Source organism: Pseudorasbora parva, chromosome 3 (genome assembly GCF_024679245.1).
Source record: "Pseudorasbora parva isolate DD20220531a chromosome 3, ASM2467924v1, whole genome shotgun sequence".
In the NCBI taxonomy this organism is placed as follows: domain Eukaryota; kingdom Metazoa; phylum Chordata; class Actinopteri; order Cypriniformes; family Gobionidae; genus Pseudorasbora; species Pseudorasbora parva.
This window is the reverse complement of record NC_090174.1, coordinates 29922605-30499320: the sequence shown is the minus strand read 5'-3', so window position 1 is coordinate 30499320 and position 576716 is coordinate 29922605. Positions and strand designations below refer to the sequence as shown.

The following is a 576716-nucleotide window of genomic DNA, read 5'->3' as shown; positions in this document are numbered from 1 at the left end:
GTTGTAATATCTAAACATGTAACATTTGAGAACTTTGAAAGCAGCTCAAACTTGGTAGAAGGTTAGAGAAAAAGCAGAAGAGGATTTTCCACCATGAGCTCAACTAGGGCTGATCTAAATCTCACACAAAGGCTAGTGTCAATCGTATATCCTGTGAAAGCTACTATTCAAAATCTGAAAGAAAAGGCCTGTTCACGCTAAGAACGATAAATATAAAAATAACTATAATGATATTTATTAGTGACCACACCAGCGGGCGATAATGTTTAGTTTATTCTAGGCACGGGTCTGGCGCTTTAAATGCCCGAGATCTTTAGGCCCGTTCACACCAAAGACAGCAACAATAACGATAACAGCACAGAGAAATTCTATTTTTTGGATTCACTTTCAGAACAATTGACAGCCAAAGCCACCGATGACAAAATTCACTGCATGCTTAGATGAAAGTTATTTTCCACTGGTCTGGATGCTAATAACGTTATAGTTATGTTATAGTTATCATTCTTAGTGCAAACAGACATTTGTGTGGTGGATTCTGGTAGAAAGGCTTTCATAGTTTTTATCGTTCAACAGCTGAAGAAAAAAAAACTTTCTAAAAGTGATTGCAACATCAATGTTTCCCTATGCCGTTAACATTATTGTGGTGAGGGAACTCTGCTATTTCTTACTAAATTGTTTTAATTTAATAAGAAAACAAGAGAAAAGTGTGCATGCATGTGTCTGTTGTTTCGCCTCATATACAGACTGGTTAATTCTGCATCTACAAACATCAACTTGTCTGTTGGGTTTTGTTGGATCAGTGTGTTATTAGCATTTATTACACGGCGCTGCGAAATACTTGATTCTGATTGGTCAATCACGCTCAATTCCAGCGGTATGTTATTTCCAGATAACAACCACTCATCCGGGTAATGCAAGTTATCTTGACCGGTACTACTACTTCTATGCTTAATGCTGGCGCCATCTTGTGGCTGTTAAATACTTAAACAGCCATGGCTACAATGGAAGACTTCAAGGCGGGGTTTCCTTTATAAAGTTTTAAATATAGATCTTTTTCTTACACAAATGCATCGATTCGAATCAGAAGGCTCTATTAACCCATCGGAGCCGTGTGGAGCACATTATTTTGGCGGACAGTGGCATTTGTTTATGGACTTCAAACACAGCTAACGTTACAACTACTGCTTGGATTAACGTTAGTCTGGACTTTTTAAATATAACTCCGATTGTATTTGTCTGAAAGAAGAATGTCATATACACCTATAATAAATGAGCTTCGTGTCGGGGTCCTGATCACTCCGTCTGGGTTTATTCTGGGATAACAACCGGCTGGGTGTACATTATCCCTTACTTAGTGTTGGTTGTTGGATTTCAGTAACTGTCATTTTCACACGGCCTCAATAAACACCAACAAGGTTATTCTTACTCCGATTTAACACAACCTAACAATTGGTTTGAGTCGGTGTTTGTTGGGGCAGTTTAAACTAGCCTTGCAACATACAACACATGCATAAACAACAATAATAAATCTCTCATCATCCCTTGTATTCCTTTTGCATTCCATTCTCATTCAATACTACTAGTAGTCCTTTGTGTTTCTCTGTCATGTAAAGACAGTTTAGTGTTTGCTTTTATGAGGTACACATGGCAAAGTGCATGCAAACAGAAGAGTGTAATATGGTAATCAAATTAGCACAACACATCAAAGGTCCTGGCTTTTTACAGCGCCATTTTCAGATCACAATTCACAACGGCAAGAGCCAATACAATAAAGGGCTTGGCAGCGCAAGCGATGATCCTGGCAGAGGACTTTAGAGTGGAGCAGTGTTCAGTGAAAAACATCATATCACTCTAAATCCACTTTCACATTAAGAACATCTTCTATGAATATTTATTTGGGAATACTGATGAGATGTCAAAAGCAACCGTAACACCTTTGGTGATGATGTGGATTTTTTTATTAAGATGCAATTCTCTTTACAAATTAAACTTGATCATACGGCAGTGACATCCATAAAGGTTCAAAGGTTTAGAAAAATAATTTGAGTGCACAATGAGATGATTTAAAACTGGCTACAGTTGTCCATAATATTTTATCAATATCACTTAATAATAAATTATACATTTAAAAGGTAGCAAATACACATTCAAATAGTTTTATATTTCATAAATATTCATGTTTGTATATATATATATATATATATATATATATATATATATATATATATATATACTGAGCATTTAAAGAGCTTTCTAACTTATATATCTTATCTCAGTTGTTTAACTTATCTAAGTTATCTGTTATTTGATTTAAAAAAAAATATAATAGTGTTTAACAGCTCAGTATAGTGCACATCCAAATGGTTTGATTCCACAGAAATGCATTAAATTGATCAAAAGTGACAGTAAAGACATTTCTATTTCAAATAAATACTGTTCTTCTGAACTTTCTATTTATCAAAGAATCCTGGAAAAAATATTTCCACAAGAATATTGAGCAGCAACTTTTTTCAACAAAATAATAAGAAATGCTTTTTGAGCATTCAATCAACATATTAAAATGATTTCCGAAGGATCATGTGACAATGAAAACTGGAGTAATGATGCTGCAAATACAGCTTTACCGTCAAAGGAATAACATCAACGGTTACTCAAAGTAAATAGAATGAGAGCGAGAGATACGTTTTATGTATATTTGACCTATACAAACTAATAAATAAATACTTAAATGTGTACTATATATCCTCAGAACTGACCATTTCATAGATCACATTAAAAAAATGTTAAACTTGGTTGGTGAAGTCCAGTATGTTCCTTATTGCGCTTGTGTTTTGACATCATATCTTTGGGCCACTAATCTAACAGTGATAAGCATCCTTTAAAGTTCTGTCGAGCAGTTCCTGGCTGTATCTCGGTGAATTGACATGGAAGCATGGATGTGGATCTGACAGCGGCCCTACCGTACTAAATAATTGAGTGGGCACTCAGCTGGCTGGGAAAACTTATTAACAGGGGAAAGGAAGCAGATGGTATGAAACTTGTCATTTGGCAAAACAATAGAAAAAAAAAAGTAAGAGAAATTAACTCCAGCAGTCATCGCTCCCTATGTCCTGCTAACGCATGCACACATACTGGAACGCTCTTGAGTGTTTCGTACAACACTCACAGGAGGTGGGATTACTGTCCGTATCACTGAGGTATTCCCTGTTCACATCTGGACAACTCGTTTCTCGTGTCACCATTAAAGTTTCAGGCGGCGCGTGGCTGAAGATTCTGAGGTGGTTGTTCCAGCCCCTGTTCTACATGCTCGGATCCCTGAAGATGCACTGCTGGAAGGCAGCCATGGGCAACAGCGTGTCACAAACGGAGTCTCCAGGTGCTGCCCTGGAACAGACTCGTGTTCAGTTAGCACCTTAAGGGACTCAGAGCATGTTCGCTTTCTTCCTGCATGAAACAAATTGATTGTGTTACAAGAAGATTTGTGTGTCTGTGAAGCACTTCTAATGGTCGAGGCATAATGATATTCTATTACATTTTACGCATAGTAGAACAACAGTTGCATGGCTAATGTGCCAACAGAAGAACTACAACACTGATTTAAAGCCTTCCTTTTAAATGCAATTCAGATCATGGCAACAGTTCATCTAAAGTGCTGGTCTGAAAAGAAAGCCAGCCATGATGCTGACCCCCTGTGCTACACCTAACCTTCACAGCAATTGCGCCGCACTCACTCAAGCACAGTTTGGTTTACACCCATCCACAATGGTGCTTATTGAAATATCTCAATGTGTGGCACACATAATATCTCTTAATTAAAGAATAATTTCAAATGTCCACAACGCTGCTTTTCATGCAGACATGAAATGGCTCTTCTTGTCCCGAGAGACTTGAAGTGGTGTTTTTATCTGACTCTGGCAAAAGTGAGCGTGTGTTTTCATTATGTAGTGGGCCACAAGGTTGCTAATGGATTTAGAATTTTTGATTGTCATGACTGTTTTTCGCATGTAAACAGTTTTAGTTTGAGTTGCTTTGAAAGCATGATGTTATTTGCCTACTTTACCTTACTGTTAATTACGAATTCAAATATTATACATTTAAAACCATGATCTTTTAGGAGGTTATTCAGTTATACAGTGCATCCGGAAAGTATTCACAGTGCTTCATTTTGCCACATTTTGTTATATTACAGCCTTTTCCCAAAATGGTTTAATTTAATTTCCCCCAAAATTCTACAAACAATACCCCAAAATGGCAACGTGAAAGAAGTTAAAATATTTGCTTATTAAAATTAAAGTACCTACCTAGGTATTAACAGCCTTTGCTCAATATTTTGCTGAAGCACCTTTGGCACCAAGTACAGGCTCTTTTTGAATATGATGCTACAAGCTTGGCACACCTATTCTGAGGGTGGTTTTTCCCATTCCATCAGATTTGAAGGGGACTGTCAGTGCACAGACATTTTCGATCTCTCCAGAGATGTTCAATCAGGTTCAAGTCTGGGCTCTGGCTGGGCCACTCAAGGACATTTACAGAGTTGTCCCGTAGCCACTCCTTTGTTATCTTGGCTGTGTGCTTAGGGTTGTTGTCCTGTTGGAAAATAAACATTCGCCCCAGTCTGAGGTCCAGAACACTCTGGAGCAGGTTTTCATCAAGGATGTCTCTGTACATTGCTGCATTCATCTTTCCCTCGATCCTGACTAGTCTCTTAGTTCCTGCCGCTGAAAAAAATCCCTACAGCATGATGCTGCCACCACCTTCACTGTCAGGATGGTATTGGCCAGGTGAGGAGCAGTGCCTGGTTTTCTCTAGACATGACGTTTGCCATTCAGGTCAAAGAGTTCCATCTTTGTTTCATCAGACCTGATAATTTTGTTTCTCATGGTTTTTCAGGTGCCTTTTGGCAAACTCCAGATGGGCTGTCATGTGCCTTTTACTGACGAGTAGCTTCCATATGGCCACTCTACCATACAGGCCTGATTGGTGGAGTGCTGCAGAGATGGTTGTTCTTCCGGAAGGTTCTCCTCTCTCTACAGAGAAATGCTGGAGCTCTGTCAGAGTGACCATCAGGTTCTTGGTCACCTCTCTGACTAAGGCCCTTCTCCCTCAGTCCCTCAGTTTGGACAGACGGCCAGCCCTAGGAAGACTCCTGGTGATTTCAAATTTCTTCTATTTACAGATGATTGAGGCCACTGTGTCCATTGGGACCTTCAATACTCAGATACTTTTCTGTGCCCTTCCCTAGATCTGTGCCTCGATACAATCCTGTCTCGGAGGTCTACAGACAATTCCTTGGACTTCATGACTGTTAACTGGTGTGCCTTATATAGACAGGTGTGTGCCTTTCATGTTCAATCAACTGAATTTACCACAGGTGGATTCCAGTCAAGTTGTAGAAACATCTTAAGTATGATCAGTGGAAACAGTGTTCCTGAGCTCAGTTTTGAGTGTCATAGCAAAGGCTGTGAATACTTATGTACGTGTAATTTATATGACAATCAAAAACTTCTTTCACATTGTCATTATAGGGTATTGTTTGTAGAATCTGGCAGTTTTTCCTAAAACAGCGACTGTTATAGAGGTTTCATAAGATTGATTTACAAACACTAATACGACCTCATCAGTTCACATCCTCCTGGAAATAACAGAAACAGAAACTTGAAATCACTGTAACATTTATAGGTATGCATGGAGCTGTATGAGTGGTCAGAATCAGGGACTTGTTAGTCAGCGTCTCTGAGTTGTGCTGATGAGACCTGACAAACAAATGAGGGTTTCTGCATGGCAGGAAGCCACTTATGAAAAAAACAACAGCATCAGCTGTAGCAACTCTTCGACTGCACTTCTTAAAACATATTCTTTTTGACAGGACGAAGATTTTTTGTTTTTTGTCAAGGTCACGCATGCATTTGTCCCATATTATGTTAATACCAGCCATTGTTAGAAAGTATTTATTTTACATACATACAGTCGCTCTGATTAAATGTCTCTTGCATCATAGGCAGAAGACAATCCTCTTGCAGGAATAAAAGACTATAAACTACATGTGGAAGGAATCATATACATTTGTTTGTTGGTTTTCTTTCTACAATATTTCTACTAACAGTTTGTCATTTGTAATTATTCAGAATCAAACAACAGGATATATTAAGAACAAGAATATGATGGTAGAGAAACAAAATGTGTTTTGGGTGGTCGGGTATAACTACTGATCTAATATTGTTTAGTCTTTTAAGGTCACCCCAAAAGAAGAAGAAGAAAAAAAAACATAAAAAGCTGTCACTATCCACAGTTCTGTAAATGCATGTTGCTCTCTAGGCAGTCAAAGTCTTAAACACTGGCATCCTACATGTTCTCATGAGCCATTTTATAAACTACTGCCGAGAGAATGTCAAGTTTCCCAAGACGAGACTTCCTGTGCAGGTTGTCATGAATTTTATCCACTTTAAAAGCAGAAAGAGAGGAAGAGGCCCCAGTAATCTTTCAGTCTTTTCAGGTGTTTAATTTGTGAAAGTTACTATGGAGACTATCTGTAGTCTTACGGATGTAGCCTTTACTTAAAAGCTGTCATCAGGGGAATGTCCATTTATAAATTTGTCTCCAGCATACTCAGGACATGCACAGCTCCCCTTACAGACTGCCTTAACTATTAGTCTAAACATAACATTTGTCAGCATGTCATTTCAGCACCTTAAAGCAATTGCTTTAAGTTTTTCTAACATGGCATTAGAAGCCAAGGGTGAGGAGCGAGTCCTTTTTTCCCAACAGGAGGATGTCTGTTCTTTATCAGGCTCTGCACAGATAAAAAATAAAAATAAAATAAAAACTTTACTAGGAACCAAGTTACTGCATAGATAAAAGTTTAAGTCATCCCTAAGGATTGTATTCATTTTTATCTCTTTAAAAATATATATAAATACCCTACAAATAATCGGGGTAAATTATGCTTTATCAAGTTTTTTTTTTTTTTTTTTTTTTTTTTTTTGACTGTTTCTCACACAAAGCTATCATGTGGCTTCAGAAGATGTGGAATATAGAAACACATGGATCATTTTTAAGTTTTTGTTGTGTGTGTGTGTGTGTGTGTGTGTGTGTGTGTGTGTGTGTGTGTGTGTGTGTGTGTGTGTGTGTGTGTGTGTGTGTGTGTGTGTGTGCTCTAAAAGACAGTTGGAAGTCAGAAAATGTATGGTGCCATTACCAAGCAATGTAATTCCATTACATTCCAATATATTGCACTGGAAAACAAATGCTGTAAAATGTATTTAAAAAGTAAATATTTCTAAATCAAGAAGGATGTCCAGAGGTAGACCACCTCTAAACCCTCACAAACCATAAGAGAGGATCAAGACAATGTTCATTCCCACCCCTCCTCTGATAGCCAGTTGTTATGTCTCACATCCAGCTGTTGCCTTCATCTGCTCGTTGACATGGCTTTGAAACTAGACAGCAACATACATGCCTGATTCGATGTATAGTCATCCATTAGTCTAATATAACCTTAATACTGTTATTTGTTATAGATATCCAAGACATATAAAGCATACATATGTTTAGCAAATAGATTTCTGTAATGCAGTCCACTCAAACAAACATTTGTCTCCATTTCTAAAAGAGCAATGTGTAATGAGAAAGCATTCAATTATAAATACAATGGTTAAAATGTCATTAATATAATATAATTAATATGTCTATAAAATAATATAATATATTATAAATACAATTACTTAATATAATAAAAAAAATAAATGATCTTGAGAAACACAGCGATTTAATTCACTATGGTCTTTTATTGATGCGATGATATACATATAAAAGACAACGGAGGGTAGAAGTGTAAGATATTAAGAACATATCAATAAAAGCCCAGCACTATCATCCAGTTTTCCATTTGACATTTCAGATTCACCACTTCTGTGCACATATACATAATTACCCCAGCAGTAATAGCGGTTCTGCATGAACCAAACACCATTTCCAACTGCATGAGCCATTTTCACTTTAAATTTTCTCTGATGATTTTCTACTGATGGGCTTATTTCGAAACAAATGAGAGAAACACTCTCGACAAATGCAAATGCACATAAGATTACCGCACCGTACACCCGAGGACTATAACCTTTTAGTGTTATAAAAGTCTCATGTTTCGAGTTTGGAATGAATTAACAAAATTTAAAAGAAAATTCACAAGTTCATTTTGATTGAATGCAAGTGCAGATTTGTTCTGTAAATGTATGTTAATACATACTGTATACATTGCCTGTTGCATAATCAGAGAGCCGTAATGATTGTCTAATTATGTTGTAAGTAACACTTTCATAAAAAGTATAAACATTCTGACCCTGACCATAAGTCAACTAAACAATCAATTGTAAAGTCTATTGTTATTTATTAATCAGCTTCAAATGCAATCAGATCATCTGCATGAATAAGAATTAAGTCAATTAATTATCCAGAGGAAAAGGATAAGCCTTTTTTCTGATGAAGTCTGCATAATCAATATCCTAAACTTCCTTAGATGAAATGGCTACTGGTCATCAAGCAATGTTTATCTTTTAATTTACTGAGGTAGAAAAACAGGTTTGGTTTTCAAAAGCACTAAATTTGTACATATCCTCCATATTGCAATGTCTCTTTTTGTTTCCTTTTATGTAAGGAATGTATTTTGGGTAAAGATGTGACATCATTCAGTGCTGACCTCACTGGCATTCATACTTTGTTAAAGCCCATTGTGTGAGGCGTTTTGATGGCTCTAGGTGGAAGCTAGAAAATCGCATGCAAGTTCCTCTGAAGACCCAGTGTTCGCTGGAGGTGACATCATGCAAAACAGTCTCACAGGTCACTCCCAGGTGATTCACATTGGAAACAACTGCCTCCGTTCTCTCTCTCTTCCAGGCACATGCATCTTCTATCATATCAGCTTTAAGGAACTGTCACTATTTGCATTGTAATTTGACACATAAAAGAGGGGGTGGAAATGTATGATTCTTATACAAGGTGTTTCAAGTATGGAAATCATGGAAATCTTCCGTATTTCATCTTTGGGGATCAAATTATATAGACTCGAAGATAGAGAGATAGCAATGCTAAGCCTGACAGTCACATTACAGGTTGACAGTGAAAATGGTTCCTTCGTGGTATGTCTCCTGTCATATAACAATGTTTCAGACCATTTCCAACGTAACAATCATGTAGATGAATTTGCCTAAACTCGAGGCTACTTCTCTTAGATTTAATAGGCTTTAGATCTCCTTTAGTTTACTAAAGTATCCGGCTCAGTTTAATATATGGGATTCAGATGATCCTTAGATGTTTGCCTCATACATTAAGCAGCTCTTAAAGCGCACAAGATTCTGTGTCCTCATCGGCTTAAATATGGATGGCATAATCTATAAATTCCTCACCGCTTTGATCTGAATCTAAACGTGGAGCATTTGGACAAACAGTACTGTAACAACTGTAATGCAAATTAATGAGTTCTTTATACAAATATATGCAAAGTCAATATTATTGTCTCAAGATTTTTTTATATATTTCAGTCATCACAAGTTAGACTAAAGCATGAAGCTAGCGTGCTTTAAAAACTATTTTATTTAAGTTAAAGAATGAAGTTTGTGATAATTAATAAAATGGTCAAATGATGCACAATAATAAACCAGTCATGCTAAATAAGTCCTAGCTAATAGCATTGTCCAAAACATGACAATTAATGTATTATTTGGTCAGCGTAGGAGTAACAATAGCATCTTTGATAACAGAGCATGTTTATGGGGCGTATTTGGCTGACTTCAGAAGGAAAACCCAAAACACATAAATATGTATAATTATCTAAATTATTCTCATGGACCTCTTTTTCATATAAAGGGTTTTTTTTTTTTGGGGGGGGGGGGGGGGGGGGTAGCAAGGCAAAACAACAACATAATTAAGCCTCCCTATACACCCCCACCCCACACCACCCAACCCAACCGCATCCCATCACCCCGCTCTGCCCCTGTCATATTTAGATCAGATTAGCTGTCCCTCTTTGCTGTCTGTTGTCTATCCTGCTTATAGTGTCCATTGTCTGACACCAATATTTAGCCTGGTGTGAGGGCAATATGGCATCAGGTCATCATGTACTTTGCAGAAAAATATATTTTTATACATTGTGCAAAAATAAAAACTAATTTCTGACAGCAAATGTAGTTTCTGTGTTTTTAATATTAATAAATGTTGAAGGCAATAACAAATAGCCTAGATCAAAACCTCAAACTTACAATTTTAACATTTGACTATGCATGCATGGAAAGTAGCCTACCTTACATTTATTTTGTCCATAACATGGTTTAGATGTAGCCTAGCTATAGTAGATAGACGACGGTCTACCATTCCGTGATAACATTTAGGCTGGGCTGGTCGTGAATATCACACAGAAGGGCATCTTGATCTGTGCCCCTTTTGTCATGCATTGGGGCGGCCTGGAAGCTTTCAAGCAGCCGAGTTTTCATGATCAGATTATGAATTGTACTTAATCCTCCCCGATCTGCCGACGTCTTTCTTGGTTCAATATTACTAATGTACATTCTATTGGCTGCTTTTGACAGATGTCTAGATCTCCCTCAATCCGATTCCACATAATACTTTCACTGCCATTAAATCCACACTGGTGGCCTCTTTGGGATCCGTGCTATCTGAGGACTGGCAGTGATACTTGTTCTGTCGGGCTTGGTGTGCTTGGACTGGGGCAGTGCTTGATATTTTCCGCTGTGATGCATGCGTTTGCTTCCTGCTTTTAGCAACGCTGTGATTTCTAGCATTTTGCGCAAATCGATATGAGAGACACATAAATCTGCCAGCGTGTCAAGACGAATGTAAATAATGGTTCAAATGGTACAGAACATGTTCCTTTTCTTATGCGAATATATCTCTTCCGTAGGCTATATCTTAAGAACCTGCTAGAGACGTAAATTATAGGCTAATAATTCTTAATGAGTAGCCTAGACTAATCTATTTGTATTTACGAGTAAATAAACGAGTGTATTTTTTAATATAATTTAAATAATACAAACGGTAGCAGCACGTATTCAAGATTAAAACTCAAGCCCTGGCTATTTAGATTTTATTTGATATTAATTTCAATAGCTATTAGGCTACTTTAATAATATCAACTTTAGTATTATGAATCATTTAACTCTTAACACTTGTAAATATAGAAGTATATACTATTATATACAAAATATATACTATTTATCCCTATATATATATATATATATATATATATATATATATATATATATATATATATATATATATATATATATATATATATATATATATATATATATATATATATATTATTTAGCATAACACATAAAAATATTATGCGCGCTCAATAAAGCCGTGCCTCCAGGCAATTGTATTTAGCCTACTTTGATATGTTGAAAGTAAATATATAATATATGTAAAAATATTTTTCTGGATATTTTAATCAATTTGGAATAAGAGGGAAAAGAAAGAATAATAATAATAAAAAAATATTATTAAAAACGGACATAGTCTGTTTATATAATGAGAATCGTTCCCTGTCAAAATATGCTAGCCTTATTACTGTCCAGTGTGCGGGGGGAAATAATTAAGCAACTTTCCCCCCCACAGAATATATATTGAAACATAATAATAATGATAATAATAATAATAATAATAATAATAATAATAATAGGCTAATAATAATAATAATAATAATAATAGGCTAATAATAATAATATCTAAATAAATCAGGTCGCAAAGTTAAAGTTGAATTAGCCTATTACAAAATATTAAGTAGCCTATGATTTAAACACTCTCGTGCTGAATCATGAAAAACGGGGGGTAAAAATGACTAAAAACGCTTTTTAAATAAAACATAGAAAAATGATAGGCTACGCGAACAAATAAGTCTCGAAGATTAATGCAAGATGAAGAGATGAATAGCCTATTTGTCCCCCAAATCTCTACTTTCTCTAGAGGCAGGCATACATACTGTGATGAACGGGAACCCCGTTTGGCTGCTGTCCTCCTGTTTTCACAAATGTCCCAAACAGTCGTTGACAAGTCGTCTTGTGCGGACACATAATTTGTGTCATGTGCAGGTGGCCGATTGTGTGATATCCGACAGGAGCATCTCAATGGTGAAGCCTCACTCCAATTAGGGTCCCCTTTAAGAATTTCATGTTAGCCAGACGTGCAATGCCACCAACCGCCTACATAAAAACAAAAACATGTAGGCTAGCGCTTAGAAATATAGCCTGTATATTGTCCTCCCATTTACAGTCTTAAGTTTAATGTAAATGAACTCAAAAGATAAGAGGACAGTGCAGAAGAAATGTGGGTTTTGGGTGACTGTTGACTGCGTGTGAGGAGCCTGTGTCATGTAGTAGCTAAGTGCTATATTTCCCCCTAGTCAGAAAAGCAAAACATTAAGAGAAGGTGTTGTAACAATCGATTTTGGAATGAATTTGCTTGATGCGTGTTGTCGAAATGAAAGTCTAACTGCAACCTTTTTAGTAAAAAGCAGATTGGGTGTTATTGGTTTGTCACGAGCACGAGCTCTTCTGCCATCTAGCGATCAAGCAAACAGAGGATGCTTTGTTTGTGAATTCATTTTAAATTACTCTACTGCCATCTAGTGTGCTTTTGTAGACATCGTCTGAAAGTACATCTAGTCTACTATTGTGATCTTCACAAGTCTATTCTCTGTCTGGAGTCTGGTTGGTATCATCTAGCCCGCGACAAAATGTGAAACATTTCAGCTGATTTGAAGAAAAAAAAGAAAAAAAAAAACGACCTTAAACCTCATGAATTGTAAACTGGAGTTTATCGCATCGCAACATTAGCCTACAATGTAGGCTACACATGAGAGGAGATAATTTGGAAGCTTGTAATTGTATTGTATTCTGAATTTTAGTCTTTATATCCACTTAAAATGACTGGTTATTGAGGCAGCCAGCAGCAGTCATAGGTGGTGTTAAGGGGTGGCAGGTGTCTCCATTGATGCTGGTGGGCCTCTCTGATGATGTTGAGCTGGAAACAGGGGTCTCTAATGATAGCTTGGAGGGGGGAGCTAGGGTTTTTGACAGTGTTGGCTTCTGCTGCATGTGTGGCGGTTGAGAATGTGAAAAAAGGTTTAGAATGTTCTTTTTCCAATATTATCAGTAGCCTACATCTCCCAGTGTTTCTACAATACCAATGAGTATTTGTCCGTGGATATAGAGTGAAGTACACTTTTTGAGCTGGTTTGCTCAACCTGAAGGGACAGAATGTCAGCGGGTGCGTGATGCATCTGCATGCGCAGCAAGGCAAAGACTTTTGGACCACGGTCTAGGGCAGCAAAGAAGAAACTTTTCTCTAGAATCAAGGACAGACTGAAATTCTGCAGGAAGTATAAGGATAGGACAGTATGCAGAAGACTGGTGAAAAGTTATTTTCTCTGGTGAAGCCTCTTCTGACATCTGGAAAATTGATTGTCCAGAGAAAAAAAGAAGAAGGTGAAAGCCATTGCTACCATGAGTCCTGTGTCGTGCCAACAGTGAAACCTCCTGAGACCAGCCATGTGTGGAGTTGCTTTTAACCCAGGGGAGTGGGCTCCCTCAAAACTGCCCAAAAACACTGCCACGAAGCAATAAAGAATGGTATAAAAACATCCTGCAAAAGCAACTTTTCCCAATGACCCAATTGCAATTGTGGATTTTCCAGCATGATGGAGCACCTTCACAAGGCAAAATTTTAGAACCATGACCAGGCCACTCCATGAATCTTAATTCCACTGAGAACCTGTGATCCATCTCCAAAGCCCAGTGGATAAGCATAAATCCACAATTTGTGATCAACTCTGAGCACTAATAAGACAAGAATGGATCACTATTTGTTAGAATTTTGGCCCAGAAGCCAATATCCAGCAGCAAACTGCAGAGATTGTAAAAATAGGGTCAACACAAATATCAACTCTTGCATACATTTCTGCCAATAAAGCCATTCAAATTTATGAAATGTTTACCACTGTTTTCCAGTATACCATAAAGTGAAAAATAACATTTTTTGTTTGGCATTGTTGCTGCTTCAGTATTTGAAGGCTGTACATTTAATACAATTGTGAGTGATGCATAACATGCACTCAATCTTGTCTTTTTTTGTTTTGTTTTGTTCTGTCCAGTTTTCTCTATTTATTTTTAAATTTAAACCCTTTAAATGAAATGTAGATGGGCGATGACTTGGGATGGGCATGACAACGATCTAAAATAACAATTTTGAGATAAAATTCCATCCATCCTCCGAATAGTTACAGCCTATCCCAGCATCTCAGGTCACAGATGTTGAACACCCTGGACAGATGGCCAGTCCATCACAGGTGAGCTAAATTATTCTCAGGTCAGCATATGGTAATCTCTATGGTCAGATAATGAAAAAAAAAAAAAAAAAACAACAATCTTATTTGGGCAAAACGGAGTCTAGGGAAAGATGTCTGGGAAGGAGAGTAAAATAATATCGAATTGGAGGTCTGTTGTAACTTAATGCACCTCTACCTCCCTCTAGTGGTGTACATTTTTTCACTTTATAATTAGTGAGTATCAACAGAATGAGGAACCCATTTTCACTGTAACTGGTTGCAGGTTACTGGTTGGGCTTTATGATTTCTAAATAACTAATTTGCTCAGTAGCCTGCAGATTACAGCATATTCAAGAAAAAAATATATATATATTTTTTCCATTTGTTAAAATTATCGCATAATGGCATGCAATATGTAGGCCTACTGCAATAACAATGAATTCTGAATTATAAATAGTATAACTATTGTGTGATTTTGATTCTAGAATCAAAATTACACTAGCCATATACTATTTATTTATTTATTTATTAACATAGCCTATATATGAAATATATTTATGTCAATTGATGATACTTTCAAGGCCATCGCCGCCAACCAATACCTAGCATACTGATCTTTTATATTATTTGAATGAATAAAATAGGTTATTATAACCACTTAACATTATAGATTTGAAAGTCATGTCTTTTTAAACATTAAATAGGTCTTATTATTTTTTGTTTACACCGAAGAATTGTGCAAGCTATAGCTTCTCACTGGGGCAGTAGCCCCAAACCATGGTTTCCCACACAATTGGGTCTTTTGAAAATGCAGTCTCATGTTGCAGATTTTGGGCTAATTTTATAATGTACAGAGGTCACTTAAAATCTTCTGTAGAGAAATTAAAATTAAAATAGATAATTTTACTAATGTGTATCGATCCTTGGAATGAATTCCTGGCAACCGCTGTAGGAATTAAGGGAGGTTAACAGAGTTTGGCTTTGTTGAAAAATTGCACATTGAATCTTGTCTGCAGACAAAAAAAAGAGTGAATGCGAAGAGAAGAAGAGTGAATGAAGAGAAAAGTGAAGACTGACTATTAATGAGGCTCTTGGTTGAGATCAGTTTTTCATGTATGGATCTCAAGATGTGTATATACTAACTACAATGCGTTTGAAAAATTTGGGAAAGTGAAAGGATGATACAATGTTGGTAAAAACTATAGCGTGCAGACAGAAGGCCTGTAGTGTTTTATGGATGGCTATATGTTATCATGTTTAGGCCTGCTACAGACCTTAGTCAGAATAGCATGGTATTTAATTGTTGACACTAATGAAAACGAGGCTGTGATATAATTACAGTGTCCAATTGATTGCATTGTTGTTTCACAACATCTTTCAGAAAAAAAAACAAAAAGACACGCAAGCCTACAGTTGACAAACACACAAAATAAGCTGTGAAAATTATGATCTAGGGCCCTTATACAGTGTGTGCCATTCTAAAAGACTAAAGTATATCCCTCACACCGTTGTTTTCACCCACCTGTCTGAATTTGAGAACCCCTGAATTAGGCCTAGTTGATTGTATGTCGGATATTGTTCTGGGACCTGGCAACCCTGAGCACGCTATTAATGCGCATGAGTTCCTGCTTCTAAACTGAAACTAGAACGCAGTCGATACGTGCAAAATGATAACATTGTTCGAACACAGTGAGTGACACTGTGATACTGGACACTAAAGAAACACACTTTATATGTATATATTTTTTTCTTTTTCTTTTATTTTTTACTGGAACACGTTCCTAGACGGTTACAACGAAGAAGATCGTTTTATGTAACACACTGGATATTGTGTTGATTTCCCTGACAACTGAAAGACGCCATCGGCAAAGATAAGAGATGGCGAGCCCGCCAAAGGTACGTTTGTTTACAGCCATAACCCTTAACTGTATTTTTAAAAATAATTTATGGACTTAAGTTTCGGGGAGAGAGAGCGAGAGAGAGGGAGAAAGTTAGTTTACGTTGACATCTGACTATGCGCATATGATGTTTTTGAATCCTGTTTAATCTAGTCTTAACCAGCGTCTGTTTGCTCAAATTTAATGTGCTTAAAAGTCTTATATTTGGTTTAAAACATCTGCAGATAGCCTATCCTGTTACTAAATCAGCTTCAAATTCATTGCAGATATTTACTGGAGTGATACTTCAGATTGATCCAGACACCTCAGTTGCCACCAGGTCATTCCAAGAGAGTTTAGATGCTTATAGAAAAGGTATAGTTATGCGATTGGCAAATGATGGAAGTCCTGATCTAAGACGAGAGGAGATGTGTCTGAAGGACCAAGCTGCTGCAGGCCTGGGACAAGCTCAAAGTGACTCTTTAGTAGTTCAAACCGTTAAGGTTGATGATATTGTTATTAAATACATCCATGAAAAGAAATTGAAGGACCTTCACACGATCGAAAATAGGAATGCAGTTTCCATAAAGCTGTACAAAAGTCATGTGACTTTTAGGTCCAATAGTGGTAGAAACATTCAAGCTCAATTTGCTCGAGAACAGTTTATAAAGTTATATCAAAAGATTTCAACAGGGCTGCAAACTAGGACATTCGTTTACAATCCCAAAATAATTGCATTTTGCACTGCAGACTTTCCAGAAATCTTAATCAAAACAGACCAAAAGCAAATGAAACTGACTGGCAGCTTCATTTGCCTTGAAAGATTAGAAACATTTTTGAATGGGAGTGCACAGCACAGCATGGGAAGGTATCCACAGCACCAAGCCCCAAGAAAAACAAAAGATGATGACACACCTTACAAGCAGCCTGTGAAACCAGAGACATTAACAGACCAACCCAAAAATGAGACCTGTCCAATTTGTTTGGATTTAATCAAGCCAAATGATTGCAGTGTCTTAACTAAATGCAAGCACAAATTTTGCAAAGACTGTTTGGCTAGAGCTTTCCAGCTGAAACCAGCCTGTCCGATATGTGGTGAGATATACGGAAATCTTACAGGGACGCAACCAAAAGGAGGAACCATGACCGTCTCAAGGGACAGCTCTTCTTTACCTGGATACGAAAAATATGGAACGATCGTAATTAGCTACTACATACCAAGTGGACGTCAGGGGGTGAGTTAATGAATGCAATGAATGTAATGCATTCTTCAGCTTTGAGCAGTTCAATATGGTAACAATGTTACACCTCAGAGTCATTTGATTACCTCATACTCTGCAGGATGAACACCCAAACCCAGGCATGGCGTACCAGGGTGCGTCCCGCATAGCTTACCTTCCTGACTCAACAGAAGGGCACAACGTACTGAAGCTTCTGCAGAGGGCGTTTAACCAGCGACTAACTTTCACCATTGGATATTCATCTACCACTGGAAAGAACAATGTGGTGACCTGGAATGACATTCACCATAAGACGTCTCGTGATGGAGGGCCAACGCAGTAAGTCGACAATTTGGGTGTTGTCAACATTTTCTGGTGGTTACCTTGTCTAAGACAAACCTTTTATTTTCAGCACTGGTTAAATCTAAAATTGTTGTAACAATGCTTTTTTCTTTTGTAGTTACGGTTACCCAGATCCAGACTACCTGAAACGAGTACAAGATGAACTGAAAGCAAAAGGAATTTACTGATTTCATGAACTCCGTAATGAATACAAACACTATATGACTATAACCGGAAGCCATATTAAAAATTACAGTACTTTTTTTTTAACTAGTCTCTTTAACAGTTAAGATGTAGCCAACTGTATTAATTGCCATGTTTTAGTTTTGTAACATTCTAATCTCATAAAGCAGCATAAGAGAAGCACAATCACATTCTGTTTTTAACTGTAAACCTTAGTAGTAAAGGCATAGTATGTAATTTTTGCTGCGATAGGTCGCTTATTCAAAACTATAACAAAGCTGTAGACTGATGATGCTGTGATCGAGCATGGAATCGTGGGAGTTGTAGTCTTTTCCTCCACAGCAGATGGAAAGCAATCCAATGGACTCGGGCAGAAATCATGTTCATGCTGGTTCCTGCCTCATTCTTCCCTAAATATTGAACTTTTTTACAGTTAAGTTTGCTCACTTAAAAAGCACATTATTTTATTTATTTCTAATGAAATAGCTGCAAGTGCTGAATTTCTACTCGTACAGGTCACTTTATTTGATCAATTAAAACAGTTTTACTTGGTCTAAACAATCCTACTAAAATACATTTGAGTGTGTTGAAAATGATTTTATTATTCTACTAGTGTGTGTATATATTTTTATATATATATATATATATATATATATATATATATATATATATATATATATATATATATATATATATATATAACATTTAAAACCAGCACTACAAAGTCATTTCAAGCCTATAACAATGATTCATTTTGTCAATAAAGGTATTCAAACAGGTACTAACCTGTCTAATAAAACGCATATTAGAGCGTCTTTGGTGTTTCCATGGTTTCTACAGAGATAGAGCAACAGAAAAGGCTAAAGCGAATATGATGTAATTAACAGGCGATGCAAAGACACAGGCTGTTACGGTTAAAATTGCGGATTTCACTTTATTCTACCAACCCTACACCTACTCCTAACACTCTACTAATGCGCAACTACTCTAATGAGAGTTGGTCAACATGTAGGTGCAATGCTATTTATAGTCTACAGAATGTCTAAGGGGACAGTCAAAATAAAATCTAAAAGACTTACCTGTGCCAAATGTCCTAGCTTTCGGGCAGCTTGAGTCAATGATTGACCTGTCCTAACACTGATTTGCAGATATATGGCTAAATTAGTAACATATAATATTTTGTGCAAAAAAGAAAAATGGAGTGTTGTGTGTGCTTCAGAGGAAAGACACTTTATATAAACTATTGTCATGCAAGGCTTCTTTCAGGCATTTTATGATCTTTTCCAAATGCAATGCAAATGTTTAACTAACTGTGGGTCAAAGCTGAGTGAGGCTGCACACTTCTGGGTATGATCTGGTATTCTGCAGTACTTAGTAAACATCTGATTTCAATTAGAAGGGAAAAAAAGACAAAATTGTGTAAAGTATAGGCAAATTTGAATTTAATGAACATAAACAGATACATAAGCTACTATTTCCATAACTTGTAAAAAGCCAAAAAGCTCGATCTGTTCGCAAAATAAGGAAAAAGTAAAAACGTACTACAGAAAATATTTGGCCTCCGTGTTGCTGTGGCATTATTTACAATATATACAGTATTTTCACATATGACAGTATTGTCAAATTTGCCATTAAACCCTTATCTATAAGGCACCAAATGCTAATAGCATGATCTCTTTTTTTTTTACCAATTTGTGCGGAAAATGTACAAAACCATACAAACAGAACTATGACATGAACAGTCCATCACAATTAATGTAAAGTAATGAAATGAAATAATATTTGAAACAATTGTGGTATACAGTTATGTGTACATGCATCTAAGAACTAACCCCCATTTTAATCCTTTAAAGAGACATTTTTATTAACTGATCAGATTGTGGATTTTAGGAATACTCATTGTAATAAATCTGATTTACATCCCTTTTTTTAGTAATGACAAACTTGACAATGCATATTGATTATGTAAACTTTCACTTTAGATTAAATGTAATATTAAGCTGTTGCCATTCGATCAATTAAATCTACAATGGAATAAAAAGGAATATATTGCAAGTGAATATCATGTGGATTTACCAGTATTTCAGAGTCCCATGGAAAAATACAAAATACTTTTCTGCACACAAAATGATCAATACTACATATTTTAATGTGCCCTTTTTTTCTTTTTTCTTTTTTTTAATAAAACCCATAATTCTGCCCATAAGTGAGAAAAGTGTTGTGGTGCTACATCTCGACTTTATGTAAAAGTTGCATTTCCTCAAATAATATTAATTATTTAACGTGAACAATTTAATACATTTTAACCAAATGTGTTGCCTTTATGCACATATTCCTAATATCTATATTGGGTGATTATTCTCAAAAAAGATTGTGATTTTAACGACAGAAAGTAATGAAAACAACCACACAGGTGTCTAAATATCGCTATAAAGAATTGCAAAAAAGTTAACAGAACACTCACACATTTGAACCTTCTGTTAATACATTACAATGTAAAAACAACAAGCAGCAAACACTTATTCTGCCTTAAAACCACCTTACAAAAAAGATTTATATTGAAAAGACAATTTACAATTGGGTGCCGATTTTGTCCTTTTATCAAAAAATTCCGTAACCATACCAAGGAAAACAAGTGATTTGAAAATTTAAGGAAAGCAGCATGCATCTTATGTTTAGTGGTTGCTGCCGAATATATAAAGGTTTTACTTTAGCTTTTTTTAAAGTTTTTTTTACGTTGTAATCTTTTTTTTATATAGTTGGTATAGTCACTCATCAATGAAAATGTTACAGCAAAGCTGTATATTTAAAAAGATGAAAGTTAATGAAGTGGCAGGTTCGGTAATTCTGGGCAAATTCTAAACTGAGGCCTTTAGAAATTGTAAACTGACAGCTACTTTTAAGTAGCATGACATACAGGGATTTTGTCAAAGCTCTCCATCAGCTGTTAATGCAGTCAACATCAGGAGTCGCTCGCTTGTGTTCAGCACTGTCAAACAATAAATACGTCTGTCTTTGAAAGGCATTTAAGATTATATGGAAGTTTGAAACTATCATACATTAAGAAAAATAAAGTGCATATACAGTAGACACCTTTTGTATACACAAATTAATGTACTTTAACAAGTACAACTCTTAGTAAACAAGGTTAGATGGAGCATATCCACACAGGAATATTGTATTTTCTCCAGGAAAGTCTTAAAATACTGTACTACTTCAAAGTGTTTTCATTTTTTGTATCTTTACAAAAAATAAGTAGTCCATCAGTTGAACTGAGAGACATACCATGCTCTTTGAAAATGTACCTTGTATTTATAAACTTAGCAAAATGGTAATAGTTTGAATAGCCGTTGTAAATATGCATGTATCCCAGGGGAACAGTATAAATAGTGTATTTTGAAGGTTGTGAATATCCTTTTTGTTGTTGTGTGTGTGTGTGTTCGGTGGTTACCAAAAAATACATGGTATTGGCTTCCTACGCTCAAATGTCCAGCTTTGGGAAAGAGGTCAAGGCAGCGGTATTGTGTTCAAACTCTTTCATCCAGTAGCCGTTTGATTGCCGATGACTCGCAGGATCTCCCTATGAATACCAGGGTCCTGTGTGTTTATACTCGTGTCACCTACCTGTCCGTCCTCATAACTAGTTGACAAGAGGTTTTAAAAACAAAAACAAAAATAAACAGAGAAAAGGGAGAGTTTCGGTTCAATTTCAGTTCAGTTCTTTGCCAATAACAAACTCATCAGATGTGCTGCTTTTTATTTTTTATGTAAAGGGATAGTTCACCCAAAAATTACCCTATGATTCACTCACCCTCAAGCCATCCTAGGAGTATATGACATTCTTCTTTCAGACAAATACATTCTGAGTTATATTAAAAATGTCCTGGATAATCCAAGCTTTATAATGGCAGAAGCCCAAAAAAGTGTATCCAACAATTATAACGGTACTCCACACGGGTTAAACTTACGGAAAAAGCATAACTGCCGCAACAAATACGTCGGCAAGCATATTGAACCGCAAGAGGCACTACACTTTTTGAAAGCTAGATATATACACTTTATAAAGTATTTTTTGGTGAACGATCCCTTTAATGCATTCTGTTTGGGGCATTTTTACAGATAAACATTTAGCAAAACAGTTATTTTATATTATATATATATATATATATATATATATATATATATATATATATATATATATATATATATATGCTGAGATGGATTTAAATGTACTTACACAAAGAAAAACCGTGTGCAGACATGATCTGTATTTGGAACTACCCAGATGTCACCATGCTTGTGCAGGTCTGGAGATGTAATAGCTGTTATATAAAAGAAAGATTATTACAAACTTGTTTTAATGGTTACAGATAATGATGTAAATCTGTGTAGAGGCAGTAAGTTCAAACATGAACCTTCACATAAGGCTATGCATTTCAGGTTGCGGCTCTGCAGAAACTGTGGGTTCTGGCCTTTCTTCTGTGACTGAAAGCAACAAAAAAATGAGGACCAACTGGTTTCAGATACTAAGTATCATTTATAAAGCCTTTAAGTAAGTCGTTTAAGTTATGACTTTTTTCTTTTTTTTAGTACCGGACCAAAAAATGTCATTGAATACCATTGAATACCTGCAAATGAATATTGGACTTGTTGGCAGCAGTTTCGTCTTTTGAAGCAATTTTCTGCTGTTTTTTATTCATCCCTATGAGGAAAAAAAACACAGTATGTCAAGCAATTACACTTGTAACAAGTTTTTAATTATATTTAGTTTTTTTTTATTGTGCATTTATGCATGTGGAAAGTACAGGAAACATCAGTATCAAACATCCTGGAAGAAGTTAGCTCATAAAAGTTTCAAGACCTGAGTAGCCAAAGGATATGCTTGATAATGGACTGAGATAGATTCCACTCCCATAGATAGCGCCATGGAGCTGCAAAAAACCAAAATGATTTAGAATTCAAACCATGTTTTACTTACTCTCAAAAGGTGAAGTGTGTCTGCTGAACTACCCAGAAACTTCATATGGTTTCCATACACCAGTGTTTTTCAATCCTGGTCCTGGGGACCCACCACTCTGAATATTTTGTATTTCTTTTTTATCTGACATTCAGCTCCCTAGCTTCCAAGGTTGTGAACCAGTATATCGTGCACAAGAATTCAGGCACTGGTAAGGACAGCAATAACCCTTGCTCACTTGACTCTACTTCTGGGGCAAACCTGCGTGCAAAGTTTTGCTAAGGTTTCCGAGTTGAACGTCATGTTTCCTAAAAACGGTGTGCAACAGGGTTTAAGATGCGTTCTCTTATTTGGTGGGTGTATCAAAAATGCCCAATTAGAAGCAACATGTATATAAACCGAACGGTATTAAAAAGACAGTTTACGCAATGGCTCCAATTAAAGTCTTTACAAATGTGTCCGCTGGAGCTCGGTATATGGAACAATTTTAAATATTAGAAGAAATGTTTGTCTTTTCATCCTAAAATGCGAGGCAAATGCTGGATCACAATAATAGGAAACCACAGTTTCCACGAATCCCTTCACTCTTTTATTCTGGATGGCAAGGGAAATGACTGTAACATTGAGCGTGTATTAAATTTGTTTATAATGATTTCATCAAACTCTGAAAATTATTCAAAAAGAACACAAAGACTGGCCTCCTCAACTGCAACTCCTGCATCATGAGAACAGGGTGTTCAACGCACCACCATTTCAGTTAAAAATAAACATTTTGTTGGGGCTGAACACAGCCCTGGTGACATGAAAACGTCTTCATTGTACAACATCAATACTAATATTCATGAACAACAGCAGAACTGATATCTTTCTGATATATTTAAATGTTATTTAAAGCTTGTTACAAATGAATTATGTTCATTGACTAAAACATCCATCTCATTTTATGTTTGTTGGCTCGCGTGATTTATATTGTGCTTTATAACTTCTGTTTAGGGAACAAGGTGAGCATCAATTCTCCCTGGTTTTCACAATGCATTGTGGGATTTTTTAGGACTTTCAGTGCAACGGAAGGATTTTGTGATTGATCAGGGAGTTGGTCATTTTAAGGGCTGTCTCAGTGCCCTGACTGCTGAAGACGCACCCCTAGTTCAGTTCATGGAGCGCTCTCCTAATGAGCTTATGATCTGAATCAGGCATGTTAAATAATGCAGCGTCCATACTGCATGATTTTCAAAGTCATCAGATCAGTACGTTTCACACTGCATGACTATCTGGGGTACCAAACACACACGAGAAGTGATTGGGAAATAATGCAAGATTATTTGGAATTATAAAAAAATGACAATCCAAATTGTCTGTGCACTGAAAAGGAGAAACGAAAAAATAGATTATGGAGGAGGAAATGATTGGGGAGACACAAGGGAGCAAGGTTTGTGTGTTCTGTAAAGAAATTTGGAGGTAAATAAATGAATTTGCAATGTGCTGATGTTGCGGCTTTATATAATTTTATCATATTTGTGCTTTGTTTCTGTTTGATATAATTATAAATAAATACATTGATATATATATACACACATACATATACACACATACCATATTTTTATATATATATATATATATATATATATATATATACACACACACATACATACACACATATACATATATATATATATATATATATATACACATACACACATACATACATATATATATATATATATATATATATATATATATATATATATATATATACATACACACATACATACATATATATATATATATTACACACACACACACACACAGGTCTAGAACTCCTCCCTGAACCACCCGCTGCCCTGTATCTTGCCCTCTCATTGGCTGTAGGTCTTCGCCAACGTAATGTTGAGCCAGAACACATTTTCACACAGCAAGATCCAGATATTTAAGACCCATTGGTGATTCTCTTTCATATTTCTCTAAGATAATTCACACTGTGTGTGTCACGCACATGAACAAGCAACGATTTTGCCCACGATTTCGGGTCATTTGTCGGCAATTTAGTAAAACATGTTAGCGAGTGAAAAATCATGCCTTGAATCGTGTATTGTAAACTCTGCTTAAGTGAGACATACAAAATGTGCAGAGCAGTGGCTCTCCAGGACCAGGATTGAAAAACACTGCTTTGCGCAACTGACATTGCACATCTTTTCCTAATAAATAAACCTCTTACAGAGTGTTTAGAAATGTCACTCTTAAATGATTAAACTGCTAAAATTTAACAAACTATTAAGTTCCTCCTTGCATATTATACATTAAGGTGTGTAGTGGGGGAAAAAGTCAGTGTGCGTTTGCGCGGATTTTTAAAGTTCACCCAAAAATTCATAATTTCCTCAACCTTGTGTTGTCCAAACTTCCGTTCATCTTGGGAACACAAATCTAGATCTTTTTAAAATCTGAGACAGTTCTTTACTCTCCACTGACAGCAACTTAACTACCAATTTGACACTTCAAAAAGTTCATAAAGAGATCTTAAAATGAATCTATGAATTGAGTATTTTAGTCAACATTCTCTAAAAAGACACAATTGCTTTATATTATAATATTGAATATAAATATTATGTTAAATTGAGTTTTTTTATTCACATATAAACATTAATCTGCACATATACAGAAGCTCAGCCGAACTGGTTCTTGTGGAAACTCAAATGTGCTGCATAACTAAGAATGAACCTCACTGGTTCTTGTATGCAAACATGCTTGTGCTTCCATTTACCACAACTGATCTGTGAGTCAATTAATGTTTATATCTGAATAAAAGCCTAAATTCAATACGTTCATCATATCACTCACTTCACTCAAAGCATATGGATTAGTTTAGTTTAGATTAGATAAGTGGTATTTGTGTAGGCTGTCAATGGAGGGACAGAAAGCTCTCAGATTTCATTAAAAAGTTCATCATTTGTGTTCCGAAAATGAATGAAAGTCTTACGGGTTTAGGATGGCATTAGGGTAATTATTTGAATGTTTGAGTGAACAGTCCCTTTAAAATGTTTACATAATGCAGTATGCATAAATATACTATTACATCATATATTTCTTCTATAAAACCACTGGCTTCATCCAAACCTTATCCCAGTTTAATTACATAAAAAACATAGCAGTTTAATCATCATTCCTCTTTAAAATAAACAGGGTCATTTACTGAATCGGCATCAAAATGAATAGTGAGTACCTGAAGTCTTGTGTTTGATGCCACGACCAAACCATTCCTCAAAATGGAGTGCCAGTTTTCTATGTGTGATCCACTGAATGCGATAGAAAGAGAGATAGTGCCAGTCAGTTTGTCTTTTTAAAAGAATGGAAAATCAACAACCACTGTTCTCAAGTTGGCAAAAAAAAACGTCACACCTGTACAGTTATGGTTTTAATCAGATTTGTGGGGGGAAAAAACTGATTTGAAACCTATTCTATGACTCAAAAAATCTACAGGGCTGTTAAATACTCGAATCTGATAGGATGGACTGTTCTAAGGTGTGCAATTATTTTGAGATTGAGATTGAGATTGAGAAACGCACGGCTAAAGTATTCAAATGAATCATGTCCATATCACTTTGCCGAATGATTTCAGTTATTTCAAAATGTCCTTACAGCCTACAACAGCAAAAGAACCAAAACCCAATAAATATAATAAAAAAGTATTTTAATGGTTTTTGCCACACAAGTAGGTTTTATTATGTACAGAAAGCAAATACTATTTCCCACTAAAAAACATGCACACACTCGTCTCATACAGAAATGTCGGCACTGATCTGACTTTGATCATTAAAATAGTTTAGCTAGTAAGAAATGTCATGCAGCTTTTAAGTTGCTAAGTATAAACGGCACTGTTCTTGAAGCAGATAAATGCACAGTTTCGCTATTATTAGAGGCGCTGCCGCCGAACACTGTCGAGAGACGTACAGATTCAGGTAATTCACACGCTTAATCTCCCTCTCTCCCTCCCTCTCAAATAACTGCATTAATAACCTCATTAGGCTGCTAACAATTGCTGAAGCCTCTGTTACAAGCTCTAAAATTATGTTTTGAAATTATCAACGGAGGCATAGGATGATACACACAAGAGCGTTTTAAAAGTACACATAATTTTTCCGAGGTTTATAAGACCTTACATAATTAACCGTTATGTTTCCACTTCCATTCACCACGGGTCCCCTTACAGCAAAGTCACCATTTTGAGCTGCCATGTTTCTACAGTAGCCCTAAATACAGTAGATTGTAGTTCTACAGTAGATTGTTCTACAGAACGCTAGCTACTCCCTACGGTCTCAGACGACAACATCTTTGTCCTGTGCCGTTCACCGTAGCTTCTCTATGTGCTTCAAAAGGAAGGGGCGAGCGGTGGGTGGTTGCAATTCGCAACAGCACTGATAGATGCCGCTAAAATGTACACAATGCACCTTTAAGGACAAAAACGTGACATGTCTTGAAACACATCAGAACAATGTATTGAAACCATAGTACAAGGAGAATAATTGACTACACTCCGTGAAATTATTAGAAAATATATTTTTTAATTTTTAATAAGTGAATGGCCTGTCATCAATTATTCCTTACATATAGTTTGCCGCAGCAACTAAACTAGTTACATCAGCTGGAACTGATTTCCTCTTATTGGGCCAGTGAACTGCACTTCCAAATTTAGCTTATTTAATATTAGTGGACAATCAAAAAGCCATGAAGCATTTAAAGTGAGAAATGGTGTCTTTTCTGATACACTAGGTCTTAGTGCGCAAATCTGGCTTGTGGCTACAACATTTGTTCAGCACACCCACAGACTGCCTGATTCACATTGCACACAAAACTACCAAGAGCTTGCCAAGAATGGCAAGCTCCAGGAAGACTGACATTGTAATATACTTTGGGACCAGATAAAACACATTTCCTTAAGCCCTGTTGTGCCCTAATCATGAATTAATGAATGTGTAATGCTATCGAAAAAAATGAATATAGTTTCTTAGATGTTTAAAATGGAACTTACTGAAAAGCAAAGGTACTCCCAAAGAGGACTTTGGCAGCTCTAAAGTTGGATTCTTTGGCTGGCGGACTGCTGAGCAGGAGGAACTGATGGGGTGTGTGCATGAACTTCAGTTGCTGTTGTGATAGAAACAAGATATAAGAGCATATACTTGAGACGTTAAGACTTAATCATCTTCTCTGCTTAAAACTGGGAAAAGTTTCACAGTGCCTATGAATTTAAAACTCTCTTCAAAAATACAGAAGATGGTTTCTAAAAGAATCATGGTTCTCCCTTTTAGGGATGTAATCCCAGTAAGTCTATGAAAGATTAATCATTATGCGTCTAGCCTAGATCATCTTTATCTAGACCAGAGAAATTTTCACATTCTTGTGGCAGAAATATTTAAAGAAATCATAACAAATGCTTAAGATAGATACAAGACTTACTCTAGTAACAGGAAGCTTCACTATGTGTGATCTGTTACTGGATATCACCCTGTAAAAAAATTGATTTATTAACCATATACCCCATTAGGTGTCCACTTCAGGACAGTAAAGGACATTTAAATACTGTATATGAGTGACTGTATGCCACACGATCATACTGACTGTCCAAGGTACTACAAAGATGGATGCACACACTCTCCATGACTGTGTAATTAGAGCTGTTATGAGAGCTGACTGTCACATTTAAACATCATTAAAATGCAGAAGTGGAGTAGATAATGATTAGTGTCATTTAGTCATACCACTGCAGTAGTGGGTGAGCCAAAGGATCGTGCTTGTCCATTTGTCTCTTTATCTCTAGATATGGAGCCTGGGCAGAAGAAACGGCAACAGTTAAAATTTTAAAATGCTCCTCCATTAGGAATTAAAGCACTGGTTGATTTCTTAGAAGACTAATGCAATGGTGGATACAGGGATTGTGATTTAAATGGTTAAATAAAATATTATGCAGAACACTTGTTTTTAGACTTTCTGTAAAAGTATATAAATATCTTTTATATATGGCATACATTTATAAAATATTATATTTTAACGTATTAAATTGTAAAATAAATAAGTAGCTACACTTTATTTTTTAAAGTTTAGTTTTATATACATTTAAGTACTGAGTAATATTAATTAACTACTAAATATTAGTAACCCTGTTACTTCAGGGTTAGGGTTTGGTTTAGGGTAAGTTGAATGTACTAAATCATGCATCATTTATATTTTTTACTGTAGCAGTTACATGTCACGTGTAGCAAGGACACAGTAAAACAAAGTGGTAACAAATTAGTATATTAAATTGTTATAAACATATTTAAAATGAAAATCTATCAATTATAATTGATTGACAGACTAAACAATTTAACAACCTTAGAACAAACAAGCTCTTGTAGATTTCTAGTTGATACCTGGGTCATTTCTCTGATCGATGTGATACTGTCGAGTGCTCTCATCACTCGGTCATAGTCCTTTTTCTGAAGAAAAACCCAAACACTCAATGTAATATTCCTTTATGAGAAGCAGCATTATACAAAAGAGATGGGTTAAGCTAAAGCTAAATGCGCTTAGCGTTTTAAGTACCCTGGGGTTGAAGGCAAGTGCTTGTGAGTCATTGGGATCCACTACAGAGGGATATGGCTCAAAAATGACAACTTTCCTCGGCGACTCCAGTGCAGATCGGCACATGGAGACCAGTAGGTCTACAACCTGTTATCACAAACAGAGATTATAAAGGCATATGATTAGAAGTATGTTTTATTCTGTACTGTATTAATTTTTCGTTTGTTTTTGTACCTGAGCACCAGTGGCAATCTCATCAGCAGCCTCATTCATGACCCCTAGAGTTTGGAAGGCGAATACACATAACTCTCTCTCACACACTGTGGGCTGCAGGACACATATAAACAAGATCATTAGAACAGAAAATTATATTATTAATCCTGGATTAATATAAATCACATGTAAATAAATAAATTGGCTAACTTTACTTCAACAACTATTATCCACAAAATAATACAGCACCAAATATATGCGGGGGAAAAAAAAAACGTATTTGTGACACGAAAGCATAATATGCTATGAGGATAATTTCTAGATATTTTCAAGTTAAATGATCTTCATCAATTTTAAACATTAACAGAGGCTGTCTAATATGACATTTTTTTTATGAAATAACTTGAGCCTTGGTGAGCATACAGTAAGACACGTCAGAAAATATTACAAAATCTTGCCAATATCAAATTTAGAACATTAGTGTATACTTTAAACATACAGGTGCCTTAAATGATTCGGTCACACCATTAACAGGTTAGTTCACCTAAAAAGGAAAATTCTCACCCTCTTGTCGTTCCAAACCCAAATGACCAGTGTTCATCTTCGGAACACAAACTAAGATATTTTTAATGAAATCCGAGAGCTTTCCCACCTCACATAGACTGCAACATTATTACCACTTTCAAGGCCCAGAAAGGTAGTCAAGACATCATTAAAATAGTCCACGTGACTATGGGGGTTCAAACTTAATGTTATGAAGCGGCGAGAATCCTTTTTGTCGCAAAAACAAACAAACAAACAAACAATTATTCTACAATTTCTTCTCTTCTGTGTCAGTCTCCTACGCTGTTCACATTGTAAACACAGTGCAGCACTTCCGGGTTCTACGTCAGAATGCCAGCTTCGATGTAAATGTCGGATTTGAGGGTGAGTAATTAATTAAATACTCACATGAGGGTGAGTAATTAATTACAGAATTTTCATTTTTGGGTGAACTAATTCTTTAACCAATACAAGATTGCTAGTAGAGCAAACAGACTCACTCTGAGCATTGGTCCATTTTGGAACACGTGAGGTTCATCGCAGACCACACAGAATTCATTCAGTACAGGGATACGCTGTTCTGCATACTCCATAGTCTGCAATTATAAGTCAAGTCAACATATATAGCAACCATTCATTACAACAGCCTTAGCGGCTACCACAAGACAAATATTTTCATCATGTTTGAAAGATTTGGAATGACTTGACAGTGAGTAAACAATGTTTGTTGCACATTCAATTTTGTTCATAAGAATACTAATGACTAGAAAATGTCAACTACTGCAATGCCCTCAAGCTCAGGTTGCTTTGGAAAAAAAGATTTTGCATATATTTGCAAGTAAAAGACTGTTAGACTGTAAAATACTGTTTTGATTAATGAAATAAGGCAAAGTAAGAAGTGAATATATATATATATATATAAATTTTGTACCTGAACAAGGAAGCCTCTGTCTCTGACTGGAATGGATTTAGCTCCGATGTTTGGCTACTCGGAAAAAAACACAGGGAAAAAAATGGTTTTGAACCATCTAAATGTTGTTAGCTAAATACACAAAGTTGTTTTCACTGCTTCAGGCCAAACATTAATTTCTGGGACAAAATGTCAACTATTTAATTTATCTTTCTGCATCTATTTTTTTAATAGATCTCACTCTACTTGACCTGTTAAATTCACTTATCTCTGGTAAGTCAGAGCAATTCACTGTGAATCTATGTTTATGTATATAAATTCTGTTAAACAATTATTTCATATCCAAAACACTCAATCAGCTATCTCTGACCAAAGCCAAACCAAACCGTAAAACCATAACTTATTGTGTAACCTAAAGAAAGTACGTTCCTTAAAGGGTTAGTTCACCCAAAAATGAAAATGCTGTCATTAATGACTCTCCCTCATGTCATCCGACACCCGTAAAACCTCCGTTCATCTTCGGAACACAAATTAAGATATTTGTGTTGAAATCTGATAGCTCAGAGAGCCCTTCATTGACACCAATGTCATTTCCTCTCTCAAGACCCATAAAAGGCACTAAAGACGTCGTTACAACGGCCATGCCACTACAGTGATTCTACAATCATTTTAGGAAGCGGTGAGAATAGTTTTTTTGCACAAAAAACCCCCTAAATAACGACTTCTATGGTGATGGGCCGATTTCAAAGCAATGTTTCTAACGGTTATAAATCATCGTATCGATTCATGATTCTTATTGCGTGTCAAGCCGTCAAACTGTTGAGTTTGTAACAACATCTTTAGTGCCTTTTATGGGTCTTGAGAGAAGAAATGACATTGGTGTCAATGGAGGACTCTCTGAGCCATAAGATTTCACCAAAAATTTCTTCATTTGTGTTCTAAAGATGAACGGAGGTCTTACGGGTGTCAAACTTACGGGGTAAGTAATTAATGACAGAATTTTCATTTTTGGGTGAACTAACCCTTTAAGATGCAATCCCAAACATCATTACCTGAGGTGTGGAAGATAGTGATGGGGCCAGGATGCCGATTAGCCCTGAGGTAAGGGAGAGGCGTCTGCTCTCGGTAACAGGCTCTTTAAAGATGTCACTTTTCTTGTCACCCATTTTGGTGCTGCTGGAGTAGGACCTGCTGAGCAGACGGTGGTGGTGCTTCAAGCCGTCCAGCTCTTCAGTCCGCACACTGCTCGAGCAGGAGCGGCCCAGGAGCCGGTGAGGCTTTAAAGCACCGCCATCGCTACTGCCAGCAGCATGTTCACAGCGAGGCTCTGCCGCACTCGACCGCGGCGACAGTTTATGAGGCCGCAGTGGCGGGCAGTCCTCTGGTTTCACAGCGGTCGAGCAGGGCCTCGGCAGCAGCCGGTGGGGCTGCTTGAGGGTCTGATGTTGCTCCATCCGCGGATCACTGGAAAGGGAGTGACCCAAAAGCTTGTGTGACTTGCCGACACAGCCGTCCATTTCTGGCTTCACTGTGCTGGAGCACGTTCGCCGTAACAGACGGTGGGATTTTGACACGCCATCCTGCTCGGGTTTGAGCTTCTTTTTGCTCTTCACACAGCCAGGAGGAGGGTAGCTGGGGGATCTGAGTTTGCACAAGCAAAGCACATTAATCACACTACGAGAATTAAGGAACACAAAAAGATGTGCAATTACCCTTGTGCAAATCCTGCACATTTCAGAATGCTTTATAGGCTGATTCACACTCATTTTATTTTTCATGTTGAGGTCTGCATAGCTCGCAGTGGGAATGCGCATTTCTTGTGCTAATGAACAACAGTAGGTCATGCCTGAGTTAATGAGATACAAAGAATTAAGCAATGCTGACAAATTGCTTTACAGTTTTTCTGCATCATCGGTTTTAAATTAAAATTGTTTCATTGTATTATTTATTATAATAAATAAAAAAACACAGGTAAGGTATTCAGGCAAGATATCCTCTTTATGACTCAAAAGGTAAACTGCTGAACCCACTGCCATATTCTTAAAATCAATTTCCTAAACATTATAGTCCAGTTCAAAACTGCTTGCCACCTTGGAGTCTTTCCAATTCAATGAAACATCAAACTGTAGAAATAGATCACATAAATCTGATAACCATTTATTAGCCGCTTTTCCAATGTCGGGCTAGTGCGATCCAGGGCTAACAACAGGGCCCTGAGGCACTGTTTCCACTGTTGGTCCAGAAGCCCCTTAGCACAAGCCTCCATAGATCAATATCACACAACAAAATTAGCTAAATCGCAAAATGAAATGAGAGAAGTGAATGTTTGGACTTTACTTTTCTAACTGATACAGTGACAGTAATTTATTAATTTGTGTCAGGAGTGAATGCACATCAATCATGCTGAATCAAACTGGTTTACCATTTCACATAAAAAGAGAACACATACCTATTTGCTTGTACCTGCTTCCATTTATTTGCGATCATAGGAATGCAAAAAACGACTCCATTAAAGGGTTACTTCAGCGATTAGCATATGGCTTTGTATCAGTAGAAACCCTGGAGAATATTCAAATTATTGTGCTTTCCCCCCTCATATCTCCCTGAGACAAGAGATTTATGCATTTTATTTCTGGAAAAATTCCTCCTATGATGCAAAATGACGATTTTTGCATCATAGGAGGAATGTTTGCCCAGAGGCTAAAGACTACAGCCAGCAGAGGGAGCTATTTCCGCATGTTTTGAATCTGCGCATGGGGGATGGGAGATTACACTCAGCTGGCAGGGAGAGCTCAGCTTGCAGACAGGATCATTTAAACGGAGCTATGGTGAGCAATGTAAGTCTTTTAACTTCTCAAATTCATTTCTATGAAAGTTAAGCTTGCAAAGGCATGAACTGAAACGCGTGCCAGACTGAACTCGCGTTGTGAATGTATGCCGCGAATGTAGTCGCGATTACCTCAGCTCTCATCACTCGTGCAGTTATTGCTCAGTGCTGTGATACTCGGTGACTCACTCATTATATTGAACAGACACGTTCAGTTTTTAATTGTAGTGTCTTCTCTAACTCAGTCACAGTAATGAAGTTGGTGGCGTTGGGAATGGCACAGGGCAGCGAAGCATTCTGGGCATTGTAGTCTTTCATCCCCATGGGACAAAAATACATTTTCTGTCTTTTCTCAGTCTAGAAGACACCAAATTCAAAAATAATTTCACATTTCTACTGCATTGATGACCCAGTTTAAATACAGATTCATATTCCCAGCGCTGAAGTACCCCTTTAAGGCTTTTATGTCAAATTTCTTTAAAAATAGTGATAATTTCTAATAATTTTCTACAAAAATGATGTGACCTGAGGAGGTTTGAGCAATCTCTTCAGTCTCATTATTCTGTTATCTGTCCTTTAAGCAAGAGCAACAGAGGAAGCTCACAAAAAGAAGAAAACAGGAGTTATACGAGTTTACTAGAGTGCATGTTTTTTTTACTATGAAATATGCGGATTCATTAGTCCGGCAAAAAAGGCACAAGGAAAAAAACATAAAACATGAAACCAAATAAATATTTGACTATAATCATATATTATTTTTCTACATTCTTTAAGCAGTCTCTGGTATTTTCCATAAACATACGTGTATTTATGTACACTCACTGGTGTCTGAAAGTGAGTTTTGATTCTGAAAATTGTGTTGAGGTAAGCTGGTAGCCTGATATAGTTACATTGGAAATGAGCAGCGGTGTCCTGACTCTTTAAAAAACGCCTTTGTTTATGACCACTCCTCAAGCCTAGTTTGACCCCTTTGGACCAATGTATTCGGCGGGACAAAAAACCCTGCCAAATGCCCCCAGGGGAAGCCCGACAAGGCTCAATCAAGCCCCGGAAGTGGCAGTGGAAACATGATTGGTCCAGGCACTCAAGCAAGCTTGCTTTTGTTCCGACAGTGGAAACCTCTGCCTATTCACACCAAATGTGAAACGCATGGATAAATGATCACCAAATTCAAGTGAGGTTCTGATCAGCAGACAGATTTTCTCCAGCATAAAAGACGGCAAAAAACATTCAAAAGAAGCTCTGTATTCACAGAATAACAATTACTATTTTGTGTGACCTTTTTTCTAATATTCCATTACAGTAATAGCACAATCAAACAGAACAGCCCGAAAACAAGTTAAGGTCAAGGCTGTCTAATGTTAGCAATAAAAACAAAAACATGAGACTCAATATTTCAAAACTGTTCTCCAATGGCAAAATAAAGGCATGTACAAAGCAATAACATCAACATAAGAAAATAAAATTTCTAGGGTGTTTTTCATTCATCAGAACCAACCAGATTTCTTAGTGAACAGCCCTTTAGTCTTGGGTTTAAAAGGACTTCAAAAAGAATACTAAACTCAGGATGGTCCAGTATTGGTGTAGCTCAGTGATTTTCTTCTTACCTGCGTAGCGTTGAAAAAATGTGCAGGGGAGACTTCACCTTCTTCTCGTTTTGCTTTTTGCTGTGTGGGCTGATGAGTTTATCTTTGCTCTGATACTTCCACTGCTGTGTGACAAAGGTTTGCATTATCCTGCCAAGAGACAGCGCACTCAAAGTTCAACGGACCTAGAAAACCCCGATATTACACTAGAAAAGAAAATCGAGAAGTTTCTTACTTTTTCAACTGATGTCCAAGTCCAAATCTGTCTTTTGTAGACACTTGAAACACATCAACAGTGGGAACTGAAAAACAGGACATGAAATTCTCCATGAGAAAAATAGAACAGAATCACAAAACAAAGCACCACACAATGTAACCGTTACAGACATTTGATTTAGCCATCAAAGCGTTTCAGAGGTTTTTAAAAACATTGGAACAGAAGGTCACTCTGAAATGAGCCACTTATGATGAGTAATATCTTGGCAGGGGAACAAGAGCAGGAATTTTAGCCATGTCCAAGTAACTTCTCTCTCTATCACTTGCAATTTGAACTGAAGTAGCCATGTTCTTGAGGCAAGCAATTTTGAACAAATCTACAATCAACAAGGACAGCTCAGTTGTAAGGAAAATCACACTCTCACTTACAAGAACAATTTACATTGTATTTATGCAAAAAAACCAACAGAAACCCCATCTAACAATGTAAGTGTGCCAAACTAGTCTAATGTTGTTAACAGCACAATGATTTGGATAATCTTCTTAACTGCATGTACGGTTAGAGTAATTCAAGCAGTGTTTCTCAACATTTTGTTACCATTGTAGCCCCATCTGTAAGGCTTAAGTACTGCTTTATTTTCCTAATATTGTATTGCATATGATTTAGCATCATTACAAATGTCCAGCTTTTCATTCAATGCTGTGGGTGAATATTAGATCATATAATTTGAAACGCTTAGATAGGATGCAAATAGAAAAGTCTCTGTCCGTCTCTGTCTGTGTGTCTGTCCATCCATCTCTGTCTGTCCATCTATGTCTGTGTTTCTGTCCGTCTCTGTCTGTCAGTCCTTGTGTCTGTCCGTCTCTGTCTGAATATCTGTCAGTCTCTGTCTGTATGTCTGTGTCTGTCCATCCGTGTCTGTCCGTCCGTCCGAGTGTCTGTCTGTCCGTCCGTGTGTCTGTCTGTCCGTCCGTCCGTCTGTCCGTCCGTCCGAGTGTCTGTCTGTCCGTCCGTGTCTGTCCGTCTGTCTGTCCGTGTCTGTCTGTCCGTGTCTGTCTGTCCGTGTCTGTCTGTCCGTGTCTGTCTGTCCGTGTCTGTTTGTCCGTCCGTCCGTCCGTGTCTGTTTGTCCGTCCGTCCATCCGTGTCTGTTTGTCCGTCCGTCCGTCTGTGTCTGTCTGTCCGTCCGTGTCTGTCCATCCGTCCGTGTGTCTGTCTGTGTCCATCTGTCCGTCCGTGTGTCTGTTCGTCCGTGTCTTTTTACCTGGTCCATTCAGATATTGTGTGAGAGAGCAGTGAAGCCGCACAATAACAGGTTCACTCCGGATCACATCCCAGGCAAGTGCAATCTCCTCCTAAGAACAAATTTTGCATTTCAGTTTCACATAGTATATAACAGAAAAACTAAGAACTAAAATATATAAATAAAAACTCAATGGTCATCGTCATTCATCTTTAATAAACCCTGAACAATAATAACACTTACATCGAGGAAAGTGACATCAATGTGTAGGTCGATGTCCACATCATCAATTGCACCATATTCCCTATATTTTAAAGGAAATAAAAAATCTTAGACAAAATCAATTCTGCCAGTGTGATTAATCTTTGTTTACAGCAGCTTTTATAGTACATATTTATTAAGACTTAAAAATTACAACAATATATTATTCAGCGGAATATGTTGTTGACAGTCAAGCACACAGCTTTTAGTGATTTGAAGGGAATTCAAAACAAATTTAGACATAATGAAGCAGTTCCCCTTGTTTATACAGACAGCTTACTAAACATTTCTCAAAAATTGATGCAAACTATCATTTGCACATGATTTTAAATCGGTTGGGTGTTGAGACAAAGAAAGCAAAATAAGACATGACTGTCTTTTTATCCACCAGAAACTGCAAATTTTAGACATAATTTTTAAGCAATTTGGCTATTAGTTACCATACAATAGCCTGTGTGGCCTATGTGATGCAATTCGAATAAAGAAAGTCATCTCAGATGAAGAGCAAGTAATTACAATAAATGAAAAATAACTTTTCTTTATAATATAGCTGTTAAAATATAAAACCAGATTCATGTATTTCTTAAATGAGTACGCAGGTACACTTAAGGTTGAAGGGGTGCAGTTTGATGCTCCATCTCTGCTGCTGTGTCTCACTCAAAGCATTTATTTCTCATAAAACCACTGTGATGAGTTTGTTGCGTTGCTCTGGGCTAACTGTTACCATAGTTACACCTCACTCCCAAATGCAGCCGCTGTGTCTCAAAAGCAGGAGGTTTGAGAAAATAATAATCCCCTTTGATCTGTCAAGGGGAAACAGCTTACATACAGCCTATAAACACACACTCATGTTAAGACACACATAAGCACACAAAATTACACATTTTCTAAGGTAAAAGAAATTCTGAGCAACTTTAAGGAATCATTTAAGAAGAATTATACCGTTCAACAAACACATTGTACAGGTCCTTCTCAAAAAATTAGCATATTGTGATAAAGTTCATTATTTTCCATAATGTAATGATAAAAATTAAACTTTCATATATTTTAGATTCATTGCACACCAACTGAAAATATTTCAGGTCTTTTATTGTTTTAATACTGATGATTTTGGCATACAGCTCATGAAAACCCAAAATTCTCAAAAGATTTGCATATTTCATCTGACCAATAAAAGAAAAGTGTTTTTAATACAAAAAAGTCAACCTTCAAATAATTATGTTCCGTTATGCACTCAATACTTGGTGGGGAATCCTTTTGCAGAAATGACTGCTTCAATGCGGCGTGGCATGGAGGCGATCAGCCTGTGGCACTGCTGAGGTGTTATGGAGGCCGAGGATGCTTCGATAGCGGCCTTAAGCTCATCCAGAGTGTTGGGTCTTGCGTCTCTTAACTTTCTCTTCACAATATCCCACAGATTCTCTATGGGGTTCAGGTCAGGAGAGTTGGCAGGCCAATTGAGCACAGTAATACCATGGTCAGTAAACCATTTACCAGTGGTTTTGGCACTGTGAGCAGGTGCCAGGTCGTGCTGAAAAACTAAATCTTCATCTCCATGAAGCTTTTCAGCAGATGGAAGCATGAAGTGCTCCAAAATCTCCTGATAGCTAGCTGCATTGACCCTGCCCTTGATAAAACACAGTGGACCAACACCAGCAGCTGACATGGCACCCCAGACCATCACTGACTGTGGGTACTTGACACTGAACTTCAGGCATTTTGGCATTTCCTTCTCCCCGGTCTTCCTCCAGACTCTGGCACCTTGATTTCCAAATGACATGCAACATTTGCTTTCATCCGAAAAAAGTACTTTGGACCACTGAGCAACAGTCCAGTGCTGCTTCTCTGTAGCCCAAAAGTATCTTGACCTGAGAAATGCGGCCCCTGTAGCCCATTTCCTGCACACGCCTGTGCACGGTGGCTCTGGATGTTTCTACTCCAGACTCAGTCCACTGCTTCCGCAGGTCCCCCAAGGTCTGGAATAGGTCTTTCTCCACAATCTTCCTCAGGGTCCGGTCACCTCTTCTCGTTGTGCAGCGTTTTTTGCCACACTTTTTCCTTCTCACAGACTTCCCACTGAGGTGCCTTGATACAGCACTCTGGGAACAGCCTATTCGTTCAGAAATTTCTTTCTGTGTCTTACCCTCTCTCTTGAGGGTGTCAATGATGGCCTTCTAGACAGCAGTCAGGTCAGCAGTCTTACCCATGATTGCGGTTTTGAGTAATGAACCAGGCTGGGAGTTTTTAAAAGCCTCAGGAATCTTTTGCGAGTTAAGATCTTTTAGAGTTAATTAGTAGATTCAGATGATTGGGCTAATAGCTTGTTTAGAGAACCTTTTCATGATATGCTAATTTTTTTTAGATTTTTGGGTTTTCATCAGATGTATGCCAAAATAGACCTGAAATATTTCAGTTGGAGTGCAATGAATCTAAAATATATGAAAGTTGAATTTTTATCATTACATTAAAGAAAATAATGAACTTTATCACAATATGCTAATGTTTTGAGAAGGACCTGTAATTAATTATTCTTTGAATAGGCAAAATCCAGCAAGCCAGGCATTTAGTGGGGTGTGTCCTGGAATTATTAAAAAGAATAATTGCAGATAAAAATTAAATTAAAAATTAATATATAACTTTGTATGAAAATACCATATGAAAAGTTGCAGGATTTAAAATGTTTTAGAAAGACATAAGGGAACAAATTGATGTTTCGTTAACTTTTTTAACATCGCGATTTATTACTAAAGAGAGATGTTTGCCAGGCTGCCAGGATACGTGTTGGACGTTGGACACAAAGGACTTGAAAAGGCTAACATTATTATACGCCTAGATAGTCCTAGATGGCCCTGGTGTCGCCAACTCAAAATCTGATTGGCTGATTAAATTTGATGCATTATTTGATTGGTTAAAGCACAAAGTTTCATTGCGATTTATTTTAAGCTAGAGGCACCCGCGCTATTGATTCTGAAGGCCTCAAGGCAGATTTTTTTGAGCCTGGCAACACATGATGGTTGAAATATAAAATAATAATAATTTGTTCGATTTATATAGCGCTTTTCAAGGCACTCAAAGCGCTTTACATAGAAGGGGGGAATCTCCTCAACCACCACCAATGTGCAGCACCCACCTGGATGATGCGACGGCAGCCATATTGCGCCAGAACCACTCACCAGCCGATTGGTGGAGAGGAGACCGAGTGATGAAGCCAATCAGGATATGGGGATGATTAGGAGGCCATGATGGACAGGGGCCAATGGGCAAATTTGGCCAGGATGCCGGGGTTACACCCCTACTCTTTTTCCGAATGACATCCTGGGATTTTTAATGACTGTATAAAAATATGATTGTATAAAAGCTCTTACATAAACAAACACTACTAGAAGCACTGTAAATATATTCAAATTCACGTCAGTGATTCTGATAGTATTTAGGTCAACAGAGAAGGCCTTGCTGGCCCTGGCGGCCCATAAGCTAACAATGTTCTCTCACAGAGACACGTACCTTGCCCTGTTCTCCACTGGTTCTCCTCACACAACAACTCAATTTGTCTCCTTTTTTGGCTTAATTGTATGGCTGTGGTCCATGATACGAGTATGAATAAATATTTACTATTTCCATAGCATCCGAACTGTCATTGCGACCCATTGTTTTCCTATAGACCCTTTTCACAGACCGTGATGTAGCGGTTTAACCGTCATCAATATTGTAAATAATTTTTTTGAAATGTTTTTAGTTCATTTATATCGCTAATAGGCCTACTCTGTATTATATTACTTTTACATCACATTGCAAAAAACAAGTTACCGCTGCTGTGAGGGGGTTTCTAATATATCTTATGGGAGTGATGGTAAAATTAACATCTTCCTCCGTTTTCACTGCCATTTTTCATTTGCTATTTGAGCAAATGGGGACACAATTTTTTTTAAAATTATGTTTCCTCTCATTTACCGCTATATAAGGTAACCTAAATATGAGAGACTTCCGCTCTGAGAAACCCAGAAATGTGAAAAGGGTCTATTATTGAAATTGACCACGCTCCCTTCCCTTCAGGGACTTCTGTTTTTGGCTCTTTTTTTTAATGCCGAAGTAAAATTCTCTCACAAACATGACTCCAGAAGCCTTAGTAGCATATTTAGTAGTATATTTGAAAGAAAATCTAGTTCCTAAATAATTTTTCTACACATTGACTCACTGGGGGCTCTAACCTGCAACATGCCCTTTAAAGGGGGCCAAACTGAACCCCCTCAGAGACTGCGGTAAAACCGGCCTAGGTCATTTTTTCAAGCAGAACACACTGAATAAATTCTCAAAATGGTTTTCCGTCCATGACTGAGGGTAAATGCATCACAAAGATCACTCACTAGACAGAATATAAACCACACACTTCAGCTCCTATGAATAGAGTCTTTTATGCTGTTCTTTCATTTGACGGTCTGCTGTTATCAAAAGCAGCTTGACAAGATAAACTTTCAAGGACGAAGCTTTTAATAGCTGTCGCCGCATGAAACACCATTCAGATTGGCAGACATTGTGGGGTGAATCACGTTCTTGTTGACAATCTGTCACAAGTTCTTTTTTCACAAAAACGAGCATGTACATGTTTTGCTGTTGTCCACAGCATTCTTAAAAGTACCAGTTTCAAATCGGTTATATCTTACTATAAATTTGCTGATTGCAGAGCAGATTAGGTAAAAGAAAGCCTTAATCATTACACAAATACAGCCCTGTAACCAAACAGAATCCGCTCAGACTCTCCTTCAGTTGACCACAGAGCATTTCCCCAAATGACAGATTGGAGAAATGGCCACCTGAGGGTTATGGGACCTGGCTCAGGCAGAGGACATCCTTGAGTGGGTTAACTGTGCCAGAATACTAAAGAACGATTGCTCAAGGTGTCGTTTCCCATAAAACATTTCTGAGTTCAGGAAGGAATTCACCATGTCAATATTTTTTTTCTGAGCTTATTAAACGTTTGCACTTTCACTGACATAACGCTACTTTATACTGTGTTTTTTTTCTTCCAAGTTTAATTTGCAAAAGTTTCAAGTTCTCACATCAACATCAAGAAAAATGAATGGTCAGTTACCTGAGAGATACTGCATGATGGCCATATAAGTCCCTCACGGCTGCCAAATCAGCCTCCAGCTGGGGGTGTTTGTGGAGCTCTCCATCATAATTTACCTGTCCACAATAACTCACAGGTCAAACCGTTGATACACAGAGCCCAGGGTTACAGACAGGAGCATCAGAGTATTTATTCAAAAATTAAGAAACAGCACTTCTCCGCTCATGATCCTTTCTACCTTGAGGCTTCCGAGGTGCATTTCTATTGGTTAAGCAGTGGGTTTTTAATCAGTATAAGATCCTGAACATTTCAAACAAGCTTCTAGACATCAATCACTGTTGATGACTGTGGCTCTGCACTCTCTTAACAATCAATACACGTGATACACTTTAGATTACTCTATTATAAGATCAGTCTCTATAGACAGTGGCCAAAATCAACTGTCTGGCTTTCTTGTGAAAGATAATTTTCCATATCAGCGTCTTTAGACTACATGTTTTTTTTTTTTTTAAATCTCTGATTGGTTTTATTTTCCTTGGTTTTTTACTTTTTTCTAATGCATCAAAGAACTGATTAAAAGGACCCCATTTCTCAAGAGATCCAAGGATAATCATAATATTTTTTCATGCAGTTGGTGGATATGCAAAAAGAAGATTAATAGGAATGGTGATACTGAAAAGGCAATATATGAAAAACAGGTTTAGATTAGCTGAACTAGTGAGGATCTTTAAATTGGAGTATTGTTTTATTTGAATATCTAATAAGTATTTTTCTTTCTTCTTTTCTAGTTTATTATACGAAGATAACTCATTTGTAGGTTGATTTCCAATAAAAGTGTAAACACTGTGGCACTTTCAAAGTATTGATCAGTTTGTTTGAGCATCAACTTGCCTATCAAAGCAACACTGGCTCAACCTATTGTATGAGATTGGGGGTGGGACTATCTCTTTGTCCAACCAATGCTATTCTGTAGGCAAACCTGCCATTATTAAACATTGCATTGGAAACGGCATTGGTGGATAATTGTTTCTTTATTTGCAAGAAACCTATGACCTATTATGTACATTGACCATGCTTTAGTTTGGTGGATATAAATGATTAATTAAGTTCAGTCTTTTTAGATATTCTGTACCAAAGAGATCAAGAAAATTCTCCAGCTGTTCTGAAGTTCAGAGAGAATCTGCCAGCATGTGGCATGGAAGAATCTCCCGAAGGCTTCGAGATCATCAGAACAGCAAAGGATTGCAAAATTGCCACTTTACAGTGAGCAAGAGCTAGCAAGCATTCACGGGCATTAGTGCATGAATCTTCATCACCTCCGGACTGGTCCGCACAGGGCACAAAGCTCACTCACTGACCAGCTTTATGGGTTTGCTCCAGTGGATGGTCACATGATTAATTTAAGCACAAGCCATGTGTGCAAACATTCATTCTCATGATGAAACCTTCTCAGAAAAGTGAGGCACTGATCATTAAAAGTTAAAGAGAGTTATAAAGTTTTTTTATATATGAGCTGCAAAGTACTTTAGGTAAATTTACCATGAAATGAAAAGCATCAAGCCCCAGGTGCTGCAGGTTTGAAGGTGGTTTTATAGATGTAAAACCTTAGGAAGTTTAGTTGCAGTGACCCCGTGAAGTTGAGGTTCACATGGTGAAAATTTCATCATTACCTTTTTAACACCTTCTACCTAAAGGTCAGATTTTCACATGCTTTTAAAGGTGCTCTAGAAAGGAAGGCTGTATTTATCTTGGCATAGTTGAATAATAAGAGTTCTGTACATGGAACTAACATATCATGAGCTTCAAACGCTATTATTTCCTCCTTCAAATGTAAATCTTGTGCTTGAAAAAAAAAACACTGAAATGCGGGCGAATCCCAACATAAGGCAGATTGTGATGCAACAGTCGGGATCATTTAATATTTTGGGGGAAATTAATTGCGAATCAGCTGAACTTACCTGTCCAACATAGTAGAACTCCTCAGAATCATTGTCACCCTCTGAATCCTCCTCTATAGGATAATGGCACTGGAGAGGTTTCAAAAGCATGAAAGGGCATTAGTCACAATACAAACAATTCATTGTTGTTCCAGATCATATGATGTTGTTCCTGACATATGAAATTAATCCAAGTAAAAAAAACAGTCTTACCGAGTTTTTGTCGGTTTGAAGTTTTGATTTAATAGACAGACAGCTGGTGGCATCATTGTTTATGCGTATTTCTAAAGACAGATTGATTGCACAGATGTGTGAGTTTGACATGATATTGTGAAATATCAGATGGAAAAGAAAGCCATCTTCAGTTTTTATTTCTGTGACAGGCTTGATCATGCCCTGAATATGCAACCTTCATCACATTTAAATTTCTAACCATTGTTTTGTAAGATTGTATGATGTCCATGTTGACATCAAAACAATCGTTTCAATTAAATCACTGTAGATCTCACTACAAGGCTAACTATTATTGTTAATTCCACTACAATTCTCTCTGTTCAGAATTACAAATCTGTAAAATCTGGTATAAAGAGAACCGTGAAGTCTTGACCACTGTAGTGGTGCCTGCATTTTTTACGCATCTGAGTAAAATTGATTCTTTATGCAGAGGTCTGAGTCAGAAAACATTTTAAAACTGACAATGTGCGCAGAGATCAGCAGAATGTACAGGCTCATTAGTTCTAATGTACGGTGTCTGAAGACGTCAAGACTTAAATGTGTGGACTGGGAAAATATTAGGTGTGCATAAGCTTCTATTAAGCATCTAACTAAGTTCTGGAGGAAATCAGTGAAGATCACTGCTGTTTTGCCAATTTGTTTTGGCACATATGTCTTGGTTGGTCCTAAAAATAGGAGCAGAAAACATGCAGTACAATTCCAGGAGCATTTATTTCCAGGATTACTGCCAGTGTAATCAAAGAGCTCAAAAAAGAGAGACTTGCTAACACTATGCAAATACTGCAATGATGGGATCTTTAGATGATTATCCTAAACGAAATGTTTGTTTGTTTTTTGCAACATATTCAACTGTTCAACAGTTTGGGGTCAAGAAGATTTTAGTTTTTTATTTAAAAAAAATTAAATAATGCTTCCTTGTGGAACAAATTAGTTAAATTATCAACAAAAAAAGGGAGATTAAAAACTGTTATGTTACAATTGTAATATATTTCACAATATTTCTGTTTTTACTATATTTTTATCAAATAAATGCAGTCTGGGTGAGCTTAAAGGACAACTCCGGTGAGAAATGACCCTAGGGGTAATTAACAGATGGTTACCGAGTAGATCGTTCTCTGGGATGCGTTTTCATGAAAATCAAATGTAAAGAGTTTTATCTCTAAAAACATATTAGCTTATAACACTAGTCTATGGGGCACAGGGTAGTGAAATTAAATCGCTAGTTAATACCACTAACAAGGCTCAAAATAGCCTCACACTATGTAGGGACCCTCATTATGCTGCCGTGTTAGTGTGAGGCTATTTTTAGCCTTATTAGTGGTATTAACTAGCGATTTAATTTCACTACCCTGTGCCCCATAGACAAGCGCTATAAGCTAATCTGTTTTTAAAGATAAAACTCTTTACATTCGATTTTCATGAAAACGCATCCCAGAGAACGATCTACTTGGTAACCATCTGTTAATTCCCCTAGGGTCATTTCTCACCGGAGTTGTCTTTTAAGAAACTTCTTTGAAAAACATAAAATTATACAGTCCCTACACTTTTGAACAGTAGTCCTAGTGTATACCATAACTATAAGGTGGCTTTGAGTCCATAATGCCATATGGTTGTCATTCAATACCATGTTACATATCAAAGTATCATGGCGTTACCATCTGACCCCATCACTGTACTATGCTACTGCCACAGTCATTTTTTTTGTAATGATCGGTCTACAGAGCATCATTATTGGCATACATGAAGGATCAAACTCTGAGCTAACTCAAGTAGGAGTAGTCGAGTAGGAGGTGGAATCATGGGTGCTAGTTCAGGGTTGGCGCAAAAATATTCCGCCAACAGGGCCTTGACCAAAGTTTAAAACCACTGAAATATTCTTGTGAAGTACACTCTGAATCTGGAAGGCTGCTGGTTTCCTTTCCCCTTCAGTGTGACTTTAAAATGTCTGTTCGTTCAACTTTTTCATTGGTTTTCTTTAGCTGCAGCTCTTTTTATGATCCACTATTAGATGATAATGTCTCTTACCTGTTGCAATTCTATGGAAAATCACTGGTATTGGATCCCTGGTGACTAACACTTCATCTTCATTTTCAGAGTTAGACACATACGTGTTATCTGAAATGACAAAGACAAGCATGTGTTATTGAAACACCAAAAAAGAAAGAAGACCTAAAGAACAACTAACAATGTATTTAACCCACCAGTGAGTGTTAACAAAAACCAATCCAGCTTATACATAATTAATAGAAACACTCCAAATGAGAGTGAACTGAGATGTATGCTAATTCTACAGTTTCTGGACAATCCACTATTTTCGGGTTAACACATCCCATGGCATTCTTTGGCAATGTGTCCTAAATCTGTGCCAAGCAAATTCCTTATCCTAATGCAAAGCTTGCCGTCTGCCACTAGGCTGTGATTTAGGCTAGAAAAAGGCCTTCAAAAACTGAGATTTAAAAAACTGAGAACTTAGATTTAGGGGACAACTCTTGCGTGTTTTATCAAAACATCAAAGGTCAAGCTTAGACTTCGAGTAATGCCACAGGCTTCATAACAATTTGTGTTTAGGGGTGACTTCTGTTAAAAAATTGAAAGTAACTGAAATTGAAAGTGCACTGGGCAACTGCTCAAAACCAGCAAACTAAAAGTAAAAATCCAGTCTAATCACTATACCCATAAAACCCACTGAGCTTTAACATTGTGTTGTGTCATTATGGGCAAGAAGAGAATGAAAACACTGCTGCTCACTTAAATGTATTGTGCCATTATAATTGGAAGAGAGACAATGGGAAAAGACTTAGGAGTAAAAAGCAGCTGCAAAAGAGTTGCGGAAAATGATGCAGTTCAGCTGTATTCCTACTGGTATATTTTTTATCAGTGATATCAGTCACTTTACAGAGGACACCCAGAGTCATATTTCCTATCAGGTCATTTGAGTAAATTACATTTTAAACTATTTGAACAAGAAAAATACTGTTGTGTTGTTGGTGCTTGGCAGGGTTCTGTTATGTAGTTAGTTGTTTGTGTTCAGAATATTCCACACCCTCTTTGTGGCCCAGTTTATACCTGGTAGATGCATTTTGGGCGATCAGATAACAAGTGGATGATGCTAAGTCTTTCGACCACTTCTAGAGGTAGTTGAAAAAGCATTCGACTCAATTGCTTTTGTAGTGTAGTAGATACGCTCGAACAGCCACAAAAGACAGCCTACAATTTTAAAAAGCCTTCTGTCCTATAAATGTGTAAATATTATTGGAAGCGCACTAGCAAAATCATGGGATATAAACTTTGTTGGATAAAAAAAAAAACTTCAAAGTTTGGTTTGAAGATGAAAAACGTACAAAGTAAATCACAACATTTCTGATTTCTAACAGTGCATTCGTTGTGGTCTTTGTGGCTATTAGAGCAGAGAGCTGCTGCTCTCTGTATGTTTTTCAGTCATTTCCGGTCGCATTCATTTGTAAATTGTGTGAACTTATTTTGTCTATTAAATTGAAAGATCAGATGAAGCCCATACATTTACCCCCCATAGACCCTCGCCTCAAAGAGCTTCTACATTAGGACAGAAGTGGTCGAAAGTGGACAAAAGAGACTAGTAGGTCTCCAGCTCAGTTTGGAAACCTGTACATACTTTTCTTCTGCCTCTGTTACACATTTGCAGGAACCAAACACAGACTGGCTTACTGGCAGACGGGCAGTAATTTACTGGCAAGTGGGCAATAATTTTTTAAAAATCCTGTTTTCGCTTTAATGACAGCAGCAGTCAAGCTGCATGAACTCCGCAAGCTTTAAAATTGTACAAAATTCGGATCTACATTAGGATTTTGAGAGGTCTCCGATGTTGTTCATCGCTCACAGAAACTTAAGTCTAATACACCCTCCCCCCATAAAAAAGGCTAACAAAGAGCAGAGAGCTGCTGCTCTCTGTATGTTTTTCAGTCGTTTACGGTCGCATTCATTTGTAAATTATGTGAACTTATTTTGTCGATTCGATTGGAAGATCAGATGAAGCCCATACATTTACCCGCCTATAGACCCTCGCCTCAAAGAGCTTCTACATTAGGACAGAAGTGATTGAAAGTGGACAAAAGAGACTAGTATGTCTCACTCGTCTACCTCTGATCCAATCGAACAGTTTGCATCTTAATACCAGGTGTAAACAGGGCCTATGAGATTCTGCTCCCTAGATTTATCTTATGTCTATCCTTCATTGAAAGTCTTTGAATTTCTTGCAACAATCTGTCCAATTTGAAGAATTATTAATCTAAAAGCACAGATGCTCCAGCATGAGTTACAAGGCAAGTTTGCATATCCCTAGGGAAAGTATGACAGAAATAAATCCCTAATATATCCCCAAGAAAGCACTGGTAATAGTGTTTATTATTGTGTTATGATTATGGTCCTTACTGTAACTATAAAGTCATTCTCTCAATGCTACGGGATGACACGTGAGAGTTTGGGGGTGTAATTTATGCATTTATCAAATAATCCATTACTTTGTTTGTGCAATACCTGGATAATCATCAGAGACATGAACAGAGTAGGTCACCCTGCAAAAAAACAAAAATAATAACATTAGACAGGATATATGTAACACTACATTATACTGGTTCTCAGACACATACATACTGTATGTTAGCTTACATCATGATCACATCAACGAATAACGTGTCGACGTGATCGATTACCCACTGTTTATAATCCCATTTTAGGGCTTTGTTCAATTTCATACAGTCCTTTTTCACACAAAGCAAAAGAAAACTTTAGAGAGGCTAATGGAAGAGGCTAATGGCTATTATGAGCTTGTACTTTTTCAGGACTCACAACTGCATTTAGTGACAGCATCAAAAATTGACAGTGTATTAATAAAGTCAAGTCAAACGAGCATTCATCCATCAGATATTGTAAACAACCAACAAGAGCCAGAGCGGTTCCGTTCATTCCACACAGGTTTGTCGAGAAAGTGGTTGTGACTCCTGAAAATGTGCAGGCAGGTGTCAGCTCCATTATAAAATGGGGTCGTCACGCTTGTAAAAAAAAACTGTATGAACGCAACCGTATATTAATGTGGCGCTGGCACACTAGTCATTAGCATTGCAAGACTAGCAGTACTAAAGCTTTGAAATGTGACAGGGCATTAGGGATGAACATAAACAGCGCGTAATCAACATAATCAATTATGTTGTCGTTGACGTGTCGTTCCAGCCCTAGCTCACATAATGTGACAGACACCTAATGGACCAACACTTAAGACCCAGTAAAGTCCAGATGTTTTTATTTCTTCTTTTTTTTTATGCACCAGTTTGAATCTCAGTGTAATAGTCACCATTTCATTTATTGTACCTGACTCAGCAACACTGCCACAACAGACTCTGCAAATAACTGAAAACGACCAAGTCTGACCAAACACTTTTCATTTAAAAAAAAAATTAATAAAAAAATAATTGAAGACCACCAACAAAAATGCAAATTTTTGAAACTTTCTGTTTTAAGATTTATTTAAAACATTATATATATTTTTATAAAACCAGTGTATTATTAGCAATAAATACATTGAAACTTTGTCTTAAGATGTGATTATTGGTTAGACTGGGTAAACCCAGCCTGATTTGCTGGTGATTTGATTTCGCCCTGCAGCTCAGTCTGGAAACCTGTACATACTTTTCTCCTGCTTCTGTTACACATTTGCAGGAACCAATCATAGACTGGCTTACTGGCAGATGGGCAGTAATTTACTAGCAAGTGGGCAATAATTTAAAAAAATCCTGTTTTCGCTTTAATGACAGCAGCAGTCAAGCTGCATGAACTCCGCAAGCTTTAAAATTGTACAAAATTCGGATCTACATTAGGACTTTGAGAGGTCTCTGATGTTGTTCATCGCTCACAGAAACTTACGTCTAATACACCCTCCCCCCATAAAAAAGGCTAAAAAAAGCTAAAGAAAATCTGTGTTAGACAAAGTTACCTAGCAGATAGAATATATAAAATCCAAGTGACAAAAGGGATTTTGCAAACACTTTACAGCAGAGACTATCAGGTCCTAGAAGGGTGCTGCCCATATGTCCTGAATACAGCTAAAGCTAAACACTAAAGTAAGAGGTAATTAAGGAAAGTCTGGTCTCCATTTCATGCAATCCAAGTAAATAAGGTTGCAATGAACAGTGTTGACAACAGGACGCCATCTCGTGTGGAGTATCTTAAATTAATGTGGAGATTAAGTGGCTTGCTAAAAAGGCTTATAGTAATCAGCCTGAAACTACCAAAATCATATTAATTACCTTGATATAGTCTGGTCTAGCAACAGTGAAAATATAATAATCATACGCAGGTGACCTTTATATGCTTGTTTTTTCGTGCCATTGCACAATGTGAGAAAATATATTAAGGAATTAATGGAGTCAATGACCTTATACACACCATTAAAAATCATGGTAAATAACTTCATGGAAAAATAAACCCCCACAACAATACTGCATGTAAACTCTGACTACTACTGGCATAAAAAGCGGTTCTAGCCAATAAGTAATTATGTGATGACAAACACAGAAGAGAGATTGATTCAGTGGAAGTGAAACCCCTCCTGGGGTCTCACACAGGATGGTGCCACTCACAGAACTCATTATTTACAACGACACCTGGTATTGTTTAAAAATAACTTTGCTTGTGTTATGCACGATGCACTTTTTTTCCCTTTGGTCACATGAACACATATTTCTCAAGCACACTAAACATCTGCAAAATGCCAATGACTATGCAAAAATGCATTAGCTCAGACATCTTTCTACAATAGAACTTCTGCAATAAAAAAAAAAAAAAAGTTTTGTCAAGTAACCAAACAAATGTGGTAAAATCGAAATATTTACTCAAGAAAAAATAAAATAAAAAGAAATCGTTATTTACAAATAAAACAACCAACCAAGGCTTATTGGAAAAAATATTACATTTTCAGTCATGGCTAAAATTATTGGCACCCCTGGTAAATATAATCAAAGATAGCTGTAAAAATAAATCTGCATTGTTTATCCTTTTGATCTATCATTCAAAAATTGCACAATAACCTAACCTTTTATTGAAGTAAAAAAAAAAAAAAAAGAAGCACATTGGCCATAATAACCTGCATCCCTAGAATATTTTATGCGTAAAATGTCTCTGAAGTAGATTTGTTTAGCACACCAGGGTGATTAGGAACATTAAATTGTCCAGCTATGATGTCTTGTTGCACAGGAGTATAAGTATGAGGAATCACAAAGGCCAATTCCCATCATTGTGAGTAAAGCCAAAGAATATAGTTCAGATGTGCAGCAAAAGATTGTTGAGCTTCACAAAGTAGAAAGTGGCTGTAGGAAAATAGCTGAAGCATTGAACATTTCCATTTCCACCATCAGGGGAATTAAGGAGTTCCAATCAACTAAAGTTGTTACGAATCTGCCTGAAAAAGGATGCGTGTCTATATTGTCTTAATGTCTTAATAGTCTCTCCAAGGATCACAGATGGAGAATAGCAGAGATTAGTCGACTCTTAGGCTAAGAAAGCCTTTAATAAAAATCTAACAACCCCTATAATCACCACATGTTGTTTGGGAGGGTTTCAAGAAAAATCTTCCTTACTCATCCAGAAACAAACTCCAGCATAGTCAGTTGTCAGACACGACTGGAACTTCAAAAGGGACCTGGTTCTGTGGTCAGATTAAAAAGTTAAAAATACCACTGGATCTTTATTGTTGTGGGCCTATTTTTGGCTGGAGGTTCTAGACATCTTGTTCAGATACATGGATTCGCAAAAAGTATTCAATAAAAGGGTGCCAATAAATATGGCTAACGTGTTTTAAAGAAAAACATTTATTTCATGAAGTGATTTACCCTCCACTTTTAATTATTTTACATCAATGAAGGTTTAGATTTTTGCAATTAAAAAGATTTTTTTAATTGACAGATCAAAAGATCAAAAACCATCTTTGATAATATTTTTTCCAAGGGTGTTAATAATTTTGGCCATGACTGTATTTCACAGACATACGTACAGCAAATTGCTTTAAAAGTGTTCAGTTTTTTTCCAAAACAGAAAAACATGAATCTGGTAATTTCTTATGTTCATTGTTGTATGCATTGCAGCAGATCAGAAAAGAAATACATGTGGACCAAACATCAAAATGATGAGGCCATTACAGTATTGTGCAAGTAAGTGTGCAAAAATAAGTAAAAAATATTATTTTCTTGAAAAGTGATAAAAGTTGTTTTAGTGCCACTGGTGTTTAACCTGGCAAAAAAACAGCAATGAACAGTAATTTTGGACTGTAGGACTGTAGGAAGAGGACAGTTTTTCCAGTTTGGATACTTTGGGTAACACCAATGAAAGTAAAATGTAAAGGTCTGTTACTGGGTGGGGGTGGGGGGGGGGGGTAAAGCAAAGTATGCAGCAAGGGAACAGGTACGGATATGAGCAGCATTAAAGAAGTTAAGTGCATGATGAAAGACTTTACACATTTGGACTGTGATTTTGAGTTTGTGGTTTAATTTGCAAGCCTGAGCGCCCAAATTATTTCTGTTATTTTTGGAAACTCGGACTGTCATTTTTATTTTTTACCGTTTACAGTGTTTAAATAGCGCTTTAAGGTAATAAGTGTCTATTTCTAATGTCAAATGTACAGATTTTCAGAGAACAGACCACCCTTTATCTAAATCCAAAACGACAAGGTAATTACAGCTAGCATCTGGTTTCTTCTACCCTGGTTGGCTTGATTCTGGGGTCTATCATAGATTTTTCACCATGATTTACAGAAGACAGCGAAATGTCATTTAGTGCAATTATTTATGTATCAGAAAATCATATTAGGCATATTTAAAGGGGGGTGAAATGCTGTTTCATGCATACTGAGCTTTTTACACTGTTAAAGACTTGGATTCCCATCCTAAACATAGACAAAGTTTCAAAAACTAATGTTGGACGTTTGATGGAGTATTTCTGTGTCAAAAATACTCCTTACCTACTCTGATTATGACCACATGACTTTCTCCCATGACTGCTCTGGATTATCCAAATGGTCATTGGCAAACTTAAGACAGGCCTGGACATGTGCCGGTTTAAGCAGGGGAACCTTCCGTGCCGTGCATGATTTCAAACCATGACGTCTTAGTGTATTACCAACAGTAATCTTGGAAACAGTGGTCCCAGCTCTGTTCAGGTCATTGACCAGCTCCTCCTGTGTAGTTCTGGGCTGATTTCTCACCTTTCTTAGGACCATTAAGATCTTGCATAGAGCCCCAGTCCAAGGCAGATTGACAGTCATGTTTACTGCCATTTTCTAATGATCGCTCCAACAGTGGACCTTTTTTTACCAAGCTGCTTGGCAATTTCCCTGTAGCCCTTTACAGCCTTGTGGATGTGTACAATTTTGTCTCTAGTGTCTTTGGACAGCTCTTTAGTCTTGGCCATGTTATTAGCATGTTTTTTTTTTAGATTATGTCTCTTACAGCGGACATGCACCTACATTGACAATTTCAGACCCCTCCATGATTTCCAAGTGGGAGAACTGGCAAAATAGCAGGGTGTTCAAATACTTATTTTCCTTCCTTACTCTGAATGACATTTTGCTATAGGGTGGAGGTGGACAGTAACTAAGTACATTTACTTGAGTACTGTACTTAAGTACACTTTTGGAGTATCTGTACTTTACTGGAGTATTATTTTTTCTGGAAACTTATGACTTTTACTTTACTACATTTGAAAGACAAATACCGTACTTTTTACTCCACTACATTTCTATCTAGATTGAAAGTCGTTTCTGTAGCAGCTCTGAAAGTCGGTGGATAATTTTTTCTTTCTTTAAAAGTTTGTTGTTGTTGTAGACAACAATCAGAAATCACTCTTATAGGGTCATATACATTTTCCCAACTTTTTTTGGAACACTGATCAGTTCATAGCAAAATGGAAGAAGACGGTTCTTAGGCACAGTGTGTGCACCCATAGCCATACTTTGAAGGTATGTTTCAGTTTTAAAAAAAAATCAAGATTAGTTTAGTTGGCATACACTTGGTGCATGTCTTATAAAATATTAAAAATATAAACGTCTGGGAGAAAGAGAAGAGTAAAGTTGGGAGAATATCAGATGTGTATCAGTGTATTGGATCCGTGCATTCAGCCTTAAAGTGACAGCAGCTGGGTAAAGAGCTTTGTAACTTTTATACAAGTATATAAATTAGTTTAATTTAGTCGTATGCTAGTATGTCAGATGGAGCATCACTGAATGGCTTAAACCATGATGACAGTGTGCATTTATACAACAATACTAAAATAATGCATTGGCATAAAAAAGGAAATTTACTTTTGATACTTAAGTACTTTTAAAAACAAATACGTCTTTTACTTAAGTAAAAATCTGTTTTTAGAACTTTCACTTAGAAACTAATATTTGACCAGTAGTACTTTTACTCAAGAAATAGAGTTGTGTACTTTGTCCACCTAGGGAGATAATATTGCCATGTTTTTAGTATTAGTACGCATCATTAAATTAGTTAATAATATTAATATATTATTAATAATAAAATATTAATGATATTTAATAATAGTAAAATGACGGAAGAAACAGATGTTGAAAAATAATAAGCATTTTATTGTACTGTTCTGATGCTCTCTGCCATGCTTCCTTATAGCTTGTCGCTTTGTTTCAGACTTGCTTAGCCCCCTTTCAGCTATATTTATTAATAATTTTTGTTTGCCAACATAAATTACGTTTTTGGATGGAGAATCCCCTCAATGGTCTTTTTTAAACTTGTTAAATACTGTAGTGAGGAGCAACTCTCTGTTCAGAAATATTGGCAAGCTATTATTCTGACAATCCTGAATACCTTTCTCTTTTCCTTGCTAAAGGCCCGTTCACACCAAGTAAGATAACGATAATGATAAAGTTATAGTTTAAAAAAATATTCCAAGATATATGTAAACAAATCATTATAAATAGAAAATAACAAGAGTCCACACCACAACAGCACAGAGAAACGATATCGTAGAATCACTTTTTTTCCCAGCTTATGAACCAATTATTGACAACATAATGAACCAATTGACAACAAATCGGAATCTATTCTGATTTGAAAAGCTCCAGCATTTAAGCATCATATGACAAAACTACAGTACATGCCTAAAATGCGTTATTGTGTGGACACTGATATAGTAACCATTATAATTATCATAATAATTATTGTTCTTGGTGTGTTTTAAGAGTGCTGCCCAAGTTACTGGGTCTGCATTTTTTAGCATTGTATAGTGCCTTTCAATTCTCTCTTTTCATAGGCATCTAAAGTGATATGTTGACCGCATATGTTGATATTTTATTTTGACAAAAGTTATTTGAAATATTAAAGTAGACACTTAACTTGCATTTTACATGTTTTGTATGTACATACAATGATTTTTGTCAGTTTAATTTGATGGGGACACCAAAATTTTTATGTCTCATCTTTGATCCAGAGCAGCTTTGTCATCATTAGTAAATGCTGCTCCATTTCTGAAAGCACTGCAAGTTTTTTATGACATGCATTTTAAAAAGCATCAAACATCTTCCCAAATTGCAATGTAAGGGTTTATAAATCTGTTGTCCAATAAGAGACAACATTTAATTTTTTTCTCTCTCTAAATCTCTTCATAACGTCAGTCCAGTGTTTGAAATAACTTCCTTTTGTGAGTTAATGTAGCTTCGTATCATTAGCTATTTTCCATCCACCTATACTTTATAAAATGTATGCACTCATTTTAGTCAGATAAATGTTCTATCTGATACGAAAACATACATATGGAAATGGAAATGCATTTACTGAATAAATTTCTCGATATGCATTAAAAAAAGAACTTGTTTGCAAAGCATCTGAAATGCTTTTGGTCATTCAGAAGTCTGTGGTCAAAGATGCACTGCTCAGTAGGCTATATTTCCCTCCTAGAACTGTTTTACATGCGTTCCCAAAGCAGCATCTGCCTCTGAAAGCAAGACAATGCACAAAGTTTGAGACGCACAAGTTTCTGTGAGACAGAAATAATTTATTATATAAAAAAATGATTATATATGGTTACTTCTATGATTATTTTTTTTTTTTTTGGTAGTTTATCAGGAAAGTGATGATTTTGTTCTCTTCAACTCACTGGATGGAAATGATGCTTTATTTGCAAATGTTGTATGCGATATTGCAATTTTGCACATAAGTTACATTCACAACTTACGTTTATTGAATAAATCACATTAACAACAAACAAAAAGTATATTATTTTTAGTATTCAATGATAATGATTAAGGCCATGTCGATTAGCATTGCAATAAAAATATACTTTAATATTATGAAAATCCAAGATGGCTTGAAGAACTCAAATACACCATTGTGGCAGTCGTGTGTTTATTATCTTCATGTTTAATTAGTCAATTGTTTATATCTTCTTTATATTTTGCTACAGTAATAGCTGGATGGCTCTGTCCACATTAGGAATTTCCTGAAAGTCATAAGTTATATTACTTCTACCCTCCTGTATCCAGTATGAATGAAACAGACGTGTTAAGCGCTCACTGCTCACTCCATCCTATATTGGGTATTAAAAAAAATGGAAATATAAATACTTCTCTCTAAAGAAATGTATATGATAATCCATATGTTTGTAAAGAAGTGTACAGGAGTTTTGTTTTTCACAGTGGATGCATAATAGGCTCATATTTCATATTAAAGACATGGACTTTTTTATTTTGCATATCTCCTTAAAAAAATTGTCACAGATTTCTATTATAATAATTAATGTATAAAAAATTCTAAACAGTTAACACAACAGTTTTTTGTAAAATAAGTTCTGTAAAATATTATAATTATATTGTTACAGTAATTTCTAAAGAGGTGATGAATTGAGGAATCAACTTTCCCTTGAGCTTTTGATATATAAAAGGTCATGGTAATATAAGAATATCCTCTAAGTTTCAGAGCTGAAAACTTCCTTGTTATAAATTAAAAAAAAAAAAAAAAAAAATCTTTTATAGACACCAGGCCCAGAAAAACGGTCCTGTGCTTTATGGAAGCGGAGGGAGATTAAGATATTGCGCTATTCCTGGTTGTGGCAGAACAGTCGCTGCATAAGCTTCCTTCTGATCCAAATATTAGGAATGTGTGGTTCCAGCTCACGTTGGGAAGACATTCACTTCAGTTCACTGTGGAATCGTTTGTAAACAAATCTCTGGTCGATGCTGGATTTGGATCCGACAGGAATGGTGCAACACACTTATGTGAGTAATACGTGTTTTTATATGTAATAGTATTGCATTGTTATAGATCGTTTTGCTTATGTGTACGTGTCTAACAGAACATATCTTTAGTACGCTGGACTCGACACGTATGGGCCAGGGCTCGGCAGGCCGATGAATCTCAAAGTATTTCCGTTCTTGTTCTGCTATTCTCTCTCTCGAGTTGACATCTGAAGGGCGGCACGCGCCGAACATGTATGTGTGCGGGCGGTTCGTGCTTATATCGTCTGATCGTGCGGGCTGTGTGTAATATAAAAAAATAATAGTCCAACCAATCACAGGTCGATGAGAAATAAAACATTATGTTTGTTTGATAAAGACGTTTACGAAGCCCTGTGATCGAGAGAATCATTCTGGTTGCCACTTCTCCCTCAATCTCTCCTCTCTCATGTCACTGAACTGACAGGGAGCTTAAGCTCATTTTATATGCAAATCTTCTCCCATCCTAGCTGTGGACGTTTACTTCCAAGTCTCCAGTGCAGCACGCCCATCAAAACCCAGCGTTTGGAGAGAGCCTCAAAACCAGAGTAGAAAATAGCCTATTACTACTTATTAGTTATGATGTTTTTGAATTTTAAAAAAAACACAAGAACATCATTAGTTGACCTCAGACAACAGCATACATTTAAAAAAAAAAAAGCCAGTTCATGACACCTTTAAATACTTTATTTAGCAATAATAATAACCGTATCGGTCCTACTGTGTTTTTTCTACTTTACAGCACTAAAGATCATGAATATAATAGGCCAAATTAAAATTCCATGATTCAAAATTCCATGTCCAATGGAATAACGTATGGAATAACGTTAAATTTCCTGATAATCTGGTGATTAAATCTCAAAACAGAATGTAACAAAGCTTGCATTTGTGGGCTCACGTACCGCTCTCAATTTGCACGAATGCAAATGTTTCCATGGCTGTGATTTAACACACATGCTAACATATTTATTTTATAAACAAAGCTTTGTGCTTCCATCATGTCATAATATTCATGTAAAACAGCATACATATACATTTTTTTTATTTGGCCTATCACTGCCAGTGCTTAAAAACCGTTACAAAACAGCGTGCGCATGGCAAACTACTTCTGCTTTTGATGCAACATATAACATTTACCATGCTTGCCAGATCTCTCCTCGTCTACTCCCTGAATTAATAGTTTACATCTTTTTGATGTAGTATACCAAATGACCCAAAGTTTATTTTCAGTGGTCGGCCAGATCTAATGCAACAACATTTGTTTGAATTAGAGCTTGTCACAATTTAGCACTCATCGTAATTATGCAAATTCAGTTATACCAAGATGATGAAATTCAAACATAATTTGTGTTGATCTCAGCCATGATGGATTATTCATGAGAAACTACTGCATCTCTGGGATTATGTGCTTTTCTGTTCTTTTCACTGCATGAAATATCTTATACCTACTTAGTCAAACAAAAGTGATCTCCGTGCAAATATCCATCTTTGAATAGTTTGTTGTATCAAATATTGGGGTTATCTGGCATATCAGATTTAACAGCTACCTTGTTTTCTGTGAAGAAAATACAAATAGGTGCAAAAAATGAGTCCGTCTACATTACAAGGAAGCACGGCTCCATCAGTGAAAGATGTTGAGTGCATGTTGCAGCTCTGCAAACAGGAAATGTGCTACTTCCTTTATAAGGCAAGGTGCAATTATTTTTCATAGAGAGCCTGTCGGCTCATTTCCTGCTTGTAATGCAAGGCACCTCCTCTAAGAATAAGAGTGACATTTGCAAACCAGTTCAAATATATATAAAAAAAATGATACCTTTTTTAATTCAGGACACATAAACGGATTATAATTTTCCCGAGACAACCGAAATGACCATTGTTACTTTTTTATTGCATGTGCATAAATAAATAAAGGTGTACCTATGCAATAAAAGTTGTACAAATAAATCATTTTTAAAGCTGCGGTCCATAACTTTTTTTTTGGTTTTTAAGATTTACAAAATTTATACAAGGAGAATGTACAACATGAATCCATTTTCCAAACCGTGTTTTTGTCTTACTCTGAATCATTATGGTACACTTATAATAAGTGTTTATATTGGGACTATTTCAGAGTGGTCTGGTAGGAACCGCGGAGGAGGAGTACAGAGAGAAGTCGCTCCCACTTTAAATGTTCTTCCACAAGGCGTATACATTTCTTTTGATCACTAGAACGTAAAAAGTTAAAATGCAGCTTTAAGAATTGCCAAATACATGAACATGCATTAAGAATGTTGTAAAACATGAAAGAAACAAAACTATAATACAACTTACCACTTTTAACCAACAGTAATTGAAACTTGAAGACCTTTTTAAAGCCAACTGTATTGAGAAGATGTGATCCAACACTTGGCTTTCATAAATCTTTCGAGGACCTTCTTATCAGTACTGGTAATGCTTCAGTGAGCCAAAAGTGCTTTCCTGGACAACTCATTTTTTTAATTAGCATATTTATCATCACATTTGCATGAATATGGCGAGGGAATCACTATACCTGTGCTTGTTTCTAAGGTCTGGTAGCTTTGGAGGTATTACTGACATAATGGCCTCAAGCTAAAATTTCAGTTTGGTATCTCATCTGACTTCATTTTTAAATAAGACTGCAAGCCTCTCTTGGCCAAAGAAAAACTGCTGTCCATCTCATTTCAATCTGTAGAAAAGTCTAAATAATATGTTGGTGTAGCTGAGGGTTTGTAGTAAGCAGGTCAACAGATTGGAAATACTGCCCTTTTAAGAATTAGAGCAATGGTGTTCATCTCATGCTTGTGCATTGTGCATTAGACACTAGAGTGGGTAAGATGAGACGTGCCCACTTGACGTCAAGCTTTCACAGACTAACCCACAACCACCCCTAACCGAAACTATCATGAACTTCCACAAACAGATTAGTTAAGAGATAAACTTTTGCTCATAATAATTAAACGTTTTCAAAAACATATAATGAATTCTATATAGTTGTCCAAACAAGACAGCAAGCAGCATATCAAATATCTCCATATTTAAACAGGACATCAAAAGACCACTTATCAAATCTTCACAGCTAAATTATTACACAAAAAGCCCTGGAGAATGACATGTAAATAAACCAACCACACTTGAACACACTGGCATTCATGAGCAATGGAGCGATAAGTATATGGTGCATTCAGATTGGCACTGTGAATGAGAAATATCATATCCAAAAGACAGTGCTGCAGGTTGTTTTCTAGCATATAATTATGAATTTATTCTTTTTATTTGAGGAATAGCAGCTAAAAATAGCTGCCTATTCATCACTGTGAAAGTGATTTGTCAATGTCTAATATGTCAATGACAGAGTACAGGTAATTAATTATATGTAAATACAATCTATTGTTAATCACAGTGCAGCCTGCATGCTTTCTAAAGGTGGTACATATTTATCACTGCACAGGATTTCACAAGCACTGCTGACCGCTATAAAATTGAGCAGAGATGACGGAAAAGGTTATTGTCCTTATTGATGGGGTATAGAGGGGAAAAGAGAATGTGCATGAAACAACTGAACTGACTACAACATGCTCAGACTGATTTAGGCCTTGCTCATCAGGACTGAGATACCTATTCAGTGCTTAGTTCAGGTTGTCATTGTTTGCTCACCCTCATGTAAACCTGTATAACTTTCTTCAGTATAGCACAAATGAGATGTTAAACAGGATGACATCTTCACTCTCCTTTCACTTTCATAGCATATGTTTTTATAAAAAACAAAAGTGAATGGAAAGTTATTACACCGAACAGCTCCTTTTTTCTTCTTCACAGAAAGAAGAAAGTTAGGACCTGAACAACATAAGAGTGATACAACAAAGACAGGATGTACAATTTTGTAAACAGAGTAGCTACTGTAAAATATACTTATTATAAACAACTCAAAATATAAACCCAGCAGGCGAGTGAGTGTACAGCAGCTGTTTACATTGATAGCACTGTTATATTTACCTTTTAGGTCCTTTTGAGTAGGTGAACGTGAAGGTGGAGTCGGAGAATCTAAAGTCTGAAACAAACAGACAATCAAGATGACACAAACTTGTGCTGTGTGAACACTAAAACACATTGGAACACAAAAAAGTCCCTTTCAACAAGTGTAGTCTCCATAGCAACATCAACGGGGAATGTCCACCGACAATGAATTTACGAGAAATAAATTGATAGCTAATACATGTGTGATGGGCAACAATAGTAGGCTATCGTGTGGCGTGGGCTGGTTGGAAAATCATTCACATCACGAAGCATCACCTGAGAGCCATGTTAATGCTTTTTTTTAATGATGTGATAAAAGCAGAATATGTGGTAATAATGGCAGCTCACGTTCTGCTAGGCCCTCGGTTGCAGTTGATTATTGCATAATTTATAATGTCCAGGAAAGATTAAATTGCGGACGCTGGAGCACGTTAGCCACATACATGTTTTTGAACATATCTGGCTTTTGTGTGAAGGAGGAAATAAAGCCATCAGCGGTGAGACTGACAGCCTGTCAATTGTGTTGAGTAAATCTATAGCAATTGTTAAAGGAAGACACTAACGTTACTCTTAATAAAAGACAATGGAAACTCACCAGAAAACAGGCAGTCTTTCTCTGCCTTACACCTTTGAATTACGATGTCGACGTCTTTTTGAATCCTCTCTTGCCTTGAACACATCCCCATGAAATAACATACACTAGAATGGCTTCTCTAACTAATATTCGGCGAAACCAACGAATCCTTTCCGCTCGCAGGCACGGTGGACGTGGGGAACAGTAGAAATACGTGCTTGGAGGTCTGCTGTAACAATCCCAGGTGTGTCACGCCAACCGACACCGTTTCATCTCGTCTAACAATAGCCTCGATCGCATGAGCACAGCGGACAGCTCTTCCTCGCGACAGCTTTCATAAAGATATCACTTTTACACCGGAAGCATCTCTCAGTCGTCCTCCTCATAACTCTGCTTAACCCAACAATGGCGAAATCGAAAGCCAAACCGAGGAGCGCAAAAAGATATCGCAAGTCTTAAAGTAAAACCAAGGCGGGCGTGAGCTTCAGACCGTTACTGAAGAGCTGAAGTTATGCACACGGGGGTAATCAGTGTGGGAATCCGGTGATTGCATCCACGAGATGAACCTGGTGGGATCGGGAATCACAACAAGGCGGATGATGTCATGGACGTGTTTTTCTCCCCACGCGCACACTGCTACTGTCCAGCACTCTGGGTCTGCACAGCATTAAAGGCTTAAGAGCGAGAAGAAACATTGTATTTGGCCATGGAATAAAAAGTCGTTATATTCAGGCTACTAAAAAACAATGAATCGGGATACTTTCTAATTGTAGCAACATTTCGACGTGATTCAGAAGAACAACAACAGTGCACGTTTGGTGTTTCTTTTATAGTCTACAACAGTTCAATAGGCCTAAACCTACTAAAATCAAGCAACTTATACATTAGTGTGTCACCCCAGCCAGGTGTCACGTATCAACCAACAGACTAAAAGCCGGACTTGATTATGGAATGGTATAAATGAGTGGACTGGAGCGACGATACTGTATTTCTGCCTCTTTGTAATCAATCGGCTGAAGCTCCACTCCGGGTTTTACATATTACATCTAGTGGGGCGATGAGAGAAACCCTGCTCAGAGCAATTTGTCCTGGCTACAGCCAGTAGTGCGATGACGCACTAAATCCAGTAGCCTACGTAGTGGACGTGTTTTTTGTTTTGTTTTGTTTTGTTTTTTACCAGATACAAGGTAGAATATAGGTAATTCATACTCTCATAAGCCAGCTGACAAGACCACTCTCTTTAAAAGATGATTCACATATCCCTGTTGCTATTTAATCATATTAAATGTGTCACAAACTGGCTTTTTTATTTTTATGTTGTTTGAGGTCAACTAATGATGTTTGTGTGTTTTTTACATTCAAAAACATCCTAACCAATAAGTTGGCCTAATAGACTATTTTCTATGTTTTGAGGCTCTCTCCAAAACGCTGGTGCTGCGTCCCTATTTGCCTACTTTTACTACGTCCTAAAAGTATGTAGGCCTACTCTTTTTGTGAAGAAAAAGTACATACTTTTGAGTGTGTAGCAGAAAAGTATGCAAGCTTTGGGACATACTGCGTCATCATCTTTAACGGATTCTGTCGCTAGTTACGTGAATCTCACAGTTTAAACTGGCGTCAATCATTGTCACAATTCAAATCCTCCACATTCAGTTTAATTTCCTACCGTATGGGAGAGAAATGTAGTAGCATGTTGATCTGCCATTCATGGGTCTTTAATGCAGAAACTCGCCTCGTGTTTGCAGTTTAAATGTAATGATGAATTTAAAAGTTAATGTCTCGTGTCATTATAAAAGCTCACAATGCTAGGCTACTGCAGGTGAAATATAATGTGGACAACACCAAATAAATATCTTTTTGTCAGGTTAAATACTGATAGTTGGTCACTCAAACCCCTTTATCTAAACCCCTCTACTTAACCATCGAACTCGCACATCCGTCATGTTTGTCGTTTTTTAATGCTTTTTATCTGCGTTTGTACACTGCATGAAAAGTGGGATTTTCGTCAGTAAGCGGCACTGTAGATTGTCGTGGAAGATCAGGTTTACGACTGTACACGGCAGTTTGCAGGCGACACCGAAAACTGCCGTGAATTGTCAGAAATTGACGTGGGCCTTGCTTGGCAGTTGTCCCCCCCAAGACCCCCCTTCCCTTAACTCCAGGGGAGGCTTTAACATGTAAATGAACATGCTGTGAGCTATACAAATGCAAATCAGGGTAGCAGGAGTTTTAACCCATGTGACATTTTTCTAAAAGGTATTAACTTCCTTCTAAAAAAATCTCTTAGATAGATCAGGCTCAGTATAGCCTAATTGTAAAATCTTAAACTTAAGCTTGAATTTATATATTTGATGAAAGTATTCTAGATTATTTATTGTGTGTCATTTGCAATCAGTCCCCGTGAATTCAGTGCGACTCGCAATTTTGACCAATCACCGCAACTTTTACCAATCATTGCGGTCTCCTGCTAATAAGCGGCGTCATACATCAGCAAACTTTATATATCATATATCATTGCCTGTCAAAATTAACGTGTTAACGCAAATTAATTTTAACGGCACTATATATATATATATATACATATATATATACATATATACATATACATATATATACATATATACATATACATATATATATATATATATATATATATATATATATATATATATATATATATATATATATATATATATATATATATATATATATATATACAGGGGTTGACATTAACTTTTTTGCTCACCGGCCACTGTGGCTAGTGGTTTTCCAAAGTTACTAGCCACTCAGCATTTTCACTGGCCACAATTTTGCTGTTTGGAAATTACATTGTATATGTTTAAAGTTGACTTTGGCATATATAAATTACTTGATTTTGAACCATTTTACTTTATTTAGAAGATTTAAAACCCTTTCAAACTTTCAAATGCAGAATGTCCCCCCAAATCTTGTATATCAGCTGGGATGTGCAGGTGGGCAAGGGGTGGGCAATATAATAGGCTAATATGAGAAAGGTAATATGACAGGCTATGAGTTATTTTAGTTAGGATATATATATATATATATATAATTTAAAAAATACCCTAAGCAAATTACAAAAACAATAGTTATTAAAAATAAAATAAAAATTCCGATACTAATACGGCACAATGTAATTTATTGAATGTAATTGTCATTGGATACGACTTTCATTGAAACGAATGTAACAAAATGTGGGCGTGGTCTGTGTTGTGAAATGAAACCACATTAAAAATTCCCTTAAACTGCGTTTGAAACATACAGCAAAGCAGCGACAGAGGAAAACACAGAGCCTGATATTATGCAAACATTTACCAATAATGTGGAAAGCGTTTTAAATCTGTTCAGTGGAAAATCCGCTGTGACGAATCTGTCCTCGTCTAACATCTGCTGTAAATCCAGGTAAAACTAGCTACGTGCACGCGCCCGTCCCCAGATAACATGATCCCCAGTTGATCCGTAACACCGGCGGGAAGACACAGCTGAATGCAATCATTGGGCTATCTCGTCAGCTTGCTCAGTTTGCTGCCGATTTTAACGAGCAGTTCACTTTAGTAATCTCCAGGTTGCTGTCCATAGATGATAGGTTGCTTGCTTTGGAGTCGAAAAACTGTGTGGAAGATACTAACTTTAAGAAGAGAAGACGAGTGCCTAAGAGAAGACCAGTCCTAAGATTGCGGTAAGACTGTTATCTAAGCTAAAGTAACCTAAAGCAAAGCTTTTTAAGTAGCACAAGCTCAAATTAGCCTTGTAAAAGAACAAATGTAAGTTGCTTTATAAAAGTGTTTTCTTTTTCTGGTCATTTTACAGGAAGCAGTACGCCGTCTTCACAACTTCGTCATAACACTCATTTAATTGTTTTCCAGCTGCATGTAAGACAAAGAGACATTACGCAGGACGTACAAACATCCAGTTCTTGCATCGCACGCAGAAGCTGTGAAGAGTTCAGCGCGGAGTCGATTGAGAAGAGGGTAAGATTTATTAGATTAGATCCGTTTTTGGTCAGTGTGACTATTTTTCAGGTGCATTTTACGCAGTACATCGCGCAATACTGATTGTCTTTATTGTTTGTTTTTACAGCTGCTACAAGCAAGAAAGAGTGTGTTAGCTGAGGATGAGGTGGGCCTTTGGAAGTGCGCTACCATAGACCTGATGTCTGATGAGGAAGACGGCATCGTTCGCGCGGTGTTTGGATGGACTGTTTGACCAGCCAGGAGCTCGCCGAGCTCTGTGCCACGCTGCAGTCGAGATTAGAGGCGATTCCAAAGTACAGGGCAACGCACGACAGACGTCTGAAAAATGGACTTAAAACAGACAGAATGGCGCTAGTCACCTACAGCTCTGAAGCGGAAAACAGAGACTTCATGGTGCTGTAGGATTTTGGGCTTCTCGTGAGCTTCCTATTGTTGTGTGGGCAGATCTCAAACGTTTTGCATTTGGTTGTGTGTTTGTGTTTGTTCTAATAAAGCTCTTTCTTTGAATAAACTGCACGTCCCTGGCATATTTTCCTTTCCTCAATAAATGAATGTCCTTGATGGTTATAATAGCGTAATCCATAGGATAACAATGACATGAATATAAAACATAATAGCATATCACATGAATATGAATATATACAATTAAAAAATAATATGCAAATCATAATTTTATATGTGTAAAATTATTATAATTTGGGGGTTTAAATTTATTAATTTATTACCCAGGTTGACCAATAGTAACAGATCTGCCAACCAATCACGAGTGATATTTCTTGTTTCAATGTAGTAGTTTCAACCAATACTGAGTGAGGAAATTCAAGCAAGGCGCCGCCCAGAGCTGCTATTCATATGCTAATTAGAGCCATTAGCGCCGGCGCCAGCATGCCTCCGCAAGCTCCACATACGTCATGGTTCGTTTCCGTCAATATGTGGCACAGACGAACGCGACGTGCACAGGCTGTAAACTGACGTTAATTGTCGAAAATCAGGGAGATTTCCGGCCGTTTACGGGGACGAAAATCCCACTTTTCATGCAGTGTAGTTCTAAACGAATCCTTGTCCAACTAGCAATAGGTTGTGGGCAATATCAGCCGTTAAGAGTATGCGTCAAACTCAGTAGCGTACCGTGGGGTTTCAGTCAGGGCCTTCACTAACGATCAACACGCCCCACGCCATAACAACACACACACACACACACACACACACACACACGTTTGTTTTTGTGACATATGGGGACATTCCATAGGCGCAATGGTTTTTATACCGTACAAACCGTATTTTCTATCCCCCTACACTGCCACTGCCCCTAAACCTACCCATCACATGAAACATTCTGCATTTTTACTTTCTAAAAAAAACCTCATCCTGTATGATTTATAAGCATTTTGAAAAGTGACATGGCCAATGTCCTCATATTTCACCCTCTCCTGTGTGTCATAATACACACACACACACAAAATACAATAATGCACTGTACGCAATACTACTACGAACTTTGCTTTCATAGTGTACACGCGAGACAAAAAGGCAATTTGACTATTTATTGATGATACTGCACTCACGTGTCACCGTTTATTAGGCAAATGGTGAAAAGAATCAAAATCAGCTGGCACAAATACTCTTAAACAAACAAAAATACGGACCAACAGAACATCCAAAGAAACAGAAAAAACACTGCTTGTTAGCTAACATTACCGGCTTGACATCAGGATCGATCATTCCCACGCAGCCTGTCATCCGCGGCGGCCATTGTTTATTTCACACAGAATTCTCACAACCCGCGAAAAGTTCAGACGGCTGATGACATCAGCAGGGGGTAGCACACCGACACATCGCTGGGCCTCTGGGCCGTTCTATCACTACACATCAAATTTTGATTGGCTAATGACCCACGTCAGTCAAAGCTATGGTCCAATGGAAAATAGCAGCTTCAATGGAAGGCAAGCTATTCTACTAGTGCTGGTCCTCGGGGCTGTGATGCGTTTAGATGATGACATATGGAAAATACACCAAAAATAAATACATTCTTTCTGGAAATATAATCGTAACTATATATATATATATATATATATATATATATATATATATATATATATATATATATATATATATATATATATATATATATATATATATATATATATATATATATATATATATATATATATATATATATATAACTATATATATATATATATATATATATATATATATATATATATATATATATATATATATATATATATAATGATTTTGACAGGGCCAGCAGAGAAGGCCCTGCTGGCCCTGACGGCCCACCACTGGTCAAACTGTACTTCCAATTCTGACTGGAAATAGTAAACCATCCATATCTTTGGAATACTCTTTTCAACATACTACGATTTGGGACATACTAATTCTATTTTCGAGTAGGCTACTATTTAGTATGGATAGTTTGCGAATTGGGACGCAGGGTGGGTTTTGATGGGCGTGACGCATTCGAGACTTGGAAGTAAACGGCCACGGCTAGGATTTGCATATTAAATGACCTTCAGCTCCGCTGTCAGTTCACATGAGAGAGGAGGGATTGAGGGAGAAGCGGCAACAGGAATGATTTTCTTGGATCACAGGGCTTGGAAACGTCTTTATCAAACAAACACGATTTACTTATCCACCCGCGGACACACACACGTGCGCACGCCTCCCTTCAAATGTCAAGTTCGAGAGAAAGACAACAGAACAGATCAAGAACGAAATAATATGAGATTCATCGGCCTGCGGACGGGCTTTGCGAGGCCCATATGTGTCCAGCGTGCTAAAGGTATGTTTCTGTTAGACACGTACACATAAGCAAAGTGATCTATAACAATGCAGTACTATTACATATAAAAAGTGTGTTGCACCATTCCTGTGGGATCCAAATCCAGCATCAACCTGAGATTTGCAGTGAACTGAAGTGAACATGTCTTCCCCACGGGAGCTGGAACTTCATTAAAAATAAAGTTCAACCACACATTTCTAATATTAGGATCTGAAGGAAGCTTATGCAGTGACTGTGTTCTTCCACAACAGGGACTAGCGTAATATCTTGCTATCTTCCTCGGGATGTTTATTGTTAATCAGCGCGAGCCGATCACCTCCATGAGTTGGTGGGCGGGGCTACTTGATTAGACGTGCTGTAGAGGTGTGTGTTTCGTAGCGCTATGAGGTAAGAATGAAGCACAAGATCGTTTTCTGGGCCTGGTGTCTATAAAAGCTTTTCTTTGACTAACAAGGATGTTTTCAGCTCTAAAACTTAGCGGATATTCTTATATTACCATGACCTTTATATATCAAAAGCTCAAGAGAAAGTTGATTCCTCAATTCATCACCCCTTTAAAGTTCTCTAAAGAGTCAGAATATACATCTGAACTGCTTGCATAAAGTCTTGTTCTGTCTCTTCCCTTTATAATATCCCTGTTAAATCTCATGTAGGCCTGGGAATAACTATTCACAAAAATGACAATGTTAGGTAGGTTAATCTTTGATGTTGCTAAAGCTAATATATATATGTATTATTCCTGCATGGCTCCAAAGGGATTGGTTCAAGAGGAAGGAACTCCTTGCCAAAGCTGAGGGTTACTAACCTACTCTGCTCTCTTCTTGTATGTGGATACATAAGTACTGTACGTGTATGTAAGTCTATCTATGTTCGGGTCAAAAGACTTTGACTTCCTTTGGAAACAAAGGAGACACTATATCAAACAAATCTGTCCTTGCAGCTATGATCATGGGGGTCTACATTTTCTTGACTTCTCTTCCTCAACATTTCAGATTGGTTGAGACAATTTGTGAATGGTCCCGCTTCCTTATGCAATGCTATTTCCAATTATATAGGGAATAGTCAGTGGTTTCTTATTTTTGTTGGTAGGCCTATGTAATTATAATATCTCTAAACTTCCTATTAAATGATCAAACTTCGACAAACAAGTACTGTTGGCCTGGCACATAAACTCTAAACAATATTTCCACTGTTATTTTACTGTTATAGAAATCCCACTGTTATTTTATCTGGTATAACCATAATATCTATTTTAAAAATGAATTTATAATTTCTTTTTGATTGATTTAAAAAATAATATTATTTTGAATATTCTTTCTTAGCGTCTACTTTCTTATTCAGCGTTAACAAAATATTGTATTCCTGCATCCCACATGACTTTGCCATATGGATGCTATTCCATGGAGTTATTACACTTTTTGAAAAAACTTCATCCTAGGATTCTTCACCCTCTTTTATTTCCAGAGATTGTTAAAGGAAATGACAACCTTGGCATTTTAGAAAGCCAACTTGTCAACTTGAATCACATGTGCTTCGTAAAACATTCATATAATGACCTTATTGAACACTTTCAAGCATTTAACAGTCTCGTTTGCAGATTCTAGAAAATTGAATGTGCCGTTACATAAATAAATCCTACCTATCACAAAAGTGTCTGCGTGACCTGTCATATAAAACAACTTTATTTGATAGCAGATCACATTTTTGCGGGGAGACCCACGTCATTTGAGTTGACTAAACATCTTTATTTGATAACTGATAACTACAAAATAAAAGTCATGTTGTATATTAGTAATCAAGCCGTCAATTTATTAAGTGAAGAGCAGTTTCCACATTGTCCACAATGAAATTGGCATGCACCATCACCTCAGACACATTGTTTAAACATTGCATTTTTCTATAGAACAACAAAGCTCTTACCCATTATGTGGAATGAGTCATGCAATCAATATGAACAAATCACAACACACTTCATCACCCTTCACTCGCTGTGCTTACACCCATCGTTCTTCTCACACTGGCATAATGAATGCTGAACAGTTTCATTCCAGGATTTATATACAATTTCTACTTCTTTCATGCAGAAAAAAAATGTGTCACTCTAACAAAATGTTTGAACATGTATTATTTATAATACATGTATTATTTAGTAGTAATAACATGCTACTGTGATAATATGGTTATAATCTGACACCATTATTGCATCATGGTAGTGTCACAGTAATTTTTTGTGAGGGGGATTTACTTTGATTTACATTATTGTTTTAAAAATAATAAGAGACAACCATCTTCAATAATGAATAATAATACATTTTTCTTCTTCTTCTTCTTTTAAATTAGCATCAAACATTTGCATTCATGAAACTTTCTGTTCACACCAGAGAGGAAAGGCTGTATAGGGGCACGGTTTAGGCCACAGTAGCTGGTCCAGCCTGAAGATGGATGGCTGTGTTAGTGGCACTTTGATTAACAGCTCCATCCGGACTTTGGCTGGTGGCTCACCAGTCTGGAGCTGCTCCAAGGAGACCCCACTAGCCCAGCTGTGCTGAAGCAGGCAAGGCCTCGGCTGATGACTGCAGTGGCAGGAAAATCCATCTTCCTGCATTGAGCCTCAGACGTATTTCCCCCTTCTGCATACACTGTGTGATTGAGGATTTAGTGCATGTTCTGATGAATACAAACACAAACACTCATCATTTTCTCTTTCACCTAAATGGCAGCTCATCTCAATGCTGTGTTGATGGAATCAGTGCTGCTGGTGTGCAGTGCAGAACTTTGCTAATGATTCTTCTCTGCGCCGCCATCAACACACCATTCAGTGCTCCTTTCGATGATTTCACCATTATGAGTATGATAAAGGAGCCCTGGTGAATTTCAATGCATCGTATTTTTGCAGGGGAATTCTACTGATAGAGCCCTCCAGGAAGCACTGTGTTAAAGTAAACACATACACAAGATAAGTGTGTGTGTGTTTACTGCCAGCTGACTGATAAGAGGAAAACTTGAAAAAAGAGAGAAAAGGGCGAATAAAGCAAGTGGATAGAGACGAGAGCAGTATTTGAGTTGACTCCTTGCCGAACTCATGTTCAGTTCATTAATCCTAATTTCACAGTGAGTCAAACAGTTGATGACTGTGAGAGTACATGTGCACTCTGATGCTCTTTATTATCAGGTCTGCATGCTAGATAAAGTGTGTTTAAGAGGCTGGATGGCATCCAATCGACCAATAGTCATCTTTCTTCAATCTTTCTTCACCACCATCAAAAGTTTTGGGATGGATACGTTGAGACTCAAGTTCATTCAGCAGAATATTTTCATTTTTGGAAGTCACTCCTGCTTTAAAAGACTTGACTAATAAATTTATATTTGACACATATTTAATGTATTTGCCCTTATCAACAGCGCCCAGGAAATTGGCTTTTTATATGAAATACAATCTTTTCATTTAATAACCTTTTTGTTTTTTTCCCAGGAAACTTTATTACCCTGGTATGTAATGGGAATTATGATCAGTAATGAGTATCCATTTTCTAAGGTGTGTGTGTATGTGGTAATCCCTACATTATGGGGACAAAATGTCCCCACAAAGATGGCAATACCTGAAATCCTTGTCCTTGTGGGGACATTTTTTGGTCAAACATCTTATAAATCATACAGGATGAGTTTTTTTTTGAGGACGTAAAAATGCAGAATGTTTCCTGTGATGGGTTTAGGGCAACCCGATCACACATAAATGGGTATAAATAGTACCAATGTGGAATGTCATGGAATGTATACGCCAAAACTCATTTTGGCGTGCATATGATACGCTGTTTTTCGCGTGCATATGATACGCACTTTATTGTGTATATATGACACGCTCTTGGGTAGGTTTAGGGTGGTGGGGCGTATATATGACACGCTCTTGGGTAGGTTTAGGGTGGTGGGGCGTATATATGACACGCTCTTGGGTAGGTTTAGGGTGGTGGGGTGGGGGGTTCGTATGTATAATACGCCATAAAATGCGTATCATATGTACGCGAAAAACAGCGTGCCATAGACACGCCAAAATGAGTTTTGGCGTATACATTCCACAACATTGCACACTCGTACTATTTATATGCATTTTTGTGAGAATACCCTGGTTTAGGGGCAGGGGCAGTGTGTGTGTGTGTGTGCGTGTGTGTGTGTGTGTGTGTGTGTGTGTGTGTGTGTGTGTGTGTGTGTGTGTGTGTGTGTGTGTGTGTGTGTGTGTGTGTGTGTGTGTGTGTGTGTGTGTGAGAGTGTGTGAGACCTGGTAATCCCTACGTTATGGGGACAAAATGTCCCCACAAAGATGGCAATATCCGAAATCCTTGTCCTTGTGGGGACATTTTTAGGTCCCCATGAGGAAAACATCTCACAAATCACACAGAAGGAGTTTTTTTTTTTTTTTGAGAAAGTAAAAATGCAGAATGTTTCCTGTGATGGGTAGGTTTAGGGGCAGGGGCAGTGTAAGAGGATAGGATGTACAGTTTGTACAGTATGAAATCCATTATGCCTATGGAAAGTCCCCATAAAACATGGGAACACGACGTGTGTGTTTGTGTGTGTGTGTGTGTGTGTGTGTCCGTAAAAATGTTTTCTATGTTTTCTATGAGATTTATTTTGGAGTAGGGTTAGAGGATTTAGAGGGTACAGTTTGTACAGTATAAAAATCAATATTTCCATGCATATAAAACATGGAAACCCAATGTATGTGTGAGCTTGCATATATGGTTTATGAGGACACGTATGTGTGTAATGACATGGGCAATATATCCTAAACATGGTAGGTCACAGATGGTGGCTTAAAAAAACGTGGCTTAAAGTGGCATTTCTCAAGTCCAAGTGGCTTAAAAAACATAAATTTTTAATTTAAAAACAACATTAGCAATCTGGGACTTGAAGAATAAAAATCTAAGGATGAAGGGGTTGGTGTTGCCACCCTTTATCCAAAACCAATTTGTTGAATGAGTGTTTAGGTCCCAGATGTGCAATGATATCACGGTTAGGTGGCCAAAGAGCCACTCTTCACCCAGGGATACATTTATTTACTTGAGATGGTCTCATTTCCCTCCCCTCCTTCCCTGCAGACTGACTCTGGATTGAAACCAGCATTCCAAATATCTATGACTGCAAGTGATGTAATCCATTAGCTTAGCTTGCAGGAAGCCAATCTATGACACACAGTGAGGAGATAGAGATGTTGATCATCTAGACCATTCCTAATGGAGCTTGTGATACTGTAAGCCTAAACTGTAAATGAGTCCTAAATGACTCATCACATTCTTTTGATTTAAGACTTTTTTCTACCTCAAAGGTCTTGATTCACGTTTAAAGTTCATGATCATCTATAAATCAGCTTGACCTTTTAGATGGAGCCTTTATTGTTTTGTTTTAGTGAAAGGTATATTGATGTGTCTGTTCATTTCCAAGTTCAAAAAACAACAATTTAGACAGCTTTGGAAAGTCCATGCTTTTTTTTTTGGCAAATGCATCTATCTCTTGGCAATATGGCAAATAATATTGGTCCATTGTCTGTTTTAGGCAAGTAAATCACTCTTTGGGGCTTTAAATGGTCCATTTTCCTATTTAAACTATGTTATGTTAATAACTTTGCGCATTGTTGGGCCTATGCATTTCAAGGTAATAGTTAAATTCCAATGATTGCTTTTTTGTTCATATGCTAAATAATTTAACTAATACTATTTTAGGTCACCACAATTGGTTGTGAAGCAAAAGTTGTAAAACCACTGCCCTAGAAACCGTCTTTTAGTAGTGGCATGGCCTACATACAGTCCCTGACAAAAGTCTTGTCGCTTGTGTACAAATTGACCTAAAGTGCCGCTGAAATATATTTCTAATCAAGATTTTTTTTTACAAGAAATGGCTCATTTTAATCCCACCAGCTTTTGTGATAATGTTTCAGTAAAAAAATAAACTTTCAAAAAGTATTCTAATATTCACAGCTTGGTAAAGCCCATTGAGTCAATTTTTGCAAAGACATAAGTGTTGTCGCCTTGTCATATGAGCTTCACCTGTGACTAATAATGGATCAATTAGGTCTCAAGTGTGTATAAAAAGAACCCCAGTACGCTAGACCTTCACATCAACTGCAACTAGACCTCTGCAAACATGCCTAAGATTCACCCTGAGACTAAAGTTTTGATTTATCAAGAGGCTGAAGACCAGATCCACTGCTGAGGTGGCAGACACCTTCAATGTGTCTCAGCGTCAAGTACAGAGGATAAAAAAAGATTTGAAGAGACTGGAGACGTTTTTGACAAGCCCAGGTCAGGCAGACCCCACAAGACAACTGCTCGAGAGGACCGTTTGTTGGCTTGAAAATCCAAGGCCAGCCTATTTTCCACTGCAGCAGAGCTCCACGAGACCTGGTCACCTGAAGTCCCTGTGTCCTCCAGAACAGTTTGTCGGATTCTGTCTCAAAATGGCCTCCATGGCCAAATCAGTGCCCAGAAGCCAGCACTAAACAAAAGACAATTGAAAAACCGTGTGGAATTTGCCAAGGCCCACAGCCGGCTAAAAGGATGGACGCTGGAAAAGTGGCAGAAGGTGGATTTTTCAGATGATTCTTCTGTTGAATTACACCACAGTCGCCGCAAATATTGCAGGAGACCTACTGGAGCCAGAATGGATCCGAGATTCACCCAGAAAACAGTGAAGTTTGGTGGCGGAAAAATCATGGTCTGGGGTTACATCCAGTATGGGGGTGTGCGAGATCTGCAGGATGGAAGGCAACATCAATAGTCTAAAATACCAAGAAATCTTAGCTACCTCTTATTCCCAACCATAAAAGAGGCCAAATTCTGCAGCAGGACGGTGCTCCATCGCATACTTCCATCTCCACATCAAAGTTCCTTAAGGCGAAGAAGATCAAGATGCTCCAGGATTGGCCAGCCCAGTCACCAGACATGAACATCATTGATTATATGTGGGGTAGGATGAAAGAGGACGCATGGAAGACGAAACCAAAGAATATTGATGAACTCTGGGAGGCATGCAAGACTGCTTTCTTAGCTATTCTTGATGACTTCATCAATAAATTGTATGAATCCTTGCCAAACCGCATGGATGCAGTCCTTCAAGCTCATGGAAGTCATACAAGATATTAAATTTGGATCTCACAGCACCACAACTTAATTTGCTGACATATTTTTGTATTTGCAGTAAATTTGTTCAATTTCTGTATAGGCGACAAAACTTTTGTCTTGCCAAAATTTGACCTTTCTGTCTTGATTAAATGATAAATATTTTTTCTGTGAAAATTATTTATTTCAGTGCATTGAACATCATTTGGGAGGGTTTTAGCTTTTCATATGAGCTATTTCTAACACCAATTAATTAATTAAAAGTCAAGTTAATATCAGGTATTTCTAGAAAGTAGATAAGCAACAAGACTTTTGTCAGGGACTGTACTAATGAATACACCTTAAAAGTCCACAAAATTCAGTTTTGCTGCACCAAATGTCTTTAAGTGGATGAATTGCAGAAATGTAATTAAAATTACACTAATAAACATTAGATGTCAGCAGCACTGTAGTTTGTCTAACAACTTTCTTGACTTGCTTCTGAATATAAAAAAACGTCTCTATTTGAGGTTCTGAGGACCAAAGAGGGCACACATCAAGAAAGAGCAAGAGATTTTAGGGAAAGTTAATTTGCTGAATGACAGAAAAGTCTTTCTTTGAAAAAGGAACAAAGGAGATTGAGTAGGGGCACAGGACTCCCAAGGGGGAGGCATGAAGTCAACTTCAAAATGTTAGATTACTTTAAAGGGTGAGACAGTGAGATGGAAAATTTCAAAGGCTGTTTCCCTCTGGATTATTTCGTGCTTAGGAGTGGGGAAAATGTTAGTTTTAGAAGTTTGTTTAAATCTGCATTATTAATCCTTTTGATCTTTCATTTAAAAAAAAAAATCACAAAGTCACAAACTTTCAATGAAATTAAACTATTTAAAATGGGGGAAAAATTGTATTAAGAAATACATTAAAAAAATCTAGTTCACAATGGCCACAGTTATTAGCACTTTTTAGAAATTTTTGCGAGCCCCTTTTTCCAAGATAACAGCTGTGAGTCTTCTTCTATAATGCCTGATGAGTTTGGAGAACACATGATATTCCTCTATACAGAATCTCTCCAGCTTCACGTTGGTGCTTCTTCTCTTTAGTTCACCCCACTCATTTTCTATTGGCTTCAGGTCAAGGAACTGGGATGGTCAGAAGTCTCACTTTAATTACTTTTTAAGTATAGCCTACATCTCAATCAAAATATTGAGTACAATAGGCAAAATATATTTTGTTCTTTTGTAAATATACAAATATACAAAGTCAAGTAAGTTTAATTTTAAGTATATTTCTGAGAAGTCAGCCATAAAAACGTAGAAAAAGTATACTTCCTTATTTTTATAGTTTAAAAGAAGTATACTGATGACACACTTGAAACACTTCTTTTTTTGTAAGGCATGCTAAGTCAACCTAACCTTTCTTTCTTTCTTTCTTATGTGGCACTTGTATATGTGGAACAATGTTTGTACATTAAGGTTAACATTTAGATTACAACATTTAGATTACAACATTTAGATAACATTTACATTTAGCCACTATATAAACAAAAGAGTAAGAATTGAAAATCTGAGATTTAAAATCTAATTCAGATTTAGAAATAAACAGAAAGTTTAAATATTTAAGGATTGGCCCACCATCCTCATAAACACATTTGTGACATAACCATTCTACAATGAAAGATTGTATTAACAATTGCATTTTGTCTGGTGGTGTTTTGGACCCCACTCAATGTTTATAAGCCTACTCACTTTTTCCATTCTAGGGGTCGTGTCAAAGAGCTCGCCCACACAGCCGCCATTTCATCTCTTTGTCTGATGCATGTAAACACCACATTTAATGCATAATGCATATATTTTAAGTCATGCACAAAAAATAGTGTATATATATATTTTTTAGAGTTTTCAGCTTAGGTGATATGTCATCCTTTCTTCTGCTGACTGGCAATTCTCACTGGTTTTGTGGCTTTTGATCACATGACTGTTAAACGGAGAACAGGAAATAGGAGAGAACTGAAACTTGTGACATTTTAGCAAGTTGTAATAACATTTGTAAATTGTAAATTCATATAGCCTTAGGCTATGCAAATCTGCAATAGTTTTTCCATTGTACACTGTTAAATGACAAAAGTGGCATCAATACCATTGATTCAATGTTTCAAACTGAACATATTGGCTATATTGCTTCTCTCAGAGGACTGTATGGTGCCTTTGACAAAATTTGAAGAAAATGTAACCACTATAAGCTAACAATGTTAGCTAGGTAACAAGCTAACATTACTTCTTTGTCAAAAGTTACATCAACCTGTGTATGGTAGTGCTACCTACTCGGTCTGTTGGCAAACCGGCTACAACTCAAGACAGTTGCAGCTGCAGTTTCAATGTTTAGATCATTTGGTAATAGTGGAATCATAGAAATACATTTAACAGAGAACAGAGGTGTGTGTCTTTCAGGCACATTCCACAACTAGCCATTATCTGGGCTTGGTTACAATAAAAGCTGTTTTTAGACTAACAAAGTTTTTTTTTTTTTTTTTAACTGTTGTGAAACTTACAGGATAATATTACTATAGTACTAGAATGTTATAACTCTTATATGTCAAAAACTCAAGGGAAATTGTATTTCTCAGTTCATCACCCCTTCTGTCTGTCTGTCTGTCTTTGTCATTACTGGAGTAATGCTAAAAATGTAGCTTTTCCATAACAGGAGTAAATCACACTTTAAAGTATATTAAAATAAAAAAAATGGTTGCTTTAAAGGGGTTAGTCCGTATATTATACAACAGTTATAACAGGACATTTGACTGCTTTAGGTTATGATAATGTTATGTAAATGAAAGTGTGTTTAGCATCAAACACCACTTCAGTCTGTTGTGCCTCTCATTAAGATGCAGTTTTCATTAATATTGAAATAAAAGAGCTTTACAACAAACAATAACAACAGTTTTCAAAGTATCTGCATAGAACAAATAGAAACAAACAAATATTATGAAACCACTAGTTCACCCCAAATAGGTTGATTAATATAAAATAAGATTAGCAGCCTTGACAGGCAATATTGGTGCATGATTCAAATGGATATCACATTTACAAAAAATCGGATGTCTTTATTCACAAGGGAAGAAAATCTGACAAGAGTGGAAAAAAAACATTTTTTTCATATACACTTTAGTTACTACACGTGTACTTAATACTTAAGTGAAATTAAATTACAATAATATCAGTGGGAACCTCAATATTTACAAAGTCATTTCAAGTAAAATGTAACAACAGCTCAAATGAATGTTATCAAGGAGACAACATTTTTGAAAGTCTCAGATGTGACTAAACATGAAAATATTCACAGCTGAAAGAATATGATGAAACATAACCCAAAGACCTGAAATTTCATGATTTTAAAAATCAATAATTCAGTCATTAAAGTGTGCTAAGGTGAGTTTTTTTTGTATGAACAGATATGTGAATTAGTTGGGAAAAAAACAACAATATTGAATTCAAGTATTTAAGGTGAAGTGAGTGTAAACACTGAGGCTCTGTCAAAATAACTTGTGCTTCAACCAATGGTATGAGTTTTTTTTTTTTTTTTCCTGTACAATGACAGATGGGAGTGATAAGGAATCAATTGGAATTTTTGCAATTCTATTTCCTAGTACCGCTGAAATTACACCCTTCACCTTTAAGATAACTTAATGAATCAGTAATAACCCCTCCTTAACAGGAACAATAAAAAACTTGTAAATTACTATGATAACAGAGGAAAAAAATCAATTCCACAAATCCATTATAAGTCATAAACCAGTTCAAATAAAAGCTTGATATAAAAGTTGACTTAATCATTCAGATTAGGCAGAGTGAACAAACTCTTTAGTGGTTTGCATTATCACCATATAATCATAGCTGTACGTAAAAAACTATTTTCGCAATATTGGAATCAAAATATATTATACAAGAGATGCAGTTATTAACATAATTCATTCAATTAGGCTTTAAATGTCTTAAAAAGTCATAAAGCACAAAGACTGTGAGTAAAAAGTTCAAAGTCATACTAAAATATCTCAAGCCCGCATAAATCCACCGCAAATCTGCAGAAGCCTTGGTTTATATAAAAATCAATGTGCAACAAATTCTTCATCATAGAGATCCTGTAACAAACACATATAAAAGCAATGCAAAGTCTATGTACAATTAGAGTCCACCACAGTTTGGCATCTCACAAACGTGCAACACGTGCAGATAGATCAGACGTCATACTGAAGTCCTGGGTTTTCTGATCACTAACTGAACAGGACCCTCAGACACCGTTTTAATGATATTCCAGGCATCATAGTGCATAAGGCCTTGCAAAGACCTGCCGTTGATGGCTAGAAGCTCATCTCCGACATCAATGGCCCGGGACTGCTCAGCAGCTCCTCCTGAGTGGTGACAGAGAGAACACTGAATTAACGACTTTTCCCTTTTCTTTTATTGTGCTCAGGGATGGGCTAACATTTCTCTTGATGCACAGATTACACCTTCTGTCTCCCCCTAGTGGACGTCTTTAAATATTTGTGTGTTTTAGCCAATAGTAACCAGCTGCAGCCCCCCTGCACACCAGTTTCAGAACCCCATCCACAGAACCGGAGGTGAGGGGCGGGGCTTAAAGAGTCATAGTTGCTTTCCATATATGTAATTTTCTTTTGTCAAATATAAGCTGTTTTCACATTGATTTTGATCGGATCGATGTCTACAATATTTAACAAAAATATTGTTTTTAAATAAAGTCACTTTTCTGTTCATATAATAACACAAAAACGTGTGACTCTTAAGCCCATATCATGGCATTTCGTGCAGAAATACTTGAAAAGATTAAAGTGTTTCCATCCCTGAAAACGAAATGAATATGTTTTTATTAATGAATAATTATTTAATATCAAGACAAATAATATATTTTGACAAATGCAATAAAAGTTTTAATGATAAAACGTGAAATACTTGAAAAGATTAACCTGTTTTCATCCCTGAAAACAACATTTATGTTTTATAAATTAATAATTATTTAATATTAAGAAAAAAAATATTTTTTGACAAATGCAAAAAATGCTTTAATGATAAAATGTGAAAGATGTAAACGGATTCAATATTCGTTCACCACCGCATGTAGCCTATCATGACAGAAATATCACACACAACTCAACATATTCTCCTTCATGCTTCTGTTCACATCTTAAATGCATGTTTCTCTTGTTCAATGATATGAATTGAAAGGTAACTTTATTTAAAAGTATTGTTGTCAAATATTGTAGACATCGATCCGATTAAAATACATATAAAAACAACGTGTACGGTTAGCGCCGCTCACTTCCGGTTCTGTGGATGGCAGAGGTGGGAGTAAGTCACACATGTGCAAGTCACCAGCAAGTCTTAAGTCTTAACCTTCAAGTCACAAGCAAGTCTTAAGTCTTAACCTTCAAGTCACAAGCAAGTCTTAAGTCTTAACCTTCAAGTCACAAGCAAGTCTTAAGTCTTAACCTTCAAGTCACCAGCAAGTCTTAAGTCTTAACCTTCAAGTCACAAGCAAGTCTTAAGTCTTAACCTTCAAGTCACAAGCAAGTCTTAAGTCTTAACCTTCAAGTCACAAGCAAGTCTTAAGTCTTAACCTTCAAGTCACAAGCAAGTCCAAGTCATATGTTGTGACAGTCAAGTCAAGTCAAGTCAAGTCATAGCTTGGGTCAAGCAAGTCACTGGCAAGTCATACAAATGTTCGATGATTTAACTGAATTTATATATTAAAATTAGCTACAACTACAGTAATTATTGACTTTGGAAGTTTTATTTGCAACAAAAAATGCAATATGCATTTCTATCCAAAAAAGGTGTCTGTCCACATACAGCTGAGTTTTTAATACAAAACAAATCTAAAAATTAAAAATTAAATTAATTAAAACTACATCACCTAAAATGGAAATGTAACCAAAATTAGGCCAATATATTGTGATCAATATATGGTGAGATAAATTCTCTTTGTATTATTTGAATGTTCTCTCTCCTCTTAGTCCTGTACAGCATGACCAGGTGATGATTAATATTATAATTAATAAACTTAATGATCTCAGATTGTGTTTAGGGCTCACACCCCGACAAAGGCTCATTAGCAACAACACGTATAGGTGTCCATTACTCGTCACCTGTTTTTAAAATATTAAAGCTATGTTAAAATAAAGGCTTTTTACATTTCTTCAATAATATTTGAGTGCTTGGGATTATTGATTTTTATCAACCACTAACATGTCCAGACAGGGGTGAAACCATCATTTCAAAAGTGAGGCGGACAGAATGTCAACAGTTAGGCCTATACCAGTTTTTGACCTGTGTCTAACTGATGGTTTTATTTTCAATTTAATTTATATTTTTGCCTAATTGGCTTAAAATGTTGTTTATGTAAGCTATCTGGATATTTTCGTCCCCAAATGAAGTTTGCTGGAAAAATAAAATTTAGGCCAACAGACAAAATGTAGCTAATATTTCTCCCTTAAATCATGTTTTACTAAAACGTTTTACATGTGTGCAATGTTGGCTGGATTTCAGCATTTGTATTTATATAATTGAAATCAATGGGAGAGTATAAAAATTACTTTTTGTTACATAATTTGTCAAAAATCAGCTCCAATGCAGAACACAGAAATGGTGGAGTGACTTTAACCCAGCCGTCTAATCACAAACACAACACTGACCAACCGTCACATTATGCTTGTACAATGTCAACAGTTTACAACAAGCAGCATAAAAAGAGCCAGAGCAAATACTTTACATTGTGTTGACAATTTTATATAGACACAATATAGAAACAAACAATCTGAGATTCTAACGAACTGAGATACTAGTAACACTTCTGTGGATATTTATTTAACACGCACACGCGCACACACACAAGTAACTGATTACCATGGAAACTTTGCGTAAGCAGTGCCCTCCGTGTTCATTCACGACTGTCTCCATTAGCGCTCTCTGCTTGCCTGCTGGTCAGGTGGTTAGGTTTCGGTGCGTTCAAAAAACAATATTTATTTACAAAAACATTAAGAGTCATTTAACTTTAGTCCGAGTCAAGTCTCAAGTCATGAAAATAAAGTCAAAGTCAAGTAGAGTCTTTTATTAATAATTGTCTAGCAAGTCTTTAGTCCTAAAATGTGACTCGAGTCCCTCACCTCTGGTGGATGGGGTTCTGAAACTGGTGTGCTGTGGGGCTGCAGCTGGATATATCTCATTTGAGCACTCACCACGGAAAATGCGTTTTATGTAGAGAGGTCGATCTCCATGGGCAGATGCTTTGCCTCCATCTAGACTGAACCCTAGACCAGCTGTAGTCTTCTGTAACTCCACACTCAAAGCCCCGTCTGGCCCCACTTCCACACCTACAACACACCAAGCAGCCAATTAGGAACATAAATAGTTATTTTTCTTGGGATTATTATTATGAAATTTACAAAACTACAGACACTCACTTGTTTTATATTCCCTGATGCTGACTCTGTGGCCAGGAGAAGAGCAGACTACAGTCTGAAGAGGAAATTCTTGTCTAGTTGATGTTGGATCAGTGTTCTTGCCTTTCTGGATAATCACTAATGCTTGTTTCGGCAATCTGGTCTGATGAAGGCAGGACAGCGCCTCTCCGTGTGTGATTCCACTCAAGCTGGTCCCATTTATTGACAAAACTCTATCTCCTCTGTGAATGGTACCTTCCACTCCTGCCACACCTCGTGTGAAAACCCGATGGACCTGTGGAAAAAAAGTAGTAGTTATATTATAGTCCAAGTTAATAACTTTAATAATCTTAGCTGAATCTATATAATACTTCTGGTTCATTTAGATATTACAAGGGGGTGACAATATATTAGGGCTGTCCTCGACTAAGGATTTAGACAATCGAATCAGAATTGTCGAATCTCTCTATGGTCGGCTGATAGTCGAATCATCTGTGTGTGTGAATGGGTTGGGAGGGGCACGACACTGTCAGCAGAAGGGTAAAACTATTTTTATTTTCCTCTACACACTGCACACAGCAACAACTTTTAATAAAGCGAAAAAAACTGCCTGCCAACTGACAGACGAACGGACAATGGCTTTCTTATTTAGGTTTAAATAGCCTAAAAGGTAATGTGGTGGATAAACATTAATAAACCGTTTTCTCATAACATGTTAAAGCCGCGATCGAAATACAGAACATCATACAAATATATAAAAGAACATTTTGATAAATAAACCTAAAAAAATACCTGCCTAGAGAGGAAAAGAACACTCGTTTACAAGACGTACGCGAAGCTCAGCCCCGCGCGCCTCAGGATCTCACTCACACCGACACCTAACGCACACATTATATACACACGAGCTCAATTTTGAATTGACTGACAGATGAGCTGCACGAAAGCGCTCTGTCGTGCAGCAGGATTTTAAACAACTTCCCGAGTGGCCGCGGACAGGCGCTGAATGTGTGTACACTTATTGAACGTGTTCTAATTTTAAAGGCGCGGTGCGAAGCTAAGCGCCCTTAAAGGGGTCGCACACTGATGCTCAGCTCAGCTCAGCGCCGCGACACGTCTTTAAAATATTGAGCACCCCCATATTGCCAAAATGGTATGATCCTCGTTTCATAACACCCGCGAAGATTCGACCGTGAGATCGGTGGTCGAATCAGGCTCTGCATATCGATGCATCGAATCTTCGACTATTCGGGGTCACCCCTACAATGTATAATTAAAAAATGCTACAGAATTTTCCTTTTAAAAAAAACAAAAAAAAACAACATTTTGCTTTGAGAAAAAGAGCTTACAGTAATAGATTTCTGCTCAAGATCTACTCCTCCAGCGATGCTGAAACCCAGTCCAGATCCTTGCTCTTTGGTTAAGATCACAAAGTAAATGTCATCTTTAACCTAGATAAAAACATTGATGAAAGACTGGTTAACCTTTTTGAAATTAAAAGAAATATGTGAAGCTATGAATAGGGCCCATAAAAACAATGACTAAACTGACAAAATAAAGTAAAATAAGTGTCAAAAAGTGACAGTTAGGTAACAATTGTGTGCTTTATAAATGTTAGTAAGCCAAAACAAAAGCAATTCTGTAAATATCTGAAAGCAATATCATTCTTATCCCTTAAAAAGAAAAATATTAGCTTTTTAAATTGAAATGAAGCCTGAAGACCTGATAAATTACCTCTGAAAGAGTGTTTGTTTCTTGTATGAGACTTGTCACATCCACTTTGGTTGTGAGGGAACACAGAAGATCTTGCACTTTATTTTGGTCCAAAGGAGAAGATTCAAGGTCTTTCAAACTGTCACCGGAGACAAAACAATATAATCTTCAAATGTTTGTCTTAGCCAGGAATGTGTTAAAATGTTATCAACTAATGGTTGTTAAAAATATTGATTGTGGTTTTCATGAGGAACATTTATGCAGAAATCAATTACAGTGTCATACAACACAACACTGAAATTATTATTATATGTGGTGAAATACACAACCCTGTCACAAAAAATAAGAACAAATAAATCCACTAGATAACATCTAGTTGTTTGTTGAGGACTAGTAAACCCTTGTAATCCATCTCCTATCAACTTTACACACATTCATAACATTATAACCAGGTCTTCACTCACCTTATAGACCAACATGAGAGCCCTGAGACCTGGCTTTCATGTTGCTCCCCATTACTGGTTGAACCAAGAGCCCCAGTGTCAACACTGCTCACCCTGGTCATCATAGTGCACTGCAGGATTTGTGATGCTGTGTCTATGGATCTGCGAGGGTGGATTTCCAGCTCCGTCTTAAAGATCACATTTCCAGGGTCACTGGTAAAGTCCTCAGTACACAGCTTGTCCAATTCAGGCATGCTCAGAGCTCTAATCTCTCTCAACTTGGAGCGTGACAGGCCTCCATGGGCACGGGCATTGCGGGAACGTAGCACTGGTGGCATGTTCTGGTTCTGAGAGGCTTTATTTCTTACCTTCTCCTTCATAACAGATTCTGGTGTTTGGTTCGAAGGAGTTGATTCAGAGTTGGTGGAACTGGAAGACAAATTCTGTGGATATACTGGAGATGGAGTTGAGATTAAATTGTCTACACACGAGCTGAAACTCCTCCTTAAAGACCGACTGTCACTGGACTGACTGCCAGCAGATCCAGCATACCCAGACAACCTCCGGGTTAGAGGTGGCTTGGAGTTAATAGCATAAAACGGAATGTCTATACACTTTACAACAGAGTGTTCAAAGCTGGCCAGATTCTCAAAGGACTGGATTCTTTGTCGCACAGAGAAGGGGTTTGGGTCAAGAGACCCACTGGTGTCTGTAGAGCAGCTCCTGCGTTCTAGTCCTCTTAGGTACAGTTTGGATCTGCTTGCCTTGAGACTAGAGGCAGCATCTTTATTATTTGAGTTCCTAAGGAGACTTTCTTCCTGGCCATTGCAATACACTTCCTCAGCAGTTTCTTTTTCCTTATTACCACCACTATGCTGCGAAAAACTAGAAGAAGAATTGGTTGATTCTAATGGGACTGTGTGCCTTTCAAGAGAGGGGTCAGAATTTGATTCCTCATGGTCAACTTGATCAACCGGTACTGAGGCCAAGCTTAAATGACTTGCATTCATGACTTCCTTGCGTGGGAGCACAGGTGTAGACGTTGAAGAGGATGAAAGTCGTACCTCAATAAAAGTTCTTTGAGTGCTGACAACAGTGACCTCGGATTTTGAGACTTGCTCCTTTAGATCAAAGACTTGCTCCTTCTTGGAAGGCTTAAGTTCTTCTTTGGTTGTGTTGGTGGGATTTGCCTTCACAGTTTGCTGACTTTCAACAGTTTTACAAGAAGAAACCCTAATCTTCTCAGAAGGTCTGGTGGATTTAGGGCTACCAACTGGTGTGGTTCTTTTAGAGTGGAGTTTAGGAGACTGATTTGGGGAGCTGAGAACTTTTTTCTGCACAGGACTTTCTGCCCTGGGCGATCTAGGGACAGACTGCTCTTGGTCTTTGGATTTACCTTTAATACTTAGACCTTTGAGTTTAGAAGAAGTGTTTGACTTTTTATCATCAACTTTGAGTCTACTTTTTAGCACGGGTGAAACAGGGGTGTCATTAGGCGTTTTAGTTCCCAAAGATCTGGCACAATAAGTGGTGGGTTTACTCTGGTTCTGGGAGAGGGATGATTTCAAGTCTTGTATGGGATGAACTGTCTCTTTCTCCTTGACTTTTGGAGCAAGCATAGAGGAGACTTGCTCACTAGTTTTGCCACTGGTATAATTTGATGCCTTGGGCTCTGACAAGGTCGAGATCAGTGGCACTTTTCCAGTGTTAAGTTTCTCTGACAAACTAGATGCATCTGAAAGCAACTTAGCAGTTCTCTCTTGACTTCTCAGGGTAACATGGTTGCTTTGAGTAACAGGGGAAGTAACACCTGTTGGTGTCTGGCAAATTTCAACAGGCTTTGAAATGGTTTCACATTTTTCATCAGTGTTGCAGTTTTTTAGTATTCTCTGAGATGCACACACTGCCTCTTGTTGTATGGGAGTGTGTCCACTATCCCCATTTAAATGAACATCATCTAAAACTTGAGGGAAAAGCATGTCCGGTAACTTATGGAGTGAATGACTGTTCTCTTGTGAATCCTTGTCTTGCGCTGAGAGAGATAGAGGATTGTGGCGTTCCATACTAGCAATTGTCTTTTCAACAGTCTGGCTACTATCAATGCTATTTCTTTCTTGCAGAGCGCTGCCCTCTGATTGGCTGAATGCGGGCTGACTGACAGAGTTGAAACAGAGCTCAACCTCCTCTTCATCTGAGTCAGTTTCCTGAGGACCCTCACAGTGGCTTTGAGGCATTACTATTTTGACAGCACTGTCTGCAGAATCGCTCTCAGAGTCACTATCCTCCACCAGACTGTACATACCAGGGTTCTCTACATGTCCTTTCTCTAGAGGGACAACATCCTCTCCCAGATTACTAAAGTTTCTTGAGTAACTATTTAAAAATGTCTTTCCTACAGGCAAATGGCAAGCATTGTTCCCCACAACTAGTGCAGAGGAATCCAGGTTTGGTTGTGATGGCGCTGCAGTCTCTCTGTCGTCTACTTTACTGGACTCTTCTGTTGCAATTGTGTCTGTGAAACCCAAGACATTTTGATCTTTTTCTGTGCTTTCTGATGAGTTGAGTTCAGCTATTACATCATCAATATGAGTGACAGGCATGCTGTTGTTGTGGATTGCTAATGCTTGCTTTGCATTTGTTTCTGATGGAGGACTTTCTTGAGCCACAGCTGAAGTTTTATCCATATGACTCCTTTCCTTTGGAGGTCTAGGTTCCTCCAATTTAGATGAGCCCTCGCAGCCAGTGGACATAATCAAGCTAGAAAGTCGATCTACAGCTGCAAGTGTGGACAAAAATGTGTTTAGAGATTACAAAAATATTATTTTCAACACAGGTCATCACATATGACAATTCCAACTTTCAAATAATGGGACAATTCCAAATTCCAACCAATCAATAATAGGCAGTTAAAAACCTTGGCAGAACAGTCAAAGAGAATCACTGGATATGAATTTACATCAAGATAAGTCCTACCATATAACTGCACCACTGAGGTCAGCAAGACAAGCTACAAATTGCCTGTTTTATAAATCAACATTCCACTGGAAAAATATTCTGACTAACCCTTTTCCTGTCTCCTTCAAATATGTGTATAGAATTACATTAAAAGAAACCCATAGCAATACCCTTGCAATTCATTCCATAGTCTGGTATTTCACTGATTTAAAACTTATTCTGATTCCAATGTTCATTACTTCTGTTCAAAGCCAGCAAAACAGAACCAAACCCTGTGGGAAACTTTGGACTACTGTGAAAAAATATCTTTGAGAGAAATAGGTGAGTCTCACTCATACCCAGGGATTGGAGGGATACAAAGAAAAAGACAATGTGCAGAGATATTTCTATTGTTTCCAATGATGTAAAACTGGCATCCTGGAGGCATATTTTCACAGATTTTATTCAGTTTTACCTGAAGCACACAACTTTAAATTAAAAAGACAAATGTAAAATATGCAACATCCTGAAATATTTAATGCACTCGAAAGATATTTCACTGGACATAACTTAAAAACATAGACTTTATGGTGCTCAAAACATGTGCATGTTTTTCTAAATATCACACACAGCTGATAAATGCTCATGTTTACATAAATGTATATGAGCATATGCTGTATATGATGAATATACAGATCATATACACATAAGATGACGGCAGGTATAGACAGACAATGACAGACACATGACGTTAATACACTGACTATATTTAACTTGTTCCTTGAGGCTATTGCTCTGCATGATGATATTCAAAAGAAGTAAGAGAAGGGAATGTTTTGACCAAAATGTAATTTTATGAATGTGTTAATTCTTTAATTTTAAATTTTAATGTGGTAGTCAGAGCAATAACACCAAATCTAGATACTAATTGACTAACAGCCTATAGGAAGCATTAGCGCTGTGACTCTACACATCTACAGTGGCTACGGTAGTAAAGTAATCAATAGTCACCATTGACAAATAGCCAGCAGTCTGCAGTTCCCTTTGAGTTGGTGAAGGGTACTGCCAGAAAGGGGAGGCCTGTAGTACTCCTATCGCTTTAAAGCAGCATGGGAAAAGACAGACTGATCTCTTTATTGCAGTGGCAAATCTACCTGCCCTGATGGTCTCTTGTAAAGGATATAGAAGATATCCTGTTTATCCTGCTAAATTGTTATATATTATTTATATAATTGGGAATCAGCTTTGATTCTGCTATAGCACCACAGCAGCAAGGGAGGAGGGGATATGGACAATACTTTAACTAGCCATCTAGAGCATTATGACACTATACATAACACAGAACTGACTACTATTCTTGATGACAGCAAATTAATTTGTTGATTTTTATTGGTTATGCAAATTGGGATCTGTGTGAGTACAGCTTGCCAGAGTAGTGTACAGAAGACGTTTGAGATTTAGGGAAATAGCTTGTGAGGTTATGAAGTTTTAAGGAGCTGTTTATTCAAAAATGAAATCCCTCGTGAAGTTTCAAACCCATTATGGCTTTCTTTTTTCAACAGAACAAAATCAGAAGAATTTATGAAGAGTAATTTATATTCAACTACAATGAACAGAGACAACAAGGATGTAAATGCACCATAAAAGCGATCTATAAGTCCTGTGAACTATTAGAAGTTATTTATTTATATGAGAAATCATATTGGACCAGTTTTTTTTTTGGTGCTGTCATTGTTAAGTTGTTAAACATCAGTCGCCATTCAATGTAATTGCATGGAAAAAATAGTGTTCCACTAAAAAAGAAAATCATGTGGGTTTGGGACAACTTATGGGAGAGTTCATTTTGGGGTAAACTATCCCTTTAAAGGGATCATTTTTCATTTGGAACATTTAAATGAGCAAACATACATTGGAAAAATCCATCACCAAAGCTATAATCGACTTGTCATCAGTTAACTCCAGGAAGAGATAGATATGCTGGCAACTCACCTGAGACTGGCTTCTTAATCTCTAAATTCAATGTGATTGGCAGGTTGTGCATAAGGTCACAGATCTCCTGATAGGTGGATGTACACACAGGGGTATCACCAATTGTTACAATCTCATCACCAACGCTCATTTTCCCTGAGGCTTCCTGAAGAAATAGATAGGAAAGAAATGGGTGAAATAGGTTCCTCAGATTTATTCTAGAGATATTTCATCTAAGCCTCCAAGCACAAACGGATGTGTGTATCTGGACGCCTGCCAGACACCAAGTATTATCTCAACAGTAGGTATGGGAATTATAAAGAATTGAATGGTTATATTAAAAATAAATAAATAAATAAATAAAAACTCATGCATGCCATTTACTTTCCAAATGATAAGATCATTTCAATAGTAAATTGTCATTTTTCTTTTAAAAAGTCTTCAGTCTTTCTTAGCATCCGTTATATTTAAAAAAAACATCACAATTTCCAACCAACCCTTTCTGCAACACCTCCTGGTCTCAGCCCTGTGATCAGCACCTTGAGTGGAGCGGATTTAATCTCCAGATCCAGACCAAAAGACTCGGTCTCACTACGCTGGAGCACTATTGTCTCAATTGTGCAGACCCCTGCTAGCTCACTGGATTCCCCCTTCTTGCAGTGCAGCATCCTGCAGGGCGGCCGTGTGCTATTGTGTGTAACCTGGACAGGGGTTGCTGGGAGTAAAGGTGGTTCTTCACCCTTGGCCTTTTGTGGAGGGCTGGGGCACTCAATGCTCATCATGCTCTTGACACGAGTCACGGCTTTGTGCTCCAGCTTGGGTGAGCGTTTAACCTCCTGCCCTTCACGAAGGGGCTCTTTTTTTATGCCTAGGTTTGTTCCTCCGGCTGCCTCCATACAGCGAATGGGCATGAAGGGAGATTCGGCACCGGGCGGGCCGCTAGCTCCTTCCTCAGATTCAAGCGAGCTGCCGTAGATCGGAGTGGCTGGCTCGCTGCCGATCTGTCTGTGGCTCTCGCTGCTATCCTGGCTTTCATCATCGACTTCAAGAGATGATGTGGCTATTACAATGCCAGAGTCTTCCTCTTGGTGGTGATGGCGGCCGCCCTCTGAGACCCCACGGAGGCGGCGGCGGAAGGGGCCGCTGTCTTCTTCAAGACCGGTCTCGTCGTCACTGGGCTCATCCTCATAGCAGATGACCCGGCGCTGACGGAGAAGTGGGCTACGAACAGAACTCGGGCTGCTTCCCACGCTGGCCTGTTGGGCCGTGTCTACGATGTGACCAGCCCCACCAGAAGCTTTACAAAATTCTGGGGTAGTGGGACTACAATCTGAACCTCTACAGGAACCATTCCGAAAGACTGTTATGACAGGGAAAAAAAAGTTTGTTTTAGTGACAAACTGTTACTGATCTTTTTATCAGCATGACACTTTAGATTCAGTGGTGTTACCATGCGACTGAGCTGCTGCCGTTTCCTCCATGGATGTATTACAGCTCCTGCTACAGTGTAGCATGTCATCATCACTGGATCCCATCGCCATGGTCTCAGAGAGGGAAGATTGGCTAGGTACATCGTGAACTGTGAAATACTGAGAGAGCTCTGCCTCTGAACTCAATGAGCCTTGCTGCCGGGGTCAGATGAAAACACAAAATCAAATCTTTCTGAAGACAACATTCAGTATTGTTCAACCAATGGCCCCAAAAAGTATTTGGATGGTTAAATCAAACTTAAAAATGTATGAATGTCACTGCCTTAGATACAAAATGCTTTTCTCAGAAGCAACTTCACTTTTCTGAGCCATTTTTAAATTGCAAACACAATTCTACACAAGGTGATTTTTAGGTGGATGTAAATTTTGCGTGGTCTTAATTTTAATACAATAAACGATACATATTGTTTTATCATCTATAAAATCATCTAGCAAGAAATGTGATTTTGTGGAATGTTTCGCTTGAAAGGGTTTTGTATTTTATTATATAACGCAAAGATATTTCCATCACATTTTCAGGTAAACAAAGAAAAGTTTTATGGATTTGATAAACTCAAGTCTATTATCTCTGACAAGTTGAGTCCTCTGTAGACTAAAGCTTCTAGTTTACCCTGCTGGCTGGCTCTAGGAATCTCTTCATGGTCCAGCTGAGAGCAGGATTACCCTCACCCTGCTTGACTTTAACAGTGGGAGATGGACTCTTGGATGGCAGACCTGCGAACGAGAGCACAAAGGAAAATGAGTCGTATTTCCGTGTATCAAAAAAATCAATTTTTTTCCAGTTACTAATCAGAGACTATACCTGAATCAGAAATATAAACAAACATTTAGACCTTAAAGGGTTAGTTCACCCAAAAATTAAAATTCTGTCATTACTTACTTACTCTCATGTCGTTCCACACCCATAAGACCTCCGTTCATCTTCGGAACACAAATTAAGATATTTTTTTTTTAATCTGATGGCTCAGAAAGGCCTACATTGACACCAATGTCATTTCCCCTCTCAAGACCCATAAAAGGCACTAAAGACGCATATCGATTAATGATTCGGATCGTATGTCAAACTGCCAAACTGCTTAAATCACATGACTTTGGCGATCCGAATCATGAATCGATACGCTGATTCATAACGGTTTGAAACATTGTTCTGAAATCGGCCCATCACTTTATAAGTCTTTATTAAGATTTTCGTCGCTTCATAAAAAGATTGTAGAGCCACTGTAGTGAGATGGGCTTTGTAACGACGTCTTAGTGCCTTTTATGGTTCTTGAGAGAGGAAATGACATTGGTGTAAATAAAGGCCTTTCTGAGCCATTAGATTTCAACACAAATATCTTAATTTCGTACAGGTGTCCAATGACATAAGGGTAAGTAATTAATGACAGAATTTTCATTTTTTTGGTGAACTAAACCCTTTAATATGGAGTACAAATGAAAGCCAAAGCTGAGCTTTTCAGAATATGACTAGTACATTTTTTAAACTAAAAGCTATAAACTAAACCATGTTGGTTTTAAATCCCAGAGAAAAACCATCAAAAGTGGCTGCAGTCAGACCCAGACAAAGGCACTTTACCAAGTGTGTGGGAAGAATGACTATCTCTGTGCGTGGAGCGAGTGATCACTTCATCCATCTCCTGTTCAGACACCTAAGGGGGAGAGACGATAATATAAAATACTCAGTCAATGAATCTTATGGATCATGCAAAATCTGCCATATCCTGAGTTTAAGCCTTGATTAAATACCAAGTATAATATCTTAATATGATGTTTCCCTTAACATAAGACAAATTAAAAAATAACCTTTCTGACCACCAGGTGGCACTGTGATTTAAGCAAAATAAACTGCCTAAAAGCTGCTTCATAATTCTGCTTTATTAAAATAAATGTACTAATTGTAACCTCATGTAACCATACTTAGTTGTGTCCATGAAAACATTGCCTTACAATCAATGTAGACTCTTAAATAATAATAAAAATACAATGATTATAAAATAAATTATTATGAATTCTGACATCCAAACAACAACAACAACATTGAGACATGTATGATACCATTTCTGGGATGTCACATTAAAGAATATGGATTACAATTAAATAATGAAAACCATTTAGCCCAGATGTTTTGCTACTACACTCTGCTTAAGGCAGATCCATATTTGCCTTTATCTGCTAGAAAAGACATGCCTGACTCGAGATGAGATCAGGTTTTGCCAGATATATTTCAGTTGAATTTTATTGTTGACTTTCATAAGTCTTTCTCAATTCTACAAAACTAATAAAATGTAACATAATAAAAGAAACATACATCTTGAGTGTAAAAAAAGAGTATGGCAAAAACAGGCTTTAAAACCTGGTAGCCTTTAAAGGGATCCCCTGGTGTTGAGACTTGTATGGCTTAATATAACATAAATGATGTCTCTTACTGAATTATGTGGTAGAAAACCCATGAAAGATCTACGTTATTTAAAAAATCGATTTTATATTTGGACCATGGGCGGCGCCATTTTGTTTGCGTTCTAGGTTGATGACGTATAATGGTTGAACTCCTCAATCAGCTGGCGTTACCCGTAGCTATTTTGACCACAACGCAACTCGAAAATTGTTTCAGAGTTAAACAAAACCAATGAATTGCTTTGTAATTGTACTTAAAACACACTCAAACATACATGTGCACACAAACTCACCTACACAAGTCACAAACAGCTGTGTGTAAATCGGCTGTACACTCGTTATTGCGGTGAACGTGAGACTGAATGACTGCACTCGAACATGTCCACTATGGTGTCGGACAACACTACAAATGGCCGTCCCTTCAAATAATGCCCTATTTAAGGGTATAGGGGGTCGATTTCAGATTCAGCCCCTGTCGTGGAGACTGAGCAGCCCAACATCTCGATTGAGACAGAGCAGTCTGTCGTGAGCGCGCCCGCCGATCGGTTTGTGACTTGTGTAGGTGAGTTTGTGTGCACATGTATGTTTGAGTGTGTTTTAAGTACAATTACAAAGCAATTCATTGGTTTTGTTTAACTCTGAAACAATTTTCGAGTTGCGTTGTGGTAAAAATAGCTACGGGTAACGCCAGCTGATTGAGGAGTTCAACCATTCTACGTCATCAACCTAGAACGCAAACAAAATGGCGCCGCACATGGTCCAAATATAAAATCGATTTTTAAAATAACGTAGATCTTTAATGGGTTTTCTACTACATAATTCAGTAAGAGACATCATTTATGTTATATTAAGCCATACAAGTCTCAACACCAGGGGATCCCTTTAACAACAAATCCACCTAAGGAGCACTTTTACAGCTCATCTGAATCTGAGTCATGAGCCTTTACAGTCAACAGGAAGATATATTTTAAAAAAAAGACACACATAAAATGTGTATAAAATATGTCAGAATATGTTAAGTAATTAATGACAGTTGTGAGAAAGGCTTCTGACCTTGTGCCACACACAATAAGCGTTAAGCTAGTCCTAACACTGCTCCGCTCGGGCTGGCTCTCATTTATCAGGTTGAGCGAACAGTCAGCATATTCTAACCACCAAAACCTCCCGCTGCACCCCACCCCGGCGCACATTTCTCAACATCTTGATCCATTAGGTGGATGAACACCAAGTCGCGCGAGCAGAGGTGGGAGAGGAATGTTGTTTACTTTTCGTCGGGCTTCAATGATTCATACTAGGAGCGAATTACAGCTTAACAGGTGTATGGTGCTTTTGATTTCCACTTGCATCAGTCTGGCAGAGGAAGAAGCCCTTGTGACTGAAGGAGTGTGACCACATCACCAAACTGACGTATGAGGTGTATTTATTAATACATTAAACCAGGTTCTAAAAAACAGGGTCTTTTTGTTATTAATATTTCTATTGACATAAAATTATTTACAGATTGTTTTTAATTGAGTATTTATCCTAAAGAATTTGCACCCTCTGAACTAAACTATTAACTACATGGTTTTGCAAACTCAGTTGAGATAATGGTTTGTATATACAGTCATTTCTATTTTGAGGCTAAATAAGATATCATCCCACCATGGTATCCACATCTGTCTGTGTTTGACTCTTACTTTAGGGTTTGGATGTCGGCTGATGATGAGGCTGACTGGGCCGGGTCCACATTCACTCAGGATAGCATACGCTTCACTCAACGCAGCATGTCTCAGGCTCACAGAATCCACCTCCAGAAGCTGGTCTCCTCGACTGATACATAAACACACACAATAGCCACCATTATAATTGATTGGATAAGGAAAGTGGTTTCCACCAAAAAATTAAGCAGCACAACTTTTTCAACATTGATAATAATAATAAATGTTTCTTAAGCATCAAATCAGAATAATTTGACACTGAAGACATGATATTAAAAATTCAGCTTTACCCTCACATGAATAAATTATATTAAAATAGAAAACAGTTCTTTTAAATAACTCACACTACAACTCACACAATATTTCACACTAAAGGTTTTACTGTATTTTTGGATCAAATAGATCATCAAATATACTTTTTTCAAAAACAAAATAAGTCATACCTAAATTGGCAAATGAAACATATATGCATTCAGTCTGGACTTGAATGAACCGCAGGGGATCTGATCATTTCTGGAAGCTGGTTCCAGTTGTGGATGGGATAATAACTTAACGCAGTCTCACTATGTTTGGAGTAAACCCTAGGTATTTTAAGCCGATTCAAACCTAATGATTTAAGAGACTTATTAGGTTTATATTCAATAAGCACATTCGAAATATATTAAGGTCCAAGACCATTGAGCAAGAGTATAATATAAACCGTATGATAACGCAAATTACCATTGATGTATGCGGTCCAAAGGTATTTTAAGTGTCAACTGTCAACCCAATTGCAATTGTTGTAAAAATAGACATGTCTGAAAGTGTACTTCAGCCTTATCTTTCCCTTCAGGCAGCTGCAACCACTTTCACAACTAGATCCAACATTCAGGACCACAATCTCCTGCCATAAAGACCCCCATTCATGGGTTCCTGGCTCTTATTGCACATTCTTTTTCAGTCTGTGAGGTGTTTCATCTAAACAGGAATACACGCACACACACAAACTATAAGCACGCAGACAGCAAAGCCCAAATGAGACTTATTGGATGTTTTACACATTAGAAAAAAGAATATGCTGCTGCACACGTGTACAGACACATCGTGGGCTCTGTAGGGAAAATGAAGATCTATGTGATTGTTTTCCCTAGTGGGGTCTCATTCCTGCCGCTCCCTTCCTTAATTAACTGTAAGCAAAGAATTTAAGATGATTGCTCAAACGGGTCCAGTGTCTGCTAACTCAGACAAACCAACACCATTCACTCTTAAATACAAGAAACATTTAGGACATTTCACTGCATTAGCCAAGGAGTCAATTTATTATTTTTTCTCAGAAATGTAATTAGCATTTTGACGTTTCTTAGAAATGTACCTGAACTAAAAAGGCACATTTGCTTTGAGTCAATTTTTCCACTGATTAACCGGTGTTAAACATTGACAAGCAGACTTGAAAAAGAAATAATGAATTTTAATTTACCATTGAGCTACCGTACATGAGACTTGGATTTGGGTGCGAACTGAACACTATATAACCAAAAGACTACCTGAGTCTGCCATCCATTTTGGCAACAGAACCTGGCGCCAAGCTGTGAATGTAGATCCCAGGAGCACTGTTTTCCAGTGTTAGACAGCAGGCACCGATACCCAGCCCCACACCTGGCTCTAAAACAAAAACAACACAAAACAACATTTCCAAATACTTTATTTCACTTCATGCAGGAATTTTTCAGACTTATTTCTAGTGTTTATAAGATATTCTGACATAACAGGTGGGAACGTTTTACGGGTTCCTCAGATGCAAAAACTGAGCTGAGGTAAAATTATCCACTGAACCTTAAGAAAATCAAGCCTGGTCTCTTTCATTTAAAATATTTATATTTTCCTACGCACTGCAATAAAATAATTCATGTCAGCGAAATATGTGGTGTCCCTGAAATGAATAAGATAACTTAAGTAATGAGAAATCCACTTGGAGGGTCTATTTATTAGAATGATGATCCAAGAATAAGAGTTTTCCTTTTTGCAGGATTGTTTATTTGGACACATTATGAGTCCATTACATTAATCCTGATGCACAGGTGCATGTCTATGCGAATAAAAATTATGTTAAAATAACATTTTCTTGGAATAAAAAAACATTTCTCAATTACAAATGGCAAGTCTTGCATTCATTTCAAAGCTGATTATTTATGATTACAAAGCTGAACATTAATATGGACCTAAAGTTTTCTTCTCAAGACTAGCACGGAAAGAAAAATAAAACGTAAAAATACAAAATTAGCACACACACAAAATATATACACTACTGTTCAAAAGTCTGGGGTCAGTTTCTGTTTTTGTAAAAAAAATAAAAAATATGTTTTATATTAACCAAGGCTGTTATCTATTTTCATATATTTTAAAATGGCAAAGCTGAATTTTCAGCATCATTACTCCACTCTTGTGTCACATGATCCTTCAGAAATCAATCTGATATGATGATGTGCTGCTCAAGAAACATTTTTTTAGTATTATCAGAGTTGAAAACTATTGTGCTGCTTAATATTTCTGTGGAACTGTGCTTTTTTTTCAGGATTGTTTTAATGCGTATAAAGTTCAAAAGAACTGAATTTATTCGAAATAGATATAAATATCTTTACTGTCAATTTGATAAATTTAATGCTTTTTGTGAAGAAACCCCCCCCCCCCCCCCCTACTGACCTCAAACTTTTAGAACTTTTGAAAGATCTGCAACTCGCAGCATTTGTTTTCATCAAAAATATATGATTGTACCTTTGTTTAATGTAACTTCCATAATAATGCGATCTTTGGGACCAGGACCCCTGCGAGAGTCCCCTTCTTCAAAGCTAGTAGGGACCGGAGTCCCTCCACTGGCATTTGAGTTTGGAGAGCTGGATCTGCTGAGCAGTGTTGGTGTGGGACAGGGTGTAAGACTGGGGCTTCTCAGACGGGTCCTCACTGTTAGGGTTACTACCCCCTTCTTCAGTTGCTGAAAAAGAGGAAAACGCCATCCATTAATGCTGGATGAGATTAACACCTTAACACCTAGGAATTTCCCTTTTCCAATGACGATAAAAATAGTTCAAAGAAATGGGCTTGAGATTAACTGTCTGTAGCTAATTCTTCTCTAGGGATTCATTCACTGCTGCAGGTGTTTCTGAGCGTGACTGAGCAGTTTACCTTGAAGGTCTGAATGGCCTGCTGGTGTGTAAGGCCTTGGAGAGACTCTCCATTTACCTCCAATATTTCATCACCTAAAAGGTGGAGAAAGAAAAGTTCACCAGCGAAAAACCTCACGATAAAAGCCAAAGGCAAAGAAAATCCTCATGCCATGTGGTTGAGTTCCAACTGCTTTGATGACAATTGTTACAAATCCATTAGAGCTATTGTTTCATGATCAGGGGTGTCCGTCTACCTTCTTTCAGCCTCCCGTCTGCTGCAGCTGCTCCATTTGAGAAAATGGTCTTGACGAATATACCCATCCTCCCCCGGGCTGAATCCTGTCCGCCGACAATACTGAAGCCGAGACCCTAGACACATTCACAGACACATCTCTATGAGCCTGAATTTACAATACTACAGGTGGTGATCTAGTATTTGGTATATGAAATGGTCCTTGCACAGAGGTTTCATTGTCCACCTCAATATCCCGTTCATTACAATTCAAATCAGAGTGAATCACCCCTAAATAAATAAAGACCAACAAGATCAAAGCAGTTTATATGTAAAATGGTATATATGTGAACGCTCAGGGTGACAGCATGTATTGTCCTGGGTGCAGGGCCTGCCTCACCTTGCCCTGTCCTTTCATCAGGACAATGTTGGAGATTATGGATGGCTGTGCCAGTCGCCATGGAGATTCCACTTGAACAGTGCTCAGGGAACGAGCTGATTTCTTCACGATTTGATATTCCTAAAGAGGATGATAAAAGAGGTTATGAATAAACAATGAGATGATAGAATAAGCTTTAGTTTTATTGTGTTAAACTGTGAGAAAATAAGCAGCTATTGTCAGTCATTCTCATGAAATGCTTTGTAAAGCTTTTTTTCTCACTTGTAAGTCACTTTGGATAAAAGCAACCGCAGCTAAGAGAAAATAAATGTAAATGATATTGCGATGCTGTTTTTGTAAAGAAAAACAAACAAATAAACAGGCTATGGTTAAATATACTATCCACCTTATTGCTGACGAGCCTACTGCGTTTTGAATTATGGATAGCATTGCCAGTTTGGGGAACATCCATTCAAAAAGACAGACACGAATAATTTCACATCATAAGGTTGCCCTACAAATAAAGCTTACCCATCAGTTTGACTGAACGAGCTGTCAATTGTCCTTGATGTCATGAGAATAACGTAACGCTTGGTATTTTAACGTGTTATAACATGTTATAACAAGAAAATCTATGGCTAGAGCTCTTTTCAGTTGCTGCATTCTTTTCCTCATGATTATTTCATTTTTTTTCCATTTGCATTCCGCTGTAACAGTATGAAAAAGGATAACATATACTGCACATTTGTGGTCTGCTCTCCAGATTTAATTTATGATATAACCCATTAATAATACAATGGAATCCACAAAGAATCAAAGAATCTCAAATTCAAATTCAAACTGACAGAAATCACTTAGAAACAGTATCACGCAATGCTAAAGTTAACATTTTTAATTAAGGCAACTTATGTTACATAATACAGATATATATTACTACAGTGATATTTAACTCGTTCATTATTGCTGTGGAAAGAATTGTGCTTTTGGGTTTATTCATGGTCTTTTGTAAGTACCTTATTGATACTTTTACACTTTTAAATGTCCTTATAATGTTGGATGGTTGAAGGGTGAGAAGAATAATGTCATCTCATTGTGCCCTGTTAAAAAAATGCACTGTTTACAGCTTAACATAAGTTACTCACATGTAATTCGCAAAAAGCGTCATAAGGAATAAGGTGGATACTATATTTAGGATCTCTGGAATAATTTATTCTGATTGGTCAAAAGAGGAATTCTGTGAATATTATACTTTTTAATAACCACACTAAATTGTTTTTTTCCCTTCACATTGAGGATATATATAAATATATATTTATATTTATTTATATATTTATTTATATTTTACAATATAATGATGATATATCTGATCATCCTATTAGGGCTTATTTTGCAAAAATTTATGAAAAATAAAAATGTACATCATCCCTTACTTGTGCAAAAGCAAAGACTGCCAAGTACTAAGTTAACAAAAAAATTAAGCTCTGAGGTAAGGTTTAAAGTACCGTATTATTCACACATCTTTCATATTATTTTTCACATGCATTGTAATTAGCACCGCTAAGGGAAACCTTCCACCCACATGTAAAGACTAGGTGAGCTGTAATTGAAGTGGATGTGCCACATCATACTTTTTGTTTTGGGCCATCATAGAGCATGGAACTGGAACTATGTACCAAAGACTGTAAGGCATACCAGGATTCCAAGAACAACAGATTGATTAAGGCAGTAAATCAAAATGAATGAGCTGAATGCTGCAACAACCTGTCGGATTCCAACTGTATCCAGCTGCTGTGGGAGGGAATGTTTACGTCCTCCTCGCGCCGGCTTTTCTGCCACGTCACTTCCTGTATCACCGTTTTCCACGATAAGCTCATCATCTTCGCCCACAGACTCCAGACGGCTCCCTCCACCTGATCATAACGACATCATGATATTAACTTGAAATACCACACACTTCATTCAGTCATTTTCCTTTATAGAGGGAGAGACCATGACGTGATCTCCATGACTGAATGTCTCTGCTGATAAACATAATTCAAATCTAAGTGAACACTTTCAGTACACTCTGATCTGGTACTCAGAATCGATCATAAAGAAATTAGAATTGGTGGATCCACCCTTGGCCATAATCCAATACAGTTAAATCTCATTACAATTTTTCATGCTCAGCAGTGTTGAGACTTGAAACAACCGGACATGTTTGACCTTGGGATCTGCTACGGAACTTCATCGGTGTGGGGCTTCGGCAACATCCCTTGGGACTCTCAATCCTGCCACGTTCCTCCAGTCTGTCAAGATCTGTAAACTGAAAGAAAGGAGGCAGAAGGAATTAGGGAACATGCCTTGAACAGAGACAGACACAGAAGTCATCAGAATGGCTCTGAATGAGAAACATTGGAGAAAGCAAATGGAGTGAACATTCCTCAGTTTCCTGTGACATATCCTCAAAAAAATTAACGTTTGAATGTCCATCCCTATGCAGGACTGCAGGGAATGTTGCACACTCATGCTGGTGAATGCTTTCTTATTTTCACAGAGAGAGATCAAATCTCATGTGTACATGGAAGCCAATGTATTCAGGGAGACTTCCACATGCTTTCTCAAATGATACAGGATGAATAAATAGATGTCTAAACGAAACAGTACAACTTTGCAAAAACTAATTTCAAAACATATTAAATTATATTAATTTACCACACACTGTTTTGGATTTCTGCTTGTAGTTTCTGCAAAGTTTAATTTAAACAAACAAACAAGCTTCCTACACCATTAAACTTTCTATTCAATGGATCCTAATTTTAAAAAATGCAACACGGTTTCCACAAAAACACTACGTAGCAAGTAGTAACATCAACATTGATAATAAAAATAAATCTTCTTGAGCATCCACTCAGCATATCAGAATGATTTCTGAAGGATCATGTGACTGAAGACAGAAGTAATGACGGTGTAAATTCAGTTTTGTTATCACAGGAATACATTACATTTTAAAATGTATGAAAATAGAAAATTGTAATACCATTTTAAAATATTACTGTTTTTAGCCTTAATGAGTATAAGAGACTATTTTCTAAAGATCTAAAGATTTTACAAACCCCCAACTTTTGAATGGTAGTGCACATTGATGTTTTGGCAGCCCAACATGTGCAAACCTAATAATAATTCATGTGTTTTTTTAATTAGCATGAGACAATTTTCTTTCTCAATAAGGTGTTAACTTGACTAGTCAAAGCACTTTGCAGTAGAAAATTCTGGGTTTAAATTCAAAAGGAATGCTTAAATGATCATTAATAACTATAAACATAAAATGCAATTAAGTCATTATGTTAATTAACTCCAATTATATAGTCAACTTTGTTATTATACGGTGCTCCAATTATACAGTGCAGAAATCTTTGTTAGCTACGGCTGCAGATATTTGGCCCAGGAACAAAAACCTGCATAACACTGATACAAGGTTAAATATTTTTAGTGCATTTATTTTTTTTGCAATATATGTCAATGGCCTCTTGTGGAAACCTCTTGTGTTATTGCACCACTTTAATACTGCACCTCCTTGCATCTCTATCTATCTATCTATCTATCTATCTATCTATCTATCTATCTATCTATCTATCTATCTATCTATCTATCTATCTATCTATCTATCTATCTATCTATCTATCTATCTATCTATCTATCTATCTATCTATCTATCTATATATATATATATATATATATATATATATATATATATTTATTTGACACACAGCTTCCATGTCCTGAAACAAGTTTAAACAGCAACATGTAGGGTAAGATCCACTGCTCTCTTTTCAGGTATGCAGACAGGAAGCCCTTCCCTCCGTTGTCAGAAATGAGATCTGTCTCCTGCATGAACGAGCTAGGCTACACTGTTGCAGGTGAGCCCGTGGGCTTCCTCAAACCCCACACCTCTGTGCCTCACAGGACTCGGCGTGACAGTCACAGCTGCGTTCTTTTTCCAGATCTTTCCCTTGCCTATTTTGTTGAAAATGTATTTCCCTTTCCCTTTGTCTCATCAAAACCACTGAGCCTGACACTTCAGAACAGATCTGAAGACACACCCAACACTGTCAGCACTGGACACTACTGGTTAACAGAAAACACTCATCACACCCTTCTGCTATGGCAGGGTGCTGAAAGGGAGTGTGAGAACAGTTTGGACAGGTGTTTGGATTTGGAAAGGAAGACTGAAAGGGGAAAGCAAACATATGGCAAACTGAAAAATTAATTGGCCTAATTACACCCCCATTTTATTTTCTACTTAATAACTTAACGATAGGGGACTCACACTTTTAGACCAATGAAATAAGGATTTTTATCAAGATTACATTCACAAAAAGCCATTTGTAGCTGGTGAAATACTTTAAAAGCAGTCCATACTGAGGGGGAAATAATCTGCTGATCACTGATGCATCATTGTTCTGCAACCAACATCTATGAGTAAAAGCCATACATGTGTGAATGCTGCTGAGCTCTAACACAATCCTGCAAAAGATGAAAGGAGTATTCCATTTATGCATATTCTACTCGATCAGTCAGCATGTTACTGAACATAAATGAGGCACATTGTTATTTAAAAAAAATGAAAAAAAAAAAGTTTAAATTTGTCATTTACTTCCCCAAAAAAAGTGTCTTTTTTGTAGTCACACCGTGACAAAACAGTACTTTGTTTTAGTGCAGATGTTGTAGTTTCTGTAATTTTCACAATCAGAATTTCCTATGGCTTTTCCAGGTCTGGAAATTTTCTTCTACATTTTCCAATGTGATTCCTGTAATAAACAAACTAAGTAGAAACTATAAAAAATAACATCTGCAAAGAAAGTTATAATAAAAACAAACACAGCACATGACAGCAAGTCCTTCTGATAAGTACCAGGTCAATAAATCATGGGAAATGAAAACGAGCAAACAACCAAACTGTTTATTCCTCCTTCAGTCCCCATCACTCTCTAAGAGCTCCCACTCTGTCATTCATTAGAGAATAAAGCCTGGAGGGAAAGAACAGCTCACTAGAGACTAGAGAACACAGGATGAGGAGGAGAGGAAGCTACGGGCTCCTTAAAGCTCATCATGTCCCATAAGCCTTTATTTACAAGTGTTCATCTTTGCAATGGTGAAGCGAATCCTATTGATGTTTAACTAGGCTAAGATGGTCTTTGTCTAGCGACACAAAGATTCTCAGTAGGGCTGGGCAATATGGACAAAAAATCCCAAAAATACACAGATATGATTTTTTTCATTTTTAGATAAAAATATTTCATATCCTTTCCAATGTTGTCAACAAACAAGGTTCAAATTAAATGCAATGAAAGCAAAAACAACTATTTTTTAAAGCAGAAGTTAAAATTAATAAACTAAAAATGAAATGTAAAAAAAAAAAAATGTTACAGACTAAATGTTAACTGGTAAGAGGAACAAATATCTAGCCTAGTAATTATATTAGCCTACATATGATTATCCCATATGAGTCGCTTTAATAAGTAATTTGTTACATTTATATAGCACTTTTCTGGGTACTCAAAGAGCTTTACATATGGAAGGAGGAATCTGCATCACCAATGTGCAGAATCCACTTGGATGATGCAACGGCAGCCATATTGTGTCAGAACGCCCACCGCACACCAGCTTTTGGTGGAGAGGAGACTGAGTGAAGAAGATATATATATCCCCATAAGCTGGGGTGTGGTGGGCGTATATATATATATATATATATATATATAGGGATGATTAGGAGGCCATGCTGTACGTTACAGTTACTGCTATCATAAAAATACACATTGAATTGAATTGAATTGGAATTGAACAAATAATTTAGCAAAATGTATGTTTTAGTCAGAACTATTTCACCCCTTCTGTTTGGCACAAGTGCACTGTGGTGGTGCTTGAAAAACTGAGTTTGTGAAGTTAAGTGGAGTCTTAAGTTAAGGCTCATCTACTCCTGACAGCAAAATGGTAATATTTGCATGACTTTCATTTACATAGATTATACCTGTGAAATGTAAGTTATGCACTGAGGAAAGCACCACCTCTCAAACGTATTAAACAGTAAAAGTATCTGGCAGAGGATCTAGCAGGCCAAGCCGTTTTAAATCTATACACATTAATTATATCTATCTATCTCCCCATCTATACATGTCCATCCATCCATCCATCCATCCATCCATCCATCCATCCATCCATCCATCCATCCATACATCCATCCATCCATCCATACATCCATCCATACATCCATGCATCAAACCACGTACATTTAGTGCTATGAATGGAACTATATACAGTATGTTACTGTGTTGTTTTTAAACCTATACATTGTTATGCGAGTAAATTATTGATAGGCACTAAAAGATCACAAAATAACATCTGCCAAAAGTTCTCTCTTCTACAGTAAAACATATCCCAGCTTTCCTGCCCCAGATTCGTGGCTATCTTCAGCAGGAGCCGTGGAATGCTAATGTAATTAGACAGCAGGCGGGACAGTTGCTCTTTTTAATTTTTTTTATCCCGAAAGCAAGAACGTGTATGCAGTATAGAAGCAGTGGGGGGCGGTGGTGGATGACCCACTTTACTCTGCACCGCAGAACATCTCAACCAGAGCATCATGAGCGCTGCTCTCCAAAACAGCCGCACAAGAGTTTAATCCTAACACATTGAGTTGTGTGGTCCTGTCAGTGTTTCATTGAAATGGTTAATGGCCGGCATTAGCTGTGTTGTCATCACTAATCAAAAAAACATTGCAATGTCTCATTTTGTATGATTAAACATTAACGCTGTGTGGCATTAGTGATTTGACGCATGCCTGCTTGCGCAGAACAAATGAATAATTTGTTATCTGTGATGAAACAAACAAATGGCTGCTTGGTAAGCAGTGGCACTAATATTTTTCTGGCAAAACAACAGATAAACCCTTTAGGAACATAAATGGGGCCCTGGCACACTGATAAAAGAAGCAAACAGATAAAGCAACTGTGCTGTCCTTAAAAGGAAAAGCTGTATTTTAATCACCAACATGCTGTGTGTATTTCAATTTTCCTGAAAAATATTCTTATCGGACAACTCGTGGAAGTGCGTTTCACATTTTATCAAAGACATCAAGAAGGCAGCAGTGAAAGTTTAGTGGAGAACAACTACACAAACTCACACTAACAAACAGATTTACATTTATCCACAAAGCAAACTTAATCATAAACACTCGCTTCTACCAAAAACAGAAAACAGTCTGTTCTAGGGGCAGCTGAGGCAGCACCAGATGAAAGTGGCAGATAATCAGGCTGATAGGCAGCAAGCGTACGTACCAAGTCCTGGGTGGGCAGTGAGAGGCTGCTGGCCCTCACGTCCTCCATGTCCGGCTCCATGTTCTCCTTCTCCTCTCCAGGGGAGGGAGAGGCGTCCGGACCAGAGCACGTGCTCACTAGGTCGGGCAAGCTGGTGGACGGGTACTTGTGGAAGTCCACTTCGGATTCATCCTGGGAAAGAAAGGAAGAGCAGCTGGAGAGAGCATGTTGTGTGTCGTTGAGCTTCCTGCGAGTATTTTTAACTTTATCTCAGAAAGCCGAGCCCATCAGTGCTTCACTCTTCAATTTTTTAGCTGCTACAAGCATCTGCCAGTGACATCTTTATGTGCTTGAATGGCTGACACAGTTTATATGAACACCACGTCAAAAACAGCTTATGGTTTTTGTGTGAAGACACTTCCCTGTACAGTGACACACACTTGATATACAGTAGTATACATACATTAATATGCAAATAGTATGAGGCAGATTTGTTTGCAAACTCAAACTCACCCTGCTGGCCACCACCAGCTGCACGAGTCCAGCAGTGGAGCGTAGGATGGCTACAGCCTCCTGGTGTGAGAGTCCAACAAGGGAGTGACCGTTTATCATAAGTAACTCATCACCTGCCTTCAGACGCCCATCTCTGAAATATAAAAAGCTGGATCAGGACATCCCCTTATATATAAAAAAACAAGCAGCATGCATTCCTGATGTCATGTTGCAGCTATTAAAGTGAAAGGTTGATTGGATGTTAATCAAAGTTAATCCGGCATTGATTGGATCACTATAAGTGGTTTCTATATGACAGTAGCTTGCAAACAGTGTCAAGCAGAGATCATGACAACCTGTGAGGATTCCTTATGAAAGGGCAGGGGTTTTCAAACTGAGGTCTGTTGTTATTGTTGACTAAAAAATGTTTAAAAAAATTACTGAAATAAAGCTTAAAAATATATAAATATTAAATGAAAATTAAATAACTATTAACTGAACCACTAAAATTACTAAAACTGAAGTAAAAATAAATTACAGCTATATATATATATATATATATATATATATATATATATATATATATATATATATATATATATATATATATATATATATATATATGCACATAATAAATTGCAAAAATATACAAACTATTCAAACTAGATATTGTAGGTAAAATGTTTGAGGGGAAACACTGCTCTAATGAATCTGCTCTAGAATGAGTTGAAACAATATGTTAAACTGTTCTCTGATATCTACAGAGGGTATGTGACTTATTTAAGGGCAAAGATTGTCCAGATATGGTTTTACAGGTCCATTTACAACTCAAGAAATTGTCCCTAGAATGAAATGGTCTGTTTTTGCCTTATTTGGAAGGGTCATGAATAATAATGTTGAGCTCTGCTCTGATTGGCTCATTTCAGTAGCTCACACAAGTGCAGTTATTCAGCAAACACAATAGCAAACAGCACAAGCAGCTTGTGAGTTGTGACTAAACACAGAACGACTGAAAGACACTACATCTCAAATGGAGATTGCTGAAATGCAGCTTACTTTTTTAATAGTGGTTATCAGGTCATCCACACGCATGAGAGAGAGCTTGTATATTTAGATAATTTTCTACCTCTAATGCACCACCATGTCCAATAGCCTACAGCACGTGAGCACTTCAGGTAAGTTAGTTCAATGGACAAAATCTGAGGAATGAGCGAGAGATCACTTTTGTCGCTTGCGTAAATTACACATGGTAAAAAATTATTCAAAAAATAATAAGTTACCTGTATTTTGTTAATACAATGAAAATTTTTGAGAACTGACAACCTTTCTTCAAATATTAAAAGATTGAGTAAGCATATTGGGCAATTGTGTGTTTTATTTGTGATGACAGCCAAATAGTGCTATTTTTATGATTTATCCCATTTTTTATGTGGTTCAGATTCAATAATATTTTGAGTTTCTATTTATTAAACCAATTTCCATCATTCTATCAACTCAAATTTTTATTTCAATAACTCAAAATTAAGGCAACCAGGTTACTTACTTTAAGTTAAACCAACAATATATATATATATATATATATATTTTTTACAGTGCACCAGATCGTGTACACTGTACATTGACCTCACTTACCAGAAGGCTGTTAGAAATAGTGCTGTATTAGAAGTAAAAAATTATATAAATACTGTTCGGTTTCTTGCACAAACCGATCGTTACGGGTCTTAAGACATCAATGTGTCGTCACAAGCCGCAGGGTTTAATTTAAATTTGTCTGTGCATGTTTTTGCAACTCTGATTTTGCTACCATTTACGTGCATTATTCGACTGACAGACTGCAACGGTTGGAGTTAAAAATCTTCTACTAAAGAAACAACTCTATACTGGATGCCCTGGGGGTAAGCAGATAAACATAACGTTTTTATTTTTTAGTGACATATCCCTTTAACTGGTTATTTATATGCAGTGGTGCTATTTAGCACCTTAACCACCCCCAAGAACTGCTGAAGAACCATACTGGCTTAACAGGTTCTTTATACAGTAGCAGTACTATTAGCACCTCAACCACTTCAAATACCCCCTTTCCACCAGTTTGCAGTAATTTCTATACACAGTGATTACAAATGAGCAGCAGCTTTTAGCTCCATTAGTTGCTATTTAAAAAATTGTGGATCTCAAGTTTGTGTTCATCTTGCTGACCCAGCCCTCAGCGCCTGACGTAATCGGTTCTTACTTCTAACCCAGCAACGTTTTGATGCTACTTAAGAACCACTTTTCCTGGCTCGGAGCTGGTGCTTTGATTGTGGAAACACAAAGAACCGATTTGAAACTGTCGTTTTTTTTTGGTGGGAAAGGGGTTAAAGAGCCACCGGAGCACTTTTTTTTCTGTGTGTTGACTGAACAACTTTAGTAGCTTTAATAGGGATTTATACAAGTAAGAATATGCATATAAATATTTTATACTTGACTTAATTTAATTTAGACCTACCTGACTTAAATAACTTTTACTTAATTTTTTTCTTTGTTCTAATGTATTTATTTGTTCTTATTATATTGTTCTTATGTAGATTTAGTCGACTAAGGCCCTGTCCACATGAACACGGGTATTTTCAAAAAAATCGTCATTGAAAAATTCATTGAAAATCGTCCACACACAAACGCAGTATCCGGTTACTGAAACCAGCTTTGAATTACTTTTTTGAAAAACTCTGGCCAAGGGGAAGATTTTTAGAATGATGATGAAACCGGAGATCTCAGCTTGTGACGAAGTGTGCACCGTTCTCCCATATGTTTGACGTCAGATTGAGCGGCGTTATCTTTTTCTTTATTTTTTTACATGAGTCGAGTCTATGCAATGGCAGACGTAGACAAAATATTGCTTTTAATAACTCTGCTAACAGCGCTTATCACATGTATACAGATACACGCGCAGTTATCTCATTGTATTGCAGAACAGAGGCGCCAGAATGCAATAATACAAAATAGTAAGGCAAGTGTGTGAAGCTATTACAGTCCACTTAGGCCCTGCCCCTGTGTTAATTCAGCTACCTGTCTCTGAGTCCAAAGTAAAGGAACTTGTAGAAGGGTTTCACCAAGCCAATGGTACTCTCAGTGCATTGGTTTGTCTGTCGTGGATGGACCCATGTAGAAATCAGGCAGCCAATCATAGCATTTTTTTGCATTTTCATGTGGACAGAGATTTTTTTTCCACGTGCTTGTTGTGGCAATTGTTTTTTAAAACAGAGAAGGAAAAACTACCTGTGTATGTGTGGGCTAGGCCTAAAATCTAATCTAAAAATCACAGACAAGGTTTAAGCTTAGTCCCAGACTAAAATGGATATTTGAGCTGCTTTAAGGCATATATAAAAACTATAAATCCTAATTGAACTAAGGCCTAATCATGGTTTAATCACAGACGGGCAGACAGGCACTCACCGTCCGTGCCTTAGTTGACTAAAACTAAACTAAAACTATTTAGATTACTAAAATATGACTAAAACTAAATGGCATTTTAGTTGAAAGACTATGGGTAAAATGTTGCTGTAAAAATTAACAGTGCCACAAAGACATCTCTGTCTCTGCTACGTTCCTCCATTTCCAAATGTCCTCAGACAAGTTTGGATCCTTCAAGCCTGACCACTCAACTGAGGCTTCATTCCAATGAACAGTGTGCATTGAAGAGAAAAAGATTCAAAATCTGAAAGCCTCTCACTGGTCAAAATCCTCAGGGCTTCAGTCACAGATGAAGGAATATGAGGTTATCTCAGTGTTAGCCATTATATAAGAGCAGGAAACTTCATAACTACCCATATCATTCTATACTGATAGTCCTGAATCTGACCACCTCTTCTGCCACACTAAAAAGAAAAACTTGGGAGAGCAGCCAGTTTGACCAGTATGCATGATTCACGTCTAAGGGTTTGTCAGAAATGGCCCTCATTAAAACCGTGTGGGAGCATGGAAGAGAATTGTAGATCTGTTAAATTATGACAATAAACCCTAGTGCTGGTCATACCAAAAATAGCCCGCTCTGACTGTAGGCGCTGTGGGGGAGCTGTGTATGTTTGTTCCAACAAATCTGCAAAAACTCATGAATTTATATATCCATAATCAATTCATTTTTCAGCTCCCAAAGCAAAGACACAAGGATTCATTTTCCCTGAACACGTCTATTTATCTATCTAAGTTAGCACATCACCTAGGGGGAGTAATTCAAAACATTTTGAGGCAGAAAGGGTTAATTTCAGTTTTTGGCTCATTACCATCAGTTTGTTGTGCTTCCTTTAAACTTTGCCAAAGTGTGCATTAATGAATCACAAAGGGAAGCAAGTCAGCGAATTCTCCAATGTGTTACAGCTTAAAACACACAGTTTAAAGCCCAATTCACATGTAGACTGAGAGGGAAAGATTTCTGCAGTATTAAAAAAGTGTTTGTATAAAGTCAAGGGATATATCATGTTAGATTCCTATGCTGGCTCTGTCTAGCTTTGCAAAATGACAGCTGTTTGTTTACATTGCCCAGGATACCGCAAATCGCTAGAGGTGGAAATCACCAGGGAGACAGTGATATGGTATTTCACAGATATGATAATATTTGGGGGGGGGGGGGGTTTAATTGAACAATATGTTCAATTAAAAAAAAGTTATCATTATTACTGATATGATACCAATATTTATTTTTAATTTAACAGTGTCTGTAAATATTGAATATGCTATTGTGCATGCTAATCACAAGCATGTTTATCAAGTTTTTAGATTTAGATTAACTATTTAATAATCTAACGCTTGTAGCATTAGATTATTAAATTATTATAACACCATTAATAAATAATATCTGCAAATTATATGTTATTAAATAATCAGCTTATTGTATTGGCCAGAATTGTAATATTGGTACATCCCTAATTATATTACATTATATTTTCAGTTATTCTGTATTATAGATTAGAGTTAGTTGGGGCTCTGCTTTAGTAAAATAATCAAGTGTACACCGACTTAAATATATTGTACATTGTACATTGTACAAAACGAAAATACAATTAATATTTCCATCCAAAATTGCATAAATAAACATTTGTGAATAAAGTCGAAGAGAGTCGAAGAGAACAGTCCCGAATAGTCCCATCCAGGGGTGTGTTTCCAAAAACCATGGTTGCTAACTAAGTCAGTAACTTTGTTGGTTGCAATGCAATTTCCCATTGCCAACCAAACTAATTTGCTAACAGGTTAGCAGCTATGGTTTTGGGAACACACCCCTGATAAACTGACGCTAAATATTACTAAGAACAATGGAAGTTGTTGCATAATTTCATATATAATAAATTATTTGCATTTCAGAGCGTGCAGATGAAACACATCTATCTTGCTTTCGGTGGAAAATGCTGGGAGGAAATTATACCAAACCACTTTGACGACAGACTTTGCTCCGACATTTCACAAAAACCAAAACAGCATTTTAGATGCTGTGCAACAAGACCAGTTCACTGGTTAGTCCAGTTATGCCGTTTTGCAGTATATGCAAATTTTTAGAATCTATGCACATTTTGGCTTTTTTATGCAATTTAAAAATAGGTGGATGGAAACATAGCTATTGACCCTTTTTTCGGTAAATAATATAACTAAAAGTGACTAACTATTCTTAGGCTGGTGAATATCACAATATCATGATGTAAGATGCAAATTCTCAAGAAAAAAATAAATAATTCTCTACCCCTACACATTGTTAAATTAGTCAGTAGGCATGTCCTACGCATGTTCCTCCTCAACAGGAGAGCAAAACTGAGCAAACAAATGCAAGCAAAACAGAACACTACGACTACAACTACTGAAGCTGATACTTTGTGAACATGGTCATTATCGCGCATATGGCAGCGTGACTAGATATTTTCTGTGCATCCATATAAAGGTGTCACAATGGCTTTGAAGATAAATGAGTATCGCAGAGGGCACTCAAGACTCTCTGACGCTTGCATATGTATGAGATGTTGATTGAGCAGTATCACCACAGCACCTTCTGTTGCCAAGGCAGCAACTAAAAACCTTTGCTAATGAAAGCCGTTTACCTCTGCGTAGCTCCTCCCTCCTCCACGTGGGCCACGATGATTCCGTGAGGAGAGCGTTTGGACCCTCGCCCGCCCGTGATCTGGATACCCAGTCCGTCTTGACCCTTCACCATGTGCATCTTCCAGATTCGGCTGCCCTCACAGGGCTGTAGATGAGAAGAGGGAGATATTTATCCATATAATGGAACAATGAGGAGGTGTGCTTTATTATTACATTTCTCAAAGTGTTTCCCATTTTATGTTGCGTTTCATGCAGCAACAAAAACTACAAATAATAACAAACTGTTATTATATTATGCTGTAACAAACGCAAATTAAGAAAGATTATGATTTATATCCCTCAAATATTAAAAAAGATTATGATTTATATCCCTTTAATATACGTTTTTTTTTTTTTTTTTTTTGGTAAGTGAAAGAATTCAAGCATTTTCCAGTTTTGTTATTTTTTATCCAGACTTATTTCCTCCTTTGGAAAGGCCATAAATCAGAAGAATGGAAACTTCAAGAGCACCTGTTTCTGACAGTTTCAAGAGACACTTCTCTCACTGTCTGAGCTGCACTTCATCAATCACTTATATATTACTGTTTATTAATGACAAATTCAAATATGAATTCAGGTTCATCAAATAACAAAACACAATTTTAAGTGACAATATTTTGGATTTGATGCGTTAGAGCTAATCTATATTTATAATAGACTATTCACTTTGTTCTCACATCCTGTCTGTTCTTGCATTCACTTTTTGTGAGTTTTGTCTATTATCTGTCTATTAACAACTAAAAAAACAAGTTATTATTCTCTCCTTTGAATGAAATAGCTATGGGGTTAAATAGACCTGATCCTGTTTCTCAACTCCAGTGGTAGGAAAAACAGACTTCCTAACTGTACTTCATAAGTACAATACGGTTTAAAAGTCCATTACATATAATGATGTAATGACATTCAGAGTGTTTTTTTCTTTTCTTTTTTCAGTTAGCCTTCAAATGCATTAATTCATTTCAGACACCGCGCCATTTATAGCTATTGTGCCTGACACAAAGCTTTTCTAACAGTAACACTAACACAAAAGGCCATGAATTTTCAAACACAATTTTAATAGTTAGGAAATCCGCCTATATATATACACCATACTAATACTGTGTTTGACCCCCTTTCGCCTTCAGAACTGCCTTAAATCTATGTGGCATTGATTCAACAAGGTGCTGAAAGCATTCTTCAGAAATGTTGGCCCAGCCATTCTTCTTAAATGGAAACATGTCACCCTTCCATCGCATGACAGGTGGATTCAAGAAATCTTTAGCTGTATAAAGCTTAAGAAGCTAAGATTTTTGCTTTCTCAAAACTTTTCATTAGACTTGGGAACCTGTATTAGACCAGATAAAAGCATTACTCGGTTCTCCGGATACTAGCGCTAATAAACAATAACTGACTTTTATTGGAAAGAGGAAAGACACATACTAGAGAGAGGAATGTATATTTTCATATAGTTATTTATGTCTAGCTATTTGTTTATTATTATTATTATTATAATTATGATTTATTTATTATTTATTTATTTTGTTGTTGTTGCTTTCATATTGCATGTATAATTCGGGGTGGGAGGCAGGGGCGTGGGACTGGGGGGATAAAGGGTACTGAGTAACCAGGGCCCAAGGCAGGGAAGTCCATTTTCTATACATACACATACATGGTACGGGGGCCCAGCAAGATGGTTTGTACCCAGGGCCCAAAATTTGGTGCTACGCCCCTGGTGGGAGGGTTCTAAAAGAGGTTTATAATGAGACAATTTGTCTTATTTTTCAAATCTCTTATTTTTCATTGAATGTATAACTATGTACGGTCTTGTTAAATACCAATAAAAACATTTAAATAGAAATGTTGGCCCATATTGATAGGACAGCATCTTCCAGTACATGGAGATTTGTGGGATGCACATCCAGGGCACGAAGCTCCCGTTCCACCACATCCCAAAGATGCTCTATTGGGTTGAGCTCTTGTGACTGTGGGGGCCATTTTAGTACAGTAAACTCATTGTCATGTTTAAGAAACCAATTTGAAATGATTTGAGCTTTTCACCAAATGGATAAATGTAAATATCTTTGTGACATGGTGCATTATCCTGCTGGAAGTAGCCATCAGAGGATGGGTACATGGTGGTCATAAAGGGATGGACATGGTCAGAAACAATGCTCAGGTAGGCCATGGCATTGCCCAATTGGCACTGAGTGATACCCGGTGGGGTCTTACCCGGTGGGTCTGCCAATCCGCCTCAAGGTTGTGTATGTTGTGGCTTCACAAATGCTTTGCTGCATACCTCGGTTGTAACGAGTGGTTATTTCACTCATAAGTTGCTCTTCTATCAGCTTGAATCGCTCGGCCCATTCTCCTCTGACCTCTAGCATCAACAAGGCATTTTCTCCCACAGGACTGCCGCATACTGGGTGTTTTTCCCTTTTCACACCATTCTTTCCAAATCCTAGAAATGGTTGTGCGTGAAAATCCCAGTAACTGAGCAGATTGTGAAATACTCAGACCGGCCCGTGTGGCACCAACAACCGTGCCACGCTCAAAATTGCTTAAATCACCTTTCTTTCCCATTCTGACATTCAGTTTAGAGTTCAGGAGATTGTCTTGACCAGGTCCACACCCCTAAATGCATTGAAGCAACTGCCATGTGATTGGTTGATTAGATAATTGCATTAATGAGAAATTGAACAGGTTTTCCTAATAATCCTTTAGGTGAGTGTGTGTGTGTGTGTGTGTGTGTGTGTGTGTGTGTGTGTGTGTGTGTGTGTGTGTGTGTGTGTGTGTGTGTGTGTGTGTGTGTGTGTGTGTGTGTGTGTGTGTGTGTGTGTATATATATATATACATATACATATACATATACATATACATATATATATATACATATACATATATATATATATAGTAAAGACTTTTACATTGTTGCAAAATATTTCCATTTTAAATAAATGATGTTTATTTGTGCTTGCTATTCATCAAAGAATCCTGAAAAAAATGCCATTGTCATTGACTGTTTTCAACATTGATAATAATAATAATAATAATAAGAAGAAGAAGAAGAAGAAGAAGAAGAAGAAGAAGAAGAAGAAGAAGAAGAAGAAGAAGAAGAAGAAGAAGAAGAAGAAGAAGAAGAAGAAGAAGAAGAAGAAGAAGAAGAAGAAGAAGAAGAAATATTTCTTGAGCACCAAATCAGATCATATTAGAATGATTTCTGAAGGATCATGTGACACTGATGACTGGAGTAATGATGCTGAAAATTCAGCTTTGCCATCACAGGAATAAATTACTATATATATAGAATATATAAAATAGAAAATATTTTATATAGAAAATATAAAAATAGAAAACAGTTATTTGAGATTGTAATAATATTTTTACAATATTACTGTTTTGCTGTATTTTTGATCAAATAAATACAATATTGCTGAGCACTTCCTTTAAAGTCCCCCGGTAGTCAATCATTTTATCCTTTAAAACTCATCGTTGAGCAGCAAAATTTCACATTTAAAAATGTTTTCCTGTGAAAAAAAAAATCTTCATGCCTTTAAATAGCTTGAATGTAACTACACCCTTGCTTCATTTAGTAGATACGATACCGTGAATATGCAAATTAACTGGAGCCATTGACTTCCATAGTAGAAAAAAAATACTATGGAAGTCAATGGCTCCAGTTAACTGTTTGGTTACTGACATTCTTCAAAATATCTTCCCTTGTGTTCAGCTGAAGAAAGAAATGTTTGTAACCAAGCATATCTCAGCAGCCATTGACTACCATATTTGTTTCCCCCACTATGGTAGTCAATGGCTGCCGAAATAAATTAATACAGGTTTGAAACGACTTGAGCGTGACTAAATGATGACAGAATTGTTAGGTAAATAAACTATCCCCTTAATGATATGCTAAAGCCTGCACGCACATTGACATGATTGGATAAAAGTAGTTTTTATCCAAAAAGTAGTTTGTGATTTAAGAAACACCAGCGATTTCAAAACGTGTTTTTGAGACTGTCTTTGCTAGTCTTTTAAGGAGAAAATACTTAGCAATGGTGTTGTTGACTTGTCTAGACATGAATTAAAAACTTCATTTTCACCACAGGGGGACTTTAAAAGCATAAAAACAATCCTACTGACCCAAACTTTGAACAGTATGTCGCAATAAAGCCTAGATCAGTGTTTCTCAACCGGGGTGCCGTCTGACGTGAGCAGGGGTGCCGTGTAAAATGTGCCGGCACGCACTTGCACACCGATTTCATCTCACATCTGATGATGCATCTTTAATATGGGTTGTAACTTGAAAATATGTTTGAATACGTCATTTTCTCCATCATCACCCGCGTGTAAAGCCAGAAGACGAGAATGAGAAGTCGCGCGCTGTAAGACGATTCATCTCTGTGCCCTCATCCGAGAGCGTGCACACGCAAATATTGAGTCCTCTTTCAAGTCTTGCGCTTGAACGGATAAACTCACACAAAAAGTATGTCAACATGTCCATCTTGAAGAGTTTTCAAGCAGACATAGTCTTTATATGCATTAACTGAACTTTATACAGTCGAGAAAGATGACGCATACGTGTATTAGGTCTTAAAGGGGCAGTAGCCTTTACTGCTGTCTGCTTAATGTCAAACAAAAGATAAATACATCACTCACTGCTCTTGATTGAATAGCTTTTGTACATTTAATAAGGATTCATTTTTAATTTAAACAGTTAAATATGCAGTTATTTTACATTTGATTACTTTATTCAATTTCTCTACCTAAAAACTAATGTTAGGCCTACCTGAAAAACCTGAAAATCATTGTTTATTTTATTAGTATCTTTGCTTAATAGTATTTATGTGTGCTGCTGCATGTATTTAAGTTATTTGTTCTTATTTTCTTTATTTTTATTTGTACAGTTACACCCCTAGCATAACGTGTGCGAGGGGTGCCACAAAATTTAGAAAATTTTCAAAGGGTGCCATGACTGAAAAAAGGTTGGGAAACACTGGCCTAGATAGATGGTGCTAGAGGTAGATTAACCTTCTTGGAAGAGCTCATTATTTTTGCAATTCTGCTCGGTGCCTCTTGTGGTGCAGATACATTCTTCACCTTTAACACTCCTTCCCAACATGACAGTTGGGTTAGCACAAACCTCTGAAATACAAACATGCTGCCACTTGTTCACATTTCCTTTGAAACCTGTCTAGAAGAGGGGCATGTTTTCAAGGAAAGCCTGTTGGCGGGGTGAATCACCGACACGAGATATCTCACTGAGATGGTCTGCTGCCTCGCTTCTCACGTTCTCACGCTTTTCCTTCTCACTGTCAAAATGAGCTTGCACATCCTCCCTCTGACATGTTCCTACGCAACACGCTTGCAGACACATTAATGCTACTAATTACTCGCATGGTAACCTCACTTCATGTATAGGACATTTATTTTATTTTTATTTATATTTGGGAAAAGTGTATGTGAGAAGGAACATGTCCATTAAATGTAATTTATGTTACACATAGATTATGATTCCTGTCAACTGGGTTGTGAAGTCAGTCATAACTGATTAGTCATCAGTGTGTATACAACTACAAAGATTCTTCCGATAAAACACTAAGACTAATTCTTTGATATTGTGGTTGGTGAGAAGCAACATAATGGTGTCATACACATTCTGGTTAAGATATTACATTGCTCCAAGATAAGCTGACTAATTTCAGTGGCTCAATGAGTTATTGTCAACTTTAAAATGAATTTTCATTCGCTTGTAAAACTGTTATTAAATAACACAATTCTAACGATTTAAATAATACACTGAAAATAGTGAAAATGTGCAGATTTTCTCTCAAAATGCTAGTTCTACCTAAATTCAACTTAAAAAAATATCAACTTTAAATTATGTAACCTAATGTAGTCTGGTTGATTTAGTCATATTAAATAATATTTTACTTTAATAATAAGGATGCACCTTATTATTAAATTCTGGCAAATACCAAAAATGTTAATATAGTTCTTGATTCATTTTGTCAAAATAAAAACATCTAAATTTATGGAAAATCAATTACCATTAATTTAGTCATTATAACATAATAAAGTATGAAAATAGTTATTCATTTTGAGATTTACTAAAAGCTTCATTTGTTTCATTCTAAATTTAAAAATAGCAGAAATGATTATGCACAGTTAAATATCCAATAACAACAGTACCAATGTTTTTAAATAAACTATAATATTCTGCCAAAAACCAACATGGTACCAATATATTGAACATGGTACCAATATATTAATATTATATATTAAAATATATAACCCACCTCAATCCCTTCAAAGAGCATTTATTTGCTAAATCTGCATTTTTTTAAATATAATTTTAAATCTACGTTAAGGACAGTTATACAATTAAGCATATTGATTCAGTCTGTTGCCTTTCATGTGGCTTTCCGAAAATGGCTTGTTGTAGAATCTCATGGAAATCCTGTGTGATTGTTCAAAATCAGACACACACAGCTTTTTGGGATGATCCCTCCAAGCAGTTCTTCTAACCACGGGCACATGGTTACATCTAGAGGAACCCTTATGGTTATTTTGAGGGAGCCACTCAGTTTAAGGTCACAAGACATACAGTAAATGCTCCAAAGAACACTAGCAGTCCCAATGGAGAATCAAATCAGAAACATATGCAGTTAGCCGCACTGTGGGGTCCAAACTTCTAATTACATGATGAGCATCAACCAACTCGTCATTCATCCTCAAAGCAAAGTCACTGGCAAATGGTTGAATTTGCGCACTTAAAGGGCGTTTCCGAAAATTTAAAGTGCCCTCTTTTCTGTTTGTTTGCTTGTTATTTTAGCACATTTTTAGGCTGATAGTTTATGGCCATAATCTGTGTAACTTTTCTTCAGGCACAACAGACTTCAGACAGCCTGGCTTTATAATAGAGAATGTATTATAATATGGACCATTTTATAAGAGACTATTTTATAATATATACAATGGTTTTATAATAAAGAATATTTATGTATATATTTTATAATTGTATAACATTTAATATTTCTATAATATTTTTTCTAAGCCCTAGTGGATTCATGCATTCATTCAATTCAGGACTTATATTAAAACAACAGTTTTATTTTCTTACCTGACAGGAAGGTTCACTGCTTATTGACTCCGTTTTGTAGCTTTCAGACAGGCGTGAGTGGAATCGGCTGGGTAGGGTGGCCGTGCTCCCCACCTTCAAGTGACTGAATATCACCTCTGAGGAGCCAATGACCGGACTATCATCGGTCGGTGTGTCCTGAGGGGTGCTGCTCTCCGGGGACGTGACCTCTGCCTCCATGGAGCTATAGCCATTCTCATGCTCAAAGTCCCGGCTGTCTTTACTGTCTTTGCTGTCCCGAGTGAACGAGGAGCGGGAAATGACGCCAAATTTGCGGGTTCGTTTTCCGTTCTGCCCATTTTGTGTGGGGCTGCCTACAGGCTCGTCGGAGGCATTGCGCCGGGGCTCTTTAGAGGCGTCCACGCAGTTGCCCCCACTGCTGCCATTGCATGGAGGGAGAGGAGCTTTGCGTTTGATTCTTCGCAACATGATCAGGTAGATGGAGCCTCCATTCCAGCACTGGTCCGCCAAGTAACTGTGGAGGAATAAGAGAAAATAAATGAACAAACTGCTAAAACACATGTTGATCACAATGTAAATAAACCCGTTTGGTAACAAAATAAACACATTTTCTCACACCATTACTAGGGATTACAGAGCTATCCATCAAATCAAAAATGTACAAATCGCATTAAATACACATGTCAAATACAGATCACACCCAAATGACCCATTTTCTTTTGTAGAACACCAAAAGTGATTTAAAAAAAAATATTTTTTATAACTTGTTCAGTCTTTTACATGTAATGAAAGCAAATGAAAACTGGGGCTGCAAATAAAAATAATAATAATAATAATTAAAAAGTTGTCAAAACAACTTTGCACTTTATTCCAAATCTTCAGAAGCCTTAATTGTTGACATTCACTGTAGCTCTTCTCGGTGCAAAGTAATGGCTGCTGAATATTTAGTTTTTACATTTTCAAATATATTCAGATAGAAAAGAGTTATTTTAAACTGTAATAATATTTCACAACATTACTGTTTTTACTTATTTTTTTTAACTTAGAAATCTAGCAACTCTCCGTTGGCTTGCAAGCTGGAAAAACCCAACTCTGGTCAGGCCAATCACATCATGTTTAGAGTCGGTGGGGCAGGCTTAACATAATGACGGCAGAGTTGTGACAGATCCGCTTGCTACTTGAAAACAAAGAGCCAGGAGAACAGCTGTCTTTCGAAACGCCTTTGGCTGCAACTCTGGAAGACATGGAGTTAAGCTTTTGTATGAGAAAAGAACGAAAGAACAGCACCAAAGTCATTCTTAAAAAAGGAAGATGTGTATCCGACCGGATACGGCAAAAGTTTAATCTGTCAACTAGCTTCACCATCTTCGTTGCTCTGGTTGATTGTAGCGCTATCCTATTGCGTGCAGAGGGACTCTGACAGACAACCATTCATCCCGCGCCGCGGATTAAGCCCTTCCAACGGTGTTCCCAGACCCAACTTCATCTTGATGTGGGTCTGGCTTGTCAGGCTAGTTTTTACTGTATTTTTGATATCATAAATAGGGTCATATAATAAAATCATGCAAGTTTAGAATAACATGAGGAAGAGAAAAAGAAAGAAGGGAAGGTTTAGGGGCAGGGGCAGTGTAGGGGGATAGAAAATACCGTTTGTATGGTATAAAATACATTACGCCTATGGAATGTCCCCATAAAACATGGAAACACTACGTGTGTGTGTGTGTCTGTGTGTGTGTGTGTGTGTGTGTGTGTGTGTGTGTGTGTGTGTGTGTGTGTGTGTGTGTGTGTGTGTGTGTGTGTGTGTGTGTGTGTGTGTGTACTATGCCTTCAAAATGTGTAATTCAGAGAGCAAACAAAGGAGCTTCTAAATATGTCATAATTAATGGTTATGGGATTATCTGGAGTTTTTGAAATAAGGAAGGGCACTGATATAAATAAAAAGCACAGAGCATGTTTTACGCCATGTCTAGACAAGTCCAAAGACAGATATATGACAGACGAAACTGATATTCAGCACCTCAGGGACATGTCCTAGGACACTCCGTGTTATCTGATGCAAACTAGAAGTTTAACTGCTAGCTGTAGAAAACACTTTAACAAACACTTTTTATCATATATGACCTCCATTTTAGCTCTTCTCTCACATGATTCTCATAAAGAGTGCTTAGATTGACATATTTAGCTGTAACATTTTTGACAATCTCAGCTGGTTGAGACTTGAAACGTCATTATACATTAACAAGTTAAAATTATCATAGGTAATCATTTGTGCTTCTTGTTTTGCAAAGTTTGGTTTTAATGATGTAATTTAAAAGGTGACCTCAAAGCATGAAGTATTTGAATATCTTGAATAATGCTTTTAAACGCTTCTCTTATTCTAATATCCTTAAAGTATAGTTTGCCCAATAATAAAGATTCTGTCATCATTTGCTCACCTCTCATGTTTTTCCTCAATACTTTCTATCTTCTGTGGAGCACAAAAGAAGACATTTAAGGAAATGTCCATAAAAAGGAAATCATCTTTTTATGTTCCACAGAAGAAAGGCATACAGATTTGGAACAACTCGGCAGTAAATAAATGATGACAGAATTTAATTTGCGGGTGAACTATCCTATTAATGTATTAAAACAGGCCAAATAAAGATGTAGACAAACTTCAGAACAACCATCTACTCTCAAGAAATATAATAGGTCAAAAGAGCACACAAACCTTGAGTTTAACTGATGTTAGAGTCCTAAGGTCAAATGAATGAGCAGTGTCCTTCAATAATATGGTACCACTACATACACGTGTGGCGCACACACAGGTCTTATTAACTGTGGCTGAGTGATATGTTTCCCCAGTTTTCCTAGCTTCCAGCTGTACAAAGGCATGGCGGGGTGGACTTTCTATGACAATGTGCCCCTGACTAGCCATACTGACATTGCTGATGTAACACACCAACAAAGCATTTGCTTACATCCCCTAAACGGCAAGCCAGACAATAGAAGGGATACGAATGAAAAGAACCGAAAGAGAGAGGTGTTCTAGAGAAAAGAGACCATGAATGTAATACCAATAAAAATCTGATTTCAATTTGACCAATTGCATCAACAGCAGTAGGCCTATATTCAGGCTCAACACCCATATATGTATGCCATGTTCACACTGAACTGCATCCTCAGATATCAGCTCTTTTCACACTGCATGACTATCTGGGATAGCATTCGGTCGCTGCTGTGTTCACACTGCATTGGATTGGTGACGGGGTTTCACAGCGCATGACTTTACAATAGGACAAATTGCCGACAACTCTGCCTGGTCTCCTTCACAACCAAACACACGCGAGAAGTGATAAGGAACGTCTCACGCGTACGCGAGACTGGAATTGTTTTCAAAAACGATAGCCCGCAAGAAGCTTGCGATCCAAAATGTCCGTGCGCTGATTTGCAGCAAAAAGGAGAAAAGGAAAAACAGATTATGGAGGAGGAAATGATTGGGGAGACGTGGGGAGCAAGGATTGTTCTGCAAAGAGAGTTGGGTGTAAATAACAATTTTGCAGTGTTGCTGTTGCGGCTGGTCAAGCAAATATGTGTGCTTTGTTTCTGTTTGATATAATTGTAAATACATCTATTCAAATAATGATATTCTGGTCTATAACTCCTCTCCAAACTTCCCGCTGCTCTGTATCTTGCTCTCTCATTGGCTGTATGTCATCAACAAACACATTTCACACAGCAGAATTTTTAATCCAGATATTTATCATGCCAAAAATCTCACAGGCACCGGCGACTCGTCTGCAGTTCTCTCATATCGCGTCTTTGAAAATTCACACTGCATGATTGTCTCTCGCGTGAACGAGCACCGTTTTGCCAATGATTTCGACTTTTGTCTGTGAGTGAAGATCGGGTCTAAAATCTTACAGTGTGTACTAGGCTTTAAACATAAAGGAATAGTAAAAATGATTCTAATGACAGTCTTTAATCATGTTTGATTGTTTGCATTATTATCCAGGCCCGTGTCATCAGTAAAATAACATGCTACAGTATATGCTACAGTCATTCACCCCTTTGAAGAATGTATGTTTCATGACATACCTCACTTAAAGTGGTAGTTATGTATAGTTTCAGCTCAAATCATCGGTCAAAATGATGCGTTCTTCACTCTGGCCAGCTGTTAATGACAGAGCGAGGTCAACAGAGTCTGTTGTTTAGATGATTACAGAGCCTGGACGTGCAAACATACCAAATGAATTTATCATCAAGATAAGCAAGAGCCGTTTTCAAATAAACAACATGCATGATAGCTTCAGGTCTGATCCTCTCTGGAGATCAGGATCAATGAGGTATGCAAATTCACTCACATCAGATCTCCTGGAACTAAAACCTGCTGAAAGAACTGAAAGGACTGAAAGTACTGCAAGTTAGAAATACAACAAAGTGAGGAATTTTCAGGAAATGACAAGTCGGTGAAGATTGAGGCAGAGTATTTACGCAGTATTTGACAGCGTGCTTGCTTGTAAGGTTCAGACGTTTTAAGGTAAGAAAGCACATCTGTGGAATTTGTTGGTTTGACAGCAGCTGTGGTCTCGTATTTTTTTTGTTCAGTGGGAGAGAACGGACTTTTCTTTCTTTTTAGTATTCCTTTTTTGTAGCGTCTCTTTCCCTCAGTCATCTTGCTGATAATGAAAAGTGTCTGACCTATTTCTGTCATGATCTGTTTTCCTTTTCGATAAGAACAAAGTTTGTAATATCGTGGGACTTGAGACAAAAATCAACCCACATGAAATTCAACGGAAAAAGGAGAGAATATCTCGACATAACTCTGGATCTATCTTGGCACAAATCTGTCACATGTAAAATACAAATCTGCTTTCCTAGATTTTAGTGATGCTCCCAATCCTAATGGCAGACTGGAAAAGTTACACTGCACTCCAAATTATGCAGATAGATGACACATCGTCTGGATGGGCTGTGTAAAAAACACATTGTGTGCTAAAACGCCATTATCTTAGCCCATAAACCCTGAAAAACGACAGATTTCCAGATAACCTTTGGACAACTGGCATGTATGTCCCAACACCTAACTGTACATTTTGCCAATAGAGAAGAAAAATATGTTTGTTGTCTTTAATATTTTAAGTCTAAAGATGGAAGTGGTGTATAAAATGGAAGTAGTGACTAATGGTTAACAAATCTTAACAATGAGACCAATAGCATGCATTTAGAAAATAGATAGGGTGAATTCAATTAATGCAGACTTACAGTTCAACTAAAAATTGAAAATCCCATCATCCTCTATTCATCATCATGTCATTCCAAAGGACCAAACTGAATAATAGGTGTGAAGAAACAAACTAAAATATAACCTGACATGCCATATAGGATTTGTGAGCTAAAGCAAAGAACTTCCTTAGTAAATAATCTAAATTTTGGCTATATTGTATGGCTTCAGAAGATTTATGAGCAGACTTGACTTTCAATAGATAGCAGAAAGAAAAAAAAACAGTCAAGATATTCTTCACTTCAAAATGTCACACTTGGTGTGTCACAGAAAAATGTCAAGGGAGTTTGGACCAACATACAGGTAAATCATTTTCATTTTTGTGTGAACTTTCCCTTTAATGAAAGGGAAAACGTTTCTTAAAGGATTAGTTCATTTCAAATAGTTAAACTAATTCATAATTAGTTAATCTTCTGATATTTTACTCACAACTGCTGGAAGGTCCAGATCAATGCAGTTTTAAAGCACTTTGAAGGGCTTCAGAGGCTCTGAGTGATCCCAGATGAGGAATAGTAGCAAAAACTAGCAAAACCATCTGTCATTTTCAACAACAAAAAAAGAATATAGTTCTTAACCTAAATTGCTCATCTTGCACTGTTAGTGATTAGTGATTGCGCAATCACGTCAAAAACTCCACGCTAGGCGTAAACAGAAGTACCACCCCAAGCGAATGTGCGAAGACAAATACAAACGGCCTTTACCAAAAAAAACTCCTTCTTCAACTTCAAAATCGTCCAACATTGTTTTACCTTTACCTTTTTCTTTTTTTTAGTCTCACTAAAGGGCTTTTGTATTAGTCTTCGCATGTGCACTTTATAAGCACTGGGGCGGTACTTCTGCCTACGTCTAGTGTGACATTTTCGATGTGATTGTGCAATCATTAGCACGTCGCAGAGCAGCGCAAGATGCAATTTAGGTTAAAAGGTATATTCATTTTAACAATTTTTTTCTGGTATCTTGCAGATTCTCTGAAATTCTTTGAATCGCTTTGAAACTGCATTGATTTGGACCTTCAACCAGTTGGTTACAATTGAAAACCATTATGTGAAAAAAAATCCAATAATGTTTTCCTAAAAAAACTTAATTTCTTTTCGACCGAAGAAAGACATGAACATCTTGGGTGAGATGGGGGTGAGTAAAATATCAGGAAATTTTCCTTTTGAAATGAACTAATCCTTTAAGTCTGCAGAGCGAGTCTGTGGTTCTAAATGTGATTCATGAATGTGATGTCATGATGTAGGTTCAGTCCATGTCATTACTTAATCTTGACTGTTCAACTCATGCTTTGCCAACCCACACATGCGGGATCATGAGTAAAGGGCAACGTAAACATTACATTACCACACAATAAAGTGATATAACAAGACCCTGTAATTGCACTCAGCAGCCTCATATCAATCAAAAGCCATAAACTCCTTTCATTCAGGCCACTGATCAAACATTAAGCCAACTACCATCTGAATCTCTGAGCCACTGTGTGATGGATGTCAACCACAGAGCAAAATGCAGGAAACTAAAAAGTTATCAGGGGAGGTAACGAAGGGAAAAAGGAACATGGATGCACATTTTCGTTCAGCCTTGTACCCATGCTTTGCTATCTCAGCAGGTGTGTGCCATGCACTAATGGAGCGCTGTCATGCGATCGGCCACATCAGCGTCCCACCGAAGCAAAGCATTCCTTATTACACCTGAGAGAAACGACTTTGAAATATTAGATAAAAACCTGCCATTCTAAAGACCCGTCATGCAAATCAGCATCTGATAAAGACCAAATAAGAAGAAAAACAAGCTATGATCTCAGCTCTGGCACAAAGACAAGGAATTTAAGCTGCTGTAAAAGCTAATGGGTCTCAGAAAAACCCAGCAACAGGCCTGCATTGCCTCTTTCAGTCTAAACCACAGCTGCAGTAGGGAAATCCATCTATTTCAGCCAAACACAATTTAAGCAGAACGGTGACCAACACGGATTGGCTGAAATGGTCTTGAAGCCTGCATTTCTCTGAGCAATGTGAAATGATTTGTTATCGTTGAGTGGGGGACGCCCAAGACCTTTCCCATGCAGAATTGGCTAAATAATTCTGAAAAATGTCTCCTTCCAAAGCACTACGTTTTGCTTTTCTAAAATTTTGGATTCATCACACTCCTCAAAGTGGCGCCTATGCGTGGATTATTGCATCGTAAATGCAGATGTCAGGTTGAGTAGACGCTCATTTATATCCACAGCTAAAACCTCCTGGAAAGTCTTTTCCCATGGCTTTGAGCCAAGAGACTACATATGTGCATAAAAGTTTGCACATGGATATCATATGTTGCAACAGATCCTGCATACTCACAAGAATAAACTGATACTGTGACAGGGCAAGTAAGGAAATTCCATTTCTTGAGTTTGATTAAGATATAGTTTTCCACCCTATTTGTCATAACCATAACGACTTGCACAGAAATACCACTGAGGGTTAGGTGTAAGATATTTGTCACATTATGACATTGGATTAACAGGGGTACAAGAGGAATGCTGAGAACCCTGATCAGAATCAGAATTACAAAGAGCTTTATCGCCATTTGTGCTGTTTTTAGTTTGTTTAGTTTTTTTTTTGGTAATGAAGCTTTCAGTGAACACAAATAAATAAATAAATAAATAAACAAGACACATGGTAATAAAAATAGGATTGTAGCTGCAAGCAGTGATGATGGGCACAACCCCCAGTGCCACAATGACCCCAGTGTTTTTTATGGCAACTGTATTTGGCAGGCAATGTGCATTTAAGCGTAAATGTAAGAACTATGTCAAATTAATTTCAATATGCCACATTTACTGCAGGCATCTGGTGCCACTATGACTGTGAACCCAGCAGCCACATTCGTGAGATCATTAAAAATTTTGATGAATTTCATGTCACATGGTAAATCACTTTCAAATCAGTTATCATTTTCAGTTAAAAAGTATTTTTCTTAAGGTATTTTTATATTTTAAGGGGAGACACTACAGGTGAATAGGGAATTTTTTTTAAATTACAAGATATCAATATGAAACGTTTTTGAGTTTATTACTGGCATAAACATACAGGAAAAAAATGTATCACAAGTTTTGTATAAAATAATGTTTTAAAATGCAAATGAGGCCTTTCATAACTTAAATATATCCTCATTTGCATATATTTCCAAAAACAAAATATGGAAATTGGAAAATACCAGGCTCAAAATTATTGATTCTATTTGTTGACATATTAGATGAGAGGGCTTTTACAGAGGGGATTCTGGATATCTTATTTTGTGCTTTAGTAACTTATAGAATACTGACAATAGCCTTGCCTGAAAATCAATTTTCGCCATATTTTTGGAGTAAAAAGTCCTATAACTCAAGATAGGAATTATATATCAACAAATCCCTCTGTAAAAGCCTTCACAGTGCTTGTAGATGCTACTGAAGTGGAAATATCTAACTCTGAGTGTGAGGAAAAAACTCATTTTGAGAAAATGGCCTTTAAAGTTTTGTATTGTATCATTGCATAAATTTCCCCCAACCTAAAAACAAAATATATATTCACTTAATTTACATCATTTAAGTGTATAACATTTAAAACACATGTAAATTAATAAATTAATAAATGATTAATTGCAAAAGCCTTATGCGGAAGAGAACTACCTTAACAAACCTCATATTCACAAAAACAGCACAAAAAAACTGTCCCTGTTTGCTGCATGTCCATATATAACTATTTGAATCTAATTCTGACAGGGTTTCGTCATCCAATCTATTGTTGTTTACTTTCTTTTTATCATCTCTTGCTACTTTGTCCTTTCCTTTCTGAGCTTATTTCTGTGTTGTCTGCATTTTCTCTCAGGCAGAGAATACACAAGGAAGTGGCGACGTATGACGTAGTGTGAAATTCACATTGGCCAATCAGATGTGATTTTCGTTAGAATAACTTTTGATGATTTCGGGTAGAACTCTAAATGCACAAGTTGACAAAATATAGTGAATAAACCACATTAATGTACAATTTCAACAAATATTTTTTTATTTTGACATGAAAGCTTACATGTTAAGGGAGCAAACAGGCCCAAAATCTCAAAATTGACCGCTGCATGAAAAAACGATGTTTTCACCTGCCATGTTTTGCCTTAATTAACCCAATTATTAAACAAGTGTCATTTCATCAAAATCAGTCAATTTATGCAGACCTTTTAACACACTTCCTGTTTCTCTTTTATCTCTATAAATTTGGCCATAAATTATCCAAAGGCCATGGCCAAACCATTCGAGATATCTGCTCGCAATTTCCCCAAAGTCTTGACTTTATACTGACCGAGTTTAGTGGCGATCGGATGAATCTCCTAGGAGGAGTAAATAAAATTCTAGAGCATGCATTTTTCAAACAACCCACAATAGCATACTTTCTGTTGGGTTAATGTATGACTATGAGCATGAAAGTTATTAGTCCACATTAAGTTTGGTTACTGTAAGTGAAAAGGGGTGTGCTACAGAGCCCCTCGAATACAATAATTTAAAACGGTGCTCCACGGAGCCCAGCCCCTTATGTCAACTTGTGCAAAGTTTCAAGAGTTTTTGAGTGTATCAAGGGCCCAATAAATCAACAACAAAAAAATCTTACCTTAGGAAAACAATAAGGCCCTACGCCCCTTAAGGCTTGGGCCCTAAAATGAAAAAGTATAATGAGAAGTCAGAATAGACCATTGACAGCATCAGGACAGCACAGAGTAGAAGCACTATGGCTCCATGACAGGGTGATGTTTTTGGTCTTAAAGCAGATGCACTTAGAGTTCCTGCCAAGTGGAATGAATTCCATCAGTCTGCTGGAGAGAAGGGAGAAAATCCACTTCTACCACTCACACCCACAGTTTTGTGTTTGTCATAATATGTGTAATGAAAAGAAAATCATATGTAATACAAAAAAAAAAATACACACACACACACGCACATATAAAATATATATATATACAAAAACACACACATAGATATATACAGTGAGGAAAATAAGTATTTGAACACCCTGCTATTTTGCAAATTCTCCCACTTGGAAATCATGGAGGGGTTTGAAATTGTCATCGTAGGTGCATGTCCACTGTAAGAGACATCATCTAAAAAAAAATCCAGAAATCACAATATATGCTTTTTTTAACTATTTATTTGTATGATGCAGCTGCAAATAAGTATTTGAACACCTGTCTATCAGCTAGAATTCTGACCCTCAAAGACCTGTTAGTCTGCTTTTAAAATGTCCACCTCCATTCCATTTATTATCCTAAATTAGATGCACCTGTTTGAGGTCATTAGCTGCATAAAGGCACCTGTCCACCCCTTACAATCAATAAGAATCCAACTACTAATACGGCCAAGACCAAAGAGCTGTCTAAAGACACTACAGACAAAATTGTACACCTGCACAAGACTGGAAAGTGCTATGAGGAAATTGCCAAGCGGCTTGGTGAAAAAAGGTCCACTGTTGGAGCAATCATTAGAAAATGGAAGAAGCTAAACATGACTGTCAATCTCCCTCGGACTGGGGCTCCATGCAAGATCTCACCTATTGGGGTCTCAATGAACTACAGGTCCAGAACTACACAAGAGGAGCTGGTCAATGACCTGAAAAGAGCTGGGACGTCTGTTTCTAAATGTCTTTTGTTCTGTATGTAAGGGAGTGAAACTGCCAAAATTACAGTGTTTAAAAAGCTCTGTTCAGTGCTGTTGCTGTAATTGTAAAAAAACAGAAATAACAAAATAAGTAAACATTGGTTCTATATATCGGTTATCGATTATATAAACATGCAACTAATCGGTATCGGTTATAAAAAAAATCAATATCGGTCAATCTCTCTCTTTCTCTCTCTCTCTCTCTCTCTCTCTCTCTCTCTCTCTCTCTATATATATATATATATATATATATATATATATATATATATATACTATAATGTATAGTAGGCTATATATTTATGAACTGATACTGATCGAAATCAATAAATTTAACAAAGTTACATTTTGCATTCAACAAAAATCATTCATCAAGTGTATTTTGTCTGATAATTATTACATTTAACCAATATTTGAGATGTGTGAATCACTATTTGACTGAAATGGTATTAGAAATAATCTCATAAATAATTTAGGTAAAAAAAGACTAAAATGTTTTAACTAAAACTTGACTAAGATACCTTGAGTTTTCTTTTGACTAAAACTAGACAAAATGAAAAGACATTTAGTCGACTAAAACTTGACTAACTAAATAAGATATGTGAATGACTAAATATGACTAAAGCTAACAAGGATATTTAGCTCAAGACTAAACTTTAATTTAGTCTAATTTAAGACTAAATTAAAAATAGGTGACAAAATTAACACTGATACTGTTAATCGGTTCAAATTCTTACTATCAGTTAAACGGTCAATATGAGCATCCCTTAAAGAAACACAGTGATTTATTTCTTATCCAACCCCGATTGATTGGACTTTTATTTTTGTATTACATGGCCTGCCCGATCGGTCGATATAAGCGCGAAATACACACACACACACACACACACACACACACACACACACACACACACACACACACACACACACACACACACACACACACACACACACACACACACGCCCTTCAAATGTCAAGTCAAGAGAGAGTGAACAGTAGCCTAGAAATCTAGACGCACCCTAGCGGCAGCAAATTTAATTTGCCCGCAAGTGTGGTCTAGCAACTCTCAATTCCTATCTGAGCTGTATTCCTCAGAATCTGGACGGCCCAATCACATCGTGTAGGTAGGCTATAGAGTCGGCGGGCGGGGCCATAATGACGACGGCCAAGTTGCGTTTGCGTGCAACACAGTAACACAGTCTTCTAGTAAACACAGAAACTGGCGAACTGCGGCGGTCTTTCGAATCAGCTCTGCCCGCGCCTCCAGAAGACTTGGAGTTAAGCTTTCCTCTGAGAAAAGAACAAAGAGCGGCACTGAAGTCATTATTAAAAAGGGAAGATGTGTTCGGAGTTTAGCCGACCGGATACGGCGAATGTTTAATCAGTCAGCGAGCTCCCCTTCACCGTCGTTGCTCCGGTTGGTGTACCGCTATCCTATCGCGTGCAGAGGGAGTTTGAAAGACAACCGTTTATCCTGCCCCTCGGATTGAGCCCTGTCTATGGTGAGTTTCCAGACCAAACATCTTGATGTGGGTCTGGCTTGTCAGGCTAAGTGAACAGTGCAGATCAAGAAAGAAATATTATTTCACTATTTGAGATTATTCGGCCTGCTGGCTGGATTATGTTTTGGTACCCCATCTGCAAAACCCATAGCCCCGGGATGTTGGGCTTTGTAAGGCCTGGCCTATGAGTCCAGCATGCTAAATGTATGTTCTGTTAGACACACACACATAATCAAAACAATCTATAACAATGCAATACTATCACATAAAAAAAAAAAAAACGTTTTACTCACAAAAGTGTGTTGCATCATTCCTGTCGTATCCGAGAAACAGCATTGTGGTTTAATCTCAAATGTCTAAAAATCCATCATCGACCTGAGATTTGTTTACAAACGATCCCGCAGTGAAATGAAGTGAACATGTCTTCCCCATGTGAGCTGGAATGTCATTAAAAATAAAGTTCAAACACACATTCCTAATATTAGGATCCAAAGGAAGCTTATGCAGTGACTGTGTTCTTCCACAACCAGGAATAGCGCAATATCTTGCTATATTCTTTGACATGTTTATTGTTGTTGGCTATAGTGCGAACCGATCACCTCCATGAGTCGGTGGGCAGGGCTACTGAATTAGACGTGCTGTAGAGGTGCGTTTCATTGCGCAATGACTTACAGATTTTTCTTTGACTAACAAGGACGTTTTCAGCTCTGAAACTTACAGGATATTCTTATATTACCATGACCTTTTATATATCAAAAGCTCAAGGGAAAGTTGATTTCTCAATTCATCACCCCTTTAAAAATATGTATGATTAACAAACAACAAATCTTATTCTACAAGCTTAGATGTGTGTGAAGAAAGACACCAGGAAGACATTCATGCAGTATCATTTGATTCATGTAATAAATCACATTAAGTCATATAGTGGCCCGAAAATTATTTGGACTCTCAAATCAGTCATAAAAATGTCTGAATGCATTATATAAAAAAAACTTCACAGGTCTCCTAAATACATAGTTTTAAATCGAAAACCTGCACAGAAAGGTGGTTTAAGTGTCCAAATACTTAATGGTTATTGTGAAAAAGTAAAAAAAAAAGCCTAAATGCAACTTTAAATTATTTGCTTGAAGGACCACAGTAAAGCATGATTTCAAGTTCTAGTCTGTATAATCTGAATTTCGCTATAGAAAACTGTAGTCATAAAATATGCCGCAAATAATAAACTTTTATTCATGTCATTCATGAACATTGTAAACTTCTCTCATTAAGCATGACCCAGAAGTTTGCTGCATTCACAATAATCTTTTAAATACTTTGTGAAATTTCTTACCTCTTGCCTCATTCATGTTACAGAAAAAAAGATCTTTACTAAGAATCCAAAAGCCAATGCTGGCCAGAAAAACGAAGAAACCCATGCTCTCGCTGGACTAATTAACTAATGATTTGGATTACAAAAAGAGCTCAAAATTAATCCAACTTTAATCCAAAAAAATTAATCCAACAGGAAAAACCAAGGAAACCAAAACATTTCGGAAACTTTTAGAAACAATCCTGATTTGAGCATACACCTGTTGATGTCATATTTCATGTTTCCTGATTTAAAAGAAATACAATTCCTAATTCAATTTAAACAAGGGTACTAACTCACTTCCCAGGTTACAACTGGAGGCAATACGGCAGCTATTCGCAGATACTGTAGTAAAGACATTCCACAATGTGGTCGAAAGCTGAAGTAATAACCTCAGTCAGCAATCTCCACATGAACAAGCCTACAGAGGGGAAATAGAGCCCACCACAAGCGGCTCTGCATTTGAACACTCTCAGATGGAGAGACAGATGTCAGGACAACACAGAGCTTCTCATTTCTTCTGTGTGCAGTGTTGTATTTTTGTGAGTGTGTGTTTTAGTTTGTGGGTAGAATGGTTTACAAAATGTTGGTAGCTCTGAAATATACAGTTTCTGTTACCTTGATTTAAATTAAACTCAACATTTCAATCCGTTATAGATAACTCTCAATCTACAATTATAAAGGCTCAGTCTTTTGTCTGCAAAAGCCCAGAAATGTACACACTCATTGAAGCTTTAAAATTGTTTAAATACGTTATGCTCACCAAAGCTTCATTTATTTAATTTAAAATACTGTAAAAACAATAAAATTGTAAAATATAATTACAGTCATACTCCAATCCTAAGTGTCCCATGATTTTTCATGAAAAACATTTATTATTATTATCATGGAAGCGTTTCTTTTGGGGAAGCACCAAAATTTTGGGCCGCAACAGCTATTTTTGGGCCAAAATGGTTTTGGAGGGCTATTATATATCAGCATCTATTTCACACACACATTGTGGATAACCTAAAAGATATTGCGTGAACAAAACTTGACTTAAAGGGTTACTTCAGCGATTAGCATATATGGCTTTCTATCAGTAGAAACCCTGGAGTATATTCGAATGATTGTGCCCCCCCGCCAGACTGAATGATCCCCCCCCCCCCCCCCCGCCAGACTGAACATGCACTGTGAATGTATGCCGCGAGCGTGGACGCGTTTACCTCAGTTCTCATCACGAGAGCTCATTCAGCTCATTCGTCACGATAAATGTAATCTGACTCCTGCAGCGTTTGTGCTCTGATACTCCCTCAGCGGCTAAATCGCATTATATTGAACAGACACGTTCAGTTTTTAATTGTAGTGTCTGTTCTCTAACTGAACTGACTTTGTGAAAAAGAACACGGTGGGAAAGTGATCCAGTCCCAGTAAACCAATAGCGGAGGCTTTGGGAGTGGCCTCATAGGGCAGCGGAGCATTCTGGGAATTGTCGCATTTCATCCCCATGATACAAAAATACATTTTCAGTACTTATCTCAGTCTAGAAAACAACATAGTGCTGAAGTACCCCTTTAACATTTGTAGGAGGTTTGCCATCGAATAGTCGATCCCGTTTACACAAGTACACAAAATACGAGTGTGCAATGTTATGGAATGTATAAAATTAGTTTTTCGTGTGCATATGACATGTACCTTATGGCATATTCTATCCCCCTACACCCATTCTCCCCAAAAGCGTGTCATTTAAACACCATTAAGTGCGTACCATATGCACGCGAAAAACTGCGTAGCATACACACGCCAAAATGAGTTTTCATGATACTGAACACTTGTACTAATGATATGCATTCTCATGTGATCGATCGTGTTGAATAGTCATAAAAAAAGCTTTGTACTTCCTTACTTTTAATATGAAGCAAGGACTGAACTTTCAAATTCTGATGATTTTTTTACAAAAATACAAACAAACTATAAATGTAGTTTTGGTACTCTTTAATACAGCATAACCGTAATTAGTGTTGTCAAAAGTACCGACCGCGTTACCAAATCGGTACTGAAATTTTAAAAATGTGACGCTTTGAGTGCTGTTGAGCGGAATCGTAAACACCTCTGACTGACCATTGTGCTCACGTGCTCATCAAATATGTCTGTGATTGGCTACTACGATCAGCGCTTCACAACCATGTTGTAAAAATACATCAATGACACTTTTCACAGAGCGCATGCACAGATACAAACAAGAGCGTTTGAATGCAGGTGTCTATCAACCTACCGAACCGCTGGTTGACACCTGCTTGTGCTTTCAAAACACTTTCAAATACTTCCGCTGACGTGTGTTGATCATTGTAGCCAATTACAGGCACATCCATTGAGCACGTGAGCACAACGGCCAGTCAAAGGTGTTTACGATTAAAGCTCAACAGCGCTCGCTCGAAGCGTCACATTTTTAACATTTCAGTAAAGATTTGGTATCGCGGTTGGTACTTTTGACAACACTAATCGTAATAATGGCATCACTTTAATAACGGCATTACTGTACCCGCCTCAGTTCAAGCTGCAGCACGGATCATGAGCACGTTAACTGATCACCTCTCTTTACTAGTTATAGCATGAAATAAAAATGGGTGAACATCAGAAGGTATGCTGAAATATATATTACAACTTAGCAAAATGAATCATCTAATTGTGAAAGGCTTCAATGAAACAGCTTGTAGTCTATAAAATGTCACTTAACGTTATATTTTATTAAACTTATATATGCAGTTACATTTTTGTATAACTATTGTACTACTTAAGTGTTGATTATGTTTGATTAATTAATTGATTATTAATCTATTATCGATTTTTAGCCAAGTGCATCCTAAATTTTTGGTTTCGGTCCAGAATTTTAATTTTGGTACATCCCTAATTTTGTTCAGTAATTTTAAATGAATAGAAAGTTAAACCATTTATATTATAATTTTTTTTTTAACATTTTAAATATATTTAATGTCACTTTTGATTGACTATTTAATGCATCAATGGTGTATTCATTTCTTCTTTTATAAATTGTATTGACCCCAAACTTTTGAACGGTAGTTTTAAAAATACAGAAACAGGGAAAAATATCCCCTCACTAACATTATCACAGAAACAGATGGTCGTCCACTTATAAACCAGTTAGCATTACGGAAGCCACAGCAAAATTGTTTGTTTGGGACAGAGACAGCAGTCAAACAACCCAAACATGACCCATTGCTTTAAATAGAGCTTAGTTACCACAAAACCTTTTCCAATTGGCTGCTCAAATCTGTTACTCCCTTTGGGGGCTTAAAGGAATTTGGGGATACACTCATCTCCAAATCCTGACAGTGTTCTCTGAAAGCATTGGGATTCTGCCTTTCAATGCAGTGAAAACATAATTCATAATGAATGTCAAAAGAGCATTATATTTCAAAGAATATGGCATTTACATCGTCTCCATTCCATTCTGTAAATACCACTGAAGTCTCAGAATGCAGAATTGCAGTAACACGTTCTATAGAGGGAATATTCAGTGAAAAAAAGTTGACCAAAGCGCTTTTTGTTCATTCATAAATTCGAGCTTGTGTCAAGCCAGTTTCAGAAAGCAATTTAAGACATGTGAGGACATACAGTAGAGTATCCCTCTTTATGCAGTGCTGCAGGGAAGCTTATGTGACTCAGAGATAAGTAGATTTATAGTCTCTATTTACTCAGCGCTTCCTCAGAAATAGAACTCTTCCATTCAAAGAGCAGTTTCATCCACTACGAGTTCAGATAGACCAACAGGCTACATGAAGATAATAACAGTAAAACAAATATAACTGAACAAATAACAAATGGGATTAGGAAACATAAACAGCTCATTTTAATTACTTCCTGCTATAGCCTAACTGTATAGGATCTGAAAGAATGCTTAAGCTACTGGCTGAGATTAAACCAGATATAATGGGTAAAGGTATGCTATACCTAGGTTATATTTAACCTGCATTTTTTCCAACAATATAAAAGCATGAACAGCTACTGAATGTTGTTGAAAACTGATTTTCACCACTTAAAAATCATTAAATATAACCTAATATGATATCTAGCTGTCAGCCTATGCAACAAGACGTTACCGAAACTTGCTATAGCAAGATCATCTGTAAGATTTACAAGCACACAGCCATATGCCTATGATAATGCGCAGCTCATTCTGTAGCCTACCTGAAACGTTCACTTCTACCCCTTCATCATCATTCTCACGGTGAGGTCAGTTCCCGACAGCTGGCACGCGCTGTTTGGGCTCCTGTGAGTTCAATAATCATAGCAATCATCCGTATAAAATCCCTGAGCGACTTCGCTGTATGTTCATGAAAATGTTTCTAACAGCTCCAGCGACTCGCCCCTTTCATGTGATCTACTCAGAGCTTGATTAAAGTCCATGACTGCTTTTTCCCCACAGGACAGCCTGTCGATACGGACAGTGTCCGTGCCTCTGAGAGTGTCAAATGAAAATACAGCTCGGTTCGGCGCTCGCAAACTTTGCATGCGCGTCTGGGATCCATTATCCAACGCGTCGCATCTCAGCGGTTGTGAGACCTTGTTTTGGATCGTCCCGCCCCTTCTTCAAACTCCCATCAGAAGACGCTCAACGGGGAACCTCAGATACTGACACATGAAGGAATACTACACTCCTAGTCAACTCCCTACTTAAACATCATTTGGATGAACCCATAGTTCCGCTTAATTATTCCGATTCCATTCCAAAAAAAAAAAAAACTATTATTTGAATAATCATTTCGCTAGGCTAATTTAGTCTATGAATTTATTAGGCTACTCATTCATTCATTTATATAAATGATCACTGACTAAAACAAAGCTCAATTATGTGTAACCATAATTGCGTTATACAAACGTAGGTAAGATTTAAAGCCGATTGTGTTTTTTTTTACGAGCATAAAGTTCAACATAACACGGATATATCTATATACAGGGACGTGCACAGGATTTTTGAGGGGCAGTTGCTCTGACCTAAAAAAGGGAACACCCCTCCCCACCCCCACCCCCAACCGAAACCACCCCCCATGATCTGTCCAATTACATATTATTGTTATTGCCATTATCATTATTATTTCAATGCCCCCTAGTGGTATTTATGTTCTGGTCAGGAAAAATATTATAGGTGGGGCTATTTTTTTGCAGGGGGGTCTGGGGGTTTCTCCCCCAAGAATTTTTTTTATTTCGTAGATGTGATTTCCTGCATTTTGGTGCGTTTGAGGCCATTTCCCTTGCCTATACCAATAAAGAACTCAAACCAGTCAATATCAATAGTCTAATAAAAAAAGACAATATTAATTTAACTGCCATCAACAGTTTATGATCGTCCGTTTGTTATACCTTTCCGACAACTTTAAGTCTCACCCGACAACCGCGACAATCTCCTTCTAGTGCCGCTCATGCAGGCTCAGCCAGGGCGGTTAGAAGGAATTTGGGGGTCCCAAGCAAAATGGACATGGCTAACTTTCTACAGATAAACGGGTAATGATTAAAAAATGTTTGTAAAACTTTAAGAAACCATTTTTTAAACATCTATAAACATTGCATAGATAGACAGACCAAATATTCCTAACACTTTGTTAAGGGTTACTAGTTGGTTTGTAAACTGTCTATAAACATCATCTGTATGGTTATTATGAAGTTGCAACAGATGACTATAATACCTGTTAAATAGTTAATAAACAGTAACAGTAAAACATGTGGGTTGTCCTGATACTGTACTTCAAAATGCAACAGTGTAAAAATTGCCACACCGAATAAAGTAACTGTTCAAGATCCATTGGTAACTTATAAAAATAATATCATATTTGCATAAACTGTTACTACCATATATCCCGACTCTAGCACATTAAGATAAGCTATGAAAAAAATCATGTTCCTCTGCCTCTTTCTGGTTAAATAATGTTTATAATAATAGTTAATGCTATATTAACTATTCCAGGTTATTTATGCATAGCATAAAAATAGTTAGTATAGCATGCTATGCCACTTTCATCAAAACCTATTACAAAGCTATAGCAATTTTATGTCATTAAATACGATAAACAGTTATTCTAGAACAGATGTGCGTCTTCTTTATCCATCCGTATTCCATCCGTTCGAAAACAAAGTTGCACTAACTGTTCGTTACAAGCAGCATTTGCCGTCAGTCAGGTAACGTTAGCTAATATAAACATATTTTTGCTAGCCTACCTGCTGCAAAATTACACAATTTTTGTACAAATAAAGCTATTTTATACAGTGTAATTTATCACTTACCACTATCTTGTTTTTTCTCTTTTTTCTTTTCTGGCTTCCTAAAGCATAATTCCGCTTCATGATCGCCGAGGAGGTTTTGTATTTTGCCGGCAGAGATTGCGTGGTTGGGTGGCTGTTGTCAGCGACGACTGAGAGGGCCCCCTTGAGGGGGATTCCGATAACAGTGTCATTGCACTTTACTGCATTGACTATCAAAGGGGCGCTCAAGCAGTTTGTCGTTGCATTTTATTCTTAACCTGTCGCTGTCTTGAGGCCCCAGGCCAGCTCGGTGCCCCAAGCAATTGCTTTACTTTCACTTTCGGACGGGTACCCGAATATGGAAGTGAACGAGGCTTTGCGATTTTTTTTTTTTGTATCTTGGCCTACGTGAAATTCTGCATCCATTGTACGATTTTTTTTATTTATTTTTTTCCACCTCGGAAGGGCAACGTGAGTCGAGAAGGGCATATGGGCAGTTGCCCGGGCAACCTGAGCAACCCCCCTGTGCACGTCCCTGTCTATATAGGCCTAATAGTAAATATTAACCTTCAGTTCAGTGGTTCGTATACGCTTCGAATGATTCATAAAGTGTTATTCACAAAACGAACAGGTTTATTAGACCTAATAGGCCTATATCCTATCAATATGGGCTAACATTTCTAAAGAATGCTTTCAGCACCTTGTTGAATCAATGCCATGTAGAATTAAGGCAGTTCTGAAGGAGAAAGGGGGTCAAACACAGTATTAGTATGGTGTTCCTAATAATCCTTTAGTGAGTGTATGCAAGAACCAGTAAAGTCAGCATGGAATCAAAAGTGACCACTTGTTTTGTGGGATATTGCAGTAACTATTTATTCTACATGATTTATCCATGCACACTATTATGTTTTTGAAAATGAATATTCCCTCTTAGGGCAGCCCTCCCTCTTGCAACAGCATTTCTTCGATTCTTATTGACATTTGACCTCCTCACGGACCTGCCGCACACACATAATAAAACTCTCTCGTCCTTCACTGTCGTCGCTCCTCCTTTTATGCGTCCGAGCTCCTCCGTGAGACATGAGACCCGTGCGGTGCACAGCTGGCGCGCATTATCATCATGCTATCAGCCGGCCCCTCTGACTCACTGCTTGCCACAACATTATATTATGCCCCGATTGCCAACAAAACACAGACATTTGATGCAATTTCACTCACTGTATAGAGTTTCGACTCATGACTGACCAGGAACAAACAAACACACTTGCAGAACTTTGTTGCTGCTTTCGAAAAACAAACTGCATCCACGGTTCCCTTGACCCTTGGTTATTTGTGAAGCTAAACAATGTTATCTTGCTCTCACAACCAAAAACACATTTATTTAGTGACATTGTTGATTTTGTGGTCTAAAAACAAAATGACAGCACTGTCAACGGCTTCTGTAACCTGAATGGGCTCTTGCTCTCGGCTTTGGTTGATGTGGGCACACGCTTATCCGGGAGAAGTCCCCATACAAACAATCCCGCCCTTTATGATGTCATACAGAGTCATACTCGAAAAAAACTGTCTGAAACCTATTTGAATCCTGAAGGAGTGTAGGCATGGCACAGAAATACTCTCAGAAATATAACCCAAGTGTAAATCTATAAGTGTAAATAAGTCAGAATGCATGAAATAGCCCCCCTTTAAAAGAAAACTAATATAGTAAAAATAATGTGGGTCTGAAAAAAATATCTAAATGAGAACTTTATGCTTCTTAAATAATTACCCAAAATGCTTCACACGATTATGATTTTATATATATATATATATATATATATATATATATATATATATATATATATATATATATATATATATATATATATATATACAAATAGAAAAAAAACACCAGCAAATTAAGAAAACGTCTTCATCAGTTTGACAGCACATGTGGCAAATACCAGGGGCATAGCTAGCAATTTTGGGCCCTATGAAAGAATATGAGCTTGGGTCCCCTATCGTACCAAACATACAGGCCAACCTATAGCGATATCTTTGTCAGCCATTTAATTACACTACTCAAACAAAAGTTTGAGAATGGCATGATATTTAAAAATGTTTTTAAATAAGTATCTTCTGCTCACTCATTAAAATACAAACAAAACTGTAATACTGTGAAATATTTTTCAAATATAAAATAACTTCTCTATGTGAATATAATCGAAGCTGAATTTATCATCATTACTCCAGTTTTCAGTGTCACATGCTCCTTCACTCTCATATGAGGATTCACTGCTCAAGAAGTATTTATGATTTTTTTAGGATTATTTGATAAATAGAACGGGTTTTTTTATAAATATGAGAAAGAACTTAAAGTAATACATCATTTATTCAGCAAGGATGCATTCAATTGTTCAAGTGACAGTATAGACATTTATAATGTTGCAAAAGCTTTATATTTCAGATATATGCTGTTCTTTTGAACTTTCTATTCATTACATTATCCTGATTTCCTGTTTTCAACACTGATAATAATCATAAATGTTTGTTGATCATCAAATCCTCATATGAGAATGATTTCTGAAGGATTATGCGACTTGAGACGGGAGCAATGAGGAACTAAAATATATTTTTAAATGTATTCAAATAGGGGGGGGAAATTACATTGTAAAAATATCACACAGTAATACTGTTTTTGCTGTATTTGGGATCAAATAAATGTAGCCTTGGTGAGCAGAAGTTACTTCTTACAAAAACATTTAAAAAATCTTACCGTTCTCAAACTTTTGACCGGTAGTGTAGGCCTATATCTCCTGCTTATTCCCCTTCTCAAAAGCTTTTTCTCTGAGCTTTTACAGCATGTGTTGTCAAAGTGAGGATGTTTTCTTTATTTGCTGGTCACTGGTGTATATTGTAAATGTTAAATAAATCTTTTTAAGATTTACAGTTGCCTTTTATTTTACTTTTATTTTGAAGTGTTGTTTGGAAATATTGTATTGCAGTAGACAGTTCATTTCTCTTGGCCTGTGCAATGCTGCATACTTTACTGATGCGGAAAGTAGGCTGTTAAACAAAAAGGATTTGAGTCTTGTGCAGTGTCATCTCATAGCTCATAAGGAAAAAACCTTTTCTTGGTGACTGATGCGACCTTGAGCAGTGTCAGTCATTCTGAAGGAGGTGAGCATTTAGTTTGAAAGTATTTAATGTTTAAGTCACTAGTAGTATGTTTTAATCCTCCATTCAGACAGATTTCATACAGAAAAGCAGCCTCATTGTGCTGTCCTCCCTCCTGGCAGGATCATAATATTCCAACAAAACAGATGGAAAATACGCTTAATCACTGCATCATTTACTGCTGAAGGGAAAGTGTGTCTTAGATAGGTTATTAACAAATAAAACATACAAATAAATAAATTTAAAACTCGTAACAGACTGCACCTGAGTCTGCACTGGCTTCTAAAGCCTGTTTTCATTATGAAAGACATCCGGCGACGGGCAGCTGTCTGGCACACATTCTTTACATAACTCAGGGGTTTGTGGGGAAATGTCCCAAAGACAGTAGCATCATTCACAGCACCCTAGCCTTCACAATATTCACAGACTTGAAATGGACACGTCATATCTTCTTCTATTCTTACCAAGATACACTGATACACAAAATAAAAGTGACCATCTCTCAAATTGCCAACAGATCAGGCTTGGTTTACCCAGTCTAAATCATATTCATACAAATGTCAAATATCTGGTTGCTGCCTAGTGCTCAATTTATTTTATGAAATTTAACAATGATCACATTTTATGTGTATTTCAATAATGCAAGTAAAAAGATTTTGTGTATGGAATAACTAGAAAGTTTTGTACTACTGCCCTCTAGTGGACAAAGCCACAGCTCAGCCTTTATTTTCACCGCACACTGCATGCATCCTGATAAATCATACCTAGACTCAGCAAACAGCAATAAAAGAGTCATTGGAGAAGTCTATCCTAATAAGCCAATACATTTTTTTTTAAACGCTCCAAAAAGGGTTTCATATCAAATTTCTAAAAATGAAAGAGTTTGAAGAACAGAAACCCTGTGTTTTACCTTAAATTGGACATGTGTGACTTTCTAATATATTCACTTACTTACAATTCAATTTTGTAATTCCACAGAATGAGCTTGGATCTTAAAATTGTAAATAGGCAGTCATGTGCATGCACATGGCCTTGTATGTTCGCAGATCAACCTTACTCAAGAAACCACCACTTTCCACAAAATAGCCACAATGTGCATGGTTGAACATTACAGAGCCAGACATGGTGGAATGTAATTTGTGGGGCTTCAAAATGGTTAGCCCCACAAACCAGACGGTATTACCTGAATATCCGGATTGAACAGAGCTAATCCTCAATCCCATCTGTGACCAGAGAAATCTGGGGGTTTCGCGAGGGTCTGTGTTATTCTCATGGCAGGGTTTATGCACACAGTACATGAATGATTTTATTTTGAACATTAAAACATTTTTCCAATGAAGCAACTGTAATTGGGAATTTGAGACTGATACCATAATAGTCATGATGACTATATTCTGTCCATACCATTAGGATGACTTTGCTGAAAAATGATTTCTGAGCAATATCTTTCAATATCTCAAGACTAACAATTCCACACTGTAAAAAGACAACAGTTAAAACCTGATAACTGGTAGGTTACCTTACAATATACAGAGGGAATTGTAAATGGATTAACGTCACATTATGTGGTATTTTTAGGTTATGGTTATCATATATGTATGGTTTTTGGAAGTAAAACTATGAATTACCATGTACATTACAGGGTGAAAGCTACATTTCCAGAAACCTTGCATGATACATTCTTCTTATTTTTGTTATCAGTGGTTATTGTGTTATAATGTATATGTATTTGATGTTTACTGCATTTTTTTTAGCAGTGTATGTTACTCTGATGGTGTTTTGTCTTCGTATGACCCTGTTTAAGTTAATATACAACTATTGGACATTTTTGGCAACCGGCCACAGTATTAATATGGTGGTTATTAACATTATATAATAAGTAAATATACAGTTGAGGGATTCTGTAATACATCAAATATTGTTACAGATTTTTTTGTTCGGCAACCAAAGCTGTGTAAATTTGACTGGATATTATTTACAGTGTAATTAAAAAAAAAAAATTATATTGTACATTTTAAAATAAGAAATGGGCATTTAATTTTTTCAAATGCCTGACTAAATTCTTGTCCTTGCCATTTTTCAATGCATATTACATTCACACCCTCCTCCAGTTATAATTAAGGGAATGAATGAGAACAAAACATTTGATCTGATGATTACAAGCTATTTTCAATCAAGGAACATTCTTGTATTGTTTTAACTAGGTCGCAGTGCCTGATTTGAGGTTCTCATATCCATTACTGTGGGAAAATGGCACCAATCTCTTCACAAAAGATGAAAAAGCCAAAGCTTTCTTTTGCTTAAGAGAAAAGTGCAAACTCAGACATAGTTAATGCCAGGGAAAGATGGCAGTCTTTCTCTCATTCATCCAAGCGGCAAGTTAACAACCACAAAGAGCTGCCTAGCCAATTCAGGACTCTGAGAATCAATTCAAAGCAAACAGACTAAAATGCTTTGATCTTTATACTGACAGGAACTAGGCAGTCTACAAGCTAAAATGTGTAGTTTCATCGTGGTTTTGATAGGACAGATGGAGAGTCTAATACAGTTAATCACTTTGACACAGTATATGTCTGTAAAAACAGTTGTGCAGGGAAAACGTATGGTTCATAATTCACTCTGTGCGGTCCTTTATTTCTTCACACCCCTGTTCAAGACTTCCAAATACTTGTGGATCTTATATTCCTTTATATTAATTTAAGTATAAAATGGAAGGGCCAATCAGCTGATTCTAACTTTCAAGGTAAACAGCGATTTTCCTTGTCACCATAATCTAAGTAAAGTGTATTATTCTTAACCTTGTTTCTCCAATATTCTCCCATTGAGCATGTGGAGAACACTTTGCATGGGCCGGTTGGATCAGCGCCACTGATCTATTTTCCATGCTCCCCACAGACAGATGCTGGTCCAGGCTGTTTGGGGGGCGGGGTGGGTTTGGGGGGGTACAGCGGGACAGAATACAGCGGGACCAAAATTACAAGAAGACACATTAAACCGACAAGGCTTTTTGTGGTGAGCTACATTCGTGCCCAGAAATTTTGCATTGAAATCATTAACATGAAAAGCACTTGATGAAAAGTAAAGTTTCCATCATGTGTCTCTTTTTTTGTGTTTGAAAGCTTTGGTCCATTGCTTTTTGAACCGTGTCCAACCCTCATCTCTCAACTCACACTAGACCTTCTATGGCAACAGTTCTCAGTGTTTGAATCCTTACAGAGTCAGGCCTTACCTGAGAGAGGAAATAACAGTAATGCAGTAATGAGCGAACATAACCCTGAGGCAGACTCATAAAACTCGCTTAAACTCAAATTTAACCAAAGGTTTGTGTGAGTAAAGGAAGGAAACAGCTAATGGACGGCTAGACCTCTAGAAGATTAGTCTGCGGTGTCTTCAGTGGCAGTCTGAGGAAGATTTGACTAGCATGAATGTCGAAATTGGTTGATGCAAGTTTGTGCTGGTCAAGTTAGTTTAGAAGCCTATAGTAGGCACACCAGCCAATGAAAACAACAATCACCAGCTGTTTAAAAGTCAACACTTAATTATTATTATTATTATTATTTAGCAAGGATGTATTAAATTGATTAAAAGAGACAAATACATTTATAATGTGACAAAAGATTTATATTCAAAGTATCACAGAATCCCCACACCCAAAAAAAATTATTACGGTATGTGTATTAGTGCGGGGCTGAGAGCCGCGGGAACAGAACGAGGCCAGTAGCGCGAGTGCTAATGAGGGTCACCTGCTTGCCGCACTGGTCTCGAGTCCCATGGCAAAGCTCCAAAAGGATAAAATGAGGAGTGACAACTAGTGAAGCTAGTGAAGGACGAGAGAGAACCAGACCTGGGGTCTCATTTATAAAGCGTGCACAAAACAGGGCTGGAAGCGTACGTACGCCAGTTCCCACGCAAAGGTTGTGATCTATAAAAAAAAACTTGACGGGAGAATGTGCGCACCTTTAAGCAAACTTCGAGCTGTACGTACGCACATTCTGGAGACAAAGGGAATTGGCGACACAGATGGTGAGGTCGTGAACTGAAGTTAGATCATGAACTGAAGTTCGATTGTAGACAATAAATGTGAGAAGAACGATTATAAGAATTAATTAATGACATTTAATTTTCACTCCATTTCATACGTTATATCCACATTGTCATGAAGATTAAATCCAACAGTGTTATTTGTGCTGATTGTTTTAGGTTATATGCATCTATTAAAATCCAAACGTAATTAAAAATGTACTAAAGGTTCCGTTCTTCGCGATTCCATCTTTCAAACTTTAGTTAGTGTGAAATGTTGCTGTTAGAGCATAAATAATACCTGTAAAATTATAAAGCTCAAAGTTCAATGCCAAGCGAGATATTTTATTTAACAGAAGTACCCTTTCAAAGCCTACAGCGAACGGCCGGTTTGGACTACAGCAGGAAGTGCAGGGATGTAATGACGTCACTAGAACCGTTTGTTGACTAACCCTCCGCCCACAAGAACACGCAAAAAAGGGGGCGTGGTCTTGTTGCTCTCCCACGTGGAGCGCGCATTCAGCAACAAGCGCGCATTCAGCGCTTGCATCTCACCGTTATGGTAAGAGCCGGGACCTTTCCGCGCAAAGTGCGCTAAGCTGCTGTCCAATCACAACACGGGAAGCGCTGGCCCAATCAGAACTCGTTACGTATTTCTGAAGGAGGGACTTCATAGAACAAGGAAATCATCCGGCCGTTTTTAGGACAGAGGAAACAGCGCTGTACAGATAAGACAATTGTGTGAAAAATACTGTTTTTTTACACGCGAAACATGAACTCATGTTATATTGCACACTGTAAACATAATCAAAGCTTCGAAAACATGCGAAGAATGGGACCTTTAAAATAATATATCGCTGCCTTACAGTCACATCGTCTACAACGGGAGCGCAGGAGGAGATGGCTCGACTACATGTGATACAGAATAGCATGAAATACCCTTTTATTAGAGAACTGCACAACACAGTGTAAAAATGATATATTTCCCTTAATGTAGGCTACATATATCATAAAATGGCAAAGTCTGCAAATACAATCATGAAGCACAATTGCTACTCATCATCAGTTCATTACAAAACCGTCGTGCAGAAGCATGTGTTTCACTATAACATTTTCGTCTTCAATTTCCCCCCACAAATTAATTCTTTGATTTTGTCGAGGTGTTAACGATCAGTCTATTTGTTAAAAACATAAATCCTCCGGTGACCCGGGTATGTAATGTTTTATGATGGCACTGCTGGCACTGTTGGAGGATTACGCCAATGGCAGAATAAGGAGAGAACGAGTATCAGCAAAACTGCATACATTTTATTTGATTTGAAGTGTTTAAAATGAACGAAAATAACAAAATATTTTTAATTAGCCTAAAATAACATTTATTTATGTTTTTATGGATATTTTAATATATTTATTCTTAAAAATAAAAAGGATATTGAATGATATTCAGCAATGTAATGTGCAAGGCACAAATGGCCTTTATAGTCCGTATCTAATATTTTTCAATGTCTTTTACCTTTGACAGTGTTAAACATGGTGTCACGTGGATGGGAATATGCATGCAAATGATATGCAGATGAGGTCATGCATAGTAAAACTAGGCGTTGTAAGCTCCATATATGGTGATTTCGGGGAAGAGACAGGGTGGAGATGCACATACGCACAATCTGCTGCTGCTCTGATTTATAAAGGGGTTTTTGCACAGCTTCTGGCGTACCCATGGTTAAATCTGAATTTTTTTGTGCGTACGCAAAATCTAGCTTTTGTACATACGTACACTTTTAGGATGAAATCCACGCAAAGTTTTATAAATGAGACCCCTGGACTTTATGCGTGTTTTATTACGTTTATGTGGGGCAGTCATCTGTAAAGGTTTAAAGTTTAAAAAATTACATTTTCAAAATATATTAAAATAGAAATCCTATTTAAATTGTAATAACATTTAACAATATTACTTTTTTACTGTATTTTTGATCAAATATTTGAAAAATGTAATCTGAGCAACTATCACCATAGATGACAAACATGCAAGAACTAAAGTGTCTTAAATCTGTAATTTCCTGCCGAATCCACTTCCGTACAAATCCTTATTCTAAATAAAGTACATCTGTAAATTTCATTCATTTGAGGAAGTCACCTTACCATCCAATATTGTCACAAATCTCATATACCTGTTTTTATAACAGTAATCTCCGAGACAGACTTGCGCTCTAATTTGAATTTCAAATTTAAAGCCCCTGTCTGCAAGAACAGTTTTTTTAAGCAAATTTTTTTAAGCAAAAAGGAATTAAGCAAAAGGTAAGACATTTCAAATCTCTCTAGATAGATATATTAGCATGACAAAAATCTAAAAAATAAAGAACCACAGAAGCATTATGTTTTGCAGGTCTTACAGAGAGTAAGAAGCTTATACCAACAGGAAACAGACTGATCTCGCATATCAGAATAACAAGAAGAAATACAGACGTTGTTTCTCTTCCAGAGATGTCTTGACATCAACAGCATTTCTTTAGCTTGAGAAAATAATACGTCTGTTCTTGGTCAAAACCACGTGCCACTCCCAGGAACCTCCTCCCTTTCTGTATCCAGCTGTCCATCCGTACAGGAATCAGTTATCCCACACCAGATTCTGTGTGAACGCTGCAAAACTTCCTATCATTTATCAGACACACAATACATCTAATTATAGAGCTTAAGTTACAGGGATGAAGTAAACTCTGACAGACCACAACATTCACAGGACATTCAAAGGAAGTAGTCTTCAACGTTGGTATATTTAGGACTGTGTAGGATATGAGACAGTGACATAAACACTCTAGAAATATGAAGATTATGCTAATGGCCCTGGATATTTATTTTTTTGGACATGTAGCCAACTGGGCAAATTTGTGCACTATTTTAGTTTCCAGTTAAACCAGTTAAAATCTTTATCCCAGTTCTTTTGGTCTATTTTTTTCAAATCCTTAAGATGTGGTCACAGTGCTTTAAGCTTTAAAGGGATAGTTCAAGCAAAAATTTTGTCATATTAAAAAGCCTTAATGACTTTCTTACTTTTGTGAAGAAAAAAAGATGAAAACTGATTTGTACCCAAAGACTCGAGAGATAAACAAATCTTTTCTGTTTCTGCATTAAGCCTATGGGGACTGACCAAACAACTCGAACCCGAAGCCTCGAGAGATGAACTATTATTTTCTGTTTCCGGTGACTGCATAGCCTTGCCTATATTTTGGGCTTGGACTTGATGAACAAATGAATCAAACCTGAAAACTCGAAAGTAGGGATGTCACATTGGTACTTCGGTACCAAGTCGGTACTGAAATTTAAAAAATGTGACGATACCAGCATTTCTGTAGTACCGTACCGACTCCCGAGTATATCTGGTACCTGCAGCTGCGTTCATTCGCTTCCATGTTAATCTAAGCGCAGGGAATCGTATATAGTTTATAGTAATCGTATATAGCCGATTATATGTTCTGTGTAAATGACGGGCACCAATGCGTGGCTGCATAGTATTATATTATTTTTTGCATTTTAAAATCCACTCGCTGTCTTTGTAGTCTCTGCCAACTGCCGTGTGTCACTATATGAGGACACGAATGCATGAACCATCACTTCATGAAAATGTACAGTTTCATTTGAGAAAACAGTCCTATCATGAACACAGATACTCAAAGGTCTTCACGGCAACCCGTCAAAATAAAAGTTCGAAGTAACGTGAAAAAATTGACAGAATATATTAGGCTACTGTCTAACAGTAGATTTAGCTACGTTTCTATGTAATAATAATAATAATACGCCTCTACTACTACTACTAATAATGCCTAGATGGTTGCTTATTTTTTCACTTGATCTTTAAACAATGTTTAATTTTAAACAGCAGCCTTTAAATGTTTATTTATTATTTACTTTAATGATTTTCATCATAAATAATAAACTAAAACTATAAATTAATACATTTAATAATATTTTTGAGAAATAATTAAATAAACATTTTGCTGTGGTACCGAAATTGGTACTGAGTACTGTCCAATTTTTATGGTATTGGTACCGGAATTTTGGTACCTTGACATCCCTACTCGAGAGGTGAACTAATCAATTCTGTTTCCTGTACAGAACATAATACATATGGGATGTTGCGAATATGCGGTCAACACAAAATTAATGAATCGCTCTCTGAGACAACTCATTGTTCTTGAGTCATATTAAAGATTTGTTCGAAATGAACAAATCATTCATGAACGCACTAGTGACTGTGGTCTTTATCGTCCTTGTTAGAGTTTGGTTTAAAACTCGCACAGAGCAGGGCGAGTTCTACCAGACAATTGTAACAGGTGGCTGTTTGTATAAATCACGATAACAGATTACCACAGAATGCTTTTTTATTTAAATTAAACTATGAAAACACTGGAGATTGCAAGGAAACAAAACAGAATATCAAAATATGAGTCCATTATGACAATTATATTCTCATTCTGAACAAATAACAACATTAGCAGCTAACATTGCTCTTTTTAGAGGACCACAGTGCTTTTGAAAATGAAGAAAAATGGTGCAAAACTTTCCAGCGTGTTTTTTAAAGTCATTGGTGCTGTGGGGCACAAAAGTACTGGTAATGTGCACGTTTTCCAAGGTTTGCCAAGAAAGGAAAATGCGAAAAAAGCATGGTACAGTAACATGGTGAACTTCACAGTGCATGTCCATCCTTTGTTTTGGTTAGACACAGACATTTGGCGGTCTAAGTGAAAGCTGAACATGTCAGCTGGTCCAGATGGAGGCCAAACACGGACAGACACGAGACTGTCCACACAACGGACACATGCAGCCGTCTGTCAGAGCTGTCAACATGAGGAAACAAACAAGGAAAAGACCCACTGGCCCTGATCCAAATACCATGCTCTGGGGCAAAGCTAGTCAATCCCGGGACACATGCTGACACGCTGTATATAGACACAGGAACTAACACACAGGAGACCCTGTTCTCTCTGACCAGCTGTGAATCACTCTGACACCTAAATAAGAAGCTGCCACCTACTCAGATGAGTAGCTATTCAGAAAATGGTGTGATATACTATACAGTCATTATCGTGAAATCACACTGACTATACTTGTAGAATGTAGATACGAATTATACTAATTTCACTCACTGTGACCGTTCTTGGCTTTTTACTTTTTTCGAAGAAAAAAAAATGTACAGCTGACATGTCTTGTCTTTCTCTTTTTGCAGACCAGTTTTTTTAATGGCTTAAACCAGGGATTCCCAAACTTTTTTTGTCAGCAGAACCCTTCCGACCTAAAATAATTTTCTATTTGTTTTTTGTTGTTGTTGTTGTTGTTGTTTTTCCAATTTATCAACATTTTCATGTACTCAGTTCTCTGATGTTGGTCAATGGTCACATTACATGCAGTTAAACAAAAAAAAAAGTTGTATTGTCTTTTTTTTTAAGTGTTTCTTTTAATTTTATTTTTTAATTATCCCTGTATTTTAATCAAAAACTGTAGAATGGGAAACTTTTTTAACAACTTGATGTCAACTCTTCAGCATAAACTTTCATGACATTCGCCACAGATTTACAATAAGTATGGCATACATTGTTGTCACTGTCTTTAACACAAGTTCAGTCCCAAACAGGCAATGTCATCTTTGGTTCATTTAATTTTTGACATGATTACAATGGAAGCCTAGCAGGCCCATTTCCCATTGGCTTTTACAGATTACAGAGGGGAAATCTTAAATTATGAGGGTACGCCACATATATTGTCAATGGATGTTGTAAATAACCTGGAGTGCTCATTAAAAATGTCCAAGCACACTCAAATTACTTTACATGATGACAAGACGAAAGTCAATGCTTTAAGTGCAAACTTTTCACAATTAATGAAATACAGAGAGATTCAAAGCTAAGGCAAATTCATTGAATCTACAGCATGGGATTGAATATCTGAGAAATTAAGCTCTATGCTTACTTATTTTGTTAACCAAACAAACTTTTTAAGACTGACATGTAATGCAAGCTATTATCTGCTGATTGTAAACAGATTCAGGCATCTTACCTGGCTCCAGTGACGTCGACCCCAACCATCAGCTGTCCGTTTAGTGATAGCAGCTCATCTCGCAGCTTAATATCTCCACAACGGGCTGCTGGACTGTTCTTTTTTACTTCTGTCACCCAAATACACCCGACATCCAACACAGGGCCTTTATCGCTCTTCCTGCGCCTCCTCCTGACCCCTTTCTTTTTCCCCTCGGGGTCTCCAAAAATCGGAATGTTTCCAAAACTGAGCCCGAACTCCGGCCCATCTTCCTGAGACTTGTTCAGGTAGACCGCCCTCACTTCAGCATCAATTTCCTCTCTAAGTGGGCCACTACTATATGAAGGACTCTCAACTTCAGCAAAGTTTAGCTGGATGTATTCCACAATTTTGCAGATGGCAGCCTGGCAAACACCGCCTGCGCTCATTCGAGGCTCGTTGCCCTCGTCTTGGTCTTTTTCTCGAGCCCTGAGCCAATTCTCCAGCAGGGGGAGATGGCTCAGGGCATTTTCTTGGGTGATAGGCATCCTAGCTGCAGCTGGTGGGCCTGCCTGGGCCACCCCTGCATGTTGAGTCAAGGTGCTCCAGTGTTGGCTGTAATCAGACACATCAAAATGTCTTCACATTCCTCTCAAAATGACACAGTAACCTCACAGACTTCAGATCCAGAACGCTGGCATCCACTCTTAGACCACCGGGGTCCATGATGTCATCCGCAGAAACAAAAGGAAAGCACAGAGATTGAGGAAGAAGGGCACGTTTATGTTTTGAGGGGTAACAAGAGAAAGTGTGCCATTAGCTGGTCGTCTTGGTGCGTGCCAAATCTGATTTCCAATACCATTAAAGTGGAAAATAGCAGATCGTTGGGAGTCGAGATCTGTCCTGACTCACAGGCGCCACAGACGTCCACCTAATCAGAAAGAAAATAAATAGAATTGCCATTACAAAGAAAGTCAGCAGGCATGAACTCATGTTAAAGCGCTGCAGTCATGGCTCATTTGCTGCTCAACCTCAGTACGCACAAGTACAGAAATTGGCGTAAGTATGACAACAAAGAAAGCTTCCTATATACCAGCCGTTTCATTTGACTGACAGAATTCATGAACTGGAAAAGGTTCCAATAATAGTCTTATGAGCTTTTTATACATGTGTCATTTGGCTGTTTGTACAGACATTCAGTTGGGGTACAAACAATGCGGTTGACATTATTCAATGCACAGTGAGCAAACAGAAAGGAAAAGAAAACTTCCTTTCAGTTCTTATTCACCTTGACCTCATGGAATGTAACCTGACAATAAATGCTGAAACTGCCAGCCAGATGTTGTGATGGTGTATAGCTCGAACTCTTGGATTTACAGACCACATTTCTGGCATATTTAAATATATGCTGTAGACAAAGACCACAATCAAATTGCTACTCTGGGGTTTTGCTCAAAATAACACGAATTTGGCCTCTGTGAGCATCACACAAACTACTAGGGCTCCCATATGAGATCAAAATCCTTCTGTGATTTAAGATAATGGAGTTATGTGTAACAATATATCAACTTTGCATTAATGTCCATTACTAGGGGGAAAAAAATGTATAAAACAGTGAGAATATTACTTAGCGCAACTATATAAACTAGAAGGGGGATGTATAACTAACTGTCAGCTAAAGTCATATCAGACCAGAAAAGTAAAGTGACAGCTCATACCAGAGGATAGAACCCCTTTCAAGAGTTTAACCTCAATAAGTCATGTGCAATTTATAAATGGCAACTAAAACATTTCTATCAACAGCTAGGCATGCCATTTGGAATCATGTCATTGATAATATTAGTAATGAAAGAAAAATTACCATATTGCATATAAAAACATGCTTACAGTGAAGCTTTGTCTTTCCACAAGAATGTGACACACTTATTTGTCTGTTAAGAGATTATTATACACACTACAACAGTACCCCACAATTTCCAACAATACAATAAAACGAAACCCAAAAAGTTATTGCCTCTTAAGACACATTTATCACCATCTTCCTCCTACCTTTTTACATTGTTGAGATTTTCTTCCTTACTCCAATTTAAGCATAGATGCTATGCCTCTTGCCGCGGTGAGCTGTCACAGTGACACAGAAGGTCTGCACACCCCAGACTCACCCTCCGAAAGACCCACATGTAATAGGATTAGTCTCACCCCTCCCCTGTTCCACTTAAACAGACAATGACCTCCCATTTTCTCTTTGGTTGAGTCGCTGAATGGCCAGTTCAAGTGTTTATATTTCTGCCATCATGTCATTCATGATTATTGATGTTTTTGCTCCTCACATAAGAACGAATCATTTAACAAAGCAAATGCAGATATATAAAACCATTTTCAATTCCATTTTAGCAGGAAAAAATTTAAGGATTAAAGTTTACTCTTTCTTCTACTCAGCATATACTCTTTCATTACCCAAAAGGATAATTCTATAATATTCTTTAAAAGCAATTTATTTATTTTATATTTATTTTTATAACTATTTTTTTTATTTTAATGTAATTTAAAATATCATTTATTCCAGTGATGGTAAAGCTTAATTTTCAGCAGCCATTAGTTTGGTGCTCAAGAAACATTTCTTCTTCTTGCTTCTTCTTATTATTATTATTATGAATGCTGCTGAAAACACTTGTGTTGCATTTTTTTTTTTTTTGGAAACTTTTTTCAGGATTCTTTGATGGAGAGAAAGTTCAAAAGAACTAAAGTTATTTGAAATTGAGTTCCTCTAGTCCGGCGACAGTAAAGTGTCTGTAAACATTTTTAAACCATGCAGTGTCACTGAAAAGAGCTTCTGCCAACAACAACATCCCCATGAACACCCTCATGATAAACAAAGCTGTTGTTTCCTATTGAATTAATCCATGTTTAAAACCCAAGAAAGAGATTAAAACTAATAAGGACCCTTTTTTAATATTCATTACATGGGAATTGTGTAGTCTGCTTTATCCACAGCAGAAACACAATAGCAAATGTACTGCATTTGATAGTGTGACGAGGAAACCATGTGTCACTAGTAAAAACCAAGAAAAAAGCGCAACTCCGCATGTTCGGAATAAAGAAGCCTTTCATATTAAATCAAACAAGACTTAGTATCATGAAAATCTGTCAAGCACTGCTTTTAAAAAGAACAATGAAACAAATATTAATGTAATTATTAGCCATATAAGACATATTTAATGTTTGTGCTTGGGTCTTTCAAATGAATAAAAAGTTACTTTTTTTGTTTCAATTATACTAGAACAATACACTTCTCCAGCTTAGCCAAACAATGACATAATGGAAGCTGAACCGCCTGGGCTCAGAGCTCTGTAAATACATTCAAAATAAAAAGAAAGAAATGAGAGAATATTTCAAAGAGAAACACCAATCCAGCATCGAACTCCAGAGTCCAACAGCATTTGTCACCCTGTTAGGGTGGTCTTTCAACTCCTCTTTGTTTTATCCATTAGGATCACATTACAGAGCTTTCTCGTCATTAAATAGAACCGTTTATCATGGACGTGAACGTTTTCATCCTGAAACTTTCCTTCACTTCGCATACACACACTTGACATTAAAATCAAGCAAGCTCACGCTGTGAAGTGATTCCTGAAAAAGAGGAATATTTCGAAAAATGAACGCTGTGGTCGAAGAACACTGACTGACAAATAATAAAGTTGGATGCCAACTGTGGAAACATGAATTAAGTTGAGTTTTCTAAAGAAGGGACTGCCACTGCCACTAATCACAGAGGTCTTGCTGAGAGCAGCCGTAAACGGGTTCTGCCCTCAGGCCCACTTCAGTGCTTTATAATCTACAGCCATCGATTATGGGGTGGACTTCATCTCTTCTTTGATCTTGCAAATGTGATTCTTTACGACTTAAGTAATGGGTATCATTATTGACAAATATTTGAGATGATTGGTTTATATAAATATAATACATAGATTTTGCTCAATAACATGACTCTAGAGCTATTTGTAATGCTAAACAGTGTATTTTGTTAGTTGATGAGGCACTAGAAGTACAGGATACAGTGTAGTTTTGTGATTGTACCCTAGTTCACACACGCCAGTGACGCCACTGTCAGATCGCCAACAAAGACTGGTTAATAGAGCAACAAATCTCAGCTTCAAAGTGGCTACAAGAAACTGGGTCAACAACCAGCGGCATCAGACCACATTTAAACCACTCGTTTTAATAGTCCTTATTTGAGAAGACATAGCACACTGACTGTGAAGCATGTCGAGTCCAGAGGAAATCCCCCCCACCCCCAATGCTGTTTGTTCTTAATATGAATGCAGATGGACAACACTGTGGGAAATCTGCTCAGGGTATGGAGCTCTAATCCTGGACAGTAGGTGGAAGGGTTACCCCAGGACAGACCAAAATGTAGGGGGCGGGCTGCAGGTGGAAAGGAGGCAGAAATGACTTGATCTTAAGCTGTATCCACTGACAAAAAACTGATGTAGGATTTGTAGGTCTGTGGTCCAAGTCTTTAAAACAAATTTCCCTCAGCAGAAATTCCCAGTAAGTCTCACAAACAACTGCAAAGAAGTGGCAAGTAATACATTGAACTAAACGTGAAATTGTGATGTAGGAAGACTGAAATATTATCTTCTTGTAAAACATACTCCAATATAGGGCTGGACGATATGACCTAAAAAAAATCCCTGATTTTTTCACAAAAAAATCTGATTTACAATTTAAATCCATTTGCCACAAAATGGTCTACACATTAAAATTACAACATTAAACTATTTCTTCCACAATACCCCTTTAAATTTTTAGTTTTACAAATCATCACATTAGAAATAACATTAAAATTGGATATTTAAAGCTTTGAAGTGCTGGAAATAAGTGTGAAGCTCTTGAAAATCCTTGGAAAGTGCTTGAATTTCAATCTCAAATGGTTTTACAAAACCTGAGGTAAATAATGACAGCAACAACATGAAATCCATGTGTTGCTACTAAAGAAAATCATGGTGAATGTTGGTGATTTGTGACTGAAACCCCTGACCTTCGCTCATGTTGTCTCAATGTTTTCTCCTGGTCTCCAAGTCAGCTCCGTTTGATCTGATATATGTGGTTTATAACAGAGAATTCCACACCAAACGCTTCCACTAGATCTCGCAGTAGCGATGTTATTTTCTGTGGTGAATTTAAACGCTTTCTCGTTGGCTTTCCAGCGCTGTGTTGTGTATCGTGTCTGTCACGAGATCGGCCTGTTTGAGCTTGCGCTGCTTTCGTTGTCCGTGCAGCTCAAATGTGTAACCGGGTAGCAGGTTTTCGTTCAGACTTCAAACACACTTTGGAGCGGGGTATTGTTAATTGTTCTATAAAAAACCGAACCAATTACGAATGACACTATGTTGTAAGACATTGTCCTGGTTGTTTGTGTATCTCTATGGCAAACACGCGTGGGGAGGGCTGAGCCATTAAGGGAGCCCAGAGGGGAGCATTGGCGGATTTCATTCACACAAATCAATGTACACACTTGAGAAAATCAATAAGATCTATTTATCGCCCAGCCCTACTCCAATAATCTGTCTTTGCCTGCCATTGTCAATTACACTCAATCTTGCGTGTCCTCAACCGTCCGCAACCGTCTGAGGAGGGGGGTGGGGTGAAAGAAACAACCCTCTGCAATATTTTGAATTTGGACTGCAGTACCCATTTCAACCACTAGCTGTCATTATTACATACTGCACCTTTAATGCTCTGCCATGACATGACGCTTAAAGCATGCATGTTGACTAGTCTCCCATAGACAGACCTTCAGACTGATAGCAGAAGGTCTGCGCTGCGCTGTGTTCACTCTATACGCCTCATTCACATTACTCTCTCACTAATGCATTCATATCTTTACTGTACTACATTCTGTATCTGTATAGAATGAGCAGCAATAGCCTTGTGGACAACGCCATGTCATATGCCATAACTGTGCACAAGGCAACCCGTTTTCGAGTCTCAGCTCGAGGTTCAGGCTTATTTTTTCATTAAAAGGGTACTTCAGCGCTGGGAAGATGAATCTGTATATAAACTGGGTCATCAATGTAGTAGAAATGTGAAATTATTATTGAATTTGGTGCCTTCTAGACTGAGAAAAGACAGAAAATGTATTTTTGTCTCATGGGGATGAAAGACTACAATTCCCAGAATGCTTCGCTGCCCTGTGAGGCCATTCCCAAAGCTACCTACTGGATTACTGTGTCTGAGTTGGAGAAGACACTACAATTAAAAACTGAATGTGTCTGTTCAATATAATGAGTGAGTCACCGCGCGAGTATCACAGCACTGAGCACTAACTGCAGGAGTGAGATAAATGAGCTGAATGAGCTCTCATGATGAGAGCTGAGGTAATCGCGACTACACTCGCGGCATACATTCACAACGCGAGTTCAGTCTGGCATGTTTCAGTTTATGCCTTTGCAAGCTTAACTTTCATAGAAATTCATTTGAGAAGTTAAAAGACTTACATTGCTCACCATCGCTCCGTTTAAATGAGTGCCTGCAGCTGCGAGCTGAGCTCTGAGTGTGATCTCCATCCCCCATGCGCGGGTTCAAAACATGCGGAAATGGCTCCCTCTGCTGGCTGTAGTCTTTAGCCTTTGGCCAAACATTACTCCTATGATGCAAATATCGTCAATTTGCGTCATCGGAGGAATTTTTCCAGAAATAAAATGCATAAATCTCTTGTCTCAGGGGATATGAGGGGGGAAAGCACAATCATTTGAATATACTCCCGGGTTTCTACTAATACAAAGCCATATGCTAATCGCTGAAGTAACCCTTTAAGGGCGTCATCGGTGATGTCAACTCGTCTTTCATCACATAAATGTTGACTTCAACAAATCTGAAATTTTTCCTACTGCTCACTGTTCCACGTTCTTACAGAGACTTTTGACTTTATAGAATATCTAAGCTAATGCAGCTTTAATTGCTTCAACTCTGTCACAATTAAGTGAACATTTCATTATTTTCTTCAGTAGCCAACTGCTTCACAACAGCTTTTCTCTGTGAGCTTTCAATTCCAGCATGTAAAGTCATGGTTTGAATAGTGGTCTACGATGTAAAGTGTGAAGGAGACAAAAGAGAGAACCAGAACAGAAGCCAGAAGTTACAGACAAAGAGAAACAGCAGTCTAGTAGACAGATACACTTTTAGTCTGTTCTATTGCATTTTTCCCCCTAAATTAAATTTGGTAGTTGCAGTAAATATCATCTTATTTATTTATTCTCATTGAATCAGTAATGGAAAGCATTTGCGGTGCTCCATACAGATTATTGCCCACATTCTGACCAGAATACAAAACACAACTGTATTATGATTATAGACCATTTAATAAACAACATAGCCCAAAATAATAGGGATGAAGCCCCAAAATTGTAAGAATGGACACAAAAAACCCACAGGAGTTATTCAGATGAGGATGATTTAACCAAGCTGAAAACAGATGAAAGAACAAATGTCATTGTCTGATGAGAGTTGGTATATGTGTTTATCAACCTTTGTTTCCCTTTCTCTATCAGTCAACACATCCATCTGTCCTCCTAGAGGTCAGTTAAGATATTTTTAAAATGTTATGAAAGATCTCTATTTCATATAAATGCTGTTCTTTTGAACTCTCTGTTCATCAAAGAATTCTGAAAAAAAGCATCCAAGTTTACACAAAAATCTTAAGCAGCACAACTGTTTTAACATTGATAATAATAATAAATGTTTCTTGAGCATTAAATCAGCATATTAGAATGATTTCTGGAGGATCATGTTATTACAGGAATAAATGACATTTTAAAATTAGGGCTGTCAAAATTAACACGTTAATAACGCGTTAACACAAATTCATTTTAACAGCACTAATTTTATTAATGTGCGATTAACCCAGTGCACATTTTCTGTTTGAGCCATGGCCTGTAGTTGGAGAAATTGAGCTCAGACATAGACGTAAAGGATGCAGCAGCAAACATTAATAGGGAATGAAAATGGTTAACAATAACATTACTCTGAAACAAGTGCAGTTACTGGTACTGGTGCGCTCCCAGGTCTGCATGACAGCTTTCACATTTTTCTTTACACCAATTTTTCATACGAACTGTGCCCCTGTTCTGTATTAAGCTTAGGCTTAGGAGACATGAACTAGCTCTTTGTAAAACATCTGTGACCTTTGATACATTTATGCTCGGAGTATGGTTTCACTAATAATAAACATACATTTGCATAAAGCATGCATATTTGTCCATACCCATGTTGATTAGAGTATTAAAAACGTAAAAACATTAATTTAAGGTACATTTAGAACTGTGAAAAATGTGCGATTAATCGCGATTTAACATTTTAATTGATTGACAGCCCTATTTAAAACAAATTCCAATGTGTAAATTGTACTGCAGTTTTAATCAATTAAATTCATCCTTTATCAGCATCAAAATTACAAAAATAAGAAAATGTGTAAATTTATTCAAAATAAAACTTTTTTCTTTTTTTTAAATTTGATCAATATAGTGTATGTAATCCAATTTTATAGAATACACTTGTTTCTCAATGTACAATGAACTTTTAGATAAAAGTTAGTGAAAAGTGTAACATTTTAATATCAAGAAGGGGGGAAAAGTTTTCCTTAATGAAACTAAATGAGCCTCTCTATCAACTAAAACAATCCTCACAGTTGTACTTATAGTTGTAAATATTAACTAGTTATGGTTATAGAACTTACTTATAGTTGTAAGTATTAACTGTTTAAAAAAAACAAATACTGTTAAAAAACAAAAAACAAATACTGCTGCACCTGCCTACAGTTACACATGAGGAATGTCAGAGATTATGCACTGGTAATGTCTATGTCCATTGGTTATACTCATGCTTTAACATGAGGCAGCAGCCTCTGGAGCCGTGCAGTCTGGAACCTTCCACACACCTGCCAGCTCATTCAGTCCTGTCAGCGGACACATGGAGAAAGCCTGCTACAAAACAAGGCATGTTCTTCACATCTCACAAGTCAATAAGCACTTTGTGGTTTACATCCCAAAATAGCCCTTCAACCTCTCTAACACAAACATCTTTGGATTTTTCCAGAAAGACTTGACAGGTGTTTTTAAAACATGTATTTGGCAGTCGTTTATAAGGGTATGGTTACAGCAACCTGCAGAAAGAGTTTGACTTCGAGAAGATCATAATATCCTACTGAAATGCTTCAGTAACTGCTTTTTTATGCAAACATACAGGAATGTTTTATATGCGTGCCAAAATAGTATTTTTAGTTTTTCAAGTGAAAGTGGTAAAAATAGTTTTTACTTAAAGGGTTACTTCAGCGATTAGCATATGGCTTTGTATCAGTAGAAACCCTGGAGTATATTCAAATGATTGTGCTTTCCCCCCTCATATCCCCTGAGACAAGAGATTTATGCATTTTTATTTCTGGAAAAATTCCTCATATGACGCAAATTAACGATATTTGCATCATTGGAGGAATGTTTGGCCAAAGGCTAAAGACTACAGCCAGCAGAGGGAGCCATTTCCGCATGTTTTGAACCCACGCATGGGGGATGGAGATCACACTCTGAGCTCAGCTCGCAGCTGCAGGCACTCATTTAAACGGAGCTATGGTGAGCAATGTAAGTCTTTTAACTTCTCAAATTAATTTCTATGAAAGTTAAGCTTGCAAAGGCATAAACTGAAACATGCCAGACTGAACTCGCGTTGTGAATGTATGCCGCGAGTGTAGTCGCGATTACCTCAGCTCTCATCATGAGAGCTCATTCAGCTCATTTATCTGACTCCTGCAGTTAGTGCTCAGTGCTGTGATACTCGCGCGGTGACTCACTCATTATATTGAACAGACACGTTCAGTTTTTAATTGTAGTGTCTTCTCCAACTCAGTCACAGTAATCCAGTAGGTGGCTTTGGGAATGGCCTCACAGGGCAGCGAAGCATTCTGGGAATTGTAGTTTTTCATCCCCATGAGACAAAAATAAGTCTAGAAGCCACAAAAATCAAAAAATAATTTCACATTTCTACTACATTGATGACCCAGTTTAAATACAGATTCATCTTTCCAGCCCTGAAGTAGCCCTTTAAAGGTGCAGTGTGTATATTTATGAGGATACATGCAGGAAGTGTATGCCAACTTATGTCCCAACAGGTAGATCAGCATGTTACAATTCAAATGTGCACATCTACCACGCAGGACACCATTTTGGGGGGTGTTACCCATACAACATCGACAACATCAACAACAACTCACTTCTGAACTACCATAGTACGATACATAGTTGAAGAAATCAACTAGCTAGTCACGACTGTTCCCCGAAACCGCATTGTCACAAATCTGTCGTTCAACCAAGTTGGTTAATGATGTCTCGCAGGTGGTGGAGTAATAACTGCTTTCAATTAATTAGTTTGAGATTATTAAAATTCATGCTAGATGTTTTTGCTCTAAATTATGGACATCATATCAGGAGTAATTCTCATTTTTCTCAGTTATTTTACTTTATTTACAGATTCAATCATAGGCTAAATCTCTTGACGAGTTTATACATAAATTACATTTGTAAGTATTTAAAATAAAAGATACAATCGTACTGAATGTCAGCTTGCTTGTTTTGCTCAAGATAAGGATTTATTAAGTCCACGTCATACAAACAAGAAATTGATTCTAACCACAGGTCGAGAGCAGTAGTTCCAACCACATAAGTTTGCGATGCTATTTGCGAATGTTCATCGGAACGATGGTTTTCAGGAAACACTGACTCGTAGAACTATGTTGATAACTTGCGACCATAGTTGGCAAACGATGTGTTTGGGAAACACACCCCTGACTCGATCATCCCTCCCTAACATTTTCATTTTTATTTGTTGACATATTTAAATAGAAATTTAAATAGTATTTGTCATTCAAAACTGGGTTTATTTAGTTGTCATCTCGTTCATCAACAAAATGAACACTGCTTGATACTTAAACTTTAGGTCTAAAAGCACAGACAATTTCCATTTTAAGCTTTCGACAGAAATGACATACCTCAATTTGCTTCCACAGGTTGGACAAAGAGTTTTTAATGGCTGTGATATGGTTCGTTTCAGGCAAATAAAACTAATCTTTAATCTCTTCAGAAAACTGAAACATACTTTCTAAATGGGTGTGCAGACTGTGCCAAGGAACCGCCTTCTATTTTGCCATCAACTGATCAGTGTTCAAAAAAATCATTGAACTTCATGACACGTGACCCTACTAAAGTGATTACTGAGACCGTCTCTAAAAAAAGCCGAACACATTTTACATTTTTTTAAGCTTTAAAAAACTAAGACTTTTAAAGCTGCTACACAGAAACGACTTTCGACTTCAAACACCATGATAGAAATGTATTGGAGTGAAAAGTAAAATATTTCCCTTTCAAATGTAGTGAAGTTAAAGTCAAACATGTCCATAAAAAAATAATACTCAAGTAAAGTACAGATATTAAAAAAGTGTACTTAAATACAGTACTCAGGCTCTCCAGCACTTTACAGGCTTTACTTTCATTTTGTTTTTTGCTTATTTGGTGATTAAAGTTATGTTTAACATTCACTGATTCCCCCCTCCTTCTTCCTTTATCAACAAACCTTTGTTACAGTGGAACCAAAACTGGAGGAATGCGCTGTCAATTGGTTTGGAAAGGGGCTGAATATTTCTGGTAAATTTATAGAAACTTCCCAAAAGTTTCCAAAAAAAAACCTAAAAAAGTTTCCAAAAACCCAGAAACGTTTTTTGAAAACTTTGCATTTCTAGCAGTCAAAGTGCACTCGCCGCTGTGGGAAATCCACAGTGCCATAAAGCACCCACACTGTAAAAAATTTGTGGTGTTTTTTGTTGGTTTAACTTAAAAAAGTAAGTAACCTGGTTGCCTTAAAATTTTGAGTTCATTGAAATAAAAAATTTGAGTTGATACAATGAAGGAAATTAGTTTAATAAATAGAAACTCAAAATATTTTTGTATCTGAACCACATAAAAAATTTGATAAATCATGAAAAAGCACAATTTGGCATGTTTCACTGCGTCATCAGAAATAACACACACATAATTTCCCAATATGCTTACAAAATCTTTTAATAATCTTTTAATAAAGGCTGTCGAATCTCAAAAAATGTTCATTGTATTAACTCAAAATTTTAATTTCAGTGAACTCAAAATTTTAAGGCAACCAGGTAACTTTTTTTCTAAATAATTTTTTACAGTGCAGACTCTTGCTAACCACCGCCCTGCTTGCTACAGTTGTCAAGGTGTAGTAAGGTCACCTCAGGGGAATGATTCTCTAAGCAAAATTCAAACAAAGTTAAACAGTTTTTGGCATTCTAAGACGTAACTTAAAGCAATAGCACAAACAAACCTGTCAATTAATGTATTAAAATGTTGTTTAACACTTACAGGGCAAAAGAAGTGAACTAAGACCAAAAGGGGGCATTTTCCAGCCGAATGTGTGAGAAGGCTGTGGGGGCTGGGTAGAGTGTCATGTCAGAGGTGAGACACTGTAGGAGTGAGACCCCCTCATTCAGATTCATTCATGCACTCTCCGTTCTCATTGAGGACAATGAATTGCACTTACAGGGGGCTCTCATATGTAAATGAAACCCTACACAGGGTACAATTCATCAAGTACCCATACTTGCTATAAAGACCAATATAGTGATGGCCATCCACAAATGAATGGTTGTTTTCAACACGATTTACAATTATGCCAATACGGACTGAAATAGGGCAGTAATGAATGGAAGGGTTTTCAATAGAAGCTTTAAATCTGATTATTTTGGGGCTTCATTGTTAATACATCTGGTTTTAAGATTTTTTTCATTTAGTTAAAAAATCTTAGTCTTCCATCAGTTTTAATTTTCAAATATTTATAAAAAATTGGAAATTGGTAGTGTTTTGGGGATTCTTGCACTTAAACATCAAACATATTTAAAAAGGAAAAGACAATTTGTTCACTTGCTGGTTCAAGAAAAGGTAACATTGGAAAATAGTTTTAATCAGTAATTGGCACAAGCCCTCTATGTGTCGCCATATTTCAGGTCTATAATAAGTAAATATCATTGTCAGAGTCAGAATAAATTATTAGGCAGTCATTGCTAAATCTTCTCAAGGCATTCTCAGGGCAAATGAGTTAACCACTGCATAAGAACATTTGAAAGCTATCTATTTAAGCTGGGTTACTCCCAAATGAGCTCTGTTGTAAATGTCTTTTCACAAGTCAAGAGCTGAATGGAGTCTAGACAAGACAAAGTAAGGGTCATCACCATGCTGTCCTGAGAAATCTTGGAAAAGTATTAGTGGGTGCACTTACAAAATGTGACATAATAATAATGCAAAACCCTTCTAATGTCAGTAGAAGTAACAGGATAAACCCTTCAGACCTGGCCAAATGGGGGATTTTTTTTAAAGTTATAAACAAAACAAGATTATTGAATATTATTGGACAAGATTATATGTTTTACAATAAAAAACAATTTCATTTTGTCTGCTTTGATATTATTGACTGCAGGGGGACTTTAACAGAACATTCGAAATTTATTAACAGCCATGTTTACATAAAAGTTGTACAACACAATAATTAAATTCCTTTTATCATTATAATTTCAGATATCTAAAATGGCTTTCTTACTAGTAATAATCACATTGTCACTATTTAATTGTTGATACCAAGAATTCAATTGCTGCTATCAACCATAGAATTTGGCAGCCTATGGTGACATTTCACTCTTGAAAATACAGTTGCGGATATCAAGAATTAGCATTTTAGGTACTTAGTCAACTTTACTGCAGTAAATCCTACACGATGGCAAATGGGAATATGATTCAGAAGAGGAAAAGAAAATTATAAATTTCAGACACATAGATGGCAACGATCTGATTAGCCTTTAGCTCGGCTACGTTATCAAACAGCTAATAATGTATTGATAATGTTACACAAACCATGTTCCCGTTGGGCATCTCAGACAAATAGCCGCCTTCTGAAAATCAGTATCCGTCGCTGTGAACAACATAGAAAGTCAGTGGAGAAAAGCCCTACCCAGCACGGTGACGGGATTGGTTACATGTTTGTAACAGAATGAAGCGAGCGATTTCAATCCTTTTTGATACTGTCTTTGGTACACTGCAGTTTTAAGGAGAAAATATTCAGCAATAGTGTTGAGACTGTTGACTGATAAATTAATCATTAAGAACACCACAAAGACATATAAACAACATTAAAAACATTAAAATATATTCTGATTAATACATGCAGTTTAATTTATATGTTTTCATGACACTAATATAAATGCCCAATAATAACAGAATGTTACTTTGCTGTGCTTGAAATGATCTCAAATTGGGAATAGGCTAATTCTGTTTACCAAATGCAAGGAAAAACTTTGCCACTTTTAAGGGTCAAAGTTTAGCAGAAAAGAAAAAATGACTTTAGCAATGCAAGTACTGCTGTAAGTGTTCAATCTTTGTGCAAAACACATCCCTGGTAATGTTAATGGTCCACTGTATTGTCATACATCTGACATCTTCAGAATGTATTGCACCCAGACACAGAAAGATAAATATTTAAATTTCATACCAGCAAGGTTCTATTCAAATGTCTCCATTCATCTCTGAACTTTGCCCACCCTTAACAAATTGTCAGCTTCATTAAACAGATAACAGCACTAACAAAATATACAGTATGTAAAGCAATCAACCATACTAAAACAAAAGGTCTGTATGTTGTACTACATCATATCCAGAAGCTGCAATATTTATTCTACAAAACTGGCCATCCTTCCTTACTCTTCGCCTAACGGTGCAGCATGAGATGTAGAGATGTAATCCCCCAGATGAGAATTTGATCTAGAGGGGGCGGGTTGGTTCAGTCCTGTGGTCTCCCCTCTGGATGAGCCATGCATTGCTGTCGGGCGGGGTGCCAGATGCTGTCCAGCTTAACCCAAAAACAACAACTGTACCACAACCCACTGACACTCCCCTGCTCTAAGTCTCACCATTCTCTCTAGATGGACCATTACGGTCTCTTATTTTAGACTACACACTGCTGTTCATTTTTTCCAGGACACACTCTCCACTTCAATGCTGCAACACTAAAGGTTTTTGCTGGCGAGTTAGAGAAGCATTAGGAAGAAAAAGACGCCATTAAAACTTGGTCTTTTCATGATCTGAATAGCTACCATGAAGTGATCAAATGGAGAAACCAAGCGGATGTGCGTTTCATAAAAGCATTGTTAGCCAATTATGGTCACAAATTCTGTTGAATTTCGTTGGTCACAATGGAACTTGTGACCATAGTTGGCTTTGGGAAACGCACCCCAGGTCAGCAGAATTTTGAGGCAGTGTGGACAACTACAGTGTGTACAAAATGATTACTGTTATATAAATGTAAAACTATACAAATAAAAAAGGATCATATGTCAGTTCGTTTTTAGCCAATAACCTTTAAGATGGATGATGAATAAATGGCTTCAAATTTACCGTATCATATTGCAGGTGGTACAAATAGTTTTTCCGCTTTTCATATGACTCGTACAATGGATAAGTACTTGACTGGGAACTTGGGAATATGACATGAAAATATGAATATGTGTTAGCTAACAAGTCATTCCAAAGAAATTAATCTGGCCAGTGAGTGGAATAACTCAAACTGGTTCAAATGTTTCAGCTAACTTCTTGTTTCTTACCTTATATGGTAATTCTAAAAGTGCATATTGCATCTAATATATACACAATGAGAGACAGGTCATTGTGTGTACATTAGATCATTGGATATTTATTATTTTCGGGATAGGAACAATGGTACAATGGTAATGGGAGGTCTAAATGCTGAATGCCATTACTGACAACAGTGTATAATTCTGCCACCTCAGCAGAAACAGATACAAACAAAGGAGGAGACTAAAGGCTCCTTTACACCAAAAACGATAACTATAGTAGCTTCCACTCCAACACACAATATTATTCTGTGTATTATAAACACACGCTGCAGTTATGTCGTCTGCCACTTTAAATCCTCAAGCCCCCTTAAACAGCACAGAATCTGAAACGCCCACCAAATGTGGGTGGATTTCAGCAGTGGCATCCCTTATGAAACAAAAATATATTGGAATATCATGTAATACATTAGCCAATATATTCACATATATGGGATTTTATATTTATAATTTTATATTTTCCAATAATATTGAAAGTGACAATCATTTGTATATTTTGCAATATATTACATGAATATATAATATACTGTATAATAACATCAATTTATTGTTCCATGTTTTACAATATATTATAATATATTTCAAATAATATATTGGTAAATATATTTTTCTTTTTGTAAGGGATGTAAAACGGTTGTTCCCACTAGCTACTTTAGTGGGTTGAATTTTTTATATACAGTTAAATTAATGCACAGCAGGTTTCAGAGTGAAGCAATATGCTTTAATTATTTACACAAGTGCAGGTTACATGTTTCTTCCAGCGTCTCAGAGCAGCTTTGTTCACAGTAAACGCGGCTCCACACAAACTCAGTTTCAATAATGGGCATTTGGGAATGAATATAAAGTCTGACACACTTTGTGTTTCATGTTGCACTGTTTAATTTACATAATTAACATGAGTGGCTCAAACTCTTTTTCTCCATATGCTGTGATTTGGGTTGCTTATAGGCTAATATTCGTCTAGCTAATAATATTCATTTTGGAATGCAACATTCTGCATTTTACCAGATTTGTAATGTAAATGATATATAAACTTAAGCCAACACATGAGAATTCAGTTCCTATGTGAGTTGTTGATCATCGCGATAATTTCCCAACAACAATATTGTGACCAGTAAGAATGCTGAGTGTAACTAAGTACTTTTGAAATGGCCAGTTGCTGATGAGAGAAAATAAACATAAATAAATTAATTAATAAATTAATAATAATTTCATGCACTGGCTGCTTTTATCATTCACCAGCTGAAAATAGTTGTGAAAGTGACTTCATTCCAGTAATATTGTTTCTCTGTGTCATCATCATTAGTTGTCGTGTGGACTCAGCAAAACTTTTTTTTAATCATAGAGTTATAAAACAATTAATATTAGCCTACTAAGTTCAACAGCGTGATATAAATGGTCATGTGATGTCAACATGGTGGCACACATGGGGGCGACCCACTCCATGCAGAATACAATTTTTTTTCTAGAAGATATGACCAGCATGTAAATGTAGGCTACATAATTTTAACATTACTTTTCAAGTGCAATTTTTTTTAATTAGCTAAAATAAATGAATAAATATTGTGTGCTCAGATAATTCTTTTATCTGGGTGGGCAGGATTCTTTTATCATAGTAATAGATACAGTAAAATGATCTTCTTTGGTAGTAATAACCCACTGTGAATAAACCAGGCTAGATATCTGTTAGTCAATATTTTTCTCCATTGATGTCTTGGCACAACCAGCCACAGGGCAAAAATGCGACAAAGTTCAGTGAAGGGAGACTCAATGAGTTCAGAGAAGCATATAAACTATATGAACTAAAACTTACCATCCGTGCAACTGCATTCAAATGTGTAAGCAGACTGTATTTCCACGATCAGAGGAAATGTTAATCCAAATCAATGAAATCCGCTGCGATTCACAAGTCGAGTCCTCCTGAAACGCCTGTAGTGTTTGAGAAAAGTACCGCATGCACATTTAACAGCTGAGCAGTTTTATTCGTCTGTGTTATTGTGAAAAAAAAATCTCCTCCCTTTTGGTCAACTTTGACAACTCTTTCACAAAGGATGTAGCAGTAACAGTAGGGGCTCAGTTTTAACACATGCACGCGATTCGCCGTGAGGAGTGACGCAGAGGGGGCGGAGCAACATCGCTGCTGCTGTTTAATTAGCTGTGGCTGGAATGGTTCTGTCTATAAACAGAGCAGTTGTTAAATGTCTTGTCGTAGATTAATCTTTTTAGATCAGTTTTAAGCATTAAAAGATTGCAAGTGGAATTATATCTCACTGATTCTATTCAAGTAAAAGACTATAGTCTAATTAGCCTACATTTTTGATGCTATTCTATACAGGTTAAAGTATGAATCATAACCTCTGGAAAATCCCCAGATGAGTTTTGTCTGGGCATGGCAAATCAAATCATAAAAGTCTTTTTTCAAAGGCTTAAGACTCTTAACTCCTTCTCGGACCAGACTTGTCCTGCCTTCAACCATCTCATTCAGTCGCCTATCACATGCCTATAGAAACTTAATACACAAAATACTTTGTTAAAAGCAGCATCACTTTTGTGAGGAACTCACTGCTGAATGTATCAAGTGATTTATTTTTCGATGCTTAAAGGAATTTCACTGTTCCAAACAGGAACAAGACAACAATGTCTCAGAACATTCTGGGACAATATTTTCGTTTGCTCTCAAACACAATTGCATGTTTGAAATTGCATAAACATTTTATGTTTATGATTCCAATGGTGATTAGAAATGTCATGATTAACACAAGGCTGGTGATTTGTTAGCTTTAATTCTGCTTGATTACAATAGTTCCTTATCACCCTAAAATGAACATGTCTATTTAATCAGGTTTTGTGTTTTTTTGTGTTTTTTTTTTGTTTGTTTTTTTTTGCACCTGCAAGACAATAAATCATATATTTTGAACAACATGCGGGTGAGCAAATGGTGACAGAAGTTTAAGTTTTAGCTGAACTGATTTTGAGTCCCTTCTAATGTAATATGGCACTTAATACAACTGATGGAGATGGATAATCAAACCATAAAAACAGTTGTGCTCAAACATTGGCTTTTTCTACAGAACTTCTATTCAGAATGCTGCAGAAACTGCACTCTAACTGCAGAAGTCCATATAGAAACAATGGACTCACAGGCATTCTTGGGCCCAGGTGGTTTTGATTTGGGAGGCGCTTATATGTGCCTTTAGGTCATTTATTATTTCAAGGGAAGTGAAATTAACTATGAAGACAATGTTGCACTTTCAGACTGCTGGACACACACGGATTGACCACTGGTCCTGCCAAGTAAGAGAGAGACATTTTGGCATGTGAAGGATGAATTTCATCATAAAGGAAAATTATTGAAATGGAATAGACATTTAAGAAATCAGACCTGAACAGGCATACACTGTATTTACAGAGTACCCATGATTTTACTTCTGCATTTTGTCATACCTCCAAAATTTTAGCATGTTGAATAAACAATTATTTCAACACAAAGCAATCCATGCTGTGTATAGTTGCAACTAGTCCTCTGATTTATGTCTGAATGATCTTTCCACATTTCAATTCTTCAACACAAATTCCCTCCACCGCTGCCAAATTGGAAAGTGGCTTGCAGCAATATTCAGGTCTTACCTAAAAATATTCAATTGGATTAATGCCTCAGCTCAGTCGGAACCATTCCAGAATTATAAGTGTATTTAAAGCATTCCATCATACTTTTTTTCTGAGTTCTTTTAGTTATCATCCGGCTGGAATATGAATCTTCAATCAAATCCAGAATATGTTGCTGCCACCATAAAGTCTTATGGTAAAGATGTTTGGTTTTACCAGGATGTTTGTGTCTTTGGTTGGAGGTAAACATGGTGCTTTGCTCAGACTCCCATTTGGTCTACTGATTAGACCGCAGTGTTCTTCCCAACATTATTGGGATTTTGTTGCATGCTTTCTAGTAAACTCTTCCTGCGGTTGAAAGTTTGCCCTAATACACATTTTAAAGGGTTAGTTCACACAAAAATGAAAATTCTGTCATTAATTACTCACCCCCATGTCGCTCCAAACCCGTAAGATATTTCTGATGAAATCCGAGAGTTCTCTGACCACTGTAGTCACATGGACTATTTTAACAATGTCTGGGCCTTCAATTAAAATGAATTAAATGGGTTACACTTTATTTTAAAGGGTTAGTTTACACAAAAATGAAATTTATGTTATTAATGACCCCAATGTCGTTCCACACCCGTAAGACCTCCATTTATCTTCGGAACACAGTTTAAGGTATTTTATATTTAGTCCGAGAGCGTATCTAAATGTATGCACACTACACTGTCCATGTCCAGAAAGGGAATAAAAACATCAAAGTAGTCAATATGTGCCATCAGTTGGTTAATTAGAATCTCTTGAAGCATCGAAAATACATTTTGGTCCAAAAATAGCAAAAACTACAACTTTATTCAGCACTGTCTTCTCTTCCGCATTTGTTTTCAAACCTCAAATAAAGATTCAAACGGTCATGAATCAGCGTATTGATTCATGATTTGGAAAGCCAATGTCACATGATTTCAGCAGTTTGGCAGTTTGACACGCGATCCAAATCATGAATCAATCTGCGGATTCATGACACTTTGAATCTTTATTTGAGGTTTGAAAAAAAATGTGGAAGAGAAGACAATGTGGGAAATTAAGGTGTCATTGTTTCAGTGTAATTATATATTCAATAACTGATTAATAATAATTAACAACATGTACTTAGGGTTTGGTTGATGGTTAGTTGCATGTAATTATCCATCATTTACTGTTATTTTATTACTATGATAAGTACATGTAAGATTTGTAACAATAAACTTTGGAGTCTATGGAGGGGTCAGAGAGGTCTCAGATTTTATCAAAAATATCTTAATTTGTGTTCTGAAGATGGACAAAAGTCTTACAGGTTTGGAATGACATGAGGGTAAGTAATTCATGACAGAATTTTCATTTTTGGGGGAACTAACCCTATTAACTATTAAGACACCTATACTTTGAAGTATTAAAAAGGTTTTTTTTTTGTTTTTTTTTACAATGCATGTTCCCCAGGTATGTTTGTTTATTCATTGCCTTTATGATTGCAAATAATGTTTGGTGTCTTTGTAACAGCAGACCTTTGTTGTTTCTTTTATTTTGTACTAAATATCATCACTAACATAGTTTGGTAGTTTTAATATTTACAGTGTATTTATTCATTTATAAATAGATACATATTTATTGTAAATAGATTAAATAAATTAGCATTCAGTGTCTTGGTAGCAACATGCAGTTTTAAAATCCATTTCTAGGCGACATTTCTAGTACATTCTGATCTGTTAGTTATGAAACTAACAGTGAATAGTTAGTGAGATTAATTGTGCGGTTGAACACACAGGTTTTAGGTCTTCATAAGAGCTCTGCCAAAAAGAGATGATTTATTAATATTTATTGTGTTGGTAGGTTGCAGCCGATAAGAGATTACCATGTATCTAATCCTCACAACACATATTTATTTCACAACATTCTAGATTCCTAGATTCCTTTCTCATGCAAACAGGAGCCAGTATCACATTTGCGGCTGACTTAATTCAGCATTGGTTTAGCAATTCTTGCAAGTCTATAAATCAGATTGACCAATTTTTAAAGAAGTTATGAATCAATTTTCATGGAAATTTACCAAGCATAGCGAAATCACATCATCTAACAGGGTGAACTTTTAAATCAGAAGAGGCAGATTTTTATTCACTGGAAGTCAACATAATTTCACACTTCCAAGTCTCAACATTTCCAAGTGAGTTTATGCATGTCAAACGCTTTCCCTTTAAGGAAAAGACAGAATTTTTATGTAACTATGAGTCATAATTTACAATGCCAGAGAAACATGTTTCAACCATATTGAAGGATGAAGGTGTTATGCTCGCTTCTGACCCTTTGGCTGAGCAGTTTTCTGTCAGCGTTAAGAAATGAGCTCAGCTGGAATGTTGAGCAGCAGGCAGACGGCACAACCTTCCACCACAGCTGGCCAGATGGCCAAACCAGACCAGACAGGCACAAGATTAGACCAGACTCAATGTTATATCTTGTTTGTAAACAAACATCAACTGCTATGGGAAAATTACCACTCAGAGACATACTGACCAGATGACAAATGTTTTTAAATGCAAGAACCCTGACATAAGAGAAACCTTGCTCACAAAATAACGTGGACTAAATCTGTTTACTCTGAACAGGATAAACACAAACTCATTTTCAATAAGCTTTTCGGCTTTGGGTTTTTATTTTTATAGTATTATAGAATTATTGTATTATATAATTCATGCAAATCGATGTGCTGTGGAATAAAATAAGAAAAGAAAAAAAACTGTCAGCAAGCCAATACCACAACTTAAATAGCTGAAATGCTCATTAACGGTTGTATAAAGTGGTTATATAAAGACTTACTCAGCGGTGTAACTGACAAGTTTCAAATGCTTGACTTTAAGAGTAGATATCTGTCTTTCAGAGAATATGCACAGGCCAACTTTAGTCTGACATGCTGGATGAAGCATCTACAGTTGAAAACAGTTCAAAAATCTTAGGTCAGTTTTTAAAGAAATTAATAATTTTATTTAGGAAGGGTGCAATAACTTACTATACGTCAAAGAATACTGAAATAAATGGTTTTAACACTTTAGTGTCCAATTCTCACTATTAGCTAGTTGCATATTAGCATGTAGGAGATTAGCTCTTTATAAGTACTTATAAAGCACATATTAATGCCTTATTCTGCATGGCAATATTCTATGACCCTTTAGCCTACCCAACAATACCCAAACTTAACAACTATCCTACTAATAATAAGCAATGATTAGGAGCTTATTGCGGCTTAATTAAAGTGTGACCAAAATATGTATCATGGTTTGATAAGCAATGATTTTGAGCAGCAAATCAGCATATTAGATATGATTTCGGATCATATGACATTTAAGACTGGAGTAATGATGCTGAAGCTTTGCCATTACAGGAATACATTTCATTTAAAAATATATTAACTTAGAAAAGAGATATTATAAATTATAATAATATTTCACAATATTAGTGTTTTACTGTATTCTTGATCAAATAAATCGTAAGAAAAAAGCGTAAGAATATGCAACTTTGTAAAAAACATTAAAAAAATATATATGCACTCCTGAACAAAATCTTAAGACCAGGGGATTCATTGCAAGTTTTACACATTTCGCACTTGTGGATCATAACCGGGTTGTAAGTGCTAAAATGCCAAAAGAAGAAACAGGAGCAAGAGACAAAAATAGAGAGTAGGCAATTTATTGAAAACTGCATTTAAACTGAAACAGGCCGTTCATCAGCTGATCAAAAGTTTAAGACCATAGCCAACAGGCTTTCATGGCATTGTCCTTCAAGCAGTCATACTGTCAAGATCTCCTGATGGTAAAGGCAAAAAGGCTTTCTTTGAACGTGGCAGGATTGTTGAGCTTCACAAGCAAGGCCTTTCGCAACGCACCATCACTGCTGGGGTTCGACGCAGTAAGACAGTCATTTTACATTTCTTAAAAAATCCTGAGAGTTATGGGACAAAAAAGTTAAGTGGTAGACCCAAAAAGATTTCACCAGCCGCAGGATCCGACGGGTTGTCCATGAAGACACAGGTCAATCCTCAACCCAAATTAAGGCCCTTACTGATGCTGACTGCAGCCCAATAACCATAAGACGTCATCTGCTAGAGAAGGGCTTCAAGAACAAAAAACATCTTAAAAAGCCAAAAAGGTTAAAAAAAGTTAAAAAGTCTCCTCCCACGACACAAACTTGCCCATTTAGAATTTGCAAGGGAGCACCAAACATGGGACATAGAAAAGTGGAAGAAAGTTTTATTCTCTGACGAGAAAAAATTTAACCTGGACGGTCCTGATGGCTTCCAACGTTACTGGCATGACAAGAAGATCCCACCTGAGATGTTTTCTACGCGGCACAGTGGAGGAGGCTCCATCATGATCTGGGGTGCTTTTTCCTTCAATGGGAAAATGGAGCTTCAGGTTGTGCAGGGGCGTCAAACGGCGACTGGCTATGTGGATCTGTTGCAGTGGGCATCCCTCTTGACCGAGGGCCCCGTCTGTGCGGTAATGACTGGGTCTTTCAACAGGACAACGCTGCAATTCACAAAGCCCGTCTGACGAAGGACTTCTTCCAGGAGAATAACGTTGCTCTTTTGGACCATCCTGCGTGTTCCCCTGATCTAAATCCCATTGACAACATTTGGGGATGGATGGCAAGGGAAGTTTACAGAAATGGACGTCAATTCCAGACCGTGGATGCCCTTCATGAAGCCATTTTCACCACATGGAGCAACGTTCACACCAGACTCCTGGAAACAGTCGCATCAAGCATGCCAAAACAAGTTTTTGAAGTGATCAACAAGAACGGTGGGGCTACTCACTACTGAGTCCTTTTTTGACACTTTTAGTACTGTTGTGCATTTATTTTTGGGCTATGGTCTTAAACTTTTGATCAGCTGATGAACGGCCTGTTTCAGTTTAAATGCAGTTTTCAATAAATTGCCTACTCTCTATTTTTTGTCTCTTGCTCCTGTTTCTTCTTTTGGCATTTTGAAGCAGCACTTACAACCCGGTTATGATCCACTAGTGCGAAATGTGTAAAACTTGCAATAAATCCCTGGTTTTAAGATTTTGTTCAGGAGTGTATATTGTATTGACCCCAAACTTTTGAATGGTAGTTCATGTTAGTCAGAATACACAGAAGAAAACTTAATATTAATTAAAAAAAAATAATAATAATAAAAAAAATGTCATTTTAAAATGCATGCAAATGTATTTATGTGAAAGACGTACAAATTTTACATTTCTGAACTGGCCTTCTATGTGAGAAAAACCAAAAAGTCAGGCAACTAATCGGACGCATCAAAAGCAGCACTTTCTTCATCACAAAATAAATAACAGATGATGTTTGAGGCACTTTCAAGACCATAGTTTATTTCATTGTAATAAGAAAGTATATACATTGGGGTCCCTTTATAGTGAGTCCTAAAGCTAAACACATGATCTTCATTTTCTTCCACTCTGAGATACTTTTCAGACACTTGATTATCCCATAGGCTGATTCTTCCAAACAAACGGTGGATTTCCCAGACCATTGCTACATACAATTAACTATAGTGAAGCAAGCATTTAGCGTCATTGTATAAAAAAACAAAAACATGTTGATTTAAATTATTGCTATAAAACTGAATAAAAACCAGCATAAAATGTCAAACATTAGAATATGGTGTTTGAATGAAGGCTCTCAACAGATTTCCATATTGTAAAAACAAAATTAAGACATGCTTGTGCTAGCGGTTACATGCCAGGCAAAATGAACAGGTTTGATACAGAATTTGCTCATGTGGTAAGCAGCATGATTACATAAGAAACTATATATAGATAAAACTAGATTGTGACAGAATGCAATGTCAATCAGCTAAGGATAATAAAATACTATCAAAAATATAATAACTCGAGAAAATGAAGGAATCTGCTCATAAGTCACATTTTAAAGTCTCTCTCTCTCTCTCTCTCTCTCTCTCTCTATATATATATATATATATATATATATATATATATACTTATTTATTTTTAATCTTGAAGAAGTATGACTACATGAAGTGAAAATATTTGACATTCAAAACCGTTTCCAAAAAACATCTCTTAAAACCTTGAGGACTTGCGCTAACCCCTACATAAATCAATGGAAAAATATCTAAAGAAAATGAAGCTGTATGCGTTTATTTTCTGGGAGGACACAGATTCCTTAAATAAACTCTTGTGGATCACAAATTAATTTCTGGTATAGGCAAAGGGTATAAAAACTGCTGAGAAACTAAGTAACAAATGCTTTCTGAATCAAGCTCCATTAATGCCACGTCACAAAGAGCTCCAGTACATCCTGCACCTTGAGAGCTATGCATCCGGTAACCAATCTCAGGCACATAAAAGTACATTTGAAAGTAACGCAAGAGAAAGCTAATGAGAAATCACAACAATAAATGTGTGAGGAGGTAGAGTTTGAAGCATTCGTGGGTTGTTTATGGACCAAATGGAAGGAATCGCAATGGTACAGCGGTCACAAATTGCTGATTATCCACCCAGTAAAAACTAGAAAGGTTCTCTAACAGCCTGAACTTAGTTTCTCCTCTCTAAATTTGTATTTACTAGTCATTAAAACACTGCTTTTTTTGTTTCAGTAGAGTTAGCATGAAGTTGCTAGTGCTAGAACACTTGCCACAAACCGATAATCTGTTATCACAACAGGATTTAACCCGTGATAACCTTTTTGGTTTCTTTTTAGGCCCCATTATTAGAATTAAAACAAATTGACAACAAATTTAATTAAAAAATATGATACACTGCAGTGTACTTTATTTTCTTGAGCATCTGTTATGTCATACCGTACGCAGATACTGCTTTGGCGTACATGGCTTGACACAATGAATCATTTCCAATTAAATGTACGAAACTAAAGAAAAAACATTGTAAAATCTGTTAGGTACTGTTAGGCTGTTTTGTGCAGCAATGCAAAATGTAAATGTCCCAACAGTCAACGGTGAGAAAGTACCCAATTGCATTCAAATAAACAAACGATTAAAGGAGGACAAAGTTCCCTTTTCAAACCAAAGAGAGAAACCCAATGATAGATCTTGCAGAGAGTAGGGAGGAAGGGATATATCTACAGGGAAAGAAAACAAAGACTCCATTTTCATACACCAGGTCAACCACTTCTCAAACCTGATTTAACCAGTCCAACCGTTTTATTTTCCATCGCACGTTCATCAGAACTGAACCTGCTTCATTTGGTGAAGGCGGCCACCACAGCCCACAGCAGCTCATTGGTGTTGGTCTTCATGCTCTCGCCCTCCGGCTCCAGGTCGAGCAGCTGCCGTACTCTCTTCATGGCCAGATCGTACTGGTCATCCAGAAGCGGGGCAAACGCGTTCTCCAGAACATCAGAGGAATGGGCGAGGAATATAAGGGCCAGAATGCGCTTGTCCATTCGGTGAGGGTCGTTCACCCACTTGTCCAGAACGGCCTCCTGCACCTTCTTAATAAGGCGCTGCTTAATATTATTATTGGTAAGGGGGTGCGTAGTCATGTCGAACAAAAGAAAGTTTTGTTTCTCCGTGGTTAGGACACCCTTCTCTACGAGGTTCTTGGCCAGGCGCTCTCGGACGTTACGCAGCTGATAGTGAAGCTTCAGCGGGTTCCATGTCTCACCTGCAAAAGACAAGCACCTTCAGCATCAACTAACATTCACATTATTCGACAAGGACAGAGATTAAACTAATCTATTGGATTCAATAAGACTACTGAAATACTTACGATTTGTGAACTTAGTATTATAGTATAGTATTTTATTTCCCAAATATGTGATATATGCTGATCTCTTTTCTTTTTAAAAAAAAAATGCAATGGCTATAACTTAAAAAGACCAAAAAGCATCAAGAAAATAATAAAAACTGACAGAAAAATTACAGTGGCAGCCGTTAAAAAGTCTGCCGCAAGAGGTACAGCTCCCATAAGGGCTGTATATTCGTGACATTTCACTGTAAAGGTCTGAGATGGAACAAATCAGGCCTGTTTGCACCTTGTGCAGTTTATTGCCAAAATGTATTACATTTATTTTAGGAATTAGGCATTTTTTAGGAATGTATTAAACCAGAAAAATAAATAAAGAAGATTTCATCACTACTTAGACAACAGTAGCATTAGGTGAGGTCAGAAGAACGATATAAGTGTGTTACTTGATTGGACCTCTCAACTTTTTAATGGCACAGTATACATAACTTATAACTATTATAATGATAAATTAAGGATGGCAACATAACTTTATATATATAAATAACAAAATTAGAATTATTTCACCATGGCCAGTAACCGATAAACAGTTAATTTAACAGTTCTACATTATTATGCGCAATTAAATAAAATAAAAAAATAAACATTAAGAATTTTTTTTTATGTAAGTGCACACGTATTTAGGCATAACATTAAATGTACAGTATGAAAAAGGGATATTTTTGTTGAGATTGATTACATTGAACAGAGTCATTCAATTTATTAATGCTTTTAATGATTAACTTGACTTTAATTGAGCAATAATTTTAATTGAGCATTAATTTGCCGCCACGTTTCCACCGCAGGAACTAGGGACTTTGGGGTGGTACTCTGCGGGTTTTGACGGTTCGACCGCAGGAACCGGGCTCTAAATGAAGTTCTGGGTAAAAATGTCCCCTTCAAAACATCCCTTGCTTGCGAGGTAGTACTTTTTCAAAGTTCAGGAACTTTCGGGGGTGAGACTTGGGTGCTGAACATGCTGATTGGTCGAGTTCACTCAGCATTTTATTTCAACTTAAAAGTCTGTTGCGTTGAGTTGTTTGCTATGCAACTCAAAAATGGAGTTTAAAAAACAACAACAGATGGACTGTCGACGAGGTTCAGGCTTTATTAAACTTATATGCGGAGGATTCCGGTCCTACGTCGCCGGAAATCTTCATGGTACTTTAGGCCGCGATGGAAATGCAGACAGCAACAGGTCTGGGGGGAAAAATTCTCCTGCGACAAATTGTTCTTGGAAATTTCGGTGGAAACGGGGCTATAGATGTAAATCTAAATGTAAAAACAGGGATACACACACAATTATTCAATATCAACTAATGCATCCTAAGCTAGTTTTAAGAGTATAGTCCCATTTATTGATAGATGCTCCAACAGGCCCATTAGTTTTAATATACAGCTAGATTTCAGCAGTTGAGTCTTTAACAAGTTGCTGACAGGAATTTTGAATGCAGAAGTCATGCTACAATCCCTTGAGCGAGTACCACCAGCTCAGTAGGCCAGCTCCTGTGCTGAAGCAGAGAAGCACAGACATCACAGGATCAAAGCATGCTGTGCTGAAGTATTTGCTAGTCATCAGCCTGCAGTAATTTATGGCTCTGATCTAATTCTGTGCACATTTTTATACACTCTCGATTCTAAATGAGACGATTCTAAATGAGCTCATAGCCACAGTAGGTACCAGAAATCCCTCTCGATCTTTGGACCAAAGCAAGCCTGGATCCAGATGTTTTATGCACACCAGGCACAGTATATTAAGCAGTTAGCAATGGTTAAAATGGTTCAGTTTAAAACATTTTCATGCAATCTGATTATACTATTGTTCAAAAGTTTGGGGTCAGTAAGATTTTTTGTACTGTTATTCAGAAAGGACACATGAAATTGATCAAAGGTGACAGTGGGGACTTTTCTATTTTAAACAAATACTGTTCTTTCAAACTTTCTATCCTTTAACATTTATATTACATGTGAGACTGCATACTAATAATGGCAGCTGAAAATGTAGCTTCACATCACAGGAATAAAATGCATTTTTAAAATACAAAACATTACAATAGAAAATTGTTATTTTAAATTGTTTACAATATTAGCATTTTTACTGTGTTTTTGATTAAATAAATGCAGCCTTAGTGAGCCTAAGATACATTTTAAAAATCGTACCGACCCCAAATATTTGAACTGCAGTGTATAATAACATCAGCAAATATTGGCGGTCTGTGGCCTGTTGCACAAAGCTGGTTTCAGTTGCTACCCAGTTAAGTTTGAGCAAACTCTGTTTTTTCGGGCTCAAGAAGGTGGATTGGTTTTTAATCAATCAGTGTCCATCACCATGGTAACTTACACTACACTGCTAACCTGCTCTGGAGCAGGTTTTATCATGGGTTTGAGATCGAAAACCCAAACTGGACCAATCAGCTGCAAGCAAAGACGTACTAAAGCCACAACCCCTGTAACTCTCGTTCCAAATTTGCAGTTTATAGTGAAAAAAACGTTTGCTCATCAAAATTGCACATCCTTTGGCCCTAATTATTTATTATATTTTTATTATACAAATTACTTTTAATTAATTTGAATGTATTCATTTGAGCTCTTTGTAAACCTACAATTATTAGACATATTCTTTGATTCACATCATATATTGATATAGTCAGATATTCTTTAATCTGCCTTCTCATCTTTCATTTATTACTACTTTGTAAACGCATTTAATTTCATTAAAATTTTCAAAACGATCTCTCAATCTTCAGAAGAGAAGTGAATCAAACGGACGCTGTGATTGGCTGTTTGCAGCACCTGTCACACTTTCAGGTGCACGCGCTTCAGAGTTAATTGCTAACTCTGGATTAAACCTGAGTTGACAGAGAAAGTTTATACCAAGCTTTGAGAAACGGTTGCACTTGATCTAAACCAGGCTGGATTTATCTGGATTTGTCAACTCTAAACCTACTCTGAAACTCAGAGTTTGTTCAGCTAGATTCATGCAACAGGCCTCTGGTTAATAACCACTATAAACAATCATAATAAATTAAATATTAAAACCTAATATATATATATATAAACATAAAACTAATATTTATGCTGGTCTCTAAAGCCAAGGTATGGTAATCCTGCGGTAAGTAGAAAAAAAAAAATCAAGATTCAGGATCACAAATGATCTGTGGCTACTCACCACTGAGCAACTCTATCCAGCTCTGCACTGTTTCGGGGGGTTGAGTGTCTTTTATGTGTTTAAGAGCCTCGTCCAACAGCACGTCCCCCGTTGGAGCATCAGACTTGCATATAACCTAAGAAAAAAAGGAGAAGACAAACGTCACGGAACACATTAAAACATTATACTGCACAAAAGCACCACTGACATCAAGGCAGAGAACTCATGAGGGCAAAATCATGTGAAGGAGATGAACTTTTTAAACTGAAGACCAAAGACTTTTACTTCATATATTAAATCTAATGCATTTTCCAGGGATACATCTAAGCCCGGTTTAATGATAAAAGTTCTCACTTCCAACAGCCAGCACCAACCACAAAAAGAGGCCTCCTGACATACAATTAATATCAAAGAGCTCCCTCTTGTGGCAGAAAGTGCCCCATACAACAGTGCATGAACTGACACGAGAGTGCTGAATTCTACAAGGACAAAAAGAAGATACCGTCTAAACGTGTCCAGTCCAGCTGTGTTTGTAGAAACCTGTACAACTGACCCTGTACTATCAGTATAGCCTAATAGATCTGAAATGTTTACATGGTGTTCAGGGAAGCTATTTAAAAAAAAAAAAAAAAAACATGGCTCTGCATTTTCTTTTCAGTCCATACAATTAAAGTCAATGGGATCCAATATTATCTGACATTCTTCAAAATACCTTCCTGCAAAAAGAACAACATGAGGGTGAGTAAATGATGACAGATGTTTAATTTTTGGGTGAACTATCCCTTTAAATGCGTGTAGAACATGAACACAGCTGACGGAGGCATCCAAAACAGGAAGCCTCTCCCTGTCGTATGATCATTTCAAGAGTTCTGAATAGTTTGTCGTACCTTCCGGGTAAGCAGGCTTTTCCTCCTCATGCCACAGGCCTCCAGCTGCAGTCTCCCTCGTAAGGCCAGCTCAATGAGCATGCAGCCCCTCAGGCCTGATGAAATGCAGTCATTCCAGAAGGAGGTGTAGCCCTTGCACACACACAAACAAAACAAAGAAAGTCAGTACACATGCCCCGTGGAGGTTCACAGCTTTAATGCAGCTACACAACTTCCATCAATTTGGTTTGTGAACAAACAAAATAAACAAAAAACAATAACAAATGGTTTTCAAAAGTTTGCAGTTTCAGGCCCCCAAAACAAAAACAGTAAAAGGCTAAACATAAAAAGTTTTCCATTTTTAGTTGAAAACAATATTGTGTGTGCGTTATCTTGGTATGTATTACACAGTGGAGATTTTGTGGTGCTGTATGGTAAAAAATGAAGAGGTAAAATCGATGGTTGTTAATTGTTTTGACAGTACTGAACTTCGTTTTGTTTAATTAGTTGAAATGAAAATATATACTACATAGTACATACCAGAAAAACAAAAGTCAAAATAGTAATAATAATAACATTTGATCACACAACTGTGAGTAATACATTTGTGTCACTATTGCATCTCTTTGAATTGCTGTCATGCCAGTTCAACTTCAAATTCCAATGCCTTAAGTGGATTTATTCAATAAAATGGGGAATTTTATTTAGTTATGACTTTAGCTTTTAGTTTTTTTTTAGACTTTTGTCATTTTAGAAGTGAAATGAAGTGAGTGATGGATCAATCCAGCACTAACAAGGCCTGCTTTGTGAGGGTCCAGCCTCCCTGTCCCAGAGGCCACTACTGGGAAACAACGGGCCTCTTTTAAGGTACTGGCAACACAGGCAACGCGCTGCACGTGAAGTGGAGCACATGAAAAAACCCTAGTGTGATGTACAAGGACTGAATAATCAAGTCAATAATTTTGAATACACCAACATATGTTGTAGATTTAAAAAACAAAACACATCTAACTTTTGTGGAAATTGTCAATTTCCACAGATCATTTGCTTTAAACTGGAAATGATGTCATCACTGCACACTCACATAGCTTGAATTTCATATCTTTTTTCTAGTGGAACTTTAAAAGGAATCATCAAATGTCAAAGCTGCTTTTTCATACAACAAAAATGCATGAGGATCAAGTGCAGCAGCAGTTATGCTTGGTTTAGTGAAAAATAACTTGTATTAAGAAATACTTTATATTTTAAAGATATATTGTATCGTTCAAAAGTTTGGGGTCAGAACTTTTTTTAATCTAAAAGAAAGGAATCCTTTTATTCAGCAAGGATACATTTAATAAATTACTATAGTAAACAAGTAATGCATAAAAAGGACACATTAAACAAATACAAAAATAAAACCATTTAAACTATTAAAGGTAGGGTAGGCAATTAGAGAGGCTAGCTATTAGGGTGTTTTTACACGTGGCCCTTTTCAGGGGTTTAAGCGCGGCTTTTATTTTATTTTATTTTATTGTATACAATCATTCTATTGTATTACACGGCTGCACGCTTTGCCAGTTTAAAACGGTGTTACGAGGGCACACCTGAAGTTCACGCACAGACGTGTATTAAACGGACTCTTTAGCGTCTTATTGCATTTATTTTAAAGTGTCAAAAGCACACAAGTTTCACATAAACAGGTGGTTTTGTCTTAAGTGAATGTAAACATCTGCACTACTAGCCTGATATAAGAATCAGTGGAGTCATACAGTGAAGAATATGCAGTTTTATTTTTTCATGTGATTATTCCATTTCTTACTTGAAATCTGCTTTTAGGCATACTTTACCTGGACATTTTTAAGCAGTTTATTTAATTTGCATCTCTCTTTTATTATTTTATTGCATTGTTTATTTTTTGTATGCTGATGTGTGATGTTATCATTGCCTTCTGCAATAAAGTAAACATGAATCAAGGAAAACGTTTCAAAATAAATGTTAGTTACAGGATGTGTGATATAGCTAGTGCAAGAATATGTAGTATTGCAAAAAATAATTATATTTTTCTGTAAAAAGATAAACTACTTAATTCAACAACATTTGTAGCAATGTCACAAAAAATAATAATAATCTTTACAAACAAATATCTTGGTTACTAAGGAACAAAAAATGTAAGTGAATGGGATCAAATGTTGAAGGCCATAAGGTCAGCCAAAAAACCCAGTTCTCTTTACGTTCACACTGTCCCCGAACCTGAAAGAGGACTCAGATCCTTTTTGGTCCACTTTAGTAAGAATGTGGTCTCAGAACCCTTTGAGTTCAGACTGTTGCTTTTTTGGATCTAGTCCAGTTCAGTGTTTGATGGATAACCCTATGACCTTCAACATTTGATCCCATTCTCTTTGTTTCTCAGTAACCATGATATTTGTTTGTAAAGATTATTAATACTTTATGACATTGCTACAAATGCTATTGAATTAAGTAATTAAGTAGTTTATCTTTTTACAAAAAACTGAACAGTTTTCGCCTTCAGAACTGCCTTAATTCTACGTGGCATTGATTCAACAAGGTGCTGAAAGCATTCTTTAGAAATGTTGGCCCATATTGATAGGACAGCATCTTGCAGTGGATGGAGATTTGTGGGATGCACATCCAGGGCACGAAACTCCCGTTCCACCACATCCTAAAGATGCTCTAGTGGATTGAGATCTGGTGACTGTGGGGGCCATTTTAGTACAGTGAACTCATTGTCATGTTCAAGAAACCAGTTTGAAATGATTCAAGCTTTGTGACATGGTGCATTATCCTGCTGGAAGTAGCCATCATAGGATGGGTACATGGTGGTCATAAAGGGATGGACATGGTCAGAAACAATGCTCAGGTAGGCCATGGCATTTAAACGATGCCCAATTGGCACTAAGGGGCCTAAAGCGTGGGCCCCTTAGTGCCAATGGGAAAGTGACAGAATGGGAAATGTCTTTCCCATTCTGACATTCCGTTTGGAGTTCAGGAGATTGTTTTGACCAGAACCACATCCCTAAATGCATTGAAGCAACTGCCATGTGATTGGTTGATTAGATAATTGCATTAATGAGAAATTGAACAGGAGTTCCTAATAATCCTTTAGGTGAGCGTAGTTACATTGTGAACTAAGACTGACGGAAAATAAAAAGTTGCAATTTTCCTAGACCGATATGTCTAGGAACTATTCTCTCATTCCTGCGTAATAATCAGGGAACTTTGCTGCCGTACCATGAATGCCATTTCTTAATTAGTGATGCAGCGATCATGATTTGTCATGGCAGATTCAGATTGGGATTTTTTCACAAGCAAATTGGCTAATTTTGATACAGGTTAAACAAATTATATTTGTTTATTTGCTCTATAGCAGGCAACTATAGTCTCAAACAAAAAATATCTGTAACCATTGAGTGAGGCAACCACTGAATTGAAATATGATCCAAACAAATACACTACAAACATGAAGCACGAGCATTTGTTTTTGATTTAAATTAGATTGTATAATTTCAAAATTTCAAGCAAATTTTAAATGTTTTAAAGATGAAACTGCACAAAAAAAGTTATTGGGTCTAATTCCCTAATAATTGCATGGATTCTTTTATATTTGTGTACACAGGAGAAACTACAACTAAAATACGTACGCACATGAATTTGTTCTTAGCGTCATTCTGATGTTAGTGAATGTGGAGTATAAAAAATGTGTGGCTCCATGCACGAGGTTAGTCATGTGCATAAAACACACCCAAACCATATGGGCTTTCCGCATATGCTCCCTTTACAGCCTTTCGTCACTCATCAAACTGGCCTTTTATACAGACCCAGATTACAGACTCTCATTAGCAGCTGTACATAAGCTTACATTTGCGTTATTCAGAGAAACCTCGCAGCTGAAGCTATAACGCAGCTTTTCTTTTTCAACGGTATATGATCGAATGTATTTAAGGCTAAATTAAATTGCATCATTTAATAATTTTACTTAATAATTTTATGTATGGATTATATAAAACAATCTATTCAATATACTTCAATGTAATTATAGTCATGTTAGGATGAAATATAGCTTAACTTCTTAACGATCATAAAGCGATACAAAGTAAGTACTTTTTGTGTACATGTGGTTTCAGTTGTTCCTATATTTTTTCTTAAATTAAAAAAATAATAATTACGAAACTTTGGTGAATTGTGATTTGTAATCGTACAAATGTGCACGTACACATGCTTAGTGAATGAGACCCATTGCCTCCCAAGAAAAAAAACACTCTGAACGAGTCGTTTGTATTTGGAAACTTGCCGAGTAATGGTTCTACGTGACTAGAAAAGACGTTTGCGTAATCCCACACTGTTGTCTCGGAGTTCAAAACGGATTCGCAAAGATGGGTCAGTACCCGGTTTATTTGGACTGGCTTGCTCCTCAGAATCACTGAATCACATTAATGAGCAACGTCCTGCTCAAGTCATCCTTGTGATGGAGATTCAAGTTGAATAACTAGTTCTTCCAACGCTTTATGATCGGACTCACGCTCGGATTGATATGGTAAAATCAACGTCATCGTTACTGTCTTTACAGTGTGTACTAGGGCTGCACGATTAATCGAAATCGAACCGCAATCGCGATTTGGCTTGTGTGCGATTATGAAAGCTCAAAGGCTGCGATTTTAATTAAATAAATAAATGCCCAGTGTTAGCGAAGAGCGGTTCTGTAATACACGCTGCTCCGTCTGAAAGTTGCTTATAACGTGCGTTTGAAAAAGCAACACGAGTCAAACATCTTCACAAACTAGTGAAGCGTTCATAAACCTGTTCAACAAAAGACGTTTAATAACATGTTTTACCTCAGTTCATATCGTCAGTCGAGTGTGTGTGAGCTGATGTGGCTTCTCATCAGAGTGAGGCAGACGATGCGTTCTTTTATAGTATTCTATCTCAATCAGCACTGCATTATAATACACTTTATTACTATGAAAATACCCTTGACGGCTTGAAGAACTCAAATACTCCATATTTTGCTGCAGTCGTGTTTATTGTCGTCATGTTTAATCAAAGCATCTCTATCTTCTGTTTACACAGCGTTAGCTTCCCATCGTGGATTTCCTGAAAACTAACGTCAATTACTTCTCTGACGCAAATGTGGCGTTTTCCGCTCGAGGGCGCCCTCTGGCTTTCAGTATGAATGAAAAACGTTTGGCTAATCAATAATAAAAAAAAAAATAAAAAAAAAAAAAAATAAAAATAAAATAAAAAAAATATATATATATATTATATATATATATATATATATATATATATATATATATATATATATATATATATATATATATATATATATATATATATAATTACAAAAACTCCTTAGGCTTAGACCTTTCTAATGTTTTTTAGTCATAGGCTGTCTGCATATTAATATGCAGACCCAGCAGGTTTTTTTTTTTTTTTGTAAAATAAGTTCTTTAAAATATTACAAAATAATAATAATAATTAGTATTATATTGTTATATTTATTCTGACATACTCTTTTTTATTTGTAATTATGAAAATGTTATTGTAATGGTAATATTTCTTATTTTTACAAATATTTTTAGCAGTAATAATAATCATAATAATTATTATTAGTCACATTAATATAAAAACATAAAATGTTATAAACACACGCTTTTCATTTGTAAAAAATAATAATAACAATAATCGCATTTTAAATCGCAATCGCAATTTTACCCAGAATAATCGCAATTATATATTTTCCCCAAATCGTGCAGCCCTAGTGTGTACAATAGCTGAGTTTTAGGAAGCTTCCAGACAGAGCTGGAGTTCAGATATGGTAATGGTCGTTTAGCTTCCGAAACATGGGCTATACACAGTAGACCAATCACAGCATACTGGGCCATCTGGCCAATCAGAGACGAGTAAGCTCGTGCAAAGGTGGAATTTAGAGAGACTGATTCATCCATCGAGTCGTTTGAAAATCACTGAAAAATGTGGTGATGTGCAATGTATTTGAGAAAATTAAATGATGCATGTAAACATGTTGTAGGTGACCTCCAAAACAAAATCAGGAGCCTTTAAAATAGAATAATTGGGGCACTTTAATTACCTGGCGGCACAACCAGGTGACTGGAAGCTGCTGGCAGAATTGAAAAAATAAACTCTCTTTCCCAGTTACCAACCAGTTGTTTTGTGGTCAGCCTCACTCAAGCTTGTTTACATCATTGAGCTCACTGTGCCCTGGGAGGGTGCAATGGAGGAGGCTTACGAACGGAAAAGGCTGAACTTGCAGTCGATGTGCAACAACAAGGCTGAAAAGCGAATGTGTGCCCAGTGGAAGTAGGCTGCAGAGGGTAGCCACCTTAACATCCATACTACTCAAGGAGATGTGAGTGTGAGAGAAGGCCCATCGGCAGGCAGTCAAAGACCTCTCCATGGCAGCTAAAAAAGGGGAGCCAGTGGCTTGGAAGAAAAGAAAGGATTCCATCTGCGCCTTCAAGTGAGTTGATGGCACCTCAGTCGGGAGTGAACCTGGGACTATGGGATTCACTGCTGAACTTTCTGGAGGTGTCGTGGGTCCATGAGCGAAACACAGAAGAAAAACGGCGCCCACTTGATAACCCGAAGGTTACAATTACTTGTTTGACCATCCCACTGAATCTTTGCCTCAAATACGCATTTATTAAGGGATATCAACATCTAGTCCTATGCAACAGGGTAAGACAAGTTCTGAATTCACCATAAGCTTCTTGTTCAGTCAGCCTGTTCAGTTTGAATCAGAATAACAAAAAGGGTTTAAGAAAAACTTTGCCTACTTTAAGGTTTTCTTCATTGTGATATTTTTTAAGTCAAACTGATGCATTAGAAACGTAACATTCCTTTCACGGCGTATTTTGTTTATTTTCCTTCTTTTGATTTTGGGGTGAAATAGGACCCAAACATGTTTCTGACAGATTCTCCCAAAATCAAGCAACCAATAGCAAGAATATATGAAACTTAACTTATACATTTTGGTGCCAACCATAAGCATACGCATGAACAAACTGTGGACCTGGAATATGTAATGTTAATCCATTTTGTCCTTTCTGCTACTTTCCATATAGATAAGCAAATCTTAGTGAGGCGGCTGAGGCCTCAACATGATATTCAATGACAAAAAAATGGCAGTAATGTAAAACAACAAAGGAAAGCTTTGTGAACAAGCAACAAGAATGCTCACTTCAGATTATAATCACTCCAGACCTTCTGTATTGTTCTGTATTGCACTGCTGTTAAAAATACAAGGAAGACTTTTGCTAAACTAATAGAAGCAGGGGCAATAGCGTCTCTTGAAACCTGCCATGCAAGTAATTGTTGATCAACTAAACCGTTAAACTCCAAAACCTAAATATTTGACATGTAAAACAAACAGAAACCCGCTCTTTGTGGAAAAAAGAGGGTCCAAGACATTGCCTGAGTAAAACACAGGCCATTTTTCTATAAGCTACAATTCTTTTTGAATTACCAAAAGCCAAGGTTGAGAGCATAAATTAGAGTAGAAAGTAATTCAACATGAATGAGCTGTAAAGAGGAGCGTCTTCAGTAACACTGCCCTGTCAAATGCCTGCTCAACCAAAATAGAACTACAAAGGCCAGACAACGAGGTAGGTATGGGGCTGGGTGGTATCAAGTTTGTACAATATATTGATATATTTTTTTAGAAACAATACAGGAATGATGCTATACCGTGTATTGATATACAGTAGATCATTATAGGACATCACTGGGCAGGATGTAATATATATTTTTATCCAAATAGAAAAACGTAGAAAATACCAGGATATATACTGCGCATCGCCATTTAACCAAAAAATACCAAGATATGATTTTTCGCATATCACCCAACCATAGAGGTAGGTACAATTCACTACCTACCATAAACCTTAATTAACGGTCGATTATTACACTAAAACGGATCACTTTAAGTGCTTTGCCTCTTTCCCTTGATTAAGGACAGTCATATTAGTTAATAACCAAAGTTTTACACACAAAATATTACTTATGAACTTTGACCATTGACCTTTGACTATCTAGGAGCGTAACAACCAATAAACCCACAGTTCTACATAGTTTGGGGAGATAATGATCAGTGACCTACTGGTGTGTGTTTCATTTGTTAGATCCTCCATGTTGGTGACCTCCCTCCCAACGAATGGTTATGATCAATGTTAGCTTACAACTTACCAAATACAGAACAGTACAGACTGTATCATTTTCTCAGCCACTAATAGCAAGTAAAACAGAAGGCATTGGATGTTTAACTCTGTGAGTTATGTCAAGTTATTACTTTAAAATAACTTTTCAAAGTCTGAGTAAAATTAACATTTGGCAGTCCAAACTAATTATTTGATGGAGCTTAAAACAATGGTTATAAACCTGGTTATTAAACCATTTAGGATGTTTTCCTTATTGAACTAAAATGATTTATGTCAACTCATTAGAAGAGGGTTCAAGATGTTTCGATCAGCATCAAAATGGAAACTATATAAAAAACTAAACAAACAAAAAACCTTGGATTTGTCCAAAACAAATTGGATCTACTTGCTTGCTTTGTAGGAATGTGTAGTGATGACAATAAAGAGCTCAGTGGGCAAAGACATTTTAACTCTATTCATTCATCTTGCAACAACAGATCCTAATAATAAACAAATGCTTTCAATTTTAGCTTCTTAAAGCAGCACTGTATCTGAAACGATCATATTGAGCTTCATGTGGAAATGACATGTCATACCCTCTTAATATTACAATATGCTGTAGCCTAGTAGGAAACGGAGTATTATAGTATAATTAAATTGTTAAGGACATAACGTTACTCGATTTTTAAACAGTTTTTTTACGCAATGTTGATTTGTTTCGGCAGTCTGATGGGTCAGAGAGATAACTTGTAACTGCAGTGCAAGGCAAGCTAAAGCTACATTGCATCACAGTAATAATGTCGTTTGCTTTTGACTCAAATGCCATAAATATAAATAAAAGGGGGTTTATAAAAACAGATTCTTTCCAGCTGCATCTTTCTTTTATGAGCTCAAATATTAAGCACGCGATGGTGGTGAGTGATAATGAGAGATACAACTACTAAAGAATAAAGCAATACAACAACAACCTCGCGGTCTTTCAATCCTAGAAGCAGTACTTCCTCCATCAGGGTCAGTCTGGTTTCCTTGGCATCGCCGCTGTCGTCGTCGTCCTGCTCGTCTCCACGGCGGGGCTCGTAGTCCTCGTCGCCGGATCCGCGGTCTCTGTCCGCGGCTGCAGCGCTGCGCGAAGCCTCGGTGCGCCTTTGCACCAGGCCGGAGCTCCGCTGGGTCAAAGTACTCATCTCTCAAACACACTAAAACAAAACCTCCTTCCCAGACTCTTGTCTGAGAACAGACTGGATTATTCAGTCCGATTCATAAATGATTCCCGTGGTGAATAAGGGGAATAAAGGTGTGATTCGGGATTTGTTTTGGAGAGGGGCCCCTCGCGATCCCAACCGCGGAGCGTCGCTGATTCCGTCAGTTTTAATATGGCGACCAGCCGTGACGAGTACAGCACAGTGGATGTGGCATCTCAACACTGAGGTTGTGTCTGAGGTGCATACCGAGAAAGCATTTTCGGTTAGAGAGCACTACCAGAGGTTAACTTATTGAAGTTAAATAAAACCATAACAAATATTTTCGTTACGTAACCCTCTGGGACATCATCGTGTATAAATGAAATTTGCTTTTAAAATACAATAATAATGTTAAAAAAAATAAAAAACTTTGTGCTTGACATTGTTTTTCTGGCAAAAAAGGAAGTGAAGGAGACGTTGAATCACATGCTGCCAAGGGACCATGAGTTAATTTTAGACTAAAAAGTGCGTAAATTAAATTTAAAACAACAACAACAAACAAACAAAACATTTAAAAGGCCAATTAAAGGCCTTTTAGGCCAAGGGGATACATTTCTGTGTAGGCTCAGTTGTGTATACCTTTTGTTCAGTACTGGCAAACAGTACAATAACCTTTTCCTGGGTTTTGGGATGATATTAGTAAGTTTTATAGAAGACAGCGAGGAAAAGCGGTACCTTTTTCAGAAAGTAGCCCTACTGATGATAGTGGCGACATTGTATCAGAAATTGAGGTCATAAATGTTGAGGTTCAAGGACATCGAGATGTGTGTGGAAAGTGTGGGCTACACCGAAAAAGAAGATTCTTGTTGGTTTTCACTTGTGCTGTTGATATGAAATCCCAGAAATAATTTGTAAATGCTTTTTGAAACACTAAGACATGGTTTCACTAGTGATGTTGCAACTGAATTTGTGTCTCATTTTTTATTAATTTTTTAATAAAACATGTTTACATGTGTACATGTTACATGTTTTACATGTTTTTACAAGTTTCAAATAAAATAATAAAGCTGCAAGCAGCCATTATCGGGGCCAAGCGCAAAGAAGAAGACAAGACATGCCAGGATGGCTGTAAGTGTCAAACCAACTGCAACAATGAGCCATTAAAGACCTATTAAGTTGATTTTAGGCAAAAGTAGTACAATTTTAAATACAGTCAATAATAATGATTTAATGGCTTATCACTTTCGACCAATAGGTGGCACTGTTACGTAACTGATGTAGTGTAGTCAGATTGACATGACAATGACATGCAAAGTTTGGTGTCAATATGTCAAAGCTTTTTGACTTTTTGAGTAACTTCAGGGCATGGAGCGGGAGACACATACTGATTTTTTTAACCATAAGCTAATGCATTGGTAAATTTTAGCATTAGCATTTTAAACCATAATACTGCATTGAAGTCAATGGGAATTTAATGTTTTGTTTTATTATAGCGCCACCAAGAGGCACAATCCCACCAATTTTTTATGTGTCCTCATAGTGAGCCCATACTTATGTGTGTCAAGTTTGGTGAAAAAATCTCATTTTGTTTTGGAGTTATAGACATTTATATGAAAAAACACCTGACTTTGATTGGATTTTACTACCCCTTACTATCAATATTTTGAGATTTGGGCATTAGCATATAGCTATCGACCTATGTTTTCGATCTTATGAGGCTGGTTTAGTCTCGATTGGACTAGCGGTTTCGAAGATATCAGCAAATGTTTTTTAAGGGCTAAATTACAATGCTGCGCAAACCATATGCCGAAACCTGGCAAGTGTTGTATCGTTGGACTCGGCAAGGATTCAGGAGACCAAAAAAGTTACTCCCATCAAAAATTTCAACCACACCCAAAGTTATAATCGTTTGGGAAAAAAATGTATCCACTAGTTGGCGCTGTTTCGAAACTTCTCAGGCTACTTCAGGGCATCGTGGTGATGACCCATACCAAGTTTCGTAACAATCCGTTCATGCGTTGATAAAATACAGCATTTTAGCACATAATTCAAAATTTCCGACAGCCAAAATGGCCGACATGGTAAAATTTGATATAATTCGACTTGGCATGATGCCCCGAATCTAACAAGATTTGATTTTAAAACAAATGGTTCAGAAGTTATAAGCAAAAATAAGCATTTTTTCGTATCTCCAGACCAGTTGGTGGCGCTCCGCCGAAACACTGCATGTTGCTTCAAGTCATGCTTGTGATGACATGTACCAAGTTTGGCTTGAATACAATAAAGCGTTGCAGAAGATATAGCCTTTAGTGTGTTTTTGCAACTGCTACAAAAAATTTGTTTGCACGTTTTTCGAAAACGATTTGACGAATCAACATGATTTGCAAGAATTATTGTCGCCATGGTCTGAAGATGATCTGTTTCAATTTTGGTGAAAATCGGAGCAATGGCCTAGGAGGAGTTTGAAAAAGTAGTTTTTTCAGAAAATTCAAAATGGCGGGAAAATTTGCATACCGGAAATTACATCACAGGGTGCTATAGAATCGGCTTGAGCCAAGGAATCAGAGGAAAAAAGAATTTTGTTTCTAGCTATTAGGGTTGAAAAGTTATTAGCATAAATATGAGTGGAATTTTGGACAGGTGGTGGTGCTAGAGAGAATGAGTTAGAAACTCCAAATTTGGTGTGATTACTAATGGGACTATCCTCTATCTGTGTGCCAAATTTCATAACTTTCATGCAAGCAGTTCTATGAGCTGCCAAGAAGAAGAAGAAAAAGAAGAGGAAGAAGAACACTAACGGTTTCAATAGGTGCCTTCGCACCTTCGGTGCTTAGCCCCTAATAATAGTGCAATGTAAAATGGAATGTTAAAAACAAGCTTTTAATGTTTTCTGAAACACTAAAGCCCTATTCGGACTGGATTAGTTTAACATGGGGACGTGGGGGTAAAGTAATTATTACCAGAGGTTCTCGGTGATTTTAGTCCCGTCCGAATGTGCCATCTCGGTAATCATTACGGACAATGTCAAGATTACTGAGACTTTTACCTTCTGTAAAAAGGTCCGGAAAAATTACCTCAGGTAATACTAATCCCGTTCGAATAGACCTGCTGTAAAAATGTATGGTAAAATCCCGTCATTGCCTGTTTAAAAGTTAAAAAAGAGCACATTTTGCGACCTTGGAGGCGCTTGAAGCATTCGGTTGGTTGTAGGTGGTGGGACAAATCTGTGGAAAATGTCCAGTATTTTCCGCATATCATTTAAAGCAAAAAGAAGATCAAAAGCACTTATTAGAGGCACAACACATTTTAGCTCTAGGAAAGTGTCTATTACCAACATAATCCAATCAGAATCGTTAGACTGGACCTAACTGTTTATTAAAACACATATATATTGGAGACGGAGTTCAGACTGGCGCTCAGGTTATGTGTTTGCTCACGTTATAACAGTAACGTCATACGCACATGACGTCAAGGAGGTGCGTAAAGCGAGTTACTCCTCCCACTTCTGCTAGTTTTACTGAGATGTCTTATCCCGTGCGAATTGGCCATTAATATTACAGACGTCCTGAGGTAAAATGACTTTACCCCCATGTCCCCATGTAAAAACTAATCCAGTCCGAATAGGGCTTAAGACAGTTTCACTACTTTTCAGATAGCAAATATGCATGTGAATATGTGTGAAGTTTCAGATAATTTGCTGGCATCCTAAAAAAAGGTAAAAGGCCAGATGTAGAAAACAAATTTTGGAAAATGATTTTAATCTTTAAAGGCGCCCCTAGAATGAAAAAATTGAATTAACCTTGCCATGGTGAAATAATAAGAGTTCAGTACATGGACATCACATTCTGTGTGTCTCAAACATCATGGCCTCCTACTTCTTATGTAAATCTCGTGAATCCAAAACTCCACTGAAAAAAGTGCTTCTCAACATAACGCCAACCGTGATGCAAGCATTGGGGATCATTTATATGCACGCCCCCAACATTTGCATATGTTCATTGTCAGGCGGAAATGGAACGAATCATCAGGTATAAGTTGCTCGCATGGACACACTTCATGTTCCAGGCTGTTCAGGAGACCTGAGGACTTTACATCCTTAACACAGATAAAAAATGCCAACAGTCATGGTTGATGTTTATAGATCCGATACCACAACAATTTAATTCAAGATTGTTCGTTCGTTCGGCCAATTTCAAGCAAGCTTCGCTCAGCGTCTTAAACTGTAGAAAGTGGCAACTATATTCCTGCAAGCAGTAAGTAGTGATTTTATCCACTTATTGACTGTTTAAACAATTTCTGATTAAATTGAAAGTTTCTTAGAGAGTCAGCATTGTCTAGATAATGCAAGATGCTAGTACAGTAACAATAGGATACTCCAAGTACCATACCAAACTAAATAGTGTGTCTAATGACAAAGGGTAATATTATTTTGTACATAATATACAAAATACAACCATAGATACTTTGCTTCTAGTAAACATGACCTTTTCCACCATATAAGTTAAAACGATAGTCATTTGACAAGGCTATTCATTTTGTAAAAATATAAGTTATATATTTATATTTTTGAGAACTGAAGTATGGTGTTTCCTATGATGTTTTAGCCTATTTGTATTTTAGGCGGCCGCATATATGGAAAAAAAAAACACCTAACCCCAAAAAAATTCTAACAAAAGGTTTTTCAGCTGTTTTTTGTAGTATTAGGTGTCCTTAATAACATTATAAAAGTTTACCAAAGGTTGACCACTAGAAAGGTGTAATTTTCAAGATGGCGTCCAAGATGGGCAGGAAGGCCTTAAAATAGCCTAACTCCTTCATTATTTGACCTAGCCAAGTAATCTTGATGTCTAACCCCATGTTTTCTGGGTCTATGAATCCACTGAAGGGGAAGGCCTTCATAACAGTGACAATGAGAGAGTAGACATCACAAATTATACAATCTTATTTCAGAGAACAAGAAAAGGATGAGGAATCCCAGAAACAAGCAATCATTCAAATAGCTGCGCGATTGATCAAAAGTAATATCAAGTCCAATGTCCCATCCGTTATGGATCAGTATCTGAGCACAAAGTCCCTTGAGCTTGACTCTGCTCTTTTGTTTGTTTCTGAGACTCTCTGTACACTTTTGAATGGTCTTTTTGTTGGTAAGGAGACAAGCTGAAAGGTTGCAGGAATTGGACAGGCAATTGTCCAGGCAATTGTCCAGGCAGCACGACCATGTGCTGTTGTAGCTCCATAACAACTTAGCCTTGCAGTGCAGGCACGTCATATGGATCGGTCACAATTCTTGGCGGATACCCTTCATGGAATGAGATTTGCCTCAACAGGAAATTTTGTGTTTTGAATGTAGCAGATTCAGTTGCTCCAGATATGTTAGCGGATGGCATAAATGTGCTGGACATGGCACTTCTTTTTGCTGGGGAAAATGTTGGACAATGTTGACCTCAGCATCCCTACTATTGATCAGAGGTCTTCAACCCTGCTCCTGGGGACCCAATGTCCTGCAAAGTTTATTTCCAACCTGCTTCAACACACCTGCCTGTGTATTTTCAACCATAGATATCCATAATAAAGGCTAGATGTCTTACGGCGGAGTCACCGTCGTCATCACCGGCGGCGATCTCTTCACAGGCAAGCTTTCTGTCGGGCTCTGTGGAACCTGATGTTAGATGAGTGATCTGTACGAACATAAATACTCTTATCTCGCTGAAATCCATGTGCAGAAATTTGAATAGAAAAACAAGCCACAGGAATATCCAAAAGGCAGTAGTCGAGAGGCAGACAGAATGGTCAAACACAATAAACAATCTAAACAGGCAAACAAGTCCAAAGGGTAGTCCAGAAACAGTGATCAAGATAAACAGGCAATTGGTCAAACGCAAGACAAACAGACAATGGATAAATGCTCAGTAAGGCAGTAAGACTGGCAATACTTTGCAAGGTCCCTTTGGCCATGCTACGCTTAAAATAGCTGCCAAACAGGAAGTGACTGTAGAGTGAGCAGAGACAGTGGCACACAGTCAGAATTCAGGTGAGGGCTCCCTCTGCTGGCGTGGCATTATATATATATATATATATATATATATATATATATATATATATATATATATATATATATATATATATATATATATATATATATATATATATATATATATTATATATATATATTAGCTAAAGCTAGCTCTGGGGAAAAAAATTCTGAGCTATATATTATATATGTGTGTGTGTATGTGTGTGTGTGTGTGTGTGTGTGTGTGTGTGTGTGTGTGTGTGTGTGTGTGTGTGTGTGTGTGTGTGTGTGTGTGTGTGTGTGTGATATATAATTAATACATTTCTCATGTTGCCATTCGGTACACAGTTTTAGTAGCCTATATATTGATTTAACATAAATACCTTTTTTATTGCACCTATCTGTTCTGTTCAATGTTACTTTCATATTGAAGTCCATGGTTATAATTATTCCATACTAAAAGTATTTCATACTACATCTCTGACATTTATAACAAACGAAACAGTTTGAAAATCGGTTGAAAATTGAGCAAGTTATGGCTATTTAAATGTACATGCACCATTAAAACACACTGTTACGAGTGAGCGAGCTGCCTGTGACAAGATGGCCGCAAGTTGCGGACGGCGACCTCCATTGGCCAACAGCGCGCACGAGACATCTAGCCTTTATTATGGATATCTATAGCTGTGTCTCATTTCAGAAGGCTGTGTCCTCCGGAGGTCGCATTCGAAGGGTGCATACGTCATAAGGCCGTCTCATTTTAAAAAAGTGAGTAGGACACTCCAAATGCAACCTTCGAATGCGCCCTTCTTTCACAGGAATTTGGAGTGTACATGAGGTGTAGCCTTCACGGCTGGAGATAACCCGCACCACCGCCAGATATGCATGCGAGCATAGGTGTGGTGTTTAAAATAAGTAGTTCAAGCTTTTTTTTTGTTTTTTTTTAAGCTCTATTACCTCAAACAGATAGTTTTGGTAAACAAGATTACAACTGTTTAGTGCATTTTAAACGTTTAGAACAGTAGCCTACATTGCTGTCAAGACAAGAAACATTGCATAGTCATTTTCAAGTTATAAATAATTTTCATTCATATAACTGCCGTGAGAGCGCAACGAGGCTGAACTTGTTGGCATAGCAACGTGATACTTCCTGCCTGTGTGTCCTACGAAGGACGTCTCGTCTAGGACACTCCGTATACTGCATCCTACACAGGACGTGTCCTCCGGAGGACGCAGCCTTCGAAATTTAACGAAATGAGACACAGCTTATGTTTTCAACAAGTGATCCTGAAGAGCTAGATTAGCTTCACCTGTCTTTGATTAGGTTTGGAGCTAAACTCTGCAGGACAGTGGTCCCCAGGAGCAGGGTTGAAGACCTCTGCTATTTATGGTAAGGGGACCTTCCACTGAATGGGAATCATAGTAGCAATCACTCCAGGGTAAAAAGGACCTTGACAAACAGGTTTCTGCTCCCACATCAAGCAAAGAATGTCATAGAGGACCATGGGAACCAAGGAAATGGCAGTGTTGTTTGGCAAAAGAAGTATCAATTAACTTGCCTCTTTGCGCAACAACCTTTCAAGCAATAAAATAGTTACCACTAAATAATTTGTTACCCCAGAATGTCTGCCTCCAATTGAGTCATAAACCAATTACCACTGCCAAAGAGTTTACTTCAAGATCATGGTGTGGATTGGAAAGGAAGGTGACATGAACACAGTGGATTGGGGATGGAAACTGGTGGACAAACGGTTCCTGCCAGTTATGACCAGTAAGGCTGCTGCCCCAGAAAGCCTCCTACAGATAAATTAATGAGGCATTTATGTAGCGTTTTCATATTAATTACTGCACATCCAAAGCACTTTACACAGGGGTCTCTCCTTAACCACCACCTGTAGGAAGGTCCACTTAGATGATATGAAGGCAGTCACAGTACAACGGCACCAGTGCACTCAACACATACCAGTAATATGTGGAGAGGAGAGAGTGTGATAGAGCCAATTCAGTGGATGGGTTTTTTAGGAGTCCATGATTGGTAAGGGCCAATGGAGGAAATTTGGCCAGGCACCAGGGCTACTTCTCTTTACGAGAAGTGCCATGGAAGATTTAATGACCACAGAGAGTCAGGACCTCAGTTTAACGTCTCATCTGAAGGACGATGCTAGTTACAGTACAGTGTCCCCATCCCTATACTGGGGTGTTAGGACCCACACAGACCACAGGGTAAGCGCCCCCTGCTGGCCTCACTAACACCTCCACCAGCAGCTACCTAGTTTTTCCCTGTTGGTCTCCCATCCAGACTCAACCCTGCTTAGCTTCAGTGGGAAACCAGTCTTGGGCTACAGTGTGATATGGCTGCTGGCAAATGATCCACTGTAATTGCACAACTGTGATAAACACCTGCTGTTAACAAGCAGAATAACTGAAGGGAAGTCACCTTTATAGGTCACCATTATGGTGTTCAGTGTTTGCTTTAGTTTTAGTTTTTTTATTATATAAGATTTTGTCTGTGACAGACCAAGAGAAAATCCAAACCAGGTGTTTTTGGTTATGTTGTGACATAAATATAATCAAAGATTGGGCTAAGAATAGTCCCAGTTAACTACATGATGATTATGCCACTATCAAAATATAATGACGCCTGAATAATTTTTCTCTGTGCTTGCTTTGTCACAACAAGTTTGTTTTTCTAAACACAGTTGAAGCATTCAGGGAAAAAAAACGTTTTGAAAGTAAAAGTCAAAAGCTCAACTACAGCAAACACTAATTACAATACGCGAATATACTTGTTAACAGCAGGTGTTCATCACTAATTGTCAATCACCACTCAATCATTTAATTATCTCATTTACTTTAACACTGTTTCAAAGTTATTTTAACACACTTGAGTGTGGAGTTTGCTGTGTAGGCAAAATTATATAAGAAAGGAAAAAATATGCAATAACTTAATGGGAATTGTACTTAATTTTTGCTTAAATTTGCTTGTAACCAATTGCCTTAATATATAATTGTACTTGTAATCACTTATCTATCATGCAGATATGCTAATTAGAATATTACATGGCCAAAACATGTATCATTCACCAGTATTCCTGGTCAAGGAGGAATACAAATGATTAATGGTAATTTTAAGGACCTGACGGCTGCCATTTTGAAAATGGGGACTTTCTTGGAGTCAAACTTTGGTAAACTTTTAGTATGTTTTTAAGTTCATCTGATAGTACTGTAAACCCTTGAGAAACCTTTTGTTAGAATTTTTTTGGGGTCAAACCATATTTGCAGATGACTATTTCAGATTAGGCTACATCACAGTCACTGCTTAACCTTAGCCTACATTGTGACTAACGTTATATAAACATGCATTATCGTTGACGAAAAAAGACAAGTCTAAAATGTAGGCTGAATGACACACTTTAAGCAGAACATCTCAAATGGAGATTAATAAAATGCAGCTTACTTGTTTATTGGTGTTTTCAGAGTGTTCGTGCATATGGTTGCCAGATTGGACATGTTTAGGTAAAAACCGGAGTGTATCCGGGTTTCTTTTCACAGAAAAGCTCTGTTTGGGGGATTTAATTTCTGAATTCTGGCAACCACACAAGCTCTTTCTCGCATGCGGATGATCTGAAAACACCAAATAAACAAGTAAGCTGCATTTTATCAATCTCCATTTGAGATGTTTTGCTTAAAGTTTCATTTAGTCGGTCTGTGTTGTGTCAGGACGATCAGGACTCATGAGCGGCTTCACTGAACTGTTGAAATAAGCCAATCAGTGCAGAGCTCAACATTAATATTCATGACTCTTCCAAATAAGGCAAAAACAGAGCATTACATCCTAGGGACAATTTATAGGGTTGTAAATGGACCTGTAAAACTGTATCTGGACATTTTTTCCCCTTAAATAAGCCACATACCACATCAGAGAATAATTTAACATATTGTTTCAAATCATTCTAGCGCACCTTTAAATATGTAAAGTATAAAGTTATAATTTTTTTTCTAGTTGTGATTTCAGAATTAGTCCCATAGAGGGTTAAAAAAAAATAGACATTAATTGAAATAAAAAATGAGAAATTAGGCAACATTTCTAATTTTCATTAATTTGAACTTAAAATAGCTAAAATAAAATAAAAAATAATAAAAAAAACTATAGAGATATTTTAATCATTTTAAAAATGACATAAACAACAATTTTTTTACAATGAAGCAAAAATGGAAAATATAAAAAATATGACTTAAGTATTAAATAAAAGCTATAATAATATCTGAATAAAACTAGCATAACACTGCGTAGCGCACGTTGAAACAGATGACCATTATAATATATTTAAATATTTTGTATTTACTTATATAAAATATTTTAAGGTGACCTTAAGTTGTAGTGTACATTTCTTTTCAAACTATTTTGTTTTTCTATATTTATAAATAATATAAAAGTTACTTTTTACAAGAACCAATCATGATCACAAAGCATTGATCTAGTATTTTATTTCAATCATATTTTGTGGACAAAAAGAACATATGTGCATATATAAAAGTACTGAATGCTACTTTTACATGAAAATTAGAATTTTGTAAATTAAGTAAATAGTCCTAAATAAAGCAATCTGACATATTTCATATACTCCACAGCCAAACTCTGATAATGTGAACTCTTAAGTTGGTTACAGAAAAATACAAAACAATTATACAGTAATATGTTTCTTATCCAGCTCGCCTTCGCTTGCCATACACAAGCAGTGCCGAACTGAAGAGAACAGAATCAGACTGACAGCTGACTGACTGTTCAAGTAACAGTGAATGACTGGTAAGGGACAGCAGTGCAAAACAAGGGTGAAAGGGCCATAAAAAAAAACAAAATGGTCAGGAAGCTGCTTTCTCCACATCTTTGCTAACAAAACGCAGTGCAATGTATTACATTACAATTATTATGGGGTGGAGGGGAAGGGCAACATACAATGAACAACACAATTTTTGACTGAAGTGCCTGTTGAATTGTGGCAGTAGTTCTGCAGGCACCAGCGAAAAGAAAATAAGAAGAATGTGCACAAATGCATATACAGTATGAAATTAGCTTATGCCTTAATATTTACATTTGGAAAAAGGCTTACAGTCTTCTATGAGGATTTACAGTTGAATCTTGCTGTGAAAGTGCTGATTAAAACTTTCACATCCTGTGGTGATGTCTATGTGTGATTGAAGCATTTGTCATCATAAATAAAATAAAAAATATTCTGTCCTTAGAGTTTCAGATTAATTGTGATGATATTAATCTTCATCTTTGTGTCCTTTAATGTGCTACTAATTACAGCATCTAAGGTTCAATAAAATGACAGTCAGCCGGTCATCGGACGGATATGAGTCACACAGTGTACGTCATACAGTAAAGCGCCAAAACGCTGAGACAGCTGATCTCATGTACTGTTCACTACTTCCTGTTTTCTAACATTTTCTCAGAAAAAAAACCCTATTTACACATTTAACATTTAGATATTCCTAAGATTGACATGGTCTTTGAAAGAAAATAAAAATAAATCCCATTGGACCATAATAAGCAGTCTAATCTTCAATATATTTTGAATGTAACAGTAACAATAATATACATGTAGACGGCTCCACACAATTTTCATTGCCTAACCTTTTTTAGATGCATCTAGATGCTGAAGTGCACATATGCATCAGAAGTTATAATATGTCAAATGTATTTATAACTCTTATAACTGCTATTACTCACTTATCCATAAATCATTGGAATGGAATACTGTATAAAATGTTCCTTATTAAAGATTTTATGTAGCACTGCGCACTAAAAAGGCTGGAAGTCCAGGGCTATATCCTGCAGTTTTGTGATGAGCAAGAGGAAAATGCAAGGCATTGTTTCATAAGGAACATCAAAAACAACAACAACAACTAAAAAACACACACACAAAAAGAGCTTACATACTGTTTGAAGGCTCATATTATGCATTCAATATAATAGGGCACATGTGGTGTGACAAAAGCCTATTTTCCTTTTCAAAAGGACCCGCTTTAGCGCCAGAGGCACTTTAAGCACCATCATCAGGATTTTAATCTGGATCTGATGAGGCCAATATAATCCTGATTTATATTATAATTAAAATGTAATAATATATGGACAACTATTTAGCATATGGATGAAAACTGATTTCCTGTTAAATCAAAATCACAACCTAACTGGCCTCATCCTCCTGACTAGACAGGTTGTCAGTTACCATAAGACTTTGCATTAGACCTGAAGGAATGTAGGGCTTGAAAGATCGGTTGCGGCTGAAAGCGAAGGGGAAGGAAGATGACAATCGTCCTGAGGAGCCAAACGAGAGCAGCCGGTGCTGCAGGTGTGGACAGTGATCAAATTTAGCAGCTTGCGACGCGTCTCTCTGCTCCAGCGCACGCTTCAGATCCTGCACCTGACTTAGAAGTTCTATCAGCTTGGTCATGACAGCATTGGAGCCCCCGCCCAGGATGTGCACCTCAGGTATCCAGCGCAGGTAGCGCTGCATCCAGACGCGGATAGCCGGTCCATCCAGACAGGGGAGCAGGAGGCCGTGATAGTCCAGAGGACGCTGTTGCCAGGACTCATAGAACTCACGGGTGGCGGCCATGGGGGAGTCAGGAGAGCCCATCCAGCGACTGATACGCTTCACTCGTAGCATCTTTTTAAGGCTGTCGGTCTCCTCCTTAAAGAAACCTTTCTTGGGTGGGGTTTTGAAGGCTGCGCTGGGTAAGGATAATTGTCTTTGGTGCTATACATTTAAAAAAAAAAAAAAATGAAATATTAGTCTGCAAGCAATTTATGCAGAGAATGAACTCAACTTAGATGTTATTAAATATGAACAGCAAATTCAGAAAAACAAAATAAGCAAAAGAGACTAAATTAAGGCAAAATTGGGTAAGAGGCCGCCCTCACCTTCCATTTCCCTCTTGATTATACACTGCAAAAAATCCAACTTAGGTTTTGTATGACATATTATTAGCTTTTAAAGTTTATTCAACTATTTAACATGAAAAAGGTCGAGATAACTACATAAACAAAGTTTGTACAACTACTGACCCTAAGTTGAGAAAACTTAAACTTTTACATTTTCTCAACTTTTTTTTTTACAGTGTAGATGTCACCAAAACACATTTGCTGAATAGCTCTTGAACTTTTATCTGAACATTAGCATTTGTGAGATTTGTTTCCATCTCAATAGTAATTTGTAGATTTGTATGGTAACGAATAGTTTTTTATTTTGAAGCAAAGGGTATAAAAGTGAAGATGTTGGTGATTGTTAAGCACAAAATAAAAAATTGCGACCAACTTTTCTTTCCCATTGAAGTATTTCTGAGTAAAATTGGCTTATCAAATAATAATAATAATAATTTAAAATAATAATAATAACAACAACAACAACAACTAGGGTGGGACTAAATCATCGTTTAGTGCGTTCACATGCTTATTTGGTTTTTAAATAAAAATATTAATTTAATGGATAAATAATTTATAATAAACACAGCAACAATCCATAAACAATAAGAACTGTCCATTTTGATTTCATGGTGACTTTAATAATTATCCTAATTCATAGATAATGAATAATTCTGTGACTTAGATGTACATTTCAGACATCTTTATTATTCATCATAAAGTGTAGGCTAATTCAGAGGCACCATTTGATCTAAAGTCATAGTTATCGATCACTTTTTAAGAATTAAAAATATAATATTTAAACATTTTTTGTATTTAAATATAGATTTTTAATTTTTTAAGTATTTTACATTGTCAGTACATAATTCAGATTATACAGTGTAATTCAGATGCATCACTAAATGAGATTCTGTAATTTGATGGATCTATCATGATGCAATAATTCAAGTAATTGTAAAAATGTATTAACAAATAGAATATTCCAATTAAAAGTAATTTCAAAACATCAATCATTATATTTCAGATGATATCAGATGTATGCTTTTAGTGCAACTGTTTCCATTTATTTCTCTTAATAATATATATTGGATGATGCATCATCACATTGTAACATGTTGAACTTATTTCTAAATGTTACAATTTAGATTAATACTGTAAATGAACACTGTTCTTAATGAGGGGGTGCATCTTTCCCTACATTATTAAATTATTAGAGCGCGTTATAGGCTATATTAAATGTTATAGCCGATACGACAGCGCTACTGCAACAAATTGCCACAGGTGAGCAGCGGAGTACCTCGAGCCGACGTGCAAACTGCAGCAAATGACGCCAAAAGTAAGGTGTAGAAGCTAAACACACAATCATCTTCATCAAAAGCATTAAAGCACTAAATTATCTTACCAATCCTGATGGTGCTCTTTCTCCTATTGTGGTCTTTGATCTTGAAATTAGCTGATGATAAATAAAATGCAGCTCATGTCTGTTACATTTCTATGACGTTAACTCCGGTAAACTTGCATTAGCGCGGGAATAGAAGATCGGATTTGTAATCGTTTGGCAGAGACCCATTTATGTGACCAAGTATAATCAGATTTCAATCAGTAAAAACACAAAGTGACCAGTTGTAAACAGGCCCTAAAATGGGTAAGACATATTATAGCATTTCATCCTCTCACCTTGGGCTTGTGAAGTTTGCGTACAGTCTTCTCATGTTTCACTTTCTCTGAATACAGTGGGTTAAAGAAGAAATTCTGGGCCTTGCTGTCAAACTGCACAGACCAGTCCCACACTGTAGGGCAGCTCAATGGGCCACTTTGTGCAAGTGGTGACTCGGCCTGCCAAGAAAATCAAGCACAGCCAGTCAGCAGGAGGCGTGCCGACTGCATCAGGGAGGCAACGGCCACTAACTTCTGAGTACATGTAGACTAATGACTGCATTACAGAGGGTTGACTGTTTTCTTTTTAGGCACTGTGCTTCTATAGAGGCCTCTTATACTGTTCATCTGGCAGAATGGTGAATGCAGTACTCAAAATGTAAAATGGTGCAGCAAACTGACTCTAAGATGCAATCACAACATCAAAGTAACATTAATCTCAACAAAATAGTTTTAAAAAAACATAAAATACACAAGTTCTACCTTCATAGCACTTTCTCTCTGATGGGCAGAGTTGAACAGAAAGGTGCTGAAGACTGGCACGTGAACACTGTCAGACAGCACTGTCAGGTAAGTCTCGGAGAACTGGAAGGCCAGGCTGTGCTGCTGAACAAGCTGCCACACGCACTCCAGGAACAGGAGGAAGACTGGAGAATGACACTGCGCATTGAGAAACAAGAATCTAATTAAAAGACAATGGGGATGAGAACAGATCATCAATAATTCATTAAACAAACGGTTAATGGTCCCTAAATAAATCCTATTAGGGAGATCAAGATGGTCTCATTCTGAAGGGATTAAATTCGCAATTCATATTTTTCATGCAACGTCACATTCACCTTATTTTGCAATGAAGAACTTTTTTTCTTTTTTTTAAATGTGCAAGACTTCCATTAGTGACCATAGGGAAATAACTGCAATAATAACAACCACTGTAAAACTATATGTTTATGAATATGATAATGAAAATACAATAATATGATAATAATGAAAGGTTTGTGATATAAAGCTATATAATGGACTGTTTTTATAGGTAAAATAACTGAAAGTGAATGACACCAGAAGCTAAACAATCAAATTACAAATGCCTGTACCCAGAGAGTAAACGCCCACCTGGAGGGCAAAACAGGGCTCTCCTACATTGCCCACCAGCTATTTTTTACCAGGTTTGTAATTGTACTAAGTTTTAAATAGTAAGTATTATGGTGCATACTATGTACATTCACGCAGGTCAACCCAAAAAATAAACGCAATGCACAGTTTTCATTAAGTGTTTTTGCATAGAAAACCATTATAAAGAAAATGCTTCACCATTTAGCGTTGCGTTCATATTGTGAGCTCATATGCTCATCGGTATATAGTATGCACCATCAATAAGGTACATACCAAATTTGAGCTTTTAATATCACTGTTAGTGCATTAAGGCACTTCAAGTGTTTTCATGTTAAGCTCTTAGAATGTCGGGCAATTTTTAGTTATTGAAATACTGTGGCATGTGCTTTATATGGATTGCAAAACTTGCATTTTGTTCATATATCTTGTTTTTCTTCTTTTGATAGGTGACCTTAATATTTATAGCTTAAAACAATTCACAGCCCTGTGGTGCAGTTGTGTATTTGTTTTGCTCTCCAGCTCTCCGGTAAAACTATTAATAGTGACCGCAGCTGACTGTATATTATCCTATTTATTGCATGGCTACTTAGCAAAACTGCTACGTTTTTACTGAGCTGAGAGAGACTGCTCTCATCAAAGTTACAAATGATTTACTCTTATCATCTGATCGTGGTTGTATCTCACTATTAGTGTTACTCGATCTTAGAACTGCATTCGATACTATCGACCACAACATTCTTTTGAATAGACTTAGAAAATTATGTTGGCATTAGTGGAATTGCATCGGCATGGTTTAAAATCATATTTATCTGACCATTATCAGTTTGTAGCAGTAAATGAAGAGATTTCACACCGATCACAAGTTCAGTGCTAGGACCGTTGCTTTTCACCCTGTACATGCTACCACTGGGACTGGGAGATATCATTAGGAAGCATGGCATTAGTTTGTTATAGCTGATGATTCTCAGCTCTATATTTCTTTACACCCTAAAGGAACTTACCAATTCACAAGATTAAGGGAATGCATAGCTAATATAAAAAAATTGGATGACCAGTAATTTCCTGCAAATTAATTCAGAATTGTTTTTGTTTTTAATTATTGGACAAAAAAACTCCACAAGTAGTAACCTAAAATACTAATACTCGATGGCAGTTCTGTCAAGCCCTCGTCGTCAGTGAGAAATCTGAGTGTGCTCTTTGATAGCAATCTTTAATTTGAAAGCCACATTTCTAGCATCTTTAAAACTGCATTCTACCATCTTAAAAATATATCTAAATTACGGCACATGCTTTCAATGCAAAATGCTGAACAGTAAGTTCATGCGTTCATGACTCGAAGGCTAGATTATTGTAATGCTCTACTGGGTGGTTAACCAGCTCTCTTAATTTAAAAAAATTCAGCTGATCCAAAACGCATTAGCCCAGTTCTGTCAACACTGCACTGGCTCCCTATTAAACAATTGCATACATTTTAAAATCTTGCTTATTACTTACAAAGCACTAAATGGCTTAGCTCCACAGTACTTGAGTGAGCTCTTAAAGCATTATACTCCATCCTGTCTATTGCGGTCTCAAAATTCTGGCCAGTTGATAATACCTAGAATATCAAAATCAACTGCAGGCAGTCAATCCTTTTCCTATTTAGCCCCTAAACTATGGAATCTTCCTAGCATTGTTCAGGAAGCATCAAACTAAATCTAGACCAAAAGATCTCTCTACTGTGGCATACTCATAAAACAAATTTATATAATTCAGATCAATTAAATTATTGTTAGGCTGCATTAACTAGGTTAGCTGGAACTAGGAACACTTCCCATAACACCTGATGTACTCGTTACACCATAAAAAGTGTGGCATATACGCAAATGTTAGTCTCTCTGTTTATCCCGAGGTGTACTGCAGTCAGCTAGATCCGTGCCGTATCCAGATCAGATGGTGAACCTGCACCTAGACATGACCAGCGCATCCCTGAAGTGTCTGCAGAGACCGTGTCAGTTAGTTGCTCTGTCTCAATCAGCTCCCTAGTTCAGTAGTAAGGGCACTGATCAGGACGCAAGTCAATGGGCTGACTCCCTGATCAGACTACTGAACTAGGGAGCTGATTGGGACGCACCAAGTGTCTCCTCTGAATTTGACTCATCGACACGTCATCCTAAATAAAACCGTTTCCAGTGCAATGACTGAATCTTTTGGATATTCAGTTCTAATATGACTTCTGACATGTAAGGCTGCCAGAATAATAATCATACTTATTTTGTTTGTTAATTTGCCAAAGAGAGCTGGCAACCCCCTGATGGAGTTTTGGTTCCTTGCCACTGTCACCTTTGGCTTGGCTTGCTCAGTTGGGGACACAAAAAAAATGTCAAACTAAATATCCAAATAAAATTAATGACTAAATTAACTATATCAACTTTTTTGATTTTTTAAAAAAAATACTGATCTTCCCACATTGTCTCTATATGATAAATTGAAATGAGCTAGATGACGTCACTATTTTCTCCGGAGCGACTGTACAGCCGAATCAAATTTTGTTGCAATATTTTCCTGTTTAACACTGTGAAGCTGCTTTGAAACAATCGTCATTGTAAAAGCGCTATATAAATAAAGTTGACTTGACAAAACCAGAAAATAAATAGGCATTCATTTTAGGCGAAGAAGAAAAAATATGATACTAGTGCTGGTGATTGGTTGAACTGTCAAATGTATAGTTTAGCAGTCTTTATGTGTTACTACACATTACATGATTTTACAACCTCAGAAAAAGACAGATTTGCAGTAAAAAGGCCTTTAATTCTCAGATGTTATGAATGATGGAAATGCACTGCTCAAAAAATTAAAGGAACACTTTTTAATCAGAGAATAGAATCAGTTAAACTCCCAGGATATTGATCTGGTCAGTTCAGTAGCAGAGGGGGTTGTTAATCAGTTTCAGCTGCTTTGGTGTTAATGAAATTATCAACAGGTTCACTAGAGGGGCAACAATGGGACAACCCCCAAAACAGGAATGGTTTTACAGGTGGAGGCCACTGACATTTATTTCCCAACTCATCTTTTCTGATTGTTTTTCATTTGGCTAGGGTCAGTGTCACTACTTATAGCATGAGGCGATACCAGGACCCCACAGAGGTTGCACAGGCAGTCCAATTCCTCCAGGATGGAAAATCAATATGTGCCATTGTTAGAAGGTTTGCTGCGTCTCCCAGCACAGTCTCAAGAGCATGGAGGAGATTCCAGGAGACAGACAGTTAGTCTAGGAGAGCTGGACAGGGCCGTAGAAGGTCCTTAGCCCATCAGCAGGACCGGTATCTGCTCCTTTGTGCGAGGAGGAACATGATGAGCACTGCCAGAGCCCTACAAAATGACTGCCAGCAGGCCACTGGTGTGACTGTCTCTGACCAAACAATCAGAAACAGACTTCATGAGGGTGGCCTGAGGGCCCAACGTCCTCTAGTGGGCCCTGTGCTCACTGCCCGGCACCGTAGACCTTGACTGGCATTTGCCATTAAACACCAGAATTGACAGGTCCACCACTGGTGCCCTGTGCTTTTCACAGTTGAGAGTAGGTTCACCCTGAGCACACTTTACAGTCGAGAAAGGGTCTGGAAAAGCAGTGGAGTTATGCTGCCTGTAACATTGTTCAACATGACTGCTTTGGTGGTGGGTCAGTGATGGTCTGGGGAGGCATATCCATGGAGGGACGCACAAATCTCTCCAGGCTAGACAATGGCACCCTGACAGTCATTAGGTAACGGGATGAAATCCTTGGATCCATTGTCAGACCCTATGCTGGTGCAGTGGGTCCTGGGTTCCTCCTGGTGCACAACAATGCTCATGTGGCAAGAGTATGCAGGCAGTTCCTGGAGGATGAAGGAATTGATAACATTGAATGGCCACCATGCTCACCTGACCTAAATCCAAAAAGAACACCTCTGGGACATTGTGTTCCTGTCCATCTGACGGCGCTAGGTTGCACCTCAGACTGTCCAGGAGCTCAGTGATGCCCTGGTCCAGATCTGGGAGGAAATACCCCAGGACACCATCCATTGTCTCATTAGGAGCATGCCCTCACGTTGTCAGGCATGCATACAAGCATGTGGGGGGCCATACATACTACTGAGTACTATTTTGATTTGTTGCAATGACATTTCAACGAAATAGACTAGCATATTATATATTTTTTTCCCTTTGATTTTCAGGGTGTCTTTAAATTCAATCCTCTGTAGGTTGATAATTTTCATTTCCATCAAACAATGTGGCATCCTTTCGTTCATAACACATTACCTAGTCCATATTAGTATAGATATCCAGCATGATATTTTTCCTCATTGAGATCTGATGTGTTTTCAAAGTGTTCCTTTAATTTTTTTGAGCAGTGTATAAGGAAAGGAAAATATAAACCAGCAACACTTCCACTAAGCCTCTGAAGAAACAACAGGCAAGAACAAGCATGCAATAATTACCTCCTTGTCTTTCTGATGGAGGTGATTACATCGATCTAGGAAGGCATGGCAACCAGCCACCCACTCCTTCTGCACCAGGCTCTGGAAACCCATCAGTGTTCTGTAATAAGGGTCCAACATTATCTGAGCCAGACTCGAGATCACACAGCACAGATCTGTCCCATCTTCTTCTGCAATCAATCAATAACAACATACAACATCAGGGGATACTTTCTCCGAGTCACAAAGACAGATCCATCGAGTTTCAAAAGCACTTTAGCTCTCTCAGACACTTCAACCACCTCTGAACAAACAGGTGGCCCCATCACAAACTCACACTTTAGGTTTACATGTCAAATTGCACAAACTAACAATGTTAATTAAAGTCAATATATTTAAAACACACTTGACTTACCTGTTACAAGGACATTTGTGTTGTCTTTATCAATACATTCAACCACCTCTACTGCTTTCTGGAGGCATTGTCTGTTGAGGTTACAGTTTGCATACAGTTCATGTTAAATGTTTCACGATCTAATACTAGTAAATCACACAATCTAGGATTGTGTTAATGTAAGCTTACCTAATAATGTCTAGCCATCCTGAGCTTTCAATGGAAGAGAACCATTTCACATCTGATAACCAAAAATCGGTTGAATTATCTAAGAGAAATAATAAAAAGGCAAGTCATTACTAAGTGGCTTCAAGCAAAATACACATCCTTTCAGTTAATATTTGAGGATTTGTTCACTTTTTTGTGAAAGAGACTTTAGTATCCTTTGTAGCATACCGATAAGAAAGAATTGTTTGAACTTGTTATACGACTGCTGGATGTCTAGGATTGTAGGAAGAGATTCTGAGAGGTCCTCTGTTTTTACGGAGTAAAAGTAATTATGTGCGACTGAATTTATCATTCTGCAACAGAAGAAAAAAAACTGAATTTGTCAAAGTGAAGGTACCATTGACATTCAAATTAAGACAATACTTGATTTTTTTTATTTGCTGTGGAAACCATGTTACATGACTAAAACACAAAAAAGGTTATATTGGTTCATGCTGGCAGTGTCTATAGCAGTACTAGATAACATACTGGGGCATGCTGTTCTTTGATAAAGAACAGTGCCCTTGAGTTTTAGCACCTAAACACACAGAAACTCAATGCACAAATAACCATGAGGATATCACTGCAGTTTGGCTGATTTCAGAGGATAAATAGGAGTCAAAAACTGTAATCCATTACGTGTCCAAGTGCTTTTGGAAATCCCCGTCTTCTTGTGTCATAGGTGGGAAAGACGCTTTGAAGAGAGCACAACCACTGTGATGAGACCAACACCAGATCTAAAGAGAAAAATAATAGGCATCCGACTTTAGTTACATTCAACTACACAAATGACAAGACAACATTACAATAACAGACATTATAATAACATTTCTAAAATTATTTAAATGCTTATATCCTGTTAAACTAAAATCCTTAACTTACTGGCAATCCCTTCCCTTGATAGCTGAATAAATCCTCTAGTGCTGATGGGATGACAAAGTACTTTGGTAACCTGAAGACAACGTCAGAGCAGTGCTTTTGTTGGATACATATATTTCAACATGTAACAAGCTACAAATCACTGAAAACTATTTTGCTAATTCATTTATAATTATTATAGATGCATGCATTTTTTACCCTATATTAGTTGAGAGTATACATTTAAAATGCACATATATTTACTGCAGGATTGGTCTGAAAATCTAGGTCAGTAGCACATAAAGACTATAATAGATTAGTGATTATCTCGTTACGGAAAACATACCTTGTAATAAAAACAGTAGTAACACTTAGTCAGATGCTTTACAGCCAACAACAACAGCATGAAGTACCTTTGAGAGAGTTCAAAGTTCTCATTTTCTGTCACTAATTTACATTTCGCTTTGGTCCTATTCATTTCCTGTGCCCAGTCCTCTGGTGAGTCAAACATAATGGTCTCCTGTTTTCTCTGCATTTCTGCAAATACAAATAGCATCTTGTGTTGTTCCAAAGTTGACTATTGAGAGCTTAAGCTATTTCAAGAATCAAAACTATATAAAATGATGCTTCATTCTAAACCAGTGCTCAACAATAAGACTGTCTGATAGTCTAGGCCTAGGGGAAGTGTGAGAGAGTTTCGGACCAGTTGTTGGACCTCTCTCCCTACTGGATTGTTAGTGTTCTCACCAAATCTTACGACTGACAAAAGAGTGGAGATGAAGACTGGGGATATTCTAAGAAGCATCGGTTATAAATGAATAATGCCCATCATATGCCATCATTTTCTGTAATAGTGCAAATTAAATACCAGGTCATTTTTGCAATTTAATGAAAAATATATACAGGCCCTTCTCAAAATGTTTTGCATATTGTGATAAAGTTCATTATTTTCCATAATGTAATGATAAAAATTAAACTTTCATATATTTTAGATTCATTGCACACCAACTGAAATATTTCAGCTCTTTTATTGTTTTAATACTGATGATTTTGGCATACAGCTCATGAAAACCCAAAATTAGAAAAAATTAGCATATTTCATCCGACCAATAAAAGATAAGTTTTTAATACAAAAAAAGTCAACCTTCAAATAATTATGTTCAGTTCTGCACTCACTACTTGGTCGGGAATCCTCAATGCGGCGTGGCATGGAGGCAATCAGCCTGTGGCACTGCTGAGGTGTTATGGAGGCCCAGGATGCTTCGATAGCGGCCTTAAACTCATCCAGAGTGTTGGGTCTTGCGTATCTCAACTTTCTCTTCACAATATCCCACAGATTCTCTATGGGCTTCAGGTCAGGAGAGTTGGCAGGCCAATTGAGCACAGTAATACCATGGTCAGTAAACCATTTACCAGTGGTTTTGGCACTGTGAGCAGGTGCCAGGTCGTGCTGAAAAACCAAATCTTCATCTCCATAAAGCTTTTCAGCAGATGGAAGCATGAAGTGCTCCAAAATCTCCTGATAGCTAGCTGCATTGACCCTGCCCTTGATAAAACACAGTGGACCAACACCAGCAGCTGACATGGCGCCCCAGACCATCACTGACTGTGGGTACTTGACACTGGACTTCAGGCATTTTGGCATTTCCTTCTCCCCGGTCTTCCTCCAGACTCTGGCACCTTGATTTCCGAATGACATGCAACATTTGCTTTCATCCGAAAAAAGTGTCAACGATGGCCTTCTGGACAGCAGTCAGGTCAGCAGTCTTACCCATGATTGCGGTTTTGAATAATGAACCAGGCTGGGAGTTTTTAAAAGCCTCAGGAATCTTTTGCAGGTGTTTAGAGTTAATTAGTTGATTCAGATGATTAGGTTAATAGCTCGTTTAGAGAACCTTTTCATGATATGCTAATTTTTTGAGATAGGAATTTTGGGTTTTCATGAGCTGTATGCCCAAATCATCAACAATAAAAGACCTGAAATATTTCAGTTGGAGTGCAATGAATCCAGAATATATGAAAGTTTAATTTTTATCATTACATTATGGAAAATAATGAACTTTATCACAATATGCAAATTTTTTGAGAAGGACCTGGTACATATAAATCCTTGTTGAGTGATATAAGTAAGATTTAAGTGATATAACAGCTAATTTTAAACATATTTATAAAATAGAATCCAGAAAGATGATCTAGAATATATAATGTCTATAAAGAGAGACTGACTGTTGTTCTTGCAACCATCTGTTGAATTCCAGTTGCACAGACTATGATCAGAATTTAACAGATGGTACCAGAAGTCAAGTGCTGCATGTACGTCTGCATTTCAGACTTGTGCAAATTTCATGCTCTGCATACGTGTGACTTCATGAACTTCTTGTGATGTTTTCCCTCATGTTGCATTAGTGGTTACATGTGTTTAGTGGATTATCAAATTACTGATACTCAGACAACAGCTGTTTTTAACCAACAAGTGAAACGACAAAAGTAACACAACGAAAGACTCTAACACAAGCTAAAATCTGTACCTGGGCTCGGTGTCCCTGCATAGGAAAAAGCAAAAACGCACTTTAGAGATTTCTCCTCCAAACAATGGTGAGCAATACCCTGAAAGATCTGACAAAACAAACAAACAAATGCACATGGAGATGTGTAACTCTTTTCAAAATGTACATACATTTCAATCATCGTGTTAAACAAATTACCCTTTTGGTATCTTCCTCCTTGGTGAATGTTAGACAGAACTGAAAGACGCGTAGATCTTTACAATGAATGATTATCTTGGATGGGTATTTGTTCTTCACAAGGCTTCCTGTAATCAGTTTCCTTTTTTCATCATAAACTTTAAAAGAAATGAAAAGTATTTCAGAACTCAAACAATCAAACCAAAAAAAACTATGTAAACAGATTATTAAGTAAAAGTGATTATTACCACCATAGATGTGATCCACGCACATTAATGGAATGTCATTTTCTCCATAGAGTTTGTTCTTAAAGGTCTTGGACTAGAATGAAGGTGAGTGACATAACAGCCTCTTATTGTACTTTCACAATGCAAACAAAAGTAAGTAATTCTTACGAAAGACAGAGATTAACAAATGTTCAGTTAGCTGTGAAAGGTGTATTTTTATACAGTAACTAACAGGAAAGGCAGACACTGCTACCGCTGTTCAGTGTGCTGTATCAACTTTCACACCAAATTTGTAAAACAAATGAGTAAAACACACTTTACTTCACAAGTCTAAAAAGTAGTAGATGAAACCTCTTGACACCAACCAACACTAACATTTTGACCAATAGCTAACAGCAGCATTGTTTTCAGCATTTTAAGATTACTGATTAACTTAGTTACATCTTCATATACCGATCTTAGTCAACCGGCAAAAAAAGAAGCAAAAACTGATCCGAAACCAAAAATACCTAGCATTTCATAAAAACTTGACCATTTGAGCCTACTGTAAGTCACTAGTTTCCCACCAGATTTTCACTACCAGTGAGTCAGACACTCAAGTTCCTGAAATGGCAGCTAAAGTGAGAGCACTCACAGCACAGTTCCTCATGCAAGGTCAATGAGCATGCTCTTAAGACACCCAATGTTTCAACAGTTTGATTAAATTCAAACGCTTGCTGTTCACTCATTAAGCAGGCACTTTTATCCAAACCTGACTTACAAAGGAGCCAACAATATTAGCAGATCTGCCGTTCTTCATTTAGTTTGGCTTTAAAGCTTTTGAAGCAACAAAATCTTCATATACACATTTATATCTCTATATAATCTACCATTTAGGTCCAATCTTTTGTATGTACATGACTTTGTTTAGGAATAGTAGCATTGCTGTCATTTCAATGCATTCATTTAGCACAATTATAAATACATAACATACATACATGCCTTCTGACTTGTCTGCTAGTACAGGCAATGCACCTCGCCAAACTGCACTTGTGTATATTTTTTTAATAAAATGTTAAGCTGATAAACAGCTCTAATAAATAATATCATTATCATTAAAGGGTTAGTTCACCCAAAAATTAATTACTCTTATTTAATATTTAATATTCTCGACAATTAATTGGAGGACAAAGTTGTTATTTTGATTTTTGTGCACACAATAACTATTTTCGTCGCATTGTAAAATTATTGTACAGCCACTGTAGTGAGATGGACTCTATATCAATGTTTTTAGTGCCTCTATGGGTCTTGTGAGTGGGAATATACTGAATGCCAATGGAGGCCTATCTGAAGCCTTTCTCAGCCATCAGCTTTCAACAAAAATATCTTCATTTGTGTTCCGAAGATGAACGAAGGTCTTACGGGTGTCCAACGACATTAGGGTGAGTAATTAATGAAATCATTTTCATTTTTGGGTGAACTAACCCTTTAAGATTGCCATTATATAAAACTCCTGATCACATTATCTTCTCTTCAAACCACACTATGTACAAGAATGCTGCACTCTACATACAGGAAGTATATGACATTTAAAAAAGAACACTGTGGTTGTTTGTTTGATGAGCCTGAATTAGAAATGATACATTGTTCCTTATGTGATAGCATTCTGCTTTTCACTCAGCAGATGTGAATTAGCACTACTATGTGTTCTTAATACAGTGTTAATATGTTGATTTGTTTATTTTAGTATGCTCACGGCAGCGCATTACTATTTTACATTGTGGTACTTTTTTAATGATTTATTTAGACCCCGCTGAGGGATAGATTTAGGGGCCTTCATACTTTTTCGTACAAACCAAATTGTATATGAAATAGGCATTTGCAAACATGTCCTTACCGTCTCTTCCTGTATCAACTCATCACTAATGAACGTAACACGGAAATTGGTGCAGAACAACGTGCCAAAGACACCACGCTGGGAGAGGTCATCTTGAGTGTATTTGAGAATGGGGTTGGCGCTACAGAACACCACTTCACCTAGGAAGCAACAGATCAGCAAAGTAATGTGAGATAAGCTTTGTTCAGACCGTCAGTCCAAATCTGATTTTTGTGCATCTCCAACAATGACGTGTCTTCACTTCTTTCACTGTGCTGCAGAAACGGCAGCACGGAGTAAATTTGGACAGGCAACAAGTGTGAACAAACAAGGCTTTATACAACAACACAATGTCAGGCATAAACACAATGCCAATAACAGTTTGTTTTGTGGTGAGCAGAGCTGTGAAGAAATGCTATCAGTATTGAAGTATATCACCCACTTTTCTACATCTGCAAAGCTTACACTAAATGAGATCTCTGAGTTACAGTCTGGGTTAAAGAGCAATTTTAAGTCTGAATTGAAAATTACATCCTGTGTTTCACTAACACAAAAAGTACTTTAGATTGACAACAATCCAAAGAAAATCCTGAGCGAGCAGAACATTGTGTGAGCGATTTAATATTTACCTGGTAGCAAATCAGGATGCTTCTCTTTCTTTGGCAGATCTTTCTCTAATTTTATTTCCTAGAAAAGACAGAAGCAATACAATTATAATGTTAACTGTTAACTTGATTATCTAAGAAAATATCTTACAACATGCCAGATGCTAAGTAAGTGAAAATTTGAAATCTAGATGACTCCACATACTCTCTGTAACGAAAACTAAACTGGTATAAAAATATATAGATAAGGGAAACCAACACTGTCATATATTACATTAAAATTATAGTTTACCAAAAAATGAACACTCTGTCATTATTTACTCACCCTCATGTTGTTTCAAACCTGTAGGGCCTGTATTATATTTATAACACAAAAGAAGATATTTTGAAGATTGTTGGTAACCAAACAGTTTTGGTATATCCACAGTATGGACAAAACATACATCTCAAAATATCTTCCTTTTTACTCCACAAAAGAAAAATATCATACAGGTTTGGAATGACATTAGCCAGGCTAGAATGACATGAGGGTGAGTACATTTTTCCCTTTAATGATATGACTTTAATTTAATATATAAGTCATATAACATAATGAGCACCAAGTCAAAATTTAACAACATCAGTACACTAAAACCCAGCCCTGGGAATTCTGCATGAAAAACAAAGCATGCTTTTAAAGGGGTGGTAAAAAACTATTTCACTTTTCAAACTTTAGCTAGTGTATAATGTTGCTGTTTGAGCCTAAACAACATCTGCACAGTTACAACGCTCAAAGTTTAAAGCAAAAGGAGATATCAATTTCTAAGGACTACAGCAAACGGCCGGTAGGGAACTACAGCCTTTTCCTCCAGACTAGCTGACATCAGCGGGTTCAATATTTACATAAACCCCTCCTTCGAGAATATTACATAAGGGGGGTATGGCCATTTTTTATTGTTGTGGAGAAGAGTAGGCTGAAGTGCGCAGGGCGGTTAGCCAATCACAACACAGCTAGGCCATTGTGTATGTTTGCCTAAATCTAAGCCCATTGCGTATTTTTGAGGGACTGGCTTTAACCAGAACCAGGAAACTATCAAACCGTTTTTACAAGGAGAGACAGAGCAGTGTACAATAAAGGTAAAATGTATGAAAAATAATGCTTGTTTTTAATAATTTTTTAAAAACAGAGCATGAACACGTTACAGTGCACCCTGCAAACACAATCAAGCCTTCAAAAGAATGTGTTTTACCAACCCCATAACATTTAAATGAGGCAAATTGACATATTATTGGATAGAACAAATAAAAGCGGCTGCAGAAAACTGCAAAATCATTCAACTAATGCCAGTGTTTTCAGTTCAGTCGAAACAAACAGGATAAATAAAAGAAAGGAAGCCATCGAACATCCTGGCTACCATGAGGCCAGCAGAAAAAAGTCAATGGTTAAACCTTCACAAACAGCCCCAAGCATCTGGGACACTCCTTTCCCTTATGACTTCCTCAGGATGAAAACATTCTCTAGAAAATTGTTTTTTAGAACCCGAGATTGAGATTGTAAAACACATGCTCTTGCCATTTATGTAAATGTTGCAATACAAAAAATGGATCAGAGTAGGTTTTCATTCATATCCAGCCATCAAAAATGGGGAGAACGGTGTGAGATCTGACCGAGCCCTAAATTCCGATCTTCAGAAAGAGAAATAGTTGAACTCTTTCCATATGACCAGGGGCCATACATATATAAATCTGCTCAGAGCAAAAAGTTAAGCGTGTCAAACTTCTAAGAATGATGTAGCAATAGTCTTATTCCAAGACTTAAGATTTATAAAGGTTCTTATGTGTTACGACTAGGTCTCAGCTCCTAAATTATTTAAGAGTGGAGGAGAGGTATCCTAACGTAGGAGGAGTAACAAGATGACAGCAGAGAGGAGGAGACCCCACACTTTCCAAAAAAGATTTAAATATAAAAGTTATATGTTAACTTGTGCTTGATCATCAAGGTATTCTTTTTGTAATTGACCTGTAATAACTTTTCCCACTCTACAAATCAATGCTCTAACCGACTGATGACTGGGGCTTACCAGTCTACCGGATCTTAAATCGCACAATTTGGCACTAACCAAACCAAACATACAGTAGTGGACAAAAGCGATGTCCGGAGGGGATATTTGTTTTTATTTTTTATTTTTTGTTTGATTAAACCATCCAAATATTAGGAAAATGTTTAATATTTCTATACATATTTTGGTATCACTTTTTACAATAAGGTTTAATTTGTTAATACTATTTAACTACATTAGTTAACATGAAGTAATAATGAACAATACTTCTGCAGTGTTTATAAATCTTTGTTATTTTCAACATTTACTAATAAATTATTAAAATCAAAAGTTGTATTTGTTAACGGCTGTAGTTTTATTAACTAACATTAACAAAAATACAGTAGCAAATGTTAATACATAAACAGTTAAAACATACTAATGTTAATCATGAGACTTTATTGAAGTAATATTTTAAATATTAGGGAATAATAAAACACTAAATGTAGTTAAGGTATTTATCTGAAAAAAAAATTGGGCAAAAAAGGCAAACTTAAGGTAGTTTTTATTTTACTACATGCAAAAAATAAAATACAAAATAAAAGTAAATCAAATTTACCAGTGGCTGAAACTGTCCTTCTGCCTAAAGCAATAATGTCCTTGTCCATGTTTTTTTTTTTTTTTTTTTACTTTAATTCTGAATTATTTTCTTGTACTCTTTTCATCATTTACTAATCTCTCTAATAAAAATGATTAAAACATTAATAAAATAGGGAGTTCACATTTTTATTGTTTCTATATTGAGTACAATTCTTACCATCGTGCTTTCATTAATGGACAACAAGAACTGTATTGTGCGTCAAGACACAACCCATGACATCTATTCTAAAAGGACGTCCTGGTCCTTCTCGCTCTCTCATCAACATACTGCAACTGTCTGAAGATAACCAACGGACTTCAAACACATCACATGTCAAGGGCAAGAAGACACTTGTGACTTGAGACAGTAAACATAAAATCATTCAATAACATTGATAACAACCTCTAAAATACTGTACTGTATTTTTGGGAACTTTTTTTTTTTTTTTGAAAGTCCATAGATCTGAATCTTAGCCGTCAGGGCGAAGGCAGTCATCTTGGAGATGTAACGTTAACTGCATTAGCATTTTCCCATGTGAACGAAACGCACACACAACTGTGATTTCTCTGAAATACTAGAACAAGTAAACATTGTCAACTTCAGCATGACACATAACCCCGCCCAGTCCACGAATGTCCGCTGTTTAAACTCGTTTTAGTCAAAAACCAGTCTGAGATGATTTGAATACTCCGTAAGTGTAACACTGCTTAAAAGTCTTTGCTTACCTCGGGTGTAACATAAGACACAAATGACGGTTTAGAAGACTTCGCTCCTCCGCTCCCTAAACTCAACATTTTGCCAGTCCCAGTATGCCGCTTCCCGAGCAGTCAGGTGGAAATCCGGGAGAGTGCGAACACAACTTTCCTCTCTCTCCACCTCCTTTCACAAGCGCGGATTTCCTTTGGTTGGAAGACAACCCTGCTCTGACAGCAAACCTCGCCCATTCGACGTCATTGGTTCTTTATGGACAAACTGTCCTTTTTCCACTCCGGGCAAGAACAAGCCGCGTATCGCTCATTGGACGAAGAGGCGGTCAATCATATGCGCTTCCTCGTTGCTTAACTAATAAACAGTCGTATTCAAAATAGCCTAAGCCCCGAGCGAATAGAAGCTTGTGTTTATATTACATCTTTCATAAGTTTTTTTTTTTTGCGTCATGTTTGCGCTCAATTTCTCAGTGCACGCTAAATTAGCTCCTTGTTAACATAATGAACAAGAAAATCGAGCACCTATGACAATTATCTAGAGTTGAATTATTTTATTTGCCTTGCAAACACTGAATAGTAGCCAAGTAAAACTGGTTAAAAATGAGTGATGTATTTCGGTTATATTTAATAGAAAGTAGAATCATCATTTTGGAAATGTCTTTATTATAGGCATTGTAATGCAGTAGTACCTTGACAGTGAATGACAAGCATCAAAGGGTAAGTCTACATCAATCTGCAGTTACAACACGGATATTTCTTTTGTTACTCCCATCATCTTCAATAGATATTCAACAAACTCAAACCAGAAACCAAATTTAAAGGGCAAGCAACTACACAGCTATAAACCAGTAAAACAAATCCATAAAAACAAAGAACATAAACAACATTCCTGTGCTTTAAAACCATACAGGCATTTGTTTTGAAGATCTATTGCAAGATTAGATACAGGCTTATTAAATGATCATATATTAGAGATCATACAGTTATATGATCACATTTACAGATACATTTAGGGTTTACAATATTATGAACACAAAACACAGGCAGACCTGGGTCAATTACAATGTCTATGTTATAAAAGAAGGGGGAAAAAAATGCCTTTGACCTCAAAATACTCCAAATGATAAGCATTTGAATACTTCCTCGTGTGAATAACTAATCTGAAATGGGAATCTCAAGATTCCTTAAACTGGCAAAGACAATTGGTAGATACTTCTGGTATTTGGCCCAGGTCTGATTTTAATGGTTGGTGTCTTAAGAAATGTGATAGAGCTACACCAGAGGCACCGCTATCAGCACATTTACAGCCTAGCTTTGGGGACAAGTGCAGCTTTACATCACTTGCAAGCATACGGAACGAATGAGGTCCTAGAGAGGTTTCAAGGATGTTAGTTAGCCAATGACATTAATTTACAAATGGTTAAAAGCCAACCCAGCCTTCAGAATGCACTAGCAAATGGAAAATACATGCTTGTATTAATCCACGTCCAGTCAGTGTCTTCACATTCATCACAACAGGACTAACCCATTGCATAAATCAATCATCTTATCTTTGAGCTTGCGTTTTTAAGAGGAATGTCTCTAAACAAAATAAATTACGAAAACACCCAAACAAATTATTGCAAAGCCAAGGAAGCCATTGTCAAAGTTACTTTATATATATGTGTAACTGGAAGGATAAGATGGACTTTAAGATGGAATCTGTTCCACACTGACACAAGTACACAGCTCAGACTTCTAGAACTGCCTAGCCTGAAACTCGTGAGAGATTTGAAAATGGTGAAAGATTACATGAACTGGAGCATGATTTAGGCTTAACTTCTCTAGATTGTGCGCATCTCAAATCTTTAAGCCAAGACTCCAGACTAAACAACTGAGACAGTCTATGTGTCAAGGAAATAAAGCCTGGCATTTCCCCCAAGTGGCCATTATTAGGTCTTTACCAGTTCTTAAAAATATTTCTAACGAGTAGTAATCAGCATGCACGGAGATCAACAGAAATAACATTTTGTATACCAGGAATGAACAGAATTTGAAACGGGTGCAGGGAGAGCGGGGCTAGTTGTACAGTAGCACACTTCAGAACCCCTCGTAGTCCTTCTTGTCCTTCTTCCCTTCTGCTTCAAATCCATCAGTGCCATCACTGTTATCGCGACGCCTCTTGCGGTTATTTCGTACGTTGAAACGCGAGTTCATCTGGGGCAGGGGATCCATACCCAGAACTTTGTGAATTTGACGGAACGCCAACAGCCTCAAAGCAAACTGTGGAGAAAGCAGCTGGTCAATGCACAACCTGAAACTATTCAAATGTACATTTACCTCTCAATTAATACAAGACCATAAAAACTGCATCCATATTTATTCAATAATTATCAAAACACATTTTTAAACTGGGGACACAGACAAATATTTGCATCATACCCGACATGTTATGCAAAACAGTCACTGTGTGCTTTACCTGAGCGCTTGATGTTATGTCCTCTCTCTGCTGCTCTTCCATGCTAGCCAGTGTATCTGTTGGATTCTTCTCACAGGGGTCTATCAATCCTGGAGCGCCTGAATTACCAGGAAAAACCAGAACCAAAGAGCATGTTAAACCAAACACCTATATTCTCAAGTTAAATTATGCAACAACATGATCGAGTCGTCAGAAAGTTAAACTAACTTAGTAATCCATTTCATTAAGGGGGCTTTCACACTGGGCACATTTTCTGCGATCCGAATCAATGCGCCCCTCTGCTAGCCTGACAATCCAGACCCACATCAAGATGTTTGGTCTGGAAACTTACAATACACAGGGCTCAATCCGAGGGGCGTGATAAACGGTTGTGTTTTAAACTCCCTCTGCACGGCGTGCACGCAATTGGATATCGCTACAACCAACCAGAGCAACGAAGGTGAAGCAGAGCTAGTTGAAAGATTAAACTGTCGCCGTATCCGGTCGGCAAAACTCAGAACACATCTTCCTTTCTTAAGAATGACTTCAGTGCCGTTCTTTTCTCAGAAAAAAGATTAACTCCAAGACCGCCCTTCGGCAGTTTCTGTGTTTATTAGAAGCACGCAAGCGCAACTCGGCCGTCATTATGTTATGCCCGCCCACCGACTCCATACACTATGTGATTGGCCCAACCAGTGTTTGGCGATTACAGCTCAGAACTGTATTGAGAGTTGCTAGACGACACTCGCGGCAGATTAGATTGGCTGCCGCTAGAGTGCGTCTAGATTTCTAGGCTACCCCTCTGCGGCATTGGTTTGGTTTCACACTCAACTGGATTCTATTGAACCCTGGTGCATTTGTGTTTGTCTTACATTATAGAAAACGCATGGCTCATGATAGAAACCAGATTGTAGAAATATATTGTTCTAATCAACTTGGTGCTATGCACAGCTGAATCAACACAGGTTTACCGTATGTGCATAGCATGAAGGCAGCTTTTTTCTGCTTACAAAAGGAAACTTTTGAGGAGACCTGCACTCACCATGCACAAATATACATACACAAGGTAAATCAACACTATCATCCATTACATGCTAGAGATCTAATTCACTCGGAGCCAGTCGAAGAAAAAACAAACAAAAAATATACAAATGTGATTCAAGTCGGTTGAGGTGTTCAACAAATCGCGATAAACGTTTTAAACAGCAGGGACTCTGAAACCAAATACTGTGACCTCTCTTTACAGGCACGATAGCAACAAGTAAGTTGTATCTCGTGTTACAGATGCACATTGCACATTGGCACAAGAGTGTAATCAGTAAATCCTTTTTTAATTCACTCATATGGAAGTTGATCTCAAGTGCACCTGTGTGCGTCAAACAGAAACAGTTTACGTTGACTCATTCAAATCTGAGGTCAGTCACTTTGACTTTCCGACGACTTTTAAAGACAAATGTGAGAGGCTGCAGTCTCCTCCATCGGCATGCAAAAAGATAATAGCCCAAACCAGACATCTCGGCTCACGAACGGTCCGAGCCGTGTGGAAAACGCATGCATGCTTGTTCAAATAGAAGAGACGCCTATTTTTCACACGCGTGTTGAAAGCGTTTCCAGGCAAAATAGAATAGGAAAAGATGTTTATATGCCATTTGACACAAATACATATTAATAAGTGACAATTTCAAAGTCTGAAGGTTAACATAAATGCAGATATAGGCCTAATTGTAATAATATAAAACAACATAATTATCAATTTTGAAATATAAAACCTGTTAATACAGAAAAAAATATTCTGTAGCCCATTTTGCCATCAATACCATATATTTAAGCTATGGTCAATAGGGTATGGCCGACATTATCTTTGCTGTATCAATAGGCAATATATTTAGATTTAACATGGAGTATAGGGCTTCCCTGTACATTAATAGCAGCAGCATCGCCGCATCAGACACGCTTCTCGTGTGCAAAGACAGAAAACACCAGGCAGACGCCCCGCGGATGACATGCAACTGATTGAACTTATTTAAGTTTCAATGTTAGTTTTAACATGAGTCTCACCAGTCTGCTTCGCTGCGCTTTGCTCATTACAGGCTTCTTCTCGTCAGAACGCCCACGTATTAAAAAAATGGTCGGTTTAATTCGGGCTCGGGCTCATAATTACAGTTAATGTGTTGGGCCGGGCTCGGACGCAATGTGCACGGGCTCGGGTAGGGTCGGGCTTGATTATTTGAGCCCGATCTAACCTATGCACTGAGGTGCCTTGATACAGCACTCTAGGAACAGCCTATTCGTTTAGAAATGTCTTTCTGTGTCTTACCCTCTCGCTTGAGGGTGTCCATGATGGCCTTCTGGACAGGGCTGGGTCGGCAGTCTTACCCATGAATGCGGTTTTGAGTAATGAACCAGGCTGGGAGTTTTTAAAAGCCTCAGGAATCTTTTGCAGGTGTTTAGAGTTAATTAGTTGATTCAGATTAATAGGTTAATAGTTTATTTAGAGAACCTTTTCATGATATGCTAATTTTTTGAGATTTGGAATTTGGGGTTTTTATGAGCTGCATGCCAAAATCATCAGTATTAAAACAATAAAAGACCTGAAATATTTCAGTTGGTGTGTAATAAATTAAACTTTCATATATTTTAGATTCTTCTCATTACATTATGGAAAATAATGAACTTTATCAGAATATGCTAATTTTTTGAGAAGGACCTGTATGATGATTGTCAGAAAAGTACAGATATTATCAGAGCGCCCTCTTACCAGACAGCAGAATGCCTGAGGAAATACATTCAAAGACTCGTCGCAGAGCATCTCCAGGGCTCATTGGTCCAGAGGCACTGCTGATGGCCTTCTCCACCAGCAACTCCATAGCCTTGGAAAAGTAAACATTAAATTAAAAGAATCTACAATATAAAACCCTTGCTCTTAAAATGGCATTTTATGGAACAGTTACTCACAAGATGAAGAGTGAGTGGATGATAAAATTATGTATGACTGAAAAGCAGCATTGTGCTTTTAAAATCTCTATAGCAACAGATATGATATGCTTGTCACTATAAAAACTGCACCATTTTAAAAACAGCTACTGTCATGTTAAAGTGTGGTCATATTTATTGTTTGGTGAATTTTTGCATGAGGATAAAAGATCATCCTCTGGAGATTTCATAAGATCAAGTTGGTCAAATGTGACCACACTATCAAGCATCTACTCCCCAACACTGTCAATGTGCAAATGGACAGGCATTTCTGTATTTACTCACCCAGCTAGGAAAGGCAGACCAGGTGGGTACTCGCTGACACAGGTCACGCAGTATTCGAATGACAATCACACATGACTGGAGTCCATTAGCCCTAGCCTTCAGTGCAGTGGAGTCAAGATTAGTTAATGCACAAGAGCAAAAGTCATACATGGCAGAGTTCAGAGAGAGGTGCAACACTACTGTTCACAATGGAAGCTTTGAAGTGGTTTAAAAACAGCGAGACCAATTGACTTTTTCAAATTAAGCTGCCATTTCCAGCAGTATTTTACCTCACTATTAGTACAAGAGTTCAAAGTTTGCAAGATTCACTTGGAATGACTCCCTGGTAATCTTGTAAACCTTGACCTCAATTGTCAAATACTTCACAAACATATACTTTCATATTACAAAAGATCAGTTTGCAAGAAAAGTTGCATAGGAACTGAAGCAGTCAAGGAAATCTGCTTTAGTTTACTGTGTTGTTGCCATTTCCGCAAATACACAGGCAAAGTAATCAGATATTCCTTTCCTCTCAATCCCTATTCCCAAGGGGAAAAAGAAAAAAATCATTAACAAAAATAAAGAAAAAAAATCACAAAAAAACAAAACAAAAACCGCTCAACATGAAAGCTCTTATCGATGATACTTTATGCAAAAGTATTCTGCAGCCTTATGGAATAATTTTTACATGCTAATTTAATATAAGACTTGTAAATAATTAACATGTATGCAAGGATGCTTATTTTTAGGATCAAATCAGCTCATATACACAAAAAAAGAATGGAAAAGATAGTACCATAAATCACCAAATTTGATACTGCATCCTTGTATCACTTTTTCTTCCCAAAAATCAACTTTGAGGTTTAAAATTTCAAAAACAAAAGACTAAGCAACTTAAATGAACAAATAAAAAGGAATACATCTCATAAGGCTACAAGAAGAAAGTAAAATGATGTTCCGAACCTGGAACCACTTAGCGTGGCGTAGGGCAGCCAGAGCGTCAAGGCATTTTTGCCTGTCCAAGACGTCCGCTGGGTCTTTCACCATACTCGAGGTTACATCTAAAAATGGATCGAATTGTCAAATGGTGGTGAGGAATGGGTGTTTGACCAGGTCAGAGAGACTGCCAAGAACACATTGCCACACATACCAGTCTGTTCCTGATCACAGATCTCTTTCAAAATGTAAAAACCTGTATATGCATTTCACCCCATATGCAGAATCTTTCAGATCTTTTCAATAACATTATGGATCAGCTACACTTGGCATTGGGTGCACTTCTCTTTTGTCTGTGATGTGGTGCTGAAGGAAACAGGATAGGGACGGATGAGTCCTGAATTAAAGGCCTTCGTCAGGGATTCAAGAGAAAATAAAAACACTAGAGAATGTGGCATATTTGAGTAGGATTTCATAATTAGAGTTGGAAATGCACACATGATTTTTCTTTTGATACTCTGCATATAGTGAGCATGACACTTATAATTACTAGCTGTATAATTCTCTTGATAAAGACCATTTGAGTTACCACTTGTCACAATGCTCTGCAATCCACCATTTGAAATTGCTGGGAATGACAATGCCTGATTTTCAAAAGCTAAAATATAGTAAACCAGTCTAGCAGAAGTCATGGTCTCAATCAGTAATTGCTACTATTTGCAGATTCACATCCAGAAACAGCCATCTTTTGTAATTTTACATCATATCACATTTTGAAACACTTCAAATTGTGCCATTTTTCCAAATACATATCTTGTTAATTCCTAGTAGAAAAAAAACCTTTGATACATTCATCCTTTGCATTTTATTAATTGTAATAAACAAAAATTGGTTGCTCTAGTTTTTTTTCTAGTATCAGATGCGTTGCACATGTGAATTTTAGAACAAGTCTAATTTGAATGTATTCAGGAAGTGTACGATTACTGCATCTCTTCCCATCTTAAAGCAGCTGACTTAACAGGAAGTTATTTTCATTTGCTATGGGCAAAACCAAATTGTGGATTCCAGTGTCTACATAAGTAAAGTTTGAGGTATTAAAATGTCATGAAAAATACTAGGATTCACTGTACTGATCCAGAAACATTGGAAAGATAAATGGGCTGCAAATCATGATGAAAAACAGGGGTACCAAGGGAAATATGTAACGTTAACAGCTGATGTGTATTTGTAGTGACTCACTACAGTAACATGGCAATGGTAGGTGTGGCAAAGTGTTTGAAGGTATTCAGGAGGGGGACCTTGGTCAAAAATCCTTCCGGAGCTGGTAGACGTAGCCTCAGATGGGAGACAATTTGCTGAAAATGCAAGGAGGCTTTGGGCTGGACTTGAAAAGCTTTGTATACATGAAGGCAGCATTGCGTGCTGGCAAGAAAATATGAAGCTCCCAGCAAGAGGATTAGGACATCACTGCATGCATACCTGTCATAATTGGGTTTGGAGAACCCCCATATCTCTATTTATACCGAAGGCTGTAAAACCCCAGGTCCAACCAAAGATTCCTCTATCAAAGCCTTCTTCCCAAAAGCTGACTGATACTCCCCTAAGGAGCAAAACATTTAATTGTGGCAAGGGCGCAAAGCCTGCATTTAAGACTTTACCAACTAATGCTCTACATTGTAAAGATATAAAAAGACAACTGGTTACTCTAATACTTGGGGAAATGTGGCATTTTGTGGTTTTTAAATGCATTTTTTTTCCTTCTGAAGGAGGAATTAAAGGAACACCTGTTTGAATGCCAAATTTTGCCATTTATCAAGCTTTATATTTGATTGCTTCTCTCAGGGGAGCACTTTCATTTTGGAACAGGGGACCTTAGAATGGTGAAGAATTTCACCACTAGACAAAAATAAGATTTGTTTCCTGTGGGGACATGGTAGGCATTCCAACTACTGCTAAGGTCAAAGTCCCATCTCAACCATTTCTCTTCAGGAACTAAATCAGGAATTAAGTTGTTTGCACAGAATACCCCTGAGCAAACTATGACCCCTGGGAAAGAAAATGTTTTTGCATAGGACACAATCCCCTCGAACACAGGAAACAAAAATGAATCTTACCCGGGACTAACTAGACTTACACAATGCAAACACTTATCATGCTTGTTTTGGGGAGAGCTTCAAGAGCACTGGAAAAGTGTTACAAAGAGAGGACCCTGAGCACCACTGCCGGCATCGGAGATGGTTGGATAAAACCTGGCAGTGTTGAACTCGGCTCTAAAGCAACTTGAAGCCACTTGAACTGGCTTCAATCCTGTTATAGTATGAACCCATTACAGACTTCAAACGAAAAAGTATAAATAAAGAGTGAAAGAGGCACTTAACCTCCACTTGCTTAACTTTCAAAGAAAAACTGTAGGTCATTTCTTCTGTACAGCCAAGCTCAAGCACATACCAGGTTTAATATTTACTTTCAATTCTATTTTTTTTTTCAAATTAAATGCTATCAAGTCCAAAAGGTGCAAACATAATTATGCCAGTATTAACATCTAGTTCCATCTCCACAGTGCCAACAGATAGGCTCTTTAGGTTGTCAAAAATCAGCATAAAAATATTAATCTGATAGGTAGTCGGTTAATGTGAGCAACGTCTTTTCCAACCTCCATCCCGGGTGTTCTCCTCTCGGATGACGGGCGAGGTAAGGGTGATGGTCACCTGCATCTTGGGCTCAGTGCAGGAAGTAAGGATAATGGCAGCCTCTTGAATGGAGCCTTTTACCTCATATTTCTCTGGCGTTACCATCTGACAAACACATGGGTTAGCAGAAAAGGTCATAACCATCTATTTGAGATCGGGCAAAACTTGGCCCACAGTAACGGATGGTAAAGTTACTCAACAAAATTTAAGCATTTGAAATAAATATTGCACTGCATTGAGTTAGTACCGTGAGCTGTTTGGGGAGATGTTCCACAATGCGTGTGAGCAGATTCTTGGTTGGCTTCTCAGAACAAAGGAGAACCAGGTTAACGTGTGTGTCACCTCGCAGAAGCAGCCCCTTGGCGAGAACGCCTACTCGCATCACTCCTTTCAGCAACCTGCAATGCCCAAGAGGTCATAAATAGCTTTAATGTTTTTTTAAAGCAGAGTAAAAAAGAAAAGAGGCCAGAGCACGGTTTCCTATAGCTCAAACAGTAGAGCATGGCGCTAGCAATGCCAAGGTCATGGGTTCAATTCCCAGGGAAAGCAAAAATTGACAAAATGTAAAATGTGTACCTTGAATGCAATGCAAGTCGCTTTGGATAAAAGCGTCTGCCAAATGCATAAAGGTAAATGTAAATGTTCTCCAACCTGTCTTTTGGAGGCTCTTTCTTTTCTTTGTCCTCTTCTTTGCCCTTTGCAGTTGTATCTTGGTCAGTAATGATGTCAGAGACAAGCTTAAGTGCTCGCTCAGTGATTGATACGATCTTCTGGATGGCCTGGAGCTCATCCTCAGAGGGGTAAATAGCTGCATGTTTGGTCATCACATAACGATCATCCGAGGAATCAGGGCGACGTGGAGGCTGCAGCAAAAACAAGATGTTATAAACAGTTGCAATGACATTTCAATAAGTAATATGCTTTCAAAAACTGATGATTCTCATTCTCAAAAGAATGATGGTATGCGACGTGATCGGATCGCATCAAACTGCTGAAATCACGTGACATTGTCAACCCGAACCATTGATCAATTCACTGATTCATGAGCTGTTTGAATCTTTATTGGAGGAACACGGAAGAGAAGACAATGCTGAATAAAGTCATAGTTTTTGATATTTTGGACCAAAATGTATTTGATGCTTCAAGAGATTATTATCAACCGACTGATGTCACATATGGACTAGTTTGATGATGTTTTTATTAGTTTTCTGGACATGGACAGTAAAGTGGGCATTGACTGCTTATGCTCTGGGACTAAAATATAAAATATCTTAAACTGTGTTCCGATGATGAACGGAGGTCTTACGGGTAAGGAGCGATATTCGGGTGAGTCATTAATGACAAATTAAATTTTTGGGTGAACTAACCCTTTAATAATAATAATAAATCTATATATCACTTTTCTGGGTACTCAAAGCACTGTACATATGGAAGGGGATTCTCCACCACCAATGTGCAGTATCCAGCTGGATGATGCGCCAGAATGCCCACCACACACCAGATGATTGGTGGAGGGGAGGCCAAGTGAAGAAGCCAATCAGTATGATCAAAATGACGAAAAATATAAGGAAAAACAAAATCCTCTGTTGTTTGCAGAAGCATTTTGCGTTAAGAGTAATCGATTCTTATCAGTTTTTGGTGATATACCCTGCAAGAATAGCCTCTTCTGTGTAATATAAACCCTCCCAGGTCTCTCTCCTTCAATAACAGCCTTTCTGAGAAGTTGTCATAGACAGCAAGCAATTTACACACTGCGAAAGCTGTCAATCGAGCGCCTATGTTTTTGTTGAATAAAGCCAGTCAATGCCTAGCCAGCATCGTTTTGATGGACATAGTAGTTTCTGTTTACAAAAAAAATTGTGCAAGATGATGCCTTTTGATTTGTTACTATTTGTTATGTCCCTGTGAGGCAACTCCCAAAGCCACCGCTACTGAAACACTGATCACTTTCCCACCACCGCATTCATCTTCATAAAATCAGTTCAGTTAGAGAACAGACACTACAATTAAAAACTGAAAGCGTTTGTTCAATATAATGTGATTTAGCCACTGAGTAAGGGTCACAAAATCAGACGGAGTAAGATTACATTCATCTTGATGAATGAGCTGAGGTAAGAGCTCATGATGAGAGCTGTGGTAAATGCGCCCGCGACAGTCGTTCTCAGCGTGTGTTTAGTTTTTAGTTCGTGCCTTTTAAAGCTCAACTTTTAATAGAATGTATTTGATTTTTTTTTTTTTTTTTTTTTTTTTTTAAATCACACACACTCTTAGTAGTAGTTCAGGACTTACCACTGGTCCTTGTGGTTGAGGAATGGGCATCCCAGGCCTCACTCCAAGAAGACCAGGAGGTCCAGGTGGACCCTGTGGGTAACCTCCATCAGGCATTCTGCGCCTATCATCCCAGTGGTGCTCTTCCTCCATACGCCGCCAATACATGTCTTCTTCATAGCGCCTGAGAGCAATCACTATGTTTAGGATCTCTTACTCAAAATGCTCAAATGTAGATACTGAAATACTGCAGGAGGGGGAAGGAAAAAAAAAGAAAAGTGTCACACCTCATCTCCATCCTCCAGCGCTCCTCTTCTTCACGTCTTCTCCAATACTCTTCTTTTTGCATCTGCTTCCTCATCTTTTCCTCTTGGATCTTCCTGGCTCGGATGCTAGGTTTCACTTCCACCTGAAGATCTGGGTTAACCTTTTTCTACAATGGTGAAATATACAATTATAGCTACATTGACATATCACAACCATTTTGATTTTTCTGCATTAATCATGGGAGAGAAATAAATATAACCTGCAAACTAAACCCACTGATCACCCACTAACCTTATACTGCAGTCGATGTCTCCTTCCTTTCAAATGCATTTCCTTGGCATTTGGGTCATTAAAACTGCATTCACACAGTTTGCAGTGGAACCGGATAACCTTTCCTTCATCATTCCTTACCTTAAAAAAAACAACAACAAAAAAACAAAGGTGAACACCGTTATATCCACTTGGACTCATAACTTAATTTTATAATAAGAATGATTTCCTTCTATATGAAAATTAAAGCAATTTAAAGAAAGGTTCCTGATACCTCTTCTACATAGTCATGTCCAACAGGCTGAACATCACTCTGCAGGGCTGCAAGTGCTGACTGAGGTGACAGAGGGTCAGTGATTTCATTCTTTCCATCCGGTGGTGGTGCAGACACAGCAGACTGTGACGTTTTAGCTGCCTCAACCTTGGATTCATCATTTTTAACAGCAGTGGTCTGTAATTTGTTTCCACCTGTTTTGGTCAAGCAAAGCAAATATAATATATGATTTTCCCTCCAAAGGATTGGTCAAAGAACAAATAACATTAGGTTCAAGACATACCAACAAAGTTGATCTTGGGTGTGTTAACCTTCTTGACAGAGGAGCTGTTGACCGAGACACTGTTGGGCACTGGACTCTTGCCCTGTGAACCTGAAGCCATATTGTTGATGCCAGATTTTAAGTAAGAAACAGAGGATGCTGAGAGGTTGGATGATGTATTTGTGGAGCTGTTGACGTTGGAGCTGGCAGTCTTATTAGGAGCTGCTGTACTGGAGGTGGAGGACTGGGAAACAACACTGGGCTCAGTGGATGGTATTGGCTTCCCTAGTTTGGTATGCAATTTCACAACCTATAGGAACAGAATACAATTAGATATGAGGCAGATTTAAGTACGCTTGTACCAATGCACCATTATTCCCCTTTAAAAAAAAAAAAAAATTGCATTGCAAATTGTAAATGATAGACTCCCTAAAAAGGTCCTCTCTTCAACAGAAAGCCCGAATCATATGAATTCAAAAACTGTTCCGCTTAAAAAAAAAAAAAAAAAAAAAAAAAAAAAAACAGATGAGAAAGCGAGTCATGTACCTTCTGGTGTTTGGCTCCTCTGATGTGTGCAGCGTAGGCATCTGCCCCAGTACAGGAGACATCACAGAGCTCACAGCGTAGCTGATTCTGTGTGCCGCGGGCAGAACTCCCACCTCCACAGCTGCTACTGCTGCTCTGTGATACTTTCAGTGCAGCTTCTTTCTTTTTATGTTTCTGACCCTCCAGATGCTCCTTATAGGTCTGAAAAGTAGGCGATAAGACACAAGTGCCACAATTCATGCATCGGACCAATTGTTATGATTATCAGGAAAAAAGTATTTGTATAATGTATGGGCAACCAGTAGGGCTATACATCTTCCACAATGCAGAAAATGGTCAAAATTGCAGAAACTAGTCTGAAAAACGGAAGTTACAGTTCATCCATGCAAATAAACATATATTGTAATTTTTGGAAGAATAAATCAAAAGAAGGGCTGAATACTTAAACTGCCATAGTGGACTACTAGGGTTTGAAATATTAAAGCGCAAAAAACAAAAAAAAAAGACTGTGAATGTACATACAGTACATGCTAAACAGTTATGGCTTTCTCAGTGTCTGCCACCTGACTACATGACATGAACTTCACCTCCAGAGTTCATTTCACTGCACCCTTTCATTTGATCCTCATATATACACAATCAGATAAAGAAAGGCTCTTGAGAAAGGCTTTCATGGGAAGCCATCAAAATAAAAGTTCAGTTTAACTTGAAAATGACAAAAATATGAAGTGTAGTTCTCTTTTCTTTTTTTCAGCATTTACACGATACACAAGCAGCAAAAAATTAGTTAATTAACTATAATAAAATACCTGTGGTCCAGCACAACTGATCTTGCATACGTCACAATAGTGTATCTGTGGTGGTTTAGGGGGCTGTTTTGGCTTGAGTGTTTTGTTCTGGAAGGGAGCTTTCTTTGTAAAAGTGCTGCCGGTCCATGCGGCAGTGGCTGCTGCAGCGACAGCTGCCTGTTTCTGCTGCTGTTGCTGCTGTTGATAGTAGGAGGAGGCAGCCGAATACACAGCAGCTTCATAGCCAGAATATGATGTTCCTGAATATACAAAGAGGAGCAATTATTGGCCACAGCACAAGTGGAGACTGACAGAATTGCAATGTAATTTTGAACTATAAACCCAAAGCCAATGGCTCAACTGGTAATGCATGACAATACCAATACCAAGTTCATGGGTTTGGGGTTTTGATACAGTATTAAAACATGTGGATGGTTTAAGGTGGGGAAGCCTACTAAAAAATTAAGCTAGATTTAAAGCTAAAATTATATAACTGGAGAGCAAGTTTCATGAAAAATAATTCTGCTCTTAAAGTTTAGAGCATTAAGCAATCATGCATTGGGCTAAACTCAAACTTTAAATAAAAGTTTAGTGCCTCCAGGTCTCAGTGTACATTTCACAATACAAGATCAAAAATGTTGACCGCTTCTTGAAATTCAACTAAGGAAATCCTCAGGTTTTGGAAATAGAAGCAAACTTACCAGAGTATGTGACTGCATTGGTGCTGTAGGTCGGACTCTGAGAATACGATGGGACAACAGAGGCAGCCGCAGCTGCGACCGGCTGTACAGCAGAGGACACTGGGTAAATTGAGAAGGTTGAGGTGGCAGGGCTGGGGGTGGCTGGCTTTATGGTTGTAACCTGACGCGTTTGCTGGGTCTGGGTGTATGGAGTGGCGCCTTGGCTGTATCCAGTTTTAGGTGCTACAGGGAGTAAAACAAAGTTGTACAGGATATTTTACAACATAGACAACGAAGAAGACTATTGATTTCATTCTGTGCCCTCAGATAGCACAGGTAACTTTTTTATTTAATTAAATAACATTTAATAAAATAAAATGCTAAAGCTTTTATGGCACACTTATTTATGGTTAACACTATATCAGTAGCAATGGCTATATTCATGGCAGTCAACAGCTTTTTTGTTTGTTCAAAAAATCATTATAATTTAAATACAATAATTTATACATTTGGAAATAAACTGATACTAGATCATTTTACAGTGTACAAAAGTTGTAAAAAACAGAACTATGAAAGGAAAAAAAACTGAACAATTACTACATACTTTTTCTATTAAAATGCAACGGTGTGTCCAGCATACCTGTCTGATAGTAGGATTCGGCAACAGTCTGTTGTGGCTGGGCTGCTGCAGCGGCCACTGCTGGTGTAGCCACAGGTTGCTGGTAGTATTGTTTACTGTCATATGCTAGAGCCGGAGCCGTGGACCGCACATATGAATAGGAGTCCTGCAACAGTAAAGGGAAGTGGATGCATTTTTAAAAGTCATGATCATTAAGGCTGTATTTATGCATTTGATCATAAATAAACAAACATACTTATACGTACAACAATACAAACATATACTAATACATGCAAAAACACACAGACGGATAAATATTAGCATAGTATATTAATATAGAAGTAGAACACTGGCACTATGTCATATTCTCGCACATGCATCTTGGTGCTTCGTGAGTTCATGCCCAGACAGAAGACAAGAATTTGTTGAATAAAGTAGTTATTTTGATTTTTTTTGTGTGTGCAAAAAACTAATTCTCGTCGCTTCATAAAATTATTGTGGAACCACTGTAGGGAGATGGACTTTAACAACGTCTTTAAAGCCTTTTATGGGTCATGAAGGATAAAATGTCATTGCTGCCAATGGAGGCCTTTCTGAGCCACCGGATTTCAACAAAAATCATCTTCATTTGTGTTCAGAAGATTAACAAAGGTCTTACAGGTGTCAAACAACATGAGGGTAAGTAATGACAATTTTCATTTTGGGTGAACCAACCCTTTAAAATAGCCGTCTTCCGTTTTAATATATTTTAAAACATTTTATTCCAGTGACGAAAAATCTGAATTTTTAGCAACCATTACTCAAGTTTTCAGTATCAACAGTTGTGCTGCTCAATATTGTGAAAATGAAACGTTTTTAGGATTCTTTGGTGAATGGGATGTTCATAGGAGAGCAATTTTTCAAAAAGTCTTAAGTCAATTTAATGCAGCTTTTCCAAATAAAACTCTCTCTATTAGATTTATAGGGTACTAGAATTAAAAGTAAAAAGCAAGTTTGCTCCTTTCTCTTACCTGATAGTTTTGCGAAGTGACAGGAGGTGGTGGTGGGGGTACCTCCTGCTGTCTCTGTGCATACCCGTAATCCGTGGCAGCATGGGCTGGCTGGTATCCTGCGTAAGCAGCAGCAGTAGCTGCAGCAGCTACAGCGACTGGTGCAGGCCTAGCAACAGCAACTGTGGCGGCTGTAGGGGCATATGCTGCCGCCACAGTGTGCGCCGCCACCGGTGCTTGATGCACAGTATAGCTGGCCACTGTAGTGGGGTGGGTGTATGCTACCCCAGCGGCCGGCTGCTGACTGCAGAGAAGAGGACCAGAATGATAAACACTGACAGCTTACCCTTGCTTATAGTCTGTCAACCTGCCAATAATGTCTGTGCTGAACTGAAGCAGTTTCAATTACTTAACATAAAATTAATAATATTATTAATTGGCATTTTTCAATTAACATCTAGAAGATATAGGGGTAGCTGACAAAATACTTCTGAAGTTCAAGAGATCTAAAATGCACTTCAAAATCATGCAAACACTACAAAAACAATATTGCTAAGTTTTATATGCAGAAAAAAAAACTATGGAGTAATTTAACTAAACTTAAATAATTTGATAGATGAGGAGATTAAATGTGAAAAGGCAAGATCAGTCTGCCTTTACAACCTTATTGTGATCATAACTGTGCGTTCATAAACTAGAAAGCACGTAAAAACAGTTGTCAAAATCTTAGTGGTGATGTTTTAGTCTAGCCACCGTGTAGTCCATTTCCAGCCCACCTTTAGCCTTTTACTTCCAGTAACTGTATTTAGGCTTTAAAATTCATAAAAGTTGTGTTCATCTGTAAAAATTATCTTAAGGGACAAAACATAAATATTATAAACTTTTGTTTATCACAGAGCTTGTTTTTTGCAATAATACAAAAGCCTATTGGTTTTTAATTAAGGGTAAACAGAGTGATGCCAAATGCCGATCGGCCTACAAAGTGACGTCATTTCTGCACCACTATTATCCTGGAGATAAATTCATAATAGCCTTTTCTGATTGATGGGATTTTTAATGCACCAAAACACATTGTCTTTACAGAGAAGATTTGTAGAAAATCAAATCAGAGATGGCTTATATTTAGTGCAGCATTTTCTTGATAAAAATGCAAAGATGATGTCAGAATCTGAATACAAATTCTCTTATTCTAATAGTCAATTGGTCTTAAAAAAATCTAGACCTTAAAGACACTATACAGCAAAGGTATCAAATCTATTTAAAAAAAGATGCACTTTTAGCAACTGGGCCAACATATAGAGGAGCTGAATTAATTAATCTCAAGTCCAGCCACTATCCATCCATGTAGAAACTGTAAACATTTCCAAAATGTCATGCCAAACTCAATGTAATAGCAAAGACCAAGGCCTTGGAAAACTGGTTTAGAAATAAAATCCAGCTTGTTAGAAATAAATCACTGCTATTTGTACGAATTGGAGGCACGTTATTTCAAAACATGGCACGAAGACAAAACAATTAAATAGGAATAGTAGCATTATTTCAAAAACAATTAACAAAAAAAAACCGTCAAGTTGTCTAGGCCAAACAAACCCATTAAAAAGTGGATCAGGAGTGACATTCAAGGAGTCCTTGAGGAGCAAGACATCGCCCTTCGAAAAGCTCACACACAACACGTGTCAATTATTCGTCTAGATTTAGCGTTTAGTTATTTTACAACGACGACCAATTGTCAGGACAGTTTTTAACTCCTTGTTGCGCTAATATAAAGCCGGTTTTTGAGCTTTCTTGAAAGCGTTACCCAACACTTGTGTAAAGAGGCTCGTTGAGCTAGACGGACATGCGCAGAGCGGCTCTAGTGCAGAGCTGGAGGAGAGATGACAGCTGCAGTTTGCAGCTCGCGCTCGCACTTGGTTCACTTTACTTTGGCTGCTCGGACTAATTTCTCAGTTTATCCAAACAGGCGTATGCCAGAATGTCTTAACAACAGTGTTAATATCCAAACAAAACACGAAAACTTCGCGTTTTGCGGATAAAAACAGTTATACTTGCAGAGATGGGATAGGAGTTGTGTCTGTTCATGGGGCAAACGGGTCTAAGTTTACGTAAACAAGCATTTTTTTAAACCTTGGTCATTCGTTTCAAACCAAAATGTTACATTTATAACAAATGTAGAGTTATCAAAACACACCGCTTTACATTTTGAAACAGATGTTTATATAAAAAATAAATATACTTAAAATTATATAACGGCATAACCTCTTATTTGTAGTTTATCCAATAATTACATTTTCCATATTGTTGCCCGCCTCGGCAGAATAATACATTGAAATACCGCTCCCTATATATATAAAAAAATAAAATAAAAATTACTATATTTAAACGTATGTATATAAAATGTTAGTGATAATGCATACATTTCTCTCCAGTCGTTTATTTTGAGGCATTAAGCACAGCCAATCGGCTCCCTCCTCTACCCCCACCCAAACCCAGCAACAAAGGCCAAATCCCACCATTACTGTACCACCATCATCAGCGCAATCCCCATTAAACATCGTGGCCCTTACCTGTACTGGGCCGCAGCACCATGGGTAAATCCAAAGTAGTTGCCGGTGGCCATTTTGGCATCTTCACCAAGCCGGCTGGGCACTGAAAAAAAAGACAGATTCGTGGAGGGTAAACGATTGTGTGAAATGGCAACCATGATGAAGAGCCGTATCATGCGGAGGAAGAAGCACGTAGGAAACTACGACGACATAAAGCCGACGATCCCCGCATAACCTTAACAGAATCCCAAACACATCGTCTCTCCGTTTGAAACGCACACTGATATCTCAGTGTGCTTTTAAAACCCCAATTTTACTCACCATAGGTGAAGGAGACTACTGGACATATGGGAATCATTGGTTTCCTATTCTCTAACGAACTCTGACTCGTAACCCTGCCTTTTTATATGAGAAGGTCGTACCAGGATATAGTGCTTACCGCTCATGCGCGTTGGGCGTTGCGAGAGATGGGAAGTGTAGTTTTTCTCAAATCCAATTTCAAGGTCGTTACTCGTTAACCAAAACATCTATTTTGATTCGGAAGTGGCAGGAAGCAAACGAAAATAAATATAAGAAACAAACTGAAATACTTAATAAGCTGAGTAAAATTCTAAATAATTTGCTGTAGGCCTATTAATTGGATAAATTATTTTATTTTTTTAATGCACCAAATAGCCTATTAACTGCTATTTTGATGTTATTTTGATGAATCTTAATGACTCGATTCTTTTGAATCTGTAAACCTGCAGAAATAAATAAGTGAACAAGTTTTTTAACATGTATTTGTTTCTACAGGTTACATTCCTATTTTGTCTTATTGTTATGAGTGAGTGTGAATTGTTTCATTCACTCAACCAGTTGTTTTGGTTGAGTTAATGAGTTGAGTCAAGAATTAATAAGTTGATAAAATGTCTATGTACAAAAATTGAAAATTGCACTGCATACATGATACGAAGGTATAGCCGGCAAAAAAGGCAATATTTGAAAATAAACAAAGACCGGTAGGCCAAGATAGACATTGAGGGTCTAGGAATTGTCACACCTTTAGTACAGTGGGGGAAGTTGTCAACTTCTGATTGGTCAGTTTGAATGTCCCATTTTGGGTCTCAGTGTGGTCAAGTTAAGGATAAAAGAAGATTGAACTGCTACTCTTGTCGTGGCAAATTCTAAGTTCTTGATTGTCTCCGGTGCTTTAAAGAAAATCTCTCAGAGTCGAAGTTCCAGGTCTCAGAAGAAATTAACTTTATTGTATGAACAACAAAGTGAGATGCCAGCTGAACATCTGACCATCTCTTCCTCAGTTCACACTTTTATACAGTTCTAGCTCAAGGTTTCATGGGAGGTGCATTACTCCCCATACTTTTTGCAACAGTTGCTCTATTCATAAACTTATCTAGTCTTCTTTGTAATGGTGGCCGACTGCCAAGTTTCTCTTTCTCATCCATTAGGCACCATTCTTTTTACAGTCACCTCCTGGTTTTTTTCCACAATTATATATAAACAATTTATCATATTTGTCTGTGGGCCTTCCCCGCCTTCCCAGTACATGACAGTTTCCCAGCGCTTCTCACCCATTTTCCCTTACAACTAATGTAACATCTCCTGTTTCTCACGCTTGGATGTTTTTTACAAGCGGCAGACCATGGTTTCTTGGTGCCCAGCTAAGGCCAGCTTATACTGCAGCTAAGGCCTAATGAAAATGAATTTCTTCTACACTCTCAGCTCTTCTTTTCCTCACACTTCTTTTTTTCTCTGTTCTTTCATGGCATTTTCTCTCTTCTCTTTTCTAAAGCCCCTCCCTCTCTCTCTCTCTCTCTCTCTCTCTCTCTCTCTCTCTCTCTCTCTCTCTCTCTCTCTCTCTCTCTCTCTCTCTCTCTCTCTCTCAGGTAACATTCTACTATGCTTGGTACAAATAACGGTATAAGTTTGTTTCTTCTCATATATCTATCTATTTGGTAATTATTTTAAGTGTATATTATTTAACCCAATATTATTTCAATTACAAATTGATTTGTCACACTATTAATGCTCTCCTATTTGCTAATAACTTATTAACACTTTCGTTGGTATAAGTAGGCTACCAGTGGGTGGTTATAGACAAGAAATGCAATTCAACCATCTTACTGATAACTTTAAAAAAATAATTTGGCAACCCTGTAGCCTGAACCTTACATCTGTAATCTCATGAGCGACAGAGTCTCCCACCCTAACACGCCAGAGAAGAGATGCTGTATGTGTTCAGGAAAAGTCTCTTTAAAGCAAGTAATTTCACTTGAAATCACCAATGAAATCACCAATAAAATCTGACAACAACTGTATCATAAATCTGGTTTCTTATACTCAAATAGTTAAAAAGCTATGCGCCCTTGATGCGCACTTCAGCTGAACCTGCAAGTTTGCGAGCTACGCAAAAGACCTCTACCCAGCAGTCAAAACGGCATTACATTGGGAAAGTATGGACTCAGAGGAAGACCGTGTGGGTTTAGGGTGTCATTTGGGACAGGGCCACAGTCAGGTGGCATCAGCACTAGGCTTGTTCGAGATCCATTGACGCTGCGCAGAATGTTGCATGACATAAAATCACAGCAAGAACAATTGCAGAGCAAACTACTCCTTTGCTTTTGAATCTCTTTCGCTGTACTTTGATGTCATACACCGATTGGTCTGTGCAGCGCCGATGGATCTCGAACAAGCCTACTGTCTCAAGTCTGACAAAATTTCTAACCAGCATGCACTGCTACAAGTCAGCCGCCGATCGGTCTGTGCAGCGCTGCATGATGTTGAACAAGCCTCTATTTTTTTATTTATTAATCTAAATTAATGTTAATTTTTAATTAGCCTACTAGCTAGTACATTATTAAAATCAAAAGTTGTATTTTTCAACATTAATTAATGGACTGTGAATCAATAAATGAGTTTTTTTTAAACTAACATTAACAAAGATTAGCCTAATAAATACAACAACAAAAAACAAATATGTGCTTGATCGTTATAGTTCATTAGTTAATATAGGCTAGCTACCTTAACTAATGCTAACCTAACTAATGAAACCTTGTGGAGTAGGCTACACCTAAAAAATACACTGCACAGATTAATAATTTATAATACATACTGCAATCCATAAAAAAATATATTTTAGTGTGACTTTAAGCAACAAATGCTAGATGCTATACAAACGGACGCAGTGCCGTCATTAAAAAATAAATAAATAAAAAACTACATTTCCCACAATGTCCTCCGAGACGTTATTAGCCATTTGGTTGGTTCTCGATTCCTCGACTTCCCGCCGCTAAGCGTGACTGACTGTTATAACCCACTGCACAACGTAAACGTAAGTCCTATTCAATTCATATAAACGCGAATGGTAAACCGTCAATTTTAGACATGCGCTAGGTAAATGAGCGCACAAACACGAAGGTCCATATAAAAACCTGTCATACAAAAACGCTTATAATAGACATGTGTCATTCAGGCCTATCTTTCCACCTTAGATTTGGGATGCAGAGGCCCTTGATCAGCCCCGCTATATTCGCCAGTGTTGTACTACATCACTTTTACTTGGTTGACAAACCAATAAAGCAGACAGTTTAATGTTGTCCGTTCCCCGCATTTGAAGGAAAATAATATATGACGCGAAGTCATTGATTGGGGACGCTTCAACTCAGGGTTTATTTTGCAATCTTTTCGACCAACATGTCGGGGATGCGCAGCTGGTGCTGGCAGCTTTTAAAAATCAATGCAAAAATTCAAGTAGGCTAGATTTTGAAAAAAGAAAAAAAAAAGACCGTGAAACCCGTGTCTGTATGGAGAGCATGTAAGAGCTAGGATATAGGCCTGTGTTGTATGTCGTATTTAGAATGTTTAATTTAGTACTTTTTGTGAACCAGTTAGTCATTAAAACAATAAACCCCGTATTCCTACAGTAATGGTGGAATCCCTGGGAATATCGGGGAATCTTATAATTGAATTCGAGGCCAGAGAAAGTTTTGAAATGCATTCAAAATCTTTAAAACTCGCATGCAACTGTTTATATTGTCTGCCCTCAGATTTGTTTTTGTTTTTTACCCATTACAATATGGTTATTAATTTTTAGTAAGTAGACTATTACCAAATAATAATAAAAAAAATATTTAATTTTTATTATTTTGTTCTGAGTAATGCCTTAAATGTCTTTAGAAAAGCAACATTGTGACACTTGTGCAATGATTACATGTATGCCCGTTTTTCTCATTAAAGAACCTATTCTTAGCATTTGTTTGCTTAATTTTAATTAAAGTAGAAAGATTATTTGAAGGTAGTAGTAGTAAATCACGTTTTTACAACAAAGGACCCCTTTGGTGAATAGAGTTTTTATATATATATGATTTCTCACACCTTTTCACTAATAAAATTCCATATATTCTTCAGATTTTTGTGACAGCTGGATACAAATAATTGTTTTGTTGAGAATGCTTTTCATTAGTGCTGGTTATGCCTAAGAACATAATAATACTGTAAATTCACAACAGAAATGTCCATGGTTTATATTGTTTAGGTTCTGTAAATGGCCATATGGGGGCAGTGTTGAATAATAGAAAATAATTCCTGTTTGTGTTCAGCAGCATGCCTAAGACTAAAGAAGTGCTCTCTTCCTCTTCTGGCAGTGAATCTGACAGTGATACAGAAACAAAGGTATGAACACAGATTTACACGAATGCAGTTCAATTAATAACGCCTTTGCAGTTGAAAATTCTATTTAGTCATTTCTAGTTCTCATTTAGTCCATGTGTGTCCCTCTTTCACCAAAGGCCAAAAGAAAGAAGGCAAGTGCTCCTGAGAAGCCTGCAAAAAAACAGAAAAGCGGAGAGACCTCCAAACCAAGCGGTTCTGCTAAGAGTGACAAAAACAGTGATGATAACATGTTTCAGGTTGAGGTCTTTTTTTTTAACATTATGAATTTGCCCTATGAGGGTTTATTTTGAAATTGTTACCAGCTCACTGTAGTTTATACCACTTATATGTAATATAGTTTTACAAAACATGTAAATAAATACATGTAATATTGATTTGACATGAATTATCTTACTTTCTGTACAAAATCTGAGCATCCGAATCTATTTTTTCTAGCAGATTTACTTTTTCTATGGACTAGTTAGCTAATATACATATCTCTAGCTGTAGCATATAATCTATTTCAAGTTTCTTTGTGTCACTTCTCAATTCTGTGTTCTGGTTTATAAAGATAAATCTTCTACAGAACACACATAATGGTTGCATACAGATTGTGTAAAGGTTCTATGGTAATTTTGCATTGGAACCAGCATTTTTTACTTGGTTTTGGTGTATAATTGTTTAGTGTTTGACTGTAAGCAAAAAAAAAGCCTGATATTTACTGCTCTTCAAATGAATTGTCATTGTTTGCTCATTCATGTTCTGATGTGTGACAGATTGGTAAGCTGAGATATGTCAGCGTCAGGGATTTCAAAGGCAAGGTTTTGATTGACATTCGAGAATACTGGATGGACCAAGCTGGTGAGATGAAGCCTGGAAAAAAAGGTAATATTGCCATTTATTTTTCTTGAATATATTTTATCTATTTGTCATTCTATACTTTCACCTCTTAGTCAAACGTCTTTAAGTGCAGTTAAACTATTTCATTTAAACTATTTCTTCCAATTGATTATTGTCCCATGGTTGTTTTTGTTCCATCAATTGCATTGAATTACCCTCAGGCATCTCATTGAATCCTGAACAGTGGAGTCAGCTGAAGGAACAAATGTCGGACATCGATGATGCAGTTAAAAGACTGTAAGATCACTTTGTGCAGTGAATGGTTGGCTGGTTCTTTTCAGAGTTCCATACTTTGGTACACGGGGACTTTAACAAAATGTTTCCTGTTTCAACTTGTACTATATGTATGCTGTTCAATTTGAAGTGACTTCTTTTGTTATTTTGTTGTTCATTTCCAACTGTCTGCTGTTACATTTTGATGTGTGTGCATAAGTCTTGACTCGGTGATTGTTATTTTAATAGTCTAATAGTTGCATTCCTCTCGTACTCTGCCTATACAATAAAGGATTTTTTGGTTTGGAGTCTTCAGTGTGTCATTTTGATTATGAGTTAAATACAGTGTACTTAGCCTACTAGCTATAACAATTGAACCCATGATATGATGTTTTGTTCCTAATACCATGTTAAAATGCTGATTTTTAAACTTAAATATGTTGCAATCCTGACAATAAACAGAGCAGTAATGGATAATCTAAAATGAAGGCGTTTGGCACTTTATGATGCTTGTTGTGTCCAGTTCAGAGTGCTTGTGTGTAATTTGCTCGCCTTCGCGTGGGAGCAGGAATTATAATGGTTCGTACACCCACTCAAACATAGACCAGACTCCAGAATAAAAACAGCCCTTTCACTTGACTGTCCAGAAGAGCCATCTTGCATCAATTGCATTTGCTGTCTAAATTAAATCAATCTTAAATCATGGTAGCCACTGTATTGCCAGCATGTATTTGAGACAATATGGTTTATGGTGTTGCGTGCAAAGCAAGCATTATTTGGATGGTTTCTGTAAGAGGTAACCACAGTTTGAGCACATTATTTTTTAAGATGCAGAGGTCCAATGTAAATTAATGGTCATAAAAGTAGTTTTTTATATCTTAAATAATTATATGTATAATATATTTTAAAAATCCTATTTCAGACAAAAATGTTTTTTAAATCCTGTCACTGCTTCATAAATATCAAATGAATCTTGGGGTTTGAAAATCAAGCTGTGCCTTATAAAAGAATATTTCTTTTTCTGTGTCGCTGGTTGCACTTCAGGTGGTGGTTACTATGGAGATCTTTTGCAACCATGGAGTTTCATTTTAGTTCCTGAGAGGTAATTTCATGTTTTGATTCAAATTGAACCAGCATTTGACTTTTTTACCTTTCAATTATTGAAAAAATGCTGGCACAATGCTAAACTATGAAATATAAAGCTAAAACCATCTTTGAGCATGCTTTGTGCACGCACAATAATGAGTGTTAAAGTTAATGTTATTGTGCAAAAGATAAACTTGATAAAAGGAAATTGAAACATTGGATTGGTGGACAATATACGTCTCGAGTTTGGCGTAGTGTTCAAGATTTAATAAATCAAACTTCGGTTAACTGCCATCTCATTAAGTCAAGTTTAATACAGTAAGTGCCTTAGATTAAAATGGACCAAGTATATTTACATATGTCAATTTGAAAACTAAAAAGTGTCTGTCATTCAAAATAAAAACATCACTAGGTGGCACCAATGCTCTATAGAAATGAAAACTTGTCCTGTTAGTTTTTAGACGGTAAACCCATACTCAACCTGTCAACATTTTGAACAATTCAGCAAAGGCTTCTTTAAAATGAATGACCATTGTAGAGTAATGATTTCCATTTTATAAACTAAAGGGCTTTAGTTCTACCCTAGCCTTACTATCAATATGAAAATTCTGATAACAGTCAATCAGTGAGTTTGTGACTTACTGATTCCATCACATGTTTGTTATTGATAGGACAGGAATTTGTTTCACTCTTGCCAGTGCATCAAATAATATTAATGTTTGATAATTTCCTTTTTCGATCAGTTTGTTATATATATATATATATTTCATATGAAAACATTAAACTGAGTAATGTGGATGTCACAAGGAGTCACATTCAGTTGTTCAATTAGGAACGTGCTACAAGTAGTGCTTTGGTCTGCAATCATTTGAATGGAAACACGCCGCAAGATCTCTACCATCTGTCCACTAAACAGGAATCAGTGGAATGTCCCCGATAGCTGGAAGCGGTTTTGATCTCCCATGCAACCTGAATCTTCATTGATTTATTTCGAATCACTTTGATGGTTTTATGGTAGATGGAGGAATATGAAGCACATCCTGCAAAAGAGAAGCCAAGCGGGTGTGTTGCACTAGATTACCAGTGGAGCACTTTAGGTCACTGATGCCTAAAAGTCCAACATCTGCTTCCATTTGAAGGGTCTGCTGTGAGCCTGCCGATTGAACATCGGTGTCTGTGGTTCTTGGACTGGTTCTTGTGTCATTGAGTATTGCGTTGCATATTTCAGGGCTTGAGTTTCAGGTTATGTTTACATCTGGACATGGAAATATGCCGGGGTGTGTAGCTCATCTTTGGGCTAATATCAAACCGGCGTTACAGAAGAGAATAACGCATGAGGAAACCTTTTCAGCCCAGTTTTGATGGATGTCTCTGCCTCTGTTGTTTTACTCCATGGTGGCTAATATAACGGATACTGTTTCATGGAAGGAATTTGTTCTTCCATTGAGATGTGAAATGCATATTGATTACAGGGCGCCTTGAGTTTCCTGTCCGTGACAGGGATGGTATTGGCTGGAACCCGTTCTGGCTGTGAACTATAGTCAGTTCTTGCCAATTTGTCTACAGTTGAATTATCTTTACAATGGACAAATTATATTAAGAAGTTTATAGGCCAGAATCCCTCCTCTTGACCCACTGACAAGGATAAAATCATTCATCACGAACACGTCCAGTGAAAAACAAGTCCACTTAGACTTCACCCTGGCTGAAGTGTTCTTGCTCTGATGCATTTCAGCGAACTGTAGCCTACTGTCATGTATAGTGCTAAGCATATAATTAAAAAGCAGAGAGTGTTGGTATCCTGTCTGGATTCATGGAATGTCCAGAGAGTGTCAGTTTAATAATGGTTGCAGTTGTCTTTGGAAACGCTGCTTACATGTGAGGTCAGTTTTGGTGAAGCTGCTGCTACAGAAGTGAAGATTGATCAAAACAGGCTTTTTTCATGATTAATGAGTATAACCCCAAAGGTGGTCAAGGAATTAACCATGAGGATAAGATGAAATACCGCTTTGCTGACTGTAAGGATAAAACAGACATCCAGACGTTCCATCTTATGAAAGATTTCGTTTGATCACGCTTTCCTCTCTGGCTTTATGGATTCAAATCAAAGAAAAATTATTAGTTGGAGCAAAAAATACTCATAGAACTCTTCTTGTAAATGCTATCGTAGTTCATTAAATGAATATCTGACTTATGGGACACCAAACTCTCATCTCTTACTAAATATTTTGTAGATTATTCATCTGAAAATACTTAAAGTTACTACTCAGAGTTTTGAATGGCAAATCCAACAGAGAAATATAAAACAGTTATACAATAGAAAAATAAGCTTTTATAAAGTTAACTATAAGATCAAAAAAACTGACTCCAGTGTCTTTTATTGTGCCCTGATCAAAGTTCTCTTGGCAGAATTTTGCTCAGGCTCTGACTGAAGTCTATTTCATATTTAATATTGGGTGTTTCGTTGTTAGCACAGAGCTTAGATGCAGACATGGCTGCTCATGTTGGCTGGAGAACAGTGAGGAATGTATAATGGGCTGGTTGATAACTTCTCTCCTCTCAGCTGGTGCTTAAACAGCCCCTTGTGCTGGTTGCGGGACACAACTGAGCAGAATGTCCATGAGGTTAGCTGGAGGTGCCCTCGATCTGACTGTCCACGCCACCTCGTAAATCTGCCTGTCCTGGACCAACACTTATTGTTCAGAAGGAGAGATGTTTGCCAGGATTAAGTTTCACCCTTAGACAAGTTGTTTGGGTAGTCAGTAGTGTTTAAATGTGCCTAAGGGTATTGGAATGTGTCAGCCATTATTACACAGCTCTCTGGAATACTTGATTCTGATTGGTCCATCCATGGCAACACCGCGGTGCATGTCCACAGCAGTGAAAGAACTCCACTTAGTGTCGAGAACTCCAAACACTAGAACGCCTTTGCTTTATTATGTGTCTGTAGCGAGTCTGTAATCTATCATTGTTATATGATTATTATGGAGTCCATTATATGACATGCAAGAAAAAAAATTAAATTGTCCGCATTATTTAAAAATCGTGGGAACAAATTGGTAAACGTGCATACGATTTAGCCTAGTATTTATAATATTATTATACTTTTTCTGCATTTCTGCGGGTCTCCTAGATTAGTCGGCATGGTGCACACTTTATTATCATATGACTAAAATACACATTTTATACAGTTTTGTTTTACTCAGCCAGTATGACATCACTTTGTAGGCCAAAATGCAGAAACAAGTTAGCATTTTAGCACGTCCGATTCAATCCATCAATTGTTTTTTTAATGGGGTTTTGGTTAAATAGCTGAAATAATGTCTGTATTGAACACAAGCTCAAGACACTTTTAGGGTTTATTCTGCCACATAAAATAGATCAGTATTACCCAAAGATTTTTTTGAAGATGTCTTGAAAAAGGCGGTTGCTAACAAGTGGCTAAATGGGACTACAAAGGCTTTCAAGGAGATTAAACGTCATCAAGATGAACTGGTAATCTCAGTCCGTTTTTACAGCCTCATTATGCTCATTATTTGTGTTCTTATAAACTATTCTAACTCAAACTTTTTGGACCATGGTGTAGTTTGTTTATAGTCTAACTTTAGCTTTTTACTTCATGGCAGCTGCATTAAGGCTTTAAAATTCATAAAAGTTTTTGAAAATTATCTTGATGGACAAAATTTTTGTTGATCACAAAGCTTGTTTTTAGCAATAATACAATATATGGGAAGTCCTATTGGTTTTTTGTTGAAGGAACCATGTTTTATGCCAACTGTCGTTTGGCCTACAAATTGACGTCATACCTACACCACTCTATTCAACAGAAACTCTTATCACATTGGGCAGATTTTTAAACGCCAATGATGTCACTGGCTGCATTTCATAGCGATTGGCTGCCGCCTAGTATTCTTGGCCAGATATTGGCAAACTGTAAAGTCACCATGAAATCAAAATGGTCAAATCTTGCGGTATTATAATTAATGATTTATCTGGCAACATTTCTATTCATGTGCCCACTTAATCTTTAATTAAAGTAGCTATCCCTCCTTCTTGAAACAAAATTTCTTCTCTTCTCTAATCATGTGTTTGCTGGCATGAGGGGAGAACAACCTGTCACTCACATGAGATCACATTTGCAGTAGCAAATGACAAGATCCAACCATCCAATCAATTCCCGATGGACAAAATCAAGTCTACTTTTTGTTTCTTGTCCAAGAAGCTGTTTCACTCACATATACATCTCAATAGGGACTTTCTCAATAAGAAAAGACTAGCGCAACTCAGTTTCATGCCAACTTTAATGGTGCACTCATACTGAAATGGAGCGGACATTTTTAATTAATTTCTGTGGGAGCCAAAAAACATGTTTGTGCGGTGGCTTGTGGAAGTGGAGACAGCATTGAGAGCACCCTATGCGTCCAAAAGTGTATGCAAACAAGGAGATATTTGCAGTTGTTATATATATTATATATGTACACTCACCTAAAGGATTATTAGGAACACCTGTTCAATTTCTCATTAAGGCAATTATCTAATCAACTAATCACATGGCAGTTGCTTCAATGCATTTAGGGATGTGGACCTGGTCAAGACAATCTCCTGAACTCCAAACGGAATGTCAGAATTGGAAAGAAAGGTGATTTAAGCAATTTTGAGCACGATCTGCTCAGTTACTGGGATTTTCACGCACAACCATTTCTAGGGTTTGCAAAGAATGGTGTGAAAAGGGATAAACATCCAGTATGCAGCAGTCCTGTGGCCTAAAATGCCTTGTTGATTCTAGAGGTCAGATGAGAATGGGCCGCCTGATTCAAGCTGATAGAAGAGCAACTTTGACTGAAATAACCACTCCTTACAACTGAGGTATGCAGCAAACATGCACAACCTTGAGGCGGATGGGCTACAACAGCAGAAGACCCCACTGGGTACCACTCATCTCCACTACAAATAGAAAAAAGAGGCTACAATTTGCACGCACTCACCAAAATTGGACAGTTGAAGACTGGAAAAATGTTGCCTGGTCTGATGAGTCTCAGTTTCTGTTGAGACATTCAGATGTAGAGTCAGAATTCTCATTCGGTGTAAACCGAATGAGAACATGGATCCATTGTTTCCACTGTGCAGGCTGGTGGTGGGGGTGTAATGGTGTGGGGGATGTTTTGTTTCCCTGGCAAACTTTAGGCCCCTTAGTGCCAATTGGGCATCATTTAAATGTCATGGCCTACCTGAGCATTGTTTCTGACCATGTCCATCCCTTTATGACCACCATGTACCCATCCTCTGATGTCAGTATAATGCACCATGTCGCAAAGCTCGAATCATTTCAAATTGGTTTCTTGAACATGACAATGAGTTTACTGTACTGAAATGGCCCCCACAGTCACCAGATCTCAATCCACTAGAGCATCTTTAGGATGTGGTGGAACGGAAGCTTTGTGTCCTGGATGTGCATCCCACAAATCTCCATCAACTGCAAGATACTATCCTATCAATATGGGCCAACATTTATAAAGAATGCTTTCAGCACCTTGTTGAATCAATGCCATGTAGAATTAAGGCAGTTCTGAAGGCGAAAGGGTCAAAACATATATACATATATATATATATATATATATATATATATATATATATATATATATATATATATATATATATATATATATATATATATATATATATAATTTGTGTGTTTTCATATTATGTTTGTTGATATTATTGTTATGAAGGAGCACATTATACTTCTTATTATTTTTTTCATTATTTTTTTTGTAATTCTGTTATGTGTAATGGATAAACATCTAAGTAATAAAGTCAATTTGTGTAAAGATTTAAATGTTCTTTATATTTTTTTTATTGAATTAACATGACAGAATGCTTCATAACTTTAAGAGTACCACAATGAGTACTGGATTATAAATTATTATTATGTATATGCAGTACAGTAATTAACTGAAACCACTGCTGCCAGTTATCAACTGTAATGCTTGATTTACGGTATAAAACTGGTAACACTGTTGCCAGTTAGTCACTGTATTGGTATAGACACAGTATTATACTGGCAACACTGTTGCCAGTTAGTCACTGTATTGGTATAGACACAGTATTATACTGGCAACACTGTTGCCAGTTAGTCACTGTAACAGATTCTTTACAGTAACTGGCCAGTATTTTACTTATAAAAAACCTGGTAAGGTTTAACAGTGCAGGGCACCATCCGTTGTCTCATTAGGAGCATGCCCCCACATTGTCAGGCATGCATAGAAGCATGTGAGGGGCCATACAAACTACTGAGTACCGTTTTGAATTGCTGCAATGACATTTTTGTACATTGGACAAGCCAAAACACAAGTACAAAAAATTTGTAAATTTTTTTTTTCACTTTGATTTTCAGGGTTTCTTTGAATTCAGTCATCTGTAAGGTTGATAATTTTCATTTCCATCAAACGATGTGGCATCCTTTTGTTCATAAAAAAATTCCCAGTCCATATTAGAAAAGATATTCAGCATGACATTTTCCCCCATTGAGATTTGATGTCTTTATATATATATATATATATATATATATATATATATATATATATATATATATATATATATATATATATATATATTTATATATATATATATATATATAGAGAGAGAGAGAGAGAGAGAGAGAGAGAGAGAGAGAGAGAGAGAGAGAGAGAGAGAGAGAGAGAGAGAGAGCAACACACATTATGGCGGAATAAGTCCAACCATCTAAATAAATAGGCAACTGCCAATTGGTAAAGTCATCACATCACTCCAGCTAGAAACAGTCAGTGTTCTGAGACGCACAGACAGCAAATTCACACCGCACTGACAGACGCTAATAGATAGCAACAGACACTTTGTCGTGTTTTGTGTTTTGTCTGATCAGTGTGTTACCCCTATCTGTTGCCATGTGTTGGAGCTTGTTTTCGCCGATTGAACATGCTGAATCGGAATTTGAATGTCTGTGCTGTGGCGTGTTGTAATCTAGTGACTCTCTACGTTATGCTGTGTTCCAGAAGAGGCTGGATGTGGAAATGTCCCAAATGAATTTCAAATGTCCCACTTCAGACCTCAGTGAGTTCCAGCCAACCAAAGGTCATGTTCACATTGATCACATGATGTTGCCACCACACAACGAGAGCATGTCATGTTTTTGTGTTAATATGGCAAAAAACAACAACCATAAATTAACTTTGAAAACAGATGAAAAACAAAAACAAATTCATATTACATAAGCTTAATGTCTAATGTTAAAGTGTTTTGTACGTTTATGCTCATTAGAAGCAGGACCTGCCGACATCTTAAAAGTGATGCCAAATGATGAGTCTTGCTAAAGGTCGGGGTTGATTGAAGGACCCCGAGTTCACATGCCGAATATTCAACTTTAAGTGGCGTTCCAGATGTTATTTACCAGAAAGAGGTGGGGAAAATCCAAATTCCTATCTGTCTGGAATGCAGCATGTGTCTGTCAGTGCAGTGTTAATTGACCTTAGGAATATAAAAAAAAATACCGTAAAAATAATACAATCAGTATACAGGTTTTTGTTATGATTTTAGAAATAACTTTTTTGAGAGTTGTTGTTATATTTCATTGGTGATTTATTGACGATTTGATAATTCTCCTTTCAAAGAGATGGGAGCTGCACTTGCATGACTGAAATTACTTGCCTTTAAGGGACTTTGAGTCATACAAACGCAACCGACACTATCTTGTGTCACGATTGTGGTGAAAATTAGCTTAGAGGACTTTTTTTTTTTTTAAATCTCTGTAATTTTGTCAATGTTTGGCTTGTTAACTGATTGTTATTGTAATTGGCGATTGTTTTCTTTTAGATAAAATGCATGTAAAATTAAAAAGTAATTTCAACTAATTTAAGTATTTCATGCCCACATATTTAGTCTTTGTTTTTGTTAAATAAACAGTACATTATGCCTTATATAAGACAGATTTCCCTCACCTGCATGCTACGTAGCAGGACAAAAAGTTGCATCCCAGGGAGGACTGATTTCGCCTGGGCGCCAATATGCTCCCTCGGTGTGTTGCAGCAAATGGCTGTGGTGAAGCATTATGCAATGCCATAACTTGAGCCATACTTTAATTCCTTTGATTCCCCACGGATGCAATTAAGATAGTCATGGTTGTACTTTTGACGCAAAGGTCCAAATGTGCTCACAGGCAGAGAAATGTCTTGCCAAAGGGGGGAAATATAAGGAGTCATGTCTCATTTATCTAGTGTACACAACATGGTCTTTGTACCAAATCATCTTGTTATTTGCCTGGGTGTATCCACAGTGGAATTCCTTATCGAGCGTCAATCCAGATTGTATTATTAATAAACAAACTGTGCAGACTTCAGATAATGATATCACATCTCTCACTTAGTTTGCATTAACAGTGGAAAATACAAATCAACTGAAAGACTCCAGGTAGCACTGGAGAAAAATTCACTGTGATTAATGAGGGAAAAAAGTTTTTGGAATAGTACAGTCATTAAATATTCATGGTCGTGCCTCCCATGTTTGTGCTGGGTCATGTTAAATCACTTCTGGATGAGGGTTTTCCACTTGACCTGTTCATATCCTGTTTTTCCCCCTTTTCCAGCTTAAAGACTCGAAGGACACTAAAAATTCATTACATTAGGTGCCCCCAGCTGTATTGTTTCATTATGTAGCAGACTATGTGAAAAAAAAAATAGATATCTATGCCATGAATAGCAATATCACACAAACAATCATGCTGTGGTATTGAATCAGAACAGCTGTGATTCGACTCTAGGCCTGAGGCCGAGACCAGCACTATTGCAAGTGTGGTATTGCTTTTATACAAGGTTAATATTGAGCCACACAAAATTTGACTTATTCGTTTTTCATAACATAAATGGTTCCATAGTATTTTCCATAAAGTCCAATTCCCTGCTTATTGATGAGAAACCCGATTTTGAGTGCGGTTGAATGCAACCTAAATAAAATGTTCTGCTCAAATCCATTTTTTGGAGAGGCTGTTCATGATATTTTAAAGGGGACCAATAATACCCCATTTTACAAGATATAATAATAGTCTCATGTGTCCTCAGAAAGTGTCTATGACGTTTCAGTTCAAAATACTGCACAGATCATTTGTTATACCATGTTGTTGAATGGTAAGACAAATATGCTGCTTTCGCGCATATATTTTAAAATACAAATTAGCTGTTGTTCCCTCACCCCAATCTGTAAACGACTTGTTCTAAAACACTTCATATGCTTTACGGAGATTAAAATAAGAGGAGTGGGTGGATTTTTTAAAATTCTATCGGTGTTTTTGTACTCACACTGCCAACACACATTTATGTTCAAACACAATGTAAACGTGAATTTTGCACAATAGCACCCTTTCAAATGTGGCCCATATAAGACACTTGCAACAGTCAAATGACTTTATAAGGCTATTCATACAGAAGCTACTTTAGAAAAAAAATCTGTTGAGTATCAGATTTAATTCCATATATGAAAGTGGCGAAGATAAATTTAAAAAATGAAATTAAATGTGTTTACGTGGCATTTACACTGTGATCCGATGATTAGATCTAAAACTTTTTACAGAGAGAAAAAAATTGATAAAACTTGATTACTTAGACCATGAGAGAAACGTATTGATCATGTAAATACTACAATCGAGTAACTTACATTAGATTGTGTGCTCAGTAAGAACTTTTTTTTTTTCCAGTTTGTTTTTTTCAGACCTCACACCAATTCGTCTGCCCACTGTCTCTCTTCTAGCATGGACAGAATGTAGACAGGACCAGACAATGGGAAGCAGTAATACACCATTCAAATAAACAAAGACTTGCAGAAGAGGCAAAAAGAGAACTAGAGAATCTTTTGACGTAAAAGCATCTACCGCACACGCAGTGTCAACATAGTGTTTCTCTTCGACTGTGGGACATCAGAGCATACCATTTGAAGGATGTTTAAACAGAGATCTGCTCGTCTCTTTACTCAAGCCTATCTGCCGCTCAGACCACAGAAATTCCAGGACATGCCCTGCTTGGACCGATCTCCTCATTACTGGAGAATAGTACCTCTGAATCCTTTCTTTTGGATGGCTTTATTCTCTAAAGTATCATAAGAACCATGGAATAAGGCTAATACATATATGTATCATTGCATTACTGCTCCACAGTATAGTTGTACAATGAACTCAATGAAATGAAGCAGCAGTTTGCATCGAAAGTGAGAAAAACAAGCAAAACAATACCCCAACTAACAGTTTTATGTTCTAAGAAGGTTCCACTATTAACTAGTAGCTTATAGCATGCACATTGTTCACAGAAAATTTCCTGATATTTTACTCACCCCCATCTCATCCAAGATGTTCATGTCTTTCTTTTTTCATCGAAAAGTAATTAAGTTTTTTTGAAGAAGACATTGCAGGAGTTTTCTTCACATAATGGTTTTCAATTGCAACCAACTGGTTGAAGGTCAAAGCGATTCGAAGGGCTTCAGAGGCTCTGCACGATCCCAGGCGAGGAATAGGGTCTTATCTAGCGAAACCATTGGTCATTTAATTTTTTTTAAAAATAAAAACGAATGCACTTTTTAACCTAAATTGCTCATCTTACGCTGCTCTGCGAGGTGTTGGGGATTGCGCAATCACATCGAAAATGTCACGCAGTCCCAACCCCGTGTTTATAAAGCGCACATGCTAAGACTAATAGAAACGCCCTTAGCAAAAAAAATACATCTTCAACTTCAAAATCTTCTGAGATTTTGACACCTTTTTTTTTTGCTAAAGGTTGTTTGTATTAGTCTTCGCATGTGCACTTTATAAGCACTGGGTCGGGACTTCTGCCTTTAGGTTAAAAAGTATATACATTTACAAATACATTTTTGGAAAATGACAGATGGTTTCGCTATATAATACTCTATTCCTCGTCTGGGAATGCGCAGAGCCTCTGAAGCTCTTCAATGCACTTTGAAACTTGATTGATTTGGACCTTCCACATTTTGGTTGCAATTGAAAACCGTTACGTGAAGAAAAAACCTGGAATGTTTTCCTCAAAATTTTTAGTTTCGACCAAAGAAAGAAAGACATGAACATCTTGGATGAGATGGGGGTGAGTAAAATATCAGAAGATTTTAATTTTGAAGTGAACTAATCCTTCACTGTCAGAAAAAAAGATACATTGCTGTCACTGGGGCAGTACCCTAAGGTACAAAACCGACATGTACATTTAAGGTACTACTATGTACCTTTAAGGTACTAATTTACACTCTTAACGTACTGATATGTACCTTTTAAGGTTCTCATATGTACCATTTAGGAGTGATAATGTACAAAGATGTACCTTTTCCCTTTTGTACCTTAGGGTACCGCCCCAGTGACAGCACTGTACCTTTTTTCTGAGAGTGTTTAAAGTTTATTTTTTCTTCTGCATGATCATAATTTACATCCCTTAATACCCAATGCCTACATTTAACAACTACCTTAAATTAACTATTAATAACCATTTGGAGTTTATTGAGGCAAAAGCCACAGTTTAGTTAGATAATAGTTAGCTAATAGTGAGAATTGGACCCTAATCTAAAATGTGACCATAATCTATATAGAGCATAACTTTGAAAGAACGTTCTGGGAATGTTCCTTGTTTTCTTGGACCGTTTCAATGTGAGATTGCCTAATCCACTATTACTAATTGCTGACTAATTCAGTTAGCAGGGAGAAATGTAGGCAGTCACATCCTCATGCCGGCCATTAAGTCATTCACTGCCCAGAGGCAAGCCTCACTACACTTAATTAAGTCACAAGCCCCATTTATAACATTATTCTACACTTCACATTTCCATCTCTTATAAAAGCTTTAATAAATGGAATTTTTTGGATTTCAACAAAACCCTAACGACTTGGAGGGATTTTTATGTGTCCTCCAGGGGAAAGGAGGCTGTGTCTGCTCTTCGGAGGTGAAAGGAAGTTTAGTGGAATGTCTGCAGCACAATTTGAAGTAATGGACTTGGGTTGTGTTATTATTTTGTTCCGAAAATCATTACTTTTACGATGTCACATTCTTCATTTTATTTGGACTCAAGTGGACTCATATTTCTCTTTACTCCTGGTTGGGACCTATTCGGTTACTGATTTGCACATAGGTGACAGATACAAATGCTGAAGGGAAACAATTTTGTTTGCTTTGTGTAAAAATCACCATGGGTTTTACACGTCTATTATGATTGAATTTTATAGAGTCTCATTCAGTTGCTTTAAAAACATTTCTTACACTTCCTATGTGTCCACATCTTGGGTTTACTTAAATCAAATGCCTGCTCGTATGAGCCATTATTGAAATTTGGACTGTGGACTACTTGACTTCCAGACTTGAGGGCACAGTGCCTCTTCTAATCCCTATGAGGACTGTGGGTCCTATTAACCTGTCCCTGAGAGTTTGTTTTTACATGCATATGTGTTCGCTGCCATGGCCTCTTTTAAAAGGAAACAGGAATGTTGCCAAAAGTGTTACCCCATACTGTAGATTGCTCTGAGAGGAAGAGGAACGAAACAACAGGGGGTGTCTGCTGTACAACAAGGCCAAATATCCAGCGCTGTCAGGGGCCAGATTGAAGAATGCACTCTGTATGCGTTAAATATTTTCAAAACATGAAACTCAACTCTTTAAAACATAGCTCACGCCGTCTCCCCGGTACCTGTCTTTGGATATTTGCATTCCAGGCACATCAGGGAAAGAGTGTGAAAGAGAAATGTTGTGATGTATGTGTTCACATATTTTGATGACACTTGCCCCTCTGGTGTGCTGTATACCCATTTACATGGCTCATTATTCTAAGGACCTTAATTCAAAGGGGTGATGAATTGAGGAATCAACTTTCCCTTGAGCTTTTGATATATAAAGGTCATGGCAATATAAGAATATCCTCTAAGTTTCAGAGCTGAAAACTTCCTTGTTAGTCAAAGAAAAACGTTTATAGACACCAGGCTCAGCAAACGGTCCTGTGCTTCATACTTACGTCATTGCGCGACAAAACACACACCACAGCACGTCTAATCTAGTAGCCTCACCCACCAACTCATGGAGATGATCGGCTCACACTGGCCAACAAAAATAAAAATGCAGAGGAAGATTAAGATATTGCGCTATTCCTGGTTGTGGAAGAACACAGTCACTGCATAAGCTTCCTTCAAAACCTAATATTAGGAATGAGTGGTTGAATTTTTTTTAGTGAAGTTCCAGCTCCCGTGGGGAAGACATGTTCACTTCAGTTCACTGCGGGGTCGTTTGTAAACAAATCTCGGGTCGATGCGGGTTGGATCTGACAGGAATGGTGCAACACATGTATGTGAGTAAAACGTATTTTTTCCGGTTCGCGCTTATATTGTCCGATCTTGCGGGTGTAATATAAATATAATAGTCCAATCAATCGCGGGTGGAGGAGAAATACATAAATCATTGTGTTTGTTTGATAAAGACATTTATGAGCTCCATGATCGAGAAAATCATTCAGGTTGCCGCTTCTCCCTCAATCTCTCCCTGAACTGACAGGGAGCTTAAGCTCATTAAATATGCAAATCTTCTCCAATCCTAGCTGTGGGCATTTACTTCCAAGTCTCCATTGCAGTGCACCCATCAAAACCCAGCATTTTGGAGAGAGCCTCAAAACCAGTGTAGAAAATAGCCTATTACTTATTAGTTATTTATTATTTTTTAATGTAAAAACCACACGAACATCCTTAGTTGACCTCAGACAACAGTATTAAAAAAAAGCCAGTTCATGGCACCTTTAACATGTCACTATGCTGAAGTAATTTTAGAATGTTTACAAATAGACTGTCTGTCCATCCATTAAAGTCTTTATAAAATAGTTTTAGTTATAATCTGCTATTTTTTGAACAAAAACACCTGACATAGCCTATCACATTTGTTCATTTGTTCATTTTGCTGTATCTATCTCAGACATCATATATAGTATTATATGCTTTAAGGCTAAGTCATAAATAATAAAGTGGACCTAAATACTTTTATACATTTTCTGACAAAATGTGTGAGAATCAGAATCATTCACAGCACAACATCATATTTAAAGTGCATAGTCTATTCAGCTCCTGTTACAGTGGATCTTTATCTGTGTTGGTTGCGTGATAAAGGGATGAATTTCCCACCTAATGTGGCAAGACATTTGGTTGAACTCAGATAACACAAGCTAAAAAGAGCAGCGGATCCAATCAGAACAGGTGCTTCTCCCTTTCTTCATCGGTCACGCTGAGTTAAAACTGCTAAGAGATTCTGTCACATTTGTTTTTCTCTACAGAATCAGGGTACATTGATGAGCACCTGGATAAGCGTTGTTTGTAACTTTAACACAAAGTCAGATTTAAAATGTCCTACAGCATGATACAGATCATACAGTAACATTGAGGAGGACATTTCTGTTTGGATGTGTTTGCTGTTGTCTAAAGCAGTCTCTTATGTACTTTGAATTATTCAAGCTATTCAATGTGCGTCCATGACATCTGAATTAGTTATGCTGAAGCTCATTTTGTAACTCATCTAATTTGCAACTTAAATTCAGTTACATAAAGTTTTTGTTATCTGTGAAGTACAACCCCAAATACACGTTGGGATATTTTGTAAAATGCAAAAATGCATGTGTGAAAAAAAACATTGACATGGACCAATATACAGATACGATCAGGCATAATTTTATAATAATGGTGTTGGTCCCCCTTATGCTGCCAAAATATTCCTGACCCATGGAGGCATGGGGTCCAATGATGGCACCAATATGTTAGTAGCATATCCTTTAAGTCCTGTAAGTTGCGAGGTGGGGCCTCCATGAAATAGACATGTTTGTTCAGCACATCCCACAGATGCTCGATTAAAATGAGATCTGGGGAATTTGGAGGCCAAGTCAATCTCAAACTCTTTTTTTGTGCTCCTCAAACTATTCCTGAACCTTTTTTGCTTTGTGGCAGGGCACGTTATCCTGCTGAAAGAGGCCACAGCCACCAGGGAATACCTTTCCATGAAAGGGTGTACATGGTCTGCAACCATGCTTATGTGGTATGTGTCAAAGTAACATCCACATGGGTGGCAGGTTTCCCAACAGAACATTGTCCAAAGCATCATACTGCATCTGCTGGCTTGTCTTCTTCCCATAGTTCATCCCGGTGCCATGTTCCCCAGGTAATAGACACACACGCACTTGGCCATTCACATGATGTAAAAGAAAACGTGATTCATCAGATCAGGCCAACTTCTCCCATTGCTCCTGGTCCAGTTCTGATACAGACCAGTCAGGGTGCCCATGCTGTCCCCTGTCCACAGCCAAAAGTGCCAACAGTTGGCACTTAACTGTTGGCACTTTTGACTGAGGACAGGAGACAGCATGGGCACCCTGACTGGTCTGTGTCTATACAGCCCCATACGCAACAATGTGTTTTCTGACACCTTTCTATCAGACCCAGCATTAACTTCTTGAGCAATTTGAGCTACTTGTTTGTTTGATCAGACTACATGGGCCAGCCTTTGCTCCCCACATGCATCAATGAGCCTTGGCCGCCCATGACCCTGTCACCGGTTTTCCACTGTTCCTTCCTTGGACGACTATTGACAGATGCTGACCACTGCAGACCGGAAACACCCCAAATAAGATGCAGTTTTGATGATCTGAACCAGTCATCTAGCCATCACAATTTTGGCCCTTGTCAAACTTTCTCAAATCCAATTTTTCCAGCTTCTAACACATCAAATTTGAGGACAAAATGTTAACTTGCTGCCTAATATATCCTACCCATTAACAGGTCCCATGATGAAGAGACAATTAGTGTTATTTACTTCACCTTTCAGTGGTCATAATGTTATGCCTTATCAGTGTATACTGCAATCAAGATTACATCTTTCCTGGGAAGCAAGACATTGCCATCATTCTGCACAGCCTCATTCAGCACTTGTTACAACAGAGTGGGTTTGTAGACACTCTACACTGTAGAGAGAATGTGCATGACCTTTTGGCAGTCCAGATCTGTTTCTTATTGAAAATGTATGGCACATCATGAAAAAGAGATATTTTTTTTCTGTAGCGATGAAAACGTTATCAAAATGATTCCCGTTCACACGGATCCACAGAAACGACTAAAAAAGCTGTATGCATGTCAGACACGTAATCGGCAATGTCACAGAAAGACCACGTGCCCACGCACATACACAGTCAAACCAAGCCGCAACTTCCCACGGTCTCTCTTGAAGCCAACATGGAAGTGACTTAAACTAAAATTCTCAGAATTGCCGCTAGAGACTGGCTCCAAAAGGGAGTCAAATCTGTATCTCCCCTTAAGTTAAAATGCTAAACTTTAGAGCAGAAAAAAAATATTTCAGCCTAGTACAAAAAAGTGGTTTTGGTCTATGCAGTAAATCCCCTGCAGTAAAACTGCATATATATATAACTCATCTGTTTAAATTATATTAAAGGGGTACTTCAGCGCTGGGAAGATGAATCTGTATATAAACTGGGTCATCAATGTAGTAGAAATGTGAAATTATTTTTGAATTTGGTGACTTCTAGACTGAGAAAAGACAGAAAATCTATTTTTGTCCCATGGGGACAAACAGTTGAAAGACTACAGTTCCCAGAATGCTTCGCTGCCCTCTGAGGCCATTCCCAAAGCCACCTACTGGATTACTGTGACTGAGTTGGAGAAGACTACAATTAAAAACTGAACGTGTCTGTTCAATATAATGAGTGAGTCACCGCGCGAGTATCACAGCACTGAGCACTAACTGCAGGAGTGAGATAAATGAGCTGAATGAGCTCTCTTGATGAGAGCTGAGGTAATCGCGACTACACTCGCGGCATACATTCACAACGCAAGTTCAGTGTGGCGCGTTTCAGTTCATGCCTTTGCAAGCTTAACTTTCATAGAAATTCATTTGAGAAGTTAAAAGACTTACATTGCTCACGATAGCTCTGTTTAAATGAGTGCCTGTAGCTGCAAGCTGAGCTCTGAGTGTGATCTCCATCCCCCATGCGCGGGTTCAAAACATGCGGAGTCAAAACATATACTTCAGGGTTTCTACTGATACAAGGCCATATGCTAATCACTGAAGTAACCCTTTAAGCCTTAAATTCTGCAGAATTAAGGGCGTGGCCACTTGAGTGACAGGTGGATCGCCACTATGATTGAGCTAGCCAGGTAGGGTTTCAGCAAACAGGCACCTCAGCTCCACCTACATCCTGCCTCTTTGCCCATTTTCAGTGACATGCTGCCAAGATGGCAACGGCTGGCTCCGTCCACTTTAGGCTTCAAAAATGCTCTTCAGAAACCTACGGGTGACATCACGAACACTACATCCTTATTTTCTACAGTCTGTGATTCAAACATGCATGCCAGACTAAACACGCACGTCATTACTGTTTTCACAGAATCGCATTTTTGAAGTTTACTCGTGTAAATGAACGACCAGAATGCATTAAAGGTTTTCTGTTTTCAATTTGAAAATGATGCCATGAAAGCGTCCCCTAAGTTAATAATTGAAGCTGTCAGCTGTCTTGTAAAGTTACAAAAATTTCACTTGAAGAAATATATATCCTCAATTCCTAAAAGTGTAATTAAAAGAAAAAGTAATGTGACAGTAAACATGTCTCTCTTCCCACTTTTTTGGAGTGTGTTCAAAAAAATCAAAGCCATCAAAATCAGCCATCAAAATCAGCCATCAAAATCAGAATTTTGTTTATAAAAAAATACAGTTGGTCAGTGAAAATGCTGGAAATCTTTTCTTTGTACTTCTGTCACTTAAATAAAGGTTAAAGAGAAAAGAAAATCACAGATTTTATATTTGATTGCAATTTACAAAATGTCCAAACTTTTCTGGAAATGGGGTTGTACATTATATGGAATAATGTGCTACGAGTGAATTTAGGCATGATAAGATTATAGAATCCAGTATAAAATATAAATTCTAAGATTTGCTGAAGAAGATTGCATTTCTTTAATAGTTGTATTAAATAATTAAGGATCTAGATAACCCGAAGGTAAGCTAAATAAAAACAAGGGGAAATGTGCAAGAACAATATCGGCCAAAATGGATAAATAATTATAAATAAATAAAAACTCTAATATTGGCTGACAATTCATATTGCGCAACACTAATAGTAAATTTAATAGCATACAAAAGTAGAAAAATACTTTAATATTTGTATATATTTGTCAGGCGGTAGAACAAAAGCAGCGGCACATGTGTCTTCTCTTGATTTGTGATGCTTCATGAGGAGTGTAAATGAACCAGAGAAAGCTGCTCAGCTCAGCACAGTCCAGCTCAAATAAAGTCTAATGATGAGGGTAGTCTGGCTGTGTGGAGAGGGGCTTGTCCAGACACATAAAACACATGTATTAAGATATTTTACAGGGACACTGACACATATTATGACCAAGATAACAATCACTTTTACTTTCTGTCCTAAACAGCAAAGTAAAGGTTCACTTTAGTAAAGCACAAATAGATTAGTAAGAGAAAACATAAGCATCCATTTCCATGGTGTTTTAAGTTAATTTAGGTTAAAAATTAAAAATTAAAGTTAAAAATGATATTAAAAATCTTTAAATTATGTGAAAATGGTGTTCGAAATGAATGATTTGATGCATATTATTGACCTTTTTTGTTTTCCAGTTTCCTCAGCAAATGATTCATTTTTCTCATTCGTGACACAATGACTGGGTGTGAAAATGGATGATGAAGCCAAATGATGTTAAATGTCATCATGAGCACTTGGCTTCAAGCAAAGATGTCAAAATATCACGGCAACCCATTGTTTGTTTGACCCACATGTGAAACTGATCCTACCAGCTTTGGCTGAAACATTTTCAAGTTGATCCTCATTGCAGTTAACCAAGCAAACACAAATCAAATTCTTGTTTCACATGCAATGTCATTTGATCTAATGTTGCCAAAGTTTTCAAGCTATTAAATGTGAGAGAGCGATGCTGTTTGCTGTCATGACCTCCTGATTTCCCATAGTTCTGTTGAAACACACATCTGCACATTCACATCTCCATTATTTCATCTTATAACACTCTTTAGTATGAACAAAATAAATTGTAATCTGCAACGAATTCTCACAACAGGCTTTTGCCAGGTCAGGACTTCAACCAGAACAGCATTTGTATGGAATTTATGTCTTTCAGAAAAGTGTGTTTCTCTTGTCGTGCAAAGGTCCTGTATTTCAAATGAAAGGCACTGAAAGTGTGACACTGGCGCCTTCAGTTAAAATGCTTGGAAACATCGCTGTAGTGGTGGCCTTTCCAGTAACTATTGAGAAGTCTAGCGTTTGTTGACATTTCCCAGACTTTCGCTTTGTGGTGAATGTCTGTATACAGTATGTGCTCACCAATGTGTGTCCAACAAAGTTCCTGAAAACAAGATGAAACACTTAACCTTCACTACATCTCATCTCAACCCTTGTTACAGGGTTACATGTCTTGATTGGTTTACTCTTAAATGGTAGAAATACAAAGGTGTTTTTAATGTTAAACTTCAATTCCGATGGGAAATACATGAAAATGTATTTTAAATAAAATACAAAATACTTCAGTTGAAATTGATCAAAACAAAATACCAAAACTGCATGACAAAATGCATATAAATAGCCTGCAAATAGAATATTGTGTATTTTGAAAATACAAAATACATTGATACATACAAATTGGACATTCAGAAACACCATTAGGCTGAAATTTATATAGATCTATTATGAATGCAAAGAAATATGTTGGATGCTTAAATTTTAGTTTTAATCTCTGTCACCAACTTTTCAAAAAGACTGGGTTTAAGGTGTTATCTGTGCATATGTATACAATTATTTCTGGGCAGGTTATACTGCAGCCTTTTCCTTGTGGTGAACAAAAAAAAATATGTGCAAAACTGTGGGAACTTTTCCTGCTAGCAAGTAGGCATGAGTGATATGACTAAAATCTCATCACAATAACAATATATCATGATATAGTTCAAGGTTCTTCTACCAGGGGTCTGCAGATGTACTGCAGGGGGTCCACAAATTAGTGTTTTATCACAAAGAATTTTGGTTAAAACATCACAGAGTCAAATTTATAAGCACCCTGAAATGAAATCAAGACCACCCTCAGTTACTGTATATAATATTATTGACTTGGTAAACACTTCATTGCATTTTTGAGTTTGTGCTCTGGAGAAGTAGTGATTGGTAGTGTACTTTGAGATTCTTTGGAATGAAAAGTGCATTATAAATAAAATGTATTATTATTATTATTTAAAACTTTATAAACTAAAATATCTAGCTTCCAGTGGACTGCTTTACGTATTCAACTTACGAAGAAAGTGTAACGCCTCTCACAGTTCAAAACGCTAATGCTACGTCCGACATCTTTTCCTTCATGTTAACTAAAGAAAAATCTGAATGACATTCAATTTTAAACTTAATCAACAAGTGGAATGACATACATTATCTTATTCCTTATTAATGCAGGTAATTCAGTCACCAAATGCTAGAAGGAGTTATACAGCTATAGCTCATGTGCGTAAAAGTTGGGTAGTTGATATAGGATATCAGCAGCCTAATGAAGAGTAGCTGACTGGCACAAAGTATTTAATGTATTTTGAAAATGCAAAAATATATAGCCTATACTAAAGTTAAATGTATTTAAATACAATTTTTATTTTTATTTTTTAGTACATTTCAAATACATATTTTAAATATATTTATCTAAAATACTGCTAATCTATGCTTGCATCTAAAGAATATAAGGGAAACTTATTTGAGAGCAACACAGCTGAACATCATATTCCCAGAGGTGTCACTTTGCTTGTTATCAACATGACTGTGCCTCGAAATTTAACAACAAGGGCCTCAAACTAATGATGAACTGCAGGACTTTGGTCAAGTAAATCGGTAATTCACTTGTCCAAGTAAATAACAAGTGTGTGTGTTGTAAATATAATTTATACTGAAGCATATTCTCCCCAGTGTTCAGTCAGCTTTGACATATTTAAATCTGCATATATATGTGATATTTTTACCTTTTATAAAGGGCATTTTCCCCCCAATCTTATTAAATATAGGTTATGCTTCAGGTTTCATATTATATTCTTAAATTTGATCAAGATCTATACATTAAATTAAAATACCGTAAGACACTACATGGCTGTCACCAATCAAATTAAATAATTTAAACTGAAAAATTACAACTGCATTGAATAATGTTATGAGATTTTTGAATAAACAAATGAGAAATGTTGAAAAGAATGTTTAAACATGAAAATAAACCACCAGTAGGTGGCAGCAGGTGAGTCTTAATGAGTGAGTCATTGAGTCAATTCATTCAAATGGCTGATTCATTGAAGAATGAGGCAGTTCCTTATTCATATCTATGGTTTAAACCGCTCTGTCAATAATCACACAGTTCAAATCCTCCACATACAGTTTAATTTCCTACCATATTGGAGAGAAATGTAGACGCACGTTGATCTGCCATTGTGGGTCTTTAATGCAGACTCTCCTCGTGTCTTTGCAGTTTAAATATAATGATGCATTTAAAACTTAATGGCCAAACGTGCCATTACAAAAGTTAACAATGCTGCTGCAGGGAAAATATAATGTGGACAACAGTGAATAAATATATTTTTGTCAGGTTACCAAAAGATATTTTCAAATAACAGTAATAACCTATAAAAACACTAACAACAAAACAAATAGGCTACCAATAATAATAATGAACAAGTATCAGAAAGTTAGTTTTTTAAATAAAAGACATAATTTATAGAAATAAATATTTATGAATAGATATGTAGAAGTTCAAATGTTCTGTGGCCTACATTGAACGTTAATATGCCTACTCACTGCCTAAAAGTAGCCAAAATAGTTGTTATATTTTATATAATTTTTTTAATACAAAAGATCCACATCCACCGATAAGAGTATAGAAAAAGTCTTGTCTTTAAATTTGTCATTCACAGGATTTGCCTGCACTTTGATTGATCTGAACAATCACAATCTGCAGAATCCGACATTTTTGTCCGACAAAGCAGTCAAGATAGTTCGTAGAGTAACGTCAGTGGACTTGAACTTGAAAAACAGTGACGTCTATAATATATACCCATTTTCTTCAGCCGTAAATGATGGAAACTAGGAACTACAGTTGTTACAATGCCATTGGCTTAGTGTGTGAATTTAATGAGTGCAATAACAGCAAATCAAAATCATCTGTTATATAACAGCAGTAGGGCCTAATGTGTGTTGTCATTGACAAATCAATAAAAACACAGTTTATATTTGTTTTTTGTTTTTTATTATACATGCATTTATATAAGGCATGTACTTGAAATGACACAAAATGTTGTGAATATCTTACATAAATAATCTATTTGGTCTGTGCTGCTTGGATTCGACTGCTTGTCCTTTACTTCAGTTGCCATGCGCTGCTTTTTTGGGGGGGTTGACTGGTCCACACCTGCATTGTCCTGTTGAAGGAACAGACATAATCCAGATTTAATGAGTGATTCTTATTTTAAGGACCACTTGCTTCTATCATTTCAATATGAGGGGTCTGTTTTTTTAATTGTTTTATTATGCGATTAAAGTGTTTAATTTCTAAATAAAACTGAGAGATATGAGAGTCTAACCAATGCTCTTTTCAGGGTCAGCTGGGTCCTAGGTTGAATGCTGCTCAGAGTCCTCTTTTTCAGAGTCCTCTTTTTCTTCATCTGTGGAACTTGATAGTCGTGAAATTCCACACATAATGTTTGTTGAGTTGCCTGTTGAGGGAGCAGATGCATGTATAATCGTCCGATACTGGACAGGTTTGTTCTTTTAAATCTAAAGCTGTATCTTCTTGAAAAATTAAAGGATTTTAAATAGAGGACCTAGTAAACACAATAGCATAGTTTAAGTTACTTTTTTAAATAAATCTTAAAATAAGTAAATACAAGAGACAGAATGAACCTACAGGAGCTCCTGTGTTCCAAATGGGCACTCCCTGGAGAGACCTAGGTGGTTGCTGAGGAGAACACAGTGAAACAAGTGTTCTCTGTGGGGTCTTGGCAGGAACAGACACTTCATTTTGGATATTCTCTTGCTTTTGATCCTGCTCCAACATTACCCTCCACTTCTCCCTCAGCTGCCTAGGGATTCTGAGGCTTGAGGCAGGCACAAGTACTGGGGCATTTTGTAACCGCTGCCTTAGCAGCTCTTTGCTCCGCAGCTCCGGGTTTGTGACATGTATCCACCTGGAGCTTGTGTTAATAACTGATGTGCAACAGACAGAGTCTAACTTCAGGGAAGGGGCTAGAGGCTTCTGTTGCAGCAGCTCCTGTTTAGGTCTGTCTAAAAACTTGCCTGGCATGGGAGCCAAAGGTGCCCTTAGAGGCTTGTTGGGCATAGGCTTTTTAAAAGAGGTCTTTTTTAGATCCTCAGTTATATGCTCAGAGATCCTGAGTTGTCCACTTTGCTGGGACCCAATGGGAACAGGTGTTCCCTGTGGCTTTGGTTTTGACTTTCTCTGCTGCTCTGTGGTCTTTAGTGTGTCATCTGAGAAGCCTGAGTTCGGGACCTTCTCAGATGCATCACCCAGGGATGAGGTGAGGACCGCCTGTTTGGATCTGGCTGGGACAGGTGCTTCCTGTGTAGATCTGGCTGGCACAGGTGCTCCCTGGTTGGACCTGGTGGGCACGGGTGCTTCCTTCAGCTCAGACCTTAATGCTTCAGGGATCTTTGGTTTTGGCCTGCACTCTACAATCTGTTCGGGAATGGGTGCTCTAAGTGGGGAGCATGCAAGCACCTTTGAGACAGGTGCCCTCTGCAGAGACTTGGCAGGCTTGGCAGTTTCTAAAGAGGCCTCTTTCAAATGCTTAATTAGGGACACAGGGATCCTGAGTTTCCCTCTTTGTTGGGACATCATGGGGACTTGTGGTTCCTGGCGGGACCGAGCAGGCACAGGTGCTCCCTGTGGCTTTTTGGAAGTCCACTTTCTCCTCTGATCTGCGGTACTGAAACCTGAGTACTGGACTTTCTCAGATGCACCAGTGAAGGCCGGGGATGCGGTAAGGCCCTCCTTCTCAGAACTGGCTGGTGCAGATGCTCCCTGTGTGGACCTGGTAGCCACAGATGCTCCCTGTGTGGACCTGGTAGCCACAGATGCTCCCTGTGTGGACCTGGTAGCCACAGATGCTCCCTGTGTGGACCTGGCGGGCATAGATCCTCTCTGTGTGGCCCTGGCGGGCACAGGTGCTCCCTGTGTTCCCCAACACTTGCCTGAAATTAAGTCCCTATTCTCCTCAGGATACTCAGGGATGGGATCTGAAATCTCCATAATTGCCCACCAACGCCCTGCAGCAAGGGCCGCTGTGAGCTCATCTGAGTATTCAGATGTCTGCTCTGTCTCAAAAATTGTGGGCATAGTTGACATGTTTATGACGTTGGAGAAAAATGATCTAGACATGAAAAATACTTTCTATAACTGTGAAAAACTATGGAAGAAAGAGAAAAGGAAGCGATGAGTTGAGTAAACATACAGTATACATACATCTGATATCAGTTGGTCAATGAAATATAAATTATCAACATTTACAGAAAACTGGTTTAATCATTATTGGTTTGCATATCAGCCTCCAGTTTTCACACAAGCCACCACTGTGTAGCATTTATTTATCTAAATATGCAGTAAATCAAGACAATAACATCCAAGTTTAAGCAGATTGTTCTCTGAGGTAAATTAAAACCAGTTAAAAAAGCATAGCATACTCACACACTCGCCGACTCGCTACAAAAAGCATAAGCCGTTGCACTCAACATTATACTCACCGAACGTTCTAAGGACTGATGCAGCGATCTGTGACGTTACAGTCGAACTCGATAGTTTATCAGTGAGGCCGGTTATTTAGATTTAAACTGAACATGCAATACAAATACAAAGATTTTTTTTAAATTCATGATTATCCATACAAATACTTGTGCTGTTTATTATTATGTTTAGCACAAACGGGAGAACTGCAGGTGCGCATACGTTTATTATTAAGCAGACCACTCAACAAGTAAACAAATATTATAATAAAAGCACATTTCTGAAACAATATAATTCTCAAAAATATATATTTTCTATTTATCTATAACAATATTAGCAACATATCAGACGAGGGACGTGCTTTCCCAAACATCACGATTGCTTTTATAGTCTAAAAGAAGAAGTTATTATTAGGCTAAAATTCTACTTTTTTGACATTCTGCCATTTTGCTCTGTATCGCCAACAATTAGTTCCCAAATAAGTATATTTAAGAACAGAAGCACAGACTGTCACGTGTGTGTGTTTGTGTGTGTGCCTGCGCGCGAGCGCGTGTGTGTGGCTACCCGTTACAGACGCAACAACATAAAAATAAATGTTTATTGACAATTTACACTTAACTGTTGAATTAATGTTAACTTAAATGATGCACACAATAAAAAGTAAAATAAAAAAGTGCTAGTCTAATCGTATTAATAATAGGCTATTATGCTAAATTAACTGCTAAAGTGTTTTAAGATAACATTTATACAAAACACTAAAGTGTTGTATGCCTATTTATAAAATAAAAAATTAATAACTGATTTTGATGGTGGGGTTGGCTATAGGCCAACTTTTAAATTGTTTATATTTATATGCATTTGATCGATTCTTTATTTACATGCATGGTTGCTTGACATGATTTCGTTTTCTCAACTCTCTTTTTTCGTGCAGACCGGTGGCGTAGGTAGAATTTTAATTCTGGTCGGGCCTGGGCAAAAGTGAGCGGGCACTTTCACGCGTGCGTGCGTGTGGGGGGTGGGCGTACAAATATAAACCGCAGCTCAAATCGCGTAAAAACTTGGTGCAATGCACCTTACCCCTATACTATAATGATTGACACAATCAAATTGTGTGTTCCCAGTCTTACAGAATGAACCCGCGTTTGCAATTGAAAAGTCTTAACATTACTTGCTGATGAATGGATGGATGGGTTCCCTCCCGCGTCAACGCGATTTTTTTAAAAGTCCTTTTTATAGAATTTTGCATCGCTGCTGTTTCTCTGTCTATCACACAACTGCATAGGTAAACACACATCATGAAGTCACAGGCGCGAACCGCGTAACATAGGCTACATGAGACAGCCTATTGCCTAACACAGCTGTCAATCAAACATCATGAAAAAAAAAAGAAAAAAAAAAGACTGTAACAAACTAATTTTATTTATTCCAGTATTTGAGATGTTATAATAATTTTGTAATTTTGTTAAAATATTTTAATCATCTGTTATTTAACAAATATTATTATATTTGTATAATAAACGGGGCCTGTCATCATAAGTGGGCGGGCCTGTGCCCGTCAGGCCCGTCCGCTGGCTTCGCCCCTGGGTTAAATACTGATATTGTGCTGCGTTCCAGTTCGTTTTTATCATGCCCTTCACTCGCAAACTTTTTTTTCTTTTTTCTTTCTTTCTTCTTCTTCACTCGCAAACTTTTTTTCTTCTTTTTTTTTTCACTCGCAAACTTCCCTCCGTCTCGTTCACTCGGATGTGCGTCATTGCCTACGTTGCATGAGTGCCCACTACTGGCGGAAACTTTGCAATGAACTGAACTGGAACGCCCTAAGCCCTTGATCACTTGGAATCCACTATGGAGTTGATTTATTATTATTTTTTTTCCTTTACGAAATTGTTTAATGCAGCATTCTATATGTATATGGGTGCGTTTGGGTTGTTTTAAATGTTTTTAAAAATATCATAGAGTTTTTTGTGGTGGGGTAAATTAAACGCGATATGTGGTGACAATCGCGTTGCATTGTGGTATATGAAGCTGCCTGAAGTGTACATATGAAGTAGACTCGCTCACTCGGTCAAAATCGAGGGAGCAAGGGTCTGTCCCATAGACTTGTCTGTCCATACAAACTTCCCTTGTCCACTTCACAAAGTGGAACGCACTTCAAAATGGCGGCGGGGAATTTCCAATGGGATTCCCCCAAGGGGAAGTGCTTAGGGAAGTTTGCAAGTGCGTGTCTTAAAGTGGAGTGGAACGCAGCACCTGTCACTCAAAATATTTTTTTACAGTCTATGCTCAAACCCCTTAACCGTCGTACTCGCACATCCGCCATGTTTGTAGTTTTTTAACGCTTTTAATCCGCGTTTGTAGTTCTAATCGAATCCTCGGCCAACTCACAATTATGGGTTGTGGGCAATATCAGCCGTTAGAGCATCGATCTGCACTTCGAATTCTGACCGGAAATAGTAGACCTACTCTTTTTTTTTTTTTAGACCTACTCTTTTGAACAAAATACTTTGGGACATACTAATTCTATTTTCGAATACTATTTAGTATGGATAGTATGCGAATAGGGACGCAGGGAGTCGTTTACGAATAGGTCATTGAATCTTTGATTCAACCGATTCATTCCAACGCCGCCAAATCATTCAGTAACGCACTGTTGCTGTGAGATGCCTTATGGTTCTGCTGTTTGGAATCTTTGTTTGGAACTATTTTCGTTGCTGAAATAGAACAGAAATTCAATGTTGCATCTAAAAAGTAAGTGACTAAATGTTAATTAATTCTTTATGGAATATGGAAGTCATATAAAATCTTTTATTTTCAGTCGTGATGGTAGGCCTATTCAGGATAACACACACCCACACTTGGTTGTGTGATGTTGTTTAACTGTATATCATGTTATAAATATAAAAGCGTAACATTTTGAATGTTTACCGCAGTTTCTTTAGATTTCTCCTCGAGGCTGCACAAGCGTCAACAGCGCGAATTTGTTACCTTCATTTAACGTTAACTTAGTTAACTGACGTTAGATCGCCACTTAGACTAAATTAATGCAGAATCATTGCATTTTGGTCATTTTCTTGTTATTTTTAATGTCGAGCCCTGAACTGGAAGATGGGATGTCATTTTCAGGTACGTTAACGGCAACCTGAGTTAGTCCAGGGGTTTTCAAACTTTATGATGTCAGGGACCCCCAAATATGCTGAACCTTTTATGAGGGACCCCATTCCTAAAACCCATCTACAGTATATATTTTTATGTGTGAAAAACATTTAAACTGTTAGATAAATAGTAAATATACATTATAAATACAACATATTGTTTCCAAACTTAAATCTAGATCTTAATCTTAAATCTTTAATCTTAAGTCTACATGTAATGTTGGATATAAAACCTGAAGTAGAACAATTTTCAATAAAAAATTATTTAAGCGACTTTCACAATAAATGTATGTAAGCAGCTTACTTTATACTACAGCATTAAGAGTACTGCCTTACAACCCCAGTGAGTGAGCAAAATAAAGGGGACTATAGTGAGAGAAACTAACTAGAAAGAAACAAAGTAAACATACATATACAATTCTGTAAAGTATGTATACACCAAGAAAGAAGAGAAACATTTAGAACCGAAACAAAACAAAACAGAAACTTATTTTCTCTGATATTTTCGGGACCCTTAGAACCTTCTGGAGGACCCCTAGGGTCCTCAGACCCCAGTTTGAAAATCCCTGAGTTAGTCATAATCGTGAACACTGAATGAGGCCTGAATGATTTTCTAAAGTGGTGTCCCTGCTGGCAAAATGAGCTTTCAATAAAACTGCCTATATAGTAGAAAGGAAATAAATAAATGTGCAATCAGTGCAACCTAGAGAAAAAAATAAATATCTTCCTTTTTGCCAAATAGGTAAGAAAATTCAACACCCATGATGCACTGCATGTTGCCGTCCAAGGCCACTCCCACCAGTCTGCGATGTATTATTGACCAGTCTGTTGTCCTGCTTTAGAAGGAAAAGATTCTCAGCAAACTTTCAGTTGTAATGGTGTCGCCTTGTATTGTTCCTAGGTGCAAGAATTCAAAAAGTAAACTTTAGTGGGAGTCATTTATTTTCTTTTTCTACTTAATAGTATCCAATGCGTTGAAGGCAGTGGCTAAAGGCGGCAAAGAACGAAATACGGAGAGAACACCCCGATGGAAACCAGAGGGGAAAAACTGAAAGAAACTGCCATTCTGTCAGGTAAAAGAAAGCTGTTGCCAAAGTGTTCTGTTTTACCACAATGCTGTTTAAAGAGTAACGTTAGACAAAGTATTATACATTTTTCAGTGATAAACCTAACATTACCCTTATAACTGTTCTGTTTCTCGTACTATTGAAATGTCTTACTTTTCACTTCTGAAGTGATTACGCGTCACATTCAAGTGCTTTGTTGTTAAAAATCAATAATAATAGAAAATCAAATTATTGAGGACCAGGTTTATTCTTGCTCATATAATAGGAAAATATTAAAACCAAAATTATATAGCATCCCATTAATTGACAGTCATTATTAGCTATTTTCGCTGTGTAAAAAATGCACAATTCGCTTCAAAATGATTACAAAAAGGCGATGTAGCTGTTGTGAAAAAAACCTAAAGAGTACCTGTCACAGCAACAATTGTGTAAACGTCTGTTTTCTCCATATTAGGTTTTTACGCCTAAACACTTTGAGCCTGGTGATTGGTGGTCCAGCTGTAAAATTACAGAGGGCTGAGCCATAGCCAGGCTTGTTCGAGATTAACTACACTAGCCTGCCTCAGGCTGGCGAGATCTGCCTATTGCAGGCGCAGTCACCGTTGTCATCACCGGCGGCCATCTTATCACAGGCAAGCTTTCTGTCGGGCTCTGTGGAACCTGACGTAAGATGAGTGATCTGTACGAACATAAATACTCTTATCTCGCTGAAATCTTGACGGATTTACAAATGGTTTGGTTTCTTACAAACGTTTTTAACATGGCTACAAATCTGGGTGTTTCAACACGTTGAAATTGCAGCTTTTAGTTTCAATAAACGACTTAATAGCTTATATATATAATACAACTGCGAAAGTTTTGATCATGCTTTGATTTGTCTGACTCTGCAGTGAGGTGTTGCATGTGTGTTAGTTGATGCATGATTCGCAGTTATATCCACCGATCAGGGCGGGGCAAGTAATAAAAAAATAATATTCCAATCAATTGCGGGTAGATGAGAGATAAATCATCGTATTTGTTTGATAAAGACGTTTTGCGAGCTAGGTGAATCATTCCGGTTGCTGTTTCCCCACACGCTTTCAAAAGAATCCCTCCTGTGTACTCAGGGGAGATGAAGCTCATTAAATATACAAATCTTATCCAATCATAGCCGTGGGCATTAACTTCCAACTTCCAACTTTTATACTGGCTGCCACTGCCACTGTTATATTAGGCTTTAGTAGAGAAAACAATTATTTTGCGGAATTACTGGTCAATCTGTAAATTTACTAATTTAGTGACCATGCAAATTTGATGTAAATCTGCATTATACATTGTACAGCTGTTGCTGTGCAAGTCTTATGATATGATTTATCAACATGTGGAAGTGTCTGTCGCTAATGTGCTTTGGTCTGATCGCTGTCATGATGGATCTGCTTACATTACATTTGTTGGTTTTGCAGCTATAGTTGTCACCACATTCCGCTGAAATTACATTCTACCGATTGTGTGATAATCCAATTCTTTCTATTGATGAAATGCCTTTTGGTGATAGCTCTTGTGCTCACTTGTGCTTTTGGCATTTCTCATCAAAGGTAACATGCAGTATTATAGAAGAGGATACAGTAAGCTAGGCTGATTTTAGGCTGAGTTTACTTTTTCCCGACGAGGGAAGGGAGCAGGGATGGAAATTAACTTTTTTGTCCACCGGCCACAGTGGCTGGTGGATTTCAAAATCTACCAGCCACTCAATGTTTAACCAGCCACTTTCTTGTTTATAACCGACAATGTGTAACTGCACGTGAAAATTAATACTACAAGCTCTACACTACTTAAGCTGTTTATTTAATCTCAAATCTCAATGAAATACTGATTTTTTTTTCTTTCACTCTAATACACACACAAACCATGAACTGATATACATTTCATTAAATGAGTAGGGCTCTGTGTGCTCTTTTTTTTTTTTTTTTTTACCTGGATGTGGCATTTGGATGATTTGTGGTCTTTTATGGCTTCCAGTTTTAGGTTTTTAGTACCAACAATGAAACTACTAGTTTTGGCATCTCCTGAAGCGTGTTGACGACATAGATAGCAGAACATTGTCAGTAGGGATGCACCAAAATAAAAATTATTGGCTGAAACCGAAGCACTAAAAGAAATTTAGCCAATTATCCATTGCATTTATGGCTAATGCTATGACTGTGATTTATTATTTGAAACTTTAATATTAATTAATGCAATTGCAATGCCTTGATTTTTAGTAAAGTTACAATTACAAATTATGCAAATATATATTTAGCACATTGCAACAACCCACAGTATAAAATAAAATTCAAAGTAAAATGTTTAACTCGACCTCACTCATGTGTGTATTAAATAATAATGTACAGGTCTACTGGCCTGCAGAAAGGTACAGAAATTGAAGAAAGTAATCAAATGTAAAATAACTGCATATTTAACTGTTTAAATGAAAGATTAATCCTTAATAAACTTACAAAAGCTATTCAATCAAGAGCAGTGAGTGATGTCCTTTTGTTTGACATTAAACAGAGTAAAGGCGACTTCCCCTTTAAGACCTAATAGAGGGATATGCGTCATCTTTCACGACTGTATAAAGTTCACTTAAGGCATATTCAGACTATGTCTGCTTGAATACTCATCAAGATGAACATGTTGGCAAACTTTTTGTGTGAGTTTGTCTGTTTAAGCACAAGACTCGAAAGATAACTCAATATTTGCGCGCTGTGAGACGGGTGCGCGCTTCCGGATGACAGTGACGGACCTTCTCTCAGCGCGAGCGCGAGTTGTTATTCGCGTCTTCTGGCACTACATCCGAGTAATGACGGCGAAAACGACTGGTCATATTCAGACATACGGCCGCACTCGCATGCACTGAACACAGTTTATAAAGAGGGGAAACAGTATGCTATTTTTATTTACCCGCCACGGTGGCCGGTAGGTGAAGCGAGTTTACCCGCCACAACTCAAAATCACCCGCATTTGGCTGGTGGCGGGTGCTAATTTCCATCCCTGGAAGGGAGTGAGAGGGCCATGGGTCAATATTCACAGTTCGCCACTGATCTGTACACACACACACAAAAAAACCTGGGCTATATATGGTGATGTACAGTATTTGCCACATACATATTATTTTACCCTCTCAATTATGTCGTAATAACGAGATGTTATGTAGTGAAAACTACATATTTTCTCCTAATATAGTGATGTGTACAAAATATGCCTTTATCCACATTAGATTACATACATACAAAGTAGTGGCATTCCTGAATGAATCAATGTTTATAAACAAATTGTTTGAGTGAGGGATTCAGATACTTAATTCTTGAACGAATCAGTAGTTTTGAACAAATCTGTTGAATCATTGACTCAATTATAATCACTTTTTGGCATATTGATGTAACCTGAAGAAAGCATGCGTGAAAAACCCAAAACACAGACAAGCAGTGATCCAAACAGTGCCAGTGCTGTTGAACTGTTATGAACACTGCTGGAACACTGCTGGACCAAGGACTAACAGCTATATAATACACAATTTCTTCTATATTCACTTCAGAAAACACAATATACTGCAGTTATGGTGAATACTCTTCATTCTTCTTCTTCTTCTTCTTCTTCTTCTTCTTCTTCTTCTTCTTCTTCTTCTTCTTCTTCTTCTTCTTCTTCTTCTTCTTCTTCTTCTTCTTCTTATTATTATTATTATTATTATTATTATTATTATTTGCAGGCCCTTCTAATGACATTCTTGCCAAAGACAACTCTATCAACTCATCTAAGATGATTCTGTTCTGTAGAGTTCAGATTTCAAACAAATCTGACAAACAAACAGAAACTGCTATTATAGGCTTCCGTGATTTACTATATTCCCAAACTTTCTCAAGGAAAACAAACATGCTGAACTCATGGACAGTGTCTGCTGCAGTGTGACGCTGGGAATGTGTCTGATAAGCGTTCTCTCTCTCTTTCACCGACAAACTCAAGGCCCTCAGCCCCTGTGGAGTACCAGCATCCCCCACGCAGAAGAGCCTGAACATGTCGAGTGATTGAAAGCATGTACCTTTATTTAAACAGGCCAGAGAGCAGAGGGGATTTCGTTTTTAACCCTCAATATCAGCGTGAGTCAGAGACAAATCATTTTTTATTATATTTTATATTAATTATATACGTACAATAATAATCACATACACATCTGCCTCAAACTTACACAGCCTGCATATTCATTTCCAGTAGATTGGAAAAATCAAGCCAAACCAAATCAATATTAATGTGCTTTTAGTCCTAGTAGTAGTATTTCAATTTAATAGAGCTTTTTCTGAAAAGGATGTTGCATCTAATAATGCTTCCCTTGTGATCATTTATGCATAGTAGCTCATGCCAAGACTTAGAAACTACCACTTACTTGCCTGTATAGTTCCTTGTTAGCAAAGCCACAGAACAATGTTGATGAGGACCCTTAACATTTAAAACATTTGGAATAAAAAAAATTAAAGAAAAAAAAAAAAACAGGAAGAAACAAGTCTTTAAAAGAGACTGTTGTAAAGACTTCTGGGAAAAGTGTTGTTATCAAAGTGCTTGATGTAGACTTACACAGCACATATCAGTGTATTAGAGATATTCACATTTTTAACGTATCTCTGTGACAGTGTTGAGTATTTATTTGATTGCAAAGCAGTGCTGCGAATAGCCTCAGTCTCAAGAGTTTTGCACAGAGCAGATTGTCTCACTTAGCTTTTAGTGTGAGTGACGCAACATAGGGCAGCAAACATCTTGCCCTGATTATGATTATTGTTATTATTTCCTCTCAAAGTGCTTTTAATAAAAGTCAGATGTGGTCCTCAAAACAGGTACTGCCATCATTTAGGCCTTTTCATTGTATTTGCTTTATTTCCACTGATGATCTCACAAACCGCTGGCACTCGATAGATGAGCTCAGACCGGCCAAACCGTTCAGCACCTGTATTGTTACTTGTTCTCATTCGAATGCCATGCAGTGCCAAATGATTATGGGGTGTAACTGACTACTCAGCCCTTTACATGTTGTTCAATACATTGAGTGCCTTATACAGTACAGCTGTTTTAAGAAAAGACACAGTTTGATTATGGTAACTGCTTCTGTATACTTGGGTGACCGCCCTGCTTTGAATTCAGGTATTTAATATTAACTGGGGTCAAATGTAATTTAGACACTTCATTTTAAATGTAAAGAAATTATAAATGTAATGTCACTGCATTTAGCCAACTGGCCAGTTGATTTAATCAATGTATGAATTCTAAGGCCCCGTCCACACGAAGCCAGAGCTTTCCCAATCCAATCTTTTTTTTCCCCTCGTTTCAAGAAATATCTGCGTCCACACAAGATCACCAAACCGACTCAAAATGATGTAGTATGTATGCCAGGTCAGTATGTGGACCTGTAATTCTGCCACAGAAATACACTAAAAACGGAGACGAAGAGTTATAGCTAGAAGGGGTATAGCAGTGGTAGGAGGTGAGGCAAAATCTCACGATAAAATAACTTTAAATAGATTTGCTACTTAACAGATGTGTTTTTATTAAAGGGTTAGTTCACGTAGTTGCGTATGGAAGTGAATGCACACTATACTGTCCATGTCCACAAAGGGAATAAAAACATCATCAAAGTAGTCCATATGTGACATCAGTTGGTTAATTAGAATCTCTTGAAGCATTAAAAATACATTTTGGTCCAAAAATATGAAAAACTATGACTTTATTCAGCACTGTCTTCTCTTCCGCGTTTATTTTCAAACCTCAAATAAAGATTCAAAGTATCATGAATCCCCAAATTGATTCATGATTTGGATCGCGTGTCAAACTGCCAAACTGTTGAAATCACGTGACATTGGCGTTCCGAATCATTGAATCAATATGCTGATTCATGACCGTTTGAATCTTTATTTGAGGTATGAAAACAAACGCGGAAGAGAAGACAGTGCTGAATAAAGTCGTAGTTTTTGTTACCAACCAAAATATATTTTCGATGCTACAAGAGATTCTAATTAACTAACTGATGCCACATATTGACTACTCTGATGATGTTTTTATTCCCTTTCTGGACATGGACAGTATAGTGTGCATTCACTTCCATACGCTCTCGGGCTAAATATATAATATCTTAAACTGTGTTCCGAAGATGAACAGAGGTCTTACGGGTGTAAACCTACCCTTACAATAATGCAAATACGGTAATTAAATGACAAGATATTGATGTGTGCATGCCCAGTGCCTGTAGTTGTATCCCTTTAGTCTTTTACCATGCTGGACGTAGTGTGACTACATCACCGTTTCAGAAAATATACGGATTTGCTGTACATACGAAAAGGCAAAAAAGGGCCAAAAGTTTCCTTCTTTCCACTTCAGAAGTTGTAATTACGAATTTGTTGTGTTCAGGTGCTTTGTTGTCGGAAAGAATGGAGGATGCCAGGTTCATACTTTTGTGCGTCTTGGGAAAATGTTATTTTAACACTATAACCATTTCATTCATTTCCCGGTCCCAGAAAATCATAGAATCACTGGCAAACACTATAGCAGCACAACTGGAAAGCATATTGTTTATAATTACATTCATAATAAAGGCATAATGAAGACAAGGTACGGCTGATAAAGACTAAAATGTTATTACCTATTGTACAGCTACTTTTACCACTTTTATCTACTTTTATCTGGATAGTTAGCTTGCTCACTATTCTGGAATGATAGTCAACTAAATGTGATTTTCGATGTGTTTAAAGTACACAATATGCTTCAAATTATTATTAATTTATGTAAATATGTACTACTTTAATGACAAGACAAGACAATGAAACCGTTGCGGAAAACTAATAAAACACCTGCCACAGCAGAAATTCGTCTTCCATCCGCCGTTTTTATCGGGTATGCCACGCTCATCTCGGGAACTTGGGTATCAAAATTATTTCCAATCAGAAGGCGTTCATTTGCGGTATACGATATTATCACTATATTGAAATTGAAATTGAAAAAGTTGCAAAAAAAGTGTTGTCATAGCATAACAGCTTTAAGAACAATTTTTGTAAGAACAAAAACAACTGAATGTTTAAATACAATAATACAATACACCAAAAAATATATACAGCTCTGGAAAAAATTAAGAGAAATCAATGTTAAGTGGTCTCTTAATTTTTTCCAGAGCTGTAAAAGTAAAAATTTCAAACAGATTAAGGTGCAAAAGAATTAGGCTATAAAGAACAACAGGTAACAAATTACAATAAGGTCTCATTATAATGCAATAACTAAGATTGAGCAATAGCTACATTTGTTACAGAAAGTATAATGTTTTTGGTAATATTAGTTAAGAAATACTGATCATTGTTAGTTTTATCTTAGGTCCATTAAAAAGTTATTTTGTTATGAAACAGTAACTAAGAAATTAACATTATTTAGAATAATAAATTCTTTATAAGTATTTTTCATTGTCAGTTTGGTAATAATGAATTAACATGTTAACTAATGAAGTCGTATGTCTCAAAGTTTTAATGAACAATAACAAATAATAAAATAAAATAAAATCATCATTAGGGTATGTTGTAGTCCAGATTAAAACATAAAAATGTTTAAGTTTGAAAATAAATAGCCTATTAATTCTAAGTATTAAGTATTTGGTGCTGTGATGAACAACATTGAGATTACAAAAAAAAAACCGAATGGCTGTTTTAAAAACTTAACCAGCACGGTTGCTTTTGTTTGCGGGGTTTCCGGGGTAATCGCTGCATTCTGCAGTTCATCAATGCCCTCTGCTGTCACTGAGCGGGACTTCATTCAGCGCGTCTCCTTCACTCGTTCATGTGCTTCTCATTTACATCTGAGCGCGTGTCCCTTTGTCTCAGAATACAGCGGTGTTGAACAATTTTACGGTTGATGGGCAAAGTATTCTTGAGTGCATTATCAAAAAATTTATAATTATTAATACATTGTTATTTACGATATTTTAAAGTGCCCATGATAACAATATTGTGCATATTCATTATCGTGATATATCGAATTACTGAAAATCGGCACATGTCTAACATGAAGGAGGCATAATGCTGCATTCATGCACTCGGAATTATCGTAAATACGAGTTTCCTAGGTAAAATTTGCACATGAATGCCCTCCCATTTCAAATTTTGAATGGCATGAGCTTGTAATCGCGACTACAGAAATGGGAATTATCAACTTTCCGATAGCACGTGAAGGCGGCATAAGTTACCACAAGTGTCCTAGCAGAGTAACCACAGGTGTATGTCATTATGTTAATCAGGAAAATGTTCAACAATTTTTAACAACCATGTGCCAAAGCTTTTTGTGACGCCTGTTTGAGTCTCTGAACTAAATGCACTTCATTAATATATACAGTATTTATTTTACATGTTCCAATCTTTAAATTTCTGTAAAAACTTACATAAAACACACACAGAAAAAAACAAACCCTGAACCTAAGTAAACCAACAACTATTTGTAATATGCTAATATATATATATATATATATATATATATATATATATATATATATATATATATATATATATATATATATATATATATATATATATATATATATATAAAAAATGCTAATATGTAGGTAATGACTCCCCTGGGCAGAGCCAACAAAAGATAAATGGATCTTTGTTGTCTGCCAATGTCAAACAAGGGCAATATGACATCACTTTGAGAAATAGATATAGCCTAGATAGCCTGTTATATAGAAAACTTACATCTTTCAGCAGACACCTTTTTATATGTTACTTTGTTTTTTTTCCGACACCGAAAAAAATATATCCAAATGAAGCCTCAGCAGAATTAGGGTGTGTTGTAAATGAAACGGTTGAATGAGCGAGTCAATCATAAACACAGGACGGTTTTCGATTTACGCCCTGTGTGCTTGTTCTACGTCATCATCAAGCACAATTCCAATACTCAAGAGTGCAAGCCTGGATGCATGAAGTCATCCAGATGTTGTGTTCTTGATATTGAGGATGCCTCAGATGTAGACTGAAACAAATGGAACCAAAGCCTATGTTATCTTCTCGTTTTCAGAAAGAAAATGTTGAAGAAATTCCCATGCAAGCTTGAAAATGTGTGTTGCTGTGAAAGGAAACATTTTGTAGTTTTGTTTTTTTGGCACAGTGATAAACACGTAGAAAGAGCCTATAGTACTTTTTCAAGGATGAAAAAGTAGTAATTTTTCTTGGCACATTTAAAAAAATATATTAATATACACACATACAGTAATATCAAAATGTATTGAATAATGCAAAATATAATATAAGTAAATCTTTTAATACTTACATATATCCTGCAAGCGTGCATTCTGTGTCTCCTGTCCTTCTGGGCTGCAACCGAAATTGCATGCTCGCTTGAGTAGGGTATTCTGAATAATTGAGTAATTCAGTGGTCCCCAGTTATATGACACGCCAGTTATATGAATGAAAATTATTTATAACTTGAAAATGACTATGAAATGTTTCTTGTCTTGACAGCAATGTACTGTTCTAAATGTTTAAAATGCACTAAACAGTTGTAAGGCTGCATACGTCATAAGGCCATCTCGTTTAAAAAAAGTGAGTAGGACACCCAAATGCGACCTTCGAATGCGTCCTTCTAAACAGTTGACCACAGTTGACAGTTGTTAACCACAACTATCTGTTTGAGGTAATAGAGCTTAAAAAACAAAAACAAGCTTGAACTTACATTTTAAACACCACACCAAAGCTCGCATGTATATCTGGCAGTGGTGCCATTTTTTCCATATATAATAAAAATATATATATTACAGTTGTTAACGGCGACGCAAAGAATTGTGGGTTATCTCCAGCCGCGAAGGCTACACCTCATGCACACTCCGAAATCATGTGAAAGAAGGACGCATTCGAAGGTCGCATTTGGGTGTCCTACTCACTTTTTTGAAATGAGACGGCCTTATGACGTATGCAGCCTTCAAATGCGACCTCCGGAGGACGCAGCCTTCCGAAATGAGACACAGCTACTGTCATGCAGAGTTTAGCTCCAACCGTAATCAAACACACCTGAAACAGCTAATCAAGGTCTTAGGCTACGTCTACACTAATCCGGATAAATTTAAAAAGGAGTTTTCGTCTAAAAACGCTCCGCATCCACACTATCATTTTCAATCGTTTTCCAAAAAATTTTCATCTGCACTGAAACGTCTGAAAATGCTTACATCCCCATACTGCGCATGAGCAAATCCAAGACGCTTCGACTTGCGTCATTACCGCTACTCGTTTATTTACTCTTTGAAATTTTGCGGCAATGTCGAGAAAAGGCAGAGTTTTTTAAATGGGTCGACAGTGAGGTGGAGTTGTTGCTGCGAGTAACACATGAATATAAAGTGCTAAAAGCAAGTGAAAATGTAGACTGGGAGACGTGCCAAAATAAATACGGCGTGAATTGGTCATATGACTGCATCACATGGCTAAAAATGTGTCATCGTATTAAAAAGCCTCCGTTTTCACAGTCCACACTACGACGCGACGACGGCGTTCCCTATCTCGAGGGAACTCGAGCTGCGTCGAAACGCTAGGGGAACGCCTCTGTGTGACGTGTCATGAAGCACTCGTGAAATCAGTCCAATAGCGGGGAGATAGGCGTCATAGGCGGGTGACGTCATCGACCAGGAAGCTATAAAGCACACCCGGACCAAACAGTCATTAGCTTCTGTGCCTTCACAAAGCGCTCTGTGTGAATATTGTATGTCCATTTATTGTGTGTGTGTTGAGAGAAAAGAAAAGAAATATGGCAAGCAGTCAGTTTAGGCGTTGTGTTACTCCCTGCCCACGTTACATCACGGGTGGGGATACACACGACCTATGTGTGATGTGTTTGGGGCTCGAGCAAGCCCAGTCAGCTCTCGAGGGGGTTGGCTGTGACCATTGCGAGAGACTCCCAATGCGCACATTAAGATCATGCCGGGCACTCTTCGAGGAGAGTGCTTTGGCTCGCGGTCCTCAGGGCTTGGGTCCCGCTGTTGCCGAGGCGCAGCGAAGGCTCGCGTCCTGGGGATCGCAGATGGATCTAGTGGCAGGGTTAGAGATGGGTGATCCCCTATCTCTGCCCTTACCCGCTGGATCTCAAGCCTCAGCTCGTGAGTTGGAAGCACGCTCTGCGGTTTCTTCCGCTCGCGCCGAGGCACATGATCAGCAGCAGCACTCCAGTTCCGAGGAACTGGATGTTGTTAGTGTCGATGAGACTGATGATTTGTTGCCACCCATGCACACACACGCTCAGGAGGAGCTAATGGAGGTTGTCACTCGTGCCGTAGCCAGATCGAGCTTAGACTGGCCGGCCGAGCAGCATGATATTCAGCAAAGACAGAGTAGGCTGGACGAGTGATTTTTGCCGTCATATGCACAACCTCCAAGGCGGGGCTTGCCGTTCTTCCCGGACCTCCACACCGAGGTGTCGAGGTCCTGGTCGAAACCAGCTTCAGCCAGGGTCTTCAACCCCGCAACATCTGAGTATTCAAATATATTTTGATTGAAGGCTCACGGCTATGCGGCGATGCCTCGGGTGGAAGAGACGCTTGCGAGCTATCTCTCCCCCGAGTCAGCATCGTCGCTGCGAGCCCCGCAGCTGCCCACCAAGCCGGTTAGAACAACGTCCGCTTTGGTGGGCAGGGCGTATTCGGCAGCAGGGCAGGCGGCCGCCTGCTTACATACAGTGGCTGTCCTGCAGGCATATCAGGCCGACCTGCTGGGGGACATAAATGAGGAAACTGAGGAAGTGGGGAGAGAAACGATCGCGGATATCAGGCGAGATTTGTCTCTTCGGGTGGCCACGGAGAGACATCTGTGGCTTAATCTGTCAGATATTAGAGAGCGGGACAAGAAATGTTTAATGGATGCTCCCGTCTCTCCTGCCGGCCTCTTCGGCGACGCAGTTAGTACGGTGGTCAATCGTTATCAAGAGGCCAGAAAACAGGCAGCAGCATTTCAGAGGTTTCTCCCCAGAAAAAGATATCCCCCTGGGGCTGCCGGGCGCAGGCAGCCCCAGCCGAGTACGTCCTCCTCCAGGCATCGAGCGCAGCAGAAAGAGAGCGTGACCGCTCGGGCCCCCCTGCAGAGAGATCGGGGGTCCAGGCGACACGCTCAGCCAAGACCTTCCCGTGGTAGGACAGACCTGAGGGCTGTCATTATCGCCAGGAAGGCCTCGGCTAAGAAGTCCTGACGCCAGAAGCGCAGGATTTCCGATGGCAGTCCCCTCCGGGAAAGTGCGGCTCGCCGAGGCGCCCGTTCTTTCCCGGTGCCATCGGGGGGCCAGTCTGCCAACCCTGCCACCACTGGTGCTTCAGGGCGTGGCGGTCCCCGGCGAACACATATCTCCATGTCCGCCCGGAAGCTTAGCGGCGTGGGGATGTTTGCGCCCTCTCGGGAGGGCCCTTGGGCGGTCAGTTCGGGTTGCTCCCTGCCGGTCATCCGTTACAGGACACCGGGCTGACCACCCAGGAGAATCCAGAGGCCAGCCTCGAGAGGCTGGTTCCCTTAGTAGATTTTTGGGCAGCGTGGAAACTTCTGCCGAATATCTTAGAATAGGTCCTGCTCACAGTAGAAAAAGGGTACAGAATTCAATTCGGGTTACACCTGCCTGTGTTCAACGGGGTTACTACTACGGTAGTAAGCCCCGAGCAGGCTCTGGTCATGGAACGAGAGGTACAGACTCTCCTGCGAAAAGAGGCTATAGAACGGGTCCCTTCCCTCTGCAGAGAGTTGGGGTTTTATAGCCGGTACTTCATAGTTCCAAAGAAGGATGGGGGGGTTAAGGCCTATTTTAGATCTGCGTCATCTAAACAGAGCAGTAAAGAAATTAAAATTCAAAACGCTCACAATAAAACAGATCGTGTGTCACATCAGGTCCGAGGACTGGGGTGTTACAATAGACCTAAAAGATGCGTACTTCCACATCTCCATCCTTCCGCAGCACAGACAGTTCATCAGGTTCGCTTTCGGGGGAGAAGCTTACCAATATTGAGTGCTGCCATTCGGCCTAGCTTTATCGCCCCGCACTTTCACGAAGTGCGTGAATGCGGCTCTGGCTCTGTTGCAACTCCAGGGCATCCGCGTGCTCAATTACATCAACGATTGGCTAGTATTAGCGCAGTCGAAACAGTTGGCGGTTCAGCATCGAGATGCTGTTCTTGCCCACATGAGAGTGCTAGGGCTAAGGTTGAACAAAAAGAAAAGTGTGTTGGCACCTCAGCAGAGCATTACTTTTCTAGGGGTAGTATGGGAAACGAGAACAATGTCGGCTCGGCTATCTCCGCCCAGGATAAAAATGATCCTGAATACCGTCAACCAGATAAAGCTAGGTCAGTAACTCACTGTGAAACACTTTCAGAGAGTGTTGGGGCTGATGGCAGCAGCATCCAACGTGATACCTTTTGGCCTGCTGTACATGAGACCCTTACAGTGGTGGCTCAGGACCAAGGGGTTCTCCCCGAGGGGAAACCCCTTTCGCTTGATCAAGGTCACGCGGCGCTGCCTACGTGCCTTGGTGAAGTGGAAGGATCCTTGGTTCCTGTCCCAAGGTCCAGTTCTGGGGGCTCCTTGTCGTCGCGTAACGCTAACAACGGATGCCTCCCTAACTGGCTGGGGGGCGGTCATGAGTGGCCACTCGGCCCAGGGTCTGTGGAGCGGCCGTCAGCTCTCCTGGCACATAAACCAGTTGGAGCTGATGGCCGTGTTCCTGTCCCTCAAACACTTTCTCCCAGACCTGTGGGGCCGCCATGTGCTAGTTCTGTCGGACAACACATCGGTGGTCTCGTACATAAATTGCCAGGGGGGGCTAAGATCGCACCGGTTATGGAATCTGGCTCATCGAGTGTTAACATGGGCCCAGGGCAAGATGCTGTCGCTCAGAGCGATTTACCTCCCGGGGGTTCTGAATGTAGTGGCAGACTCCCTGTCGAGGCAGGGAGTGGTGCCGGGGGAATGGAGACTCCACCCCGAGGTGGTGGAGGAGCTATGGATTCGCTTCGGGCGAGCTCAGTTGGATCTGTTTGCGTCTCGAGAGACAACGCACTGTTCGTTATTCTTCTCCCTCACACATCCAGCCCCACTGGGGCTGGACGCAATGGTACAGACGTGGCCGAGGCTGCGTCTGTACGCCTTTCCCCCTCTGGCGTTGCTCCCAAGAGTGTTGGAGAGAGTCCGCAGGGACGGGGCCCAGCTCTTATTGATAGCCCCGTTCTGGCCGGGCCGAGTATGGCTGTCCGATATTATATCTCTCCTCGAGGGTCCTCCCTGGGAAATTCCCGTCAGAAGGGACCTTCTCTCGCAGGCCGGGGGGTCAGTACTGCACCCCGGTCCGGAGCTGTGGAAACTGTGGGCTTGGCCTCTGAGGGGGCCCAGCTCATAGACACGGGTCTATCTACTGAGGTGATAGAGACCATGTTGCACTCCAGAGCACCATCCACAAGGAGACTTTACGCGCTCAAATTGAGAGTTTTCGTCGCCTGGTGTACAGGCCAGGCTTTGGACCCTGTTAACTGCCTGGTCGGTTCAGTACTTGAGTTCCTACAAGAAAAATTCTCTGCAGGGTTATCCCCTTCGACGCTGAAGGTGTATGTGTCGGCTATATCGGCCTATCACACTCCACTAGACAATGCATCGTTATGGAAACACCTGTGGGTCACGTGTTTCCTTCGTGGTACCTTGAGGCTCAGACCTGCGGCACGCTCGAGGGTGCCTACTTGGGACCTGGCCATAGTTTTGGAAGGCCTTATGTTGGCCCCGTTCGAGCCATTAGAGGAAGTGTCAGAAAAGTTCCTCACAATAAAAACGGTATTCCTTCTGGCTATTTCATCCTTGAAGAGAGTAGGAGACCTACAGGCTTTATTAGTAGCACCCTCTTGCCTCGAGTTTGCACCAGGAATGGTGAAAGTATTTTTCTTCCCGAGGGAAGGATATGTGCCTAAGGTCCTGACTAATGTGCTCGGACCAGCAATGCTGCAGGCTTTCTGTCCTCCTCCTTTCACTAATCAAGACCAAGAGAAGCTGAATCTGCTGTGTCCGGTCAGGGCCCTAGACGCATATGTCCACAGAGCTGCCCTGTGGCGAAAATCAGAACAGTTGTTTGTGTGTTTTGGGTCCCCGAGTGAGGGAAAACCGGCTTCAAAGCAGACGCTTAGCAAGTGGATAGTCGAGGCTATTTCACTCGCTTATGAGTCGGCTGGACAGCCTTCACCAATGAGGGTCCGTGCTCACTCCACCAGGAGTATGGCTGCCTCTATGGCTCTCATTTCGGGAGTTTCACTTTCAGAGGTGTGTGATGCGGCAGGGTGATCCTCTCCGCATACATTCGTGAGGTTCTATAATCTAGATGTGGCCTCTACCCCGGGGTCCCGGGTGTTTCTGGATTGAGAGAAATTCACACATACAGACATTTGGGACTCTGGCGACGTTTCGAGCGTTTCGACGCAGCTCGAGTTCCCTCGACATAGGGAACATCTCAGGTTACGTATGTAACCATGGTTCCCTGAGAGGGAACGAGACGCTGCGTCGCTTTGCCATACTCCCGGCATGCCTGTGATCGATTTGTTCGGCTTTTTCAGAAGCTAATGACTGTTTGGTCTGGGTGTGCTTTATAGCTTCCTGGTCGATGACGTCACCCGCCTCTGACGTATCTCCCCGCTATTAGACTAATTTCACGAGTGCTTCATGACGTGTCACGCAGAGGCGTTCCCCTAGCCTTTCGACGCAGCGTCTCGTTCCCTCTCAGGGAACCATGGTTACATACGTTAAAAAACATAAAAAAAAAACGTTGCTAGAGGACGCTGGCATTGTCTGTTCGCCGCTTCTCCACCCTCAAATCATGTTAATGTACTATTAGATTTAGATTTTATTTTATTTCCTTATGTTTGTGACTAGTCTAACAGTCAGAGCTACAATTGGGACTGTTGCTGATTGCTGGCAGCCACTGAGAGGACGTTGTTTCGCCGTTTTCCACCGCTTCTCTAATGTTTATGTTTGAATTGCTGCGGTTGGTTCTGGTTTGGAGGACATTTGATGTTTCTCGCCGCGGCTGCTCACTGGTGGTCTCCCTTGGGCTTAAGCTGCATGGTGGCTGAAGTTTGCACCGGGCTAGCGTCATCCGGGCCATCGTCATCGGCGTCCGGCATGATGTTGGGATGTTCCGCTTCTCGGCTGCGCCGCTGTTCCGTCCTGCATTGCGGCCGTGGAGCCGTGGAGCGGCTTGGACTTCTGCGCCGACCCCGGTGTGTCCACAAAAATGCCCAGAAAAATGTTCTGCCTCCTGCATGGTGCTGCGGCGATCCCCATCGTTTGAATCGTCATGAAGACCCATCATCTGGTCTTCAGCTGTTATGCCTCGACGATGTCATCAGGACACTGCCGCTGGGAGAAATTTAAAACATGGAGTGGACCACAGTGGCAGGGCCGGCTCTAGCTCTTTGGTTGCCCTAGGCGAGATGGAGTTTTGCGCCCCCCACCCCTCCCCACTCACCTTTATCGTCTCTAATTCAGCACATGTCTGTTTTCCTAGGCCTACCCCTAACCGAAAAGCACTTATTATCAAACACGTTCGACGCTTTATTTCCACTTTTCAAACATTTTCTCACTTTTTATTAAAAATATATGCCTTTCCAATTTGATATGTGATGGGAAAAGGGAATAGAGCGAGTGTGGCAAAAGGCAGTTTCGAACCACTGATCGATCTGCATCAAATCTTGATGCCGTGCGTCTTACCACTACACTACAGCCACTGTAAAGAATTAGGTGAACACAGCATATTTGTGTTTAATGTAAATAATATGGCATCTTTCATTAGGCTGCTCCAGTAAAAAAAAAAAAAAAAAAAAAAAAATACGAGAGGCCGTATTTTTTTCCTTCCGACGCCCACGTAGAGAGCGTTTGTACTTTTCATAAATAACATGCATACGTTATCCATATTCATAACGAACTGGACTTTTGATATTTAAATGACCATGTAGGTTATTGTAGATTATTGTCAGTGAAGTTATGTTTGCAATACATATAGTAATTATCATAGCAAGTGATAGCTTAGTGACAATATTAATAATATTTATAAAATAAATATTAGTTGATAAGATTGATACTAAGTAATTTTATTTTGTTTGACAACTTATTGGCTGAGATAAGAAGACTAACCTCTATACTGGGCTTTCTTTCAATTTTCTTCCTTTCTCTTTTTCTCTTTTTCCGTCCCTGTGCACCCGCGGGTTAAGGCGCCTCATTTTTGATGAACGCGCAAGATGAGCACTTGCCTGACCTAACGCCTGAACTAATAATCAATAATCACCATCAATTCAATCTAATAATCAGGTTGATAAGAAATAAAACGTGTGGCTGAGGGGGCGCCCTATGATGATCATGTTTAATGAACATTATGTTGTATTTCGCTTGTTTCGATTCTATGCTTAATGGGTAGTAATGGGCGGCACTAGAGCGCGCTCGCGCCCCTAACACAATTGTCGCCCTAGGCAACCGCCTAGCTCGCCTATAGCAAACGCCGGCCCTGCACAGTGTGCTGCGGAGCTAACAGAGACTTCCACCATCAGCTGTTTTCTGTTCACCATCAGCTCTGTTTCTGTTCACCATCAGCTCTGTTTCTGTTCACCATCAGCTCTGTTTCTGTTCTGTTTTCTGCATTGGTTGATTGTTTGTAGTATTCTATTTTACTTGTTATTCATTTTTTTTGTTATTCCCCCCCCCCCCCCTTGTTGCACTTTGAGATTCTTCGGAATGAAAAGTGCATTATAAATAAAATCTTTTATTATTATTATTATTATTATTATTATTATTATACGTTACCTGAGACGAATTTATCCGCTTTGGAGAGCGTTTTCAAAACGATACGTTTTCATTGACTTAAAACGCTGTCTCAGAGTGGACGGAAGGCCAAAACGGAGAGAAAAATATAGGTTTTCAAATGAAAACGTATTAGTGTGGACTAGGCATGTGCCGATATCAATTTTTCATGCTGCGATTAATTGATGAAGTTTTATCACGATATACGATATTATCACGATATTTAAATAAGTTGCAAAAAAAAAGTGTCGCCATAGCATAACAGCTTTAAGAACTATTTTTGTAAGAACAAAAATAACTGAATGTTTAAATACAATAATGCACCAAAAATATATACAGCTCTGGAAAAAAATTAAGAGACCCCTCATTGAGAAATCAATGTTAAGTGGTCTCTTGATTTTTTTCAGAGCTGTAAAAGTAAAATTTTCAAACAGATTAAAGTGCAAAAAAAATTAGACTATAAAGAACAACAGGTAGGCTTACAAATTACAATAAGGGCTCATTAGTTTATGCATTAACTAAGATTGAGCAATAGCTACATTTGGTACAGAAAGTATAATGTTTTTGTTAATGTTAGTTAAGAAATACTGATCATTGTTAGTTTTATCTTAGGTCCATTAAAAGTTATTTTGATTTTGATTTTAATGTTATTAAAAAGTAACTAAGAAATTAACATAGAATGATTAATTCTTTATAAGTATTTTTCATTGTCAGTTTGGTAATAATGAATTAAAATGTTAACTAATTAAGTCGTATCTCAAAGTTATACTGAACAATAAAAAATAATTAGAACAGTTCTAATTATTAGGGTTGTAGTCCAGATTAAAACATAAAAATGTTTAAATTTGAAAATAAATAGCCTATTAAGTCTTTAAGTATTAAGTATTTGGTGCTGTGATGAACAACATTGAGATTACAAAAACGAATGGCTGTTTTAAAAACGTCTCAGGTTACGTATGTAACCCTAGTTCCCTGAGGGAACGAGACGCTGCGTCGAAACGCTGTAAGAACGCCTCTGCGTTAATGCGTCGTGAAGCGCCTGTAGAACCATTCCATCGGAAAAAAGATCGATCGTCGCCGACGTGATGACGTCGCCGACGTGATGACGTCATCAACCGGAGACTATAAAAGGTCCGCGATCACAAACAGAAACTAGCTTCTGATAAAGCCTGAAGTAAGTGATCACAGACACGCCGGGAGTATGGCAGAGCGACACAGCGTCTCGTTCCCTCAGGGAACTAGGGTTACATACGTAACCTGAGACGTTCCCTTTCGGGGAACTCGAGCTGCGTCGAAACGCTGTGAGAACGCTTATACCCACATCGCCATAGGACCAAGTGTCTCGTATGTGTGAAGCCGAAGCGCACACGGTTACGAGAGTACCTGTGCCCCAACTGTAGATGCCAGGTCTAGTTCATAGAACCTGACGAAAGTTAAAGGAGACGACCATCCGGCCGCGTTTACAAAAATCGTGGAGGGAAGCCCCCGACAAAAGTGCTTAAGAAGCAGCCATACCCCTGGTTGAATGCGTCCGGACAGCCAGTGGAAACTGCTGCCCGGCCGCCTCATAAGCAAGTGAGATGGCCTCGACCACTCACTTGCTCATCCTCTGCTTAGATACTGGGGCCCCTTCTTAGGGGGCCCGAAACAGACAAACAGCTGATCAGTTTTCCTCCACAGGGCAGCTCTGTGGACATAGTATCTAGTGCTCTAACAGGGCACAGCAGATTAATCTTCCTGGTCTGACGTCGTGAAAGGAGGAGGACAGAATGCTTGAAGAGTAATGGGGCCCCGTGGGCTCGTAGGAACCTTGGGGACATAACCCGGCCTGGGATGAGAAATCCCCGGCGCAAACTCTAGACATGAGGGCCCTACAGACAGGGACTGAATATCTCTTATTCTTTTGAGAGATGAAATAGCCAAAAGGTTTTCTTTCTTTTTGACAAGCCCCGAAAACACAGGCTAAGTCCCATGCTGGGACCCTCGAGTGCATAACAGGCCTCAACCTTAAAGTGCCACGGAGGAAACGTGTAATCAGAGGGTGTCTTCCCAAGACACTCCACCCAAAGGGACGTGGACGGCACCCAAGGCCGCCACGTACGCCTCTATTGTGGAGGGGGTCAACCCTGCCGAGAACCTTGCCTGCAGAAACTCCAGCACTGTACCAACCGGGCAGTTAACTGGGTCCCACTGGCGTTCTCTGCACCATGCTGAGAAAAGTTTCCCTTTCAGAGCGTACAGTTTCCTCGTGGACGGAGCTCTGGAGTGAAGGATGGTCTCTACGACCTCGGCCGAGAGACCTTCCTCTATGAGCCTAGCCCCCTCAGAGGCCAGGCCCACAGTTTCCACATCTCTGGGCGTGGGTGCAGGAATCTCCCGCCCGCCTGAGAGAGAAGATCCCTCCTGGTCGGAATCTCCATCGGAGAGCCTTCCAGGAAAGATATCAGGTCCGAAAACCATACTCGGGTCGGCCAGTACGGAGCCACTAGGAGTACCTGGGCCCCGTCCCGGCGTACCCTGTCCAGAACTCCTGGAAGCAAGACAATCGGGGGGAAGGCGTACAGAGGTAGCCTCGGCCACCCCTGTACCATGGCATCCAACCCCAGCGGGGCTGGATGGGTCAGAGAAACCACTGCGGGCAGTGAGAACTCTCCGCCGAAGCAAATAGCTCCCATATACCTTCCATAGGAGCTCCACCACTTCTGGGTGGAGTCTCCATTCCCCGGGCCTCGGCCCCTGCCTCGACAGGCTGTCTGCTTCCTGATTCAGGACCCCCGGGATATATACTGCTCTGACTGACAGCAATTTCCCTTGGGCCCACAGGAGGATCCGATGTGCCAATTGTCCAACGGACGGGACCTCAGACCCCCCTGGTGATTTATATAGACGACCACCGATGTGTTGTCTGCACATGGTGGCCCCTTGAGGTCGGGCAGGAACTGTTTCAATGCAAGAAACACTGCGAGCATCTCTAGCCGATTTACGTGCCAGTGCCGCTGATGTTCCTGCCATAGACCCTGGGATGAGCGACCACTCATGGTCGCCCCCCCAGCCCGTGAGAGAGGCATCTGTCGTTAGCGTTACGCGACGAACATGAGCCCCCAACACGGGACCCTGAGATAAAAACCCCGGGTTTTTCCACATGACCAGAGCACGTAGGCATCGCCGCGTGACTTTGATCGTGCGGAGCGGATTTCCCCTCGGGGAGAACCCTTTTGTTTTGAGCCACCACTGCAGTGGCCTCATGTACAGTAGGCCAAAAGGTATCACGTTGGACGCTGCTGCCATGAGACCTAACAGTTTCTGGAACCGTTTCACAGTGACGGCTCGGCCTAGCTTCTGTTCTTTGGCGGCTGCCAGGATCGATGCTATGCGTGTTGGCGATAATTGCGCCCGCATAATTACCGAGTCCCAGTTCACACCTAGAAAAGTGGTTCTCTGAGCCGGAGAAAGCACACTCTTCTTGGCGTTCAGCCTCAACCCCAGCTTCGACATATGGGCGAGAACAGCATCTCGATGCTGAACCGCCATCTGCTCTGTATTCGCTAGAATCAGCCAGTCGTTGATATAGTTCAGTATGCGGATGCCCTGTAGACGCAGCGGCGCCAGAGCTGCATCCACACACTTGGTGAACGTGCGGGGTGACAGTGCTAGACCGAAGGGAAGTACACGATATTGGTATGCCTCCCCCCCGAAGGCAAACCTCAGGAACTTCCTGTGATGTGGAAGGATGGAGACATGAAAATACGCATCTTTGAGGTCTATGGTGACAAACCAATCCTCCGATTTGACCTGCGCTACAATCTGTCTGAGTGTAAGCATCTTGAATTTGAGCTTGGCCACCGAGCGATTCAATAGCCGCAGATCTAGTATCGGGCGTAAGCCCCCATCCTTCTTCGGCACGATGAAGTAACGGCTGTAAAAGCCAGACTCCCTGCTGGGAGGGGGAACCCTCTCTATAGCCCCTTTTTGCAGGAGTGTCTCTACTTCCTGTGCCATTACCAGAGCCTGCTCCGAGCCCACCTCTGTAGGTAGGACACCGCAGAAAGGAGGTGGCCGACTTCTGAACTGAATGGCGTACCCCTTTTCTATTATCTGCAGGACCCACTGAGATATATTTGATAGACGTTTCCACTCGTCTAGAAAATCTACTAAGGGAACCAGCCTCTCGAGGCTGGCCTCTGGTGTACTTTGAGCAACAAGCACAGTGCCCTGAAGCGGCGGACCGGCAGGGAACGACTGACTTGACTGCTCGGGAGCCCCCCGAAGGGGGAGCGGACCACCCTCGAGTGGCCCGCGGGGACCGTCTGCGCCCCGGCATTGCGGCGGGGTTGGCAGCGCGGCCCCCAGAGGGCGCTGCAGGACAACGGGTACCGTAGGCAGAGGTAAACACCGTTTCCCTTCGGAGGGGACTACCCTCAGCGTCCTTTTGTTTCCCCTGCCCTCCGAGGAGGGGGCGGACCACCCTCAGGTGGCCCGCGGAGACCCTCTGCGCCCCGACATTGCGGCGGGGTTGGCAGCGCGGCCCCTTGAGGGTACCGAAGGAAGACGGGTACCGTATGCTGAGGTAAGCACCGTCTTCCCACGGAGGGGAAACTAAGGGAACCAGCCTCTCGAGGCTGGCCTCTGGTGTAATTTGAGCAGCGAGTGCAGTGCCCTAAAACGGCGAACCGGCAGGGAACACCTGACCTGACTGCTCGCATGCCCTCCGAGGAGGGGGCGGACCACCCTCAGGTGGCCCGCGGAGACCCTCTGCGCCCTGACATTGCGGCGGGGTTAGCAGCGCGGCCCCCTGTGGGCACCGAAGGAAGACGGGTACCGTGTGCTGAGGTAAGCACCGATTTCCTTCGGAGGGGAAATGCCAGGGACGATGCAGCTGAAGGCGAGAGATAGCTCGCAAGCGTCTCTTCGATCTTCGGCATCGCCCCATAACCATAGTGTCTCAGCCCAAATATATTACTATATGCAGATGTATGTGGGCTGAACACTCTATATGATACCGCTTGTTTCCTCCATGACTTAGACACCTCGGTGTGCAGGTCAGGGAAGAATGGCAGGACGTTGATGCTTTGCACGAGAGGGCAGGAATCGCTCATCTAATTTCGTTCTCTCTGATTTCGATGGGATTCAGATATTTCAGCCAGCCAGTCATTTCTTATTTTTATATTTAACCTGGCCACAGCTCTCGTGAGAACCTCAACTCACTAGCGGGTGACTGAAGTGGCGAGTCTTCAGTCGCGATGCTCTCAACGTCCACCTCCTCAGAGCTGGATAGTTGGAGCACCGGTGCCCCGCCCAGGGAGGAAGAGACCGCAGAGCGGGCTTCCAAACCCCGAGACGAGACACTGGACGATACAGGTGAGGGCTGAGATAAGGCTGGGCCCGTCTCAAACCCCTCTGTAAAGTCCATGTGTGAACCCCACGACTGAAGCCACCGCTCTGCCTCGGCAGCAGCGGGACCAGAGCCGCGGGGAACACGAGCCGAGGCACCCTCCTCGAAGAGTGCCCGGCGGGAGCGCAGCGTTCTCAGTGGCATACACTCACAGTGCTCGCAAGCAGCCCCCTCGAGGGCTGCCTGGGCATGCTGCGCTCCCAAGCAGGCTACACAAAGAGAGTGTGTATCCCCGCTCGTGATGTAGCGTGGGCAGGGATGAACACACCTCTTAAAGCTGCTTTCACTCGCCATTTTACTCTATCTATTTTATTTTCTCTTTGTTTGTTAATATATACTGCAATATTTAACAAAAGGGTGGAAAATCTCTGGATATAGACAGACAAAAACACCAAATAGACAGACAGGTTCACACAGATCGCTTGCTGAAGGCTCAGAAGCTAGTTCCTGTTTGTGATCGCGGACCTTTTATAGTCTCCGGTTGATGACGTCATCACGTCGGCGACGTCATCACGTCGGCGACGATCGATCTTTTTTCCGATGGAATGGTTCTACAGGCGCTTCACGACGCATTAAAGGGATCCCATGGTGTTGAGACTTGTATGGCTTAATATAACATAAATGATGTCTCTTACTGAATTATGTAGTAGAAAACCCATGAAAGATCTACGTTATTTTAAAAATCGATTTTATATTTGGACCATGGGCGGCGCCATTTTGTTTGCGTTCTAGGTTGATGACGTAGAGTGGTTGAACTCCTCAATCAGCTGGCATTACCCGTAGCTATTTTTACCACAACGCAACTCGAAAATTGTTTCAGAGTTAAACAAAACCAATGAATTCCTTTGTAATTATACTTAAAACACACTCAAACATACATGTGCACACAAACTCACCTACACAAGTCACAAACAGATCGGCGGGCGCGCACACGACAGGCTCTGTTTCAATCGAGATGTTGGGCTGCTCAGTCTCCACGACAGGGGCTGAATCTGAAATCGACCCTATACCCTTAAATAGGGCATTATTTGAAGGGACGGACATTTGTAGTGTTGTCCGACACCATAGTGGACATGTTCGAGTGCAGTCATTCAGTCTCACGTTCCACTGCAATAACGAGTGTAAGCCGATTTACAAACAGCTGTCCGACTTCACGCACTCAAACATACATGTGCACACAAACTCTCTCTCTCACACAGACTCACACACACCCCAACAGATCGGCGCGAACACACACACACACACACCCCCCCCAACAGATCGGCGCGAACACACACACACCCCAACAGATCGGCGCGAACACACACACACACGCACGCACTGCGTGCGCGCATACATAACCCTCAATCTATTCCCTGTGTTGATATCCTGTTCAACACATCCTGTTCCCTAGATAGACTGTTGATAGTAGATTAACTATAATGCCTAATGTGACCAGCAGAGGGAAATATCTAGGTAGGACGTACGATGGGATAAAGTAACGTGAGGAAGAGAGGCAGGATGTTTTGGTGATGATGCATGCGATTGAGACAGAGCAGTCTGTCAGAGGTGTGTGTGTGCGCGCCCGCCGATCTGTTTGTGACTTGTGTAGGTGAGTTTGTGTGCACATGTATGTTTGAATGTGTTTTAAGTACAATTACAAAGCAATTCATTTGTTTTGTTTAACTCTGAAACAATTTTCGAGTTGCGTTGTGGTAAAAATAGCTACGGGTAACGCCAGCTGATTGAGGAGTTCAACCACTCTACGTCATCAACCTAGAACGCAAACAAAATGGCGCCGCCCATGGTCCAAATATAAAATCGATTTTTTAAATAACGTAGATCTTTCATGGGTTTTCTACCACATAATTCAGTAAGATACATCATTTATGTTATATTAAGCCATACAAGTCTCAACACCATGGGATCCCTTTAACGCAGAGGCGTTCTCACAGCGTTTCGACGCAGCTCGAGTTCCCCGAAAGGGAACTACACGCGTTTGTTTGCTTCATTCTGCAGTTCATCAGCGCCCTCTGTTGTCACTGAGCGGCACTTCAGCAGTGTCTCCTTCACCGGTTCAGTCATGTGCAAACGCACGTTGGGCTTGTTTATTTCTGAGCGCGTGTCCCTTTGACGCAGAATACAGCGGTATTGAGCATTTATACGGTTGATGGGCAAAGTATTCTTGAGTGCATTATAAAAAAATTATAAATTGTTAATAAATTATTATTTACGATATTTTAAAGTGCCCACGATAACAATATCGTGCATATTCATTATCGTGATAAATCGCATTATCGAAAATCGGCACATGTCTACTGTGGACATGGCCTTACTTGGTCCTAAATAGGAATTGATTAGCTTTTTCAGGTGTGTTTGATTGGGGTTGGAGCTAAACTCTGCAGGACAGCGGCCCTCTAGAACTGAGTTTGGGGACCCCTGGAGTAATTAAATAATTAATTTGCTACCACCTAAAAGTATTTTCTAAATAGTATGAATGTGTGTAGTATGAATGTAATCCAGATGCACTACATACGTAGAAGACGTTCTTGTGACCTTGCGCAACGTTCCCTAAAGGTTCTCTAAAGGTGACGAAAATCCTAAACCTTTATATAACATTAGAAATGTTTCTAAAGCGGCCTCTTTTGGTAATGAAAGTGCTGCAGTTCAAGGTTACTGATATGACTTTATGGGGATGTCCCATGTTGGTTATTTTATGTTCACAGAGCAATGTTACAAAGAGGATATTTGGGATGTTACAGAATGTTCCCACATGGTCCTTAGTTGGTCATATTAAAACGTTCCTGATATGACTTTAGAGGGACATTCCATTTTGATTATTCTATGGTCAAAGAGCAATGTTACAAAGAGGATATTTGGGACATTAAAAGGACATTCTCCTCCCTCTTAAGCCGGGCGCACACTGTGCGATTTTGGCCACGATTTGGCTGTCTGAGACAAATTTAGCAAATCCTAAAAGATTCCTTTGAACCTAGACTAAAATCTGACGTCTTTGGTCGTTAGATTGACATGTTCACCGGCAGCCAATTAATGAGCGCTGCTATCAAATTTTACCTCAGATGAAATTCTGGTAGTGTCAGAAGATTTGGCACACAATCCTGCAGTGTAACTTCTACGACGACAGTCAAATATCTCGCTTTTTCAAGACAAACTATGACCAAAACGAGTGCTAGAGATTTCTTTGTAGCCAGCATTTCAGTCCCGTGTGTAATGCAGCTCACTGTCACAGAGCGCGACATTCATCGATTATATTAAACTCCGGGTGAGTTTTCTTGCGCGCGTCTGTTTTTAGTGTCCGCCTTCACTATCGTGCAGTCTGACATTAATGCCAACTGAGATCTTACAGTGTGACATGGCTTACATCGGGGATCATGTTTGTGCAGTCTGACAAGGGACATTCGCAAAGGATTATGAAAAATCGTACAGTGTGCAGGACCCATTAGTTAGATGGGGATATTTAATTCGAGACTGCACTGCAACTTATCTTGTTCAGTACAGTGTTCTCTACACTACATTCCTATGATTGATTCATGATTTGGATCGCGTGTCAAACTGCCAAACTGCTGAAATCACGTGAAATTAGTGATCCAAATCATGATTCAATACGCTGATTCATGAACGTTTGAATCTTTATTTGAGGTTTGAAAACAAACGTGGAAGAGAAGACAATGCTGAATAAAGTCGTAGTTTTTGCTATTTTTGGACCAAAATGTATTTTCGATGCTTCAAGAGATTCTAATTAACCAACGGATGGCACATATTGACTACTTTGATGATGTTTTTATTCCCTTTCTGAACGCGGACAGTGCAGTGCCGTGTTATGCCTTTGCGGGGCCCTTCACCCCTCCCCCCCACACACACGTTATACTTGTGAAATAAAATTAAACTAACACAAAGTAATATCCTATAGTATTTGTGTATTTTTAAAACGTCATGTAGGCCTACATATATTAAACAATATTATCGAATAACAAGATTACAAATCAGAAACAACCCAACCTTATGAATCCTGCAGGTCATAAAGAACTTTGTTTCTCCACCCTAAATAAAGGAGAGCTCTCCATGTCTCTCTGTCTCCCTAAATGTGTCTTTTTCCTTGCTTTACCGGAGGCAAAAAGTCATGTGTGACTTTGAAACAGATTAGACTTTAAGGCATCTGTGGTGAAATAACCAGATTTTCACTTCAGTGCATGTTTATTTTAATGCGAACAACGTTCTGTCACTTTAATTCAGCGCGTCCAGCACAAAATAGACTCGGTGCAGAAACGATCAACGCGCTGCTGCAGACTCATCACTGCCTGACCGCATCCGTGTGCAGTGTGAAAGCTGTAACCCGTTAACATTGGGACGGAAAAAAATATATAGGCCTATATACGCATTGCAAATGGCTATGAGTGAAACAGGCGATGGAGTAATCTATTCGTGTTCAAACTATTTTCATTGCAGATCTAAGCAGTTCATATAGGATTCATTTACTGGACTACTAAACAATAATAAAAATACGTGTTTTCTTGCTATTATCTCATCACATTTGAAGCGCTGCTGGTGTAAATTGGTAGAGGAAACTATTTATATTTTATACATTGGGAATTTAAGAAACACTAGCTTCCTGCTGGGGTTGCAGACGGGGTGGCAATGGTCTTTCTTATGGTGGCAGTTGCGACCCCGCTAGATTCGACCCTGACGCTGTCATATTTTCTTACATTTTCGTTCGACATGTTGAGGTTATGTACTGGGTGTCTGTTGTGACTCGATATGGGTGTGTGACAACGATGCTCAACGTACGCATAATTATCGCGATCTAAAAAAAATAAAAATAATGCAAAAGAGAATTGTCCTGGGGGGGCCCCCTGGTGTTCGGGGCCCTGGGCTGCAGCCCATGTTGCCCGTTAGGATAACGTGACCTTAGCTGTCGGACTAAATATAAAATATCTTAAACTGTATTCCGAAGATGAACGGAGGTCTTACAGGTGTAGAACGATATTAGGGTCATTAATGACATAAATTTCATTTTTGGGGGAAATAACCCTTTAAAGGGCACTGTTTGAAGGGTCAGTCATTTGTAGTGGTGTCCGAAACCATAGTGGACATTAGGCATTTGCCGATATCAATTTTTCATGTTGCGATTAATTGCTGAAGCTTTTATCACGTTATACGATATTATCACGATATTGAAATAAATTGCAAAAAAAGTGTTGTCATAGCATAACAGCTTTAAGAACAATTTTTGTAATAACAAAAATAACTGAATGTTTAAATACAATAATACAATACACCAAAAATATATACAGTTCTGGAAAAAATGAAGAGACCACTTAACATTGAGAAATGTTTTTTCCAGAGCTGTAAAAGTAAAAATTTCAAACAGATTAAGGTGCAAAAGATTTAGGCTATAAAGAACAACAGGTAACAAATTAATATAAGGTCTCATTATAATGCAATAACTAAGATTGAGCAATAGCTACATTTGTTACAGAAAGTATAATGTTTTTGGTAATGTTAGTTAAGAAGTACTGATCATTGTTAGTTTTATCTTAGGTCCATTAAAAAAGATATTTTGTTATAAAAAAGTAACTAAGAAATTAACATTACTTAGAATAATTAATTCTTTATAAGTATTTTTCATTGTCAGTTTGGTAATAATGAATTAACATGTTAACTAATGAAGTCGTATGTCTCAAAGTTTTAATGAACAATAACAAATAATTAAACAAAAAAATCTTTAGGGAATGTTGTAGTCCAGATTAAAACATAAAAATGTTTAAAGGTCCACTGAAGTGCCTTGAAATGCACCGCATTATTCAATGTGTTGATGTAATTTCCCCTGAAATGGCTCCAGCTGTTAGCAGCTCCTCCCCTTTTTTGAAACAGCCAATAGTGTTTCGTTAATATACAGTTTGACTAGAGCGCAAGAGCGGACCTTCCTGTTTGGTAAAGCCAGTTTCCTTTAACAGTTTACAATCATAATCTCCTCCATATCGCTCTGAAATGCAGAATTCTGTGCAGAATTCAAATGGGTCATTATGTTTGTTGTCTGCACAGACTCGCGCATATGATCCGCGCTGCGCTCTCGTGTCTGTAGTCTAAATTTAGACCTGAGCCTTTGGAGTGAGTGTGCTGCTGCGGTGTGTGAAACTAACATGAAAACAGACTTTATTCGCCTCAAATGAAAGCATATTTACACTGATTTGTTTCCTATCACATATATAGTGTGCTATGTTCCTTTCACCATGTAGAAATTAGTAGATGTGTGTAAACAACTGACCGATTTCAGCTGCAGTGTAGGGGGCGGTCTTTAGATTCTAGAGAGCATTTTGATTGGACAGAAGATTTGACGAGAAATTTAAGTCTGCGATGATGTCACCATAAACTAAGATTCGTTTTAACAGAAGTGAGAGAAAATCGTCAATTTGTGTCATCTGAGGAATTTTTGGCTAGAGGCTAAAGACCACAGTCAGCAGACGGAGCTATTTCCTCCTGTTTTCAACCCGTACATGGGCGGCGGGATCGCACTCACAGCACTCAGCTCAGGCAGCTGCAGGCGTTCATGTAAACGGAGCTGTATGGAGCAAAGTGAGTGTTTCAACTTCTCAAATTAATTATATTAAAGGGTTACTTCAGCGATTAGCATTTGGCTTTGTATCAGTAGAAATCCTGGAGTATTTCAATTCAAATGATTGTGCTTTCCCCCCTCGTATCCCCCTGAGACAAGAGATTCATGCATTTTATTTCTGGAAAAATTCCTCCTATGATGCAAATTGACGATATTTCCATCATAGGAGGAATATTTGGCCAAAGGCTAAAACTACAGCCAGCAGAGGGAGCCATTTCCGCATGTTTTGAACCCACGCATGGGGGATGGAGATCACACTCAGAGCTCAGCTCGAGGCTGCAGGCACTCATTTAAACAGAGCTATCGTGAGCAATGTATGTCTTTTAACTTCTCAAATTAATTTCTATGAGAGTTAAAGGGGGGGTGAAATGCTGTTTCATGCATACTGAGCTTTTTACACCTTTAAAGACTTGGATTCCCATCCTAAACATAGACAAAGTTTCAAAAACTAATGTTGGACGTTTGATGGAGTATTTCTGTGTTAAAAATACTCCTTCCGGTTTCTCACAAGTTTCGGCGAGTTTTTTTCGAGTATGGGTCTACTTGACGTTAAATAGAGCGGAAGGTCCTTGTATGGGCTGTACGGGCTCTTCTCCCGGAAGGGTGCGCGCGCGCGTAACTAGAGGGAGAGAGAGGAAATGCACGCTGTAAACAGTCTCTCAGCTGCAGATCCAGTCGTCCGTGAACACTTATGTCGCGCCGCGCTCCACTTTATTCCTATGGGTGACGTCGAGCGACTTCAACGCTTCAGCACAGCATTCCGGGAAGGCAGCGCTGCATTTGAACCGATTTGAACGCAGAAATGACGGGAAGCTTCAAGGCATCGTTTCAGTCGCGTCGCAAAGTGGATTCCTCGGTCACTGCTGTCAGGACTTCACCAAATCATACCAAAGAAGTGTGTTTTTGACAGAGCGGTCCTGGTTTGGAAGATGCCGGTGAGTAAATCAACTTCAAATGTCTCTGCTATTGGCTACCGTTGCATGAGTAAACATCAGTAAACGATACGATCGCGTGCTTCGTCATTCAAATGCGCTAACGGTTACTCCATTGTTGTTCTGTGTTACACTATTCTGACTCTGACGTGCAAAACCGTTTTGCTTGCTACCTCTAAGGTCTAGTCACATACAATAGTCCATAAACCGAATCATGTCCTCATAAACTGCACACAAAGGCCCCTAAATACAGTACATACCACAGAGACGGACATCCTGATGTTGCCGTTTCTCCTGTTCAATTTATTTCAGCCTCAGATTTGATTGTGGATCATTATCTGTATTAGCTGAGATAGATGGGTTTCTCCACGCTTGAGGACGTCACCGCTTTGCTCCGCCCACACGATACGCCTCCAGGCGCTCGTTTTTTTCCGGAAAGACTCGGTACAGCCCATATTTCTTTTATAAATATGATAAAACTAAAGACTTTTCGGAGATATGAAGGATGCAATACTACTCTATAGGTACTCAAGATTGACATGAGATTGACTGAAACTGAGTGTTTCACCCCCCCTTTAAGCTTGCAAAGGCATGAACTGAAATACGCCAGACTGAACTCGCGCTGTGAATGTATGCCGCGAGTGCAGTCGCTAATACCTCAGCTCTCATCATGAGAGCTCTTTTTTTTTCACTCTTGCAGTTAGTGCTCAGTGCTGTGATACTCGCGTGGTGACTCACTCATTATATTGAACAGACACGTTCAGTTTTTAATTGTAGTGTCTTCTCCAACTCAGTCACAGTAATCAAGTTGGTGGCTTTGGGAATGGCCTCACAGGGCAGTTCCCAATTCTGGGAATTGTAGTCTTTCATCCCCATGAGACAAAAATACATTTTCTGTCTTTTCTCAGTCTAGCAGGCACCAAATTCAAAAATAATTTCACATTTCTACAACATTGATGACCCAGTTTAAATACAGATTATTTTTTTCCCAGCGCTGAAGTACCCCTTTAAAATGTATGGTTCCAAAGGCATGAACTGAAAACGCACCAGACTGAACATGCGCTGTGAACGACTACCGCGAGCACGGAATGCGTTTAACGTTACCTCAGTTCTCATCACGGGAGCTCATTCAGCTCATTCATGACAGTGAAAGCAATCTGACTCCTGCAGCGTTTGTTCTCTGACACTCCCTCAGCGGCTAAATTCAACATTGAAAAGACACGTTCAGTTTTTAATTGTAGTGTCTGTTCTCTAACTGAACTGATTTTATGAAAAGGAACATGGCTGGAAAGTGATCCAGTCACAGTAAAGCAGTTGCGGTGGCTTTGGGAGTGGCCTCGTAGGGCAGCGAAGCATTCTGGGAATTGTTGTCTTTCATATGATGTCTGTCCTTTATGTAATTTACGTCTGAAAGTTGTACCAAAACAATTCCTATCAACTTGTTGACATGGCAATAAAAAAAATTATAATTATTGAGAAACACCAAATTCAAAAATAATTTAAAATTTCTACTACATTAATGACCCAGTTTAAATACAGAGTCATCTTCCCAGTGCTGAAGTACCCCATTAAGTAAACTATATAAGTGGACTAGTGTATGTAGGGAATAGTAAATGAGGGGGCGATTTTGGACACAGCCATTGTTTGATCTTTAGGTAGCCTTTTTCTTCTTTGCATTCTAAAAATGAAAAAAGCAGCCACAGTCACTGCCGCTATCTACTGCCGAACTGTCTGAGAAAATGACATTTCTTAAATATTTTAAATATACACTAAAACATTTAGATGTAGCATTTGGATTGATATGGAAAATCTAAATGTAGATTTAATGTTTATCTTTTTGTAACGCAACTTTCAAAGTCTAGTCTCTTTTGACATTTGTTTGAAATAAATCTGGAAATTTGGGCAGTGATATGCAATACTTCTGGAACTCCATACAACACCCTGGGGAATATTCAGAATAAAGCAAGCAAGAATGATGTGATTTCACGTCAAGCAGCTTCAACTGGTTTATAGAGTAGGAATATGTGGTGCTCTGGATCTCATTCAAACACATGTGGGCCTATGCAGTAACTACAGAGCTCAGTGCTGGAACTCGACTGAAACTAGAACAATCGTCCCTCAAATAAAGTGTATTGTCAACAGAAACATTAGCCTGCACTACCACTACCCATGTTTCTGTAAACACAGGTTGTTTCTAGCTAATCATTGCGGAAACAAATTTATCCCACGTGGAGGTAATCGTTTTAATAAAGAGCATTCGTCTGGAGGCCATTTATAAATGCAAACCATACACATCTGGAACTGATCCTGAGTTGAGATAATCCTAGTCTGATGGTTCTCTGGTCCACCTGTAGTCCGACACAACTCAGGTTGTGCACGAACCAACTAGAATGAGGAGTGTTAGCAAGCATGCCCTTATACCCAAAAGCATTATGTCGCTGACTTCAGTGAGTCCTCTCCAAACTATTTGCCGTTTTCACGACAGTGGAGCTCTTTATGACTCTCAATAGTCTCCCTGTGGTTTTATGGAAACAAAGTTTACAAAACAGGGGCATATGTTTTAACTCTAAAGCTCTAAAGCTGCATTACACATAGACAAATGCAATTCTGATGATAGACATGGGGTATAGAAATGCTCCCTTTAGTATTAGTTAAATATTGACTAGATATAAGCAATAAGAACTGCCCAACTATTGGTTCTTTTGTCTCCTCAGCTAGTAAAACACATTTAAAGGATTTCTTGAAGGTTTCAAAGTTTTACAAACCTGACAAGTATTCTAAGGGCTTTTAATGAAGAGGAAATATGACATATCTCTTACTGAGACCTTGTCGTTCAGGAACACTAGTTTATATGGCAGTGCACATACTATATGTCAGGATTATAATGAAATGCTGCCTGGAAACAAGGTTATTGCAGGTTTTAGACAAGACAAACTAATTAAAGATGGGAAGGGAACTGTTTGATTTGCGATGGCAACATCACGCAGCACATTCTTGCACTTGAACATTACTGGAACTAAGCAGTGCAAACTCTCACTGGGTTCTTCATGTTAGTTCACAGCTAATTGTCATTCTTGTTGTCTAAGTAACCGATAAATAACACAGCACTGTGTGTTTTAACATACTACACAGTATCCTTAGAAGCAGATGAAATCTGTGGAGGATCTGTAAAAAGCACCAGTAATCGAATGTAATAAAAGAGGAATTTTAAGCAGTGTTTATCTATATTAATGTACTGCGTGTGTTCACCGATTACAATATAAAGCTTACAAAATGTTTATCATAAACTAACCCTAAGACCCATAATCTGCCCACCTAAATTTACATTCAGGAGCTGCTACTGGCTAAAGCAATGGGGAGAAAATGTATGCTTTTAAAAGAAAAACCCTATCTATGAGATTTATCTTTCAACCCCCCAATTTATTTTGATACAATAAATGAACTAGAAGGAAGAGATGATCAGTTCACGAGCAGCTTTAAAGGTGTCATGAACTGGCTTTTTACATTTTTTATACTGTTGTCAGAGGTCATTTAATGATGTTGGTGTGGTTTTTACATTCAAAAACATCATAACTAATAAGTAATAGGCTATTTTCTACACTGGTTTTGAGGGTTTCTTTTGAACCCTGGGTTTTGATGGGCGTGACGCACTGGAGACTTGGAAGTAAACGCCCACAATTAGGATTGGATAAGATTTGCATATTTAATGAGCTTCAGCTCCCCTTCTCAGTTCAGTTCACGAGGGAGGGATTGATTTGAAAGCGGCAACCAGAATGATTCTCTCGATCACAGGGCTCGTAAACGTCTTTATCAAACAAACACAATGATTTATTTCTCATCCACCCACGATTGATTGGAATATTATTTCTGTATTACATGGACCGCACAATCTGTGGATATGACCGCAGAGACACACACGTGCACGCGCCCAGATCAAGAGAGAAATATTATTTCTGCCAACGGGCGTACGTTTTGGTAGCCCGTCAGGAAAAGACATAGTCCCGGGACTAAATATTACAAATAAAAAAGACATTTTACTTACATAGGTTTGTTGCACCATTTCTGTTGAGTCCAATATAGAAGGCACTACATTGTGTCTGCAAATCCAGCACCTAAGATGAACACGCGTACGGTCTTCCGCACGTGAGCTGGAACTAAAAATAAATAAGGTATCACAGATTCCTAATATTAGGATCCAAAGGAAGCTTATGCAGTGACTGTGTTCTTTCACAGTGAGCACGTTTACATGCACACCAGTAAGCTGATTATTCACAAATATCAGCTTATTGAAATAACCAGTTTTCCCTGTTCACATGCAAACCAGTCAACGGACAACGCAAGTAAACTGCATTTACATGACTTTATTAATAAATAATAAGTAATATAATAAAGTAAATAATAAGTAAATAAATAAAGCGTGCACCGTGTCAGCGGGAGATTCTCGGCTCATATTATTCCTCATGAAGTTACAGATGCAGAATTTTGACTGAACCTTTTCTACTTGCTGCTTGAGATGAGAACACATCTTTACACTTTTCTGGGTCTTAAAAGAGTCTGCATTTATTATATATGTCCTTATTTCATGCAAAACGCTAGCTCGCTCTGTCTGGATGCGTTTAAATCTGCTTGAAATTTGCGTTTTTGTCACCTATCACACATGCGCACTTCAATAAGCCGACAGAAAGCAGGTTAATGCATTTGCATGCAGCACGAAATCGGGGTAAGAGGCAAAAAACTATCTGTCCTGAGTCTGACCGGTTTATGCTTAGGCCGTTTAGGATCTTACTCCAATAAAAGAGAACAGGTTACCGCGTTTACATGACCACGTTCATTGTCGGCTTATTAGGCATAATCGGCTTAAGAACGTGCATGTAAACGCCCAATATCTTGCTTTCTTCTTCAGCATGTTTATTGCTGCTGGCTAGCGTGATCCGATGAGTCAGTGGGCGGGGCTACTGAACTACACATGCTTATTATTCTGTAGAGGCGGTGTTCCGCCACTAGATGATGTCAGGATGAAGTGCGCAATCACTTTCTGGGCCTGGAGTCTATAAAAGCTTTTCTGTGACTAACAAGTCATGCATATGTGGAGTAATGCAGCACTGCTTTATCATATTTGATACATTATTTGAGTTTGTTGAAACCTATGTTATAATGCTACTCTGTGTGTTTGCTCTGCGGCTACTACGAGACACTTGTTGCACACTGCAGTAAGTTAGATCGATATGAGGCATACATGGTATTCACAATAAATAAAAAAAACAGATTCAAACAATAAGACTAACTGTGTTGAGCTATATAACAAAGATTTGTTTTCTGTTGATGAATTGAAATCGAGGGAAACAGGTATGATGTCATTGATTGGAGGCGTCTCTGTCACATAGTTGGATCCTGTCAACGTGAAGTTAAAGGTCTCATTCTTCACGTGTTTTCGAAGCTTTGATTGTGTTTACAGTGTGCAATATAACATGAGTTCATGTTTCGCGTGTAAAAAAACACAGTATTTTTCCCACAATTTACTAATCTGTATAGCGCTGTTTCCTCTGTCCTAAAAATGGCCTGATGATTTCCTTGTTCTATGAAGTCGCTCCTTCAGAAACACGTAATGAATTCTGATTGGGCCTGTTCTTGTGGGCGGAGGGTTAGTCAACAAACGGTTCTAGTGTCGTCATTACATCCCTGCACTTCCTGCTGTAGTCCAAACCGGCCGTTTGCTGTAGGCTTTGAAAGGGAACTTCTGTTAAATAAAATATCTCGCTTGGCATTGAACTTTGAGCTTTATAATTTTACAGGTATTATTTATGCTCTAACAGCAACATTACACACTAACTAAAGTTTGAAAGATGGAATCGCGAAGAACGGGACCTTTAACTGACTTCTCACTCATCTTGTCAATCATCCTCCATATTTAATTTAATTAAATTTCCTACCACATTGGAGAAAAAAAGAGGCAGCACGTTGATCTGCCCCTCATGGGACTTTTATGCGGAGAATTCTCATATTTTTGCATAATGATGCATTTAAATGTTAATGGCCAAACGAATCTTTATAAAAGTTTCTGCATGTTGTTGCAGATGAAATATAACACAAATTAGAGTAAATAAATGTTTTACAGTGTTTAATGCAGGATACAGTGCATACTTCAACAGTGGAAACACCGGTGATAAATCAATATGGAAATTCCTTCATATTAAAAGGACATTAGACACTACTTTCTGTGTCTGTAGGTTAACTGGGTATTCAGTGAATACTAAAGATATTACATACTGTAAAAAATATTATTTGTTGTGTTTGCTATTCTAAACATAGTTAAAAGATGCCATCAGAAAAAAGAATGAAAAGAAGTCACTTGACTGACTGGTCAGGCTGCTTTGTGTCCTTTGGCATCTGAACCAGAGAGGCCATAGGCTTTCAGGCAGATGGCCCGGGTTATTGCACGGTCAAATTGTTTCAACACAGATGATGTGTGACCACATAACTGTCACATCTGTTCAGTGTCTGGCAATCTGTGGGACTTTTATGTTGAAGGTATCTGTGTATTGTTCTGTGTCCTGTTTCCTGTGGAGTTTGTAGTTCTTGTAGTTTTTTTATGTTGATTAGTTTTCCCAGGTGTTTCTCATTTACCACTCCCCTTGTTATCTTGTTTAGCCTTGTTCCCTGGTGTGTATTTATACCTCTGTGATTCAGATGTTCTCTGTCGTTGGGTTAGCTTGGGAAACCCGCTATGCTGGGTTTCTTTGTGGCAGAGGTACTACGTGCTTGGGAGAAACACAGGACCTCCTCTGGAGACTCAGGGCTTGTTTCTGAGCAGCCTGCGGTAGTCTTGGAGGAGTGTCCTGAGCTGCCCAAGTGCATTCGCTTGCCGTGGCCAGCCCACGCACAGAGTCCGGAGAGGGCTCCGGCCCCAGCACAGAGTCCGGAGAGGGCTCCGGCCCCAGCACAGAGTCCGGAGAGGGCTCCGGCCCCAGCACAGAGTCCGGAGAGGGCTCCGGCCCCAGCACAGAGTCCGGAGAGGGCTCCGGCCCCAGCACAGAGTCCGGAGAGGGCTCCGGCCCCAGCACAGAGTCCGGAGAGGGCACAAGCCAACTACCAGTCTGTGCCCCAGCCCAGCGGCCTGCTGTATGCACAGACCTATGACCAGCCTGTGCCGCCCTGGCCTCCTGAACTGTTTGGGCTGCCCTGGCCTGTCCCTCCAGTCCCGCCCGATCTGCCCCAGGTCCCATCCCGCTTCCAGTGTCCGCTCCTGACCCTCCATCCCTCCCCCTGTTCCGCCGCCGCTTCACCTCCCTCCGTGACTGGTTCTGGAGTGTCTGGAAGCCACTCCTTTGAGGGGGGGGTAATGTCAGATCTGTTCAGTGTCTGGCAATCTGTGGAACTTTTATGTTGAAGGTATCTGTGTATTGTTCTGTGTCCTGTTTCCTGTGGAGTTTGTAGTTCTTGTAGTTTTTTTATGTTGATTAGTTTTCCCAGGTGTTTCCCATTTACCACTCCCCTTGTTATCTTGTTTAGCCTTGTTTCCTGGTGTGTATTTATACCTCTGTAATTCCGTTGTTCTCTGTCGGTCATTGTTTGCTGTTATGCAGGTATTTCTCAGTTCTCTGTTCTCCGTGTTTTCTTTTCGTTTGCTCAGTGTTATTTTGTTCCTGATTTTTGAATGTTTTGGTTATTAAATTTCCCCTGCATTTGGATCCCGCTTCTCTGCCTGCCGTCTGTTATTCCCCGTTCCGTGACAATAACATTCTACAGCTGCCTGAATGTGTTTATATCAAAGATGTCATTTCTTTGTTGCTGAGTGCTAAGACTATAATTCTGCTCCTCAGAAGAAAACAGACCAGAGCATCAAACACTGCCATTGTTTTCAGCTACACAATCTGTCAGCTTTTCAAGTGGGTGACATAGTCTCATTAAATTATGTGCTATCCTACTCAATGTGTCAGATATTTATTCATGCAGCTAACAAACCACTTAGAGCTAAGAGACTGTATGATTTATCTCCCTCTCATGGATATTAAGGGGATCTGGCATCATTCAAGCCAGCACATGATCTCTCTCTAGAAGATTTTCTTCATCATTTTGGAACACAAGCTAAAAGCTCCCTATTTATGATTAAGATATAAATCATTGTGGCCGTGAGGAAGATGTAGACAGTTACAGCATGTGTGTAGTCAAACCTGTATGTGGGCTGAATATGAGCACGACAGCTGCCTGTGAATAGATGGTTGTCTATTTTTTGCTTTCCACATGCAAGTATCAGTACAACACCTCTGTAAAATGTTCAAACTAGTGCATGAAAGTGAATACAGACCGATTTACCTATTAAATTAAGCATGTAATACATTCACTTCTAAATCAAAGAAAACAATTTACAATCATACACCACATTTACTTAGCTACAGTCATTTTAACACTTAAATTAAATATTATTAATAATATTAATTAATTATATTAATTTAAATAAATAAGCAATAGGATGTTCCCTCTGGAGAAACTGTGTAAAATGTAATAGTGAGCTACTCTGTAATTTTGGTGGCTCACCCCTGTCACATGCCTGTCCTGTCTTGTGTGCACATCAGTGGTGGAGGAAGTACTGAATCTTAGTACTTAAGTAAAAGTACAAAATCATCTGTTGCCCGGTTTACATTCTGACTCACAATATCAGGGTGATCTGCAGAGTTAAATATCTATTCAGAAGTAACATTTACATCAGCTTTGATGCATTTAAATCTTCATATTTATGAGGATTAATCTTAAATGCTTCAGCTTTCCTTTTATATTCTTAAATTTGATCAATAAATTAAATTAGAATAACGCTAGCCTATATGGTTGTCAAATTAAATAATTTACACTGACAAATTACAACTGCGTTAAATAATGTTATGAGATTGTTTTAACTAGGCCTATATATTTTAATACAATAAGAAACGTTGGAAATAATGTTTAAACATGAAACTAAACTACCAGTAGGTGGCGGCAGGTCTTAATGAGTGAGTCATTGAGTCGGTTCGTTCAAACGGCTGATTCGTTCATGAATGAGGCAGTCGTTTACGAACAGGTCATTGAATCTTTGATTCAACCGATTCATTCAAACGCTGAATCATTCATTACCACACTATTGCTGTGAGATGCGTTGTGGTTCTGATGAGGAAATATGATCTGATCTTGGAAATATTTTCGCTGCTGTAATAGACCAAAAGCAGTTTATATTGCATCTAAAATGTAAGTGACTAATTTTAATTAATTGTTTATGGAACTGTCATGAATTTTCAGTCGTGATGGTATTCAGGAAAACAGCACTCTTGGTCGTGTCATGTGATGTTTTTTAATACATATAGTACATACATAGTAACGCGTTACTCTAATCTGAATACTTTTTTCCAGTAACGAGTAATCTAACGGGTTACTATTTCCAAACCAGTAATCAGATTAAAGTTACTTATCCAAGTCACTGTGAGTTACTATTTTAATCATTTTCCTTAGTAAAAACCGACAGCTTATCAACATTCTCAGCCCGCGGCTGGAGCCCGTGTTTTTTTTATTTATTTTTTTACATTGTTGCAGCCATTAAAATAGTTCAGTTTTGTTTTTAATGTCAAAGTAGTTATTTTTCGTTTCGTTTCTTTATTGACCTAATTTAGAAAAATGTTCAGAGCAATTTTTTGTTTGTTAAATTAAAGTTTATATAGGCAAGACAATTCAAAAGTTGGTTTGAGAGACTAGGCTATTAAACACTCACTGGGTCGTCACATAAAAAAATTAAAACTTTAATTTAACAAACAAAAAATTGCTCTTAACATTTTTCTAAATTAACTTAATAAAGAAACAAAACGAAATATAACTACTTTGCCATTAAAAACAAAGTAGGCTAGTTATTATACCACCACAAACGCATTTTTGACGAGCTGAGGCAGGCTGATAGATTAGCCTACTGCTCGCAACAGCGCTCAAAAAAAACAAAACGGGCTACACAATCTAAAAAAAAAAACAAGTACATGCAGGTTGTCTTATAGCCTACCTTACACTTCAGCAAAATTAATATAAATCCGATCTTCAATTCCCGCGGTATATGCTCATTTAACGGAGTTCACATCTAAGCAAAATATTCCAGCATTTTATTCAGCAGCCCATTTCAAATTCAAAAATCGCAATGAGAGAGAGCAAACTAAGCACTGGTGGTAAGATCATTAGTCTCATTAATTTATATTGAAGATGATTGTGTTTTGTGTGACTTATTTTAAAGTTTCATTTACGGCCATATGCGTTGGCTTGCTTTACTCATTTGCAGCGATGTTGCAGTAGCACCATCATATTTATCTGACTACAACATAACACGCTCTCACACATTTATTTTTTAATTATTTGCCAGGAGTAAAATTTACACGTGGTTTAAATAACCAGATACATTTACATTTGTCCGGTTTCGTCTGAAATGCTTTCATGCACCTTCTGAATTGGTTTGTTTGAGTGATCGGAATTAAATACGTCTGGAAAGACTCTCGGAAGGCATTTAGGCCTACTCCTGGTCATTTCGCAATCAGATAGATGCCTGGTCAGAGAAAACGAATGAAGGAACCAGTTGTAAAAAGGCCATAACTCTAGCAGCTGCACTGAAGAAACGGACTCTTTAACCCTGCGCGAGCCATATCTTGACAGTGGCGCAAGCTATCATGGTCTCATGTTGTTTCCACCAGCACATCTCATTGTTAATTTTAATTATTAAAATAAATATAAAACGAAGGAGAAGCCTAAAAAAAGGGGCGTAAAAAAGTCGGGCCGTCAGGCTCGGGCATAAATGCAATAAAGGGTGTTGCCAAAAACGGTTGTCATTTCTATTTTGAGGCGGCAGCGGTGTTGTCGGCAACTGCTGAATGTAACTAATAAAGTAACTTGTAATCTAACTTAGTTACTTTTAAAATCAAGCAATCTGTAAAGTAACTAAGTTACTTTTTAAAGGAGTAATCAGTAATCAGATTACTTTTTCAAAGTAACTGTTGTAACACTGATTATACGTTATCAAATATAAAATCCTTCACATATTGAAGTATGCAGTATGCATGCAGTATGTTCACATTTGCAGTATGTTACTGGTATTCTCTGTACGAGTGGCTTTGGTTTGTTTCCATTTCTCCTCGAGAGGCTGCACGATTGTCAACAGCGCAACCGTCAGTTCATACATTAGCCTATTATTATCCATTAATTATCCGAACAAACCTTAATCTCAAGCCCTGAAACTGATCAGAAAATGTAACAAAAATGTAACAAAACGCTGTAGAAATGTATTGGAGTAGAAAGTAAAATATATATATACTTGTTATATCCACTGATTGGGAAGGCCAAGTAATAAAAAAAAATAATTACCCCTTTAAATCAAAGTGAGGGGTGGAGGGATGCTGAAAAATGTTGGGACACTGTACAAATTGTGAGGAAGAAAAGAATGCAATAATTTACAAGTTTCATAAACTTATGTTTTATTCACAATAGAATATAAATAACATCAAATGTTGAAAGTGAGACATTTTGAAATGTCATGCCAAATATTGGCTCATTTTAGATTTCATGAGAGCTATACATTCCCAAAAAGTTGGACAGGTAGCAATAAGAGGCTGGAAAAGTTAAATGTAGATATAAGAAACTTGAGGACCAATCTGCAACTTATTAGGTCAATTGGCAACATGATTGGGTATAAAAATAGCCTTTCAGAGTGGCCGTGTCTCTCAGAAGTCAAGAGGATCACCAATTCCCCCAATGCTGCAGTGAAAAATAGTGGAGCAATATGAGAAAGGAGTTTTACGCAGAAAATTGTTATCATCAGTTATCATTATCTACGGTGCATAATATCATCCAGAGATTCAGATAATCTAGAATAATCTCTGTGTGTAAGGGTCAAGGCCGGAAAACCATACTGGATGCCTGTGATCTTCGGGGCCTTAGACGGCACTGCATCACATACAGGAATGCTACTGTAATGGAAATCACATCATGGGTCCAGGTACAGTTGTCTGTCAATCCAGACGTTGTCTCTTTCAGGGAAGACCTTGCATTTTCCAACATGAAAATGCCAGACCACATACTGCATCAATTACAGCATCATGGCTGCGTAGAAAAAAGATCCGGGTACTGAAATGGCCAGCCTGCAGTCCAGATCTTTCACCCATAGAAAACATTTGACACATCATAAAGAGGAAGATGCGACAAAGAAGACTTAAGACAGTTAAGCAAATAGAAGCATGTATTAGACAATAATGGGACAGCATTCCTATTCCTAAACTTGAGCAACTGGTCTCCTCAGTCCTCAGATGTTTGCAGACTGTTATAAAAAGAAGAGGTGATGCCACACATATCCCTTTTCCATCAGAATGAACCGGGTGCTAGTTCAGAGACAGTGCTAGTGTCAGTTTTAAGTTGGTTCGACTTGAGAGCCTTTAACAACCGGTTTGGCTTTCCACATGCTAGAGAGCCACCACAAAGCTATAGGTCTTACGTTACTATATGTCTCATCTCTCTCGCTAGGCTTGTTCGAGATGCATCGGCGCTGTGCGGACCGATCCGCGTATGATATCAAAATATCGCGTGAGTGATTTAAAAGCAAAAGGAGCCGTTTGCGCTTGCTGTACTTTGATGTCATACGCGATCGGTCTGCACAGCGCGTGCTGATGCACCTGGAACAAGCCTTCCCTCAATGGTTCATGGCTTTATGATCCTACATCGCCATCAAAACCCTGCAAATCCAAAGTATTCGTGCAGCTCTCCATGATTTGTATAGACGGAGATTACAATCCAGCAGCTATTAGCCTAATTAGCTGCTATTTAAAAAATGGCGTGACAAGTTTGTGTTCGTCTTGTTGACCCTGCCCCCAGCCGCTGACGCAAGTGGTTCTTAATTCTAGCCCAGCAATGTTTTGGTGCTACTTAAGAACCACTTGTCCTGGCTCGGAGCTGGTGCTTTGGGTGTGGAAACACAAAGAACCGATTTGAAACTAGCACTGCCTTGGTGAAAAAAAGGTTAACAGTGGTAAACATGGCCATGTCCTAACTTTTTTGAGATGTGTTGATGCCATGATGTTTAAAATCAACTTTCCCCTTAAAATTATAAAAAATTTCAGTTTAAACATTTGATATGTAATCTATTTTGTATTCTGAATAAAACATATTGAAATTTGAACTTCGACATCATTGCATTCTGTTTTTATTCACAATTAGTAGTGTCTTTTTTGGAATTGGGTTTGTACACCTCTAATTGTTGATTAAATTGATTAGCTTAATGTGTTCCACTCATATTTAATTAGGTTTAATTATCTGAACATGCTCCACTTGTGTTTAATTAGGTTTAATTATCTGAACATGCTCCTCCCAAAATTTGTTAATAAACATCACATATTACCAAAAGTTTTGGGATGCCTGCCTTTACATGCACATAAATGACATCCCATTCTGTTTAATATGGAGTTGGAGACTTCAACCCAGTCCATCAGATTGTCAGAAAGAAAAGTGTGATTCGTCACTCCAAAGAACACTGCTCTCCACTGCTCTAGAGTCCAGTGGTGGCGTGCTTTACACCACTGCATCCAACGCTTTGCATTGCACTCGGTCATGTAAAGCTTGGATGCAGCTGCTCTGCCATGGAAACCCTATTCCATGAAGCTCTCTACACACTATTCTTGAGCTAATCTGAAGGCCACACAAAGTTTGGAGGTCTGTGGCTATTGACTCTGCAGAAAGTTGTCGACTTCTACGCACTAGGATTTGGCCAACCCAAACTGAAAATCTTCCCATACCCACGTACAGTGGTCTAAATACAAATTTTTTGTCTGCATTCTGCCTCTTGTTATTTGTCGCCAGGCCTCTAGAGGTCCCCTGTGTTCTCTTCTGCCTTAGTTCTTTCTTGTGTTTCCTTTTCTTTGTCCCACCTTTCTGCACTTATGACTGTGCAATTGATCTACTCCCTGGATCATGCACTCGCAGGGGTCGGATCTTCTCCTTATCTTCCCCTGAGCGCTTAGTTAATGAACACCTACATTAAGTAGTCCATGGCAGCCGGCATTATCCGTACCTCTACTTCCTCGGATGGGGTGAGCTTCTTTTTTTGTAGAAGAAAGATGGGGGTCTTAGGCCTTGTTGAGGGCCTGGTAATCATTACAAGTTAACAGTTCGGAATCAATACCCCCTTCCTCGCATGGCCACTGCTTTTGAGCTGCTTCAAGGGGCTTCCGTTTTTACTAAACTGGATCTCCACAATGCTTAGCATATCGTGTGGACCTGGCAAGGGGACGAATGGAAGAACACCTTAAACACCCCCACGGAACACTACGAATATCTGGTGATGCCGTTCAGGCTCACCAACTCCCCAGCAGTATTCCAAACCCTTAATGATGTTCTCTGGGACATGCTTAAAGGGGGGGGTGAAATGCTGTTTCATGCATACTGAGCTTTTTACACTGTTAAAGACTTGGATTCCCATCCTAAACATAGACAAAGTTTCAAAAACTATTGTTGGACGTTTGATGGAGTATTTCTGTGTTAAAAATACTCCTTCCGGTTTCTCACAAGTTTCGGAGAGTTTTTTTCGAGTATGGGTCTACTTGACGTCAATAGAACGGAAGGTCCTTGTATGGGCCGTACGGGCTCTTCTCCCGGTAGGGTGCCCGCGCGTGACTAGAGCAAGAGAGAGGAAATACACGGCCGTACACTCTCTCAGCTGCAGATCCAGTCGTCCGTGAACACTAACGTCGGTTATAGTCCGTGCCGCGCTCCACTTCATTCCTCCACTTTGACATTAAGCGACTTCAACGCTTCAGCACATCATTCCGGGAAGGCAGCGCTGCATTTGAACCGATTTGAACGCAGAAATGCTTCAGTCGCATCGCAAAGTGGATCTCCACACTCCAAGAAGTGTGTTTTTGACGGAGCCGTCCCAGCGATAAAGATTCGGTCCTGCTTTGGAAGCAGCCGGTGAGTAAAACTCCTTCAAATGTCTGTGCTGTTGCTTATCGTCGTGTATGTAAACATCAGTAAACGACACGATCGCGTGCTTCGTCATTCAAATGCGCTAACGGACTTCATTGCTGTTCTATATAACGTTATAACGTTACACTAGTCTGACGTGCAAAACCGTTTTGCTTGCTACTAAGGTTTGGTCGCATACAATAGTCCATAAACCGAATCATGTCCTCATAAACTAAGAGTAAAGACAAATGTTGACAGGCCATTAATACAGTACATACCACAGAGACGCACGTCCTGCTGTTGCGGTTTCTGTTTCAGCCTCCGAATTAGATTCTGGATCATATCTATTAGCTGAGATCGATAGCAAGGGTTTCTCCACGCTTGAGGACGTCACCGCTTTGCGCATTCGTCATTCTTTAGCTCCGCCCACACGATACGCCTCCAGGCGCTCGTTTTTTTTCCGGAAAGACTCGGTACAGCCCATATTTCTTTTACAAATATAATAAAACTAAAGACTTTTCGGAGATATGAAGGATGCAATACTACTCTATAGGTATTCAAGATTGACATGAGATTGACTGAAATTGAGTGTTTCACCCCCCCCCCCCCCCCTTAATCTATTCATCTTTGTACACATGGACGATATCCTCATCTTCTAGTTCAATGAAGGAGCATGAGAGGCATGTTAGCAGGATTCTCCAGAGACTCCCTGATAATTATCTCTACATAAAACCAGAAAACTGTGAATTTCATGTTTCCCAGACTCAGTTTATTGGGTTAATTGTCACCCCTGGCCACCTGGAGATGGACCCTAAGAAGGTCAAGGCAATTCACAACTGGCCCACACCTGCCACAGTCAAGGAGGTTCAACATTTCATTGCCTTTGCAAACTTCTATAGGAGGTTCATTAAGAATCTCAGCTCTGTGCAGCTTCACTTTCACTCATATTCCTTTGATCCCTGACCCAGAAAGACCTTTCGTTTTGGAGGTGGGGGTGGGGGCTGTCTTGTCACAGAGGGGTGATGATGGAAAATTACACGGTTGTGCCTTCATATCTCACCACCTGGCTGATGCCGAACACAACTACCACGTGATTTAAACACCTTCAGATATATATTACGCAGAGCCTCTATGATGATCTTGTGGAAAAGTCCTTCTCCTGTTGAATAATGGATGGATGGATCATTGCTAAGATCTAATTAAGCAACTGATGTAGGACATGAAAATATGGAAAGTATTTCAATAATTCTTGTTAGTTAACATTATTCCAAGTTTCATGCAGTAAAATCAATACTATTTTAAAATAAATGCTTCAGTAGATCAAATTCTCTCAACATTTATACTTTCATTTCTATTTTTAGTAGATTTTTTTCAACCAAAGCTTCATACAAGTGTATGCATTATGGTGTTATGTGGGAGGACACATATAGTAAAGCAGAGACAGAACAATCTCAGAAAAAGCTGTTAACATATATGTCAGCAATCTTTCACACCTGTACCGCCTTTTTCATAAATCTGTCACCATTTGAAATATATATATATATTTTTTGCTTTACAGAATGTAAATTGAAAGATTTAGATGGCTGTGACACTTTCTGTAAGCAAGTGAAAGAGGTGAAAGCGGATTTCAGCACCTTCTGCAATTACCACCTTTTCCTGGAAGTGCTTATGGCTCTAAAGGTTGGAGAGCTCTCAGAGATGCATTAATTCTGGAGGTGAGTTTAGGTGGTTAAGTATGGCTGTCTGTGTTAAAAGCTGCTAGAGGTTGTAAATTAAACATGAGTGCTGGTAGTCTGGCTTCAGTCCATAAACCCGCAGGACAAATGAACACTGCTTATGTCCCATGGCTAAATGACTGCTGAGGTCTTTTGAAATACTAAAATCTCAGTTGAATGATGACATTTTCTTAGAAATTATATTCTAAGGTTTCATGTCACACTTAAGTCTGATCCAGTTACAGAAGGGGATAGAATGTCTTTTCTTTGGTTACAGAAGTGAATATTGCATGATAAGGTGTGGTTCGTCAAAATTTCAGGGACAAAATCCAGTAATTTAAATGGAAATATGTGAATAGGAATTTTGTGTAAGGGGGAAAGATTTCCCCTCGCAGTTTTTGCAACTGGTTCTAGTTGGTCACGCATATTTGCTGCGTCAACTAACAGAATGATGCTTGGCTTGTGACTTCTGTTTGAGCTCCACTAAACTATTAACAATGGATCTTTTTTTTGCCCGCAAATATTAGCAGAAAAGATGAAACCAGTGACATATGTCGTAAAGCCAAGTTTATGCTTCGCTTTCCATCTTTTGGACTGTCCAGTGCTCTGCCTTCAGCTAGTTCTTATGCAAGTGAACAACAATGTGTGTTGCCACCTAGTGGTCAAACTGATCTACTGCTGTCAGTTCCACACATATTGGCATATGGCAGTCAGATGCGCTATCATGAACTGATAGCTGTAAAATTTATCATTGTACTTTTTTATCAAATGAAAATAAATAAAAAAATAAATTTTATCCAAAATAATTAACGTTTGCCTTGGACTTGGACTTGGACTTGGATTGAATTTTCTCTGATTAATTAATTTTTGTTGTAAGTAAACACAGGGACCTGGAACTTGCTAAAGTAAGAGAGCTTGAGATAGCGTTGATGGATTGCTGGCTTGTTAAACAGGAATATAGAGGAAACAAGTCTGCTGTCTCAGGGCTGCAAGTCCTTGGTGTTTTGGCAATTTACAGCACATCCTATTTAGACAGCAACAACCTGACTCCCCAGCTCTACTCTGATTGGTCCTCTAACCTGTTTTCAGGAAGCAATTGAGATAAGACGTCTGAATGGAGCTCTTTTTTCCGTTTCCTCATCCCTACACTTTGCCTCTAAGTGCAAGGAAATGAACAGCCCTGTGCATGTGTTGACATTATAAATGTGAGAACATCATGTGGGAAAATTCCCTGTCCAAATCTTTTTTTCATTCTAGAAGTTACAAAAGTCTCCTAAAACATTGCCAGTTTCCAACAAATCAAAGTGTCTTGCTGTTAAACTTGAACTGACATTATACTTTTTTTTTTCTCCCTTTGTCAACTACAGTCATTTGCGTTTTAGTGGACATTTATGCTTGGTTGTATTACACTCCATAATGGCCACTTACAGAGGAAGAAAAAAAGACTCAGATCGGAAATCTTCCGATTTCACAGACAAGGCTTAAACCTAGTCCCAGACTTAAATACTACTGAGCGATTTTAACTTTCGCTGATGTATCTTAAAATATGTCAGTGCAATTGTTTTGTCTCAAGATGCACATCAGTAATGTGCAATATTTTTGTTTTTTTCTGAGGCTCGTTTATAAAAGCTACTTAAATGTCCTAATTAAACTACGGCCTAATCCTGGTTTAATTCTAAACCCTTGTCTGTGAAACCAGGCTTGTGAAGTGTCCAAAGACTTTTTGGGGTCACTGTAGGTGCTTTATGAACACAGTTTGTGGTCTATTGCATGTGTCATCCATAATTATGGATGGTTATAAAAGTGCCCACGCATTTCACAACACAATACACAGCTCTGTGGTGGTTTACTGATGACACCACAACTCCCTTGAGAATGTGCAATGAAAGATAAATGTTGGCTCTCGTTCTAGGGTTAGAACAGTCAAACATAATTGAAGCTAGTTAAATATTTTAGTCAAATACAAAATTGTAAATAGGGAAATGTCCTGTATGTGCTTGTTCTTCATTTGACAATTAAATTGTTCTGAACGAATTACTTTGTCAGTCATAAAGAGCAATTCTCTCTAAATAGTGTTCCTAGCTGCAAGGTACACGCGTATTTGTCATATGTAGTGCTTTCAATAGTTCTCTAGTTTCTCCAGTCCCTATTTTTAAGGCTCTAGTGCAAACATTTAACAGTATCCAGTGCTATCTATATGAAAGGTATGGTGTTTGGTCCTAGGAATGTATTATGGCATGATGAGGGCTGGGATACTGTGTAAATTGTTTTCCTTTTCTTTTGCTTTCACATCTGTACAAATGTCAGCTGTGGGAGGAAATATGTCTGGCCACTACAGGTGCTTTTCAAAGAGATTCAGTGTGTACAGTCTGCTTTTTTCAGCTGAAAAGACAGAGTTTCCCGTAACAAAGACGTTGCAGCAGCAGGAACTGCTTGTAAAAGACTCACTTCTGTTGAGCCTCCTCCGTCACGATCACTTCTTGAAAGATCTCCATGATATATTTTGTTCAGTAATACTCACAATATTTCAGATGATCTGGATTTTGCCAGCCTTGACAGTTCTTAGTGATTATGAAAATAAAATAAAAAGATTTTGATACATGATATATAACAAAACATTTATTTTCAAAGTTAAAAACTTGCTGAAAGCCAGAGTTCTTCAATACCTTTTTATGTAATCAGTCTATCAACCAACACAAAATATACTGAGCTATTATGTTCACAATCTTCACAAAAGAACTTGTTATACTATACTATATTGTATCAGCTAAAACCAGATGTGAAAATATTTGTTCGAAAGATTATTTGCCATCAACTTGGGAACATCTGTGGAGCAATTACATTCGCTGCTTCTGTAGCTTCTTCATTTTGTCATCTTGATTTGTTATGCAGTAAATAGGACATAGCAGATGGTAATACATCTTGAAAGACTGTTATTAAGGGTGCTTTATTGCATTTTCAAGAGATTAATTAGATGTGATAAACAGAATCAGTCCACAAACTGACAGAACTAAATGCTCATTTCACAGTAGTTTGGAGGGATAGAGGGGCTTAGGTTGCGTACTCCCAGCTTTCATAACTACATTGTAAATTTCTTGTGAGGTAAAAGTCTTTTAAAAGCAATTTTTCCCCCCCTTTTTGTGAGAAATTTAAAAGTGTGCCCATTCAGGAAGTCTCTTCCATTCACAATGTTATAAAAAACTTTATATAATATGAAACAATTCACTACCAGGTACATTGCTTTTTTTGTGAACAGATTTGCTATTCGATCAGTAAATACCCACAAAGAAAGCCTATACTACGGTATTTTTTATAATGTTTGCAAAAACATTTTATTTTTGTTGCAAGAAATGTGAGACTGAAAAATCCTTTGGAATCAGGGTCACTGCAGACTAAAGCCAGTTCATGCATACATTTGTGTGTTTGAATGTGGTAATGTCAGATAAATGAATGGATATTAGATGCAGTTCAGGGTAAGGTAAAATGTGAAAAAAGAATCTCTGTGAAAAAAAAGTGTGTAATTCTCAAAATAGTTGTGTGTGTGTGTGTGTGTGTGTGTGTGTGTGTGTGTGTGTGTGTGTGTGTGTGTGTGTGTGTGTGTGTGTGTGTGTGTGTGTGTCACAATATTTTCTGGCATTTATTGCGATAACGATATAAGTGTAGTCCCATTCTCCCTGTTTTTGGCTACAAGTGAGAGCTGCATGCATTCTTGAGAGCCTTAGAAAAACAAACAATGATCTAAAGTAAAATGTACCCATCATTGATTAAGCAATAAACACATTTCATACAATAAATAAAATAAAACAAACCTGTAAAAAATTTCAGATATACTTTTCCTCTGTAAAAGTGCTGGTCTTTTTTAAAATAGTAGTATAGATTCTGTATTTATTTATATTCTCATGATGCAAACAATGGCAAAAATAATCATCCCGGCCATGTCTTCAGATTATAAAAATTTAATGATAGAATTAAAGTAATTTTAACTAAAACTTGGTAATCATGTGCAAATGGAAAAGTATGAATGCATATTTATAATTTTAACTGAATTTAGTGCTGGTGGTGGTGTTAAAGACATTGTTGGTCATTGGTTAAAAAAACTAAAACAGTAATACTGACAAGATAATAATACTAAGAATTTCTTTAATTAATAACAATATAAACCACACTATGTTACGGTACAGAAGCTACGGAGACAGAGATGGTAAAGCCTAGTTCACACTGCCCGATTTTGGGTCGACGACGGGTTTTGTGAAATCGCAGACAAATGCTCAAAAGATCATCGGCAAATCGGTGCTCGTGCACGCGAGTGACAATCACGCAGTGTGAATGATCAAAGACGCGATCATAGAGAATCGCCGACGCCAGTGAGATATTTGGCATGCTAAATATCTGGACCTGTTGGTGATTGAAACTCCTGCTGTGTGAACTGCGTTCTGACTGAAAATTACATTGGCGATGACCGACAGCCAATGAAAGAGTGAGATATATGGCAGCTGGAGGTTCAGGGAGGACGGATAGAGCAGAATATCAGTATTTTAATAGATATATTTACAATTCAAAACATTTATCAAACAGAAACAAAGCCCAAACATTTGCACATCCAGCCACAGTAGCAGCACATTACAAAATTGTTTATTTACCTCAAACTGTCTTTGTAGAACACAATCCTGGCTCCCTCTGTCTCTCCAACAATTTCTTCCGCCATAATATTTTTCTTTTTCTCCACAAATCAGCGCACATAAAATTTGAAGCAAACTTTGTGCAGTTTATCATTTTTTAAACAATTCCAAGTCTTGCGTGAGACAAATGTGTAATCTCGTGTTGTTTACTTGTCACATCGCACGTGTAGTTGGAAAACGTATTTTGCGCACCGGAGAGAGAGAGTTGTCAGCGATTCTTCCTTTTGTTCAGTCATGCAGTGTGAACTCCTCTGTCGTCAAACCATTGTGTAGTGTGAACACAGCAGTGACTGAATGATACCCCAAAAAGTCATGCAGTGTGAAAAAAGCAGTGACCCGACGAGTTTGAAAATCGTGCAGTCTGAACTAGGCTTTAGTGACACGTTTATTTTATGAGCAACCAGGAGAATAGCAGAGACTTGACTGAATGTGTAGTGCAGATCGGTGGTCCTTGGTGAGGAGAAGTGGCAGGCAGAGATAGACAGGCGGTGGAGACTTCGAGGGAAGGAACGCAGGAGCACACTGGACACACACACACGAGACGCTGGAGAATGAAGGAGACTGGATGAAGACACTGGAGACGGGTAACTTTCTTCAAGGGAGTCCTTAGGTAAACAGCCGGGAAATAGTACCTATTGCGAACGAGACCGGACAGTGACTGAGAGTGTGTGTGTGTCTTTTGTGCTGGTGGTGATTGTGGTGGTGATTGGCTGCAGGTGAAGGTGATCAGTACTCTGGTGAAGGTGTGCGTTGTGAAGCTGTGATGTGAGAGTCTGGCGTGTCTGTGACATTACGTGTCTGTGACATTGAGGTCTTGGAATGCTTTCGTGGCCACGGGATTCCAGGACAGAGACTTGGGCTTACTGCGCAGGAGATGCGTGAGTGGACTGGATATGATGCTGTAATTCTGGATGAAACGTCAGTAGAAGTTTGCAAACCCAAGGAATGTCTGTAAATCTTTCATGGTGGATGGAATGGGCCAGGACCTGATGGCATCAACCTTCCTCGTCCATCCGGATGCCTATGCGGTCGATGTTATAGCCAAAGAACTGCACTGAGGGCTGATGGAAGGAGCACTTCTCTGTTTTTAGGTAGAGTTCGAACTCCCTCAGGCGTTTCAGGATCTCCGCAACGTGGTGGCGATGGTCGGCCAGGCTCTGGGAGTAGATCAAGATGTATGTAGACTAGGACGGACTTGTGGATGAACTCCCGGAGTACCTCGTGGAGGGGGCGTTGGCCAATCCATATGGCATGACCAAATACTCATAATGGCCTGTAGGTGTCACGAAGGCAGTCTGCCATTCGTCCCTCTCACGTATTCGGATGAGGTTATACGCGCTGCGGATTTCCAACTTGGTGAAGACAGTGGCAGCGCGGTTGGGACGAGAGGAAGGGGGTATCGGAATTTGACAGTGATCTTATTGAGGGCACGATAGTCAATGCAGGGCCGCAAGCCTCTGTCCTTCTTGGCCACGAAGAAAAAACTTAATGCAGCAGGGGATGTGGACAGGTGGATGTATCCTTGTTTGAGTGCTTCCTGGATGTATTCTTCCATGGCCTTCTCCTCCGGGGGAAGTGACTCTCAATGGGAGCGGCGAACACTGGAATCTTGTTCGTACAGGACCTGGACGGAACAGGCAAAGCAGACAGACACTGGTAAAAACAACTTTCACCCCACTTGAGGACCTCACCGGACTTCCAAGAGATGACGGGATTGTGCTGTTCTAGCCACAGGCGCCCTAGGATCACGTCAGCGGCGGATTCCTCAAGAACCAGTAAATTTATTAGTTCAGCATGCAGAACTCCCACTTGAAGTTGAACGGGATCGGCAATGGAGCGCACCTTTCTCAGACTCAACGGTCTTGCTGTGATGGATTCGACCTGGTAGCTGGGTAGCTAGAGTGTGAGTCGTCTTGAGTTGGAGTTGACGGCAGAGGGCGCCGGAGATGAAGTTCCCTGCGGAACCGGAGTCGAGGAGGGCAGAGACTGGCAGGTAGACATCGGCATGGATGAGGTTTACAACTGTGGTTAATGGTTGACTCTTATATCCTGATGGCTGGATTACACTCACCAAGGGATGAGGAGGACGGATAGGGCACTTGGAGATGAGGTGATTGGATGATCCACAATACAGACATAACCAATGTCCTAACCTTCTCTGCCGCTCAGCTGGGGTCAGACGGTTATTGTCGATCTGCATGGGCTTGAATCCTGGTTCTGGAGGGCTGACGGACTCTGGTCGACGGAGGGACTGGAGGCTCGTGACCTGGTCCTGGTGTCCTTCGAGACACGACTGCGTACGTGTGGCGAAGCAGATGGAAGGCTGGATGAATCGTTGGAGCCCGATGGTATCCTCGTATGCAGCGAGATGCAACCGCACATGGGGATCCAATCCCTGACGATAGGTGGTCAACAGCGACTGCTCCTTCCATCCGCTAGCAGCGGCCAGGGTCCGAAACTGCAGGGCATACTCATGAACAGACATTTTATTTTGTTTCAAATTATATAACTTTTCTCTGATCGATGCATCCCAGGCAGGTTTTCCAAACACGTCCTTGAATTGGGAGATGAAACTGGACTTGGAGTGTAAGATTGGATTATTCTGTGCATACAAAGTTTCCGCCCAGCGTAATGCCTTATCATTTAATTGAGAAACGATAAACGCTACCTGGGATCGATCGTCTGGATAAAGCTGCGGTTGCATCTCCAGGACCAGTGAGCACTATAGTAGGAATCCGCTGCAGTCCTCCGCCGAACCAGAGAAGGGCGGTGGCTTGGCCATGGGACTGGTGTACAGGGGTGCGGAAGAAGTGGTGCTTTTGGATGCGGAAGTGAGTGCCGGTGATGGTGTGGCGGAGGATAGTTCTCGTCGCACGCTATCCACCAGTTATTGAGGGCACGATAGTCAATGCAGGGCCGCAAGCCCCGCACGCTATCCACCAGTTCTTGGAAGGGGTCTGAATGGCTCATCCTGGTGCTCGATGTTGTGGTCTTCTGTTACGGTACAGAAGCTACAGAGACAGAGATGGTAAGTGACACGTAAATGGACTGGACTGCATTTATATAGCGCTTTTATCCAAAGCTTTACATTTTTGCCTCACATTCACCCATTCATACACTGACGGCGATGTCAGCCATGTAAGGCGCCATCCAGCTCGTCGTGAGCAGCTGGGGTTAGGTGTCTTGCTCATGGACACTTCGACACTTGGTCAAGTGGAACCGGGGATCGAACCACCAACCTTCTGGTTTGTAGCCAACCTACATGAACCACTGAGCCACTGCCGCCCGACACTTTTATTTTATGAGCAACCAGGAGAATAGCAGAGACTTGACTGAATGTGTAGTGCAGATCAGTTGTCGTTGGTAAGGAGAAGTGGCAGGCAGAGACAGACAGGCGGTCGTGAGCAGCTGGGGTTAGGTGTCTTGCTCATGGACACTTCGACACTTGGTCAAGTGGAACCGGGGATCGAACCACCAACCTTCTGGTTTGTAGCCAACCTACATGAACCACTGAGCCACTGCCGCCCGACACGTTTATTTTATGAGCAACCAGGAGAATAGCAGAGACTTGACTGAATGTGTAGTGCAGATCGGTTGTCGTTGGTAAGGAGAAGTGGCAGGCAGAGACAGACAGGCGGTGGAGACTTCGAGGGAAGGAACGCTGGAGCACACTGGACACGCACACACGAGGCTCTGGAGAACGAAGGAGACTGGATGAAGACACTGGAGACGGTAACTTTTTTCGAGGGAGTCCTTAGGTAAGCAGCAGGGAAATAGTACCTATTGCGAACGAGACCGGACAGTGACTGAGAGTGTGTGTGTGTGTGTCTTTTGTGTTGGTGGTGATTGTGGTGATGATTGGCTGCAGATGAAGAAGATCAGTACTCTGGTGAAGGTGCGCGTTGTGAAGCTGTGACGTGAGAGCCTGGCGTGCTCAATACTTCACGAGAAAAGCAGATGCCGATCATCTGCGTTTCACCGCATTGTGGAAAAAAACACATTAAATGTATGACCAATAGTTCTCGGACACCCGCAAGAAAAAAGTTCTGCTCAGGCGATGTGTCGAGAAAAAGCTGCGAGAATTCCCAAACCTGGGCTGCGAGAACAAATTGACGTCTTTTTGTTTTCGCAACCCTCGGAGCGAGAACTTTTTTCTCTGTTCTTGCAGAGTATGTTGCAGCCTTAAGGATTGATGCATTTTTGGGTTCATGAATATTATTCTCGTTGATTGAACTGATTTGTTGAAATCAAAACATTCACATTAATAGGTGAGTGCCAGCCAATGAGATTGCTGTTTGTGTATTAGTTTCTTCTTGTTTATAAAGGCTGAATAGTTCCAAACGTACATCGTTATTTTACAGAAAAATATAACAAAGAAGACTGTTTACATGTAGCATGTCAATTCTGTGTGGTATGTAAAACTCTCCTCTCTTTGAGTGTGTGAGAAACACTGAGCGTTCTTAGTGGCGCTCCTCACACTAGTGTTTACTGTGCATCAAATACACTCTGTATTCATTGAGATGAACTGATATAGTGTGCTTTACGGATTGCTTGACTAATAGCAAATCTCTCAAGCGCTCAGTCCAAGTGCTCAGTGATCAACATGCTCCAGAAAACTAAATGTTTCTCTTATTTTCAGTCTCTCCCATTCACTATAAATGGCCGGTACACAAGTGTGACTCTGTGCCATTTTATACAAAATAAAAGCATTTTAAAACAAATGTTCTGATTAAACATTAAAGCACACTAGTGTGATGAACAGTGCAAATTAGCTTAATTTTTTATTTAATATTTGTGAAAATTATTCATAAATAAAGTTTTTTTTTCAGTTTTCTACTTCCTACTTTCAGATAAATGAGGCCTACGATCATAATCAGATGCAAATAGAAACACAAAACCAGTCCTAAATAAAAGAACAAGTTGACAAAAAGATTGAATGTAATAATTGGTGATGCTATCGCATGAGATTTAAAAAACAAAAATTGTAAGCCTGTCATTTCTGTGTAACACAGTGTAACAAATAAATAACAAAAAACTCCCCCCCCCCCAAAAAAAAAACTATGAAAATATAAAAAGAAAATGTAGAAGTTATACCCTGTGTGAACAAAGTCACTAAGTTTCAGTGCAATGCGATACCATAACTAGTATTTTTGGGGAAAAGAAAATCTTTTCTGGGTCAAAATGAACCCGAAACACAACATGATGATTAAGTAAAGGGACTCTCCAGAGGCCCAATCTGGCTTGTGATCTCCAGAGCTACACCAAAGGCAGCAGATCTTCAGATGATCTACCTCTACTTTAGCCCTTCTATACACACATCATACTAGAAAAGGCCTATTGAAAGCATCCATCCAAAGACGCTATATATCCCTACTTCAAATCCAAACAAATAGTTGGGGAGTAAATAAAACAGGGATGCTTTGTGGACTGCTCTCGCTCAGATTTTACACATAGACTTTGTCTAGTGTCCCTCGTGAATATCTCCTTGCACTTTCTCTAAAACGTTTTCTAATTTGTACAGAAACAGGCAATTTTATCTACAAGGATAATTTACTAAGCACTCCCGGCACCTACATGCAATCTTGGCAAGAGACTTATGCCAAAGGTTTGTGTCCAGGTCAGATTAGATCAGAGTTTGTTGTTGTTTGTTTGAAAATCATACCACACTGCTCAGACATTCCATGACCCCAAAAAACACAGATTGAACATGTTCGGTCAGTTGAAAACAAACTCCGACTAGTAGCAACAGATGCTGACAGGTGTAACGCATTGATCCAACAAATTCTGACAGACTTGTTTGTTGCCGTTTGTCTGTATGGTATGAATTGGCAATAAAGGGGCGATGAACTGAGAAATCAACTTTTGATATATAAAAGGTCATGGTAATATAAGAATATTCCCTACGTTTCAGAGCTGAAAACTTCCTTGTTAGTCAAAGAAAAGCTTTTATAGACACCAGGCCCAGAAAACAATCTTGTGCTTCATTCTTACGTCATAGCGCTACGAAACACACACCTCTACAGCCGGTCTAATCCAGTAGCCCCGCCCACTAACTCATGGTGGTGATCGGCTCATACCTATAGCACACTGGAGTCAGACATGTATGGGCCAGGGCTCGCAAAGCCCGGCAGGCAGATGAATCTCATAATATTCCTTTCTTGATCTGTGCTGTTGTCTCTCTCTCAACTTGACATTTGAAGGGCGGCGCGTACACATATATGTGTGTGTGTGTATGTGCATGCACGCGGTTCGCGCTTCTATCGACCAATCGTGCGGGCTATGTGTAATATAAAAATAATAGTCCATTCAATTGCGGGTGGACATCATTGTGTTCTTTTGATAAAGACGTTTACGAGCCTTGTGTGTGTGTGTGTGTGTTTGTGTGTGTGTGTGTGGGGGGGGGGGTGGTCGGTGCGCGGGGCTTAGCATAATGACGAAAGAATTGGAGTTAAGCTTTTCTCTGAGAAAAGAACAAAGAACTACACCTAAGTCATTCTTAAAAAGGGAAGATGTGTTCGGAGATTTGCTGACCGGTTACGATGAAAGTTTAATCTATCAACTAGCTCCGCTTCACGTTGCTCTGGTTGGTTGTAGCGCTATCCAACTGTGTGCAGAGGGAGTTTGAAAGACAACCGTTTATCCCGCCCCTCGGATTGAGTCCTGTCAATGCTGAGTTTCCAGACCAAACGTCTTGATGTGGGTCTGGCTTGTCAGGCTACCATACTCTTTGTAGGGGGGAATGAGTGGCCAAGCTTGCCTTCTGATCCTGTCTCCAGGAATTCTCAGTCAACGGTTCAGAAGGTTTTGACATTTTAGGAGGCAACTTGGGATGTACTTCCTGAATGTCACCGACTGCGCACTTGCCTTTCTGAATTTTTCTATCAACATAGGCACTGAAGAATCCAGAAAGCAAGATCAGAACATCTCAAAGGAACACCATCACCGCCATTAATTGCCATCGAAGACTAAATTTGTGGTGTGGTACAGTTCAGCAACTTCCTCTAGAGACAATCCTTGCCCCTAGTCCAAATCCCTGATCAGGTCAGCCTGGTATGCTTGAAAAACTGCCATCATATGCAGGGCATCACCAGCCTGACTCACTGCTACATACACCTTACCAACAAGCCCCAAGGTGGTCTGGCACTGCTTTAACTGCAAGACAAGTGTGAGGAGATAGACGGAGGGAATCTTATGCATGTCAAAGTTTATTAAAATAAACAGCGAGAAAGAGAGAGAAAGAGTCTTAATCCACAACGGGTCTCAGGAACTCAGATGTTGATGCTCAATCCAGAACTGATCTCAGGAACTCAGATGTTGATGCTTAATCAGAACGAATCTCAGGAACTCAGATGTTGAAGCATAATCCAGAACGGGTCTCAGGAACTCAGATGTTGATGCACAGTCCAGAACGGTGTGGAGCACCATCCATGCCCAAACGGATCTTGTCTAAAAACGAGACACACCGAAGAGAAGAGGAATAAACATACATTTTTCACAGATGTGTACAGTTCAAGGTGTTGTCAGCCCATGTCTAAAAACGAGACTCGTTGACAGATGAAGAATCCAACTAGTCCACAAGGAAATAATCCACAAGAAAGCGTTGCACAGTGTACTCACAAAAATACCGGGAGAGAGAGCAGAAGCCAAGGGTATTGAGAAATTCCCGCTGAGTCCTGGAGGCAAAACACAGAGGAAAACAAGAAAACATGATCAAAGACCAACAATAGTCATGCACAGCATGGCAGCGAATACCCAGGAGAAACTCAAAGAACGTGCACAGAACACAGCACACCCGGACCTTAAAGGGTTACTTCAGCGATTAGCATATGGCTTTGTATCAGTAGTAATCCTGGAGTTTAATCAAATGATTGTACCCCCCCCCCCCCCCATATCCCCCTGAGACTTATGCTTATGCAAGAGATTTATGCATTTTATTTCTGAAAAAATTCCTCCCCTGATGCAAATTGGCGATATTTGTGTCATCTTTGGAATGTTTGGCCAAAGGCTAAAGACTACAGCCAGCAGAGGGAGCTATTTCCTCATGTTTTCAACCTGCGCATGAGGGATGGAGATCGCCCCGCACAGCACCCAGCTCAGCTGCAGGCGTTAATTTAAACGGATGCTGAGCAATGTAAGTGTTTTAACATCACAAATTAATTTCTATGAAAGTTAACTCACTGTGAATGTATGCCGCGAGTGCCGTCGCGATTACCTCAGCTCCCATCACGAGAGCTCATCAGCTCATTTATGATGTTAAATTTAATCGTTAGTGCTGTGAGACTGAGGCGGCGACTCCATCATTATATTGAACAGACACGTTCAGTATTTAATTGTAGTGTCTGTTCTCTAACTCAGTCACTGTAATTCAGTAGCGGTGGCTTTGGGAATGGCCTCACAGGGCAGCGAAGCATTCTGGGAGTTGTAGTCTTTCATACCCATGAGACAAAATTACATTTTCTGTCTTTTCTCAGTCTAGAAGGCACCAAATTCAAAAATAATTTCACATTTCTACTACAATAATGACCCAGGTTAAATACAGATTCATCTTTTCAGCGCTGAAGTACCCCTTTAAATAGAGGGAAACAACACACAACAGCTGTGGAAAACAATCAGGGATAACGAGAAGGGAGGAGATAGAGAGTACACAAAAGGTAAAGACACAAAAAGAGCAACCGATCACACCAGGATCCTGACAACAAGAGCATTGAGGATGTGTTTTTAATGTCGCTGATCAGTCTGTGTAGCACCGATGCATCTTGAAGAAGCCTGGTGTGTTTCTGTTTACTGCTGCCTTGCTAGCGTTGCTGAGAACAATGAGATGTATACAGCAGTGCTTTTCAAACCTGTTCTGGAGGCACCCCAGCCCTGCACATTTTGTGTGTCTCCCTCATTTATCACATCTGATTCAACTGATCAGTTTGTTAGTAGAGACTGCAAGAACTAAATTGAGCATGCCTAAGGTCCCGTTTACATGTACATGGTTATTTTAAAAAACAGAGATATTTCCCTTCGTTTGCGCCCTTTGTCTACACACAGATGGAGAATTCACCTCTGAAAACGAATCCATCTAAAAACTCTGGCCAGATTTTGAAATTCTTCATTTGCATGTTTGTATGCAAACTGAGACAAACGGGTGTTTAGGCAGCCAATGTCACAGTATGCGCCAGAGCTTGCACCTACATCAAAAGTGCGACCTGTATGTTTACATGTGATGATGGAGGCGTTCAGAGTAGCAGTCGCATTTATGTTGGTGCAAACTCTTGTGTTTGCATTTGCATACTCCATTATGTCGAGGAGCAGAGATGAATGAGTGCTTGGAGGTCAGGCAACAACTTCGCCCTCCAACATGAAGAACCAGTCCGCGTCACCGCCAAAGGCAAACTGGTTCCTAGAAGGCTGGTTAGTCGAACCAACTAGCAACCGGTTCATGCTGGTAGAAAAATATTATTGCACAGGTGGCAACCTATCACGGTACCATGCTTGAATTCACTAAGCTCATAAATGCGACCTATTCTTTCACAAATGTTTGTAGAAGCAGTCTGCATGGCCAGGAGCTTGATTTGATACACTTGGCCATGGAAGTGATTTTAACACCTGAATTCAATGATTTGGAGGGGTTTCCCAAAACTTTTGGCAATATAGTGTATGTGTGGACTTTCAGGACATCGCCACCTTAATGTGAAAATATTGATGATCTGGCATCTAGATAGGTGATTTAGCAGATCATAGGAGCTGGATAGAGAGCCTCTGCAGCAGCAGGGCCTGAACTGCAGGGTGCAGACATTTGCGTGTTATATAGTAGGGGGTGCTATTATTCATCTTCTGAAAGAATAAATCATCTTAAAAGGATAGTTCACCCAAAAAGGAAAATTAGCCCATGATTTACTCACCCTCAAGTTCTTCTTTCAGACAAATACAATCAGTTATTTAAAAAAGGTCCTGGCTAATCCAAGCTTTATAATGGCAGATGCCTTTTTAAGGACTGTTTTTGAAATCCATAAAAAGGTATCTGTCCGCCATATAATGTGCTCCATACGGCTCTGGGAGGTTAATAAATTCGTTCTTAAAGGTGCACTATGCAGCTTTTGTCCACTGGAGGGCGCCTATGCAAAACAAATGCGTAGTTTGATGACGCAAAGTGTGAGCGCAGCATCTTGGGAGATGTGGTCTTCTCATCACAGCCGGTGAAAAATAGGACTCGGGCAGAAATCACGTTCATGCATGCGGTTATTAACGTTACTGTAGTCTAAAGCAGAGCAGGACCGAGTGTTATGGACCTGAGCAAAGCTGTTGGAGCGATTGTTAAACAAATACCCGCCTTGCGAATACCGGGACTTTTATTATGACGGGACGGGACTCATTTGCCGGGCGCCTGCACAGATCCGCTCTTCCGGTTATGATTTTGAGGTAATGGAGCTCTGTTTATCATATTAGATACATTTAAGTGTGTTTAAAACAATGTTATGACTTTACTCCGTGCGTTCAGTTGTTCACACTGCTAAGAATAAAGCGCTCCTGCCAAATAAAAGCCGAAACCGAGGGTAGCGCAGATATGACGCAATTGACAGGCGACTCTCTCAAATGCAATGCTGCAACGTCCCTGTCCTTAGTTAAAATAGCAATTTTCTCACAATTTACAAATAGTTGGAAACATCTGGGATATTGTAGGTACTCATCTGAACAAAATATATAACACTGGCCTAGTGGTTTTTGGATATTTTACTGCAAAAATACTACATAGTTCACCTTTAAGTGAATTTATGCATTTGTATAAGAAAAATATCCATATTTAAAACTTTTTTTTATTAAAGGTCTGGCCGACCGCCTTCCGTGGAAAAGTGTTGGAAGTGCCTTTTTGGAGTTCAAGATGCGTTCACGAGCGTACTTGTCTGACGAGCGTACCTGGTAGTGTAAGCTTTTGAACTGCAGAGGCACTTTTTCCATAAACTGAATACGAAAGGCTATCGGCCGAAATGTTAGTTTATAAAGTTTTAAATATGGATATTTTCTTCTACAAATACATCAGTTCACTTCTAAAGGCATTTATAAACCTCCTGGGGCCATGTGGAGCACATTATTTGAAGGACAGATGTATTTTCACGGACTTCAAAAACAGAGCAACAATCCTTGCCATTATAAAGGTTGGAGTAGCCAGGACTTTTTTAATATAACTCAACTTTTATTCATCTGAAAAAAGAATGTCATATATACCTAGGATGACTTGAGTGTGGGTAAATCCTAGGCTAATTTTCTTTCTTTTTTTTTCTTTTTTTTTTGGGTGAACTATCACTTTAAGATCAAAACACATGTAAAAAAAAATAAAAAAAGAAGAAACAATGCTTGCATTTTCTCCGCTTTTTGTTCAAAATGTTGCTTTTTTATTAAACTTATCCAAATGCAGGTGTTGATAAAAAATAAAAAATGTGATGTGTTGCATTTTCAGATATTCATGGAACAAAATATTTTGGGGACACTGAAAATTTTGTGCAAATTATCAAAAATGCTGGCAAGTGGCTGGCAACTTTTTTTAAATTTCTGATGGGGAAAGTAATCAACATCCAGACCATGCACAAAGTCATTAATAGGATTTTAATTGCCAGCTGGTGCTCCCCAACATATGTCCCCCACGATTATGGAACTGCTCACAGATTGTACAAAAGAGTGAAATACAACTAGAAAAACTGTGCCCTTGAGATGGCAAAATGACAATTAGTGCTCTTCTCTGATGCATATACATCTGAGGTGGACTGTGCTTCACTCTGGGGTGTATCCTTTGTAAGGAATTTATGTAAATATTGAACTGATACTGTGAGGTCAATGTGGTGTAGACAGGGGACATGTGAGTCTACTTACGCAGTTTGTGGTCACTCTCAGATGGCTGGCAGAAGAAAAGCTTTTTTCCCTGTCTGGAATATCTGATCAGCTCTAAGTGGTGCAATTATATCTCATTAATCCGTACAATTAATCCCTTTATATTGCTAATTTCCCTGCTCTTGGCTTAAATTATTAACTGGATGGAAGATTGTTTATTCAGGTTTTAGCTGTGCTTGGCTTAGCACGTCAAAAGAAAAGCTCTTGTAAGGGAGATCAAGTGAGAAAACTGGCTGTATTTCAGCAGACTTTAATGTTTAGACCCTTAGCCAGACTTCTCAATTAACAAAAAGCTTGAACTGAAGTGAATTGCATTGTGATTTATGATGGTCTTTAAAATTAATTTGCGGTAATGGTATTACTAATGATGCGTTTCCTATACATAACACACACTGTAAAAAAAATTCAGGTGCTTTCAACTAATTATTATTTAGTAACTAGTTCCACAGATTTTTTTTTACGTTCACTCAATTCTGTTCTAGAATCTCCTTCTTTCTTTCTTTTGTCTGTCTTTATAAAGTATCTCCTTATTATATTTGTACACTTACAAAGTCCTCAATGCTTCGGTGTTTTATTATGGTACCGTGTTTGTCACATGTGGGTTTTGTTATGTTGAGCATGTCCTTGTCTCTGTTAGATCTCTCCCCCCTTGTTATATCCTTATTGGTTTCATTTGTCCCACCTTTTCCCTCTTGATTTCTTCCCTTCTTAAGCTCCTTGTGTTTGTCAGTCTTGGTCAGATCGTTGTATTGTCTAAGTGTCCTGGTTCACCGTGATCACTGTTGGTTTGTTTAAGTTTGTATTTTTATTATTCTATTATGTATTTTTTCCCCCTCGTGGGTTTTGTTTTGAGTTTTAATTAAATATAATGTTCTGCACTTGAGTCCTCGCACCAGTATTCCTTTGTGTTTAACTTGACAGAATGATCCGACCTTTGAGGACTCAGCAGAAGAGGAAGGAGTAGAGGAAGGGTAGCTTCCTTTTTCCATCTCCTTCCAACTACCTGCAAATTGCCAGATATGTGAGCTTCAATTACATCCGTCAGCAGGGGGCTGACATGAGGGACTTCGCCTGCAGTCTCCTCATTAAAGTTAACCACATGTCTAACACTGAGGAAGAAATTAGGGAGGTGTTGAACATTTGTTTGGACATGCCTCTCAGCTCGGGGGAGATGGAAAAGCTGGGGCATCTGGGATTCTGGGACTTTGTCCACCATATTTACCATCTTGGTGAGTAAGAGCATTTATGGCTTATAGAATCCCAGCCCACTGACGGTTCCCTTCCATCTACTGTCATTGGAGGCCCCAGCCCTTTGATGACCCAGAAACGGAGAAGGAGGAGGAATAGCAGGCCTACCTTGTCAGATACCTCCATATGAGAGGATCCAGCTTTGGGGGTAGGAGAGCCGGTGGACTGTGTTCCGGTGGTCCCTGTTCCAGTGGATCGTGTTCCGGTGGACTTAAAAGTGGATTATGTTCCAATGGTCCCAATTCCGGTAGATCCTATTCCGGTGAATCGTAGTCCAGTGAATCGGGTTCCAGAGGATCGTGTTCCAGTGGTCCCTGTGCCGATGGATCGTGTGCCGGTGGTTCCTGTGCCAGTGGATTGTGTGCCGGTGGTTCCTGTGCCAGTGGATCGTGTTCTGGTGGTCCCTGTGCCGATTGATCGTGTGCCGGTGGTTCCTGTGCCAGTGGATTGTGTGCCGGTGGTTCCTGTGCCAGTGGATCGTGTTCTGGTGGTCCCTGTGCCGATGGAACGTGTTCCGGTGGTCCCTGTGCCGATGGATCGTGTCCCGGTGGGCCCTGTGCCGGTGGATCATGTTCCGGTGGTCCCTGTGCCGGTGGTCCCTGGGTCGATGAATCGTGTTCCGGTGGTCCCAGTTCCGGTTGTCCCAGTGCCGGTGGACTCTGTTCCGGTGGATGCTGCTGGGCCGGAGATGCCTTCCAGGCGTCCTCCTCTCACCGCGCCTCCCAGGCGTCCTGCTCTCACCGCGCCTGCCAGGCGTCCTGCTCTCACCGCGCCTGCCAGGCGTCCTGCTCTCACCGCGCCTCCCTGGTGCCCTGCACTGACCGTGTCTCCCAGACGTCCTGCTCTCACCACGCCTCCCTGGCGCCCTGCTCTGCCCTGGCTGCCTGAACTCTGTGGGCTGCCCCGGCCACCTGAACTCGGCGGGCCTCCCGAACTCGGCGGGCTGCCCTAGCCGTTTGAACTTTGTGGGCCACCATGGCCTCCTGAACTTTTTGTTTTCCTTGTTCCTTCCTTGTTTACCCCTCCCTTGTCTGTTTCTCCCTTGTTTACCCCACCCTGGTCTGTCCCTCCCATCCGGCCCTGGTCTGTCCCTCCCGTCCGGCCCTGGTCTGTCCCTCCAGTCTCATCCTGGTCTGTTTCTCCCATCCCTGTCTCTAGTGGAGCGCCTGGTAGCCGCTCCTTAAGGAGGAAGTAATGTCACATGCCTGTCCTGTCTTGTGTGCACATGTGGGTTTTGTTATGTTGAGCATGTGCTTGTCTCTGTTAGATCCCCCCCCCCTTGTTATCTCGTTATTGGTTTCATTTGTCCCACCTGTTCCCTATTGATTTCTTCCTTAAGCTCCTTGAGTTTGTCAGTCCTGGTCGGATCATTGTATTGTCTACGTGTCCTGGTTCCCCGTGATCTCTGTTGGTTTGTTTAAGTTTGTATTTTTATTATTTTATTATTTGTTTTTCCCCCCTCGTGGGTTTTGTTTTGAGTTTCTGTTATATTTTATAATAATCATTTTCAATAATGATCATTTTCTGCACATGAGTCTTCGCACCAGTTTTCCTTTGTGTTTAACGTGACTGTGTTAGTGTGAGGCTATTTTGAGCCTTGTTAGTGGTATTAACTAGCGATTTAATTTTACTTACTCTGTGCCCCAAGCGTTAAAAGCTAATCTGTTTTTAGAGATAAAACTCTTTACATTCAATTTTCATGAAAACATATCCCAGAGAACGATCTACTCGGTAACCATGTGTTAATTACACCTAGGTTAATTTTTCATCGGAGTTGTCCTTTAAAGGGGTGATGAACTGAGAAATTAACTTTCCCTTAAGCTTTTGATATATAAAAGGTCATGGTAATATAAGAATATCCTCTAAGTTTCAGAGCTGAAAACATCCTTGTTAGTCAAAGAAAAGCTTTTATAGACACCAGGCCCAGAAAACAATCTTGTGCTTCATTCTTACATCATAGCGCTACGAAACACACACCTCTACAGCACGTCTAATCCAGTAGCCCCGCCCACCGACTCATGGAGGTGATTGGCTCGCACTGGTCAACAACAATAAACATGCCGAGGAAGATAGCAAGATATTACGCTATTCCTGGTTGTGGAAGAACACAGTCGCTGCATAAGCTTCCTTCAGATCCTAATATTAGAAATGTGTGTTTGAACTGTATTTTTAATGTTCCAGCTCACGCGGGGAAGACGTGTGTGTGTGCAGTTCGCACTTATATCAACCGATATAAGCTATAAAAATAATAGTCCACTTAATCGCGGGTGGAGGAGAAATAAATCATTGTGTTTGTTTGATATAGACGTTTAATAGCCCTGTGTTTGAGAAAATCATTCCGGTTGCTGCTTTCAAAACATTCTCTCCTCTCCCTTATGTGAACTGACAGGGGAGCTGAAGCTCATTGAATATGCCAGTCTTATCCAATCCTAGCCATGGGTGTTTACGTCCAAGTCTCCAGTGTGGCACGTCCATCAAAACCCAGCGTTTTGGAGAGAGCCTCAAAACCAGTGTAGAAAATAGCCTATTACTTATTGGTTATGATGTTTTTGAATGTAAAAACCACATGGACATCATTAGTTGTCCTCAGACAACAGTATCTATTTTTTTAAAAAAAGCCAGTTCATGACACCTTTAATACACCTTCAGTTTTGAAACTACACACGCAAAGTAGATACAGTGGAGCGTTCTTGCTACTTCCCAGTGTTTCAGCTGGTAATGCTTAAGAAGAACTGACTGGCTTGGATGAGAACATCTGCAAGGGATGCCACCCTGTTGGAGAAAGAAAGGAAACAATTTATTAAAAAATCTAATTATGCACTTTAAACATTTGATCAATATTAAGAATTTACTTGCATGTGACTAAACTAAAGTTGCAAACTAAAGTAGTTTTTTTACCCTATATTGTAACGTACATGGCTTTCTTTTACTTTCGTCCTGCTTGAAAACGAGCGCCATTGTATCATAGTATTCATGGTTATGTCGTTCTCTTAACTTAACGGGGCAATTTTAAAAGTTGGAACACAAAAAAATCACGTTTAACACAACCACGTAACCCTAAATAGCATAAATTATTGCACTTGCATTACACGTTTGACATGCTTCAGTAAATTTGCTGCATTAATGACCTTGTATAGCTAATGCAATCAATACCATAACACAAAAATAGCACACAACATGCTGAGATTACATCTAAATTACATTATAGTATTATAGTTTGTTATTATAGATCCTTCCGCAAAGTCAAACGAGCAATACGGATCATTCCGCAAAGTAGGATTCGTATCATATTCTTTAAATTTAGGCAGATTAAATGCAATTAACTACATATGTTATGCTAATAACCTATATTCATATTATATATATATATATATATATATATATATATATATATATATATATATATATATATATATATATATATATATATATATATATTAAAGAATGTCCATTTTTTTAGCTGACACACTTGGTTGGTCAGAATGGTAGGCATAACAAATATTTATTGCACATATCTTCTGATGATTTTTATAATAATAAATATATTACAACATGCATTCAATAATACGACTGTAATGTTGTATATGTTGCGAGAGACTGAACTGGCAAGTGGTCACGTTACAAAAGAACGAGACGCATACCCAAAGAGTTGAGAGATTAACTAATTTTGGTTCAAGGTTTGTACATTTGGCTTAACGAGATTCAGTCAGTAAAATTATCCGAGCTTCCCACTACTAATGGGCAATGAGCTGCCCAGCTGAGGGCAGTGAAACATCATGCTGATAATTATAAGTTACAAGAAGAAGTAGGGACATGTCATACCCAAGTTTTAATTAATTACACCAGGCTTGATGGTTTTAAGGGAATTGTTTGTTGCAATCGTGCAGCAAGCTTTCAACAAACACTTTTATCTCCGATCTTTGAACCTCTGGTTCTGATCGTGTTTAAGCAGGATGGCTCCCAGGCCAGAGACTCTGGCACCTGTACTCAATCAAAAGGGAATTTGAGGTTGGCATAGTTTAGCTTCAGAACAGAAAGTAGTGCCTATTTCTGTCAGTCAAATGAAGTTTTGCATTCTTTCCTATTGAATGGTCATTTATTCAACAAAAAAAACAAAAACAAAAAAAAGCACAATAGTGTTGTGACAATAACATCATTTTGTCAACTCTTAGCCAATAAAATAATTTATTTGACATTGTTTTAAAATCAAAGTTGTTGAATTTCAAAGTTGTTGAAAACCTTTATTTTATGAAAAGTGGAAATAAATGTGTTTCCAAGCAGCCCTTGTAAAAAATGCTGCAGTATGCTTAAAAGTGAAGATTAAAGTGCAGTCAAAAGGAAAAACTGAAATCTGAACTGACATATTTGGCCTAAAGGGATTCATGTGCCAGTTAATGGGCGGCTAATCTTGGGAGCCAATAGGCAGACTCTCAGATATCAGGCTGGGTGTCTGACCTCTCATTTTACTACTCTTGAGATCCTTTTCGATATAAGAGGATTTGACTTTTGCGTGCAGACCATGACGAAGAGGCTGGAAAAAATGTGAGCCACACATCCCTGTGGAAATAAGATGATAGGCAGATTTGCCTCTACAAATACACCTGTTATGGTTTTTCTGGAATTCTCTGATTTAACTGAGCCGTCTAGCTATACTGGAAATGGAAACATTTTTGTCAGCTCTAGTGCGCATTGAAGAGTTCACGGCACAAAGAGAAGAGATGTTGAGCGCTCAAATCCTTGTCTATAATCTGTCCAACAATTTACTTATCATTTATTTCTTCACAGTTTTAAATTCCAGTTATTGTGCGTGTGAATGAATAGTCCTTGTGTTGTCACTTGTTAGCGAGTTCAACATTGCTCAGAAACAGCTATAAACTCAAAACCACAGCCCTTTATTTACAGATCAAGTATTATAATGGGAATATATGATCTTGAAGAGTTTTACCTGCTGACTGTCGTAACAGAATGTATTTCACACAAAATTATGTAAAATGCCTGTTTTGGTGAATAGTAAACAGTTTTAATGCCTTAAGTGAACGTGTTTTAAAGGGACACCAGCTTAATAAACCTGCTGGTGTGTTTTTAATTTTAATCAAACAACAAAGAACAAGTCACTCACTGCTCTTGGCTGAAGGACTTTTGTAACTTTAATACATTTATATTTAATGTTTACAGTGAAGACTATGCCGTGTTATTATTTACATTTGATTACTTTATTCAAATTCGGTACCTGAAAACTATTGTTAGAGCTACCTTAAAAGCACTGTTTGTTTAATTTGTATCTTTGTTCTATTGTATTTATTTGTGCTATTTTTTCTTATTTTATTACTGACTGTTCACTTGTCTTTAATAATGTTTTACATTTACATGAATGAGGCCAGTAGTTCCCTTTATCGAGGGAACTCAACACTGCGTCATCGAGTGACGACACTCTGGGAACGCCCCCAGCGTGACGGCTCTGAAGTATGGATGAAATCAGCCACCAATCCGATTACGTAGTAGGCGACGGCGTACGCGGAAGCTATAAGAAGGCGCCGCCCCAAACAATAGACAGTCTTTGCTCTTCAGCGAGGCGCTCTGTGTGAATATTGTTTGTCTATTTGCTGTTGTCTGTCAAAAAAGCTTATCAGTTCAAGCATGGCAAGCGAGCAGTTCAGAAGGTGTGTTCATCCGTGCCCACGTTACATTACGGGTTCGGACACACACCAGCTGTGTGTGCAGTGTCTCGGGGCGCAGCACGCAGAGGCAGCGCTTGAGGGTGCCGCCTGCAGCAAGTGTGAAAAGCTGCCGCTCCGGGTGCTGCGCTCACGGCTGGCTGTGTTCACTGAGAGCGGCCAGGCTCGCGAGCCCCGTGGATCCGGTCCCGCGTCTGTCGAGGCAGCGCGGCGGCGTAGATCCTGGGGCTCAAAACTGGATCTCGCGACGGGAGGCGGGCATGCTGAGGCATCTTCCCAATCCTCGTCCGATGATTCAGACGCTCTTCCGCCTTGTGAGAAAGCCCGCGCCGCGGCATCTTCCCACAAGGGCGATAACCCAGTGCTGATGCTGTCTGATTCCGAGGGGTCAGATCAGTTCAGCCTGGAGGCGGGCGGAGTGCAGGTGAATTCACCTCTTCACTCTCCCGCTCAAGTAGAGCTCGTGGATGTGCTGACACACGCTGTGGCCAAACTAAACATCGACTGGCCACAGGAAGAGGTGGAAGTTCAGCCTGTGAGCAGGTTGGATGGACGCTTCTTCAAAAAGCGTGTTCAGCCGCCACGCAGGGGCTTGCCGTTTTTCCCGGATTTACTCAATGAGTTGTGTAAATCCTGGGGAAAACCATAATCGTCGCGCCTATCGACACCCCAGTCCTCGATTTTGGGTGTGTCGTGGGTGCGTCTGAGGCTGGCTACGGGACGCTGCCTCGCGTCGAGGAGGCGTTAGCGAGTTATCTGTTTCCCGAGGCAGCAGCGTCCCTGAAAGCCTCTGTCCTGCCCACCAAGCCATGCAGGGACATGTCGTCCCTGGTGGGCAGGGCATATCGAGCGGCCGGGAGAGCTGGTAGCTGCCTGCACACCATGGCGGTACAAGCTGAGCTCCTTAAAGAGCTCGATGAGGGAGAGGGTCCGTCTCCGGACGACATCACAGAGCTGCGGAAAGCAACCGACTTGTCTCTCCGCGTCACCAAAGAGACGGCCCGTGCCATCGGCTGCTCTATGGCTGGCATGGTGTGCGTGGAGAGACACCTCTCGCTTAATCTATCGGGGATGAAGGAGAAGGAGAAATCCTTCCTTCTGGATTCCCCGATAGCTCCTGTGGGTCTCTTAGGCGACGCAGTAAATAGCGTCGTCGAGAGATTCCAGGAGGTGAAAAAGCAGTCGGCGGCTTTCCGGCAGTACCTCCCTCGCCGCCAGGGGCCTCCTGTAGCCAGCAGGGAGGTCTCTGGTGGCCAGTCCCGGCCATCCACCAGCGCCGCCTACAGGCAGGCGCAAAAAGAGAGCGTCGCTTCCCGCGCCCCTCCTGAGGGAGCTTGGCAAAGGAGGCGGCGTTCTCGCCAGAAGTCCTCTAAGCCGAAGGGCGACTTAAGAGAAGTCCTTTAGGCGAAGAAGGCTTCTGGCAAGCAGTCCTAGCTGCGGCTGGCCCTCCCGGCGGCGGACGACCAAGGTTGTTCCGAACCCGCAGCTCTGAGGAAATCGATGCTGTGTTCCCGCCGTTAACAACAGCGAATGCGTGCGCACACCGAAAATCCTCCCCGACTAAGCTCTGCCGGATGGCCGCTTCAGGGGGTCGGGCAGGAGGTTCGGTGGGTACCAGAGAGCAGCCTCGAGAGGCTGGTTCCCCTAGTAGAATATATCGGCGCATGGTCATGCCTCCCGAATATCTCTGCCTGGGTCCTGAGTACAGTGGGAAGGGGGTACAGATTACAGTTCAGAGCTCCACCACCAAAGTTCAGCGGTGTGGTCTGGACTGTGGTCCCCCCGGCCCAGAGGCAGGTTATGGAACAAGAAGTGCAGTCTCTGCTGGTCAAGGAGGCGATAGAAAGGGTCCCTCCGCCAGACAGGGAGTCGGGCTTTTACAGCCGCTACTTCATTGTTCCCAAAAAGGGTGGGGGCTTACATCCAATTTTAGATCTGAGGTACTTGATTCGGTCTCTGAGGAGATTCAGGTTCAAGATGCTCACAATTCAAATGATCGTGAGCCTGATCCAGTTTGAGGACTGGTTCGTCACGATAGATCTAAAGGACGCATACTTTCATGTCTCCATCCTTCCTGCCCACAGGAAGTTCCTGAGGTTCGCTTTCGGGGGCGAAGCGTACCAATATCGGGTGCTTCCTTTCGGTCTAGCTCTTTCCCCTCGCACCTTTACCAAGTGCATGGATGTGGCTCTGGCCCCGATGAGGCTTCAGGGCATCCGTGTACTGAATTATATCGACGACTGGCTCATTATGGCACAGTCGCGCGAGATGGCGATTAGGCATTGAGATGTCGTTTTAGCTCATCTCAGGTGCTTGGGGCTGAGACTGAACACGGCCAAGAGCGTGTTAACACCCGCCCAGAGGACCACGTTCCTCGGTGTAGTATGGGACTCAACCACGATGCGAGCGAGCATGTCTCCCGCACGGATCTCAGGGATGAAGCTAGGCCACAGCCGCACTGTGAAGCAGTTTCAGAGACTGCTGGGACTCATGGCAGCAGCGTCCAATGTGATTCCGTTCGGCCTGCTATACATGAGGCCCCTCCAGTGGTGGCTAGGAACCAAGGGGTTCTCCTCGAGGGGAAAACCTTTCCGTATGATCAGGGTAACGCGCCGATGCCTTCGTTCCCTCGTCATATGGAAGAATCGGAGGTTCTGTCTCCGATGAGGGGAAACTGTCATCTCTCAGAGCGATGTATGTCCCAGGGGACCAGAACCAGGGAGCGGACGTCCTGTCGAGGCAGGGGCTGAGGCCCGGGGACTGGCTGCTCCACCCCGAGGTGGTGGAGGCCATGTGCGAGAGGTTCGGCCCGGTGGAATTGGATCTGTTTGCATCGCCAGAAACGACCCACTGTGCGCTGTGGTTCGGCCTCAGGCCTCCGGCCCCGTTGGGGCTGGATGCCATGACACAGACGTGGCCGAGGCGGCGTCTGTACGCATTTCCCCCGATCGTTCTGCTCCCGGGAGTTCTAGAGCGAGTCCGCCGGGAGGGCATCAGCCTCCTATTAGTGGCACCCCGGTGGCCGTCCCGAGCTTGGTTCTCCGACATTGTGGCACTAGTAGACGGCCCCCCATGGCAGGTCCCTCTGAGGAGGGATCTGCTGTCTCAGGCAGGGGGAATGATATTCCACCCCAGGCCAGAGCTGTGGGACCTCTGGGTCTGGCCCTTGAGGGGGCACAGTACCTAGAGGACGGTCTGCCACAAGAGGTCGTAGAGACCATTCTCAGCTCTAGGGCTCCCTCTACGAGGAAACTGTATAGCCTTAAGTGGAATGTCTTCACTAGCTGGTGTAGAGAACGGGGGGTGGACCCAGTTAACTGTTCAGTCGCCTCAGTGCTGGAGTTCGTCCAGGACCGTTTCTACACCGGTTTGAGCCCATCCACTCTGAAGGTGTATGTGGCTGCAATAGGGGCTTTCCACTCGCCTTTAGAAGGGGGCCCACTGGGCAGGCACCACTTGGTAGTACGGTTTCTCCGTGGGGCTAGGAGATTGAGGCCTGCGGCTCATCCCCCGGCTGGGACCTGGCAGTGGTTCTCGAAGGGCTGGCTGAGGCCCCCTTCGAACCATTGGAGTCGGCTGAGGCGAGGAATCTGACCCTCAAGGGGTAGCTTTTCTCCTCGCTATCACTTCTCTGAGGAGAGTGGGGGACCTCCAGGCCTTGGCGGTAACGCCAACCTGCTTGGAGTTTGCCCCTGGTGGGGTGAAAGCTATATTGCACCCCAGACCGGGCTACGTGCCCAAGGTCCCATCTACGGGGATGGGGTCGGTATTTCTTCAGGCTTTTCATCCTCCACCTCAGGTGACGGCAGAGGAAGCTAGGCTGCACCTGCTCTGCCCTGTTAGGGCATTGAGAATCTATTTGGACAGGTCAGCTCATTGGAGGAAGTCGGACCAGCTTTTGGTGTGCTTTGGCCCCCCTAAGAAAGGGTTGCCTGCGGCGAGACAGACTATTAGTAACTGGATCGTGCAGGCTATAGCCATGGCTTACTGGGTGCGCAATCTGCCTTCACCCATGGCCGTGAGGGCTCACTCTACGAGGGGCTTGGCCTCCTCGGTGGCCCTCCTTTCGGGAGCCTCACTTATTGAGGTTATTGAGTATGTTCAATAACCACTTACTTCTACTTACCACTTACTCACATACTTCAGAGCCGTCTCGCTGGGGGCGTTCCCAGAGTGTCGTCACTCGACGACGCAGTGTCTCGTTCCCTCTCAGGGAACAAGGGTTACAATAGTAACCCGAGACGTTTCCGCTGCAGTCTCAAACTTGTAATAGAGAATTGTGATATTTCACAGGTATCTAAACATTTGAACCACTGACCCAACCAGGCTAGTAGAAAAAATCCTTAACACTGAGCCCTGCTGAAGCAGCTCTAAATATCTTCTGTGCTATTAAATTAAAGATTAAATATGATAGACCAGGGGGCTATGTTGCCCAATACTTTTGACAATATAGTGTATATAAAGGCAACAATTGGCTTACAAAGACAGCTGGAAAAAAGGAGATTAATCATCAAGAAAACCTCTAATAACTAAAAACATGGCACTGAAGACAGAAGTACTATAAAAGTTCAAACAATACACAGATAACAATTGCATTAATGCAAAATGCTTGCATTATGGTTTTTGATTGAATCGATTTAGTTAATTGTTCAGTGATTTTACTCAGTGTGATTCAAATGGAGTGAATGATTTAATGAATGACTATAAATACAGTTACTTATCGTATTGATGTATCCTGCAGAAGTCTGATCTGTCTAAAACCAGTGGAATACAAAGGGTAAAATGTCCAAGTGAACAAGCTCTCACCTTTCAGCAAATAAATTCACTCTTTGTCTTAAGTTTGATGGAAAGGCGATCTGACCAATCATAAGACCAAATCCGTAATTTTGTCAGACAAACAAACCAGACATGTGAGTTAGTAGATTAACATTGGTGGTCTTGAATATTAAAAATGAACTTGAATCTATCCTTCTGATGTTCATTCATGTCTATTTAATGGTATAACTTCTGCTTGAACTGAGGTGCTACTGTATTTATTGTTTGAATTTCTAAAAAAATTACAACATTTGAAAGTAAAGACTTTGTTTCATTCAAAGGTAACCTGCTCTGGTCTGTCAGCACATTGTCATCATCCTCTTTGCTCCGCAATGTATTTTCACCACATGAATACATGTGTAATGTGAGAGCACCATGGCTTTACAAAGGGTGAGTTAGGGTAAGAAATACACAATAAATTATGATCCAAGCTTTCCTAACACAATTTGACTAATAAAAAGTAAACTTCTTGAGGAAATCAAATAAGTTGTCTTTGACAAAAATTATGTATAAATATATAATGAAAAGGAGATGATGTTACAAGAGTGTTTATGCTTTTCATATTGAAGTATGATACATCAATTACTTGATGCACAGTGGATGAAATGGTTATGTGGGACTAGTCAAGCACATTTGTTGTAATGTTAAATTGCTCCAGGTCGAAATGTGAGAAACATATGGTTTTGCTTTCATCCATGAAGTGCTAGAAAAGGTCTGAATAGGTTGTGCAATAGGTCTGAATGGTCTGAATAGGTTGAGATTGCTGATAAAATCAGTTGAGAGAGTATAGAAAGGGTTAAATTGTAACATACTTGATTAAAGGTATCAACATTACCCACAGTCCTCCAAGAAAATGTTGGACCACATTTGGAAGGGCATGTCTGGCATGCAAAAGCTTTGAATACTGTGTGTGATAAAGGCCATTCTCAGACATGACCAAACCCAGGCTGTGTGAATTAGAACCACATTTCATCTGAAACCATCTTTCAATCGGCTCTTGTGAATCCAACTCAAACGCTGAAAATGACAGGCTGTCCTGACTGCAACTTACTTCTGAGCATTCCCAGTTGTCTTGAATTTTGAAACATTCAGGGATCTCACGGAATAGCACCTCCCTTTAGCATTGATATATTTGTGGAAAAACAAGCCTTTTGATAGTTCACACAATAACACTTGTACAAAGGCTCACGCAAGCAGTGACTAATGTGTCTTTTAAAAGTCAGTGAAATGCTTAGAGACACTCTTCTCTCTTCTGTGCTTTATAAAACACAGCGGTGTCTTTATGGCACATCTGTCTGATGATGAAGATATGTGGATCTGAGGGGAGAAATGACTCATTTAAGTAAACATAAAATTACAAATTTCACATAAACTCAAACCTCATGATAGGAATTCTTGGCATATGAAATGGAAATATAGGCTATATGAATGCACAATCCAGTCTTTTTGCACATTACAGTGTTATGCCCGTATGTTTCAGCAGGTGATTGTATTTATAAGTCAATCCTTAAATCATTAATTAAACCGGTTCTTTCAAAACATTAATTTCAGCGATGGGTCAATCATGAACAACGAGCTGTCACAGAGAGTGATCCGTTAATTTTGTGTACTGTACAGGAAATGTGCACCTCGTGTAAGCCCAGTGATAGTTATCCATGCCATTATGGGGTGGAAGCAACAGGGTTTACCATGGAGATAGTGGTAGCTACTGTTCCTGATATATTAGTTTCACTTTTCCTTACAGCAATAACAGAGCTGTTAATACTGGGGAAGTGAACCTAGTCCACTTGAGAGCGATGCTATATTGACCACATCCTACCCATAGGGAGGAAATTGTGGAAATAGACATATGGACTGACCCAAGGGCAGTGCTACATATGGAAGATCTCTGCCGACAGGTAATACACATATGAGATTACCAAGGGGGAATCACAACATATGGAGCAATCACAACATATTGGGCATCTAGCCAAGTACAAGGGCTAATCAACCGGCAATGCATCTTGAGTGCTGGGCCTGGCATCAGAAGCCTCTGCCATGTCTGACTCTGGAAGGATGCTCGGAGGAAACTCAATCCAGGGTTCGCCAAGTGAGGAACTCATCTGGAGAGTAAAGAAGGTGCTTTTATCCCGCCTTATAGTGTAATGGTGCTACAAGTGAGACAGAGCCAGCCTTTTCACACATTACATGTTTGTACCCTAACACAGAGGAAGAAACCAGCTTCACCCAGAGATTGTAGAATCTTACAAAGGTATTAGGTGTCGCCCCACACGCAGCTCTATAGATGTCTGCCAAAGATGTGCCACATGCCCAGGATTGCGAGGATCATCATACATCCATCAAGACTTGCTCCTTATCCTCCCTGCCCTTGCACAGTGTTTGTGCCAGTAGGCTCACTGAGGAAAGCATGTATTTGCATAGGCCCGGGGGCTAGCTGTGGTTCAAAGTGTCTGTGCCAAGGGGTGCCTCAGTCAGGGAGTAAAAGAGCTGGCAGTGGGAGGGCTCCTGGGAGGCAAGCAGGCCTACTTGTGCATCCCTGAAATGACTCCAGATAAGCTGGACCACCTGGGGAGGGAGTCTTCATTCTCCCGGGAGCATAAGCTGTCGTGAGAGCCTGTCTGTCACACAATTGAACTCGCACAGATTGTAAATGGCATCAAGCGACCTTAACCACACCAGACTCTAGAGGGAGGAGATGGCAGGCCGGTTGAGATATGCAGCATGAGCTGACACTGCCTGCCACTGCCTTAATATACGCAACTGTCGCGGTGTTGTCCGGACAAAGACATGCTTGCTCTGAAGCAATGGCTGAAATTGGCAAAGGACGAGTAGCACAGCCATCAACCCTAGGCAATTGATATGCCACTGCAGTCGAGGTCCCGTCCAGGAGCCAGAAACTGTGTACTCATTGCATACATGCCCAAAACCTTTCTGGAAGCGTCTGTCGTCAAAACGACATGTCTGGACCCTTGTTCTAAGGCTAGGGACACCAGGAGCCCTAGGAGCCTCTGAAATGGTTTTAGTGGAATCGCTGTTTTGCCCTTGAACTTATTCAGGCAGTTCAGCACTGACTGTGCATGCTTGTTGGTAAGATGACCCATTATATTTACAGAGTCCAACTCCATACAGAGAAAGAGATGCTCTGCACAGGTCAGAGCTTGTTATTTCCCTAGTTGACCTGAAGCCCCAAATAGCTGAGATGCCTGAGCACCAGATCCCTTTGTTCACACAACAAATATCGAGAGTGAGCTAGAATGAGACCATCGTCAAGATAGTTTAAAATGCAAATGCCCACTTACATTAGTGGGGCAAGGGCAGCCTCTGTGATTTTGGTAAAGAGACAGGGACAGCCCAAAGGGCAAAACCTTGTAATGGTACACCCAACCTTTGATGTCGTTTCTGGTCATGCCAAAGTAGATGTAGATGCCATAAGTGGCGCTCTCTTGGCGATAATCAGACTGTGGGACAGCTCGTGGCGGCCTGGTGGCAGAGGTATCATGCCAGGGTCACCGAAGAAGCCACCTTGTGAGATGGGGGTGTCAAGAAAGCAAACTTTGCTGGCATCCCAACAACTCAGCAAGGTTCAGGCAGATATGACGTTCCTGGACCATCAGAGTGGACATTGCCAGATAAAAAGCCCAAAACTTGACTTCTCCATGCCACGGTTTAGAACTACCCTTGTGCAGCTCTTTCAGTGCTTGACCTGGTGTACTTGGAGGATATAGCCAACACATGCAAGGTACAGGCCACGTGTCCAGCTGTACTGTAAGCCTTAACAGCCAGAGCTGCTATCGTCTTACAGGCCTAGAACAGGAGACAAGGATGGACAGTTCTGCCAAGTTGTGGCACTTTGCAGGCACAAGTGCACCCAATTTCATCCTACACCTGGGGAATCTCCACTTACCCCCTGACAGCCCCACCATTGAGGGTAGTGAGTTGAGGAGGCTTCCAGTAAAAGGTGCCTTCCATAACCTCAGAACCTCCTCATGCATTGCCAGGAAGAAAGGCACTGGGGTGGAACGCAGCTGTAAACCTGATACCTCCATGCCAATTACCCACCTCAGGTCTCCCAGGGTTTTAACCGTTCTCGAGTCTCAACTCAGGACTCAAGTCTTTACGAGGAAGGAGAGTCATGACCACAGGGTCGACATGGTCATGTTCTTGCAGTGAGGATGTGAACCATCCACGAATGCCATTTCACCATGCTGAACTGTTGTGTAAAAGCAATATCACGCTCACAATCTCAAATTAAAAGCTATGCTTGCTACTCTCTTTGGTCATTTCTAAGCTCTTTGACCATAGAGCTATATTTATGTTGTTATTCCAACTTTTATGTCAAAACATTGTTTTACTCTGAACTTATTTTCTGAAGTTTCATGTAATAACACTTGGGGCCATAATAACTCATTTGAAAAAATTGATTGTGTCAGTGCAGGTTTCTGACACTAGGCTTGTTTGAGATGCGCCTTGCCTCGCCTGAAATAAAGGCGAGACTAGGTGGCTGCAGTGAGGGGAGGAGTGAAAAAAGTGCAGGCAAGCCGGACAGTTCTCTCTTCTCGTAGTGGATCAGACACCTGCAAGATCAGGTGTGTGTGTGTGTGTGTGTGTGTGTATGTGTGTGAGATTATAGTTCTCTCTTCTCGTAGTGGATCAGACACCTGCGAGATCAGTTGCGGATATCGCGGGATTCACACTTGTGCGCTCTGTTGCTGATAACTGGATGTAATTTAAGTTCTGTTGCTTTTATATGAAAATAAATATTATGAACAAAACACCCAAATTTTGTGTTATTTATTTCCTTTCGAAAGGCCTGTTTATCAAGCATTTTTTCTTTTAATTACACACGTTTTTATATATTTTTATTAATATGACAACAATCACATAACCCACAGAGAGATCGCACTGTCCGAGAGTTTGGGAATATTCACACATAATTTATACGCATTAAAACATGATATCAGAGTTATAAAATCAAATATTTTAAAAAGCAACCTTACATCACGGTTGTTTAAACCAATAAGCATTAAGCTGTGTCGTCAGCAAGTCGTTTCCCATCATGCTTTTGCTCCGCGCAGTCGGTGGAGAGCAACTGCGCTCGACTGCAGAATCCGACACATCCGCCTCGCCGTCGCCAGAGATTTTTGACATACGTCGGCATGACATCAGAGCAAGGCGGACCGCCCTCGGACACATTTCTAACCGGCATGCATCTCGCGCTGATCACCGGTGATCGGTTCTGCGCATATTTTGCTAATCTCAAACAAGCCTACTGTCTGTATTGATGGACCATTCTGAGTCTTCCAGCACAATCATCCCCGATTTGAATATGCAGCTAAAATATCTTATTACATGCAGCCTAGATCGGTTAACACATACCTGCCAACACTGATGTTATGTCATTCAGCAAACAGTTTTTATCCAAATAAATTTACAGTACATTTACTGAAGGGCCAATTCCCACTAGAGTAAATTAACATTTTTTACGTTTCATTTTAGAATGGAAAGTCAATGTAAAGAGAGCACTGATATTTCCCAGTTGTTGTCCCTTATTTCCTGTGTACACTAGCTGCTGAGTGATAGTTGTCTACCCAGTGGAGTTGCAAACATTTTTGTTTACAAATATTATGATTTGTCTGACTGGGGGGTCCCAGAGTACATTTTTATGCAAGCTGTACACATTTTTCATAGATTTGGTGATTTGTTTCTGTAGATTTTTATCAGCATATAAACAAAAATGACTCTTGACATGCTGTTCTAAATATTGCTTATATTAATAGGCTGCTATATCAGCACCAATCATCTGCTCACTATTAAAGTATATGACAGTTGACAGTGACAATGACAGTTTCAAAACATGTACTCTTGAACAACAGCTACAGTATATGAAAACTACAACACAAAGGTCCAAAACAGAATTGTTCATCACATGATGGTCACAAATGTTTTTTTCTCCCATTTATTTTTATTAGTATTACTATTATTATGAAAAACAGGCAAAACACAAACAGTGTAACAACGTCCACTGAAGAGGTGCGGTTGATGAACCCAAGTGCAGTTTATTTAACTAAATCAAACTTAACATAACTTGTGAACCAAAGACTTGGCAAACCAAACACTCACCAACAGTAGAATACACAATCAATAACTGGCAAAGACTATGGCAAACATGAGGGTTTAAATACACAAGGGCTAATGACAAGACAAGGGACACCTGTGAACAATGATAAACCAATATGCCAATGACAAAATGACACAGGAACATGAGGCAGGAAGACATGAGGGCATAGTCACATGACCAGGGAACACATGACAAAACCTGACAGTGAACATGAAAACATGAAACAACACCAAAACACCCTGTGACAAACAGATCATATATGACATTAAATTGTGAATAAACAGCCTGTGATAAAATTGAAAACAATTAAAATATACAAATTATAATTTTTAAAGAAAAATTTCTCATTGTTAAAGTCCATTTTTTAAGGTTAATCTATTTCATACACAAGACTTATACAATGAAGGTTGTTTTTATTTGTTTAAAGCAATCAATGATCAAAATATATATTTATTTTATTAGTCATATTGTGTTTAGTAGTAATGCATTATAATTGTTTAATTGATAATTGTTTATTATACACTTACCTAAAGGATTTTTATTAACACCTGTTCAATTTAAGCTATTTTAAATGTGTCATGGTTGTTGGTACCAGACAGGCCGGTCTGAGTATTTCAAAATCTGCTCAGTTACTGGGATTTTCACGCACAACCATTTCTAGGGTTTACAAAGAATGGTGTGAAAAGGGAAAAACATCCAGTATGCAGCAGTCCTTTGGGCGAAAATGCCTTGTTGATGCTAGAGGTCAGAGGAGAATAGGTCGACTGATTCAAGCTGATAGAAGAGCAACTTTGACTGAAATAACCACTCGTTACAACAGAGGTATGCAGCAAAGCATTTGTGAAGCCACAACACACACAACCTTGAGGCGGATGGGCTACAACAGCAGAAGACTCCACCGGGTACCACTCATCTCCACTACAAATAGGAAAAAGAGGCTACAATTTGCATGAGCTCACCAAAATTGGACAGTTGAAGACTGGAAAAATATTGCCTGGTCTGATGAGTCTCGATTTCTTTTAAGACATTCAAGATGGTAGAGTCAGAATTTGACGTAAACAGAATGAGAGCATGGATCCATCATGCCTTGTTACCACTGTGCAGGCTGGGGATGGTGGTGTAATAGTGTGGGGGATATTTCCTTGGCACACTTTAGGCCCCTTAGTGCCAACTGGGCATTGTTTAAATGCCACGGCCTACCTGAGCATTATTTCTAACCATGCCTTATCCCTTTATGACCACCATGTACTCATCCTCGGATGGCTACTTCCAGCAGGATAATGCACCATGTAACAAAGTTCGAATCATTTCAAATTGGTTTCTTGAACATGACAATGAGTTCACTGTACTAAAATGGCACCCACAGTCACAAGAGCTCAACCCAGAGCATCTTTGGGATGTAGTGGACCGGGAGCTTTGTGCCCTGGATGTGCATCCCACAAATCTCCATCAACTCGAGATGCTATCCTATCAATATGGGCCACCATTTATAAACAATGCTTTCAGCATCTTGTTGAATCAATGCCACATAGAATTAAGGCAGTTCTGAAGGCGAAAGGGGGTCAAACACAGTATTAGTATGGTGTTCCTAATAATCCTTTAGGTAAGTGTATTATAAAAATTATATTTGCTTGCAATCTGTTGTTCCCATGAAGTAAAGTGTTAATTTCTGTAATTTTACTTACCTTTGGCATCAAATATTTCTATTTATGACATGATTTAGCAGCATTGTTCAAGACAACGGCCAATCAGTGGTCGATTACAGCCAAAGAATAAATCCCATCAATACTGATCTAAACACTCAATATAAAGTAAATCCCGTTTCGTCCACACAAGCACGGTTTAAAAAAAATTCTGTCCACATAAAAACACACTATGATATGCTGCCTGATTTCCACATGGGTCCCATCCATGGCACCAACTCCATGATTTACTTTGGACTCAGTGACAGGTACTGTATAAACACAGGGACAGGGCCCAAGTGGAATGTAATAGCTTCACACACTTCCCTTACTTCACACACTTGCCTAACCCAGAGTACCCACCCGTGATAGATATACTCTAGAACTAGAATGAAGTGTATTATAGATTGTGTTGACATCTAATAAGAGTTTGTTAGAATCAAGTAAGGAGATGGGGTGGTGGAGGGATGCTAAAATTAAAATGGTCAACGAAAGAAGGTAAATTTGCTGTATATATACACACACCTCTTATTGTTGATTAGCTTGATGTGCTCCACTTATGTTTAATTAGGTTTAATTATCTGAGCGTGCTCCACTTGTGTTTAATTAGGTTTAATTTTCTGCATGTGCTTCTCCCAAAATTTGTTTAATAAAACATCATTAGATAACGGCACACAATCTAACGTCAAACAACGGAGAGAACGCCGCACACTTTGACTTCACAAGCCGAAAACTCCAATTTCACCATCTACATGACAACGCTACAACCAGAGTTTCTAAAAAATATTCCCCCCTTGCCTGGAGTTTAAAGAAAACGTCTCGGTTACGTATGTAACCCTCGTTCCCTGAAGGAGGGAACGGAGACGTACGTCAGAACTGAACCGACGAATGGGATCTTACTTTAGAGACCAATCCTACTTCGAGCATCTAACAACGAGCCAATGAAATTTGGCATGCGATCACGCATTCCACGCTCCGCCCCGCAGCGCGGGTATAAATAGGAAGTGGAATGGTAGATCAGCGCTTTTTCTGCTGAGGAGCCGAAAGGTGACCGGACTCCCAGCGGAAGCACAGCATCTGGCGACGGGACGTACGTCTCCGTTCCCTCCTTCAGGGAACGAGGGTTACATACGTAACCGAGACGTTCCCTTTCAGTCGGTCACGTTCGACGTACGTCAGAACTGAACCGACGAATGGGATCCCTATGGAAAACGCCAGGATGCTGGCCCTTCCAGCGTCCTGCTTGAGCGCACTGCACCGTCTAGTATGGTACGGAAGTCAGGGCTCCAAGCAGGGAGTACAGTCACTGCTGTTTCTGCAAGACCCACTCAGAATGACTATTGGATAACGCTGGGAAAGCGTGCCTACCTCGTACTTGAGAGAGAGGGTACGCTGCGGGGCCACGTCCTTCAGGGAAGGAGAGGTGGCAGAATACACATAAGGACTAACCTGGCAGGGTAGTGCAACATATGGCAGTCTCTGGGGTGGTTCCAGCCTGACTGAAGGGGGGAGGGAACACGCCCAGAGACGACAGAGCAGGCTCTGTCGAGGGAAAGACACGGGGCTAGCCCGAAGGGTAGCTGGTACCGTGGAAGAATACACATATGGGGTTGCCGTGAGGGAACCGCTACATATGGAACCCAGCCTACAGCCACGTTTCACAAGCATACGGGTGCAGGCCTGGCGTCAGACGGTCCGCAACGTCTGACACCGGAGGGGTGACGGAGGAGCTCGACAGGGTTAGCCGGTTTCCCGGGGAACACAACTGGAGACAATAGACGCACGTATCCGGCCCAGAGGGCGGGAGTGGCGTTTCGCAAGCCGACACTTAGAACGGGCACTTAGCGCTCCTGGCCCCTGGGGGCGAGGATGCGGGAAGATACCGGCTCTACACGTAAGCTATAGAATCTAGCAAACGTGTTAGGTGTCGCCCAGCCCGCAGCTCTACATATGTCTGTCAGCGAGGCGCCTTGAGCCAGCGCCCAGGAAGAAGCAACACTCCGAGTGGAGTGAGCTCTTACACCGAACGGGCAAGGCACGTCTTGGGACTGGTAGGCCAAGACTATAGCATCCACTATCCAGTGGGCTAACCTCTGCTTGGAGACAGCCTTCCCTTCTGCTGGCCTCCGTAACAGACGAAGAGTTGCTCTGAGGTCCGAAGGCTTTGGGTCCGGTCAACGTAAGCGCGAAGAGCGCGGACCGGACACAGCAAAGCCAGGGCTGGGTCTGCCTCCTCCGAAGGCAGCGCTTGCAGGTTCACCACCTGATCCCGGAAGGGAGTGGTAGGAACCTTGGGCACATATCCGGGCCGGGGTCTCAGGACAACGTGAGAGTTACCCGGCCCGAACTCTAGGCACGATTCGTTGACCGAAAGTGCATGCAGGTCCCCTACCCTCTTGATCGAGGCCAATGCCGTCAGGAGCACTGTCTTCATTGACAAGATTTTCAACTCACAAGACGCCAAAGGCTCGAAGGGAGGGCTCTGAAGTGCTCGGAGCACTAGAGCTAAGTCCCAAGAGGGTATCGAGGATGGACGAGGAGGATTTAGTCTCCTCGCACCTCTGAGGAACCTGACGACTAGGTCGTGCTTCCCCACGGACTTACCTTCTACTACATCATGGTACGCTGCTATTGCTGCAGCATATACCTTGAGGGTGGAGGGAGACAGCCTTCTCTCCAACCCATCTTGCAGGAAGGAAAGCACGACACTGATCGAACACCTTCGGGGGTCTTCCCGGCGGGAAGCGCACCACTCAACGAACAGGTTCCCCTTCAGAGCATAGAGGCGCCTCGTAGAGGGGGCTCTAGCTGAAGCGATGGTATCTACGACAGCTTGTGGTAGTCCATCTAGAACCTCCGCGTCCCATCCAGGGACCAGACATGAAGATTCCAGAGGTCTGGACGCGGGTGCCATAGTGTGCCCCGTCCCTGAGAAAGAAGGTCCTTCCTCAGGGGAATCGGCCAAGGAGGGGCTGTCGCGAGGAGTGTGAGTTCTGGGAACCAGGTCCGGTTGGGCCAATACGGCGCAACTAACAAGACCTGCTCCTCGTCCTCCCTGACCTTGCACAGAGTCTGTGCAAGAAGGCTCACTGGGGGAAACGCATACTTGCGTAGGTCCCGGGGCCAGCTGTGCGCCAGTGCATCTATGCCGAGGGTACCCCCGGTCAGGGACAATGGGTCGAGTCCGGAGAGGCAAACAGGTCGACCTGTGCTGCTCCGAACTGGTCCCATATCAGCTGGACCGCCTGGGGGTGGAGTCGCCACTCTCCCGGAGGTGTCGGCTGACGAGAGAGCTCGTCGGCTGTCTGGTTCAGCACACCAGGGACATGAATGGCCCGAAGCGACCTCAGCTGCTTCTGACTCCACAGGAGGAGGTGGCGGGCGAGTTGGAGCAGACGACGGGAGCGTAGACCACCCTGACGGTTGATGTACGCAACGGCCGTGGTGCTGTCCGTACGGACCAGTACATGCTTGCCACGCAGCGGCCCCTTGAGGCGGCGGAGTGCCAGATGTACTGCCAGTAACTCGAGGCAATTGATATGCCAATGCAATTGCGGCCCCGTCCACAGACCAGCAACTGCATGCCCGTTGTACGTGGCCCCCCAGCCCGTGGTGGAGGCATCCGTGAATAGCACAGCATGCCTGGACACTTGTTCTAGGGGCACCCCGGCCCGGAGAAACGAAGTGCTGGACCACGGGCTGAAGGTTTGGCGGCAGTAAGGAGTCACTGGGACCCGGTACTGCCCGCTCTGCCACGCCCACCTCGGGACTCAGACAGCGGTCTCATATGAAGCAATCCGAGCGGCGTGACCGCGGCTGCAGATGCCATATGCCCCAGGAGCCTCTGAAAGAATTTCAGTGGGACCGCTGTCCTGCTCTTGAACATATTCAAGCAGTTCAACACCGACTGGACTTGCTCCTCGGAGAGGCGCGCAGTCCGGTTGACCGAGTCCAGCTCCATACCGAGATAAGAGATCCTCTGTGTAGGACAGAGTTTGCTCTTCTCTCGGTTGACCCGAAGGCCCAACTGGCTGAGGTGACTGAGCACCAAGTCCCTGTGTTCGCACAACTGGTCCTTCGACTGGGCTAGGATCAGCCATTTGTCGAGGTAGTTGAGAATCCGAACGCCGCGTTCTCAGAACGGAACAATGGCTGCCTCCGCGACCTTCGTAAAGACGCGGGGCGACAGGGACAGCCCGAAGGGCAGGACCTTGTACTGATATGCTTTCCCCTCGAACGCCAAACGTAGGAACGGTCTGTGTTGAGGGAGAAAGACACACGGAAGTACGCATCCTTCAGGTCGATCGCTGCAAACCAATCCTGGGGACGGATGCATTGGAAAAATGCGTTTCTGCGTCAACATCCTGAACGGGAGCTTGTGCAGGGCCCGATTCAGAACTCGCAGGTCCAGGATTGGTCGTAACCCACCCCCTTCTTGGGCACAATGAAGTAGGGGCTGTAGAACCCCGTCTTCATATCAGCTGGAGGAACCGGCTCGATCGCGTCCTTCGCCAGTAGGACCTCGATCTCTGACCTCAAGACCTGAGCATCGCTGCTTCGCACGGAGGTGAAGAGGATGCCCCTGTACTTGGGCGGCCGGCGCGCGAACTGAATCGCGTAGCCGAGTCTGATGGTACGGATGAGCCAGCAAGATGGCCCGGGGACCTAGCCAGGCCCCCAGAGACCGTGCAAGCGGGACCAACCGCACCACAGACGTGCCCGGGGTGGGGCAGCGAAGCGGAGTACTCTGGCCCGACTCGGGAGGCCCGGAGGCGGCCCGAAGTGTTGCCTGAGCACTCCTGGTTTGGACAGAGAGTGGGTGAGAAGGCCCGGGGGCGTCCTCTGAGCCCACTCTGCTGCCCACTGCCCGGAGGCAGGAAAGTGAAGCACTCAGCCCCGACCCGGGAGGCCCGTGGGCGGCCCGGAGTGTTGACTGAGTGCTCACGAGAGAGGAAGTGTGTGGGTGAGAAGGCCCGGGGGCGTCCTCGAGGCCCACACAACTGCCCCCTGGCGACGGGAGGGTAGGAAAGGAGTGACAAGGCCCGTGGGCGTCGCACACTGCCAACCTGACCCTCTTGGGGCCCAGAGAGAGAGGAAACTGCTTTTAAAATGTGGGTACCGCTGGACTCCGGAGAGCCAGTGGCAGAACCGAAACCAGTCAGGGCCCCCCGGTCCTCCTCCGGGGGGGTGGGGGAGGGATGCGAACATCGTCTCCCCCGAGCAGCTCCTGTTCTCCCTAGCCGGCCCGTCTCAGGGCCGCGTCCCCTTGCGCTTGCCTGCCGGTTAGCGGGCCCTGGACGGGTTGGGCGTCCCTCGCGTCCGGCACCCTGCTCCTCCAGTGGAGGCTGCTGCTCGGCTCTAGCAGGGTGGAGGCGGACGCAGGAGGGGATGCCCTCGGCGACGAGCCGGCAGAGGCGCTGCGACCGACGACCGAGCAGCTGGTCGTCGGCACCCTGGTGCAACGCCTCCGTCTGCTCTTGGGCCACCAAGAACTGCTGGGCAAAGTTCTCGATGGTGCCGCCGAGGAGGCCAGCCCGACAGACAGGCTTATCTTGCGCATATCTGCCAGGTTAGCCCCCTATTCCTGGACCACTAGTGTGGACATCGCCTGACCCAGGGAGCGTGCAGTGATTTTCGTCGCCCATAGGGCGAGGTCCAACACCGCACGCAGTTCCTGCACAACCCCTGGGCTGGGACTACCCTCGTGCGTGCAGGGCAGAGGGCAGTGAGAGAGGGAAAACAATGATACTTTTTTTTTTTTTTTTTTTGTCTCATTTTTGGCCCTTTTGACCCTCCATATTTCCCTCTCTCCGATGCAGCAATTGACATCTGTCCTCTGCCAGAGCCAAAAATGAAACGCTAGCCCTTTTCTCTTTAGGATCAGCGATTCCACCTTCAACTACCAGCAGGCATGCGAGACAGTGAACGTGGCCGTCAGAACGGCACACAGCGCACTGAGCGCTCAAGCCTCTATGAAGAAGGCAAGGCGAACAATGCCCTGACGTGGTCGTGTTCTCATGAGAGAATCCGTACCACCCACGAACAGAGTCTCAGCATGCTTTTGATGCGATAGAGGAGTGGGGGCCCGAGGGGATTTACCCGGCGGGGAATCCCCACTGTAATCCTCAGGCCACCAGCGCTTATCAGCCAAAGTAGCCCTTTTCCAGTAACACTAGAAATGAACTAGATCGGGGGATAGGCGAAGGGACTCGACCCCATCTGAGGTTTCATAGTCTCGACCGCGCATCTAGAGCACCGACTGACGCGCGCCGGTTGTCGTGACAACCACCGCTGTCAGCCGGCCGCTCGACGGCACACGGCGCGCTGAACACTCGAGCCCTTTATGAGAAGGGGGAGACGAACAACGCGCCGACGTGACCATGTTCTTTTACCAGAACATGAATCACCCACGATCGCAATCTCACATGCGCTCGTGGCCGTCAAGAGGACAGGAAACAGTTGCATACCAGGAATACACGGTTTGAATGACATCTTGAAAAAGACGCAGGGTCAAACCGTGTTGCTCTTTTGTGAATGGAAAGCTGCTCTTTTAGTGTGCTGAAGCACTCAGGGAGATGACCGCGGCTCCACACAGTTCGTTCTGCAAGCCTGTGTGAGCTCTCAGTGATGTGTATTTGTGTGTGTGTAACGCCCAGCGAACCAACAGTTTGTATAGGAAACGCTCAGCGAACCAACAGTTTGTATGGGAACGCTCAGCGAACCAACAAGCTCCTTTAGATCGCTTGATCACTGATCAGACGGTCTCTCACTGACGCGCCGTATCACCCGCACTGGCAGACTCTCTCACTCAACACTCTTTGACTCATAGTCAGACACTCTTCGTAGGAAACAGTAAGCACTGCTCGGCTCCGAAGTAGAAAAGCGCTGATCTACCATTCCACTTCCTATTTATACCCGCGCTGCGGGGCGGAGCGTGGAATGCGTGATCGCATGCCAAATTTCATTGGCTCGTTGTTAGATGCTCGAAGTAGGATTGGTCTCTAAAGTAAGATCCCATTCGTCGGTTCAGTTCTGACGTACGTCGAACGTGACCGACTGAAAGGGAAGTCTGGTTTCAGTAACCGGATACTGCGTTTGCGTATGAACGAACAGCCAAACTGCGGTTTTAAAAATCCCCATGTTTGTGTGGACAGGGCCTGTAATGACACAGATAGTTTTTTTTACACATATATGATGATACCAGAGATACCAGACGCATTCACTCTAGACAGAGCGCAAGAAAGATGTGACAAATGAACGGGAAAGGCCACTCCATCTTGAGACGGGCTCTTTTAAAATAACAATTTTAATTATACAGTGCATTAAAAACACGCGCCAAATGATTAACTCCCGTCAAGCCAGTCATGACTAAAATAGTCTGCATGCTTACTATGTTATCTATGGCAATCTGCAGGCAGCGCAAAAATATGGGCTTTGAGGTGTTTTTCAATTAGCAAGTATTCAGCTATACCCATCTTTCAGTCAAATAACACCTTTCATTTTCTTTTTTTATTAAAAACATTTTTGTATTGCAATTTTCTTAACTTCTTTCTTAAGTGGATTTTCATGAACCCGGCCCATGCAGGTCCCTGTGTTCACAGACCTCGAGAGTCATCTAGATAATTTTGAATACAAATGCCCTCTTCCTTCAGCAGGGCAAGGGCAGCCTCCATGACTTTGGTAAAGATGTCGGGAGACAGGAACTGCCCAAAGGTGAGGACCTTGTACTGGTACGCCTGACCCTCTAAGGCAAATTGAGGAAACGGTCAGTATTGAGGAAGAATCAAGAGGTAGAAGTCTGCTTTTTTAGGTCAATTGCTGCAAACCAATCTTGGGAACGAATGCATGTTTCTGCATTCAAAACTTGAACAGGAGCTTGTGAAGGTCTTGGTTCAAGTTCCAAGATCGTTTGTAAATGCCTTTTTTGGGTACAATGAAGTAAGGGCTGTGAAACTCAACTTAATCTCTGCTGGAGGAACAACCCAGGAACCTCCGCAAAGTATAGGCAGTGACTGTGGTGTGACATTTACCTGGTTCCAAGGAACCTGTGAGGGGCTAACCAGAGGAGGGTTTGGAAGGTTTAGCAGCCTGAGGGATGGGCTGCATTGCCTTTGTGCATGAAGCTTGACGCTATGGCTGAGGTGTTGCTTCAGTTTTTTTTGTCTGCATCCTGCATCTCAGCAAGGTTTAGCCAGAGATGTAGTTGCAGGATGGCCAATGCATACAAGCTGCAAATGGCTTGTCTAGGGGCACGGTAAGCCTTAACAGCGAGGGCAGCCATCATCTTACAGGCCTGGGAGATGCAGACAGTTCTGCCAGAAAGACTCGGGAGAATAAATACTGTGACAATAATCCATTTATTAACAATCCAGCAAGCAATAAAGTACTTTGGCATAGGCCCCGTCCGTAGCTCGCAATCAGAGGGTATGGACTCTGCATATCCTGCCTGAAGACGAAGGCAGAGGCGCAGCCGACCCCCCCGTGAGGTATGGAAGGGACCATCCTGGTGGTGGTGGTGGGGTGGAGTAGGGAAGGATTTGACTTGGAGGTGGTGGGGTGGATGGCGGTGAATTGGTGCGTCAGCATCTGCGAACTCAAACATGAGTAAGTACCGATCTTTTATACCCAAGTATTAGAATGTGATTGGATAGATAGAAGTTGAAGTGACGTAACAATTAAGTCTTCCTGGCAGAACTTATGCTAAAGCTTTCATTTCTGCCAGAAAGACTCGGGAGAATAAATACTGTGACAATAATCCATTTATTAACAATCCAGCAAGCAATAAAGTACTTTGGCATAGGCCCCGTCCGTAGCTCGCAATCAGAGGGTATGGACTCTGCATATCCTGCCTGAAGACGAAGGCAGAGGCGCAGCCGACCCCCAAAAATGAGGTGGAAGAATGCTTCCACCCGGACGGAGCCTATCCCCCAAAACAGTAAATAAAATAGACCCACCGGTCTTGTGTCCTGGAGTTCCTATAGAGAACAAGAACAAGAGTTAACATGTGAAGCATGGACATGGAACGCTGTCTGCTGATGGTTAAACAGATCTTGAAATTATATTTTGTAGATGGGAACTAAACGGGCAATTAATATCTGCTGCTGCGTAATTGTAAACGTTTTTGGCCCTTGCTGATACCTCCAAAAGAATTATTATATGTATTGTTTTTTTTTTTTTTTTTTTTTTTTTTTTTTAATATAAAGCACACGTATAAACCACGGAGACATGGCCGCAGGGCCACACGGAGACGAGGCCGCAGGGCCGTACGGTCAGTTAGACCACATAGACGAGGCCGAAAGGGCGACGCGGTCAGTTAGACCACATAGACGAGCCCGAAAGGGCGACGCGGTCAGTTAGACCACATAGACGAGGCCGCAGGGCCACACATAGACGAGGCCGCAGGGCCACACATAGACGAGGCCGCAGGGCCACGCATAGACGAGGCCGCAGGGCCACACATAGACGAGGCCGCAGGGCCACACATAGACGAGGCCGCAGGGCCACACGGTCAGTTAGACCACATAGACGAGGCCGCAGGGCCACACATAGACGAGGCCGCAGGGCCACACGGTCAGTTAGACCACATAGACGAGGCCGCAGGGCCACACATAGACGAGGCCGCAGGGCCACACGGTCAGTTAGACCACATAGACGAGGCCGCAGGGCCACACGGTCAGTTAGACCACATAGACGAGGCCGCAGGGCCACACATAGACGAGGCCGCAGGGCCACACGGTCAGTTAGACCACATAGACGAGGCCGCAGGGCCACACATAGACGAGGCCGCAGGGCCACACGGTCAGTTAGACCACATAGACGAGGCCGCAGGGCCCACGTAGACGAGGCCGCAGGGCCACACGGTCAGTTAGACCACATAGACGAGGCCGCAGGGCCACACATAGACGAGGCCGCAGGGCCACACATAGACGAGGCCGCAGGGCCACACATAGACGAGGCCGCAGGGCCACACGGAGACTAGGCCGCAGGGCCACACGGAGACTAGGCCGCAGGGCCACACGGAGACTAGGCCGCAGGGCCACACGGAGACTAGGCCGCAGGGCCACACGGAGACTAGGCCGCAGGGCCACACGGAGACTAGGCCGCAGGGCCACACGGCCTGTTAGACCACAGAGACAAGGCCGCAGGGTCTTCTAGACCACGTACACTTTTTTTTTTTTTTTTTTTTTTTTTTTTTTAAATATATACCACCACCACCAGTTGCAGCATAGGGATTTACCTGAACCATAACTGGAGCTTGCTGGGCTTCGAGGATGATTTTGGTCATCTTAAATGACATTTAGGTCTTATATAATTCTCCAATGCAGAAGAGAACCATCTGCCCAGGACTTGATGGCTGCAGTAAAAATGCCACATTCTGCAGCTGTTGGGGCTGCCCCGATCCTAAAGAAATGTCTGGTATAGAGGGAGGTGGAAAAACTGCATCTTATAGGACTGCAGGCAGACGAGAGGTGTGGGTCTGAACCCGCCTTAGAGAGAGGAGCGCCGTAGTGAAAAATTAATATAAGACTTAGCCAGACATTTAGATAATTAATCACGGAACTAAAGGTAGGATACATACCATATAAGATTAAAGGAGTTCATTGAAGTGTAGCTTACCTGACGCTTAAGACACATGAGAATTCTTAGTATTACCTGTAGATTGGGCATACTATAGGATTAGAGTGCTGAAGATGATCATCTTGACCATCATGAAAACTTGTTTAGTAGTTGTTGTGGCTGAACATAATCCTGAAGAGTGTCCGTTATACGGATGAGCTGGTCAGCAGTACTGTAGGTCTTTCATAAGGTAAATTTAAATTGCCTTCTTGATATGGGGACCCGTTGGAGAGTAGGGAAAGTGCAGAATGATTAGGGATACTGTGCTGAGAGATATTTCCTTTAACGAAAACAAAGCCCCACAGCTAACGGCAGTAGGCCTCATGGTGGAAAAGGCAAAAATAGAGATGGCGCGCAATAGTCCACATTAGGCCATGGACAAGTTCATGAAAGCTCTAGATACTAATGAAAACAGGAACAATGAGCATTAGTAAAGACAAAGAGCATACCACCACCTGTGATTGCATGAAATTATGGCTTGAAGTTGAAGTGTTGAGCTATTTTGAGTCAGAACTTGCTTGTACTAGAATATATATAGTGCCATGCACACAGCACCTTGATAGAGGAAGCAGATTCTGCGCATTTGAGCTGCATTTGTAGCAACCCGATCCATGAGAATGTCCTATACGTATACGAGTTGGAGAACTGCAGTTCTTTGCATCGGCAGTTGGAGAAGTTGAAACCATTGGTGTGAGTTCTGCTTACAGCTTGATAAACTGCTAGCTATTGGACCCTGAAAAACATGAAAAAGATAATTATGCAATTATCCTCGTTGATACCCTAATCCTGGTTCGTACTGTGCGATTGAGACAAATATCGGAATCCTGAAAACTCCTTTTACCCAAGCTAACATGTCTTTGATAGTTATTTAGATTCTCACCGACAGCTGCTGGAGTGTTTTTTTTTTTTTTTTTTTTTTTTGAGATTCTTCGGAATGCAAAGTGCATTATTAAGCACCATCCGCTCACTTGCCGAATTTGTAGAAGATTTGAATATTGTTCCTGCACTGTGGTTTAGTTGCCATACAGGATGCAATCATTGTGAAGCAGTTAATTGAGCGCAGAATAAAATTAGTGCTGTATCACATAGTTGAATGCAAACCTGGCCAACCTTGGTGCTGTGAGTGAGCGAGAATCGCGTAGAGTTTAAATTGAAGCACTACATCCAAGCACAGAAGGGCAGAGTGATACGCAACACTATAAAGTTTCTAAAAAAAAATGAAATAAATAAATAAATAAATAGTATTGATAATACTAAATACTCTACTACTACAAAAAAATACAGACATTTCCAGATATAGGTGAATAAAACGGAGCCAGAGTTAAATTACCAGAAGTAACAAAAGACAAAGCACGCAATTACAAATATGCGTGTTTGATTTGATTAACTAATTTATAATACATAATTAATAGATGCGCATGTTTAAGGCAATATGAAGCATCTTCAATGAGCACATTCGCAATACTTCTTCCTAGAAAGGAAGCCATGTAAATGATGAAGAGACGTTTTCAACACTGGGATCCACATAAATTTGATCGAAACATGTATGAATGAACTCTCCTGGATGACAGGCCCAAACTTTAAGCTCGATATTTTATCAGTTTAAATTATGTTGTATGGGGAACTCGCTGCTTGCGAAATAGCATTATTTAATGAGCCAATACACTGATGCTGGTGCTGTACTTTTAAGAACTACTCAGAGCACGTTAACATGTTAATTTACTTCAGCAATCTCATAATACTGAGCGGATCCGTGATTCAGCTTCGTTCAAGAGACGCCCCGATTAAAGGGTGCATGTTACTTTAAACCCCATGATTGCCTTGCATTCATGGGGAGAATGATAGAGGCAAATATGCTATACCGTCAGTTCTGTTCAAAACTATTGTCAGTGATAGCCCGTGCATAATATTTTCAAGGCATTATGTGGTTACGACACAAACAAGCCACGAACAATGACTGATCGCTTTGCACGAGCAGGTGCTGCGTCCCATACGCGTGCGACAGCTCTAAACACGCTTGCAAAGGAAATGAGAGAAAAATACTACACCCAATCGTCATCGAAAAAGCATAACCATATCCATGCGATGAATGCTTGATGTAGTTATGACGCCAGATGGTGATGAAGAACGCAGCCGTACGTTTGATAATATGCCAGTCCTCCATTAAAGTGATTGACTGAATCTGAACTCGAGATTTTTTCGCACAAGCGACTTTTGCCGCGACAGCCCAAGGAACAAAATGATAGGCTGACATGGACTTAAACGCCACTGTATTGTACATTGTTACTTTATAGTAGGGCCGTCGATCAACCGCTACGAGACGTTAGGATCTTCAACTAACTGTAGCGTCAGCTCTGCACCGTGAGCGTCAGCATGCGTTGAATTGGTGCGTCAGCATCTGCGAACTCAAACATGAGTAAGTACCGATCTTTTATACCCAAGTATTAGAATGTGATTGGATAGATAGAAGTTGAAGTGACGTAACAATTAAGTCTTCCTGGCAGAACTTATGCTAAAGCTTTCATTTCTGCCAGGCGGTGGCCCTTTTTGGACACACTGTTGTCACATATCAACCATTTAGGCCAAGACTGGTTTCCCACTCAAGCTAAGCAGTGTTGAGACTGGATAGTACCTGGATGGGAGACCTCCTGGAAAGACAAGGTAGCTGCTGGAAGAGGTGTGAGTGAAGCCAGCAGGGGGTCCTCACCCTGTTGTCTGTTTGGGTCCTAATGCCCTGTATAGTGATGGGGACACTATACTGTCAAAAAAGCACTGTCCTTTGGATGAGACATGGATGAGACATTAATTGGCTACAAAAAAAAGATTAGGGGTGTAAAGTTGGCATCCTGGGCAAATTTGCCCATCGGCCTCTGACCATCATGGCTTCCTAATCACCCCTATATACCTCTCCACCAATCAGCTGGTGTGTGGTGAGCATTCTGCTGCAAAATGGCTGCTGTCATATCATCCAGGTGGATTCTGCACATTGGTGGTGGCTGATGAGATCACCTTCTATGTGTTAAGCGCTTTAAGTACCCAGAAAAGCACTATATAAATGTAACAAATTATTATTTTTATTATTATTATTATTATTATTATTATTATTATTATTCCATTGAGGGTAGTGAGAGTGGAGGAGGCTGTGAAGCGGCTTCAAGAAGTAAAAGGTGCCTTCCACAAATTCTGAACATCCTTATGCACTTCCGGGAAGAAAGGCACTGTGGTGGAAGGCAGCTGTGATCCACATGCCACATCCAGGATCCAATCATCCAACTGCAGGGGCTCAGGATATAGGTGTAGAATTCTGAGTCTGATGCCTGTGGCTCTCCGATGAAGATCCTCAACATCTGGTCTTTAACCAGAGCTCTGAATGACACGTGGGGTCCCTCGTGAAAAAGACACACGGCATTATTTGGCAACTCGATGGCACAAAACATGCTAGAGGGGCAGGAGGTCTGTGGGAATTGGCCTGGTGGTAACACTCCCACTGCAACCTTCAGATCTCCCAGAGTGTAAACCATGTTAGTGGCTCTTTGTGCAGAGGCAGTGGGCTGGGTAACTGCAGAGAGGACTCTAGCCTTTTCGAAGAAAGAGAGCCATGACTACAGTGTCATCATGGTCATGCAGTCATTCACTCGCAGTGAGTACTTGAACCATCAATGAACACACTCTCAGCATGTTCTTGGCCGAAGGTATGTGAGACAGCGAACGTGGATGTCAGATGAGGACAGGAAACGTCTGCATCACATGGATGTAAAGGCATCTTTAAAAAGAAAATTGCTGTCCACTTTGCTCTTTTAGTGAACAACCACTTCGCTCCGTAGCTAAATCTGAATGAGTGGATGCGTGCCACCATCTCATAGACCTGTATGTATGGGGGGAGTGGCTAAACATGTAACATTTCACTCAACAATTCCATTGGCCACTTTTCTAAAACTCAGTAATGATTAGGGCTCCCGTGATACCCTATTTGTCAGTCTTTGACATAATGTCAAACATGACAGAGCAGTGGTTTTCAAACCTGTCCTGGAGGCACCCCAGCCCTGCACATTTTGTATGTCTCCCTTATTAGACACACACATTTTAGGTTTTGCAGTCTCTACTAATGAATTGATGAGCTGAATGAGATGTGATAAATGAGGGAGACACACAAAATGTGCAGGGCTGGGGTACCTCCAGGACAGGTTTGAAAACTAATTTTTTGAGGTAGAGAACTCTGTGATATTTCTTTACACTAAAGTGAGCAATGTGTTTCAGTTTGGTGATTTAAAAGGAGGCGGCCTTTGCTTGCTTTCTATACTTTATACCTAAATTTAAATTTAAAAAACATAATTATTATTAGGTTTAGGTTATTTAGCTTAAAAAGTATATATATTTTTTGTGTGTGTGCAAATGACCTTCCTTTTGACCATATTCCTCATCTGGGATCATGTAGAGCCTCTGAAGTGCTTAGAAGTGATTTGAAACTGTATTTAGACCGTCAAATTTTTGTTACCGTGGAAGTCTGTGATGGGTAGAAAAATCCTGGAATGTTTTCCTCAAAAAAGATATTTTCTTTTCGACTAAAGAAAGACAAGAACATCTTGAATAAGATAGCTGTGAGTAAAAGATCAGGACACTTTCACTTTGAAGTGAAATAATTCTTTAATGAATGAAACAGGAAGTCTTAGATCAGTTTAGGGACATATCGTAATCTGGTCAGATGTAGTCAGTGTAATAGTTAGAAGGAATTGTGTTTCTGTACTGAAATTCCTCATTAAAATGCAATGTTTTTGAAGAGGTTCTCAGAAAGGACTCTGGGAAATTGCATGTAGTCTAAAATGTTAAGATTTGAATTAAAGTGCAGACTGGTCTGAAAATAAATAAATCACAATTTTTTAAGTAAGACACAGCACAAAAGTGGCAGTGACACTTTAATTCATTAACATGGGATTGTGTGCAATTAAGGCTGGGCCAGTGTTGTGCTTCCCATTACCCCGGCTATAAATTTTAATAATTGGGGACAAAGAAAGTTATGGATGTAATTTAATTGAAACATCTTGACCACTCCCAGGCGGTTCCCATGCACTTTTAATAAAATCCAAACCATGGCCATCGTGGGAATGTGTCAGGTAAACCTTCCAAAACTTCAATCTACAAAAAAGCACAGCCTGGCAATAAAATAGGGTGGATCAGACACATTCTTAAAGTCTGAGTACTTTGTGGATTTTCATCCTATAATGCAGTTTTAAAGTCAGATGTTATTTGCTTTAGATGTTAAAGTCTGGTCTTTTTCCCCCAGGCTCTAGTATTTTAGGGGAGAAAGGGAGCACTCCTCAATGAAAATCTCAAATGATCTGAAGCAAATGGAGTTTGACATCGGAGTTGCTGTACCCACGAGATGTCTGATGGCGTGGCGTGCCGGTTGCTCTGAATTAAGATCATGTTTTAAAAGAACATTTCAAAGCTTGAAAACAGCCCAAGCTGAGTACCGAGACACGAATTGCATGACTCTCTATGGAACATTTGTGCATAAATTGAATTACATAGCTATGAATATAATTCCAATGTTTTCTTTTCCTTGTCTGAAGTCCTTTCCATAAGAAAATAAGCTATCTGAATTTTTGTGTTTTACAAATGAAAACATGTCCATGCAGTTTGCTGAATGAGTTGTATCGTATTCTTTAGTCTGTCAAATTTAGATCAATAGCAATTTTTGTATCTGTCTGCTTGGAGTTGAAATGAATAGATAATGCTGACTATTTCATTGAGGTCTTGTTTCTAATGCTTAGGCAAACTGAGTGAACTGAGCCATATGCTGATTTTAAACATGACTTATTTGTTTGAGACATAGAACAATAGCCTGTCTAACAGAAACTGTGATAACAGACACAGTACTGCTCAAATTAGTTCCCCTTTGTCTAAATTTGTTGCCCTTTGTCTTCGTTGTCCAGCAACATGTACACAAAGCTGGGCTGCGTTTTTTTCAAAAGCATCGTAAGCCTAGGTAGATCGTAGAACCATTACCACCAATGGTTTCTACAATCAACTGGGAAACACAGCCCTCGTCATCACCTGAAGATTTAAGCTTAGTATAGATTTATGGCTTTATTATGATAATTTTATCCACAAATGTCACATATCCACTACATTAACATCAATAGTTGCAGTGTTACAAATAAATGAGGACAGGACATTTCAATACATCGCCTGACTCTTAGGGAATCCGCATGAGACTGTTGATTTTTTTAAATTAGTTTACACCAAGAAAACCAAATCTTAATATTAAAACAATCCCAAACATTGAACATGATCTAATTTGAATATTCACAGTTATTCACAAGTAAAGTTTGATTCTAGTACACAAACATGTTTGCATACACATGGAAACAGCTATATTATTAACTTTCTGACAGTATTTTAACACAGTATGAAGAAATGTTTAATTAAATATGTTTAATGCCATTGCCTATTCAGCACATTTACCTAATTTTACTTTTCTTTTTTTTCTTTTTTTATGTTTGTAAATATACATTTTTAATTTCGAGTGAAGACCTTGAGCTATGATTAGTACAATGTATCTTTTTGCATGGGGATAATTAATTGGAAGTCATTTATTGTGCCAATATGTAATTAACAATTTTTGACAATTCTTCAAATTCTTCCTTTTTTTTTTTTTACATTGTTTGTAACAATCATATCAATATAATATTAATGATTTATAAAGATTTTTATATTTTTTTAGGGTATTGATTTCACAAAACCTTCTGTGTTTTAGATGCTGTCAATATGTCCATATTGTGTGTTGGTAGCCTAGAAATCTAGACGCACCCTAGCGGCAGCAAATTTAATTTGCCCGCAAGTGTCGTCTAGGCACTCTCAATACCATTCTGAGCTGTGTTCCTCAAAATCTGGACGGCCCAATCACATCATGTATAGAGTCGGCAGGCGGGGCCATAATGACGAAGGCCGAGTTGCGTTTGCGTGCTTCTAGTTAACACAGAAACTGGCGAACGGCGGCGGTCTTTCGAATCGGCTTTGACCGCGACTCTGGAAGACTTGGAGTTAAGCTTTTCTCTGAGAAAAGAACAAAGAACGCCACTGAAGTCATTCTTAAAAAGGGAAGATGTGTTCGGAGTTTAGCCGACCGGATACGGTGAATGTTTAATCAGTCAGCGAGCTCTGTTTCACCTTCGTTGCTCTGGTTGGTGTAGCGCTATCCTATCGCGTGCAGAGGGAGTTTGAAAGACAACCGTTTATCCCGCCCCTCGGATTGAGCCCTGTCTATGGTGAGTTTCCAGACCAAACATCTTGATGTGAGTCTGGCTTGTCAGGCTAGTGTGTTGGTGTATGTCGCAAGAAATGTAGGCTACGTGTAAACATTGCGTAAGAATAGTAAGATAGATTGTACAAATTGGTTACATGTTCAGCTATCACAAAATAATAACGCCTTGACTTTACTAAAACAATAGTCATATGATCATAGTTTCATTTGTATTTCAAGAGACCAAGCACATTTCACTTGGTTAGATGTGAAGTGCCCTGCAAAAATCTACTACATGGATTCAGGAACTTTTTTTGAGCCTGATGACTTTATGCTCCTATTTCTTGCCCATAACTTTACAGGGCTAATTCTTAAAACTACAAACACGTCTCATGTGGCCTGTATTTCTCAAAGTCTATTCAGTTACTTAAATCTGTGCAGGGAGTACCTAAAGGGAATGGAAGACGGAAACACAGCTGAGAACCATCGTGGTTTGACGCGCATCCAGATCTTTTGGAAGCAGGCCAAATTCAAGCAAAAACGTTTCCTTTACTTGTGTAATAGGAGCTTCAGTTTTTCTAATTTCATTCTTTGTCAAGTGAGGTCCTGGCTGGAAGAATTTTTTTTTAAACAAACTGTGAATTAAGCGGTTAATAAAGTAAACCATCATACTGCTGTCTGCAGTTTTACAAAACCATGCCCATGTTCAGACACAGGCTGGCGCATTGGTGGCTCATTGTTGTTTGTTTCTTATCCTAAAAATGATCTTTTAAAGGGGTGATGAATTGAGAAATCAACTTTCCCTTGAGCATTTGATATATAAAAAATCATGGTGATATAAGAATATCCTGTAAGTTTCAGAGCTGAAAAATTCATTGTTAGTCAAAGAAAAGCTTTTATAGACACTAGGCCCAGAAAACGATTGTGTGCGCACCTTTGTCATCTCGCCTCTACAGCACGTCTAATCCAGTAGCCCTGTCCACCGACTCATGGAGATGATCGGCTCATGCTAGCCAGTGACAAAAAACATGCCGAAGAAGATAGCAAGATATTGCATTATTCCTGGTTGTGGAAGAAAGTATTGTTTGAAGTATTGGCTTTGCTTTCTTGCACCGAGATTGCATGTCTCTTTTAACTCCGACATTCTGATAAGAAAATTTAATGTAAAAAAAAATGTTTTAGTTGAGACGGATTGCTGGATTGTTCAACTGTCTCTATTGCTATGGAAACAGGACAGCAACCAGTAATTTAATGCTTGCATTACATAATGCTTCATGCTTTGCTGCAAGCAGCTACTGTAGTGGCTAGCTTGGCTTCTCTAACCAAATCTAATGTTATGAAATGTTGATATTTTCCTTCTTATGTTGAACAAAGAGCATATTTAGGTTTGCATCCTCATGCATAAAGCAAATATTATTTGAGACTATTTTCAGATGATTCATTAATACATTAACCACAGAGTTTTTGATTGCATACCTTTTTTAACATCCGTCAAAACATTCAAGAAGACTGTGACAGACCTTAGAAGGTCACTGTGAGAAGTCAGTGGATTGTTCCTCTGCCTGAACATCAACAGCGCTGTACAGCCGAGGAGCAGGAAAGTGAAATTGATCAGAGTTGAACAAGACTGATGAAAAAGGAAACCCTGCATCAAGGAGGAAGGAAGACTGAAATTGCTTCAAGACTTAAATGTGTATGAATTTCAAACAGGGGGCTCTGGGACAAAGAATCACAACTGATAAGGAAACTCTGACGTCTCTGTGAGGACATATTAAGGCCACAGGGGTCATAAGCAGTCTGAGAGGACTGAAAGAGCAATGGGCAGTGTTGATACTAAGGCTGTTTCAGAGAGCTGTATTGTTTGTAACAGCACAGATGCTAATCTGGCCACTGAGTAAATTTAATGAAAGCATCCCTCACAACATCCCGCCTGGATAATAATATTTATCCAACATCACATGCAATTGTGCAATAAGGGAGAGCATTCCTGTGAGTGCTAAAGTTTGGTACTCTGATAAAATGTCATGGAAAGAGTTTTATAAAGCATTTCCTCTTAATTAACCATCTGTATACAATTTCAAGAATATAATTTAGATTTAGATTTAATGGAGTTAAAACTCTTCATTACAGCCATCACATGAAATTTCTTCGATAAAATCTGTTTGTAGACATGAATGATAACATGCAAATCTTGCATTAAGATCTTTATGGTAATAAGCCAAAGGTAAAAACTGAATTGATTGACCTCTAATTTTGGATTTTAGAGGCGATGTCTATGGATGTCAGAGTGAATTTTAAGTATCCTTTTACGTGCAGTGAAGGGATGTAAGATCAGTATAATTAATTTATTTATGAAATATGCTTAAAAATGTTAAAAATCTGTAAGAGTTACGATGCAAAATAACGCACCTAAAATATTTCTTCCAGTATATGCAGCAGCATGTAATGAGTAATCTTAGCATAACGCTTTATAGTTTAAACTGAATAAAATTCCGATTGGATTTGGGTTTTTTTTTCACATAAAATGCATTTTGTTGCATTCATTGACACTTTTATCCATACTTCGTCAGTGGTATTTCACAAAGAACTGTTAAGATTTCACAAGAGAAAGCAATACATTTTAAAGACTAAATTTTTTTTTGTTCTGGCCATGGATTGAGTGTGGGATATAAACAACAGTATGAGAGAGTATCACTTCAGATCATAACTGTTATAACAGCCACTTAGAACTGGTTTTACATGCATACTAAAGTAATAATATAGGAATTTTATGCTATATTTAACAAAAGGCATGACAGATGTCAAAAAGAATGTTCGATTTCACTTAGGGGTAAAGGTTTGGATGGTTAGCACAGTCCAGTTAGCCTCTGCTGGTAAATGCTGTAACTACACCATCTGTCTGCAAAAGCCATATTTCTCCTCCATTCAAAGTAGACATTTTTTTGTGACAAAACAACATTTTAATATCATAGTTTGATAGTAACTAATTTTGTTGCTCAAGTGATTGACTCAAAAAATCATACAGAAAAACTTGTACAATATAATTTAGCAGTCAAGCAATTGCGCCATTGTGATGAATGTGTGCTTTAATCTCCCCTGTACTGATTTTTAAGTATCACTCCTACTACAACCACTGCAGTGGCAGAGGCACTGAATAATGAATTACCCTTTAAAATACTTGAACACCAGATTACAGGAACCCCTTGCATTTCTGAAAGGCTTGCATTCCATCAATGTGCTGAAAATAGATCTGCTTCACTTGTGTTAGAACTAGGACAATGTAACAAGATGTGAAAAGGAAAGGCATTACAATAGCAGTTTCATTGTATATGTTGACTGAATATTGAGTTTTTGAGCTGGAGTTTGTTTGTATACAGACATACTCTGCAAAAAGTTCTTTGCAGAGTATGTTCCAAGCTTTACTCTTTTAGCGCAAGGCAACTTGCATACCGCTAGTTATTTTAGTCTATGAAGTTTTAAATATGGATATTTTTCTTACACAAACTCACCACTTTGCTTCAGAAGGCCTTTATATTAACCCCCTGGAGCCGTGTGGAGCAGTAATATGATGGATAGATGGACTTTTATGGACTTCAAAAATTACCCATCAAGTCAATGCCATTATAAAGCTATATAAAGGAAGAGCCAGGACATTTTTAATATAACTCAGATTGTATTCGTCTGAATGAAGAATGTCATATACACCTAGGATAGCTTGAGAGGGAGTAAATCATGGACTAAGTTTCATTTTTGGGTGAACTATCCCTTTAAGGGCATTTGCTTAGTCAACAGGGTCAGCCTTTATAGTCTAGTCTTCTGATTAAGAAGTATTCAAGGAATTTTTCCATGTGGTTTTGCATTGCCAGATGTGAGGTCAAAGAATGACTTTGTATCAGCTGGGATTTCATGGTTCTTTGAAGTTTGTTTGAACTCAAACTGTACCCCAATGACTTCGGACTGTTGGTTCATAATTTTGATGGTAATTTGAAAAGTGTCTGGTGAGTTAAACATTTAGAAAACCCCTAAAGGAACAATTCACCCAAAAATGAAATCCATCTTTCATCATGTTTCACAGATGAAAGAAAGTCATACAGGTTTGGAATGAAATGATGATAGATTTTTGAATGAACAATCCCATAGCATTAAAATATGTTCTTCTGGAGTTGTACAGATGGACTAGTAATGGAAAAATGTTGTGTGAGACACCTGTTGTGATGAGCAGCAAAGGAAGTGAGTTGTGTTTGCTTTGGCTACATGACCTGTGTTCACATAGTGTCTCTGCAGTCTGGGATCATTTGCACACTCTCTCTTGGAGATCTATGAGGAATTTCAGACCACAGCTATGACAGTCCACTGGTCCACTGAATGGACACAAGCTCACGGAAAACATATCCACACTGTCGGTTACGAATTTAGACACTAAATTACAAGAACAAAAGATGTGCTACTCCGGCCTTCGCAGGATGGACCCTTTGCAAGTTGAATAAGCCACTAGTTGTAAACACAGAGAGACTTTTTAATTTCATAAATTGTCTTTTTAATTGGTCAATATGTATCAATCTAAATAAGTTACAATTCTTCTGAGTGTTTACAAAGCCTTGCAAATATACTTATCAGATAAAATTTGCTCTGACAAGGCAGATATACTGTTTACAAAAAAGATTCTGTATATTTCGCACAAGACACAATGTTAAAATCAACACTAAGAAAAATGAAACCTCTACAAAAATATCAATAAATAACATCACATCTTATGTTGATACATTTACATCAGTATACAATTGCCATCATACCAAGCCTGAATAAAACCCTATATTTTTTGATACACAAACCATAGAGATGGTTTTAAATGTGACAATTCACATTTGCATCTCATCATCATTACTGAATCATGACAAATGTTAAAAATATACTTTATAATATGCTATTAAACTAATAGATTATTGATAACCACCTCCTGACAAAGACAATCTAGAGACAAAGTTCAAAAAATGTACATGTGCAATATAAACTGAACATAGCTTTTCAAAATGTTTCGTTGATAGGTAGACCGGCTTCTGTTGTGTATAAAATCATATTGTGACATATCTATATATCTATTACATAACATCCTCACGACCTCCTTTTTATCTTTTTAAACCAAACAAACTGCTTGCCTCTGCAGTTCACCTTCACAGATGCAACAAAGTGCAGCACGATGAAGAATCAGTTATGATTTGAGCAGAATCATCTCTTCTTTGAAACTTTCTAGCATTCAAAAAGTGAGGTTTAACAATAAAAAGTCGGCTGTACAAAAGGGCTGACAAAATGTAATGGTGGAGGAGGTCTATGGCACACATTTTTGCTGCTATTAAAGCACAACAAATTCTTTCTATTTTAAACATCTTGACATAAATGGACAGTTTACAACAGTTGGTTTTATCAATTGAATCGTGAAGCCAAAATCGTGAACACTAGTTAGACAACATTTGGTTATGAGGCACCCAGCAGCGTGTATGATACTGTACATGGCAGTGTAAATCAAGATATGACAGAGAGCTGAAAATATATCCGATTATTAGTGGGACTAAAACCTATTGTAGAAAATCTGAATTTATAATCATAAATAAAAACATTTCAGTGTTTCAGCATGCAGCCAAGTTTGATATATCAAGGCTTGCCGATATACATGTTGACAGAGAGGAACATCATTTTAAAGTTCACATCAGTTTTTTTATTCATCAGTGCCTCCTGACCAATTCTACAAAGAAGAAAGAATGGATGTTTATCAGTGTGTTCTACAGGACATTCTCTAAACGAAGAGGAGGAAAATAGTGTAATGCCGAGATCACTGGGGAGGTTGTTGCGTTTAAAGTAAGCTTAAGTTCTGAGTATCATTCTTAAAGTCCTCGATATCTCCCCACCGACCCAGCAGCTGACCGGACTCAAGTCAGCCAACTCTTTTCTACAAAACTGACAGGCTTCTACAGAGACTTCCTCAAGATGAGTTGGGCAGGGGAAAAAGTTCTGTAGCTAATTTTTTTTCTTTACAGAGAGTCAAGAAGCCTCCGAGCACTTCTCCAATCATTCAACTTTCCTGAGTTTACGAATTGAAGAGCAAGAAACATTTACAAGGAAGAAACACTACAGCATGTCTTTAAATATTTCTGGGTTCCTGGGATGGTGTTTGACGAGCCCACAGACCCATTTGAGATGCACCTTCCCCGAATTCGAACACCCCAGCAGTCACTTACAACTTCAGACTACGCTGCTGAGAAGTTGGATCTGATTGAGTCTTCCCGCAACTGACGGTGTTTTCCAATGTCACACTCTTCTCGAGGTGTTCTGCGTTCAATGGTTATCCTATAATTCTTCCTGAGAAGCGATCAAGAACAATTTAATGAATGTAGATGTCAAGTATCAGCAGTAATAAATAACATAGCTTTGAGCAGATGGTTGTAAAACAATAAAACAGATAATTATTACATTGGCCTAGTTTGTGAAAAAAAAGAAAAAGTTTTGGTCTTTACCTAAAGAAGTAGAATGCCATGAGGAGAGCCGTACCCAGAATTCCCCCTACTATTATCCCAGTCACTGCCGATACACCAAGTCCACCTGCTTAGGAAACAAAATGAAACCATTTATAAGGAAAGCGCATATCATGCCGTTACAAAAAAAGTATCAGTCTTCAAGAAGCAGAGGTAATTTACATGATGTGTCAATGTGAGTTGGGGCTTGAGGCTCTGGTGCTGGTCGCAAGGAGAACCATTCCCTCTTAAAGCCTGGCATGGTATTGAAAGTTCCGTTGGTGCCAAAGTAGTTCATGATAGTCTGAAGGTATAAAAAGACATCTCTTTCCTTACTTCAGAAATAATTCTGGCACGAACATTGTAAACCAAATAGTGCAAATTACATTTCAGTAAATGTCCTGACTTTTTTTTGGTCAAATAAAGCAGAAATTATTAAATGCGCATACCTCGTACATCCCTGACTCTGGGTCTGTCATCCTAACGACAGAGAAATCCCCATTTCGGTCACCATTGACATCTAGAGACACCTGGCCAGCAATGCCTGTATAATGGAATGTGAGGAATGAGAAAATTAATTAGTTGGAAGAGTCAAACATTCCAAGGAAAACACTAGCAAGAGTCTGCAAATTCCGGGTGGGCAATACAACAGGAAATCTCATCCGCCTCCTGCCATTTTTGTTGGCTTTGACTGCAGAAATGGTAATTTCATCTGTACATCTGTGTTCCTGAATTCTTGAGATTTTTAAAATATTATTTCATTTAACAGGAAAACATGACCCTGTTCCTGATGATTCTGGCTGAGCAAAACATTGTTATTTCACATTTAGTTGTCTTGCTGTGGTCATTGAGACGGGTCTGGGCCGCAGACATGTCTGAGCACTTATTTTGTAAGGGAATTTTAATGAATTACAGTGGCAAGTATACTGGCGAACCCTCTGTTCACAACTACAATAACGGGAATCAAATGTGGTGATTAATAATAATGGGAATAAAATGGGACTTGGTCAGTGTTCACATTCCACTGTTCTTCTTGCAAAAAAAAAATTGCATTACTATTTTCCTAATAATAGGCTTAGTGAAAAATATAATTTTATAGGATGTCAATTTATACAAAGGACACATTTGTTGCCAACCCACTATCCAATTTTAATATTTTCTTAAAATTCCTAAATACACTACCAGTTAAAAATTTGGGACCCACTTTATCTTAGGTGGCCTTAACTACTATATACTGACATTTTAATTAATTATTTGATACAATGCATTTATTGTGTACATACATGTTTTTACATAGTACTTACATTAAAAAAAAAATACCTGCATGTAATTACATCTGTAATTAATTTCTGTAGATACATTACACAGTTGGCACTTCCCTTACACCTAACCCTATCCTTAAACTGACCCACACCACCACACCTGTCCCTAACTCTACCTGTATCCACCTCAATATCAGCAAAGGTGTTTTGCAATACAATTTGAACACAGTAAGTACATTTTACTTATTTTTTTATGTAAGTACATAGTACTTAAGGACACCTAATATATCATGGGACCAAACATTTGTTTTTATGTTTTTGAAAAAAAGTCTCTTAAGCTTACCAAGACTGCATTAATTGGATTTTTAAATATATGTGAAAACAGTACTATTGTAAAATATAATTTAAATTTAATAACCAGTCATTTTAAAACATCTTAAAATGTAATGTGAGGGCTGAAGCAGATTTTTTTGGCAGCCATTAAGACCTTTTCACACCAAGGATGATAACAATATTATATATATATATATATATATATATATATATATATATATATATATATATATATATATATATATATATATATATATATATATATATATATATATATATATATATATATATACGTTGACAGCCAATAAAATACATCCTGCTTTAAAGAGCTCACACATTTAAAGTGACATTTACAGAATAAACAGAATAATATCATGCGTTAGTGTTGACACACTAATATAGTATCGTTATTGTTACCTTTATAGTTATCGTTCTTGGTGTGAACGGGCCTTTACTCCCGTCTTCAGTGTCACATGATCATTCAGAAATCAATTTATATGCTGATTTGGTGCTCAAGAAACATTTCTTATTATTTTCAACCAAAAGTTTAAAAGAAAAGTATTTACTACTGTCAGTACTGTCAAACTGAATGCATCTTTGCTGAATAAAAGTATTAATTTCTTTAAAAAAAAAATTAAACTTACTGACTTTTAAATAAGTGTATACAGTATATTGGCATGTGGATGGTAAATAGGTTAAAGTGGTCAAATTTACAGCTGTTGTGAGTAATGATAGAGTACTTTTGCAATTAAATTAATTTGTATAATTTAAATAAACACGCTATTGATCATACTACAAACTGAGCGTGCATACTGTTATCATGTTATATTGCGTCAAGTCCCTTCCTTGCAAATGTTATATTTGTGGGTGCTCCCAAAATCTTATGTATAAAATCACTGTTTGTTTTTTTTAATGCATTTTGGTTTGTTTGAACAAGCAGTTTCTGTACGTGCTGCTATGCAGAGAACACATTCATAAGGCCTTATGTTAATGTAATGCTGCATCCCAACCTTAGATGCACACATGCAAAATCAGCCTGATTAACCCAAAGGCTACACAAGTGTAATATTTATTTTCTCGTGTAATGATCTTCTTCTGACATCGTCTGGCTAGTGCAGTTTCACTTGATTACTGCAGAGTTTGCTGCCACTGTTTACCTTCTCCATAGCTGAACTTTTAACACAGAATTGAACTAGTCAGTTCTCATGCCTCTAGTATATATATTTGCATTTCAGAACTACAGCTGCTGATTAATTTTTGTTATAAAATGCAAAGGATGTCTGCTCAAGTCTAGTGTCCAAAGCGCAGCATTTCCCCCTAATTACCTTCAAATGTCCTGTTCCACATGCTGTGTGTGATTTCCAGTCCATTCTTTTTCGTCTGACCGTTACTCATCACGTCACGCAAGGCAATTGCATACAGAAGCAAAGCATCATGGAACCCCTCCATAAACATATTGACCTGCAATGCAATAAAAGAGGAAGGTCTGAACACTAGGTGAAGACAGCAGACATTTCTCAATCAAAATAATGTTTGCTTCTGAGAAAGAGATCTCTATCCATCAGTAAAACATGCCAATATCCAGGCTTTAAGAAATATAGAGAAGTGATATTATTGTATCCACCCATCCATCCATCCATCCATCCATCCATCCCCAAACCCCTTAATCCTCTGCAGGGTTGGGGGGATGCAGGATGCTTATCTCAGTGTCTCAAGCCACAGGCCATCAAAGGGCTCACACATTCACACTCTATTTGATATCAATTTATATATGTCTGTATTTTAATATTTATTATTATTTCGATGTATTTTTGGTGTCTTTGTTTTTATTCTGATATGATAGTGATAAGGACTGACATGAAGCAAAGTGGAAGAGAGAGGGGAAGGGATCAGGACTTCCCACGGGTGTTGGCGTGTTACAATCAGCTCTGACAATATTTTATTATTTAAATAGTAAATAGTATTTTAAATAAATGAATTGAATAAATACAAATACATAATTACATATTTCTGACATTGTTTTATAAATTTGTAAATTAATACAATACATTTGATGATCTTAAATCTTTTATTTCATATGTGGCCCTCAACTATCTTTGTTTGCTGGACAAATGTTGCTCAAACTTTATTTACATAGAATTATAAGATATTAGTAGACAATTATGATGAACCAAAGGTTATCATGAGAGAATCCAAGAACAGTCTATCTATCAGTATCATATTTTAGTTCAACTGCAAATGAATGAACAACTGCATACAGTGTCTTTTAACATCAAGAGTGAACAAGATGGAGAGGATCCATAAACAGCACTGTTGTGTTCAATGAAATGTTAACCAATTTAAAAAATAATAAGGGCTACCCAGCCGCCATGAATACTGAAAAGCACATACTAATAGATGCTCGTGTTATGATACGGATTAATGGTCCGTTCCTGCCACAGAGCCGCATGCTGCATGTGCGCAGCCCAAGGCAAACAATAGTAAAACCTGGGGCTTAGTCAGTCTGCGGCCCGGGGGAGATTTGATATCCGGCTGCCAAGATTACTGTATATTTACATTCACCCTCAACTGCCTAATAAGAGTGAAACAGCAGGAAAAGCTGATATAGTCATATGACTGTTTATATACATATTCATTTTTGGAAGCGTGAACAGAGGTGAAATCTCCAAGCATTCAGAGCATAACAAACCCTGCCGTGTTTTCATACAGAGCACAGCTTGCAATTCAGCAACACAATGTATCGGACTAAACATTCCTCATGCAAAAAGTGTAATGCTTTCTCATTGCGAAACAAACCCTGCTGATATTTAAGATAAGGCACTATTGCTAACAGTTTGTTTTAAACTGATGCCATCTCAGTTCAAGAATGTGATATGAAAGAGATATACAGGAGATTTTGATTAAATTTCTGTTATTCTAACTCAGATGTTAAAGTAGAGGTCTCAAGGCCTGTCACCCTCGTTGAAATTTGTGGTTTCCATCACAGTTTGCAGCATCTTTAAACAATAAAGTGATTTCTTATGTAACAAAAATAAATAATTCCACTGTTAGGGTTTCTTCCCTTTTAAGTGCCTATTTAGCCTGGCTATTTTTGACTTGTATAGTCTCACAATCTTAATTACTTGTTTATTTAATAAAACTTATAAATTTACTAAAATCTGTATATATATATATATATATATATATATATATATATATATATATATATATATATATATATATATATATATATATATATATATATATATATATATATATATATATATATATATATATATATACATACATATATATATACATACATATATATATACATACATATATATATACAGATATACACACTGTATATATATATACAGATATACACACACACCATGGTCTGTCTGAATACTGTATTCTTTTTGGCTGAAGGGTATGCAATAAAACACACAGGTACTCATTTGAATCAGTGTTCTATAGTAATGCACTGTTTTCATTGAAGCGTGGACACACATGCCACTCGCACACAGCGAGCAGAGATCATGCTGCACACATGACCATGGTATAAATGGGATAATCCACGGCTAACTGTGCAATAAACTATTGTAAACTATTGCTAGCTGTGGGTTATCCCTTACATATAATTTTAAGACATAATATAGTAAGGTATGTGCTGAATTCCTGCATAGTTATTGGGAGGGAAGAGAGAACTGCATAACGGCACTAATTCATAATTGGCCCAACTGGAGTAATTAGACCCAAACAAGCCCTGCACCATTAGAATGAATGTAACTCATCCTCAGGGCTCACTGGACTCACTGTTTTTACCCATAAGCCTGTTTCTGTTTATTTAGGCTGATTAACTTCAGGCTCTGGCATGAAAAGGTGCAACCGCATGTCATTTTCCTCACCCTGGTGAAAAATTACCCAGTGTAGTCTCACTGTCACTACCAGGTATGCTGCAATGACAGAAAGCCCAGAACAGAACTTTAAGACACCATCTATGGGGAATCAAATATCAATGACCCAATGGGAAATAATGTTTATTTCACAATTTTTTTTTTGTTAACTTGATTTATTAATTTTAACATGAATTCTTTAATTATTTTTAACTATGTATTATTTGTTTATACTTTTTTTTTTTTTTTTTTTTTCCAAGTTTTTAATACAAGTTTTTAATACAAGTTTCAATACTTTTTTTTCATAATATAATGCAACAAGAGAATGAAAGAAAGTTCAGATATCTTCTATTTTGTACGGGAAGAGCTTCTAATCTAGTCATTTAGAATTCAGTCGCTGCAGAAGGACTTTTTCTTGTTAAATGGAGACCTCTCGAAGCCTTACATCATGAAGCCTTTCAGATGATAGGTGAAACCTCTTAAAATGATAAGAATCAAATATATAGTCATATATTCTATGATGACCTGGTGTAAAAAACTTAACAGAAATATAAACATGTTATTCTTTATCCATGTACCACAACTAAATTATACTGCACTGCTAGCAAAATGAGTTTAGTTCTCTTAGGGCCAGACTTACTAACAGCTTGCACCAGCACAAACCTTCTTTTGGCATTAAAAAACTATTGTCGCGATTTAATAAAGACACACAGTGAAAAGATTAGCACTGAAAAGATGTGGACAAAAGTAATTTCTGCAGCTGACATTATTGCATTTGCATTTTTAGGAGTTTCCCTTTTAGAAGCAAATTTATAGGAGGGAAGTATTTAATTGAATCAATACGATTTACTATGGTTTGCGCTAGTCAGGTTACTGGTATTATTTAATGCTCCATTATTTAATGCCCCCCAAAAAGCACGTCTTTAACCTGACGCTAATTTACACTGCTCTTGGAAGATTGCTTTGGTCATTATGGAAATGATTCAGCTGTGTCTGTGTTCTTTAAAGTCCCAAACCGGAAGTTGCAAGTGATTTTATTTCAGTGCATTTCCAGGTGAAACGGAATATTAAACAGAGGGCAGGGTTTTACTTCAGCGCTCCTCCTCCCCATCTCACGCTCATAGCAGACAGGGTTGCCAGATGCCAGCAGGGTTTTCCAGCCCAAAACTTCGCCAAAAACCGCCCAATTTTTTTGGGGCTTGTTTCTTGTTTAAATACACTGAAATCATTAACAACCTGTGTATCGACTAGCCTATCCGATTTCAGAAACAACATTCAGTGAAATGAATGCAACGGTCCGTGTACTTTTGCGTCCATTCCTTTTTCGTTTTTAACATTGGAAAAAATCATTAAATGGAATGGTTGTTGTATTTTTAAATATTATGTTGAATAACAAAATTTATATCAAAACCTAGGCTATACACAAATTCCATGCGCACAAAATAAAATAACTTATTTTTGGATTTTATTTTTAAATTAGCTACGTTTTGCATTTTTATAAACGATTTATAATCGTTTTATAAACGATTCATTTTTAAAAACGAACAGATTTATATAAAAAATTTACAATTACAAATGTTCTTTTGTAAAATTATTTCCAGATAAAGATATGATTAGTCAAATGAAACAATAAACTTAATAATGATTAGGCCTACAAATAAAAAAATTATCGGAAATGTCGTCCAATTATCTACTATTATTTGATGACAATTGCCTACATTTAGAAAACAAAATACAGCCATTTCTGCTTTTTTTCTTTTAAACAAAAAAATCAAGCTGCACCTTTTTTAAATTACATCTTTCATTCCGAAATAGAATAATGAATGAACAAAAAAGTACACAGACTTTCTATGCCTCTGTCCGTAGTCATTCTATTGATTCCAAAAGAAAAGGCACTGCTTATGGGCACTTTTAAAAAAAAAAGTTATAAATAATTTATATTATTTTTAATATTACTTAAGAAAAAATATATTATTAAATATTATTTAAGACAATTACCTTGTAGCCTATCTGCTAATTCTATTTATCAGTGAAAAAAGAAAAGAAACTGCTTTTCCATATTTTATGTCTGGTTTAAAAATGGAAAACTGAATGGACGCAAAAGCATCCTCAGTCTGACTATTATACTATTAAACTATAAGCTTATGTCACGGAAAATAATGTGATCAACTCTTAGGCAATCAATGAGGGTTTATTGTCAATAAAAGTCGCTTGGAATAAAAGCCTAGCATAACATTGAGTGGATATATGGATATACAAAATAACCCACTTTAACATTTCAATTATTTCAAATACATGAAACCTGCATTGTCATGAATAGCATTACATGAAAATCGCGCTGACCATATTATTTAGACAACATGTGTCAGTGCGCTCTTTGCAGAAGCAGAACGTTCGTGCATGGCGGGCCATCTCTACACAAAGCACGTCAGCCAAGCCAGAGCTGTTGCCTGTAGTGTGTGTGAGTGAGTGAGACTGCTGCCTGTTGAACAGAGGAGAAGAAGGATCTGAAGTGCCGGTGTTTCGGCTACAAAAAGCCCGCCGCACTTATCCAAAACCAGTCCAATTTTTATGCACCTGCCCAAACCCATTTTTGCCCGCAATATAGATTACGAAACTGTCCAATATGGCAACCCTGATAGCAGACTAACATTTGGAGGGGAGTGGTTATTAAAGCTAGACTGTGTGATATTTTCCCCCATCTAGCGGTGTAAAGGTATATGACAATCCAGTGAATATTAGTTTCTGTTCGGCTCAATTCCGATTTCGTTTTAACTCCTACGGTGGCCGATTTAGTCCAAGATTAACATGGCTTCCAGTTCGACCTCGTCAATGAGTGCCATCGAGTGTTAAAACGCAAAAAGCGAAGCTTCAATTTACGGGTATGTCCCTCTTTGGCTAATGTACTGTCAAGATGGAGGGGCAACATGGCGACCGGCATTCAAACCCCTCACCCATATGGATTTTCAATGGCATATTATAAACTTACGAGAATACTTTATTACTTAAAAGAAGTAAATATACATTAATGAGCACATATATTTTTGAAAGAACTAAGTGTTTTAGTTAAGAATAACCTAAAAAAGTTACACAGTGTAGCTTTAAGCATTTTAAAACCTAAGCCTTCAAACTGACAAGGAATGTATTCCAGACCGTATTACTTTTCAATTAAAGATTACCACAACAAAATATTTCTTTCTCTGTATTAACTTGCACAAATTAATTGTTCACCCTAAGACCTGCAATACGTGCTAACAAAGGAAATAATAAGGATAAGGAAATAAGATTTTGATTTCATGAGGACTTTAATATGCTTGTTGTCAGTAGATCATGCGCTAAACTTTTCCACTCCAATCAGGGCTTTTATGGGATTGCACTCTCACGCTAATTTGCTGTTTAGTAAATCTGGCCCTTTATTATATTAGACGAAGAAATACAGAAATAGGTTATCCTGAGAGAATTGAATTGGTCGTTATTGCAGGTCTGTTCCGAAAACAGTGACACCCTCCACTGTTGATCAAATAGAGACGACTGAAGCAGAACGAACTGTCTGTAATAAGTCTGTGACTTCCTTTGTTTGTCTCAGTTTAGCCAATCGGCTACAGCGTGTTCAAATCCTGTGAGATGCCTTTAGGGACCTATAATGGTCAGCAAAGTGGTTGACTGCATATCTTGTTCTAGATAATGGTTGTTGAGAAGGAAAGGAAAGAAGCAACCATGGGTGGCCTTGAAATTCATATGCAGTCTAGTTTATTGAGTTTGATCATTTCTAATGAATGTGCCTAGTTGCTTCACTGACCCTCCAAGTTCTGCTTCAAAGTACAGATGGAAATATACATCTTAGAGCAAGTTGCCAAGCATTAAAGCCTCATTATTTAAAATGTAACCTTAAATTGCTCAACTTTAACACAAATCACCTGATTTAAGAAGCTGTGATTGGATTATACACACCCGAGGAGATAGGTATTTTAGAAATGCTAAATCTGTGCAAAAATTATTTTTAGAGATTATTTGAGCTTCAGTAGTTTTGTCATGCTGGAACTTGATAACCTGCAATGATGCAAAGATACGGGCAAGCTGAAATTACATGAACATTTGTAACAGATAAACCAGAACTACTACTAAGTAAGATAAAATAAATGTCAGTCTGAATAAATTCATGGTTTCCTTCTTTTGAAAGATGTTTCTCAACTAGAAACAGTTAATGATGCTAATGAATGTTGACTGTTTTTAGGATTTTCTTCTGAGAGTATTTTGCAAGTGGAAACATGGTAGAAACACATAAAACATAAAATACATTATACTGTAATACATAAAACATGTTCCTAATGACTGTGGTAATCCAACACACCCACCTACTGGTCATCAGTGCATAAAAATACTTTGCTTTTTCCACAGACTTTAGTCACTATAAGGACATACTGTACAATTGACAGCACCATTATATCTAAAACAGCACTTTTTAAATTCACAAAATAAAGGTCTTACTTTGTACGTAGCTGGATTACACAGTGGAGCTTCTAAAATGTTAACAGTGGAAACTGCCATTTATCCAGCAGATTTACGTTCTGCATATGGGGGGCTCTTTGCAAATGAGTATGGCTGCATTTCCTGGCAGCTAGTATGAATTGCTAAAATCTGTGTGGATGCTCATAAGAACACCACTCACTGTAAGCCAATTCCAAAAAATGTATCACCTTCCTTAATGAATAAAGTGAGCATTCTTCATCCACCTCATTAATTCAGCATGAACAGAAAAAAACTGAGCCGATACAAGCGGCAGCTACAAGCAGAGGGCCAAGTTTGTCATATTAGCCTGTGCTTCTGTCAGGTAAGGCTTCTCTGGGAAGTGTGCACATACAATGAAATAATTGTGCTTGGCACTCTGAAGTCTTGACATTCATATTTGGATCGAGAATGGGCTGTCTGAATACATTTCTATATGGTAGTGGTCCCCCGCAAAGGTCCAGCTCAAATCTTTTGTGTCTCCTGCTGATACAGCAATTGAGCAGTCAAAAGTGGCAGGGCTCCCACTGAGGTTATTAACCTTGGCACTTCGATTCAGCCACAGTTGATTGTTTCAGAAAGACAGTTTCCACTGTCTTTCTTAGAAAAGCTCTGATGGCTTTTCAAAGGAAGCTGACATGATGGGGACAAAGAGCCAGACCAAAATAATGAGCACGTATGAAACTCCAAGTCACTCCATTCAAAAGTGTGAATGCACTGTATTCTGACTTAAAACTGGGGGAATAAAAGTTTCATCTGCTCTATTTTTGCAGGCCACAAAATGAATCGGATTGCAGAAAAGGGAAAAATGTAATTGATTGATTGACTGAATGACTGGCTGATTAAGCTGTCTACACTGTCAGAAAAAAAGGTACAGTGCTGTCACTGGGGCGGTACCCTAAGGTACAAAACCGAAATGGTACTAATATGTACCTTTTAAGGTACTAATATGTACCATTTAGGGGTGTACCAAAGATGTACTTTTTCACTTTTGAACCCTAGGGTACTGCCCCAGTGACAACACCACCTTTTTTTGTTAGCAGCAGACAAAAGGTTGGTGTGTTGGAAAAAAAATAGCCACCTTTTTAATGGATGGAAATTTTTAGGTTCATCTCTTTTGCATTCCTCCCCAATAGAGTGTAAATACACCAAGAACGGCTTTATCTTGGCCAATCCTTCGGGAATTTGCAGTAGGGGTGGAATGGTTCTTTTAAAAAAAAAAAAAAAAAAAACGTAAGGTTCTCCACCCACGGTTCGGCATGCACTAGCACCATGTTTTTAAATCTGATGATGCATCTATAATATGGTTTCTTGAAAACAATGTGTAAAACAGACAGGCAAAGTTTGGTTAATGTATGTTTCTGTTGATGGATACACATTCTGGCTTCCCAATATATTACAACAGCGATAATCAAAACTGTCAAAAAAAGAGTCTAGAAAGATGTGTTCATGTGTAGAATGTACTCTTTCAGTGCATTATTACTTAAAGGGAGCCTTTTAATGCTGTCTGTGTTTTTAATGTTCTTGACTGCTCTTGACTGAATAACTGTTCTAACTTAAATAAGGATTTATTTAAAAAGGATATATTTCATAATGCTATTTCATGCATACTGTGCTTTTTACACTGTTAAAGACTTGGATTTCCATCCTAAACATGGACAAAGTTTCAAACACTAAGTTGGACTTTTGATGGAGTATTTCTGTGTCAAAAATACTCCTTCCGGTTTCTCACAAGTTTCGGAGAGTTTTTTTCGAGTATGGGTCCGCTTGACGTCAACGGGTCCTTGTATAGGTCGTACGGGCTCTTCTCCCGGAAGGGTGCGCGCCCGTCGACCACAGCAAGAGAGCAAATGCACGCCCATAAACACTGCTCTCAAGCTGCAGATCCACTCGTCCGCACAACACTTCTGTCACGCCATGCTCCACTTTATGACGTTAAGCGACTTTAACGCGCCCGCAGAGCATTCCGGGAAGGAAACGCTGCATTTGAACCAATTTAAACGCAGAAATGACGGGAAGCGTCACAACATCACGCTTCAGTCGTGTCGCAAAAGTGGATCTCCAGGGTCACTGCTGTCACAGGACTTTACGAAATCAACAATGTTATCAAAGAAGTGTGTTTTTGGCGGAGCAGTCTATCAGCCTATCTTTCTTTTATAAATATAATAAAACTAAAGACTCTATACTACTCTATAGGTACTCAAGATTGACATGAGATTGACTGAAACTCAGTGTTTCACCCCCCCCCCCCTTTAACTGATATCCTGTACTATAACTAGCGTTTGTTTATTTCCTATTAAACAAATGTTTTATACTTTTATAATGGCTAATATTGCTTTTTATTATTATTTTTCAGTCATAATTTGATATGAATAACATGGCATATTTGGTATTGAGAAAGGGTCTGTTAGTGATTGTGATTTTGACTTCATTTCAAGTTAGCTACATTATTACACCATTAGATGGCAGCAAAGACTGTCTTCTTTATGAGGGAGTCAGTAGCAAAGACTTTATGCCGCCTTCATGTGCTATCAGAAATGTAATAATTCCTACTTCTGAAGTCGCGAATACAATCTTATCGCATTCAAATTTTGAAATGGGAGAGCGTTCATGTGCAATTTTTACCTAGGAAACTTTTATTTACGATAATTCCAATAGCACATGAAGGCAGCATTAATACTAAAAGGGACTGAAACAAGGTTGTAAACAATAAGACGTACCTTAAAAATGACTAGCACTGACAAAGACAAAGATATTGCTTTCCTCAGAGGACATTCAATCTGATTTTGTGATCATGAATATAAGATTAACCTAAAGAATATCAGTTAGATGCAGGTAATGCACTCGATTAGTCAATCTCTCTCTTATAATACGCTATTCTACATAACACAAGTGACATTTAAGAATTAGTAACGGAGGCTTTAGATCTGCACAGACCAGACCAAATAAATCTGAAATCCACTAAAAGTCTTATATATTGAAAGTATTGTATATATTTTTAACATTATTTTCAGAAATGTTGTTTCAAAGACTCACGTACAGCATTGCAGTCTTCACAAACAGGGATGCCCGACTGCTGTAGTGACTTTTTCATTTCCATGGAGAAGTCTTCAAACTCTGGTTTAGTGGACCGAAGCAATGTTACAATGTTAAGAAAGCTGTAGGCGGCCTTGGCATCATTGTCATATTTGTCTCCTCTCTTCCAGGATCCATCCCCTGTGAAATAATTTTGTTTTTATTGTAATAAATTTAGGTTCACACAAACATATCATAAGATCTGCTATAGAAAAGTCCGTCTCTCAAGATAGGACATTATACAAGCATGTTTTGCCTGTGTCTGAAGATAAAAACTCAATGACAATGGGTAAAATATCTACTCTGTTACTTTTGCTGCAACAATGAGGTTTTTAGATATAGCACAGGAACATCAGTAACATCCTGGACCTGCACACTAGACAATATCCAGGCGCTATTGTGTTGTGCCAAAGATCTCTTGAATGTAATCTCTATGAAGCAGAAGACCTGCAGATAGCTTCATTGTGCTACAGGGTCATAGGACAATCTCGTCTGACTATGGCTCATCTTGGGAATAGAGATAAGCTCTGTAATCAGCAGTGTAGCTTTACCATAGGAAGAGGAGTTAAAGAGCTCGATGTTGAAGAAGATGTGGCTGTCACTGGTTAATTTTCGTCGATGAGATGCCAGCATGAGGTCTCGTACTGTGTCCGCCTTGGCACACATAATCACCACCCCTAAAGGAGAAAAGTGTTATTTGCCATTCAAAAAAAAAAAACAACTTTCAGCTACCATCACAACCTGGTTTATATGTATAATGTCAAAAATCATTTATGTAAAGGGTGGGGAGACAAAAAAAAGATAAAAAGAATAAAATATTTTTTTTATGGATTTTTATGGCATTCGGTTCTTGCTGAAGGAACAGTGTACAAAAAAGCTCTGAAAGTGTTAGTCAGCAGTAAACGAAGGACTCTTCTGAACAGGTTATTTTTGCTGAATATAAAACGGAGCACGACCAGTGAAGTCCGATTCCTGAGCGAAAGACTGGTTCTTTTAAATGAATCTCAACTTATGAATCAGTTGGAGCAGTTTCTCAATAAATCAGACTCACTTACTTAAGTCACTGATTTTGTCATTTTAAACTCCAAAAACTGATACAATGTTATAAGGTGCACTGTGGTGAGTTTGTGAATTGCAACCAACAACCACTCACCCCTCCCTTTCGATGTACGTAGTGAAGCTACGGTAGCCAACACAGGACAAAAATGTCATCTGAGACCGTAGAAAGTAGCTAGTGGTCTATTGAGTCGTTTGTCCATTTAGGGCTACTGTAGAAACATGATGGTACAAAATGGCGATTTCACTGTAAGGGGACCCGCGGTAGCCTGACAAGCCAGACTCACATCAAAATGAAGTTGGGTCTGGGAACACACCGTTGGAAGGGCTTAATCCTCTGCACACAATAGGGTAGCGCTACAACCAATCAGAGCAACGAAGACGGTGAAGCGGAGCTAGTTGACAGATTCAACTTTTGCTGTATCAGGTCGGCAAAACTCAGAACACATCTTCCTTTTTTAAGAATGACTTCAGTGCTGTTCTTTGTTATTTTCTCATAGAAAAGCCTAACTCCAAGTTTTCCAGAGTCGCGGTCAAAGCCGATTAGAAAGACCGCTGTTTGCCAGCTTCCTTGTTTTCAAGTAGCACACGGATCCGTCACAACTCTGCTATTATGTTATGTTAAACCCGCCCACCAACTCTATACACAATGTGATTGGCCTGACCAGTTGAGAGTTGAGAGTCTGAACGAAGAGTTGCTTGATTACCCTGTTGCAGATTAGATTTGCTGCCGCTAGGGTAGGGTGTGTCTCAATTTCTAGGCTAGACCCGTGGTGTATGGAGATAGAAATGGCTCATTCTAAGGTAATAAAACATAACGGTTCATTATGTAAGGTCTTTATACACCACTGAAAACATAGTGATGTATAATATATTGCATTTCTCTTAATAGATCCTCATAAATACTGCACACTGCACCTTTAAGGCTTGTGGGACCTAAATCAGTTACTGACTTGTTCATATGATAATACTGCACCGGAATCATTAATTTCCTTACGCTTCCCATTTCTATTTATGGCATAGAAAATAAAGCAGTGTCCTCATAAGAGTTTTACAGACCATCAATCCAACATGCACATTAAAGTATTATCGTCTTGATCCTGACAACGTGCTCAGTGCTGTTCATTTAAGATTAATTATGACCTTTATGCTACTGGCCAGCTTTACAAGAACATGTGGCATTGATTCAATTATGTAAGCACAAGCCTTTAAGTACCATAGAATAGCTTATTTTTGAACTAGTCTAACAGAAATACAGTCTCGGGTACGAAATATTTTCCCAATGGAGCAAGGAGGTCAAGAATAAATAAATAAACAAACAAGCAAGCAAACAGAGTTTTTTTTTTTTTTTTTTTTTTTTTAAGTCACTAAGTGTCCCATAAATAGGAAGATTCAGAGGATTGGAACTTTCCCCACAGCTCAGTCAGTGTAATGCGCTGCTTGAAATATCCTCAGCTGAGTGGGACAAACTTCACCTCAGTATTCCTGCACTATAGCACCCTTTAATTACAGAGCGCACAGCACACTACAGGCCCTGTGTTGGCTTTCCAGCGATTCCATGGGGTACAGCTCCAGCCAGCAATATTTCAAAAATCTGGATTTTCCCACTGACACTAGTTACAAATGAGCTGAGGAATGCAAAGGGGCAACACATGGCACACTTACCGTTGGTTGCGCCGCATTTAATGCACCTGGGGGTCTATATAGACGCATAGTGTGAACGTGCACATGGAAATAATATCGCTGTGCAAACTTGTGCTATATTGCTACTGAGTAAAAGGGTTTACTGTCTTGCCCCTCTGTCCGATTTTGGCAGCATGGCACAGAATGCAAAATAAGCATGGCTATAATGACATATATCTGGCTTAGTAAATTCCCTCCCTGAGGACCATTCAGCCAGTTTGCGCTTCTGTGCTCACGTCATTCAGTGTCAAAAAATTGCAACACAGTATTCCATCCACATTAAAGTGCATTATCTTCTGACGTTTACCATTGGTGTGGAGATTTTACAAAATAGATGTTTATATCCATTTAGCTTAGACATATGACGTTATAAAATAGTAATTATAATAGTGATTACATCTATATCTTTTATATGTTACACATTTTTCATGTTTCCGGGTTCAAGCACTCTATCAGATGCCAATGGTGCTGATACACTGACACTGTGGTAAAAAAAAAAAAATCATTATCCTAACCTTTATCTCTACAGATGGCCCGTGATTTATCTTTTATAAATTGTTAAAATACGGATGTGCGGAACACTGAGCCAAGAGTACACCTTTGTGTTTTCAAAAGCTTAGCTGAAAACTGTAGGCCTATTTCTTATGTCATGATGACCTAAACAGATTGTTACCAATGTTGACACGTATCTTTCCATCATACCCGTATCTGATATTGAGCACAAAACACTCCCACTCTACATTCTCTCAATAAACAGGTGCAATTCATGTGCAGGCTGGGCCATGTCATTAAAGTTATCTGTATTTTATTACACTTGCCTCAGTTGTGCCAAACGACATGCCGCAGCCTCGTGCAACAGGTTTAAAACTGTACAACGAAGACTGACACAACAAAAACAAGGGCTTTGCAATGCCCAGTGAATAAACTCAGGCGTCACGGGCGCTGGAGAATGTCCCAATGACGTTCTTTAAAGATGACTGCAGGCAAACAAAAAACTATTTGGCAATCTGTACTGGATTCTTTTTATGAAAAACTGTGAGAGAGTAGATACTGATGATGAATGCTGTTATTATAAGCAGCCACATTAATCAACTTGCTTACAGTACATGCTTGTTTCACGGACCCCTGAACACAGTTGCAGTCTGCTTTTTGAAGTTGAAATGATGTTCAAAAAAAAGAAAGAAAAGAAAACAAGCCATTAGTAGTGAAAAGAAGTCATTAAAATATACAAACTCATAATATAATTTATTTGTTTGACATCCAGATACATTTAAGCATCTTTGCTATCTATACTGTATCAGTACTCACTACTACAGTACTTACACCACTGCAGCCTTTCATGAGCAGCCAAACAATGAAGCATCTAACATGCCTGGAATACTAATTTCAATGCCAGCAATCTACCTCATGGAACAGGCTGCATAATTTAGCATTCAAATATATGCTAATTTATACAGTGGCTATGTCAGTAATTTATGGTAATATAAACACAAACTTTTATCATCATAGTGCTATAGCCAACTATCTGGTCACTTGTCACAAAGCTTTCAATTTATTTTTTTATTTTTTACGTGATTGTTCCTTCTTGAAGCTCTTTAAATAACATAGTACCTAACTGCTGCTCTATGGCTGTGTTCTGAACTGGTGGGTCACAACTCTGTTTTAATGCTCAATCCCAATAATACAATGCATATAATCATGCATATGCACCCTCAAATTTATAAGCTAAATTGATTTGAATGTAGCGTCCAAAAGACAAAAAATAAGATTGTTACATTTGATAATTAACCCTTTAAAGTGTACAATCACACCGGTGTGATTAAAATGTTCAGTGCGTCATGTGATCAACTACTATATTCACATCTGCATTCATGTTTTGTTTTAGCTGGTGCTGAGCCTATTTTAATGCGCCATTTTATGTTTCTGACATTTAAAAACATTTATAGTGTGTAAAATATACACCGATGTCGACAATAATCCTTTCAAATATAATCATTGTTTGACAGCTGATAATTTACACATCACGGTAGGAAACTATAGAGTTTAATCTTAGAATATCGTGTGTACAAAATTAACAGTGCTCCAAAGTTGTCATCTTTTAGTGAATTTCATACTTTTGAAGCTAAAATATGTCACACAGCCTACATAATTATGGTGCAAAACCATATATTTTTTGTGTGTGTGCGTGGGTGGTTTGGGAAATCTGTCCAAAATTTTACAAAATATAAATGTTTAGCTTTCTATTAAAAGGACTTTTAGGCCTACTAATAGACAAACTCCGTTTACGCTAGGTAATGGAGGTTGTTAGGTTTGCAGGACATCAAAGAACAGCCTCTAATTCACAAAATGGCCTGTACAAAGGCGAGATAAGGTGCAGTTTGCCTTGCGATGTAAGTGCTTACATGCTTTAAATGAGTTTCTATAAAGCTACAAAATGCGTGGAAGATTGAATCAACAGGACGTTTAGGCCTAAATATTCGTAATATTCCATAGTGACAGTAAATGCTTTAATGAGGCTATGTTCTCGCTTTGATCATTCAAAAGTAGGCTATATTCAGATATGATGACATAGCAGATAATTATAACAGTTAAAGCTAAAGTGCAGTTTTATTGTAAATAATAGGCTAATAGTTATTTTTATTTGGGGGCTCATTTATTTCCACATGAAAATTTGTGTGCGTGCAGTTGAGTGAGTTTGCAATTAAGTCTATGAAAAGGGGCGGAGTTCAAACAGACTAAATAATTGGACCGTTGTCACAGGGTCCCCAGTGATGATCCTATGGACAGGTTGTTTGAAATTCCCCAACCTGGAAATCCAAACAAAATTACACGTACTGTAGTTGGGGCAAAAAATCAGACAACAGTAAGAAATGTGGCTGAAAAATAATGGCAGCATTTCAAGTGAAATACTCTTTTGCAGAGATATTACACCTTGAAGTGTATTCTGTGACTGTAAATGTGCAGTTCAATGTTATCCTTCAGAAAAGGCTTGAAACAGATGCCACATTTTCCCCTGAGTGTTTGAGTGGTGGCCTGAAAAATGCATCCCATCACTGAGATTCCACATTCAAATCTCTGCACGGCCTGTGATGGACAGATCAAAGGAAGTATGTGTCATTATACGAGGAGCATTCCATACTTGAGCATTCATAGTTGCTGAGGGGGATCACAACATGTTGAGGACCTCTAGCTGCTGTGAACTGGGAGAAAAGGGAAAGAATTAAAAAGCCTCAAGAGCCTGTCATTGTTAGTGTCAAAACAGCCTCAAGACAGCATTAACCTCCTACCTGTTTCAGTCATTCCATACTGACATTTTCAGAATTGGTGGAATATTCCTTTAATGACCAGCATTCACACAATATCTGCAATATTCGCTTAAGAAACCTAAGATGTCCATTTCAATGCACTGGACTGTCTTAGGAAAGTGATACAGGGCCCCTGTATTGAGGGATGTGTGTATATTTTCTAAAATCGACAACATCCTTGCTAGGAATGTTAGAAATGCACTGTTTATGAAACAGGATCAGTAAGGAGGTGCACAGTCAGACTTTCTGTGAAGCACCACTGATTTGCGGCAGACGGATATGATGTTTGAAAGAAGGATAACAACAGACAGTTCATAGTTTTGACAGCAGGCATATCTTTTAGCACCACAGTGTATCCAACACGGATAGTAGCAGTGTGCTCCAGAGAGGGTGTATCCTCTCTGGTTATTGAGAATCAGCCTGGCAGACAGTGCATGACTTTACTCGCCATGAGAAAAGCTGTTAAAAAGTGCTTGAGGATGTCTAGAGGAGTGCTAAAGCCTACAAATTGCTCCCCAAAATTCCTACTGCTCTTGCTCAGTGTTGACCGCCTGTCAAAATTCTGATCATTTTTTCCTCAGGCTTTCTTATGGACTGCAGCTAACCTCTTACATGTCTTTACACACAGGGAGCTCAAGGAGATCAGGAGAGGATCAAAAAGCCCTAGTTAGGAAAATATATGCATTTGACATGTTTGTATATTGCTCGTCTGTTGCAATATGCTCCGGATTGGAATTGCTGTCAGGATTGTTTTCACACATTATCATTTGGTATTATACAATACTTGCGGAAAAACTATGTCCCATTTTAACTAAAAGTTACTTTACTAAATGTGTTTACCAGGAGCAATACTTTGCAAATCCACCCTTTTGACCTGTGAATACCTGAGTTGAGTCACAACTTACTGCAGAGAACAAGCTACTGGTGAAAAAAAAAAAAAAATCTTGACTGCACAGAATTTTCTGAATGTTTTTCAAGCTAATATTCTCTAAAATGTTTTCCAAGCATTTTGTCAGTTACAGTATAGACCGCTTAAATACCCCTTTATCGACACCAAATCTGAAATGTGTCCTAGTTAAATCATATTAAACAAACTCCTTAATTTGAAACCATGAAATCTTATATATTTAGTGTCATTGTGGATTACTACCACTTGTGGTGGAGTCTAATAGTTCAATTATTTTCTATTGTTTGAAAGGTGTCTCTCCTGCAAGTCTCTCTATAGAGACCTTCCCCTGTTTGGAGTAATTGAAAGGTATCAGGCTCAAACCTGACAAGATGTCATCAATACCACTTGTGCAAATGATCACCTTCTGGCAAGAAACTTCTCAAGGGGATTGTGCTTTTAACAAATGTACTGCAAGACATTTTTGGCAAGCCGTTTTATTCCTTAAAACGATTAATCAGTAAACGATTTTAAAGACGAAGTATTGGACTATAAGAAAACAGAACTAGCACCTAATAAATAGTTAATGAAATAGGCACCAGCAACTATTTAAAACGGAAGTATGGAGTGAATGCTTAATATCAGAACCACAGATCCCCATGCAAATCAATGCCAAAAACATGCAACTTTTTACACGGATGCATATAATCAATGCATAGGCTACTAGTGACTAATTAAATAATATTATCTGTAACTATATATATATATATATATATATATATATATATATATATATATATATATATATATATATATATATATATATATATATATATATATTAATTACTATGATTTTTTTTTTTAAGTTACAGAAACAAAATATATACTCGTCTTGAGGAATAAATGTTAAAACGGCTTGCCGCAAATCATTTGTTAAGTGACAAACGGGTACCTTCGCTGCCGGAGACGGACGTCATGATCCCGTCGGCGTCTACTCTCTCCTCGTGCGAGTTCAACACAGCGAAATCTGTGACGATGTGATACTCTGAGAGCACCATATAAACCCCCTCCATAGTAAAGTAACAGTTTCTCTCGTCTTTATCATCGTCGTATATCAAATATGCCGTTCTCCAGGCGAAACGCTCAAATAACGCCTGAAACGTCTCAGCCATTTTCAGGTAAGTCGGTGCGATTCGTGTTAGATGAGAGTACTCGCTGCTTTTTCTGCTGAAGCCGGCGGCCAGAGCACCTGCTGAGATCACCGGGATGTTCCAGTGGGATGCCACTCTCGTCACCGGTGCTGCCGCGTACTCGCACACCGGACCGAGGACCAGGTCGGGAAGCTCATCTCTCTGCTTGTCCACGAGCGCGTAGAGAGCGTCCACCCCGCACGCGGAGTTCTCATAGCGCACATTGAATTTCAAGCCTGCAAACTGTTCTGTTCTCTCGAGGGTTTTTCTCGCGTATTCAATAGCCGGATAAACTCTCTGGTAAGAGAACAAGTATGTGTTGTTGCGAGGCAACATGACCATCACGTCGATGTTGTCATTCAGTGCACTTGTCCTGCCAGGCATCATGAGCACTACCCAAATGGACAGACATATTGACATGAAACATGACATCTTTCACACCAATGAACGATGAACTTTTTCTTTTCTTTTTTGCAAAAGACCAAAGCTTTTTAAAGATTTTTTTCTCTCCCAAGTAGGTTGCTATATAAATTGAGACGTATCCTTAATTGAACTTAGTATGGCAAAATCCCACTCAGTCTGTTATAAGTGAGTTATGTCGTGTGTGTCTCTCCTGCAAGTCTCTTCAGAGCCCCTCTCTCTTCCCCTGTTTGGAGTCCTCTTTGGGTCTCTGTCTAACTCTCCGCTTGCCTGTGTAATTACTCTTGTTAGGATATGTGAAGTGTGCGGCTCGGCTGGTCACCACACACGCTGCAGTTTAGGAGGAATTTTCAAGCATCCTTTAATTATTATTCCTGCGTCATCACGGCGCAGCCCGCCCCCTCCTTAAAGCTACAGTGTCGCAATTCGTGACAGCCCACAACTTCAGCCTGGATTAAATTATCAAAGTACGGTGCACAAACTCCAATTACAGTTTCAACTTGTTAATTATTTTTATATACATTAATTTTTAAATATATTTTACATTATTCAAATGCACATTATACATTTAAAGCCAACACAGGTTGATCAACCGTGCTCTTTAAGTTAAGCCATGCTATAAAATACAGTCTTTAACCCAACAATAAAATCAGAGGCCTAATCAGTATTAAAATAATAAAACGTTTTAATTGAAGTGCTCCCCCTTTTTAGTCCTAATTTGAAATCTGGCTATAGCATTTTGCAACAGTTGTAATCGATCAAGTGCTGACTGTGGTAGCATGATGTACAGTACAATGACATAAATACAAAATCTTACTTCACAGCATATACATACTTGTTACTGCATTTAGTTTGACAAAATATTCCATACGATCTGTATTGTGGAATAATTGACATTCACTCTACAGGGAATAGTGAATGAGTGAACAATTTTGGACACACCATGGTTCCCCAAAATATTTTTTCTTGGTTAATCTATAATTTAATGGTGAAATAACACTTGTTTGTTTATTAGCTAACACTTTAGCAACACTGCAACTTTACGGTAATCATTTAGAGATGCAGCATGTTTGAGCTGAAGCAGCAGTCAGTAATCAGTGGTGTGTATGAAAACCGTCTGTACACAAGAAGGACAGCAAGAACAAAAGCAAGACGTCCCGCTTATCATGTAAATTGTCCTTACACAAACTTCTGGTTCTGTAAAACCAGATTTTGCTCCAAATTATATTCAAAAAGGGGGTTCAGGTGTTTATGCCCATGTAAAAGATCTATAAACTAATTAAAAGAAACATTAAGTCATTAAATAAACAAAAACTCCTCAATCAATAGTCTTGTTACCTCATGTCTATTATGTCATGTCAGATTTTTGATAGCTGACTGTTCTCTGTCTGGACCTCGTGTCCATATGCAAACTATTTAAGCACTATCATAGTGACATCTAGTGGTAGAATTACAGCAACACATCACAGATTTTTGAAAATGGATGTCATGTAGTTAGAAATAATATATAATGTATTTGTATACAATGTATACTATTGTTCTGCATATCATAACCATATATGTATAATAATGCAACAAAATTGTCAATTCAATGGTAAGAGCAAGCACATTTCGGAATAAGAACGAAGGCCTTATAGCAGGACAGATATAGCGGCAGATTAAAAATGACTTAGCCAAACTCTCCAGACAGAATATTTCTTATTCACGTCACTGCTAAATGGTGCGCTGAGTCTGTGGCTTCAGTCAATGAGACTGTTCTGAATCCCAGCTCCTTTGATTGCCCCCAGAGGTATTACACATTCAGGCTGAATAAACAAAATTGATATAAAGATAACAGCAACTAAAAGATCCATTCAGAGAACTGCAGTAAAGTACGTCCCTGCAATTATTTAATGGCCAAAGTACAACGACAGTTCTGGCAGACCTACTGTACTCCCACACAAATATTAGACTCTCTGCTTCCTGAGATGCAATATGCTGAGAGTGTCTTTTATTCGGTAGTCCTGGGTGTAGTTCTCCCATGGGCTTGCTATGGTTACTGAATCACAAAATTGTTCCAAAATGCTCCATAGCCATTACACTCGCATAATTATGTTTATGTTCTATCTTTTTGCAATCCCACGTTACTTGTGTAAGTCAAGTTGTCATCCTAAAGTTTTAAATTTTCAGATTTATATCTCTTTTTTTCCCTAAGAAAATGTATTAATTTTTCTGTAATTCCTGGAATAGACCCGTGCTTGTTTTGGGTTTTGCTAATCTAATCGATGAGTTTATGACTCGTGCGCTCTTAAATGTATTAAAGTGCTCACGTAATTGAAGCCATCTGTCAGTGTGAGTAAAAGGGCTGTGTTCTGCATTAATCCTGATTATGCTAGATTAATGTCTCCAGCTCAAGGCCGGTTAAGTCATGGTTTCCAATAGCCAAGGGATGTCATGCATGAAGTGCCACCTCATCCCTCGCTTTTTTGTGGTAACTGTAAACTTTGAGTGGATTGGTTTCTGTATTTCTCACACTTCTTTGTAATTTGTTAATGTTTTTGAACATTTTACAATAGATAACTGCATTTGCGTCATCATTTTACAGTACTGTAATAACATGGTTGTCACAATACTTCCTACTGGCATCTTTTTCAATGTTAAAAGTTTTCAACTGCAAATTAAATTTAGACAAAAAGAACCTGAATAAATATTGCATTATTAAAAAGTGTTTCATTCCTAATGTCTGTAAAGTCAACATACATTAACATACACTGTAAGTGTAATTGCTCTTTCATTAAATTAGTTCAGAATAAAAATCTTTTAATTTGACTCTCATCATCAGATAATTTGCAAGCACAAAGACTAAGAAAGTGCATTGTGACCTTATAAAAATAATAATTATAAAACAAAATAATATAATCAGAATGATATAGATAGGTCCAAATTAGTGGCTCTTTCCAGAAGTGTTTAGGCTCAAATGTGATCTAAAACAACTCTTGTCTTAGCTATTGATTATTATAAATTCATCTCGTATGCCTGTAAGTGTGTATGTAAGGTTCTTTCCATGGCTTTCTGCTGACTTGTTGCTGAACTGCAGATGTGTTTTTGAGACACCTACTGGCTGTTTTGCTCAAAGGCATCCAAGAAACAGCAAATCTTCAAGGTGCACCCACTAATTGTTTCCTCATTATTCATTTGCATGTAAATATAAATCAAGTCAAGTTTATTTATATACAGTGCTGGGTAGTTACTTTTTGCATGTAACCTGATGTAAGGAAGCCCACTGAAGGCGAGTTGAGGTGAACCTATGTGCAGTTTATTGATTCAAACAAAATACAAAATAAACAAAGACTTAGGCTTGACGTTATCTAGTGCACTCATTCTAACCTACACTGCACCGTAATATCGAGTGTACAACGGATGTATGCTGAACAGCTGTCCAAATTCACTCACTTGTTATCATTTACTCCTTCAGGTGAACTGTATTAGTGTGATTGAAGGTTTAAAGGACAACTCCGGCGAATTTTTAAGTTTATCTTGATCGTTATATCTTTGTAAATACAGCCTATAGAAAAAAAAAATGAACCGGATTGGTGCTTGCAACAGAGAGTTATTACAGTTAATGCCCAGAGCCCCTCCTCAGCTAAAACGGTAGCTTTGGGGGCATAAACGTAAAGGGTGTCTTTGTGCCTCTTAACAGACACAAAATGCAATTAAAATGTCTGTCCAACATGAACAGGTCCCTTACATGACAACGAGATGCGTTTAGCCACTTAGCCATTGTTTAAATTCACCTGATTTAGCCGGATAGCTGTGTCTCGCGCTGAAGTCCTGCGGTAGCCGGAAAAACAGTCCAGTGGGGAGGAGTATCGTGTGTATGAAGAGGCTCTGCTCATCGGCTCGACGGTTCTCAGTATTGAACGTGACTGAGAGAAACAGTTTTCGATTCTGTACTGCTGATCCGACCGCTGCTCGTTCAGTTACTCAGTTCAGTGAATGGTTGGAGTTACAACATTATTCAAGACATTAGTTTATTTCTATTCGGAGGGACTGTCACTCATGTCAGAAAGTGAGTAACTAAAGTAACGTGTGCGATCAGCACTGATTTGAGATGCCAACCGTTTAGAACGATTCAGTTCGATTTGGTGAACTGGTTCGCCCGGTTCACTAAAAAGAACCGGTTCAAAAGAATGATTCGTTCATGGCCGGACATCACTAGAGTGATGATCCGATCGGGCTCACGAGTGAAGAAGAAATTGTTCGCATTTGTGCCTTTCTGAATTGTATAAATTTGCAGCGAACACTTGACTAACTTACACAGACACAACACAGCCGGGCCGGTTGAAGAAAAATACCATTCCGTGGTCGAAGATGGGTGCAGCCACTGTGGAGGTAATGTAAACTTTATTTATCCTTCCATTTGGGCACACACGGCTTGAGGAAAGATGTGCAGTAATTTAAAATAATCTTGCTTTACACAGACAACGCTCTTCTCAACTGGACATGAGGCATTTCCTCCTTTTTTCCGTCTACTGAGTCCCCACGGGACTTCAGCGAGACACAGCTATCCGGCTAAAACAGGTGAATTTAAACAATGGCTAAGTGGCTAAACGCATCTCGTTGTCATGTAAGGGACCTGTTCATGTTGGACAGACATTTTAATTGCATTTTGTGTCTGTTAAGAGGCACAAAGAAACCCTTTACGTTTATGCCCCCAAAGCTGCGGTTTTAGCTGAGGAGGGGAGGGGCTCTGGGCATTAACTGTAATAACTCCGTGTTGCAAGCACCAATCCGGTTCATTTTTTTCTATAGACTGTACTCACAAAGATATAACAATCAAGATAAACGAAAAAATTCGCCGGAGTTGTCCTTTAAGGGGGAGATTGCAGATTCAGTGAGAGACTACTGAGGCCCTGTCCCAAATGGAACACTTCATGTGCACTCTCGGCCTTATGGACTTGCAATGGCTATTGCATGCGCGTGTCCGTTAAGTCCATAAGAACGTATGGTGTCCCATTCGTCATATAAGCTTAAAGAAGGATGCTCGTGAGTGCCCCCTTTACGACTGCTATGCGCCCCTCAATACGCACTTCAGCTTAGCCCACAAGCCAGCTACGCAGAGGAATTCTATCCGGCAGTCAAAGCGCCATTACGTTGTGAAAGTGCGGACTCAGAGGAAGACCGTGAGGGTTTAGGGTGCCATTTGGGACAGGGCTGGACTAACAAGACACACCTGAAAGAAATTATTAAAAAAGCAAACCAATGAGAACATAGGACACATGACTAGACCAACCAATAAGAACATGACACATTCACAAAAGAAGAAATGGTTTCTTAAAAAGTCACCTGGATCATTGGAAAACAATAACAACAAATCTGTGGCTACTTACTACCGACAGGTAGCCTAGAAATCTAGGCGCACCCTAGCGGCAGCAAATCTAACCTGCCGCGAGTGTCGTCTAGCAACTCTCAATAAACTTCTGAGCTGTAAAAACCAAACTCTGGTCAGGCCACTCGGTGGGCGGGGCTTAACATAATGACGGCCGAGTTGCGCTTGCGTTCTTCTAAATAAACACAGAAACTGGCGAACGTCCTTCGATTTAGCTTTGACTGCGACTCTGGAAGATTTGGAGTTAAGAACAGCTTTTTACACTGTTAAACACTGTTAAACTCTTTGAGTCACATTTAAATATCAGAGTATTTTGTCTTTTCTATTCTAACGTCATGCTTGTGTATAGGTTTTGATATTGTAAGACCATCTGATGAAATACAGAAATATTTGAAAGAAATGTTGTAAAATAATAATTATTAAGTTTTCTTTTATTTTATGGATAAACACTAATAAATATAATGGATGAACCTGCAACAACTTGCCATTATCCACTTTCCAGAGTAAACAAAAACTATTTATATTATTTACACTTCATTATTACTATTAAATATAGGACCATGCACCATTAAGTAAAATAACAAGAGACATTGTCACAATTTCATCTACACCCTCTTCACGTACCTGGCATCGAAAATGTGCATGCTTTAATTTTTATTGCAGTAGTAGATGTACCAGAATGATCAACATGGATCATCTTCAGTTAAGCTTGAAGTGTTTGTAATCCTTCCCTTTATTTCACTGAAAACTGACATACTTGTCACAGCATGCAAGTATATACAACTTTTTGGAGCATTGTACCAAATATAATATAACCAGATAAAAAATGTTTACTTCTCAAGTAAAAATATTCTTGGTAATTAATTAGATAACCTAAATAAACTTGTTGAATGTGTATTTACTGTACCAAACACCATACACAATACTCACCATACTTTATCACTCAACACTTTATTGGAGGATACAGTATACAGTTGATAAAGTAGAATAAAGTCAAATAAGATTCAAGATATATAAAAATGGGTTTTAAAAAACACATTAACATCATATTAATCCATTCACAGCTGCTGAAGCCACACAAATGAGTGCCACATAATCCCATCCAGTCAACTACGATACAGAAAACAGATTTGATATAGTGTTGGAAAATAATGATTCATTATTACAACTAGACTGGTTTCTGTCTCTTCCCTCTATCATGTTCATGTTCTTCTTCTTCTAAACAGTTCGCCCACTTGTACCCTACAGTATAATCAATGTACAGATGATGTGATCACTGATGTTGTGTCGCCTTTTCTCAACCAGAGGAAGAAGTCGTATAATCCGGCGTTCTCCAGTCCTGGTCTAAAAGTAAAACAACAAACACAATTCATATTAAGTTTAATGTACAGTCAGGTTAACCTATGTTCTTCAGTAAACTCTCCACCTCAAAATGGGCAGAAATGCCAATTCCTGATTTAAATTTACAAAGCAGCAGTCAGTACATAAAATAATATACACATTGAAGCATTATGTATAATATTTCAGCCCATAATATTAGCCAAGTACTGAACAAAAACTAATTTACCCATATCAACAGCAACCTTTTAAACAGTAGATCTTTTAGAAAGAACTAACCAGATATTTCACATAATTCAAAGAACATTTACTATTTGATTCCTAATATGTCCCAACTCATTATCTTCTAAAGCTACCCAGAACCATCCATGGTCTACAAAACAATGGAGAAATACATGGAGTTTATAACAACTAAATGCTTTTTCCCACACTTGTCTGCTTTTATCTAAGACAAACAGACGGTGCAGTTTTTAAGAACTGAAGGCCAAAAGTGTAATAATAATTGTATCAAAAAGGGAAAACAAATATTTACCATTTTAAATAAATCCAAGATACAGAACCTCATTTGCTTATTTTAGGAGTTATTAAAATATTTAGACATGAATAATGGTACGTATTTTATCAGAGTAGAAAGAATGATCACTGTTGAAATGAATAGTCCTTTGAGAGATCAACATCAAATTTTGTACTACATATTACAGCATCGCTTCAATACAAGACATACCAATGGACTTGCGCACTTTTCTGTCTTCTTCGGGCACAAGATGTCCATCTTCCTTCCTCACCCTAAACAAAGGACTTATTTTCTTAGCTTGCTTCGATATAAGGTCTGGTCTTTCTTCTCTTCTGTAAAACAAGAAAGTATCATTTACTCTGTGCAAATACTATTGTTTTTAAAACATATAAATTAAGACAGTTAAAAGTATGTAATAGCAAGCTATATCATAAGAATTTGTTTGAAAATGTAGATAACTCACTTGATTTTGTGATCACATAAATTATTTACATGCAAACGGGACGTTATAAACAGTGCAAGTGATCTGATTAAGAAAAAATAATTGAATATCTGATGTCATGTGACCGAAGTGGCTTTTTGAGGCTTTTGCATCTGAACTCTTCATATACAAATACAGCTCTGGAAAAAAAATTAAGAGACCACTTAACATTTAGAAATCCATGTTAAGTGGTCTCTTCATTTTTTTCAGAGCTATATGTACGAGAATCATACGAATTTGACAACTTGTTAAATCTTGTGAATTATTAAGACTTCGGGAATATGTTCTTACTGATTGAGCTATGGGATTTGTAAGAATAAGTAACAACAAATGCTAAATAAAATGTTTGATAAAGGGTTCAAACCAACACATACATACCATTACAAATATTTGCTGTTGCAGCTTTTGGTTTTCTCCGTTACTTCTCCACAAACAAGAATGGGTTGACTGAGTCCGAGAGGCCCTTTTGGTCTTTTCAGGTAAAAAAAAAAAAAAGAAAGAGAGAAAAAAGTCATAATATATAATATATAGCATTATAAAGTATACTATTTAAATAACAATATTTGGATTTTACATTAAAATGCATTTAAAGCATGGTAATTGTTGTGGCTACTGTTTATTTACAACAAATATCACATTAAAAATATCAATTGTTGTGGTTACTGTTTATTTACAACAAATATCACATTAAAACTACCAATACTGTGGTAAACGCATGACAAGTGTTTTTTTTATTTTTATTTTTTTTATTGTGCTTCTACTACAAATCCCACGTTGGAACTACACTAGTAATTATTATTAAATATTAACAAATGTTTAAAGGTCTATAGCACGTCACGTGACAGTGTTTAATCACCCTATTAGCAAGGTGTGTTTATTTAGAAAGCAAAGAAATGCAAAGCCTCAGTGGAGATGATGACAGATACAATGCAGTGACTGAACATGATCGATAACGACAAGCAGAAAATACTTTATATCAAATATTAGGACATAATATGTATGACTACTCACCAACATGTGGCACACGTGATCTGATGCCAAACATCGCGATGTGTTCTGAATGAGACTTCTTCAGCGCGATTTCATACCGATAGAATTGCCGTCTAATGTTGACGCCAAAGGTTTCCCACTGAAAGCAATTGGGTTCCCAGTTCGTCCATCACGTGACGCCGAGGGGTCTACCTGTGGCGTCTTCAGTGTGACGCCAGGGCGCGCGCGGCGCGGATAGAGACGGTGATTGCTTTTGGGTCTTTTCTTCACACAATTCAATCGTTTGGCCTCGGAATAGTTGGACTTTTTCAATAAAGTGTGCCTGTTGTCTGTTACAGTCTGTGTTTTATATCATATAATACGCAAATGGGTAGGTTTAGGGTGGGGTGGGGTTTGACTGCTGTTTCAAACGTGTATCATAGCGTAAATAAATGTAAATACAATTGTGCTGGCTGATTAAATTGAGAATCACACTCCAACATGTCATAATGGAAAAATTATAACCCAATATATTCCATCATAACGATAACATTCACATGCCCAACACGTCTGTTTATGACGTCCTAGGTTTCTCATTGAAATCAGTGGATTACCCAGTACGTCGAAAAATGGCGATTTAGGGGTACCCTGTGCGTCAACAGCTGACGTCAGGGTCCCTTGACCGTTCGGCAACATTTGACGAGTAGGGGTGAGACTGTGTTGATTGCAATTATGGTTCATCATTCAGTGACCTTTAAAGCAGCACTTGGCTACTTTTGCTCTCGGGGTCCCCCTACAGTTTGGAAAAAATAATGTCCTCAACTACTGTCGTAAGATCTGTCATCCTACAACAGGGGATGCCATCGTGTGCATTTGTTGACATGACAACCCTGATAGCCCTGAACTAAGCCCCTTTCACACTGCTTGTCGGACCCGCAATATTCCCGGGTCGCCTTCTGTGTGAAAGCAACCACTTCCCGGGATTGATTACCGAATTCGACCCGGGTCGGGGACCTAGTAATATTGCGGTATTCGACCCGGAACGAGCGCTGTGTGAACAAAAGCCGAAACTAATGCCTGTATTACAACCCTGCAGTGCCAGAAGAGCTAGTCGGTGTTTTAAATGCAGAGAGTGTTCGTTTACAAAAGAAACCAAAATTAAACAAGCAGAAATGTGCGCAAACTGGACACAAGTCGAGACCACGGAGCTCCTTACTATCCGCTCTGAAGCTGAGATCGCTCGCCATTATACGTCACATCAGGATGTCACGTGTCAACTCGACCCGGGACCGTTACGGGTTGTGTGTGAAAAGTGCACATATTACGGTATTTTGTTGGCAGTGTGAATGGACCAAATCTAGCGACCCGGGAACAAATGCCGGGTCGCATTATCCGTGTATTTGCCGGAATCGCAGTGTGAAAGGGGCTCTAGTGATGCGTGGGCTCCCGTTTGTCTATTTAATGGTCGCGGGTGCGCGGCGGGTTGTAAAAATATATACAGTGGTGCGGTGCGGGCCAAATAACTTCATTAAAGTGGCGCCGCGGGTTGGTGCAGCACTAACAGTTCCCCTGAACACTGCAAGAGGAGTTCAGAGTTCTTCTGGTGTCGCGTGTGAAATGTCTTCATCCCAGGTAACGTTACAGTCAGTGGCATGTTTCAGCATGCCATATGAATATAATTTCATGGGTTTTATTTTTTTCAAACGCCAAATAATCACGATGCTCACGTTTACAAGCCAGCGTCATTATAGTAGTCTATTGGTTACCGTTTTACAGAATCTATATGATACTTCAGTTCAATGTTTGAGTGGTAGCTCACCGTAACAACCATGACAGCATCGGTCGGGCACGCCTCCTTCAGCTCACGCCGACGAGCAAACACTGGTCCAATGTTGATCCTCGTCCTGCCTTTAATCCCATCACTTTTTCGTTTCCTCTTATTGCTTTCCTCCAACAAAACCTTTTCTTTCTTATTTGTCTCTGCTGCTTCGGACACGACTATATTATCCGACGAACAAAGTTGGGCTTGCACTTCCGAATTTAAGGAAGTGTGGGTGTTGGTGGAAGTGACCTATATGCCGTAAAGCTGTCGAATTTTGTAGTTCTTTTTGTTCTCGGGTTACTTGTTCTTAAGTTTAAAAGTACGATTAAAAACGATACAGACCCCATCAGGAACGTGTCATTCAACCTATTGTAAGTCGATTTATCATCACAAGAGTCTTAAAAAATATATTATGAAGGTTGAAAAGTTACCTAGTGCTGCTTTAAAACATAATTTTTAAACTGTAATCATGTGACTGCTGCAGTTGCCTAGTTACAAAAGAAGGTTCAGAACTCACCTGCTTGAAGGAAATATAGCAGAGCAACAATCAAAATACTTTAAATGAGCTATGATGTGGACTGAATTCAGTAAAGTGTAGGCCTACATAAGTTTTAAAAATATGATTGGTATACCGTGCAGATTCATATTCAATATACACATACTACGTACACCTGTTCAACTGTATGTTAATGCAAATATCTAATCTGCCAATTACATGGCAGCCACTCAGTGCATTTAGTCATGTAGACATGGTCAAGACAATCTGCTGAAGTTCAAACTGAGCATCAGAATAGTAAAGGAAGGTGATTTAAGGGACTTTGAATGTGGCGTAGCTGTTGGTGCCAGACAGATTGGTCTGAGTATTTCAGAAACTGCTGATCTACTGAGATTTTTACACACAACCATCTCTTGGAAAATAGAAAAGAGAAAATAACCTAAGCGGCAGTTCTGTGGGTGAAAATGCCTCGTTGATGCCAAAGGTCAGAGTAAAATGTCCATACTGGTTTAACTCAAATAATAAGAAAAGTCTGCAGAATATCATCTCTGGACAAACAACAAATCAAACCTTGAAGCAGATGGGCTACAGCAGCAGAAGACAGGCTACACCAGGTGCCACCCCTGTTAGCTAAAAACAGGAAACAGGCTACAATTTATACTGGCTCACTAAAATTGGACAAATATAGACTGGAAAACGCTGCCTAGTCTGATGAGTCTTGCTGTGACCATCAGATAGGGTCAGAATTTGGCATAAACATGAAGGCATGAATCCATGGTGGTGGTGGTGTAATGGTTTGGGGAAAATTTTCTTGCCACACTTTCGGTCCCATATAATTGAGCATTTTTTGAACACTACAGCCAACCTGAGTATTGTTGCTGACCATGTCCATCCCTACAGGTCTTGAACATGACAATAATTTCACTGTACTCAAATAGTCTTAACAGTCACCAGATCTCCATCCAAAAAAACAGAACGGGATATTCACATCTTGGATGTACAGCCGACAAATCTGCATTCATGTCATTATATACCAATGTTAACTTTCCAGCATAAGTGTCTGGTGGGTGCACTGTAGCAGGTTTTTCTAGCTGCAAAGATGTTTCATACAAGTTCAAATGCACTGTAAGAAACTAAGCGTAAAATTCACAGTAATTAACTGGCAGCAAGTGACAAGTACCTTATTTTCGCTGTGTTTATAGCAACCATGTACCTCACTGTAAAGTAAAGTACTGTTTTTTTTTTTTGCGTGGGAAGTGTAGCGATTGACAGGAAAGCTTAGGGTGGAGAGAGGGGAATGGGATCAGCAGGGGACCTCGAGGAAGGAATCAAACTCAGGTCACCAGAGAAACAGATGTGTCAAGGCTATCAGCACCAACTGATTCTTAATGTTTAGGTGCTGTTTAGTTATATTGTTTCGGCTCAAAAAAAAGAAAAAAAATGTTTTTTTCTGTTGACAGTTGGCAGTTTGAATGACTCCCTCATGACAGGAGGGGACTCTCATTGTTCGCCACTTTCATCTAAAGCCTTTTTGTACGGATTTTTACATTTTTTCTACTAATTTCAAAGACTTTATATATATACAGTCATTACATAGGCTATATATAAAGTCATGTATATTTATTATTTCAGTATGAATTAAACAGTCATGAATTAAACATTTATCCAACGGTCACTTAAACAGCTCATCATTACAACAAGCTTTATTATTCAGTATTCACTTATTGCTAGATGTGTTGAAAACAATAAAATCTCTGTGACTTTCTGCTAATTTTTGACATTTTTGAAGTTTTATTAAAGAATACATTTGCTTCCTCTGTTCTCTATTTAGAGTGAAAATGTAACTGAATTACAGTGAGGTTAATTTAAATGTAGTAATTGGCTGGCAACCCAGCTTCCATGTGTTTTCCTTAGACATACTGTGCTTTTCTTTTTGTGTTTTCTACAGAACATTGTTGGGTACTGTGATTTTTCTATAGTACACAATTTGTTATTTTGTTTTCTACAATAGACCAACATTGATTTTGTACAGGAAATTGCCGGTTACTGTGACTCTCACAGTACTTCTTTCATTACTGCTTTTTTGACTGAATCTACAGTATTCTAATGTGAACTTAACAGTCAATTACTGCAGATTTCACAGGTGTTTTTTAAACACTGCAACATATCAAATTGCAAAGTTCTTTTAAAAAAATGTTCAGTTTTGCAAAGATTCTACATTCATTTTGACTATAATGCCAAATCCACCTCACACCTGTTATCTCTGTCATGTAACTAAAAGAATGTGCCTAAACTTGTACTGAAACTTTTACTTTCAGATCCTGAAATAGTTGTCTGTCAAGTACAGGGCTGGTTGTATATTTATAAATCTACTATCCACTGCTGATTATTTTCCATTAGAACCAACTTGACCCATTAAATCCATTCCTCCATTTTATTGGGATGCTAAGCAGTGAGCTTTGTAAATCTTTATTTCCACTGCCCTCTGCTTTCTGTTTCTGTTCTTCTCTTTATCTTTGTTTTTTGCACTAATTTGATCAGTATTCTTAAAAAACATTCTCTTAAAATGTACTCAGCATTTAATCTTAATTTTTAACAAATTCGATTTTCACTAAAGTCAAACCAAGGTAGGGTACCTGCGTTAGAAATGTTTCTGATGTGATATATACCAGTAGAATTTCTGAACTTGCGTTACGGTTTTTGACCAATTTTGAGCTTTAGAAAAAATGCATTTAAATTTTTACTTTGCATATGCCACATTTATGACTTTAATTCTGAATATAATATAAATAATTCTGCTATACTAATGTCATTTTGTTGTCAGTGGTGTTGTTTAACTGCTGTTTTTTTCTTCTTCTCAAAAACACCATTGTGCTTTATCTGTTAAGCCAGCCAATGTATTAGTGTTATTGAATTCACCCAGTTGCTAGCTGATGCCAAGCACAAACGCTTTCATGTTTTCATTAGCTAAGTGTTTCTGAGGATGTGAGTGGTATGAAAAATAATCTAACAGCAAGTTTTATGCTGAGTCATTTTATCCATCTGAAACTGGATCATGAAAAACGTTATGATAATAAATAGGATTAGCATTGTGGAACACTACATTCATCCAGTTTTAACATTTCTGGCATTAATTTAAACGTTTAACTCTCATGTCTCTTAAATTATAGTATTGCTTTGATGTATTTACCGATCGCGAACAGCAGGTGGCGATGTTAAACAACCTTTGTTTGCACCATTAACAGGCAACGTTTGTGTTTATTGTGTGATTTTTAATCTACTGAGAAGTTTCTCGCATTGTCGGGACAGTGCTTTTGTTTAAATAACCTTGACAACATTGATCTCAATCTGATAGGTTACGTATTTTTTTGTTTTGTTTTTTTATCATCGCATTAGATATTTGGCATGTGTCCCAAATACTGTATTTTATTAGTTATAATAGAAAAGCATTGTTTTTGTTCTATGATTATGCACGCATGATAATTTATTGATTGTGTAAAGTGTGTGATTTCAAATCTGTCATTGAGTAATTTCTCTGAGCACAGTTCACTGTGTCAAACATATGAACCATCATTCTAGCCTAATCAGTGTCAGTGCAAGACCTTAGCATTGCATTAACTTGAATGGATTGTAACCGTGGAATGATTATCAATTTTGCTCAACAGTTCGAGGGCATAAAGCAACACAGGATTCTTGCAGGAGTTATTGGGGTCAAAAGATAATGGGTTATTTCATCATAATCAGAGAGCAGAGGGGTCATGGGAGAAATTACCTGCAGTTCAGTGCTATCTGGACTAATACAGACATCAAATGTATGACAGTCAAACATTGTCTATATAACTCCTTATCTCTGACTGTCTGTCAGTCTGTCTATCTATCTATCTATCTATCTATCTATCTATCTATCTATCTATCTATCTATCTATCTATCTATCTATCTATCTATCTATCTATCTATCTGTCTGTCTGTCTGTCTGTCTGTCTGTCTGTCTGTCTGTCTGTCTGTCTGTCTGTCTGTCTGTCTGTCTGTCTGTCTGTCTGTCTGTCTGTCTGTCTGTCTGTCTATCTATCTATCTATCTATCTATCTATCTATCTATCTATCTATCTATCTATCTATCTATCTCACAACCATGATTCAGATAACGTTGCAAAAGCACCTTTGGCTTTCTTACCACAAAATTGTTTAAAACCCTAATAACTGTGGTAATGACTAATGTACTTTTCTGAAATTATATGGAATTCAGTTGTAAGTCTGTTTATCGGTTCATATAATTACAAATCTTGGATAATTGCAGGGCGAATGGCAATTATATGTTCTGCAGTCAGAAGGGTGTATTTACAGAAGAACACTCGATATTTATCAGTACTATTTAACTCTGTCTAGATGCTAGTGTAATGCAGCCGATTAACTTTTAGCATGATGAACGATCATAGACTGCATTTTACATTAATGATAAAATAATAAGGCAACATTTAATTCAGCGCCTAAATTGCACATCTTAAATCAAACCTGGGGTTTTAGTATTTTCAGTGATCTCTTGCATTGTTATTAGATGTAGGTAATGTGTGCATAAACTATGTTTAATGTAGCTCTATATATATCATGTAAAATAAATACATATTTTCAACAAATGTAATGCATTTGGCCTATTTGCAACAGTCAGAACACACATACATGGTGGAAATGTATGCGTGCATTTGCTTTGAAGAACAGCTTGCAACATTATATGCCATACCCATTTCGGTAACACTTTACAATAAGGTTCATTAGTTAACTACATTAGTTATCATGAAATATGAACTGCACAAAGCATTTATTAGCATTTATTAACCCTAACATGAACAAATCATGAACAGCTGTATTTTTTATTAACTAACATTAACAAAGATTAAATAATTCTGAACAGAGGGGTTGTGGTTAGTTCATTTTAACTGCATTAACTAATGTTAAATACAGCCTTATTGTAAAATGTTATCATTGGAGTTTCACGCAAAGCTAACCCCCCTTCGACCTTTGAATAGCTCTTTCTTAATATTCTAAACGTTCATCTCCCAAAGTCAGAGCGTTCATGTTAAATGTAGCTACCAATCGTTTAAAGCGTTCAATTAGTTTCGAATTAAGTTTAAAGTGTAGATGAAGCGCGCGCAGGAAGCTGATCGTGTTCGCTGCTCAGCTGTATTTCTGTTGGCTGAGTGCAGACCCTGCCCTGATTGCCTTATATCCATGTCTATTGACGTATAGAGAGCAGATGGAGGCAGAGGGACTGATCTGATCTCTAGTCATCAGAGGTCATTCTCGCTACAGTTACAGCCACTTGTTGCCAAATCGCTCAGAGACCGCGAGCGCGTCGCGAAACCGCTTTCGTAAAGAGCCATTTCTTTGCTTTCACGACACAGATCTAGATGTTGAGACGGGAATACAACCACTTCTGACTTTGTTTGGGGAAAAAGGTCACTTTTGAGCAAATTCGTCGCATTTGACGGGAGAAGCATGGTTGACAACACAAGCATAGCAACTAAATCTGCACTGGTAAGCACGCGCTTTTTCTCCTTGGGTATAATAGAAAGTTGTATGGCGCGTTTCATTTAAAGGTTGCATTTTGATCTAGTGCACTTATAAGTTGTTTATAGATTACCGCATGTTTTGTTACACTACGCAGCGCCTCGACCTATAGCTACTGTAGCAACGGCAAGTACAGGCTACATACATTGTCATATTTCTGTCATTGAAGTTTTTCACATTGCACGCATTTACAGCTTCGTTGATGCTGACCGTCAGGTAGCCTATAGTTTGTGTAGTAGGCTAGTTGATCTTATTCGTGGAATAATTTCCATAGGAAACCACGATTCATGCTTACCAAAGTTATTTTAGCCTATGAACTGTGGTGCACTGATTTGGTCGGCAGACTAATTTCATCTAGACATTAAAAAAAAGATAGTAATAGCTCAAAATTAAAAAAGTTTTGATTGTTGTATTAAATTAGCCTAAGTTAAAATGGTGCCGAAGTTACCTGCAGTGATGAGTTTTGTTTTTTGACTACTTTAATTAGACTAGCCTACTAATGAAGAAAATCGAGCAGAAATACAAATTGCATAAATTGTTGAAAACAAAGTTATGACATTGATGAGAAGATCTTTTATAATTTGAATCAGTCATATAGGCTATTTTTTCAAAGTCTAAATGTTTATAGTAGCTACTATTTAGCTTTTTTAGCTTATAGCCTAGTAAAATAACTAAGTTAATTATAAGTTTCGACATTCTTTTGAAGATTATCATCTATACTACATGTACATTTTAAAGAATGTCTGCTAAACTATAAAATGTAAATGTTCTTTATCAAACTGTCTGGGCACGTCATGCACGCCCAAATTGTAATTTGGCGCCACTAGTTTAGCAGCACAAGCTAAACATCAATTAGCTTACCTAAAATACTTTAGGTAAATAAATATATATATTTTTTTAAAAAAAATTAAGAAAAAAAACGAGTTTTTGTTTATTACAGGGTTTTATTGTTACTATAGTTCTGATATGTAAAACTGCAATAAAGTGACACATACTGTTTATGTTTTATTGTATGCGAACTAGTTGTTATGGTTACCTCTGACAAACTTGTTCGTTAGTCTTTTTTGACAATGGGTTACAATACGTGCTCTAACTAATTTAAAATTTGACTTTTATACTTAAAAACGCTATACTTTAATGAAAAATAAAATGTAGACTACTTCACTCCCCTCCCCCACCCCCAACAAAATATTTTGGATAATTTTTGGGAAGGGGCTCAAGTCTTAATTAAGGGGGTCTGGCTCCACTAAACCCCCCATAATTCGCATCACTCTTCCTGCTTAAATTTGTAGTACATTTTGCTTTTTGTTGCCCACAGCAAGCCGCTTTCTCGTCGGCGAGCACTCTTCCTCTGCTGGTCAGCTCTTCTAGCGCTCACAGTCACTCGAGCGGCGGCGGCGGGATGAAGCTGGAGGCGGTTATGGAGAACCTCCAGCGACAACAAGCGGCTCGACTCGCCCTGGAGGAGAAGATCCGCCAAGCCGAAAAAGAGAAAGACATCAGGTCTATGGTGGAGTCGCAGATTCATCAGCAAGCTCTAGCTTTCCGCCACTATCAAGCAGCAGTCAGGGGAGCGTTCGCTGCGGGAGCCCCGAACTCGAGCTCCGGCCACCCGAATGAGCGCGCAGCCGACTCCGACATCGATGATGATGATGATGACGATGCTGACCTAGACCTGGACCGCGGCATGGATGACGAGGAGCGCGACTTGGATGAAGATGACAGTATGAACGAGGGTGGAGGGGATGAAGATTTGGAAGGACCCCTAGCTCATTACCCACCGCGCCATGCTGTTTATCCCGGTGCGGGGCAATCTCCAAAAAGTACCCCGATTCATCTATCCAGAGTCCAGCCTCCCTATCCAGTCCCAGGACAGGCTGAATCACCGAGTGGTTTGGCACCACAAGCACAATCGCAGCACCACGAATGGACTTATGAGGAGCAGTTCAAACAGGTAGGCTATGTCCACGAGTGGGATTCTAGAAATGCACTCTTATAACTGTATGGTGATTACTAATGTGTAAAGTTTAAAAGCATGAAGTGAGATTGGGTTAAGCCCTGTGTGAAACTAATTGTTGAAGTCCAGTAAATTTTAGAACTAAACAGCTAGTAAACATCAACAAAAAACAACAGGCTTTTATGGCAGTGCCAGAACTTTAATGCTTGATAATGTAATCTGTACGGTCCATACACTTTCATCATGCATTTACTTTATATATTGAGTAAGCCTATAAGGTATTAACACATAGACATATAGCCTGCACGGTACAGTTTCCCCACTTGTTTAATCACTGCATTACAATTTTGAAGTAAAATCAAACTTACAACCTGCATACACTACACTTTTTGGACTACTTTTCAAATTAGAAGAATGAATTGCTTAAATACTTGCTTAAAATATTTAAATATCACCATTTCATAATTTAGGTCTGAGGTATTTTTGCAGAGTGCGTATAGAAGAAACATGTTGTTATTAGAGTCTTTGCTGTTGATGTGTACACACACAAAATACTAGTGTGGCTTCAGTTGGTTTTAATCGTTTTAAGCTGTTTTTTTGTATGGGAGAACTAGATGTTTTAGTTATTCAAAGTCAGCTAGTGCACCTGTAAATTCAGTATTATGTGTGAGAATGTTTCAGTTATGCTGCAGCAGTTTAGTTCCACTATATTCTCAGGAGATAATTTAGAGTGATACACTGAGAGTGAAGCTCTTAAGCAAACACAGATCTATACAGCATGAGCCTGGATGGACTTGCCATTCCTTATTTATGATAGATCATTCAGAGACTGGCCAAATGAGACATGCACATTAGCGGAGCATTAGTGTAAGCACTGGTTTAACGTAAGGGCTACAGTGCAGTTTGAATAAAGACAGCTGCTTTGATTGGCTGATGAAATTGAGGGAAGTATCAGAAGTATGCATCAGAAGTATCTTAAACATATTCAACACAGAAGAAATGTAAACTGTAATTGTGATTATTTTAATAACGTGTTGTAAATAGATTGGTTTTAATATCTAGAAGTTTTGCGCGCACACACACACACACACACACACACACACACACACACACACACACACACACACACACACACACACACACACACACACACACACACACACACACACACACACACACACACACACACACACACACACATATATATAGGATCATGTAAGATTAATACCAACCAACCACAATATTTCCTTTTTAATACTGAGAATAGTGTTACATAAGACAATTAATGTTGTTTTGCGGAAGTCTTGGACATGCATTTTGTAATCGCTCTTGAGCTATTTGGACAAATCAAGTGAAATGCAGAAACAATGAAAGGATGCCGATGGCATTTGGCAGACTGACTGGAGCCAGTGTACTGCCTGTTTTCAACACTTCAAAAAATGCCTATATGCTATAAATGCCTTCATGAAATAAGAATGGCTGTTTTGAGGAATGTAAAAATAGACGGAAGCATTAAATTTGCTTGACCAAACTCCTGGTGTCTGTACTTACGAAAGTAATTAAAATGCTAAATAGACCATGCTTTGAAAGATCTTTAAGAGTCAGCTCATAGTTTCTTAATTAAAACAAAATAGATAGTTAAACCGGTTGCCATATGGCCGTTTATTGTCAAAGAGATAGTGAGGGGAGAGGGGGAAAAAGCAAGTAGTTGCGTAGAGTTTTGGCAGGAATGCAGGAAACTAGACCTGGTGGCATTCCAACCTGGCTCCCTCCCAATAACGCTGGGATATCCCTCTCAGACTGCGTATGGGTCGGCTCAAAGCCAAGCCATTACGAAATAGGAACAAACTGCATACTTCATCACAGTCAAGCTAGACAAACATTTGTGTGTCTGTGTGTGTGTGTGTGTGTGGGGGGGGGGGGGGGCACAAAGAGAATCACATTCTGTTTAACACTTCCATGTATTCATTTTACTTTTATTTATTTAGTGTTTGTTAAATGAATGCATACGTTTTCTTTGCATTGCACAAATGTTATTACTTTCTGAAGCTGATTTTTGATCTTTTATAATATTCTGACACTTTTGATCAATTTAATGCAACCTTGCAGAATAAAAGTATGACTTTCTTTTATAGTGTATGTATTATCAATCAGGCTCACCTTTAGAGTTAATATGCTTTATCAGCAGGCTCTATATCTCAACCTATTTGAAGCACGTATCAAATGTTCACTAAAAGTACTGTGTACTTTTTCCCCTCAGCAAATATCTCTCTTGATTATTCAGTCCTATGTCCACTTTGGTTTCGGGGCGTATGTTTGATCCTACACCCCCCTCCTCCACCGCCTCTCTATGCCATGTTTTGCAAACATGAAAAAAACTCATATAATGGCTTTTTCCCATAACAAGGATTTTACAGGGCCATAGAGGGGGCTGGGCAGGGCTGAACGGGGTGGAGGAAACCCGGCAGTGGTGTTTGGTTTCAACATAAGCTTGTGGAAAAGGAGGTTTCTCTTTCCTTCTCCAGTCCACTTTAGTTAAATTAGTTTTATGTATTGTGTTTGTGTGTGTGTGTGTGTGTGTGTGTGTGTGTGTGTGTGTGTGTGTGTGTGTGTAGCTCTGAGGATATAATCATTCTCTAAACTCTGAACTCTGTTTGTTCAAAGGCTCAAAAGTGACAGTTTGACTGTTTAATCCTCTAGAAGTAATGGTTTAAAACCTGCGTAAATTCAAAATAATCTGTTTGCATATTATAATTGCAGTTCAAAACAGATTATTGTGTGCAGAGGCAGCCAATGGTGACCTAATTTACTCAAACACTCACGATTAAGCAAAACATCTCATGGAGAAAATAGGAAATGAGGCAATTGTGAAATCATTGAAAGGAAGACAACGTTCCCCCCCAGCCAGGAAGGCGAAGTAGTCTTTGTGGTTAAACAAACGTCAGTGGGCAGGGGTTTAAAGATATGCACCTCTTTGCTCTTTGTTTTGCTGGATACTTTTGTGAAGAGGAAAAAAAAAACTTGTGGAAGTGAGAGATAGAGGATATATACGCGCCTAAAACAGCCCTAACCCATGAGCCTCTGTGGTTAGTCTGCTGATATTTAAATGGCCTGTCCTAAAGGCTTCTCAAGTAACACACGTCAATTGAAGCCCATTAATACCTTCATAAAAATGTTTGGAGCCCTTCTTTGAAATCGACACATGAACACACACACAGTAACTCCGGTGTCAACACAAGACATTCCTTTACTTTACAGGCCCGCTCTACCCCTATGGTATCCCCTTCTGTTTGATTACACTGCTTTGCTCGTATGCTTTGGGGTCCTGAGAGCCATTAAGTGCCCCAGCATGCAGTCTCAAGCTAAAACACATGCATGGAGCTAATTCTCCATATGGCACAGAGGTTGTGATTTTTACCCAACAGCACTATCGTTAGCCTTCTGTGTTATGAGCTAACCCAGGCCTCCCGACAGCTGTGGCAGGTTCATTTTGGACGTGAGCTGTCAGTGGAAATATTTAATAGAATTCCAGTCGTTTCAGTTTTAGATCGTCTTAAAAATAAGAGCCTCCTTTAGCTGTGTCTATTTGGTGGGCCGTTATAAAATCCCTGTTGAGCATGTCATCAGCTGCCAGATTTGAGGAGAACTTATAAGCCTGCTCTGAACATTAACCATACTGAACATTCAGAACTGGTCACAGACCCATAGCTAGAGCTATATCATCTTGCTATGGCTTAAGCAGGAGGCTGATGAATATACAGGTCTTTATATATATATAGTATTGTGTATAACAGTGTTTATTATTAAAATTTGTGAAAGTTGTGGGTGTACCCTGGTCCTGTAGGGGGGGTTTGGGGTCAAACCTCCACCACCCACAAAGAAAATGTTGTACATTTTAAAGTTAAATTCATCAATGTGGTCAACTTTCAGATTTCAAAATTAAGAGCTTCATCCCATGTTCAGTACGCAAAAAAAAAAGATTAAAAAAAAAAGAGAAAAAGACTTTAAAGGGGATTCAACCCTCATTTTAGTTGTAATATAGTGTCTCAGTCTAAATTACATTCTGGTGTTTTAGGAAGCTAAACAATTAAAATATAATGATAATAATTGTATATTAGTATTATTCCTATGGCAGTAATATATATATATATATATATATATATATATATATATATACACTCTAAAAAATGCTGGGTTAAAAACAACCCAAGTTGGGTTGAAAATGCACCGACCCAACAATTGAGTTGTTTTAACCCAATGGTTGAGTTGTTTTAACCCAGTGGTTGAGTTGTTTTAACCCAGTGGTTGGGTTAAATGTTGCTTAAGACAACCCAATTGCTGGGTAAGAACAACTCAACCATTGGGTTAAAACAACCCAATTGTTGGGTCGGTGCATTTTCAACCCAACTTGGGTTGTTTTTAACCCAGCATTTTTTTAGAGTGTATATATATATATATATATATATATATATATATGTTATAAAACAAATGCACTGTAAAATAACTACAGTTTACACTACAGTAGAGTCATTTCAAGACTTTTGTCCTAATTTCTAAAGCTTTCATTTTGATGCCAACTCTAGTTTCAAGTTTAGTGAAACGCTGTAGTCATCTGCCCATAAACAATGTTGGAAATTAAATTAAAATAAAATGTAACTGGTGCCTGTTGCATTGCTAAATACACGCTAAACTCAAAACACATGCAGAGATGTAGTTCACTGACAGTGAACTGAGACGCAGAAAACACCGGATCACGAGCTGATCGCGTGAACAAAGTGTGTGCTTCGTTTGAAGCCCACAGCACAAACAGATTTATATAATTAAGTCGCAGTCGTTTACAATTTGATAAGGGGATAAAGTGGATTATTTCAATTTTAGTTTGTTGGACAGATACTTTGCCAAAGCAATGGTACAAGACAATATTAAAAACCTTTTAATGTTATAAAGAGAGGTTTAAATACATATTTGGTGCATTATGAAACTGTGGCAGGCCGCGCCGATCTAGTTAATGAATAGTAAACACTGCATAAGATAATAACTACCAGCTTGTCTGTGTTTATATCTGTACAGGGAGATTGATTTGTTTGACTTGCCTTTTTAATGTAGATGTCACATTTTAATAGCAGGAAACTTGGTCATTCTTGTGTAGCTTGCAAAATTCATAGGGCATTGAACAAACTCAGCATATGACAACCCCCTACCAGTGTGGTTATAAGTAACACCTTCTCAGAGCAAGCGTATACTCTGTTTTGCGTGGTACTGTAATGCCTACCATTACCCTGTTAATAGTCTCCATAGCTTTTCAACACTTTGCCTTTAATCTGAAGAATGAGGTGTGATTTCAAGCAGTTGTAGAACACATGGCATCATTTGGACACACAATTTAGAGTGCATGTGCCCTGCGTGATTTCCTGTATGCTGGAGTCAATTGTGAATTTTGCCATGAAATAGCAAGTAGTTGAGACAGTAAAATGTTTTTTTTTTCTACAACAGGAACATACTGATAAGTACATCTAGCTTCATTAAGTCAATGTTCAATTGTCTAAAACATAGTATTGTCATTTCTCATTTATTAGTAGTAAGTCATTGTAATTTAATTTCACAATTCACTTTGTGATCATGGTTACCAGGCATAGTCTATGCAAACATTATGCCCAGGATATAAACAAAGCATTCTATTCACTTCAAATACATATATATCTATATACACTACTTGAGCCAGTAGAAACACACTCCTATTGTACAGTAGATAACTCTGGACATGCTTAAATATGGTGCAATATTTTGTGATTTTTTTTTGTTCATATTAAATGCAGCAATGTCATATGATTAATTGAGGTCCATGTGATACATTGTATTAAAGTAATTTGCTGCTCACTCTGTGCAGGGTTTATCATACTTTTTTTTTGGTACTTGAAGTAAATGAGCTATTAATGGATATACTGAGCTGGTTTACCTTCAGTTCAAGAGTAATGGTCATGGTCAGGAATGCCTAATCTTTTGCAGTGTGTTTAGGCTAAGCCGGAGCTTAGCAGTACAACACTTTTAGATCATATTGCTTTAGCTTTGCATCTCGGTTTTTGGTGTTGAAGTGTTTTAATTTCTCTTTGTGTCAGTATCAGTAAAACACACTCAGTGCAGTCAGTGAGTATTACATGGCAGCAGCTGAGGTCTCATGTCATCGGTCTCGGCCCATATGGCCTCACATGTCAGCGTTCATTAAGGTGAAGAGTTGTAATGAAAGATAGGGAGGAATCAAGCATTGAGTGTCTTAGGCTTACGGTCAGAATCAGATACTCTCTTTACAAGATTAACTTCTTCAGCACATCCCCCATCCTAATGATTCCACACAAAACACACACATGTTTTTGTGTGTGCTTATATTTGGTTTATTACTGCCTGATTGGTTTGGTCAAGCACTTAGACATGTCCATACAGTACATCATTTTATAACATTGTGTTCTTATCAGGTGTGATGCAACAAGTTTCCAGTGGCAAGCAATTTGTCTGACCACACTGTGCATGAAACGACTGCGTGATGTAACACAATCACATCCAGAAGATGTGTTTAATGTTAGGGATGTGCAGAACTGACTAGTTGGTGGCTTACCTGAAAGACTATTTGAGTAATCTGTCTTAAGGGAATGCTGTATAATTTAGACATTTGACCATACTTGCAATGAGAAGTGGTTATCCGCCTTTTTCCTGAACTGCCTTCTGCGTTTTGAAATATGGGAGGCACTTTCGGTTTGGGGAACACAAAAAGACTGAAACAAATAATTTCAAATAAATACGGTTGTACCACAAATGATCTTTATCAGCCAGTTTGACTGAATGAGCTGTACAATTTTATTTTTAGATTTTATTATAAGATAATGTAGCACTTGCTATTTTAAATATATATATATATATATATATATATATATATATATATATATATATATATATATATATATATATATATATATATATATATATATATATATATATATATGCTGTGTGTGTGTGGTTTATCTGTGATATCAATTTCTTAAAGTCTGTCTTTAATATGAAATATGAACCTCTTGTGCATCCACTGTACGGGAAAAAAACTCCTGTACATTGAAGAAAAAGATGGATTGTCCAATAAATGTATAATTTTTTAAGTTTCTTATTTTTGATTACCCAAAACTTTTTAATTCATACTGAAAGCCAGAGGGCGCCCTCGAGCGGAAACCGCCACATTTGCCTCAGAGAAGTAATTTACGTTAGTTTTCAGGAAATCCATGATGTGAAGCTAACGCGGTGTAAACAGAAGATAGAGACGCTTTGATTAAACATGACGACAATAAACACGACTGCAGCAAAATATGGAGTATTTGAGTTCTTCAAGTCGTCAAGGGTAAAATCGCAGCCTTTGAGCTTTCATAATCGCACACAAGCCAAATCGCGATTGCGGTTCGATTTCGATCAATCGTGCAGCCCTAGTAAGAATCAAGCTTTTGGGGTTAGTTTTTTGTAATTTGTTAATGCTTTTACACTTTTAAGTTTCCTAATGTTTGATGGTTGAAGGATGAGTAGAATAATGTCACTTCATTGTACAGTTTTATACAAATCTTATTATTTTGTTCATAGATTGGAACTTTCACTGATAATTTACAGATAATGGGGCATAAAAAATTTGAATACACAAAGAAAAATTCTGAAATCTGAGAGATTTATGTCTCTCCATTGACAGTCTACACAACTACCAATTTGACACTTCATAAAGTTCATAAAGAGATAAAACTAAATCCATAAAACTAATCCATGTGAATCGAGGGGTTCTGAACATTTTATATGATGAACAGATTGAACAGGTTTTTATTCACATATAATGATTGATCAGTGCACATAAACAGAAGTTCCACCATATTTGCTTCATGCATGAGAACAAACCTCATTGGTTCTTGCAGAAGCTCAAATGTGCTGCATCATATGCAAAAATTAACCTCATTGGTTCTAACACTAAATTAACATGTTGTAGCTTCCTTTTACCACAAGTGCTGTCTGTGTGTTTTTTCAATGTGGTCCTGGAAAAAATTAAGAGACCACTTAACATTGGTTTTTCAATGTTAAGCGGTCTCTTAATTTTTTCCAGAGCTGTATATTTCTCATTTTTGTGAGGCAAGTAGTCTATATGCTGAGTTTCATCCTGTTTTTCTTTTCTTTTTTGTTATTATGAGTGTGCACAACCTTTACAGTATGGAATGATGTCTCTGTATGACATAAAATGATAAAGTATTTTACATTGAAAAAATGCAAGTGATCGCGCCGGCGTTTCCATGCAGTAAAGCGTGATATACTTTAGCTGCTTTTCACACTCAATCCCCGAACACTTGGATATGTGCCTAATAATATCACACATTATCTAGGTTAACATGTATGTTTAAGTGTGTTTTAAGTACAATTACAAATCAATTCATTGGTTTAATTTAACTCTGAAACAATTTTCGAGTTGCGTTGTGGTAAAAAAACTAGGGGTAGCGCCAGTTGATTGCCGAGTGCAACCATTCTACGTCATCAACCTAGAACGCAAACAAAATGGCGCCGCCCATGGTCCAAATATAAAATCGATTTTTTAAATAATGTAGATCTTTCATGGGTTTTCTACTACATATTTCAGTAAGAGACATCATTTATGTTATCTTAAGGATCCCGTTAAGGTCTTAAAACACTTGAACCCTGTTCATTGCTGCTGCAGCTATTATTACTGGATGTTTTTTATTATTTGATTTTAAATCACAATTTGCCATTTTTATCAGAAAAATTGTAATTGAGATTTCCCCCAATTGACCCTTTGCTAAGCCCCGCCCCCCTTAGTTACTGTTGCTACACCTGTCAAGCTTTCGCACCTGGCTCGTCTATTACAGTATGTATGCGCCGGTGTCAGACATTTCCGAGGAGATAATTAGTCATTTTTGGCGAACAGGTGAAATATCGGAGAGAACAAGAAAAAAGGGACTGCAATAGGATAAATCTGCAACATAATATGCAACCGTTTAGAGAATAATTTCATTAAAATTTAAGCTAAAGCCTATAGTCTCAGCGCTATCAGCAGCGGCCTCATACGTTGACGTATGTTCATGCACAGCAGGGTAAGTGAAATTACAAAATAATCGAATAATTATAAATCAAACAGCTTATCAATAAATCTTGTGGAATAAACACAAGACATTAGCCTGAAAACTTTGCAATGATTCTCCCTCTTATATTGAGCGCGCCATGCTACTGCTCACGCGCCGTGGGTCTAATCTACGCCTTGGACCAGGCACTAGCCAGAGATACTGACTTGAGCCATACATCAAAAACCACACAGTTACTGAAATACAGCCTTATAACAGAAAGTCACTCTCAAACATGATGAGTTTTGTTCATTTTATAAACACAGCCACTGTCTGCAACAATCCTTATGATGGTCTTAATTTGCACACAAACTACGATACAAAACTAATAAATAAAGCCAAGACAGTCCTTTTTATAGTCTGTATACTGCACCATATGTAATATTTTGCATCCATCAAAAACCTCCTGTTTTTTCAGTTTGTTGAAGCAAACGTAGGTGTTTTTGTTAATTCTGTCGACATTTAACATTAATTATGAATAGGGCCTCAAACACTGCTTGATTCACGCCTGGCATTTTTTACCTTGAGTTTTACCTTTGGGGAAGGAAAAAAATGACACCCTCCATCCAAACTTTTAGGATAGTATAAGATTTGCGCAATCCATACGCACAAGTTCTCATCGGCATGTTTCCCTCGCTTGAAAGCTTGACAGACCTTCCGTGCCTAGTTACGGTTGCTAAGCCATGATTGGCCTGTGGCGGTTTCCGGGCGTGGCTTAGCGAAGGGTCAATTCATACATCACAGAAACAGAAACTAAAAGAAAAAAAAATACATCTAAATTTTATCATATGTTTTATCTTTTTTTTTGGTCACAGCTTGCTTGGACAGATATTACATTTTATTTTATTGTAAAAAAACACAAAACAAAAAACAGCACTTGTTACTTTGTCATCACACCTGGTTAGGATCTGGTGTCAGATGTGTTGTCTTTAAAAATGTTGCTGGTAACATCATTAAAAATCTACAATTATAACTTATTGATTGTACTCTCTAAGTTGAATAGTGTTTTTAAACCAAAGATTATTTAGCTAAGTCTATTTGACATCTTTGTGTTAGTTCCCTTATCGAGGGAACTTCCCACTGCGTCGAAACGCTTTGGGGATGCTCCCTAAGCATCAGCGAATCTGAAGCCTGAATAAACACTAGTCCAATCCGATTGGTCGTGCGTGATGACGTCATTGTGACGGCGTACCCGGAAGTATAAAAGGGGAGCCGGCGCATAATGGCGGCAGTTATTGCTCTTCAGCATAGCGCTCTCTGTTTGGTCTGTCTATTTACTGTTGTCTGTCCAGTTGCGAGTGTGTGTGTGAGTGATATTTATAGTAAAAGTATGGAAGGAAAGAGTGGATTTAGACAGTGTGTGCATCCGTGTCCCCGCTTCATCTCGGGATCGGATACACACCTGTTATGTGTGCAGTGTCTGGGTGTGCAGCACGCTCGGGCGGCTCTCGAGGGAGCCGCCTGTGAGCACTGTGAGCGGCTGACACTCAGGCTGCTCCGCTCTAGGCTGGCCGTGTTCGATGAGACCGGCCAGCCTCGTGAGCCCCATGGTTCTGGACCCGCGGTCGCTGAGGCGTCACGGCGTCGCAGATCATGGGGCTCACAGCGGGATCTGTCCGAGGGCTTTGGGACTGCTGCGGCACTTTCCCAATCCTCCTCGGACAGTTCCGATGATCTTCCTCCCCGTGTGGAAGCCCGCTTTGCGGCTTCTTCCCCCGGGGCGGAGGGTCCGATGCTCGTTCTCTCCGGTTCCGAGGAGCCGGAGGGCGCGGGCATCGGGGCGGGGGATGAGGTTTTTCCATCGCCTCATCCGCCCGCCCAGGAGGAATTGGTCGAGGTGTTGACCCGGGCTGTGGCTAAACTCAATATTGAGTGGCCACAGGAGGAACAGGAAGTTCGGCCACCCAGTAGGCTGGATGACCGGTTCCTCGCACACCGGGTCCAAACACCGCGCCGGGGTTTGCCTTTTTTCCCCGATCTGCACACCGAGGTGTGTAGATCGTGGAGGAAGCCCTATTCCTCGCGTGTCTCTAATCCCCCTCTGTTGGACTATTCCAACGTCCTGGGGGCACGCGAGGCGGGCTATGGGGCGATGCCGCGGGTGGAGGATGCTCTCGCGAGCTATCTTTCGCCCGAATCGGCATCGTCCCTTAAAACCCCGGTGCTGCCCACCAAGCCCTGTAGGGACACCTCAGGGCTGGTGGGCAAGGCTTATATGGCGGCTGGGCGGGCTGGTAGTGCGCTGCACACTTTGTCGATCTTGCAGGCCTACCAGGCTGACCTTCTAAAAGAGCTGGATGAGGGCGAGGGTCCCTCTCCGGAGGATGTACTGGAACTTAGGAAGGTCGCAGATTTGTCTCTCCGTGTTACCAAGGAGACGGCCCGTGCCATCGGCCGCTCCATGGCAGCTATGGTGACAACGGAGAGACATCTCTGGCTGAATCTGTCGGGGATAAAGGAGAAGGACAGATCCTTCCTCCTGGACTCCCCGATCTCGCCTTCTGGTCTGTTTGGGGACGCGGTTAACTCCGTCGTCTCCAGACACCAGGAGGCGAAGAGACAGTCAGCGGCCTTCCAGCAGTACCTCCCTCGCCGCTCTAAGCCCGGGAAGGCTGGCCCTAGCGGGCAGCCTCAGCCGCCTACCAGCTCCTCCTCGCATCGTCAGATGCAAAAGGAGAGCGTCGCCTCTAGAGCCCCTCCTCCGGGAGCTTGGCAACAGAGGCGGCGCGCTCACCAGCAGCCTTCCGCTCCGAAGGGCGATCTGAGGAACGTCCTTCAGGCGCGAAAGGCTGCCGCAAAGAAGTCCTAGCCTCGGCAGGACTTCTCAGGGCGGTCCCTCCCGCGAGGGGGCAACCGAGGTTGCTTCCTTCGCGGCGCCCTGGGGAAATCGATGTGGTAATCCCGCCGTCTATGACGCTTCGGGCCACATCGATTTCCCGCGAACGCACGCTGCTCCAGCCGCCTCTGGAAAGACCTGCGGCTGGGCAGCTGGCGCGTCCGCACACAGAGACTCGTTCCCAACCACTTCCTGCCGGGCAACCGCTTCAGGGGGTCGGGGACGAGGCTCGTGTAACACCCGACGCCAGCCTCGAGAGGCTGGTTCCCTTAGTAGATTATCTCGGCGCATGGAAATGCCTTCCGAGTGTATCCACATGGGTCCTGCGCATTGTAGAAAATGGGTACAGACTGCAGTTCGGTCGGCCTCCCCCTGGGTTCAGGGGGGTGACCTGGACTACAGTGGTACCAGAGCGGGGTCGGGTAATGGAACTAGAAGTAAAAACCTTACTGGCAAAGGGGGCCATAGAACATGTTCCTCCGCCAGACAGGGAGTCCGGCTTCTACAGCCGGTACTTTATAGTTCCCAAAAAGGATGGAGGGTTGCGTCCGATTATAGATCTAAGGGATTTGAATCGGTCTCTAAGGAGGTTCAGATTCAAAATGCTCACTATCCCCATGATCGTGAGTCAGATCCAGTCCCAGGACTGGTTCGTCACGATAGATCTGAAGGACGCATACTTTCATATCTCCATCCTTCCATGTCACAGGAAGTTCCTGAGGTTCGCTTTCGGGGGCGAAGCGTACCAATATCGGGTACTTCCCTTCGGCCTAGCCCTCTCCCCACGCACATTCACAAAGTGCATGGATGCAGCCCTGGCTCCTATGAGGCTTCAGGGCATCCGTGTACTGAATTATATCGACGACTGGCTAGGGCTGGACAATAATTCAATATCAATATATATCACGATATAATTTTTTTCAATAACGGTGATATGATTTTTAAACACATTTCCGATATTTCGATAAATATATAACAGCATTCCTCACTGACTGACGTTCAGGGCGCAGCCGTCAGAAAGAGCAGAACATGATTGGCTACTTGCGCGATGACGTACACCACAGAAAGGCAGTCAGTGCTCAGCAGTAGTAGGCTGATAGATCCAACGCAGCAAGTTTTAGCTACAAAAAGAGTTTCCCTGACCGAAACACAAATGTGACTGAACGAACTTCCACAAATAAGGAGAAAGAAATAGTTGATAAGAGAAAGACTAACGTTAATTCAGTGGAGTGGAAGTGGTTCGGCGTGTCCCCCGCACTTTTAATAAAGTGTATTTTCATCCCCCGCACTTTTACTGGGTCTCACCGGTCCTAGTCGACCCGCTCCGAGCGGGATTCGAAACGGCATTACCTGGAGCGAGGGCGGGCAAGTTAACAGGGACGCTAAAGACCGCTTTCTCTAACCTCGGTTGATTGCGCGCTTCTTGAGGTCTATTCGTATCTAAATATGAGGAGGACGCTCTCTCACAGAAAGTCCAAAAGCGGATTCGTAGAACTAATGTTACTGTCACGCTGGAGCTGCAGCTGAAGGACAACGTTACATATACAAATCGTTATGAGCTGAAAGGTGACAGTCAGACGATTGCGACAATATATGAAAGCAATGAAGGAGCATCATGAGCAACAAAACTGTTTTCAACACTGATAATAATCATAAATGTTTGTTGAGCATCAAATCCTAATATGAGAATGATTAGTGACTCTGAAGACTGGAGTAATGATGATAAATTCAGCTTTGATCACAGAAATAAATGACACTTTACTATATATTCACGTAGTGAACAGATGATGTAGATCAGAATAATATTTCACTGTATTACGTTTTTTACTGCATTTTTAATTAAATAAATGCAGCATTAAATATATGCTATAGTTTTGCATAAATGGAGAATAGAGCGCTATGAATTGTTCTTCACTGAAATTTAAAACTTAAAAGAAAATGCTCAATAAACTGCGTCTGTGGCATAGGAGCACTGTACGTTGTGACTGCATTGCTTCTATAGCGCATCATTTTGCACACGGGATGCACATTAAGTGCATTTTGCCGCTCTGTATTGAAGTTATGCACGTGACATCACCGTCAGTGATCGGTTCCACCATCTGAAGAAGATCCATCCGCTAGAATATTCTGAGTCAGGCTGAATCCTGGCTGAAGCACCTTTGTTTAATCTATATTAAGAATAATATAATCAGCCTATGTTGTAGTTTAAACTTAAAGATATTAATATTAATAAAGTGAGAGTCTTATGTTTATTTGATGTTGATTTCACATTTCTTTTTCATATAAAGGCTAAATACAAATAAAAGGTGAACATTAATTTATCTGTACTGGTTTTATTTCTAAAATATTATATAGTTTTATAGGAGGATTATTCATAGACTTGGCAAATACATTTTTCAGAAGTTTGTAGGTACAGACATCCTTTGTGGCAGTTCTTAGTAGTTTTTTCTAAAGCTTTTATATAGTTCATATCGATATCGGAATTATATCGTATCGACCGAAATTAAGAAAAATATCGTGATATGAATTTTGGCCATATCGTCCAGCCCTACGACTGGCTCATACTGGCCCAGTCGTACGAGATGGCGGTTCGGCATCGAGATGTCGTTCTAGCCCACATAAAGTGCTTGGGGCTGAGACTCAACACGAACAAGAGTGTGTTGACGCCGTCCCAGAGGACTACGTTCCTAGGGGTGGTATGGGATTCGACGACGATGCGGGCACAATTGTCTCCCGCGCGCGTCGAGACCATACTGGCGATGGTCTCAGGAATAAGGCTAGGCCACACCATCACTGTGAAGCACTTTCAGAGAGTGCTGGGGCACATGGCAGCAGCGTCCAACGTGATACCGTTCGGCCTGCTACACATGAGACCCCTCCAGTGGTGGTTGAAAACCAAGGGGTTTTCCCCCAGAGGGAATCCTTTTCGTATGATCAGGGTAACGCGCAGATGCCTTCGTTCCCTAGTCATATGGAAGAAACCTTGGTTTCGGTCCCAGGGACCAGTGTTGGGAGCGTCCTGTTGCCGGAAATCCGTTTCAACAGACGCCTCCCTCACTGGTTGGGGCGCGGTCATGGACGGCCGCTTTGCGAGGGGCCCATGGGAGGGCCGTCATTCCTCCTGGCACATAAATTGCCTGGAGATGATGGCGGTCTACAAAGCTCTCAGGAGCTTTCTCCCGGACCTCCGCGGCCAACATGTCCTGGTGCGGACAGACAATACGGCTGTCGTAGCGTACCTCAATCGCCAGGGAGGGGTAAGATCGCGCCCTCTGTGCAGATTGGCGCATCTAATCCTCCTGTGGTCCCAGGGGAAACTGTTGTCCATCAGGGCAATGTATGTCCCGGGGGTTCAAAATCAGGGAGCAGACATCCTGTCGAGGCAGGGGCTGAGGCCCGGGGAGTGGCGGCTCCACCCCGAAGTGGTGGAGGCCATATGCGAGAGGTTCGGCCCAGTGGAAGTGGATCTGTTTGCGTCTCGAGAGACGTCCCACTGTCCACTGTGGTTCTCCCTCACGCATCCAGCCCCGTTGGGGTTGGATGCCATGGTGCAGACGTGGCCGAGGCTGCGTCTGTACGCATTTCCCCCGATTGCTCTGCTCCCGGGAGTCCTGGAGAGGGTCCGTCGGCAGGGGGTCAGTCTACTTCTGGTAGCACCCCGTTGGCCGACGCGAGTTTGGTTCTCGGATATCATAGCCCTGCTGGCAGGTCATCCATGGCAGATTCCTCTGAGGAGGGATCTCCTGTCTCAGGCGGCGGGGACGATATTCCACCCCCGGCCGGAGATTTGGAACCTTTGGGTCTGGCCCCTGAGGGGGCCAGGTACCTAGAGGCTGGCCTGTCGGCAGAGGTGGTAGAGACCTTACTCAGCTCCAGGGCTCCGTCCACAAGGAGACTGCACAGCCTCAAGTGGAATGTATTTTCCACTTGGTGCAGGAGGCGTGAGGAGGACCCAGTTAACTGCCCAGTGGCTTCAGTGCTGGAGTTCCTCCAAGATCGCTTCTCTGCGGGCCTAACCCCGTCCACACTCAAGGTGTACGTGGCTGCCATTGCGGCTTTCCACACTCCTCTGGGTGATGGGCCTTTGGGTAGGCACCAGCTGGTTGTACAGTTCCTCCGTGGGGCTCGGAGGATGAGGCCTGTGGCTCAGTCCAGAGTTCCAACCTGGGACCTGGCAGTGGTTCTCGAGGGGTTGGCTGAGGCCCCCTTCGAGCCACTGGAGTCAGCAGAACCTAAGAATCTGACCCTTAAGGTGGCCTTTCTACTCGCCATTACCTCTCTAAGGAGAGTGGGGGATCTCCAGGCCTTGGCAGTAACGCCGACTTGCCTGGAGTTTGCCCCGGGTGGAGTAAAGGCCATCTTACACCCTAGGGCGGGCTATGTGCCCAAGGTCCCATCGAGGGTGGTCAGGTCCTTGGTTCTGCAGGCATTTCATCCTCCGCCTCACGTGACGGCGGAAGAGGGGAGGCTTCACCTACTCTGCCCGGTCAGGGCACTCAGGGTGTATCTGGCGAAGTCCGCACAGTGGAGGAGATCTCAACAATTGTTGGTGTGTTTTGGCTCACCCAAGAAGGGGTTGCCTGCGTCTACCCAGACAATCAGTAACTGGATTGTCCAGGCAATAACCATGGCTTACCAGGTGCGCAGTTTGCCTTCACCTGTAGCCGTGAGGGCACATTCCACCAGAGGCATGGCCTCTTCGGTGGCCCTCCTTTCTGGGGTCCCCTTGCAGGATATCTGCGAGGCGGCGGGGTGGGCTACTCCACACACTTTTATCAGGTTTTATAGCCTGGATCTCCCTGCGACGCCTGGCGCGAGGGTGCTCCAACCCTAGTTGTGCCCGGTTTCCGGCTTCACACTAGGACAGGCGCTACCCTCGGTGTGGCCTAGTGGGTACTCGTTCCCCAAAGCGTTTCGACGCAGTGGGAAGTTCCCTCGATAAGGGAACGGCTCGGGTTATGTATATAACCCTTGTTCCCTGAGAGGGAACGAGCACTGCGTCGTACCGCCACACCTCGGCACGCCTGGAGCGCATGCTTCAGAGCAAAGAACTGCCGCCATTATGCGCCGGCTCCCCTTTTATACTTCCGGGTACGCCGTCACAATGACGTCATCACGCACGACCAATCGGATTGGACTAGTGTTTATTCAGGCTTCAGATTCGCTGATGCTTAGGGAGCATCCCCAAAGCGTTTCGACGCAGTGCTCGTTCCCTCTCAGGGAACAAGGGTTATATACATAACCCGAGCCGTTTTGTCTGTTTGTGTCTGTTAGTGTCATGCTAGTAGTAACACCCTTTTCCTCAGTGGTTGAATAATTTATAAGATGGAGGGTAATCTCAGCCTGACCCATTCAGACTGATTCAGAGACACACATGGTGCTAAAGATCACATGTAACATTAGTAAATTAGCTCGTTGGTTAATCCCACAGGAGATTTTTGGATAATGGAGCACAGAGGGCAGGTTTGGGGGTTGAAAAAAATGGAGGAAAAAACATAAAGTGAGTAGTCTTGGAGAAGTATGTAAGGGTGAAATGGGGTGGAAAGGAAAATGAAAGGGCTGTTGTTTGAGAATGTGAATGCAAATATAAAAATTTTATGGCTCATCCAACTCACTTGCCTGTTAGTACAACGTCTGTTACTAAAGCAACTAACACCAGAATGTTTTGTGTTGTGACCTTTACTTTGTTTAAAACAAATGCCTTCTTTCTTTGCCATCTTCATTAGCATTCATTAGAGTCAAATGTAGTTCTTTTGTACGTCTCAGTCCGTGATTTCAGTTTTGCCCTTGACATGTGTTCAGTCAGGCCAAGGAAGCGGGCCAGGGAGGAAGCTGAAAGATTCGAGTGTTGCTTTCGGTGGCGGTGGCTCTTCGTCTCTGATTCAGGAGGTCAGTAATCACCCCCACCCCCCCATTCCTCATTTCTTCATTCAGACTGCACGCACACCCCCTTTTTACTGGCCTCGGGCCTCTCTGTAACAACCCCTCTACCCAAACAGTAGTGACAGTCTGGAGAACTTACGCCTGTTTCGATGATAGTGTTAAGACAAAGACCCTTTTTCTGTCAGATGAACCAATAGTGTGGAAACTCTCACGAGTCATTTAAAGGGAGAATTCACCCAAATAAATAATGTTTTTTTTTTTCATTGGTTTTTTTTTGCCCGTGCAATAAAATTCTGTGGCATCCAGTATGGTTTTGTACCCTATTTGCTTAGGACCAAAAAAGCAGACATTTTTCAAGATATCTTTTTTATGGTCCTCAGAACAAATAAAGTCATACAGATATAAGGGAGAGTAAATAATGACAGAATGTTCATATTTGGGTGAACTCGCCCTTTAAATGGTTTAAGAGGTAGATGTAGAACTAATACATGAATGCAAACATTTTATTTAAACCATGTGAAACCACCTAATGTAATCTGATTCATTTATTAATTCAGCAGCAAAACATCAACAAGCCACTTGTGAGACAAAGTAATGTCTGTCCTAACTACAAAGTGTGATACTATCAAGGTTCAATTTAATCCAGTGCTGAATTCATGAATAAGTGCTACTCAACTGACCGGCCAGTGCCCTACATAGTTCACAACCCACATGCAGAATAGAAGGCCTGCTTTGTTTTTAATGGCCAGCAATGAATTCAAGGGTCAATTAGAGCCTGAATTCCACAGGCATGTGATACAACATTCCCCACCTTCATGAAAGAAACCTCAATTACAGCAGGCGGTTTAATGCAGAAGACAGCTCTGTTTTAAGGCCGTTGATCATTTCACTCATTTAACAAGAGCAATTTCAGTATTATTGCCATGGATGTCATTGACTTCCAACTGACTTCCACACCTCCGTGCTAAAAGATTTGCAAGTCAGTAAAAGAAACCTCTGTTTGCTGGTGCCACGGCAATGGAAAAAAAGGGAACAATTAATAGTCTAAACAGCATCAGATGCCTCTGGATTCTAGGGATTGTTTATTTTACAGAATTTGCCCTGCACCCAATTCCTTTCCTGCTGCTGTAAAGATGATTTATAAGGTCTGAAGGGAACTATGAAATATTTGAAATGAAAACAAGCTTGTGTTGCATTTTAGTCAGAGGGTTTGTATTTTTCCATCTGGTCCTGTTGTTAAAGAAGGCCGTAACCTAAAATATTTACTCTCTAGAATAAGAAGGAACAGTGAACGCTAACAGGGGAAAAACAGCCAGAGAAATGTGGTTTTGTGAAGAAATATAAAGCGGGTCCCTTTAAATTCGTCTTGATTGCCTGTAGTTTTTTACTCTTCTTCGAACACATACTGTTGCCTCAGAAGCAGGAAGGTTTGATTTCCTCTAGTTTGCCTGTCAGTGAAAGCATGAAAAAAAAAAACTTTTGCAAGGTCATTTATTATGTTTTCCTGGCTAGAAGCTGTTTATAAGAAATGTTAGTATCACTGAATGCAGGCTGTCAGTGATTTTTTCAATAAACAAGACGCTGATATTTATTTCTAAACAGTGAGATACGTTTATCACCCTATAAATACATTGTGTGATAGAAAGCATGTCTGTATTTAAGAAATATATATATATATATATATTCTACTGCATAGTGTCAAAGACTATAAGTTACTGCAACAGGAAAGCAAGGAACACAAATGGATTGTAAGGAAATAATGATTTTTGCTGCCTTTATTTGAATTATGGTACTAGACTGTGTTGAACCAATCAAATTCCAGCTGTCAGCAAAGTGAAAAGAACATGGACTCTGACCTTCAGTGCACAATAAAGTAAAGAGCCGAGACTGCTTTTGTCCACACCATTTGTGGAAGATTTCAATATTGTGTAAGAGTATCGGGATCCTCTGATAGTGACTATTGAATGTTTGAAGCGCTTGATTACCAATTACACTTTATTTTCTGTTTCATTCTGTTCAGAACTCACTATCGCTATACTATCGCTGTAGCTGAATAAACAGAAGATTGAAATGCTTTGATTTATTACACATGACTAATAAACACATGACTACGACAATATATGGTTTATCTGAGTGCTTCAAGCTTTTTCGGCTTTTTTTCATTATAATAAAGTATATTTATACTTCAATGCTAATCAACATAGCCTTTATCACTGTATAGAATACTATGAAAAATGTATATGAAAATGCTGTGCACCTTATCCTGTGTAAGAAGCCACGTCATCTAAAAAAAGGTTGCACAGCTGTAGTTATGTGAGTGAGTTTGGAGTAAAAACATGTTATTGTCTTTTGTAAGACAAGAGCTTCATAAATGCTTCTCATGTTTGGAAAGATGTTTGACGCATGTTAATTTTTTAAATGCACGTTATAAGCGAATCAAACCCACAGTACTTTCAGATAGAGCAGCATTAAAGGGATAGTTCACCCAAAAATGAAAATTATGTCATTAATTGCTTACCCTCATGCCGTTCATGAAATCCGATGACTCATGCAGGCCTCCACTGGCCACAGTCATTTCCTCTTTGAAGACCAATAAAAGCACTAAAGATGTCGTTACAAAGCCCATCTCACTACAGTGGTTCTACAATAATTATATGAAGCAACAAGAATATTTTTTGTGCGCAAACCCCCCCCCCCCCCCCCCCCCCCCCCAAATAACGACTTATATAGTGATTCGCCGATTTCAAAACACCGCTTCCTAAAGTCTTGAAGCTTTATGAATCAGCGTATCGATTCATGATTCGGATCACGCGTCAAATCGCCAAACTGCTGAAATCACATGACTTTGGCGATCCGAACCGCTAATTCGATACACTGATTCATAACGGTTTGAAGCTTTGCGAAGCAGTGTTTTCCAATCGGCCATCGCTATATAAGTCGTTATTTATTTGTTGTTTTTTTCCCACAAAAACTATTCTCATTGCTTCATAAAATGATGTTAGAATCACTGTAGTGAGATGGGCTTTGTAACGACATCTTTAGTGCCTTTTATTTGTCTTGAGAGAGGAAATGACATGGTGGCCAATGGAGGCCATTCTGAGCCATCGGATTTTAACAAAATATCTTCATTTGTGTTCCGAAGATGAACGGAGGTCTTACAGGTGTCGAAGGACATGAGGGTGAGTAATTATTGACAGAATTTTCATTTTTGGGTGAACTAACCCTTTAACTAATGTTCACAGAGCCATGCTTCACTGACAAGCTGTGCATAAAAAATAATCGTACCCTTAGCGATTTCGTAATCGCAAAAAGCCAAATCAGTTTGAGGCCAATTTCGGGTTTATTGCAATTAATTGTGCAGCCTTACAAAAACAAAACAAAAACATTTTATTTCTGCATGAAATGTGAATGTAGAATTAATAAAGCAAAAGAAAAAAAGAATATGAATGTGTTTTCTTTTTTTTAAAATTCCCAGCGTTTGTTAGCTTTCTCCCTCTATGTGTTTCACAGGTGATCATTATTTTCTTAAAATAGCCAGGAAGTCCAGCTAATATCTGATTTATATACATGTGAGCACAGTTGGATTAATAGAGCTTTAAGTCATATCCGTGTTATACTCTAGATCATTTCTGGTCCCTTCCTCCCTCAAAGAGGTACGGGGAAGCAATCAGTAAATTCTGATTGAAGTCCTCACTAAATCAATAGAAACCAGATATATCTCGTAATGCCATAGATCCGCAGCTGACCTAGAGAGCTGGACATCCTCACTTTGGTTTGTCCGGCCTATCTCTAACCAAATAGCATGTTAAATTTGGCAAAAGAGAAAGTGTCTGTCAACAACTTGTTTATCCAGTGGACAAAAAAAACAAACAGTAAAAGTTGTCCTGTGAAATCACAGATGATATAAGATGATTTTTTTTTGTATACAAATAAAAGTACAGCCATGCATCATTTTTGTGTATTGATGAAGCTGTTGGGGTCGAAACTTGTCTATTCGTGATTGACCGCACTGTTAAAAAGCAGCCAGTGTTATCAACAGAGGACATTATCCACTTCTCCTAGGATGAGGCCTAATGAAGTTAAATAGAATTTTGACAAGATAATGGATTTGTTTTCCTTCCTTGATTCCATTCTCTCCCCCTCAGCACTCATGATAAACTGTGTAGAAAAGAAGTGAGAGGGAAACGGATTATTCAAGGCTGCTCACAAGGGGAATGAAAGATCAATAATGAACCCTTTTGAGAAAAAAAGAAACATCCAGTGAAGACCTCTATAGTTTGGGTTTTGAGTTAGATCTTAGGCGCAGGAACTAAATTCTTCTTAGCTCGTGCACTGGATCTGGCCCCTCCTCAGGGGGTGATCGCTGACCAATACAAATTTACAGCATAGCAGAGAGGAAGTAGCTTGTACAGTGACTTTGCTAGAGAATTACGTGGTGAGGCATTTTTGTTTATGTTATTTTGTGAAATAATTATCTTATTTTATGTTAAAATTTTCTTACCAAGGCTGAATTTATTTGATTTAAAATATAGTAAAAAGAGCAATATTGTAAAATATTATTATAATTCAAATTTATTTATTTTAATATATTTAAATTATAATTAATCCCTCAGAAATTATTCTAATGCACTGATCTGGCTCTCAAGAAACATTTTTTATTATTATTATAAATGTTGAAAACAGTTGTACTGCTTAATACTGTTCTGGAAACCGTGACCCTTTTTTCAGGATTCTTTGATGATTGGAAAGATGAAAACATCAGCATTTACTTTAAATTGAATATTTGTACTGTATTTTGATCAATTGAATGTGCCCTTGCTAAATTAAGTTATTTATTTATTTTTAAATCGTACAAACATCTGCCCCAAACATTTAAATGCTAGTGTATATTCAGCCTTTATATGTATATTAATATTTAATGTATACATATATTTAATGAATATGTGGATTTTGTCACATATAAAGTAACATTTAATTTCAGTTATATATATGGACAGACCATTTTTTAGTTTTTAATTAATTAATTAATTTATTATTTATCGGAACACTTCCAAATGAAGAAAAAAATGTTACTGTCACTTTAAGATGGCTCCCAGAGAAACATGATCCTCTCTAATCAGCATTTGCCTCTGTGAAATCTAACATAAGCTTGCTGACTCTTCGTTTCTGTTTAGCATAAGCAGAATCTGATGACCTTTGACCTATTTGAAGACCTCACCCCCTCTCATCGCCATAAAACTAGGCTTGCTGTGCATAGATTCCTCACTTGGTCATTGATCATTAAGGAGATCAAAGGGTTAGTGAAACGATCAGCCGTGACACACACTATCCCGTAAGGCGATTGGTAGAACAATCCTCTAGTTCTTAACCTGTACGGTAGTGTGGCATTTGACAATTGAAATATATGGAGTAAATTATATGGAATAATTCAACATGCATTTCTTAGGAAGGTGTGATGTCTATCGTTGGCTTGTTGTGTGTGTAGATGTGTATATATAGTCCTCACCTTTCACCCCTCATCACTCACCGCTCAACTGTGTCTCCACGTAGCTTCAGTGTGTATTTCTGACTAGCTCATGTTTGTTCCACTTCTTTGTCGATTGAAGGAGAAATGTGCCGTATTCCTCAGAGCTGACCACGACTCATATTCCCTCTCTTCAATAATTCAGAGCTAGTGCCGTAAAGTTGTTACTTAAAGGCCTCTTCTGTGAGTGTCGTTTTGTTGGCTCATATGTTGTGGTCCTGCTGTGTATCATCTGCTTAGACAAATGTTTTATGATCAACAGTAAATTTGACAGGCCAATGCTGTTCACCAGATCATTTCCAGATGGTCTTTACAAGGAAAAGTGAGCGTGACAAGGAATCTAAAGATACAGTTAAGATTATAACAAGTAAATGCATTGATACCATTTCAGCTACTATCTAGTGCTAAAAACTACCACTATATACTGTATATACTCTACCGTTTATTTTTTAAAGACGTCATTGCTTTTACTTAGCAAGAATACATTAAAGTATTCAAAAGTAATCAAAACATCTATTTTTAACAAAATTCATGGTTTCCACACAGATATGATAAACTATTTTCAACATTGATAATAAGACATTTATCTTGATTACCAAAACTTAAAATAAAAATGATCTTAGTGTCCCCAAACATTTAAATGGTATTATATAAGCGATCTAAAGGAACTTGCAGTGGATGATGGGTGTTAGCAATGTCTTCAAATAAGAACTATGGTTAATTACACTTCTCCTTTTTGCCTGAATAAGATATGCTAAAGAAGTTGTGATAATATTGGTTTTAACACTAAATATTTCAGTTTAGTCTGTGGTATCATGATTCCACTGATATCAGCATATTTGCAATAAGAGAAATGGGTTTGGTTAGCATTAATTTTGGGGCATTCAGACCTATTGGATGAACAACACCAAACAAGAAAATGTGAGTTGTGTTTGAAGGTATAATTTGTGGTGATATCTTCACCATCTGCTTTTGCAATGCTAGTTTGACCCCCTCCTCTGGCAGGAAATGGCATCCCCCACTGATGATGTGGCACTTTGAGCCATAAATTTAATAGCTTGACCCCCCTCATTCCCCACTTTTGCTTCTCCATCCCTTCATAGTCCCCTTCCTCTCTCTCTCTTTCTCTCCCAGGACTGACCTTTTTTCTTTAATTATTTATCCATCTTAGTTGTATGGCAAGAATTTGTTACAAAAGAGCCCAGTGGATGTTGGTTTAAGCCCCGCCCCCTCAGCCGTATTCTGTGATGTGACAGTGCACTACTCCCTTTGTGATCGGTGACAGGTGAAGGAAATTGATGAGATGAAGCAAGTGATTTCCTTCCATTTAAAGACTTGGTCCATATGTCCATTGATTTATGGTGCGCTTCGCAATCATCTGTTATATAAATTAGGTTATTATAATGAAATTAAACTATTGCAGATGCAGGTTAAGTACAGATTTGGAAACTAGATAGCAATTAGACGAGTTGCGTGCCTGTCTAATAGAGCTTATAGAATGATGGAATACACCTCAAAGGGATTGTACACCCGAAAATGAAAATCATCTTACTCACCCTCATGACATTCTAAACCTGTATGACTTCTTTCTTCTATAGAAAACCAAAGCACATATTTGAAACTTGCCTGTGTTTTTTTATTTGTCCATACATTGTAAGTCAGTGGGATCCAATGTTGTTTGGACTTATATTTTTGTGTGTTCCTCATCAAAAAGAAAGTTTCAGGTTTGGAACGACATGAGAGGGAATTGATGAGAGAATTTTCATTTCCGGGTGAGATATCCCTTTAAAAAAGAAAAACACACTTCACAAAACATATTACAACAACTTCTATGTCATTTTGTCATGTAGATCACGTCAGCAAAGTTTGTCTTGATACACAGCCCAACATGTACGATTTAAATTAAAGTTGCTGGACAACAAATTATACTTGCAAATTATTTTGGAATTTGAGGAGTAGTCACTTTTAGACTAGACATGTAGACAGTCATGTGCTCTGTCATCTTTTACTCTACTGGCATAGTCTTAACGTCAGCATTTTTGTATGAATTGCAGAGCTTGCGATGAACACACACATTGCCACCAGTCACACATTTCACCCACTTATAAGGTCTCCTAAACCAAACAAGACATGAACGACGGATATACACCGTAGCCTAAATGAAAAATGTGTCTGTTGGAGCTGACAATACAAACACTGAGGATAGATATGAACAGACATGTAACTCCATATCAGTCCTTCAAACTAAACAAACAGGTTATTAGAAGGTTGTACACTCTTAAATATAAAGGTTCTTAACTGGTTCTTAGGCAGGGTGTGTGGTTCCACGAAGAACCTTTAATATCCAAAGAATCTTTCCATTGCACAAAAGGTTCTTTGTAGTGCAAAAAGGTTCTTTAGACAATAAAATGTTTAGAAAAAAAATGATTCTTTAAAGAACTTTTCACAAAGTGGTTCTTCGGGGAACCAAAAATGGTTCTTTTATGGCATCACCCTGGCATTTTTGTTTTTAAGGGTGTATGTCTCGTATTGTGGAACTGGCTGAGATGTTACCTCTGTGTGTAATATCTACATGTAATGCTAATACAGCTAATGTCAGTGATGTTAGATTGGTCGTTTGTCTAATGTAATGTGGTCTGCTTTAGCATTTGGTCAATAAAGACGGCTCTGTGTGGTATGGTAGCCATCTTGAGCCTGGCTGTCAAAGACCATAAAAGGTTAGCTCACACAGGAGCTGCACTGTTGATATGACAAAGCCCCTTGCCTTCAGTGGGAAACACCAGCCCCTCCTGACACACTCATACATACACAAAACACACTCACTTTCTTTCTCCTTGTACTACACACACACACACAAACACAGCAAATCTTATAACACAGAGCAGTCAACACAAGCTCATCCATCACAGATCTATTCAGGGCTCCCGCTCCCTCTTTGTTCGCTAGTTTTGGCCGCAGCCCAACACTGAAAGCGATATGAACTTAGTGCTGGTGGTCTTGGGGTAATAAATTCTACAGATGCAGTGATGCTACTGCTCGTTGGTACTTGTAAACGCTCAATATCACTGTACTGCTATTGTTATTAATAATATTATTAATATAGATTGACATAACTAGTCATACCTTATAGAGTCAGTACTTGAGCAAGGATGCATTCAATTAAAATGCTTTTACATTGTTAGAACAAATGTTTTCAGATATTTCAAATAAATGCTGTTCTGTTTAATTTTATGTTTAACAAAGAATCTTGAAAAAATGTATCACGTTTCCGCAAAAACCTTACGCAACACAACTGTATTCAATATGGATAGTAATACAGCATTTAAGATGTGATTTCTGGAGGATCATGTGGAGTAATGCCATTTTAAAATATATTAAAATAGAAAATAGTTATTTTATATTATAATAGTATTCACAATTTGACTGTTTTTACTGTATTTTTTGATCAGATAAATGCATCCTTGGTGAGCATAAGAGACATCTTTCAATAACGTGAGAAAATCTCATTTACAGCACGGTTAATGTTAGCTCCATTTGAAGTCTGGTCCATTTACTTGAACATTTGAAAGAGAGGAACCATGCAGGGCCTTCTTGATCTTTTGAACATGTATCCACGAGTCTGGATTTCTTCGTTTTACAGCTTGGTCGTGTTGCTTTGCATTATTTATTTGTACAGAGAGAATAGTTTCCAACTGCCTCACATTGGTTACCTATGATTTATTCACGTAGCTTTATATTGGTTTAGAGGCGGATATGTGCCTTTCCATCTGCAAAGTCTGAGTTATACTACCATTTTGATTAACTGTTCATGGACCCAAGAGTATTAGAGCCATATGGCTCTCAGGAAGAGAAAATCTAATGACTAATCCACAGTGAGTGCTGGATTGAGAAATCAGTTTCTGCTAATAATCTACAGATCTCAGAGAGATATTGTTTCATTAATGGATTTTAAAGACCACAGTTTCTTGTTAAGAATTATTTTTTACAGCGATGAAATAGCAAGTATTCAGTAGCATTAGAGCAAATGGGTTTTTTACATATTAGAGAAGCCCTCTGGACCCATTTCACTTGAAGTTTCCTCAGCTAAATAACAGATAGTCAGGCTACCAGAAATGTTGACTGGTGTTCCTGCAATTCCCCATCACGCTTCATTTGCAAATGACTATACATTTACGTTTATTTTAGACTTTTGCATCCCACTGTATATAATAGTGCTCTACATCTGTATGTAAATTCCGCAACAAGAAATTTCCACTATCAGTATTTGGATTATATTTTTTTGGGGGGGAGGCTTTATCAGCAAATATTTCTACGTGATTAATTGAATATATTTATTTTCCATTAACAGGGGTACGTTTTTCATACCTCGCTTAATGCATCTGAGATGATTTGACAGATCCCAGATCTTGCAATCATGATAACTGAGCTCTTTCTAATTTAGTTCTTCAAACAAATTTGCAGATTGGATTCAGATATCTGGATTAACTCGTCTGAGATTATTGCGAGTTCTTGTGGTCCCTAGGCTTGGGCGGTAATACGGTAAAATGGTATACCGCGGGATCTAAAAATAGCAACGGTATCAGTTTCAATACCGTCAAACCGTCAAAAAAAACAAAAAAAACAGATCAACTTACATATTGCTGATCAACAATTAATTATTAAATATTTAATAAGTTGAACTAATTAAACTATTTACATATTAAATACTATTTATTTATTAAATGCCTAAATATGTGTATGCGTTGTTGTGACAGTGTGGATAAGAAAGAGAGAGAGAGAGAGAGAGGGGAAAAGACGGCGAGTCGGGCACTGAGTTATTATCGAAAAAGAACACAACTTCTGCAGTTTGGAAGTATTTGGGGTTTTGACGGTAAATACAGACGAGGCAATTTGCAAATTGTGCAACAAAAAGATGAACGCGAGAGATGGAAATACCTTGAACCTAAGGGCGCATATCCGAAACCACCATCCTCACTGCTAAGTGGATGAAAAACCGAGCGCACCCTCGGACTATGCTGTAATATTGCCGAAGCCTTTTGTCACACAGCTGGCAATGTAAGCAATAAGCATGAACTCCACAAAAGTTAATTGTTCATGATTAACTTCACACAAAAAAAAGTCAATTGTCTGACAATTGTCTCATAACGGTAAGCATAAAACGTGCAGAGAGTTTCTCAGGGGCAGGGGCTCAAATGTAAAAAATAAAATAAAAATATAGGCCTATATATATATATATATATATATATATATATATATATATATATATAAGCCAAGCCAACAGTTTGTTGACGCTGTCTGAGCCTTACATCATAAGGTTTTAATTATTCACGGTAATACCGTATACCGAGGTAAAATAGGGAGGAGGTTTGACGGTATCAAAATTTGGATACCGCCCAAGCCTAGTGGTCCCTGAAGACGGCAGATGCATCGATACTTGAAATCACGATCAGCAATGCAGCGATTGGCTGGCGCAAGACAGCAACATAATGACATCATATAGGCCCTAGTTAAACCTGGCAAAAAAAGAAATAAAAATAAGGTCCAGCAGAATATATATATATATATATATTAGTGCTGCAACGACGCGTCGACGTCATCGATGACGTCGACTACGGAAATACGTCGACGTTCGTGAAATGCGTCGACGCGTCGTGTCAGACGTTCATCTCGCGTAATGTTAGTCTTGTTTGAGATGCGCCTTGCCTCGCCTGAAAAAAAGGCGAGACTAGGCGGCTGCAGTGAGGGGAGGAGTGAATAAAGTTCAGGCCAGCCGGACAGTTCTCTCCTCTCGTAGTGGATCAGACACCTGCGAGATCAGTTGCGGATATCGCGGGATTCACACTCGTGCGCTCTGTTGCTGATAAACTGGATGTAATTTATGTTCTGTTGCTTTTATATGAAAATAAATATCACCGGTGATCGGTTCTGCGCAGATTTTGCTCATCTCAAACAAGCCTGTTGGCTTCTGCTCCTGGTTCTATCACAAAAACCTAGACAGCGAATATCAAAAGTATGGGAATACTTTAAACAGAGGCCAAACATTGTTTCCCACACATAGACTAATTTGTGGCGGACTGCCACATAATCAATAACGGCCGCCACATTCGTCATTCATTCATTTTTACCCTATTTAAAAGACGCACGCATATTCGTTTAGCTGCGTTTCCTTAAGTTCTCTCTCCGCCCTTTTGCGCGTCTCTTACTCACTCACTCACTCTCACACACACACACACACACACACACACACACACACACACGTGGGTTGCATCGAACGTAAAACAAGTTTAATTGCATTTTGGCGCATTTAGTGTGACATAGCTTTTAAAACCAGAGCAGTTGAATAACAGAGTTGCGACACGCCTTCATCACGCGGCAGCGCGCGGTCACGGCGCTCATTATAATTCTAAACAAACCAGCGCGGTGTCAATCAATACAGACCAGTGTTTCCCAACCGGGATCCCGAGCACAAGATGCCGGGACGCACTTACACCGCGGTTCATCTCACATCTGATGACGCATCTTTAATATGGGTTGTAACTTAAAAATAATGCTGTATGTATGTTTCTGTCGATGGATACGTGCTGACTCCTCAGGTATACACTACAACAACCGCGATAATAAAAGAAAAACGTGGGCAAAACGGTCTCTCTTTGTAAACTTTATAAAACGCATGCGAGTGCTGCTGTACGTCCGAATATGAGCAGTCATTTTCACCGTCATCACCCCCGTGTAGCCAGAAGACGCGAATTAGAAGATCTGTCTTTGTGCACTCGTCCCAAAGCGCGCAAATATTGAGTTATCTTTCAAATCCTGTGCTTAAACGGACAAACTCACAAAAAGTATGTCAAAATGTCATAGCCTACTCGCCTTAAGTGAACTTTATACAGAAAATACGACGACTACCCGTGGGTCTTAAAGGGGCAGTAGCCTTCACTGCTGTCTGTTTAATGTCAAACAAAAGATAAAGACATGACTCACTGCTCCTGACTGAATAGCTTTTGTAAGTTTAATAATGATTTTTTTTTTAAATATTAAACAGTTAAATGTGTGGTTATTTTACTTTTGATTACTTCATTCCATTTCTCTAAAAACTAATGTTGGACCTACCTGAAAAGCATTGTTTATTTTATTCTCATCTTTGCTCAATAGTATTTATTTGTGCTGCTGCTTCTATTTAAGTTATCTGTTCTTATTTTCTTTATTTTCATTTGACAGTAGTCCTTTTTCCCCTGAACATAGCAAATACCGAACTGTACTGAAACGTGAACCTAAAACCGTGATACAAAGCGAACTGTGAGCTATCTGTACTGTTACACCTCTAGCGTAACTTATGTGAGGGGGTGCCACAGAATTTTGAAAAATTTCAAAGGGTAAAAAAATTAATCGTTAGATTAGTCGACTAATCGAAAAAATAATCGTTAGATTAGTCGACAGAAAAAATAATCGTTAGTTGCAGCTCTAATATATATATATATATATATATATATATATATATATATATATATATATATATATATATATTCTGCACCTTATATGGAAACGACCAAAACAACATAACAGTTATAATAGATAAAGTAAATTTGCACAGTTTTTTCAAGATCAAGTTATCTGCAGCTCCAGCACTGCATCAAGCAAATCCCATAATATCCATCATCACTCAAATTAATGCACGGCTCAGATTAACTGTACAGCATGTGTGTAAGACTGCAAAAAAAATTATAAAGTAATTATTCCATCACTAATAAATTTCTCATTCAAGTGGCTGTGTCTATAGTAGCAACATTATAATATTATTTTCATATGCATTTTTAGATTATTATTATTATTTACAATTATTGCCCCTGGTTTAGTAAGGAACTCTTGTAATAAAGTAGCAGTGTGGCTGGGACAGATTTTAAGCATCACCTGAAGATGCAATCTAATCCTGTTTACATGAAATAAGCTTGCTCCCGAGCAGGTTTAAGCTTATGGACCTGTTGCTATGACAGCAACAACACAATGTGCTTCGAAGAGCCAAACAATCCGAGATCAAGCTAAATCGCCAACAATCAAATCCAGCTAACTGAGTTAGCGACGTACGAAGAACGGACCCCTGCTCTTGTTTCATGATAAACATTCAAATTATGTTCGGGTTCAACAGTAAACAAATGTGGCATAAATAATGTCATCAAGTGAAGATTACATATATGCTTTTGTGCTGCACCTCCATATCGATCTGGCCTTAAGTAGTGCCCAACAGTGTGGTGAGATAACCATAATTCCATGCTCCTTGTTTTTTTTCTGGCTGTTATCTCAGTCAGTCCTCTTCAATAGTGTCATGTTTGCTCAGCTTCTCCAAAAGCAGCTGCAGCTGCCATCGTATGAAGAAGCCATCCGTCATAATGGGGGAAATAAAGCAGGCTCATGTGCCGAGAGTCTCTGTCATCCCCCCTCCCACCCTTCAGTCCCCCTCTTTTTCCAAGGTCTGCGTCACACAACACTTTCTCTGACCTCTTTCCATACTGTTTGTTCACACGCGTGGCCTGCTGACTTTTCTGGCAGCGTTTACTTGGCCTGGCTCCAGCTGGCTGACGGTGCTGCAGCAGCATGCAGACAATCTCTTACAGATGTCTGGAGACATAGAGTAGGATTCATGCTTTAGAGACGAGGAATGCAAGAATGGAGAGGAAGCAAACAAAGCACTGCGAGCAAGGTGCACCGCTTCGTTCGAGTAGCCAGCGAGCTGATTCTTCACTTGTGTGAGTGCGTATTCTGTGTTTCAAATTCTCTTGTGGACAGCTCCCTATATAAAGATGGATATATCAGCAAAACATAAACATCCTTCCACTTTCAAGTGCTTTCTTTTTGTGTGTAAATATTTGTATGAACATAAAGGGTTAGTTTGAGACTTAATTTGACAAATATCAAAAGTAGCAGTCCGTGTGGCCAGCAGCTGCTTTAAGATCTAGTGCATCTTATTCTCATGGACTGAGCCAGATTTACCAGTTCATGTTGTGAGATATTAGTCCACTATTCCACCAGGGCGCTTACAAGTTTTTAAAGGAGACACATGTGGTTTGGCACTGCAAAGGCATATCAGTTATTCTTCCTGTCTTCCTGTGGGCTATGTTTACATGACAATAATGTACTAAAAACAGAGGACCCCCTTAAAGTGATAATAATAATAATAAAAAGGCTGTATTATGCATGCGCCAGGCCAGTACTTGAAGTACTATGTACTATGTTACTATGTCAAGAAACACCCGGTGAAAACGTAATATGTATGCGCATGATGTCACCATTTCACAAATCCACTCTTTTGTTGTTTACATGTAGACCGTTTTCAAAAGTGTGCCTTTTTAGGCCCCCAAAATGCCATTGTCATGTAAATGTCAAGGCAAAATGCATAAAAAGTTTTCAGTTGAAATCGGTGCTGTATAAACTATTCTTTTCTCAGCGAAAACCTTAACTCCAAGTCTTCCAGAATCGCAGTCAAAACTGATTCGAAAGACCGCTGCCGTTCGCCAGTTTCTGTGTTTACTAGACAACAGAAGCACGCAAACGCAACTCGGCAGTCGTCATTATGGCCCCGCCCACCGACTCTATACACGATGTGATTGGCCCGTCCAGATTTTGAGGAATACAGCTCAGAAGGGTATTGAGAGTTCCTAGACAACACTTGCGGGCAGACTAAATTTGATGCCGCTAGGGTGCGGTAAGTCTAGAAGGCACCAAATACAAAAATTATTTCACATTTCTACTACATTAATGACACAGTTTAAATACAAAGCTTAATGTAACCCTTTAATAATGGTCCTGGTTCTCACCTAATTGATGAACACAAATTGTACTCTGCGAGTAAAGCTGCAAATTCCTGCATCAAAGCCAGCTGCCTCTATAATAATCTTCTGTTATGTCAAATGTACAGTCAAATGAAAATCGCTGCACTGCATGAATGACAAGTCTATTAGGCAGTCTATTAGCAAACAAGCTTTTCTCATTCAGTCTTCTTCAAAACAAAAGTTGCATCGTGAATGAAGTAAGCGTGCTCCGTGCAATGTGAGTGTAGGCCACAATCTTGGGGACAATCACGCTCTGGCATGGTACAAGGCAGCCGTGCCTAATGTGAGTAAACCCTTAGATGTGTTACATTATGGACATTGCAGTTATTACTGTGTCCATATCTGCAGTCCTCATGCCTCCCTGCAGCAGGCCTGTGGCATGCTCACTGAGGTGATCAGAGACCCTGCCCATCTCTCTGCTGGTGTTTTTCAGAATCTCTTTAAGGCTACAACAGTCTCCACAAGAATTGTCATTTTGTTCTCGCAGCCCTGTTTTGGGAGTTCTCGCAGCTTGTTCTCGACACATCACATGAGCAGAACTTTTTTCTTGCTGGTGTCTGAGAAATATTGTGTGATTGGCCAGACATTTAAAGTGGGCGTGGTTAATACGGAGAAACGCAGATGATCGGCACCTGCTTTTCTCGTGAAGTATGGAATGTACTAGCCTGAACAAACTTTGTTCTTGTTCTTGCCACCTCGAGAAAACAAATTTCTTTGTTCTTGCAGAGTATGTTCCAAGCTTTAGTGTCCTTAGTTATTGGAACTGTGACTTGTCTACCGCCTGTAAATGGTTAGTGTCTTAACTACTTTTCAACAAGTGCAAGTACAATAATTGTTTATGGTTCATCGAAAAAGCATGGAAAATATTGTCTAAACCCTTTTCAATAAAGATTTGCACAACTTATTTGGATTTTAGAAATTTTTGAAATTCAATATCCTGATTATCGTAATATTCAAGTTATATCTAAGTCCAAAAGTCCAACTTTATCCATTAAATTGTAATAAAATGTCACAGTATTTTTTTTACTGTATTTTCGATCATATAAATGCAAAAAAAATCTAAAACTTACTGAACCCAATTTGTTTGAATGGTACTGCATTTAAAGGAATAATTGAAAACAGAAATAAGTGAGGTCATATAATGATAATCAGGCTAAAATTGAAATTGTGATTAACTTACTAAAAATCTTCCCCTCCTGCTGTTAACTGTTTTGACCAGATTATTGAGTCACTGAGTTCAGTTTGATTTATGATAGTGAGTCATACAGGTGAAAACATGATGAAGACTAAGTAATGACAGTTTTTGTTGCACTGTTCCTCAGCTTAATTCCAGTATATTTTAGTAATCTTGTCCTTTTGTTCACTTGTCCTTCCCTCCCACCTTCTTCTCCTGTATCTTTTTTATTCTTTATTTCTTTTTCCTCTGCCTTCTCTGTTCCTTTCCCCGATTAGCTGCTTAGCACAAGAGGGAAGGGTCTGGCTGACAGATTGAAGGGCCGAACGGGGTCAGAGGGGTTAAATTGAACAAATCTGCCCATTGACGTCCTGTCCCCTCCACCCTCCACTAATATCATTATTCCCGGGTGTCAGGGGGCGAGCGGACATATCGCTAAGGCTGACAGCACAGAGGCGAGGGCAGCCACTTACCACAGTAGACCTCCCACCATGGCAGGCTCCTTTTGTCGAAGGACTTGTCAGCAGAGGCAGAAAAAGAAAAACATTGAGTCCTCTGTGTTCATCTGAGTAAATACATGCAGAGACACACTGTTGGAGGGTTACGGATTGCTGGTCTTTGTCTTTTACTAGAAGCAAGTGAAGAGGGGTGCTATGAAGGTGTGGCTTGGGAATGTTTGTTATCATTTCAAAGTTCAGTTTTTTTGTGAAATGTTTGGACTTTCCCTCTGCCTTTTTTGGTCTAGTATAGTATTCAGTGTATTGAAGGGTGCAAACAAATCAAAGATCACACACAGATCCAAATAGATGCTAACGAAGCAGCTTTGCGCAACTGTGAAATACTTATTATCACTAATATCTCATTTAAACCAACATTTTAAAGAAAATGAGTCAGAAATTAATCAGTATATAATAAATAAGTTATAGATTACGTTTCTATCAGGTAACTTGAAGAAAAACGTGTTGTGACGTGACAAATCAAGTTGTTTGTTTTTGGATTTGCTTTTGGTGTTGTTTGGTTTGGTTTTGATTTGTTTGCATGCCTGTCAGTTTGCATTCCTGCTTCAAACATTTGTTTGTCTGCTTTTGGATTTGGTTGAGTTTTCTGATACGTTTGCATGCTTTGAACTTCCCAGGTACTATACTAGTAAGAACCGGATCGGCGGTACGGGTTACGGCGTAGAAAAGCCCTGCACATTTTCTTAATTACGTCTCTGACATTTATTGGATTTACACACAAATTTTAAGGCCCCAACAGCACAGGTCTTAAAGTCACTCTTGAGGCCCTTAAATACGATGCTGTAGTTTTATAATCTAATTCTACACAGGACTAGCAGGATTTATTTTTGTGTTTTGCTTTACGTTCCATGCTCCACTTTTTGCAATGTATTGAATCAATCTTAAATAGAATAGTTTCTGGTAGGACTGGGTTAAAGGAACTGTATGTTAAAAAATGTATTTCAATTAATCAAAAAATGCCCCTGATATGTCACTAGACATTAAGAAATCATGTTCATTTCAAATACTTATTTTACTGACAACAGTAGTCCAGCCAGGATATTGTCATTTGAAAGTTGTTGTTGCAGCCCTCAACTGATGTTGATGTTGACATATTGTGTTTTGGCCTGAATCTCCACCCTCCACCTATCGACCAATCATGAAGTCAGTAGTGTTTCGGCATCTGGGTTGCCAGATCTGCTCTAGTTACCACAGCTTCAGCTACAAACGCTCCTGCTGGATCCTGCAGCCGGGCAAGATTTGGCAACCTCGAGTCAGGGGGAAGGGGAGAGGGGATAGTGATTGCAGTACCAGTTTTAGCCACAATCTTACATACACTTCCTTTAAAAATATCAGTTTCTCGGTTTTTAATCGATTCTCATTTTGATGAACCGATATAATTTTTAAATCCTAATAATCTATCTTTTATCCTATGTTGTTTTCATGAATGAACAAAACTTTGTAGTGCATTCAATAAAATACAATAACTTGTGTGCTTTGTTACTTTTGATATGAAACAAAGTCTTTGCTTTCAGATTCTGTAAATTTTATTATTTAATTCAAGCAATAAATACATTTTGCTAAATATATACACTATATTCGTTGTTTCTTCACCTTTCTTCCATATGTAACGTCTTTTAATAAATTTGTCATGTTTTTACACCATTTCAAAAACAGGTAGAAACAAACAAAAAACAAGAAACAAAAAAGTTATTATTATTATGTAATATCATTACAAAAACATATGTGTAATTTAAATACGAGTAGCCTATCCAAATCAGTTAATTTTAAAATGAAAATTTGATGTTTATCTGCTTTCCCTCAGGGCATCCAAGATGTAGGTGTGTTTGTTTCTTTAGTCGAACACAAATAAAGATTTTTCACTCCAACCGTTGTTCGTATAATGCATCTCAATGGGGTGTTTTCTATGAGAGCCACTATGAGAGTAAAAAAACACATACACATTCAAATCCATATTAAACACAGCGGCTCGTGGCGACACATTGATGTCTTTAGACATGAAATGATCGGTTTGTGTGAGAAACCGAACGGTATTTATATAATTTTTTACCCCAAATACAACACTATGTGCATCAGCGGTCTCCACGCCATCACTGCCAGCAAGTGAGATCAGATTACATGATATGGCGTAGAGATACGCGCAAGAGATCACTTCCACCATTTGTATCCCATTGAGATACGCTGTATCTTGTCCTCACTTGCCGGAAGTGATGGCACGGTCACAGCTTTTAAACATAGGGTTGTACTTGGTATGTCTATGTCTATGTGTTTTTTACTTTCATAGTGATTATCATAGAAAACACCCCATTGACATGCATTATACGAGCAACGGTTGGAGTTCAAAATCATTTTTGTTCTACTGAAGAACCTAAGATACCTACATCATGGATGCCCTGGGGGTAAGCAGATAGGTGAACATCAAATGTTCATTTTTGGGTGAACTATCCCTTTAATATAGCGAATAATCCACTTTTGGTCATATTTTGTTTTCTAGTAAACAGCAGTAGCTTGTGAATTGTGCTTTATCTTTGTACTTCTTAAGAAGTGGTCTGCACAGAATGTTTGGTTGGTGGTAGTGGTAGCAGAAGTTGAGCGCTGATGACACCATCTAAACCACAGAATAACACAGAAGAAAAGTGGACTTCTTTAGCCTTTACATTCCAGAAGTTTCAGTGTCAGGCCCTCAATGGGTTTGCAGTTAAATGACCATTCAATTTGTTGTTCTTCCCTCGCTGTACTCCAACCTGCATTGCTCTGCCAACTTTTGTGTTACAAATGAGCCGGTAACTCACCTTTTGCCATGGTGGAGCATCAAAGACCAAGACCTAATTATCTGGTCTCCATCTCCAGGGCTTTGAGTGCTCTTTTGGGAGAGGGGAGGCCTCCCATTCCATTCCTGTCTTTTATTGTGTTCTAATAAGGAGCAGTGAGAGCGTGTTCAAACAAGCAGACTGAAGAGCCAGACAGGGAAGAAGACCTGAGTGTTTCTGGGTTTCGAGTGGAACCTTCCAAGATGTTTAGGTATCATTTAAAACTTCAGAAAGCTTTTTACAATGAGCCTTAACTTTCATTTTTGATAGGCACTGTGAATTTTAAAGCCACATTTTCACAGTCTCTCGTCAACATATGTATTGTACTTGGAGGATAGTTTTACTAGATCCAGACATAGCTTTTTAATACAAGGTCTGAGCGAGGTGGGTCAGGGTGCCTGACATTTTGCAGCCAACATCATACGTCTTCATTAAAGAAGGGAATTACATTGAGCTTTACCACAAAAAAAAAAAACAGTCCAACCGTAAACATCAAAGCCATGAAATAAAAACCACTGGTAGCCATCACTTCTTTCTCCAAACCAACACACACACACACACACACACACACACACACACACACACACACACACACACACACACACACACACACACACACACACAAACGCAAACAAACAAACCAACATCCCCCATTTGCACCTCTAGACTAGACACCTCCATTATCACTGCTAAGTTAAGTATTCACTGAAAAGCAATCAAGCATGTAAGGCATGTTTATGGTTGTAGCAGGCAGCATTTGACTCGCCTGGGTGTGGTTCCTGGAGAAATGGGAAAACTGACCAAATCTCAGGTCGGGATTGTTGTTTTGGGCTTTTATAGCAGTGCAATTAGCTACAGCCTCATCCTGAAGCCTCTTTTTTGCTTCTTTTTTTTACACCCTCCATTTGCAGTTCCCATTCATGTGAATGAGGCTGTAGATTTAATTTGAGAAATTAAAATCTCTCCTCATCTGCTGAAAGGCTCAGTTGAGGGTCGAAGAAAAGTCTGTAGTTATTTCCTGAAGCGGTATTTCCTGAATGCACTGATAATTTTTCTCAGATTTGTATTAAAGATGTGAATTATTTTCTCTTTAGACAGCTGATTGTCTCCTGCATCTGGCTAACTGCCACCCTCAACTTCTATATTATGTACACACAGAGCTCAGTCTGTCTCGAGAAGCCCATAAAATTATGTGTATTGTGATAACAGAATTGCTTTAATTATTATAGAGGCATGCAGTGTGTTGGTGTTTTTGTTGCGGAACGTTGTTACTAGCAGCGTTTTGCAAGCTAACATAGTCGACATGGTGCTAGACTGAAGTAAATTACTGTTGCTCACATTCCAACGCTGACAGAAGCATATTGACTGGTTTCCATCCTCTACACAGCCACAGAAGACATTATCTAAGCTGCTGATAAGGAATTCGTATGTCCAGCTTTTCCTGTGTAGACATGAATGGTAAATAGTTTAAGAGCACAGAGCATTGATCATAAACCACAAAGTTAAACCATTCCCAGCCATAGTAATAAATACAATCCTTTACCAGCTGATTTGTGATTGTTGAATGCATAACATTTTCTTTCACAATAAATACGAAAAAATAAATAAATGTGAATGCACAACAAAAAAAATCATTGTTTATCAGTTAAGGTAAACATCTTACTTTCTATTTTTGTCCCAAAATTCCATGTTGTCCATTCAAATCTTTCTGGTTTTAATGGTTTAAATTACATTTTAATAATCCGAAAAGTATGTTGAATCAATTGAATCATTTGTTAATGTTTTAACAATAGTGCCTTAATGCCATCTGAGAGTCCCGCCTAATTGGGCTTAAATGATTAAATACACATTAATATGTGTCAAAATGCCCATCTTGGCAAGTGTTTTTGTAAAAAAAAACAGTCATGTATGTCTTAAGTAAATGTAAAAAGACTAAGTTGAGAAAGAAAAAGGATCCATGCATTTAGTCTCAAAGTGACAGCAACCTAATATGCCTACTGTCATCTCTCATTAATGCTAGTTAATTAAACAACAAAAGAGTTCACTGCTCTTGAGTGAACCGCTTTTATAATTTTTAATAAGAATAAATTAGTGCTGTCAGAATTAGCGCGTTAACGCACAAGATAATTTCTTTTTGCAGTTTAACGTTTTAAAAATATTTTATGCAATTAACGCAGCATCCATTTTTCTATCATCCCTTAGCTATCTAAAAGTGTTATATTATGTCTTAAATGAAAATTTGTGTGGAGAAAATGAGATGCATGTGCGTCAGATCTGCGTCATGTTCGGCAGCGGCAGGTCGTAAAGGGACAGCAGCGACTAATTAAACTGCGATAATTACAGAAAAATGTGTGATTAAATGTGGGGTAAGTGCTTTCTGCTAACTGTTGCTGATATTTCAAATCACCAAAACAAACACACCCCTACCCCCTAAAGGGTCTCGGCTGTATTTTGATATTTGTCATCTATTTTTTGTGATTTATTGAAATTAGCTATAAGAATTTTGAAATTTCAGCCCTTCTTTTGATTTATTAATCTTTTTTATTTATTTTAATTAGAGACACATGACTTTTCTGGGTGACAATGATGTAAGAATATGAATGTATTCAGACCCAGTTTGTCCTAAAATACTAGCGGCTAAACTAGCATTGTCTTTTCTGTTTGTTATTTCCTTTGATATGCTTGTCACTGAAAATGAAAATGAATTTGTTGAGGTCATGCAGAGTTTCCTTTTGATAAAATTTTTAGGTGACAGGCTGAGAAAATATCACTGTTTCTTATCAGGTAATGATGTAAGGTTTGCCAGAGAACAAGATGTATCGTGAGAACCAATTTTGATGAGGTGAGGCTTGTTTTATAATGATGTCATTCTCTATATAGCTGTTATGAAACTCAAACATCTGTCACAGAAATGCACTAAACACCATGGAGCTTTACTGTCCTTGCTGCTCTGCTACTGTTCAGTTTTATAGCCTCCTTTTTTCAGTTTATTAGTTGAACCATCAGATGATACATTTTGTCTGGTATGAAATGTGCTCTAATTGTGAGGGTGTATTGCTGTTCTTATTGTTATTAATCACTGCATTTTGAAGATGTAGATTTCTAAATCCATCTGAAGCAAGACAATTCCCCTGATGTTTTTGATTAGGCCTGATTCACAAAGCAGGTGCACTTAATTGTCATGTTGGACCAGTAGTATCAAATGAAAGCCATTTTTCTTGTCGCTGCATACATTTACATGTATTAAGTTCTTAATAAGATGAAAGTCCTCATTTATGGTCAGCCAGGTTAATATTTGAGTATAAATTGTTGGTGTTATTATAAGTGAAGCAGAGGTCACTGTGTACTTCAGATAAAGACATACAGTGTTTTTTTTTTATAGGTTTAATGGTCTGTATGAGGCACATGAATGAATATTTTATCACAGCACATTAAACCCCCTTCTGAATTTAGGAGTTAAACCATTAGACAATTTAAAGCAGCCTGCCAAAGCAATGGCCTCACTCACACTCAATGGGCTGTTGACTTTTAAACCAGGCTGGAGGTGATAAAATACATTTGTAATGTAAATGTGTAAACTTATAAAGCACTGAATTCTCTTTTTCTGAAAATGTATTTAAAAAACGATTGCATTTCAAAACACTATTTATATTCCAAGTTGCATGTGTCCAGACAGAGCTAGGTAAAAAAAAACAAAAGATAAAGGTAAGCGGCAGGGTGAATGAATGCTTTAGCTGTGCTGTCATGTTACTAGCCTCAAAAACACATGTATGTACAGCAAGCGGAAGGCTTTGATGTCACTAATCATGCCTAGAGTCACTGGGTTTAAACAGCAGCAAATGGTCTTTGATGGCCTATAGGCTCTCATTAGTAAAAACTTAATTAAAACATTAGTGGAGCAGAACATATTTGCTCTGGAATCATGTTTTAATAGAGAGTGTTCAATTTTAGAGTGATTCGGTGCTTTACAAGTTAACTGTGATAGTCATAACACAAAAACAAGTAAAGTGATTGTGATTATGGAATCATAGTGTTTTTTGGATTTGTACTATATCAGTTATTCTATTCGACTACAGGGCAATATTTCTTTTAGACATAAATTTTTTTTTTTTTTTTTGCTCATTAAACAGCAACTGCATTCCGTCAGTGAACAGGGGCCCAATACAGGGCTTCACAGGCCATTGAACATTGTCTTCATTGGGGCTCTGCCGCATGAGTATTTATATTATATAAAAGGGGCCCGGTGGAAGTGTTTCAGAGTTAAAACCTCATACGTCTCCTTTGCTGGTTGTATCATATAGACATATGACACGTTACATCTCTCTGGGGGATGGGTGGTTTTTCAGGCTCCTGGGTTGTATATGGTACAAACTTGCTCTGTGTCATTTTGTTAACCTCTTCCTTTTTATTTAAACTGTGGAGTTGTGGCATGTTTGAATGTTAGAGACACATCCAACTGAGTCCAAATGTCTGAGACCTTAGAAAGACCTTTAGGATAAAAATAAATAAATTGAAGTAATGAAGTAAAATTAAAATATGTAAAGATCTGTTACACAAACTTGTCATTAAAGCACCAACTACCGAGACACTGAGAATTCATGTTCTTGTACAAAACATAAAATATAAAGGTATATAAATTAAATAATAATTGCTGCAACGTTTCAGTTAAGACAGTAAAAAGCTCTTCTTTTTTGTTTATGAATAAAACATGTTATGCTATCGTTGGTGTGATAACAGCAATCAAAAATGGTCTACATGTTAACACCTATTGGAAGAAAAATGCCAATTGGTTATAACTGCTGCTCCCTTATCAACTGTACTGAACCATGTGATGTAGCCATAGCTGCAATGACACTTTCGTACCCACTTCTTCATTTTGCAACCGTTATTTATAATTGCCGTTATCACGGTTTCACATGACTGTAATGCTTGTCAACATAAATGTTGAAAAACATATCACAGTGGTTTCTCACTTTATCCTCTCAGTTGCTACATACTGTAAGGAGACTGAGTAATCAAACAGGGTAACCACAGACTGAAGTGTTTCTCTTAACACATGCATCTTTTTTTTCATTTGCAACAAAAACAAATTATCTTTTTACTTGTAAAATGCCATTTATAAAGCATGAAGATTGACTGCGATTATGCCGGTTACTTCATCCTGTTTTATTATTTAATATTTTTTAGAAAACTTTTAAGAAGGGCTGTACACGGACAGAAAAGACTGAAAGATGAAGGATCTGTAATGTGGGGTCAAAAACGTGTTTACACATCCTTAGTGTTCTTGGAAGAAGAAAAAAACATTACTACTAACTATGCATTTTCCACACTTGTCCAGACATCACATGCTTTTCATTTAGCGTTAACCTTTTTCTTTTGTCCCAACACATTCATTCAGGACAGGAAGCATTTCAGGGGGGAAACAGAATTAGCTGAGGACATTAAGCACAGGCTGCATTCTTTACAGGCAGCCAGCGTGAAACAGCATCACAATATCAAATGCTTAATTGTTGATTCTCCAACACTTATTAACATTTTACTTTGGTCATGGTGTTCTTTGTGCCTTCTCAGGTTAGTCATTCAGAGGAACTGGCTATAATTTACCATGTGGTTTAGGTTCTATTTGGTCATGTCTTGCATATATGTATGAAATGATATGGTGATACAGTCTCCTTGAAGTCTCTTTGATATCGTAATTGAAAATAGTGAAGAATGTTCAAAAATGTTCCTTTGTTTTAGCTTCTTCAGTAAATCTAATGAACTGGAATTGGAGTGAACGTTTCTAGTCATTTATAATGTGTAACTGCATTGTACTGTCCGGAATTGATTCAATACAATTGTTATAGTGATTTTAGTGTCACTTTACATTAAGGATGCGCAACTTATCGATATTGGATGTTTAACTGTGCATGCTCATTTTCGATATTTTTACATTTAGATTACCTTAGCTGCTGCCTAACTCTCACTAAAGTAAAATACGTAGGCCCGGTTTCACAGACAGAATTTAAACCAGGATTAGGCCTTAGTTAAATTAGGGCATTTAAATAGCTTTAAATGTGCCTTAGGAAAAAACATTACTGATATGCATCTTGTGACATATTTTAAAATATGTGAGTGCACGTTGCTTTTAGTTAAAACAGCTCAAACATGCTTTTTAATCTGGAACTAGGCCTAAGCCTTGTCTGTGAAACTGGGAGATAATATTTAATAATTTAAAGTCATGTTTACTACAAGTAATTTACTAACTCTCTCAAATGTAGTCTTTAGCTAATCTTAAAATGAATATCCATTTTTCACATTGTATGCAGTATTACAACATTTCGATATCAAAATGCATTCTGTGTATTCTGTAATCAGATAAAGTATAATAAAACGTAATGAGCCATTTATCAGGTCATACGGTGAAAACAATTATTGGACAGAATTTTTTTTAATCTGTGCATTTAGATTGGGCTTGTTTTAAAGTAAAACCACAATTCATGCATCTAGGCCTGTAACAGAGGTTAGAACCCATAACATACAGTGAAAGAGGGATGGGGGGGGGGGGGGTGCTCTTGTGAATCAGACCTGACCCCTGTGCATCAGCAAAACTGAAATATGGAGCAGCTTCCATGCAGCCGGGGGACCAAAGGCCTCATTGTTTGGGCCATTGAGTGCTTCTGCTGAGGTTGCATTTGCACTATTCTGTGGATGCGGCCTCGTTCTCCCATTTGTGTTGTATGCAACGATTAAACATTTGCCTGCTTCGTTAGTCCTGCGTTCGGCATGCATTACTGACCTGAGCTAGAAGGAGCTCTCTCCTGCCGTACAGCGAAACTGAATATCTAGCATGTTAGCATCGCAAACTTTTTAAAAGTTACGAATGTATAAAAGAGCATTTACAGGGAATTCGTTTTTTTTACTCAACCCGACAATAAAGTGTGAAGTTAAGTAGGAAAGGAATCGGGATTTGGTTATAACGATCACACCTGTTTTTGCTGCTAGCGGGGCTCTGGGTATTAGCTCTATTTTTAATGACAGTGCTGGACATTCCAGTTTTCATGTGGGGATAATTAGAGACATGGCCTTGGGCTTGGAGGGTAAACATCACACAATTACAACAGGATGGAGGAGGGGCCCCAGTCACTGGACGAAAGAAATGATGAGGGACAGAAAATTTTAATGATGGGATGGTGTGGGAAACCGCCACAGAGATTAAAAATCCTAAGAGTTTACGCCACTGCTAACTGCCAAACTCTAAAATTAAACCCAATGTATACGTCCAGACAAATAGACACTGTTAGTCAGAACAGAACTGAATGTTCTTTTATGTTCCCGTAGATGTAGCAATGTTCTTATCAGTTGCGGGATCGTGTTCTAAATGTGCTCTGTGGCAAAATTACACACAGGCATTCTCAACATTGTTTTCTGAGGCTGTCACTGGACAGAGATCGGGGCGTGGCCTATTCGTGTCAGCCGATCATACTGTGCCTCTTCCCTTCCATTGATTGTCATGTAGTTGATCAAACAAACATTGTTTTCTTTTCTTTTTTTTTTTAAGTCATCAGTATCAATTTTATAATGTAGATATGATTATGTGGTGGATTATGTGGGTCTGCCCAACTCACATCTCATTATTATTATTATTATTATTATTATTATTAAATTATATTTCCACAAAACTATAAAGAATTATATTAATGTGTGTTATTTATTCACTATATTAATAAAATATTTATCAAGAATTCATTTTTACAGTATTAATGTTCATTTTGTTGAAACCATTGGGTTAAAACAACCCAATTGTTGGGTCGGTGCATTTTCAACCCAACTTGGGTTGTTTTTTACCCAGCATTTTTTTAGAGTGTATACTTCTTTAGGAAATATTCTCTTATAGACTAGAGCGATATTTTGTATTGGCCATTTTTTGTGTGACATCTTCACTCATCATGCAGATGCAGACAGCAGAAAGACTCCTTGCATCCTCATTACGGTTCATTGCATAAATCATGTCTGACCCTTGTCTTGGCGCAAACACAGGTGAAGGCCAGAGATGTAGCTTCTTTTCCGCTTGTGTCATGTCTGCATTAGAGATCACAATGCTCCCCCATCCCATACACGCACACACAAACCACTAGCCCTTTATTTCCCATGAAGACCTTGAAGATCGCGATGGCAGCAGATGACATTATTATCACTACAGAGCCCTACCTCTTCCCCTCAGCTCCAGAATAAAACAAAGCCCTCGCCTCTTACAAGACTGTGCTGAGTCTATTTTTCCATAAATTAACGATCGGGGGAGGTGATCAATATATCAATGTACAGTCTTTATGTCAGCAGCCTCTCTTTGTGTTTATGCTGTTTGGGTCATCGCTACAGCATAATGATGCGATTATTGATTAGCAATTAAAGGCTAATCCATATGATATATTTTCTCATGACAGACTCATGGCCTGTTTTCTGTCTATTTTCCCAACTAGTACTGGACGGAGACTATAAATTTGATCATCAGCATGGCTTTTGTTGTAAGTGTTTTATTAAAATAGTATGGTTTTAGCCATATGGTACATTTATACCACAAAAATGAATAATAAAAAAATCTTTAATATTTATGACAACTTTAATTATATATCTATAATTATAATTGTAGGCATCTACAATTATAAACCCTTTATGGCATGTTTTTTTTTTTTTTTTTTTAAAGCAAATGATTAATGGACATTAATATATGCATTTCATTTTGGTATCTGTAATTTTCATGCATGAGTCATCGACTTAATTTTTTTTTTTTCAGGTAGTGTAGTTTTGTTTGTCATTGTATTATCTTTCCAGTGTTGTTTCAACATGTAATTTCTAATTTATCATCAGATTTCCTGATGTGTTATGAGCCATTTAATCTGAAAACATGACCCCTATCAACATTTTCATGTAAAGAAACTATTTGGGAGTGGACGCCATCCATCAAACACACGCCCAATACATTTGTCACATTAATTGTACTCAAAAGGCGTTCTTTTGAGCCCATTTATGGGGACACATTGAATAACTGAATTAACCCAGAGTTGGATTAAATGCCTAGAAGCTTGCTTATCTATCAAGATTAGATGTCCCATTTTTATAAGTAATGGGAGACAGGTGGAATGTTATGTTGTAAAACCTGGTTTCATAAGAGCTTATGATATTTTAGCATGGGTTGTAATTAATTCTGAGGGAGTGGCGAGAAATGACATGTGAAAGAGGTCTGTTTTGTTGCTAATTACAACAAGAAACATCATACAGGATAAAAGATTCATGACAAAAGATTGACAGCGATAATGAGATGATTTGGCCAAATGATTTCATGTGTGACTAAATCTGTATTATACAAGACCAGAGGGCATGTGGCTTTAAAGAAGCAAAGATGAAGGGAAAGCTTGTAATAATAGGGCTGAGCCATTGTATAACAACTGAAGGCTACAGTAGGAAAAAAAGAAAAGATTGAGTAGGAGAGGTCGTTAGACTTAGCTAACCTTCAACCTTTCTAGACATATCTCACATAACCCTTTCATACATGCAAACGGAACGTTCTTTTATACACTTGCATGTTTTTTTCCTGCATTGAAAATATTTTGGAGCGCACCCGAAATCTCTTTTTTCAACCAAAGATTTATTTGATTATTTAATGCAACGATACCTGTCGTTCTGTAGTACTGGTGCGTTTGTACTCTGTGAAGAGTGTCAAAAAAAATTGAATAACGTTTTCTCAGCATTGAGCTTTGTAATTAATCACAGACATATCTGTTAAGTGTGTGAACATAATGACCAATCAGATGTGTTTAAAGGGATAGTTCACCTAAAAATGAAAATTTGATGTTTATCTGCTTTCCCCCAGGGCATCCAAGATGAAGGTGTGTTTGTTTCTTCAGTCGAACACAAATGAAGATTTTTAACTCCAACCGTTGTTTGCATAATTTATGTTAATGGGGTGTTTTCTATGAGAGCCACTATGAGAGTAAAAAACACATTCAAATCCATATTAAACACAGCGGCTCGTGGCGACACATTGATGTCTTTAGACATGAAATGATCGGTTTGTGTGAGAAACCGAACAGTATTTATATAATTTTTACCCCAAATACAACACTATGTACAAACGGCACGACCACGCCATAACTTGTACAAGATACGGCGTATCTCAATGGGATACAGTAATGGCGCGGAGACCGCTGATGCACATAGTGTTGTATTTGGGGTAAAAAATTATATAATTAATGTTTCTCTGTTTCATAATTACAATTACATTTCAATTACTGTTACGGTTTCTCAAACAAACCGATCGTTTCGTGTCTTAAGACATCAATGTATCGTCACAAGCCGCTGTGTTTAATATGGATTCATATGTCTATGTGTTTTTTACTTTTATAGTGACTCTCATAGAAAAACACCCCATTGAGATGCATTTTATGAGCAACGGTTGGAGTTAAACATCTTCATTTGTGTTCTACTGAAGAAACAAACTCACATACATTTTGGATGCCCTGGGGATAAGCAGATAAACATCCAATTTCATTTTTTGGGTGAACTATCACTTTAAGTTTGACATAATTCACTAAACACTTCTCAGAACGGATAGCCTGACAAACCAGACCCACATCATGATGTTTGGTCTGGAAACTCACCATTGACAGGGCTCAATCTGAGGAGCGGTATAAACGGTTGTCTTTCAAACTCCCTCTGCATGCGATAGGATAGTATGGGAAGCCAAACAATCCAAAAGTGGGATGAGTCAGCGGGCTGTTACAGAGCTCGCGCCGCGCGGACATGTCATCTGCGCGGTTCAATAGACCGAGCCGCGCGGCCGACTCGTCAGCGCAGCGCGGACGTGTTTACTAGCGCTACCCAATGGGCAGCGCGGCGCGAACCATAAATGCACTCAAATATAGGCTACAATAAAGAAACCCCTCATTCCTTACAAACATTGGTTCTCTGCTGAAGTTTAATTGTTTTTCCCTACAGTAGATAAATGAAATCGGGGATGAAATGCATTTTCTTTTGTTTATTATCTTGAAAAGTCAAGTCAGTGTTGTGTCGATACTGAACTGCACGCTATATGGAAATATCTGTAAAGCAAACGTTAATGATTTTCAATATCATATTCCTCTTGAGAAGCGCCAACCTCCTGGTAATTATATCAGAGTTTATATGTTCAGGTAATTCATCTTATTAGCCTATTGTATGAAGTTTTGCATTCAGCTATTATTTGTAGACTAAATTACATTTTTTATTTGCTTCCGACGCCCATGACTGTAATACTTAAGCTTTTTATATCTGAATTCCATAATGATAGATAGATAGATAGATAGATAGATAGATAGATAGATAGATAGATAGATAGATAGATAGATAGATAGATAGATAGATAGATAGATAGATAAGGCTATATAATATCATAATATTGATAACAAAGTCATTGAAGTTTCTGCTTCAAATGAACTTGTATCGGTTTAAATTGTTCATTACAGCGCTGGTGAGGATTAGTTCCATAGACCGTGAAAAAAACGGATTAATTTGCGCCGCGCTGCCCATTGGGTAGCGCTAGTAAACACGTCCGCGCTGCGCTGACGAGTCGGCCGCGCGGCTCGGTCTATTGAACCGCGCAGATGAGATGTCCGCGCGGCGCAAGCTCTGTAACAGCCCGCTGACTCATCCCACTTTTGGATTGTTTGGCTTCCCATAGGATAGCGCTACACCAACCAGAGCAACGAAGGTGAAACAGAGCTAATTGACAGATTAAACTTTCGCTGTATCTGGTCGGCAAAACTCAGAACACATCTTCCCTTTTTCAGAATGACTTCAGTGGCGTTCTTTGTTCTTTTCTCAGAGAAAAGCTTAACTCCAAGTCTTCCAGAATCGCAGTCAAAACTGATTCGAAAGACTGCTGTTCGCCAGCTTCTGTGTTTACTAGAAGCACGCAAGCGCCACTCGGCCGTCATTATGTTAAGCCCCGCCCACGACTCTATACACGATGTGATTGGCCTGACCAGAGTTTGGTTTTACAGCTCAGAACTTTATTGAGAGTTGCTAGACTACACTTGCGGCAGATTAGATTGTCTGCCGCTAGGGCGCATCTAAATTTCTAGGCTGCAGAACGGCAAGTTTTTGTTCAGAGGGAGTTCAGCACGCTCACAAATCTTTTGATTATGAATAACAAAAAAACACGATGTCAACAAGAGATTCATTGCATAGCACAGAAAAGGCGTCATTTCTTATTATAACGGGAGATTGTGCAAGAGTGCAGCTTTGTGTATCTCGCATTGAACTAAAGTAATTGACAGCATCAGTAATTATAATGGCAGTGATATTTGCTCTTTTTCTGTATATAGATATTTGTCATGCTTCTAACAACACAATGCAACATTTCTGGATTGTGTAAATTCTGCATTTACTCACATGTTGTTATGAATGTCCGTGTTTAGTACAGTATGCAATATTTATTGTTGTAAATCTGTTGATCGTACATCCATTGTGTCTTTTCAGAAGAGAAGACTTAGAAGATACAGAAAATTTAGATTAGACACTCGACTGATTATTATTACTAGTTTAAATGACATGAGATGTTTGCATGATGACATGATAACAGAGTTAAAAATTTCAGGTGAATTTTACCTCATAAATACAGTGATCTGAGCCTTGAATAAAACTATCCCGAATCATATCATTTACATCAGTAGTACATATCATTGCATTATTATGTCATGAAATATCGATGTATCGTTACACCCTACAGATGATAATAACGTCTCAAATACTGTCTGTATGAATGGGCAATGGCAGTTAAGTCTCTATTCTCTTACCAGTCACGGTAGCGACACTGACCAAAGTAATATGAAAAATGGCAACGTCCATAAAACTGAAAAGTCTTTTTATTTTTATTACTTTTCACGTGACAAAAGTCAAATCAAGCACTAATTCAAACCTTCAAGTCTTCATTAACTGACAGCAGCTTTTATATCTGGGTGGAGAGCGGAGAATTTGAGTCGTGCATAGAACACAAAACAGTGACTGGATCTAAGCCTTCAGAACGCTGTAAGTTACCTGTTCTGTTCAGTCCTTCGAGGTCAGATACGAGTAAATACATCAAGACACTGGAGAGCTGCTTTAGTAGAAATTGAAGTGGAAATGTTTTTTTCATGTTTAATACTGTAAAGCTGCTTGCTTTAAAGAAATCTACTGCATTAAATGCTGAATTGCAGAGCTTGCACAAACATATCCAAATTATGATGATCAGATGCTTTCTTAGCTTCTGTTTTTTCATCGCTGTCATTAAGGCTCAAGCACCAAGGTGCAAGGACCCTCTTGGAATTGCTCCATTTATTATTTTTGTTATGTTTATTTTTTTATTGAGAGGAAAGCATGCAATACATGTTTATATCTATTGATACATCTCTAAATACCCAATAAACATTTAATTTCACATTCCTTTCAGATTTAATTGAATCCAGCCCTGAGATTGTCTGAAGTGTGCATTTGTAGCCTGCATTAATGTGTTTCTGTGCGTGACGGTCGCTCTGTGCAAAGTGAATGCGAACAGGAGAATTTAGCTTCACTGGAGATGCAACATATGCAACAATGATTATGATCACCAGTGCGCAAAACTTACCAGATTACTGAGTGCCCTGTCCGCCTAACAGTGTTTACTTCCTTTTGATTCATATATTTTTTAAACATTTACTGTATTTGTGAAAAACACTGTAATATCATTGCAGAATCAATAAGTTGTCATCTAAAGTATAAGCATGTTTATTTTAAAGATAATTTTATTTTAAAGTCTATTTTATATCGGCCAACTGTCACCCTGCTCTCAAAGATATTGACATTGGCTATCAAAAATACAAAATTGGCCGACCACTAGGTATATATTTTTACCCCTAAACGAAGAACAAAAAAACTGATGTTTCACTAAGGCATATGGTCTGTTTTACTTTGCTGCATTTTCTGGCCAAGGATAGTCTAAGATACAGCTGACTGACATGTAAAGCAACCAGTCAATTAATTTAGTTTTTATTGAAGGATGGGTAAATCTCATTCAGTTAATGGTTTGATGGAATTAAGGTACTGGTACTACTACTGATATTGAGTTAAAGCTATATCAGGATAAGGCATTGTAACACTTGCGAGTTAGGTTTGCTCTGTCAATAAAAAGGAATAGTTTATGTTTTTAGAATTTTACTTTTTCCAGTAACCGGTTAAATTTAACAACACTGTGTAAAAGAGGCATATGCACTCTGATGTAAACGATCCCAACAAGGATGAGAAGCATGATGGCACTTAAAGAAAGGCAGAAATAACACAGTTACCCCTAACAGGCTACGTATGCTCTGATAAAAGCTTTAGCAGTAATCGTGATAATACATTTTGTACCGTCACATGCCTGTGCACAAGCGACAGATTTTGATAAGTTGATAAATACTTTCATGTGATTGTAGTTTAAACAAATGAAAATATATTTTGTGTAAACTTTGTGTCATCAGAATTTCTAGATGTTTTCAATTTGATAGACCTTGGCAAATCCAGTGATTAGTTCTTCCTCAGAAGCGCTTATTTTATCAGACCAGTACCTTGTAAAGGTCTTGGTTGGACTGATAAAATACCTGTGTGCATAAAGCCAGTCAATCAGATTACAGTTTGCCAAATCATGCAAGCTTTCAAGTTTTGTGTGTGTTGTTCATTAGACACTCATTGAACGGACTGTCTGCAGCTGAGACTAGTATACTCATAACAGCATATCAAAAACATACATATTTATATTTGACTTGTTCGCAACATCAGACAGAGAGAAACACCACAAAAGACCTGTAAAACTTAGTGGTATTTCCAACATTTTTTTTATTGTTTTCTATAGTTAATCAGTAATCAAGAATGCAATGTACAGTTTGGGTACATTCAGATTTTATTCTGTATAATAAAGCTTTATCAGTTGCTCCTTGGTCATCACTATAGAGTTTATGACTCTATCACTTTTAATAGTTTTAAGAAAAAGGCATGATAGCCGACATTATGTAGCGCCTGCCGTTATATTCTCTATACATCCTATCAAAGGCCAGGTTTGAAAATAGAAATTAAGCCACTGCCTATAATGCCTATAATCTGGGACCAGCATACTGCCACAAGGAAATACAAACCTTTGAAGGATGACTACATGCTTTTACATTAAATTATTGATGGAAAACACACATGCAAAAAATATCCTGGTCAGGTGATGTATAATTGATGGGGCTCTGCTGGAGTGACTATGAAGATTTGCTGTGTTTTTCACTTGTAATTAAAGAGCGAAATGTGAGTGCTGAGCAGTTTTCAGCCTAATCCCTTAATTGTGCTGTGGGGATTTGCCATTAAAGTGTCTTAAATTCTGTCAGACAGCCCATATTCTCTTTTTTTCTCCTATCCCTACATGGGGTCAATCTGTGGCTAGCACGGTGAATTTCATTAACGCCAAAGGTAAAATTATTAGAAGCAGATGTGAGGAAATAACAGATATAAAAACTGAGAAAAGGTCTTATTCGGGTGCCTTTTTACATGGAACTTGAGATTAGGCAGAGCAGCTTCAGGCGTATTTTGCGATCTTATGGACAGTGTCCATAGACACTCAGTTAAACAAAATGGTGAAGGACAGTTGATGGACCATCCCCACATTCTCCACCGTGGCATGTCACCATCTTGATGAAAGTAGATATGTCCATACAGCATACAAAGAATTCAAATTTTAGCGAAATATTTCAACATAGTTAAGATTGAAGCGAATGAGATTATTTCATGTAAGTACTGTTAATTTTATGTAAATCAGAGCAGAATTTATCTCACAAAAACATTAGCTACGTCAACATGGACACCTTTTGGTTGAATCTGAACATGGCGTTTACATGAATGCTAAATAAAGGGATCAGGTTGATGTTCACGTTTATATGTCATAAGCTTCCAGACAGAATTTATTTTTTTGACATGCGCACACTGCCCAAATGTACAGTTTCCCACTGTTAGCGCAAACTAAACATTCTCCTTTATTGCTTCTTGTCTTTGTTTTAAAGAGCAGACTTAATATTTATCTATTTCAGGTCCTAATAAGACGACAAGCACATGAACCATTGTGCAGTGTTGCTTATATTTATCAAGCCGTAAAAAAGCATTTGAACAGATCAATTTAACACTACCTAAAAGCTTAAACTAAGTTTGTCATGAACAAAGTGATTAAGAGCAGCATTTATAATAAAATGATTGTCATTATTGTTATTATTTTATCTCTTTTTGTGTATGTAAAATAAGGTAAATGAATTATGTTTTTTATCATTCAATGACATGCTTTTTAAGAATATAATAATAATTACTGTTGTTGTTATTATTATAATTATAACCTATTATTTTATTATAATTATTATAATAAATGTTTTAATAGTTTAATAATATTTTATTATATTTATAGTAATAGAATAATAATCAACATTAATGTTCAAGTTAGATTTATTCAATGTTCATTTTATTTGTTGGGGTGCGGTAAGTGACCGTGATAATTAGTCTGGCCCGAAAAATAACCACTGTTCCAAACTGTGAAAAAAAGACAAGGGATTAAGCTCTTTTATTCATTGAAAATGTAGCTTGTTACTTGAAAAGCTACACTTTTGAAAATTAGCTGAAGTATTGTCATAATATATCATTTAGTAGTTTGTTTTAGTTTTGTTTTAACCTTTAATACAACCTTGTTAAATATATAATAGTTATGTGATGACTATCCCTTTAAATTTCAGGTGCGACAGATTTTTGAATTGACACAGCAGTTTCATACACCATTACACCCTGACAATCTGATTTAGTCTGGGCAAAGGTCCACGCTCATCACAGAAGGGCCTTTCTCACACCTCCCACGTGGGAGTTAAAGGGGCATCCTGCACTGGCCCTGTAAAATAACACTTAGCTCTGCCAGTACATGCTCAACTCACTGCCACTTAATCCAGTCCGTCAGCTCAAGTACCCGGGCAAATCCCATTAGGAGGAACTCCATCAAGGAAAGACAAAGATCAGCTCTTCATATTAGCTTACACATCTCATTATGTCAGCTGAGCTCGCTGCTGTGTGTGTGTGTGTGTGTGTGTGTGTGTGTGTGTGTGTGTGTGTGTGTGTGTGTGTGTGTGTGTGTGTGTGTGTGTGTGTGTGTGTGTGTGTGTGTGTGTGTGTGTGTGTGTGTGTGTGTGTGTGTGTGTGTGTGTGTGTAATGGAATGAAAGCAGTACTGGCAGTCGGCCAGTTTGGACCAGTGCCAGCGTGACCAGTCGAGTTGTTCTCTAATTAACTCCTGCTCCCTTGCGCCTGTGCTTCTCACACACTCACACTCACATTCAAACACACAGAGCCACATTAAGCCCAGCAGTTTCCCAGGAGCTCCAGCACCCAGTGCGCACACTCACACACACACTCACACACACACACACACGTGTTCACACACTCTATCAGTGCCACACACAATGAGGGAGCATCTTGTGATCGATTCTGTTGTCATGGGATTTTTTTCCTAGTATCGATGCTTGTTAATTAGTGGTTTGTTAGCACAGATGGTGATTGTTCCCTTAAAAATATTTATTCCATTAATTTATTCTTAATCTCAAAGTGGTCCATAATACCTGTCGTTGAATATATATATACATACAGCACAAGAAACAAACCTTACATTAGACATAATGTTTAAACATAATGTAGGTCATTATCGCTGACTATAAGATCATCTTGAAGGAGTTTATTTTGCGATAATGACCAATACTGTACATTATCAATTTTTTTATACCGCTGTTTACCAAATGAATGAATTAATAGACATGAAATATTGATTTTAATTAGTACTTCAGTGATAATAAAGAGCACAGATGCTTTGAGAACCATTAAACTAGCCCAGTCTAGGAAGATGTTTGCTAAAGATTATAGAGCTTAGCGTACTGGTTATCAGCCATAAGACTACTTAATATTATTTCAAATAAAGAGGAAGATAGCGTTAAAATAAGCTAAAACAATTCCTTATTATTGTAATTCCCCCCATCAACAAGAATAATACAAGTGTAATTTAACTGGTAAAGTCATGAATTGATCAAATCTTTTAACTATTTTGGCATTGTTGTACATTTTATGAATATACATTTCTCTAGTTATGCCAAGCTTTTAAAATATTTGATCAGGTAATATTTTACTTGTAGACAATAGGAGCCATTATACAAAAATATTTGAAAGCAGAATGCCCCCATTAACAATCAGAATTGGGTATTTGAGAGAGCCATCTAATAAATTACTTTTTGGAACGATCATAATAAAAATATGCTCAAAAGGTCACTAATATTTACACCTTAAGTTACACCTCAGGTTATTTTCCTGTGCCTTTATTTTTACCTTACATCTGTGCTGTTAGGCAGACTTTTGAATGAGCATGCCCATGAGTATAACACCGGGTGTGTATTATTTGCAGGGTCACAGAGGTCACGAGGTATAGAAGTAAAAGCATTTCCAAACTTTTAGGTCAACAGTCAGTCCCTCTGCTGAGCCTCCAGGTTTAAGCATGACATGTAGCAGCTCTAGACTGCCTAAAGCTCCATTTTAACTGGGTTCAAAGTCATATCCCAGCTCCCCTTCATTGCTTTTGTCAAACTGAGCGTTTTTGTGTGTGTTTTCAGTCACAAAGAATGTCACCCTGTCACCAGCCCACATACCTGATTTGAGGATTGTGAAAGATGTCTCTCCTGGACATTAATTGTATGAACACAAAAAAAAGTGTAGGGTTTTTTCCTACTCTCAATCTGGGAGTCAGTGTCCTTGATTTGTTGGACCCCTCAATGTCAGTCAGGGCAGGTCTGGTTTTGTCCCGACAGCCCTGGTAAAAATGTCTTGATAGAAGCGGAATATTTCAATTGTGTGATAATTTATTGTGTTGTGAAGAGCTCCCTCTACTGAAATTCCAGTGAGGTACTTCTTTCAGCACGAACGCTTAAGATAGAGTGATATACTGAGATCAAGTTTACAGGCATATATATATATATATTATTTTTTTTTTTTTTATTACTTATTTCCTGCTTCTACACATTCTAAGTTCTACAAATAAATTAGATCATAAAACATGCATTATTGTCAATGGCATATTTTGTTTGTAATTCATGAATCACTCAAACATATATATGTTTTTGCCCATACATGTTGAACCGGTACTCGATGAAGGTTGAGTCAGGGTGTGATCGCAGAGTGTTGCAGCAGCCTTGGGGGTTTGACACTATAAGCAGCTTGTGTCATTCGAGTAGATCAGTAAGGAACGACAGACTGGCCTATGAATGACATAAACGTGACTTACGTGCACATAGTGAGGTTTAAATCAACAGTTGATATAATTGAGACTTCTTTTTCTAGTTTAAAAAAGAACAACGTACATGAAAATATAAATGTGGTGTGTTTTACACTAGGGAGTCAGTTATATTTAGCATTTTTCTAGTTTAATACACAGTTTGTGTCGCACATCATTATTGCATTAATTGTAATTGGAAAGGGAAGCTTAACTCCACGTTTTATAAAACCTTTCTATCACATTCTTCGGCAGGATTTGAGAATATGTCATTTAAATAGTGACATGGAGATAGGAGACAATTGTAATTGTTCATTTTACAATTTACTTCCTAAACTAAAATCTAAATCTTTGTTCATTTCCAGGTATAAATTCGATTTTGAATCTCAGTTTAGCTATTTACAGGTTTTTGGACACCACTGTGTAATTTAACTAAGTAGATTATGCCATATAATCAGTGATTCAAATTCATATAAATCATTTCAGTCACACCAAGATTTAGATTTATGCGAGTCTTGTGAGACTACATGCATCAGTGCTCTGCATTCCTGCAGTCATGATGCTGGGAATAGACCTAATATGACCGTAATGGACCACTCAAAGGTGAAGCAGAGCTCTAATGTATTTTCCATCTGTTAATATTTAATGCAATGTTGTAGACGTCATTACGCTTTTGACTTAATTACCCCTTTACTGGTCACCCCAGCTTAGTGATGACCTCTGCAACTGACAGTGTCACAATTACATCACTTCAATCTTAATGAATCTCTAATTTACTGTTGTTAGCTCCTGGAAAGTGAAGTGGGCAGATTGAAAGTGAGCAATGTATTTAAGATGGGGGGGGGGGGGGGGGGGGGCAACACCTGGTATTGTGTAAAAATGAGACGTGCTATTTTAAAAATGCTTCTGTAACGTTGACAAAATATTTCAAACCAATTTTGGATTTAGAACGTGTACCGGTATGTATTGTTGTCTTACTTGCGCAACATCTGCATTTTAAATCGGCATACTTTAAGAGAAGCCGTATTCTCATGTTGCACATTCTGTCGCTCAATAACTTGCCACAGAGGTTGATCTGCACACACTGATTAAACCCACACACATGGACAGCCACTTATTTGACAAGAGTAGATTTGTTTAAATTCAAATGTCATCGTTATTGCAATCTTGAAATTATATATTTTTTACATCAGGTGCCGGTGGCTTGACAGGCTGTACTGCATTTTAGAGATTTTCTTTGTTTGCTTGTCATATTTCGAACAGAACATGTTTTATTGGTGCTGCATACCTTGGAAATGTCACATATGGGTAAAAGCCTGTTGTGTCATTCACATTTTAAGCCCACTGTACCTTTTTTTCCCCGAGGCATTGATTGCATTGGTCCTTTAATATTGGTGACAGCTAATACACTCCTAAATGATCAGTTATTATCTCCGGGGCCTTGTTCCATGTGCCCCGCTGTTTCCAAAGGTCATCCCTCTGTCTTCCTGTATCGACCTGCTCGTCTGTTAACGTGGCCTAAGACTTATTGAAAGTGAAGGTTGAGGAATATATTTCCATCAGGTTGCAGTCTTCTCCTTCACGAGATGGCTTTTAAAAGGCTCTTTTGAGCATGTCCATTCAGAGAGAGGGGACAGGATGAGAAAACATAATGGATATGCCAATAAATTGAAAAGCGCCCTTAAAATGCATGCGGTTTCCCACTGGTGTGGGTGTATTAGCATCCAGCCTTAATATAATATATTTAACGATAGATGGGATGTCTTGTATATGCTTCACATTTAATAGCTTCAGAACTAATAATGCAAAGCGAAATCCTCACAATACTAACAAAGCATATTCTTTATCATTTCGCAGCTATACGAACTGGACGATGATGAGAAAAGGAAGGAGTTTCTTGACGATCTCTTCAGTTTCATGCAAAAAAGAGGTGAGTCTTGTTATGTCCAGCTATTTAGATCCTGAATGTCAGAAGCACACACCCCTTCACACCCACATTGCAAAACCACATGTTGCCTTTAGATGATAATGCTCACTTATGGTAATTATAAGACTTGCTAGTGATATTTTAGCTGTATTCCAGTATTCACTTTTTTATGAATAAATAGGTTTTCAGTATTTTCTTTCAAGAATATTGCAAGGGTCTCATTTTATATAAACAGCTGACAAAGTAGTTTTGATATAATTGTGTGCCACCTGTGATTGAAAACAAAGCTTCATAAATGTCTACGCTCCCATCTGCAGTCGTACAAACAATAGAAATGCAGGGTTTATTGTTTTGGTAAAGGCTGAGAATGTGTAGATACTATTGTGATAAGGCTTTTTCAGGTTTCCTGCTCGAACCGTCCATTTCTCTGAAGTGTTGCTGCCACTGTGGCGTGTTTTTGCCCCTGATGCTATCTGAAACAACGGCTTCTGCTGTTTGTTTTATAATTACTCTCGGATTATGTGAAAACATCCCTGAGGGGATGACCTTGCCACAGTGGGGAAGGCAGCATCCTGGTATTATGTTAGCCGACCATAGCATAATGAATTTTTAGCTTTATTGAGGAGGGTGGTACATCATCGGAGAGGTTTTTCCCACCGAGGTGCATCAGCCGACATCAGCCTCCGATATTTTATAGAGGAAATAGAGGAACATTAATGGCTTTGCATAATATGAGGAAGTTTGCAGCCTTTGAAGGCTTTCCAAGACAGGACAGAGCTATTTTAAGTGCACGGCACTGTTTTTGTTATTTTGTGTGGCTCTGTTTTGGTAATATGGTGTATTTTCACTGTAATTTTGGTTTAGATCCAAGTTGATTTTTTTTTTCCGTCAACAATTAAAAACTTGTTACACTTGTGTAGGATTTGTGTGAGCAAACAATGATTTTGAATATTTTCATAAAACAATAAAACAAATATTTACCATACATCATATAACATTTTTTTAATAAAATATAATAAAGATATAAAACAGAACTAAAATAGAAACGGTTATTTTAAATATAATAATATTTCAGAATAATTCTGTTTTTACTGTATTTTTGATCAAATACATAGAGCATGGAGAGCGTTAGAGGTTTCTTTTAAAAACATACAAAAGATCTTAACAGCCCCAAACATTTGAATGGCAGCATATATAAACAAAGCAATACATTAGCTTCCAAATATAATAATATGAATGAATATGTATGATATAATTCTGTGTTCTTCAGATTTTCCCCCTTTTAGTTGTCTGTCAACCCAATTTAGTTTGAAAAGTACTTTATACTTTAAGGATGATTGGCTGGAAATTTGTATGAACTTGTCATGTATGAAGAAGTGAGAACTGAACAAGAAACACTCTCTCAATCCATGAACAATGGCTAGTGAGTTTTTTTAACAGTTGTGACTGCGGCTTCCTTACACATTACACTAAAGCTATCTGGCTCAATAAAATCTGTGTAAATGTATTGTGGTGTGTCTGACCTTGCAGCTTGTCAGCAATACAATATATATTATTATAACTGAATAGCTTACAACAGCTGACTATTCAGAGCTCACTTCATGCTTTTGTCCATATGTACTACATATCTGTGTATATTGTTGTTACACTCAAGTTTTACACTCAAGAAGGGGAGATATTTAGCAGTCTGTGTACAGTATTGAATTATCTAAATTTTATATAATAAATGAATATTAGAGATGCAACAATACAGTTAGTCCACGGTTCAATACATACCTCGGTTTTTAACCACGGTTTTTCAGTTCGTTTTTTTTTTTTTTTTTTTGCTAATCTATTCTTAGGCGACAGGAACAGAAAATGTTAAGGAGAAAATGTTATTATTGCAATACTCTTTCTTTATTTTACTTAAAAGACTTGAAAACACTTACTTAAACTTAAAACTTTACCTAAAAAACCCTTGTACACATTCCCAGTGTATTGTATTATATAAAATAAATATATAAAGATTTACAGTGGCAGCTCAGAGATGTACAGTAGCATTTAAGTATGAAATTGAATGAATAAATGTAGGCTTAAATTAAAACTACATAGTCTTCAATATACAATTCAACATTTAATAATAGCTACTGTATTAAAGGTCTTTTTTTTAAATTAACATCATTTTAGAGGTGAACTGCCCCTTTAAGAACAAGCGGTTCACTAGGCTGCTACTGTCAATTGAAGACCTGCTCACATCTCATAGACACACGCGATTTTACTTTCACTTTAGACATAACTGACTGTGTTTATATGTTAACCTTGTGTGTATTTGACAGTATTAGAGCAGAAAGACTGACTGTCCAGTAATCACGTGTGTTTGACAGACGTTGTGCGCGCGCTCAATGCAAAACAGTGCATGCATTAAACAGTCCGTGCCGGTTAAACATTTAATTCGCCTGCGTGCGAATGGAATGTTTAATCGACAAGGCTTTAAAACGTGGCTATTGAACCGTGAATCCCGTACCGAACGGTTCAATATTATATTGAGTATTGTGACATCCCTAATGAGTATATTGTTATATATTTATTTATACATGTATTATTATACATTTTATGATTTTTTCCATTTTTAAAAAAGATGCTACATTAAAATTAATAGAGAGAAAAAATGAAAATAAACTCATAATAAGCCTTTTACAAGAATAAGATCAAGTTTTGAAAAAGACAAAATTACTATTAAAATGAAAAGGTAATTGTAGCATTACTAATTATCTATATGGAGTTAATTTTGTTTCTTTTTTTATTAAATCAAACATATTGTGTTTGATAGCAAAATAATCATATATTATATTAAATATATATAATTTTTTATATTATATCTTTAATATATTAATATATTTTATTTTGTACTTGTTGCAAATAAAAAGTATTAAAAAGCAAAAGTAGTAAGTAGCAAAACTAATTAATTATTAATTAATTAACTAGTGAATTATTTTTTTTAATTCTTTGTGCAGTTTTCATCACACACACACACACACACACACACACAAAATGGTCTCCATTTTGCGGTTACAGTTTGTGACTCTAAAACTTTAGCTTACACATTAGTGGGTGCTTTTTAAGCACCAGAATGAAAGACCTTTTTCTATCTGTCACTTAGCACAATCATTTATTTGGCCACGACCATTGCGTAGTCCCTCCATTCCTACTCTGTGCAGGGTTGTGGCAGCCATCTGGCATCACAGGTTGCATTAACACTGGGGCTTATTAATGCCCTAACTAAATATACATTTTGATCATTATTTACATTTAACAATTTTATGTTATTTGCATAATACAGTTGCATGAGCCATTCTGGAGTGCTCAGTCATTTTCAATCGAGTGCTGAATATGATTGTGGCTGACAAACACTATAATGGCCTAACAAAATCCAAAGTTGAATCATATTTGACTGTACCAACCTTTTATGAACTCTTAAAATCTACACAGGTGATACTATATAGCTGCTTTATTGCACTTTTTGCTCATTTGGCACAGGCTTTCTTGGTCATGCCCTTTTGATCCTAGTATACATTTTTCATATAAAGATCCTTAATTCTTATTATACCCCAAATCGCATAAAAAACGCAGAAAAAATATGTTGTTGTAATCATTCATTAGCTTAATGTTAAATCTGTACAAACATTATTCTGATGTAAATCAGCGGTTCTCTTTATATATATAATAAAGTGCAATTTATTTACGTGATCAAAGCTGAATTTATCATCATTACTCCAGTCTTCAGTGTCACTAATCATTCTCATGAGGATTTGATGCCCAACAAACATTTATGATTATTATCAGTGTTTAAAAAATTTGCTGCTTATGGTGCTGCTTAATTTTTTGGAAACAACCATACCATTCTAACATTTGTGGTAAAATTAAAAAAGAGAGAAATTATTACTTATATTTATCAGACATGCATTAAATTGATCACAAGTGACATTTTTAATATTACAAAAGATAATAATTTATTTAATAAATGCAAATAACATGCTGTCCATTGAACTTTCTATTCATCAAAGAATCCTGAAAAATAAAATGTAGGCCTATCATGATTTCCACAACATTTTTAAGCATCCTGAGAATGATTAGTGAAGGATAATGTGACATTGAAGTCTGAAGTAATGATGATAAATTCAGCTTTCAGTTTCCATGTAAATACACTTGCCCGTGACTTTAATAGGTGCGCTATCAACCGAGTTTAGATAAAGCTGTTTTTACCGTCCCTGTTAACTTGCCCGCCGCCGTGCAGGTAACGCCGGTTCGAATCCCGCTCGGAAGGGGTCGACTAGGATCGAGGAGACCCAGTAAAAGTGCGGGGGACGGAAATACATTTTAATAAAAGTACGGGGGACGCGTCCCCCCCAACCCCTCCCCGTCCCCCACGTAATCTATGCCCATGGAATGTGGAACTAACCCGTTAAAAATTGGATGAGGATTTGATTCAAACGTCGTACGTGTCCGAGAGAAACGGTTTTTGATTCTGTACTGCTGATCAGAGAACCGCTGTACGTTCGGTTACGTAGTTTCAGCTCCTCGTGACTTCTCATCAGTTCTCTCAGCAAAACATCTCAGTTCAGTGAACTGTTGGAGTTACAACATATAATTCAAGACATTAGTTTATTTCTAGTCGGGACTGTCACTTATGTCAGAAAGTCAGTAACTAAAGTAAGATTTGAGACGCGAACCGTTTAGAACGATTCAGTCCGATTTGGTGAACTGGTTTTACCAAAGTAGTCCATATCAGCTGGTTAATTAGAATCTCTTGAAGCATCGAAAATACATTTTGGTCAAAAAATAATAAAAACTACGACTTTATTCAGCATTGTCTTCTCTTCTCCGTTTGTTTTCAAATCTCAAATAAAGATTCAAAACGGTTATGAATCAGTGTATTGATACATGATTCGGATAACCAATGTCATGTGATTTCAGCAGTTTGGCAGTTTGACATGTGATCCAAATCATGAATCAATAAGCTGATTCATAACCATTTGAATCTTTATTTGAGGATTCAAGAGATTCTAATCAACCAACTGTTGTCACATATTGACTACTTTGATGATGTTTTTATTAGCTTTCTGGACAGTATAGTGTGCATACACTTTCATTGAAGGAACAGAAAAGCTCTCAGACTAATATAAAATATCTTAACCTGTGTTCCGAAGATGAACGGAGGTCTTAGGGGTGTGGAATGACATTAGGGCGAGTCATTAATGACATAAATTAAATTTTTGGGTGAACTAACCCTTTAACTGTAACAGCTCCGTGTTGCAAGCACCAATCGGGTTCGTTTTTTTTTTCTATAGACTGTACTCACAAAAGTATAACGATCAAGATTAACTTAAAAATTACCTGGAGTTGTCCTTTAAATATTTTTAGATTAAGGTGTTTGAGTCAATAAATATCTTTTTGTTAGGTTAGATACTGATAATTGATTAGTTATCCACATTATATTTCATCTGCAACAGCATTATGAACTTTTAACAGGGACGTGCACAGGGGGGTTGCTCAGGTTGCCCGGGCAACTGCCCATATGCCCTTCTCGACTCACGTTGCCCTTCCGAGGTGGAAAAAAAATAATAAAAAAAATCGTACAATGGATGCAGAATTTCACGTAGGTCTAGATACAAAAAAAATTAAAAAAAAATAAAAATTCGCAAAGCCTCATTCACTTCCATATTCAGGTATCCGTCCGAAAGTGAAAGTCAAGCAATTGCTTGGGGCCCCGAGCTGGCCTAGGGCCTCAAGACAACGACAGGTTAAGAATAAAATGCAACGACAAACTGCTCGAGAGCCCCTTTCATAGTCAATGCAGTAAAGTGCAATGACACTGTTATCGGAATCCCCCTCAAGGGGGCCCTCTCAGTGGTCGCTGACAGCAGCCACCCAACCACGCAATCTCTGCTGCCGGCAAATACAAAACCTCCTCATGAAGCGGAATTATGCTTTAGGAAGCCAGAAAAGAAAAAATAGAAAAAACAAGATAGTGGTAAGTGATAAATTACACTATATAAAATAACTCTATTTGTACAAAAATGGTGTAATTTTGCAGCAGGTAGGCTAGCAAAAATATGTTTATGTTAGCCTGATGGCAAATGCTGCTTGTAATGAACAGTGCAACTTTTTTTTCAAACGGACGGAATATGGTTACATTGTAATATGTTTTTTAACGGGATAAGGAAGACGCAGATCTGTTCCAGAATAACTGTTTATCGTATTTAATGACCTATAATTGCTATAGCTTTGTAATAGGTTTTGATGAAAGTGACATAGCATGCTATAGGCTACTAACTATTTATGCTATGCATAAATAACCTGGAATAGTTAATATAGCATTAACTATTATTATAAACATTATTTAACCAGAAAGAGGCAGAGGAACATTATTTTTTTTTTCCATAACTTATCTTAATGTGCTAGTGTCGGGATATACTAAACAGTTTATACAAATATGATATTATTTTTATAAGTTACCAATGGATCTTGAACAGTTACTTTATTCTGTGTGAAATTTTTACACTGTTGCATTTTGAAGTACAGTATCAGGACAACCCACATGATTTACTGTTACTGTTTATTAAATATTTAACAAGGTATTAGTTGCTAACAAGGTATTAGTTGCATCTGTTGCAACTTTATAATAGCCTAACCATCCAGATAATGTTTATAGACAGTTTACAAACCAACTAGTAACCCTTAACAGTGTTAGGAATATTTGGTCTGTCTATCTATGTAATGTTTATAGATGTTTTAAAAATGGTTTCTTAAAATTTTACAAACATTTTTTAATCATTAACCGTTTATCTGTAGAAGGTTAGCCATGTCCATTTTGCTTGGGGCCCCCAAAATCCTTCTAACCGCCCTGGCTGAGCCTGCATGAGCGGCACTAGAAGGAGATTGTCGCGGTTGTCGGGTGAGACTTAACGTTGTCGGAAAGGTATAACAAACGGACAATCATAAACTGTTGATGGCAGTTAAATTAATATTGTCTTTTTTTATTAGACTATTGATATTGATTGGTTTGAGTTCTTTATTGGTATAGGCAAGGGAAATGGCCTCAAACGCACCATAATGCAGGAAATCACATCTACGAAATAAAAAAAATTCTTGGGGGAGAAACCCCCAGACCCCACTGCAAAAAAATAGCCCCACCTATTATATTTTTCCTGAGCAGAACATAAATACCACTAGGGGGCATTGAAATAATAATGATAATGGCAATAACAATAATATGTAAGTGGACCGATGATTGGGGGGGGCTTTTTTTTTAGGTCAGAGCAACTGCCCCTCAAAAATCCTGTGCACGTCCCTGACTTTTAATAATATGTTTGGTCATTAACTTTTAAATGCTTCATTATGAAAATTGCAAACACATGAGGAGAGTTCTCCAAATGAATGTCCCACAACTGCCAGATCAATGTGCTACATCATGTTCTACATTTATCTCCAAAACGGTAGGAAATTAAATTAAGCCGAATGTGATTGGTCAGTTTAAACAGTGACAGGATGCATGTATCTAAGTGACAGAGCTGCCAATTAAAGCCCATTAAAGATTATTAAAATAGTATGTCCCAAAGCTGGCCTATTTTTCTGCTACACACTCAAAAGTAAGTACATACTTCACAAAAACATTGCATACTTTAAGGGCATAGTATGAGTAGGCGAATTGGGTCACAGCACTTGTCTTATTATTGGGAATGAGAGGGTCTGTGGCTCGGCTAATTTAATCCGGTCAGTAGATGCTTGGCTAACACAAGTCTGTAACGGCTAACTTAAATTACGTGAGTCACCTCAGCCTATCATTTAATGGCAGCGACGTCAGTGGGCAGTGTTCAGAGTTTTATGATAGTCAGTTACAGTTTATTTTGCACACAGTTTCTTGTGGATTAGCACATTTGTCTTGTCTATAAATGTTCTAGGCCTATAAAGGAAGTAAAGGACTGCAATGTTTGGAATGTGCTTTACTGAGAGGTAAAAAGAGCCCATACGCCCAAATTTAAGATTAGGGGACCTATTTTAACAATCTGAATGTGCATGATCTGAAGCGCATGCCGCGGGTGCACACTTAGGGCATGTCTGAATCTACTTTTGATAATTTAAAGGGGTACTTCAGCGCTGGGAAGATGAATCTGTATTTAAACGGGGTCATCAATGTAGTAGAAATGTGAAATTATTTTTGATTTTGATGCCTTCTAGACTGAGAAAAGACAGAAAATGTATTTTTTTCTCATGGGGATGAAAGACTACAATTCCCAGAATGTTTCGCTGCCCTGTGAGGCCATTCCCAAAGCCACCTACTGGATTACTGTGACTGAGTTGGAGAAGACACTACAATTAAAAACTGAACGTGTCTGTTCAATTTAATCAGTGAGTCACTGTGCGAGTACACTCGCGGCATACTTTCACAAGGCAAGTTCAGTCTGGCGCGTTTCAGTTTATGCCTTTGCAAGCTTAACTTTCATAGAAATTCATTTGAGAAGTTAAAAGATTTACATTGCTCACCATAGCTCCGTTTAAATGAGTGCCTGTAGCTGCTGAACTCTGAGTGTGATCTCCATCCTCCATGCGCGAGTTCAAAACATGCGGAAATGGCTCCCTCTGCTGGCTGTATTCTTTAGCCTTTGGCCAAACATTCCCCCTATGATGCAAATATCGTCAATTTGCGTCATCGGAGGAATTTTTCCAGAAATGAAATGCATAAATCTCTTGTCTCAGGGGGATATGAGGGGGGAAAGCACAATCATTTGAATATACTCCAGGGTTTCTACTGATACAAAGCCATATGCTAATCGCTGAAGTAACCCTTTAATGATGGAGAAAAACGATTGGTACGCCAAGCGCATGGTAAATGGACTGCATTTATATAGCGCTTTTATCCAAAGCGCTTTACATTTTGCCTCACATTCACCCATTCATACACCGACGGCGATGTCAGCCATGTAAGGCGCCATCCAGCTCGTCGGGAGCAGCTGGGGTTAGGTGTCTTGCTCATGGACACTTCGACACTTGGTCAGGTGGAACCGGGGATTGAACCATCAACCTTTCGGTTTGTAGACAACCTACATGAACCACTGAGCCACTGCAGCTGCATGGTCCAAAGGGGTTGTCTTTATTCTCTTAAAAGGGGGGTGAAATGCTGTTTCATGCATACTGAGATTTTTACACTGTTAAAGACTTGGATTCTTGGATCTTAAACATAGACAAAGTTTCAAAAACTAAGTTGGACGTTTAATGGAGTATTTCTGTGTCAAAAATACTCCTTCCGGTTTCTCACAAGTTTCAGAGAGTTTTTTTCGAGTATGGGTCCGCTTGACGTCGATAGAGCGGAATGTCCTTGTATGGGCCACACTGGCTCTTCTCCCGGAAGGGAGCGCACGCGAGTGACCAGAGAGCAAGAGAGCAAATGCACGCCCATAAACACTACTCTCAAGCTGCAGATCCACTTGTCCGCACAACACTTCTGTCGCGCCGCGCTCCACTTTATTCCTATGGGTGACGTCAAGCGACTTCAACGCGTCCGCACAGCATTCCGGGAAGGCAACGCTGCATTTGAACCGATTTAAACGCAGAAATGACGGGAAGCGTCACAACATCACGCTTCAGTCGTGTTGCAAAGTGGATCTCCAGGGTCACTGCTGTCACAGGACTTCACGAAATCAACAGTTACCAAAGAAGTGTGTTTTTGAACGAGCGGTCCAAGCGATAAAGGTTCACGGTCCTGCTTTGGAAACAGGTGGTGTGTAAAACTGCTTCAAATGTCTATGTTGTTGGCTATCGTCGCGTAAGTAAACATCAGTAAACAACACGATCGTGTATAGTGGTGTTTATTAATTTATCAATGGAGCATGCGATCTATGGTGTGTGTTTAAATACATTTGTTTAGCTGACCACTATAGGTGTCAGTTTGTTTATTGTAAAACCACCCAAACATAAACCGGGACGTTCTTACAAAGTGCGCTTCTTCATTCAAATGCGCTACTCCATTGTTGTTGTAAACCCATTCAAATGTTGACAGGCCACTAAATACAGTAGGCTACATACCACAGAGACGGACGTCCTGCTGCTGCTGTTTCTCGTGTTCAATTTATTTCAGCCTCGGGATCTGATTCTGGATCATATATGTATTAGTTGAATCTGATTGATATGGTTTACTAGAGTAACGTTTTCTTCTCCACGCTTGGGGACGTCACCGCTTTGTGCGCTTGTCATTCTTTAGCTCCGCCCACACGATATACCTCCAGCCTCTCTGTTTTTTCCGGAAAGAATCGGTACAGCCCATAGAATAGAAACCTAGCAATATTAAGAGTAGAATATATAAAATAAATATCCATAGTAAAATCTAAAACTGAAATTATATAACATTTGGCTCTGCTGACTGCAAAAGCAAAGTCAAACTGTTTTAAAGATATTGTTAGTCAATAAACAAAAATATAATTAAAAAAAAAAATCTTTCTGGTCAGCATACCAAACCTTATGAATAAATTACATTGACAGTATAAAAAAAGAAAAATCTTAACTGTGGTCAGCATTTTTTTACTCTACACTATATATCAATAATATATATATACTTAATTGTTTAAGTATATATATACTTAAATATATACTTAATTGTTTAAGTATATATATATATATATATATATATATATATATATATATATATACTTAATTGTTTAAGTAGAAAACACTAAAAACGCAAACAGGAAAAAAAAGTATTATAAGTTTAGAAAAATTATATTGCCTCACAGTGGATTGGTCACACATCTCACCGACACACACATTTCACCGACACACACACCTCACTGACAGTGGGCTGGCCGGGAGAGAGTATAAAGGTTAGTAACGTTAGTTGTAGAAATCCAGAAAGGGCTATCATGTCTATTTTATTCACTTTAAAAATCGAATGTAATTATTTCTCTTTTGATACAGGCCATGCTGAGTTAATAATACATCATCAAAGACAAACAATTTTGATACACGTGTATTTTTTCACAAGTTCGATGATTTAGTGATTATAGTTTAGTAACGTTAGCTTGTAAGTCACCCACTATCGTTTTATCACCCAGCCCTAGATACTGCCCTATATTATACTCTTAAAAATAAAGGTTATTTATTTGTATCAATGATTCACTGAAAAACCTTTAACATTCATAGAACATTTCCATTCCACAAAAGTATAGTGGAAAAATGTTCCTCATATTCTATTCTTCACACTAAGGGGAACACTTTTTATTTTAACAACTGATCACTTAAAGGATTTTTGGTGAGGCGAAAAGGTTCTTCCACGGCATTGATGCTAAAGCACCCATTTGGAACAGTTTTAAGAGTGTACACAGTAAAACATTTTTTGTAGTATATTTGTTTATACATCATGTGTGGCCATTTTTGACTAGTCAAACCTTCTTTGCAACAGATTTTCTTGTTTTAAGCAGAACTGGACCTTGTTGGTTTGGTTTAATGTTTGAGGCAGATACAGGTCACAGGATGTCTGATTTATTTGCCCTGAGAGGCAATAGATGACGAAGAGGACTGAGTTGTCATTTAGCTCTGTCTCATCTGTTTGAATTTGTGATGACAGGAATGCAGGGCAGGTTTTATCGCGATTCATGCTGTTGTTATTACGCCATGGGCTAATCCATCCGAGACAGCCAGTGAGGAGTCACCAAGTCTAGTGATGCCATGACATAAAAATGCCTGAATGCAGTGAAGTGAAGCTCTTCCCGTCAGCTCAGTCAGGAGATCAAATATAATTAAATCTGCCTCTGCTGCCTCTGTTTTTAAGCTTGATGTCTAAATCTTTATTGATCTGTATAAGAACACCTATAGTGCAGTCATCAAGGGTTCACTTACTTTTACACAGATTGGATAAAAATGTCAATGTTTATTCGATTTTTAATGCACCAGGGGTATTTCACACAAACATGCATTTAGCCATCAGATCATGTTTTCTGTTCATGTTTTCTAAAATACCTGCCATATTGTTTTAGAATAAAGCCTTTTTGGATTTGCCTGTTAAAATCTTTCAGGTTACCTGTTGTACTTGTTTTACTGTTGGATTGTCAGTCATGTCTCCATGGTGTTATATGACCAAGTGGCTTTCAAATCTGTGTTATCACACTGACAGCATGAATAGAATGGGAACTCCCATTTAACATTCTCTCCATATTAAGTTTTGTCATTCATTATGGTGATTCATGAATGACAGTTGGAGCTGTTTGTTAACTGAGATGAGGCCGTTGTGACAGAGAATTCACAATACTATCCAGCCATGCAAGTTCCGTCAGTAGATGCTAATAGGCAGTTCTAGGGTAACTGGGGCTTGTAAGGCTAATGTATAGAAACAAATTGTGCCTCTGCAAGTCTGCACCTACCGTCTAAACATAGATTTGGATATGTTATTTTTTGGCAGTCAAAAAAGTCAAAGTTGCAGTAATACTATGGGATATTTTGTCAGTGACTGTGGTTCAGTTCCTCCGATTTGATTGTACATGTGGTTGTCGTAGGTCCAATTTGCCTGCTCTGGAGCATCAAGTTTGTGTGTGCTTCAACAGTAGCAGGGGATCATTTGATAATCCCATGTGTACTTATTTGTGCTAGACCAAAACCACTTGCTCCTGTAAAGTTTTAAAATGAAGCTGCCCCCACTGACATATCGGTGCTCATAGCTGCATATCGTTAGTGGTTTTTCTTGTTTGAAACTTGGTAAGGATCATATTACAAGCGACATTTCCTACTTCATACTATAAATGACATTTCAAGACATATTTGGATTGAATAAGATTAATGACATGTTGCAATTTGAGATGGAAACACAAACAGCTGATATCACATTACAGAACTTATTAAAAGCTGCACTTGCTAAGAGTGTTTTCCTGAACTTTATTATCGCAGCTCTTAGACAAAAGGTATTACTGCCATATGGTAATCAGGCAGGTTTTGTTGTGATTAAGATTTTACTGTGTAAAAGTAAATTATATAGCTTTTTTTCCAGTTAGGGGTTGATAATAGTATTGCAAGACGTTGGTTAGATGGTGATAGAAATGGCTTAAAGGGTTGGTTGATTGTCCCTTTTTACAAAATGTAAAATAAGTCTCTGATGTCCCCAGTGTATGTATGTGAAGTTTAAGCTTAAAATACCCCACAGATATTTTTTTATGGCCTGTTAAATTTGTCAGATTTGAGGGTGAGCAAAAGCGTGCTGTTTTTGTGTGTGTCCCTTTAAATGCGAATGAGATGCTGCTCCCGGAGCTTCAAGAGATCCAGTTAGCAGCTCTTATTACCTCATGCAGACAGGCAATGAAACTGTTCAGCCTTTTATGTTTAAACGGAGTCGGACAATGATGGAGAGACTCAAGAAGAAGTGACAACATGTAGAATACAACCTCTTGAATGGTTAGTTAGAATTGATGTAGTTAGACTGCTGTGGAGTTAACTATCTTCAAGTCATTGATTAGCATATTTTGTCATGATAATCTCACCCCCCTTTGTTGTGTGTTCCCTGGGGGGCAGAGTTTATGTAAATTTTAGGGTTCATGATTTCACTAACCCGGAAGCTTGTGTAGTCCCTACCATCTCCCTTTGCTTTAAACTTTGAGCGTCATAACTTTACAGATATTGTTTATGCTCAAACAGCAACATTACACACCAACTAAAGTTTTAAAAATTGAAATCATAGTCAACCACCCCCTTTAATTAAAAAAAGCAAATATATACAATATATAAATAAAAATATATTAAATGGACACTTGTATAATTTTAATTAAAAAAATTATGAAAACGAAATAATTTTTTCGAAGTAGTAACATTTTCGGACATGTATGTTCATTATATTTCTGGATGGATTATCAGGGAGTACAAGTTAATAATTGAGGTCATAAAGTTTCAGCTGATAAAAAGGCTTTGAACCTCTGCTTTAGAGCTTTGTCTTTGTCTTTTTTTTTGTGTGCAATTGTCAGTGTAATGCTTTTGCCAACATTAAGTTATGCATTTTGGCTTCATGACTATTCAAATATTTGGTCAAGTAATGTATGGTAACATTTAAATACTGCTTTTTATTAACATTTTTTGCAACTTATTTCTAGATCTTCTTAAGGGAACATCTGCATAACTCCATTTGGTTGTCTTCGGTTCTGTTAAATTTACATATTAACTGAATGTCTGGAAAGTGATCAATAGCCTTATTTTGATATGTTTGACATGAGCAAGATGAATGACAGAATGCAAACGATCCACCTGCCGTTATTTTGGTAGGTAAATTTAGGCAGTACCGTATAATAGAGGAAAGGTCAATGATCAGTGATACCAAGTTCACATTTAGATCTTTGACAAGTATTGGTTACTGTGCAATCTGAGCTTCAACCTAGTAAAGATTTCAGAATGCAATTAGGACACACGTCTTGCATGTCTTCTGAACTGCAGTTTGAATTAATGTCAGATCTAAAATGCAAGAGTTTTTACATTTATTAAAACATTTTCTAGTTCTTACAAATCTTAATGTTGATAGTTCACCCCAAAATGAAAAATCTGTCATCATATACCCTTATGTTGTTCTACTATTGAACGCAGATGTATTTTTTACCAGTTATAAAGAAAAGGAATAATTGGAGCTATCATGTTTTAAAAAGTATCCAAATGACTCAGAAAAGTAATCTATATGAGTCTATATTTTTAAGCCATACAATAGCTTTGTCTAAGGAACCGCCCAGAATTTAAATGAACAAATGGTTCAGAAAAAACAGTCTGAAATTAATACTTTTATTCATCAAGGATGCGTTCAATTGATCAAAAGTGACAATAAAGACATGTTACAAAAGATTTTAAATAAATGCTGTTCTTCTGAACTTTCTATTCTTCAAAGAATCCTTAAAAAAAATTTCACACTTTTCCACAAAAATATTATGCAGCACAAATTATTTCTGCAGAATCATGTAATACGGAAGTAATGACAACTGAAAATCCAGCTTTGCCATCATAGGTTTAAATTGCATGCTGAAAAAATACAAAACATTTGAAATTGTTATAATATTTCATAATATTACTGTTTTTACTGTTAGCGAGAACTTTGGACAGTTACAAATACAAAATGTTTCCAAAGCATAAGACGTTCTACATCAGTTCAGTCACAGGATCAAATAACAGCTTGACGATAGTAAGAAAATTAAAACTTTGGTTGAAATCTTCTCAGCTTCACTATGTGTCCGGAACACATTAAAAATCAAAACTCGAAAGGTTCTCCCCTGCTGTGAGTGAATTCATGCCAGGACTGTTGTCCCCTGTAGGCCTGGCCTGAGACCAGAGGTCATTGGCCTTCCCAGTGTCCCCTGGACCTTGCCATCATAAATCATAACCTGTCAAATACGAATCCTTTGTCGCAAGCCCCTCTGTGTACTGAGATGGCTGTATCTTTTTTCACATCAAAATGGCTGCCTCTATTTCACAGCTCAACACAAACAGTCCTGTGTTCAACTCCACTCATGGAAGAATGTACATGATATTCCCTGCTCCCCCAGAGAGCTTTATATAGAGAAAGGTATTCATGACCAGCTGTTTAAGACCTGTAAATGAAGCGTGTACTGCAAATTATACCTCTGTCAAAATGGAGATATCATGTGATTCCAGGATTCCAGAAGTTTTCAGAAACATAGACTGTTGCTTTATGGTGTTGCGATTAAAACCTTCTTTGTTTGACACTAGCTCTATATGGTTGTCTCATTATATGAAGAGAAATGAGATTTAAACAACTGATGTAAATCACTTAATTGTATCCTTTTCTTTTAAGTTGCCTTGATGGCTTCTGAAGAATAAATACGTCCATCGTTGAAGAGACTTGGAGTGATGGGCTCATTTACGACCCCTAATCTTTAAGAAATAGGAACAATGCGAGTGTTATTGCCCATTGTAAACTGATAAATTCCCACTTTGATTCATGATTCCCACAGGGAGGCAACAATAAATTGATCACATCTTAGGGCAGCATCAGCACTTTCTTTTGAATAAATCAATATTTGACGCTTTCATAATTACCTGAAATACTTATAAAGGGAATGAAAGGCCATGAGTGGCCTTGAAGAACAAGTCTTTTAGTTTCTGTCGTATTTTCAGTTCTAATTTCTCTGGAAGGAAGTCAGGCTATTAACACTCTCAAAGCACAACTCTGAGGGTTGTGGAAATGCCATTCTGCTAAGATAATCTAGAATGAAAATATAGATTTTGATGTTTCCTACTTACTACAATGAGCTGATTTTGTATTTATTTTCAGTATGTCTTAATGTTGTCACAATACTGGAATTTCTAACTTCGATACGATACCTTGAAAAAATATTGATTTTCGTTACCATGGGAAAACTGCTATATACCACAATACAGATCTCTTTTTTTCTTCTTTTTTTTAAATCTGATGATCATTTTATCATTTGGAGAGAAAAAAAATGTATATCTTACAGCACAAGGAGGCTTTATTTAAATAGTTGAACTAGATTTACAAAAACGAGAACAAATAAATACAATAGAAAAAAGAAACAAATGACATAAACATGGCTTTAAGTTTTTCAGGTTGGTCTAACAATATATTCAGGTAAGAAATACTACAGAAATGAAAGTAATCAAATATAAAATAACACTGGATAGTTTTCATTTCAAAAATGAATGCTTACAATTAAAGTTACAAAATTTATTCAGTCAAGAGTAGCAAGTGATTTTCTCTTTGTCTGTTGTTCTTTAATGAACATGGCCGACAGCAGAATGAATTTTAGACTGTTACTGTCACTTTAAGAGTTTATGCGCAGACCCAATATACTGTTACACAACATGTGTTTTCTTTCTCAGCTATTTAGTCTTCCAAAAATGAATGTCAATGCTCAGCAAGATGTACATTTTGACATAATTATGTATGTATTCGACTGTTAAAGTGCAAAACGCCACAGAAAATAAGTAGGTTTGGTACTTGCGAGCTGTTTGAGAGGTGGCTGAGAGCACGAAACCTGCGGGATTGGCAAAAATGATGTGCAGTACAAGCACTATTTAACCTTAGTTAATGAGATTAGTGAGTGACAGTAGACAGGTGTGTGTCAATTCACCGCCTGAGAGAAGAGAGAGTGACACCACGTAGCCAGTATTGGTATCAGATATTTCAGTGTTTCAGAATCGATACAACACTAGTTTGTCTATGTAAACTTGTACTAAACTTGTACTTGTCTTTTACTGTTGTGCTGCATTTCGCTGCTTTTTCAGCGTTGGTTATTTGACAAAACATTTGTTTACAGTGTTGTAGAACTTCATTAATCGTGCACACTAAGGGTAAGGAGAGAATGAAACACATGGCTAGCCATAATCATCTACTTTGTTGCAATAATATATATATATATATATATATATATATATATATATATATATATATATATATATATATATATATATATATATTTAATGTAGATTTATTTCTTGAACCTTCGTTTAATCAGCTTGATAGCAATTCCTAGAAGACCAAGGAAGTATTTTTATTTTAAAAGGAATATACACTTATACTCCATTTTTAGTGAAGTTTTTATTAACATAATTTCGGGAGGAGCACGTGCAGATAATTAAACACAAGTGGAGCACATCAAGCTAATCAACGATAAGAGGTGTATATATATATATGTGTGTGTGTATATATATATATATATATATATATATATACAGCAGATTTACCTTCTTTCGTTGACCATTTCCACCACCCCATCTCCTCATTTGATTCTAACAAAATCGTATTAGATGTCAACACAATCTATAATATACTCCAGTTCAGTTCTAGATTATCTCTATCAAGGGGGATACTCTGGGCTCCCCCGGACAGCACGCCAAATACGCATAATCTTTACTCTATTTAATTTGATGTAAGTGAGAACTAGTAAAACCTAGGTTTTGTAAAATGAAAAAATTGGCCCCTTTGGGAAGGAATTGCCTTTGTAGTGTTTCTTAAACATGACTTTAGATAAAAGCATCTGCCAAATGAATAAATGTAATGTAAAGCTATCTTGTGTTCCTCATAATCACATCATAGAGGACTTACTCAAGCTTGTTGGTCAGCGCAATTTGCCTTTTTTATACACATGGATAAAGTTTTTTTCTAGCGTTGTGTTTACAAATTAGCCCTTCATTTCATGCTTCGGAGGACCAGGCAATCGCAGACAGATTGTCCTTCCATTATCTGGCTGAAGTGAATGATGAAAACACAGACTGCTGATGAAGGCAACCACATAGATGATTGGCCCCAACACCGTCTTATTCCCTTCAGCACATTTTCAATTAAACCTTTTTAGCCAGTGAGCAATTAACAGTAGGCAGCTATGTGAGCTCGGCAAAACGTGTTTCTCTGCACTCCATAATCACTCATTGTCATAATGATGCATGAGCAGATCAAATTGTTTGGGATGACAAAAGCTTGTACTGGCCTTTATTCACTGCATCTTATTCAGGGCACCAGAGGAGATGAATACATCACTTCGGAAATCGAGCGCTCGTAAATCTTGTTTTAAAGATGCTTATCAGGGTTTAGATTCAGTCCAAAGGTGGCTTTTGTGGACTCAGGTTTTATTTATTGCTCCAGCCTCATTTAGTTTGGCCTTTTGTGCATGGGAATAAATAATTATTTGTGCGTTATTGTTATTTAAATGTGTACATATAGTAGTGGCCAAAAGGGATGACCGGAGGATATATTTGCAATAGTTACTTTCAATAAGCCTACAAGCTCAATTAAACCATCAAAATATAAGGAGTATGTTGAACTGGGATGAAGAACATACTAAACTTGCTTGAAGTATTTAACAGGCAAACTATAAAATGCATAGAAAAAGCTTGCAGTAAACAAAGCATATATATATACACCGATCAGGCATAACATTGTGACAGGTGAAGTGAATAACATCGAATATCTCTTCATCACTGCACCTGTTAGTGAGTGGGATATATTAGGCAGCAAATGAACATTTTGTCCTCAAAATTGATATGTTAAAACCAGGAAAAATGTGCGTAAGGATTTGCGTAAGCGTAAGGATTTGAACGAGCCTGACAAGGGCCAAATTGTGATGGCTAGACAACTTCAGTCAGAGCATTTCCAAAAGTGCAGCTCTTGTGGGGTGTTCCCAGTCTGCAGTGGTCAGTATCTATCAAAAGGGATCCAAGGAAGGAACAGTGGTGAACCGGCGACACGGTCATGGGCGGCCAAGGCTCATTGATGCACATGGGGAGGGATTGGAAGGTTGGCCCGTGTGGTCTAATCAAACAGATGAGCTACTGTCGCTTAAATTGCTCAAGAAGTTAAAGAGCTACTTCAGCGCTGGGAAGATTAATCTGTATTTAAATGAATGAGCTCTCGTGATGAGATCTGAGGTAATCCATCCGCACTCGCGGCAGTTGTTCACAGCCTGTGATAAGTCTGGTGTGTTTTCAGTTCATGCCTTTGGAAGCTTAACTTTCATAGGAATTAATTTGAGAAGCACGTTTATTTGATTATTCTCCAGGGTTTCTACTGATACAAAGCCATAAGCTAATTGCTGAAGTAACCCTTTAATGCTGGTTCTGATCGAAAGGTGTCAGAATACACAGTGCATCACAGTTTTTTGTGTCAGGGTGCAAATGCCAACCTCTGTCCACCGTCAAAACCACCAACAGTGAGCACGTGAGCATCAGAACCTATCCACGGAGCAATGGAAGAAGGTGGCCTGGTCTGATGAATCACATTTTCTTTTGCATCACTTGGATGGCTGGGTGTGTGTGCATCACTTGTCTGTGGAACAATGGCACCAGGAGAGAAGGCAAGCCAGTGAAGACAGTATGATGCTTTGGGAAATGTTCTGCTGCGAAACCTTGGGTCCTGCCATCCATGTGGATTAGAGCTGCAACTAACGATTATTTTTTCTGTCGACTAATCTAACGATTATTTTTTCGATTAGTCGACTAATCTAACGATTAATTTTTTACCCTTTGAAATTTTTCCAAATTCTGTGGCACCCCCTCACATAAGTTACGCTAGAGGTGTAACAGTACAGACTGCTCACAGTTCACTTTGTATCACGGTTTTAGGTTCACGTTTCAGTACAGTTCGGTATTTGCTATGTTCAGGGGAAAAAGGACTACTGTCAAATGAAAATAAAGAAAATAAGAACAGATCACTTAAATAGAAGCAGCAGCACAAATAAATACTATTGAGCAAAGATGAGAACAAAATAAATAATGCTTTTCAGGATTTTCAGGTAGGTCTAACATTAGTTTTTAGGTAGAGAAATGGAATGAAGTAATCAAAAGTAAAATAACCACACATTTAACTGTTTAAAATTAAAAAATAATCCTTATTAAACTTACAAAAGCTATTCAGTCAGGAGCAGTGAGTGATGTCTTTATCTTTTGTTTGACATTAAACAGATAGCAGTGAAGGCTACTGCCCCTTTAAGACCCACGGATAGTCGTCGTATTTTCTGTATAAAGTTCACTTAAGGCATAGAGTAGGCTATGACATTTTGACATACTTTTTGTGAGTTTGTCCGTTTAAGCACAGGATTTGAAAGATAACTCAATATTTGCACGCTTTGGGACGAGTGCACAAAGACAGATCTTCTCATTCGCGTCTCCTGGCTACACGGGGGTGATGACGGTGAAAATGACTGCTAATATTCGGACGTACAGCAGCACTCGCATGCGTTTTATAAAGTTTACAAAGAGAGACCGTTTTGCCCACGTTTTTCTTTTATTATCGCTGTTGTTGTAGTCTACCTGAGGAGTCAGCACGTGTATCCATCGACAGAAACATACATACAGCATTATTTTCAAGTTACAACCCATATTAAAGATGCGTCATCAGATGCGAGATGAACCGAAGTGTAAGTGCGTCCCCGCAACTTTTGCTCGGGATCCCGGTTGGGAAACACTGGTCTGTATTGATTGACACCGCGCTGGTTTGTTTAGAATTATATGAGCGCCGTGACCGCGCGCTGCCGCGTGATGAAGGCTTGTCGCAACTCTGTTATTCAACTGCTCTGGTTTTAAAAGCTATGTCATACTAAATGCGCCAAAATGCAATAAAACTTGTTTTACGGTCGAATGCAACGCGTGTGTGTGTGTGTGAGTAGACGCGCAAAAGGACGGCGAGAGAACTTAAGGAAATGCAGCTAAACGAATATGCGTGCGTCTTTTAAATAGCGTAAAAATGAATGAATGACGAATGTGGTGGCCGTTATTGATTATGTGGCAGTCCGCCACAAATTAGTCTATGTGTGGGAAACACTGTTTGGCCTCTGTTTAAAGTATTCCCATACTTTTGATATTCGCGGTCTAGGTTTTTGTGATAGAACCAGGAGCAGAAGCCAACATTACGCGAGATGAACGTCTGACACGACGCGTCGACGCATTTCACGAACGTCGACGTATTTCCGTAGTCGACGTCATCGATGACGTCGACGCGTCGTTGCAGCACTAATGTGGATGTTACTTTGAAACGTACTACCTACCTAAGCATCGTTGCAGACCGTGTACACCTTTTCATGGAAACGGCATTCCCTGGTGGCTGTGGCCTCTTTCAGCAGGATAATGTGCCCTGCCACAAAGCAAAAATGGTTCAGGAATGGTTTGTGGAGCACGAGTTTTAGGTGTTGACTTGACCTCTAGATTCCCCAGATCTCAATCCAATCGAGCATCTATGGTGAACAAACAAGTCCAATCCATGGAGGCCCCACCTCGCAACTTACAGGACTTACCAGATATCACGGCACACCTTCAGGGGTCTCCAGTGGAGTCTATAGATGTGTGTGTGTGTGTGTGTGTATATATATATATATATATATATATATATATATATATATATATATATATATATGCTTTATTTACTAGCAATGCACAATTTATTGCCAATAAACGGTATTGGCCAATATAAGCAGTTATTTTCAGCAATAAAAACAGCCAATAATCAAGGTTGATTATATCAATTCGATTATGTCAATCAAAAGGGGGTGGGAAGCATCTCATATGTGTAAAGAAAATGTGTTTTGTGCTGAATTTAGGGCAAGTTAATTAGACATCAATGCATTAACAGTAAAAAATTAAATAAAAATCCCTTAAAACAGGCTTTGTTTGACCCTATGTATCACCTGTAGTTCAAGCCAAGGTTTCTAGGTCACTGTTTTTCACTACACCAAACATTATTTGTCACCCATTGAATGATCACAAATAGCTTAATAAAGTTTCAGCTTTCAAATTATGTCCATTTTATCACTAAATTCAAACAATAAATGGAATTTTTATGCTATTAAACATAAAAAGAAATGTTGAAAGGTACAAAAAAACTTACCAGAATGAATCCGGTCTCGTGTAATTTCTCAATCAGTGTTTCAACCCAGTGGCGTGCACAAGGGCGGGGCCGGGGGGCTTGAGCCCCTGCCCCTTTTCGATCGCACCATAGTGCCCTCGCGACACGATTTCCACTGCACACCGAGCGCGAACGCGATTTCTACCGAAGGGGACCCTCCCACCCCATCCGGAACGTGATTTCTAGAAAGTGTTTATGAAAATAACCTTATGTGCAACTGGGTTGCAAACAAATATTCAAATTGCCACTTGGAAAAGATAAAGGAATAAAAATGACCTGCCATGATTAAAATTAGTGTTATGTTATATTGTATTAATATATTAATACATTTCATTGTTTTAAAGACCTTTTCTTTATTATTTGTAAAATAAAAATGTCAGTGCTGTGTTGGATCATTTGATTTCCAATGTAAAGTGGGGTCTGAATGAAATCCATTTAAGGACTACTGCTTTAAAACCGTTTTTTGGTTTTTCAAATCAAGACCCTTGATACTTTTACTTAGGTGACTTGTGTGGTCAGTTTGAAGAGAAGTTAGAAACATCAATCGATTGTTTTAGACATTTGTGCTACTTTAGATCTAATGCCAGCATTGTTTCAGGGAGAAGGCAGATAAATCTTTAGTTTTAATAGTGTCTCTTAGTTCAGATGCCAGAGAGGCAAAATGAAGCCGTAATTACAAGTCTTAATTGATGTGTTTTTACCTTGATAGACCATAGCTCTGCTCTCCTTGCTCTTTTCAGACTGTGGCTTGGCTTGCTGTTGTTTGCTCTATATTTCTCTGTGTATTGATTGCTATTATGGCAAATCCAATGGGCACAATAGAACTCTATCAGCAAAATACAGGTTAATTATCTTGAGGTCAGGCGGTCTCAGATGCACACAAAGGGCTTATCGTCTTCACACATTACAACCTAACATTAAATCGTGAGCACAAATTATCACCAAGGTTTTTTTTTTTCATTCAGCAAATGAACTGGCAATTGCAAGGAAAGAAGTGTTTATGCATCGACATCTGAGAGTTTAAATGTTTGGCAACTTTTGTCCTCTTTTAAAAAGCCATTTGCTCTTTATTATCAAAATGATTATCTCCGACTTCTATTTTGGACTTTATGGTACATATTAGCTCATGATGAATGATTTTTTTGTTGTTTATACAGTGTAAATTAATTTTAATATTTGAGATTAACACACTCATTCAACAAAAAAGAAGCCACAGAGGCCAGAATCTTTCTTTTCAGTGGTGGTGAAACCTTTGACTGAAGGCAAAAAGTGATATTTTTGCTAAGTGGAGTGGGAAGCTGTCGGACGTTTTACTTATGCCTGACTGATTGGCCTTATAAGCGGCCGAGAGGCCCGTCAATGAGCTTGAGTTAATGGCATTGATTGTGGATATTGTGCTTTTTCCCCGGCTCCTGCAGGGACTCCAGTGAATCGGATTCCTATCATGGCCAAGCAGGTGTTGGATCTCTACACTCTCTACAAGCTTGTCACAGAAAAAGGCGGCTTAGTGGAAGTCATCAATAAGAAAATATGGCGCGAGATTACCAAAGGCCTCAACCTCCCTACCTCCATCACCAGTGCGGCTTTCACCCTCCGAACACAGTGAGTGAGATAACTTCAGACGAGAACAACTTGTTGATAACTGCCAGTAGATTCTTGTCTATCTTGTCCAATTCAATTATCTGCTTTTAAAATAGAGAGAGTGAAGACAGTGTATTCGACAGTGTTTGGTAGAAAGTGGTTTTGCAAAGATATATTTGTACAGCAAAATTGAGATCCATCAAGTAAACAATAATGCTGCTGTGTAAGCATTGTACTTTCTTGAATCAGAGTTTTTAATAAAGACTGGGGCTCACTATTTAACTTTAATATAGTACAATTAATTATTATCAAATGCACCATTCATGGTAAAATAATCTAAAAACAAAAAAACACAATGGCTAAAAACATTTTCCATTTGTATCAATGCTGTCAGACACCGAACACAAGAACACATCCTTTGTGAACAAGACACACTGACACGCTTGATTGCTAAATGGATTGCTGTGGACAATGTATTGACTCCAAAAGATGCTTTTTGTTTATCCAGTGCTTTATTCATAACACATTATATTACACAAATGTATTTATTTTTTTCTCAGCAAAAATATTACACTACCATTAAAAAATCTGGGTAATGCAAGATTGTTTAATACTTCTGAATTAAAAGTATCTTGTGTTCACTAAGCCTGCATTTATTTGAATTTAGCAAAAACAGTAATACTGTAAAATAGTATTACAATTTTCAGCATCATTACTCCAGTCTTCATTGTCACATGATCCTTCAGAAATCATTCTAATATGATCTGATTTGGTGTTCAATAAACATTTATTATTATCAGTGTTGAAAACAGTTTTGCTGCTTAGTATTTTTTGTGGAAAAACATAATACTTTTCCCCCGGGTTTTTTTTTAGTTAAAAAGAACTGCATTTATTTGAAATGGAATCCATATGTTACTGTCATTGTTTATCAGTTTATTGTTGTTAAATAAAAGTATTCATTTCTACTTTTAAAAAATCTTACTGACCCCAAACATTTGAATGGTATTGTCTATGAGTAATTGTATTTAATTTGATTAACTATTTAATTGTTGTCATATAATTAATTGATTACATTTTACCTGAAAAAGAGAGTTCAACTTTTCCCATGTTACATTTGAATACATTTTACTTTTGACTCAATTTACATTTAAGTGAAACATTATGTTGTTATATATCTGGTGGAAATATACTAGGTCTGTGTCTACTTTCTATGTAAATCCTTGACCTGCTTTAGGAACACATGAACTTGTTTGTGCATGTCCACTCTCAGCACTGTCATTTAACACAATTACATTACTCTCAAATACATTCAAGAGCCCTGTAGGCTGTCATAAGAAAACAAAATGGACACAATAGCAATCATTATTCAACTGATCATGAACTATTAAAAATGCTCTATATGTAGACAGTTGAACAAACTGCTCTCGTCCAGGTCATGTAAATAGAGAAATGTAGGAAATCTGGATTTCACAGCACTGTAGATTGCGAGAATGTGCACTCACTACATTATAGTTTCATTTTGTCCTGTCCTTTTTTCCATTCAGATGTAAATGAAAAAGTAAGTCTATGCATTAAATATATAATAGGGTGACTATTAACTCTTTCCCCACTAGTGTTTTAATAAAAAGTTGCTGGTCACCGGAAGGATTTTTCAGAACGATGATCAAACAAAGATGGAGTAGATTGAGTCCATCAACACCCCTAATGCTTGTACAGTCCTATAGCTCGTCTTGGGACAACATTTCATTCAGTAACATTTGGCAGTTTTGATTTATTGTATATAATTTTTAATGTTTATGATCAAGTTATTGCACATATGCATCTGCTTGCATAAGATCACTTGTTTTACTGCGTCTTCCTCGTGTGTGTTTTGATCGGCAGATTCTGTACTCATTCAGCACCCCCCTAGCGTCTAACAGTGAAAGCACAGAAACCCGGAAAATTTTGTGTTTGGCAGGGATAGACTTTAAACAGTGGTTTTAAAACTTGTGCACCTGTGCATAGTCGTGCGGACATATTTTATCAGGGGGGGGGGGGGGGGGGGGGGGATTGATGTAGCAGTAAAATATTTTAAACAAAATCCTAATATTAAATAATATCATGAGGACAGAGTTGTATGAGATTGCTCAGAATTCATAATTAAATAAATGATAAAAACAATGTATATTTCACTACTCGACGGCAACACAAAAACCTGCATGTTACCTTATGATACTCAAATGTAGTTTTGCACTCAGGAGTACGGCAAATTAACTATATTCAGTTTTTCATTGATATCTGTTACAAAACTTTATTCTGTCAATGTAAATTCCAATGCAGCGAAACAGCTGTTGGCAGGGGGGTCATTCAACCCCTACTGTTTATTAGCTGTAGTGTCATTGTGATTAGGTTGTACATCCTAGAATGAGTTTCATGTTCTGTCTTTTGTTCTCTACAGGTATATGAAGTACCTCTATCCTTATGAATGTGAAAAGCGGGGACTGAGCTCTCCCGGGGAGCTTCAGGCAGCTATCGACAGCAATCGTCGTGAGGGGCGGAGACAGAGTTATGGCTCTACCATTTTCAACTATTCCCCTGTGGGTACCCCCACACTCCTGGCTTCCCCCAAACTCCAGATGCCCCACATCAGCATGCCCACTCCCAATGGTGGGCACATGACTCAGGCTTCTATTATCAAGAAAGGTATGTGTTAGTGTTTCCATTTTGCACAATATATTTCTTCTCTTATATAATATAGACTAAGGAGACAAATAAAATAATAAAAGTAATTAATTCAAATGGATTTATCTATAATATAACCATTATAAACCAACAAAAAGTTACAGTATGTATTAATTGTTGATATTAGAAAAGAAAGAGAAAGAAAAATGTCCTCACCAGGAAATTGAATGTTATTGCAGACCATCTAAATTACAACCTAGATCCTCCAAAAGAGAAGTCATCTCTCTTACACAATAACATGCCACTTCTTACTCACGCTTATTCCATGCTGTGGCCTGAATGGTCATCCGAGTAGACAGGAAACAGCTTGCAGGACTTCCTCTTGCCCACTCTGCCAGTTTCCGCATCATACAAGCAGGAGCAATGAAACACAAAGACACACGGGCCGCCTCATGATTCAGTAATGTGCCCATGTGGAAAAGGACAAGTCACGCAACTCTTTTAGGATCAAAGACCCTTACGAATCTGACAGTATTTATAGTGTTTACAAAGCAGCTATAAATAGATCTCAGTGCTTACTGCATGACTTGTGTCATACTTACACTTCCCTGAAGGGATGTTATTTCTAAATCTTAATGTGTGGAATAAAAAGCTGTATTCAGATTGAGCAACTTCCTTTCCATTTGCAAAACCCTTTTACAGTAAAAAAGAAAACGGAGGTTTAAAAGTATCAAGTAGTATCAGATAAATAAATAAAAAAATGAATAAAATACACTACCTTACAAAAACATTAGGGATGGTAGGATTTTTGTTTTTATTTAGCAAGGACACAATTAAACAAAAGTGGCTATTTCAAGGTATATGGTATAAACTAGGGGTTATTTGTACACTACTTAAATACATAACCTATAGGCACAGGGACTACAGGCAGGAATGTCTTAGCAGGGTAACATCTACCTGTGAAATAATGGTAATTGTTTCAAGAAGTTGGTACTTTCCAAAGATTTAGATGGTCCACAATTTTTGGTTTGTTGTTAAAGTGTTCTGCCACCTGAAAATGTTTGAGATGCACTGTCTTTCATTCACATATACACAGACTTCATGATGCTATCTTGCCCCGCAGAGGACTCCATGCTGTCCAACTGCCTGACTAACAGGGTGGGCATCCCTGTGTCTTTGGCCAGCCACCACAGTGCAGCCCAGGCGGCAGCGGCTCAGGCTGCAGCTGCAGCAGCTGTGCAGGCGGCCGCGTTGGAGCAGCTACGGGAGAAGCTGGAGTCTGGAGAGCCACCGGAGAAGAAAGTGATGCTCATGGCAGAAGAGCAGCAGAGGATAATGCAGCATGCATTGCAGCAGAATCTCTTCGCCATGGCAACCCAGCTACCCATGAACATCAAACTGAACAACAGAGGTGGGTGCAATTCAAAGATGATTCTCATATCATTTTCGCCAGTATATGTTTTCACAAAAATCTTTTTTTTTGTATTAAGTTTTAATTTAGTATGAAAAAAGTAAGGTGCAAACTTGTGTATAGGTATATTATAAATGTAAGTGAATGTAAGTGAAATAAAGTGAAGTGTTTCTCTAGAATGACCCATAAAATCCTGTGGACTGAGTCAATAGTGAGACGAGAGAGGGAATTATGGGTTAAATAATGTAGATTAGGGTAGAGGAGTTTATTAACTCCAGGCTGAGTAAGGATCACAAATAGCCAACAGCAGCTGGAAAAGCCCTCGGGTTTGACTGCCAGACATAACATGACAAAACATTAACCCTCCGATTTTGCCTCACCAAACTGAGGTGATTAATGAAAAGCACTTTATTGATGAATAATTTATGAATGACCTATTCTTTTTTCATTATTTATTTTTTATGAAACTAAGATAAGGCTCACCTGTAAGAGAGGTTTATGAGAAATTCCAAAAAACAATACTGAAGGAATTTATGAAAAACATTTTATGAATAATTTTTTATAAATGACCTTTTTTTTTATGACACTACGATAAGATGTATCCTGTGCCACAGAGAATTATAAGACCGGGGACACACTGCAAGCGTGCCGTTAGCGTCTCGGCTGCGTGGCGTGTCCGTTTTTATTTCGGCTCCCTTGTTAACAGGTTGGAGCTTGCACGATGCCTGTGTGACGCGCAGCTCGAGTCGCACGGAAAATGGGTGCACTCTAGAAATAGAAGAGATGTCTATTTTTCACGCAACCCGCGAGCGTGTTGGAAGCGTTTCCAAACAAAATAGTATAGGAAAAGATGTTTATGTCATTTTGACACGAATACAAATTAATAAATTACATTTTCATGTTTGAAAGTCTCTAGGTTAGCATAAGGTCTAATTTTAATAATAAAAAATAAAATAAAAACATAATTATCGATTTTGAAATATTGCTCCTGTCAATACAGAACAAAATATTCTGTAGACTATTTTGCCATCAATACCATAGATATATATGGTCAATAGGCTACTGCCGACTTTGTCTTTGCTGTATCAGTAGGCTATACAATTATATTTAACATGAAGTATAGGGCTTCCGTGTACATCAATAGCAGCAGCAGCGCCGCGTCAAAGAAAACAAAGAAACAAAGAAAACGCCACGCAGCTGACACGCAACAGAAACGCCACGCTCACGCCACGCTTGCAGTGTCTCCGGCCTAAGGGTTTGAGACATTCTCCAAAAAAACAACCACATCTATTTAATTAGGTGTGAATGAATGGTGAAACGTTACTGATGAAGAAAAGTGATTTCTGTCAGACGGTTTGTCTAATGTTAATGATTTCAGCGCACCTTCATCACTTAATGACAGAGCGTGTGCCATGATTGCAGGCTGGTCATGAGTAATGTTTTGTTGTCTTCTACGTGACTGTTACTCTTATACCACCCATAAATCCAAGAGCCTTGTTATATGGTGGGACAATGTAGCATAATTCTATAATGCTGAGCAGGACTTTCACACAGAAATACTCTGCAATTTAAAGATTATATTAAATGTTATTTTGTTTAACCTGCACACAAGTATCCAGAGTAATGACAGAGCAAAAACTGAAAGTCCTGACAGATGCTAACTTCTTGGAAATATGAATCCCTATGTGGTTCTTTTTTTTTTTTTTTTTTTATCTAATGGTCTGCTAAAGGGATAATTCACACAGAAATGAAAATTGTCATAATTTACTCACACTCATGTTGTTCTTAACCCAGAACATCTTTTGTTCATCTTCAGAAAACAGATACCTTTCTGTCCCTCCATTGAAAGTCTATTCCCCCAAAACTCTGAATCTACAAAAACGTTTGTAAAGTGATTGTATAATAAAGCCATATGAATCGAGTGGTTTAATCCAAGTATTGTGTAGAGAAATTATCACTTCATATGATGAACTGATACAGTTTAGGCTAGTATTCACATATAAGCAAGCTCACAAGATGATTCACAAGAAGCTCAATCATTCTAGCTTGATGTGCAAGAACCAATAAGGCTCGTTCTCATGTGTTGCACTTGTGTTTTGAAGCGTCAGAGTTTTGAATTGATCTTCATTTGTTTTTTTCATTTGTTCAGAAGTCTTGAGGGTGAGTAAATGATGACAATGTTCATTTTCTGGCAAATTATCCCTTTAATGTATTTCTTTTAAATACTTTGTGTGTAATGTTAACGGTTTGATTGAAGTGAAGAAATGTTTATGGGGCAGACACTATGTGCCGTTACCTATCTAGAGAAGTGAAAGTGCAATCTTTTTGACAGTTATCACCCCCCCCCCCCCCAACTCTTTTAATAAACCCCTCCTTATCCTGTCACTCATGAGTTATCACCGATAGTTGGTGGCACGCTTCTCTTGCTTCTTGTGTTCCTTTTATAAATGCTCATATTGAGTTTTTCTCTTCTTCGCTCTCTGGCTCCTCTCTTGACAGATGATAGACAAGAGACTGCATTGAACCTGTCTACCAACGGCATTAGCAGCATCAACATGTCAATAGAAATAAATGGGGTTGTCTACACAGGTAAATAGAGCGCCGTTTGCTGATGTAATTGCAGGCAGGAAATTCAATAAGTTATAGCAGCACCCCCTCGCTTAGTCCTCCACACAATTTGATGTCTTTGCTATAAAATCCATCGTAATGAAGTGGCAAGTCCAATAGAGTTAAAAAAGTTAAATATCTTAAAATTGGGCCTGGGCGCCAGGAGGTCGATGAAGCTTATTGTCTTTCGTGCCCGAGAGAAAGGCCCTCCGCCTTAGCTAGATACAGTGCTTGTGCCTCATGTGCGAGAGACAGTAATTACTAGAAGATGGCTCATAAGCTTGCTGGGAACAGTTCAGGAGATCCATTTTTTCACTGAAGGTTTGCGCCCTGTAAAAAGGTACAGCCCTTGAACATACAGCTAGGAATTTTTCTAGGGCTAAAAAAATGAATGCCTTTATTTAGCACAATTAATACAAATTGTGAATTAAACCATGTCCATGCCAAATCGCACTGAGAGCAATGGCACATAATGAGAAAGGAGCTGTTCGCACAGGATGCGTTCTTGTGGTTAAAAAGAGCATTAAGTGCACAAATGAACAGAAACTAATTGCGAGACGTTTAAATGTAACAAATGATCATGTAAAAAAAAAAATTAAAATCTTGTTGTCATGGTGCATTACACACGTTTACATAGGCCTGTGGGAACAGCATGTTAGAGTACTTCGGGCAGATTGATAAAATGCCATTGACAAGTTTGTGTTCAAAGGCATGCAAATAAAACTAATACATTCATTGGCTTCTAAAACCACTTTTCATAATATCTATTCCATAATTTACTTGCCTGTCATAATAATGCCTGAAATGATCTTAGTTTGGCCAGATATTCTCAGAAAATGTTACAATAGTTAATTAAGTGATCAAATTGATTCATATAGCATAAATTCATGTAGCATACCATGCCATTTATTTAAATTAGACGTTTAATGAATTGTCCTCATCTCTTTTCACTATCTTAGCTTTTCTTTAGTGAGCATCTGCACATTAATTTAAAAAAAATGAGAGTTCAATAATGTATTATTGTGCTAATGAAAAAAATGCCACAAACATATAGAAACAGATTTAGCAAGGGGGTGTTGCCAATGGTTTTTGTTAGAATGATGGACCATAAACAAAAAATGTCTTGACTGTTATACATGTAGTTTCTGTTATTGCATGAAAGTATTACTAATAAAAGTATCGTATAATATTTCTCACATTATAAAAAATGTTTGTGTTGTGTAAGGGTGGTTTTGATGTTTATATGCCTAAACATACAACATTTTTGTCTGCTGACTCCAGGGGTTTTGTTTGCCCGTAAGCCAGCCATTGGTTTCATGCCAGGCAGCCAGCGAGTCCATCACCAACACAGCTCTCAGGGAAAGAGCAGCAGCCCAGGGCTCAGCACCAAGATGCAGCCGTCCTCCTCTTCCTCCTCCACCGCCTCCACACACGGACCAGCCGCCTCCCCTTGAGCCTTCTCCCTGGCCAACAACACCTCTCTCACTCAACTCTCCCCCAACGTCAGATAAGGCAGGGTCTTTAGGTCATACTGTTGGACCAGTTTTTTCTGTCTCCTTCAATGTACAATGTACACTTTTTACTGTTTTTCTAACCCTCCCCCTGCAATCAGGACAAGGAGTGTCCATCACCGAAAAAACTTCCATTAAAATTAAAGGCTGAGCACCTACAGCTGATAGCCGCACATTTGAAGTGTGTTACATTTACATATGCAGCAAGTTGCAGCTTGTAATTTTGTTCTTCTGAGGACGTGTTATTCATTGTGGAGCGACTTAAACGTATTGCGTGACAATGCCATGAACACAAGGAGCGGTGTGACGCTCGAGAGGACGGGATGTTCCTCAGACAGAGCGCTGGCCTGCTTGGATGTTGCATCAAAGCAAGATTCTTCACTTTCCTACACAGATATGTGTAATTTTTTGGCACAGGAGTCCATCCTCTTCGTCTTGTTGCATTCTTGAATTTAACAACAAGAGCTACTATCAGCTATTACCAAAGAGAATAAGAGAAACATATTAGATTTATCATCATCATCACACATATCTGATGCCATTGCAAACTATCAGAAAAAAGGAATGGGAAGTCACCATAATGAATTCAAGCTTAAATATTAATATCTTCATTTTAAGCAAAGCACATCCCATTTAACTTGAATATGAATAGTCAGGGAGAAAAGTTATTTACTGTACCACTGCTTAAATTTATGTTAGGAAAGGAAGAAAAAAAAAAACATTTAGCCATCTACACAATCTTTAAAAGAGAAAATCATAAATGCTTGCCATGTGTGCAAGATCAGCCATGTATAGCTTGATGCTGAAGAGAGCAGACAGGATTATGTCTACTTTATTCTCTCATGACTGGTTTTGGCCTGCGGCCGTGGCGAAATATATTCCATTGATTAGTGAGTTATTTGGGGAACACTTGTCGGCAATGTTTAATGATTTTCCACAACATCAGCTTGTGTTTTATAGCAAAGAGTTTTAACTGTTCATTAAATGGTTCAGAAGACGGAAAAACGGGTCACACTGGTTAATACAGGTTTTAGAAGTCGGGGGTCAAGCGATATTGTGACTCGTGGCTGTGAGCTGAACGTTGATCATAACAACTGCTCGAGTACTTAAACCAGAAAAGAAAGGCTCTTGAGAAGAAGATTATGTGCCGTGAACAGGCTGAATGTGGCTCATCTTAGGCATCGGTTCATGAGGTGGGATCTCTGTTGTGAATAGAATCCAATTTTCATCAAGTTTTCAACAATGCACTTGCATTTGAGAGTTCACCTCTCGTCCTTTTATTCCGTTCTCCTTTTTTTTCTTTTTTCTTTTTGCTCACACCCGTTTTTATTTCTTTTTCTTCTCTTTTCTGTTGATAAGGAAATGGGAGGATTTTATCGTGTCATTTCTTTTTTTCTTTACTTTTTTGAATTCAGTAGACAATTTCAAGTTGTATTTATTATTATTTGTATTCTCTTCCTTTCATGTTTGATCTTGGGCTGTTTCAGTGCTTTTAGCAACATCACATTTATTTAAAGAAAAAAAAAAGTCATATTACAGCCTAATACCTCACAAATCCTGCAAACCTGTACACAGATAATAGATTATGAAAACAAGATATACCTCATTTATTTCATTTCTATTATTTTTATTGTGAAGCCACTTGAAAATTGATGTTTTCTTTTTTCAACAAATCACTGGATTTTTTGTTTTCTATTTTGTATTGTTTTACCAAAGAAGGGAAATATATAATGAACACACATCTACCTCATTTGTTATAGACTGTGCCAACAACATAATCACAGCAGCCAGTTTTTAATCATAGCCTTTCTGGTCCGAATTCACTTTTGCCTGCGTGATTTGTGCTGCAACACCAGAGGCTGGACCACACTGGGCTCAACACAGCGTCATTTGCTTTGCTTGTTCGTTTATGTCAGTGGCATTTTTTTATGCACGGAGGGAAATAAAATACCAGAAGGATTCTATGTTATACCACTACTCAAATCCATTCAAAATTGATCTGATCAAGGTTCTTCTTTACAGTTTCAATAGATGTTTGAATTAAACCTGAAAACATTTTATGAATCATATTTTAAGTTAAGCTGCAACCATAATTCAGTGTTTTAGCTCACGGTTTGCAGCCGTTCCATTGATGCCAGTGTTTGAGTCCTCATTTCTGTTCATAACATAATGTGGCTTTCAGAAAATGTATAACTTAATGTAAATCAAAACTAACAAAAGACTAAAAAAAGATATATATATTTTCTTTCATACTCTTTATTTGAATGTGGAGACATGCTCAGAACAGGACTTATTTTTTACAAATACCAAAGATGAGGCAATTTGGTTGGGTTGACAATTTCCGACTAATACTGTCATTCTCAACTTTTAATCTCAAGCAGCAGAGAAATTATTTCATTTGATCTTGCTGCAGAAAAACTTGATTTTATCCACTTGGATCAACAAAAAGAAAAAAGCCAAACTGTATTTTCAATTATTCTCAGTGCACAAATGGCAATCTAAGAATGTAATAGCAGTTTCCAGGCTTTTAGCACAACTAACGATTAATGAAATGAGTAAACCTGACCATCATTTTGTTGTTGTATAGGAGCAAGGATTAATGGAAATATATAGTCTATATTTATGTGGAATTACAGAGGGCACAATCAATGCACAATTGTCTGATTCCTGTTGTTCGATGTAATTTACCTCTTGATCAGCGTATGAAGAGAATTTGGTCTTATTTAAAGAGCAAATCCTGGACGAACTCTGGAGTGCTTGCTGACTGTGAAGCAAAAACATGAATCGGAGTGATTCCATAACCAAAGCTTTTATGAAACCACGCTCACAGGCTTACTGATGACAATGTTGGAACAGTTGACTGTCATTTTAATAAAGGTTAAGAAAAAAATTATTCACTCATGTGCTTAAAGAATAACACGTTGTTTACCTTGTTTAGCTATGTCAACGATGCTATGCTGGTAGATTTTAGATTCTATTATACGCTGTGTATGAAGCTTATTTTCCTTTTATTCACTTTGGATAAATCCAGTGCATTATGGGAAAGCTGGATTGTGGTGCTCAGGGGTTAAAAAAAGAAGAAAAAAAACTGGTGAAAGATTTTTTTTTGTTTGTTTGTTTGTTTTGCCATTGACTTGTAGCATAATTAGAAATAAAGTACTGCTTTCCACTTTAATGTCCAGTTGAGTTTTTCTTATAACTGCTGTATTCAAAGTTTAATATTGGTAATAATATTTAATATTGGTCGTAAACACATTTTGAAGTGAAAGAAGTTTGAACAAAATGCAGGAGGAACCACTGAATGCATAATTAATTAATTATGCCATTCAAAAGTTTTGGGTAAGAAAAGATTCTTTAAAGGTGCCCTAGAATGAAAAATTGAATTAACCTTGCCATGGTGAAATAATAAGAGTTCAGTACATGGACATCACATACTGTGAGTCTCAAACATCATGGCCTCCTACTTTTTATGTAAATCTCGTAAATCAAATACAAAATAAAGTGCTTCTCAACATAAACCCAACCGTGACGCAAGCGTTGGGGATCATTTATATGCACGGCCCCAACATTTGCATCTGTCCAAACAAGCCAAATCTACTGATGATAAACAAGACACTTGAAGATAGCAACAAACGGCTCATGACACATCATTGAGGTTTATTATAATCGTATACCACAACAAATCGTTCGTTTGTTCGGCCCATTTTAAGCAAGCTTCACTCATCGTCTTAAACTTAAGAAAGGGGCAATTACAACTATATTCCTGCAAGCAGTAAGTAATTTATCCACTTATTGACTAGCTGTTTAAACAATTTCTGATTAAATTGAAAGTTTCTTAGAGAGAGAGCATTGTCTAGATAACGCAAGATGCTAGTACAGTAACAATAGGATACTCCAAGTACCATACAAAACTAAATATGTTTTTTCTAACCCTCCTAATGACAAAGGTTAATATTATCTTGTATTACAAAATACAATCGTAGATACCGTTCACTCGATCCTTCTAGCAAACGTCACCTTTTTCACCAAGTTAAAACGATAGTCAATGGAGATTGCTGAAATGCAGCTTACTTGTTTATTGGTGTTTTCAGATCATCCACGCCCCAGAGAGAGCTCGCGTGCATATGGTTGCCAGATTGGACATGTTTAGGTAAAACACAGAATAGTGTACAGGTTTTTTTCACAGAAAAGCTCCGTTTGGGGGATTTAATTACTGAAATCTGGCAACACCAATAAACAAGTAAACTGCATTTTATCAATCTCCATTTGAGATGTTTTGCTTAAAGTGTCGTTCAGTCGGTCTGTGTTCTGTCAGGACGGTCAGGACTCACCTGAACTGCTGTGAGCTGTGAGCTGCTGAAATAAGCCAATCCATTTACAAAGGGTTGTAAATGGACCTGTAAAACTGTATCTGGACAATTTTTGTCCCTTAAATAAGCCACATACCCTCTATGTGCAACAACATATTGTTTCAAATCATTCTAGGGCACCTTTAATGTTTTTGAAAAGTCACATATTCTCAGCAAGGCTGCACTTATTTGTTCAAAAATACAGTAAAATCAGTAATATTGTGAAATACTATTACAATTTAAAAGAATTGCTGTCTGTTTGAATATATTGTAAAATGTAATTTATTCATGTGATGGCAAAGTTTAATTTTCATCAGTTGTTACTCCAGTCTTCACTCTCACATAATTTAGAAATCATTCTTACATGCTGAATCATTTCTTATTATTATCAGTGTTGAAGATATTTGTGCTGCCTAATTCTTTTTTCTTTAAAGGGGTGATGAATTGAGAAATCAACTTTCTCTTGAGCCTTTAATATATACATGTTCATCATGATATAAGAACATATCATAAGTTTCAGAGCTGAACATTTCTTTATTAGTCAAAGAAAAGCTTTTATTGACACCAGATCCAACAAATGATCTCAGAATGTGTCGACCACCGACGTCATAGAATGCAGAAATGTCACCTCAACAGATAAATATGTACGCCTGCTTCTGTAGCCCCGCCCACTAACTCTGGAGCTAAATGCTTTCTTCCAATCTAATATTGGAAATGTGTCGTTGAACTTTATTTTTACTGAATATCCAGCTTATTGCGGAAGTTTTTGCTGTCTGCAATGTGTGTGTGTGTGTGTGTGTGTGTGTGTGTGATGCATGGTTCACGCTTATATCCACCGATCGGGTGGGCCAAGTAATGTAAAATAACATTTATATTAACTGTGGGTGGATAAGAGATAAATTATTGTGTTTGTTTGATAAAGACATTTTGCGAGCCCTGAGGGACGATTCATACTGAATGCCGTTTCCCCACAAAACAATGCCTCACGTGTACTCACCGGGGAGCTTATTAAATATGCAGATCTTATCCAATCATAGCTGTGGGCGTTTACGTCTTCAGTGTGGCACGCCCTTTAAAGCCTTAAGAGAGCCTAAAAAACAGTGTAGAAAATAGGCTATACTTATTCATTATGATGTTTATGAATGTAAAAACCAGGCAAACATCACAAGTAGACATCAGACAACAGTATACTTTGTTTTTCTTCTTTTTTTTTAAAGATGCAGATGACCTTTGGCAGATGCTTTTAGCTAAAACGTGAACATGATTTTAACACAACCTTGACAAAATCCACACCTGTTGAGTTGAGCCATTGAAAACACATTAAAGAATAGAATACTAATGATAGGTCACTAGAGTGTTGATCAGCCCATGCTTACTGACAAAGGACTGTTGAAAATTTGTCCACTCAAAAGGCAAATTGAGCAACAAGTGTTCATTAATCAAAAAGATGTATACAGCGCAAGACTGCCAATCTCATTATGTTCTTATTAAAACATAATGAGATTGAGTGGAAACAGCAGATGGTCCCGAATTTAAAATAACAGCTGCTCTGTATTATAGAGAGAATATCAGCAATTTGTTTCCACAGTAACCACAAAATGGAAAAAGATGGAGACAGAAAAAGTTGACTCGGCTGGACAAAGGTCAAAATCCCGGACTGCAAACGCAGGCAATTAAACTAATGATGCCAGGGGTGTGTGCAGCATTAAGCAGCTAAAATGGAGTAAAGATCGCTTCATTAAGACCCAAGAACCTGATGTAATTAGGAGCAGGACCAAGATTAGTGTCTGTCAATGGTTTTGCTTGGGATTTGCAGGTAATAGAGTTATCATTGAGGCTCAAGGAGTGTTACATTACACTTCGGAATAAACAAAAACAAATTAGCAGCGTCGTCCAATAATGGGTTATCTTGTCAGGGCCTGACAGAAATCTATGCCCTATAACACAGTGTTAATTTTATGCATCACTGACAAGCACCTTCACAATCAATGGAGGTACTATAAAGTCAGGGAGACCATCAATTCAAGTTCAGGACAGGTAGACGAAAGAGAGTTTTGTGAGGCCAGTGTGTAATGGAACCAAAAGTTTTGTTTGTTAAATTACTTTTTTTCTTTTCTTTAAAAACAATAAAACTCAATCCATATAATAATTACAGCATCAGTCTGAATTAAATGATAGGACTAATGTCATGTGCCCTGTTTCACAGACAATTCTTAAGACTAAAATGCGTGTTTGAGCAGTTTTAACTATAAAATATGTAAGTGTCATTGTTTTGTCTCAAGATGCACACCAGTAATGTTTTTTTCTAAGGCACATTTAAAGCTATTAAATGTGATAATTGAACTAAGGTCTAATCCTGGTTTAATTTAAGCCCTGTCTGTGAAACCAGCCTATGAAGTAATACTTGTTAGCGGAAATTATCTTCTTTATTTCTGTTTATATTTAGACCAGTGTTACTGGCAGGCGTTATGTGTCCAAGAGGTTAGATCACCCTGCCTTGGGTCATATGAGAACATCTAATGCATATAAACTATTGCCAAATTTCATTTTAGTGCCTGATCTTCTGTTCCAGCAAGAGAGCAATAATTGATCGTGATCTGCATTGAGGCTTCCCTATTAAGGGAAAACTCACCCACCCTGAATCATATGAAGCCACATTATTATGAGAGGTGTTTTCACTCATCTTACACCTTTATGCACTGGCTGATGAGCCATTGATAAGATAAGCAACAACAAAGATGCTGTTTTCATCCGCTGCTGTCCTGGTGACCATTGATTCAGCGGTGAACTTTCACCTCAGGAGCAGGATTCCTCTCTAGAATCAGCTCATGGCTGTCAGAGATGATTAGCTCAGCTGATCTAAGAGCACAGGCTTTGGGCTGTCAATACCAATTAGCAACCACTGCATATACCAGCGATGGTATCATGTTCTGAATACTGATTAATTAGCTACCAACTTTGTGATTTCATAAAAGAACAACTTTACTCACAACTTCTTTTGAGGGAAGACAAGTATTTTAAGTTAATTTGGAATGATAGTGATATATTTGTTTGGATTTTTATCTGCATGAGTGAACTGTTAATAGTAAATTACTTAACTTAAATAACTTCTATATCACTTGAAACGTCCACTAGTGATCTCAGGACATTTGAAATTTTTCCAAGTTTAACCATCATAGAGTGAAAGTTTATCATTTGGACGTGTTTTGTCTTGTCAATTCACATTCTAACAATTTCTTTAATGCAGAAGAAGCGAAAATCAGGACTTGCACCCTAAGCATACGCAAGCAGAGAGAGAGAGCATTTCAGGTGCGTTTCAAACAGTGCTGAACACCGAATTGATTCCCCTTTCACATTTACTTGTACTTGAACGGACACACACTATTACAAAATTAGGTAAAAATACGGTCCAAACCGGAAGGGTGTCACTATATTCGGTCTGTGCATTCTGTCTTCAAGTGACAGCAGGCTAATATTCCTACAGGCTAATTTTAATTTCTACAGTAAACTAAGTGGTATATTAAATTTAGGATAAGTGTGCCGCATAAAGCGTGAGCACTAAGCAGAATCTCCAGGTTTTCCTTTGAGAACCAGACCAAAAAAGTCACATGCACCCTTGTTTATAGTGGGAAAAGGGTTCTTTAGATTATTCAAAAATTCACCACACTAAGGAAAAAAAGGTTCTTTCATGAACTGGTCATGAAATCACTTTTAAATGGATAGATCACCCTAAAATAAAAATTACGTCACTATTTACTCACCCTCGTGTTGTTGTGATGCTGTATACCCTTTTTTTATGGTCAACAATATAGAAGAAAAAAAAGGAAAAGTCCAGTATAGTGACCTAATAGTGACCAGTATCAAGCTTTTTTAAAAAGATGCAAAGGTATCACAGAATGACCCATGCAACACTTACAATATGAAATTTAATGTTGGTCTTGAGTGCACAGCTACACGGTGTACGCATTCGTGTTACTTTTAGTGCCGCACTCAGTTTTTCCCAGCAAAAACACAATTTTTGTGAGAAATCAAAATTAACAAAAAAGAGACACGAGATGCGCCTCCTAAAAAAAAGTATCTTTGTTCACAGCGATAAATTTCTCCGTAATTGGAACTACGTTTGACAAGAAGTTATATCGAAGTTCTTATCATATTAAAGTTTTTGTTATAATGCAAAATGAATATTTTTACCTCAGAGAAGAGATTACATGGTTTGTATTTAGTGTTGTTTTCGGTCATCTTGATTTCTCACAACTTTTTTCTGGGCGAGTCAGAGTGAACTTTTCTGCTAACACAGACACACAAACGCACATGTCGCCATGCACTGAAGACCAACAGCCAAGGTCAGGATTTTCGTATATATTATACATTAAAATGTATATCGTAAACCCCCAGAACATACGGAATATACGACGTGTAACATGTAATCGTTTTGTGATACTTTTGCATCTTTAAAAAAAAAAACTTGATACTGGTCGCTATTCACATGATATATGGACTAGCGTGAGCAGGACATTGAAAAAAAAATCTCCTTTTGTTGTCCATAAAAGAAAGAAGGGTAAGTAAAACTAAAACGCTAAGAAAACTCACACCAGGGTGAGTAATTTATGACTGCATTTTCATTTTAGGATGAATATGCTTTCAAGAGTGTAAATGGGATTGTCCTTCTTGTGCTAGACCAGTTTATCATCAAGGATTTCTGAAAATGTATTCATTTCTTTTTACATATCAATGGCATTGTACCTTAAAGACAAAAACCTTCAGGCAAAGTGATATTTTGTATCAGTATTTTGCTGATCCTGTATCAGATGGCTTTTATCTCTTGTCAGGTTTGCCTAAGGGTGTGGTAAGATGAAGTCAGCAATGAAATTTATTGGGCTACTCAAAGGCTCAAAGGGAGTGTCACTTCAAAAGCAACCTGAGAGGAACTATCCATTATGTGTGATTATACTAAATTCTTCCACCTCTGAGGTGGTATGGAAATTAGCATATGACTATAACTTAACAAACACTGATAAAATAAAGAATAGCACCGTTGTACGTATGTCTATGTCTATTCTAGCATAAACTCCCAGTTCCATTTCTGCAGCATTAGATTGTACATTTATAAATTTCTAGAGTCGAAGTTGACTTTGATGGTTTATTGTTTAATGAGGAATGTAGGAATTTTAAATGGTGAGCCACAAACATCAGATATCACATTTAGACTTGATATTTCCATTTGTTTGAAATATTCAGATGGATTTTACTCATCTGAGACCTTTTCAAGAACAAGAGATGTCCATGTTCGTTGACATGGTGAGAATGAAAGATGATGGGGGAAGGGTTGTGCATTCCTTTTATTAAGTAGGGGCTCGTCAGGCACTAATGCATTGAGATGGGATTATTTTCCTCAGGCAGTTATCTAGGTCACGGTCCATGACCTGCCTTATAAAATGGACCATGTGATGGTCAGGGAGGTACTTAAAAAGCCATCAGAAATATTCTCATGTGAAAGGAAATGGTAGTTTTGCCACAAAACCACTGGTTGCCATAGGGATAAAAGCTATGGAAACTGGATATGTAGTCAATACACAAATCATCTATTGATTACCATAGTTCCACTGATAATAGTCTGTAGTGGATTTTACTGACCAAACATCAGCCAAATTATTTCAGACTTTTCTTTATTATATAAAATGAGATTCTAGTTCTATATTTTCTAGTTTATTAATTCTGTGCATATACAGGTCCTTCTCAAAGAATTATCATATTGTGATAAAGTTCATTATTTTCCATAATGTAATGATAAAAATTAAACTTTCATATATTTTAGATTCATTGAACACCAACTGAAATATTTCAGGTCTTTTATTGTTTTAATACTGATGATTTTGGCATACAGCTCATGAAAAACCCAAAATTCCTATCTCAAAAAATTAGCATATCATGAAAAGGTTCTCTAAACGAGCTATTAACCTAATCATCTGAATCAACTAATTAACTCTAAACACCTGCAAAAGATTCCTGAGGCTTTTAAAAACTCCCAGCCTGGTTCATTACTCAAAACCGCAATCATGGGTAAGACTGCCTGAACCCCATAGAGAATCTGTGGGATATTGTGAAGAGAAAGTTGAGAGACGCAAGACCCAACACTCTGGATGAGCTTAAGGCCGCTATCGAAGCATCCTGGGCCTCCATAACACCTCAGCAGTGCCACAGGCTGATCGCCTCCATGCCACGCCGCATTGAAGCAGTCATTTCTGCAAAAGGATTCCCGACCAAGTATTGAGTTCATAACTGAACATCATTATTTGAAGGTTGACTTTTTTGTATTAAAAACACTTTTCTTTTATTTGTCGGATTAAATATGCTAATTTTTTGAGATAGGAATTTTGGGTTTTCATGAGCTGCTGTATGCCAAAATCATCAGTATTAAAGCAATAAAAGACCTGAAATATTTCAGTTGGTGTGCAATGAATCTAAAATATATGAAAGTTTAATTTTTATCATTACATTATGGAAAATAATGAACTTTATCACAAAATGCTAATTTTTTGAGAAGGACCTGTATATACACTTTTTTAACCAAACAAAAAAATTAGCAGTCCATATAGGCAGCATTGATATTTTCAGTTTATCATGGCAGCATGTGTTGCACGTTTTATCAGAGCACAACCTCAGCAGAGCAAAATAACAAAAGACTTTTCATGGCTTATTGAGAAAGTCGGTGGCTGTTTAGAGTAGGCCAAACATTATCTTGAAACAAAGAGAAAAATCTGTTGATGTTGTCAATGTGGATATTTGTATGTATAGTTCTGCTTTCCATTTTGCGTCATCGGGATTGTCACGCTTCACATCAGAAGCCAATGACTATCAGGCTGTTTCTAAATGCCAAATCAACAGAGATAAATCACTGAATAGCCTTCTAGACAACGTCTTTTTTATGTCTGCTTGTTGTGAGACTAGGTGTTCGAATCCTACCAAACCAGCGCTGCACCTGCCATTGTGAAGATAATATGAAACATTTAGAATGCAAATTCACCAAAACACACAAAGCAGAGCTAGCTATGTCGCACAATGATGAATGTGCTGCCACTAACATGCTGACATCCCAACAAACACAGCTGGCCCACGCTAGTACTTTGCTTATTTTTCTGTTTTGCCTTACAAATGCAGTCCTGTGCAACATTACTGCCCCATTACTACATTACAAAAGAGGTACATTACATTTTAATGGTGGTTTAATTGCCAGTCCTTAGGCTTCCAGTAGATGATGTCATAGAATGCATAATACAACATCATTTAATAAACATTTTGTACTCACGATAATAAAACGGACAGTCCTGGCTTCTGATTGGTCAACATTAACTTCGCAGCTCCAATAGCAGATCATTATTTTTCATCATTATTATTTTTCACTATCAGTGCGTCCAAAATCACTGACTGTCTAAGTAGTTGCTACATGTAAATTTGAACTTAGGAACCCTTAAAAAAACGTTCTACTATGATTATGGTTAGTATGAATGAAATTCACTAAAACTTTGTGTAGGCGTGACGTCAGCCTTAACAACCGGATACCTACATACTCATAGACAGTACTACATCCGCTATGTTGTTACTGTCAAGTGACTTAAAAATCCTCTCACGTGTCATGGATACCTCGGGGCATAGATGTGCATCGAATGCGCACTTCAGAATCTCTGTGAAAAATTAAGGAAGAAAGTTAATACAAATGTAATAATTTCTATGGTCTAGTTGCATCTGTTGGAATAGAATTTGGTAGGTGACTCTGTCACAAAAAAACTAGGGTCCTAAAAAAGCTGCCCTAGAGCAGGAGGATCATCACGACCGATAAAAAAAAGTATGATTTATATAGCATGAACGTAATCTGGATGCACTACATTTGCCATGTGACCTATCAGCGTCAGTTGCATCGCTAGTTATTCACAAATCCTCTCCCGTCGCCACGTGGGATAAAGTGTCTATCGTATGCTCGCTTCAGAATCTCACCGGAAATAGTTAGTATGTCATCCGGGCATCCTTTTTTTATGAGTAATGTGAATTCGGACAAAAATCTTCTGTCACATACTCTTTAAGCCTATAGTAGGGAAGTAGGCTGTGATTTTGAATGCAACCTTTGCTTTGGTTGTGCCTCGGCTGCTCTTCTTAGTGTGGATGTGTTTTAAGGCACCGGTGTAGGCTACTTGGATGAAGGATATCTTATCAGATGAACAGATAAATAAAATTAAAAATTCTTTATTTTACATGCAGTGATTCCCCATTTGTGATTAATACACTTTTTCTTGTTAGTTGTGACGACAAAATTTCAGCTTCATGCTATTCACATGCAGGAGTTACATTATTTTCATATCCTACAGAAAAGTGACACGGGCGATGGTTGGTCGTAATTGTGCAATTTCCTGCACAATCCTACACAACAACTCTAAAATATAAATCATTATTATATAGATTTATCAAAGTGTATTGTTTGGGGGAATATATATATATATATATATATATATATATATATATATACATATATATATATATATATATATATATATATATATATATATATATATATATATATATATATATATATATATATATATATATATATATATATATATATATATATATATATACAGTCTTGTTCAAAATAATAGCAGTACAATGTGACTAACCAGAATAATCAAGGTTTTTCGTATATTTTTTTATTGCTACATGGCAAACAAGTTACCAGTAGGTTCAGTAGATTCTCAGAAAACAAACAAGACCCAGCATTCATGATATGCACGCTCTTAAGGCTGTGCAATTGGGCAATTAGTTGAATTAGTTGAAAGGGGTGTGTTCAAAAAAATAGCAGTGTGGCATTCAATCACTGAGGTCATCAATTTTGTGAAGAAACAGGTGTGAATCAGGTGGCCCCTATTTAAGGATGAAGCCAACACTTGTTGAACATGCATTTGAAAGCTGAGGAAAATGGGTCGTTCAAGACATTGTTCAGAAGAACAGCGTACTTTGATTAAAAAGTTGATTAGAGAGGGGAAAACCTATAAAGAGGTGCAAAAAATGATAGGCTGTTCAGCTAAAATGATCTCCAATGCCTTAAAATGGAGAGCAAAACCAGAGAGACGTGGAAGAAAACGGAAGACAACCATCAAAATGGATAGAAGAATAACCAGAATGGCAAAGGCTCAGCCAATGATCACCTCCAGGATGATCAAAGACAGTCTGGAGTTACCTGTAAGTACTGTGACAGTTAGAAGACGTCTGTGTGAAGCTAATCTATTTTCAAGAATCCCCCGCAAAGTCCCTCTGTTAAAAAAAAGGCATGTGCAGAAGAGGTTACAATTTGCCAAAGAACACATCAACTGGCCTAAAGAGAAATGGAGGAACATTTTGTGGACTGATGAGAGTAAAATTGTTCTTTTTGGGTCCAAGGGCCACAGGCAGTTTGTGAGACGACCCCCAAACTCTGAATTCAAGCCACAGTACACAGTGAAGACAGTGAAGCATGGAGGTGCAAGCATCATGATATGGGCATGTTTCTCCTACTATGGTGTTGGGCCTATTTATCGCATACCAGGGATCATGGATCAGTTTGCATATGTTAAAATACTTGAAGAGGTCATGTTGCCCTATGCTGAAGAGGACATGCCCTTGAAACGGTTGTTTCAACAAGACAATGACCCAAAACACACTAGTAAACGGGCAAAGTCTTGGTTCCAAACCAACAAAATTAATGTTATGGAGTGGCCAGCCCAATCTCCAGACCTTAATCCAATTGAGAACTTGTGGGGTGATATCAAAAATGCTGTTTCTGAAGCAAAGCCAAGAAATGTGAATGAATTGTGGAATGTTGTTAAAGAATCATGGAGTGGAATAACAGCTGAGAGGTGCCACAAGTTGGTTGACTCCATGCCACACAGATGTCAAGCAGTTTTAAAAAACTGTGGTCATACAACTAAATATTAGTTTAGTGATTCACAGGATTGCTAAATCCCAGAAAAAAAAAAATGTTTGTACAAAATAGTTTTGAGTTTGTACAGTCAAAGGTAGACACTGCTATTTTTTTGAACACACCCCTTTCAACTAATTGCCCAATTGCACAGCCTTAAGAGCGTGCATATCATGAATGCTGGGTCTCATTTGTTTTCTGAGAATCTACTGAACCTACTGGTAACTTGTTTGCCACGTAGCAATAAAAAATATACTAAAAACCTTGATTATTCTGGTTAGTCACATTGTACTGCTATTATTTTGAACAAGACTGTATATATATATATATATATATATATATATATATATATATATATATATATATATATATATATATATATACAAAATGTTATTAATGAGAGAGTGCACAAATTTATATACAGGTCCTTCTCAAAAAATTAGCATATTGTGATAAAGTTCATTATTTTCCATAATGTAATGATTAATATTAAACTTTCATATATTTTAGATTCATTGCACACCAACTGAAATATTTCAGGTCTTTTATTGTTTTAATACTGATGATTTTGGCATACAGCTCATGAAAACCCAAAATTCCAATCTCAAAAAATTAGCATATTTAAAAGAAAAGTGTTTTTAATACAAAAAAAGTCAACCTTCAATTCATTATGTTCAGTTATGCACTGAACTTATGAGGCCCAGGATGCTTCGATAGCGGCCTTAAGCTCATCCAGAGTGTTGGGTCTTGCGTCTCTTAACTTTCTCTTCACAATATCCCACAGATTCTCTATGGGGTTCAGGTCAGGAGAGTTGGCAGGCCAATTGAGCACAGTAATACTAAGGTCAGTAAACCATTTACCAGTGGTTTTGGCACTGTGAGCAGGTGCCAGGTCATGCTGAAAAACGAAATCTTCATCTCCATAAAGCTTTTCAGCAGATGGAAGCATGAAGTGCTCCAAAATCTCCTGATAGCTAGCTGCATTGACCCTGCCCTTGATAAAACACAGTGGACCAACACCAGCAGCTGACATGGCACCCCAGACCATCACTGACTGTGGGTACTTGACACTGGACTTTAGGCATTTTGGCATTTCCTTCTCCCCAGTCTTCCTCCAGACTCTGGCACCTTGATTTCCGAATGACAGGCAAAATTTGCTTTCATCCGAAAAAAGTACTTTGGACCACTGAGCAAAAGTCCAGTTCTGCTTCTCTGTAGCCCAAAAGTGGCTTGACCTGGGGAATGCGGCACCTGTAGCCCATTTCCTGTACACGCCTGTGCACGGTGGCTCTGGATGTTTCTACTCCAGACTCAGTCCACTGCTTCCGCAGGTGCCCCAAGGTCTGGAATCGGTCCTTCTCCACAATCTTCCTCAGGGCCCGGTCACCTCTTCTCGTTGTGCGTTTTTTGCCACACTTTTTCCTTCCCACAGACTTCCCACTGAGGTACCTTGATACAGCACTCTGGGAACAGCCTATTCGTTCAGAAATTTCTTTCTGTGTCTTACCCTCTCTCTTGAGGGTGTCAATGATGGTCTTCTGGACAGCAGTCAGGTCGGCAGTCTTACCCATGATTGCGGTTTTGAGCACTAATGAACCAGGCAGGGAGTTTTTAAAAGCCTCAGGAATCTTTTGCAGGTGTTTAGAGTTAATTAGTTGATTCAGATGATTAGGTTAATAGCTCGTTTAGAGAACCTTTAGAGACAGGAATTTGGGGTTTTCATGAGCTGTATGCCAAAATCATCAGTATTAAAACAATAAAAGACCTGAAATATTTCAGTTGGTGTGCAATAAATCTAAAATAAGTTTAATTTTTATCATTACATTATGGAAAAGAATGAACTTTATCACAATATGCAATTTTTTTTTAGAAGGACCTGTATATGTGCTATATTGCACACTCACAATATAGCACATTCCCTAAATTTTCCATGGGTGTGAATGCATGTGTGAGTGAGTCCCAAGCCATGTAATAGGGAGGGTTGGAAAACCATCGCTAAGAAAATTCATGGTTTCTCACGTATGGCAGAGGATGGCCCACAGAATCACAAAGAGTCTGAACGACTGAAATGAATGAATGATAGCACACACTCACTCATATCATGTTGCTTAAATTATGCACACCTCAGACCGTTAGAGTTTGGAAAGGTGAAATAACCTCAATGTTTTGGAAGGTTATAATCTTTGCTGTATAAGCATTTAGCCATGTTTGTTTTGTTTAACGTTTGTTTTGGTTTTGTTTAAGCTTAACTTGGAGGATAAACGAATGCCGAATAGGTATAAAGAAAATCCTTTATGCACCTGTTGTTGAACATATATCAACACAGTTACGCATCTTTATTCAGGTTTAAGAGCCCCTATTATGTATTTTTGTGTGTAATATAGATCAAGTTATTGAAATCATCCTGCAAAGAGTCAATTGAACAAATCAGTTTTTCAAATGAGTCGCAAGCCGTTTCGTTGTGACGTCAGGATGAAACATGAGCATATTGCCCTCCACTTATTGCACACATAATGTTTAATATTGTGTAGGTCTTTTGCTAACTGGCTAACTCACATTGTTATTATTTGCTGATGGTCAGGAATTACAGTTGAAGCATCTCATAAATGTACCTCAAACTGAGTAGCATCACTGAGAAACATCCTGCTCAAGGCTCAGGTTTAAAAACTAGTTCTTCCAATGTTTTGTCATTGATTCGGACTCATGCTGGGCTTTGGTGTAAAAGAGTCATCTCTACTGTCTTTACAGTGTGTAAACACTGAGCTAAACACTCCAGATGGAGTTCAGTAATGGTAATAGGGGGTGAAAACTTTTGAACAGGATGAAAATGTCAATTTTTTTTCTTATTTTGTTTTTGTGTGTGTGTGTGTGTGTGTGTGTGTGTGTGTGTGTGTGTGTGTGTGTGTGTGTGTGTGTGTGTGTGTGTGTGTGTGTGTGTGTGTGTGTGTGTGTGTGTGTGTGTGTGTGTGTGTGTGTGTGTGTGTGTGTGTGTGTGTGTGTGTGTGTGTGTGTGTGCTAAAATTATTTAAATTCATTTTTTCATATTAATGTACACATATAACCCTATTGACAGAAAAACTGAATTGTTGACATTTTTGCCGATTTATTAAAAAAGAAAAACTGAAATATCACATGGTCCTAGTATTCAGAATCTTTGCTGTGACACTCATATATTTAACTCAGGTGCTGTAAATTTCTTCTGATCATCCTTAAGATGAATCTGCACTCTCATTTGAGTCCAGCTGATTTTGATTATACTGATTGGACTTGATTAGGAAAGCCACATACCTGTCTACATATATGACTTTACAACTCACAGTGCATGTCAGAGCAAATGAGAATCATGAGGTCAAAGGAACTGCCTGAAGAGCTCAGATACAGAATTGTGTCAAGGCACAGATCTTGCCACGGTTACAAAAAATTCTGCTGCACTCAAGGTTCCTAAGAGCACAGTGGCCTCCATAATCCTTAAATGAAAGACGTTTGGGATGACCAGAACCCTTCCTTGAGCTGGCCATCCGCCCAAACTGAGCTATCGGGCGAGAAGAGCCTTAATGAGAGAGGTAAAGAAGAACCCAAAGATCACTGTGGCCGAGCTCCAGAGATGCAGTTGGGAGATGGGAGAAAGTTGTAGAAAGTCAACCATCACTCCGGCCGTTCACCAGTCAGGGCTTTATGGCAGATTGGCCCGACGGAAGCCTTTCCTCAGAGCAAGACACATGAAAGTTTGCTAAAAAAAAACCACCTGAAAGACTCCAAAATGGTGAGAAATAAGATTCTCTGGTCTGATGAGACCAAGATAGAACTTTTTGGCTTTAATTCTAAGCGGTATGTGTGGAGAAAACCAGGGACCTGACTTAAACTCAATTGAGCATCTCTGGAGAGACCTGAAAATGGCTGTCCACCAACATTTACCATCCAACCAAAAATTTCAAAAATTCTGTGTTTTTATGTCAATATGGGGTACTGTGTGTACATTAATGAGAAAAAATGGAATTATTTTAGCAAATGGCTGCGATATAACAAAGAGTGAAATTTTTAAGGGGGTCTGAATACTATTCCCACTGATAATATACAATTTACCTTGATCTCCCCCCACCCCCGGCTCTTATTGCAATACCAGTGTGAACAGATGGATCTCAAAATCATACAAAAGATACTGGAAAACTGAATAATTTGCCTGACCTGGAGTTTTCTGAAGAACGTTGGGCAATTTAACTGCTCATGACAAACAAAAGACTCATGAACAACATTCACGAAACAAAAAGAAAAAAACGTGGATCATGCAGGTAACGAAAAGTCAATGGTTCATTTTAATAAATTCAGCTATATTTTTGTCTTGTGGACTATATGTAAACACTTTTTATGTAAAAAAAAAAAAAAAAAGAAGCTTATTCAGGACTGCACTAAATTAAATAAAAAACTATTTTGGCATGATGTATAGCTATTCTCTTTTAAGCCTATGCAGTATGTTTGTTGCTTATCTGTGTATTATTCTTCATATTTTAATAAATGGTTTGATAGGCTATTTAAATTTGTAATGCATCAGATTTGGAATGTAATGTTTGGGATAAGTGATTACACACATTTAAGGCCAAAGCTTAATATGAATTATAAACCATCCATTTATTAGTTTTTTCTTTAACTCAACAGATGGCATAAACTAATTTAAGAGTGCTCAGTCTCTTATCAGTGTACAATTAGATAGTCAACTTACGTTTTTCTAATTAATTGACATGATGATGCCACACTTCCGAGACTATGGGGCAAACACAAATGGTGTTATGTCTGAACTTGACTGTAAATTACAATTTCCTGTTAACCATTGCCAACAGCATGGTGTGTACTTGACAGAATGACCAGAGCAACATTGGGCTGTTCGATTTTCCGTTTGAATAACAATGCTCTGAGAGACAGGTATTTGAAATGGAGAGTCCCAATGGACGAGCACTAAGCGGACTAACAAGCCACTCCAGCACTCTGAACCTCCACACGCTTTCACCGCAGCTTTAACGGTAGCAACTTTGATTTCAACAGTAATTGGGGTCTTGTCTCTGTCCAGTACTGCCAATAACACAAGCTAAGGTTAATAAAGGCTAAGGTGTTTGTGCACCTTTCTTTTTTTTCTATGGCAGGTTTTATGTGTCTGTATGTGTGAGGGTTTTCTTATGGCAGGTTGCTCAAGTGGGAAAGGCTGGGTAATTAGATGCCATGGGCGCTTTACCTAGGTCATGGACTTCAACACACTTCAACCTCTTCAATCACAAATATAGGCTAACCTTGTATTGTCAAAAAGCACGAAGCAGAGTCATACACGGTATTCATAAATCACAAGTTATATGTTAAAGATTTACTTTATTTATTGTACATTACAACGTCTCATAAAACAAACAATGTAATATGGGGTATTCCACAAATGGTTCCTTAGGACACTGACAGTTTCTTATTAAACAATCATTGCCATCTGATATTGCATTTATTCTGTTATTTGTTACATTAGCCAATTATTTGTTTTACACTTGTGGTATCATCAATTTTCGTTTTAATCTAAAATTGGTTTGAGCTGTCAGCTACTGATACATTTCAAGCAAAGGGCAAATATGGAAATATCACTCTGGTGTAAAACAGGCCCAACTTAAAGTTCAAAAGTATAAAAAATATATATATATATATTTTTTTTTTATTCCATAGAGGAACAAACATATTTTCAGTGTACATGCACAGATGAATAGGTTTCAATGATGTGGCATTTGAACTGACCAGTGAGGGAAAGAAATGTAAATGTGTAGTTTTAATCTATTGAGCAGTGATATTGAGGTTAGCCCACTGGAATGTGATTAGTAAACATTTGAAAGTTGAAACTGTGAGGCCACCATGCTAATCTAAACATTCTTACAAGTTAACAACCCATTTCAGTCATGCAATTTAACCTATCTCTTCTTTAATATCTAATATATAATATAATATATATCTTATATAATATATAATATCACAGAAATATTACAAAGCAATTATTTTTGTCTTTCTCTCATTTGTCTCAGATTTGCTATAGCAGGTCTTCAAATCTAATCATAGAAACAGAATATGGAACATGGACCAAAAGAAAACTAAAGGTTACATTTAATTTTAAGGTGTCCTTTCCCTGCTAAAGTGTCTTATGAATATAACAGTTTTCGCACAATGTATAACATCTCTCATATATGTTTAGCTTATTTCAGGATCAAGGTAGTTTCTTAAGCTGGTTCAGGACCAGCACTAGCACCAGAATCATAGTTTAAGTATTAGAAATAAAAGTACTGGTCTTGAACAAAAACCTCTATGTCATCAGAACCTGGTTATGGTAGATTTGCTCTGAGCCCCACCTGCTGGACAACAGGCTGCATCAAGAAAATCTTCATTTAATGCTCAGTAGGTCTTTGTAAAAAGCTGTTTCTTTACCATTCATCATCTTTAAATACTATGTTATACATAACGGTATGGAATAACTGCTCTGTAAAAGCCAATAGTTTTTCCTACTTAGACTTTTTAAATTAACTTTACTTAATGTCCAATAATTTGTTGAACTTACTTTAAAAAAAATGAAATCTGAACTGTTTGCATGCTAATGCATTTGTTACACAGAAAACCCAAGTAAACATTACTTGAATGGAAAGTAACATTTTGCCAAAGCAAAAAAAACAAAAAACAAAAAACAAAACAGGTGACCGGGCAAGGTTGAGGCAAGGCAATTCTTAATAGACTTTTCCAGTCATCTTGTATGTTATTGATAATACAACTAAATACTTTGGGAGAGATTCACATAAGCTGACTTCATAAATTTATGTTGATTTCCTAAAATTTCTCATCATTATGGTGATCAGTGTTCCCTTTGGTTGGGCACTTGGAACTTAATTTATATTGCTATAAATCTCTTTCTATTGATGCATTAATGCAACACGAAATCACAGTTATCTGATTTCAAAGGAAGGGAAGTAATATAATATAATATATATATACACACACACACACACACACACACACACACACACACACACACACACACATAAGCCCTAAAACTACCCAAGAGAGCTTGTCATATATACGCCATAAAGTGCTTATATGCATTATATGCATTATGGCGTATACATTCCACGGCATTGCACACTCGTACTATTTATACGCATTTATGTGTGATCGGGTTGATCTAACAATTGACCATGGTTGAGTCACACTCAGACTTTAACATTCAGCATATGGTAACTTTAACACAACAATGGTAACTTTTTCTTTTTACACTTAAAGGACAACTTTTTTTAGTTTATCTTAATCATTATACTTTTGTGAGTACAGTCTAGTAGGGAAAAAAACGAACCGGATTGGTGCTTGCAACACAGAGTTATTACAGTTAGTGCCCAGAGCAACCCCCCCCCCCCCCCCCCCCCCGGCTAAAACGGCAACTTTGGGGGTATAAACGTAAAGGGTTTCTTTGTGCCTCTTGTAGTGATTTTTACTTTTGTCCACCCAAGGACACTAAGTAAGGTAGTGATTGGTACTCACATCACCGCTGACGTTGTGATTTTTGGATCACACATCACTTAAGGTGTGGTTATGAGTACATCAGATGACCACCTTCCCCCCTCTTAGTTTGGGACACTATATCTTGGCTGTATGAGAACACTCCGAACAGGAGGCTGCCCAGTCATTTATAATGAATGTAAAGAGGGGAGAGTTGGTCAGCTGATTTATCTGAAAGATTGGTGAGATTTCTAACTTGTAGAGCCTTTTCTGCTTTATCAGCACAAGGAAGACACAATTGTAATAAAATAGATTTTATTAACAAAAGATAAACAGAACAATTAACACAACTACTAAATAAATACAATGAATGATAAAGGAATAAAGTGCGTAAAATGCATAAAATACATGTGTGTAATTTAAGTGTGGCTATAGAAGAGTTACGTTATCTTATGGAAAGATAAACTGTTGTTTCTCTGAAACTAAGGAGAAGAACCTTATTATGCATTAAACAAATAAACGAAAGATTATTTGTTATGAAATAGCATCAGTTATATTACTTCTAATGTAAATTAGAAAATCATATACTGATAATAATCAACAATGCCAAGGTCTCTAGAAAGAGGTTTGGTTAAGTGATATTTACGTTGCACATGGTTGAGTAAGAAGTCCGATGGTGATGACTTCTTCCACTGGTTTTGCTGGGAGAAAATGCAGTGAAGAAAGGAGCTGGAATCTGTTTCAACAGCCTTGAACACGAAGATCTGTGGGATGCTGATCTCCTGGGGCACCAAAGGGTCCTAAAATCTGGAACACGCAGATGAGGCCCTGAAGTAGGTGCAGAAGGTCCTTAATCTGGAACGCGCAAACGAAGGAACCTTGAAGTGAAGGTTTGCTCTCCTGAGCTTAACCTTGTTGCAAATGTCTCTGTGTGTCTTCTGCCTCTTTGGACCAGACACTCAGAAGTTGGTCAATCTGCTCTGGTCTCTTTAGCATGGAGACTCGGGACGTGCTGTAGTCGTCTCGCTGGACTAAAACTCTGAACGTAGTGTTGGTTAATGTCTCTTTCCTCACAGGCTGGAGGCTCAGGAGGTTGTCGTATTTGTCACTGCCTCACAAGCTGTAGATTCAGATCCTCGGATCTTGTGTTGTCTCTCTGCATGGTTAAACCAGAGGCTCAGAACTTGGTTTCTCTGTCACAGTCTAATCCTTGGCGGACAGACTCAGAACATGGTGAACTGTTTGTCTCTCGCATGGAGACTCAGAACCTGGTTGCTCTGTCACAGTCTAATCCTTGGCGGACAGACTCAGAACTTGGTGAACTGTTTGTCTCTCGCATGGAGACTCAGAACCTGGTTGCTCTGTCACAGTCTAATCCTCAGCGGACAGACTCAGAACTTGGTGAACTGTTTGTCTCTCGGATGAGGAGACTCAGAACTTGGTGAACTGTTTGTATCTCGCATGGAGACTCAGAACAAGGAGTGTCTATTGAAAGGGTAACTTTATCCTTTTCCGAATAGGAGGAGATTGCAATTTGGCGCTTCTCCATTCCAGTGTTGCTATTGGCTGCTGGCATCAGAGAGGGCACACAGTGTGGCCCACCCTTCTTTCCCCTGTGGAACTCATTTGCATACTGTACACAGTTAGAAGTATTTAAAGTGCTCTAAAGTTTATCAATGCATTTCTCACTTTCCAAACATCCATTAGAATACCCTTGGCAATATACTAAACAAATAGACGCCAAACATGATGGGAAAACATTGAACTGTTACGCGTTCATTAATTTGTTCATTAACAGCTGATTCTGTGTAAGATGTTGCATTACAAATAGCTGTCACTGAGAATACTTATTTCTCTGAATAAGTATGAGATGGATGTGTGTACTTTACACCAGTCTTAAGGTTTCCAAACATAGTTGTGAATGGATTTGGATGGATCAGTTTTGGTCTTTCTTTGTTTCACCCACTACTGCTGAGGTCCTGAGGAATGTTTATGGCCGTCACAAACCAGGACATTAGAGATCAGTCTCTAGGTGGGTAAAGGGCAGAAACTGCATGTGGACCAATTAAAAGTCCTGTCCTTCCTGGGCTTGGTACTAGAGGTCTTCTTCTTGCCCTCAAAGCAGTGTCTGGCTGTTGTCCAAGCATCTTTATCTGATGGCGTTGGACATCTTGCTTGTGCTAGTCCAACAAGATCCAATCAAAATGTAACAAACCTTTGTCCACTGTTACGGGCAAAGAGGGGCCCAGCCATAAACTGGGCCCTGGAATGTGCTGTCCACTACACTCTTAACAGACACAAAATGCAATTAAAATGTCTGTCCAACATGAACAGGTCCCTTACATGACAACGAGATGTGTTCACCCACTTAGCCATGTTTAAATTCATCTAAATAGTGTTTTAGACGGCTAGCTGTATCTCGCGCTGAAGTCCCGTGGGAACACAGTTTTAGCCGGAAAAAAAGCAAATGGTCCAGTTGAGAAGAGCGTTGTGTGTGTAAAGCATGATTATTTTATTACTGCACATCTTTCCTCAAGCCGTGTGTGCCCAAATGGAAGGATAAATAAAGTTTACATTACCTCCATAGTGGTTGCACCTGTCTTTGACCACGGAATAGCATTTTTCTTCAACCGGCCCCGCAGTGTTGTGTCTGTGTTGTGTTATCCTTGTCAAAGTGTTCGCTGCAAATTTTCACATTCTGTTGCCACAATTTGGAAAGGCACAAACGCAAACCATTTTTCCTTCACTTGTGAGCCCAATCGGATCATCACTCTAGTGTGTCTGGTTCAGAAACAAATCGTTCTTTTGAACCGGTTCTTTTTAGTGAACCGGGCGAACCAGTTCACCAAATGGGACTAAATAATTCTAAACGTTTCGTGTCTCAAATCAGTGCTGACCCCACAAGTTACTTTAGTTGCTCACTTTCTGATATGAGTGACAGTCCCTCCGAATATAAATAAACTAATGTCTTGAATTATATGTTGTAACTCCAACCGTTCACTTAACTGAGTGTTTTGCTGAGAGAGCTGATGAACTCAGAACAGCTGATACTGAGCATGCACGTGTAAATGAATGTTCCGGATCAGCAGTACAGAATCGAAAACCGTTTATTTCGGACACGTTCAATACGGAGAACCGACAAGCAGAGCTTCTTCATACACACAACGCTTTTCCCAACTGGACTGTTTGCCTTTTTTTCGGCTACAGCAGAGTTCCCAAGGGAGCTGTTAAGAGGCACAAAAGACACCCTTTACGTTTATGCCCCCAAAGCTGGCGTTTTAGCTGAGTGGGGGCTCATGTTGCAAGGACGAATCTGGTTTGCTTTTTTTCTATAGTCTGTACTTGTCACGGTCTAGAAAGAGACTGAAAGATCCAAATGCGATAAACTCATTTATTGACACAACTGCACGAAGTACATAAAGTCCGAAGACCAGTGAGAACTCAAAACGGGCAGGCAGGGTACAGAACAGTCAGGCAGGTCCAGAAGACGGAGAAGGCGGTGAGCTGGTCAGGGTCTCGTGACGCAGGGGAAGCAGTGGGCAGAAGAACCGAAGGAATCCTGGAATCCGGAAAAGAGGCGATCTCCCGGGAGAAGCACAGCACACAACAGGGACCACAGAAGCCTGCAACGATCTGACAATGTGTGCAGTCAGTGACACGTATATAAAGGCAGCGGTGATGAGTGCAGCAGGTGATAGTGCTCAGGCAATAATCAGAAACCATGCCCCCAACACAACCAAACAACACAAAGTGAGTGATACGATGGATTGATGAACCGTGACAGTACCCCTCCCCCTAGGAGCGCCTCCTGGAGCTCCCAGGAGGACCTACCTGTCGATTGTAATCATCAATAAGGGAGTGATCCAGTATGTCCCTAGCAGGAACCCAACTCCTCTCCTCCGGATCGTAACCTTCCCAGTCTACCAAGTAGTAGTACTCCCTTCCGTCTCGAGTCCAGGATACGATTTACCGTATAGGTTGGTTCCCCATCTACAAGACGCGGTGGGGGAGGAACCGGGGCTGGCGGATTAATGTGGGAGAAAAACACGGGCTTTAATTTGGAAACATGAAACACGGGTTGTATCCTCCCGTACGCAGGAGGTAGTTTGAGGCGTATTGTCACCGGACTAAGAATTTTGGTGACAGGAAACGGGCCAATAAATTTGGGGGCATGTTTATTACTCACGGAGCGGAGAGGAATGTTTCTGGATGAAAGCCACACTTTTTGACCCACAACGTAGACGGGAGGCTTAGACCGGTGGCGATCGGCTTGGGCCTTGGTGCGCGCACGCACCTGGAGCAGAGTCTCACGGGCTCTACTCCATGTGTGGCGACACCTCTGGACGAACGCGTGGGCGGAGGGGACCACGACTTCGGACTCCAGACTGGGAAAAAGTGGTGGCTGGTACCCTAAGCTACACTCAAATGGCGAGAGGCCCGTACCCGACACTGGTAACGAATTATGGGCGTACTCAATCCAAGAGATTTGCTGGCTCCAGGACGAAGGATTCTTGGAGGCTAAACATCGCAACCCTCTCTCAAGATCTTGGTTGGCCCGCTCAGTCTGACCATTACTCTGGGGGTGAAACCCCGAAGACAGACTAACTGTCACCCCCAGTAATTTACAGAATTTGCGCCAAAATTTAGAAATAAATTGGGGCCCCCTGTCGGAAACCACGTCCATCGGAAGGCCATGTAAACGAAAGACGTGGTCAACGACAGCTACAGGCGATTAGAGGTCTTACCAATGGCGCAGACTGAACAAGCCAAAACAAATTCCCGGATGTCGCGAGCCATGCGAGGCCACCAGAATCGTTGCTTGACCAAAAATGTAGTTCTATTTACCCCTGGATGGCAAGCTACATTGGAACAATGACCCCATCGTATAACATTGGACCGAACTCCCTCTGGCACAAATAACCGACTCGGTGGCCCGCCGGGCGGAGGCGTTACCCCTTCTAGGGCCGACTTGACCCTGGACTCGACCTCTCATACAAGTGTGGAGACCATCAGTCTCTCAGGTAAAATACACTCGGGAGTAGACGGGCGTTCGGAGCGGTCAAAAACGCGCGACAAAGCATCGGGTTTGATGTTTTTGGAACCCGGGTGGTACGATAGAGAAAAATTGAAGCGTGCCCACCGAGCCTGCCTAGAGTTGAGTCTTTTAGCAGATCTGATGTACTCAAGATTCTTGTGATCGGTCCATACGATAAAAGGTACCCCTGACCCCTCTAACCAATGACGCCATTCTTCCAATGCAAGTTTAACTGCCAACAATTCTCTGTTACCAATGTCGTAATTGCGTTCGGCTGGGGATAAACGATGAGAAAAAAAACGCGCACGGGTGCATCTTGTCATCCGAGGAAGAGCGCTGGGAAAGAACTGCACCTACCCCCGTCTCTGGCCTCAACCTCCACCATGAACTGTCTAGATGGATCAGGGGTCACCAGAATGGGAGCCGAAACGAAGCGGCTCTTAAGTTTGGAAAATGCAGCCTCGGCTGCACCAGACCACCTGAAGACAGTTCTGGAGGAGGTTAACGTTGTCAGAGGCGCGGCTAGTTGGCTGAAGGTGCAAATAAAACTCAGATAGAAATTGGCGAATCCCAGAAACCTCTGTAGGGCCTTACGAGAATCTGGACTTGGCCAATCTATCACAGCCTTAACTTTGTCAGGATCCATGCGCATTCCCTCGGATGAGACGATATAACCCAGGAAAAGAACAGACTGTTCATGGAACGCGCATTTCTCCGCCTTGACAAAAAGCCCATTCTCTAGCAACCTCTGAAGCACTAGTCTGACGTGTCGGACATGCTCCTGGAGAGACGAAGAAAAAAATCAATATGTCATCCAGGTAGACATACAGAAACTGATAAACCATGTCTCCCAACACGTCATTGACTAGTGCCTGGAAGACTGCGGGGGAGTTGGAAAGCCCGAAGGGCATGACCAAATATTCAAAATGGCCCCTAGGGGTATTAAACGCGGTCTTCCACTCATCCCCCTCTCTTATGCGCACCAAATGATAAGCATTACGCAAGTCCAATTTCGTGAATACGGATGCTCCCTGTAACCTCTCGAAGGCTGAAGACATCAACGGCAAAGGATAAGTATTCTTTACCGTGATGTTGTTCAACCCCCGGTAATCAATACAAGGTCGCAGAGAACCATCCTTCTTTCTCGCGAAAAAGAACCCTGCCCCCGCTGGAGAAGAAGAGGGGCGGATGAACTCGGAAGCTAGAGAATCAGAAATGTATTTCTCCATGGCCTCCCTCTCAGGTAAAGAAAGAGAGTATAACTTGCCTTTGGGCGGAGACTTGCCTGGCAGTAAGTCTATAGCACAGTCATAGGGACGGTGGGGAGGGAGAGAAGCAGCCCGGGACTTACTGAACACCTCCTTCAGGTCGAGTTAGCGGGCACGTTAGATAAATCCATCGTCTCCTCCTGAAACACAGACCAAGACACAGACGAACGAGCAGAAACAAGACAAGAGGCATGGCACTGATTACTCCAACCAATGACTGAATTGTGTCCCCAGTCAACCCTGGGATTGTGCTTCAACAACCAGGGATGACCGAGGACAATGGGGATGAGGGGGGAGTCCGTGATGAAAAATGTAATAGTCTCAGTGTGATTGCCCGATATGACCAAAGTGAGGGTGTCAGTGGTGTGTGTGATGGTGGGGAGAGTCTGTCCGTTGAGGGTGTGCACAGCAATGGGGTTGGGGAGGGGGGTGAGGGGGATCTGAAGCTGTGAGGCAAGGTGGCGGTCCAAAAAACTACCCTCTGCCCCGGAGTCCACCAACGCCTGGCAGTGATTAGATCCGTTGGCCCACTGCAACCTACCCGGAAGGAGAGTCGCGGACGAGGATTTCCCCAACGCAGCTCCACCCGACAGTAACCCCCGTTCTACTGTCGGGCTCGCTCTTTTAACGGACACTGGTTGAGGAAATGCCCCGCCGCGCCACAATAAAGACACAAGCCTCCCGTCCTCCGCCGCTCTCTCTCCTCCCTGGAAAGCCAAGCTCTCCCCACCTGCATGGGTTCGTGATCGTTGGGTGGGCTGACCGTGTCATTGGCCAGAAACTCCCGGTACTCTGGTAATCTCCTTGTCTGAAAACGTTGGTCACGGTACTCTAGGCGTGAGTCCACTCGCACAGCCAACTCCATGAGTCCGTTAAGATTAGTGGGTAGTTCCAGCGTGAAAATCTCCTGTTGGACACGGTCAGCCAGCCCATGCAGGAAATGATCCCACTGCGCCTCCTCGTTCCATTTGCACTCTGCTATTAAATTCCGGAACTCGATGATGTAATCGGAGACGGGTCGATTGCCTTGGTGAAGCTCCCCTAGTCTTCACTACGGCATGTTCTAAGACCCGTCTCATCTCCTCCGAGAGTGCTTAGAACGAGGAGCAGCACGGATGTTGGTTCTCCCAAACTGCCGTTCCCCACAGCGCAGCACGGCCCGCCAGCAGATTCAGAACCAATGCCACTCTGGAATTCTCCGTGGCAAATGTCATGGGCTGTAATGAGAAAAACAGTGAGCATCTGGTTAAAAAGGATCTACACAGATTAGGCTCGCCTGCGTAGCGTTCCGGCGTGGGGATGCGGGGCTCGTGCTGGCCGCTGATGTTAACTGGGTTCTGGGGGACCGGCGGTGGGGCTGGCGCAGTGGGTTGTCTGAGTTGTTGTAACTGGGTGGAGAGCTCGGACACCTGTGCCACGAGAGCCTGTACCGCCTGGGTGGTCGCTGTCACCTGTTCATCCTGGCGATCCATCCTCTGGTTACTGTTAGCGAGATACTCCTGCAGTCCTGCAACTCTCGCTGGATCCATTTTGTGGTCAGATCGTTCTGTCACGGTCTAGAAAGAGACTGAAAGATCCAAATGCGATAAACTCATTTATTGACAGAACTGCACGAAGTACATTAAGTCCGAAGACCACTGATAACTCAGAACGGGCAGGCAGGGTACAGAACAGTCAGGTAGGTCCAGAAGACAGAGAAGGTGGTGAGCTGGTCAGGGGCTCGTGACGCAGGGGAAGCAGTGGGCAGAAGAACCGAAGGAATCCTGGAATCCGGATCAGAGGCGATCTCCCGGGAGAAGCACAGCACATAACAGGGACCACAGAAGCCTGCAACGATCTGACAATGTGTGCAGTCAGTGACACGTATATAAAGGCAGCGGTGATGAGTGCAGCAGGTGATAGTGCTCAGGCAATAATCAGAAACCATGCCCCCAACACAACCACACAACACAAAGTGAGTGAGACGATGGATTAATGAACCGTGACAGTGCTCACAAAGATATAACGATAAAGATAAACTTAAACATTCGCCGGAGTTGTCCTTTAACAACAACTTTACAAGTTAATTTGCTGCCATTATTAGGATTGTTCTGTCAAAAGACAGCAAATAAAATGGTCAAATAAAGCCACAAATAATAAAACAAAGTTACGATTGCACTGTGATTAATTTATTCGTTGCAATGCATTCTGGGAGCACTTCATCTACCTCATCTCACAGATAGAATTATGTCAACATAACTTGAATGGTTTAAGTAAGAACAACTTGATGCAATTAAGCTTACTTAATTCAGTGTTAAGTGCTTTCATTCTAGGTGAACTACTAAAAATATGTTCACTTTACTTGAAGAAAACATGGAAACCGATTGTCACGGTTCATCAATCCATCGTCTCATTCTCTGTGTTGTGTGGTTGTGTTAGGGGCGTGGTTTCTGATTATTTCTGATTAATGGAACTACTCAAGTATTCTTACAATTAAATTTTAAGTAAAATTAGTAAATTCTCTCTCTCTCTCTCTCTCTCTCTCTCATCATCATCATCATCATCATAACTTGTGACTCTTTTTCAGGATAAGGAATCAACTCTTTCAGCAAATTAATATGCAATACTTTACTAGACCTTTCCAATTTCATAAGTGGTGGGTCCCAGCTTCCATTGGATCTCAAATGGACCCTGCCATTTTGCCAATATGCTCTCTTGACTTGGTAATAGGGCTGAACGATATTCTGTTTTAACATCGACATGTTTTTGCCGGCAGGCTTTATAGTTTCCGGGTCGATGACGTCACCCGCCTATGACGTTCCGTCTCTCCATTGGACTGATTACATACGTGCTTTACGAAGCAATCACGCAGAGGCGTTCCCAGAGCGATGATGCAGCGTCTCATTCCTATTCCGGGAACTAAGGTTACAGACGTACCCGAGACGTTTTTCAAATTGAAATGTCCAGAGGGTGTTAAACTAGACCAAGATAATTATATTGTAAAAAGTGTTTTAAAAAGTGTGATGTTGTTTACACCATAGCCTACATCTTCTGAAATATCATAATCTTAGTTGTTTGGATGTTGTAGATTTAGTTAAAATGTCTAGTTGTTCTGAAGACCTTCTGGTGTTTTAGATATAATTAGTAAGGACTGCATGCAGTACATATTTGATATCTGTGTTGTTGTCCTGGACTGTCTGATTGGTCCAGTAGATTAATTAATATAAAGTTAATATAAAAAAATAATTAAAAAAACTATATTGTGCTCTAACACGGTATCTCCAAAAAAAATTCTCATCTGTCCCCAAAATCCCCTTCAAACCCCATTCTTTTATTCATTTATCTTATCTTGCAAGATGCTCCTTTCTGAATTATATTTTTATACATCATAATGGCATGCCCCACATTTTCTGGAACATTACAGGCATCACATTAGTCAGATTGGCATTTTCCCATTAAAAACAGGGATGCTTATAAACCCGTATGTCCCAGCCTTGACAAAATCACTTATTCTCTTCTGCATTTCCCTTTAAAAGCTTTGACATTAATCAATTTTTGAATAGTATAATAGTGTCTCCTTTTCAATGCTGTTTTAATTAATGATTTGGCCTCATGCACCTTTACCAAAGGGGAATTTTGATTTCTTCCTTATCCTTTAATTTAAGCACTTTCTGCTTACCCTCCATACCAATATGAGCTGGTATCCACAACAAAGCTAGTTTCTAAACTCGTTTGGATTCAGTTTGTATTTAATTTTATCATTGTATTTCTTTTATGTGTGATTATACACCGGCTGGTGTTATTATACACCTGTATGACTACAGGTGTGTGTGTGTGTGTGTGTGTGTGTGTGTGTGTGTGTGTGTGTGTGTGTGTGTGTGTGTGTGTGTGTGTGTGTGTGTGTGTGTGTGTGTGTGTGTGTGTGTGTGTGTGTGTGTGTGTGTGTGTGTGTGTGTGTGTGTGTGTGTGTGTGTGTGTGTGTGTGTGTGTGCGCGTGCAAGGCCTGTAAGGGTGGAAAAACACTAGGAAGCCCTGTAAGGGTGGAAAAACACTAGGAAGCCAGGGGTTGCTCACAAAGGCTCTCTGACTCTCCCATTCAGATGATTCAATTATCTTATATATATATATATATATATATATATATATATATATATATATATATATATATATATATATATATATATATATATATATATATATATATATATATATATATATATATATGTGTGTGTGTGTGTGTGTGTGTGTATGCTTACAAAGTTTAATGGACATGAATATATAAATAGAGCTTACTTATTTACTCTAGGCTGCCTTAGAAGCCTGCTTAGGCCCTAAGTGAGAACATGGCCCCTGGCTGAGAACCACTGGCATAAACTGTTGCCTACAGCTATTGCGCAGCATTTGCACTTCATTGTGTTTGCCTTGTTTAAAAAATGCTTTTTGACAAGTAAGCAGCACACCAAAATTGACACAGCACATCAAAAATCAATGAAAGTCACTTATGTTTAAACTTCTTCCTATAGGAGAACTTCTGACACAGTAGCCCAATTAAATAAACAGACAGAAAGAGTGTGGGAAATTGTCATAGAAAATTAAATATGGCTGTTTTGACGAAGAAAACGTTTTAAAAATGTAAATTATTAACGTTAAAAAAACTTTTTTATTATATGACCTCTTTAACCCAGGCTGTGTCACGTGACCCGACATCTCCGGACTGGCCAGGATGAACGCAGCCAGAAAATGGCGGATATTGAGGAGTTACGGGTAGGCGAAAGTGCAATGATAGCTGGTTACTTCTTTGCGGTTTTCATATTCTGAAGACATTTTGTAGTTACCGTTTTGTTATGCTATTTTACCTGTCGGTTTTCTGCCCATGGGTTAGTTTCTTTAGGCCTGTAGTTAATAGAGAGGCGTCACATCAGTCTGTTAGACGGATTGTGTTTAGCTCGTTAGCCACCATCTAGCTAACGTTACTCTTATAGCTCTCGTGCTGCAACAAAAACATTGAAGAACAGCCTAAAAATGTCACTGCTTTCATTACCATCTTTTACTGCATGAAAACGCTTTATTATAATGCCTAACTGAACTTGACGACTGTTCGCTGCAGGTAAAAAGTTTTTTACGTTACAATTTCTTCATTGCTCGAATCGTTTTGGTTGGTCTTTTGTTAGCTAGCGTCTAACATCAATTGCTAATGTATACATGTACCCACAAGTGTAGTTTGATTTGTTATGTGCATCTGTATGGATAAATGATGTGTAGACCATTGTGTCCTAATTGTGTATGTATAAATGTAAATGGACGCACGTTTTACATTTAATTGCGAAGTAAACGTTACAGAGGGACACTCTGACCAATGTTGTTTACAAGCCTAAAGGCAAACTTGATTCCTGTCACTGATCGTTTCATCATCACCACATTTTTTTTGGCATTGTGCATAAATCATTTAAAGTTTGATTTAATGTGTTGTGCTTCAGATCAGCATCAACAATACCCTGCATTAACAAATGTAGACTGTGTTTGGATACAAGAAAGGTAGATCATGTGTTTGTGTACTAAATCAATTATATTGCCATTATTTGAATGTTTCATTATATTTTGTAAATTTTTCAGACACATACCACATAACTATAAATCCAGCTTGTTTCAGCAGTTCAGTTAATTTTTCTCGGGATCAAAGTGATCTGTGTTTTGTCCTTTGTTATGCTCTTGATGTTTATCTAATGGGTCTTGGAATTATTCTCAACATTTTAGATGCATTTCGATCATTTGTTAAGGATTTTTAAAGAAAAAAGGATTAACACATAAGAACAATCAAGCATGGACCATATAATGAAGGGTCAGTTGAGATTTTCTTATTTCTCTGGGGTTTCTGGAATGGTTGTATTTGGGTGGGTTGTCACCTCACGTCACACATAATTCTTTATGAATTAATCTGCATACAAATTTCACCTATTGGTTCTTTAAACATCGGTTGTTACCATATTCCATCAGCTTCTGCCATATTTATTATTATTGGTGCACAGATTTTTTTTATATATATTAAAGAAATTATTACTATTGTAAATGCAAAATGTGTAAATTTCTAGTATGGCATAGCCTAGAGGGTGTTTTTTCTTACTTGTGTGGCTAAAAATGTTTCTAATTTCCTTAATCAGCCCATATGATTTTCCATGCTTACTATCTCAAAATCTTTTATGGGTTTTCTGAATTTGTTTTGCAGAATATGGTATCAAGTTTCCGTGTTTCAGAGCTTCAGGTACTGTTAGGTTTTGCTGGAAGGAACAAGAGCGGTCGCAAGCATGAACTATTACTGAGGGCTTTGCATCTACTAAGGAGTGGTTGTAGTCCTGCGGTGCAGATCAAAATAAAGGAACTGTATTGTCGGAGATACCCAAGGACTTTTGATGGGCTTCAGGATTTGGCGTCTCTAAAGTCAAGCATTAAATCCTACTTTCAAATAGACAGTGGTGCTACAATTGTGAGCTCAGACCTTCCGCTGCAAACCGGCAATTCAGACCTCCTGCAGCAGCAGCAGGTGAGCTGCGATTCACCTGTGTTTCATGAACTAAAGCCCATGATGAATATGCAGCAGCCCACGACACTTATGGCCCCTGTCCACCCGGATGTGCAGATGAAGGCCCTACCATTTTACGATGTGCTGGATGTCTTGATCAAACCATCCAGTTTAGGTAATTTTATACAAAATGTCTGGATTTGTCCATGCTTGGTCAAATGAGAAATAAATTAATAAACTTTTGATTAGAGTGTGGAAAACAGCTTTACAGATGAATGCATTGCATTTATATATATATATATATATTAGGGCTGGGACTTTAACGCATTAAGATTAATTAATTACAGGACTTTAACGTGTTAATTAATTACGCAAAAAAATAAATAACAATTTTAACCACACTTATTTTTGCACTGCGGAACGTTTTTCAATGAATGAGTTTCGACGGACCGATTATACTGGAACACCAACTAACCTTCACGAGTCACGACAACAACAAACCATAGTGAACATGAACGAAGAAGCTGATGAGACCGCTTTGCTTGGCCCCGTGGATGGGAAATTTTGTTTAAAAAAATGAAAGGATAGAAGCGTCGACAAGAGCATGGTTGTGTGCAAGCTATACAACAAGGAATTTGCGTATTACCGCAGCAAATCGAGCCTCAAATATCACAAATATGCTTTTGCTACACTTAATGGCAAACATTGCGCTGGTCTGCTGGACTGAAATAAATAAACAATATTTTGTTAATTAAGCTTATGTATTCAGTCATTATTCAATGGTATACTAAAAATCCATGTGAAAAATTACTTCTCATTCTCAGGTCAAATATTTATATGCAATTAATTTAGATTAATTAATTACAAAGCCTCTAATTAATTAGATTAATTTTTTTTATCGAGTCCCGGCCCTAATATATACATATATATATATATATATATATATATATATATATATATATATATATATATATATATATATGTGTGTGTATGTATATATGTGTGTGTATGTGTATATATATATATATATATAATATATATTATATAAGAGCTTAAAGGGATAGTTCACCCAACTGAGTGGATCCCGGCAGCCATTGATTACCATGGTGAGGGAAAAAATAAATGCTATGGTAGTCAATGGCTGCTTGGTCACAAACATTATTCCAAATATCTTCCTTTGTGTTCAGCAGAACAAAAAAAATAATACAGGTTTGGAACAACTTGAGGGTGAGTAAATTATGTCAGAATTTAATTTTTTTGGCTGAACTATCCCTTTATGCATTAACAAAAAGTAGTGTTTGAGTTGGTGTAAAGGTCTGCTCTAACATTACACTATCATTGAGACGATCGGGGTCAAAAGTTTAAAAAAATGTTTTAATTAATATAACGGCAAGGATGCATTTAGGTAATCAGACATGACCATAAAGGCATTTTGGCTGCTACAAAAAATTTCAATTTTAAATAAAGAAACTTACTGTTCAACAAAGAATATTATGCAGCACAACTGTTTAAAACATTGATAATAATTATAGCTGCAAGCAGCCATTACCGTGGCCAAGCGCAACAGAAGTAAGCTAGCAGCAGACCATCTGCAAAAATGAGTAAAGGCATTTGGAGACAAATATAAGCCAAAATTTTGAAACCGCACATTAATACATTGAGTTGTATAGTCATTTTCATGTTTTGTTTAATTATAGCACCACCAAGGGGCACAGTCTTACCCATTTTTGTGTGTGTGTGTGTCCTTAGAGTGAGCGCACAAATGTGTGTGTGAATTTTGGTGAAGATATCTCATCGTTTTGGAGTTATAGACATTTATATGAAAAAAACACAAAAATGACTGACACCTGACTTTGATTGGATTTTACTACCCCTTACTATCAATATTTTGAGATTTGGGCTTTTACTTACTTTTAGCTATTGACCTATGTTTATGAACTTCTGACGCTGGTTTCGTCTCGATCGGACTAGCGGTTTCAAAGATACCAGCTAATGTTTTATAAGCGCTTAATTACAACGCTGCACAAACCATACATCGAAACCTGGCAAATCTGGTATCGTTGGACTCGGCAAGTATTAAAAGGATAAAATTGGTCGACTCGGCATGACGCCCTGAATCTTTGAACAAACTTTTCAGAAGTTATAAACAAAAATAGGCGTTTTTCATATCTCCGGACCAGTAGGTGGCGCTGCACCAAAATGCTGCATTTTGCCGCATGTCATGCTTGTGATGACGTACCAAGTTTGGTTTAAATATGATAAAGCGTTGCGGAGATATAGCCTTTAGTGTGTTTTTGCAACCGCTACATAAAATTTGCTTGTGCGTTTATCAAAAACGATTTGACGAATCAACTTGAATTACAAAACTTTTTGTCAGCATGGTCTGAAGATGATCTGGGTCAATTTTTGTGTAAATCAGACCAACGGCCTAGGAGGAGTTTGAAAAAGTTAGTTTTCGGTTAATTAAAAATGACGGGAAAATTTTCATAACCAAAATGTTTTATACGTCATATGCAATCGTATCGGCTTGAGCCAAGAAATCAGAGGAAAAAAGATTTGTTTCTAGCCCTTATGGTTCAAAAGTTATTGGCATAAACATGAGTGAACTCATCTGTACCTTCGGTGCTTGGCCCCTAAAGATGTGTTTCTTGAGCACCAATCATTATATTGGAATGATTTCTGAAGGATCATGTGACACTGAAGACTTGAGTTATATGATGCGGAAAATACAGCTTTGTTCATCACATGAATAAATTACATTTTAAATATATTTTAAAATGTATATTTATTGTATTTTTGATCAGCATAAAAGAGAGCTTTAAAAATCATTGAAGAATCTTTCTGACCCTTTTGATCTGTAGTGTATGTGAACTAATTGCTTTGCCATCAATTGGGTTGTTCATAATTTCCTCATTGCCTTTGTCTAAATCTATACACCCTATGACTTGTTTTAAAGGGACCCATGCCATTCAGAGGTTTCATCATGAGAAGTACTTCATATTTGCATTGACTCCACAACAAGTGAGAGAAGTTTGCATTTCACGGTAAGAACTAAATTACTTAAATAAGACTTTAAAATGTGACTTGTCTTTTACTCCTGGTCTAAAATTGGTTGGTTCTTTCTTTCTTTTTAACCTTTTGCATAGGGACTTTCTTCCAGGTGGAAGAAGGGACTACATGGTTCAAATTCAACTGCGGTAAGAACCAACGTACCAGTGTTACTTTTCCTAAGCTTTTTTGTATATCAGTTTCAGCAGCATATACAAAGATGTTGTCACCATAATCTAAATTTTAGATTTTGTTTCTAGGTTTTGTCTAGCAGAGACCAGTTGTCCACAAGAGGACAATTATCCAAACAGCTTGTGCATCAAAGTCAATGGGAAGCTATTTCCCCTTCCTGTATGTAAACCTGTTTAATGTTTTCCAAAACTAGTTATTTTAAAAGTATTTGATTTCTAGAGGTCTTGAGGCATTTTAAATGTTTCAAACTTAGTCACCATGAACTCAAAATGGATGATGTTTTTTTTTATGGAACAGTGCAGTATTATTTGTCTGTACACATATTTATTAATGTCCCCTCATAATCTTTAATTAAAATTATTTCCCTCTCATCACACAATTTCTTCTCTGTTGATGCTGGCTTGACAGCCTGTCACACGAGATCACGGAAATTGTAAGCCACAACCTTCAAGTCCTGCCCTACATTTCTTCTTGTTTGAGGAGCTGTTTAACTCTGATATACTTAAAGGGTTAGTTCACCCAAAACATTTTTTTATTAATTACTCACCCTCATGTCGTTGGACCTTCGTTCATCTATGGAACACAAATGAAGATATTGTTGAAAGCTGATGAAAGGCTTCAGATAGGCCTCCATAGGCATTCAGTACATTCCCGCTGACCCACTCACAAGACCCATAAAGGCACTAAAGACATCATTACAAAGTCCATCTCACTACAGTGGCTGTACAATCATTTTACAATGCGACAGAAATAGTTATTGTGCGCACAAAAATCAAAATAACGACTTAATCCACCAAGTTACTGACGTGATTCTTCGGCACATGCACGAGAATATGATGCAGATCTGCTGTTCATGACCCAGAAGAAGAGGAGCGCCGCTATTGCGTGAGTTCACGTCCGAGACCTACACGGAATACAATAACTTGGCGGATAAAGTCGTTATATTGGGGGCTTTTAGGCACAAACTATTTTCTTCGCATTGTAAAATTATTGTACAGCCACTGTAGTGAGATGGACTTTGTAACAACGTCTTTAGTGCCTTTTATGGGTCTTGTGAGTGGGAATGTACTGAATGCCAATGGAGGCCTATCTGAAGCCTTTCTCAGCCATCAGCTTTCAACAAAAATATCTTTTATATTTTTTATAAATTTTCATGATAATGTAAAGGTCTTACGGGTGTCCAACGACATGAGGGTAAGTAATTAATGAAATAATTTTTCTTTTTTGGGTGAACTAACCCTTTAATAATAGGAAAGAAAAGACTCTGAACTTCTGTTTCATGCCGACTTTAACACAATTTTAAAAACACTGGATGTGGACGTAGTCAGCATTTGCAAATTAATGCAGACTGAAAACCAGAATAACAGTCTGATACTCTAACTATAAGGCTATCCCTGCCCCAAAGCTGAGAACGTGCAGGCTTTTAAAATGGATATGAAACATTGCATATTTTAGACACACTTTTGCATAATATGCTGAGTTTATGCTCAATAATCATTTATTATTGTCAATGGTGAAAACGTGTTTTTAATAATTTTTTGGAAACCATTTTTTTTCCCAGTATTTTTTGATTAATACTTTTTCTTAAAAGTATTTATTTGAAATTTAAGTGTGACTTAAGATTTAAGTAAGAGTGTTAATTTCTTTAAAAAAAGATCTAACTGACCTCAAACTGGACATTAATGTAATTGCAAATCTGATATGGTTATCCCTCAGGGTTATGCACCGCCCCCTAAGAATGGTGTAGAGCAAAAAAGACCCGGCAGACCACTGAACATCACATCGCTGGTCAGGTTGTCATCTGCTGTACCCAATCAGATAGTAGTCACATGGGCACCTGAAATAGGAAAGGTATGTAAAGTACCAGTACACATTGCCACAGCACCGCTTTAGCCATTTCTTTATTCTAAGCATTATATGTACTTCCGTCTTGTTTTCTGCAGACATACTCCATGTCTGTTTATTTGGTGCGGCAGCTGACCTCCCCACTATTGCTACAGAGATTAAGAATGAAGGGGATCAGAAACCCTGACCACTCCAGAGCTTTGAGTAAGGCAGCATTTCCCTCTGAGAAAAATATACCCATGTAATCTTAATCATAAATATGATTACACTTCACAAATTTGATAAGTATATTTGTTTATTTTTTTCACAAATTCTTTAAAGGGGTACTTTAGTGCTGGGAAGATGAATGTATTTAAAATGGGCCATTAATGTAGTGTGTGTATTTGTATTTGGTGCCTTCTAGACTGAGAAAAGACAGAAAATATATTTTTGTCTCATGGGGATGAAAGGCAACAATTCCCAGAATGCTTCGCTGCCCTGTGAGACAACTCCCAAAGCCGCCGCTACTGAATTACTTTCCCCAATCAGTTCAGTTGGAGAACAGACACTACAATTAATTACTGAACGTGTCTGTTCAATATAATGAGTAAGTCGCTGAGCGAGTGTCACAGCACAAACAGAGTCAGATAAAATTTTCTGTCATGAATAGAAATTAAATTTAGAAGTTAAAACACTTAAGCTGGGCATACACCGTGCGATTTCAGCAAGGTTACCTACTCACAGTACTACTTACCTCGCATGCGATATAAAGCCAAAGCTCACGATTTATGTGCTCTCAACTGTGCAGTCTGATCGTTGAGCACGTCTTGTCTGGTCACACTGTACGGGTAAAAATGCGCAATAAAACCCCCGTGCCTTGTTGCGACGATAGACCATGCCGTATTATAGAGAGATAGCCTATCAAATGCATCAGCTATCGATATCAAGAGGATTTAGAATTTATGTATAAAAATTATTATTTTTAGAGTAGGCCTACTTTTATTATTAAATTAATACTACATTAATTTGCACCCCACCAACAATTTCATACTGCATAATAAAATAATAGATAGATTACACCTCACTATTTAAAAACATTTAGCCTGATTAAACAAGGAATTATAGGTCTATAATTAAAGGGGGGAGTGAAACAAAATATGTTTCAGTCAATATCATGTCAATCTTGAGTACCTATAGAGTATTATTGCATCCTTCATATCTTCGAAAAGTCTTTAGTTTTATTATATTTTATTATTTAAGAAAGATGGGCTGTACTGAGTCTTTCCGAAAAAAACGAGCGGATGGAGGCGTATGGTGTGGGCGGAGCTAAAGAATCACGAGCGCGCACAGCTGTTGCATTGATAGCGTCTGAAAGCTGTGACATCCTCAAGCATGGAAAAGAAAACGTTACCCTAATAAACCTTGGCTATCAATCAGATTCAACTAATACATATATAGGTCCTACTCATTGTGATAAAGTTTATTATTTTCCATAATGTAATGATAAAAATGTAATATATTTTTTATATATATATATATATATATATATATATATATATATATATATATATATATATATATATATATATATATATATATATATATATATATAAAACAATGAATCTAAAATATATGAAATATATATATATATATATATATATATATATATATATATATATATATATATATATATATATATAAAACAATGAATCTAAAATATATGAAATATATATATATATATATATATATATATATATATATATATATATATATATATATATATATATATATATATATATATATATATATATATATATATATTTCAGATTCATTGCACACCAACTGAAATATTTCAGGTCTTTTATTGTTTTAATACTAATGATTTTGGGATACAGCTCATGAAAACCCAAAATTCCTGTCTTAAAAATTAGCATATCATGAAAAGGTTCTCTAAACGAGCTATTAACCTAATCATCTGAATCAACTAATTAACTCTAAACACCTGCAAAAGATTCCTGAGGCTTTTAAAAACTCCCAGTCTGGTTCATTACTCAAAACCGCAATCATGGGTAAGACTGCCGACCTGACTGCTGTCCAGAAGGCCATCATTGACACCCTCAAGAGAGAGGGTAAGACACAGAAAGAAATTTCTGAACGAATAGGCTGTTCCCAGAGTGCTGAATCAAGGCACCTCAGTGGGAAGTCTGTGGGAAGGAAAAAGTGTGGCAAAAAACGCACAACGAGAAGAGGTGACCGGACCCAGAGGAAGATTGTGGAGAAGGACAGATTCCAGACCTTGGGGGACTTTGCGGAAGCAGTGGACTGAGTCTGGAGTAGAAACATCCAGAGCCACCGTGCACAGGCGTGTGCAGGAAATGGGCTACAGGTGCCGCATTCCCCTGGTCAAGCCACTTTTGGGCTACAGAGAAGCAGCACTGGACTGTTGCTCAGTGGTCCAAAGTACTTTTTTCTGATGAAAGCAAATTTTGCATGTCATTCGGAAATCAAGGTGCCAGAGTCTGGAGGAAGACTGGTGAGAAGGAAATGCCAAAATGCCTGAAGTCCAGTGTCAAGTACCCACAGTCAGTGATGGTCTGGGGTGCCATGTCAGCTGCTGGTGTTGGTCCACTGTGTTTTATCAAGGGCAGGGTCAATGCAACTAGCTATCAGGAGATTTTGGAGCACTTCATGCTTCCATCTGCTGAAAAGCTTTATGGAGATGAAGATTTCGTTTTTCAGCATGACCTGGCACCTGCTTACAGTGCCAAAACCACTGGTAAATGGTTTACTGACCATGGTATTACTGTGCTCAATTGGCCTGCCAACTCTCCTGACCTGAACCCCATAGAGAATCTGTGGGATATTGTAAAGAGAAAGTTGAGAGACGCAAGACCCAACACTCTGGATGAGCTTAAGGCCGCTATCGAAGCATCCTGGGCCTCCATAACACCTCAGCAGTGCCACAGGCTGATCGCCTCCATGCCACGCCACATTGAAGCAGTCATTTCTGCAAAAGGATTCCCGAACAAGTAATTGAGTGCATAACGGAACATAATAAATTGAAGGTTGACTTTTTTTGTATTAAAAACACTTTTCTTTTATTGGTCAGATGAAATATGCAAATTTTTGGAGATATTCTCAATTTGAGATAATTGAAAATATTTCAGTTGTGCAATGAATCGAAAATATATGAAAGTTAAATTTGTATCATTACATTATGGAAAATAATGAACTTTTATCACAATATGCTAATTTTTTGAGAAGGACCTGTATGATCCAGAATTAGATCGGAGGTTGAAATAAATTGAACAGGAGAAGCAGCAACAGCAGGACGTCTGTCTCAGTGGTATGTACTGTATTTAGTGGCCTGTCAACATTTGTGTGGGTTTACTCGTGGTTTATGATGACATGATTTGATTTATGGACTATTGTATGTGACTAAACCTTAGCAGTAGCAAGCAAAACGGTTTTGCACGTCAGATAGTGTATAGAAAAACAGTGGAGTAGCGCATTTGAATGAAAGTAATCTGAATCAAAGCACGCTTTGTGAGAACGTCCCCTAGGTTTATGTTTGGGTGGTTTTACAATAAACAAACTGACACCTATAGTGGTCAGCTAAACAAATGTATTTAAACACACACCATAGATCACATGCTCAATTGATAAATTAACTATACACGATCATTTTGTTTACTGATGTTTACTTGCGCAACGATAGCCAACAACATAGACATTTGAAGCAGTTTTACTCACCACCTGTTTCCAAAGCAGGACCGTGAACCTTTATCGCTGCGACCGCTCCGTCAAAAACACACTTCTTTGGTAACTATTGATTTGGTGAAGTCCTGTGACAGCAGTGACCCTGGAGATCCACGTTTACGATACGACTGAAGCGTGGTGTTGCGAAGCTTCCCGTCATTTCTGCGTTCAAATCGGTTCAAATGCAGTGTTGCCTTCCCAGAATGCTATGCATCCAACTTAGTTTTTTAAACTTTGTCCATGTTTATGATGGGAATCAAAGTTTTTAACAGTGTAAAAATCGTGATTACCTCAGCTCTCATCACGATACCTCATCAGCTCATTTATGACGTTAAATGTAATCTGACTGCAGCGTTAGTGCTTTGAGATTTACGAGGCAACTCGATCATTATATTGAACAGACACGTTCAGTATTTAATTGTAGTGTCTGTTCTCTAACTCAGTCACAGTAATCCAATAGCAGTGGCTTTTGGGAATGGGAATTTTTGGGAATTGTAGTCTTTCATCCCCTTGAGACAAATATATTTTCTGTCTTTAGAAGGCACCAAATTTCTAACATAATTTTAATTTCACATTTCTACTACATTAATGACCCATTTTAAATACAGATTCATCTTCCCAGCGCTGAAGTACCCCTTTAAATGATTATCAATCTATAATGTCAGAACACTGCAATAATATCAGTCTCAATGAAAAGTAAGAGCAGCTTTATCTAAAAACAACTTGTTTAACACAAAATGGGCCTACTTTTCTTCTATTGTTTTCTTACAATATGGACCAAAAGAGAAATATTAAGAAAATAAATTTAGATACTTACAGGCTACATTATCAGCATATGTTGAAGTAGATTTATCTCTGATTGTCTCTGAGAATGTGCCGACTTTCGCTTTCTGTTGTGAAAAATTGACTGGGTTTGAGACTGCATTTGCACATTGCGTGATACCCACTGACTTGCGTTCATGAATTAAGACGGGAAAAGAAAAAAAAGGCCAACATGATATTGTGTCAAGATGGACAACGGTTTCCACTTATAATAAGATTAGGTAGGCTAAATATTAATTAATATTAAATACAAGAATTTTAGAATACTAATTAAATAGAATACTAATTATCCATTTTACAACACAAACTGGAGGCACAACAGTTTACTTAATTTCTGCTATTTGATAGCTGCCTACATAACTTAAAGATCTCCCTCTTTTCGTTTTCTTCATTGCTGCTTTTAAAAATTAAATGGTTACACTTCTGCTTTCGCGCAAGCGCAGTGAGGGAAAATAGGGCATTTGAATATACTCCAGGGTTTGTACTGATACAAAGGCATATTTTAATTGCTGAAGTAACCCTTTAACAATTACTTTTTGTCCTTCTATAAAATTAATTTGCTTAAATGAAATAATGTACTAAATCCTCCCCTTCTTTACTCTTGTAACAGTTAAAGAAAAACTCACGGCAGACCCTGACAGTGAAATCGCCACAACTAGTTTACGAGTCTCACTCATGTGCCCAGTAAGTTACTGTATCTATAAGATCTTAACTGGCTTATGTATGTCATTTTAAACAACATATTTAAGTTTTTTTTTTTGTGCTAATTTAGAATGGCAAAAAAATGTGTGAGACCAAATGAGTATTTTTTTTTTCATAGCTTGGCAAGATGCGCCTTACGGTACCCTGCCGAGCTGTCACCTGTTCCCACCTGCAGTGCTTTGATGCTGCTCTATACCTGCAAATGAATGAGAAGAAGCCCACCTGGATATGTCCCGTCTGTGACAAAAAAGCCACATATGAGAGTCTGATTATAGATGGGTGAGATTGCGTTTGCTGTAGCGGATATGCCATTTCAACCACAATCAGTGAATATTTTTGCCTTTATTGAGATATGATATCTCTTGAGATATGGGATATCTTTATTGAGCATAATAATCATGGAGTAAACTGGGCAGTGGGCACTCTCTGCTTTTCAGGCTCTTCATGGAAATACTCAATGACTGCACAGATGTTGATGAAATCAAATTTCAGGAGGATGGGACTTGGTGTCCAATGAGACCAAAGAAGGAGACGTTGAAAGTGTCATCTCCATGTATCCCAAAAATTGATTGTAAGGTTCATTACCATTTATATAAGTGTGTAAGCTTTATCTGCGTGCTAGGTTTTAATTGATTGTAAATAGGATTTCCATATTTTGATGCATTTTTAAAGTATTTAATGGCCCTTTAGGTGCTGTCCCGGTGAGACAAAGTGCAGTGGTGCCACCCCCAGAAACCAGCAGTACAAAAAAAGCAGACATAATTGACCTTACACTAGAGAGCTCGTCTGATGATGATGATGAGGATGAGGACAGTGATCCTCCTCTGAAAAAGCGCTGTCTCTACATGTCAAAGGCTGAGGAGATGCACAGCAAAGGGTTTGTGTTCATTAATTTCTGTGCACCTTTCATCAGCCTTGCCCTTTTGTGACCATATTTTGAATGACCCTGAACTGTACAATCAATGCAGAATTGCCCATGGTGATGGTAAAACCTGAAGAAGAAAAGTAATGGCAAGTAATGCAAAAAAGAAAAAAATGAGTGGAAAGTTAGGTGGTTTCTTGCACTCTGAAATGTTTATTAATATTATTATTATTATTGTGGTAGCGTTACGATAAGGGCTCATTTTGCATAACATTGACCAATATATTTATTACAGTATTTATTCGTCTTTGTTAATGTTAGTTAAAAAAAAATCTGCCTGTGAATTGTTTTTGTTTTCATGTAACTTCACAGTGCATTAACTGTTAATAAATCAAAATATTTGAATATATTAATAATTGATGAAATTAACATTAACTAAGATTAATAAAAGTTGTAGAAGAATTGTTCAATCTTGCATGTTAACTAGAGTAGTTTTAACTAATGAAACCTTATTGTAAAGTTACCATTATTATTATTATAAAATATCTGTTATTAGTGCCCGAGCACATATGGTGTGAGGAAACTTGGAATTGCTCCATTTAAAAAACAAAAAGCTTTTTAAAAAATGTTTTTATTAAATCATGATCAATTGGAAAAGGCATTGAAATTGGGAACCCCAACAAAAATGTTGGAACCCTGTGATTGTTGTATCCCTTACTGTAGATGAAAAATATAGATAAAAGATAAAAATGATCCAGAATGATTCCCAAAATATTTCAAAAGGTCTATTGCAGTGGAGCCTCCATTACTCTGATAATGTTTTTGTGTGTATATTGGTTTTCATATGCTCCCTTTTTTCATGTGTTAGGGTCTTGACTTATCAGCCCTCAACTGTCCGGGTGCCAAATGTCCAGGGGCTGGACACCTCATACCTGACCTCCTCAATAGCGGACTACTCTGTTCCATTCCATCATTCAACCTTATCCACTATTCCTACAGATATGCAAAGTATGTGCTTTCTTGTATATGTATCCTGTCTGCCATCCAATCAAATATGCTTTAGCTTTTACATGAATTTTAACATGTCATACTACACACATCTTTCCCAAAGGTCTTGATTTATTTTCTCTGATTCAAGGGGACCCCCAGGTAGGTGTAAAATATTCCTTCAAAGAAATAAGATTGCATGCACACATATTCTAATAGTTTGCACTGCTGTTTACCTGTTGTTTCCTTTATTGTTCTTTCAGCAACATTACAGAGGCCCCATATTTTTAGACAGCCTCTCCAGCAGCCTTCAGAGTGCCACCACCAGCGCCAGCCTGGTATCCTCATCTGCACAGTACGAGACGGCAACACATAGCAGCAGCTCGAGTCATGAGACTGGTGTGATCACAGGAGGATCCTCAGGCCTATCAGACATTATCTCTCTAGACTGAATCCTGGTGCATCTTTATTGGTCAGTCACCAAAACAACTACACTCAAATCAAGTCAGTTAAGCGGAAACTATTTTGACATTTGATTATGGACCTCAAGAATCGTGTTTCGACAAGGACCCAGAAGGACTGCTATGAAATCTCTGAGTGGGTCAGAAACAATATTGTTTTTAAACCTGAATTAAGCTTTTATTTCCCCTTCGAATTGGGGAAACAGTCGGTTACACGATGACTCTCTTCCTGTGGCTATTTTATTGGAGGAGCAGAGCAAAACAACGGAGTAAATGAGTGGACTTGAAAGCTCAGACACGTCCAAAAACAGCACTCTTCTCTTCATTGTGTGTTGCTTCAGCAGTTCTGCGGTTGAAACGGAAGCAGGTTTTCAGCGGCAGCTCACTTTATTTGTCTCTTCGATTTCAGCAGTGCAATTACTTTTTGTTACAAGACTTAAGTTGCAGCAATAAAAACTGTTTGTTATATGTTTTTTTTTTTTTTTTTTTTTACTCGTCTGATATCAAGGCAGAATGTGTCAACAGATCTTTTTTTTTTTCTTTTTTTTTTACCGGTATTTGAACTTTTGGTTGTTTGCCTAAGGGCCATGAGATTCTCTCTTGCTGAAGCGTTAAACCTCTTTTGAATCTGTAATTTTATATGGAAGTTGTTTTTTTAGATCATAACACATCTAACATATTCACCTCAGAAGCTGTAATATGATTGTAGATAAGGAAGTTATTTGTCTAATTTCATGGTAATTGCTCATTTAACAACCAGCAGCTGCACGGGTAAAGAAAATTAAGCCATTCATTTTAAAATTATGCATAACAATTTATATATAGGACGATCATAAAATACGGTATAAAAATAATTGGAGTTTTAGAAATTTTTCTTGCTAATGGCTTACTTAATAGACACACGTTGCAGTTTAAGTTCATCTTATATGAACTGACTTATGATTACGCCATACAACATACTTGCATCAAGTCTGAAGGCAGGCAAGTGGTTATTCATCGTTATTTGTGTACTATTTTGATTCAAAGATGCTTATATATTTTAATGTTAAAAAAACAAACAAACAATGATGTGCTGTAAATGTTGATACAGTGCTTTTATTGCCCCTCTCAGTCAGGGCTGAGGTTTTTAATCGACATAGCTCTCCAATAATGATGGCAAAGGTAAAGCTGTTGAGAATCTTGAATTCTTTGCTGAAAAGGAGGGTACAGTTTAAGATTATACATATACATCCTAAGGCGTAAATCAATACACAGTGATTGAAGCATTACTTCATGTTCATCTGGAAAAATATATTTTTAAATATTATGTCCAGATTGCTGTGATGTATTTGCTATCTTTTATGCATGGACTCATCCACACCTTTTTAACAGGCTCAGATTTTATTTGCTGCAAAATTGTGCAGCTTTGAATATTTAAATTAAGCGCTATTGTTTTGATTCATATTAAATTATTTTGATTTGTGTAAACATTAAGCCATACACTTCAGAGTCATCACGTTAACAATGTAAGGTTAATAGCTTCAATCACCATATTCAATCCAGAGAAGTTTAAAGTTTGTCCAGGAAGTTGTCCAATGCTGGGATGCCCTCCTTAAGACCTTTGCGTTTACGGGTCTCAGCCACAACTTGGCAAGGTTTGCTGTTTATGTCGTAGGGGTCACCTGGCAAAATCTGCCAGTGGTCAAACACGCACTGAGGGAAGGCCTGTCCGCCAGTGTTAGACCTCAAGTCTGCTGTAAAACCTATACAAAAACAAATGAAAGCAAACTATAGGCACTGAAGGTAGTGAGGAGGACTTGTGTTAAAGGGATAGTTCACCCAAAAATGAAAATTAGCCCATGATTTACTCACCCTCATGTCATCCTGTTTGTTTTTCTTTTAGACAGATAAAATCAGAGTTATATAAAAAAATGTCCTGGATCTTCAAAGCTTTATAATGGCAATGAATGGCTGTTTGAAATCCATAAAAGTGCTCCAAGGGGTTAATAAAGGCCTTATGAAGAGAAGTGATGCGTTTGTGTAAGAAAAATATCTATCTTTAAAACTTTACAAACTGTAATCTCTAACTTCCGCTTACTGTCGTATGCGCGTTAACGAGAGTCTGGCACTCGAGTGTGTGACGTATGTGTAACACAAGTTTCGGTGACAACCGCAGAGGATATGGCAAAACAAAACTTATTTCTTCCACAAACGCTTCACTTCAGAATGCCTTTATGAACCCCCTGGAGCCGTGAGAAGTTTTATGATTGATAGATGTTTATGGACTTCAAAACAGAAACTGCCATTATAAAGCTTGGACATTTTTTTTATATACAACTCAGATTTATTTGTCTGAAAGAAGAATGTCACATACACCTGGGATGACTTGAGTAACTATCACTTTAATGTCCAGGCACCACTAAAAAAATGTGTGTTTAGCTGCTATAACTAATTTATTTATTGTTGAATGTAACAACAATACATGACATCAATGACCTATTGCTGGCATTTTTAACAAACTTATCATGCTGCAGTCAAATCTGAAGTAGTAACTCACCAAATGATTCATTTACAGGTAGGTATGCCTTCACAACAAATATAGGTGTCCCAGCCACTTGGGACTCCTCAAACACATGGCCTCTTTTTCTGTTAAGCACACCGTAGATGCCACCAACAACCTGCTCTGGGCACTGGAGGGGAAAAGAAAATATATTAACAGCATAAAGATTGCACTCTCGTTTTTCTGTTCCACGACTCCACCATGTGTACCTGAATCTCGACCAGGTAAATGGGCTCCATGAGTCTTGGCTGTGCAGTGAGCACAGAGGCATACAGAACTCGACGGGCTGTGGGAATGATCTGACCGCCACCTCTATGGATTGCATCAGCATGAAGAGTGACGTCGTGAATGTCAAATCGGACTGCCCGCATGTTCTCTTCACAGAGTGCACCCTGGTAAGGTAACACAAAATTGTTTCTGTTGAAGTATCTCATTATTATATTGTAAACTGTATAAATGTCCAAGCATGAATTCAAAGGCATAACCTATCTTGACTCACTTCTTTTGTTGCCCACTGGAAACCAGCCACTACGCTGTCCTTTATCTCATTCAGATACTGAACTCCCTTTGTGACATCCACAAGGATGTTGGGCCCTGTGCCGTCTGGTCCAAAGCACCAAATCTTACGGGCCTCAGAAACTTCCCACTCATATTTCTCAGTCAGGTAGCGAGCTCTCTGTTTGAGCTCCTGCCGAGCAGTCACGTCACCCTTATCGACGTCCTCGGCCAAGCCATCTGGGAAGGGCCTGGATTTCATGTACAGACGATTGTGCTTGTTGGGAGACTTGGACAAGCAAACTTGGTCTGATTCTTCACTGACAGTTTCACGATATGACACAACTGGGTCTGATTTCTGCAGCAAAAACAAAAATCAAACTATTAGTGGAAATGAATAGAGTAAAAAATATCTGTACACTTTAGTATTGTCATGCAAGCACTACCTTTAGAGGGATACCGGCATGATCTTCCTCAAGGTCTTTTAAGCAAATCTCCAGATGAAGCTCTCCAGCACCTGCCACAATGTGCTCACCAGACTCTTCAATTATACACTAGCAGAAGATGGAAAACCATTGGTATTTATAATTGAAAACACTGAATTCTGTTTGTACCATCTGAATGGTACCATTGTACCATCAAGATATTTACCTGAACCATGGGATCAGACTTGGCCAGACGTTTAAGACCCTCCACCAACTTTGGTAGATCTGCTGGGTTCTTGGCCTCCACAGCAACTCTCACCACAGGACTAACACTGAACTTCATAACACGCATGTTGTGAGCATTTTCAAATGTGGTAATGGTGCCAGTCTTGACCAGGAACTGATCAACCCCAACCAAACCAGCAATGTTCCCGCATGGCACATCTTCAATGGGCTCCACATAGCGACCCATCATCAGGATAGTTCTGGGGAGACAATTGGGTTATGATGAAATCAAATCAAGTGAAGATAAAGTATAATGTATATGTAATTGACAGCAGCAAACCTTTGGATTGGCTTTATGTACAAGTCCTCCTTCTTTCCTGGTGTGAAGTTTGGGCCCATGATGCGCACCTTTTGCCCGGTAGAAACAACACCAGAGAAGACACGACCAAACGCATAGAATCTACCCTTGTCTGTGGTTGGCACCATCTTGGAGATGTACATCATGAGAGGAGCTTTGGGATCGCAGTTCTTTACACCTTGAAAGTCAAAGGACGAATGTGAAAAAGTTGAAGAAAAATAAGCAGTCTGAAGTGTAGCATCCCTCACAATGTTTTAACTTACCCATAGCGGCCTCATCATCTCCAGGACCCTCGTAAAGCAGTTCACAGCGGTACTTTTGGGCAGTGACAGGAGAAGGAAGATGAATGGTAATCATCTGGAGCAAAGCATCACCTGCAGGCAACCAGCGGCGCATCACAGCCTGGAAGCATTCGAAAAACCATGTGTCAACAACAATACCAGTTGAATTAGGGTGCAGGCTCTCAAAAGTCATTATTTCGAGTTTAAGTATTTAGCTCTACCTTAAGTAGTGGTTTTCCTTCTTTTTCTTTGTCATCTGCATCAAGCTTTACTTCAAGTTTCTCAATCAGTTTCTGGGTCTCTTCTTTGTTGAAATTCATAATGGCATCAAAAACCTGTGGAGTTGTTCAAATGAGAGAGTAATGAAAATGAATGGAAGTAGCAGGAGACAATATAACCAGAAGAACTTATTCAAACACAAACCTTAAAGATAGGATCCAAGACAAGTTGGCAGAAAGTACGGGGAAGCTTCTTGCCATCTGCATTGGTTGATGATTTGCTGAATTTTCCACAAGAGGGATCAAAGTACCTGAAAAAGATGGCTTTGAATTAAAGAGATTTCATACATATGCGCAATTTATACTTGAAATCATATGGGTTATTTGTACTCGAGATAGTAGATCACAATGACACCTTCATAACACAAGACACTTACTTGTCTCCCCAAAGCTTTTTCATCATCTCCTCCACTTTCTTGGCTCGTTCTGCTGGAGTGAGGTCTGTTTTTTTCTTATCCCCTTTGGCAGCAAACTTGGCCACGTACATCTCAGCAAACTGCTTTAGAGTAAAAGCCCAGCCATGGAGACCTGACCCAAATCCCACAGTCCCAACCACAGGATCCACCTAAGGTACCCCAGAAACCAGTAGGAAAGATTAATACAAGCAAACAATTTACTCATAAAGTTGACTTTCCAGTCTAAACTGTTACCATAATGTTTCCCATTGGTCCAGTCTCTCCTTCACCATAGGTTGAAATGATGACATTAACGTTCTCCACAATCCGCTGGAAGGTTAGGAAAAGCTCGTCGGGTTCCAGTTGCAACTCAAGGAGGGCACGGTCCATCTTGTTCATCATCAAGACAGGCTTGATGCGCTCTGCTATGGCTTGTCTCAAGACGGTCTCAGTCTGTACACACACACCTGTGGAACAAGTCAGCTTTAAATCTCATTTTTCTGAGCAATTTCGGTTTGAAAAGCAAAGTCGAAGCACTGTGACGGAATGTGAGGTAGAAGCATACATCCGGAGTGTGTAATTGGCTGCCGCCTAGGGTTGGGTACCGAAACCCGGTTCCAATATGGCACCGCTACCTATATAACCGGTGTGTACCAGACAGAATTAGTACGCAGATTTTGGTTCCTCATTTCGGTGCTGCCCACTTAAGTTCAAACCAAGCGGCAACCTCCCACGATCTCTCTTGAAGCCAATACGGAAGTAATGTAAACTGCAATTTCTTATCTGGCCTCTAGGGACAGGCTCCAGAAGGGAGCAGAATCTCATTGAGCCCCATGTTAAAATTCTCAACTTTAAAGCAGAAAAAAACATGTTTACAGCCTGGTACAAATTTTGGTTTTTGCCTATATGGCTAATTTTGATCTTCATGATAACTGTAAGGGGGTGAATTTTTTTATAACTCATTCGTTTACGTTTTATAAAGCCTTAAAGTTCTGCATAATTAAGGGCGTGGTTACAAGTGGATAGCCATTTATCTGCCGTCTATTAGTCATTGCGTCACCTCAGCTCCTCGCACATCCCGCCTTTTTGCCCATTTTCTGTTATCCGGAAGTGACACCCGATGACTCGCTCACAAGATGGCAACGCCCAGCTTGCCCATACTTTAAGCTTCAGAACGGCTTATCGGAATCCTATGGGTGACGTCACGGACACTACGTCCATATTTTTTTACAGTCTATGGTTCAAACGCGCTTCGGCTGGCACCAAGCCAGATACAGACATGCTCAGCGCTCGTCATGTATCACAACTATTCCATGTTTTCAACCACATCTTGTTTATTTTAGGTTCCAGACATTTAAATAAATACTAGCAAAAAACACAAACTAATGTCTATGGAAGCGGCAATAACAATCCTTTCAGACAGTTATAATTTGACTGCATATCTTATTCAAATCAGATACACATTTTCTAAGTAAATTAACTATATATTTTACTCTATTCTTCTCCCAGTTCAGCGTCACTTACTTTCATGTATTTTGTGAGACGAGGATGAATTTACGTGATGTAAATCAGACAGATCTTATTCTCTGAGGCGCAAACTATGGCGGCGCCCATTGCGCATTTTAGATCAACTAAAATGATCATTATGACAGCACATTCACTTACACATTTGGAAATAAGAATACCAGATAGCTCATGATATAGTTAACATGTTACATTTTGAATAAAAAAATAAAAAAATACATCTGTGAATGTGATACAGCACTATTGTGGCTGCTGTGTGTCATGTGAGAAGCACGACGCATCAACATGGAAACTAAGGCAATACGTTCTAAAATATTTTGCCATAGAATGTGGTCATAAAAAGCCATTCTTTAATGTCATCCACTGTCGTTAAAAAAAAAAAAAAAGTAAATATCGGTTCAGTCACCGCTACCATTTTAAAAGTACCGGTTTGGCACCGGTATCGTAAAAAAAAAAAAAACGACACCCAACCCTACTGCCGCCACAATTCTACTTCAGCGCTTATCTGCATTTATTGATGAAATTTAACTATTTTAAGATAATCTCTGTGCTGTATTATGCATGAGATTGCATTACAGAGGAGAATTCATGAGAGCGGTTTCTGCACGGAATGCAGAAAAAAAGCCACGGTTAATCAAGCACCGTGTATGCGCACATATTTAATCACATCTTCTTCAAATTAAATACGTATACAGCTGTACATCTGATCATAAAAACGTGATGACACGATGGATTATGGGGTTCATGACAGAAAAGAAGTGTGAATTTGATTTCCTAAAATTAATTTGCCTTACCTGATACACAGTCTACCACTACAAGGGCACCATCTGTAACTCTGAGAGCTGCCGTCACCTCAGAGGAGAAGTCAACATGCCCTGGCGAGTCGATCAGGTTGATGAGGAAGCCAACACCATCCTTACACTGCTTAATGAAGGCTGAGTCATACTCACTGAGCTCATAATACAGAGAGATAGCCCTGTAAGGGAAACATACATGTAAAGGGTTTCAGGGATTGTAAGAAGTCATTTTGGTGTTTCCTTTGTAGATTTTATTCGAATAGAATAAGAGATGCAGAGCTACATAAAGACGAAAATATATCAAATAAATGCTTTTCTTCATATTTATCAAAATTCCTGATAATTAGGCTATATATATATCACTGTTTTAAAAAATGGTAATATTAAGAAATGTTTCTTTAGCAGCAAATCAGCATGTTAGAATGATTTCTGAATGATTGTGTGACACTACAGCCTGGAGTAATGATGCTGAAAATTCAGCTTTGCCATCACAGGTAAAAATGTAATTTTAAAAAATTCAAATAGAAAAGTTATTTTAAACATTGTAATAGTATTTCACATTATTACTGTTTTATTGATTTTTGAACAAATAAATGCACTTTTAAACATTTTTTATCATGTTCAATATAACATGACACCAATAAGATTTTTAAATAGGAATACCTACGTTGACTTTATGGTGATGCATCGCTCTTGTTCATCTTTTCTGGTATCAGTAAATCTGGTCTCTCCTGCACGTGCATTAGCAATAATACCAGCTTTGCACACCAAGGAATCAGTGAGAGTAGATTTGCCATGGTCCACATGGGCGATCACAGACATGTTCCTGATATTGGACTTTTTGTCCATAATCCCCCGAATCTGGTCTACTGTAAAGTTCACCTGAGGGCCAAAGACAAGTTTGTCAAGTGTTGATTGTTGAGTAAATACAAGTGTGTTTGTGTGTGTGTGAGGGACAATATGTGATGTTAAAATAAGTGAATGCCTCTGGCTCATTAGACAGTAACTATGACAGTTCAACTATGCTTGTCCATCTACTTTTTTAATAAAGGCAGTAGCCTATAAAGTACATTGTGAATGTACACTGGAACTGTATTTGTCATTGAATTATAAAATGTTAATAAAACTAACATATCTCAACTAAAACAGCAAAAACTGACGCAAAACTACAACAATGCAGTAAACATTCAAAATGCAATGTAAAAATAAATATTAATCAATAAAATTAATTAAAATGCCAAAATATTACAATTCAAATTCAAATGTGATGATGCGTTTTTGAGAATATCGTTGTCGCCATAAATTGAGGCAGTCATTCTTTCCCCCATATATTTTCTTCTAAAATATCAGGCATATATTCTAAAAAATATTGTAAATGCCTTTTTTACTGCATTTGGTAAAGTAATGTAAAATGTCTAATATTTACTAGCAATAACTATGTAGTAATGCAGTAATTATGATTTCAACACATACGCTTTATATATGTGTCATAATTCATAAGGGAGTGCAGTGAAGCACAGCATGTACCATGAGTGCGCAGATTCTGTGGGGCCGCTGTGTGTGCTGCCGTCTGCACAGCACAAGCGCTACCCAGCGATGCACTCAGCCAATAGCTCAACAGGCGTAATTACACCCAAAGTTGCGAAATTGGAATATCGTATAAACATTTGCGAATAAAGCACCGTTTCCATCCAGTGAGTCGAAGAAATAACAACATCGTCACTTCCTGATAAAACTCTCTGGCGCTAAATAAAAGTAGGAGAAGCCACTACTCGCGGCTCGGGGTGCGCAGAGCAGACAAAACGCAATAAAAGTGTTCTCTATTTTGTTTTGATACGCAGTCATTTAGGAGAGTTCTGGGAGGGAATTATACTGAACCACCACAGACCTTGCTCAGGCGCATTTCACAACAACCAAACCAGCATTTCGGATGCTGTGCGAGAAGATCGTTTCGCTGGTTAGTCCTGTTACTACATATGCTGTCCGTCACATGCGCAACGAGGCATTTATTTTGTGTTATTTATTAACGTCTTTCCATCATAGTTTATGCGCATGTTTTCTTATCGGATCAAAAATGTATCCGTTTTATGCGCAGAGAATGTATTCGCATCTTGGCGTTTCCATCCGCAGTGTCTGCGATATCCCAAAATATGCATAAAATGGGTGGATGGAAAACAGCAAGCTTGTTTAGTCTGATAAGAGTGTGGGGTTGTTTCGCCCTTCAAAAACAATAATTTTGCGGTACCGTCACTTTAATAACGATATTTGCGATCCAGCAGCCCTTCACATGCATGGCTTTATCACTGTGCGTGAAACTTTAATACACGCATAGAAAAGAAGAGTGGGGGGCGTTCACGCGCTATTTATAACGCGGTAACGTTATTCCAGTGCGCGCGCGTGCACTGTGTTGGGCCATATAGCCTACCTAAAATAACACGGCTAGACTTTCACTTAAAAACAAAGATCGAACAAACCGCATGCGGTTGTGCTTTACATTTATGCGTAGTGGTACATGTCACATACAGTTAGGCTACATGACGAACTTTTTGATCTCCCATCGAACACATATATGCATAGGCCTATTTTAATGCGTCATTCCTTTTTCTGACTATCTTAAAATAAAGACATAAATTATGTCCCGCGTAGCCTATAATTCATGTTCAAGGTTGACATAAAACGCGATAATCTTATAAGCAGGTTGTCATTACGTCATTAACATCAGAATAATAATGAAAAAAATAGCCTGAATGACTGAATAAATGCCTCCTAAATCAACAAAAATGTTTTAATATATAACTTTAATTTCTGATAAAGCCCAATGAATGACAGGTTGAAATATCGTACCATTTTGGCGAATGGCTCCCAAATCTAGGACGGCCTCTCGCTGCGATCGCTGCTCCTCTCCGCTTGAGGACCTGGGGGAAAGAGAGATAATATGACGTAGAATCTCAGTTTATGCTGCTGCGACACATAAGGTGTGCTAGGCTTCGGCTGCGGAGGGATGTAACCGATCGGCGAGAGTTGCCGCTTGCTGTCGGGGAGGAGCTGAAAACGGAGTCGGACACTTTCTGCTTCCCGTAGTGACGCTCAGAGACGAATCACATGCAATATTTGTCTAATACACAGGCTTTTTCGTTCAATACTTTATACTGCTTAATAGATCTGTTTGTACAATAATAAAGTTCAACCTATGCTATTTAAATAACATTTAAGTGGGGTCTATGCTTTTTTATTGTGATAAGCATGACACAATATAGCATTGCGACAACATGAAAAGTGATTTAAATGCTATAAAAATACAGATTTAGTACGCATTAGTGGAACTGAAGGTGTCCGAATGAACACAAAACACACGTGATCGTTGTCATCTGCCAATCGTGGAACAGCTGTGTCGTCATCAGAGCTCGTTCAGCCGCTCGGGAGAAACT

The 576716-nt window shown here is 38.7% G+C and overlaps 11 protein-coding genes and 3 long non-coding RNA genes across 27 annotated transcripts; 5 read left to right on the top strand and 9 right to left on the bottom strand.

The window, feature by feature from the left end:
- The first annotated feature begins 16083 nt into the window (after nucleotides 1-16083).
- si:dkey-3h3.3 (uncharacterized protein LOC100144568 homolog) lies at nucleotides 16084-18570 on the top strand. Its single transcript, XM_067440096.1, has 4 exons — nucleotides 16084-16231; nucleotides 16500-17447; nucleotides 17554-17771; nucleotides 17893-18570. The coding sequence occupies exons 1-4, from the start codon at nucleotides 16214-16216 to the stop codon at nucleotides 17960-17962; spliced, it is 1254 nt and encodes a 417-aa protein (XP_067296197.1). The 5' UTR covers nucleotides 16084-16213; the 3' UTR covers nucleotides 17963-18570.
- An 812-nt stretch (nucleotides 18571-19382) lies between these two features.
- parp8 (poly (ADP-ribose) polymerase family, member 8) lies at nucleotides 19383-63531 on the bottom strand. The gene is made up of 26 exons (XM_067438405.1): nucleotides 62359-63531; nucleotides 61743-61797; nucleotides 49016-49053; nucleotides 46529-46618; nucleotides 44483-44553; nucleotides 44291-44359; nucleotides 42354-42448; nucleotides 37247-37307; nucleotides 37025-37115; nucleotides 35781-35847; nucleotides 35567-35695; nucleotides 32185-32773; nucleotides 31154-31207; nucleotides 30723-30818; nucleotides 29701-29793; nucleotides 29488-29613; nucleotides 29316-29381; nucleotides 28665-28732; nucleotides 28363-28411; nucleotides 27938-28050; nucleotides 26132-26204; nucleotides 22819-22888; nucleotides 22586-22659; nucleotides 22373-22442; nucleotides 22195-22279; nucleotides 19383-21597 (listed from the first exon to the last, which is right to left on the bottom strand). Exons 1-26 carry the CDS (start codon nucleotides 62447-62449, stop codon nucleotides 21495-21497), a joined length of 2586 nt encoding a protein of 861 aa, XP_067294506.1. The 5' UTR covers nucleotides 62450-63531; the 3' UTR covers nucleotides 19383-21494.
- A 15739-nt stretch (nucleotides 63532-79270) lies between these two features.
- On the bottom strand, nucleotides 79271-171973 carry pdzd2 (PDZ domain containing 2). Of its 2 annotated transcripts, XM_067438403.1 has the most exons (25): nucleotides 171751-171973; nucleotides 154244-155132; nucleotides 121037-121529; nucleotides 113901-114046; nucleotides 107863-107995; nucleotides 107371-107541; nucleotides 102263-102362; nucleotides 101819-101967; nucleotides 100079-100198; nucleotides 99701-99815; nucleotides 99466-99539; nucleotides 99058-99274; nucleotides 97830-97947; nucleotides 96286-96418; nucleotides 93789-93861; nucleotides 92826-92929; nucleotides 92176-92350; nucleotides 91223-92085; nucleotides 90747-90891; nucleotides 85845-88599; nucleotides 85402-85519; nucleotides 85017-85118; nucleotides 83692-83965; nucleotides 83467-83601; nucleotides 79271-80625 (listed from the first exon to the last, which is right to left on the bottom strand). In XM_067438403.1, the coding sequence occupies exons 2-25, from the start codon at nucleotides 154747-154749 to the stop codon at nucleotides 80459-80461; spliced, it is 7386 nt and encodes a 2461-aa protein (XP_067294504.1). In that variant the 5' UTR covers nucleotides 154750-155132; nucleotides 171751-171973; the 3' UTR covers nucleotides 79271-80458. The 2 variants fall into 2 exon arrangements, with proteins under 2 accessions (XP_067294504.1, XP_067294505.1); XM_067438404.1 differs by lacking the exons at nucleotides 154244-155132; nucleotides 171751-171973 and adding an exon at nucleotides 138971-139329 and having other exon boundaries at nucleotides 79274-80625.
- Nucleotides 171974-178900: 6927 nt separating this feature from the next.
- golph3a (golgi phosphoprotein 3a) lies at nucleotides 178901-194896 on the bottom strand. Its single transcript, XM_067438402.1, has 4 exons — nucleotides 194451-194896; nucleotides 185351-185482; nucleotides 184485-184599; nucleotides 178901-181195 (listed from the first exon to the last, which is right to left on the bottom strand). Exons 1-4 carry the CDS (start codon nucleotides 194664-194666, stop codon nucleotides 180771-180773), a joined length of 888 nt encoding a protein of 295 aa, XP_067294503.1. The 5' UTR covers nucleotides 194667-194896; the 3' UTR covers nucleotides 178901-180770.
- Nucleotides 194897-205147: 10251 nt separating this feature from the next.
- mtmr12 (myotubularin related protein 12) lies at nucleotides 205148-225205 on the bottom strand. Its single transcript, XM_067438400.1, has 16 exons — nucleotides 225026-225205; nucleotides 221667-221724; nucleotides 221059-221198; nucleotides 219204-219276; nucleotides 218977-219113; nucleotides 218800-218887; nucleotides 216685-216808; nucleotides 216296-216365; nucleotides 216053-216150; nucleotides 215603-215727; nucleotides 215396-215474; nucleotides 215228-215298; nucleotides 214834-215003; nucleotides 209744-209920; nucleotides 209282-209440; nucleotides 205148-207440 (listed from the first exon to the last, which is right to left on the bottom strand). The coding sequence occupies exons 1-16, from the start codon at nucleotides 225092-225094 to the stop codon at nucleotides 206868-206870; spliced, it is 2211 nt and encodes a 736-aa protein (XP_067294501.1). The 5' UTR covers nucleotides 225095-225205; the 3' UTR covers nucleotides 205148-206867.
- Nucleotides 225206-225650: 445 nt separating this feature from the next.
- On the bottom strand, nucleotides 225651-244264 carry zfr (zinc finger RNA binding protein). 2 transcript variants are annotated; one of them, XM_067438399.1, is made up of 20 exons: nucleotides 244135-244264; nucleotides 243835-243916; nucleotides 241292-241574; nucleotides 240303-240447; nucleotides 239684-239905; nucleotides 239004-239242; nucleotides 238195-238395; nucleotides 237670-237958; nucleotides 237387-237580; nucleotides 237134-237253; nucleotides 236863-237008; nucleotides 236597-236759; nucleotides 234959-235170; nucleotides 234555-234705; nucleotides 234271-234412; nucleotides 231645-231742; nucleotides 230703-230798; nucleotides 230203-230314; nucleotides 227466-227563; nucleotides 225651-227269 (listed from the first exon to the last, which is right to left on the bottom strand). In XM_067438399.1, the coding sequence occupies exons 1-20, from the start codon at nucleotides 244169-244171 to the stop codon at nucleotides 227087-227089; spliced, it is 3213 nt and encodes a 1070-aa protein (XP_067294500.1). In that variant the 5' UTR covers nucleotides 244172-244264; the 3' UTR covers nucleotides 225651-227086. The 2 variants fall into 2 exon arrangements, 1 of the variants encoding a protein (XP_067294500.1); XR_010904357.1 differs by lacking the exons at nucleotides 225651-227269; nucleotides 227466-227563; nucleotides 231645-231742 and having other exon boundaries at nucleotides 230296-230314.
- Nucleotides 244265-247059: 2795 nt separating this feature from the next.
- On the top strand, nucleotides 247060-249884 carry sub1b (SUB1 regulator of transcription b). 2 transcript variants are annotated; one of them, XM_067440094.1, is made up of 5 exons: nucleotides 247060-247144; nucleotides 248415-248484; nucleotides 248601-248720; nucleotides 249240-249348; nucleotides 249525-249884. In XM_067440094.1, exons 2-5 carry the CDS (start codon nucleotides 248416-248418, stop codon nucleotides 249602-249604), a joined length of 378 nt encoding a protein of 125 aa, XP_067296195.1. In that variant the 5' UTR covers nucleotides 247060-247144; nucleotide 248415; the 3' UTR covers nucleotides 249605-249884. The 2 variants fall into 2 exon arrangements, with proteins under 2 accessions (XP_067296195.1, XP_067296196.1); XM_067440095.1 differs by having other exon boundaries at nucleotides 247068-247144; nucleotides 248412-248484.
- Nucleotides 249885-273022: 23138 nt separating this feature from the next.
- On the bottom strand, nucleotides 273023-273773 carry LOC137072171 (uncharacterized). Its single transcript, XR_010904632.1, has 3 exons — nucleotides 273638-273773; nucleotides 273315-273446; nucleotides 273023-273152 (listed from the first exon to the last, which is right to left on the bottom strand). It is a non-coding gene; the product is annotated as an uncharacterized lncRNA (long non-coding RNA).
- Nucleotides 273774-278144: 4371 nt separating this feature from the next.
- Nucleotides 278145-327036, top strand: LOC137070875 (uncharacterized). Its single transcript, XR_010904356.1, has 3 exons — nucleotides 278145-278218; nucleotides 279586-279695; nucleotides 326938-327036. It is a non-coding gene; the product is annotated as an uncharacterized lncRNA (long non-coding RNA).
- A 4-nt stretch (nucleotides 327037-327040) lies between these two features.
- arid3c (AT rich interactive domain 3C (BRIGHT-like)) lies at nucleotides 327041-521890 on the top strand. 3 transcript variants are annotated; one of them, XM_067438398.1, is made up of 9 exons: nucleotides 327041-327094; nucleotides 427013-427648; nucleotides 445433-445519; nucleotides 486535-486607; nucleotides 510377-510560; nucleotides 512977-513221; nucleotides 514324-514611; nucleotides 517111-517200; nucleotides 518500-521890. In XM_067438398.1, the coding sequence occupies exons 2-9, from the start codon at nucleotides 427097-427099 to the stop codon at nucleotides 518670-518672; spliced, it is 1692 nt and encodes a 563-aa protein (XP_067294499.1). In that variant the 5' UTR covers nucleotides 327041-327094; nucleotides 427013-427096; the 3' UTR covers nucleotides 518673-521890. The 3 variants fall into 3 exon arrangements, with proteins under 3 accessions (XP_067294499.1, XP_067294497.1, XP_067294498.1); XM_067438396.1 differs by lacking the exon at nucleotides 327041-327094 and adding an exon at nucleotides 425394-425661; XM_067438397.1 differs by lacking the exons at nucleotides 327041-327094; nucleotides 445433-445519 and adding an exon at nucleotides 425394-425661.
- npr3 (natriuretic peptide receptor 3) lies at nucleotides 385562-409700 on the bottom strand. 2 transcript variants are annotated; one of them, XM_067438394.1, is made up of 8 exons: nucleotides 408485-409700; nucleotides 401154-401279; nucleotides 400568-400743; nucleotides 390469-390604; nucleotides 387998-388092; nucleotides 387732-387852; nucleotides 387552-387639; nucleotides 385562-387396 (listed from the first exon to the last, which is right to left on the bottom strand). In XM_067438394.1, exons 1-8 carry the CDS (start codon nucleotides 409152-409154, stop codon nucleotides 387285-387287), a joined length of 1524 nt encoding a protein of 507 aa, XP_067294495.1. In that variant the 5' UTR covers nucleotides 409155-409700; the 3' UTR covers nucleotides 385562-387284. The 2 variants fall into 2 exon arrangements, with proteins under 2 accessions (XP_067294495.1, XP_067294496.1); XM_067438395.1 differs by having other exon boundaries at nucleotides 387552-387636; nucleotides 408485-409634.
- Nucleotides 415559-417993, bottom strand: LOC137071880 (uncharacterized). 2 transcript variants are annotated; one of them, XR_010904531.1, is made up of 4 exons: nucleotides 417855-417993; nucleotides 417222-417314; nucleotides 416573-416694; nucleotides 415559-415854 (listed from the first exon to the last, which is right to left on the bottom strand). It is a non-coding gene; the product is annotated as an uncharacterized lncRNA (long non-coding RNA). The 2 variants fall into 2 exon arrangements; XR_010904530.1 differs by lacking the exon at nucleotides 417855-417993 and having other exon boundaries at nucleotides 415560-415854; nucleotides 417222-417511.
- A 29616-nt stretch (nucleotides 521891-551506) lies between the features above and the next one.
- pias2 (protein inhibitor of activated STAT, 2) lies at nucleotides 551507-566439 on the top strand. Of its 6 annotated transcripts, XM_067438387.1 has the most exons (16): nucleotides 551521-551904; nucleotides 552275-552332; nucleotides 552552-552636; nucleotides 553021-553489; nucleotides 556271-556358; nucleotides 556461-556511; nucleotides 556623-556713; nucleotides 558271-558405; nucleotides 558498-558603; nucleotides 563570-563643; nucleotides 563780-563940; nucleotides 564099-564232; nucleotides 564352-564538; nucleotides 565392-565531; nucleotides 565635-565672; nucleotides 565774-566439. In XM_067438387.1, exons 4-16 carry the CDS (start codon nucleotides 553024-553026, stop codon nucleotides 565960-565962), a joined length of 1860 nt encoding a protein of 619 aa, XP_067294488.1. In that variant the 5' UTR covers nucleotides 551521-551904; nucleotides 552275-552332; nucleotides 552552-552636; nucleotides 553021-553023; the 3' UTR covers nucleotides 565963-566439. The 6 variants fall into 6 exon arrangements, with proteins under 6 accessions (XP_067294489.1, XP_067294488.1, XP_067294487.1 ...); XM_067438388.1 differs by lacking the exon at nucleotides 552275-552332 and having other exon boundaries at nucleotides 551507-551561; XM_067438386.1 differs by lacking the exon at nucleotides 552275-552332.
- Nucleotides 566440-567041: 602 nt separating this feature from the next.
- eef2l2 (eukaryotic translation elongation factor 2, like 2) lies at nucleotides 567042-576315 on the bottom strand. 2 transcript variants are annotated; one of them, XM_067438383.1, is made up of 16 exons: nucleotides 576133-576315; nucleotides 573956-574170; nucleotides 573286-573467; nucleotides 571223-571434; nucleotides 570950-571137; nucleotides 570718-570823; nucleotides 570516-570629; nucleotides 570277-570415; nucleotides 569996-570191; nucleotides 569657-569915; nucleotides 569452-569559; nucleotides 569010-569363; nucleotides 568720-568902; nucleotides 568508-568640; nucleotides 567500-567713; nucleotides 567042-567162 (listed from the first exon to the last, which is right to left on the bottom strand). In XM_067438383.1, the coding sequence occupies exons 1-15, from the start codon at nucleotides 576133-576135 to the stop codon at nucleotides 567520-567522; spliced, it is 2586 nt and encodes an 861-aa protein (XP_067294484.1). In that variant the 5' UTR covers nucleotides 576136-576315; the 3' UTR covers nucleotides 567042-567162; nucleotides 567500-567519. The 2 variants fall into 2 exon arrangements, with proteins under 2 accessions (XP_067294484.1, XP_067294483.1); XM_067438382.1 differs by having other exon boundaries at nucleotides 567042-567713.
- Between the last annotated feature and the right edge of the window lie 401 nt (nucleotides 576316-576716).

Coding starts and splice junctions, on each gene's coding strand:
- si:dkey-3h3.3 (XM_067440096.1), top strand. Junction 17,448..17,553: donor TACCAAGTGGACGTCAGGGG/GTGAGTTAATGA, acceptor CATACTCTGCAG/GATGAACACCCAAACCCAGG. Junction 17,772..17,892: donor CGTGATGGAGGGCCAACGCA/GTAAGTCGACAA, acceptor TTTCTTTTGTAG/TTACGGTTACCCAGATCCAG.
- parp8 (XM_067438405.1), bottom strand. CDS start 62,449: ATGGGGATGTGTTCAAGGCAAGAGAGGATTCAAAAAGACGTCGACATC. Junction 30,819..31,153: donor ACAGAGGCTTCCTTGTTCAG/GTACAAAATTTA, acceptor TTATAATTGCAG/ACTATGGAGTATGCAGAACA. Junction 29,614..29,700: donor AGATTGCCACTGGTGCTCAG/GTACAAAAACAA, acceptor TTGTGATAACAG/GTTGTAGACCTACTGGTCTC.
- pdzd2 (XM_067438403.1), bottom strand. CDS start 154,749: ATGCCTATCACCCAAGAAAATGCCCTGAGCCATCTCCCCCTGCTGGAG. Junction 99,816..100,078: donor TGATGAAAGGACAGGGCAAG/GTGAGGCAGGCC, acceptor GAATGTGTCTAG/GGTCTCGGCTTCAGTATTGT. Junction 83,966..85,016: donor TTGAGCAGAAATCTATTACT/GTAAGCTCTTTT, acceptor TTTTTTCCACAG/GTCCATCGGGTTTTCACACG.
- golph3a (XM_067438402.1), bottom strand. CDS start 194,666: ATGAGTACTTTGACCCAGCGGAGCTCCGGCCTGGTGCAAAGGCGCACC. Junction 185,483..194,450: donor TAGGATTGAAAGACCGCGAG/GTTGTTGTTGTA, acceptor TGTGTGTGCAAG/GGCTACACCTCCTTCTGGAA. Junction 184,600..185,350: donor AAAGCCTGCTTACCCGGAAG/GTACGACAAACT, acceptor TTTTTTTCTTAG/GTTATATGCAAGTCTGATGC.
- mtmr12 (XM_067438400.1), bottom strand. CDS start 225,094: ATGTTGAGTTTAGGGAGCGGAGGAGCGAAGTCTTCTAAACCGTCATTT. Junction 221,199..221,666: donor GCATCCTGATTTGCTACCAG/GTAAATATTAAA, acceptor GTTGCTTCCTAG/GTGAAGTGGTGTTCTGTAGC. Junction 216,809..218,799: donor TGCAGGGACACCGAGCCCAG/GTACAGATTTTA, acceptor TTGTATTTGCAG/AAATGCAGAGAAAACAGGAG.
- zfr (XM_067438399.1), bottom strand. CDS start 244,171: ATGATTCCCATATGTCCAGTAGTCTCCTTCACCTATG. Junction 237,581..237,669: donor ACCCAAGATCAACTTTGTTG/GTATGTCTTGAA, acceptor TGACCAAAACAG/GTGGAAACAAATTACAGACC. Junction 230,799..231,644: donor GCCACGCTAAGTGGTTCCAG/GTTCGGAACATC, acceptor ACTGCACTGAAG/GCTAGGGCTAATGGACTCCA.
- sub1b (XM_067440094.1), top strand. CDS start 248,416: ATGCCTAAGACTAAAGAAGTGCTCTCTTCCTCTTCTGGCAGTGAATCT. Junction 248,721..249,239: donor GTGATGATAACATGTTTCAG/GTTGAGGTCTTT, acceptor GATGTGTGACAG/ATTGGTAAGCTGAGATATGT. Junction 249,349..249,524: donor GATGAAGCCTGGAAAAAAAG/GTAATATTGCCA, acceptor AATTACCCTCAG/GCATCTCATTGAATCCTGAA.
- npr3 (XM_067438394.1), bottom strand. CDS start 409,154: ATGTCATGTTTCATGTCAATATGTCTGTCCATTTGGGTAGTGCTCATG. Junction 400,744..401,153: donor CTTTAACTCCTCTTCCTATG/GTAAAGCTACAC, acceptor ATTATTTCACAG/GGGATGGATCCTGGAAGAGA. Junction 387,397..387,551: donor ATGGCATTCTACTTCTTTAG/GTAAAGACCAAA, acceptor ATCGCTTCTCAG/GAAGAATTATAGGATAACCA.
- arid3c (XM_067438396.1), top strand. CDS start 425,623: ATGGTTGACAACACAAGCATAGCAACTAAATCTGCACTG. Junction 427,649..445,432: donor ATGAGGAGCAGTTCAAACAG/GTAGGCTATGTC, acceptor ACATGTGTTCAG/TCAGGCCAAGGAAGCGGGCC. Junction 510,561..512,976: donor GCTTTCACCCTCCGAACACA/GTGAGTGAGATA, acceptor TGTTCTCTACAG/GTATATGAAGTACCTCTATC.
- pias2 (XM_067438385.1), top strand. CDS start 551,538: ATGGCGGATATTGAGGAGTTACGG. Junction 563,941..564,098: donor GAGAGTCTGATTATAGATGG/GTGAGATTGCGT, acceptor TCTGCTTTTCAG/GCTCTTCATGGAAATACTCA. Junction 565,673..565,773: donor TGATTCAAGGGGACCCCCAG/GTAGGTGTAAAA, acceptor TTGTTCTTTCAG/CAACATTACAGAGGCCCCAT.
- eef2l2 (XM_067438382.1), bottom strand. Junction 570,192..570,276: donor AGATGATGAGGCCGCTATGG/GTAAGTTAAAAC, acceptor TTGACTTTCAAG/GTGTAAAGAACTGCGATCCC. Junction 569,560..569,656: donor AGTCTGATCCCATGGTTCAG/GTAAATATCTTG, acceptor ATCTTCTGCTAG/TGTATAATTGAAGAGTCTGG.